Source organism: Leucopleurus acutus (genome assembly GCF_964270905.1).
Source record: "Leucopleurus acutus genome assembly, chromosome: 18".
In the NCBI taxonomy this organism is placed as follows: domain Eukaryota; kingdom Metazoa; phylum Chordata; class Mammalia; order Artiodactyla; family Delphinidae; genus Leucopleurus; species Leucopleurus acutus.
In genome coordinates, this window is record NC_139160.1 from 76,109,207 (window position 1) to 76,657,978 (window position 548,772).

Sequence of the window (548,772 nt, forward strand, 5' to 3'; positions counted from 1 at the left end):
AAATGCTCTGGAGCTTACAGCGCAGCTGGGTGTCCGCGTGGGGCAGGAGACTTACCCCCAGCGCCTGACGTCGGGAGGGAGCCGGGATCACGTGGCCTCAGCTTTGCCCGATGATGAGGCTCCATGGTGAGGGGACGGGGTATCCCCAAGAGGCCTCGCTGACTCTGAGGACAGTCTTTGCATTTTGGGGTGCAGAGAGGCTAGGTGAGATTCCTGACCACACTCTTGGAGGGTAAGGTGCTGGGTGCCCTGAGACAAGGGGCCGCAGTGGGATCTGGGCCCTGGGTCAGCTCCCAGAGACAGGCAGCTGACCTCTACGGGGGAAGCAGAGTGACCCCACTTACACCCCTTCAAGCCCTCCTGATGGGATGTCAGACTTCGGAGGGTCTCTGGAGCTGAGCTGGACCCCAAATCAGACTCCATGCCTGGGCGGCAGGAAGGAGGGCAGCTGAGGGACTGGGGCTGCTCCAAAGGGGACTTCCAGCCAGCTCAGGAATGTCCTCGGGCCCCCAGGGTGCAAGCTGCTGGGCAGCCCCCCAGATAGGATTTCTTTCATTTGTATCATTTATTGCATTATTATTGAACAAAAGTATTGTTCGATAACAGGCTGAATAATAATCTTCAGTGATGCATGGGAACTCCCTGGTAGTCCAGTGGTTAAAACTCCACGCTTTCTCTGCCGAGGGCCTGGGTTCAATCCCTGGTCAGAGAACTAAGATCCCTCAAGCCACGAGGCTCGACCAAAAAAAAAAAATCAACCTGTAAAAAATATAACAGTAATCTTCAGTAATGCGTAATCTCTAGGCCTCACAATCTGGCCAGCTTAAGTGTTATTGGTTAAAATGTATCCCCCAAAAAGCAATGCTCAGAGCCCAAACCTGGTTCCGGTGACTGTGACCTTATATGGAAATAGGGTCTTTGCAGAGGTCATCAACCTCAGTGGAAGTCATACTGGATTAGAAAGGACTCTGATCCAGTGACTGGCGGCCTTATTAGGAGAGGGACGCGTGGACACAGACACGGAGACAAGGCCGAGTGATGACAGCAGCAGAGGCTGGAGCGATGCCACTGCTGGCTGAGGAACGCCGAGGTTGCCCGTGCCTGCAGCAGCTGAGAGAGGCGGGGAAGTCCTCCCCGGCACCTCCCGCGGTGCACGGGCCTGCAGACACCTCGATTTCAGGCTTCTCCCCTCCAGAACCGCAGGACAGTGAACGTCTCTGGTTTTAAGCGGCCCCTTCTTTGGTTTTAAGCTGCCGTGTTTCAGCGGCCCCAGGAAGCTGAGGCAGTGCTATCAGCCTTGTTTTCCGAACGACGACAGTGAGGCCCAGAACGTTCGGTCGCTCTGCACAGAGGTGGCCCTGCCAGTCTGGCCCCGAGGCCTTTGTCCCATGGCAGGGCCCTGACTCTGCCGTCCACCCAAGAATGGCCCAGATCCACCAGGGTTTCGTATGCGTCTGTGCCCCCAGGCTGGCTCCCAGCCTGCGCCGAGCGGTCACTCTACCACAGGACCTCAGCCTTCCCAGAGGCAGCTGGAGGTGTCGGGGCCGGGCAGCTCCTGTGTCACTGGGCCCTGCGCACCCGCTGCGGGCACTGCAGGGTCAAGGGTGTGCCACACGCCCTGATTGAGTTGTTGGCATGTCTAGCACCGCAGTGACTCTCTGTGGATGCCGGGGAGTCACCAAGGAGGGTGCCCCCCTTCCCGTGAGTGTCAGGGTCACGGCCGGGGGCAGGGCAGTGGGTCTCAGTGACAGGGTCCCCTAATCCAGGGCTGGCGCGGGGCGCGGGGCAGGCACCCCGGTCAGCACCCCACGTGGCTCTGACAGGCTGGTGCCCTGCGGCCCGGGCGGGTCGGTCACGAGACGTGAAACCACAGTTGGCACTGACCCGGGGCCCGGGCAGCCCAGAGCTGCCACCCACTGACCTTCAGGGAGAGCGCGGGCCCCCTCAGGGACGGGCCGGACCTGGGGTGTGTATGTGTGTGTGTGTGTGCGCATGTGAGAGAGCGTGTGTGCCTGCACGTGTGTGTGCCTCAGTCCACTGGGGCGTCTGGGGGCTCACAAGCCACAGTCCTTCGCTCACAGCTTGGAGTCTGCAGGGGCGGGGAGCTCTCGGGGGTCGCTTTGGTAAGAACGTGAGTCCCAACACGGGGCAGGCGCTGGACCCTCACGGCCCGTCTCATTTTAATCTCCCCCCAAAGGCCCCGCCTCCAAATGCCGTCACGCGGGGGTGAGGATTCCAACACGGGAATTTGTGGGCACACAAGCTTCCTTTTCCCAATGGTGAGCGTGTTTGTGTGTGCATGTGCACGAGTGTGTACGTGTGTGTGCATGTGCACGTGTGTAGGTGTTTGTGTATGTGAGGGTGTGAGAGTGTGCACGTACACGTGTGTGTGTTGTGCGTATGTGACTGCGTATGTGTGAGGGTGTGTGGGTACATGTGTACAGGTGTGAGCGTTGTATGGTGTGTACTTGTGTGCATGTGTGCGTGTGTACTTGTGTGTGTACGTGTGTGTGCGTGTGTACTTGTGTGTGCACATCTGTGCATGTGTACTTGTGGGCGTGTGCATTGCGTGTGTGTGCGTGTGTACTTGTGTGTGTGTGTGTGTACTTGTGTGTGTGCGTGTGTGCATGTGTGTGAGCGTGCGGCGGGGCGGGCCGTGGACGGCAGGGGGACGGGGCAGAAGGCCTGAGCTCCCAGGAGGGCAGTGACCTGCCCGCTGCTCTGCAGAGCCATCCTCCTGGGAAAGGGCCTGTGTTTGGCGGGGACGGTGCCCTGCTTGACGCGGAGTGTGCTGCCACCTAGTGCCTGTCTGGCAGAAGGACAGCCTCCTGAGAGCATCTCCCTCAGACCTGGTGGATGGCCAGCTGGCTCTGGTCGTGAGTGTTTTGTCGCTGGGCTCCGACAAGGACACATCGCAGCAGGCAGGGGTCGGTGGGAGCTGAGAGCCAAAGCCCACCCTCGGAAGCCCCCTCTGTAACATTCATCCCCAAACCAGGGTCCTCAGCCCCCTGCTGTGAGCGGGACCCTGATGGGTCCAGGCATCAGAGGGCGAGGACCGAGCCCGGCCTCCTTTGCCCTGGGCGTCCCCACTGACCCTCCCGGAGATCAGTTCCCCTCCAGCAACGTCACTCGTCAACAAGATTCCAGCAAATTCTCTGAATGTCAGTGAAACGTCACTGTGCTGCTTTGTCTGGAGCTGCTGTGTGACATTCTCACTCTCCACAAAGGCGCGTGGAAATTACTGGAGCCTTTTATGGGAATAAGGAAATGGACTAAGCGCCTTCCCCACAGGGGATCCCCTCGGGGTCCCAGGGCTCTGCCTGCAGACAAGTTCCCCAAGCTCTGGGGTCACTCATCCACTTTCTACTTTGCTCCAATTCCAAGCAAATTGCATTGTATCATTTTCAAATCTAATTAATTCCGAAAGCACACTTCTCCATCCCTCCTCAGACAGTGCTTACAATGTCGTTTGATGCCTTATTACTATTATTCTTTGTTTAAGAACAGTCTGTCGAGGTTTATTTTCTTGTATGCCACGGGACAGCATTTAGGACATCATTGACAGTATGCAGACTTACACCGTGATCCGAACACATAGCAGGACTATAGCTGAGTGATTCAGATTCCCAGAGGGGGCTCCGTGGCCGCCATGAAAGCATCCTTGTTCCTCAGCTCAGTCCTGTCCTCAGGACCAACCCCCCGCCCTTCCTTCTTTGGTGGAGACAACCGGTGGACCCCAGCCCTGTCCCGCATGACGGATGAAGCCTGTCAGACACATGAGGAAGGCTGCAAGGCCAGCCACCAGCCTGCACTTTCCAAGCACAACAAGCCCCAGTCCAGGGCCCCTGCCAGGCCTTGCTTCCCTAATTGCTACCTTTTCCACACACTGAGTGTCCCCAGCCCCGAGCTCTTAGCTCTGACGCTGGGGTCGGGGTGTCTGATGTCACTAAACTAAATAAGACAAAAACCACAAGGAAGCGAAAAGTCACCAGGTGTTTGGACTCTTCAAACAGATGGGAAAATACTGTGAGAAAGGGACCCTTGTCAATACGAGGTCTTCTTAGGATGACAGTGATGAAACAGAAAGTTTTGGAAAAGAGCAAATAAAATAAGTCAAACCCTCCTTATGTCCTTTTCAAAGTTACAGTCTAAGGCTGCAGGGTCTGGGATGCCATGTTAACAGACGGAAGGGTCAGACCTGCCACAAGGACCAGAAGAGTGGAAGGTCCAGGCGGACGCCTCTCTGTCTACGGCCCCTCCCCTCCTGCCATCCCAAATCCTCCCAGACATGCCTTTGCTAGTCAAAATTGAACATGTTGCTTTCCTTCTTAAAAAACTGTGGTATCTCCCTAATTTCTGAATCTATAGGCCTTCGCAGGCTGTATTAGTTATCATCTGCTGTGTAACAAATCACAAAACTTAGTGCTTCAAACCACAAGCACTTGTTATCTCATGGTTTCCATGGGCCCAGGAATTCAATAAGATTTTAGCCAGGTGCGGTTTAGAAAGTAGGTGTGTTTTCATTCAGGTTTGGTGAGACCAACAGATCGGGAGGCAACCACCAATGAAAAGATAGTTTGTTATAGTCTCAGATCCCAAGAGGAGGGGCACCCCACACGCTGCCACCAATGCCACTCCACACGGGGCCATGCAGGGAAGCAGCAGGAGGCCCTCACCAGACACCGAATCTGCTGGCACCTTGATCTTGGACTTCCAGCCTCCAGAATTGTGAGACATAACATTTCTGTTGTTTATAAGCTGCCCAGTCTATATTACATTATAGTAGCCGAAATGGACTAAGACATTTGCTGTCTCTAGGAATCAGCCAGCCCTGGGAAGGGCAGCGTCTCCAGTATCAGCAAGACCCCAGATGTCAAAACATCAGGAAATACAGAACATAAACGGGAAGATTAATAGGGGTGTTTCTGGCTCACGGCTCAAGGGAGCTGGAGGGCCCTTTTTAATATCATTCCCACGGCTGTTGGCTGGAGGCCTCAGTTCCCGTCACGTGGGTGTCTCCACAGGGTTGTCTGAGCGTCTTCACAACATACGTCTGGCTTCCCCCAGAATGAGTGTCCCAGAGAAAGAGCAGAGAGGAACCATAGGGCCTTTTCATGACCTTGTCTCCCAAATCACACACCATCACTCCCGCCTGCTCCTCTATGTCAGAAACAAATCTCAGAGTCTAGCCCACACTCAAGGGGAGGGTGATTAAACTCCACCTCCTTAAGGGAAGTGCTTCAAAGAACCTGTGGATGTATTTTAAACCCGCCACACAGGCTATTTCTGTTCTCCCCCTTCCCGACCTTCGACCCCATCCCTTGCTTTTCCACCGAGGGCTCGCATCAGAGGCACCTGGGGAGTTTTTCCAAATCCGCGTGCCCAGGATGCTCCAGTGCAAACATCCAGAGGAGGGGTCCCGCCAGCCTCCTGGGGAAAGTGCCCACGTGACTCAGATGCACCCCTGACCGTGAAAACTGCCCTGCAGCCTCACGACGTGTCCGCCACTGCCCCACGTGCTGTGCACCCTGACACTTCCATGCACTCCAGGGGCAGCTTTCTCGGCCAGCAGGCCCTTTGTCTTCATCTCTCTGGGGAATACTGTCCTCGTCCTCACCCAGCTGCAGGGCCACGGGCTACCGGAACCCTTCTCAGAGCCCTCGTCTGGCACAAGGAATTGCTCCCTTATCAATTTTCCCAGATCTCTCTGGACACACCTCCAGTGTGGTCCAGAGCACCGGATGGTAGCATCAGAGTGTGTGTGCTTTTCTTTCCAGCCAGATGGGGGGCTCCTACAGGGACACACATGTATAATCCTGTCCCCAGCATCTGTCCCCTGGGGGTGGCGGAATTATGTTGGGGAAATGAACAATGAAAAGAATAAAGAATGGTCAGTCTCTGAAAGCACCTCTGAGAGGCGTTTGGGGAGCGGCAGCTTCCCTTCCTCAATGGTAGTTGAGTCCTCCAGACACTCAACTTCCTGCAATTACGAGCTTCTGTAAAGTTCTGATATAAACTCTCTCAGCAATGGTTTGTTCTGATCCAGGGTGTTTGTTCCCTTGTCCTCAAATGTGCTCGTCTCAATTCTCCTGGCGACTTGCACCCTTTTTGTCTTCCAGCTCGGTCACCCCCTACTGACCCCACCAGGCTTACCTTCCCTTGGACATTCTCTGGTCCAGGCCCATGTCCTGAGTCTCTGAAGCCCCACCAGCCGTGGGATGATTTATCCTTCCTTAGGGAGTGTCTCCTATTGCTATCTGGTTGCTTTATGTGCTTGTCTGATTTCCCACCTGTCCCAGAAACCCTTGAGAGCAGGGCTGAGTCTTCTACCCATTTTGTCTTCCATGCATGCATGTCAGCTTATACTCAGTCTTCAGCAATTGCGTGTGGATTGACGGATGTTTCTAGCAGCTCCACCTCTTAGATAACATCTTCTTCCTGCCGTGTAAAGGGGTGATTCCAACTGCATAGAGTTCCTGCCATTTCTCAATAAAAACGTAGATACAGGTTGTCCTAGGTGTGGCATCCAGGTTGTAGGAAGTGACGGGCTCACTGTGGTCTGAACTGGCTGGACCGCATCCTGAGTCACGCGTTTGGTTCTAGGTACCATCAGGGAAGGTTAAAGGACCCGAGATAGTTCAGGTAGTGGCTCCCATTTCTCTTTTTAAAAGGAGAACATGTTTTTATGTCCATTATTCCTTCAAGTGCATCCCACCATGAGGCAGGCAGGGCAGGACTATTTCTTCTTTAGCAAATAAAGAGACAGAGTAAGGGGTTTGCTCAGGTCATAACTGGACGCTCCCCTTTGCTTCACTCACAGCGGCCTCTATTTGACCTGAAGAAAAGCGATCAGAAGGAAGACATTTGCGCTGTCCACAGAGACTTGAAGTACATCCTAGAGAACAGACTTGTGGAAGGGGGGTGGGGGAGGGATGGGTTGGGAGTTTGGGATCAGCAGATGCAAATTATTAGATATAAGATGGATAAACAACAAAGACCTACTGTAGAGCACAGGGAACTCTATTCAACATCCTGTGATAAACCATAAGGGAAAAGAATATAAAAAAAGAATATATATGTATAACTGAGTCACTTTGCTGTACAGCAGAAATTAACGCAACATTGTAAATCAACTATACTTCAATTTTTTAAAAAAGATACTTGAAGGATGTCCAAGTACACAGTGAGGAACAGGTGTGTCCTGTGTTCCGTAGGGCATAACCAGTATCAGAAAGGTACACGGCCAAGGCTGACCAACAGAAGGAAAACATTCTAAAACCTTGATTTGACTAACGATGAACTAAGTTGCTTCATACCCAAGGGAGTTGACTGATATTTTTAGCATTTAAGTAGATGTTACCTTCAGATCACCCATTAGAAGTCCTACAAATGCAATCGAAGAAAAGCAACTGGGTCTCATCCAAATCTTCAATTTTGTGCAAACGGCAGAATGTTTGGAATTCAAGAAGCTTTCCTTCTTTACAGAATCCCATGGACAACTGAAACAGTTCCTTCCTTTATATGACGGTTAATTTGTATTAGCATAAAACATGCCTACATACATTTGCTGGTGTATACTGTACGTTGCATGAACACACACGTTTGTGACAATAAAGTTGACTGTTTTTCCTTTCATGTTTGTTTTCTATTCTGTTTTTTTATTTTGCGGTGTGTAATTGGAAAAGAGGGGGCAAACACAGAAGATCTAAGAAAAACTAGGGCCATTTTTAATGAAAAACTTTTATCTGTTTCATTTTGTCTTTATGTATTTTTCTGACATCATCTGATGCTTTGTCAGCTGAAAACATGCTCTTTTGTGGACCACAGCTCAGAGCTCTTAAGGCGGGTAGGGTCTCAGGTCTCACCCATCACCTAAAACCTGTAGTTTTACGGTTTGATCAACAAAGATTCCTTTCTAACTTATAAAGTGGTGATTCTCAAAATATGTCCACAGCCCACCTATAGGCAAAGAATGCCTTCCTGAGAAGCTGAGAACTAATCCTTTCTTTAGTCATTATGGGCAAATGATGCATATGTGTGTAGATACTCTCTTGCATTAAGACTGAGGAGAAATCGCCAGTAATCTAACGAGAGGAAATGAAGAGTTACTTCAATGGAAATTCACTAATTAAAGTTCCCACATTTCTAGAGTGTCCTGAAGATGCTGCTTCAGCATTTAACTAAAATTTCTGGGTGTCATGTCATGTTTGACTTGCTTTAGAGTTTAGGCAAATGGTAAGGATTCCACCATTTTTCAAAAACGAGGCCCTATTATGAATGGTTCAATTGTCGCTATTTTTGCTTTTAAATGATCGCATTTCACTTAATTATACATTTATTTGTGGGGACTTTTTTAACTCTACAGTGGTTAGTGATATGAAGTTGCCTTAAAAATATTTTTAGCATATAATTTTCCAATCTGGACAGGATGAATTTAGTTCTTACAGGCTGTATCCACTGGCCTCACTGTGAAAATAGTTGAATATTTCATCGCTCGCCCCACAGAAACAAAGACAAACACAACAACACTTTGTTATTATCAGTGAAATCCTTTTCTTCTGGAAAATGGAGATGTGCGAATAGGCGAACTGTGTTGAACGTTCTGAGAACAGCTCTCTAGGCTACACCCAGCTCTCCCAACCCGCCCCAGCCTGCCCCCAGGTTTACACTGAAACTTAGTGAAGACTCTCATATGTCCCTGTTCTCCGTGATTCTGTAGAAATGAGGGTAAAGTCACAGAACAGTGGAGGATGGTTTCACCATCCATTTCACATCACACACCGGTGCGTAAGCCTTGCCCGGTGCTGGGTCACCCACCTGCGATGCCCAGCAGTGCTGAAGGATGCTGTACGGAGACGTTGGCACATTGTGACGCTGTGTTCCCTTGCTTTCCCAAAAAAACGAGCCAGGTCCGTGGGCTCTGTGGTGGACAGGATGACAACGTCCACATCCTAGTCCCAGGAACCCATCAATGTGTTCCCTTCCCTACCAAAGGGCTATTAAGATTGAAAAATGCAATTAAGATGACTAATCAGTTGAACTTAAAATAGGGAGATTATTATAGGGTTATCTAGAGGGGCTCAATGTAATCATAAGGGTTTTTTAAAGTGGAGGAAGGAGACAAGAGGAGAGAGTAGGAAGGAGCTGTGACCACAGAGACAGAACCAGAGTGATGAGATGCAAAAAACAAAAACAGAAGAACCCAATGGGCATTGCCGTGAAGTTGGAGGATGGGGTTACAAGCCAGGGAGCGTGGCGGCCTCTAGAGGCTGGAAAGAGCAAGGACACGTATTCCCTACCGGCGCCTCCAGGGAGGAACCAGCCCTGCCTGGACCCGGACCTCAGCCCGGGGAGACCCAGGTCTGACTTCTGACCTGCGGGGCTGTAAGATACTAACCTTGTGTTGCTCTCAGCCACTAAGTCTGTGGTGATTTGTTCCAGCAGCCGTGGGAAGCTAATGTAGGCCTTGGCCGTGGGAAATATTGTTTTCTGAGATCCTTGGTAGACAAAGGGCTTGCAAAACAGGGACGAAAACACACGGAAAGATGGAGCAAATTTTATCAAGATTACCTTGATTTTTTAAATAAGGAAAGTTTGTGTGCACTGAACTAATCCCTTTGTACTCTACTCCCCTATTTCATCCCTGGCTAAGAAAACTCACCTCTGCGTGTGTGTGTGCGTGCACGTGTGTGTGTTCACTCATTCCCTCAACGAGTACACATGTATTTAGAGCAGTCTATGAACACGGAACTGGAGTCAAGGAATTTTTTTAAAACAAAAGATAAGACTGACCCCGTCCTCAAATAATTCATAGTTTAAAGAAGGAGGAAAAGTGATGTGCATGAGAAGTACCACAGTGCGAAGGCACCTGGGGAGTATCACAGCATGACATGCCTGGGGAGTGTCTCAGTGTGATGTGGCTGTGAGTTTAATTTAATTTGAATTTGCGTTAAAAATTCTACACACCAAGGTTAAATTAAAAATTTTTAAACCATAAGAAAAATCAAAGACAAAGCTAAACTAATAAAAATATTTGCAGTTTTTATCCCAGAACTTCTCAAAAATCACCTGAATAAAACAAAAACTAAGCACCCCCTAGATAGTTACACAAATGACAAGAACCACTATTTCAAGAAAAAAAATATCAAAGCATCCTTTAATGTATTAAAAGGTGCTCATAATGAGAGAAACGAAAACAGGCACTTTTCACCTGTAGACATTTCTAGAAAGCTTAATCATACATTCGGTTGGCGGCTGAGACATCGTCGTGAGCATCGCTGGCGGGAACTTCAGTCTGGACCCTCGTGAAGGGAAGATTCACACCATCGGGCGGAATTTCGAACACGGATGCTCTGTGACCCAGAAATCAATTTCTAGGACGCTACTTTGCGGATATACTTGCCAGGGTTATTTATGGCAGGATTTTTGGTAACAGTAAAGTGTTAGAAAAACAACCCAAAAGTCCATAAATAGGGGACTAGCTAAAATGAGTATGAGGCATCCGTATAACGATGTGTGCAGCGGTAAGGAAGAACGGATGATGCATCCGTATAGCGATGTGTGCAGCTGTAAGGAAGAACGGATGATGCATCCGCATAGCGATGTGTGCAGCTGTAAGGAAGAACGGATGATGCATCCGCATAGCGATGTGTGCAGCTGTAAGGAAGAACGGATGATGCATCCGCATAGCGATGTGTGCAGCTGTAAGGAAGAACGGATGATGCATCCGTATAGCGATGTGTGCAGCTGTAAGGAAGAACGGATGATGCATCCGTATAGCGATGTGTGCAGCTGTAAGGAAGAACGGAGAGGTCTCCGTGGAGCGATGCTTTGGAATCGCCAAGGGAATAAACTTATAGTAAAAGAAGCCACGCTCAGAAGTGCGCATACTACGAAAACTCTTGTTTTAAAAAAGAAAGAAAACTATACACGTGGTTTTTGTTTTCTTTCCTATGCATTCACAAACGCTGGAAGCATATAAGCAGTAATGATAGACTTTTCCTGGGGTGATGGCGAGACAGCAGGAGCAGGATGTGGGAAGATGGGTCAGGAGAGAGGCTCCTCAGTGATTCTCTTTTTATATACTTTTAAATCATGTGAATATGTTACTTATTCAAAAATTTACTGAATAGTTGTTGTTGTTTTTTTCAGTACGCGGGCCTCTCACTGCTGTGGCCTCTCCCGCTGCGGAGCACAGGCTCCGGACGCGCAGGCTCAGCGGCCATGGCTCACGGGCCCAGCCGCTCCGCGGCATGTGGGATCTTCCCGGACCAGGGCACGAACCCGTGTCTCCTGCATCGGCAGGCAGACTCTCAACCACTGCGCCACCAGGGAAGCCCCTAAATAGTTTTTTAATACAGGTGAAACAAGTTTCTCTAGCTCTCATCCAAGCCCGGCGACCTCTGTACAGATGGGGTACTCTGTAGCTCTGCTGTTTCCCTGGTGATCATGTTAGTAAGAGCAGTGTCCACGGAGCACGTGTTGTGTACCAGGCAGGGGGCCCAGCAGTCTGTGTTATGCCACTTCCTCCATGCTTATTAGATTACATTAGATTAGATTAGATTAGATTAGATTAGATTAGATTAGAATGCCCATTTCACAGGGGAACCTACTGAGGCCTGGACAGGCTGAGAGATGGCCCCAAGCTCACAGTGAGTTAACACAGAGTAGGGGTTCAGACCCAGCTCCCCACCACTCCAAGGCCTCATCCACAGGCTGCCATGGTGCCCCACCTCCCCCCGATCCCTGGCGCAGTGGGACCCTCTATCAAGGGGGTTTACTCTGCTTTGAGGACGAGTGATCCCCAGAGAAGGTGGCATTGAGGAGACACGGGGCGGTGAGGCGTCTGGGAGATTCACACTCAGTCAGCTCCTCTGGAACATTCTAGGTGACGTTTGAGGTTGTTTTTGTGAAAATCAGCAGAAACCCATCTCAGAAAGGCTCTTTCTCCCCGGCATGTTGCCGCCAGACTGGGCTCCTTGGAAACTGCTCTGCGTCCCCAAGCATTTGTGGATCACAGAGGACAACAGTCTTCCAGGCAGGGCGGGCGTGTTCAATAACCCACATGGGAGTGTCCCACGGCTGCCGGAGCAAAGTTGCACCAACGGGGGCTTCAAACCACAGAACTTGATTCCACCCTGGTTCTGGCGTCCAGGAGTCTGAAATCAAGGTGTCAGCGGGGCAGTGAGCCCTCCGAGGCTGTAGGTGGGAGCCTTCCTCCCTCTTCCAGCCTCTAGTGGTTGTGGTGTTCCTTATAGACGCATCTCGCCACCCTCTGCCTCATGGTCCCGTGGCGTTCTCCCCGCGTGACTCTGTCCTCACGTGGTGCTTCTTCTTCCAAGGACACCAGTCGTATTAGGTTAGTCCCCACCCTACTCTATTATGACCTCAGCTTATCTCATTACACCGGCGATGACCCTATTCCAGATAAGGTCACAGTCACAGGTAACCAGATTTAGGATGTGAACATATCTTTATGGGGAGACACTATTCAAGCCATAATAATAGAACATAATCAGGAAGCGGGAAGTTCTGTCCAGCTGTTTTAGACAAGAGTCTGTGAAACTGAGTCATCAAGTTACTGCTTCACTATCTGTAATGCTGATTTTCAAGAACATATAGATTGGGTGGGGTATTGGACAAGAAGCCTTCCAACATGCAACTGGCGGGCAAGGATTCAAATTTTCCCCACAAAAGTTGAAAAGAAACTGAACTACAGTTGTGCATCCAACGGCCAGTATAAAGTAGAGACTCGGGGGAACCAGTAAGTCACGAGGGAGAGAGGCTCGGGCGCCCAGCTAGGGGCGGGAAAGCCACCAGGGCATGTGTCCCCCCAGGCCACTGAGACTCCCGGGAGACCACATTTCCTAAGGAAACTGAAAGGCAAGGGTGGACTTGACGGTCACAAGGACTCGGCAGGGAGTCTGGCCTTGGACACACACCCTGGCATAACCCACAGTCACACGGTTGGGTCTTAGAGAAAAAAATGCTTCCGTAGAAACTGCAAGAGCTCTGCCAGGAAAGGGTCTGTAAATGCAGGGGACAAACAGCCCAGCGTTGGAGGCCTTCTAAGGAGGCTTTGACTCCTGGAGGCCTCAGGACCTCGGGCTGGTGCCTGCTGGGAGACCTTTCATGGATACAGCCTATGCTGTTGCCGTTTAGAATCTCTGACAAAGGGCAGCTGTTTTAAGGTCGACAGTGCCTCTTCAGCTTCACCAGATCCCTCCTCGACCAGAAGTTGCTGGTGGGACCCATGAATGCCCAGCTGAGACAGGGGACCCCCCTCTCACGCACAGCGGGCCACCCGTCTGCCCTCTCTCCTCTCAGCAGACGTCGTACGGGGGTGCTCGTGCAGGAGCGGGCAGCCAGGAGGGACACGGAAACAAAGGAAGGGGGAGAATGCTCTCCCAGCATCCCCAGTGGAAGCTGGTAGCTCTTCTCCTGTGGGTAGGACATTTATCAATGACGTGGTTTGTTTCTGGTGTCAGCAGGGTGATGCCTCACCCAGCCCGTCATGAGCCTTTCCTGACTCTGTCAGAGAGGGCGCTTTGCTTTGTGAGTTCCAAGAAAGGGACTTGCCAAAACTGTCTTGAAACACAACTCCTCTGTAAGTTTTCTTTGTGTGGTGTCTATGTATCAAACCCCCATGCGTGTTCTCCGGCCTCAGAATCAGGCTTAAGAGGATAGAAACCCATGCCCTCTGGGCAGCATCTCTTTGCTTAGAACGGTGGCCACAGCATGGTGGCCTTCCAAGGTGGTGACACCCACAACAGAGCATCAGGGAGACCCATCTGGGCCTGCCAGGACCTGCGATGGACAAAAATGTCCCAGGAAATTCAGAATTTGTCACCTGGTTCCCGTGTGCAGGAGTTGGTGAGGTCGGTGATCACGGGAACCTGGGAAAACCATCCTGCCTCACAGTTTTCCACGGAGCAGATGTCGCCTCCCACAATTCAGGAAAATGCCTTTTGTTGCAACAGACGAGGCTGATTGTGTGCAGACTGCATGTCTGACAAAGACCTCACGTCTGAGCTGTGTGGGTCCGGGGCCACCCCCATTTCTGGAAGCGTCTCTGAGTACAGATGAATCACTGGGTGCCCAGGAGCAGGGCCGTCCACTTGCCTGGTCCAGGGGCCAAGCTGAGCTGCTGAAACCTTTCACAATAGCTGGGCCAATTGCCCAAATGATGCTGTCAATTAGCTCTTAAGACCCCACTTCAAAGAGGGAGCTCCGATGGGGATAATTGAAAGGGAGAGTCATGTGGGAACGGGGAGGGCTGAGCTGCTGCCCAGATGATGAATATTAATAGAGCACCTACCACCCAGACGATAGTACGTGACGCTCACACTGGCTCCTTCTGAAAGGAACAATGAGGCATGAATGTGTGTGTGTGTGTGTGTGTGTGTGTGTGTATGTGTGTGTGTGTGTGTGGTTATTTTCAGCAGCCTCGGAGAAGAAAATGATGAGCCGGGAGCTGGAACCCCGGCTCCTCGCCTTCTCTGGGGAGCACTCGAACTTGAGGGCCAGTTTCTGCAGCCAGACCCCCTGTTCTAAGGGCCCCACCTCTGAGAACTGAATTCCCACCTTGCTGTCCTGACTCACCCACCCTTTACAGAACAGGCTCACCCAGAACTCTGCTCTGTGCGCAGAAAACCCTGTATCAGTCAGTTTGTGCTGTGTAACAAAAGGATTCTAAAAATCTGAGGCTTCTACGACCTCGTTTTTCTTGCTCACGGCCCACAGGGGCCTGAGAGGTTCTACTCCATTGTGGATCAGCTGGGCCGAGTTCAGTCTGATCCACATGGTCAGCATCACTGATGGGTGGCTCCCTGAGTCACCTCTCCTCCTGGCAAAGTCAGGAGAGCAGGAGGGGTGAGCAGAAGCATGAGGTGCTCCTTGAGTCCTTGCTGCAGAGCAGGACGAATACCACCACCAAGGAGGCCCACCCACTGAAGTGGGAGGGTCCTGCATGGTCCCCAGGGATGCGTTTAGTCCAGGGAGGGAGTGAGGACTTGGGGGTAGGGATGGAATCAGCCTCATGACAGAGGGAGTAAAGGGGAGGGTGCCCTGGATAACCGCGAGAGCTTGACCTCCTGCAGATGCCTTCCTCACTAAGGCAACGCAAGCCCGCCAGCTGAGCTTCCCTAGAACCTGGATTCTGCCCTTCAAACCACTTACAGAGCCACTGCTTTGGCCCTGGAATGCCTGTGTTGGTCCTATTACCTGAGTTCCTCACACCCTGAGATACAGGGCTGATGAACTCACTCACATGCAAGGTTCCTTGTGTGCACACGGGTGTGTCCCGGCTCCCTTGAGGGCGTACTTGACACCTGACGCTGTCCTGAGCAGTGCAGAGCCCATGCCGAAGTCCTCCTTACACCCGGACACCCGACCCCGACACCCTGGACTCCCAGACACAAAAAGACATCTCTTCTCCTTTGGAGATGCAAACAGGGACGTCAGAATTCAGCAGGAAGCCACAGCCACACCAGAAAATCTCGATTCTGTGTCCTTCTCAGTCATTTTGACAAGTAAGCACAGAAACCACCAAGAAAGTGGATAATGAGGTGCATTTTCTTTTTTCTTTTTTTTCCTTTCCTCACAAAAGCATCTACCTACTTGTTTGAACCAATAAGCCATAAGGACAGACAGAAATGGTCACATCTGACTTCATGAAAGTGAGTAAGCCTTTAAAACTCTCTATAGAAAACCATCCAAGCCTTTCAGAATTGCCATCTCCCAACGTCCACATTCCTGGAGGCCGCCAGCCCCTTGGTTTGAGGCCCCCTTGGGATTTTCTAGTGCCGTCAACAAGCGTCATGGCGGAGGGGCGGCAGGCCAGGCTGGTGGAAGGGCACATTCTCTGTTTAATTAGAACAAGTCAGGACCGTCTCACGGAGGGAACAAGGCTCAGGTTCCCTAAAGCCCCCTCCACATCAGCCTCCTTCTCCCCGAGCGTTCAGTTGTCATCAGCAGAGCCAGACAAGAATAGAAACCTCACAGAGACTCTGTCTTGTTTTGCTGGGACATTTCAGCATATTCTCATGGATCTTTCAAAGGAACACAATTATCTGATCCTTCTTAGGGGCAATTAAACTGTGGAAGGAAGGGCACCTCCTGCCTCAGCCCCTGGAGCCTGTCCTTCTGAATCACATGTTAATCACGTGTTATGGTTAAACCATAAACACACTCCAGGGAACCTTCCCAGGAGCAGCTGTGCCCTGTGCAGTGTGGAAGGGATGACATAGGCCCCCAGCTTCCCCAGCACCCCCTGTCCCTCTGGAGGGGTCTTCTCAATGTATTCCTAGTTGCAAATACAGGAGAAGGTGGGCCACCCCACTCAGGGTTATTTCCCAGTCCTGGAAATGGAAGGGAGCAGAGATGCTGAAACAGTAGCCAAGGACTTGTGGGTACCCTGAAGTGGCCACCAATCCTGGTGAGGGTTGACCCTCCCAAATATGGAGGGTGATCTCACTTTGAATGGCTCCTGGGGTCACAGGGGTCTTTCTTGGGTAGACAACCGGCTTCCTAAAAAAAGAAGGAGGATTGTTTGCACAGAGGAAAGTCATAGTCTTAATACTGTACTCTGTCTGTCTCCCTGGGAAGTCCAAGGAATCGGGCCAAGTCTTCACCTGAGCCAGAAAATGTCAGACCTAACACCAAGAGGTGGACGGTCGGCCCTCAGCACGCGGTTTGCTGGGCGCTCTCCGGACCATCTCTTTGCCTCTCTGTAAAGGTGACACAGAGGCCACCATCGACCTGGTTCAGTTGTTGTAAAGCTTAAATGAGATGGTGTAGACAAAACACATTACGTACCTGTCACGTAGTAGGAACTTGGTGATGCTAGCCATGGAGTATATCGTGAATCTGAGAGCTTCCCTTCCCAACACAAAGGCTGAGTTATCCACAATCATCACTCAAGACAGAGCAGAAAGAAATCTAGGCTACTTGTTGAGACTAACCAAGTCTGCTCACGAGGAAAATCACAACTTGTCCTCAGTCAACAACTCCGTAAATATTATTTCCACAGAGGGTTAAAGTTTGGGTTTGAGGAGTGAGTGGTAGCTTTGCTCATTCAGGTGGCTTTTAAAAGACAGGATGGGGAAGCAGTCTTCATTCAGCTAGATGCTTCTCGAGGACAAACATACCAAGAAGGGCCGAGGAGCCTCCCCTGACGTCCATTCTTCAGAGAACAGACAACCAGATAGCTCTCCTGGTAGCATTTTCCAGGCGAGAGTCCCAAGCTTTCCTGGACCTCATTCTCACCCTCCTCAAGGAATCAGGATGGAATTACCTCTTCCTTTCTGGACACTGGCCATCCCCAGCACCAGCTATAGATAGAAGCAGCCTGTCTGAGGGAAGGGCCCTCTCCTTAAAAACTAAACCACCCCAAATCATAGACCTCTTTTCTAAAACAATAAAAAAAATAGAGGCAAGGTCTCGATGGAACTATCCCCCCCACCGCCCACTGAAAAAATAATATGTTTAACTTCAACGAACAAGAATAACTCTGGTCTCAAGCGGTCACAACATAGAACTTTTATATTTTTTATTTTTCAACGTTCAGTCTGGCCTCTGTGGGTGTGTTGCCTGCAATGCAACTCCGGGGTTAAATCAAAACTCTTGACCTTTCACGTAAAGGCAATTGTCATGCTGTCAAATTGTAAATAATAAATGGAACCATTATTTGGAGGGTTTCCAGTTCTGATGGGCAGCAAGATTGTTTCGGAAAATCTATAGCAGAGACCAGTACAACTGTAACTTAAACTTGTGTGGTGTTCAATACAAAGTCGTCTCCAAAACTAGTGTGGTTTTCCAGCAATAGCCTGCCTCCAATACAGGACTGCCCGCAAGTGAATGCACGTATCAGATCTGTCTCCTGTCCAGTGTATGTTTTAAAAATACACTTGCCAACATTTGAGAGCAGCATAAAGTCCTTCCCAACGGTAAAAACAAAATCATCCATGTGGTTGGGCCGAAGCTTTGACATTTTAAAAATCATTACAGCGAAAAATAAACTCAACCTATAACATGAGCTACTGTTAGAAATCTTGTGCGGAAGATGCGTCAAATAGAGAATGCTAAAGACCACTTGCTAAAATGAAATCGTCTTCCTTGGGCATCAGTATGGCTTAGATTGTATCCCCCCAAAATTATATGTTGAAGCCCTAACCCCCGGTACCTCAGAAGGCACCCTTATTTGGAAACGGGGTTGTTGCAGATGTAATTAGTTGACATGAGGTCACCCTGCAGTAGGGTGGCCCTAATCCAAGGGCTGGAACCTTTACAAGAACAGAAGAACATCCTGGGACAACAGAGGCAGGGATCTGAGTGAGGCACCTATAGGCGAAGGGCGGGCAGCCAGCCCCACAAGTGTGATGAGAGATCAAGAAGGATTCGTCCAGAACAGCCCCAGACGGAGCACAGCCCTACTGACGCCAACACCTCGATTTCAGACCTCTGGTCTCCAGGACGGTGAGAATGTAAATTCCTGCTGTTTTAAGGTGCCCAATTGCTGTGTTGTGTCCCAGCAGCCCCAGGAAACCAACATAGGCATATACATGGCATCAATATCATGGAAGGCTTGGGTCTCCAGGCTCTAGACGTGAACCGGCTCTTAAGTATATTTTCCTGGTGGCGCCCTGGGCGCTCTTGGGCTGGGGTGGTTACAGGGGGGAGGTGCGTCTGCTTCTGCTGCCCCTTCAACACTTCCTTCTACAACATCCTCTGCCCTCTGAGCATCCTGGCTGCCTTCCCTCTGGGCTTTGACAGAGCGGGCTGGAGCGGTTGACATTTCCGGCTCTGCAGATCTGCCCATCTTCTGAGCAGTCTGAGTCCCAGCAGGATCTGGATTTCCCTTGGCTGGCCCTGAACTACCCAGGGAGTGTGGTCTCTGCCATTCTCTTTTCCATGTCCCCAAACGGTCACCGTGATGCAGACTGTCCTCCCTCTGCCCTCCTACCCCTCCCACCAACACACATGTGGGGCAACACGGCTGCATCCTACAGGTGTGCTTCTGCACCCCAGGAGCACCTCCATGAGAGTGAACAGCTCTGTCCCCCATCACCCCCTCCACCCCCCTTGGTGCTACTTCAAAAGGTGTATTGCATTTGCCTGTTTCTACTTGCATGTCATGTGTTCAGGCTGGACACGTTCATACATGAGATACATTTCTACTCTACCATTTTCTCAACCAAACAGGACCAGGCTGAAGTCAACTTTGGCTCATCCATGCCTAATCTTAACCAAATCCCAGCCACAAAACAGTTGGTAAGTATATAAGCAAAAACAACTTGTTAAAGGATATTCCAAAAGTATAAAGTGTGCGCACATGCACACACACACACACACACACACACACACACACACACACTCCGCTGAAGATGATTTAAAACTGGGGGTACAGAGAGACACTTAAAAATTATTAGTACAAGGTGAACTCCGTGGAAAATCTGTAATAAATTCTATACTTAATTTCCTATAGAAACTCAGTATCAAATCTTTGCCCCCTTTCTTGTGCACCTGTACAGAATTGGAGGTGACTCAGCTCCAGCTGCTGTAACAAAGGACCACAGTCTCAGCAGCTTAAATGACAGACGTTGATTTCTCAGGTTCGGAGGCTGGAAGTGCAAGGCCAGGGGCCGGCACAGCTGGGTTCTGGTGAGGGCTCTCCTCCCAGCCTACAGACGGCCACCTTCTCCCTGTGCTCACAGGCCTCTCCCTGGGCTCAGCTGGCACACAGAGAGTGCTCTCTCTTCCTCTTATAAGGCACCAATCCCGTCGGATCAGGCCCCACCTTGACCTCATTTAATCCTAATACCTTCTTACAGGCCCATGTCCAGCACAATCACACTGGGTAGGGGCTTTGGCCTAGGAATTTGAGCAGGGACACAGCTCAGCCCTCAGCAGGGGATGTCCAGTGTTTTGTGGCCTTTTAAAATTACCCAATTGTTGCTTTTTCTGATGCCCTCCAGCCTTCATTTCAGTCTTTGGTGGTCCCGGGAGATGCAGGCAGACTGATGACCTAAAGGAAGGTTTACCAAGGGACTGTTTGCCGGGGAGGGGGCAGGGTTTGGGGGACCAGTAGCATTTAGTGCAATAGATGGGGGTCACCGGCCTGAGCACTGGGAACACAGGGAAGGGGGTGGTGCCCACAGTCCTAGAGCAGCCCTAGGGTACGAGAAGGCTGTGGCAGCAGCGGCAACCTTTAGAGAGAAATGCAGCCCCCAGTGCTCCCTGTTGGGGCTGAGGAGACGCTGGCCCTCCTTCTCCCCCTGCCCTCCCATCTCCTGCCTGGCCTGCGCTGGCCCACCAACAGAAGCCAGGGCCTGGAGGGTGTGTGTCTGCCGCCTGGGGAACAGAGCAGATGGGAGGCTGGAGGTGGGTCCACAGGGGCAAACAACGGAATCCTGCAGGGAACACATTTCCCAAACTCCCCTTATCATCTGTGGAACGAGGCGATGGCTCAGTAAGCTGAGGGCACTCCAGAAGCACAGTGGGGATTTTTCACTTACTTCTGGAGTTTTGAGCATCTCAGGAAAAGTCCACAGTTCATCACCCTGCCTATTACTCAGTAACCGCAGGACTCCAGGAAACCACAAAAGAAGGTCAACCGTGCATCTGCTGGGAGGAAGACATACAAGCAAGCCGCTCATCATCGCTTCTCCAGACGCCGGCTCGTGGGTCAGGCGGGGACCGGGGCCTGGAAGCAGCAAGGGAAGGAGCGGCCCCTTGGGCCTTGGCAGACAGGGGGCTCAGGAGCCTGTCCCTCTCACAGGAGGCAGGCTGTCACCACACAAACAGGAGCAGAGGGAGTGGGGAGGAGGGACCCCCACTAACACCCCCATCCTGCCAATCCCTCAGGCCCCGCAGTGCGCCCTCTGTCCACTGCAGTGGGGACCCCTTGAGCATCCTGACCCCTCACATCACCCACTCAGGCAGCCCGGAGCACAGGGAGTCTGCATCATCGAGACCCAGAGAGAGAACCCACACAGTGCAGGAGAGAAGGCCTGGGGGCTGAGACCCCTTGTGTGGGGCTCCTTCCAGCCTCATTGCGAAGCTCATACACAAGATCGCCATTTAAGCAAACACTGGTGTGAGGGACGCACACACCCCCTCACCCACAATGAAAAATACACCCATTTCACATCTAAGGGATCCTCGACCAGGAGCCTTGAGAGGTGAGAAGGCTACTTTCTCGGTGTTCCATGAGATGGCTTTGCTTCTCTTCTGGGTACTTCCAAAAGGTTCAACAACTTACCAGTGACGTAGAGGAATGACTGAGGAGAAAACAAGCCAAGGAAGAGAATTCTAAATATTGGGGAAAACTCTCGGGAATTACAATTTCACTCTTACGTCTAGAAATTTAAACAAGTATTTAAAGTGTCAATAATAGTGTAAAGGATTAGGATTATGATCTTATTTCCCTGTTAGGATTACATGGTCAATCTTAAACAATGTATTACATAAGGATATTACAGCAGTTAAGGAACAAGGCCACAAATTGTTTCACACCCTCTGCTCTGTGACTTTGCACTACCTCCCAGGAGGAGGTAGAGTCCGTTGCCCAGACCATGAATCTGGGGTCGGCCCTGTGATTTCCTTTGGCCAAGGTAACACCAGGGTCTAAGTCTGTCTGGGCTGCTATCACAAAATACCAGAGACTGGCTTAAAAACAACGGACATTTATTTCTCTCAGTTCTGGAGGTGGAGGTCCAAGATCCAGGCGCTGACAGGTTCGGTGTCTGGTGAGGCCCTGCCTGGTCCACAGCGGCAGCCTTCTCACTGTGTCCTCCCAGGACGGAAGGGGTGAAGGAGCTGCTGCAGACTCTTCCATAAGGGCACTGATCCCATTTGTGGGGGCTCCACCCTCATGTCCTAATCACCTTCCTAAGGCCCGCCTCCTGATACCATCACACTGGGGTTGAGGTTTCAGCACATGGATTTTGGGGAGACACAAACATCTCCCCATAACAATCAGAAAATGGGGCATCAGCAGAGTCTTGGGTACTGGGATTCTCTCTCTGGATGCTCTTGGGAGCTCTGATTCAACCACGTGAACGAGTCAAGACCAGCCTTCAGGAAGGTGAGTAACACATCCCTCCGTCCCCAGTCAGCACCACCAGCCATAGGCCGGCTGCAGACGCCTGACTGAGCCCTTCACAGAGCCACCTGAGGAGCCTGGCCCAAACTGCCCACCACAGACTTGTCAGCCAACAAACTGGTCCAAGTCATGTTTGGGATGGTTTGTTACGCAGCCAACGCTAGCTGACACAGTAGCCATTCTCCTGTTTCCTGGGTGACGGAGCACAGCCCAGAGCCTGACTAGGAGAATGAAACGCCAAGACTAGACTTCCGCTCTTGATTTTCCCTGGGATGTGCGAGGTGTGGGAACGTTCTGGGAAATGTCAGAAGTTGTCATGGTGATTTGGGAGATCTGTCAGGATGGGCCTCACTGTGAAGATGAGTTCAAATAGGGTTGAAAAATGGATTATTTGAGATTGCCTAGTTATCAGTTTGTTAGTAGCGATAAGATTCTTTCCCCATATAATTGTATTCAGTTAAATAGAACCGTCCCATTTGGAAAGGACGAAAGTGGGATGAGAGGAGCTATCATTGAAATAAAGTAAAACAGAACAAGATAAAGCCTGAGGTAAGGGCTCCGTCTTTGGCTTTGGCAACTTCTGTGCCGCTGCATGAATGCCTTAGGAAGTGTGAACAGGCCAGCAGGTGGAGGGGGTCTTTGTGTTTTAAGAGAGACTTTCTTTAGTATAATTCAATCGAAGACAATTGGGAAAATGGAAAGGCCACGAAGGCTTATTGTTATTGTCCCATAAATCCTAAGTTATAAAGCTGGACTCTCAAGGGGTTTCAAATGGACAGTGGCTGTGTTGATTACGTTTGAATTATATCACCCCCAGCTCCCGGATACAGCCTGATTAAGGCATGACTTACTCTGCAGAACTTACTAGAGCACTAATAGCTGCTGGCCTATTTAGGAAATTATTCTGTCTTGACGAGGGCTGGCTGTCCTGGGACACCGTGTCATATGAGCCATCGGGGACCATGCGGCGCTGAGAGGATGCACTCACAGCCTTCTATTTATAGCCGGCTTGCTTGCCGACGCCAAGTGGTGAGAAGTGGATCGCCAAGCATGCTGGGAGGTTTGGGGGTCGTGTTGCTTCCTCTTTAAGCCGGCAGGTGGATGGGAGGTGAGCTCCACGTGCAGCCCCAGAGGGCACGGAGGAGGGACCAGGGGCTGTCACGCAGGTGCTCGAGCATCTAATGCAGGTCACGTGCTGTTTTAAGCACTTCACACAGGTCAGCCAACGTACCCACAACCCCAGGAAGTTCTCCAGAGGAGGAAACAGAGGGCAGAGTGAGTAAGCAGTTTTCCAAGGTCATTCAGAATCCAAACCCAGGCAGTCTCGTTTCCAAGCCTGTACATTACTGCTGACCGCAAACAAAAATGAACACAATGAAATATAAATCCGATATTTCAAAGTGAACTCAGCTGCAAATGTACATGAGACGTTTTCAGTTTCCCCCCATTGGTCCAAAGCGTGCTCAGGTGAGGTCACTTGTCCTACCCCTGATCGGTGACCTAGGCAGACGTGGACCTTCCGGGGTCCCTCAGTAACAAGGGGGGTCCCATCCTTCGTGGAGAAAAGCTGTCCTGCAGCCCCTTGGCAGCCCACCTGCCCCGGGCCCACTGCCGGGCCGCCAAGCTTTCTTCCAACCATCCCGAGATGGGGCTCCATGGATCTGAGAACCCACGAACGCAGGTGGGAAAAAAGCACACGTTTATTTTCACCAGCCTCTGCTGAAGTGCAGCATTTCTTTCTGTTACAACTAAATCCACAAACCAGGGTAGTATAGTATGATCAGTATCTGCGACCTAGTCACCAATAGAAAAACCAGATATTATCCTCTTATATTACAACCGTTTCAGATATTATGGAACATCAGTCATGTTCATCAGTACTTTAAGATGTAATTACACCTGCCTCTACATCATTTAGTTAATGTAATAATAAAGAAGTATGTGCATTACTATATCAATTTTTTTTTTACTATTTTGATAACTGCATTCATTATAATCAGTTTCTTTATGCCAAGTATTATTTTACTGTATGCATTTCTAAATGAACATTCTTTTGCTGAGAAGTGTTCCAGGGGCCTCACTGGGCCCCCCAAAGGGTCCAGAGCACGTAAAACAGACAGACCAGCAAACCCGAACCGGTCTGGGGGGACTTGAACAGCAGCTGGGTCTTCCTTCTCCCCCTGAGCTTAGGGTCCTGGTCCCCCAGGGAGGGGACGGCAGGCTTCTGCTGAGTTGTGGCAGCACAGGCTGTGCCCGGCATCTGCTCTGAGCCTCCTGGGGCCCCTGGGCTGGCTCTCCAGGGGCCCGTGGATGAGTTTCCGTAGCTCCCTCCGTCAGACCCTCCGCCTTCCCTGGAGAGCCAGCTCTGGCCTGTCCTCTTCTACCCCGGCTGCTTCTCTCTCTCCACGGGTGTCTCACAGCTTCTCAGGGCTGGCGCCCCGTCCCAGAGGTGGCCCCCTTTGGAAAGGGTCAGAAGAGCTGCAGCCAGGTCCCTTCCCCAGGCCCCTCAGCAAAGCTCACAGCTCCAGGCACAGAAACCTGTGGGCGCAGGTGGTGTCCTGCTGCCGCACGTCATGCTCTGCTCCTCCCCTGGCTCCGAGGGCCCCGGTCCCAGGGTACTGGGATCGGAAGATGCCTGCTCATCTCTGAGAGGGGTCCACCCCGTCGGAAAGCTCCCCGGTGTCCTGGCTCCAGGGCAGGGTCTTGGCAGGCACCTTCTCCTCTCCCAGGGGAGGGGAAAGCATGCCGTCCAGGCTGATGGCCCACCCTCCCCCATCATTCTCCTTTTCCTTCTCCCTGGACGGGGTGCAGGTCCGGGGAGGGCGGGGGGAGAGCGGTAGTTGAGGGATCCAGGCTGTTTCAGCTGGATGGGATCTGCCCCCAGGGGTCGGCAGCTGTCTTCAGCATCTGTGACACTGGCCGCCTCTCTTTTCTTCAGTTTGGGCCTCCAGTTCCTAGTGAGGGCAGGGGAAGACTCCCACCCACTGAGCTTCCCGCAAAGGCTCAGGAAGGCTCTGGGGAGGCGCCCTCTGCCAGACTTCTCCTGGAAGCGATGCTTCTCTTCCTCACATCCCCAACTTCATTAAGGATTCCAGGAACCCTTGCCCATTGCAGCGGGAGCCAGACCCCATCATCCCTGTGCTGGCCAGGAGCAGAGAGACGGCCCGCGACCATGGCGGGGTGAAAGACACAGGCAATGTGGACAGGATTTCTTTAAGGACCAAGGACGGCTTCTTAAGAGGAAACCACCCAACAACAGTGCAATCAACATCCAATCGTAACTCTTTGAACATGTGCGTTCTCGGCATATTTTTACCGTAACAATTCGTATTCACAGACGCTGGTGAAAGAGATCATTTTGTATATTTAGAATTATTCTCCATTCACTTTTCTCCCCACTCAAATTTTTAAAAAAGCATGAGCCTGGCCATGGATTCTAATTAGTACCTGGTGACTTGTTCCAGGGTAACCTCGTGAAACACTGAGTGAAAAGGGAGGGGGCTCCTGGAAATTTTAGCCCAGCACCCCGTGAGGTGGGGCACTGCAGTGAGAGGCAGGGTGCCCTCTGCCGTTTGTCCTGGGAATTTCTGCTCAGTTGCAAGAGGTCTGGCTGATAAATATACACTGTCACCCTGAATCGGCTAGCAAAGCCAGTTTCCAAAAATTCTGCAGAATTCTCTCATTTGTATCAAAGAAATAAATATCCCCAGGGCAGAGTGTGCAAAGCTTGTCCCAAGCAGCGATTCAAGTAAATCGCGGTGGGAAACGGTTCTGCCCAAAGGAAGCGGGGGCCACCCACAGGGAAAGGATGATAAACTACGGAGCTGAGTTTCAGAAGTCACCTGCTCCGCTTAAAGCTGCAAGTCTAAAACAGGCACTTCCTGATCGTGGCCGAATGACTCAGTTTCACCATGACTCAGCCCAGCTCCCGGTTGCCCAGGGGGTGGAGAGGGAACAGCAGATGCTGTGCAGTCGGGATGCAGAGCCCCCAGAACGGCACAGCTATTTCTGGAGGGTAAATGGGGACGGGGGAGCTCATGCAGGCACTTTGCTCAGGAAGTACAAGTGGGGCGTTAATGAGAGGAAACACTCCCCACTCAGAGGCTGGGGATGGTTCAGAGCCTCCAGAACCAACCTCTCTAGGCACCGCCATGCGAGGGGAGAGGCGCCCTCCTGCAGGTGATGCAGGGGAGACGCAGGCTGCCAGCAAACCCAGGAGAGCCCTGCGTTGGGGTGACCCGTCCCCCTGCGCACAGGAGCTGGTCCCCTGCAGGGAAGCAGGTCTCTCCAGCGTTCACCAGCTGCTAAAGCAAACTTATCTCCAGACTGTGCTAGGGAATTGTTTCCCTGTCCCAGGGCTGCATTTTCAACGTGGGGAACAAACGTTAAGCTTTAAACAAATCAGTTACAAACAAATGTGAGATGCCCTGAGTACCAGGGAAACTGTGACCTTGAGATGGGTGGCCCAGAGGCTGCGGGTCGGTGTGGGGAGCTCGGGTGGCTGCCCCTCTCCATCCCACCTCACCAGGGCCGGCGTAGAGGCGTAAAGGCAGCCCGGCGGAAAAGGTCCTGGGGTCAGCATCACTCCGCGACCTGCTCTGGGAAGGGCTGGCTGGGAGGAGGGCGACCTGGTGGGTAATGCCGAGGCTGTAAATGGAACTAAGGCTGTTTCTGTATCATTTCAAAGCGGGGAGAGACCTTCGCTAGTGGCAGGAGGAGAAAGCTCTTTCAAGCAGCATCGTGAACAGTGGGGCATAGACAGGAAAATTCATTTTCAGAAAAAATAGGCTGGTGAAATATTTCTCTCCATGTCTTAAAGAGAACAGTCTCACGTCTCTGGTGCGATCGGGGTGTGGTTTGGAAGTGGGAGAAGAGCAGACTTGAAATCCTGAAGATCACTGCAAACTCGGTCTCCTTCAGAGCCCTAATTATTACGTATTTCCTGTGTATACATCTTACCTTGTAAGGAGACGTGGGTTTCACTACGTCTCCTCCAGAGGGGTCAGAAGAGTGCCTGGAGAAGCAAGGGCATGCCGAGTAAATGCTTGATTATGACCTTCTCAGTGTGCGTCACTTCCTTCTATCAAACCCACAGGGAGACTCAGGGGAATCAGACAAATATAACTCAGATGATGCAAAGGGTAGGGAGCCTCTTATGACACGACTCGTAAGCATCTTAAATCTGGAAAGTTGAAGAGGACAAGAGCTCTGGAGTATGATTTTAACAAAATCCCATGTACTCAAAAGTGACCCTGGGGGACACCTTTTTTTTTTTTTTTTTTTTTTTTGCGGTACGCGGGCCTCTCCCGTTGCGGAGCACAGGCTCCAGACGCGCAGGCTCCGCGGCATGTGGGATTTTCCTGGACCGGGGCACGAACCCGTGTCCCCTGCATCGGCAGGCGGACTCTCAACCACTGTGCCACCAGGGAAGCCCTGGGACACCTTTTAATACTGCAGAGTGATCATCTCAGATCTAATCAAACTAAATGCTTTTTTTTTTTTTTTGCATTATACAAATTAAGTTTAGGGAAACTTCTCATGCAAGTCAAAAGGAGGCCGAACACAGATGTATCCTCAGAATGACTGAGAGGAAGGTGTGACAGGAAGATGAGAGATGGGAAAGGACCCCCCTGCACCTTTCTGAGGAGGGGCTGCGTGCTGACGCCGCCCGCGGCCCGGATGGACGAGTGATTCCCGGGCCCGCAGCTCCTTGTGCACGTTTCTCACTTAATCTCTCTCTTAATCGTCTTCAAGGCAACTCTCATGACCCCCACTTGTAACCCAACCATCAACCCCACCCCTGCCTATCGTAAAACTATAGTTTTCAAATCTATAACCTCATTTGATTCAAGTGACAGGTTTCTTCCGCAATAATTTTTTTAACAGAAAATTTCTTAAGGGCTTGATATTCATTTTCATTTATCCTGTACCTCACCTGGTATCTGGAAAATGGGAAGCACACAGTATATGAATGACGAAGAGGTGGATGGATGGATGAATGGATGGGTGGATGGATGGAAGGATAGATGGATGGAAAGACGAATGGATGGAAGGATGGATGGATGGATGGATGGGTGGGTGGATGAATGGATGGCTGGATAGATGGATGGAAGGATGGATGGATGGAAGGATGGGTGGATGGATGGATGGGTGGATAGATGGAAGGATGGAAGGATGGAAAGATGGATGGATGGATGGAAAGATGAATGGATGGAAGGATGGATGGATGAATGGATGGGTGGATGGATAGATGGAAGGATGGATGAAAGGACAGATGGATGGAAAGATGAATGGATGGAAGGATGGATGGATGGACGGGTGGATGGATGGATGGATGGAAGGATGGATAGATGGATGGGTGGATAGATGGATGGAAGGACGGATAGATGGATGGATGGATGGATGGAAGGATGGATGGATGAAAAGACGAATGGATGGAAGGATGGATGGATGGATGAATGGATGGGTAGATGAATGGATGGCTGGATAGATGGATGGAAGGATGGATGGATGGATGGATGGATGGAAGGACGGGTGGATGGATGGATGGGTGGATAGATGGAAGGATGGATGGATGGATGGATGGAAAGATGAATGGATGGAAGGATGGATGGATGAATGGATGGGTGGATGGATAGATGGATGGATGGATGGGTGGAAGGATGAATGAAAGATAGATGGATGGAAAGATAGATGGATGGAAGGATGGATGGATGGGTGGGTGGATGGATGGATGGATGGGTGGATGGATAGATGGATGGGTGGATAGATAGATGGAAGGACGGATAGATGGATGGATGGATGGATGGAAGGATGGATGGATGGATGGAAAGATGGATGGATGGATGGAAAGATGGATGGATGGATGGAAAGATGGATGGATGGATGGATGGACGGATGGATGGATGAGGCCTGCCTGGATGGACAGATGGGAGGGAAGGGGGGGAGGGATGAAGGAGAAGACCATATATTTTTTCTTTGTAGTAAATTTCTGTAAATTACACCCAGTCTGAGACTGTCATCTGGAAGAACTACAAAATAAATATGATCTAAATTTGCAAAGCTTACAAATTTATTAGTGGCTTGTGCAGTAACTTTTCCTTTGATGTTTCTGTGGCAAAACTAGCAACAAATTAATAAAAGCTTAATTTTTATACAAATAGTTTTATTACAAATTTGAATTTTTAAGAAATACACATTTAAAGAAATTACACAAAAGGCCTTAGTAGTCTTAAAAACGTTTTGGAGACTTTTAGTAAAATGTCGTTTCAGGCATAGTGGTCCAATTCTGCTCTCCTGCAATGCATCCGCTCCCCTGCTGAAGTCTGAACACAACTCACGAAAAACCAAGGAAGCCGCCTGAATGTGCTTACAGGTAAAAATACTGATATTCTGATTCGACAGAGTTATTTCTCACACCAGGCTGCAGAATGAGGAATAGTCATAAAATGAAGGCCTTTTAAGTTTGTTGCTTTTGAAGTCAAGTCATTCAGTTTGTGATTAGTGTTTAAAACCCTGAAGATATTTCATACAGAATAAAAACAAGAAGCTCAAAGTACATGTTTTCCTGTAATAGACACCACATCCGTGAAGCCGGGTTTGGTTTTGGCAACACACAATTTTTGGTTTGGAGGTGAACAATGAAAACTGGTGTTTCACATTCAATACCCTAGTGTTTAAAAATCTCTGTTAAAGGACAACACAGGCTTTTAAAGGAAGAAACTATGTAAGCTTTATTTTAACAGTGGAAATGAAACTACAACTTGACCTGCCTAATTGCTGACATCTATATAAATTACTAAAATATATATATATTTCATTTCTGCCTACTTTGGGGACCATCTCTATTCCACAGGAAATCCGGGACTTTTGCAGAAGCAGCTGCAGAGTACCAAACAGAGCAGAAAGACCGAAATTTCTCTTTGGTGGGGCGGTCGGAGGACAGGGCTACTAGGCCCCCGTCCTTCCCTTTGGAGGTTCCAACCACCGGCTTAACACGACTATTATTTGTACAGACTGAGGGACCTGAATTCTGAAACAGTGAGACAGTGATATCAACAGACGTTTCACCTGGGGTGTGAAATGGATCTGTTATAATACAAAAATGCAAACGGGCTTCGCCCAGGTTGGAAGGTCCCACAGCCCTCCTAGCACCCTTTGGTTTTTCTGATGGGTCTCACTTCACACATCAGTGCACTGGACTGTAGAACAGACACATTTTTTATTTCATCAGGAGCGCCACTTGGGACTTCACTACGGGCAGCTTATCGTGGTCTTGGATTCTCCTTCAGCAAGTAGAGGCCAACGAAGCGGGGTGTGTTAGTTATGCAGATTCCTATCAGGCACCTTACAGTTTTCATACTGGACAGTGAGGTACACAGGATATATTTCTAGAGTTCGTTGCTGTTAGAAGGAGGGAAGAGGGCGGAGTAGCACCATGTTGTGAAGTAGCTGAGGGCCGGCTTCGTTATGTTCTCCGCATGCACACCTGACAGCGACTGACATGCGTGCGCAGCTCCCCAGCCTTCAAGGTGGACGGCGTGGGCTTCCTGAAAGGCAGCACAGAAGTCAGTGTCACTGCGTGGCTCAGGCCAGCTCCTCGGCCCTCCCTCCGTTCAGAGATCCCCGAGGAACCAGCCTTCACCCTCCTCTGAGCGGGTACCGCGCTGGGGGCGTCCCATGGCCTCGGTAACGCCTACGAGTTATCTTCTGCATCCACCCTCGGGCCAAGGGTACAAGGCGAGTGAGGGCACAGCCAGAGTCACCCACGTCTGTCTGACCCCAAAGTCTTAGCCACTCCCCACCACAGACCCTGCCTCTTCAAACTACAGGTTAACCTTTGGTTTTCTCTTCTCAACTCGGTTATAAACACCCCCAGCCTAGGAAGATGTTCTTCTCTGAGACACTTCACACACATCCTAAGTGCTCATTAAATCATTGCCGAATGACAGAAGGAGCAACAGATCTGGAATAATTAACCAGACCTCAAAATACGTCCGTAACGTTTGAAAGCTGTTCACGCAGGTGGTCGGATTAGAGGCCAAAGACAGGGGAAGACATTTAGTGTTCCAAATGCTTCCTTTATCCTAGGAATTCTGTTCTTTGGCTATTGGAGAAGTGAAGTCTGAACTAAAATGAGTACTAATCAAATCTCATTCAAATTAAAGTAGCCATGTAATAAGAGTACCTTGTCCTAAAATTGAGGTGGCTTACGTTAGCAACTTCGGTGAAAATCCTAGCGCCCCCAAGTTATTGAAATTAATGGGCTCTTACCTAGTTTTGTTTAAGAAGGCATTTCAGTTAATTGTACCAGGATGCTGGTTCAGAAAAAAAAACCCAGAAAAACAAAAAGCCCATTGTTACCTGTTAACCCTATAATGGGCAGCCCCGGGGGCTGGCGCTCATTTCGGTAGCTAATGGTCAAATTCTATCTGGAGAGTTGACGTCAAGTTCCCAGTTGCCTAGAAAGTCTGGTGTGAGCTACTAGAAAGGCACCCGGTAGTTTTTTGAGGCTAGAAATTTACGAGTAGTGAGCTTGTTGCTTCACCTTTATGATCTAAACTAGAAAGAGACAGGGTCATAGCAGAGGTCCACAGAATTCTCTCCGAAAAGGCTTATCTCCAGGGCCGAGAAGCACTTATTTGGGGGACTGAACAGTAAGTAATTGTTCAGCCCCATCGGCGCCCGGCGTCCGCTCCAGCAGGGCTGCAGCTGGTACTAAGGACCGGACAGAGGCCTCATTATGTGTTCCCGTCCAGTACAGACTGGGCCCCGCTCCAAACTAACTTCAAGGTCAATGGCCACTTGGGACCGTTGTTTTAAAGGTGAAATTTTGGTAATGGAAACGAAAGAAGAGGTTCTCCGTATCCATTTCGGTGGCATTTGTGCCGAAATTAATTTTCATGCGCAGGCCTGAGAAACGGTCACTGATAGCTCGCAGTATGTACATCCAATTCGGCATCATAAACACCATGAAAACCAAGGCTATTCACTGTCTCTCTCCCTGCTGGTTAAAGGTGCAATGCTTTAAAATGCTCTGTTTGCAGATGTTAGTTGTCTTAATCACGTTGCCGTGGATTCACCTTGAAACACTGAAAACTGAACTGTTTTCTTTCAGGCCTCTTCAGCAATGGACGAAGGAAGCCTGTCACCTAAGCTCTGCTTTGAACATGGTCTTCATTATCCGCCCACGTAGAACAGAACCAAATACCTGTTCCTATCCTATCCTATCCGTGGAAGAAGCCTTCCTAAGGATTGCTGTAGAACCGTCTTTGGGACTTGGCACCGGAGCACATGTATGGATCATGGATGACTGAAAATAAAAGCCACCGGGGGGGGAGGGGCGAGGGGGGGCACTTTACTTGAACATCTGGCCTCTTTCTATCGTGGCAAGCCAAAAGCTGTAAGCGTTTGCATAGTAATTGCAAGTCCCGCGGCCGTGGCACTCGATGAAGGGGGCGCTTCTGAACTCTTCCAGACAGGACCCAGGGGACGCCAGGGCTTGGCCAGAACCTTCCGCTCCGGCGCTGGTGTGCTGCGGGAAAACAGGAGCCGGTGAGCCAGAGGTGCCCGCCCACCCCGACGGGCTTCCCGGGCCCCAGGGAAGAGCCGGGATGCTCCCTCCCGGAAAGCCGCCCTCTCTGTCTCCCGAGGCCACCGGGGAACACACTGGCAGCCACACCGCCCCATGGCCTCACGCCGGGCACACCCAGTGCCAGGAATCAGCCGACCGCTCCTCCCGGGGCGGGGGGGGGGGGCGGGAGGTGACTGGTCCAGCTTCACCAGCATTTCAACAAACGCTGTCCTCACTTTTCTTCTTGGAACACTGAAACCTCTTCTAACTTGGGGCGTGAGATGACAGCCAAAATGTGTGGAGGATGCTGGGACCAACTGATGTGACATCAGACTTTCTAAACGAAATTATACGGGGTCATAAAAATCCTTTGTTTGCCACATTAGGTAGCAAAATGCTTTATTTGCTACATCCTTTATCCATTTTCTTTTCTTTAAGAAGAGAAAACTTAAACAAGAGAAAGAGGGAAAAGAAAGCTACTGTGGTAACTGTTCAGTTGGGTTGAAGTAGGCTCACCTGTCCTCAGAAACCAAGACGTAAAATGAATGACGTACAGATGGAAGATATGGCAAAACCTCTACAGAACGGCTATTACGGACCTAAGAAAAGTGAACTCTGGAATTTCAGAGCCATGAGGGACCTCTGAGGACAAGGCGAACACCCTTGGTTCCCAGATGAGGACCCCAGGATCCCAGAACATTCCAGATCACACTTCCCAGGCAAAGCTGAGATGGGAACAGGCCTCTGGAGGCTGCCACATCTGAGCCCCTCAGCTTCACCACAAAGCCCCCAGGCTCAGCAGGGATGGGATGCCTGTCCTCCAGAACCTCATCACTTTGATTTGCTCTTGGTTTTGAGAAATTAGGGGCAATCGTTGTTCAGATCCTTGTATGACACCAGGACAAGGGACGGGGAAGTGACAGAGTGCTTTCCTCCATTCTTTACTCCTTGGATCAAGGGCCTCTTCTGTCAAACTGAGACTCCATCTGGTCTTTCTTATGATAATGGAGTCGAAAGTCCAATCTGTCTTTGAGTCAAAGCTGTGTGCTTACATCATTGCGAGCATCTTGATTTCTCTACACCATAGTTCTAACCTTTCTGGCTTTCTTGATAAAGGAGCCGCCAGGCAGTATTTAGAATGATCAAAACGACTTGCTAAATTGTGTTGTTGCAATTTTCTGGGCCTGTTGAAGGGTCTAAATGCGGGATCTTCAACCCAGGAAATCCCACCATCCGACTGGTGAGAATCCAATATACAAGCATGTGAAGAACTGCTTTTCTGGAAACTTCTACACTTGGAATAACTTACAGCAGGAAAAAACAGTTAAGAGGCCACTTTCCCTGTCAATCAAATAACAAGGCTAATGTTGATTTGGGGGTCACAGGTACGTAGACCTGGCCACACCTGGGCGTGTGAAGAGGGGGCTGGGCATACAGTGGTGACGTGGGACATGTTTGTAGGGGTCGTCTACCGGGACTGGTTCAGGTGTAGCCTCATCGTCCAAGTTCAGAGCTTCTATGTTTTCAATCAGTACTTTAAACTGAGGCGATACAATAAGAAACTACAACGGGATCTCAAAAGGGTGCTGTGTTTCCCATTCTAATAGGCTTTTGGGAGAAAGGGAGCATTGGGGGGTCTGGCATCCGGGGCAGCTGGGCGGTAGGAGAGCAGACTCACGCGGGAAGGGTGTGGACCCTCGGGCCCCTGACACCGGCCGGTGCCCCCGCTCTCTTCCTGACTCTAGCTTCTGCTTTGGGGCTTGCAAGCGTTTTGGTAAATGTGTGCCCACCACGGGTGCGCCCTCCCCTCCCCCCCGGGAGGCGCTGACTCGGAATCTCATCGGGTCACCCAGCTACCTAGGCCCAGAACAGCCACTCCGTGGAAGAGGAGGGCTCTGAGCCTCCCAGGCGAGCAGGCCAGGCTCCTGGGGGCGCTCTGCAGGGGGCCCCAGGAGCGAGGGAAAAGAGGTGGGGTGATTGCGGGCAGCTCTTTGGGGGAAACACGGAGTTTCCCCAAACACTCACCATCACAAAGGAGTAGCCAATCCAGAGCGAGGACCAGCCGCTGGGGCACTGCGGGATCTGGATCGTCTGGCTGTGCACAGCCATGACCATGGCAGGGGCCTCACACACAGCACACCTGGAAGGCACGGAGCGGAGGAGCGGAGACGCTCAGCACAGCCGAGCGGGGCCTCCACCGCTCGCCCCTCTTCCCCGTGATCCGCGCTCCGTCTCGCCACTCCATCTTTCTGACCCAGTGATGTGTTTTACCAAACAGATCAGGTGTCCCCTGCTTGGACTCTGAGGCTTAGGGTCTTCTCACTGGTTTGATAAGCCTGCCTCAGTGTTAAAACATGAAGCTCAAAACCGGACCCAACCCTTGTCATTTAGCCATCTACTCTGTAGCAGGAAGGAAACTGGAAGGCCAGGTTGTAATAGGGACCGTCTCCTGAGGCGCTGGGGCTGCAGGAGACTTTTGTGTTCTCCTTTGTGTATTTCAGCGTCTTCCAGTGTTTCAACAATGAGTGTGGATTTCAGCAAACACGATGAATGCTCCAGAAAAAGGAGATGGTGCCATCCAAGGGCTACCGCTTGCGGAACACGGCGACTTGTTTTAAGCCCTGAATCATCTTCCATGTGAGAAGATCATTTAGTGAATTATAGTAACTAAGACAGATAACAAACCCAGGGCTGGCTGTCCATGTGAGCCTCTTCCGGAGACTCTCTCCAGACCTGGAACCAACAGACCAGTGAGAGGGCTCTGCCCCAGGCCGGACTGGACATTCCCCAAGCCAGGCTGGCTCGTGCGCAGCCGCTGGGACTGCACCCAAGGATAAATGACAGCAACACACAATGTTCTGACTCAGACCTGCTCTACTAAGCGACCCTTTGATGGTGGGATAACGTTTTGTTGAAAAAAAAAAAATTTAAACATCAACAGTAAAATAATTATATTCAAGTCACAAACTGAACAGAGTGCTAACAGTGCTGATAAATGACTATAAATGGTGTTAATAATTACACCTAGTTACGCTGGAACATTTGCATGAAAATGGATTAGGAGTGTGAAGGGGGCCGAAATGAGTCATTCGGTTTCCCGTGTGCGTGTGTGTGTGTGTGTGTGTGTGTGTGTGTGTGTGTGCGCGTGTGCTATTTTCTATTTTATTCACACAAATGCAGATGAATTAAGGGGCTCAGCTAAACAACAGTGACTGAAATTGGCCTTCTACATCTGCCACCATCTGCCTGCCAGACACAGGAGCAGACATACAGCACAGAGGAGAATGCTTCATGTCAGGCTCTCTCTGGGCTGGCGGATTCCAGCCGCTGCAGAGACGTGGTCTGGACCCCGTCCGATGGGTGCTAGGGGACAGAAAATCACAGATCTAACGAGCCAGGAGGTCCCTTAAAATCCATACACTCTCATTCCCCATATTACCTATGAGAATATGAGACCACAGTTAGTTGTGTCAAAAGGCAGAATTAGAACACAGTTCCTACTCTCATACCAGTGGTCTTCAATCTAGAACAATTAAACAGTCCGTAGTTTTTGATGATTCATGTCTGCAGAGAGTCGGAAAGTGCTTAGAAAATTTGTCAGGATGACAGCAGAAAAGTTGGTACTTTTTCTGCTTAAGAGGAAGGATTCTGTTATTAACTCTTTCTAAAATTAAGCCTTAGGACGTCCCCCAAAGGGAGACCTCAGAAGGAACCTGTGAGTCCTGAGAAGTCGTCAGAAACCACTAAGTTAAAGTAACCGTGGGACCTGGGCGCTCAGAGACCCAGAGGAATGGGCAGCGTTATTACAAAAGGGGATGTGAGGTGTGTGTGCTTTCGGAGCAGTGACTTAAAGGACGTGACTTCTGAGGTCACATCAGACACCGTGCATCTGTGGGTTAACAGGGAGACGTGAAAACCCCGAAATGGGCAGCGCTGGGGCGTTTAAACAACTCATGGTAACGGGTCCACAGAGAAAAGCAAGTCTCAGACTTGAGGCTTCTCCTGGACCTGTTTCTGGAATGTCCTAAACACATCCCAGAGCCCTGTGTCCCAACCAAATCAAGGTCAATGTCAATTTTATCAAGATGGTAAATAGAAGACAAAAACGAATTATCATTTTCTACCTGTTGTCCAAGGAAAGCTAAACAGAAACACAAAGGTGATTACTGGTTAGTTCCTGTTCTTGTGCACCCAGCATGGTTCTGAGTGAGAAAAGGCAGCACAGCTCAGCCCCCAGGGACCCCGACACATGGGAAGGACATCTGCGTTTTGAGAGGTGCCTCTCTGGAAGTTACCAATGACTCTTCCCGTTTTAAGACCCATGAGGTAAGTTTTCTTACAGCTCAAAAGAAAAATCTTAGAAAGCTGTCAGGAGATATTTTGAGGTAAAGCCATCAAAAACCTGACTTTTCGGGCTTCCCTGGTGGCGCAGTGGTTGCGAGTCCGCCTGCCGATGCAGGGGACGCGGGTTCGTGGCCCGGTCCGGGAAGATCCCACGTGCCGCGGAGCGGCTGGGCCCGTGAGCCGTGGCCGCTGAGCCTGCGCGTCCGGAGCCTGTGCTCCGCAATGGGAGAGGCCACAGCAGTGAGAGGCCCGCGTACCACAAAAAAAAAAAAACCCTGATTTTTCCAATAGGCATCTCCCAGCCTTTCTGGTCCAGGTCTATGCGGTACATTGTTTTAACAAGACTGTTCTGTGAGGACCAGCCTTCCACACTCTGGAGCTATGGACCCCATAAGTGATCAGTCCACCCCATCCAGTGACAGTGGTCACCATGCGGGGTGCTGGGCTGCCCCAAGCACCCACCCCGTCCCCCTCCCCTCTGACTCCAGACACCTCTGAGCCCACATCACTAGTCTTTCTTCCTATTCAAAAGCTGCTATTTCTCTAAAGGAAACATAGAAAAGCTTCCATTCCTCCTCACTCTCACTTTCCTAAGGAAAACCTGTCCCGCCTTGTCATTCTTTTCACCGTTTACTATCTTCGCGTGTAAAAGTGAAATTAGAGACTAGCTTCTCAGTCAAACAAGTTCACACCTTTGCCACTGTTCTATTGCTTCTGAGTACATTTAAGGAAGCAACTTTTAATTAGAAGGAAAGAGGCAAAAGTAGGAAAATCGTGTACTTTTCGGTCACAATCATTTCCATTTCCCATTTTATTTCCTACCAGGAAGACTCTGGGGGACCTGAAAACATACCCCAGACATTAATTAGTGTGGAAAGCACTTAATTTGGGAAGTCGCTCAAACACATGCAATCTCAGTGGGTACCATATCACCTCAAGAGTGCAAAGACTGGTGGGGTGGAAGAGAATGAGAAGAGTCTTAGGATGTACACATGTTAGTGTGCACGGTACATCAGTACCATCTTTCCTATCTAAAGCACAGACATACAGTATGTCCGTGGTGTCATCATTTCCTGGGGACCGCGTTACACCCCCAGTTAAGTGCCACTGAACTGTACACTTAAAAATGGTTAACACGGTACATTTTACGCTATGTGTTATGTTACTTTATGTTACTGTTTCACTACAATTAAAAAATAAAAACTTTTTAAAAATTTCTTGGAGGTGATTCCAAAATATATCTCTTAAAAGACTCCTTAGGGAGATAATTATTTAAGAAAGAAAAAAGCTGCAAAGCTGTTCTAAAGTTTGCTGGGGACTCCAGCGACACTGCTGGTTCATGGCAGGGAAGGCAGCCACCCGCTGAGTCACACAAGATAACACGCCTTGTTCCAAAGCCGGGCCTTATCTCACCAAGGGTTTGCACTAAAATTTTTTAAGAAGATAAACGACTTTTACGTCCAATTATTTGTATGGCTGATTTCTGTTACAAAACTCAGGTATCACAATTAGTAAACGGAATGGCAATAGATCAAATGTTTGGGGGCAAATGGAAAAACACAGAAATAACCTCTGCCCTGGCTGTGAGCTGCTTTCCTTCGTCAGTTGTATGTGTACTCCGACGGGCTGCACTCACCTGCTGATGAAGGGCCTGATACCCTCCCCGGTGATGGGCGCCATGGACATGGGCATAGGCTCCGGGGTGGACAGCCAGTACGAGTAATCATTGCGGGAGGCGAAGTTGCAGACGTTGTTGATGTTACAGAAGAGGAAGGGCATCGTGCTGAACTTGCGCAGACAGCTGCCCGCCGTGCCTGGGGACGCAGGGAGAAGACATTGCTTATCATTCGCGGTCTGCCTCGACACAGAATGCAAGTGAGCTAGCTAATAAAGACATCTATCCTACCCATCCGCTAAGGTGGAAATAAAAATGTTTGCCAGTTACAGAAAGAAGGAAATAAATGTACCAAACAGACTAGTATGATTGGAAATGAGCATTAAATTCAATGGGAAGTGATCCAGGCCAAAGGGAAACCATCGAGAATCAGCAGGATGAACAGAAACAAAGCAGTTCATCGGTAGAGAGAGACCTTTTCCTGCAACTGAATTCTAGAAGGAACTTAACGTGCAGCTCCTTGTACCACAGCTAGTAACTCACTGGACCGCGCCTTTCATGAAATGCAGAGCTGTCTTTATATATGTTTGCAACCTCAGGGAAAGTTAGAGGTGTATAACATTAAAACATAATTTGGTGGAGCAGATCCGGAGAGGATTAAGAGAATGATGACAAACACACAACCCTCCACTGATCTAAACTAACAGAAGGACAGAGGAATTTTGGACAGGATAACGTGGACTTTTTTTAAAACAGCAACAGTAAAGCTGCTCTATTTTATGACTATGAATGCAAACTGTTAAGTGTGTACTCCAGATACCTTGATCCTACTTGATAATTGGAAGAAGACGTCAAAAGTTTTATTAATTTAAAATTTTCAAAGAGTCACAGCCTCTATGTCCGCCCGGCTTCCCATTAGTAATATGGTGGCTGTCGGTAAGGATGGCCCACTTGGTAAGGATGGAGGGAAACAGGACTCTTTTCCTTGACTAGGTCTCGGTGACACTCCGAAACGCAGGACCGGAGCGGGAACGCAGCCCAGCACCACCCAGCACTGGACACGCGACGTGGAATGAACACACCCATCTGCAGATGCCTCACCCAAGTCCTGGCCGTGCGCCCGCTCATTGCCTTGTACGTAGAGCAGCGAGTACCCATGGTAGAGGATTTTGGTCCCAGGAGGACACTGGGGGTCATCTATTGTCTGACTGTGCCTGGTCACGAGGAAGCCGTGATCCACAGACGGGGTGCCCGGGGGACCCATGGATCCCGGCAACCCATCAGGGCCGGGTGGACCCGGGAAGCCTCTTGGACCTGAAAGACAGCAGAGAAATACGCTTCCTCAGTTACAAACAGGCGAGACTCAGTACAACCACCACCTCCCTCGTGCCACCTCAGCTTCTCCCCTCTGCATCCCACCTGGAGATGTTTTATACGCATGGCGCTCGGTGCAAAGCAGAAGCTCATAAACTCAGTCCAATGAATAAATATGTGAAAATATAAATCTATGAATAAAGGAAGTAAATGACGACTCCACGCATGTATTCCTGCAGCATTTGGGAGCTCCTCTGAGGGAGGATTATTATAGGATGATTAAAACAACCATCTTTTAAGGTCGCTTCCCAGCCTTAGTGGCCCAAAGCCAGCATATGGAATCAAGGGTGGAAGGAAGCTCCCGTGCAGGGTGTCCTCCTGTCCCCTGGGCGACCACGCTGCCTGCAGGATGTTCACGGGCCTCCTGCTGGCTGGGCGCTCTGTCTACTTAGCTGCACCCTCAGCCTTTGGCATCCCAGCCACGACGGGACCCCTGAGGTCCTGCTTCTTGGGAAGCAGATCAACTTTAGTCCACGCCAGTCAGTGGCCTTCTGGCACCATCATCTGCTCCCCTTGCCCTTTGCTGAAATGGAGCGTCTGAGCTTCAGACTCTTGGAAAACCAGATAGGGCCGTCCCTACTGGCCTTCTTTCAATAACGTCTGGGAGGCACTGAGCTCTGATCAACATGTCTCCCTACACAGAAAAGAATGATGGCAACCCTTAGCTCCTCTGTAAGATCCGGTTTCTCCTAAGAAACAAACTTCTATGCAAATCTTTCAAGAAACACTTCCTTTTGCAGGTTTCCACGTGCCTGGGCCTAAGGCTTCTAACCCGAAGATGCAGATTGAGGGTAGTGAGGTTGGGACAGCACAGCAAACCTACCAGGAGGTCCAAAGGGTCCTGTCTCTCCTTTCTGGCCAGGGGCCCCATCAAACCCGGGAATACCTGGTGGCCCAGGTAAGCCCACAGATCCTGTCACACCTAAAGAGAGGAGAAAGAATTCATGATCCGGTTGTGGAGAGCAATAAATAGGCCGTATCTGCTTCTTCCCTTTTGAAATGTCTTCTTCGGCCCCCTGAGAGGGACGCACAGGGCCTCGGACTACAGGTGGGAAAGCCTTCCCAGAAAGCCAGAAGGTTAACACACACTCTGCAGACTGACACCCACAGGGGGTGCCTCATCTCGGAATTCGGGGTTCTCCCTGGCTTCTTCCTGTTGTTCTTGTTATCGTTTGGCACACAGTTTGGGGAAAGGCAGTCACATGGGGGTAGGGAGAGATCTGATGCATTTGCATTTTCTCAGGTGTTTCCCCCCTCTCGGCCACGTTCTGGTGTCTCAGATAATGTTTAGGTACCGGGTTTACTGACGTGGGTAGTTTTTTTGTTTTCATGTTTGTGGTTTATTCCTAGGTGGTTAAAACAAATTTTCATCGATGCTACCTTTCTACTCTAAACGTTCTCATTCTTTATCTTCCGTCTCCACTCCTCAGCAATAGCTTTGGAAGTAAGGAGTGTTTAGCCCCAATAATCAGAAAGATTCTAGCTTAAGGTGTCCGGGAACCACAGGGATTTGCATAGATCTTGGCCACTTGGGTAGAGCTTTTGGGCCGCTGTGAAGAACACCCATCCCTACAATTCTGGATTGCTGCTTCCTGCAGTCCCCTATCTCCTGGCCGGGAGAGATGCTTTTCCCATTCCTTTGCCCATGTTTTTCTAAGTGAACATAGACGTATTGAGTTGTGTGTTGCCCTAGCTTTTCTTGGATTTCTTTTTCTGACCTTGTTAGGCCTCTTCAGAAACTTCACGTGGTTTTGACATACACTGAAGGAAGGTAAGAAAGTCATCTTCAAATACGTGTTTACACAGTCACTGCCCAGAGGCTGTTGTGAGACATGCGGGTGAAGAGGAAACGCCGCCCGGGTCAGCTCCCTCCCACCTCCACAGCCCTCTGCACAGCGCGGTTATTCCTACCTTGTTGTCCTTTGGGGCCTGGAGGTCCCTGAAGCCCTTTCAGACCTGCGGGGCCCTCAGGACCAGGGAGCCCTGGCTCCCCTTTGATGATGTCGTATGGACCCGGGGGGCCCGGGGGACCAGGAAGACCTGTGGGAATCAGGGCAGCCACTGGTCAATTTCACAGTCCACATTCAGGGCAGAAACAGCTTCTGACATGAAACCCAATCAAACGCAGTGCTTCTCAAAAGGAGAATCACGATCAAAAACACGAGGGACCAGATCCTCACGACGAGACACACGGGCATCTGCGCGTCTCTATTATCTAACCTAGAATCCTGAATCCTCGGGACTGGAACAGACCTCGGGGTCACCAGTGTCAAATGTCCACTCAGATCTGGAGGCCCTGATGGACCCCTGACCCAAGGGGAAGCTCGTCCCCCTCAAGGAACCACCCCTCACGTGGGGAGCTCCACCAGGTGAAATTGGGACTTTCTTCTCTTACGTATCCGAGATCTGCCTTACTGCACACCAGAACCACTGGTCTTAATCTTTCAGTGCTGAGTAAACGTAAACCTCCTCCTGCCTGACGGGCCCTGAAGTCCACAGAGCGGCCACGTGAAGCTGGGGGCCTCGGGTCTCCTGCAGCCGCCCTTTCCTCCGTTTCCTCGCTCCTCCCACGTTTCCCCATTTATTTCCTCCCCGAACAATCCACTTCTCAGTGCATTCTGGTTGCTCACTCCCTCTCTTCAAACACGGTCTTGAAACGCAGCGCTCGAAATAAGCTCTGACCCGCAGAGACCAGGATGGGATGCAGACTCCCTCAGACCACTTCCTTCTGAGACCAGCTGTGTCTCTGGAGCCGCTCGGCACGGCTGGCTCCCCGTGGAGACGCCAAGGCAGCCCCTTTCTTGGAAAGAACTCCACGCTGTCCAGCCACAGTTTGTTCAGCCTGCAAGACGGACTTCGTTCCTGATTTTTACGGCTGATTTCCGTCTGCCCTCAGAGCCTGTGAGATTTTGTCTCTCACCCCTTTCCACTGGATTTATCTCAGGCACAGACTTAACAAACTTGGCGTCCGGGACAAGTCATTGGTAAAAATGTCAACTAGATTAGCCAAATATAGGAACCCTGCCAAGTGGCCAAAGAACTTTCAATGCTGTTTTCTAATGACCAAATTCTCTTACCTTTAGTTCCAGGGAAACCTTGGTCTCCTTGGTCACCTTTAACTCCCTGAAGGCCAGGGAGGCCTTTCTGCCCTGGAGGAAAGTAAAACACTGTCTTTGCACAGAATTCCAAACAAAAACCGTGTGTGTGTGAATACACACAGTATAGACATATATGCACATAGATGTACACATATGCTTATGTGTACATATATACACCTACATACATATACACGTATAATACACGCATACACACACACAGTGGACACATTTCCAATTTATGCACGTGGAAGAAAAGAACATTACTTGTAGTCAGCTATGTAAAACTTTTGATGAAACTCTTCTTTCTAAAACCCAGAGGTCACATTTTTCCAAACATGCAGCAAACCATAAAATGGTCACAACCAGGGGAAGGGCACGTGATTCTATTTTGGTCACGATCTGGTTCACACGTGTCCCCAACTAGACCACAAGATGCCTGCAAGCTGAGAACTTGTTGTATTCACCTTTCATTCATATGTACCTGATGCTGCAGTAAAAAAAAATCAAAGTGCCTGGAAGCTGGTAGGCACCCAATAAATATTTGCTTCAAACATTAAAAAATTAATGAATGGCCCAAATCCATGACTTCTCACTGAGATGCAAATGATCCACTGATTCTTAGTACGAAAATCAGAATGTCTTTATGCTGCCATGCGTGGGATTCTACAAACGGGGCAGCCCCCCAGAAACGGCATTTTAATTTGAAGAGAACAGGATCTTGTACTGCAATGCTAGGTCTATCAACAGGAAGGCACCAGGGGCTGTGGCTCTGGTGGCAGGTAAATGTGTCTTCAAGCAGCATCTCCCTTATGTCTTACCTTGAAACCCTGGAACTCCTGGAGGTCCCATATCACCCTTAGCACCTGTAGCTCCTGGAGAGCCACCGATCCCCTAGACACACAAAGAGAACGTCAGTCGGGAACGGCTCGGGAGACGTAGGTCCCTCAAGCAACGGGTAGTCAGGAAGTTGGGAACAGCCCCTCCATGTTCTGAAGTAGCTCTGTGAACAAATGTTGCCTGTGGTTGCTAAAAGATGTAAAAAGAATGACAAAACCTGTGTGTGTGCCTAAATTAGGGAGCTGGAAATTGCAGCAACTTGCTTCAGTCACTCTGTCCCTTCTGCTTGTCCGCCTGTGTGGTAAATTCCAGGAGCAGGTGTAAATCTTACATCCCACTGCCCCCACCCCATAGCACGATGCCATGAACAGAGTCGAAACTCCCTAAACATTTGTCATGGCAACATCTCAATCTATCGACACCAAAGAACCTTTCTGGATGACTTTACTCCCAACACTCAACCAGAGTGATTTTTCTTTAAAATTAGCTTTGCATCTTTTCTTAAAAGTGCTTTTAAATATGGGAAAAAAACCATAAAAAATACTAAAGAAGGATTATTTTCCTTTATAATACAGTGATATTTTTGTATTTAAAAAATAGTATCTTAATTTCTAGATATTTCAACATAGTTGTTCCTTTCTCAGTATATAAACAGTTGTAATGTTTCTTTGCTTTGCCTTATTTTAAAAGGTGCCGTAAGCAAAATTACATGCACAAACACATATCTACATATGTGTACATATAATGCACATATGTATACATAGAGACAGACAGACACTGCATGGCACTAGGAATAGGGATATATTTCTATGTTACTGAGGCTTTCTTTTTGCATCATTTGTATATAGATTTTTAAACCCAGGCATTGAACTATAATCTCCAGTAGTATAACGTTTCACTTTTGATGGTTTGTGTAAAACTAGATTGTAAAAAGTTTTGTAATAGTTGCCTACCATGATGCCAGTAAAGATGGCTGATTACTTGCCAGAGAGAAGGGGCTGATTCAGGGAGGATCTGGGAGTGTAACACACATGAATACACACATACACACACAAGTATTATCTTATGATCCTTTTCAAAAACAAGACCTGCCAAGGGACAACTCACCGGCATGCCCTGGAATCCTGGGTCTCCCTTGGGCCCTGGAGCCCCAGGAGTGCCCGGCCAGCCTGGGTTTCCCTTGTCACCTTTCAGCCCATCAAGCCCAGGGAGCCCTGGAGGCCCCATGGGTCCCGGAAGCCCTAATGGGAGACACAGAAGTCCCACGTTTGAGGTCAGAGGGTGGTTTTATGTGTAAGTGTCACTGGGCTGTGGTCATCACCACTGCCACCCAACTGTCCCCAACTGTATACAACAACATCATATTATGCAGCACGGGCCCTGAAGACATCCAGGCAGGTCCCAGAAGGAAGAATCTCCTCGACAGGCAGTAAACGTCGATATAAACACCACAGTCTCAGAGTCAAGTGCCCTGTGGTCTCTGTGCTCAGGGGTGGCTGCGCTGTAGGGCAGCCACCTGTTCATGGGGGAACAGGTGTGCCAGAAGGTCGTGCTGGTTTTAAACAACCAGCCACACATGGCATTTGTGCTCCAGTCCTTTTCAGTAATGGCCTTCTCCCTCTCCCTAATTGCTTGTTCCTTGAAAGAAAGAGCACGAGAAAAGCACTGACCCAATGGAGGCCTAGGTGAAAGGGGCCCAATATCTTAAGCAGTTTCAATGGTAATAAATGTTGCAAACTTCTAAATAAAAAGCTCATTTGAGAATTTAATTATTCCAATTTCTTTGATACTTGTGTATGTTTGTGCCTCTGTTTCAGTCCCAGCTCTGAACCTAGTGATACACCCTTACCTGGCAGGCCAGGTTGGCCCTGTGGGCCCCGGTCTCCTTTGCGCCCCTCCACCGCGTGGCCCGGAGTGCCTGGCAATCCCGGCTGTCCCTGTGGCCCCGGAGGACCCATGAATCCTTGTTCTCCTTTGGATCCAGGAATTCCTGGGCTCCCAGCTAAGCCTGGGAAACCCACGTCGCCCTTTGAACCTAAACAGTAAAGACAGGTTGAGATCACAGTGAAATGCAGGGAAGAAGAGAAATCCAGTGCACCAAAGAGGAGGGAGGGGCTTCCAGAAGGATCCAGGAGGAAACCAGAGCTGGTGCCCTTCTCTCTCCTTTTTATTAAATAACGTGCCAGACACCCGCCACGGCCCACCTGAGGAAGAGAAAGCTTAGGGTACAAAGAAACTGCAACCATTCTTTACACTTTTTAAAGGTTGTGTTCTAAGGCATTTGAATATATGTGTAGATAAGCCTGCAAGGTATGGCATTGCTGAAATTAAGGGCTTGTTCTACCAACAGGTGAATGAATAAACAAACTGCGTTACAGCTACACCATGGAACACGACTCAGCAAGAAAAAGGAATAAACTATTGACACAACGAACAGCACAGGTGACTCAAATTCATTACGCTGCGCGAATGAAGTCAGGCGAAAACATACATGCTGTAGGATTCCGTGAATGTAAAATTCTAGAAAATACAAGCTCATCTGCAGTGCCAGAAAGCAGACCAATGGTTGCTTGGGGGGCAGGTCGGGGTGGGGACAGGAAGGAGCAGGGGGGGGGTGACAAGGCAGCCCAGGAAACTTTCGGGTGACGATGCATTCACTGTCTTGAACGAGCTGATATTTTCATGGGTGTGTACATATATCAAGATTTGGCAAATCGTACATTTTAAATACATGCAGTTTATTAGATGTCAGTGACACCTCAATAAAGCTGTTTTAAACAAACGTTTTTAAGTGAGAGCTTGTAGGAAAAAAACCCTGCATGTTGTTTTAAACATATTACCCCAAACTGGCCAACGAAATGACAAAATTCTAGGATTGCTTCAAGGTTATTAAGGAAAAATAAGGGGAGGAAACAGGGTCACCACCTAGAAGGATGGTTGGGCCCTCCCTGGGATTTCCCCCCACGTCCCCCCCACCCCACTTCACAAGGCTATGACTCCGAAACACGCACGCCACACAGTGGTTTGCCACGAGCCAGTAGAAAGTGGCAAGTCGACTGTCCCAGACCCATAATCTACCACCCATGTCCACGTGCTTCCTTGTATCTGCTCGCCCTGCTCTGCCAGTGCCACGTGTATCAGCAGTTCGTTGAAAAGGAAGAACACATTTAGCAAATGTGTTACCTTTCTCTCCTTTGGCCCCTGGAAACCCTGGGAATCCTCTTCCGGGTAGACCTACAAGATAAAGGTAAGAAGTCCCGTTTATCTCTCCTAAAACAGCCGAGCTGCAGGAACAGCACAAAGCGATATCCACTCTTTGCACCGATACCATATACTATTTGCGAAACACAGAGAAATTAGTCCGTTGCACTTCGCAAGTAAAATTATATTACTACAGTTGTTCTAAGATACCCTTGACTGGATATATATACATAATTTAGTACATTTTCCCAAGTACCTTTGAGCCCAGAACCATTATAGCATTTAGGAGAAACGATCTGTACAGATGGGTACTTATTTCCCATTACTGTCTGGAGACTCACCGATTGGCTTTTCTCAGATGACTATCCAACTAACAGCTATTCGCAAAGGCAGTGCACAGAGCCAGTGATATTTGGGGCAGCAGACACCAGGGAGTCCACAAATGTGAGTAAAGCGCGTAAGGGAAGATTCAAAGCGGGGAAGGAGGTGTGGAGGCATTTCTTACGAACTATTTTTATAGGAAAATGAATGTACATAATATAAACATAAGGCTCATGGAATGAAAGAAATGAACTTTAGGAAGAGACCAACACTAACAGCCATGGATCCCCCTCCGTGCTCCTCCCCAGCACTATTTCCCTCCCTCCATCCCCCTGACTGAGGGCAACCTGTTTCAAACTGTCTGTGTGTCACCCTCTTGCTATATACGAATATTATTACGTATGTGATTGTCATCATCGGGGCCCACAGCTCACACTTTTGCCCAAGTTGCCGTGCCCCCATCAGTAACAGGAGCAGATTCTGGGGACTGAGAATATTCCCAGGACCGTTCCTCTAAAGGGGGAAAGGCCAGGCAGAGAAGGCAGTGGTTTGGGCTTTCTACAGTGTCTCCTTCACTCACCACTGAGAGCTCAGGCCATTTTAAGGGTAGATGCCCATAAGTATTTGCGGAATAAATGAACATCCTCTTTCCCCTTTTCTCATCCAATCCTGCCCCACTTGCCCACCTTGTTGCTTAAATAGGTGTAAGGATGTAACTTACGTCCAGCTTACACCCAGCTCCGGTCACTTAGCATGGAATGTAAGTCTCTGGGAGACGTTTACTCCAGAGCAGAGTCTCATTCTTAAAGGGAAATGAGAGCCCAACATACCTGGTTCACCCTTCTCTCCTGCGGACCCTGGGAATCCGTCACTGCCGGGCTCCCCTTTCTGGCCGGCCGGGCCCGTGAGACCAGGCTTCCCAGGAAGACCTCAAAGAGAAAGGTCAGATCGGTCAGGCATGGAACCTATCACGGCACCGTGATCTGCATGTAAAATGCACCACTCCTGACATTTTCCCAGGGAGCTGTACCTCCCACCCCCTAGCATGCCCAGCCTCCCCGAGGTTACTCCTGACACCCCTTCAGAAGGGACCCTCATGCGGCAACACCACCACTGCACAGTGACCCCCTAAAGCTGGTGAGAGTGGAGAGAAAGGACATCCATCTACCGTGCCGAACAGGAAAACTTTCTAGACCCCATTGGAACCAGCTGTAAAACCAGTTCTAGGTCTAACTGGTGGGAAGACCCTAGACATCCCCGTACACTCAGTTTGTTCATCTGGAAGTGGAGGTGTGAGCCCAGCTGGTCATTCAGAGGTCACCCAGCCTTGAGGCCCCTTGGCTTCTTCTCCACAGGCCCCCATCTGTGTCCTAAAAAGTGGTCTCTACCTGCTTCTCCTTTGATGCCAGGGATGCCATCCAATCCCGGGAGGCCTTTGTCACCTTTTTCTCCAGGCAACCCAGGGCTTCCTAAAGAAAAACCAAAACACCAGAATTCCCATGACTTTGAGTTTCTCTCCGCCATCCTTGAACCCGGAGCTCAGGAGGAGGCCAGCTCACTTACCTGGATAGCCAGCGCTCCCTGGTGAGCCTTTGGGGCCCGGAGACCCGGGCATCCCTGGGATCCCACTGCTTCCTTTCTCTCCCTTCTCTCCAGGGCTTCCTGGAAAGCCTGCTACCCCTTGGTCTCCCTGTGGGTGAAAATTGGGCCCATTAATGTCATGTGTGTCCTTGGACATGCGTCTGGAGGTGCTTCCTGTATACATGGGAGTGCAATGACTTATCGCGTGGCAGAATTCCACTTCCAGCTTTCTAAGGGGAGAATCAAAGCCCTCTGAAAATGGAGGAAAAACTAGAAACCCAGAGCAAAGAGCAGTTGCCTGTTTTGCTTCTCGTGTTCCTTCTCCATTTCTCCCCATGATAACTCGCTACCCAAGCTCTCAGCACGTCTCGGATCCTCCTTGGGGACACAGGCCATGAATAGAAGGGGGAGGCAGGGAGACGTAAAATCAGCTGGAGAAACCGTTCTGTGTTATGATTCATCGACTGTGTGGAGATGCTCAGTAAACGTTCCTCCAAAGCCTTTCTGCGGGGATGGGTGGGAGGGGCTTCCGCGGGGATGCTGTTACCTTTTCCCCGGGCCGTCCTGGAATCCCAATGCCAGGTAGACCCGCCTGCCCTTTCTCTCCTTTTGCTCCCTTTTCTCCAGGTGAGCCAGGGATGCCCTGCAGGCCAGGGAGGCCAGGCACACCTTTTTCTCCAGGTGTTCCTAGAAACACACACAATTGAAACAGAATGTGTGCTTAGCAGGTGCTAACGTTAAAAATAGGAAAGCGTCTCAACTACCGGCCAAGAATGAGACGGAAGAACACGTATCCCCTCATTTCTCAAGCTGTAAGTGATCCAGGCAGGCGCCAGCCCCCCAGACCACATTAGAGCCACACAGGAAACGTTCCTCCTGTCCTTTAAAGACAATCACGTTACAAAGGGAGAAAAAAATACATTAACCGCTTAGCATGCTTCCTTTCCCAACAGCATCAAACATGGCTTCTATGTCTTTCGTTCCGTAGTCAAACCTCATTATCTGAATGAATCAGAGGGGGCGAGAGGCAGGCCATGGAGAGCAAAAGCGTACCTGCTTCCAGGACGGATGTGGGCAGTCAAACTAATTTATTAATAGGTACCAGGGGAAGCTGGCTTCTGCCCGCCCCTGTAACTGACCCTCTGCGGCTGCTGGCTTGGTTGTTAGGGGCAGCTGTGCGTCGGTTGGTGATGCTATTGTAAGGAGAACTTGGATATTAAATTGCAGCCAAGGCCTGGGAGATTACTGCAACAAAGGGAACGCTGGTTGTTTTATTGCAACCAGCATCTGCCTAGCGGACTGAATGACAGGCCCAAGAGATTCGTTGCAAAAAGAATTTAAGAAGCCTTACTGCAGCCGCTGGGTGTTTATAGCTCAAGCAAAGTGACAACACGCCTCGCAAAGCCTTGGGAGGAGTGACGGAGACGGGCTGGCTGCCCTGACTTCCTGCTCCAGGCAAGTTCTAAGAAGCAGTAGCACCTGGACCATCGGGGCCTGAGCCTTCCATCTGCTGCCTCTGCTCTGGTCGCTGTCACCGCCACAAACGCTGATGGCAAAGCCTGGGAGGCCAGCTCAGGACCAGGGCAGAGGAGCCCAGGGGATCCTTCTGACCTAATGTCAAAGGGCTTTACAGGCACGAGCTGCTTGTGCTGACACAACTGAATGGAGAATTAATCACCTCCTCGACGGATCCACGTAGACGGATCACTTGGAGGTAACTGAAAGTTCATAGTGCACAGCCCGTGTTCTATTTTATTAAACTGTGACGGGTTTTGTTTGTTTGCTTGTTTAAGCAATGGCTGGAAGGTCAACCAAATGCCACCATCCCTAGGCAAGAGACCACACAGGATTGGAGATGTGAGTCTGTGTCAAAGACACGTCTCCCTGGATTGCGTCCTCCATGAAGCGGGTCTCACCCGCAGACTCGTCCCACAAGCACCACATGTACAAACACTGGAAAGGAAACTCCTTTCCTAAACCCCACATACCTGGCAGGCCCATCCCACCAACCGATCCTTTGGGTCCAGGAAGTCCCGGAGCACCTGGGGTCCCACTTATGCCCGGATCACCTTTAGGTCCTAGAATCATAAAGAGAAAAACCCAACAGGTCAACGCCCATGAAAACTGCCAGGTAACCTCTCCCCACACGAGCCCCTGCCGAGCTGGCGACCTTGAACTCCCTTCCGTACCTGGCTGCCCAGGGTGTCCTGCCTGACCGTCCTTTCCAGGCACTCCTGGGGTTCCAGGATCTCCCCGGGATCCTTTATCACCAGTTGGGCCGATTTGTCCTGCACGACACACACACAAAAATAGTGACGACCACGTCTGCTTAAAATAAGACAAACTAGAAACACAGGTTGGTCTGACATCACGTGTGAAGAACTGAGTAACTCGTTAGACACCCTCTCCCCCCTCCGAAGGTAAACTGTCCTCCGCGTTACCTTTTTCTCCTTGGTCTCCCTTCTGGCCCTTCATGCTGCCCATGTCCACTTTATCCATGGAGCCCGGCTTGCCAGGAAGACCCACATCTCCTTTATCACCCTTGAAGCCAGGGTCTCCCCTGGGTCCCGAGCTGCCCGGGAAGCCGTGGTCCCCTGTAGAAAGAAGAGGAGACACCGAGTGACACCTGGCCAAGGGCCCCCAAGGCAGTGACAAGTGTGCTGTTCTTTCTGGCCAGTAGAAGCAACTGATAAACAACCTATAAAGAACTAACAGTCTGTCCAAAAGTGGTGTTAAATGGCGAGGGTCCGAGTTACCCAGAAGAATGTGACAGCAAGGAAATGAACAAAAAAGCCATTTTCTAGAATTCATTATGTGCTAGTAATTCCAACATAGGAGACTTCACTTATTAGTTTAAATAATTTATATTTTCTCTCCTTCTCGAATACCTTCACGACATCTGCTCAGTGGCCCCTCAATTCTATACGAAAGAACAGAATTTTCCTGTTCAACTCAACGAATGACCATTTTTATGTCTCACATTTAAAGTCAATTTCGTTTTTAAAAACAGTATCTGAACCAATTTCAAATATCAAGATAAGAAATAAAAAGTAAGACTTGTAAAATTCCCCTGTTTGCTAATTGGATTCCAAAGACTCAGTTGCTGTGACTGAATCTTCGAATGACTAAAAATACCACCATTTCTCAAAAAAAAAACCCAAAAAAACAAAAACTCTACCATGCCAACAAGGAAACCCAGAAACCTGTCTTCTCTCTGACTTTTCGGCAGGGCACAGCCCTGCATCCCCATGACCCCTGAGCGCCTACTGGAAGAGGGGGTCTTCCGGACCCTAGCTTGATCTTCTTTCCCAGGCCTCTTGAAATGAACAATGATCTACGACTCTTGGAGAATTTCCCACAAGGCATCAGGACACAGACATGAGATGGGCTTTTCCGGAGTCACGGCTCCCTACCTTTTTCACCCGGCAATCCTGGCACACCCGCTGGTCCTGGCGAGCCGGGCTGCCCGGGGGTCCCCATGACGCCCATCTCTCCCTTGGGACCTGTGGCCGGATGGAAGGACTGTGAACGCTAATGGCAGATGCCGAGCGAGGGTCATGAACAAGGCCAGGTGAGGCGTCTCCCCTGCATCCACTTGGGTGGAGTTCGCAGGTCATTTACCTGGGAACCCGGGCTGTCCAGGTGTGCCCTGCTGTCCAGGGATACCAGGCAGCCCCGACTGTCCCGTCAGGCCGGGGAGCCCCTGAGGCCCTTTGTCTCCTTTGGGGCCCGGCATGTCCAGGCCTGGGAATCCGGGGAAGCCCTTCTCTCCTTTCACTCCAGGGGGGCCTGAGGTGGGGAAGAGAAAGGGGGCGTCAGCAGGATCGACAGGGTGTCCTGCAGCATCCTGTACCCTGTTTAACTGTTACTTTCTGCAGAAGGTGTGTAGCCGTGCCCACGTCAGGGGTAGAGGGAAACGGCTTCCACCTTCTCAGATGGTGGTGTTTGGGGCCATCGGTGGGCAAACAACATCCCAAGACAAGGCCCCGCCTACCTGCCGTGAGCCGTCAGCAATTCCCACCCGGGCCCCTCCGCAGTATTCAGACCTAAGCCCAGCTTCTCCATGGTGTCTCTCCCTGGCTGTCCTGCCCTGGTCCACCCTCTCTGTCTCACTTCTAGAATGATTATTAAAGGCAAAGGTAGCTTCCAGACATGAACTCATTTTGTTTAAGTTACCTACAACTTACTAAACGTCTTATGGAAAGGTAAGATAGAGATACCGAGATACCGATCCTTCTAAATTAAACGTAAAAGGTAAAGAATATACAACATAGAGGGCAGGTGTCTTTGGCACGTCAACCAAGCTCGGAGGGAGGAGAAGAAAGGCGCTTGTGACCTTACGTGTAAGCAAACAACCAAACGTACAGCCACAGAATAGAACTGACTTTTCCCCCTTTTAGTCACAGATTATGAGTTAGGGGAGGGAACATTCTGGAAGAACGTAGTATCACCTGATGACCCTGGGAGTCCCTGTCCTCCAGGGGGTCCCATAGCTCCAGGAGGGCCTATTCCGGGGGCTCCAGAAGCTCCTTTGGGACCTTGCAATCCAGGAGGTCCCGGGTCACCTGGATGGGGAAGAAATCGTGAATGCATCACACGGGGACACAGCGGGGTCAGCGCCTACCACCCACTCACGCTGCTCGCCAGGAACCCGTCTAGAATTTTCATCATTCATTCAGCAAACGTTTACTGGGCCCTGATAGGTGCTCTGCGGACACACAATAAACAGACCCCGTCCCTACCACAAGCTGGATTTGCCCGTAAGAAGTTACCTCTGATTCCCTGAAGGCCTGCAGGGCCAATGGCGCCGTGCTCCCCAGGAACGCCTGGTCCCCCGACGTTTCCCTTCTCTCCAGGGGTGCCGGGGATGCCAGGGAGTCCCGGCAGACCTTTGAGACCCGGCAGACCAACTCCAGGCTCGCCCTGGAAACCATGAAGCACAGAGAAGCCAGTGACCCTCAGAGCCCACGATTTTATCAGGCCAAGGGCGTACGTGTTAACCGATGCTGCCAGTGCATTTATAAGAACGGTATTTGTCCCACCTTCCAGTTGGCAAAGCTTCTTCCCACCTATTGTTGCCTTTCAATCTCACTACAAGCCGAAACGGAGGTAATTTTTATTATTTTCTTTCCACAGAGGAGAAAAGTCAAGGCTCCCCGGTTTGGACGGCTTGTCCACAGTCAGAGAGGCAGGAGCTCCTTCCGCTGGGTCTCGGCCCCTCGACTCTGCCGCCCTGAGTCTACACAGAGGGAACAACACCCAGCGTGCTGTGTGGCCAGCGAATGGCTATTAAGAGGTGGAAAGGTGGAAAGTTCCAGGACGGGAACAGAACTCCGTTTACTTCGTTCTTTTGATGAAATGAAAGCTCTCATGTCAAATTAAACGTTTAAAACCTTTTCATGAATCAAAGGGCTTTGACCCACACAGATGATTAAAAATAAAGGCAGTAGTTCGAGGGCCTGAAGGAGCACACCCCAATGTAAGCACCGACGGGCCGTGTGAAGCAGAACGTGCACATCATGTCACAGCGCCCCCCCCCGGCATCCCTGAAGGCAACAACGTCCAGATGACGGCCAGGTGGAGGTAAGCGGGCAGAAGGGGCGCATCCACACGGCCCTGCGGTGAAATTCGCAAACTGGAGGGAACTCAGTCCAAGGGATCTTGAAAAAGCTCAGTATTTCAAATCGTAAACCAAATCCTGAATTCCAGTTCCATTCGGCATCTACTAGCTCGTGAGCCGGTGTTTGAGGCGATCTACATACTGCCGTCACTGACTCACTTTCACACCCAGTGCGGGTCATCAGGGGAAGGCGGGGGTGTGTCACATAAAGAAGGCGTCCTTGGGCTTCCCTGGTGGCGCAGTGGTTGAGGGTCCGCCTGCCGATGCGGGGGACACGGGTGCGTGCCCCAGTCCGGGAAGATCCCACATGCCGCGGAGCGGCTGGGCCTGTGAACCATGGCTGCTGAGCCTGCGTGTCCGGAGCCTGTGCTCCGCAACGGGAGAGGCCACAACAGCGAGAGGCCCGCATACCGGAAAAAAAAAAAAAGAAAAAAGAAGGCGGCGTCCGAAGGCCACATGCTCCACGTCAGCCACACGGGGCAGGGACACCACCTCGGGTCAGGCGTTCCTCAGAAGGAACCTTCCCCGGCATCACCGAGGCACAGCTGCCAGCGTGCACCCCCGCCCGCCCCCAAGGCGAGGGCAAGGGCTCTGTGCCAGCAAAGGCGCATCTCCTGGCCGTGGCCTTTTCCCAGGCAGGACAGACGCCTTCTGGCAATTTCAGTTCCTTTCCTTACGATCAGAACGGGAGAGGATCTAACCAACAGTCACCTGTACTTGCTGAGTATCAGCAAGCAGCAGAGGGGTGTTCGAGGGCAAAGAGAAACCCGATGTCACACTAGTCCCGGGGTCCCCGGCCAGGGCCCTTTGCCCCACGGTGACACTGGGTGACGTCTGGAGGTGTTTCTGGCGGTCACACTGGGCATGCACGTCGGGGTGCTCCTTCCTCATCTGTGGGTTGGGGCCACAGAGGCTGCGAAAGACCCCACGGTATTCAGGGCAGCCCCACCACGAGGAATTATTGGACCCGAATGTCAGTATCAGTGAGGCTGCAGCCCGCCCTGCTGGGGGCTGTTAGGTCACTCAGGACAGTGGCTTCCAAACAGCTTTCTCCTTCCACTCGTGATATGACACACACTGTACCTGAGATCCAGGACACACACAGAGCCCACTCACAAAGCAGGAACGAGTGATTCTCCCCAAAATAGGTACGACCGCGTGCCACCCCGTGTACTTCGGTACTTTCCATCTGATGCTATTTCGTTCAAACACAAAACACGCTGACCCAACATACCATATGAGATTAACAGGCCACAATGTATGGGTCCAATTCATCACAAGGATGGGGAAACAGCAATCCAGAGAAGGCCCAGTACCCACCTTTTGGCCAGGCGGACCTGGGTTGCCAGGTAAGCCATTAAAACCTTGGCGACCGGGATTTCCAGGAGGTCCAGTGTCTCCAGGTAAACCGTCAACACCTGTTTGGAAGAGTCAAAAAAAATCATTCATGTAAAAATACCGCTCCCTACTTTCTCTACTTCTCTTACACCTGCTCAGATGAACCTGAACAGATGTGAGGGCGCCAACAAGGAAGAGGAGACCATCCTGGTCCAGGGAGCTCGCAGCGCCGGCCGCCCCTTCCTCTTTCTCCCTCACACCCGCCCCCTCCCTTCCTTTTCTTCTAAGCGCCTAGAACTTTTCTCTCCTATCCGCTCTTCACAAATGAACCAAACCCAACCCAACCCAACCAGCGTTTGCAGACTGGGAATGGCGATTTAAACGCTGCCAACTCCGAGTGTCGCCTGGTTAGAAATCCAGCCCGGACATCCCCACGCAGACCCGCATCTTAACAAGACCCTTCGTGATTCCTGGACACGTTCGAATTTGAGGAGCACCACGTTAGACCACCTGTTCTCCAACTGCACCACACTGGAGGCACGTGGGGACATTTAGAGACTGGGTCCCGCCTCTGATGGGCTTTCTGACAGCTGCCCACGTGGCTATGAACGGCAGCTAGGCTCTCTCTCTGTGTGATGGGAGGTTGGGGACACGCAGTGATCTGCAAGCTTGCAGAAACACAAACCTGAATCGCCCGTGGTGTAGGGCTGCTGTTTCGAGGGGCCTGACAGACAGTGCACATAACTCCAGGCAGCTTCGTGCGATGTGGGCAAAGGGTCTCTGGTTAAGGAGGCCTTCCTCAGCTGAATTCTACCTGCCGTGATGGCAGTGGTCTGGCTCTCCCATGGAACACGCGGGAGGCCTGAGCACTGCCCCTGTGATGCTGGAGGGTCACTGGGGGGCCTTCTGCCCCATGAGCCTGGCAGAAGTGGCCATGAGCGCGGCGGGCATCACGCGGCTCCCGGAGAAACAGGCCGCTGTCTCCCGTCCCCGAGCGCGAAGGCCTGCAACCTCGAGAGTGGGCGTGATGCAGAGCCCTAGACAAGAAGCCCGGAGGCTGGACAAGTCTTTAAACTAAGTTTTGGTGAAACGGCGGTCAAACTGGGGTCGGGATGCCGGCCCAGAGGGAAAAGACGTGCCCCTCACTGCTCACAGCCCTTCTGGGCTCTGGACCAAAGTCCCTAATGGCCAGTCTGCATATCAGTCTCCCTGAAGGACTAAGAAAGCAGCAAAAAGGGTGAAGCTGTCCTCTTTACTTCCTTACAATTTTCAGAAAGAAGTACTGGTTCTGGAACATCCACGCGTGTGAGGGCCTCTTCCCCAAGAGCAAGGCCCCCCCTCATATTCACCGCACCATCCCCCTGCCCTTCCCCCGCCTTCCAGACCAGCCTGGCCCAGGTCCCGGCGGGCTGTGTGCTCCCTTCACGGATGAGAGAGAGACCCCCCTGAGGGTAGGTTTAGGCAAACGTGGCATCTGCCAGCTCCCTGGGCAGCTTGGGGTCCTTAAGGTCCCAACCCCTTCCCCCCAAACCACTCGGCCGGGAGCACACGTCACCCATCACCTCGGTGACCGGAATCACCGGCCTGCACACCGCGCAGCTCTTTCGCTAACTCGCACGTGGTGTGTTTACGTCCACCGCCTCTTTTCTCCTAGAATTCACGTAGGATGAGCGGAGAGACCACAGCCCTTGCTGCTAACCAGCCGGGGACGGGCGCCACCACTGGGGCCCACGCGGGCAGTGGCCAGAGCAGCGGCCCCCCCAAAGCTGCCTTGTCCTGCGGGTTTACCTTTGGGGCCGGGAGGTCCTGGAAAGCCAATCCCAGGCTGGCCGACTGAACCCTTCTCTCCAGAGAGACCCGGCCTTCCCGGGGTTCCAGGAAAACCTCGGTCACCTGCGGTGAGAAAGACCAATGGTCAGCGTGAGAAAAACGTGAGCACATTTCCCCCACCCCAAGCCTCCAGGTGAACGAGATGCAGAGTACCTTGGGGGCCTTGGAACCCGGGGGACCCCGGAAGTCCTGTTGCTCCAGGGGGACCGGGTAAGGGCATGACCTTTCCTTCTTCACCCTTGGGACCTGGGGAAAAGAGCAAAGGACACAGCGTGAGGGCTGCCGCGTCACGTCCTCGTCTGCTCGCCTCCATCTCCTCCTTCTCCTTTTCTAGAATCTCTCACAGAGAGCGCCTCTTCTCCCGAAACGTCCAAAATGACCTAGACGTTTGTTTGACACAAGAATCCTTTAAGTGTCCGAAACAAGGGTCACGAAAAGCTAAAAACTCTACAGCAACAAACAGCGAGATGACCCTGGTATCAATTAATCTGCCTCAAAAAGTCAAAGTCTTTTCACCGTTCTCAGTGGCTCGGACAGGACTGGTTCTAAGTTGCTGTGATGCCCACATCTGGTGGGAAGTTATCTTCACGACGTGCCCCGTGGGTGATATCGTTACCCTAACAGTGAGCTGCAAGGTTCTGCGGTATCTCCAGCCCAGGAAAGCCACCTTTTCTATCTCCAAACTGGGAGGTGCAGGCGCAGCCCCGGGTGCCCGTGCCTACGAGATCCACTGGGTGTCAGGATTGAGCTGTTACGAAAGGACCTAAGGGCTCATCTCCACGGAACCTTCACGTACCTTAAAGAACTCAGGATCTGAAGGGCCTCCCGGGGACAGCCAACACTTGCTTTAGCTACAGACTGTGGGAAGCACCAGGGCCTGACCCCAACACATCTTTGCTATCAGCTCCAGCCCTGGGAACAAGGCTTTTATGACCATCAGACTAAACACAGCTCTGGCAGATCAAAGAAGTCGGGTTTCTAATCCCAAAGCTGCCGGGGTCTGGATGGCCAAGGAACCCTCCAGAATGTGGACAGCTGACCGACAGCACTGTCAGCATTGCCTCTTTCGGGAACCCTCTTCCCATGCCGTCAAGACGTAGCTGTATGTGTCCCACTGGCTTTTCTGATGGTAGTTTCTGGCCGAGAAAAAGAAACCTGATTCCTTTGTACACGCTGCAAGGGTTCAGATTCCGGAAGCACAAAGAACACTTGAGGCGGTGATTTGGGAACGAGGAGTGTGGGGTTAGTGGTCAGAGGCCCCTTTCCGAGACCTGGGGTGTTTCTAAGTCAAACCCAGCATGTTCCTGCCCCGAAAGGAGTCGTAAGAGAGACGTTCCCGGGTTCCTCGCTAATCGAAGAACACTCATCAGTGGAGTCCTCGCTTAGTGAATAACCAACGGTCACCCGACGATACCAAGAACCCATCCAGTGAGGCACTGTACTTGGGCCTCCGTCAGGGGCTGCTGATGTGTCCTGTATCACGAAGCTGACAAACCCTACACTGGGTCTTCATAAGGAAACAACAGTTCCCAGTGGGGACAGGAACTGGCGGAACTTGGGCTGGATACATGGCTCGGGACAGAATCGGCCAACGTGTGAGAACAATAAGGCCAGACTGTCATCGCTGCTGAGTCTCTCCTGTTGGAAACCTCGATCTTCCAGCTTCTTAGTTACTATGCTTCTCCAGGCTTACCGGCCACACACCTTTAATCACCCCCAAGTCACCTTTCATTCTTTTCTACAACTCTTACTTAAGCCATCTTAGTCACAGCACACGTCCTTCTGTCCTCTGTGCCCAGGCCGTTCCTGGCCTCTTCTCCTCCAGGTTTCCTAGGCAATGATGTCAATGTTCCATTTCTTCCCAGAATCATCTTCAACTAATAAGTCACTGACGGTCTACTGTGTGCGGGGCCCGGGGACCCCCCCCTTTCACTTCCGTCCCTGAAGATAAGCCCGTCGTGAGGACACAGTGGAGCGCATCCGTGGGAAACCCTCACACAGCCCCCTCCCACGTTCTCCACCAAAGCCCGGGCGGTGGGCTCCAGGAGGGCGGGCGGCCTCTGAGTTGCTTCCTCTCTGGTCGCTTAGCTCAGCGCGTGGCACACAGAACCACGTGATAAAACAGTCAACAAACGGCTGGAACTACCCCGAAATTCAACAGCCAAGTCCAAGCAGCTGTGGATCAGTCAGTGTGTGCACATCAGCGGAGGGGTGAAGGTAAGTATGTGGCTTGGGATACACAGAAGCCAAAAGGGACCGCGCATCGGGGAGAAACAGAAAACGGACTCAGGCTGGTGTCACTTCCACACAGAAGGCTGACCTTCTCTGCTGCACATGGTGTACTTATTTATAAGGAAATCACCTAGACCTTCAAGTTCCTGTCATCTAGATCCTACACGCCACTGGCCCATCTCATAAAGGAAGGAACGAGATACAGAAACGCTAAGGAAAGGTTGCTCAGGTCACATCCCCCGCTCCTGGCAGGACTGAAACCAGACCCACGTCCCCATGTCGCTGAGCCCAGGGCACTGGAGGTCCTCAGGCCTCACCTGGCAGGCCTGGGGACCCGGGGTTTCCCGGAAAGCCCATCTGTCCTTTGTCACCAATGGGGCCAATAGGGCCAAACCCTGGAGGCCCAGGAGGGCCGACGTCACCGCGGCTGCCGGGGAATCCAACTCCTCCCGGGGGGCCACGTTCTCCTTTTAATCCTACTGAACCCTGAAGCGAAAAGAGAAAAAGACGAGTTATCAGCAGACATACCAGCACTCCGAGCCGCGTCGCATTTTTCCACCACCCGTGGTAAAAAGTGCCGGAGTTTAACTAGCTGTGCTACTTATTAACTTCAACCCGTCTGCAGAGGTCACCTTGTAGTTAATACATGAAACCGGCATTCTCTCCTCTAGGCTGAGCAACCGCCCTCCCAACCCACACATAAGGAGACACTCCAAGGAGGAAGGCACTCATATCTGGAATCTTCTTGGAAAGGGTGACTTGAACGCCGCTAACTTTAAAATTCACCTCCCGGCCGACATATGGAGGTCTTTTCAGTTCCCCCAGATGCATCAGAAGACACTGACCCCTTATCACCTAATCGTGCAAGTCAGGGCTATCACACCTAGGTTTACAGACTACAGCTTTCCAGTGAACGTGAAACAAGTTCGTTTACGACAAGGACCCCCCCCACCCCCCGAGTGAAAACAGGTCGACGGGAGACCAATTACTCCTTCTTCCATTCTTTGCATATCCATCATCTGTCAAGCGCACGTTCAAAGTCTGGGAATCAACATACCGGGGAGCCTTTGGGGCCAGGCAGACCCGGATGGCCGTCTCTTCCGGGAGAGCCTGCTCTCCCTGGCATGCCGGGCTGGCCTGGGAAGCCTGGGTCTCCTTTGTCGCCCTTGAGTCGAATATCGAAGTAAATCTCGCCAGGCTCGCCCTTGGCTCCTGGCTGGCCCATCAGCCCTGGCACACCTTGCGGTCCCTGCGAGAACAAAGCCTTGTGAGGCCGCCACCGAAGACGCCCAACCGTAGAGCAAACCAGCAGCAGGGAAATCAGGACGCCACCTTGAAAAGCGGGGACGGGTTTAGAGCTCCCTGTTCCCTGTGTAGGAGCAAAAAAAGCCAGCAGCTCTGTGACAGAGCCCTGAGCTGACCTCACTGCTGTGCTGCCCTTAAAAAGCCTCTAGTAATGGAGACGGGGACAGGGCGGGGGAGTGACGGAGGAGCTCTGGGCTCAGCCCGGAGATCAGTCCTTAGGTAACTTTCTTGTCTCTTACAACTGCTGACATTCCCAAGAACAGGTCGGCTACGGTTGGAAGGGGCTGGATGTGCGATTCCCTGGGCCCAGGAACCAGAGAAGGAGGCTGAGAACAGCCACGTTCCCTAAGTCTGGTCAGTGCTGAAATCACACAGCTCGCCTTTCACGCTCACAGCCCTGATTCCGGAAGAGATGAGGAGGCCCAGAGCACCCGCAAGGAGGAAAGTCGGGGAAGGGAGCCTCAGGCCAGCTCTGTAACTGGGATGTTGAGCCGTCAGCAGAATAGAATTAACTTTCCCAAGAGACACACGGGAACACGTCTCTGTTCCTGGAAAGGGGAATCTTCAAGGAATGCCCACCCCCTAGATGGTTGCCCCTCCAGGTCCCCTTGAGAGTGGGATTCACCAGGAAGAGGCCCAAGGCTTTAAACAACTGTCTCAGTTACCTGTTCTCTGAGAGAGGGATCTCTTCAACCTCCCCGCTCACCTGGCAGAATTTAAACCCTTGTGGAATTCATGTTGTTTGAATTCCTTTTTGTAAACTCCCTTTGAAACGGTTCTTGGATGTAGGTGAACCACAGTGCGTGCACGCACGTGCACGCACGCACGCACACACACACACCCCTCTGTGTGTACCTATAATATGTATGCCTCAAAGTACTGGACACAGCTGGTCGAAGCTGGCCCTGAGCTGGAAGTGCCCCTTGTGACAGAGGACCCTTCACTCAGATCTACTCGGGGAAGGAAGGGGGAAGATACCCAATCTATCGTATTTACTCTAGTCCCACTATCTCCACCAGCCACCCGCCAGGAAGTCTAGCAGAGGACATGGGAAATTCATTATCTGGTTGAAAGCTGCTGTGGTATTTTGTAGCTCTTTCCCTCTAGTTAACATTAGCTCCCGTGCCTGCCTAAGGCCCAGCGAACCTTGGAAGCCCTTCCGCAGAGGCCCAGGTGGGCTTCTCCCGTGTTTCCTCGGTGTACTGTATGGTCCTCGTTGCTCTCTTAGGGACATTTCCTTGCCTTCTGTCTCTCCACTAGCCTTTCAGGGCTGTGAGGGCAGGACCAAGGCTTCCTGTCTTTGTGCCCTTAATGTCTGCAAGAGGGAGGTACCGGAGGACGTGTATGTCGAACCAGCAATGTTCACCAATAAAAAGTAAATGCCAAGGTAAGAAATGACAACCAGTGCACATTCTTCTCAAACCAGAAGCACCCCTTACGTTACTTTATGTGGATTCTTCACCGCTTAGAAGTATAGTATTTTCTGATACTATGAGCACAGGGTGAGAAAAATACAAGTGTTTATTTTCATACTGATGACCGTGTCAGTCATCGTTTTATTTAAGGGAGAAATCTAGGATTTCTTTGAAAATTGACATTTACAACCCTAGGACATCTCATGTGGATTCTTTGCTGATCCTAAGTGATCCAAGGGTCTTTTGATGCACATGCCCTAGGATAAATGTCAGGGAATCAGACGCTGCCTTGGAAGTTTGCCATTGGCTACATAAATTGGAGAAGATCCGACAACTCGTGCAGACTGCTTCTAGAGAGTGGTGCCCCTACGGGAGAAGTTGGGAGAAGTTCGTTTCAATTAACACAGGTCACTCCCAGTGACCCCAGACCTGCCCGGGGGCTGGGCTTCGTCATCTCAGCCTGGAACCCGCCTCTTGTGGTCTGTCCTCCTTTCCCCAAATCGAACCCTCAGCTTTCAGAGGACGTGTCCCAGAAACGCTACCTAAATCAAATACAGCATCAGAGCTTTCTTCATTGGAATCTACTTTCCAGTTTGCTCCGCTGGTTTGTGAAGCCTCCTTTGGCCTCCAGCCAAAGTCGAAATAAGGGTACCACATTTCTGAGCTAGTTAAACCACGGAGCTATGATATAGCATCTAATAAAAGGAAAATTGTTATCTTCTCTTAGGTTATTTACCCACAGAACAATTTTTAGAAGTGTTCTCCCTCTACACCAAGAACGATGCTCCCTGGATGGACAAGGCATGCGGACTCGCATTTTTTGTTGTACATTTTCTTTGTTTTTTTCTTTATCATGACTTCTCCTCAACCATCCTCCTTCCTCTTTTCTCATTCATATTGGATTTGGGGCTGGGGAGGGGCGGGTGTCTGGACTGGGTTCCAGGCAGAGTTGAGGCAGGAAGTATTCCAGGAAGGCTGAGTAGATAAAGACCGTGCCCAGACTATGTCTGTTGCCTTCAAAGTTGTTCCCACTTTGATCCCCACCACAGTCAGAGTTCCCAGCTTTGTGAACTTCCAACTTATTTAGAAATATGTTAAACAATTGCGACTTCTAACTTAGCAGGCACCGGGGAAGTTCTGGAAAGCAGAAGCCCATGACTTAACTTCAAAAGGAGAAAACTATTGCTGGATTCCAGCTGTTTCATTCCTATTTCAACTCACTTTTGCCCTGACCTGCTTTTACAGAACCTTCCAGAAATATCTTCTTAAATTACAAATGTTAAAGACCTACAAACAAAAAAGAATAATGCTACAGATTTGACTTTCCATTTACGACAAAAGAAAAGGAAAAAAGGAATGAAAGAAATTGTAGAAACCGGTTAATGCTTAACAGAACTGAGAAGCACAAAGAAAATAGGAGAACAAAGCCCAAAGGCTTAAAAGCTTTAGAAATAGAGCTGATTACATGCACAAAAAGATAACATCCTTCAATATTTAAGATTATTACTATAATCTGCTATTCAATGGCTTCTTTTAAAACAACGTAGAAAGGTTAAGAAAATGGTGTTCTGTCTAACAGAAAGGTTTCATGGCCTTGTGATCGAGATATTTCATTTATAGATTTGAAAAAGTGTCTTTGCCATAGATGTTGGTGATAGTTTTCAAATTCTGTACCTGTAAGAAGAAGAAGAAGAAAGGAATAGTTCAAGTTCGTGGAGGAAAATCGGCCAGTTCTGCTTCGCTGCCATAGACACCATCAGCGCTGAACTTATTCACTGACAAGCTTTAGATTATCTGGTGTGAGAATGGATGACTGTGTAAAAAGACAACTCAACAGTGTGGCTGCGAGAGGTGACCCTTGGTGGTACCAGAGACCCTGCAGGAAAGTGACCACCAGCACTCTGTCGTGCCTGGAAACAGGCAAGTGGCGACTGGATTCTGACCAGGTGAGAAGAAAGGCAAGTTGGGGTGCAGGTTCTGGATTCAATGGTCCTACTCATCCTCAGGTCAATCAGTCAGGAGAGACACGGGGAGTGATTCTAACTGCTCGACAAAGTCATCCTTTACCAGCTCCCAAATAAAGCAGGAGTCCACGTGCAAATGCAAAGATACATGCCTTTGCTGGTTTGCTCGGTGGCAACTTCGAATATGTCTAGGAACCCAGACAGGTTTACTTACAGGCAATCCTTCAAGACCATCCCTGCCGGGTAAACCTCTGTCGCCCTTGGCCCCTGGCTGTCCTGGGAAACCTTTTGCAAGAGACAGAGGAAAGATTCAGCACATTGTTGATGAGACACTTTCTAAGAGCTCAAAACATTTTTACCTTTTCAAGATTCAAAAGTGCAAAGATCTTTATACTAAGTGGATGACGTTTGAAGCAGCTCGAGACAGTAATAACAAAAATGCCCAGGATGGGCTCAGAAGGGGGACGAGTGAGCCCCAAATGCACACAAGTAACACTGACGCAGAATGGCTGCAAACCCCTGCCCGCACGCCCAGGGGCCACTTGAACCAAGCAGGTAGCCCCCTCTGAGATAAGGAAATTTGCAGAGCTGCGTGAACCATACGCTGCTATCCTTTGACGAGGAAATCTTTCCGACACTGAATTTTTAAGTCATCGTGATAATTTTCAACAAAATGGACAAATCCCAGAAGTGTGGCTTCACATTCCCATCTCGTGTTTTAGTTGATGGAGAAAATCAGGCCAGGGAGTAAGATATGCTTCTCTGTGAAGGTTCCAAGCCATCGAAGCAAATTCTGACCTGGTCCCTTTCACAACTGGGGCCTTACCTATTTCTCCGGGGGGTCCCTGTGGCCCTGGGGGCCCACGAAGTCCTGTTGAGTCACAGATGAGACAACTGTCTCCTTTTTGACCTAAAAAAGGAGACACGGGGTATTATATAGAACAGGGGAGCAGAATCCCCTGGAGCATGGTGACAGCACAGGAAAGGGAAGAGGAGGCCACCCTTTACCTAACACCCGCTCCAGACGCGTCCATCTGCCAGTGGCCGCGTGTCCCTGACACGGGGCCCACCCTCCGCCCTCAGCATACATCACGGGTAACCACGGGTGCCCTTCTAAGGAATCCCATCCTTCTGCCCTGCCACCCTGCCTCACTAAAAAGTGATCCAGGACTCCATTTGCCCGTCAGCCTGAGATGACTCGACTCTATCATTTTGTCTCTAATTCTAAAACTCCCCATCATCTTTCTCTTTGCTGTTGTATGTTTTAGCCAACTGCACATGTAACTCCTGGACTTTAAACCTAAGTTCCAGGCTGACAAATGACAGATGGGAGTACGAAGGTACAAAGTCCAGGGCAAAGACCCGACCTGACATGGGGGACCCAAGAGGAGAGGGGCCCCGGCACACGAAAATGGGAGGAAATGCCTTTCTTTGGAAACTCTAACCTCTTACATCTTGATTTTCAAAGTAAGCTAAAAGGCCTTCGAGTGTCTTAGATGTGCGTGTGTCCTGAACCTTGAATGTCAGGCTTCTAGGCACAGGTAAGGCAAACAGAGAGCAGAGCACACGTGGAGGAGCTGTCACTCAGGGGTCACAGAGGCTGGGTTGTGTGCCCCTCGTCCCCTCACCCTGACCGGCACCCCAGCCCCAGGCACACCCCACACCAGGCCCCAGTGTCGGGAACAAGGGCAGAACAGGAGCGCATCAGTGGGAAGGATGCACTGTTAGTTGCCTAGTAACCCAGCCAAGCTGCAGGTGCTATGGGATCCACGGGTGTCGGCTCCTGAGGCTGCAAGTGGACGGCGGGGAGACCTCACACTGCAGTCTGGGCAGGGCGACGGCTCCACTGCAGGAGCATGACGGCACAGGAGGAAAGGGGCTCCTCTTAGGAGCCGGGGGATGGACGAACACACCTCTCAGTACAAAGAACCTTCTGGCCACTGGCTCCATCACAAAATGGGACGGCCCACCTCAGAAAGTGCTAAGCAACTGGTAACTAGGGAGATTCACGAAAAACAAGTGACACGCCAACCGGTGGCACAATCCTCCCCGCTTGAATTCTAAGATCACTTTCATCGAAGGTTCTGCAACTTCCATGGCTGTCAAAATTCTAAGACATCTTCCATGCATTTGAGCTTCAGACTTTGGAAGAGCAAAAATTCTTTGCGATCCAAAGCCAGAAATGGGACCCACAGGGATCAGTTTTGGGGGGCCGCCCTCTCTTTGTTCTACTCCCTGGGTATTAAGACACATATACTGAATAACTATGGGAACATCCTTTGTTTACTCCACTCTAAGACGGGACTGTTTGTGCAGTGATACTCCATCGTTCCCAAGATAGTGAAGGATTAGGATGCGTCCCGCGTTGGCATGACAGACGACACTTGAAAAGTTTAAGATAAAACTCAGAGCCAAGGGTGGAGGTGGCGGATTCGTCAGCGCAGATCTGCTCACACTGATTACGGAAACTGGGATTGAGGGGTGGTGAGCGTTCTGTACACACACTTGGGATCCGGCTTCAAGGAAAGACGTGCATTCTTGGAGAATGCAATCTCTGACTTTGAACCAAACGATCGCAGGACGGTATCAGCCTGAGAATTTAACCTGCTGACCCCACAGAGGGTAAAGAACAGGGACCATGACTTGAGGGCCCGTCTCCCCGTTGTCTCCCAGCTGACAACTGTCTCTTCAACGCCCGACAATCTCAGCAGAGCTGTAGGGAGACACATCTGAGGCATGGATTTTGAGGACAGCTTCAAATAATGGGAGAAGATACCCACGTCCACTCAAAGCCAGTAAGTATGTAGAAATGTATCACACACCCAAGCACAATCAGCATTTTTTTTTAAATTAAATCTCTTACCTTTTTCTCCAACTTCGCCTGTCAATCCCGGCTGCCCCGCACTTCCGGGAGGACCCTGGTCACCTGGCGGCCCGGGCTGGCATTCCACAATTCCATCTGCAATGGATGTTTAACAATTAGAGGGTCGCTCCCACCCAACTGAAGCTATAGGTGTTTTCACCCTCTCTTGATTCAATCTATTACAAAACCAAACTTTATTTAGGCTATTTGGCAAGTATTAGAAATCCAGCCGTGGCCGGCTTTGAAACAATCCTAGTACGTTAACTTGTAAAACGTGACCAGCGCACACAGCAGCCACCCATGCCCCGTCACAAGCCGTCGATGCTAAAATTTCTATTTTACAATTCTAATGCTTATTTCAGCTCATCAGCCCTGTCCTGAAACCGATTTCACGTTACCTTGCAAGGCACACACCATCACCCTTACGTCACAGATTAAGAAACTGAGGCTCAAAAACTTAAATGATTTGTCCACAGAGGTAGGAACCTCTGTGAAGTGAAACAGAGACTTCAGCAACGTTATGCCTTTTTCTCCTCCTGAGCGAACTTACAGCGAAGTACTCTTTATTTTAGAGACACAGACTGCCCGTGGGAAAACACCTCTAATTGTTTGTTCCTATTCAATTCTGAGCATCATTGATGTGCAGAAGCACGAAAATGAGCTGCAGTGACGCAAACACCATCCGTTGTGGGTTCTAGTTAAAAAAAAGTATTGTTTTCGAATATACACAGTGATAAGAGTTTATATTTCCTCCTCCAATATGTTTGAAGGAAAATGGCAGAGTGCGTGCTTGAACGTGGCACCGGTCACAACCGTAGCCCGGACATTCACGGCGGCAGCTCCTGCAGCCCCCAGCTCACACATCAGCTCCACAGGGATGGACAGAGGGTGAGAAGAATCCCCCAGCCTTTTGGGCTTTTCACAAGGGATGCTGGGGCAATGGTGGGTGTGCTCTCCCCAAACACAAAGGCCTAAAGAAGAGCCCAAACTTCTCCGTCTGATGACTTTGTTTAGAGCTCAGAGGAAAAAGTTTCAAGTGCGTAAGGAATGAAGTCCAGGGGTTTTTTGTTTGCTTGTTGATGATGTTTTCCTGGGAGCTTCTCTGAATAAAGCGCATGTGAGGAGGAACCCTGGGGTGGCCGTATCTCTGCCCAGGGTCCTCTGGCTCCGGCCGGCTCCTTGGTGACCCCATCGGTCTTGAACAGAGTGGAGTCATTTTTATGCTTCAAAAAGCTTCTCTAAATTCCTTGCCTGGGAAGAACTCATTCCCAGACCTGCAAGCTGAGGTGGCTGGACTCCCTGATTCTGGAAACACAGGTGCGTGAACACTGACAGGTGTAAAATTATTACTTTTCCAGAACACACCTCCTGCCAGCCTCCTCTCCATCAGAATCCCTACACACCCCTGGTAGGAAGGCAAGTTACCATCCTCATCAAAATGAATTTTAAATAATTTTAAGTCTAAAGCAAGAACACAGGGACGTGTCTGAGGAGTTCTGAAGGGCAAGTTCAGGTTCGACGTTTACACGGTCTGCTCAGGGAGGCTCGGCCGCCGAGGGTGGGGAGAGCTGCAGCCACACGGGACCAGAGCCCAAGAGTGGATAGGGCTGTAGGCGGCTCCACGCTCCCTGGGTAATGAGCAGTCGAAGGGTCCCAAGGTGGCGACTCGTTAAGATGCAGCCTCTTTAACGTGCACTGTAAACGTGTGTAAAAATCTCATCGATAAATGATCACTCAGCACGCTGTGAGTGCGAATCACCTAATTGGCACAGACTGGAAAGGGCAACCCGGAAACCTGGAGGGTACCTATCACAACGTATTCAGCCGACACATCCTACACAATTCACAGCAGGGAGAAGTTCAAGTCTTTCCATGAGATTTGTTCGCATTTCAGAACTGGCAAATTGCGAATATGAAAAAAAGGTTCTAGATCTCCCCAGGGTTGGCTCTCTCGCCAGGGTCTTTGCCGATCACTCTTATTAAAGCTAGAACCCACGCACGGCCCAGACCTCTGTCTTCCCTTCCCGGCTTCCTTTCCTCCTGTATTTGTCACCTCCTGCTACCACATAATCTACTGATACTTATTTACTTGATTTCTGTCTCAGAATGCACGCCCCAGGAGGACAGAGTTGTTTTGTGGGCTTTGTCACGGGTCTTAGGGCAGCGCCTGGCGTATCGTAGGCACGCCAATGTTTGTTCAATGAGTAAGTGACCAAGGAATGAGCAACAGGTCCGAGGAAATTCACGCTGATCTGTTCCCAGTGAAGATTCACATGTGGAATCGCTTGTTCCATCCAGTCCGTATCTGGCTCCCTACGTAGCTTCATCCGTGAGAAGTCCTTTCATGGAGATGGGTCTGCATTCCAGCAAATAAGCCACCCGGCACCTACAGCATGGAGACCCCCTTCCCATAACCCACACAGGACCCGTGCCTCAGACTCTCAGCTGAGCACACGCTGGAGGTCTGAACCTACGCCCACCGGAACGATTGGTCTAAATCCCCTCCAAGTTTCTTTTATTTTGCATTGCGATTACCTTGGAGTCACAGAGCCCCCTTCACGGAATCAAGAGGTTCCTGTTCTGTGCTCAGCTTTGATAGTGGGCAGACGAGAAAAATCCAGGTAAACTACCATTCAGATTTGAAGTCACTTACAGACAAAGCAGCCCCTTCTCTGTGTGTGTGTGTGTGTGTGTGTGTGTGTGTGTCTTAGTACCAGCTTGTGTCTCTAGATGAACAGAATGCGTTCCTTTCCCAGTAAGAACCCTACAACTCAACTGGTTTGCTGTCTAACTTTAGATGCTGGTTAGGTTGGCCCCTATTCCTCTAAACCAGTTTCATTAGTTCACTCTTCCTTTCTGCAGTGACTAACTTTGCAAAGACAACTAAGTGAGATACGAACAATTCATAAGTTGCTGGACACCCAGCCTCTGGCACTACACCTTCCCCAGCCCAGCTTAGCCCTGCCCCCCATCTGTCCTGGACAGGACACCATGCGAAATGGACCCAGAGGGTACTCACTTGTGTGGCCTGGCTGCCCAGGGGGGCCGGGGGGCCCAGGGGGGCCCGGTAGCCCATCCCTTCCACCTGGTCCGGGCAAGGACACGCCTGGCAAGCCCTGGTCGCCTTTCTCTCCTCTTTCACCGGGGAAGCCGGGGGGACCACTCAGCCCTGGTACCGGGAAGCCTGAAACCAGAACAGAACTCATGGACACAGCACAACACCAAGTGTCATGCCGACAGCACACACTGGTTACGGTCAACTCTGTTCACGGGAAAATGACCATGGCTGAAAGGGGAACTGCTCTGGACAAGTGAGAAACTGCATTTGCTTCTCACCACGCAAATGCTGTTGGGCAAAGGCTCCCTACAAAGTAACTGCAAGGAAAAGGGGCTCATTGTGCAGACATTAACATCTGCGGATCTCCTTCAGTGCAAATAGTGTCCCCAGTAGGTTAGAGAGAGTACTTTCCATTTCTGCTTAGAGAATAAAGAAAGGCGTAAGAAATGTCCTTAAATGAAGCAGACGTGGACAGGAGGCAAAGTGGGTGGGAAGTGTGTTGGAATCAGCTACAGAGCAGAGTCAGGACAAGGGAGACAGCCCTGGGGAAGAGCGCAAAGTCAAGGGGGAGACCAGAGCTGCGCACCGGAAGTCGAGTTCAGCCGCTGTGAGTTTGGAGGGGACAAGATCATAGGGCCCTGTGACAGCCGAGAAGGGTTCTGACCTAGTGCTTGAGACATAGCAGTCCAGTAGGCTGCAGGCGAAGTGACTCTGTGCTCCGGAGAGCAGAGAGCTGGCCTCTGGTCCCAGCATCCGGCCGACAGGTGCAGGGGCGTGAAAACACACGGATGAGGTGACACGGGAAGAGTCAGGGCAGAAGGAGCCCCGAGGAAGGATGGACAGACCCCCTGAACCCCAAAGGTGGACTTGAGTCCCAGGTGAGAGGCTGTTAAGTCGCTGAACCCGCAAGCACCGCACATAAAAGAACTGGAGGCCATCCGCGTGGGCTCCAGCCCCATCCCTACCCCAGAACTGGTGTGGGAGAAGCAAAGGAAGGATGAAGGATGACCCTCAGAGAGGCAGGGAGGCGGGACCTGAGGCCGAGGGCCTCCGCAGTCAGCAGGGGGTGGGAGCTGGACTGGGGGCATACAAGGCCAGAGCAACTTCAAAGACAGTTTCTAAAAACGGCTTAAGACACTAACGGGGTCAGATAGGAGGTTTTAGAAAGTAGAACTGCAAATGCTGCTGGGAGACGTGAGGTAACATGTTCACGAGAACAGCTGGAAGGTCCGGCAAGCTTTACAACCAAGGAGAGGAAAGTGATGGAAAAGAGGGAAAAGGCAGGATTTTAAGGGCAGATGCCAAAATTTTAGCAGAAAGGAGGCACGCGGGGCAGCGAAGGCAGCCTTGAGCCACCGCTGCTGCGAATCTTAGACAGTGGGGCTGGGTCATCCGGGCGTTGTCTGTTCCAGCAAAAACAAAGGAAGGCGGCTCTGGGGGGACTTAAAACTGAAGAACTGTCAGGAAGGGACAAGAGAAACTGACAAAAAAGAATAAGAAATAAAAATTAAAAATAAAACCAGACAAAACCAAAACCTTCAGTAAGACCTGTGAACACTTCGTGTGGTGTCGATTCCAGGGCACCCGAGGGTTTCAAGCCGAGCGCTTGTTACCTCTGCTCTAGGACCTGGGATTACACGCCTGCAGTGCACACAGACAGGCATCTGTACATACAGAGAAGTGCAACTCCCAGCCTCCGATTACACAATCCGTTAGAAATGCAAAACTAGCACAAAACAGCTGCAGACTTAGTAGAAGGCCAGTGACGCAGGAGTCCTCCGAGAAGCAAGATTAGAGGTGATTAGATTAGTCAGAAGAGGTTTCAGCCTTGAGTCTGGTCTCAAGCCGAGAAACGAAGGCAGTTCCAGACAGGGCAAGGGAGAGCAACGACGCTGGGGTGCGGGTGGAGGTCTTCCGAAAGGCCGACGGTGCCCCTGGGAGCAGCCGGAAGGAGGGTTAGATCAGAGGCAGGGAGACAGGGTAACTTGATGAGAGATGTAAGAAGTCCCACCTGTGAAATACATGTTTCTAACTACATGTTAACCTGTCATTTACAAAATAAACACTGTCCTAGGAGCACAGGTTGTTTTCAGATCTAGAAAAATGTGTAACAAAATTGCTAGCTACTATATGCAAGTATCTAACTAATGCAGGGGATAAACATGTTCAGAATAGAAACTGTGTAAAAGGTGTACAAATACTCTAAAAATATAATTTAAGAATGCTCACCTGGAGAGCCTGGAGGGCCTTGTATTCCTGGGAAACCTAAAAGGAGGAAGAGAGAGTGGGACAAAGTGAGCCTGTTTCACTTGTGGTTTATGTTGTGAACTTCTGTGCTCGTGGGTACCCACAGTCCCGGGACAGGGAGCTCTGAACTTGGGGAGATGCCGCGCCCCTGACACTGCAGAGATGAAGGGAGATGGCTCCTGGAAAGCCAGTGGGATTGCAAAAGATGAACCTGAATAGCACTCGGTCACCACATGGTCCTGCACGGCGCTCAGGTGTTATCAAAACGTGCATGAGTGCAGGACAAAAATGGAAAAAAGAAACGACGAGAGAAAAGAAGGGAGGAGGGAGAAGGAGGGAAAGAAAGAGGGAAGGATCTTACCTTTGGGGCCTGGCTCCCCTTTCAACCCTGGAGCCCCTGGGTACCCCCGCTCTCCTTTCTCTCCCAAGGGTCTTGGGCCCAACACCTGCATTACAGAAGAAAAGATCATTGCAGGGCATGGCAGGGGACTGTGCTGTATATTACAGCACAGATGAAGAAACAAACACATTTTTTATTATTTCAAGATGTGTGAAAGTAAAGAAAGAATAGTGGTGGGAGAGGAAGGGGAGAGGAGAGGGAGGGGAAGAGAGTGGGGAAGGGGAGAGTACTGAAAACATAAAGTGGACATTCGGTACTGCCCTCCTTGCAGAGAACTTCGCCAGGAAGCTCTGCTTCCTTTTGTAATCATCTGCGTGGCAGGAGCTTTACCAATGAAGCCAAGTTAGAAACATATTAATTCTGAGGTTTGGGGTATGGAATTTCTCAAAGTCCATGCAAGCTGTAAGAAGAACAGTCTTCTTTAAAGAGTACTGTCTGAAAAACTGCCTTAAATTTCCTCAGGCAATAGGTAACAGGAACACTCACGTTTTTTTTTTTATTGGAAGAGGTTTTATGCTTCACTTTTTTAAATGGTCAAAAGTGGGGACTTCTTTAAGGTCCTCGTGATATGGAGCAAGAAGCAGGCACCGGGGCCCTCACTAAAAAGGGGTGAACCAGTTCACCCCAATTCTGAGTTGCTGAAATTCGAAGACAAGGACCATGCCGAATATTGCCTATTACCCTTAAGATGCAATTCCTCTGCAGCAATTAAATGATGGGGATTATTAAGGTGTGCTGATGAGGTTAAGGTAAAAAAAGATTATTCAAAGGCAGCTGCTGGATTAGAAATATGGGAAATGGAATCATCTATCGTATGATGTGTTAAATGCATAAGGAGGTCCCATAATACTTTGATCTGGTAATCCTATTTCTGGAAATGCAGCCTAAAGAAGGATTACTCAAATCCCTCACCTAACACACACAGACACACACAGGCACGTGCAAACATTCACTACCACGTTGTACCCATGCAAGAGGGCGGCAAACCAGAGAACGGTCATATTTCACTGTTTCCAAAAAGAATTGGGGCAAAATGTTTACAACAATTATCACACAACGCTCTGAAAATGACCATTTGAAGATAACTTGAAAACGTGAAGAATGTTCATTTTTAAAAAGAAAAAATGTTACGTACATTGGATTGCAAGTATATAAAAATATGTATACGGACAAGGAGTCAAAAGTTATTTGCAAAAAATAAAACTTGTTTTGCTAAGACAGTCAGATCATGGATGACCTGTTTCTCTGAGTAGCATTTTCCTTAACAGACAATTATTTTTTTACGTTTCAAAATGTGTTGCTAATATTCTCATCCATGTGAAACTTTTAATTTTAGTGGTCAAAGATATGCAGAAATTGTCCAAATACAATAACAAGTAAATACCAAATGCCACACGATACAAAATATAAATGATCGGTTCAAATTCTGTGTACCCCCTACATCAAAACGTAATTCTAGGAACACTGTGGAGCATGTGGCCTAGGTGACAGGCCAGCCCGGCTCTCTCTTTCCCTCTTTTCAAACGATCTCACAGACAGCAAATGTCACTGTTACTCACAATTCCAGGTGGGCCAGGAGGGCCGGCTTCACCTTTGTCTCCCTATAAAAGAAAAATAACTTTACTTGTATTTTTTAATTATACAGGTTGCCTTGCCAGCAGCAGGGTTGAACTCTTTTTTTCCTAGAAAAATAGATTGTGCCCACTGTACACTAACGAGATTGTCCTCTCCTTAGAATCTCTCACTGTGATTAGTCTAAAGTGCTCTGCAACTATTACAACCAAAATCCATACATCTCCCCTTGCTTTGCAGAAGTGTGACATCCGAAAATTGAGATTTCTACAAAACATAAATGGGAGGCTAGTTATACGCATTACAAAAGAGCTCAGGCTTCTCAGAGAACCTCAACAGAATCATTTGCAAGTTGAATTCGTACATGGTGGTCTTTCTTCTTTTCTTTTTCTTTTATTTTTGGCCATACTTTGCGGCATACAGGGTCTTAGTTCCCCAGCCATGGATCAAACCCATGCCCCCTGCAGTGGAAGCGTGGAGTCTTAACCACTGGACTGCCCGGGAAATCCCGTACAGTGGTTTTTCAATACAATAAAAAAATAAATGAAATAAAATGACATGAAAGCTTAGGGTAGCTAGAAGTATTTTCTTAAAGAAATCATTTTATTTGAGGATTTTGGTGTAAGACTGTCTAACTCTGCATTGGAAGCCATGATAAAAGGATACTTATGGTTTTTTCTTTCCCCTTAAAATCCAGCATGACTGGAAAACATTGGATGGATAAATTCTCATCACTTTGAGGCTTAACTTAACCCTATTAGATGAAAAACTCAAAGAAATCAATCCTTTTGTATCTAATGTTCTTATATAAGTATCATAACAACACTTTTAAACACTTTTTTTTTTTTTTTTTTGCAGTACGCGGGCCTCTAACTGTCGTGGCCTCTCCCGTTGCAGAGCACAGGCTCCAGACGCGCAGGCTCAGCGGCCATGGCTCACGGGCCCAGCCGCTCCGCGGCATGTGGGATCCTCCCGGACCGGGGCACGAACCCGTGTCCCCTGCATCGGCAGGCAGACTCCCAACCACTGCGCCACCTGGGAAGCCCCCAGGGAAGCCCCCATAACGACACTTTTAAATGTCCTGATACATGCACATTATGTCACAAATGCACATTTTTCCCCTTTTTTTCCTTTTTTTTTTCCTTTTAAGCTAAGGCTTTAAAGTCAGGTGTTAAACCAGAATTAGATGTTTTGATTTTTCTAATTTGAATAAAAGAAGAGATTTTAGAAATATCTATGGGAGCTTAAAAAAATCTTAGCTAATATATTCTAAACATAGTTACCTTTTCCAATCTACAAGAATTGACTTTCTCATAAAGTTACAGTCTTAGAAAAGGATTTCTCCCTTTGTCACTGGCGTTGATAAACCAACCCTGAGGTCCTCTCCCTACTGTTAAAGATGAATGTTTCATATCCATTTCTCATTTTAGTAGAGATCTACATTACCTAGTCTCATGATTAAAAGAGAAAAATAAACCAACAATGAGTTTTCTCTGAGTATCCGATTGGCAAATATTTATTAAAGTTTTGTAACAAATAGTTATCAAATGAAAGAGTCCCAGGGTGATGGAAGTGCAATTCTGGGGGCAATTTTATTGCGTATGAGAAAACCTTCCCCAAATTTACCCCAAAATTATACTTTGTAGGAATTTATGATGGGAGATGATCAGACAAGTGGATAAAGATACTTATAATGAGAAAAATGTGTTAATGGTCTACATAACATGCAGTGAAAGGTATGGATATCATAAGTGTTGATGTATAACCACATTCATGGATGTTGAAATATATCCTCATTATGTCATTGAGGGAAAAAGCAAGATACATCATGCAATACCACTTTTTAAAAATCTCATGTATGTGTGTGTACATGGGACAATTATTAACTCTGACCATTTCTGAGTGGGTAACAGAAAAATTACACAGGCTTTCTTTTCTCCTCTATATGTTTCTGCATTTTTTTGTTTCATAATCAGGCAAAATTTATCTACTACAAAAAACACACAAAAACTTAAATGCGTGAAACGTTTTATATTTTTTTCTTTGAAAATTTATGCACAAAACAGAACCACTAGGTTGTGTTTTTCCTCACATGGAGCATACGTAAGCTGTATTCTTTGAGTGCCTGGTCCTTTTTCCTAGAAAAAACCTCTAGGTTGAACAAAATGAAGGCAAAAATTCAAAGTAGGGTCACCACTTACCTTTAAACCCTCTCGGCCTGGGAGTCCTGGGTACCCCGAATCCCCTGGAAACCCCTAAAATGGAACAGAAAGCAACAGCGATCATCAGTAAGTGAGGGTAACAGCTTTGCTTTTACAAAACCACAGAGAAATACTTACTAGACTCCCTTTTTCTCCTTTTTCACCATCTTTTCCTGGTTTTCCCTGTACAATAAAGATTTAAATATTAGTAGTGCATAGATAATAATAATAAGCGTGCTCTAACACCAAGGGTCTGAATCAAATACAAGTTACTATGTGGTATGACTCCTCTGGGTGAGTTGGCCATGCTACAGTAACAAATCATGGAAGATACATTGAATAACTATGAACTAAAAAAGTTACAACAATAGAAGGAGACTTTTCAATATTTAAAAAATTGGAGGTTGATTAGCTCCAACTCTTCTAAGACATCATTACATCTGGCAGTCGAGTCTACACCAGAGAAGTTTTCTTGTCGGCAAGTGAGTATTTGGCAGACGGTACAGCACTGATTCACTTTAACAGAAGTTTCCATGCATCGTTTCAGGGTAGAAACTGAACTGCCTCAGCTACTGGAGGTGGGTGGGTCTCCTGTCACTGCACTCAGGGCTCTAGAGGCACCTGAGCATCTGGGCTCTGGACAGAGCTCCCAGCGAGCTTGGGAGGCGGCCGGGAAGGGTGCCTGGTGCTCTGAGCAGGCGGACAGCTGGCTTTCAGTGAGGGGCCGGCAGGGGCGCTGTCTGGTGGGGGGGGGGGGGGGCGTGGAGGAATCATCTGAATAACAAAGGGCGTCAGCCGTCCCGGGGGCCTTTCTAACGGTGACCACCTCCTTATTCCTGCTCCCAGGGCTTCAGAAAGGCTCTTCAGCAGAGGAAAGACCCCTATAATCTCTTTCAGTCTATGCTCCTATGAACCTGTGATTCTAGGAATGCAGGAGAAATGATTTCACATCAGGAATAAGAGGACTTTGTTTTTTAAACATGTCTATTGGAGTATAATTGCTTTACAATGGTGCGTTAGCTTCTGCTGTGTAACAAAGTGAATCAGCTATACGTATACATATATCCCCATATCCCCTCCCTCTTGCGTCTCCCTCCCACCCCTCTAGGTGGTCACAAAGCACCAAGCTGACCTCCCTGTGCTATGCAGCTGCTTCCCACTAGCTATCTGTTTTACATTTGGTAGTGTATATATGTCCATGCCACTCCCTCACTTCGTCCCAGCTTACCCCTCCCCCTCCCCGTGTCCTCAAGTCCATTCTCTACAGGACTTTTGAAAGCACTTACTCGGGGTCCTGGTTTTCCGGGTTCACCTTTCTCTCCAATCCCTGGCATCCCCTAAAAGACAAAAAGAGCAAGAGTTAGAGTCATTCGTATATTTAAATAAACTATTAAATTAAGTAAGCATTCCACTGAAGGTAGAACACATTACAGTCTTTTCCACAAAATGATAATGATAAACAAGATTTCAGTCCTTACCTGAAATCCAGGTTCACCTTTTTGGCCCTAAAATAATTTTCAAAAGAGAGAAAGATTAGCACTATCTAGTGGCTATATCAGCTTTTATATGCTACGTGGAACAGGTAAAAGGGAAAAAAACACCTTTTCCTGATATAGTAACCAAGAAATTCACATTGGTCTGCAGCATCCACTTCCTGCCATCAACTGGATTATGGATGTAAGAAGGGCAGAGTTAATACGTCTGACCCACAGCAACTGCAGCCTCCTTCCACCCTCAGCTCTCTCCCTCCTGTGTCCCAGCCGTCCCCTCCCAACCTTGGTGCATTTAAGAAACCCTCACACAGAGGATCAGCCTCAAACTAGTCTCGCTCCAACCCAGGTCCAGCTGCCTCTGCCCTTAAGAAGCTCACTTTTTATGGGATGGGTGGTCTATAAAAACCCGTTTTCAGGTCAGGGCGAATATAACCAGAGAAACTGAATTTTGACCCAGTCTCTCTTTATGCCTTGGAATCTGTCCACAGTTAGGAAGCCGGCGTTCACTGGACAAAGTCTGTCCCACCTTCTCTCCTTTTGCAGCATATTCTCCTTTCTCTCGAACTTGAGCTTGTCCTGGGACTCCTGGGGGCCCACTGACCCCTTGATCACCCTGTTGATGCAAACATTTGGGATTAATTAGGCATAAAGGTAATTATACAGGGAAGAGAAATGCAGAGGAGGGAAAAGCCCAGAAGAGAACATCTGGTTTGAAAATGTGATTGTACTCTGTTCCAGCCTGTCCTTGCCTCAGAAGAAAATTAAGTTTCAGAAGGAAGATGGTCCACTAAGGATATAAAGCCAGGAGGAGGCTTTCCCGCTCAGGGGTCATCCCAAAACAACGGAACTTAAACATCTGTAGGACAGATGGATGTGTGCATATATGTACAGACCACGCATGGAGACAGACAGCACATGTATACACGCCGGGACACATATGCTGGTCTGTCACATTTGATGGCATGGAGGAAAGGCACACCAGCCGCCTAGTTACGCCTGGGAAGAAAGGAGGTCTCTTTCCGTAAACCAAAAAGAAGCATCGGGGGTCTCTTCCTCAGAATCCTAACTGCTGGATACAACAGGAAACACAGGAACCCCAGCCATCACATGACGAAGGAGGTCCAAAAACTTCAACTGCATCAACTGCAGAATCACTTTACTGTGAGGTTTATGAAAAGACTGGGTGGAAATCTGGGGTGGGAAGAGGAAGCCAGCGCTCACCCACTCTGCCTGGACCTCCACTACACTTGGCAGCCGTCTACACCGGCTTGAGCACCTGGGCCCTGGGCCAGGTGCAGCCGCAATTCCAAGGATGGCCACTTGGTGCCCGTTTCGTGGGTCGGGTCCAGGGAAAGGGGTGGAGAGATCCCCAGAGCATCAGGGACCCACTGCCGGCCTCTCACCCTTTCTCAGCAGGAGGGGGCTGCCTGCTCTGGCCTGTGCATTCCTGCCTCCAAGGTTCTTTCCCCCCATCTCTGGTACGATGGCTTTCGCCTTTACAGGGCTTGATATAATGGTTATGCTACTAACAGACAGGTCCTAAATTTGACCTTTTTATAATGAAGTCCAGGCCTGAGCACATTTTGATTGTATGAACAGTGGGATAAGTGGCCTCACTGCACCGGCATCTGTGGGTCAGATCCCACGAAGAGTCACCTCAGGGAATTCTAGCCGTGCCTTCAGGGAAAACACTAACAAACTCAAGAACATTCCGAGAAGGGTATCCATGGTTATGAGCGTGCAAGAGGAAGTCCAGAGGCAGAAACCTGATCATGCTTAGAACTGGGATTTTAACCAAGAAAACTCCCCAAAGCAAACCGCGCTCACCTTGTCACCTTTTGGTCCTTGAAAACTCAAGCCCATTTGCCCCTGTTGATTAAGAAGCAGAATCCGTTATTAGCATGGTTTACTTTCAAAATCATGTAACAAACATGACGTGAAATGCAACAAGATGGTACATTTAAGGCGATAACTTCGTCTCCCAATGACATAATCCTTTCAAGAAAGTTGTGGTCATGTTGTAGTCAATGTCTATAAAAAGGTTTTTTTAAGTATTATTGAAAAAGAATCCTATAAAAACCTTTTTTAAAAAGTTTAAGATTTTTAGACTCTGGCTTTAAAAAACTAAGGAGAAGATCAATGATTCCATAACTAATGGATGGATGGAAGGAAGGATCAATAGATCAACAGACTGACAGATCAACAGATCAGTAGATTAAGTGATAGGTTAGATAGATTGATGGATAGGTGAATAGACAGATGATAAATAGATAGATAGATAAAGAAATTATAATTTCCCAAAACTTTTTAAAGACATGTAAAAAATGAGTTACAGAAATTTCACGATAGTCTTATATCAATGTCAAAGAAAGACAAATGAAAAATAATCTTTACCTTTTCACCTGGAGGGCCAGGAGGGCCTGGGGGACCCTGTAGGACAGAGCATTTTAATTAAATATAGTTCACAACCCTGGTAAGTTTTAAATGCTTTTCTGTACTGACGTTATCTTCAGATATCACGGTTAAGGTGATAATTTATTTGTTAAATATTTAAATATTTTTCCTGTGCTATAGAACTGTTAACCTTTGAAAGTAACCAGAAATTAGTTCAGGACAATTATTAACAGGGATGGAAACCCTTCAAAATCCTAGGGGTTGGCCTGTGGAATGCACTGATCTGAGCATCTGCTGGGCTATCAGACGGTGGATGAAACCAGCCAAACCATTGACAAGCCTTAGCGTTTCTAGTGTGGAAACGTTTGTCCACTTTGAAAACTGCTGCCGCTCTTTAAAAGTTGAATGAATTCTTTAAGCGGGTAGATGGTATGAAGTCCCCCAAATTCCTGTGTTTGCAACAAAATTTTAGAATGCATTCTATTATCGTTAAAAAGGAGAAACTAGTCATTCTTTCCTCATGAAAAGGAGGCCGTTACAAGAATATAAAAGAGGTTACATCTTGCAGGAATGGATAGAAGAATTGCTGGATTTGAACCCTAAAAAAAGAGTAAATTTAAAAAGAAAGCCTGAAAATCTCTCAAGGACTCTCAGGCAGGCTGGAGTGGGGATGGCCAACCCAGGCACATCATTCATTCCTAGTAAACGCGGCGCTCGACAAATAAGTGCTGTTAATATTAAGTCTCTTGTGCCCCCAAAAATGTGTGAGTAGAAGGGGCTGATGCCACCCTCGTCCTCAGGGTTATCAGCTGCGAGGGACGGCTGATGTCAGAGCAGAGCTTCCTGGGAGGTTCTCTCTGATGCTCAGTTTCTAGTCTCTGTCCCAGAGACACTGCAGCTTCTTCACAGCCTGGTCTGGGGCCACAGCCCCCAACAGAGCAGGCCCTCTGCTGTGACTGCATTACCACAAGGGAAGGTCCAGGGCAGGGCCTGCCTTGCCCGTCTCTGAATCCCCTCCTCACAGGATGCGCTCACATCCACGCAGCCCCACGAAAAATCAACATGTTGTCCCTGTGGGATGTCTCGGCATGAGGTACCATTAGCATCCTTTTCCCACAGCTCTGGGGATACGTGGACCATAAGTGCCAATCAGACACCCCTTCAGATAGAAGCTCAAATAGAGAACTAATAAGCACCTACTGTAGAGCACAGGGAACTCTACTCAATACTCTGTAATGGCCTATATGGGAAAAGAATCTAATAAAAAGGGTGGATATACTTGTATGTATAACGGATTCACTTTGCTGTACACCTGAAACTAGCACAACACTGTAAATCAACCCTACTCCAATAAAAAATGTTTCAAAAAGATAGAAGCTCATTCTCACATCCAAATTAAGAGCGATCACCACTGTGTGAAGTTTTCACCCCTCACCACAGTTGTTCTCTGAATGCCTCCGAGGGGTATTCCCCCCAAACTTACTGGTGGTCCAGTGAATCCCGGGGGGCCAACAGGACCTTGCAGCCCTGGCAGTCCCGGCGAACCCTATAATTCATTGAGAAAGAAAAGAATTAAAATGCAAACCAGGAGCAGACTCGGCAGGTGCTCATAATTATTTAGCAAATGCTTACAGGTGTTCCTGGGGGGCCGGGAAATCCTCTTTCACCTTTCAACAGGGTCCCTGGTATATGGCCAAGTATTTCACCTGGATCTCCCTAAGGGATGAAAAATAAGATAAAGTCACAAATACTGATATTTATGTAAAGAGAATGTAAACCTATGGCGTAAGAGGCACGCACTGCTGGTGTGGAACCAGCCCAAGTCTGGGGTTTAGCCTCCGTCTAAGCTTGGAATAAACAGACCGGCCGTCTCCTGGGTTCACATGTCTTAACGATCAGCATTAGGGGGCTGCAACCAGGGCAGAATGTGGAGACCACTGAACGGAAGGATGTGTGATACTTCCACGGGACGGGCCCCCAGGCACGAGGAGTTCTAGACAGGGGCCCGGTCTCTGGTCCAAAGGCTATGTGACCACAGGCTGTCCTCACAGCAGAAGGATTCTCTTTCAAGAAAAGACCCAGCACGATCATGTTTGGAAAAGCAGTGAGAATATGTTTTAGGTGTCAACGTGGCCAGGCCACGGTACCCAGATACTTGGTTACACACCAGTCTGAGGTTGACGTGAAAGTACTTTTAAATAAGATGGACATTTAAATCAGTAGCTTTGAAGTAAAGCAGATGACCTTCCACGGTGGAGGGCCCACCCCATGGGTTGAAGGCCTTAAGAGAAAAAAGACGGACTCCCGTGAGGAAGGCGGACTCTGCCTACAGACAGCCCTTGAACCCGACCATCGCTCTTCCCTGGGTCTCCAGCCTGCATCCTTGCCCCACGGATTGTGGACTTGCCAGCTCCCACAATCACGTTAACTCCTTAAAATAAGGAATTTACTTTATCTCAATATATTTTAATTATATTATATATTGAAATATATAATTAAATTAGTATATAACTAAATATTATAATATATATTATGTATTATATATATTATATCATATAAATCAACATATAATACAATTGATATACAATAATATATTATATTATGTATTATATAATATGTAAAATATATTATATATTTTAATTATATCTCCCTCTCTCACTCACTCTAGCTATCCTTATATGTGCCTGTTGTATACGTACGGCACACACATAATACACAAACATCTCCATGCACGTCCTACTGGTTCTGTTTCTCTGCAGAGTCCTGTCGACAGCCCCACCCATGGCTCTGGACGAGGAGTATCAGGGACTCACATCCCATCACTAATATTTCCCATCACACCCTGCTTCCCATCACTGCTTATTTCCTATGAAGAAACTGTGCCTAGCGTTGAAACTTTAGGTTCTAAAATTTAAGTCTGTGTATAGGACCTAAGTACTCTTTTAATGTAGCAGAGTTTAGACAAATAGGTTACTAGGCAATCAATCAACCAAAGTGATTTAAAGTAAAGTTACTTTTATGGCATCTGTTTGAAACAGAGCCTGGGATGAATCCGGTAAAATAAAATAACGCACCTTCATTCCCGGCAGCCCTGGTGGCCCCTAGGAAAGAAAAAGTTGGTATCAGTTTTGTTTTTCTCAAAACAACATTAGCATTATGATATGAGGGCAAAAAAAGGAAAAGAAAGGCAATGGAATGAGAAGAGAGAAATTAGCACCGAAGAAATTCTTACATAACAGCCCAATACTCACGGGATTTCCAGCGAATCCAGGCAAACCCGGAGGCCCCAGAGGCCCTCTCTCACCCTGGGGGGACAGCAGACAGTCACTCTCAAAGGCCGTGCTCCCATCCGTTACCCCACCCTACTCTTCAGGCATGCTTCATTTGTTGGTGAAAATCATTTTCTAAAAATTGTTACAAGCTCTATTGCTCAGTGCTGCTTCATGATAGAAGAAATATAATATTGGAGAATTTAATTAATAGAGACAAGAATTAATAATAGCATTTTCTTATTTGCTTTAGTAACAGATTACAGGTGAGAAATTTAGCGTTTAAGGCAATTTTAGAATAAAAGTCTACTAAATAGAAAGGCACAATGATGTCTTTCCTGAACATTAAACGTGGGAAAACTGTGTTTCCTCACCAAATAAAGAAAGGTGTAAGACGAGTAACTTTCCAACTGTGGCAATTAAAACTGTGTTCACGGGACAACTTTGCCTGACTTCTCCAGGTGCAAAGTTAGATGAACACACACCAAGCAGGGAGGCTCCCGGTTCTAAATTTACCTTCGTCCCGTTGCATCCTGGGATACCTGGGGGACCCGGAGGACCATCTTGGCCAGGAATACCCTGCAATTAACAAGGTGAACAAGTAGCCAAATTAGAAAAATCACTGATGTTGCCATAACTCACATCAAACATCTTATAAAGGAAGCAGGTGCCTTTTATATACATACAGGAAGTCCTGGGTTTCCAGGGTAACCAGATGCTCCTGGAGGTCCCTGTAAGGATGGAGATGAAAACATTTTCACTGAGTGTGGGAGAACATCATTTCCTTCCACTTGCATCCACCTGGCTGAGGATGTCGGACCCTAATTATTGACATTTGGAACATTGGCCCTAAGCAGACAGGGAGGCATCTTAGGGTCTAGCCCAGGTAGCCAGATGGCCTGGCGTTTCGGTAGCAACTCTTCATCCTCAAAAGCTGACAATTAAATACTTGTAAACTCAAGGCTGCACATCCACAAAATAACTCTGCCCTCATTTCATCCTTTGTAATTTCTAGGTGGTAGATAGATAGATAGATAAATTTACATTAAAATCTCAAACAGTTGGGAAGTAGAGTGTATGGCATAAATCAGTTCATTGAGGGAAGAAAATCCAAGTTATTTCTGGCTGAAATCCAGGTATTCTCCATCCCAAACAGTTACAATGTTATCCCCTATCTTCTGCCCTAAAGACCCAGGAAGGCGGGTTAGCGGGCACACTTCCCTTTCCACTAAGTAACAGAATTAAAATGTTTACATTTTACAGTGTCTTCCTATTTTTCTGCTTTCAAAGGTCTCCCTGCTTGCACGTCCCAGGAACGGGAGTAGCAAAGAAAGCAGACCGTGAAGACGGAAGAGGGAATGCAGCTCTGAACACGTTACCACTTTTCACATTAAATGAAGACATCTTTCTTCAAAGACCTGTAGGCGTGTCATCCCCCCTCCCCCAATTAAATACGCCTACAGGAATCCTTGAGGAAGGAGAGAGGAGAGAAAACACGTGTACAGAGGACAAGAAGTGAGCAGCTCCAGGGGCAGGACTGGAGGTCGAGGACGCGGGTTCCACCCATCCTGGGCCCTCGTGCCCAGGACACACGCTGTCTGGGCTCCAAGCACAGAGGCAGAGGGAGGGGGCACAGAGGAAGGAGGGGATAGGATGCCCCTCGGGACTGTCTGGGGGTGGGGAGGGTAAAGGGCCCTCCCTGCGGAAGCACCCCTGTATCAGATCCCGCCCACAGTCATTACCAACTTCATGACAATCGTACTCACTCTTGTCCCTTTAGTTCCTGGCAGTCCTGGTTCTCCGGTGTCACCCTGGAACAGACAGACATGCCACAATGACCATTCGTCGCAAAAGCAGCACAGATCATCTTAAGTCCGCTCCCCCAAGCCCCTGCGCCCACGACAGCCAAGCTCACCTTCTGTCCTGGTGGTCCCTGCGGCCCCTCAGGTCCTTGCATTCCCGGGAACCCGATGACACCTTGTAACCCTGGGAGACCTCTTTCTCCCTGCAGAGGACGAAAGAGCAAGTCAGACCAAGGGCAGGTGGAAGGAGAAATCAGCCTCACTCAGCATCACCCAGCAACCAGCCTACCATGCGCATCTGAAAAGAGACGCTGCCACCTACGTCCCATCTCGGAGACTTCTCTCTGCTCTTTTTTAGCTCTTTTGAGGGAAGGGATATGTCACGTGTGATCCCTGGTCCAATGCTTTCTATATACTGTATTCTAAAGGCTAAGTAATTTGTTGGGGAAACAAAATCACAGATAGTTGGGGATTTTTTTTCACTGAATGGCTTACAACCTCATTTGATGAGTGGAATCTTCTTCTTGTTGGCAGACAAAGCACTGAGATTCTGTGAGCAGACATCAGTCAAGGCTCCCCTTTAGGAGGTGTGTAGGCAGAGCTCACGGTGGCAGTTTCAGGGCAAGATGCTGAGACTTTTCTGTGCAATGAACAGTCTGACGATGGGTTTGCATAAGCATCTCTTAAAAAACTGGGTTTTTTTTTTTTGCAAAGGTAGACTCGAGGTTTAATTACGGTCTCTGCCCTCGAGGAGCAAAAAGAAATAAAATGTATTCTTAACATAATGAATATTATTTAGGGTCCACACACGTGGCTGGGATTCTGGCTTTGAGGTGGCCCTTGAAGGATGAAAGGAAAATGAATGTGTGAAGAGACAGGCAAAGACAATTCAGGCTGGATGTCAGAGAATGGAGATCTAGGCCATGTGAGCACAAGACACTAAGAAGAAGAAATACAACGGGGACAAGAACGTGGAGAGATGAGGCGTTACCGTTTGATACTGGAAACAGTTTCCTCTGCAAGCATCAGTGACCCAGTGGCCTGATTAAGGATATTGAGGAAGACGGCCACACTTTTTGCCAGTATGAAATAGCCTAAAATCAGGACAGGAGTTCAAGAAAATCTATTCTCTTCACAGTATGTGGACTTCGGTGCAACCTCACAAGGTAAATTGGGTAGATTAAGTAAGCATCTTCAGCCAATTTTCAAAAACAGAAGACATGTTGGAGATTAAAGACAGGATTCCTTACTTTCCCTACAGTTATGTTAGTTCAAAGTAAAAAATAAACTGACAAGCTATACCTTACATCACATAAACATTCACCACCCAAAATAGCACATTACCAAAAGTGACTTAAAGTTGTTCAACATTGCATAAATGAAAGGACACAGAACCCAAACTTCCAAAGTCATCTTTCTTTCCAAACCACTCAGCCAGTCCCAGAACTTGCTGGTGACTTGTGCGTCTGTTGCGTTTTCTGAAATGCAGAAACGTGGTTCTGAACTTCAGTCTCCAATCGCTGGACCTCCACAGGTCGTGGGAGTCATTGGAAGCGTAAAAGGCAGGAAGCCAGAAACAGTGTGTGAATAAATGGGAAAGAGATTGTTTCAAACTCTAGAGGAGACCAACAGATACTAAATGGAGTAAAGAAAGTTAAGTCCTGCAGTTTGGCCCAGCCCTCTGGACCAGCTGCATCGAGGGATCAACCAGGAAGAACAGATGTTAATATTCCCCAGAGCCCAGCATAGGACTTGACACAGAACACTGGCTCATCCTCCCTGAGGCCCGGGAAAGAAAAACATTCTCAGACCAAGGCTTGTTCAAATGTAAAGCTACTTAAATACATTCATTCTTAACCTAAAATAACAGCAGATACAAACGTACAAAATCCTGGCGCTGGAGACGGATTGTACGCTGACATCATATCAACCTCCTCCCTTGATTCAGATGTGGGAAAATTCTACCCAAAATAGAATTGAAACGCTGACTAAAACCTGTGAACACTGAACTGAGTATCCTCGAATAACCTGGCATGAGATGCGAAGGAAATACGAAAGGCACATCAGCAGAAAAGCTTCCTAACGCGTTTGGCGGCATATCTTAGTACTCAGTTAATATCGGCAGTATCACTAGGAGACCCAGTGCAGATAAGATTTTATAATTCTCAGTGTCATCGTTGACTGCATGGAGACCCAGAGCCAGATGAGCTGATTTCTACAAGTTTCTCATTGAGTCAGCACTGAAGCCACAAATAGAAATGAGGTCAACCTCTACCTCCGTCTGTGTTTCTTCTAGGTCACTAGAGCAAGCTGGTTCCCAGCAAATATTAAATAGTTCGCCCACATCGACTTAGCCCCTTTTATGTCCATTTCACAGATAGGGAAATTGGGATTCTGATGCTTCACGGACGCGTCACATGTCACTGGGTGACCCCCGCGTGCTCCTGGGAACAGGATTCAGCAATCTGAATTCCCAGTCCCGGCTTTCACCACAGGCCCACATTCTTTCCCCAGTGTCACCGGAACACTTAAGGAAGCTCCATATCCCAAGAGATTTGAAATTAAGTAGCTGAAGAGGAAGCGACGCCCCCGTGAACAAGGCTCTTGCCATCTTGCACATATTTTTTTTTTTTTAAGTTTCCTAATCTTTTGTTCAGACAAAAGTACACATGAATAATCTAATATCCCATACCCCGTCCAAGGCTATTCTGGGCACCAGAGTAGAGCAAACAGACAGGATAAGCATTCAATCAGCTATACAATTAGCTGGCAAACAGCACACACTGCACATGGGCCCAATTCTTCCTCCGAGCTTTCAGCAAATCTCCACGAGGTTTACGGAAAAAGCAAACAGCTGGGCACATCGTGCAAAGGCTTTTCATGCCGGTCCTTTCTAAGCCAGACTCCGCAGCTGTGGCCACTCGTGCGCTGGGGTTCAAGGCTGAATGTGCAGAGTTAAAATCCCCTAGAAACAGGTCCCCTTAGTCATCTCTTTCCCGTGATGTGCTGGAGGCAAGGTCCAAGACGATATGGCAGCCCAAGTGAGATCCACAACCACTGTTACCACAGCAGCAAGAACTTAAAGTGGAAGATGAGAAAAAGAAGCTTGTATAATACTACCCAAAATGCTTTGAGGCAACTGCATCTGATGGTTTTATTCTTGAACGTCAGTGCAGTGTACTGTACTAATTTTTGAAAAGTTTATATACCAACCATGGAAGTGACAATCACTATATCCTCAAATGATGAAATTCAGAATTTGAGGAGAAAAAAACACAATGCTATAGACGAACGAACACAGCTATGGAGAATAATCCTGGCATCAAAATCAGCCATTCTAAATTAGGCATGAAATAGAGTTTCGTGCATGAAGCAACTTACAAATTTTGCATCATCAATTATCTAGAGAAGGACATACCTTTTTAAAAAAAAAAATCCATAAAATGTGGGAATAAAAGAGTTTTTTTTATAATACCCAATTATTTCCCTTCCTCTTAAAATACCTGTAGAAACAAGTTCATGATGGAAATCCAATGCTAGAATATAGTCCCCTTCAAATCTTAGTCAAAAATCCAAATACTAATAAAGCCCTCAGGATGGTGAGGTCGAAATAGTGTGAAGGTTCTAAGGATAATATAGGATAACATCATTAACAACAACAAAAACTGAAATTAACACAAAATATATCTAGAGTAAGCAGTCTTCAAAGATCTTACTGTCAGAGGCCTGTTATGCTTGTTTCAATAGCCAACATGGGATCACTATCTTTCAGTCAAATATTAAATTATTTTTTCAAATAATTTAAAAATAATTATTATTTTATTATTAATAATAATTATTTTTATATTATTTTAAAATAATATGATCGAGATAGCCTCATCCACCAGAGGGCAGACAGAAGAAGCTAGAAGAACTACAATCCTGCAGCCTGTGGAACAAAAACCACATTCACAGAAAGATAGACAAGATGAAAAGGCAGAGGGCTATGTACCAGATGAAGGAACAAGATAAAACCCCAGAAAAACAGCTAAATGTAGTGGAGATAGGCAACCTTCCCGAAAAAGAATTCAGAATAATGATAGTGAAGATGATCCAGGACCTCAGAAAAAGGATGGAGGCAAAGATCAAGAAGATGCAAGAAATGTTTAACAAAGACCTAGAAGAATTATAGAACAAACACCTAGAAGAATTAATCAACAAACAAACAGAGATGAATAATACAATAACTGAAATGAAAAATACACTAGAAGGACTCAATAACAGAATAACTGAGGCAGAAAAACGGATAAGTGACCTGGAAGACAGAATGGTGGAATTCACTACCACGGAACAGAATAAAAAAAAAAAAAAAAGAATGAAAAGAAATGAAGAGAGCCTAAGAGACCTCTGGGACAACATTAAACACAACAACATTTGCATTATAAGGGTCCCAAAAGGAGAAGAGAGAGAGAAAGGACCCGAGAAAATATTTGAAGAGATTATAGTTGAAAACTTCCCTAACATGGGAAAGGAAATGGCCACCCAAATCCAGGAAGTGCAGAGAGTCCCAGGAGGATAAACCCAAGGCGAAACATGCCAAGACACATAGTAATCAAACTGAAAAAAGTTAAAGACAAAGAAAAATTATTGAAAGCAGCAAGGAAAAAAACACAAATAACGTACAAGGGAATTCCCATAAGGTTAACAGCTGACTTCTCAGCAGAAACTCTACAAGCCAGAAGGGAGTGGCATGATATACTTAAAGTGACGAAAGGGAAGAACCTACAACCAACATTATTCTACCCGGCAAGGATCTCATTCAGATTCAACGGAGAAATCAAAAGCTTTACAGAGAACCAAAATGTAAGAGAACTCTTAAAAGCACCACCAAACCAGCTCTACAACAAATGCTAAAGGAACTTCTCTAAGTGGGAAACACAAGAGAAGAAAAGGACCTAAAAAAACAAACCCATAACAATTAAGAAAATGGTAATAGGAACATACATATCGATAATTACCTTAAACATGAATGGATTTAAATGCTCCAACCAAAAGACACAGGCTCGCTGCATGGATACAAAAACAAGGCCCATATATATGCTGTCTACAAGAGACCCACTTCAGACCCAGGGACACGTACAGACTGAAAGTGAGGGGATGGAGAAAGATATTCCATGCAAATGGAAATCAAAAGAAAGCTGGAGTAGCAATACTCATATCCGATAAAATAGACTTTAAAATAAAGAATGTTACAAGAGACAAGGGAGGATACTACATAATGATCAAGGGATCGATCCAAGAAGAAGATATAACAATTATAAATATATATGCACCCAACATAGGACCACCTCAATACATAAGGCAAATGCTAACAGCTATAAAAGAGGAAATCGACAGTAACACAGTAATAGTGGGGGACTTAGACACCTCACTTACACCAGTGGACAGATCATACAAACAGAAAATTAATAAGGAAACACAGCTTTAAATGACACAATGGACCAGACAGATTTAACTGATATTTATAGAACAGTCCATCCAAAAACAGCAGATTACACTTTCTTCTCAAGTGCACATGGAACATTCTCCAGGATAGATCACATCTTGGGTCACAAATCAAGACTCAGTAAATTTAAGAAAACTGAAATCATATCAAGCATCTTTTCTGACCACAACACTATGAGATTAGAAATCAATCACAAGGAATAAAAAATAAAAAACACAAACACATGCAGGCTAAACAATACATCACTAAATAACCAAGAGATCACTGAAGAAATCAAAGAGGAAATCAAAAAATACCTAGAGACAAATTACAACAAAAACACGATGATCCAAAACCCATGGGATGCAGCAAAAGCAGTTCTAAGAGGGAAGCTTATAGCAATACAATCCTACCTCAAGAAACAAGAAAAATCTCAAATAAACAATCTAACCTTACACCTAAAGGAACCAGAGAAAGAAGAACAAGCAAAATCCAAAGTTAGTAGAAGGAAAGAAATCATAAACATCAGAGCACAAATATATGAAATAGAAACAAAGAAAACAATAGCAAAGATCAATAAAACTAACAGCTGGTTCTTTGAGAAGATAAACAAAATTTATAAACCATTTGCCAGACTCATCGAGAAAATGAGGGAGAGGACTCAAATCAATAAAATTAGAAATGAAAAAGGAGAAGTTTACAACGGACACCGCAGAAATACAAAGCATCCTAAGAGACTACTACGAGCAATTCTATGCCAGTAAAATGGACAACCCGGAAGAAATGGACAAATTCTTAGAAAGGTATAACCTTCCAAGACTGAACCAAGAAGAAATAGAAAATATGAACAGACCAATCACAAGTAATGAAATTGAAACTGTGATTAAAAATCTTCCAACAAACAAAAGTCCAGGACCAGAAGGCTTCACAAGTGAATTCTAGCAAACATTTAGAGAAGAACTAACACTCATCCTTCTCAGACTCTTCCAAAAAATTGCAGAGGAAGGAACACTCCTAACCTCATTCTATGAGGTCACCATCACCCTGATACCAAAACCAGACAAAGATACTACCAAAAAAGAAAATTACAGACCAATACCACTGATGAATATAGATGCAAAAACCCCCACAAAATACCAGCAAACAGAATCCAACAACACATTAAAAGGATCATACACCATGAACAAGTGGGATTTATGCCAGGAAGGCAAGGATTCTTCAATATATGCAAATCAATCAATGTGATACAGCATATTAACAAACTGAAGAAGAAAAACTATATGATCATCTCATCATATATTGAGATGAATCATCTCAATACAAGCAGAAAAGCTTTTGAAAAAATTCAACACTCATTTATGATAAAAACTCTCCAGAAAGTGGGTATAGAGGGAAGCTACCTCAACCTAATAAAGGCCATATATGACAAACCCACAGCAAACATCATTCTCAATGGTGAAAAGTTGAAAACAATTCCTCTAAGATCAGGAACAAGACAAGGATGTCCACTCTCGCCACTATTATTCAACATAGTTTTGGAAGTCCTAGCCACGGCAATCAGAGAAGAAAAAGAAATAAAAGGAATATAAATGGGAAAAGAAGAAGGAAAACTGTCACTGTTTGCAGATGGCATGATACTATACACAGAGAATCCTAAAGATGCCACCAAAAAACTACTAGAGCTAATCAATGAATTTGGTAAAGTTGCAGGATACAAAATTAATGCACAGAAATCTCTTGCATTCCTAGACACTAACAACAAAAGATCAGAAAGAGAAATTAAGGAAACAACCCCATTCACCATTGCAACAAAAAGAATAAAATACCTAGGAATAAACCTACCTAAGGAGGTAAAAGTCCTGTACTAAGAAAACTATAAGACACTGATGAAAGAAATCAAAGATGACACAAACAGATGGAGAGATATACCATGTTCCTGGATTGGAAGAATCAATATTGTGAAGATGACTCTACTACCCAAGGCAATCTATAGATTCAATGCAATCCCTATCAAATTACCAGTGGCATTTTTTACAGAACTAGAACAAAAAAATCTTAAAATTTGTATGGAGACACAAAAGACCCCGAATAGCCAAAGCAGTCTTGAGGGAAAAAAACGGAGCTGGAGGAATCAGACTCCCTGACTTCAGACTATACTACAAAGCTACAGTAATCAAGACAATATGGTACTGGCACAAAAACAGAAATATAGATCAATGGAACAGGAAAGAAAGCCCAGAGATAAACCTACACACCTATGGTCAACTAATCTATGACAAAGGAAGCAAGGATATACAATGGAGAAAAGACAGTCTCTTCAATAAGTGGTGCTGGGAAAACTGGACAGCTACATGTAAAACAATGAAATTAGGATACTCCCTAACACCATACACAAAAATAAACTCAAAATGGGTTAGAGACCTAAATGTAAGGCTGGAGATTATAAAACCTTTAGAGAAAAACATAGGAAGAACAATCTTTGACATAAATCACGGCAAGATCTTCTTTGATCCACCTCCTAGAGTAATGGAAATAAAAACAAAAATAAACAAATGGGACCTAATGAAACTTAAAAGCTTTTGCAAAGCAAAGGAAACTACAAACAAGACAAAAAGACAACCCTCAGAATGGGAGAAAATATTTGCAAATGAAATCAACGGACAAAGGATTCATCTCCAAAATATATAAACAGCTCATGCAGTTCAATATTAAAAAAAAAAAACCAATCCAAAAATGGGCAGAGGACCTAAATAGACATTTCTCCAAAAAAGACATACAGATGGCCAAGAAGCACATGAAAAGCTGCTCAACATCACTAATTATTAGAGAAATGCAAATCAAAACTACAATGAGGTATCACCTCACACCAGTCAGAATGGGCATCATCAGAACAACAAATGCTGGAGAGGGTGTGGAGAAAAGGGAACCCTTTTGCACTGTTGGTGGGAATGTAAATTGATACAGGCACTATGGAGAACAGTATGGAGGTTCCTTAAAAAACTAAAAATAGAACTACCATATGACCCAGCAATCCCACTACTGGGCATATACCCTGAGAAAACCATAATTCAAAAAGAGTCATGCACCCCAATGTTCACTGCAGCACTATTTACAATAGCCAGGTCATGGAAGCAACCTAAATGCCCATCGACAGACGAATGGATAGAGAAAATGTGGTACATACATTCAATGGAATATTACTTAGCCATAAAAAAGAATGAAATTGGGTCATTTGTAGAGACGTGGATGGATCTAGAGACTGTCAATACAGTGTGAAGTAAGTCAGAAAGAGGAAAACAGATATCGTATGCTAACGCATGTATGTGGAAGCTAGAAAAATGGTACACATGAACCGGTTTGCAGGGCAGAAATAGAGACACAGATGTAGAGAACAAACATATGGACACCAAGGGGGGAAAGTGTTGGGGGGCGGGTAGTGGTGGATGAATTGGGAGATTGGGATTGACAGGTATACACTAATATGTATAAAATAGATAACTAATAAGAACCTGCTGTATAAAAAGTAAATAAAATTCAAAAAACTAATAATAATATGATCATTGGGACTTCCCTGGTGGTCCAGTGGTAAAGAATCCACCTTCCAATGAAGGGGACGTGGGTTCAATCCCTGGTCGGGGAACTAAGATCCCACATGCCGCGGGGCAACTAAGCCTGTGCGCCACAACTACTGAGCTCACGCACCTCAACTTCAAAGCTGCGTGCCACAAACTACAGCCCATGCACCCTGGAACCTGCGCACCACACTAGATAGAACCCTGCGCACCACAACTAGAGAGAAGCCCGTGCGCTGCAACCAAGATCCCGTGTGCTGCAACTAAGACCCGAGCAGCCAAAAAAATAAAAATAAAAAATATATGATCATGGATCTTCACAGTGTACTGACGCCCAAGGAAAGATGCTGCCCGAGACCTGGGCCCCCTCTCGACGGGGGACCATCTTGTTGGGCAGAGACATCTACATGTGCTTGTTCATCCATCAGAAAGCACAATGCACCCAACAAGGGACGTTGATTGCAGAGATTCTGCAGTTGGGTGTCCATCTCTCCGGAGTAAATACTTTAAAGGCAGGGATATTTTTTATTCATTCGGCGTTTGGCACGAACTTTGAACTCAGTAAAAGTTGGTAACTGGATGATGAAATAACCAGTAGCATCACATGAGCTTAGGATGAGGTAGGATTCTATCTACGTAGCCTAAAAGCTTTAAAACGGAACAAAATATGGTTGCTGGGCAGGAGGGGATCCCAGGCCTCCCCTTCCCAATCCAAAGCCCTGTGGGCACCACGGAGACTGGCTAACATACCACAACTGGCCAGAGAAGCCACAGGGAGAGACAGTGTGGGCAGGACGTGATACTGAATCAGCTCTCCCTTTCCGTCATCGGGTGCCTTGAGATTTCCATTTCCAAGCAAAACTGCAAATAATTGATGGGACGAAAGTATTCACATTTGGAGCCAGAGCTCACCAAGCCTCCAGTGATGGGGAAACTATTTCAGATGACGGGTCACAGTCAATGGGTGACTTCAGGACTGAGCCAGAAATTCCACAAGTCCAATTCCTTGAGCCCAGCAACCATCAGACATCTGCAGGACCATTTCCTGAATACCAGTACTGCTGGGAAAGTGGTGGGAAGGCTCCGATCAGTGTCACAGGGTCATGGAAAAGCTCTGGGATGAGGCCCCATTGGGCTTCATCCACACCATGCAGCTTGACATTATGGCAGAAATATTGCCACCCGTGCAAAGGAGAGGAGAGGCGGAGGACATACACAACCAGAGCCCTGAAAAAGCCTGGTTTTCCTAAGAAGAAGATGCGAACACTGACTCTCCTCTGCCCCACGAGACATATACCTGGAACGTTAAAAGAACGCATGTGTCAGTTGAAAGTAGGCTACATTTGGGGGAGGGATGGAGTGGGAGTGTGGGGTTAGCGGATGCGAACTCTTACATATAGAATGGATGAACAACAAGGTCCTACTGTAGAGCACAGGGAACTCTATTCAATATCCTGAGATAAACCATAATGGAAAAGAACATGAAAAAGAGTGTATATATATGGATAACTGAATCACTTTGCTGTACACTTGAAAGTAACACAACACTGTAAATCAACTATACTTCAGTAAAAAAATTAACTACATTTCTTTAAATATAATGCTGAAGATCGCTTCACATAATCGCTCTATCATGACTACTGTTTCATGCATTTAACATTTCAGTATTAAACTACGAAAGAGTAAACTGATCGTGCCCCCAAAGCATGGCTTCTTCCCCAAAGTCTCATTTTCTCTCTCAAGATTTGGTGATATTTCTTCACTTGATATGGTCAGTATGAGGAATCTTTACATAGTGGTCTCCGTTGGAAACGTGGGTATATGCCAAGAGCTTTAGCAATTACACGTGAGGGTGGGGAGAGATGGGCAATTAAGAGGTTTTCTTCCTAGAAATGAGCTCATTCTCCATCTTTACACATTCAAAGGACGAGAAGAATCAGAAAAGCAGAAAAGTGTTAAAAAGGATAAAAAGGCTCCCTAATCCCTGACCTTCGTGTACTATAAGATCCAGTCTCTTCTCCAGGAGCCTCCTGGACCCCCTCTGCCTACACCACGGAGTTGGTCTGGGCAAGCGGACCCTGCACAGCCTCTCAACACTCCCCCCTTTGACCATCGTCAGGCTTGTAGGGACTTGCTCCCAAGATTCGGAAGATGCAGATAATCAGGTTTGGTCTGGGAAAGGGAGCTTGCTGGTTGTACAGGAAGTAAATGGGAAAGCCTTTCCCTCTCTGCCCACATCGGGACTGCAGCTTTTACGCCGGCCTTTCCGCCTCAGGCAGTCCCCGTGGATAAGTCCATCTAATGGATAAGGTCCACCAAGGCCCGGCTGCTGGGTCATCAGCTTCACACTGCCCACTGATACAGCACGTAATGCAGAAACCTCCCCGAGAGGCCGTGTTCAAGGGTAGATTTCTGTTGGATAAATCCTGATATGGAAACATTATTTGAGCCCACGAGGAATTCTGGCACAATTCTAAGAATTTCAACACTGCCATGAAGGTTGGTTTTTAGAGCTAAGCTCAAATCATATGTGATATAAAACTAGCAGGCTGCCAGTTACGGAGGAGATACACAATACATATTTCTGATGAGTCAACATTTGCAAGAAATAAAACGGATACTTTCGAGCTACAAAAATCCACTTTGCACATCACCTGGTGAGAAAAAAAATGAATCGTAAAGAGTTTTTCACAAAACGCTTTCTAAAGAACCATTCTTCAACCCAAGAATAATTCGAAGGAGTCCTAAGTTCATTCTTACTATCAACAGTTTAAAACTCTTCCCCGAACGCCAGCTAAGAGCAAACAAGCCGTCCAGCTTCACTGATCCAGTAAAAAAAACTTACTAAAACAACAGGCAAACTTGAGTGCTGACAAATTGTTGGTGGCAAAAAAAAACTTAAAATTTTCCAAAGATTCTTAGGACTTATAAATAAATTCCAGACCTTTCTCCTTCATTAGAGCCAAGAATCACTTATGCAGGACACACTTTAAAGCTGTAAGCAGTGGCAAATGTTTCTTCAATCATTTGTCTCTTGGGCTCTTTGTGAAAAATCAGTCTAAAATGCTTTCGTTGTCTTATTCCAAAGCAGTAATCTGTTTAAAATATTTTAAGTATAAATATTTAAAGTTATTCCCCCGAAGTAGTCAGCTTCCCAAATTAGCAAGAAGCAAAATATTTTGATAATGTTTTTCCAAAGTCTGGTGGGTGTATTCAGTCCAATTTTGTGTATACATTTCCTGATACAGTTAATCTTTAATCGATAGCTTTGTTCCACTTTAACAAGGGGAGCTTGCCCTCCGGAAAACACGTGTGTTTCTGGGCCTCACGCTCTGTTAATACATTCAGATCTCAATGTGAAGGTTCAAACGTCCCGATGGGTTTTCCTGGGGACCCCCGTCCAATAACCCTCCCCCGACATTCGTTATCCTCTGGGCTTCAGCCTAGGTCTTGGCTCCCAACCACCTCACGGGCCCAAACAGTGCCTCAAACGTGTGGGCATCAGTTACCCAACCCACTTCCAGATGGTCGCTGCTCCCTGAAATATCTGTACCCACACGCCACCCCCATGCTCCCCTAGCACCCCAGCACGTCCATGGAATCTCAGCTAAACATCCCTTCCTAGGGGAAGGACTCCGAAACACAAAGTGATTCAAAGAGAACGTTTACACTTAATTGATCCCATTAAATTGAGAGGCAATAAAGGAGGCATGAGCTTTTGAAAGGGCCATGTCCGGAAAGCCCCCAAGGGCTCTGATTTTCCCGCCACTAGAGGGCGCAATGGGACCACGCCTTCCCCCCCCCCCCCCCCGAATCAAAATTCCCCCAGGGGACCCTGAAAGCGTTCAGACTTTTTTCTTAAATATTCATTATCTTAATATATTAATATTAAATATTCAATGCCATTGAAGATATTAGTGCAGGCACAGCTAAGAGAAATCAGTTTTTTAAGGCTTACAATGCAGAACTCTAAGGGAAAGAATTTTAATGGGAATTAAAAATGTGATTTAAATTAAATATAAAACTAGTAACCTGAGCGCTGAGGCTATTAAGTGACAGGTAAATGCTGTGACCCTAGAAATAATGTGAATTGTGGATGCTTTTCAGATTGCTTTTTTCACCCATTTTTTTAAACTTAGAGTATTTGAATCTAACAATAATACAGGGGAAAAAGTAACTTCAGTTTTCTAAATGACTGGAAATAGTAAATGTTGAAAAAATTAAATCCTATAAAACGTGCATAAAATAGGTACAAATATGGTAGTAAGAAGGTCTCTAAAAACCAATTTCTAAATATCCAACTGCCAGTAAAATTTATACGAAGGATCTGCTTTGGTCCTTCTACAAGTTTATAGGAAACATATACTTAAGGTAAGTTAATCCATTCTCCTGATTTCTGCCATTTACGAAGGAAAAAAGACCATCCAAATTTTAACAGCTTCCCCGAAAGATGATAATAACGTTTTGACATAGGGAGCTCTTGAAAATCAAAATCATGAATGTTTTTGCCTAAACCTGTTACCTTACATAGTATAGTATAGACTTGGAAATTGTCTTTTAAAGCAGAAAAGCAGTACAGACATAAAAGGGGCCTGACTGCAGCTTGGAACCTCACTTGTGGTGGCCCTGGAAGGTTGGGTATGTTGCGCACTGCAGGAAGGAGGCTGGGCACTGGCCCCGCAGGGGGGCCTTATCTAAAGTGCCCAGAGCAGCACAAAACCACTCAGAGGCCTAGGAGCTGCTGAGAACCTTCCTGCAAAATTGCACCTTTACTCACCAGCACAAGTGCCTTTTCTGTGTTTTAAAGTTCCATGAGATTTATCAAAAACCTACCTCCTAACTTAAAGATTGTGGGGAAGGAGTGAGATTGCAGGAACATAAATAATTGAAAATGAAATAGCAACAGGAGGTTAGCTGCTTTTTGAGTTTAGACAAGAAAAAATACATTTTTCTCAAAAAGACACTTTGCTTTACGTTCACTACCTTCAAACCAACGACCCTGAGGTTTAAAGAGACATATTCCATGTTATCAGCAAATTTTAGAAATACCTGTTACTGCACAATGCCTAAATAGTCCTTGGAGGGTTTTGTTACCACAGCTAAGGATGTTATTAACTTGAACTTGAAAATGAATGTGGGTGTGTGACAGGGTTCTGGAAGTGCGTGCGTCCTGAACAAAATTAGGGCACATAAAAGTCAGGAAATGCCACAATCTAGGTCATGGCTTTTTTTTTTTTTAAGTCTGTGCTAACAGTAAATATGAAAAAATGCAGAACTATCCTCACAATAATGATTATAATTACTAATATAAAAAGCATTCAAGATATTCTTTAGGTTTAACCTTGAGATAAACTGCGAATCAGGAATTAAGGAAAACAATGTTTTCTTAAAAAATGTGTTAAATGCAAGTATCTATTGAAATTGGGTTTTACAGGTACCCCCCCTGCCAGGGGGCATTCCCTGGGCCCTCACACCTAGCACAAGCAGCACACAGTAGGTGCTCACTAAATACCTTCATGAGGAATAAGGAAACACAAAATGTTAAAGATTCCAAAGAAATAATATAAACCTACCAAGAGGGTGCAGGTCTAGGAATTCCATTTTCAAACTTGACTCCAAAAATAGGCATCTCTGCTCTGGGTTAGTGACCGGAGCTTTTGGGAATCCTACTTTCCACGTTCTCACCGTAGACTGATAATGTCATGTGATGGGGAAAGAACTTTGAACCGAAAGATGCCCATACTGGCTCCAGCACCAATCGCTTGGACTCTCTGAAAATCCGTTCTGCCCTATGTAAGACGGGACCACCCCCCACCTGCCCCTCTTCCCTATCGGATCTTTTAAGAGTCAGATTTGATGACGTTTTCAGAGCTACTCTGCACTGCACGAAACACCTGCCTACAAACTAAACCCTCCTGACTGTCGTCTATGTAAACACATCTCTTTTGCATTTATCGTTGTTTCTATGTCTATCAGGCCAACTTCATTTCCGAAAACGTCACAGAATATTTTAAAAGGGAATGAAAATGCCGTGTCGTCTCTTTTTTTTGTTCCTATCGGTCATGACCTGTGAATTATCTCATTCTTGTTTTTGTGGCTAAATTTAACATAGGAAAATAAGAATTTCTTGAGTATTTAAAAAATATGACATTTTTAAGAAATTCCTCCTTTATCTTATGCACCAGGTTTTTTATTTTTTTTCCTTAATGGGTACGTTGGATATTAATTCTGTTCCAGCCCAGGACATTGTATTTACTCTCCCGTGTCAGCCTGAGTCTTTTTGAGGCCAGCACATCACCAGCCAAGACAAAAGAGCTCCGGCACCCTTCTCTTCTTTTTACTCCGTGAAGATCTGAGAATACACATGTGTGTTGATGACCCCAAATGACTTCCTTTCCCTCCAACCAAGTTCCTTGACTGTATCACATAGCTAATAACATTTCCCCCAACATGCTGCAATAATGTCAAGACTTCATTAATCAAGCTCAGAACCTGAAAGATCCAAATAGTTCCAAGGAGGTTAAGACATGACAAATCGATTCTGTCCACACAATACAATACAACACGGGCCAACCCTGAGGTTTCACAAAACACACTGTGAGCCTAACCTCATTCATTAGAAGGAGCCATGGTTGGATCAATCCTAATTAATAACCAACTTTGAACCTAATTTCAGTAAACACCGTTAATTCTTTTAAAACGTTAAGGAAAGAAAAGAAATTAAGCAAGGAAAGAAATTAAGCAAGATGTCGAAGGGGATTTTTTTGGTCAAGATTGATTTTAAAACTGAATCGATAAGAAAAGCATATAATTGCACAGTCAGTGCAAAATAAGGGTGCATAATTAACACAATAAATAGCTCCTTCTTAAATACTTAAAAAGAAGCTTCCCTTCACCTCAATGTTGTTTGGCAACCTGTTTTCAAAAGATAATGTGGACATATATTTTTACCGAGGGGTATGGCCAAATTCTTAAAAAATGTAAATTAGTAGCATCTTATTTAATGCCATTTTACTATATTTATTATTCAGAGGTATTAAATGTTTGACTTATAAGATGGTTTCTTGCTTTTTTATTTTAAATTACATAATGCCGATAGGTTAAAACATTATGCTCTTTGGCTAGGAGCTCAGTTGCAGAAACAGGCATCTCACACTACAGTTTGTAAATTAGGCGGTATTAATGTCCTCATAAAAAATAGATGACAGATTGTCAAGTTTTAAAATGTGTGACGTTTTCCCATGTATTCTGTATTTAAATTTAAAAAATCAATTTGAAGACAGAAGACCCAATGGGTAAGTGTGTCAGAGAGACCAGACAGACTGGGGGCGGAGAAGGGGGGATGCTTGAAGGTCAGGCCACACCCATGGGCGATGCCCCCTCTCGCTCCCCACTCTGGGGGTCTGCGGCATCGAACAGAACAACAGGGCCAATTTCTCTTTGGCCAAAGGAGGCTGATCAGTCAAGTACCCTGAAGTGGCCTTCCCTGTCTCCTGCCCCAGATATAAAATTGCCAATTTTGTAAAAGTCCTGAGCTCTCACGGGAATTCCAAGCCAATGGGAGCCCACGAGGCATCCCTGAAAGAATAAATAGGTTTCCAAACCCAGTGTTTCTCCACGGGGAGAATCAGCACCTTTTGTGAAGAAATCGATGAAAAGCAATCATCTAACAGTAGCTTGATACTCCGTGTAAACACTGCCATTGATTACTCGGGTCCAGGATTTCAGAATAACAAATATGGTAGCGACCCGGAGCTGGCCCTACGTCAGGGTTTATGAAGAGACACACAGAGTCCTGCTCTGTGGATGGAGCTGGAACTCGCCCTGCCCCTCCTGGTTCCCTAAATCTACTCCAGAAGGACAGTCATGCCTGGTGACCTCAGGCTCTGGAAGCCCTCTTCTAGGGCTACCCACCGGGTAAGGGGTCTGGGATTCCAGGAAAGCAGGATGGGGCACAACTACGGAAACAGACACCACTGCCTGCAGAGCTGCACAATCACAGCTGAACATGATCGCTTCTGAGTAGAGGACAAGAGATTTGCTTCTTTTAAAAATAAAATTATTTTATTGATGACTAGTTAGTTGATTTATGATGTTGTGTTAATTTCTACCATACAGCAAAGTGATTCGGTTATACACCTATATATACATTCTTTTTCATATTCTTTTCCATTATGGTTTAGGTTCCTCAAAAAACCAAAAATAGAGTTGCCCTAGGATCCTGCAATCCCACTCCTGGGCATATAACCGGAGAAAACTCTAATTAGAAAAGATACATGCACCCCAGTGTTCACTGCACCACTATTTACAAGATCCAAGACACAGAAGTAATTTGCTTCTGAAATAAGATCACCTACTCTCTTCTAGAATGTCTCCTTAATTATGTGATTGCACACAAGAAACACCTCAGGAGAGGTGCCTGTGTCGGGAGCAGAATAGTTGACAGGATGGAAAACGACGCGTGCGTGTTCCAATCTGTCACGGAGGGAAGCAAATTCCTTTTTTAAAAAACAGAATTTTAAACTCTACTCACTGAGCAGATTACTTTGTCTGAAGCACCACTGGATGCATAAAATAGCTCTTACGTTCACACCACGGACACCCCTGTTTCTCTCCGTGTTACACCTCAAGTCCTTCCGTGAGGGGTGGGCCTTGGAGGGAACATTGCCCCAGAGGATGAACAGCCTCCAGGTTGGGGAACTTTCATTTTAAATTAAAGAGGGACACTTTGGGCTAAGAATATAACGTCATATAAGTAAGTCAGAAAGGACAGGAATGGTTATTCCCACTAATACTGTCATAATTAAAATCTGCTTCTCCCTCCCTTTTAGCTCTCGGCACTTACCCAGTAATAAGACCCAGAAGCTGACCCCTGACCAACTGTCGCTGGGCAGGGGGTGACCATCAGAGCAGTTCTTTCAGAAAGTCAGGATGACTTCAGAAAAGTTATTTCATACCAGCACTGACCTCCCGGCCCCTGGGAAATTTTCACACATGAGATACAGAGAGCTGAATAGATTAGCAAGTGGAAAACACAAAAGCGTGAGGAAAGCAGAAGCCAATCCCCACCATGAACACTTCCCTGCAGGTATCGTGTGATTTTTCAAAACGGAAAACAGAGAGAAAAACCAGCTGGCCAAGGGGACTGAAGAAATGTTAACTTTCACAACAGCAGCCTCGAATAATGAATGAGGAGTTAAATGCTGCTGAATCACATTCCCCTCTTCTCTGCACACATCACTGAGAAAGTGTCCGACACTGAGGAAATGTCTGCTTGCGAATAAGAGCCCGTTATGGCCTGACCTCCCATGCCTCAGATTAAGGGAGCGTTCCAACACTGCCTGCGTACCAAAGGCGTCCTGACACTGCATACCAAAGGCGTCCTGACACTGCGTACCAAAGGCGTCCTGACACTGCGTACCAGAGGCGTCCTGACACTGACTGCATACCAAAGGCGTCCTGACACTGACTGCATACCAGAGGCGTCCTGACACTGCGTACCAGAGGCGCTCTGACACTGCGTGCCAAAGGCGTCCTGACACTGCGTACCAGAGGCGTCCTGACACTGCGTACCAAAGGCGTCCTGACACTGACTGCATACCAAAGGCGTCCTGACACTGACTGCGTACCAGAGGCGTCCTGACACTGCGTACCAAAGGCGTCCTGACACTGCATACCAAAGGTGTCCTGACACTGACTGCGTACCAAAGGTGTCCTGACACTGCATACCAAAGGTGTACTGACACTGCGTACCAAAGGTGTCCTGACACTGCATACCAAAGGTGTCCTGACACTGCATACCAAAGGCGTCCTGACACTGTGTACCAAAGGTGTCCTGACACTGACTGCATACCAAAGGCGTCCTGACACTGCCTGCGTACCAGAGGCGTCCTGACACTGACTGTGTACCAGAGGCGTCCTGACACTGCATACCAAAGGCGTCCTGACACTGCATACCAAAGGTGCTCTGACACTGCATACCAAAGGCGTCCTGACACTCACTGCGTACCAGAGGCGTCCTGACACTGACTGCATACCAAAGGCGTCCTGACACTGACTGCGTACCAAAGGCGTCCTGACACTGCCTGCGTACCAAAGGCGTCCTGACACTGCGTACCAAAGGCGTCCTGACACTGCCTGCGTACCAGAGGCGTCCTGACACTGCGTACCAAAGGCGTCCTGACACTGCATACCAAAGGCGTCCTGACACTGCGTACCAGAGGCGTCCTGACACTGCGTACCAAAGGTGCTCTGACACTGCGTACCAAAGGCGTCCTGACACTGCGTACCAAAGGCGTCCTGACACTGCGTACCAAAGGCGTCCTGACACTGCGTACCAAAGGTGCTCTGACACTGCGTGCCAAAGGCGTCCTGACACTGCGTACCAGAGGCGTCCTGACACTGCGTACCAGAGGCGTCCTGACACTGCGTACCAGAGGCGTCCTGACACTGACTGCATACCAAAGGCGTCCTGACACTGACTGCATACCAGAGGCGTCCTGACACTGCGTACCAAAGGCGTCCTGACACTGCGTACCAAAGGCGTCCTGACACTGCGTACCAGAGGCGTCCTGACACTGCGTACCAGAGGCGTCCTGACACTGACTGCGTACCAGAGGCGTCCTGACACTGACTGCGTACCAGAGGCGTCCTGACACTGCATACCAAAGGCGTCCTGACACTGCGTACCAAAGGCGTCCTGACATTGACTGCGTACCAAAGGCGTCCTGACACTGCATACCAAAGGTGTCCTGACACTGCGTACCAAAGGCGTCCTGACACTGCATACCAAAGGTGTCCTGACACTGACTGCGTACCAAAGGTGTCCTGACACTGCATACCAAAGGTGTCCTGACACTGCATACCAAAGGTGTCCTGACACTGCATACCAAAGGCGTCCTGACACTGTGTACCAAAGGTGTCCTGACACTGACTGCATACCAAAGGCGTCCTGACACTGCCTGCGTACCAGAGGCGTCCTGACACTGACCGTGTACCAGAGGCGTCCTGACACTGCATACCAAAGGCGTCCTGACACTGCATACCAAAGGTGTTCTGACACTGCATACCAAAGGCGTCCTGACACTCACTGCGTACCAGAGGCGTCCTGACACTGACTGCATACCAAAGGCGTCCTGACACTGACTGCGTACCAAAGGTGTTCTGACACAGACTGCATATCAAGGTTCCTTTTGGTAAAATTACATTTTACTCTAGAAAGGCCAGTAGTAGCAAAGCTCTAAAGAACCTTCTGGCATCTACAGAGAAGGCCTGAAATCCGAGCTAGTAGACATCCTGATTTGGAAGGTTTTAGAGCTCAGAGCCCATGTCCTCCCTATTGGAGGTTTTCAACTTTAAATCAAAATGCCTAGACTTTTTTTCAGGTGGAGAAACACACCTCAATCACAAGGGCACAGATAAACACAGCTGCCCCGCACCACGTCCATAGAGGGCGAGTACCTGTGAGGCGTGTCCTGCACCCTGAAAAGCAGCTCAAGATAAACCCCCATCCCCCCTAAAGGCTGGGCTCCCTGGGCCCCCCTCTGAGGCCCACAGCACCTGGGTGTCCCCCGAGACCACTGCTTCCGTAAAGAGCACAGCTGCTTCTCACCTTCACGTGGCCGTGGCCCACACCCTGCGGCTCTAACGTCACCCTCCTGACGTGGTCCCCCTGGTGTCCCCGCCCGCTTCCCACAGCACCACATCCCGGAGGAGTCCCAAGCGGCAACCTTCAACACTGCCGATGCAGAAAGAGGAAAAGACCCAGGCTGGAAGCCGGGGCAGGGAGGGTTCCAACGGGACAATAGGGGAGGGCGGTGTTGGGGGTGGGGGGGTGTCTAGGTAAAAAGTGTGTGTGCACGTGTGTGCATATGCCTGTGTGTGTGCATGCCTGTGTGTGCGTGCCTGTGTGTGCGTGCCTGTGTGCGTGCATATGCCTGTGTGTGTGCATGCCTGTGTGTGTGTGCATGCCTGTGTGTGCATGCCTGTGTGTGCATATGCCCGTGTGTGCATATGCCTGTGTGTGCGCATATGCCTGTGTGTGCATGCCTGTGTGCGTGCATGCCCGTGTGTGTGCATGCCTGTGCACGTGTGTGTGCATGCCCATGTGTGTTTGCACACGCATGCAGGGGAGAGGCTGGGGAGATACAGGGAGGAATGCAGGCCCCAGAGAACGCATCACCAGAGGCATGCCACGGGGCACCGCATAAAGAAACAGGTGCACCTGTGCAGGTGAGCGGAGAAGGCAAACCCGATCACCATGGGGAAGGAGTAGGAATGCCTGGTGGGAGAAACATGAAGGGCAGAACTGTTAAAAAGAAAGGAAGGAGGAGAGTGTGGCATGGCCCGCACAGTGAAGTGCGTGAACCCCACTGGGGAGCCAAGTCTAAGGGCACTGGAGTGTCTTCAGAGCCCTGGGGGCAGAAGAGATCTGCACCCCGAGATCTCAGCTTCAGCTCCCATCCTCAGGGCCCTGGACCCACAAGGGCCTGAAGGACCGAGTCCTCAGCAGAGACCAGCAATCTAATGTCCATAAAAAAGAGAATCGCTCTGCTTCAATAACCCCAAAACGGACTTCCGAATGTTATTGCTAGCTTTTCTGGAAGTTTCCCCGGCCGTAGATCACTCCTGCCCTGGCAGTCAGGGTGTTCAATTAGCTGTCAAGTCAGGGTCTCTTGCACGAACCGTGCGTCCCACATCCAGAGCGGGTGAGGAGCTCAGGAAGCCAGGACGCCCCCCGGGGGCCTCCTGCGGTGGGAGGTCACGGCCCTCTGGGCGCGCCCAGGGCTCAGCCTGTGTGGTCCCGAAGCGGAGGAGCCTGCGCTACCCTTTAGCAAGTGCCACCGTATTTGGATTCAGACACCAAACCTCGGGGGCTCTGACTCCTTGTCGGGAGGGCCAGGACCCAACGCTCACCACCGCATAGTCGCGGCGGAAGGATCTGTGCAGCACGCCTGTGAAACGCCGTGGGCCAGGAGCAAAGGTGGGACGTCCTGATGTAGAAGAGAAGACATCATTCCACGGCCTCCTGCATCCGGAGACAGACGGCCTGGGAACAAGATGCACCCAGGCACCCCCACCCTCGCCGCGGGAATACCCAGCAGCGAGGAGAGACCCCGCTTAAGAAAAGAGTAACCCCCGAGGGCTTCCGGAGAGACACCCATTCCGCCCTTTCATGATTTGGGGTCTCATATGAGGAAGTGAGACGACGCATGGGGGGAGGGGGACAGCTGTCCATGGTAGTTTCCCAAAGTGCCCAATTTTCCACCCCAGATCAGGGCACACGTGATGAACAACAGGGAATCAAAACTGGAGCCGAATTCACCTGTCCTGAGCCTGGTACCTGAACTTCAGGTGTCTGCTCCTGGAAAGTTCAGTTTCCCTTTCCCTGACCCATGACCCCAGCTCAGCTCTGGACCCCGCGGGGCTCAATCTCACGGCACTGCTTTCTCTCTGCCCTTGGAGCTCACAGCAGAGTGTTCAGCTTGGGGGTTATTGGTGCTGTTACTTGTGTAATGCCTCCCTCTGCCTGGGACTGTCACATCCTCGAGGACAGGTGCCAACCATCCCCTAAAACTATCGGCTCGCGGCCACGACCAGGCAGAACCTCAACAAGACCCTCGAGATTGGAGAAGGGGGCACGTGGATACAAGCAGCTCACTGCATCTACCCTGGATAGCCTGAGCTCCTTTACCAATCTAGGGGAAACCATTGCACAACCAAGCATTTATCCAGACACTACAGACCTCAGAGTTCCCACCAACCAACCTAGAGCCAGGGATTCCTCACCTGCAATCAGTGAACCAACATATGGACGTCACCGGCCGCAATGAGACGCCCGCCCATCAAAAAATTCTTTGGACAAATCCTCAGGATCTAACAAGACACATAGGAGAGCTTGCCATCTCTCATTCATGACCAAAAGCATCTTCCAGCTCTTTGCTGGTTGGTCTATAAGCTCGAGGGTCAGCCCAACCCCATACGGATGAAGGTGACCAGAGAGGGACCTTAAACCAGGAAGGATGTCCGGACAGCATTTCAGGGAGGAGTCGAGAATCGTGAGCCCCCCAGAGTGGATTTCCAAGTGAAGAGATCGAGAGCCAGTTGGATCTGGGGCCAGAGATGCTGCTATAAAACCTCGTGGCTATGGAGGGAGGCTAAGCCACACGTGGATAGGTGTGCAGGGGAACCTTTAACTTTTCCAAGGGGCTTGCCGAAGGGAAAATAAGACCCAGGGGCGCCCGTTCCCCACAGCCCCCTGGTTCCCTCTAAGTCTTCCTTTGTTTAATTACACATGGTGCCGAGGCACCTTGCAAGGATGAGGGTTCTGTTAATGCCATTGCTGGGGTCGCCGCTCTCCACACCCACACTACGGAACCATCTCGCATCATCACGTGCCGTCTGGAAACACAGTTTGAAGGCTCGTGACCTTCTACCCACAAACAGGAGGAAAATCCAACTGCACAGCTCTCCTTTGTCAGGGTCGATGTTGAGTCTTTGATCTTTTTTTTTTTTTTTTAACATCTTTATTGGGGTATAATTGCTTTACAATGGTGTGTTAGTTTCTGCTTTATAACAAAGTGAATCAGTCATACCTAAACATATGTTCCCATATGTCTTCCCTGTTGCGTCTCCCTCCCTCCCACCCTCCCTATTAACACATGCAGCCTCATTTCGCTCCTTCTAAAAGAAAGCTACATTCCTGCCAGCCCATGTTCGATCAGGATCCTTTACGACAAAAATAATTGTTCCATTAAGAGTCAAGATGGGGACTGCCATGGGCCGGCATCTCCGATGACAGCGTCCACTCACACGAGGGGTGCTGTGCTTTAAAAGTCACAGGACACGATATTCCACTCAAGACGTTTAATTTCCTAGCACTCCTTCTAAACGTGGAAATGAAATCAACTCACTCTTTTTGAAGTTGAACTGGATGAGGTGCGTTCCAAATACAGTTACAGATCCAAAAGCATAGAATTGTTTATGATTATAGTCTATCCCAAGTTTAACAGGGTCTCAGAAGCACATGGCGAAGGGACAGATTTTTATGTAATGGAGAGAAATAGGAAGATGAGGTGGACCCCGGGGGAGGCCTGGCTCACGGTTCCCCCCATGGTACCCGAGAGGGCATATTCCAGTGACGTCCAAAGCACAGGGAGATGTCTGTGGTGGGCCTGATGTGAAGGATAAAATAAACCCACTTGGCGTGGAGCCGCTTTTAATGGCTTCCCTATGGTATACTGTTGATACTTCACTCTTGGATTCAAGCATATTTTAAAAAAAAAAACAAAAACCTTGGTTTTCAAAGAACTACTAAAAAGACAAAAGTAGGTGGATGTGGGAACCCACACTGATTCTCACGATGATTCTGCCAGAGGATGATTCATGTCCAATATGTGGAAATAGGAAATAGGAGACATCTGGAAAAAATCTTGGCATTGCAAGACACCAGAAAAAGCATGGAGAAGGAAAAGAGCGTGCATTAACCCATATACCCAGCGCACGGGAAGAGGAATATATCATCAGAGTCCGCAGTGGACACAAGACCCCAAAACGATTCAAGTAGACGCTTGGGGTATTGGAATCCATTACATGTCAGAAATAAAATGACACTTCTCAGAGGTTCCCCTTTAAAATTACCTCAGAAAAGGAGAGTTAGCTGGGGGAGGAGAGGAGTCTGGACAATGCTTGTAATTATATGGATGTCAGGAAAAGCAGTTAACAACAAAAAGAGGTATTTGAAACATAAGGACAGCGAATAAAGGGAGAGTTGGTTCCCCTAATGATTCTGGAAATGGATGATAAAATCACAACGTTGACTAGAAATTGGACGGTATTTCCAGACAGACCTCCCAAGTGAGTACCTCTCATTTTTCCTCCACCAAAAGCTACAAACAAGCTTCCTAACAATGGTGCTATCATTCTAAAAACATCCTGACATCTCTCTAATATTAGGTGCTGGGAGAACGTCTGTCTCGGTGGAACCAGTCCTCCTTTGTGAACTGAGAAGTTCTCAGCCGGGTAGCTCACCCCTATGTCTTTACACCTAAAATCTGTCCCCAACTGGACCATCAAGCAAACTCCATCGCCATATTTACCCCAACTTTAAAACTCACGCTAAAATGACATGTAACATAAATGACATTTTAAATGACCCAAGGGCTTTTTAGGTACCATACCTTTCACGTGACCCTTTTAGCAACACTGGGAAACTGTAGGTCAAACATCATTTCCCCTTTTCTTAGGAGAATGTGGTCAAATGACTTGGTGGGACACACTCAGCTTAGATGGTGGGACGCACGCTAGAACCTGGGCTCTTATTCAACAGAACATCCTTTCCTAAAGACTGTTCCTGACTTGAGAAATAAAAGGGGTCTGTGATCAGAGGAGTTTGGAAAGCCACATGGGAAAAGCCACCCCTGAAGGTTCTGAAGCTTCTATTAAAGGTTCTGAGGTGTCCCAGGGCGGGACTTTAACCACAGCTCATGTCCCCCAAACGTATCTGTCCTTGACACGCTGCTCCATATTCCATTCCAGAGGACACATCCAAGAACGTCCTCAAGGTGGTCTGAGGACCGCGCTTGGGGAAAGAATGAACTGGCCGCCCTCGCCCTTTGGGAGATGCTCAAAACAGAACACATAAAAATAAAGAACTCCAATCAGTCTCAAAAATAATACAAGTAGTTTCAAATACACTAATCTTAATTTTATTAAATAAACCTCCTAATATGTGACATACAGTAGTAGCACTTTTTTCTGCGTTTTGACTTTATGTATTTCACATCCTAGAAGGAAGAAAATGGAATTTCTTTTTAAATCTACTAGATTTTGAAGTCCTCGCTAATACGAACGTGGTGTGGAGCCTCCCACAGAGTTAGTGCTTAATAAATAAATTATGGTTATTATTCATTCATTATTGTTAGTCCAAATCAGCTAATTTATCCAAAGTTTCAAAGAGGTTACACAAAAATATTCATTTTCATTTACTTAAGAAAATACTGAAATACCCAGGAAGAAACATGACACCTTCAATATTTAGAACAATGGGTAAATTTAATTTATGGGGAAGAAATTTTCAATGTTCTAATGAAAAATAATAAAGATAATCTCATTCTTCAGTAAGCCTTGAGGTCTCAAATCGATGCTACACAGATACTAAGAATAATAAGAAATGAAAAGAGAATAACCATATATATAAAGTATAATATACAAAAGCACCCTCTTTCTTCAATTTCCATGTGTAAATTAAAAGAAAAACCAATGAAATAAATATATGTATAAATTGAAGACTGTTGAACTCTCAAAAAATGGCAATAAAATATAGTCCCTGTCTCAAAAAGGAACTTTACTTGAGATTCAATGACAGCTAAGAAAGTCTCCTCTATTTACGGTCTTGGAGGAAGTAAGATCCTTTATATTAAAAGTCATGTTAGCTCCGAAGGCATTTCTGGCGAGCACGGCGATATAGGCAAAAACAGCCACAGAACAGTAAGATAGGTGAGCAAATGCCTGAACTCCTCATCAAGGAGGGACTACAGTGTCTCTGGCCAAGAGCAGCTAACAGAAAACAACGTAAACCGGCACACAGTCAGGAAGACTGGAAAAGTCAACCTCTCCTCCTGTATTTACACACGATTAGACATACAGAATTCTCTGCACGTACTTTTTTCTTATTTAGCATGTCCTTGAGGAAAAGATACTAAGGTTACTTGTTTTCTGTCTCTAAAAGTAACAGCCGAGACAGGCCCGCCGATTGATTCATCCCTCGGCTACGCCAAGTGGGGAGGAAAGAGAAGACGCATCTTCCCAGGTGTAGACAAGGCTGACGATCAAGGTGGCGACCCTCGTCTCTGTGTCCGGAACGAGTGAGAAACAGGGCCAGATTCGCCTCCTGGGAAATCAAGGCGCCATGCCCAGCTTGTAACAAAGATGACTCCCTTGTAACCAGAGTGACGAATTTCCTAGAGGGCAGAGAATACGCCAGGATTTCCTGAAGGAAGGGGCCGGGGAGGTCCTATCCTCACCACGTAGGTACAGTGGCATCTCTTGACATAGGCCTAAGAGGCTCACTTCACTACGCCCTCCCCTCAAGGTTTTACTCTAAACTTTGTATGGAATAAACACCCCCTGAAGGTGCTGCAATGCTGGCTGTTTGGGCTGGGATCCCCCTAATCTGCCTCAGGTGGGGTGAGGCTCAGACTTGGGCACACGACCTCTGACCTGCCCCACGTCACAGGCAAGGTGGCTCCCCGTGCTTATTTGTTTAGCCTCATGGCGTTCCTCCAGGACAGGACCTGGGAGGTCTGCCCACAGCCCCAAAGGAGTAGGTTCATTTCTTGGGGGTCCTCAGCAATCGTACCAGCACCACCCATTTAGAGGAAGGCTTCGGAAGGTCCGCTTTCCTTGGCGAGGTGGCCAGTGGAACAGCATACAGACCTTAGATTCAGTTTTAGAGCAGCGGGAGTTTGGTCAAGACTCCAGAATATTCTGAACGACGAGTTCCTCTTGCTGGGCCCTCCCAGATCAGGATCTTCTTATCTTGAAGAATGGAAACTGATTCGTGCTCTGATTAGCACTTGGACCCTGTCACCTGCCTCTTTTTTTTTTTTTTTTTTTTGCGGTACGCGGGCCTCTCGCTGTTGTGGCCTCTCCCGTTGCGGAGCACAGGCTCCGGACGCGCAGGCTCAGCGGCCATGGTTCACGGGCCCAGCCGCTCCGCGGCACGTGGGATCTTCCCGGACCAGGGCACGAACCTGCGTCCCCTGCGTCGGCAGGCGGATTCCCAACCACTGCACCACCAGGGAAGCCCCCGCCTGCCTCTTATTTCCTATAAGACAGTAGGCTAGCTCAGGGGCTCTCAATCCAGACTGCTCCCCCCGTTTCCCCAAACCCCAGGAGATATTTGGCCTTAACCTGGAGACATTTCAGTTGTCACAACTGGGGTAGGGAGGGAGCTACTGACATGTGGTGGGTGGAGGCCAGGGATACTGCTAAACATCCTACAGTGCACAGGGCACTCCCCACAGCAAAAAATCATCCCACCCACAACGTCAATAGTGCCAAAGCTGAGAAGCCCTGGGCTAGTTGGTTTCTTCAACTGTAAAATGGGTAGAATAATAGTAAGCATAAAAAGATTCAGCACTGGGCTTCCCTGGTGGCGCAGTGATTGAGAGTCCGCCTGTCGATGCAGGGGACATGGGTTCGTGCCCCGGTCCGGGAAGATCCCACATGCCGCAGAGCGGCTGGGCCCATGAGCCATGGCCGCTGAGCCTGCACGTCCGGAGCCTGTGCTCCGCAACGGGAGAGGCCACAACATGAGAGGCCCACGTACCACAAAAAAAAAAAAAAAAAAGATTCAGCACTGTGCCTGGCCCAAGGGACACAGTCAGTACACATCAGCCCCTTTCTCTTTCTCACGCTGACCCTCCAAAGCCGGGATGTTTCTGCTCTGGCCGAGATCTGCCGTGTGTCTAAGCAGAGGTTATAGTTCAATGTCAGATGCAGACAGACAGGTTTACATGGAGGGCTGACATGGGATGTCTGTCGACTGTGTCAAATATACACGGGAGGTAAAGGGCTGGTGAAGCTACAGACCATCCACCCAAACAAGAGAGAAGCATGTACCAGCGCAGGGCACGAAGCAACACAAGCTTCTCCCCAGACTTCCAGGGCCGGAAATGGAATCACTTCAGGTTGGACAGACACCTCCAACTCTTCCACATCAGAGGGGCTGCGTGTTTTAGACAAGAAGACAGGAATTCCATTTTCAAAGCTCTCTGCTTTGAATGCAGCCTGGGCGTGCACTATCTGATGAGCCAGTATGCAGAGAGGGGCTGTGATTTACAGACAGTCTAATTAGTAAATAAAAGGAGAATGTGTTTCTTCCCCACGTCGTTGGCAAGGATCTGGGTATCAGCAGGTTAAAGTGTTCTGAGAAGCTATGAGGCACCTACGCTGTTCTCATCATTCCTTAGAAATACTACAATTCTGCTTCATTAAGATTCTCTGTGCTCCCAAGACTGTGGTTTGGGAAAGTCCCTTTCAAGAGTCACTCTGTTAGGAACCATCAACCCTTTGCCATGGTAGCATTTATCAACAGGCCACAGCGGCTACTTTCTCTGATCAGTGTAGTTAATTTCAGCATCTATCTTTTTGCAGCTGTGTGACAGATGACCCTATTCTATATCCAAGTGAGTCCAAAGAATTAGTGAACACATGACCTAATTCACCCAGGAGACTGTCCTTTATTTATGGTCCTAGGCCACTGGGATCACTCCCTTCTCAGGACAACTCTAGCACTTGTTTTCTCTGCTGTTTCTCCTGCAATTTGATCATTTACTCTTAACTTGTTATTTATTTCATGTGTATATCTCTTACCTCTCTTACTTCAAGGAACTTGAAGCGTCCTTCTCTGGACACTGCAAGGGTCACAGAATAGAATGGAAGCTTTACATAAACGTGGGCTCCTGTGGTTAAAATATATAAAAGACTTCTTGTGCAAACTCAATTTTTGCCAAGTATAAATGGTTCATTTCCCGGCCTATGGCAGTAACTCCTGGGAAGAGGTTGCCTTTCCCACTGCCTCAAATAATTGAGAAAATCAGGTTACTGAGCAAAATAAGAGCTTAACTTTTGGCCCTTTCTGAGGAGGCATGAATTCAAAACCCTAATCAGTTTAAGGAGACACCATTCCCACACTGCCGAGGCCTCTGGAAAGACACGACGTCACTGTGTACAAGCCCAAATTAATTACCTAGAGAAAACATCTGAAGATCTGCGTGGCCAGCCAGGGAAGTGGGAAAATAAACAAGTCAGCAAAGACTGAAATCCAGTGAAAGGCTCAGTGAGTTTAACTGTTGAACTCAGAATAAGAGCCCTAGCACTACACTGATAACTACGAGATTGTAAAACAATCAATGATCTAATGCATTCATATTTGCTTATGATATCTGGAGAATATAAGACATTCTGTCAATTAATCATATCTCCATGGAACGCAGGACTCCGCCAAAAGGGATTTGGCAATTTAAACTGGAGATATTCCGATTTCCATTGGTGGATTCTGAAGAGCCAATATGTTCAAGGGATCCTCGAGGGGGCATTTCTCAGAAACAACGCTTTCCAAAGTTCTCAGGCAGTTGACACTCGGTCTCAGTTAGGTAATTTGAACTCTCCCTGAGTTATATGGCTTCTATCATCCTATTTTCAAAAGCACATCAGAACTCACTTAACTTGTACACATTGGAGCACAGCAAAATAACTCCTATGAGAATCGAAAACAGGCATTAGTAGCTCACAAAGCAGGCCTGTGATCTGAACCACTCGATGTAAATTCTGTGACGCTCAAGCCTTTATTCATTTATGGCATTTACACCCGATTAGCACATGCAGGACCCACTCTGAGAACAGTGGTGGCAGATGAAGGAGACCAATTTCTCTTGCTGACGTGCCAACCGAGAATACGTTTCTTTGTTATCTGACCTTGGGATGAGAGAAAGGGAACCAGACCTGAAGTCCCAGCTCAGTCATGCTCTGGGTGTTTCCCATCGTTAAACTGATTATTTTAACATCACGTCCGAGACAATAAGTGGAAGTTTAAAATTTCCTCTTTCAGTGGGAGGAAGGCCCTCTTCCCGGCTCATGCTATGTGAACCACAGGACCTGAAATAGTTATGCTCAAGGCGAGAAAAGACAGAGCTCCGATTTCTGTTTAAAGGTTGTAATACTAAATCATTTAGCTAGTCCCCTGAATTTTGAAAGGCCATCTGAATCCATTCAATAATTACAGCCTTGGGCTTCCCTGGTGGCGCAGTGGTTGAGAGTCCGCCTGCCGACGCAGGGGACGCAGGTTCGTGCCCCGGTCCGGGAAGATCCCACATGCCGCGGAGCGGCTGGGCTCGTGAGCCACTGCCGCTGAGCCTGCGCGTCCGGAGCCTGTGCTCCGCAACGGGAGAGGCCACAGCAGTGAGAGGCCCGCGTACCGCAAAAAAAAAAAAAAAATTACAGCCTTTTAAAACACAAATTCAGAATGGTTTAACCCAAAGCTTGCCAGTATTTTATTTTAAATAGTCTTTATTTAATAATAAGGTACAAAACCCAGAGTGGGCAATGGAGCAGACAGTTGAGGGAGCAAGGTCAGGCCAGGAAGGACCACGGAGGTCCTGTGACCTTCCCACCTTGACCTTCCCGTGCCAAAGTGGAAGGCAGAGCCTATGGTGTATGTTCCTGTGTCCCTGATAAGCACAGACCTAGCCTCTGCTGACACACTGGCCACAGCAAGGGCTTCCTCAATGCTCGGATTTGAAAAGAAACACTTAAAGACCCTTTCCTTGTTGGGGTGGGTGTCAGATGCCCCCTGTGAGTGAGATGTGACCTGCCATCTCCAACGATGCTTCGCCAGCTCTGAACTGACATGGGCCAGGTCCCTGTCAAGTCGAGAAGTCAGACAAAAATATTTGGAAAGCTACACCTGGATAAATCTACCTTGTTACATACAATGGGTAGATTTTTGGTTAAAATTCAAATGAATCAGGCTAGAAAACATAAGACCAGAACAGGAAGTCTGAAAAGCACCGGGGCCTGGGGAAGTACCACCAGGTCTGCAGCTGGTGGAGGGGAGAGGAGATCAAGGAAGCGGGTGGAATGGACACATTCTCTTTACGAGCGAGAAACACCGACTCTGCCTGACCCCTGATGCTTTAAGTTACAAGAAAAGCAGAGTAGTGTTGATACAGGTCTCCATTTCCTATCTGTTGAAAGTTCCACTTTTTGTAGTTTGAAGGATTTCTTTGTTAGTTCAGCGTGCTTATAATTCAAGTTAGACACACATACAGAAAAAGAATCTGTGGTATGAACAGACTTGCCTCTCCTCTCAAGGATGCAGCCTGGAACTAGCTAGAAAAACCTCCCAAGTAAGAGAAGGAACAGCACCTGAAGATGAATTATAGTTGATAAAGTTGATGATGAAAGATATAAAAATGTTTCCACATACTTCATTTATTCAAAAACCTATCCAGGAACTACTAGTGCCACCAACTGTCAACATATTTTTTAAAAGAATAATGTTGGTTCTTCAGCAAATAGCTGAAAAGAAATGAAACAATTTTCTGTAAAGTAGAATTTGCTGAATTTCAAAAGTGTGACTCTGTGGCCCCACATGCCCTGCGCACAACAGAAGGGAGAGAAGAATTTGCACCCTGGCCCTGCTGAATGACACCTCCAGTCCCAGAAAGCAGGCAGAGGTCCACGGGGGCCCCTCCCTCCGTTCCAGATGGCCCCAGCTGCTGTGGGTCCCACTGACCGGCCAACTGGCCATGCTGTCTCACGGCCCCACCCAGTTTCCATGGTGACCCCCAGACAGTTACAGGATGCGGCACTGTCCCCGGGTAAGGACCCTCTCTCAAAACAACTGCCTGCCTTCAAGAGAAAATAATCTTTATCCAGGTCTGTGATTCTTCAAGTAAGAGAGAGGCAGAGTACTTGCTTAGAAAAAAATATTATAATTTTGCATTTGGGAAACAATAAATAGTTACTGTTTCTGTAAATAAATCGAGACAAGTATGTTATGAACTTGCAATTGTTTAAAAATTCTAATTTGAAGAGAAGGCGCTAGAGTTCAATATAAATGTTCTCTTTTTTCAGAAAAAGGCTGAGTTTAGTTCTCATGCACTAATGCCAAAGAATGCTATTGACTCAACAGACTTTCTGCCAATATACGTGTTCCTTCTACAGTCAAAAAAGGAAATAAGCCAAATCACTGTCTTGACGTTAATTGCCACCAATAATTACAATCTTCGGGGAAGAGCAGTTAAGATTCCTCAGAAATACTGTTGAGTTTGGTTTTGCTTCATTTGTATTGCTCTGGGGAAATTATTGAAACGGTAATCAAGCTTTAACACGACTTGCTGATTATTCGGTTGTTTTAATGCCATTTCTAATGACTTCCACAATGATGGTGATTCAAGAGAAACTACTGTCATCGGAGCTCGGGCTACTCACCTTCTGTCCCTTTACGCCATGGCAGTCGCATTTCCCACAGCCAGAGCCAGCACACACACCCTGGAAATAAGAGAAAACATCTTTCAGTAGAAGAACACCTGCAAATTGAGGTCCGGAGCTGAACTGAAATGATTTTGGCATCTTCATCTATTTATGGGTTAGCCCTACCCTTTTCGTATGAGCACGACTCTCGGGAACTGTTCTAACAGGCTCTCCGTACTTGTTCAACGGTCCATCTCTTTTGCCCTAACAGACAAAACAGCAACCCGGGAGTGGGACACATCAAAGCATCGCTCAGTCCAAAAAGTGAAGGCTGTCACACTTTTAGAAATGCACTCTCCATTCCCCATAAAACAACAGGAACCCACTCCTATCTTCAAGGCTACGGAAGTATCGCACTTCTGATTCAGGAGTTTCAGACCTGAGACCACGGGAGATTGGAGTGGCAGGGGAGGAGTCCATGCTTTGTCCCTTACATCCCCAGAGACACAGATACATGCAAAAAAAAAAAAAAATGTGTAGAAAGGACAAAAAAGAAGCAGCCCAAGCCTTAGAGAACTGATTTTTAATTCAATTAAAGCTGGAATGTTCAATCAAAGAACATTCCACAACAAAATCCTCCTTGTGGCTCATTTCTAACATTTAAATTAATGTTAAAACACAAGATAAAGAATCCAAGTATGTAATACGAGCTGGAGAAGAAGGAAACCGCATGTTCAAATGCCCACCGGGTGCAACAAACGATCAGCCACCATCTTATTTAACGAGATACGTGTTACCATCCCCAATTTACAGACGCGAAAACTGAGTTAGGAGGTTTTAAATAACACGCCAGGACCAGGTTGAGACGAACTCAACTTCAACTTCCATCATGGGAAACTCCCAGTGCATTAAAAGACAAACATATGATGGTGCTCAATACATTTGCAATTTCCTTAGAAGAATCCAAATTCTAAACCAAAAGAGACATAGATATTGTGGATAGAATGGAAGAGGGTGTGAGAGGAATATTGATAATCTAGCTAATGAGGTTTATTAGTGGCTCGATATTAAGTGTGAGATAAAATGTATATCTAAGTGCTGCTTCCAGCAATACAGTTTCTGGAAAATAAAACCATACCATTAACAATACCGTGATCGTGTGAAGTCTGTTTTTCTAACAACGTACTCAAGTCTTAGTTCCCCTGCCTTGGAAATCTTCTGCATGAAACAGCTACATCTGGAGATATTTATTTCATAAAATAAATCCGAACAAGTGGCTCCAAGACAGTAAGCTGTTCTTAATTTTACATTCTGGAAATGCAGACAACTGACAACAGTCCAAACCGACCCCAGAGGTTACAGATCTGTTTCTTTCCCTGACTCATCTTTCAGGCAATTCTCAGCAGGCACGCTCATAAGCTCCTAACATTGCAGATCGATCCATGTGCACAGTTTTGCTTCAGAATCTGGGTTTGGGCGACCACTCAGAGTTGTCTAAAGAGATGAGGCTAAAATCTCAAACCTGTGCTCCAGAAATTCATCCCAAATGCACAAATATAAAAGGACCGAGGGACTCCGGGGATGAGCCTTCCTCAACGATCCCCAGGAGAGGGCTATCTGCTCCCGACCCGGTGCGCATGAAATGCGGATTATATGGCTCTGTTGTGACCCTTATCACATGTTTCTCAGAGTCCTTTGCATGTATGTGTCCCCGGACCCCGGAGGCCCAGAGCCTCTCACCCAGCCTGATACAGTCTGTATTTCACCTGTGACCACATCGGTTGTAAAACCCACAACAGGAAATAAAGAACATCACTGACTGAACCATGACACACCCCCTCAACTGTTCGATCTACCCCAATTCCTAGTTGTTAAAACATTAATAAAGGAGCATTGGAGACAACCCAGTGACACTGGTAGGTCAACTTACAACATATAACTACATCACGGCACTGTGGGAAAATACTCCAAAAAGGAACTCGGCAATGAGTGTGGGACTGTTCCAGATCCCCAGACCAGCCAGGGAAAAGGGGAGGTTCTGGAATGCCTGGGCCCCCGGAGCGGCCCGAGGCTGCTAGGTTAGCCCCCAGGCCAGGGGAGCCCAACAGGTGCGGCAGCCTCGAGTCACCTGGGCTCCGGGTGGCCTCTTCCTTGCAACTGTCCCATCTCCACAACTTTCCTGCTTCTGAGCCGGGTCCAGAAACCCACCTCTGCTCTTTCAACTCTGCTGGTTATCCAGAAGGATACCAGAAGGAAAAGTCAATCAGGCCAAGACCCACTGACTTAGGAAATGTCCACCCATCACCCAGGCTTAGCTGGGGGAACCCAACAACAGCCCAGGGTGGTAACGGACTTTTCTAACTACAGTTCAACAACGGCGTCTTCAAAACTTCAGATTAGGTGGGAATCTAATGACTGAAGCTGAAAATGGCTGTTGGTGATTCTGAAGTTTCCTCTTCTGAAATGCTGCTAAAATCTCAGAAGTTCATCTTTATGCAGTTTGAGGGAGGTTATAAAAATGAATTTCCTGGAACTGTTCCCTGAAGCTATTGGTAAATGCCTTAATTCAGGGGTCCCCAACCGCCGAGCCGACGACCGGTAGCTGGTCCCCGGCCTGTTAGCAACCGGGCCGCACAGCAGGCGGTGAGCAAAGCTTCATCTGCCGCCCCCCATCGCTCCCATGACCACCTGAGCCATCCCCCCTCCCCTCCCCCAAACCCAACTGTGGAAAAACTGTCTTCCACAAAACCGGTCCCTAGTGCCAAAAAGGGTAGGGACCGCTGCCTAAATTGCAGGGGACCCCAGAAAAGAGGTCACAGGGCCCCAACGATGGATGCTGAGGTCAAATTGTTTCTTGAGCTTTTGCTACAGAAACACACCCAGCGTGTGTGGGTAACAATCCAGCAGTTTTTCCCTGGACAACACTTCAGGTCATGACAACTACTGGGGGGAAATCAGAGATGAGAAAAAGGACTACAGTCTTATTATAGGCCCCATTAAAGGACCCTCCCCCCGCCCCTACCAGCTTACTTCAAGCAAAAAAATAAATTCTTAGTCCCAGATATTCCTATGTGAATACCTGCTTTATTCACATAGGAAATTTTATGACCCCTTCTGGCCCCAGAAGACAATTCCAAAGAATTGATCATTCTAAGAAGATCTAAATGATGGTCAAGTTTTCAGAACAAAAGGCATTTTTAGACCATGATTTTTGTTTCACATTCTGGGTGGCCTAGCATTTCATGTAAATGGCTCTGTTTAAAAAAAACCTAATTTTTAGAATAACAAACAAACATCATGAGAGGCACATTTACTTTGCTAAATGCAATCTACTTTGAAATATCACTCTTCTGGCCCTTTACAACTGCTGTCATAGAATGCCCCAGGAGGGATATCACCCTGGCATGTAGAGTCATTTTAGCTGTGACTCAGGGGTGCGCGGATAAAAAGGACAACAATGACGTCCCGAGTGTCCTTTTCAATCTGGTGTAATGTCTGATTTTGAAATAGTTCATTAAATAAAAGCCTTCAGTCATGCAAGTCTCAACGCTCCGTTATGAATTACTATTTGAAAGGGCGAATAAACTGTATGAGTTACTCAGAGTCACGATTTTGCAGGTGACCTAACAGGCTAAAGGCCATGCCACAAATTTCATGATTTCCTGAGGAATTACATTCCACGTCCAGACCTCTCAGCAAAATCCAAAGAGAGAAGGCAGCCCCCCGGGCCCCAGCGGCTCCCTCCTGGCTGCATACCTGAGGGGGCGGACAAGTCTGAAGTCTGGAAGATATTGGGTTCCAGTCAGCTAGCTCCCATCCCATCTGTTTCTAGAACAGGAAGAACTTGTACATTCTGTGAAGTACTGACACTCCACTCTCCCCTCCCCGGAGTGCAAGGTCAAGTAAACCAGCTCAAAGTCCCCAGAGGCAGGCCTGTGCTTCTTCCCGGGAGACGCTCACTTAACCTACAGTCACGACTGACGAAGTTGGTCATGAAGACAGTCTCCACTTGGAAATGGGGGATGTGGCGAAAGACCCCAAAGGTCAAAAAGTTGTAGGTCTTTTGGTCCATCTTATAGAAGTAGACCGTCCCTGGTCCACAGTGACACGGGTCACTCAGACCAGTGAGGGCAAAAGAACCCTAGAAATTTCTCAGGGGGGAAAAGCATCACCATGTATACCCCTAAAACCACAGAAAAGCCTAATGAAAACCAAATCACACTTGACAGCCAATAATTTACCACGCGAGCATAACAAATTCCCTTCAAATGGAAGCAGACCTGAATTAATAGTATTTGAAACAGAAAAGAATACATCAGTTCTCAATAAAGTCTGTAGGACACACACAACTTCAATAGCAGAGGTCAACTTTAAATGCCCACAAATAGTACAATTGGAAAGGAATGCAAAATGTACAACAAAGTCATCCCTAAATCGAATACCTTTTATATTCTGTACGAGTATTTTTATACTTTTCACGATAGGATAAAACAATGAATGTTATTCACATTTTCTTTCATGCCCCAATTAAAAATTTCCAGAGAGTCAAACCATCAGAATTAATGCTATAAAGTATGCTAAGTTCCAAAAATTCCCAAAGATTTATGATACACAGTACTAGTGCCAAAGAAGGAAGGGGAGTGACGAGGGTCAATGCCTTTCATTTGAAATAAAGTCTATTTTCGGTCTTTCTCTGATCCACAGACTGACAGAAAGCTCTTCCCGACATTACAGTGAGTTCTAGGGGGGGAGGCTCGCTAATTCCATTTAGAGAGAGACTTTTTTAGTTAACCAAGGAAGCCAACTGCCACATTACTCTGTGTGTGTGTGTGTATGTATGTGTGTGTATGTGTGTGTGTGCGTGTGTGTGTGTGTGTGTGTGAGAGAGAGAGAGAGAGAAAGAATGCCCACTCATGCTAATTTGTTAACTGTGACATACCTTCCGCAGGAAAGCATATTTGAAATGAGTTAAACAGAGTGAAGTCCTCAATTGTCTGAATTTTTTCCTGCTTCTGAAGGGAGATAGACCTTTACCATCCCCACTGTAACAATTTTTATGTGTTTCACATCCCGCCAAATAGGGACAAGTGGAGCTCGGCCAAGTCTAAACAGCTTATCTTTCAAATTCCTTTTCACATTCTCTGCGCTGTGCAAAATGTCAAAATAGTTTTGTGGTGATAGGACGATCCCCATTTTCTTCCTGGTCGTAGCCCTTCTTCGGGGAATCTTGTGAATAATTATCTACCCCACTAAAGAAATATGTAGAGACACAGGAATGTATTTTAGGACTACTAGGGCAGAAATTGGAAGCATGCAGAAACCAAAAGTGGAGCTTCCAGACTCCCCAGCGTTGGGGGTCAAGTGGGACAACCCTTCTGGAACACGGTGAGGCAGCGTCTCCTGAGCTGAGCGTCACACCTGTCTGGTCCCACTCTTGGCACCTGTCCCACAGGTATACGGGCAGATGTCCATCAAAAGTCATGTCATACACTGTCATTACCAAAACCGCTTCCCAACATTTGCCCTTATCACATCCCACTGAAGTGTGGTCTTTTCATTTCTATTATTTTTAATTCTTTATCATTACTCCCAAGATGGTAGTATGGCGAATAAAAGATGACCTCCTCCCCCCCAAAAAAGACTCAATGAGCTCACACTCTTTTTGGAAACTAAAACATCATAAAGAAATAGAGAGTATATACGGGAGATTTTAATATGTATGTCCTAATTCCCATCCTGTTTGTGATTTTTAACTAGGGTATGCTATTTTTGGTAATTCTTGTTTTAAATGTTAATTTACTGCCATGAGGTTCTGCAAAATGGCTGTCTATGCCTCCATGGACCCCCTGCCTAGAGAGGATTGCCCTGAAAGAGAAGCTTAAAACTTCTCCAACAGGAGGGGAGGGACGGATGGGAGCTTGGGATGAGCAGATGCAAACTATTTTGAATAGGATGGATAAACAACAAGGTCCTACTGTATAGCACAGGGAACTCTATTCAAAATCTAGTAATAACTTAAAATGGAAAAGAATATGTATGTATACGTATAACTGAAGCACTCTGCTATACAGCAGAAATTAACACAACACTGTAAACCAACTATTCTTCAATAAAATAAATTTTTTTTTAATTACGAAAAAAAAGAAACTTCAACAGGAGAGCACACACAGTATGACCCCATCCCATTAAGATCAAGAACAAATGAAACTATCAACGGTGAGAGTCAGGAGAGTGTTGGCCTCCAGTGGGGTTGCCTAAGAGGTTTCTGGGTGCAGGGAACATTCTCTGCTTGATCAGGGTGAATGGTAACACGTGGAAAAATTCATTGAGCTGTGAATTTACAATGTTTGCACTTTGCTGTGCTTTAATAAAATTTTCCTTGAAGGCATGCTCAAGAATGTTTATTGCAACACTCTACGAAGTAGCCCGAACTAGAAACAGCAGAATAAAAACACAGTGGTCTGGATTCATGGAATGAGACCCCTACCCACGGAGGAAGGTCGGCTATGACACAGATGGGTCTCATAGACTTAGTACCGAGCAACCTGGAACCAGGCACAAAAGAACAAGCCAGGAGATTCCGATTATATAAAGTTCAAAACTAAACAAGATGCAGTTGCAGAGTGGTTACCCTAGGGGGCTACTGGTGACTAGAAGAGCACTCAAGGGGCTTCTAGGTTTCCTGAAATGTCCTGGCTCGTGACCTGGCTTCTGATCCATGCACATAAGGGACACTGTGTCTTTATGATTTCACACATTTCTTCAATAAAATCTACCTCTCCCCCCAAAAGTGTGCCTAGGATTTAACAATTCATAACAAGATAAGATAACGAACAAGAACCTACGGGATGGCATGGGGAACTCTACTCGGTGCTCTGTAATGACCTACATGGGAAAAGAATCTAAAAAAGAATGGATACATGTTTATGTATAACTGACTCACTTTGCTGTACACCTGAAACTAACACAACACTGTAAATCAACTATACTCCAATTTAAAAAAAAAAAAAAAAATCAGGCCTTCCCTGGTGGCGCAGTGGTTGAGAGTCCGCCTGCCGATGCAGGGGACGCGGGTTCGTGCCCCAGTCCGGGAAGATCCCACATGCCGCGGAGCGGCTGGGCCCGTGAGCCATGGCCGCTGAGCCTGCGCGTCCGGAGCCTGTGCTCCGCAACGGGAGAGGCCACAACGGTGAGAGGCCCGCGTACCGCAAACAAAACAAAAACAAAAACCAAAAAAACCCAAAACACTATGATGCAGAATTACATATAATACACATAAAAAATTAAATGAAATATTAACAAGTGTGAACGAATTCCACTAAAGTAAAAGACAAGAAAACCCCATTATTATAGCTCCTATTATGTAATGTTTTCTAAAGTTTCTAACCAACAAAACTGTTCATGAAAACAAAAAAAAATTAATAACAAGATAGAGAGTAAATTATAGCTAAACATTGCAGTATAATAATAATTTCTTAAAAGCCTACATTTGTACAGTATTTTTGAACTTCCAAAAATATGCTTGGAATTGTGGATTGAAGGGTGACTGATCTCCAAGGAGCTCACAGTCCATGTGCTTTCACCTGCATTTGCTTGATCGTTATTCTATCATCGTTTTTTGGGGGTTTTTTTTTGATAAATGTAAGACAGATGTGATTCCAAAGATGTGAAAATAATTTCTCATCCTTAATCCAATAGAAAAGAAGTTAGTTAAGTAAAACAACATTTCTGTTCCAGTCAATCATGGAAAACGTGGAAGCAGAATGTCCCCACTACTTTTTAGACTCACAAAACATTTCTGCTCAAATGTGAAAACAACTACCAGTGTTGATATATTCTTGGCAAAAAAAAAAAAAAATGAGCATGAAACATTTGAGAAACAAACTGATCTTGGAATACGCAGCATCTCTCGTAGTCTGACTAAGAAATGACTTTGCAGAGTCTGGTGGGCTCCCAGCAAACAACACAAGGATATGGGGATGTCTGCTTGACCATTGCCATGGGACGGCAGTTCTGTCCTCCTGTTTCCCACATCGTACAATTTTGGTGACTCATTTTCATTTCTTTTCTTCCATTTCTCCCACTTGGCGGGGGTGGATGTGGAATGTCCTTGCCTGGGAGTGGGATAAACTAGAGGGGGTGATGGTGCAGCCCAGCACTTCTCCTCCAGGTCATTGGTGGTCCTGCTGCAAACAGATGTGACTATAATTAGCTGCCACATGACAGTGGCTCAGATGACTGTGTGTGAAACAAGTTGGTGGGCTGAGGACGTCCACTGGGACCCACGGGTGGAAACGCTGCCTGGAGACGGGAACTGGGCGGGGGCCCTGGGGGCTGCTGACTCACTGGCCTGAAGGACAAATGCGGAGGAGTCCATTGCGGCAAGTTTTTAGCCCAGGGGTCATCCAAATGAGCCAGAATGTTCTCCCAGAGCCACTGGCTGCCCTGTCCAAGGCAGGCGTGTGGTCCCAGAGGCTCCCGGCCCTTCATGAGACGCACATTTCCCACCTTCAGAGGGGAAACCTCCCAGCAGGAAGTTTCTGACTCTTAGCTACTCTCTCCAGGTTCCCTGAATGCTTTTCCCACCTGCCCGTCCTCCCATCCAACTCCCCGCGTTCCACCTGGACTCGCCTCGTCCGTCCGAGACTCTTCCTCGAAAGCCACAAACTTGTACTTTCCAGCCACGCTTTGAAGAACAGCACATCTTACCCAGTCTGGCATGAAAAAAAAAAAGTTGGACTATTTCCTCCAACTGGAAACACGTCAACTCCTCCAATGTGTTGAAGTACATGGAGCTCTCCCTGCTATCTTTGGTTTTCATCTTTCCTCACTCCCCACCCCAGTCTGGCTCTTTCACTCCGAATCCAGCCTCTCAGCCTGTCCTGGTCCAGCCACTGCCACTCAGTCACCCACCTTCGCTGAATTCCGCTTCCAGGTGTGGCCCACAGTGGGGGTGGGAGCCTCAGCAGGAAGGAAGCAGCCCAGGTGGCCTGTGCCCTTCATTCATTCACACGGAGTCTCAGCGTTCCCTGGTACTCATCTTCCACCTGATCCATTATACGATCTTAGCATCTACTGCACACCTGGAATAGGGCAGGTATCCCCCTGCCCCACGATACTAAGAAGGCAGAGTTGGGTATCTTAGCGAGAGGGATGAGAAAGTGAGAAACTCCAGCATGAGGCGCCTCACCAGACAGTGAGAAGAGTCCCACAGACACACAGGGGAGAAGCCCTATGCCCCACCCGAGGGGCTCCGGGATCCCAGGGTGGGTCCCACTGGAGTGAGAGGGGAGGGCGCTGGCCTGGCCAGAGAGGGCGGACGTGGGGAGGGGGCTTTGCTACAGGGCGCTGGGCGGGGCGGGGGGCACAGAGGGACATGCCAGTAGGCAGGACAGAGCCAAAGGGCATCTTAGAAAGGGAAGTGGCAGGGGAGCTGTGCCCTCCTAGGAAGAGGGAGGGCCGGCGGCGGCTACTGGCAGGTAGGCACGGGTACGAGGCGGCATAGGGTAAGACGCCAGCTCCCGAGGCAGACGGGGAGTCGGATTTTGAGGCTTCATCACGGCACGTGCAACCTGCCGAGTTTACCACTCAATTTAAAAGCACGTTGTGAAGCAGAAGTACAGGGTGCTTTCTGCACATCCATCAGTCTCACTAAATGCACGTGGAGCAGGAAACATGCAACACAGCGCTTCGGTTAGAACTGCTTTCAAGGGTTGGAGAAGGAAGAGAGAGGAGAACAGGAAGGAGGGGGTGAGAGGAAGGGGCAGGAAGGGAGGAAAGGCAGGGGGCAGAGTGTGAAGGGAGAGGCCAGGCACTCCAGCCCCCCAGGTGCCCGAGGCCTCGTCCCACTTGGATTTGGGTGGGACTCATCAGAGTCGCCCCCTTTGACCACCTGCACTGGGGTCTCCCGCTCTCACCCCTATGTGAATCCCACATTCACACTGTTTCCTCTAACATCCCCCTTGCGCTCCTAGCAACATCATGTCGACACAGTATCTTAGAAATATTGTTGCCAAGATGCCGCACATCTACAGGAAAGTAGATCTGAGTAAGAGGTTAGACATGGCCCCCTGGCCTTGAGGAACAGCTAAGGTCCCACTCCAGGACCTTTTCTGCATTCTAGCTTCAGAAAAATTCCTCATCAGGTCTAAAATTTTAATCCAAAGAACACAGTGAGCTTCTGATGCTTTTCCTTCTGGGACCCAGGAAATACACTGCAGATATACTACATACGCTACATTAAGTAAGAAACTCCAAGCAGCCTAGTCTAGCAGGGCACCAGCTCCATTTACTGGACAGCTATCGGCTGGGGGGCTTTATGCAGAGTGGTTTTCCCTTCCATAGGACTATCTTTAACAAGATGCCTTGAGGATCCGCTTGCTCTAGGAAAGCACCGGGGAACTAGCACAGAGGCACGAAGATGGCTTTACACTGGGTATGAAAAAGTGGAGTCAATCTTCTGTTTAATCCCACGGTGTCCCACCTCCAGACCCTTTAAGGACCCTATAGTCTGTTAACACACTTAAAATGGAAACATGAAAAGCCTAAGTGACTAGGGAAAGATGACAAGTATGACTGACATACAACTCAAAAACAGAGTTTAACTAAACCAGGGGTAATGGGATTGCCAACTTTTTCTTTTCCTGAAACCATTAAATATTATAAATCAATGCTGATCTCTCCCCAGATCAGAGACATCACCAACCCCCTCCAGTCTGGGTCTGGAAGGGGATCCAAGTTGTATGACACACCCTCCACCGCCATGCTCTCTCTGTTTCCATCTTAACAGGCTACACTCCTCTTCTAAAAAGCGAGCAGGAGGGCTTCCCTGGTGGCGCAGCGGTTGAGAGTCCACCTGCCGATGCAGGGGACACGGGTTCGTGCCCCGGTCCGGGAAGATCCCACGTGCCGCGGAGCGGCTGGGCCCGTGAGCCATGGCCGCTGAGCCTGCGCGTCCGGAGCCTGTGCTCCGCAACGGGAGAGGCCACAACAGTGAGAGGCCCGCGTACCCCCGCAAAAAAAGAGCGAGCAGGAAATGCTGCTTTTCTGTGGAACTGCAGAATGTGGGATGGCCCAGTTGAACAGGCTGTAACCTCACTCACCCCGTAAGGATTCAATGAGCACTTCTTCTGTGTGGGTACCGTCCCCGTACTTGGCAGGAGGAGAGGGGGAGGTGCCCTTGTGGAGCTGGCCATCTACCAGAAGAGCCCTGTGCCCTGCGGCAAGCACCCTAATGCAGGGAGGTGACCAAGCAAACCCATGAGCCAGCTCTCCAGGGAGGAAAAGTTTGTGGATGCCCAGAGGAGCCCAAGACTGGAGACTCAAGTGAGGGTGTTGGAGAAAATCTCGCTCGAGAGGCTGGGAGAACGCAGGCCATGTGGACCTTGAAGGAAAGTCCAATGCCTTCTCTCCAATAGGCCATTGGGAGCATTGAAAACTTCTGAATGAGGGAGAATTCCTTTCTCTGCATTTTAGTAACATTCTTCTACGGCGTGAAGGAGATTGGAGTGAGGAGCGACTCGGGGGTCAGGAGACCTACCAGGGAGTCTGACAGGAGGGAGGGGGGGCTGGACCCAGGCAGCAGCCAGACGGGAAGGAGAGGAAGGACCCAAGGGATAGAGAAGGCAGACCAGTGAGGCCTCAGTGTTAAGTGCAGGAGACGGAGGGGTTTCCAATGGGCACGTGGACAAACCGTGCTGCCTGCCATTTCAGTAAGCAAAGGATGCTAAGGCCACAAAGCCAGCAGCCACTGTAGCCTCCCCACTCCAACCCCACACCAGTGCACCCTGAGGGGATGCAGGATGGAGAAAAACAGGATACTGGCCCCAGAGAGCTAAGGGGCGTATCAAAGGAGTGATTTCAGTAAGCCCAGACTCTTGCATCTTCCCATACATAGAAAAGCACTGAAATCATTAACAGGAGATGTCTGTAATCTCTTGTAACATGTCTGTATGCAGTTTTTACGATTAGCTGTAATCTCCTCATGTTCAACTGCATGGTTTTTTCCTTTTTTTTTTTTCAGCAAAAACTCCTCTGTATCCAGGCTCCTCCCTGACCTCTTAGGAACAGTCCCTCGGGGCTCTGAGAGGCTGTCTCCCAGGCTATAGTCCTCGGTAAGGTCCCTGAACAAAACATAATTCTCCACTTTTATGCTGTGCATTTTTTTCAGTGGACAGATGTGATCGGAAGGACAGTGATTCTATCAGTAATAATGGGAAATGGGAGGAAGGAAGGAGAAGGGAAGGGAGAGAAGAAAAGAATGTCACACGTTTGATTTTACGATAGGAAAAGACAACAGAGTTTCATTTTCTTGGTTGGTAATTCTACAGATCTCATGGAAAGATCTTTAGTCTATTTGTCAAACTGCATATCTCATAATCTTCTTTAGTTAGCAAACCTTATTTAACTCATGATTATATTCATTGATGCAAGAGATAATGTAAATCCTTATGCAAGACATAGCACAGATCCAGCAGGAAGCCCACAACTTCATTTCAGCCAATCATCCCAACCTCCGCACCACGGAACGTCCAAGCAGAGCTGCTGGCATGAAAGTAAGCTAGCCTGACGTGCGCGTACCATTCTAGGTGACGTGAGAGATGGGAAACGAGGCCTGTTTTCCTTCGTTCAAGTACATTCTAGTCCAGATGAGGAAAATGCATGTAAAACTAAATGACTTGGGAAGATAATTGTTACCGCGGCTCTGAAAACACAAAGTGCCTGAGAAGGAAAAATGCGTTTGGATGGGATGCTACACCGATGGAAAAGGATGAGCGAGGAAGAAGAGCAGGGACAGGGGGAGAGGAGGCCACCTTGCTAGGGACCCGCTGGACACCGCCTGTGCCTTCTGGTGGTGTGGCAGGTCAACAGCAGCCCAAACCTGGGTGAGATGCCCGAGCCTGGGATGCCCAACATGGGAAAGATGGGAAAGTGCAAAGGGAGGTGAGGAGCACTGATGAAGCTACGGAGGCTTGGACCCCAGGGGCACAGGCTGGGGCAGTGGGCCACACAGACCCTGGCCACACGGTGGAAGGTTTGCAGGCCACTCTAAGGCAACTAGACATCGCGCTCCACGACAGGGAAGCCATACAGTACTTCCAGGAATGAGGACAGAAAAACGGATATTCTTTCTTGTAGGACAGAGACTAGCCACACTGGGCAGAAAACGAATGTACATAGTATCAGTTACTTCACGCTACTTCCATTTCACAGAGACTATAAAACACCCTGTTGTGAAATCAATCGCAGCTGTTCCGCCTTCCTGTCAGATACGGGACATGATGAGAAAAAGTGTGCATGTGTAGACTAATCCCCGGCAACCAGGATGAAGGCAAAATGTAATTTTCATAACCGCACTCAGCCTCAAGTACCAGACGCATCGTAAAGCCACTTTTCAGAAATACACGCCAGGATTCAGACTCTTTATACACGACAGATTCTAAAATGCTGCAGCGCAGCTCTGCAAACCCAGAGGACGCACACGTGGAAACATCACCCCCAAAGGATAACATGACCTGATGTGTTAGCTTCAAAATCAGGTCTGAAAACTCACACAAAATGTGAAGAGAAGTTCCACGGAATAAACTCTGTGGAATAAAGAACACCTGACAAGCGTGGCGAGCCCTCTCGCCTCTGACAAAAGGTCAGAGATCCACGCAGAAGACCCTTTGTGACAGACTCCCAGGTCACGTGCACATCGGAGCAGGGGCTCAACTACAAACTTTAGGTTCGTTGGGCTTTTATGGAAGATAACGCACATGGTGGACCAAAAACGCTGCTTTTCAAGAACGAAGTGGCACTTTGAGAGGACCCACCTAAAAACACAAGTGCAACACTTATGGTTAGAAGAAGGAAAATGGGGTAAACCACAGAAGGAAGCGGTGGTTTTCTCAATGACACACTCTGGTATTTACACTGCGGCCGCAGAGATGCCAAGAGACATCTCTGAGGCTGCCTTGAGGCTCTGGGGCCAGCTGCCCGTGGTTAGTGTCTGCAGAGGTACCGTTCCCAAACCACTCGTCCCCACGCCACCCCTGAGCAGTCCTACGCCGAACACTTCAGAGACCAATCCTTAAGTTTACCAGCTCCCACTGAAACCAAATGTCAAACTGTTGACAAACAGCCGTCAGACTGTGTGAGGATCCAGAAAACCTTGTTTTCCAAGAGTGTTTAAGAAAAATATTTAGTAGCCTTAAGCCATGCGTCATTTATTATGAATATAAATATGAAATAAATAAAATATGAAAACTATCACTCACTCCATTTCCTTGTGGCTTCAATTTGAATGATACACAAACAGTCCTAGTTTCTTCATGTTTTCGCTGGGACTTCAGGAAATATTTATTCCCCCATTTGCTATCATGGAGAGTTTTAGGAGATCTGCGAGCATCAAAATATGGTTTCTAATGGCAAAGCACTTGTATAAGCGTGTTAACATCCAGAAATATCTAGAAAACGTTTTGCTACCAGTTACAGTGAAGTTTAAATCAAACAAGGAGAATTGGACAGTGAACACGATTCAGAACAAATACTTTCTGGTGAGGTTTATCGCGTTGGAAACCAAAACCACACCTGTGCTTTTAATAACTATATTTTCACATGTTGATGAAAGTCTTTATGTGCTATAAGGGAGCTAATGCTCTTTCTTTGAAAAACTTTAGTGTCCTTGCTATAAACTGCCAATTCTAGAGTTCAAATGTCTATGTTAATTTCTAAGTGAAGGTTCATTTATAGAACAGCCCAGTATTATTCCCGCACTTGAGGAAACCTGGAATTATTCAAAGGGAAAAGCTAAGGAGAACAGAAAGAGACGACATAGTGCGCATAGGATACAGGGAAGATGTCCTGAGTGCAGTGAGCTGGGCCAGCTCTGGAGAGAAACTAAACTAAATATGAATGAGTCAAAAGCCCAGAAAACTACTGAAAAGGAGAACCTGGCCAAACGATACAAGAGACACGGAATCCTTAAGGGACTAATCTCACGATGATGGAATCAGCCAACTCAGGACAACTTGCAATTCAGTTGTTTTTACCCTATACACAGTATAACTGACAGTTTAGGACATCAGTGTGGGTTTTTCTGTGTTAAGATGTGTGATTTGGGCTTCCCTGGTGGCGCAGTGGTTGAGAGTCCGCCTGCCGATGCAGGGGACACGGGTTCGTGCCCCGGTCCGGGAGGATCCCGCATGCCGCGGAGCGGCTGGGCCCGTGAGCCATGGCCGCTGAGCCTGCGCGTCCGGAGCCTGTGCTCCGCAACGGGAGAGGCCACAGCAGTGAGAGGCCCGCGTACCGCAGAAAAAAAAAAAAAAAAAAAAAAAAAGATGTGTGATTTGACAGGGTAGCCAAATGACCTCCACCTCCAGTTCATTTTATGACTTGCAGATACAATGCCAGGCAATAACTCAATTCTTTTTCTTTACTTATTTCTTGTTGCCAGATTCCAGCACTAACCCCTGTGTCTGTCCAGTCACTGCTCTCTTGAATTAGCAAAGGGACTTTGAGTTGTAAATTAATCTCATGTTAAGAATCAATAACATCCCAATTAAGATATGAATCACAAGGTCTCCAAGCTAATCACACAGTTTTCAGTGTGTTGTTTCTAATATAAACTTTGTGGTTGCTGATCTTATTTTCACACACACACACAAACAGAGCCATTATATGTCTCTGTGTCTGTGTGCATAGACATGAAAATATTCCTTTATGATGATTAAATTATTTAAACTTCTTATTCACTTTTTAAAAAATTAAGTCACAATGTACTTCTACAGAACCCTCAACTTGGAAATACACTTCTTCTGAAATCAGGCAAACTCCGTTGTTCTGGCCATTAAAAGAAACTGAGATATTGTTTGGGTTAGGCTACTCAGAGAATAAATATAAAGGTTTTCACCTACTTAATTATGAATGATTGACGGCCTATGATGTGTTAGGTCCTGTGACACAGCAACTAAAAGGATGAAGAAGGTCTTAGCTCACAGAAAAGCCTTTACAGCTGGGCAGTAACAGAGGCACATCCCTTGCCATATATGGGAACATAAACTAAAGGGGTGTGATTAGAATGTACTAGATGTAGTACATCTAAAGCTAAAACAATTCAATCCATAAACATCTGGATGAAATGTACTTTGAAGAGGAGAGTACTGCAACTTAAAAATTCCTTTTGCCATCTTGCATCACATATCTTGAAACAGACCGAAAACAATGGGCTACGTTCTTCAAAGGTGAATTTTATTCAGTCTGCATAACTACTCGTCCACACCATGAATTCGCCACTGAGCACGTGAAACACAAGACTGGATATTTTAATATGAGTGCATATGGCTGAACACTTTTTCACTAGTATCCCAAAATACCCAAACTCCACAGATTAATTTCGACAGTGATATATACTTTGAATCTTTATACCTCAGTCTGTTTATTCCAGCCACGTGCCTTTCCTCTATTAAAAATACAGTCTGGAATTACCAGTTGATGTGAATGATAAATTAATACATAAGTTAATAAATACTACTAGTTTTCCAGTCAGAGATTTCAATTTTAGATCAACTAGAGCTTTTGATTATCTTACCATACAAAGAAAACTAGTACACTGTGGTTACCAAGCTACGTATTTTTTAAATTCTTAAATCATTAAATATCTTGGAGAAAGTAAAGATTACGTTATGTTCAATATGGTTTGAGTGGTAGATGCATTTAATTGCATTTCATAGCATTAAAAATGGAAAGGGACTTCCCTGGTGGCACAGTGGTTAAGAATCCGCCTGCCAATGCAGGGGACAGGTTCAAGCCCTGATCCGGGAAGATCCCACATGCCGTGGAGCAACTAAGCCCGTGCACCACAACTACTGAGTCTGCGCTCTAGAGCCCACGAGACACAACTACTGAGCCTGCATGCCACAACTACTAAAGCCCGTGCGCCTAGAGCCCGTGCTCTGCAACAAGAGAAGCCACTGCAATGAGAAGCTCGCGCATCGCAACTAGAGAAAGCCCGCACACAGCAACAAAGACCCAACGCAGCCATAAATAAATAAATAATGGAAAATACACGTAAGATATACGCAGCCTTGATCTATCAACCAAAATATTGGTTCACGGTCACTGACAACCCTGAGCCCCCAGAGCCCGGAGCAATAATACATCGAAATGCTCCACCTAACATCTGGCGCTGGGCCTCCATCCAGCCCTGGCGGTTCCCTCAGCCCCTGGGGGGAGCCATCACAGACCCGGAGTCAGTTCTGAGGGGTACAGACCTCACCCCACTTTCAGAACCACACACAATTGGGTTTTTTCCGTCCTGTTAATTTGTGTATTTGTATACTCTCCAGATCTTCTTTTCCTTTGGACAAACCATTATTTCCTTTTCCTCCTCCCCCCTCTGCCCAGCCTTCATTATTTTGTATCGGTTTCAGCTTACTGACCCTAACTAGGTGCTTCCATCAGTGACTGTCCCAGTCACTCCTTAGGCTGACACGACCTGCCTCCTTTAGGCTTCGTGCAAATCTAAACAAACTGCTTGAAAGTATTTCACCAACAATACTGCTTTTTAAAAAAGGCTTGTCTACAAAATCTAGGTGGAGTAAAGCACTGGATGGGAAATCTCATTTTAGCTCGAGCAGCTGAAGATCAAAACTGTCCATCTTGGGCTTCCCTGGTGGCGCAGTGGTTGAGAGCCCGCCTGCCGATGCAGGGGGCGTGGGTTCGTGCCCCGGTCCGGGAGGATCCCACATGCCGCGGAGCGGCTGGGCCCGTGAGCCATGGCCGCTGAGCCTGCGCGTCTGGAGCCTGTGCTCCGCAACGGGAGAGGCCACAACAGTGAGAGGCCCGCATACCGCAAAAAAAAACAAAAAACAAAAAGTGTCCACCTTTCCTCTCTGTTAGCCTCTGTGGACTAGACAGGAAACTGGCACCATGCGAACTTTTGCCCTTTGAAAATCAGACCCTGTCTTTACTGCAACAGTTCACTGTGCAGCCAGGCAGAGGAAAAACTCACGGCCCAGTCACGTGTGAACCGTTTTCATATTTTAGGGTTCATTAAAAAAGTGAAAGCAAAAGTTGACTGTGAAGAATGTGTACAGAACGTGATAAAAGGGTACACTTTTAAATCAAAACAAGTTAGCCGTTCTGCTAATTTAACGGCCACAGAAACCAGAGGCCAATTACTGCCAATGTACAAGCCCCTCACAGGTAGGGACACAGACCCAAGTGTCACGTTCCCAGGTGGGTCCTTTTTCTCTGTGTGTGACGCGCAGCTGCGTCCAGTCACTCTGAATGCTGCTGCCCTTGTCAGCGGGTCACCAGGCCACCCAATCTTAAATCTCGGTCCTACACGCTGAAGCCAGGAGTCTCCCTCTCCTCCGTGCCTGCATCCCACGTTACTAGGGGTTACCTCTCCATAGAGGATGGGCCATAACTCACCAAACTCCTATACCCTTAGTCTTCATGTTTAATACAAACCAAGTTTCACCACAGAGAATACAAGACATTCCCAGATGAGCGCAGACTGCGTGTGTCTCACACTGACACAGAGTATTAAGTTTTTCCTGTTTAATGCTTACAGAGTTCCAGTTTTAAATGATGATGCTGCTTGCAGAACTCTGTGCATGTACTTAAAGCCATTGAATTGGACACTCCCTAGCGGTCAAAATGGTAAATTTTATGTTAGGTCTATTTTAACCACCACAAGAAAAACTGTGGGGGAAAAAAAAAGTTTTTTCACAAATTCCAGTCTCTCTACTGAAGGCCTCAGTGTTCTACCAGCCATGCTTCCTGCTGAGAATCAGGCCCATCACAGGAGATGAACTGCGCCCCACAAATCTCCCTGGTTCCCTGAGCCCCCTTCACGTAACCCACAGAGACCATGGCCTCCACTAGACACTGACAGTCAAGTTCTTGGCTGTTGGGGTCTAATTTCGGATTTTCTGAAAAAATGTTTGGTGTTTACTCTCTTTCCACCTACCAGATCTGGGGACCTGCTTGCTTGCTTTCTTATTATTTGGCTACATTCTCTGAAGCACTACCCTTTCTTATGTTCAGGGAAAGAAAGCCCCAGGACTTCTTTGACTGTCCAGCAGCCCAAGAACTCCTTAGCCTTGAAATCAAGGGTCTCCTCAAATTCCTCAAAATTTACTTAAGCCTCCACTTGCTGAAGCCAAGCGGGAAGACACAAAGCATAGGTAGATCGCTCCTCTTAGACCACTCCTAGAGAGCACTGATGCTCCGCTCTGCCGAAGGGCCCAGCATCACACAGGCAGGGAGTGGGGCCTGAGATCCACACCACGGCCCAATCGCAGGGCCCCCGCTCTTTCCACAACAAGCCGCCGCAGTCCCGCTGGATGACATCAAGAAGGCGGACTTCAAAACAGCCTTGCTTGCCTCCCAAGTAGGTAACTAGGCTACCCCACGGGCAAGTCAATTTATTTATAGTGAATCACAGAAGTCACTTTCAGAAGCTCCCTGTGTGCGCAGAACTTAAGTACAGGATTCTAAGATCTAACCCATCTCCACTCCTCAGTCTGAATTCTAGTCTTTATTTGGACAAAATTACGCAGAGATCAACAACCTCTGAGATGCTTTTCAGTCCACAGTCATGCTACTGTACAAAGAAGAGGAAATTCCACATACTTGACCCAAGGGTCCGAGTTCATACAATGGGGAGGAAAGCATAAACAATACGTTTTCAGGGGAAACACGTGTCTCCTGATTCAGCTGCACTAATTAACATCACCTACCTGGAATTTCCAGGTGAAGGGTCTCTGTTTCCAGCTGCCCTTCTAAATATTCCACTCAATCCTAATGACTTCTCCCCGATGAGTCTGTCTCCCGCATGATGCCTTTCTGTCAAGGACTGGGTTCTAAAATCAATGTCTCATTTCAAGGGTTGCCAAGAGTCCACAACAGTCCTGCCCAACCCTGGTGCAGACCCCACGAACCCCACCCCCAGACCCCGAGCCTCAGGGAGCTCCCGCCACGGGGAGTGGCCCAGAGGTTTACACTCGAAATTGTGAATCTGAACTTGAACCAAATGACTCAAACTTCTCCCCAGCAGGTAGCTCTCTCTGGCTGAACCCTGTGTGCTCTGCAAACCTGCCTGGAAAGCGTTCATGCAGGAGAGAGCACTTGAGGCCACGCAGCCACAGACCACGCCACGCATCCTTCTCTGCTCCAAGCCAGCGAGCGAACCACCTGGGCAAAGGAAGTGGAAGGTCTCCAGGGAATCTGGGATGACCTTTGACCTCCCGGAATGATACCATACGTGATCCAGCACTTCAAGGTCTGGACTTGAAGTTCAGATGGCAGAACAGAGAGCTCTGTGTGATGAGTATGTGCAGTGAAAGCCGCCCAACCACTTTCAGCGTCAAGTGCAAAGTACGTCATCAAGAGAAGCTGGGGCAACTCACCACCTCGCAACCCACTTTGAATCCTACATTAAAATAAGCAGCTTTGCAGCGCGTCATCATCAAAATGGAACCGATGTTATCTCCGAAAGGAATGAAAAAGTAAATTTTGCCCCTTGTGTGGGATCATGAAAGCTTTACCAATGGCATATTTAATGAAAATGTAAAGTTAATAGTTGAAACGGTATATTATTTTGCAGATCGTTTCTTATAAATACTTATTAAGGTTATTTTATAAACTGTAAAGAAATGTAAGCATGGGCTATCTGTGTCATGACCACTTAAAAATAAATTCCTAACAATGGATCTAGGAAAACCCAACATTAAGCAGTTAAGTGTTTACTAGTCTCAAAAAAAAAAAAAAAGTAAGGCAGAGTTTTTTCAGTGCCAGCACATCTGTAGAAGCCACACCAAAAGACAAAGCTCAGAACATCTCATCCCCAGTGTTGCTGGCAGTAAGGTCGGTGCAGCAGCTGTGCGCTCGCTAAGTAGGACTTTCCCCACAGAAAGCTCTCGAATGTGGCCTCCGCCCTCCCCAGTCAGGAATTCAGCCTGAGCTCAGAGCTGGCACTCAACCTGCACTTCTCACAAGTCTGAGGTCACAGACCCACAGACTCCGGTTCTTCTTCAGGGGAGGAACTGACATAAACTAGAATTTGAAGGAGTCGCAAACCATAGCTGTGAGTTCTCAGTGCTCAGTAACATGCCTGCGGTTCCCGGAGGGTCACTCCTTCCATCCCCTGGAAGAACTGAGTCAAATCTCCAGGCTGCGAGGCCTCTGCCTAGAACGGAGGACACAGGGGGGCTAACCCCCCACTACCCTGCAGCCCACCTCCAAGTCCACGTGCCTCCAGGTCAGAGGTGGGGTCATGGGGCGAGCAAGAGGGAGGGGGGAAGAGAAAGCAGAAGGTTAAAGCATTTCAGTGGAGGCACAGTCGCGCCTCACTTTTCTAAACAGATCGAGGCATGGCAACACTACTCCCATAAATTAATTCTTTCAATCCAAATTACTCATTTTTTATAAAGGAAACTGTCTTTACACACTACTTTTGTCCACTGATTCAAATGTGTAATTCTTTCCCTCTCTGTTTGCCTGCCTCTCTCCTCCCTCCCTCCCCCCCTTTCTCTCCTCCCTCCCCACCCCCATGACTCAGGCATTGACAGGGGTCAAGGTCCTCCAGAGCTACAGCTAAGGGGCTGCTGAATCCTGGACCAGAAGAGCCTGGGGGCAGGTGTGGGGTTGTGGGTAAGGTCTCTTGAGTTCTGGGATATCCCTTCTGCATTTTTCCCGTTGTCCCTCCTTTGCCTTCATAGACTTTTCTTCTTCCCCTCCTAGTCAGTGGCTAAACGACCAGCGTGTGCAAGACGCTGGCCCCGCCAAGCACAGCTAGCACTCCAGAAGCAAGGAGGCAACGGGCTTCGTGCCCAAGTCCACCGACATTGACCTTGAGGGCTCAGGGAGCTTGGCGTCTCCTTCTGGGTTCTCAGCTCCATTCCAGATGCTTCAAGTTCACACTGAAGTCACCTGGGAGCGAGTGAGGTGTGACCTGATTTCCGTTCAGCGAGGTGAAAGTTAGGAAGGTAGAAAATCCCAGGAAGATGAGAGGAAGGAGCCAACGGTGATAAAACGGGGTTTACTTTCCACGTGGGGATTTCATCCTTCTCCTGCCCAGGCAACTGGAGGCTACCAGCAGAGCCACAAAAGGCTGGAGGAGTCCTAAATAGCTAAGAGGGTCAAAGTTGCCCCAGACAGAAGGCCTGGTGAGCTAAGCCAGTGCCAGATGGTGAGACGGTGACATCCTTCACCAAAGTTGTGCAGTTACGGTCCCCGCTGTCAACTCGGATTCTGAGCTCAGAAGTGAGGCACGTCTGTGGCTTCACCAAAGATCACGGTGACCAACACGTGAGCAGCACACGCCCAGGTAAGAAAGAGTGAGGCTGGGAGCCAGCGGAACCGATTTTGAAAACATGGGCACAGCTCAACCACCGATCCTGACGAAGGTGACCACAGGCGACACGGCCCCATCGCCAGCTTTCAGGAAACGCGAATCAGGGAGAGACCGCGTGCAGCCTCTCCCTTCCTGCACATCCTATAAGGAAATAAGGTGAACCGAAAGGCTTATTTTCTGAATTCCTGTGTGCATTTCTGCAGCACTTTATCCTGCCAGCAACCTTGGGTTCTGAGAGCTAAACCAGTTATTTTATTTTTTTAATTTAATGTAATTTTTATTTTGTACTGCAGTAGAGTTGATTAACAACGTTGTGTTAGTTTCAGGTGTACTGCAACGTGATTCAGTTATACACATACATATATCCATTCTTTTTCAGATTCTTTTCCCATATAGGTTATTACAGAGTGGTGAGCAGAGTTCCCTGTGCTGTACAGTAGGTCCCTGTTGGTTATCTATTTTATATATAGATGTATGTGTGTCTGTTAACGAAACAGTTCATTTTAAATCAATTTCAGCCAGAGCCACTCTTTATCCCCAGGGAGATTTGGGCTGAACACCAGGGTCAGAAGATGTCACAGGGATTCCTGAGGGTCAACCCAGAAACTGACACGCCTGTCAGGACTGCGCTGGGGGTGCAAGAAGTGTGCCCACCCATCGGCCGGCCTCGGCGCTGAGATAGTCCCGGACCTCCACCTCCGAGGGGCGAGGGAGGCACGCCGAGGGTGATGTTCCTGGCAGTGCACCCAGCAAGCACGGGACTGAGCCGGCAGCCAAGCAGGGACTGCTGCATACCCTAAAGAATGAAGTCATGCACCAGCCTGCAGCGGGGAAATCCTACACAGCAAAAGATCGCCACCCAGATAAAGGGCTGAAAGCTATTTCCCGGTTCAGCTCTTTTGCAGCGGGGTCTGGGGATAGCCTGACAGGCTGCGGCATCCACACCGCATCAAGCTCCAGGCAGTGCTCAAGGACTTAGGTGTTGAGTCGACTTTCTCTGCGCTGCACGGTGGACACATCAGGGCCAGCTTCCTGCGCACACCCGTCCCTGTCACCTTGAATCCCGTTGCACGAAAAGCAAGACAAAGCCATCAACCCCAGGATACCCTCAAGCCAGCCTGGGGGTCGTGCTAATGGGACCGTGGTCCCTGAGTGGGATGTGGATCAGAAAACAGTTAACCGACACTGAATGCATGTGTCACCCTGAACGGGACACTGGCCGTGGGAAATAGCGACAAAGGACAGTATTGGTTAATAGACAAAATTTGAAGATGGACAGGATATTGGTTACAGAATTGTAACACTGTTAAATTTCCTGAATTTAATAAATAGACTACATTTAAGTGGAAGAATATCCTTTTTCTTGGATATAAGCCTGATGTGATCAGGGGCTAAGGGGGTGACTTCTACAACTTGCACTCAAAGGGCTCAGCAAAAAGTAACAGTCATAACAATTTGGAGAAAGAGAAAACACGCACGTGGTAAGACGGAAACAATGGATGAATCTAGTTGCAAAGTATTCAGGAGTTAATTTAGACAATGCTTGCAATTTTCTCTGTTTAAATTTTTTAATTAAAAAGTCTTTTTAAAGTAGGATAAAGACATATTAGAAAATTGGAAAGGAAACCCAAATTTTGAAAAGGGTGCAAGGCAGCAGGACTGCATTCCACCGGGGAACAGCGCACCAAATGGGAAGCACGCCACTGTGAGCAGCTCGGGATTAGCCACAAAGAAAACCTCGCAGCGAGGGCAGTGGCTGCTGACGAGGGCACAAATGACACAATGTGTCCACGGGAGAAAGGATTTCCGGTCACCCAGCGGGCGAGGCGGCTTCCCTACCATCCACTGCGGTGCCGAGGACCTCGTCTATCTGATGTCCAGTGAGCGCTCCCGGCGGGGAGGGGTGGACGTGCATGCGGGGGATGAGGGGAAAGGATGCCTCGTGTCCCAGCTCACAGGTTTAGGTCTGCAGAGAGACGGGGGATGGAGCCACGCCACTTCAGCATCTCAAGGGGGGACAGAGGGAGGACTTTGGAAAGAGGGTCACTCAGGTCGTTAGGGATTCCCAGCGTAAAAGGATCATCCTTACTACAAGCTCTGGCAACACCTGCAGCATAAAGATGGATGTGTTTGTTCTGTCTTAAATGCTTCCTGAATTACACGGCTGGAATCTGACTGCTCCCGTGCTGTCTTGTGCATCTTCCGTTAGGAAAACAGAAGCACTTCAGGAATTCTTCCAAAGCATCTCTGCGCCTGCAGGCAGCTTTCTCTGGAGTGGTCCTTATCGGTCCCTAGGCTCTCTCCCTGGCACCAGCAGAAGAAGCCAGCTCCTTGCTCTCCAGGTTTGCAGTGACACACGTTTAAGCAGCACTTAGACAAAGAAAACCGATCTACAGCTAAAGCATGAAAGCAATGGAGCTCAATTAGCAAGGAGTAGATAATGTTTATCATCAAGTTTGCAGTATTTCACATTTTCAGATTTCAATGGTTCCGCAAGCCATAGCACTGGAATTGGTTCAAGATAAGACAGATAACAGTCATTGGATGAAAACATAAATCGCCCTATAAAACACTCAGGGCAATATGTATTAGGTCAGGATCTTAAGCTGCTTAAAGATCTTCCATAGAGAAAAGTATCCATTATCGCTGGGTGAGGCTTGACACGTGCTCAGCACCTGGGCCACAGATGCCAAAAACAAAACAACAAAACACCTAAATGCCCTGAAAAGTGCCTGTCACGAAGTTCATACATCTGATGCCAGGAGAAAAGTTCAAAAGACTGCTTCCAAATGCTGACCATATAAGTCACAGTAGCTGGCCCTGGTGACCATACAGAGACACCTGCACGGCAGGGCAGAGGGCAGGTGCTGACTGTGACCTCGTCCCAGGTATAGGCACCGCCACCCTACACAGGACAGAGCGGGTGAATTACAAATGGCTCTCCAGTGCCTGTGATGACCCTGAAGCCTGAAGGTCCAGGCTTAAGAGCTTGAACTTGACACAGCATGCAGAAGATGACAGGGACGGTTCGGGCAGGGAGGGGGGCAGAGTGGGATGAGCAGGGGAAGAACTGACATGACAAGATCTCCTCAGGAAGGAGGCGGGCATCCTCGCCAAGTCAAGTGAGAACTTAACAAAGACGTGTTGAATTAAAGAATGATTGACGTTGGCCCCCCCAGAGAGCTCAGTGCGGTGTGGCCAGGAAAAATGATTTTGAGTCTCTCAGACTCAGTCAAATATAGGCTGTGCAAAACTGGCCAAGTTACTGAACCTCTCTGAACTCCAGCACTCTTGGAGTGAAAATGGGAAGAATCCCTACCTCTTAAGAGAATTGTGACAATTAAATAAGACGACTTACTGAAAACACACCTGGCATGTGGGAGGCTCTACAAATCTTCCTTTTGCTTGTCCTCCAGTGGAGGGTGGGTTAAAGTCAAAGAGGAGGGAACTTGTTTGAAGCAGTGGGAAATGGAAAGTTATCTCAAGGGAGAGGAAAGCAGAATTAGCGCCTCTGACAGCCCAGCAGTGTGTGGTCACTTAGCACAGAAGCCACACCTTCGCACACCCAGTGACCCACCTCAGGGAGCGCAGCAGCTGTGAGGCTGGCTCAGAAGACCTGAGTCACTCAGAAAAGGTTCAGTGATATGCAGAGTGTGCTCGATTAAGAAAGGATTGTGCGTAAGTTATTTCAGTAAAGGCACTGGTGGCTAACATTTTTTTAATTATTGTAGCACTTTAAGAAAAGCCTCAGAAAATTAGCTCATATCCAGAAAAAGAACTCGTTCCCGGATGTCAGAAAAATAGGACTTTTCTGTCCTCCAGCGCTGAAATCATATGCAAAAAAAAAAAAAAAAAATCCTTATTTATGAGACAATTTAGTAATATGGGAAACTAGAATAACCAGACTAAAAACCTTAACAAGATCAGCAGAGCCTACATATTTTTCCTGTAGTATAGGGGGGAAACTGTCATAAAAGGACTTTGAATAATGCTGATAGGTTGGGCCTATAGTTCCCAGGTATTAAGTCAATACAGAATCTAGAAAATGAAGTGCATTTGGAGTTATGAAAATAGCAGTTAGTTCCCTTATTTTACATTTAGTTTATGAATTTATGATGACCAGTGTCAGAAACAATTCAGAAATCATAAAGGTAAAGGTAGTTTCTGGAACACACTAGACATTCATCTGTGTCTATCCACAAGGACTGGCCACAACTCCCAGGCACATGCCATCGTATCACGACATCTGATGGGACATACAGACCAAGGGCAGCCCCAAGCCCTGCAGGGTGAGCGCCAGCTAGCTGCAGGTCCCAGCACGTCCCAATCAGCTTTACTGGATGACACCAACCTCCAGGGGCCTTTGGGGGAGTTTCTGAATTAACTGCACCATAAAGATCATATTTCAGGGTCCAAAACAGAAAGAAAAGAACCACCTTAAATTCCTAGGCTGGGTGGAAGGGTCCTAGCATCTCACATACATAGTAAAATACCTAAAATTTCAGTGGGAAACTGGCATTGTAAAGCCAGAAATGCGTAAGTGCTCCAACAGCCGGAAAGCTGTGACCTGATTCTGGGAGATGCCAGAATGAAACCCGACCTGCTAAAGGACAACAGTGTTCCTCTTCCCGCCTCCCACACAGCTGCTTGTTGGTTTGGGGTTAAAATACTTGACCCGAATGGGCCAGATGTGGCTGCAATTCACCTGGATTGTGGGAGCGATTGTGAAGCTGCTATAAAGGTGGATGAGATCAGCTTAGGACCTGAAAATGGTCCCTCTTCTCTACAGAGATAGCAGAGATGGAGAACCAACAGAAAGACACACCTGCCGGAAACAGGTCTGTGGTCATCCCGCACTACTCACTAAGAGTACATTAAGTTTTTCCCCTTTAAAATCATTTTTAACTAATAGCAATGCAATTCTCCTCTCAAAATGTCTTAGATTATGAGGAAGAATAACATGAAAAAATCCGGAATAATTAAGAAGATAACATCAGAACTGGCAAAACGATGGCAGAAGCATCAACTTTGCCACAAATCCCCTGAGGCTATGATGCAAATAAGTTAGAAAGTGAGAGCTGTATTATCTCACCCAGCATCCACTACAGCCATGGAATGGTCATTTAACGGCCCCACTTGACACAGGAAGAAACTGAGGCTCCGGGCAGGTAAGAGGTGAAACATCCACGCCCAGTCGTTTCCACACGGCCTCCCGGGGAGACACATATATGACACGGCAGGTGACACTGGCAGAAACTGTGCCGTTATTGGAGGTGTCCATTTCTGGAACAGTGGCCACTGACTGCACCACTGGGAAGTCTAGAAGCGATGACAGCACAGTAGCAATGAGCACACCGAGCTCCCACATCTTGGCTTCTAAACGCCGCTCCTCAAGGAAAGGAGCCAGAGCTCTTAGGAGGAAAGCTGACTCAGGGCTGGGGGGAGGGGAGAACGAGAGCCTGGAACACACGTCCTGCATTAAACACAAGACGAACGTGGAATGCTAACTGCCTTTTCTGAAAAGGCTTCTTTCTCACAGTACATTTTGGACTTCAAGTTTTGAAACAAATACACTCTCCGAACTCAGAGCAATCTCTGGACACGCCAAGCACGTGTGGGTGCTCAGATCCGCCACGGGTGTGGTATCTGACCTCAAACATCATCTCTCTGTGCTGACAACGCATAACGGGAAACTTAAAGCAAAGTGAAACCTCTCTTTACTTTTCTCCTTCCTTCAAGAAAAATGTGTGTGTGTTGACGAAATTTTAGATAAGCATAGTTAAGATTTTCAAAATCTTAAGCATGAAGTTAGTAAACGGCTGCCTGAACTAGACCCAGAGAACAAGCATTTTAAGATCGTAACTTTCAGGTCTTTGGGGTATGATAGGTTCAGTTCATCACTCATTTATGATCTCAACAGATGTCCGCTTAACCCCTACTCCCGCTGCCATTGTTGTTTAAGTACTAGAATGGAGGATTGAGGTTGACGAGGTCCCAGCTACCAGGGGATGTATATTTAGAAGGACCTAGAAGTCTACTGTGGGTTTGCCTTGACAATCAGCGAAATGACACGATGTGTCTCAAAACACCTTGTTAACTGCTGAGTACGTTCTGCAGCTCCATCCACAGCACTTCGAAGATAACGAGCTTTCTCGCCAACTTGAAATCCCTGCTAGGTGCTCAATAAATAGCTATTGAATAATTAATAGAATCAGCAAGCAAAAGTTGTTTTAAACCCTCCTCTGCTCCCTTGCCTCGAGGCCTCAGTTTAAAGACCAGCCCACAAAAACTCTGAAATCTTCAAAAGATCATTTCTTTAAGGCGAGCCATATAAACCAAACTTCTGTTCGATTATAAACTCAGACCCCAGAGTTAACGGCTTCCTTGGAAAAATGGTTTTAAATTGTCACATGCAACTGAGTTACACAGAAAAAAGCTAAAGACATACAATGTTTCTTCTCCTTTTTTTTTTTTTTCTAAAATAACAGACACCAGGGATTGAAAGTTGAGTGTGAGGTCTGTCAAACCGCACCTTCTGGGCTCGAAGTTGGGATGAGCAAAATCAAACTGACCCCAGCGTCCATCAGTACCGCATAGATGTGGATCCGCTTTTTAAAGAGTCGAGTGAGGCTGAAACGTACCAGGCTACAGAAACTCATCGGCCATTGAAGAGAGACAAAAATCTGGACATTCAATTACAGTTTAATGCACTAACTGATCCCATTTCCCTTAACTTTTCAATAAGCTTAAAAATTATTATATTGGAAGGCAGAAAGACCAATAAGCTTTAAGCCAGGCCAAATTAAAAATTAATTTTTATTGAAAAATTCACTGTTACAACCATTTTAATTATGCATTTGCTTATTTGTTCAGTGAATACTGAACAAAATATTGCACTAAGTGCTAGGGATAAACAGGAAAATACTAAGCCCTGTCATCAGTGAACATAAAACTGAATGGGGAGAATAAGAAAAGTGGTAATAAAAAATTACAGGGCTTCCCTGGTAGCGCAGTGGTTGAGAGTCCGCCTGCCGATGCAGGGGACACGGGTTCGTGCCCCGGTCCGGGAGGATCCCACATGCCGCGGAGCGGCTGGGCCCGTGAGCCATGGCCGCTGGGCCTGCGCGTCTGGAGCCTGTGCTCTGCAACGGGAGAGGCCACAGCAGTGAGAGGCCCGCGTACCGCAAAAAAAAAAAAAAAAAAAAAAATTACATTATCATCAGCTAATTGCTACAGTGAAGCATGAACATGGTGGGAAAGGTTTGTACTTTTCTTCTCTCATGCATGCAGCTCAAATTTCAATTGAAGCAGGCCTGCAAACCATGGCAACAGATGGAAGCATGGGGGGATCTTTCCTTCCAAATGTTTCCCGAACCTCAACAGCAGGGATGAAATGCCCATTCTGTTCCAGAAACCCTTGCTAGCAGCCGTAATTGCCACGCATCCTCTGAGAAAGATGACCAAATATTTTAGAGTCAAGCTGACTGTGAACACCCAGCTTTTCTGAGAAAGCTTTCAGTCACTTCCTAGGCCATGAACACCAGGTAGAATCCTGCCATTCCCACTTCTTGTTCCAGAACTTCCCGCTGGTCCCTGAGAAAAGTGGTCTAGGTCAGACCCAGCCAGCATGGGCCCCCATCACTTTGAAACTTTCATTTTGCCAAGGATTTGCGATGGGACCTTCTTGTCTATTTATGTTTATAGGAAAAGACACAGACTGGGGTCTGCTGCCTTTCTCGCAATAACGTAGAAAGCCAGAACAGATGCGGGCTTATCTCTGTGCTCCAGACATGAATCGACCCAATTATGATCTAAAATTACATTAAAAACACTGTGATGGGTAAATTCTATGTATCAGTTTGAAGGGGTACCCAGACAGCTGGTGAAAGATTATTGCCGGGTAAGTCTGTGAGGGAGTCTCTGGAACACATTAGCATTTGAATCCGTAAACTGAGTAAAGCAGACCACCTCCCCCGTGCAGGTGGGCATCACCCAATCAGTTGAGGGTCTGAATTGAACAAAAAGGCAGAGGAAGGGCAAACTGGCCCTGTCTGCCTGAGCAAAGAGGTCTGTCTTCTCCCGCCCGATGACATCCTCTGGCGCTCCTGGTCCTTGGGCTTCTGGACTCAGACTAGAACCTACAGCCCCACCGGATGTCAGGCCTTCCAGCTCCATCTGAATTACACACAGCCTTCCTGTGCTCCAGCCTGCAGATGGCAAATCATGGGACTTCTTGGTCTTGGCAACTGTGTGGGCCAGTTCCTAGAGTATCCATCTATCTGTATTTATCTAATATACATCTCTCTGTATATCCTTTTAGTTCTGTTTCTATGGAGAACCCTGACTAATACAAATACTGAGAAACTAGGAAATACTGAATCCTTCAGAGCAGAAATATACATACCTATATAAGATTTAGATGTACATGTATAGGGGTGTGTGTGTGTGTGTGTGTGTGTGTGTGTGTGTGTGTGTGTGTGTGTGTGTCTGTGTGTGTGTGTATAGATGGGGAACAAGAATAAAAATGATTCCAAGATAATTTTTAGTCATTGTTTTAATTCCAAAACATCTTCAAGTAGATGTGGAACCTTCTTCTCTCGGGATGAACTGCATTTTCTAGTTTTCCCTTCAAACATCTCCCTCTACACCAGAGCTACATAAAAGCACACGGCATGTATTTGACTCTAAATTGTGAAACAAGTGAAGAGAGTTTAGTAAAACAGCTGCATGGTTGTTTTTTGTTGACCCAAGAATTCTGTCATTTTCTTCCAGAGCCCTAATTCAGTGAATTACCACAGATGCTGACCAGCCTCCTCTCGGCCCCCTGGGGAGCACATCCTGGCCTTCCAGAGGGGTCCTCCTTGTACTGCCAAAGGCCCCCTCTCTGCTGAGGCACTGACACACCCCGAGCACGTTTATCCAGGTTGTTTGGGAGGTTTTGAAATGTTCGCATGATGTTTAACACAAGATAACCCCAAAGAGCATAGATAGTAACTAATTAATACAGTAATACATATGTTCTATTACATTATAATACGTATTGTGTTAATAATTGATTCTCAGCTTTAATTAATATTCACCATACTACATGTGTAATATGTGTAATCCGTACAGCACAGCGCAAAGCCCTACTGTGGAAAGATACCCAGGGCTTTCATTTGGGATCAGAGATGGCAGACTAGTGGCCCACGGGCCGGACAAGCCAGTACATGTCTTGTTTGGCCTGCACCATATTCTAGAATGTTTTGAACGGATATTTTCACATTGAGACTGTAAGATTCCACCTCCTCTCTAGACTCTTAAAAGCAGGACCATATTGGGCTCCTTTTGCTGGGGTGTGGTGGGCTCCATCCCAATGCCGGCTGTTTACTTAATGACCTCCAGGCTAGGGTATCAATTAACAGGGTTCTCATTGAGCTTAAATGATAGAAATTTTCATTCCAATAAATCCGAACATGTGTTTACGGGAAGGTTCTCCTGGAGCCACATTCCAAGGCAATAAAGCATCTTTAAGGAACTCCATGCTAGTCTCCCCATATGATCAATGCCAACACATTTCACTTTTGGCTAATTAGCCACTTCTCTGAAACATCACATAACGAACGTATCATTTAAGAGCTAGCCACTGACATACACCATTCTTTCTTCTACATTACTTTTTATTTTCTCCAATCTGTCTTCGCCTGAAATTTCTGATATGATGACTCATCTTTTCTGAACAGCTTTTTATCAGGAACTTCAAGGTCATTTGTATAATAATCCCTCCTGCGAAGTTACCATGGTAACTTGGGGACCAGGGTACCGGAACCACATGCACAAACGTCTTTTTTCCTCAACTGTGCAGGGTACCACGCCCCACATGCCAGAGTCTGTGCTCTGTTCTCAAACAACTGGAGCCTTTTAGCTCCTTTTTGCTCTGGGTGATTCACGCCATCCTTGCACATTTGGCCCTTTGACAGGCTTTGTCCTGTCCTCCTTCATCACTTCCTTGACCTAAGTCTTCCATGTTGAACTTTAACTAAGTTACCCCTAACTTCAACCTAGCGATTTTATTTTCTTAAGATTTCTCAGTATCCATTTGGTTTCATTTCCCCTTAATTCCCACATCGTCTTTTAAAATTGTTAGCACTCACTCTCTCTGCATGACAATCTTCTCTTTCAAACTTTAAACACTATTACTATTTCTCTTTATCAGTATGGTAACTCATGCTAGCATGACTGCATTTGATGGAAATTTTTTTTTTAATTCCTCCATGCTTACCCTGCCTTCGTTTTCCTTTTACAACTATCAAGTGGAATTCTAGTTTTCTTATTTCCATCCCCCTCCACAGAGTACATATGTTAACTAATTCAAATACTATTTTTCTCCCAATAATTTAGAAGATCTTAAGAATATGTTTCAAGAGCCACTTACTGTCATTGTAGCTAGATATAAATGATGGTGCAATGAAGAACAGGCATTAAATTTTATGAAAAGGTAAAGGGCCTACATGTCAGGGGTTTTAGATTCTCCCCACCTTCTTTCAGATCCTGTTTTCCAGACTTTATTCACAGAATTTTTAGGAGCCCATCTGAGATCTGCCTTCCCTTTACTTTCTTATTCCCTCTCCCTTCCTGTCCTTATCAATTTGATTTTATTTTTATAATCTGGAATCTGAACAGATCTGCATATGTGTCCACAATTTGAAAGCCTTATGCTTCATATAAGATGCCGGACTCACTAGAAGGGCTTTATGAAATTGCTCTGCAGATGTTTCCTCTCCCATCCGTTCACCCACTTGTTCTGCATTTTATCCACCCAATGTGTACCCACAAAGTACTGTGTATGGACTTCAAAGTCTTTTTTTTTTTTTTTTTTTTTTGCGGTACGCGGGCCTCTCACTGCTGTGGCCTCACCCGTTGCGGAGCACAGGCTCCGGACGCGCAGGCTCAGCGGCCATGGCTCACGGGCGTAGCCGCTCCGCGGCATGTGGGATCTTCCCGGACCGGGGCACGAACCCGCGTCCCCTGCATCGGTGGGAGGACTCTCAACCACTGTGCCACCAGGGAAGCCCCCGAAGTCTTCTTAAAAAGGTTTTCCTCCTAAAGGATATCCATTTTCTGCACATAGTAAATGTTCAACAAGTTGGTATCATAACTGATTTCTTCATGGTCATTTCCTCTCTTATTTCCTATGTATTCTTTGGATTTTAAGTGGGAGGAAGGTTTTCAGGGCATCAGATAGGGTTGCAGCTGACGGAAATTCTTTTTCCAACCACCACCCTTGACACTATCCCTTTCTCAATCTGCAGATCCACTTGGGAATGTTGGCTACGCATTTGCTGTGTGCTATATGTTCCAGAAGCTCTGAGGCATCCTGCTTTTTTTTTTTTTTCTTTTTTCAACCCCAAATTATGTCTTGTCCTATAAAAGGGCTTCCTTTAATCCAGGACTGCTCGGAAAACCAGATCCCTCCCCCCCAAACCCCACCACGCATGACTACCATCCAATAGCCTTCTTTTCTAAGCAACAGGATTTGAACCCACGTGTTCCTCTATGACTTTTTGTAATTACATTCTCACAAGTACCTTGTTATCTGGCTTCAATAATGATACGATTCCAATAAAATTTGTTTTTAAGAATAAAACCATAAATTATTTTATAAAATTGCTGTAGACAATGTTTATGTCCATGCTCCTCCAAATTCATATGTTGGCATCCTAACCCCCCATGCAATGGTACTGGGGAGGGGGGTACTTGGGAGGTGATTAGGTCATGAGGGTGGAGCCCCCATGAATGGGACTAGTGCCCTTATGAAAGGGACCCCAGAGAGCTCCCTCACCCCTTCTGCCATGTGAGGACACAGCCAGAAGACGGCTGTCTATGGACCAGGAAGCCAGCTTTCAACAGACATGGAATCTGCAGGTACTTGGATTGTGGACTTGCCAGCTTCTGGGACTACGAGAAATAAATTCTGTTTATAAGTCACATGGTCTGTTGTCTCTTGATACAGCTGCCTAAACTAATACAGAGATCAAGCAGCCGACTCTTTTTGTACCAAGAAAAGAAAATTTTCTTTCGCCAAAGATACAAGTTACACTTTCTACCTCTCAAATGGTTACTTGGGTTTCCAAATTCCATTTCTCTTTATTTTCCTCTTGTGCAGAGTTATTTCATTCTCCTCCCTTTCCACTTGCTTCCTTTTCCTTTTACTCCCATCCAACCTAGTCCTTTAAAAATCTCCTTTCTGCTAGCATATTATCTGTACTCGTTACTCTTGTGTCTGATTTCTTCTTCCTTTTGCAACATTTTGTTGCGGTTTTTTTTTAAGATTTTTTTTTTGATGTGGACCATTTTTTAAAGTCTTTATTGAATTTGTTACAATATTGCTTCTGTTTTATGTTTTGGTTTTTTGGCTGCAAGGAATGTTGGATCTTAGCTCCCCAACCAGGGATCGAACCCACACCTCTGCATTGGAAAGCGAAGTCTTAACCCCTGGACCGCCAGGGAAGTCCCCTTTTCTGCACCATTTTGGACCAACTAGCACACTGGTTTCTGCCACCCCTGCCAGCGGCATGATCAACATGTGGCTTTTCCTCCTTCCATAACTTTTTCCGAGTCACGTGCAGTGAACCACGCACGTTACCTGCGATGCTCCAGTCCTCTATACAAAGTATTTCAAATGGGGCAACAGGTACTGTCAATCTTCCTACTGCTTTCATGTTTTGAAATGTTTCACTTCATTTGCATTTCTTGCCATTTTCCTAACCAACACTTTCTCAGATACAAGGAAGCCCCCTTTCCTTACGAAACTATGTCTCCCTGTATATTTGATATATTTTTCCTTTTTCAATCACCTTTCACCACAGAAGGTGAGGCTTTCCTGAGTTCACTCCCACACTGTACACTCCACCTCTAGACTTCAACCCCACACTTCCCACCCTTCGCCGGGATGCCTTCTGCTCCGCCCCCCAAAATGGGCTCATTCACTGAACTCCTACAATGCTCACGTTGAGATGTTTTGACATCATTGAAACAACTCACATTTCCAGATAGATCATCAGTTCCTTGAGTGTGCAAACCATGTAACTCAGTTCCTCATCTCTTGAATTTATGCAGGACACATTCAACTGATTCTCTTGGGGGCTCCAAGGGCCACATACACACCTACGGGTCACAGAAGGAAACCAAAACACGCCAATCTCTTACTACATGGGCCTCGTCTTGCAGGTACTTCCTAGCCCCCGGCACCAGCCACCTTAGAGTGTTCAGCGTGATTCCTTCGGGGAGTGTCCGACTTCATACATGTAAGTCTTCATACATGTAATTTTGCTATTGTCGTTCAACTTTCTAGCCAGTGCCATTTCAGACTACTCTTTCGTTCTCAGCCTTCAAGACTTCATACATGTAATTTTGCTATTGTTGTTCAACTTTCTAGCCAGTGCCATTTCAGACTACTCTTTCGTTCTCAGCCACTAACTCTCTTTGCATTATTGTTCAACCCATCTCCCGTTTGCATATCTCGCCTGGGCTATCACCGAGAAGGCTATACCACTCTTGCCGGCTGGGCCCACTGTCTTTGCCCGAGTCCTGCACCCAGCTGCAAGGTTCCCCCAAAGAACTTCCATCATGCTCCTGCTGTAGCGTCTGCCAATTCTAGTTTCTGCACGTTACATAATTGTCTTTGGATCTCCCTTTCTGCTATCCCTTCCCTGTCTCTCTCTTCTGTATTATTTTCTGTTCCTATTGGCAATTTTCCCTTGTAATTTGGAGCTCATTTTTATTTATGAATCCATTACTAAATGATAAACTTTCCCGGGTATAAATAACTCTGTTTTTTAAAGCTCGATTTTAAAAGAACTGAACATGTGAATATGTTCAACAAACAAACAGCCGGCAAACTTGCTACACGTTCATTCCATGCCTTGCTGTGCGATACAGCCAAACTTTCAGACACAACAAAAATGCACACTTGGTGCCCCTTACCCAGCAATGGTCAACCACAAATTTCACGTAAAGGTCAAAAGTGAAATGCCTTTAGGAGTTCCCTCAAAATCTTAAAATAAAAGTCACATTCCAAACTTCATAATTCTCATGAATGCGTCACAAAGTCACCATTATGCTATTGAAAAGGAAGACAATTACATGCTTGTGTTACGAGGGAAAATATTCTAAAAATGAATTATACAGTAAAGCCAAGAATCTTCAATTTCTTGCTCACAAATAATGAGTTTTCTTTGGCTTATTATGTCCCATGGCATGGTCTTGACATATCACACCTCTGTAGACAGAGACCCATCCCACCCCTACATCTGCAGAACTACATTTGGTGTGTTGACTTAAAAAAAAAAAGTTACCTCTCAAAATGCACTTTCCAGGGCTTCCCTGGTGGCGCAGTGGTTGAGAGCCCACCTGCCGATGCGGGGGACACGGGTTCGTGCCGCGGTCCGGGAAGATCCCACATGCCGCGGGGCGGCTGGGCCCGTGAGCCATGGCCGCTGAGCCTGCGCGTCCGGAGCCTGTGCTCCGCAATGGGAGAGGCCATGACAGTGAGAGGCCCGCGTACCGCAAAAAAAAAAAAAAAAAAAAACACTTTCCAGGTAGCCTAATGCGCCTCTCTCATCCCTTGGAATGAGAACTTGGAATCATGTCGATAACACTTAAACATAAACCTATAGGTGAATTCTCTTCCTTTTTAAGATATAGTTTTCCTCATATTCTTTTCTTTAATAGATATACTCTATAAAATATGGCCGAAATATCCAGCTGAAGGTTTTGCTCTCTTCTATTCTCTCTCTGCCCAATGTAATTATCTATTTAGATCGCTATATTAAACACTGTTTGCTTTAGGAATGACCCAGTTCTTTTGGATCAGTAAAAAAGAAGGGCTTTTTCTCCCTCCCTAGCTAAGCGTCCCATTTTTTTGAACCACTTGGATGTAAAAGCCACTCTCCAGCATTGAACTTTTCCAGTAAACAGAATATCCTTCAGCCAGGGACCTCACCAATGCCTCTGACAGCATCAAGTGGTCTGTGTGGCCACCAAACATGTAAGATACTCTCCCTGGAGTCCTTCTCCTGGGATAACAGCTGTGAAAGGCCATATTGTCATGTGATGACAAGGCTCTAGGAAGGGTTACCCTGTCTCCTACAGCTGGAATTACTATCTTTCCAAACAAGACGTGAGAAACAGGAACGTGGAGCATTTTTCAACTTTCCAAAAAGTACTCTGTGCTCCTTGAAGCTCCGTTTACGACACTGTTTCAAAATGTTCTATTAACATTAGTTAATCCTTTAGCCCCTTGAGAACGACCAAAGGAAACAGCAGATCAGCAGTAGACTGAAAACAAGCAGATTACTCAGAAATGCGATGAAGCAGAAGCGGCAGCGCTTATCTGCTGTGATACTGAGAGTGAGGTTTCCAAAAAAAAGTAGGAGGCCTCTATTTCCAATGCGTGGGTTCATACGGAAACTCAATTTCATCAAAGATCCGTACATTAGGAAAGAAGACTAGGAAATCAAGATTTGGGTAAACCCGAATCACCGTGTTCTCAGCAGAGAGTGAAGTGCAACATACAAACCTCTACTGTCTGGAACATTTAGTTACTTTCAGCCAAAAAACTTCTGTAAAATAAGGGACTCTTCTTATTGTCTTGTGTCCCGGCAGTTTACCAATCCACCAGTTGTGTCATTTCCCATCATGTGCTGGTAAAAACCCTTCCATTCCCTCCACCTGCCTCACAGGCAACAATTGAGTCCCGCCGATGCTTCTTTCCTCTTTGAGTGTTACCGCTCTCCAACTCACGCCGCGCATCCTAAGCTGTGCACCCGAGCCTCCTAAACGCCATCTTCCCCCCATCCCAGTCCAAGTCTACATGCCCTGTGCTCTTTTCCAATGCAGATCCACTAGATAAACAATGGCAAGTAGGTTTCATCTCAAATGTCAATTCCTGCCAGTCAAAGGCAGCTGCTGGGGGCTTTGAATTGGGAAGAACTCCGAGGCCTTGCCCAAGATCACCTAGGAGGGCTGTGCTCCTCCTAGCAGTGCAGACCGCCCCAGGGTGCGCACCTGACCTCACGGGTCACGCGTGGTGCACCTGCCAAAGCAGGACCACTGGGTAGGCAGACGCAGGTGCGTCTGTGCTGGCTTCTGGGCGCCATGAGCATCTCTCACGCGCTTCCTGCTGAAAACTCCCTCTGGGGACGTGAGCACCCACGTGAAGTTCCCTGGTGTGTGATTTCTGCAGTTCCGTCCTGTACTCTCTTCTGAAGATAAGAGCATTCTCCACCTCCAGCCTCCCTACCCCTCTCCACATTTCAAACACCAAAGGTCATCCTGATCAGTTCCAGGTGCCCTCCAGGGTCCTGAGGCGTCACTCACCTCCAGGCAAAAAGACATGAATTGACTTAAAGTCTTAAATAGCACCGTGTGCATGTGTTTGCCTTGTGAGTGTGTCCTGGGACACCTGCTGCTGCTAACAGTACATCTACAGATACTACTGCTGCTGCTACTACCACGTCTGCTAATACTACTAATGCTACCTCTAATAATAACAGCATATCTGCTACTACTGCTGCTGCTACCGCTACATCTGCTGAGACTACTACCATTATTACTACTACTAATACATCTACCAATACACCTGCTAATCCTCTCGCTGCTACAGCTGCTACTAAAAGAGCAGTTGATTGAAGCTACCACTCGTTGGTCGCCTCCTCTATCCAGGTGTGGTGCTAGGTGCTGTGTGTGTGAACGGGACCCCAGCCTCTTACTGCACAGACGGCAAAGGTGCCAACACTGATCCCCAGCATGTGTGAGAGTGAGTCTGGAGAGGCCATGGAAGGAGGGAAGGGCCCGGATACAGGAATGACTGAACGAGGGATGCTCAGGGGGCAGGAAGGTTAACAAAGCAAGGGTGGAGGTGCCTCCGAGGCAGTGTCTGCACACGCAGGGTAAGGGGACCTAATGCTGCAGGAGAGACTGGGGCAGATCACTGTCTATTTTATTCACAGGAGGTGTTTACAACTGACAGGTGCGGGGAGGGGCCATAAGGCAGACTAGGGGATCTCGGAGGGCAAAGGAGAAATGACAGCACCTGAAGTGCTGGAACCAGCCATCGGGCCCAGACAGCAAGGGGCCCGCCCTGGGGGTGACGGTGGTGAGACACAGGGAGTTTGGGGCGAAGCGGCAGGGAACGGGAGAGACATCAAGGGGTCATCCCAGGACATCCATCCTGAGTGAGGCTGGAGGCGGAAACAGTCCCCAGAGAAACAGGGTGTCACAGTAACACAGACAAGGGGTCGTAGCCAGCTGCCTGGGATACACGGCAGATGTCCAGGACAGGCTCATCCCAGTACCCTGAGGGCCAGGTCGGCAGCCTGGTGACCCCCACTAGGGCCTTGAAGCTGGCTGACACTCTGCTCCCAGACCCCAAACATTAAGTGGCCACAGCCTCAGCTCTCGGGACCTGCGGCCCCTCTGTGTTGCAGGGGACACAGGCACAGAAAACTAGGTACCGAGTTGGGACAGCTGGAGTCTGGCCTGGCCTGGGGCCAGCCCAACAGTAACCTCTCAAATGTTCCCTCTTTCCAGGTGCCCACGGTGAAGAGTGGGCGCTTCCCACCGTCTCTCAAGCCACTGGACCCTGAGCTCACCCCATCGTGACCGAGTCCCACAGGCTTTGTTTCTGGGAAGAACCCCACTTTATATTTTACATTAGTTCAAAGCTCTCCTTCGAAACAAGTCTGGAAACAACTCAAAACTCCAGAACATTCGGGAGTGGCATTTGGAAAACTCCAGGCTGAGGGTGGGGAAAGGCGTGCTGAAGAGCTGTTGATCTTCCATCTTCCCTCACCCCAAAGGCCACCCACCTAGGAAGAGGCGAACAGGCTGTCTGCCCCTCCACCCCACACCGGATGTAAACGTGTGCTTTCAAGGCCGAGGAAGGCGCAATGGTGCAGAGGTGTCCTTTTCGACAACAGTAACGGAATTCCTCCAGGCTCGGGGACGTCTCAGCCGCAAGCCAGACAACACGGGGGCCCCTCCCAGAGGCAAGGCCGGCACATTGGAGATCTAGTCCAAACTGAGGTGCAGCTGCAGATCTGCATAACCTCCAGCCCTGTGTCTACACAGGAGCCAGTCCTATTAACACCTTACCTGCCTGGAGGTCCCCGCGTCCTCTCCAAACGAGAAAGCACCCTGGAGCGGAGGCTCTCTTGTTCCCATGGAACACAGAACAAATGGAGTTTACATCTGGGTTCATACTGCACTCGTGGAACTTTTCTCCGGAGGCCAGGCGGCTGGCCACCGTGACCTGCCACTTGGGTGGAAACCTGACGCTGCCACTGTGTCCAGAATGAAGTCAGGATGTCCTTGGGAGCTGGCACCAAGGTGACCTCGCACAGAGCGCCTGGCTCGAGTTCAAGGACGCGACCTTGGAAATCAAACGCACCCCCTATGGGGTGGCGGGGTGTGGGGGGGGGGCGCTTACGAGCTGCTCACAGGGAGGAAATGCGGAAAAGCTCCACGCAGCTGCGCCCAGAGAAAAGCTTCCTTTCGGGCACTGCACCTGCGATCCAGGAGTGCCAACTATTTCCAGACTCAGAAGAGCTGCTGAGGACTCAAGGAAGCCCGCTTGTAGCCCTGGACCGCTAGACCTGCACCCCACATTTGACAATGCTGGTGACATAGGAAGTTGTGCCTAACAGACAGACCTGTTAGCCCTTAGGAAAGAATGCCCGGTTTAAGAGATTTGCAGATTTTTATCTCTTGCAACCAAAATCTGTTTAAAGATGACCTAACCACAAGGTACAGAGTGTGACAGACAGAACCGTTCCCACTTCACTGTGTCAATTTTTATCGTGGAGTGTGTGTGTTTTCTTTGCACAAAAATAAAACATCGCAAAAACATGAGCTCGTCTGATGTATTTGAAGGAAAATAACGATGGATCTAAATGCAGAATTGCATGGAGAATACACACAGCCACCCATCAGGGGCTCAATACTACCATCACAGCTCCTTCTAGGTGGATAATTCGAGAAGCAAAGCAGCAGGAGATGCACAGAACGCCACAGGCTGCCTGCCCCTCGTGGGGTGGACTCATCATAGACCGCCTCTTCCTTCCGAATCTTCCAACAACTGGTTCTGCCAATTTTATCCTCCGCGATGCAGTGCGTGTGGATATTCCTCCCCACACGTGCACAGGCGGGCACATCACAAGCTCAGACACAGGGACTGACCAACTGTGTCCAGGCTCCCCAGAGGGAACCCGATCCGTGCAGCTAAAGTTTTAACATGAAAATGTCACTGCACTGTTTAACTTTTATGTCCAAGACATAATTACTTTTCTGCTTTAACCTCTTAATCAGAACATCTAATGACCCACGAGATGTTTATATTATACTGGAGTTTTCCTTAAAAGGCAACACAGCCCATAACATTCTTCACAGGCTCCCCAGGCCGCCTGGTTCCTTCTGCTCCCTGGACTCCGGCTTTACCCTCAAACTGCACACCCTGACCCCCCGCGTGGTCACTTCCTGAGAGCGCCTGCGGCTGCTGCCCTGCATGTGGTTCCCTCTCTCTGGCGTCCTCTCCCGGAATCACCTCCATCCCACTCAAGACCCCATCCACACCTCAGAACCCTAGCGCCCCGATGGGTGGCACCCAGTCCCCCCTGCACCCCACATTTCTTTTAATTTAATTAATTTATTTATTTATTTATTTATGGCTGTGTTGGGTCTTCGTTTCTGTGCGAGGGCTTTCTCTCGTTGCGGCGAGCGGGGGCCACTCTTCATCGCGGTGCGCGGGCCTCTCACTGTCGCGGCCTCTCTTGTTGCGGAGCACAGGCTCCAGACGCGCAGACTCAGTAGTGTGGCTCACGGTCCTAGTTGCTCCGCGGCATGTGGGACCTTCCCAGACCAGGGCTCGAACCCGTGTCCCCTGCATTGGCAGGCAGATTCTCAACCACTGCGCCACCGGGGAAGCCCCACCCCCTTTTTTTTACATTACCTTCCCGTGACCTTGGACACTTTTCTGATCTCTATCAGGGCTGGTCAGTGGACAATGGAAGGGGTCACCGTGCAGTGGCGGGAACTCAGGATAATCAGGCTTCCCCAGGTTCAGGTCTCTGGGCTCTTGGACAAGCACCGAAGTGGGTGAATCCGTCCACCTGGAGCTCGTACACAGAGAAGCAAATGGCTCCAAGGACAATGGCCACCCCCCCCCGCCCCGGTCCAAGAATCCTGGTGGCATCCCCCTCCTGATATCAAATAGCAAATACTGTATGGTATCACTTACATGTGGAATCTAACACGGAACACGAATGAACCTATTTGTGAAACAGAAACAGACTCACAGACATAGAAAACAAACTTACGATTACCAAAGGGGAAAGGGGGAGGGAGGGATAAATGAAGAGTCTGGGATTAGCGGATACAAACTACTACATATATAATAGGTAAACGACAAGGACCTACTGTAGAGCACAGGGAACTATATTCAATATCCTGTAATAAACCATAATGGAAAAGAACATGAAAAAGAATATATGTACATATATGTCTATATATATAACTGAATCACTGTGCAGTACACCAGAAACTAACACAACATTGTAAATCAACTATACTCTAAATAAAAAAAATTATGTCTCTGAACCCTGCCTTCATGCTTTTTCTCCTAGGAAAAGCCTCACTGATGCTTATTAGGTCCAGCAGTTAAAATCTGCTTGTCTCTTCGACTATCTCCACATTTTACATCCAATTCTTCCAAATTTTTGATGTTATCTCTTAAATCCTTCAGCGTCTCTCAGCACTGAAGAATTTGCTTTGTTCCTCAAGATTAGGTGGAAAGCTTTAACCGTATAATCTCCTCAGAACCCGGCTGCCCACACAACTTATCTTCCAGATCAGGACGTTGCCGGGACTGAATGATTACGATGAGGTAATCATTAATGATTACGCTGAGGTCACAGGCACGGCTCGGTGGCCCCCTGCACACCCGATTCTCTGCCCCACGTAGCTGATGGGAAAAGCTACACCTTGTGGGTCTCTGTATCCCGCATGCCCCAAGCAGGTGCCGGGAGTTAGGAGGACTTTCAGTTAAGTGTGCAGCACTTCCTGGGTCACTAGGTCCTCCGCACACTTCACGAGCATGCACGCCGCCGTGTCTGCTCAGAAAGGTCTCTCGCTCTTGTCTCCACTTCCAGAGCTCTGAACTGGGCTCTTGCAGTTACCCCAGCCTCTGCAGATGAACAAATTCTAGGTTCATCTCCAAATTTCAATGGCTCCAGCATGGCCGTGGCAATCAACTAGCCAATCAGCCGACACTGGCTGGGCACCTGATCCGTGTGATGCTGCTGCCACTGTCCTGGATGCTGAGAAGCACAGAGAAACTGAAATGCAGCTGAGAAGATGGGATCTGCACACACGCGAAGGCAGCTAGTGGTTCCAGGAAATGAGAGATAAATGCCAAGCATCCCATCTAGACAGTAAGATGAATGTTCACTAAAGTGGTCCTCCTCCATCAACTTTCCCATCACCCTTAGAAGTGTCTGCATCCTGCCTGCTGCTAAGAGCCACATCTTTGGAGACACTGCCGAACTCAGTGCTATTCTTATCCACTGCCAGGTTCAAGGCCTTTTTCTTTGATCGATCTTTTTCGACAGGTCTTACTATAAAAATCCACTAGCAAATCCCTCTAGAGCAATAGTCTGTGGCATATATCTCTGTGATAGTCTGAAATATGCTTCAGGCATTGCCTCCTTAAAAATGCCCTGTGCACAGACATAGAAAACAAACCTACAGCTACCAAAGGGCAAAGGGATAAATTAGGAGCTTGGGGTTAACAGATAAACACTACTTTACATAAAATAAACAACAAGGTTCTACTGTATAACACAGGGAACTATATTCAATATCTTGTAATAACCTATAACGGAAGAGAATCTGAAAAAGAATACATACACACATATATAGATAGATGATAGATAGATAGCTGCATCACTTTGCTCTACAACAGAAACTAACGCAACATTGTAAATTAGCTCTACTTCAATTTTTAAAATGCACCGCGCAGGCTCATTTGATATGCACATGATTTCAAGAGTCATCCTCCTCCTTCACCAAGTACAGAGGCCATTCTGTGGCCTGGAGTAGACAACAGTTTCTTTTTTTTAACTTGTAAGCTGAATTTATTTTTTTAAGTTTGATTATCTTTTTTCCACCTTTATTGAGACATAGTTGGCAGACAGCATTGTAGAAATTTAAAGTATACAGTGTGCTGACTTGATACTAGGACATATCATGAAATGATTACTGGACTATAGTTTCTTGAATCTAGTCTAATCTGGGGATGGGCGTTGCAAACTCCTCCATGCAGTTTTCTTACGCAGGGCCTGACACGGCGGGTACCACCTGCGTGGCCCCAGGTATGGGAGACAGGTACTCAGAGGTGATTCTGGAAGGTAGGCGGGCAGGACCAGCGGGCCATCGGAGACAGTCTCCCCACGGAGAGGGTCAGGAGAAACACAACTGTGCATCGATGTTCCCGGCATGTGAGATAACCACTGGGTAACCTCACTTAGTAGCTAAAGATGACACGCCTCCTACTCACGGGTAGACTCTGCGATTGTGGGAGAAGAAGTTATTGAATTATTGCTATAAAAAAATCTCAGTTCTTCCCACCTCGACCCCTTCCCCAGAGCTTCTCCTCCTCCAAGTATCTGTGGTCACTCTCCTTCCACGGCTGATAAATGCTGGACTCCCCTGAGGTTATCTCCATCACAGGACACACCAGGGCCAACAAGATGGGCGCAGAGCCCAAGTCCTGCCTTTTCTGTCACACTCGCCACCCAGGTCCACAGCGGGGGCTGGCCCACTTGTGAAAGCTAGCCAAGGCCCAAACTCTAAAGAAATAAGACCAAAAGAGTATAAAACTGTGCATGTAAAGAAACATCTGCATGCAGGGGACACGGGTTCGAGCCCTGGTCCAGGAAGATCCCACATGCCGCAGAGCAACTAAGCCCACGCGCCACAACTACTGAGCCTGCACTCTAGAGCCCGTGAGCCACAACTACTGAGCCCACGTGCCGCAACTACTGAAGCCCACGCGCCTAGAGCCCGTGATCCGCAACAAGAGAAGCCACTGCAATGAGAAGCTGACACACTGCAACGAAGAATAGCCCCCGCTTGCCGCAGCTAGGGAAAGCCCGCGCGCAGCAACAAAGACCCAACGCAGTCAAAAATAAATAAATAAAAGAAAAAATAGATTAAAAAAAAAAAAGGAAACATCTGCTTTGTACGTCCTCGGGCTGCAAAGCTGATGGCTCTCATGTGTCATGGCTCTGACTCTGGGCAAAATGGATAAAACAACATACAAGGTAGTGGCTGGCGCATCTACCTGCTGAGCTGTTGATAATGAGAACATCAACCTAATAGTTTTGCTTTGCCACGAACAGCTTTCAAGTTAATAATACTGCGTTCTCTCAAATTACACAGCTGCGTACCATCCAGGACTAGAACAAGCTGCTTTAAAGTCTGGAGTTGTTTCTAGTAGTTACTACTGTCCACCATCTGTCATCCTGACTTGAGGTCATCAGTGATTCTGCTCCAATATGGCAGATACGGCTCCGATCTGGCCGGCCGTATGTTAACACGATGCTTGGTCCTACGGGAAACCTCGGCGGACCTTACCTCCTCTTTGCTGGCTGACACTTTATTTATGAAGAGCACGGCCAATTAAAGAATTAAGCGTAGTCTGGATCATTTCTATCATTATTTCCTACCAAAAAGGCTCTGTAACATCAGACGTTTCATCAGAGATTTTTACACATCTTTCCCCCACATTAATAGCTTTTCACGGTTGCAAGATAATATGGGACATGTCCTGCCAATCGCCTAGGACAGCTGGCCAACACATTTTACCCAGAACTTTGACCTACGTTTTCTTTTTAAAGCCACTCAATATTTTCCCAGAAACAGTCTTCATGTTTCTGATTCATTTGTCCCTAACTCACAAATGAGATAGGTTTTGCCCAGGAAACCTGGAAAACCTCGGTCCCTGCAACAAGACTGGAATTATGCCCAACAGCATGACTGAGAGAAGAGGGCTCAAGGGCTAACTGTGACCAGAAGTCCTTCAGATTCAAGCAGGCGCTGAGCCAAAGGACACCCACTCTGCCTCTGTCGGTGCTATTACACAGTCTGTCCCACCGGCGTGGCCATACACAGTGGGGGTGGCGTGACTACCGTCCCCTTAGGGCCTGGAGGTCCTCGGGGTGAGGCCCTGCTCAAAGCACCCCCCTTTCTGACTGCTCGCCTCAGGCCTCTTCAGCCAGGGTCTTGCTGACTTGGCCACACAGCAATGCAACTGTAAGGCAAAGGACAATGGTCTTGCATCATCACCGTTGTGACACATGCCATTCTCATCAAAATGCCTGGAAGTCAAGAACACTGTAGAAACACATTTGCTTTTTGAAGTCTCCATCGTTACATCTGGTATTTCCACATCTGATGCCTTTGTCTACCCTAAATCCAAGTTGTTTTCCCATGGCCAGCCTTGCATAATTCCCAGGGCAGAGAGGAGAACCCAGCTAATTCATTTCCCACCCGAGAGATATTTCAAAATTCCTAATTTCTAAATAAACGGAACAACCCTGAATGTCTGCTAGCCTCATGAATTTACTATAGAGACACAAAGTAAGTAATAGTTCCTATAAGAAAATTCAGTTCTCTTCCTTAGATTTATAACTCTTTTAACCAAGTTGAATTTCTGAGGCTGAGCCATTCCTAAAACTGCCAAGAGGGACATCTTTTAAAATAATTTCCAGTTCAGCATGATCTAAGGCCAAAATTATTTGTATTAATTCCATACACAACCTTTGAGGGCAGCAATACTTGTCTGTTTTGTTCCACAACCTGGGTGTACAATAAATATTAATTACATGAGTGAATGGGCCAATGAAGGGATGAATACCTGTAATTACACTGATATACACACTCTAGGTATGGTATGCATATAGCTAATATATGTGTATATTTATATATAGATACATGTATGTATATTTGCATGTGGCTGTTAACTGAAGGCACTTAATATACAAAAGCCCTACATCCTATAAATGATCATTTGTAAAAATGTACAAATAAGACTCATTTCTTTAAGACATGTAAAAAGACTGCAAAAAGACTCTTTTAAGCAAGATGTATGGGGCGATACCATTCTTAGGCTTCCTGATGGATAAACAGCCTCAATCTGTCACATGTTGGGATTTTCCTCTTGCCCTGTCCCACTCTATGGCTTTCTGACCTCCACCTAAGGTGAATTCGAAATGGATCTCACAGCAAATGTTTATATGGCTGGCAGCCCCATCTCTGGTGCCCCTTAGACATTTTCTACCAAGGAAAACGTCAGTCCAAGGCAGACAGAGACGCAGTCCCTCCAGCAGAGAATCAAACTCAATGCCACGTGTGCTTTCCAGCCCTGGACGGAGCCTCCCCTGGAATCTGTCCTCACATCTGCGCTCATACCCAAACCGCTCGCTGACATCCAGGACCGGCAGACTCAGGAGGGACTGATTAGAAGTGATAAATCGATCACTAAAAGGTGAGCTTGTGGCCTTGAGTCAGACCCATTAAGTGGGTGCCTTGGTGGAAAATTACCGGAATCAATGATCAGACTGCAAGAAACCACATGCGTCTGAAAAGTTGAGGAAAGAGAGCCCTGGGAACCCTCCATTTCCCGTGCTAAGGAAGAGATGCTTTTTCCATTTTACCAAGGTCAGGGAGAAAGGTCTCCAGGGTGATTCCAGTTTTGCACAAGTCATATGAAATTATGCTCTTTCCACATTAGTCACTAAGAGGAAGAAATCGATGGACGACAGTACTCTTCCAAGTGGCTATAACTTACCAACGGTCAGAATATCTCACAACGACTGAAACAGTGGTAACACTGCCACTTCCTATCCGAAATCGCTACAGTACATTTCATTTCAATTTGCTTTTGTTGGTTTTATTGTTGTCATGCTTCAAAGCCCAGTTTTACATCTAGGAATACTTTAAGGATAGAATTATTCCCTTAAAATATGCAATTAGGGGCTTCCCTGGTGGCGCAGTGGTTGAGAATCTGCCTGCTAATGCAGGGGACACGGGTTTGAGCCCTGGTCTGGGAGGATCCCACATGCCGCGGAGCAACTAGGCCCGTGAGCCACAACTACTGAGCCTGTGCCTCTGGAGCCTGTGCTCCGCAACAAGAGAGGCCACGATAGTGAGAGGCCCGCGCACCGCGATGAAGAGTGGGCCCCGCTCGCCACAACTAGAGAAAGCCCTCGCACAGAAACGAAGACCCAACACAGCAAAAATAAATAAATAATTTTTTTAAAAAAAGAGTTAATTACAAAGTGTGTTGGTTTTAAAAAAAATGCAATTAAAACATATTCAATTAACTTGTGTGTGAACAGCATTATAAACCTAATGATTATCCAGGAAGCTTATCTCATTTTAAGGAATGAAGTGGAAGTAAAAGAAAGATAGTTTTCAGTCTACATAGTTTCAATTACAGATAAATATCAATAATATAATAATGAAATCAATACTACAAGCTAACATTTCTTGGACTAAGGATGTGGCAGTCACTCATGTATGTGCTTTACGTGTATTATCACATGTACTATCTTCACAACAATCCTATAAAGAATTAGCTTTATTACCCCTATTATAGAGATGAGAAAACTGAGGCACAGAGAGGTTGAGTAGGTTGCCCAAGGTCAAAGAGCTAGTTGCTGGTAAATCAAGGATTCAAATCCATGAGGTCTGGCTCCAGAGTCTGTGATTGTATGATGTTCTTTCTAGAGTTTCAGAAGCTAAGTGAAAACGTTTGGGGCAAAAAGAGAACAGTGAACGTTTTAATTTTTTAGTGTCATATCTATTACACCATTATTAAAATTACTCTTACTTTACCTTGGGCGTATATCAGAATACAAAGTATAAGAACAATTTTAACTGCCTGTGTATTTTTTGACCCAGAATAAGTACTCAACACACACTTACTGAATGCAATTTCAAATGATTTTGAATGCCAGAAGCAAGATACTGAGATAAGAACATATTCATTTGTGCTGTGTGCTTAAGTGAATTCTTAGCCTTGTCTGTTTTACTTTCACTGATGTGAAGAAAAAAATGGGACTTTGACCACAAATTTGGCTTCTAGTCTAAAACAATGCCCAAAGTTATGTATGTTTTAAATAAATTATCCAGTCAAAAGAAAAATACGAGTACCTCTGTAACATATTAATGGATAATAACCTCCACGAAAGAAGAGAAAATCTAAGGCCAACAAGAAATAATAGAAAATGATTAATTATAGAAATTTTTTTCAAGTTTTAAAAGCCTGATTGGTGGACTCTAAGGGAATCGATAATTTCATGAAAAACTTCAGTTCTTCCTGACCTGTTCTGTTGTCTTAAGCACTGGCCTTATCTTGAGTCTGGTTCTCCTTGTGGTTGCAAAGGGGAAGTTGGTTCCCTGTGTCAACTGACCCTCTAAGCCTTGCTCCCAGCAAGCTGGAGCCAGATAGACAAATCTTTCACATGAAGCACAGAATGCAAGTCTCTTCCTTTAGTCTGATTGGGCCACTCAGGTCACGTGTCTATGTCTAAATCAGTAGGAAATTCTAGGAGAAATCCATTTATGGATTAACCAGACGCCATCTCTGGAGCTGGGAATGAACTCATCTTCCCTTTCATGATAGGAAGTGGCGGGAAGCTGAACAAAATTGAGTTCCTGACAGAAAGAAAAAACAGAGGAAATGGAAGCTGGTTAGGTTTTGAAAACCTGAAGTTTTCAAAATGATAGATGATGTGGATTTAAGTGGAAGAGACATTTTTTCTGCCTTTAATAAATATATAATGTATACTTTAAAAGAAAAAAAAAGTTTTAAAAGCCTGAATTCCAGAATCAAGAAATACAATTTTTATTATTTTCTGGTATTTAGGAAAACAAATTTTAATTATTACTAAGATGTCCAATAGCTATTTGTTCAGAGTTACTTTAACAAAATGATAAGAAGCATCTGTTGTTAGCATAATGTTTACATGCACAAATGTTTGTTAAAGATAAGGTGTGAATGAGGGATGAATCGAGAAGATTGCTGCTCACCCCGTGTGGTAAAGAGTGCGTCACCCCCAGCTTATCAGCGACTGGGGCTGATTCTGGACCAGGTCTGCGTACTTATCTGAAATACACGGACCCAGGGGCTGCACTACCCATATTGTAGTATTTTTTCCCATCACTAACCCATCTTCCTGCTTTGGCAAGTTCATCGTAATTTTACAGGCCATTTCCTGACCAAAAATCACGAGTCATCTTAAACCGCTAACCCCAAGTGGTCTATAATCTCCAGGAAATGGATTTGGCCATAAGAAGACACAAATTAGGAATCCTTCATTCAGGGGCCCAGGAGGCCAAGGCTCAGAGGAGGTGGGCGAGGGTGGGCACTGCAAGAAGGTGAAGGCACACCCTGGGGGTCCTGTTCACAAACCTGAGTGGGTTCTGGCTCGACCAGCCTCTACGCAGACACCGAGCCCACCATCAGCAGAGGCCACGGTGAGGATGGAGAGCCTTAAAGATGGAAGAACTCTGACATACAGTGGATCATCCTGAGAACACCCATGTCCCATGTCTTGATGGGGACGGGAGGACCACAGAGGACAAGGGTCTTCTCCGGGCTCCAGCTGTCCCCATTTCCCATCGGCCACGCCCTCTCCTCCAGCATCCTGGCGCCCCACATGCCTGCATCAGGACCTTCGCACTCCTAACCCCCCAGATAGCACCACAGGGCTGGAAGTGCTGCAGTAACAACAACCAACAAGGAAAAGGGAACATCAGACTCAGGAGTCATTTTAAATACAAAGGCTCAGCTTCTGCTTGAGTGCAGACCACTCTCCCAGAGCAGCATGTCTAGAGCTCACATCTATCAAGCGGCTGCCCCTGTAAGTGAAGAGAATGCACGAGATCTGTGGTCCCCGGACCTCCACCACCAGCATCGCCTGTTGGAAATGCGATTCTCAGGTGCACCCGCACCCCTCATCAGAGAAGCCGGGAAGGGGGCCGGGCGTCTGTGTCCCACCCGCCGTTCCAGGGGATTCTGCTGTGAGCTCCAGTTCCAGACCCACTGCCCTGGTGGCCTTCTGTGTTTCTCCAGCCTCAAGATGCCCTGATGATATAATTACTTTGCTATTTATTCCTCAGAATTTGCTCATTTAACGAGCATGCAGCCAGCACGGTATAAACGCTTTACAAACATTAGCTCGTTTAATCCTCATGCCTGTCCTGGAATCGAGGCACTACTGCTGTGCCCATTTTACAGATGACAAAAGGTGGACAGAGAGAGAAGTAAGCTGCACACGTCCACACAGCTGTAAGAGGCGGAGCTGGGACTCAAAGCAGTGCCCATGTGCTCCCACGAAGTGTCTGCCACCCCATGCGGGCAGAGCGTGTCGCTGGGCTATGTTCCTCTCTGGATGTACTTGAAACACTGCAATTGTCTTTCCAGGAGTTTAATGCAAACTTTGTAGAGAAACAGGCATTTCTTTTGCCTGGCTCATTTTAGAGTTCTTGGAGTTAGGCTGAATTCTCCCACAGTATACAATGACTTCTATTTAAGACACATAGTTAGATCAAGTATTTTCCAAATGGACACTGCCAAAAAAATGGACCAAACTATAATGATGCAGCCTTTTTCCCTAATAAAACTTTGCACATTATAGGTAATAATGATAATAATATCACCTTAACTCAAGCTTTAATGCAGGAACAGTCTGGACCTGGCAAATAAGTCTCATGCAACTCTGTAATAACTCCGTGACGGGCTTCCCTGGTGGTGCAGTGGTTGGGAATCCGCCTGCCAATGCGGCGGACATGGGTTCGAGCCCTGGTCTGGGAAGATCCCACATGCCATGGAGCAGCTAGGCCCGTGCGCCACAACTACTGAGCCTGCGTGCCGCAACTACTGAAGCCTGTGCGCCTGGAGCCCGTGCTCCGCGATAAGAGAAGCCACCGCGATGAGAAGCACATGCAGCACAACGAAGATTAGCCCAGCTCGCTGCAACTAGAGAAGGCCCGCGCGCAGCAGCGAGGACCAAACACAGCCAAATAAATAAATAACTCCGTGACATTAAAGTTTTATTCTTTAAAAAATGCCAAAACGCAACTTGAAAATCCAAGCTAATGAGGAAAAGGAGTTGCTTGTATTTAAAAATGACATTTTCAAGCTGATGCTCTTGGATGATATGGAAATTATGGAAATTAAAACTCTCATGCTCAAGAGAAAGTCATTACTTGCATAAAAGGATAACTGGATTTTAGAATAAATTTTGATTGCTTTTTCTTATTACAAAAATAATATGCTTACTCTTTTAAAATAAAGTATTGTTAGAGATGTAGTAGTCAAATCTGCCACTGATTAAAATATACATAAATGTTATTTCTTTAATAGAAATGAAGGAAAAACACCACAATAGTTATCATTGGGCCCATCTGTAACATTCTGAAACAGGAAACCAATGCTGACTTAGCACCCTCAAAGATGCCCCATATGCTAATGGGGGGGCTGTTAGGAGTGTCTATCTCTCTGAAGTGAAGACACAGGCTGCCATGCACCTCGATCCTCTGAGCCTTCTTCAGCTCTAGGTGTGTGAGTGGCAGCTGGGAAAAGCTTGTGCAAACAGCGTTGGAAACACTGAGTTCCAACTATAAATCCCTGAGTTTTGTTCTTCATAAAGGAATATGCTGATTTTCTAAAGGAATATGCTGATTTTCTAAAGCAAAACTCAATAAAATTTTTTAACAATTTCAATTAAATGTCAAATACAGGAATAATGTCTCTACATATTCCGTTGAGTTGGACAAGGTTTATTGAATCAGCTCAACTCTGTGTGAGTGACTCTACCATGGGTCTCCAACTGTCAGAAAATTTGGTGAAATGGGAACAGGGCAGCTGACATCACATTGGCCTCTCCCAGGTCACAGCCAGCATCTCTTGATGTTATCTGAATTAGAAAGAAATGCACACAGCATACAAAGACCTGTATCCAATAATAAACAACAGTTAATTCCAAAACTCCTAACAAAGTCTTGATGAGCAGGGAAAGATGAGGACGCTGGATAATTCTCCTCTACCAGAGAGAGAACCAACACATATGCATGTAACATATTGCCTTAATATCTGATTCGGACGCTTGGCATTTGTCTTTTACTTGACCACAAATCAAGCAAACTTTAAAACTCAGATGACTTTAAATGTTCTTCTAGTGTGCAGACTACAAACCAAACCTAGCAAAGCAGGAATATTACTAAGCCACGGAATAAACTATTTACACAAAGAGCTCAGCCTTGTGTATATTTCCAAGTCGTGTTTAGTCTATGGCGGAATATCTGCTCCAAATTCCAAATTAAGAGGAAACACCTTCGTTTGGCATTACTTTCCTTTGTGTTGCCTAAAACTGCTACGGGGTCAGCAACGCAACATAGTTTCCGGGAGCAGGCACTCAGCTCCCGCCAGGCCTCCCCAGGGTCCAGAGAGAAAGTCAGGCAGGATCACTGAACCCACTACGAGTAATTCACTACTTCCCTCCATGCATCAGGTACTCCCCCAGACAGTGGGGGCATTTCTCAAAGAAGCTCTGTCCTCCAGCATCTCCAAATCATCAAGGGTGTTGAACCAACATACACGAGACAATGAGATCTCAGCCACGTAGCAGTGATAACAGCTATCGTCTTCTCAGGGTTTACTTGCTTCACACATACAACCTCTCTGAACATCTTAAAGGTGTCTGCAGATGCTGTGTCGTCCTCATTTGATGGATCAGGGACCCGAGGCTCAAAGAGATAACACTGCTCCACGGAACACAGAGGTAAGTCCTTCGTGACAACTACCCACCCTGCACGCTGGGGAGTATGAAGACGAAGACCAGATAAGTCCATGAACCCACGTGGCGAAGGGTATGTAAAGCCAGGCCAAATTAAAACAACAGGAAGATACCACTACACATCCATCAGAGTGGCCAAAATCCAAAGCACTGACAACACCAAATGCTGACACGGACGTGGAGCAACAGGAACTCTCATTCATGCTGACGGGAATGCAGAATGGCTCAGCCACTTTGGAAGAGAGTTTGCTGGTTTCTTACAAAGCCAAACATACTCTTACCATATGATCCAGCAGGTGTGCACTTTGGTGTCTACCCAAAGGAGCTGAAAACTTAGGTCCACACAAAAAGCTGCACACAGATGTTTATAGAAGCTTCATTCAAAATCAGCCAAAGCTTGGAAGCAACCAAGGTGTGTTTCAGTAGATGAGTGGATAGACTGTGGTCCACGCAGACCACGGAGTATTATTCAGTGCTAAAAAGAAATGGGCTATCAAGCCATGCAAAGACACGGAAGAAATTTAAATGCATATGAATAAGTGAAAGAAGCCAATGGATATGGGGAGGGGGGAGGAGGAGCTGTGACAAAGCGAGAGAGAGGCATGGACATATATACACTACCAAACGTAAGGTGGATAGCTAGTGGGAAGCAGCCGCATAGCACAGGGAGATCAGCTGGGTGCTTTGTGACCGCCTGGAGGGGTGGGCTAGGGAGGGTGGGAGGGAGGCAGACGCAAGAGGGAAGAGATACGGGAACATATGTATATGTATAGCTGATTCACTTTGTTATAAAGCAGAAACTAACACACCATTGTAAAGCAATTATACTCCAATAAAGATGTAAAAAAAAAAAAAGAAGCCAATGGGAAAAATCTACATAATGTATGATTCCAGCTACATGAAAAGGCAAAACTATGGAGACAGTAATGCCAGGGTTTGGGGAGAGATGGGGATGAAGAGGCAGGACCACAGAGGACTTTTGGGGCAGTGAAAATACTCTGTGTGATACTATAATGATGGCTACACGCCATTACACATTTATCCAGACCCAATGATATATAACACTCAGAGTGAACCCTAAGGTAAACTACGGACAGTGGGTCAGTGTAGGTTCATCAGTTGTGACAAACGCACCAACTGGTGGGGGATGCTGATAGTGGGCAAGGCCGTTCTTGTGGGGACACAGGGGGTAGATGGAAAATCTCTGTACCTTCCTCTCAATTTCGCCTTGACCCTGAAACTGCCCTAAACATTAAAGTCTTTATTAAAAATGAACAAATGAAAACCACCCAGCCAAAGAGCTGGAGACTTTTGGTCAGACAGGAGGTAGCCACTGTCAGACGCTGAGCAGAGGAATCACGTGGTCACAGCGGGATCGCTGAAGACAGACTCAGCACAACATGAGGAATGGGCTAGGGAGAAGACAAGGCTGAAAGGGGGGCAGGAGCGGGAGGGATTTGTGGCGATCCTGGCACAGGGCGAGTAGACCTGGAATGGTGTCGCAGCCATGGGAAGAGACGGCCAAGGGGGCTTCGAGGGACAGGTAGAAGGAGGAAGGGTGGAATGAGTGCCTGGGTGACGTGAAGGTTAAAAAGGAGGGGAGGGTGAGGCCTCCACATGAAGCCACGGTCTCTGGGTTGAGCATCAGGTAATATTGGGGCATCAACGACCAAAACGGGCCACTTGGGAAGAAGGGGAGTCGGTTGGTGAAAGGTGGCAAGCTCGGTTCTGGACATATTTGCCAAGTCTGCAATCAAAGCAGGACAGGGGAGGCGAGATGTTCCATACGAACGTGAGGAGACCAGACTGGGGTTCAAGAGAAAGGTTTGGAGTCCCCTTCACGAAATGCTGACAAATCATGGGAGTGGGGAGGGTGGAGAAAAAGAAAAGCCTGCTGGAGCCCAGCCCCGGGGCCCACCCACCCTGAGGGCTCTGGAAGAGGAAGAACAGAGAAGCAGGGAAACAGAAAGGACCCCAAGAAAGACTGATGTCACAGGATTAAGACCAGGAAAACAATGGAGGGAAATACAGGACGGAACCGGTGCCCGTGTGCCGGACTATAAAATGCTAACCCCAGAGTCATTCTTCAGGCGGTAAACTCCTCAAAAGAAACTGACGATGGAACCATTTTCTGGTTCACATCTCTTTCATTGTGCGCACAAGAATGGGAGGAATATGTCTTTTGTATTGTTCTATAGATGACATTTCTTAGTGGTTGTTTAATAACAGAAGAACAATGCTCTGATGGTATTATTTTAGGCATTCTATTGTTGCTTATTTGAGCTCAAGAACTCAAAATACCCAATCCGCCTGAGAGACATTTTAACGAGGCTAACGCTTGTCCAGTTTCTGGAACCGTTGCTAGAACAAACATCGTATACCTCATCAAGACAGGTGCTGTAAATTATTCACTGATTGACGCCCCCTCCATCTCTAAAAGGATTTGTTTCAGCGGGTCACCTGTGGGTTCAGTCTGTCTGCAAAATCTCTACCAATTCTAAACTAGATAACCGAACTTGTTCAGTGATGGCCATCCTCCCCAGTTCCAAGAAATCTGAAGACAGTCCTGTTAATGGATAATGCAGGGTTTTGTGAATTCCCCCATGCCCTTGCCCCCGTGAGGGGTGGTGTTCTCGGTCAGCTCTGAAAGGCACTCCCGCCTACAATCAGTCATCCGTGCTGTAACTCTGCAGACATCCCAATCCACCTGCCACCTCCGGAGGGGGCCTTTGGTTGAGCTGGCATGTTATCGCCGCTCTCCTAGACCTCCTTGTGTCTCCACCCCTCCCAGGGGAAAGTTCAGATATCACGGCTGTTAGTCATACAAGCAATGGCATCTTGCTACCTCGAAGGAGGGAACCTTAAGGTCTTCTTTACATGCAAAGACAGCCTGATGTGTGAAAGGGCAAAGGAAGAGTTATCCAACCTTCTGAGTACGATGCACATGACAATTCATATGAAAACAAGACGCCAGGTCTATGGTTCCCATTCCTTCCTCGGAGTCAGAGGTGGGATATCCTCCTGGAAGCTTCCTCTGAGCTCCCCAAAGCTAGGTTAGGTGCTCCTATGGCCCTAGGTTTACCCTGACTGTAGTGTTTACCAGCCTGAATTGTATCTGCCTGTTTCCTTCTCAGTACTTCTCAGGAGCCCACAGCCTTCCTGGGGGAGGAGGGTGGGCCCCACTCACTGATGCACGGCCTGGTGGGGGGTGTGGCCTGAAGATGTGCTCAAGGCCCATTTGTGGGATGAAAGCAGGAAGGATGGATGAGGGTGGGGGAGCAGATCTGCCAGGGAAACTGAGGCAGGGGGTTACCAAGTCCTCTGAAATCACCTGCTTAATCAGAGCAGACACAACATTTAGGATCCTCCGGTCTCTAAACCACACTTGTTCTGTGTGTGTGTGTGTGTGTGTGTGTGTGTGTGTGTGACTACACCATTAACATACACACTAATAATTCTCTAAGTGTGCACTCACACACACAGGCTAGGCACACTGTTTCTCCTGGGTGGTATCAGAGGTGCTCGCCCCTTCATCCCCACCCAGCTCCATGCATGAAGAACACGATGATTTAGGTTATATCTTCACCAAGCTCACTCCTGAATACTGAGCTCATGTCGCTGCCACTGGTACTAAGTCAAAAATCAGCCTTCTCTCTGAAATTACATTCCCAGCAGAATGTGGTCCACATTCAGATCAGAATTAAGTATCCGTTTGAGTTCTAGGTCATTCAGTCTCAGAATGGTGACTAATGGTCTGGAGATGCCAACACCCTACTCGGGCATCACCACACTTTGGCGAAAGTTCACATTTCTGATCCTGAAAAATAATTTGTGAAGGAGCATCAAACAGACCAGCTGGAGGGGGGAGTTTGGAGGCTGCAGAAGGAAGAATTCATTCAGCTCATGACTGCGTGAGTCGGAACCGAGGACCCTCGATCATAACACTATGGGCACATTTTTGTCTTGGGTCTGCACCCTATTCCTCCTTCCTTGCCAAAGAAAGCAAAGTTGGGGAGGGGAGTGGGGGGTAGGAAAAAAAATCACTGGCTTAGAAAATCCACCCACTGGTAAGTGAACAGTATGGCCATAGCAGATATGATCAAATATAAAATCAAACAGCCTTTCCTGTGAATAATAATAATAGTAAGTACAATCTCTACCTGGCACCTAGTAGGTGACCTTTGGGTGTACCAGTGCAGGTAACACAGATTCAGATACTCCACAAAAGCACGTAATCCAAGAATCATTTTTATTGGCTTCTGAATTAGGGTTTGACTGGCAGCATCTTATCATTCAAAATGCATTTTTAAATGATATTCTGCTTGGATCGATATGGAAATTATTTCAATTTTTTCGTATCCCTAACAGCTGATTTTGGAAGGAGGTAAGCAAAAAAAAAAAAAAAAAAAAAAAAAAATGTTACTGATGGTGTGAAAAGTGAGACAAATTTTTAAATTAGCCAGATATTATTTTAAATGGATTTTCTTATACAGCCATAAGTCATGTTCATATTAATACATTTTCTCTCTCTGAATAAACCAGGGAAAGTATGGCAAAATGATAACACCCATTAAATCAACTGGTGATCAGAGGGTGTCCACGTGCCAGGTCTCTTAAAACATGACATGAGATTTGAAGGATACAGCAGAGCCAGGACAGGAAACTAAAATAAGCCCAAACTCAACAGTAACGAGTTTGATTTCCCACTCACTGAAGGGCTCATTCTTCAAAGCCCTGGCTATTTGAAAAGCCAGCTCTCATAATTGGCTTTGCTTTGCTAATATCATCGATCAGAAAATCCAAGTCCAAACAGAGCTTCGTATTTCCAAATAGAGACCCTTCTCTCATTTCCTTGCCGTCTCTCCTTGGAAGTGTTAAATCTCTGGGTCAATAGTTCTAGACCCAAATAAAGTGCTCTAGAGCTGCCTCTTTTGGAAGTATTTTGTCATCGTGACCACAGGGTGTTTAAATAACCGACTAGGGTGCCTGGCTAGACTCTGGGCTGGGAGGAGCAATCTGAAGCTAGCTGCTTGTGTCATCATCAGGCCTTTCCATACCTAGTGACCCAGCTGCCAGCAAAGAGCCTGACTCTCTATGGCAAGACATGTGTGCATATCACCAGCTTATTCTGGCAGGGAAGAGTTAACAATTTATACACAATGAACTGAAGTCAGTGAGCATCATTCTTCCTGAAGAGAAGAAAAGAACAAAAAACAAACAAACAAACTAAGCAAAATCAGGATGTGAAACAAGAGTAAATGGGAAATGCCGAAAGTAGTAACATCATTTTTAAATATTTGGGGAGGGGGGATGCAAAATGTGTGAGAAGGCACACCTTCCCGGGGTTTTGTCTACAAGGCTGTGACACTGGGAAACGGCTGAGGTTTCTACTCCGTCTGAGGGGAAGGAAAAAAGCCAAGAGCACCAGTACATCAGGGACCGTCTAGAGCTGGACGCCTTTACTTGTGCAAACCGAACTCCCAGATCCTTTCCGGGCAAGCGCACAGCCGGAGGAAATGAAAACTAGGAAAACAATCTGTGCACAGAACAATGAGATGGAGTTTCATTTTGGTTTCACACTCAAATATAATGTGGTTATAATTTTTTTTACTATATTAGTCAAAGTCATCGCGTCGAGTATGGAAACGTTTGAAAGCTGCAGGACAGAAAAGCTCCTCTGCTGTCCCTTAGCGTGCTGCAGCGACAGCAAAGTCGTGGGAAAGCAAAGATACAGCTGTTTCCAGGCAAACGGCCCAGGACTGTTCAGCATCAACCACCAGAGTCCCCAAAGCTCCAGAGAAACACGCCCAAAGCGACTCCCGGGCACATGTGTGGGGCTCCGAACAGCACGGGGCGCGCGTGTCCGGCCCTCCGGCCCCCGGCCCACTCGGGCGCCCGGGGCAGGTGAAGGCGCCCGACGGCCAGGCGCCCCCGAGGTGCGAGTTCAAATCCGCCTGACTCCCGGGCCACCCTCACCCCGCGCGGGGCGCACCAAGTTCTGCTCGCCCGCCCCCGGCCCCGAGGAGTCCCCTGACTCGCCCCTACCCAGCCCACAACAAAGGAGGCTCCCTAATGGATGCGCGATCGCACCCCAGGGGATCACCGGCGGGGACCGGCCGCGAGAGTGCGCCCGGTTGTGCCGTGCGCGACCCCCGGGCCCGGAGGGCGGCTCCGGCTGGGGACAAAGGGGCCGCGCGGGGCGACGGGGCGCAGGGCGGGACGCCGGGAGCCGAGCCGGCCGGGACTCACCTTCGCGGCGGCCCGGCTGCTCTCCTCGTGGAGCAGGAGGGCGGCGGGCAGCAGGAGCCAGACGCCGAGCCGGGGCCCCATGGTGGCGCGCCCGGGGCGGCGTGGACCGGCGGCGGACGGCGGGGGCCGACGCCCGGGCTCTTGGGGGCGGCGGCGGGCGGCTCACTCTCGCAGGGCCGGGACTCGAGCGCGGCGCACCGTCCCGGGCGCGGCAGCTCGCGGCGGAGACCTGAGCGCGACCAGGCGAGCTCCCCAATTTGTTGGCGCTGCCCCTCCCCTCAGCGGCGCGGGGCGGGCGGCGCCTCAAAGGGGGAGGACCCTTCGGCGCGGGTAAGAGGCGGCAGGAGCGCGCGGCCGGGGGATTGTGGCCGCCGCGCGCCGGGACGCAGGGCTCCGCGCTCTGCACCCACCGCCGCCGCTGCCCGCCCCGCGCCCCGCGCTAGCCGACCCGGCGGACGCGCGGGCCCGAAGTCGGCCCGGGGAGGCCGAGAGGGCGGCTGCGCTGCTCGTGCCGCAGGCGGCGCTTCTGGAGGGCGGAGACGCGCGGGCGGCAGCCACTGAAGCCGGGCCTGAGGTAAGAGCGGCCCTGGGACGCCGAGCCCCGGGCAGAGGGCAGAGACTCGCGCGCCCCGTGCAGCTCGGGCTGCGCGCCCGGCTCTCGGAGTGGGAAGTGGGAGAGGATGGAGCGGCGGCTGCTGAGCGGCCCCATCCGGGCCTAGGTGGGCAGCCGGCTGCCCCCTCCCCTGCCTCGTCGCGGGGCGGCTCCCGGTCACCCCCGGCAAGAGGCGGGGACGCGCCCCGCTTTCCCTTGTCCCGCAGACGGAGGCGGGCGGCGACGAGGCTCCCTCCCCAGCCGGGCTAAGCCCGCTTTGTCTCGTCTTCCAGGCTAGGAGGGACGGATCGGAGCCCCGAGGGGCCGAACTGGGAGCATGGACCGAGACCAGCGCGCGGCGTCGCGCCCTGCCCTGCGGCGGTAAGCGACTTGCTGCCTATCCCCTGGGTCCCGCGCGCGTGTGCTTTTTGGAATTTCCAAGCCGGGGCCAAACACTCATGGCGCTCTTACCCCCTCTCCCATCCAGGTGGCTACTGCTGGGAGCTGTGACAGTGGGGCTCCTGGCCCAGGGCGTCCTGGCGGTAAGTCCTGGCTCCCGTTCCGGGCCGATTCGCGTGCCGGAGAGAGCGGTGGGGACACCGAGTGGCCTTGCCAGAAGGCCACTCGCGCGTGCGCACCTGAGCGTGTGCCCGTGTGTGTGTGCCTGGGTGTCCCCTGCTCCCCCTACCCAGCCCAGGCTCTGAGAAAGCACGCCTTCCCCGCCCCTCACCCCCGAGAACTCCGGTTTGCCGTTCCTTGGGTCCCCCTTCAATCCTGTGCGTTACTGGCGTCGGCTCTTCCTTGGGAACCAATAATTTAAAACATGGCTCGCGGCATCCTTTCCCCTCGTTTGAGCAAAGCCCGTCGTTAGAAGCAAAGCTCAACCTTAGAATCGAGGCGGTCAGACACGTGGCCCTGGGGCGCCAGGCTTCGGGGGAGAATAGCTTGCGTGGCATCAGAAGCTGGTGTCGGAGGTCCTGCCCTTGGCAGAGTTTTCCGTTCTTTTGAATGAGAGGCTCTGGGGGAATGGGCGGGGCGAGGAGGACCCGGCGACTTTGTACTCCTGGTGTCGCTGAGAGGGAACAATGGCAGAAAACACCGCTTTCTTGCAAGACGCGCTGTGGCCCCGGAAAAGTCAGGATGGGGCTGCTAAGTCTCCCACGGGGACCCTGTTTACCAGGTCCCCCTTCACCCCAGCCCCGCCATTCAAGGTGACCCTGTCAGCATTGCCAGGCATTCCCCGCCTGCTGATTGCACTATGGGATTTTGTACTTGGCAGCAGGAGCCGCTCTGGTTGAACTTCGTGTGGCATGGCTGAGCTGTCACAGCTTTGTTGGGTCCCTTGAGTTGAGGACCCAGATGTTTAAACTGCAGCTGAAGATCCAGGGGACTTACCAGGTGTCCTGGACCCCACCCTCCCTTCCTCTGTCTGATGGAATATGGTGGCACCTGATGTCCCAGGTGGCTCAGTCAAGAGACCCCCCCCCATCCGCACTCTGGGCAGAGTGTACACAGGCACAGTGGGGAGCTGTGTTCACGGTTTGCTTTTAATTCTGTTATTTTCACATTGTTCCATCCTCACATAAAACAAATGAGGATTTTCAAGGCTGTGAGTGAGGAAGTGCTATCCTAGCTTGGGAAAGAACCTCTAGCCTCACTTTTCTGCTGCAATTCAGGGCCCAGATTGGGAGTCAGAAGAGGAGTCCATGGACTTTGACCGGAACATTCCAGGCCAAAGTTTTCTTAAAGCTCGGGTCTGTCTCCCTTTCCTTTCCACACGTCCTGGTTTAAGAAGATCAGAGCCTAGAAATTTAAACCAGCCCATTGGCCTTTATGGGTCCTTATGCACACAAGACGTACAGAACTTGGCCCAGAGCTGGGAGCCAGGGCAATGCATGCGCGCGCGCACACACGCACGCTCGCACACACGCGCGTGCGCGCTCAGAGAAGGAGGAGGAGGTCCCTGCAAAGGAAAGTGCCCAACCCTATTGAGATTGTGCATTCGTTGTGCTCACTCTCCCACACCCCTTCGTCCCCTAGAACCACTTTTGAGTGTGTGTGTGTGTGTGTGGTATGTGGGCCTCTCACTGTTGCGGCCTCTCCCATTGCGGCGCACAGGCTCCGAACGCGCAGGCTCAGCGGCCATGGCTCACGGGCCCAGCCGCTCCGTGGTATGTGGGATCCACCCAGACCGGGTCACGAACCCGTGTCCCCTGCATCGGCAGGCGGAATCTCAAGCACCGCGCCACCAGGGAAGCCCCTAGAACCACTTTTATAACATCAGTGTTTTCCTTCTGGCATTGATCCTAAAAGTGGTGTTCATGTCAGAGGACCTGGGTACTAAAGGCAGCTCTGCCCTGGTCTCATAAATCCTGAGCGTGCGTTTCCATACATTGAACAGAAGAGAATATCCCCCAGCCTGTTACATGTAATATACCCCTGTGCCTTCCTCCAAAGCCTCTTAGATGCCGCATACTCATCGGAGTCTCTGCTCCCTGATCCTTGGATGGGACCCAGAGCATTTATTGCCTAGCAGTGCTTCTCAGAGGACAGTCCTTGGACCCCTACACTCACCTGGAAAGCCTGGTTAAAAACTCAGACCTCTGATCCACATCTCAAATCTTCTGATTAGACTTTCGGAGGTGGAGCCTGGGAGTCTGCATTCCCACTTGATGCTATAGTTTGGGAACCACTGAGTTAAGAGTATTAGGTTGGAAGGCATTGGAGTCACTTGCCAGTTTATGGCATTTCTAAATCTGCAGATACAAACATACTTCTGAGTCATTTTACTAGAGACACATCAATACGTATTATTCAACAATCATGGAATTTATGATGTTCGACGATGGATGTTCCACTTGCTAACTTCTTATTGACCACTGGCTTTAAGAGCTGTTACTCAAGAAATAATGCCTTAATCTTTAACTATATTTACTAAAAAACTTTCCCATTGTGGCAAGTCCAGCTCCTGCCCTATTTGTCTGCCACACTCAAGAATCCTGTGTCTTTGCCCGTTTGTGCCAAAGAGTCTTCCCAGGGGTAGGTCAATTCAGTGAAAAGGGCTGCTCGCTGTAGCTTGAAGAGTTTTGTAGCAGAAGCAACAGAAAATGGGTAGCAGAGATGGTAAATAATTATTTAATGAATACTTGCTATGTGCCAATTTTTGCGTCTTAATCCATCTACGCTTCATAGGAAAACACACCTACCTGAGTAGGTAACATTTATTACCCCCATTTTACAGATAAGAAAACAGGCACAAAGAGTTTAAACACCTTGCCCAAGGTGTCTCTCTTTGTAAGCAGCAGATCTGAACCCAGGCAACTCCCCACTGCTTGGTTTCCCAGGGTCAGAACTGGTATGGTAAGTCAACTACTGATTTTCAGTAGTTGAGTCTCCTAACTGTGCTTTCCTTGCTCTGGACAGAGATGGGCAGAACAAAGCCCACCCACTGGTTTCTGGGAAGAGGAGTCCCCCTCCACCTCCTCTACTGCTTTGCTCTATAGAGCAGGAGCCCGGAGCAAGGGAGACCCAGCACGATCTGGTGGCCAGAGGGAGAGAGGACGGCAGCAGTCCCCTGGCAGCCTGGGCTCGGGACCCAGCGTGGGTACATGCACCCTGGATGTGTGGCACCCTGTCGTCAGGCTGCTGCCCGGCCTGAGGGCATGTGAGACAGCCCGTCCTAAACGGCCACCATCCCAGGCTTTGAAGGCAGGTTGCCCCGGGGCTCATGAGCCCCTGTACCGCACTATTGCTTCTTATCTCAAGACGTGGGGCAGCAGCCTTGAAGATCTAAGAGGGCAGCCCTGTGCGATTCTGGGGGAAAGAGAATTCCAGAGAACAGAGACCTTCCTGGAGATCAGATGTGCTACGGGCTGGGCTGACCTCCTGACCTCAGCCGGGGAGAACTTAGATTCTCCAGGTTATGAAGAGGCAGCCAGGAGAGCTGGACACACAGGCCCTGTATGCCCCGGGAGATGGTGAGCTCCAGACTGCCTTCCCACCAGCTCAGATTTCCAGGGCTCCAGGCTCTGGAAGATTCTCTTGCCATTCCTGCATGCTGCCACACCTTTCCCTGCCCCCAAGGAAAGAAAAGAAAAAGAAGGAATATGCACTTTTTTTTTTTGAATTTTATTTAATTTATTTTTTTTATACAGCAGGTTCTTATTAGTCATCTATTTCATACACATCAGTGCATACATGTCAATCCCAGTCTCCCAGTTCATCACACCACCACCACCACCCCCCGCCACTTTCCCCCCTTGGTGTCCATACGTTTGTTCTTTACATCTGTGTCTCTATTTCTGCCCTGCAAACCGGTTCATCTGCACCATTTTACTAGGTTCCATATATATGCGTTAATATACGATATTTGTTTTTCTCTTTCTGACTTACTTCACTGTGTATGACAGTCTCTAGATCATCCATGTCTCTACAGGTGACCCAATTTCGTTCCTTTTTATGGCTGAGTGATATTCCATTGTGTATATGTACCACATCTTCTTTATCCCTTCGTCTGTCGATGGACATTTAGGTTGCTTCCATGCCCTGGCTATTGTAAATAGTGCTGCAATGAACATTGGGGTGCATGTGTCTTTTTGAATTATGGTTTTCTCTGGGTATATGCCCAGTAATGGGATTGCTGGGTCGTATGGCAGTTCTATTTTTAGTTTTTTAAGGAAACTCCATACTGTTCTCCATAGTGGCTGTACCAATTTACATTCCCACCAACAGTGCAAAAGCGTTCCCATTTCTCCACACCCTCTCCAGCATTTGTTGTTCGTAGATTTTCTGATGATGCCCATTCTAACTGGTGTGAGGTGATACCTCATTGTAGTCTTGATTTGCATTTCTCTAATAATTAGTGATGTTGAGCAGCTTTTCATATGCTTCTTGGCCATCTGTATATCTTCTTTGGAGGAATGTCTGTTTAGGTCTTCTGCCCATTTTTTGATTGGGTTGTTTTTTTTTTTTTTTAATATTGAGCTGCATGAGCTGTTTATATATTTTGGAGATTAATCCTTTGTCTGTTGATTCGTTTGCAAATATTTTCTCCCATTCTGAGGGTTGTCTTTTCGTCTTGTTTGTAGTTTCCTTTGCTTTGCAAAAGCTTTTAAGTTTCATTAGGTCCCATTTGTTTATTTTTGTTTTTATTTCCATTACTCTAGGAGGTGGATAAAAAAAGATCTTGCTGTGATTCATGTCAAAGAGTGTTCTTCCTATGTTTTTCTCTAAGAGTTTCATAGTGGCCGGTCTTACATTTAGGTCTCTAATCCATTGTGAGTTTATTTTTGTGTATGGTGTTAGGGAGTGCTCTAATTTCATTCTTTCACATGTAGCTATCCAGTTTCCCCAATGCAAAAGAGACTGTCTTTTCTCCATTTTATATCCTTGCCTCCTTTGTCATAGATTAGTTGACCATAGGTGCGTGGATTTATCTCTGGGCTTTCCATCCTGTTCCATTGATCTATATTTCTGTTTTTGTGCCAGTACCATATTGTCTTAATTACTGTAGCTTTGTAGTATAGTCTAAAATCAGGGAGTCTGATTCCTCCAGCTCCGTTTTTTTCCCTTAAGACTGCTTTGGCTATTCGGGGTCTTTTGTGTCTCCATACAAATTTTAAGATTTTTTTGTTCTAGTTCTGTAAAAAATGCCACTGGTAATTTGATAGGGATTACATTCAGTCTGTAGATTGCTTTGGGTAGTATAGTCATCTTCACAATATTGATTCTTCCAATCCAAGAACATGATATATCTCTCCTTCTGTTTGTGTCATCTTTGATTCCTTTCATCAGTGTCTTATAGTTTTCTGAGTACAGGTCTTTTACCTCCTTAGGTAAGTTTATTCCTAGGTATTTTATTCTTTTTGTTGCTATGGTAAATGGGAGTGTTTCCTTAATTTCTCTTTCAGATTTTTCGTCATTAGTGTATAGGAATGCAAGAGATTTCTGTGCATTAATTTTGTATCCTGCAACTTTACCAAATTCATTGATTACCTCTGGTAGTTTTCTGGTGGCATCTTTAAGATTCTCTGTGTATAGTATCATGTCATCTGCAAACAGTGACACTTTTACTTCTTCTTTTCCAATTTGTATTCCTTTTATTTCATTTTTTTCTCTGATTGCTGTGGCTAAGACTTCCAAAACTATGTTGAATAATAGTGGTGAGAGTGGACATTCTTGTCTTGTTCCTGATCTTAGAGGAAATGCTTTCAGTTTTTCACCATTGAGAATGATGTTTGCTGTGGGTTTGTCGTATATGGCCTTTATTATGTTGAGGTGGGTTCCTTCTATGCCCACTTTCTAGAGAGTTTTTATCATAAATGAGTGTTGAATTTTGTCAAAAGCTTTTTCTGCATCTATTGAGATGATGATATGGTTTTTCTCCTTCAGTTTGTTAATATGGTGTATCACATTGATTGATTTGCATATATTGAAGAATCCTTGCATCCCTGGGATAAATCCCACTTGATCATGGTGTATGATCCTTTTAATGTGTTGTTGGATTCTGTTTGCTAGTATTTTGTTGAGGATTTTTGCATCTATATTCATCAGTGATATTGGTCTGTAATTTCCTTTTTTTGTAGTATCTTTGTCTGGTTTTGGTTTCAGGGTGATGGTGGCCTCACAGAATGAGGTTGGGAGTGTTCCTTCCTCTGTAATTTATTGGAAGAGTTTGAGAAGGATGGGTGTTAACTCTTCTCTAAATGTTTGATAGAATTCACCCGTGAAGCCATCTGGTCCTGGACTCTTGTTTGTTGGAAGATTTTTAATCACAGTTTCAATTTCATTACTTGTGATTGGTCTGTTCATATTTTCTATTTCTTCCTGGTTCAGTCTTGGAAGGTTATACCTTTCTAAGAATTTGTCCATTTCTTCCAGGTTGTCCATTTTATTGGCATAGAGTTGCTTGTAGTAGTCTCTTAGGATGCTTTGTATTTCTGCAGTGTCCATTGTAACTTCTCCTTTATCATTTCTAATATTATTGATTTGAATCCTCTCCCTCTCAAAAAGAAGGAATACGTCCTTAAGGTTTTCTCTTCTCCTTCCAATCAGCTTAATGCTAAGTTACGGAAAATGTACGGTGCTCACATGCTTTCCATGCTCGAGTTAAGACTCCTAGAGATCAGGTCTTTTGCAGAATTCCCTGGGGCTCTAGTTCAGTTGTTCACAATCTGGGCCCCCAAGAAGCAGGGAAGTTTCACAACGTTCCTCCTCTGTTAATGGAAAAGCAAGGAAATCTCCAGCTCTCTGGAGGCCCTTAAAGTAAGCCTCCCTGCATGGCTTGGCCACAGTCAATAACACCAGGGATTTGTCATAGCATCACAGAACAGATGCAGGTATAAGGGGGACATAGGGACCACAGCTCTCCCACTGCCCGTGGGTATATTTAGAACCAGAGAGAGAGGGGGAAAAAAAGTGCAATTCAAGTAAAAAGTTCTAGAACAGAAAACAAAGATTTTGGTAAAATAATAAAAATCAAAGGATTGTCTGTCTTCCTTTGGTGACAGACCAATGGGTGACTCGCTTCAATTAAGTAAGAGAGAAAATGCGAGAGAAAAACAAAAGTGCAATGGAGATAAACCTGATCGATGACGATGGTGTAACGAAGATGTCAGTGCTCAGAAGGTGGTGGTTTTGGAATGTCTTGTACTTTTAATCTGAAAAGGAGCTGTCAGATTAGGAACCTGATTAGAGGACTTGAGAGGAAAATGTGAAGTCAGCCTCCCGCTGTAGCTGCGTGGAAGGTGGTAGGTAAGGTTGGGAACCCCGGCCCTGGCTGATTCGGCTTGTAAGCTGGGCGTTCTGCGCAGGAGCTGGTGGCCCCCAGGACCGGGGACCGCACAGCAGTGGTGGAGGCAACCAAATGCCACCTCAGCGTGGCTCCTAACTGGCTGGGTGACCCCAGAGCAAGTCACTTAACATTTTGAGGGAGGGTTGGCGTCCGTCCGTGCTGGGATGCTCGGGGCATTCAGTCACCCCAGTGAGTTGGAGAGTCAGAGCTGAGGACGGGGCCCGCCCCCCTCAACCTGCCCCAGGCCCGTCCCTGGGCTAGGCCCTCACCACTCCCAGCTGTAAAGCTGGAAGCGGGATGCTGTTCCAGGCTGGCATTTGGGCTGCTCCAGAGATGACTTAAAAATAAGTGTAGGAAAAAATAAATAAATAAATAAGTGTAGGGCTTCCCTGGTGGCGCAGTGGTTGAGAGTCCGCCTGCCGACGCAGGGGACACGGGTTCGTGCCGTGGTCCGGGAGGATTCCACATGCCGCGGAGCGGCTGGGCCCGTGAGCCATGGCCGCTGAGCCTGCGCGTCCGGAGCCCGTGCTCTGCAACGGGAGAGGCCACAGCAGTGAGAGGCCCGCGTACTGCAAAAAAAAAAAAATGTATGCTGCTTGAGGCTTCTTATCTTTGGGGGTGGGGAGCTTCTGGAACCCAGTGAATGATACCTGATCAGCTGGGGCAAGAGGCCAGGCAGGTTATCTGGTGGTCACCTCCTGCCACCACCCTGGTGTCTGCTCCCACCGCCAAGGAGACTCTCCTGGGACAGGCCTGAATGACTCACTAACCTTGATTTCATCGCCCCCCTGGGGCTGTGTGATTTTTTTTTTTTTTTTTTATCCGTGAAAGAAGATTAGAAGGTGTCTAATCTTAGGGAGACTGCGTGGGTTTCTCCAGCCCCCTCCATGCGGTCAGGGAGTGACTTTCAAGGGACATGCGAGCAGCTCCGCCCCCCCACTAGACTCCGAGCCCGCGGGCGCCTGGACCTGGTCTCTGTGTGGGGGTCTCCCATCTCCTGCCGCTCCTGTTGTGCACTGGGTGTTCTGTTCCGACGGCATTCTGCAACCCCGAACGAGGCTGCCTTCTGACGCAACAAGTTCTTCTGTAAAGAAAGTGCTCCTCTAAGCGCCGTGCGGTATCCTGAATCGGATCCTGGAAGGGAGAGAGAATATTGGTGGAAAAACTGGTGCCGTTCTGATAGAGTCTGTGGTTTAGTGAACGTGCTCATGTTCGTTTCTAGTTTTGACAGAATGGGCTGAGGCTGTGTAAGAGGTTGACATCACATCATCCTGTCTGCCTGAAGGGTTGTATGGGGACTCTCCGAATCCTCTTTGCCACTTTTCAGCAAATATAACTCATTTCAGAATAAAAACCTGCCCTTGGAAGCCATGCATCTGTCCCATCTGGCATGCTTGGTCCGGACAGGTGCAGAGCGAGCAGAGAAGCATCAGGCTGCACGCTGGGGATCCGGAAAAGGGAGACAGTGTCCCCGTGCTTTGCTCTGATAGAAAAAAGCAAACAAAAGGCACTTCTGTGTCCTTGGAAATCTAGCAGAAGTGGCCCCTGCTTGGGGAAAGGGCTTTTGTTCCCCTAACTTGGGTGGGGTTCCTTATGGGGAGAGGGGAGGGAAGGCGCCCCAATGGAGATTCCACCGCTTGGCGTCTCCGAGGGCCTCCAGGGCTGAGCTACAATGGCCTCCCTCTTCTTGACCGACTGACCAGGGCAGGAACACGGTTGCACAGTTGTTTCCTGAGCTCGAGACGGCACAGTAGGTTCGCAGGACAGTGTCATTTCCAGGAGGCTTGTACATGCTCACACCTCTGGCCAGTGTCCCATCCATAGGGGCTGGCTGTGTGGGAAAGGAAAGCCCACGCCCAGCTTCTTGCATGCCTAGGATGCAAGAATGAGACAGCAAGGGGACAGCAAGGATGAGAAAGTGGCACGTCCAGGGTCCCCGAGCCCCCCTCCACACGCACTCCCAGCATTGCTGCAGGCCGCTGCAGAATTTGGAGTGAGCCCTCTCCAAGTGGCCATAACTTCTATGGGGACAAGGACCAGGAACAAGGATGGCCAACGGCCAGCGGCTGTCACCTGGCGCTTTTGCCTGTGTCACCACCCTGCAGGAACAGAGCAGCCATTGCCAGCTCTGTTTTGCATCTTCGCCCATGCCCAGTCTCTCTCCTCGAAGTAGCCTGAAGCCCCGTGACCTAAAGAACACCCTGCCCCTGGCCTGTCAGAGGCCTCCCGTAGCCAGTGTCAGAATCCCGCGCCCAGCTGGAGCCCCTGTCCCTCGGAAATGAGCCATTGCAGAGTCTAATTAAAGTGCCCTCCCAAAATTACCATTAGAGAGCCGAGATTTTAAGTCATCATCCTTAAGCCCTATAGACATTAAGCGTTTGTCTTTTCTCACGTAATTTTATCCCCACTGGAATCTCTGCCACCACAGCCCAAGGCTTAGGGCACATGACGTCTTTCCTCCTGTCTCATTCACAGCTACATCGTAGGATCCAGGGCCTGAAACACAGCAGGCACCCAGTAAAGCATCTGTGCCGTAAATGAGTGAAGGTATATAGCAAGCTGAAAGTGCTGAAACAAACCTTCTGGATGAGAAGGACAGTCACGGAACAACTAGGAAAGATTAGATTAAAATGTAGTTTTTGCCGGTGTGGTTGTTTTTCCCCAATTAAATGCTACCCCCCGCTGGCTACAGCTGTCTGTACCTGGTGATAAAGGAAGTGCTGATTTGTCTGTGAAAGATTTGCCTTTTTTCCGAGGGATTGTTTCAGGCCCTAAAATTCCTATTTTGCTGTTTTTGCCCCCTTCAGTGATCTCCCATGTGGGAATTACAGACTGATTTTCTGGTACCTGGTGGGAATTACGTAACAGTGTGTTTTTCTGCGTGTTGAGCACTTTTGGGTGTGTGTCTGACTCTGTGGAGTGGTGTGGGCCCCATGAGAGCAGAGAAAAGGGCTTCTGCTTGTGGACACGGTCAAAGACACGTGCTCCCTGGGATGCCTCCCAGGCTGTGGTTTGTCCATTAGAAAAAAGAGAGGCTATTATCAACAGCTGGGCAATAATTTCAAACTAATGTCAGGAAGGAGTGACAGAGGGAATGGGGAGCCCTCTCGCCTCCTCTGCCCTCACCCCTGCCCCTGGCTCCAGGTTGGAGAAAGGAGGCGTCCCCTGGGAGGGTCCTTGTGGGCTCCCCTGGGATCAACATAAGAAAGAGGAACCCCTAAGGAAGTTTCTAGCATTTCAGAACCCCAGGAACAGCTAAAATCTCCCACAGGGGAAACACAGCAGTTTGATGCCAGGAACTGATCCTAGCCACTGACACACATTAGCCGCTAAACACCCACAGTTCTGTGATTATCCCACTTTACAGATGTGCAGACTGAGGCACACAGGTTAGGGCACTTGTTAAGGTCAATAAGGAATAAAGTTGGGAGTGAAGCCCAGGACTGGCTGATTCTATAACCTCGACTCTTAACCATGGTGCTAGGCCAACAAATCCCTAGCCATAGAGTATGTGTGCATACTCAAAATACGCAAAATGTTGGCTATGTAAAATATACATATGTATATTATATGTAAATATATGTATATATTATTTATCTACATGGAATATAGATGGATGATAGACGGTAGATGATTGACAGAGAAAGATAGATATAGATGATAGATAAATTGACAGATGATAGATGGATAGATAGATGGTAGATGGATGGAGCGATGGATAGACATGGAGATGAGAGAGAGAAATAAAGAACGTAGAACACACAGCGCACACACACGCGCCCTTCGGAGGACCCGAGCTCCTTTCTCCCTAAGGGCTGCCCAGGCAGGAGGAGAAGGACGGTCTCGAGGACGCATCAGACAGACCTGTTCATTCTGGAGTCCCTCTGCAGAGAGGCTGACCTACAAGTGTGGATGACTAGCGGCTCCCAAACTCTGAGAAACAAAGACTAGAATGGCTGCATGAGGAAAGACCCCTGGAGGATGACCGAGGGGGACACACAAGCTGGCCGGGGGGTCCGATCAGCAGGACAGAGTCCCCAAACCCTTCTTCTTCTCCGGGTCCTCTTCGAACTCCCAGGTGAATGTTCCACAGGCACGTGGGGGGCAGAGGCGTGCAAACACAGCATTGTCTCGGCGCAGAGAGAGAGGCTGTTGGAAAATAGTCCTGACCTGGAGAAAGATTTACCTAAACCCCCTGGGGAGTAAGAGCCCTTCCTAAAATTACTTCAGCTGTGCAGGGGACCCCCGTGGGCAGCAGTGTTATGATGACGGGCTCCATTTTTCCTGGACCAGCGCCAGCGTCCCTACCTCGGGGTCTGCTTTCTCTGCTTTGTGTTTTTTTTTCTGTTCTGATGTTTTCCACTGGAGTTCCCACATGCCAGCAGGTAGACAGGCGTGGCCTGTTAGAAAGCGTTGGAGCATCTGGGATGGAGTCCAGTGACCAGGAAAAGCCACTTTTCCTTCTCTATCTCCTTTTCTTCATGTGTCAAACAGGAATGTCAGTATCTGTGTCACAAGTTCACAAGTTCACTGATGTGAAATCTGTTCGCCGAACAACATGTCTCGATTCTGCTAGGACCAGTGTTCACTCACAAGTCATGTACGTCAATCCTCTCGTGGGCTCGGGGCTGTGTCCCAGAGGAGGACAGGCCAGGGGCAGCAAGTGGAATGTTCTGAGCACGTGCACGTGTGTGTGTATGCGTGTGTTTGTGTGTTCGGGGTAGGAGTATCCAATTGTCTGATGGAATTTTGAAGTTAAACGTGCTGTCCGTGGGGAGCGGGCAGCCCGCAGAGGCCCTACTATAGAGAGAAGAGCCATTGCGGGCTCTTTGCCGTGACACACATGCCGTGCGTGTGGCCCTGGGGACAGAGGAGAGGAGGGTCCCTGCTCAGACAGGCCCTCGGGCGGAGGCGGACGTGGCGTGGGCACAGCAGGCCAGCGGGACTGAGGGATGTGGGAGGGGACCATGGGGAAGAAGGTTCTGGTCCTAACACTTCTGGGTGCCACGGGCACTGGACCCTGCCTGGTAGGGAGGAGCTGTAATGCCAGGAGCCTGAGCTGGGGACACGCTCGCTGGCGCTCCCGTGTCCACTTGGCGAGATGGGTGCAGGGGAGTCTTCCCAAAGCCTTTGGACAGTTGTTTGTATTTTCTTAAGTTTGAAAAACGCCCGCCAAGGGAAGAATGTTAATTTTAATTAAAGTTAGGTCCAGGTGTAACTAAATTATTTCCAGAACAAATGGAAAGACTTACAAACAAAGAACATTTTGTTCGAAGGATTCTGAGACCCAAGTATCATTTAACAAAGCAAGAAAACTCTAGAGGCTTTGGTTTGGCAATGTGGCACAGAAAACACACCACAGATCCTTAGGAGAGGGTGTCTTTCTCGAAGGAGCGGAGAGAACCCCCAGCCTTTGCCTCACAGGGCCTCAGCAGTGCTCACTCGCTGCTGTGGTTCCACAGCCAGGATGAACAGGACACACACCCACCCGTTTCCTCCTGAGCGCCCAGGTGAGCGAGGCCAGTGGGTGACCTCAAACAAGAAGAGTGCGGCTGGAAATTCCAGGGGGAAAATCACCCCCTTCCCTTTCTTCCTTACTTGGTCACGGTCCGAATTGTAACAACCTTCCAAGTTGCAATGAAGGACCAAATACGGGCCTGAGAGACTCTCCTTTCCTATCTGAAAAGCACCTTCCTCTCCTACAGCTCCCACCAGGTCTGGCAGCTTCCCTCCCTGCCCCGCCCCTCCCCTCCAAGACAATCTTAGCTCAGACAGGATTTCCTTCGTCTTAGTCATCAGCTTTTATGGCCCAGCCTCCCCCTTCCCGTTGCAAAACAAGGAATATTAGCAGCGAACAGTCTGAAATGATTTGTAAACCTTACCAGTGCGTGTAGACATCAGTTTTTGTGTCTGCTTATCAATTTCAAGATGACAGAGGCTGGAAAAATCAATGCGTTTCTCGTTGTGAAGTCGCATGGTGCAGCAGTGATTTTTCAGCTGTCTGCCTTGGCTTTTGTGAAAGTGCAGAAGAGCAGACACGTTCATTTTCATTGCAGTCCTAAAAAGCTGCAAAGTTAAAAACAAAATGACAATTTGGGCAGAGATCATTCCTGTTTTAAAAGAAGGCTCGTCAAAGGAGGGGTCAGTTCAGCAACCTTTCTGGCTGGTAACGGGCCCGTTTCCCAGCATCACAGAAGAATAGGCCTTCGAGGCATGGTGTGAAGCATTCCTTCAAAGCCTTAACAGATTTCCTGGGGTTTCGAAGGAGAATGCAGTCTTCATATTCTCCCAAGTGATTCTCTGAGAAACCAGAGCAACTCAATTACAGGAAGAGTATGTACGGTTGCCAGGTCTGCTCTTGATTAAAAAGGAAGTCCAGCCAGGTCTCTCAGCTGTGGCTGCCTGTACAGGGAGGAAAGTGTACCCCGACCAGGGAAGGGACCCCTCCATCCAGTTATAAGTGGACACACACACACACACACACACACACCCGTCTCCCCTCCCTCTCTCCCCTCCCAGCAGGAGTACTTGTATCAGCACATCACTCTCCTTTTCCCCTTGAATTCTTCTTGCCAGGAGATAGAAGACAAAAGCCAGCCTCTCCCAATTCAAGTCAGTGGAGTCCCATCAAAGAAGCTGGGGAGAAAAGAGATACAGATATCTCTTTACAGGTTCTGTTATCTCTTTTTCACTCCCATTCCAAAATTTCTTCACTGACACCCTGTGCCCTTCTAGACGTAAAACTTTGCTCAAAAGTGGATCTGACAGCAGTTACTTACATGCAGAATGTGCCTCTAGTTTCCTATGAAACCAGTGGACCTCGGCCCGTCAGGAGGTGAGAATGACCTGGGGAGCTTTGTGAAATTGTGAGTGAGCTGCTGCCCGGTTGGGGGTGGGGTGGGGGGGTAGGCATCTGGGTTAAGCAGTGTCTGTCAACCTGGCTGCCATGGCCGTCACCTGGGGGACGCTCCCGAATGCTGGTGGGGGGCCCAGCCCCGGGGACACCCTCAGGTGACTTAAGGGAATTTCAAACAGTGCTAGCACCTAAAACTAATACATTAAGCAATTACTAAACATACAGTGACTTGAGGTTCGATGTTTACATTCAGCAAATTTAATTCCATTCTTATTTACTGAAAATATTGCTGGCTGACAAAACTGAATCTAAAAGTCACTGATTATGGCCATACACAAAGATAACCACATGTTTGAGAACCGTAATATGCCAGACACTGAAAACCAAACCAAACAAAATATGTACTAAATAAAACTCTGAGAACCTTTGAAAATGTGGACACTTCACAGCAGTGTTTAGAAGTGTTTAGTTAATATTTTAAGACAAATGTATCAAAACCTTGGCATGTTATAATTTCAAGTTGCCAATTTTGCCTTAAATTTTGTCAGAAAGTTACAGCTACCTATATTGCCAATGCTGGGTCAGCTTAATTTGACTCACGTTTAATAGGACTTAACATTAAAAGCTCACACTACCCTGAAATATTTTGTTTCACATACGGTGACATTCAGTATTCAAGTGCCGGTGTTTTCATACTGTCTTTTGGTCAAGTTTCTTTAAACTTTCAAATAATCACTTTTAGACTTACAAAAATAAATATTTGTCAAAATGTTCAATAAATATTACACAAACTAGCAGCAAAAAGTATCTAAAATCTGTCGTGTGCAAATAGTTTTCTTCTCAACTATCATTCCATGGTCCCCAATAAAATTTTAGAATCTAGTTCCTAACACGCTGTGTTCAACAATTTCCAAGAGACAAAATAAGATTGGAAGTTTAAGGACACACACACAAGACATATATCTAAAATTCTCTGAATGTACAATAAAATAAGTATTTTGTAAAAATTTATGGGCAAAATGTACAAGAGTCTAAATCTATACTAATTGAAATAGCACCATAACAAATGACCTCAATACCGTCAAGTGCACCTACTTAATAAAGTTTTAGAACAAGGCACAGTACACTTGAAAATCTATTGCACTTTAAGAAATTTTTGCTGCCTTATGCCATTTTAAATATTAGTCTATAAAGATCACTATATTCCAACCACAAAATGAGCACAGAATTCCAAGTGGCAGAGGCATTTTTAGTTGGTGAACAATCATCTTTGGTCAAATTTAGTAGAAAGCGACCATAACTACAATGGAAACCTATGCAACTAAAATACATTAAAACTGCACTATATAGAAATAACACCTTGTGCAGTTTAGTACATATTGCCAACCTGTGTGATCTCAAGAATTTGAGAGTTTGTAGCTACTCTGATTTACAAATTCTACAAGTGTAAAAGCCATTTTAACATTTCAGTGCAGCTTAAACAGAAAAAAGAGAATCTGCATTAAAATAAAAGCCTGCTGCACAACCCCTCCTGCTCATATCCTCTTGACCACAAAACATCAACACTAGCATGCATTAAACACCAAAATCCAAGCAGGTCCTTAAAAGAACTGGTCACTGGCATGGTCAGCCATTCTACCACTTCAATTTTATTTACGGCAGGCGTTCAAAACATCTAATTAGATGAAATTTCCCCTAAACACTTCTGTTATCAAAACTTTTAAACTTTTCCTATAATAGTATGCCCACATCTGCCTAGCTTAGAATTAGTAACCTAAACATTAAAAGAGGAATTGCTGTATTTACTTGCCTTAACTTTGAAGAGCGCTTTGAAAAATGTATGGATGTATTCATACATGCCACCTCATCGTGACCGGAACGGCTTATTTAAAGACTACAAGCGCCCATCCAGGATTGAGTGAGCAACTCAGAACTTCAACTTAGTACAGGCTGCCGCATTAGAAACTAATTCTACCATAAGGTGTTCTCCTACCCTCTCTGCAAGTACCAAAAAGTCCTAACGCAGGAGACAGCCCAAGATTTTTTCCTTTATAATATTTACAGATGAATTGATGATTCCTGTTAAGTTGTATCACACCTGTGTGCCAAGGTTTGATTTTAGCCCAAGTTCGGTGAATTTATTTTGTCAAACAGTTGAAAACTTGAGCATTACTGAGCCAACAGGACATCATAATAATAAGTTGCCCGGAGTTAAAGTCACAGTACATTAACGAACAAATGATCCTCCGTCACAAAATTATAAATGCAATTGGGGATGGGAATAAGCAGAAGGGGAGTTAAGCCAAACTACAGCAGTTAAGTCTTCGCCCCAACTTCTTAATAGGGTTGTTGATTGTTCCTTTCTTTTCTTCCTTTGGCTTTGAGCTCCCTTGAATTTTCAGGAGATTCACAGCTGGTAATGCAGTGCTAGTTTTTTGTGTGTTTTTTCTTAACATCTTTATTGGAGTATAATTGCTTTACAATGGTGTGTTAGCTTCTGCTGTGTAACAAAGTGAATCAGCTATACGTATACATATATCCCCATATCGCCTCCCTCTTGCGTCTCCCTCCCACCCTCCCTATCCCACCCCTCTAGGTGGTCACAAAGCAGCGAGCTGATCTCCCTGTGCTATGCGGCTGCTTCCCACTAGCTATCTGTTTTACGTAGTACCAGTTCTTGAAGCTACACGATATAGTCTCAGTTACATGTGGTTTCCATATTAGCTTTTTGGAAATGGTGATTTTGCTGCGAAGCGGATTCAGCTGCGCCACCAGTCAACCCCCAGAGAGCTGTAGTTTCCTCCGTATCCATCACTATTGTAGAAGCTTCCATAGCCACGTCCACCACATCCTCTGCTGCTGCCATGACCACCTCACCCCCCGCGGCTGCTGCTTGCACGGCTACTACTAAAGCTAGGACTGCCAGAACTGCTACTTTGTCGATAGTCTTGGGCACCAAGTCATCCACTCAATCTCTTAGAACGCCCACGACTGCTACCCTTGTCGTCGTGCTCAGAAGCCATACTTTCCAACCAAGATGGTTCTTCTTGTTCAGCTTCAACAACAATCGCCAACGAATCCTTTGTGATATTTACATGACTTTCATTGGAAAATGAGGTGGCAAGACCAAGGTTTCCTACACGTCCTGTACGGCCAATCCGACGTACATATTCCTCAGTAGCACTTGGCAAATCAAAACTGATAACATGTTTGACGTTTGAAATGTCTAGTCCTCTTGCTGCCGCAGCAGTAGCCGCCAGCATTGGGCTTTTTCCTGAGCGGAGCTGGCGAAGGGCTTCCTCTCTATCTCTCTGTGATCCGTCTCCATGGATGCTGGTACAGGCATATCCTTCATGGTATAAGAAATCCTCCAGAGAATCAGCACCCTTCTTGGTCTCCACAAAAACTAAAGTCAGTGAATCCTTCCCTGTGCCTTTAAGAGGTCAAGCAGACACGACCGTGTGTCTGACTGTTCCACCCTAACTACTTTCTGCTTCTCGCCTGATTGGAATGTCATGTTCTAGAAATAAATGACTTACTTTACTCCAGAGGGGGAAGGAAGGAAGATTAGTCATGCTCGCTCTGGATTTTTTTTTTTTTAAGTCCCAAAATTCCTTAATTAGGAAGTAAATGCAGTTGAAAAGAGTGTTGACTCCTGCCTAGAAATTCCAGAACAGGGAATGTCTGTCTGCACCACGCTGATGCTTCAGATGGTTAGAAAGGCCTGTTCCCAGAGCAAAGTCAAACCTGGACCATCACTTCTGTTTTGTATTAAAGCCATTTTAACATTGTGAGAGAGCAAAGCCAGAGCAGTGTCTCAGAAGAAAGTAAACTTGCTTAGAAGGGGGTGTACATATAAACATACGTTTCCTCCATTTTCAGAATTGTCTCTCTCTAGTTACAGTACCTTTAGCAAAATCCTGATCCTTCTGGTTGTTGAGTGAGGACAAAAGACAGGCTGTTTATTCTGCCAACATTTTTGCCTTCGTGTTGCTTTTTCTTCCTGGTTGGGTTTAATTAACTAGAGTCTCTAAGGATAAACAGAGAAAAAAAGGCAGCCTTCATGAGGTTTTTCTTAACTCCTCACATTAAAAAGTTGTCTTAGCTCTCTATACTTGCTAAGCATTTCATGTGTTAAAAATTAGATCAGGGCTTCCCTGGTGGCACAGTGGTTGAGAGTCCACCTGGCGATGCAGGGGACACGGGTTCGTGCCCCGGTCCAGGAAGATCCCACATGCCGCGGAGCGGCTGGGCCCGTGAGCCATGGCCGCTGAGCCTGCGCGTCCGGAGCCTGTGCTCTGCAACGGGAGAGGCCACAACAGTGAGAGGCCCGCGTACCGCAAAAAAAAAAAAAAATTAGATCAATTTCCTGAAATTAAAAAATAGAACTTTGACACGTGATTCATACATCACATACACTACAGACATACAGTGTTTGTAAACTAATCGCTTGAAAATGATCTTATTAATGTTACCTCAGGTCTCTTGTATATCTATCTTGTGCAAACCTCTGTTGATTCTTTTATCCTTTTTTTAAACGGTGATAAAACACACACAACCTGAAATTTACCATCTTAGGCATTTTTAAGTGTACAAGTCAGTAGCATTAAGAGCATTCACATTGATGTGCAATCTCCATCCATCTCCAGAACTTTCTTCATCATCCCAAAGTGAAACTCTGTCCCATTAAACAGTAACTCGCTCCTCCCCCCTCCCAGCTCCCGGTAACCTCTAGTCTCTGTGTCTATGAGTTCGCTTGTTTTAGGGACCTCATGTAAGTGGAGTCATACAGTATTTGTCCTTTTGTGACTGCCTGATCTCACTTAGTGTAACGTCTGGAAGGTTCAGACATGCTGAAGCATGTGTCAGAATTCCCTTCCTTTTTGAGGCTGAATAATATTCCTGTGCTTTTCGAAGGTATTGTTTTCAAGTTCAGCTTTGCTTTCTTGGCTGGTAGGTTTCGGCGGTTAGAGTCAAGTTTAGGAGAAGCACGTGGGCCCCTTGGCCACGGGGCTTCTGTGCTTGGGTCTGTAAGATCGGTCCTCCCGCTTCTGCGTGGCTCGCTGGTGGCACCTCTCCTCTTGACGTGGGTCTCGCTTTCCGGCCGACGTTGACCACTCCTTGATAGAGTGGGTCCTTCGGTGCACTGTTTCTGACACACTGAGCCCAAGGTCTCATCCTGCCCCAGTCCCCCTCTGCTGAACCTCTCAATCTGAGAGGAGCCAATGGACAAAGGTATCGATCCAGGAAAAACCTGTAGCCGGTCCCCTGGAATCCTGTGGCGGGAGTTTGAGGGCCTTTAGCCACATCAGTAGTTTGGATCCCAAAGACGGGCTCGCTCGAGGCTCACTAGCTACTCTGAGCTTCTCTTCTGCACGGTCTGGGTGGGAGCTGTCAGGATGCTGTAACCTGACACCCAGGAGGAGGAGGGGGTCCCAGAAGCAGCCACCTGCCAGGGATGGCATCAGGTGTTGGCATAAAGAGCCTCCGGGATGCCTGCACCCATCTTGCTGTGGGTTTTTTTTTTCTTTTTTAAGTTAGTGGTGCTAAATATGTCTCTTTAACTCATACTCATTCCTCTGCAATTGTGAATCGCAGGGTTGAAACGAGGGAGCAGCAGGGAAGCCGAGGGGCCAGCCAGAGGGTCAGAGTCCCAGACAGAAAGTCAGCAGAGGTGGCTCTTGCCGCCTCTGCCGTGCTCGTGATGGGAGGGCGGGCACAGGCGCCGAGGAGGACTCCTAAGGAAGGAACGCTTGCTCTTCTGCGAGCCAGAGCCCTGTGAGCCCCAGGGTTACGGTCCTGGGAGCCCAGTATCCAGTGCAGGTCCAGCGTGGGAGCTGGGATGTGACTCACAGCCCAGACAGACGCCAGCAGGAGGGAAGCAAGCTGGGAAGACGGGAGTCCTGGGCAGAACTGGCACGCAGTGTTTGGGGACTTTCTGTTCAGAATCCCAGCACGAATCACGCTGCTCAGGGACCAGAGGCACAGCCCACAGAAACGCGCACCTGCAGCTACTGACGCAGGCTGCTCTCTCGCTCTCCACTCGATTTGAACTGCTGCATGAAAACTACTGGGGTAGATAGACGATGACGGCTCGTCTGCAAAGTCAAACTAATGCAAAATATGCTTCCTCTGCAAGACAGAGTGCCAGCTGTCTCCTGGCGGCATTCGGCCAGTGAGGGCTGCAGGCTGAGCCGGACTTTTTCTTCAGGGCAGAGGAGGTTGGCCAGTGGCCTCCTTTGTACTTCTGGAAACTCTGTCAAGGGTAAGAATGTGGAAAGTGGACCAGTGACCAAACCGATGGAACGGGGGGAGGTCATTCAAACCCCTGCTTATCAGGCAAAGTGATAACTGAACTTGGCCCCATGATGCCCTCCCTAGTGGGCCCGGGATCGCGAGGCTTCTGGGGGAAGGGGGCTTCACTGGGAAGTCACCCTCCCCTGGAAGCGCCGATCGCTGACACAGAGTCCACAGAAAGCACATCAGATGCTGCTCTGAGATCCTGGCTAGAGTCGGAAGAGCTGAGCCAGAGCGGCGCTGGGCAGACTGCGTTTGATTCCACAGATTCAGCCTCTACAGGCCCGGCAGGGCCTGGGACTCTGCATTTCTAACCCACTCCCAGGTGACGAGCTACTGATGGTCCAGAGACCACAGTTTGGGTAGCAAGTCTTAGACAGTTGTCTCTAGGGCCTTGTGATTCTGTTTGCCCTTTGAACAGTCACCTCCTCACCATCAAAAGAATGTACACCCAGGCTTGTTTCCCCAAAAATGTCCCGCCCGTCTTCTAAAATCTGCAAAGAAACACGCTCCACTAGCTTGCTTGCACAGGCAATTTTTGGAAAGCTAGAGATAAGAGAAAGATCGTTTTCATCTGCTGTTCTCTGGAAGGGTTAAGGAATTTCTCTCTTTGCAAAGCATTTTATCTTTTGACATGTTGGGCTGCCTGAGGCCTCCCGGGGTCGTGTCCTGCCTGAGAGCAAGTTTGACCCTGAGCGTTGCAAAAACAGCCTGTTTGGGGAGGGAAGGGGCCGGGAGAAGGGGCATCATGGCCTATTTCACGAAAACACATTTATCCCCATAAAAAAAACCGGTCTCCGTAACACCATCAGCTTTAGGTCGTCACTATTGGAACAGTTTAACCCAAAGGGTGTACGTAGTGATCAGAAGTCAACACATTTCAGAGTAACTGCTTAGAGCTAAGTGTTAGAAACAGAAAACAACACTCCTACGTCATGGAGGGTTTGCTTGAAGCCTGTTTCCTGTTGAAACGAAATTGGAAGCACACTGCCTCCACCCACTTCTCTCTCTGAGTTGTTCAAGGAGCTCTGTTCCTCGTGGAATGACACTGGATTTTCCCCAGTGATGGTCCGTCGTGCGTTTGACCGTCTCTGGTTAAAGCATCCACCAAACGGAGTCCTTTGGAAAATTCCATGTAGGACAAGCATATATTAGAGATAAGAGCAAAGATTAAGTAGGCAGACCTATTAGGCGAATGTCTACAAAGGAAATCACTTCGGAAGAGTAGTGAACGGAGGTAGTGAACCCTTGATTTGCACAATGACGAGGTCCCTCCTGTAGACTGTGGTCTGTGCACCTGTGGTCCCTTTGTGCATCCTTATTTCCCCTTGAGGCACTGCATTCCTAAAGGTTTCCTGTCTCCTTCAAGGTACAAAATTTGTACTTTGCATGTGGTGGTTGGTACAGAATTTGTACTTTGCATGTGGTGGTTGAGGGGCACGTGTCCCCTCCCAGAACTTCATTCTGACTGTGACCTTGGGTGAGATCTTCAGGTCCTCCTCTGCAGAATGAGTTTATAATCCTCCCTCAGCTAGATGCTAAAAGGCCTAAATTCCATAAGGTGCGTAAAGCACCGCATGCAGTGCCTGGTGCGGAATAAACACCCTTACAGGTGCCGTGATTGCTGTTCTCTCCCCTGAACTCAATGATCCCTTGAATTTGACCAGGTCCCTCCTTGCCGCTCTCCCTCGTGCAGCTCCCCTGCGTCCCTGAGTCGTGGAGCCTTGGCACGTAACTCCAAAGGCTTTTCGGTGGAGAGATGTGCCTTCAGTGTCTCTCTCCATCCGCATATGGCAGGCCCCAGGTGTGTCTTAGGTAGGCTGTTCGTGGACATGAGTTACTGGAGTTTTCACTGACCCCGGTTTGCATGGGCCCCTTCTCGGGTTCCTGTGGCCTCCACGACAGGGGTTCCACAGGGACTCGGGCTCTTCCTCAGGCCCGGCTTCTCCCACTCTGCCCCAAACTGCGTCCAGCTGCCTCCTTAGCGATCCTGATTCTTTTGGGTCATGTCCAGGGGGCTCCATCCACATCCAGCGTCTTGATTCCTAATCTGTTCATCAACGTGGCAACAAGAGGATAACATGGTCTTAGCTTGACTGTAGGGTTATTGCTGAAAAATCAGTGAAAGTCACAGCCTCCGACGGCAGCTCGTAAGCCAGCTGTGCCCAAAAGAGCCTGACCATGGGTAGATAACAGGCTTGGGTTGAAGGTAAAGCCCTGTTCAGTGTAGACCCCTTTTGTGCCCAGAAGCTTAAAGCAACATTCACTTAGTCACTTGTGGAGACTCAGCTTCAGACACCTGTGCCCTTTCCAACACACGTGCGTTCACCCTCGCCTACATCTGCTGCCTCCCAACCTGGGTGGCCCTCTCCCCAGGAACCCCTGTTTCAGCCACTTTGATGGGTTGTCACCTGGAGGGTTCCTGGCATCCACATCTCGGCTTCACCAGCCACTCTACATGGGTCAGTTCACTGCCCCCCACTGGCTGGCTTCCGTCCACATGTTCAGGTCCTCACCCCCCCTCCCACCCAGGGCTCAGCACACACAGTCACCTTCTCTGCGTAGTGAAGACAGCTTCTCCCCACATCGCTGACCACACTGGATCCCATCCAGAAAACAACTGTTACATCACCACTGCCACCCAGCCAGCCATCCTGGCCCGTCCATCTCAGGGTCAGAAGGGCCCTACGTTTTACATTCGATTCTTGCCATTAAGAGAGAAAGAACTGACAGTGCCTTAGAGTGGCCCCTCTCAAATGGCGCCAGGTGTTTGTTTTTATTTTTTATTGAACATCATAGTTGATTTTTTTACACACATACATATACCTATTCTTTTTCAGATTCTTTTCCCATATAGGTTATTACAGAATATTGAGTAGAGTTCCCTGTGCTATACAGCTGGTCCTTGTCAATTTTCTAATTTTTAAGCTCATGTCTTTTTATCATGTTGAGCTGGAGATGGGGTGTTGGAATGAAAAACAAAGAAATCCAGCTTGAAGTAGTTTGCTTTTGTTGTTTCAAGAGAGGAATTCATTCTGTGGGTGTCACTGAAGCGTTAAAGTCCCCCAGCAGCCCTAGAGAAATAGTTCCCCTGCTGTGACCCACACCCAGCTAATTTTGTTTTTATCAGTAGTTAAGGCACTGGTTCCGAGGGAAGTTTTAGCCCTTGGACGTCATCTTTTAAATATTTATCCTTTAAAACAAAATTGTGAACATAAACAGCTTTTCGTGGTCACAAACACAAAATTATTATTTTCCCATAGACTTAGTAAAGTCTAAATAGATTTTTATAACATTTTCCTAAAATTTTACTTATGAAACAGCGTCAGTATTTTATTTTTCTTTTGTTTGTTTTTTTTTTTTTTTGCGGTACGTGGGCCTCTCACTGTTGTGGCCTCTCCCGTTGCGGAGCACAGGCTCTGGACGCGCAGGCTCAGCGGCCATGGCTCACGGGCCCAGCCGCTCCGCGGCATGTGGGGTCCTCCCGGACTGGGGCACGAACCCGTGCCCCCTGCATCGCCAGGCGGACTCTCAACCACTGCGCCACCAGGGAAACCCAGCGTCAGTATTTTAAATGATTGTTAGGTGATGGTAGAATTCTAAACTATAGATCATGTTCCGTAAACCACCTTAATCTAGACTAATAATTGTGACTTTGTCTTCAGTAAACTATAGGTAGGAAGTGTTCAGTTAATATGGATAGTCTGAAAAAGTTAATCAGAAGATACTTCATCTGCTTAAGAAAACAAATCTCCTTCAGACGCTTCTGAAGCACTCATTTACCTGCACAAAATAATTTGTTCCTGATGAGTGTTATCGGTTTGTTTAAACCACCCTGAAGAACCTCTGTCTGAGGGCCATGACTTCTTAGCTGGATTGTTGACTTGTTTCTTTAAAAAAAAAAAAAAGTAAAATTTTGTTTCTCTTTTCAAAATTCCTCAAATCAGATATTTTTTCCTGTTCAATCTAATCCTTCCACGTTAAATAAAACTAGTCCAAATTTTCACTCTGGTTTGACATTGAGGAAGAGCCAAACTAGGCTGATCAAGTTCAGTGGAACAAATGAGGTATAAGCGGAGACTTGCCTGTTAAGCATTTTATTATCTCTCTCTATTTCATTCCTTTCTTTCATGAAATATGAAAATAAAACACTGGGCTTTCAGAAGAAATTGAAGGTGCAGATATATAGTTCAACATGCTAACAGCATGTTTAATTCAATGATTGTACCATATGAAAGATGATATATAAGGAAATTTTCCTTGTGAAGGGGTCATCCTTAGGTGTCAAAGCTCAGAGGCAGGTAAGACCTTAGGGATCAACTAGTCCAGACTCTTCGTCAAGGTAAATTTGGGTCCCAGAGAGGTACAGACACCGGCCTGTAACCACACAGCCAGCTCCTGGTAGAATTGTGAACCCAAGCCCTAGTCAGGTGCCAGCCTTGAGAAACTAATGCTGTCATCTAATTTCACTGATTAAGTCATTTTATATGTTAGATCATTTTTTTGAGTAAATTACATGATTCACTATTTTTAAAGGCTTGTTTTGGAAATGGTGAACAAAACATTCTACCAAGTCAAACCCATTGATCATCATAGAACTATATCATGCAACAAAGCTCCTACTTCATTGAGATCCCATACTATGGCAAAGATAAATTCTTCTGTTTTAGCACAGTATGTTTAAAGTCCATAACCAGGTAACATGCTCATCTGAACAAGATGCGTAAGTAAATTAAATGGAGGAAGTCTAGACCTTTGAACAAGTCGATTGTAACATTACTTCAATCCCTGGGGAATTTGATTTTTTAAACGCTAGTGGTTTGAAAGCCACACTAAATTTCAAGGAGTGTAAGGCACCGCATTAACTCTTTCATCACTCTGTACACCTCCAAGAACAATCCCCCATCACTAACATCACCTGGCGTTCACCTGAGTTTTGATTTCTTAAAGTTAGAAAGACTAAATTCTTAAGAATACCTAACTTAGAGAATCCAGAAAGCTGAGATGAGACTCCTGACATACCGAAGGCTTTCTTTCTTTTTTTTTTTTTTTTTTTATGCTTTTTTGGGTTTTGGCTGCGAGGCATGTGGGATCTTAGCTCCCCGACCAGGGATCAAATCCACACCCCCTGCATTGGAAGGCAAAGTCCCAACCACTGGACTGCCAGGGGAGTCCCCCGAAGGCTTTCTTAAAAGTCCTAGACAATAATGGAACCGCTAGGAAGGGGCACGGTGGGAATTCATGGTTCTGAAGAAAGAATACACAGAAAATAATCAACAAGAGGCAGAAGATGTGGTATTTGGAGGGTAGGCGACCTCAGTGTCCCTGGATGCTGCAAAAAAAACCTGCCCTCTTGTCCGTATGCCTGATTATCTTATATATTTCTTGTAGTTCTTTTGTAGCCATCATCTCCTTTAATCCTCACAGCAGCCTTGTAAGTAGACGGAACAGGTGCAGTCATCTTATTTACCGCTGAAGCGAAGGGGAGCCAGAGGGATTCAGTAACATGCTAATAACGTCACTAGGTTGTGACAGAGCTGGTGTTGGATCCCTCCTTTTTCCTGAAGGGTTTGTCCCGAGCAGATTATTCCAGATTCATGCAGCTCCGTGGACATATCCATGTGCTATTCCCAATCACCCACTAAAGAAAGAAAGGACTATTATAACCCCCATGACGATGTTGGTAGGAAAAGAGAGCAAAGTGCATAATTCCATCGCGGCTAGAGGAGGAATCTTTAAAACACACCAAACTATATCTTATGAAGCCGGCTGTTCATCTCTTACTGGCAAAGCCAAGGGTGGCAGATGCACTAAGTATATGGCTTCAACACGGTATGCATTTTATTTTTCTTTAAATACGAATTGCTCCTTTTTCAAATCTGAGGAGCCCTGTAAGAATTTTCTTATGAAACGGGATGGATGCCGTGTTTTACCATGAAAGATTTCAAGGCTCTCCACGGCCCCTTTAACTGCGGATGACACTTGATTTTGTTTTGCAAAAACCCCTCTTACGGCTGCTTGACTTCATCTCAAGCAGGCTAAATAAAGGAATTTTCATTATTATAACGGTCACTAAGCAGACAACTGGCGTGTCAGCGTTTAGAAGGGGATGCGGTGTTAGGGCAAGGGTGGAAAGATACTGCTGTAACTCGATGTTTTACTTGAGTGGCTTCATTGTGGACGTGGGTGGCAAGTTGGAATGAAGCTGGGGGGTGGGGGGAGGAACGGTACAACACAGAGCCCTTCGTAGCCACAGTGCCAGCTCGATTGGGCCAAATCCCCTGAAATCTATTGAGACTCCCCATCTGTTTGTTCACAATTCGTCTGAGCAACTCTGAAAACTGCCTGAAACCTCCTCGGGCCAGTATTTCTGGGATTCTCTTATGGTTCAAAGCAAAGTGCATCTCTTTGTTTGCCCAGGTTTCCAGTACTAGCTGTCCACCTCCCTCCTGAAACGCTGCTCTGAGCCGCGTGCTCCTGTTTGATCCATTGTAGATGCTGTACCGTCTAGGTACCATAGAGCTGGGTGACTTGGCCGTGTTCCTTTGAGTTGAAGACCTCCTGTTCGGTGCAATTAGTTTCCAGAACAGCAATTAAGAAGAGTTTTCTCCCAGGAACTGGCAGCAAGGGTTCCTGTCTTGACCTATTTCGGCTGACTGATTCCTCCCTACATAGTCTGGTAATCAGGCTGTTAGGCGTTTTGGAGTCTTCGCCGCCTGCATTCCTCTACCTTGTGTCTTACACCTTCTGCACTTCTACATAAAATAGCTCCTCACCAAAATGCTATTTCAGTAGTCTGTGGGCGTTCAGGTTCTCTTGGGGTCAGTGATAATTTTTTCTTTCCATATAGCTTTTTAGAAAAGGAAAGGTACTGCTACTCTTTTCTTCTAGAAAGTTCCCAAAGCTCTTAAATCATCCTCCAAAGATCCACTTGAACATTGTATGTTGGACCTAAAATACACCTATAAAACCGTGTGATAATGCCAGGCAGTAACAAAGTTGAGATTGCTGGCATAAGACAGTTGACCTATCAATCAGTATATAGTTCCCAGTTCCTTTGAGACTCATTGTCAAAGTGATGACAAGAACAAGATAACTTGAGAGATAGCAGACCTACCCAGAATCTCCATAATTTCAGCAGCAAGTTTCCATTACTCATTTCAGAGATTTCCATGTTGTTGAAAAGAAGGGTAAGTCATAATTTTCCCTGCTTGTCAATAGTGGGCAAGGCCACCACAGAATTGGAGCTATTGGGCAATCTGACGGGGTCGGCTGCCTTGAGCCACGAAAACTCAGGCCCGACCCTCATTCATCAGCCCTGACTGGGGTGGTGATGAGAGGGTGGGCGGGGTGTTCCGGCAGACCCCGACAGCTCTCAGATGCAGATCATTTACAACCACAGAGCCCTGTTTCTAAGACTAAGGGCGTAGGAGGAATGAGGCAATACTCCAAAAATGAATTCAGGACAACCAGCAGAAGAATTTGATGTCTTACATTTACCCTTTGCAATATTTGTATTTCCCTGATTACTGGTGAGGTCAAGCATGTTTGTGTGTATTTATTGGCCGTTTGGATATTATCTCCTGTGATCACAGGTTTGAGAATTGTGCCTCATTTTCTCCTGAATGTCTATATTGGTACTGACTTGGAGCCCTTTGTTCTAGATACAAGCCCCTGTTGGGTTACATGTGTTGGAAATACTTTGTTTCACTCTGTGGCGTACTTGTTCTCGCTCTTAGTCCTTCGAGGAGCTGGCACCTCAGATTTTAATGTAGTCCAGTTTCTCCATCTTTTTATGGTTAGTGCTTTCCCAAACTCGTTAACTCTAAAAGTTTACTAGAGATGCAATCATGTTATCTGCCAATGATGGCTTCACAACTTCCTTTTTAGTCCTTATATCTTTTCTTTCTTTTCTTTTCTTGCTTTATTGTACTGTCCAGAATATATTAGCAAGATCAAGCCAGGAAGTGCTTTTTAACCCCCAGCGTATTATGTATACTTCACCAGTAGGCTTTGAGATGAATGTTAGAACCTACACAAAATGTTTTCAGAACCCAAGCTCACCTTTAAAATTATATGATCCCTTTTTCTTGTCTTATTGCCATGGCTAGGACTTCCAAAACTATGTTAAATAAAAGTGGCAAGAGTGGGCATCCTTGTCTTCTTCCTGATCATAGAGGAAATGCTTTCAGCTTTTCACCATTGAGAATGATGTTAGCTGTGGGTTTGTCATATGTGGCCATTATTATGTTGAGGTATGTTCCCTCTAGGCCTACTTTCTGGAGAGTTTTTATCATAAATTGTTGTTGAATTTTATCAAAAGCTTTTTCTGCATCTATTGAGATGATCGTATGGTTTTTATTCTTCAATTTGTTAATGTGGTGTATCACATTGATTGATTTGCAGATATTGGAAAGTCCTTGCATCCCTGGGATAAATCCCACTTGCTCCTGGTGTATTCTTTTCACTGTATTGCTGGAGTTGGTTTGCTAGTATTTTGTTGAGGATTTTTGCATCTATGTTCACTGGTGCTATTGGCCTGTGGTTTTCTTTTTTTGCTATATCTTTGTCTGGTTTTGGTATCAGGGGTGATGGTAGCCTCATAGAATGAGTTCAGAAGTAGTCCTTCCTCTGCAACTTTTTGGAATAGTTTTGGAAGGACAGGTTCTAAATGCTTGTTAGAATTCACCTGTAAAGCCATCCGGTCCTGGACTTTTGTTTGCTGGGAGTTTTTAAATTACTGATTCAATTTCAGTACTGGTAATTGGTCTGTCCGTACTTTCTATTTCTTCCTGCCTCAGTCTTAGGAGATTGTACCTTTCTAAGAATTTGTCCATTTCTTCTAGGTTGTCCATTTTATTGGCCTATGTATAACTGAATCACTTTGCTGTATACCTGAAACTAACACAACATTATAAATCAACTGCATTTCAATAAAAAAAATTTTTTAATAAGATAAAAAATAAAATTGTATGATACCCAAAATAGCTTACTGGACTATCATATGATAGAAAATACCATAGGAAACAACATTCCAAGCCCACCTCGCCTTTAATCAGGTTTAGATCAGAGATTCAGATACAGAGAGAAGTAACCTAGGGACAGGGTGATAGTGACAACACCACAAACCAATGCTGTCACTACTGTTGTGAAATAAGCATGACAACTCCCTCTACATGGCGCTTCCTCATGTAGCACTGTTTCCTCTCCTCTCCTCTGTCCTCCTGAGTCTGAATGTTGACTGTGGAATGTTGAATGTTGATGATGTCCCTAGGAAGGCAAGCACTGGCAGACAGAAGGCAAGAAAAGTTGGGCTCACAGAGATATGTATCTATCCAGTCTTCTGATCTGTTCACTTTTAATAGAAGAATCCGTTTTTATGTTTGGACCATGTTTTGCCATCCTTAGGAGTGACGTTCTGAAAGGTGAGCAGTGACTCCCCCAGCATCACCTGGTTTCCTGTGTGGCTGGCCTGGAGCGTGTTTGTCACATCAGCAGTGTTCTCAAATGTGTACTTACTTCCAGCAACGGTAAAGTCTAACACGGTGATGCTTCCAGAAGCCCAGATTCCATTGGTAGTTATGTGAGTCCTATCTCTGAGCCAGCAAGAAAGTGTGTGTGAGAGGTTCCAGTGTCCTCGCAGGAGCCAACAGGGCTTGCTTCTGGAAAGGATGTGTTCCACCAACTGAAAGAGGTAGAAGGTAGAGGAGACTGTAGTTATGCCAAAGGTCTACCCATCACCCTAAGAGATTGTTTTGAGAGTCAAAGAAAACCCCCCGCTCTGCACCGGCCGTGCCCACTTTCCACCTCTGATTTATGACCACTCCAGGGCTGTGGCTGCCGTTTGATGGTTCCTACTTCTGTAACTTGGAACTGTGTCTCTATGGCAACCCTCCATGTCCTTCTTCTTTGGCCCCATCTGTGGGCAGAAATGTCCTTCACGTCCTCCAGAAAGATAACTATTTTTTGTTAATAAGATCCTCTCTGCACTTAGAAGACATGATGACTCTCCACACCCTGTTGCAGCCCTGATCCCCATCCCACGTCCAGCCTGCATGGCTGAGCCCGGGTCCTCCTGCTGGGCTTGCAGTGAAACTGGGAACAGCTGAGCCTCTTCCCTTCCCGAGAGGATGCGTGTTCTTGCACCTGCACACATGTTGGGTCCTCTGTCTCCGCACCTGTCTCTTTTCTAACTCTCTGTGTAGGGAGCAGTGTTTGGAAGCACTTTTCTTCCTCTCCAAACATTTCCTAACTTCTCTAGGATGGGTTGTGACTGAAGTGTCCCAGACAGAACACGCCCCGCTGGTGACAGCATGGCTCCCCTGAGTGGAGGGAAGGATGCCCGCGTCTGAGCAGTGCCTGCCTTTTCCTGGAGAACCTCGTCACCTGCTCCCGTGTGGCATTGGCACAGCCCTCTGCACTTTTCTACTCGCGCTCCTCTAAGGGAGACTTTCCATAATGATTCTGAGGCCAGAAGGCTCAGCAAATGAATTTCAACTTCTTTTCGTTTTTTCACTCCTCTGTGTTTTTTTTTTTCCTTTTTTTTTAACTGTTTATTTTATATTGGAGTATAGTTGATTAACCACGTTGTGTTAGTTTCAGGTGTACAGCAAAGTGATTCAGTTATACATATACATGTGTCTATTCTTTTTCAAATTCTTTTCCCATTTAGGTTATTACAGAATATTGAGCAGAGTTCCCTGCACTGTACAGTAGGTCCTTGTTGGTTATCCCTTTCAAATATAGCAGTGTGTACATGTCAGTTCCAAACTCCCAGTCTATCCCTCCCCCCACCCCACCCTTCCCTCCTGGTAACCGTAAATTCTTTTTCTAAGTCTGTGAGTCTGTTTCTGTTTTACAAATAAATTCATTTGTATCATTTTTTTTAGATTCCACATATAAGTGGTCTCATAGGATATTTCTCTTTCTCTGTCTGACTTACTTCATTCAGTATGACAGTCTCTAGGTCCATCCATGTTGCTGCAAATGGCATTATTTCCTTCTTTTTAATGGCTGCATAACATTCCGTTGTATACACATACCACATCTTCTTTATCCATTCCTCTGTCGATGGACACTTAGGTTGCTTCCACGTCCTGGCTACTGTAAATAGTGCTGCAGTGAACGTTGGGGTGCATGAATTTTGACTTCTTGGTTCGTTTGTCTCAACCCTCCCCCCAACCCTCTGGGCAAGCCTGCTCCCTGATAGCCGTGGACACTCCAGTAAACGGGGGTGAGCTTCTCCCCAGTCCCTGGCACCTTCCCAGCTCCTGCCAACTGTGGATGACCCCTTCTGGGTCTGAATGTCACCCTCCCCTGCCTGGAGGATTCTCCCTGCCCACGGAAGCCTCTGGCATCCAGGATGGTGAGATCTCCCACTGGGACATGATCGCTCCCGTGTCTGAATTCCCTTGCCAGTTTTCTGTACATTTATTAAGGCCCTTAGACAGTCACATCTGCTTTGCTGTATAGTTGTGGTTGCAAATAGTTAATGAGACTTAATGCCGTCCAGGTCGTCTCCAGACTTAGACCCTGGGCCAAGTGCCTTACATACCTTGGCTCAGGTTACCTCCAGGGTCACTCGGTGAGGTATGAACTAATATATCCTCGTGTTACAGGCGAGGAAGCTGAGGCCTGGTAAGTTAGTGAGTGGTGGGGCCTGACTCCCACGCTCACTCCATCTCACTGCCCCCCTGGTCTGAACCTGCCGTGAGTTCAGAGTATGCGGAACTTGGCACGTTGAGTGTGTGTCCCCCAAGTGCCAAGTCCTGCCCGTAGGGGAGGTTAATAAATGCTTATGACACAAATACAGACCTCGTTTCTGTTTGGGGAGCTGAGTAGCATTTGCCATTAGGTTAAGCTGTGGGGTAGATCTTCCTGGGAGCCGGGCAGGGGCCATCACTGCAGACTTTGACTTTCAAAGAGAGCCCTAGCTTGTGAAGCAGTCGTTCATTTGTGGTGTGTTTTTTTGCGTGTCAGGCACCCAGGCGTGGCCTGCATCTAAGCCATTATGAGCATTATTGCCACATGCATGTCGGAATGTACTTGCGTCGTGTATCCCTGGTTCTGTTCCGAAGACTTCCTTTAGACCACAGAGTCATGACCTGCGTGAGCAGGGAGGCCCGTGGCCACGTTCTGTTCACGCATGTTTTCGGTGTGAGTGGCATCCAGGTTTCACACTTGGGACCCGGTTCCCAAGCTGAGGAGCTTGTACCGTTTCCTTGTCCCCACGGCCACGGCTCCCTCCTTCGAGATGTTCATTAGCTAAACAGATTCATCCCTTGCAGCGTAGATTTGTAACCTGGGAAACTTGGGGAAATTTCCGTGCAGAATACCGTGGTGACGGTTAAGAAGATTTGGGTGCATCGCTTAAGAACAAATATTATGCAGCCAACATATTATGAATGTTTTGTTTATGAAGAGCTTCTAGTACCATGAGGAAATGCTTAACGTTAAGAAAATGGAGAGCGCAAAATTTTACATAAAGCACAATCTCAAAGATGTAGGAAGAAGTGCAAGGGAAAGGACCACAGGAAAGATGCTGAAATGTCCTCTGCCCAGAACTGGGCCTCTCCGGCCTCCACAGGCCGACCCTGCGTGAGCCCATCCCTAAGACCTGTACTCATTTGAGGGAGGAGAAAGGTAACCAGCCTGGGACCGAGGGACCTGGACCGTCCATCTGTCTGTCCCCTGCCTTGTGCTCATATCATGCCCTGCAAAAGTAAGAACATTATTAACTCCTGTTAGCAATGCAATCTGACTTTACCTGTACTCAGTTCCTTTTAAACCATCTTTCCGCCTAGAGCTGATATAAGTGAAAATAAAAACTAGGAAAGTTCACATCTGTGCCTATTCCCAGAGTTTAAAAACAAAAATAAAACAAAAAATCTTTTTCTTTACTTTGGTCTCTTTGCTATTTCAAATGATTTCCTCCTCTACTCTGGGACATTGATATAGAGAATTAAAAGTTGACCATTTCCTCTTTTCCTGGAAAATATTCGAATGACTCTTTTTGATAACATGTCTGATTGTGTGTCTCAAGCACAGCCCGTTTGCTATGAGCATGCAGGGAATTATAACAGCGCTGCACTTGTGAAGTGGAACATAATGGCTCTATTCATGAAGAGGGAGGAATTCCGAGGAAATGGGGAGAGAATATCAAAATGAAGTTGAACAGTAGGTTTTTATAGGCTCCTTAAAAAACACGATGCATTGTGGAGGACGGCAGAGGAAGCTGGGCTGCCCAGAGCCGCCCTTGGTCGAGGCCCGTCCTGCATCTTATTCCTGAGCCCTGCAGTGAGCCAGCCCAGGGCTGGAGTGGAGTAAAGGGCTAAACACACAATTGTTCCCTTTACTGGGGAAAATGGGTCCCACTTGATCCACATCGGGTTGTGCTGGAGGAACACAGGCGAGGGGCCTGGATGTCACCAGGCAGCGTCCCATCTGCAAACAGCTTGTTGGGAGCTTCCTTCCTGAGGATGTTTGAACATTTTATACACAGAGCCTCGACCCCTAGGACCCTCTGAAACGTCAGTGTCTCGACACACAAAGCCGCCGGAAGCCTCCCGAGAGGGCAGTTCATCTCCTGCTTCTTCTGAGCGTCTGCGGGGACGCGCCGGCTCCCAGGTGGCACAGAGATGCCTCGTGTGCTCCAGGGCACACTCACACTGGTGCCCTTGTGGGTTCCAGCACGAGTTCCCAGACGTTGCTCTGAAGACCAGTGCGGGGCAGCGATGAAGTTTCAATGGGCCAAGGAGAGATGAGGGGGAAGAATGAGAAAAGAAGTTCTATTTGTACGTGTATGTATGTGACACGCACTCCATGGTTATAATGTTTGCATACATAGACGCATAACATTTGCTCACTACTCCTACGTACGTAAGTTTCTGATGCGGTGGGGATGCAGCCCTATGGTAATGAGTCCGTAGTTCTGGAGTGGAGCGTGGGCACTGGAACTTTTAAAAGCACCCAAGATGATGCAAGTAATCAGAAACCACAGGTCTGGTGAAGAAGATGCTGTGCTCTGCTATTCGGAATCATAAAAGTGAGATTTAAAATAGGTTGTCCCAACCAAAAATACCCAGGGATGGCCCACAGCTAATGGGCAGCAGAGAGACAGGCCTAAACAGTGGTCCAGCTGCACCTGCCCTGGCCAGGAGGGAGCTGGTCCCAGGCCCAGGACGACAGGCCAGCGGGCGGGGCTCCAGGCCAGGGATCGGAAGTGGAATTGGATCAGGGGTCAGAAGGGAAACCGCTCGTGGCGGGTCACAGCGGGTTGCCTTGGAACTCCCTTGGCCAGGTCCTGAGTCACAGCCTGTGCTTTTGAAGGCCTGGGCATGGACGTCCGGCACTGGGCCTCACCCTAGTGATCGTAAAGCTCCGCCTCTGTGTGGCCGACCACAGTGGCCCTCCAGGACCGACACTGGTGCTGGTGAGAACTGGAAACGCTTGTGCTCCAGAAGGTACCGTGCTGTGTGTGCTGCGTTCCCAGGACGTTTTTCTGAACAGCTTAGGGTAGAGCAAACACTTCAGCTGTTAAAAGTACAGCACTGTCACGGAGCGGCTGGGCCCATGGGCTGTGGCCGCTGAGCCTGCACGTCCAGAGCCTGTGCTCCGCGACGGGAGAGGCCACAGCAGTGAGAGGCCCGCGTACCGCAAAAAATAATAATAATAATACAGCCCTGCTACTTGTGAAGATTAAATGTAGCCCACTCGATGAAAATGCTTTGAAAGTAAAGAGCATGATACCAACAGCTTGAAGTTACCATTCTTGTTGTCGCCTTGCTGTTTAATGAGGCTGGTGGCATAATTTTACAGAACTCTAGAACCGCAAGCAAAATTTTTCCAAGTGGGCCACCTATCACTCTAGGGACTGTTTATTGCTAAATTATATCCTAAGCCGATTTTTTAAATTTATTTTTATTGAAGTATAGTTAATTTACAATGTTGTGTTAGTTTCAAGTGTACAGCAAAGTAATTCAGTTATACATACATATATATATATATATATATATATATCTGTTCTTTTTCAGATTCTTTTCCGTTATAGGTTATGACAAGGTGTTGAGTATAGTTCCCTGTGCTAAGCTGATTTTTAAGTTAGATATTTTTCATGAATGCTTACTGAGTCCATTTTATGGGCATTTTATAGTCTATAAGCTTTTCATTAGTTGATTTTAATAATTAGAGAACAAGAATCTTCCATAACATAAGGGGGGAAAGAATACTGAGGCAGTGAAGGCTGGACAGTTAGTCCACAGGAAAACCTCAAGCTGAGGCTCTCGGGAAGGCACCGATGGGAATCTGTTACCGTGAGCTAGTCAAGGGGGCAAAAATGAAATGGAAAACAGATGGGAGGGGTGTATGTGTGTGTACGAGAGAGAGAAAGGGTACATTACTAAGGGCACAGTGACTGAGACAGGATACTGATATTCTAAAACTAAGAGGAAAGACATCGTAAAGGTATCTGAGTTGGTAGAACTTTCGCTGAAGAGGATGAAAGCCCGACCCCGTGAGTCCTGCCAGAGCAGGGAGGGAACTGCCCGGCCTCCCAGCGGATGGAAACAATGAGTCTCTGCTGAGAAGCTAAAAGTGGGATCCAGGGGATCGTTCATCTGAAAGATGAGGGGGAAAATGCAGAGTAGCCGAGGAAATCCACACACTGTGCGAGCCTGGAAGGGTGCTTTGCTTTCCTGAGGTGTTAACCTGAGCTTTGCAAGAGGAAGAAAGCCTTGAGTTTGCTGTCCCCTAAAGACGGGCACTAAGAAAACGTCGGGGGCCACCCCTCCTCCCCAGGGCTGGCCCAACCAGCCCCGAACTCCTGGCTGCAGCTCTAGCTGGGAGATCACGTCGTGTGTTGAATAAGAAGCTGGCTTTTCTGTTTGGGGCTTTGTTTTGTTTTTTTAAATATCTGCAGGACGGTTTTTGGAAGAGCGTATGCCCCATAAAAGGAAGCAAATGGTGCTCTTTCATCCTCGTCTGTGAGTCGTGGTTGGCAGGCATGCATCTGCCCACAGCACTGCCGGCCAGCCCTGCACCGCTCCTTCCCCGAGATCGTGGGCGGGGTGGGGGGGGCGATGGGGCACTAATGTCACATGTTTTTCCTGTTACTGTCTTGTAAGAGCACAGAGGGAGCTCAGAGAGACTTCAGTTACTTGTTTTTAAATGAGTCGCAGAGTTGGGATTGTTTTTCTACTTTTAGGCAGAAAATCATTGTCTGTGGAAAAGAGGACCAAATTCAATCACTGAAGGAGGCTGGGGGAGACCCAGCCTGTTATCACGACGATGAGCAGATGCGAGTTCCAGATGGCGGGGAGAATCAGAATGCATCCTGTTGCCTATTGCTGTTTAATCTTGGGAAAGTCACCTAGAATCTCTGGAGCACCCAGTTTGCTCGTGAGAAATGGGGTTAGAGCTGGGGTTCCCCTGCGTGTGAAGCCTGGCCAGGTCAGTCTTAAACCCGTTAGCTGCTTCCAGCCCCGCCTCTGGGGATGGCTCATCAACCCGCAGTCTTTGCCAACGCCACATCCTCTTCCTCTGTTAGACTAAGACATAACAAAAGAGCAGCCCAAAGTAGGTCTTCACTAAGCAAAAGCTGGGACTCCCTAGAATTAATTATCTTGTCGGTCGTTTCCAGTTACAAAAATCTGACGTTTGAGCTTGGCATGCCCAGTGCCTGGCATAGTCCTGGTACCGTACCAGGCAATCCGTGGACTTGGTGGGAGGAAAAATCACTGAAGGAACCGGGGTGTAGGTGCCTCGATGCTGCTTTGCTGCACACTCAAAGCAGTGACAGTCTGGAGCATTTCAGAAGCATTGCAGACCTGGAACATGGACACAGCATGAAGCTGGCTGAGCTCATAACACATCAGATTTCGTTGCTTTTGCGGACACTCTCCTGACCCGGTATAGAACAGCAGTGCTCTTTACCCTGATTGGACAGAGGTCCATATTGGCTGTTTATGGGACCATAGGCATGGCTTGAGTCCTTGAGGGTGGGTGAAAGGGTGAGCGGGTGGTAAATGGCTCCCTGGTTTAAAGCCTGAGAACCTTGGGTCCAGTGGTCACCCAGAGCCAGAGGCAGCCTCACCTAAGGACATAATTCCGTAGGGCCACAAATCAACCAGCAATTATCCTGTAAAGTGACTTCTTAATCTAGCGAATCAACCTCTCCAAAGACTTTTCATCCTAAGAAAGTAAAAGGAAGAAGAAGGACAAAGGGGAAGGACCAAAAGACTCCAGGATGGTGGTGATGTAAGAAAAAAATGCCGGGGCTCCTCTCGCGAGATTCAGGTTTGGCACCTCCCACCGACCCTGATCTTGGCGTCTTGTCTCAGTTCCCGGGGCGGCGTCTTCTGAAGAGCGCTCCTCCCAGCCCAGGGCCCCAGAAGTCCAGTCCTCCAGGCCGATTCCAGGAGAAAGCAGAGCACTCTTGTAATTCATGAAGACATTTTGAGGTACGAAGAATTATAAACGGACAGGGAATATTTAAAACGTTTCAAGGCCACTCTGTCCTTGACTGTTCCCTGTTCTCAAAGCAAACTCCAGCTTCTGCTGCTCCGGTCTGGTGGGTGTGCACACAAGCCCTGATGGTCTTCAGGCCTTTCTCCTGCTGTTTTTGCTATGTGACCTCAGGGACACCACTGGCTGGGATTTCAAAGAACTGCCTGCCGTCCCGAATCTATTAGTGTGTTTATGGGTTGCAACCAGGGAGAGGAGAAGTATGGTCTATTAAGGACAAAGACTCCAGGGAACTGGGAGGAAAAGTGCTGGCCTTGGCATTGCTGCCTGGCTGTATGGTACGTACAGGAGCTGGCGCTCCTGGCAGGAGTTTCCTCCCAAGGGTGATGCTTTGGGCAAAAGGGAGCTCTGAATCGTGACGCGGTCGGGAAAGGAGCACCGCTGTTCCGCTTCACATGTCTTTGCGCAGGGGAAACATGGCCAGCGTTGCCTTGGAGCCAGACTCCTAGGTACCAAGGTGTCTAAGCCACCCATTCACGGAGTGACCACAGCGACCAGCACTGTTGCCCACTCGCCCCCTAAAGCTCTGTCCTGCTTTCCATCTATAAGCCTTCTCCATCTTTAAATCCATCGGGAAATCTATCAGCTGGGTAGCCAATCCTTAGAGATGTGAGAGTGGGACTGACTCCAAAGAACCCCAGGTTATTAGATGGACAGCTCACCCTGGCATTTGGAAAGGACTAGAAACATGCTTTAAATCAGTCAGGCAGGTGCATTTAAAGAGTGCAGATAGGCAAGCAAATTTCAAGGTAAGACACAGTCATTCGGGAAGCATTACTTGCCCATTTGTGCCCACGTACTTCCGTGCAATATAATAATCCAGTTATAGCAGGTATTGTGTGATTAAGTGTTTATTGGTAAGAACTGGTGAGCTCCCAGTCTCCTAAGGGCAGGGGGCCTACCTGTTCCCCTCCGGACCCCTGGTACTCAGCAAGCATGACGGTACTCAGTGAGCACGACCGGCTGTAGGCTCTCAAAGGTGTTTCCAGAAGACGTTTAGTGGTGTCTGTCTGTTGATGAGAACAACTCAGTATTCTCCTGTCCGAGGAGCAGAGCGAGAGTTGTAGGTCTGTGTAGTGGCAGACGGGTTCTAGGTCACCAGACCCGATTGCCGTGTCAGTGTGGACGCCCTTCTTCCCCGTCGGGGGGTGTTTGGACTTGCCCAGCCTCTCCTCATCTCCAGGTCCGTCCTATTGCCACAGTACCGACTCTTCCTGGCTTTTGTTGTGCCGTGGCCCACACTCTGTTTTGAAAGGACAGGAGCATAATAAAAACGGACACGAAAGAAGGGCCAGATGACATCACTGAAAATATTTGAGGAAGTCCACTCTTCTGGATGTTTATAATCTCAGCGTGTTAGTTGTTTGTAATATGATAAGAGCGCTTTTGATACATGGGGGGGAATTACAGGCCTTGTGGCTCAGACAATATTCATGAATTTTTATCTTGGGCTCATAGTGATGGAAAGAGACTAGGAGGTCTTGGCTTGAGTCCCAGCTGACCTTGACTCGCTGGTTGACCTTGGGTACAACTTTCAGCGTCATTGAGCGGCTTAAATTGTGCCTATGCCAGCTATTCATTGAATTAAAAAAAGAAGAAGAATTCCATTATTAAAGATGAGTTAGTGCAGTAAATTCTCCCTCTCAAAAATCTTAACTCGGAAATTGGTAGTACATGGAAATTAAAATTAAAATATCTCCTATCCAAGGTTAATCCCATGAGCTCTGTGTAGATTCGGCCTCTGTGCTTGCTTTTAGAATGAAAATCTTAAAGCATTCAGATGTCCCCGTGAACAACCATCTCCCTAAGCGGTGAAAATGTTGCCACTTACAGTATCCCTGGATCTGAACTGTGAGTGCGGAGACGGGCTGGTATCTTCCCTCCGTGGGTGAAACAGAGCAAAGGTTAAAGACGTGAAGGGTACAGCCTTCCTGCCACATGCCAGGCACTGTGCTAAGCTCGTCCCGTCCCCCCGACAGCAACCCCACGAGGTAGGGGTGGTAGATTCTACCCATCTTGCTGATGAGGGGACCGTGGGACGCATGGGATAGGATGATTCTCAAGGCCACAAGACCTCCCTCCAGACAGGGCACCCCTGAGAGTACGTACGTACGTACGATCCGTGTACCTACGTTACAGTGGACATTGCGTACTTGCCTAGAGTCAGGGCACTTTGGAGGCCTGGGAAGACCCCATCCTCTTGCAGACACCCCAAGTTCAGGATAAGAAGCCTAGATTAACTGTTTCATGCATCAGTATGACAGAACTGGCCTCCCGTCCTTCAAACGTGTGCATGCTAATTCTGAATTAGCCTTACCTCATTTGGAGGCAGCTCCAAAACTTGGGCTGAACCGAGTCCAGGGAGATTTACTGTTTGGTGGGTCGATATTGCAGTTACTGTCATATGTGGTCCCTGATCGCAGCACAGAACCGTGAGAATAAAAAGCCCAACAGCCTGCTGGGGAGCAAAGAGAAGCATGGGGCTGAAAATTCCCTCTTGGAATATCCAAGTGGATAATCTGTACACAAATAACAGCGCTGCCTGCGCCAAGCAGGACTCTTGGCCCCAGGAATGTGGTTCTGCTGTGACTTAGAGATTTTATTCACAGACCTGCCGATGCAAAGAGAAACCTAAGCTCACAGCGAAGGAATCCTGTCTCGCTGCTGACATGCAAAGGCGTGTCACATGGCTTCTGGAAGCTGCCAGGTGTGATTACCTTGGCTGGGTACATCTAGGAGAATGAGGGAGGCAGAAATTCAGAAATTCTACCCCAGAAGCCAGGCCAGCAGGTACGTAGAGTGGCAGTGATTTTAGAGTGGGCTCTCCACTGGCTCGGAGCCCCGTGACTTTGATCCAGTTTGCGAAGATGAAGCCGCTCAGATGTAGATGGGAGCCTGCCCAGGCAGACTGCTGGTACGCCTCGCAGAACAGCGCGAACCCACACCTGCCTTGCCTGGACCAGTCCCAGCCAACCAGAACGGAAATCTGATTGTGTTCTGAAAAAGCATTGCTAAGTCTCTTTCCTTCCGTTCTTCTCAGGCTTCCCCCCCCCCCCAAATTGGTCATGGAGGGAGGGGTTTGGACAGAGCTCTTCGGCTGGGCGTAAATAGCTTCAAGAGATGTAGCCACTTCAGAACAATGTTAAATATTCGTTTCAGACTCATAGCCGGCTCTCACAGCATAGACATTTTTATTCATTGCCAGAGACACCAAGAACTGACGGGCTGTGTAAATAAAGGTCGGAACAGGTAGTGTGTGATGTGACGCCGGCACTAAATGATGTTTTGCTAGACCGTCTCTCAGCGGGGGAGGGCGCAAAAAGAATTGTTCATAAACACTGAGCGCATTTACTCTAAATATAACATATGAGACTCTTTACTGTGTGTGCACAGAATTCTCACCTCCAGCTGTAATTACATGGGTGGCCTCTTAAAAGCTCCTGATGTTTTCCTCACCTGTGAGACAGAACTCTATCCCTAAGGCTATAAAAACGACTGAATGGCGTTAGCCTTCGTCAAAAATAGTCTTTTTTTTTCTTTCCGGTCACGCTGCGCGGCAGGCAGGATCTCAGTTCCCCGACCAGGGATGGAACCCAAGCCCCCTGCCGCGGAAGCGCGGAGTCTTAACCGCTGGACTGCGGTTTGGAAGTCCCCAAAATTGTCTTCAGCGTGGCCGATTCTCCTCTTATTGATCGGCTGAGAACATTGACACCTGGATGAACAGCGAGAAAGAGAATTTTGCAGTCGGGTCTGTTTAGTTACCTGCATTTCCTCTAACTCACATCTGCGGGTGGACAGTTGCTGATAAACAGGAGGATGATGTCCGGGGAGTCAGGTCGGTTGGGACAGGTTGTGTGCACAGTGGGTTGGTTATGTGCATACCGGGTAACAGAGTAGCTGGAGACGCCCGGATGAGCCCAGATGCACAGCCAGCTGCCGGAGAATTCAGCTCCCGCCACGATGCCCGGGTGCCCCACCTCCTCTGTCTCCTGACTCAGCACCCCACCCCGTCCCTAGACCAGCCCGTTGCCTGGTCCTTCCCAATCTGTGCCCACGTGGCCCCTGTTCTCTCTACTGAGCAGTCTCACCACTTCCTGACACCCCGTTCCATCAATCACTGCCCTCACTGCTCTGTAAGATAAAGCGCTGCGTTTACTGTAGTATTTCTTTGCTGATCGTGAACATGACGCGTTTATTCAACCGTGCTCTGCCTTTTACTGCGGTTATGGCTGTACGCTGGGTACGCTGCGGTATTAGTACGCTGGTCCCGAGCTGCCAGGTCTGCCTTTGACACTGGCTTTCTCGTACTCCCTGTTGGCTTCGGGTGGCATTTGGTAGGATGTGAGCATTTTTCAGACGCAGTCACCTATTATGTTGCGGCAGAGAACGCTGGTACTTACAAAGAATGAGCAGGGCTGAGATGTGAGATCAACACAAGCTTGACTTTCTGCGCCCAAGGGCAAGTGGCTGGTGTGTCTCAGTGTTTGAGGGTGCGGGTCTCAGCTCTGCAGATGGGGAGACGAAGGCAGGAGGGAGAACATTCCGGGCCAGAGGCATGGCTTGCACAAAGGCATGTTCTCGAGGAGGATGGAGACCCAGAGGTGTTCACGCTCACACGTTTAAAATCCTCAACATTCCACCACTGCGTGAAAATGTTTTATTAAGCACTCGCCTGGAGTTGAAAGTGGAAGGAACGGTGGATGGAAAGGAACAGAACTCCCCTTGGCAGGTCTCAGGAGAAGCAAAGCTGGTCCAGGGAAGAGTGGGCGTGTAGGGACCAGAGGATGTGTAGACACAGAGTGGGCTGTATCTTGTGAACGGAGCATGAGGTGCGCTCTAAACTAAAGGGTAACGGCAGAAGGACACAAGTCCCCAGCCTGCCCGGTGCTATGGTCTGAATGTTTGTGCCCCCCCGCCAAATCCTAACCCCAAGGTGATGGTTTTAGGAGGTGGGGCCTTTGGGAGGTGATGAGGGCATGAGGGCAGAGCCCCCATGATGGAGATGGGCATCCTTGCAATAGGGGCCCACGGAGCTGTCTGCCACATGAGGACGTAGCAGGAAGATGCTCTTGGTACAAAAGCGGGAAGCAGGCCCTCACCGGACCCCGAATCTTGCCTTGACCTTGGACCTCCAGCCTCCAGAACTGTGAGAAATACGTTCCTGCTGCTTAGAAGCCACCCAGCCTGGTGTTTGATTATAGCTTCCTGGATGGACTGAGACGCTGGGCATTAGTGATTCACAAAAACAGGAATGGTGACCGTCTCTATTAAGGATGGAGAAGTCAAGGACGGAGGGAGGGTGACTTCCAGAAACTGGTCTACTGACAGACCCACCAGAGAAGCCCAAACAGCAGTCGGACGATTTCAGATAGAAGCATCGTTCCCACTGGGCTGCGCGTGTGCATGCGTGTGTGTGTGCACGCTCAGGTGCACCAGCTACTGCGAGGTGGCCGGCGTGCACACTGGCTCTCAAACTATGCACACCTGTGGCAGCTTCACGGAGGCATCAGGAAGAGGGGCTTTGGCGATGTGCGACCAGACGCCTGAGGCACACCCAGCCTGCCTGGCTCATTGGTCATTGATAAGACCGGCAGCGCCCCGGCCATCGTGACCGCGGTGCCAGTGGCACAGTGCCAGAGGGCAGTTAAAGGAAACCAAGAGCAGGATGGTAGTGAGGGGCTTTCGTGGAGGCCTGAATGAGCTGTTTCAAGTGCTGGACAAGAAACAGAACTGGTTCTCACGTGAGACTTTGAGACTGTTTCGTTCGTAAGTCAACATCTAGGGAAGCCCGGACACAAAGAGGTTCAAGATCAACTTTTGGAATCAAGGGACTAAGCCCTGGTTCAAACTAGATGTCAGCCATAGATTCATAGACATCTCTAAATTTCAAGGAAAATAAATCAGACGTCTTAGGAGCTGAGACCGTGGCTGCCTTGAATATTATGAGAGGCAGCAGATAATGTGCTGGTGACAAATTCTAGAACGTACTCAACAGATGGGAATTAGAAGTGAAAGGGGACGGGAATGCAGATCATCTGGCTGTCAGGTGATGGGAAGAAATACCTTAAAGTGGAGGCGATCTGTGCTTCACACGGGACGCCCTTCGTGCTTCGCGACAGAATTACCTGCGTTTCCAGGCGTCCTCTCTTGGCTCTGTACGTACTCGTAAGGTCGCCTGTCGAGTCCACTGCCCAGCTGGCCCCCACCCATATGGTCCCTAGTTCCTGACAACAGCTGCACGCCCGTGTCCCTGGCTCTTTGCTGTGTACGTTTCAAGTTTCTGGACCAGATGAGGCATCTCCAGACCTCCACCAGCCCCTGCTGGAGGAACGGCAGTGATGCCTGGAATCACGTCGGGTGAAGGCCCTGCGGCTCCAAGGAAGGATGCTGTGAAGGAAGAGGGAGGGGTGCCTCTGGGTGGAGTGTGCGTCACCTGCGCTCAGAGCACGCGGGACCAGTGTCAGCACCTGCACTGGCTCCCACCTGGCCCGGCAGGCCTCCCTCCCTTCCTCGCTAGGGGACACACTGGCGTCCTGCATTCCGTCTCAGGACAGGAGGAGAGGGCCCAGGCAGAGGGTGTGTGACAGGAGACGCCACCCCCTTCCCTGACTCAGCCAGGTGGCCCCCTTGCCTTCATCTGCAGGTGGGCCCACCCACACGCTGAGATCATTCTAGCCCTGGGCAGGGTATTTCTGAGGAAGCGCTGGCTGATGCTGCCTGGCTGGGCTTCCACTCCCATTCCTGTGTCTGAGGCTCTGCGCCAGCAGCCAAGCCAGACTTCATCCTCGTGACCCTCAGATGTAACGGGTGCCGGAGGCTTCACGACAGACGCTGCTGAATTCTCGCCCCAGGCCTGGGCGGGGTCACAGTTGTCCTCATTTTGTGCAAAGGGCAGTGCGCTTCAGAAGTTAAGTCATCTCTCTGCCTAGACTCTGCCTTTTGCCGTCTTCTGATGCTCCTGGTCTGTCCATCCCTACTTCCCACCTTTACACACACCCAGCAGCCCTGCCCGGGCGCATCCTCACCATTGAGTGTAGCAGCTCGAATGCGGGCTGTCATTAGCCTGCTGTCAGTGTCATGAGCGTAACTGGTTTAAATGGGGAGCGTGTTCTGACCTTCGATCTGCCAGCAGCCCTCTCTGTCCTGTCCAGCTCCTGAGATATTGGGGTTCCTTTCCGTTATCCCCGCCGGTCAGTATCCAAGCCCCAGCGTTAAAGTACGGCTGCCTCTGCTGTCTTGTCAACAGCAAGCTCTATTTGGAGAACACACCTTGCCTTTGAGCAGCCTGGGAAGAAAGAGGAGGTGAAGAAGTTGGCCACAGGCTCATAAAAACGTGTAAGTGCGCAAGTATGGGTAGGAGAGCGTGTGGCTCATTTCTGTGACTCAGCTGAGGGCCCCGAATGCAGCGCCTCGCGGTCCTGTCTGCCGGGAGGAGCAGTGCCGTCACAGGTGCTCACTCACCTGGGTGAGAGTCCGTGAGCACCTGTGGGACCTGACAACTCCATCCTAAAAGACCCGTGGCCCTTCATCTCCCCTTGCACGACTCATCCTGTCAGGTTTCCGGTTCCCATCCTGCCCTCCTTTCTTCCCCCAACTCCCAGCCCCAGGAGGACAGATCTCACTGCAGCTCTGTCAGAGATCAGAGTACTTGGTCAGAGTCCACTGGGGTTGTTCATCTAAATGGGCGACCGTTTTGTCCATCAGTTATTCCACTGCCTTTAGCTAGGGACAGTTTGAGGGCCATTCCAGAATCAACGCATCTATTTTGGGTGCCCTTGAAATGTTAAACAAAGGCAACCAAATGGGCTGGATTTCCCACCCAGTTTATTGGGGAGAAGGGTTTTGTTCTGTGTGGAGTGGCTGTGATCTGCACTTCCTCTGCCATATACCCTGTCTCGCTCATACTATGTTGGAATGATTTCCTTAATTTCTAAAGCTGCATGTACGGAAATGGCTTATATTTCCTGTTTTGATAAACTAATAGAACTTTACTGGGAACCTTGTTCCCAAGTTGGCTTTCTCTTTGTTGGCTTCTTTTTAGATTAAAAGGATAATTTTAGAAAGTCCCGCCTGCCCGGAGTTGTGACAAACGCTTGTATAAATTTTTTTTACCTAAAATAGGAAAGATGATTACTTTTTTACAAAAAGGAATGTCTGTCTTTTATGTTAGTCGGAATGGGTTATTCAATAGCCCTCCATACAGGAAGCTTGGGTTGGATGCTGGGGACAATCCAATGGTAAACTATCTGTAAATTCCCTCCAGATTTGCTCTTTTGGGCTGGAGGTATGTTGGCTTAAAAGGCTTTCTTGGACAAGACGTTTCTTGGAACATGTGGAGGACAAAATATTCTTTCTTTGGGGACAAATGAGTTTTGTTCTTGCATCTTCATGTAAATTTGATTAACACTCGTTTCTTCTGTGCAAGTTGAGAACAATGGTGAGCATTTTTTCTTTCATTTATGTGTATTGTATCAACTTTAAAGAGATTCACATCTGCAGAAAGCTGGGCGCACGTCTGTGGATTTGTTCTCTGAATATACAGGGATGGTTCACACTGGTAGTTAAGAAAGAGCTAGTCTTAAAGAGCCTAAGTCATTTGTGTGTATTATTTTCTGGCATCCAAGTGGTTCTTTAAACCTATTTTTAAATGTCCTAAGTATCTGACATGGGGAGAGGTGGCAGTGAGCAGTTCTCTCTGTGTTTGGAAGCGGGGCTGCTCCCCGGACACCTGCACGGGGTACCCACTTTTCACCGGGCTGCCGAGGAAATGCTTTTCCTCTGTGCCCGCCGCTGCGCCATCCCTGATGAAGGCCATGTGACAGCGGCTCCTCCTGATGCCAGCGGATTGCTCAGAGAGGATGCAGGACGGCAGTAAGTGGGACCGGGCGCTCCCTTAATCCTGCAGCCGCTCCCCTTGATCCCTACTGCGACTCTTCCCTGAATTCCAGTGAGAAATGGCAGAGCATTCTCTGCAGGCAGCCAGAGAGCCGGTGGCCCAAGGCGGAAAGTCTCTCCTTGAATCTGATAGATGCCTGGTTCAGGAAGCTAGAACCTGGCTTTGCGTAGAACATTCCATGACTTTTGTTCTCCCAGAGAAGAAAGACTCCCCGGGGAGTCTAGACCACGCATCTAGGGTGATTTGTATGCCTGTAGGGTGAACTAAAGCCCGTGCAAATAGATGTATTTTTAAATCATTCTATGAGGTAGCGCCTCACACCAGTCAGAATGGCCATCATCAAAAAATCTAGAAACAGTAAATGCTGGAGAGGGTGTGGAGAAAAGGGAACCTTCTTGCACTGTTGGTGGGAATGTAAATTGATACAGCCGCTATGGAGAACAGTATGGAGGTTCCTTAAAAAACTAAAAGTACAACTACCGTACGACCCAGCAATCCCACTACTGGGCATATACCCTGAGAAAACCGTAATTCAAAAGGGTCATGTACCAAAATGTTCATTGCAGCTCTATTTACAATAGCCAGGACATGGAAGCAACCTAAGTGTCCATCATCAGATGAATGGATAAAAAAGATGTGGCACATATATACAAAGGAATATTACTCAGCCATAAAAAGAAATGAAATTGAGTTATTTGCAGTGAGGTGGATGGACCTGGAGTCTGTCCTACAGAGTGAAGTCAGTCAGAAAGAAAAGCAAATACTGTATGCCAACGCATATACATGGAATCCCAAAAAAACGGTCCTGATGAACCTAGTGGCAGGGCAGGAATAAAGACGCAGACGTAGAGAATGGACTTGAGGACACAGGGGCTTGGGAGGGGGAAGCTGGGGCGAAGTGAGAGAAGCATCAACATATATACACTACCACATGTAAAATAGTTGGCTGGTGGGAAGCAGCCGCATAGCACAGGGAGAACAGCTCGGTGCTTTGTGATGACCTAGAGGGGTGGGATAGGGAGGGTGGGAGGGAGGCTCAAGAGGGAGGGGATATGGGGACACGTGTGTGCATATGGCTGATTCACTTTGTTGTACAACAGAAACTAACACAGCATTGTGAAGCAATTATACCCCAATAAAGATGTATAAAAATTTTTTTAAAAAGTGTACTGATGCCAAGATTCAGACAAGGCTCCTAAGAAAAGAATTCCCATATAGAAAGCTAACCCAAAAATCTCTTGTTCAGACCTCTCCATGTTGCCCCGGGAAACCATCTGTCGCATTCCATTTGAGTAGAATATGATCCAGGCTTTCTAGAAAATGTATCCTATGGCCTTACATTGCCAGTTGGCTCCTAAGCGTTCCAGGCCATTTCCAATTCCTAGAATTTCTAATCAGCACAGCAGTGCTGGCTACTAATTCGGGACAGGATAAAATTCAGCAAAAAAAAAAGTCTTAAAAGGATGCTTTGAGTAAAGAAAAGAGAACTCACATTTTTTGGCACTGCGATTGATTAGAAGCTCAAACTGTGTCCTGGGTGCTCAGAGCCACCCTACTCGTGCCCCAGGGGGCTGGGGGCAAAGGATGTCGAGGGCTGGCCCTTGTCTAGGATGGACATGCCTGGGTCCACATTAGGCAGGGACACAGTGACCCTGCAGGAAGTAGTACTTTTCTTCCACTGAAGAGATGGCTCCGTGGTTTGCAGTTGCCTCATTGTCTAGAAGCAAATTCCCCTTTCTCCATGCCAGCCCGTTAGCCTAGCGCAGTGCTCCAGACTTCACGTGCTTACCTGGAAATCCTGCTAGAAAGCAGATTCTGACCCGGGAAACCTGGGGCGGGGTCTGCAATCCTAACTAGCACCGAGGCGGTGCTGATGCTGCGTCCACACAGCAGGCTGGGGGTAGCGAGCGTGTAGACGGAGCAGCGGCGTGTCAAGCGCGATGGATCGCCTCTTTGACGCTGTGTCTGAGCCCCCGCCTCTAATCAATCAGCCTCCGTCCTCTCCCCATTCCCCTCCCACTCCACTCCTTCTTCGCCAGTATGGGTTTTCTTCCTATTAATTGTTGCAAGGATTACCTCCCCTTCATCTCTTCCAGCTGCAGCTCAGAGACGTTCCTGGTCTGCTGGGCTTCTTACGTTTATGCTGCTTCTCTCTTACTTCCCAAAGCTTATATTTCACATTGAGTTTTCAAAACTACTCCTATCAGCCCTGCAACACTTTCTGAGATGTCAAGAGCTTACCGTGATGTCGAAATTCATTGTCCCTTAACTCCACTCAATATTCTGTAATGACCTACATGGGAAAAGAATCTAAAGGAAAGTGGATATATGTATATGTATAACTGATTCCCTGTGCTGTACACCTGAAACTAACACAACATTGTCAATCAACCCTACCCCAATAAAAGTTGATTTTTAAAGAATGGAAAATTTCTGTAAAAAAAGAAATTCACGTCCTTCCCCCGTGTCCCAGCAGGCTAAATTCCTCTGCCTTCCCTGGAAGGAGCGGAAGAGGCCAGTGGGGCTGGTCTCTAGTCTGGTGGCGGAAGAGGTGGCTGCCAGGATGGGAGTGTCCTCAGTGATGCTCGTTCATCTGCTGACGGAAGTAGCGATTCATCCCCCTGGTGCCCCTCCTTCCACAGTTTGGAAGTTAGATCCACGGTCTGAAATGATCACGCATCTTGGTAGCAGCGGAGATGGTTCTTGGTTGAGAAGTAGGATTCAGGATGTCCCAGGCCATGGGCTGTCTGTCTTGGACAATAAATCAGTAATGAGTTGAAATGGAGTCCTGGCCCGGAAGCAACGTGGGTGCATCCTAAGGGTCATGAGAAGGGTGGGTTCCAATTCGCTGCAATCCTAGCTGCTCCGAGTCCTGGTGATAACGATGCCGGGCCTGAGGGCTGGCGGCTCCCCGTCTGTCCCCATGGTTCCAGCAGCAGAGGCCTTGGGTTACACAGCAGGAGGTCGGCCTCTCAGAGTGGGCGCGTACGGAGGAACGGGGCGCAGCGCAGCGCAGGAGAAAGGCCGGCGCTCAGCCCTCTGTGCCGCCAGGCGTGGTTTGACATGTGGGGCTTCCTTCTCTCGTATTCGCTCCGAACCACCCGCTTCTTCATGGTACTTTTTGCCATAACTGAAATGATGTAGGTTTCGTTCTCGTCTACTTGTTTACATGGTCTCTTCCCCACTGTGTACCCGCGGCCAGCACCGTGCATCACCCAGAGTAAACACTGGAGAAGGAAGGGAGGGAGGGACGGAGGGACGGAGGGAGGGAGGGAGGAGTGAACTTGCAAAGTGAAAAGGTGGATAAATGATCTCCTTCCAGCTGCCATATGTGTTCGGAACTGCGAGTTAGGCTTCCTTGGCTGACGCAGTTGAAGGAAAGTGTTTCCCTGAACGCTCCGGGCTGGGAAGTGTGTGGTGAAGGCTCCTCCGGGGCCCGGAGCCTGGGTGGGTTTCTGTGTGCCGGTGGGGCAGGAGGAACCCGTGCGTGTTGGATTCGAGCGTTCTCCAGGGATGGGAGTCCCTGCAGTTTTCACCGATCTTCAGCAGCATTGGTCCTACGGGGCCCTGAGCGCTCGTCTGCGCTGGGATGAAGGGTGTGCAAACCAGGGCGAGCGCTCGGCCTGCTCGGTGAAGAGATGGAGCTGGTCCGTGACAGTGAGTCTCCAGGAGCCTCCTGGCCCTGGGAGCTGCATCTCCCACTGAGATGCTGGACATTGACCTCGGTGACCTGCAGGGGAGCTCAGGGAGAGCTGCTGCCGGAGTATTGCTCTACACCGTGTGACTGACGGGGATTCGGACTTGAAGTGAGGAACTAATGGAGGATTGAATTGATGTTTCTGAGAGAGCTTGGACCTTTCGGTGAAATCATGCCCTCCTGGAAACTCTGAAGTTAAGGTGTGAGCCAGGGCCAGCTTGTCATCTTGGAGGGTGGGGGGCGGACTCTTGAGGTGGGTGTGAGGTGGGGAGGAAGCTTGTCACCTTCATTAGGAGCCGACAAGAGGACCACGGTCGGTCTTTGAGTCGTGCTGAGCCATAAACTCGGGCGTGGACTCAAGGGCTTGGGTTGGGCAGTGGTTGGACTGAGCTTTTTTTGGGGGGTGGGGCTGGAACACAGACGCAGGACCCCACGTAGCACTTCAGACACTCCTCATCCGAGGCCCTCAGGAGGGTATATGTACCTTGAGAATGTTCCAGAGCCCAGGTCCTGTCGGAGGAATGCCAGGGCTCAGCCTGCGACTTGTTCAGCCTCTGAGAGATGTCTGGAGCACGTGCCCCGCCCTAGTGAAGTAAATACTTCTGTTCATCCTGGAGACCTGACATTCCAGAAGGAGGTACTTAGGGCTCTTGTCGCTGTTGGAATTCTTACGAGCCCCTCTGTGGGCTATGTAAGATGCCGATGGGAAACACGCACGGGAGGGCTGGAGTTTCCATGATGGAGATTGGCTTGTTGGGTGGAGGGCTGCTTCTCAACAATGTCTCCCTCACCTCCTGTGTCGGGCCATGCGCACATGGTTGAAAAGCATTGAGGCCAGGAGTTTTCAAGCCTGTAAGTCTTAGTTCCAAAGCAGAAAAGTGCTATTGAATTTTGAGCGGGTTGTGAAGAGCTCATTGCTATAACTAAATCCAGTGCATGTCCTAAACCTAGAACAGAAAGTCTGTTAGATCGATTTGAAACCATTAAAGTCATTTCAACCATTGATTTATATACGGGGATTTGGCAAGTGGCTTTACAATCAAAGTTAAAAAGAGCATGTGAAACACCAGATGGGGAACAGGGGCTTACGCTTCACCCTTCAGCCTGAGGAGTCCCCCTACCTTTCCAAACAACTGGTAAATGAATTATGATCGTGTGAGCCAGGGACACCTTGCCAGGGCACCTATTCGCGTCACGGTCGTACATGATACAAAGGACAAATGCGGCGGCCCATCCGGGCTCCTCTCACTTTGGTGCTCATCGTCACCCACACGCCGATGGCTTGGCACGGAGCTGGTTGTAAAAAAACCAAATATGCCAAATTGTGGGGTTTAGACATGAGCCCCACTGAAGTTCAACACTGAAGCCATAAAAAAAATTGGCAAATGCCTTGTATCGTGTTTGGAGGACATGAAAGCATTTTATCCATGTTTGCTCTTACGTTGTGGAGCTTGGGCTGTCCCGCTGCCTTAGGACAGAAGGATAACCAAGAGGTTCAAAAGGCTTTAGAGGCGCTGGTTTCTTTAAAGGGCTTGAGATTTTCAGATTGTTTTGAATTCTTCAAAGTGGTGACTGATGCCACCGGTTTTAGATGAGGTAAAGAATGATAATAAGAACAAAAACTGTGAAACTCTCAAATGAGACCTCCCGGTAGAAAGTAGTTAGCGAAGGAAAGGAATGTATCACCTCTACAGAAAGGACAGTGCATTGCTGATGAGGTCTAAGGTCAGCTCTGGCCAGATGGTGTTGAGTCAGGGTTTACTCATGTGCCCGCTAAGGTTGACCGTCCAGGAAGCCTCGTGCCGGTAGGAGCTGCCGAGGTGGCCAGGCAGCCCCATCTGCAGCTCGACCTGAATCTTCGGGAACGGGGAAGATGCCGGCAGACGTGCTAACACAAAAAACAGGCAGAAAACTTCAGAGGGCGTCCCCAAGTGACCCCCTGTTTAGTCACTGAGACAACTCAGGCGAGGATGGAGTCGCTATGGTGAAATGCGGTTTTGTTTAAAGCTGGGATGGGTTCTGTTGTCGGGAAGTGTTGTCTGCTCCATAAGGTTTGGCCGAGTGCTCCCCAGAGCTCACCGCGCCCAGGGTCCCCACCGGATGGGCTGCATGGGGGATCCGAACGGTCTGGCCAAGAGTGACGAGCCAGACGGAGGTTCCCCAGTGACCAGCTGTGCTTACTCGCCTGTCGGGGGTGACGGGGGTGGGAGTGGGCAGGGCCAACACTTGGCCGAGCAGAGAGCGGGGGAGGGCCAATCTGATTGCCATTTCCTACTCAAAATATTTAGTGCTGTGGACACCGTCTGAAAGGAAGAGCTCAGACACGGTCCAATCTCCAAGCCCATCTTTTGCCTGAAATTCTGAGATCGAGGGCAAGAAATAAGTGCATTTTTCCTCGCTGGAGTCGTCCAGCCAGAGAGCTCGCCCAGTCATCCACTAAAGTCATCAAGGAGTTCTATCTCGGTGTCTGATGAAAAGTTCACGGAGGTCACCCCAACCCGACTGAATAAATACTTAAGAGAAGCCTCTTCCCCAACCCCTCCTCTTCGGCACCCTAGATGAGCACGTCTCAGGGAAAGGGAAGGGGCGCGGGGCTTCTCCGTGGATGGCGGGTACCCTGTGATGGAGGTGAGGGTGTATTTGCAATACACCTACAAATACACCTACCAGGTGTATTTGCAAATTCTGCCTCCGGATCAGAAGCCCCTTCTCCCTGTAATTCACCGGGACCCGTGCTGTGTAATGGGGCCTGGAGCGCCCTGCGCGTTTATCTTAACCCCATCCTACTCAGCCTTGGACGCCTCCTCCCAGAATCCATCCGCCACCTTGCCAGGCAGAATGAAGGGCTGCTTCCTACGTGCCTGGACTCCCCCTCCAAGCCAAAGGGCTTAACACAGTATCCAAGGCTCACTTCACGTGGGACCCCTGGATCCAGGCAAAGTTCTCCTTGACTTTCGAGCTAGGATCTAGCTTGGCATCTGGCATTTAATAGACACTGAAAAAAGGCTTATTGACCATAGAACGTACAGCAGCAAGAGCGACCTTGATGTAAACTGTGGACTTTGGGTGGTGATGGTGTCAGTGGAGGTTCACGGATGGTAACGAATGTCCCGTCTGGTGAGGGATGTTTTCGGTTGAGAGGTTGGGGCCCGGGGGAGCTGTGCATGAAGTCTCTGTACCTTTTGCTATGGACCTAAAACTGCTCTGAAAATTAAATTCTATTTTTTTAAAGACTTACTGAAAGTTTTGAATGAGTAGTTGTTAGAATTGGAAGGGCTCTTAGCACCTGGCACGATGACGCATGGTGTAGCTGCAGTGTTGCGCTAACTTCTCTGCTTTGTGTTTCATTTTTGCAGGGCGTGAAGAAGTTCGATGTGCCCTGTGGAGGGAGAGACTGCAGTGGGGGCTGCCAGTGCTATCCCGAGAAAGGAGGATGGGTAAGTCGCAACACTGCGGTATTATCTTCCTTACACATCCATTTTGAACGAAGTGCCGCATCCTTCCTGGTTAAGTCCTTTGCGTACATTCCTAAGAAATTTAATACAGGCGCGTTCTTTCCCACAAAGCAAACAATAATATAATGCAAAATTGGGTCGATTTATACCACTTTCTTAATACATTGAGAACAGCGTTAACTTTCTCAAGCCTCTTTTCGCTTGTTTGTTGTCACAAATACACGTGTATGCATATAGGTACCCATCATGCAACTGCGTTTTATATTTATATCATATATAAGCATACATTTTGTAAAAACACTGCCTAAAGAAAGCATAGTCGCGTTTATACCGCAATAGCCATTTAAACTAGAGGGCGCTGCCATTATACCGCTGAGAATCGCTTTGGCTTTTAAAATGATCCCACTCATTCCCTGAATGCCCTTTATGTAAAGCCCACCTCATAGGTAAGTCAGAGAAAACGGTCCCCCCAAATTATCACCGAAACATCTGGCAGAGTTTGAAATACGGACCTGATTTTGGGTGTCATACGTTCAATCAAAGTGTAGCCTTTAAAGCTGATGTTTGAGTCTTGGTATTGATGATTTTAAAAAGGAACTGTTTACACGTCTAAGCCCATTTTGGTGTGTGGCACTGTGGGAAGCAGTATTTCGTTTTACATCACAAAGTCTTCTAGTCCTTACGCTTTGGAATCACACAGTTCCCTCTAGGACTCATGCTTGTCCGATGCCAGGTAGTAAGAGGCCACTGGGGCTTCTCGCCTGCATTGCCCTGTCCTTGTTGGAACCAGGAATTACAGCCATCCTCGGGGGCTCCAAATGCGTTTCACCAAGTTGAATTCTGAAGTCAGTTTTCAAAGTAGCCGTGCTCCATCCCCACCCACCAGGAGGAAGAGACGTCTGGTTGGAGACCCACCTCTGAGGTTGGGTGTTATACCCTACATCCTTCCCTACCTGAGTCGCCCCCAAAAGTCAAATATGTAAAAGGCGTGGCAGGGAACCCCTTTATAAATGTGGTGGGCTTATGTACTGACATGCGACTCCCCATTATTTTAGTGGCATAGCTCACAGTTGAGGAGTGATCTTCTGCCAGGAGATCAAAGCTTCCGTCTCCACGGGCTGTGTTCATCGTGACAGTTTCTGTTGTTGTTGCTTTAGTAAAGGATTCCTCTGCTTGGAGTGGGGACTTCATGCTTAAGCAGTTGCTAGTTGAAGATGCTTTATCAGCATTTAACAAGGAGAAGTATTTTTAAATATATGGAAACCGTTCCATGAGACTTAAATTCCCCTGGGGTCCCTTGCTATAGATTTTCCCAGCGATGGTTCTGGGGCAGTGGTGAAAAGCCTGACTGCAGGGCTCTCCCCTCCCCAGCGCTTGGCTAGCTCAGCCTTCTGCGGTCACAAAGAAGGCAAACGAGTGTTGTACAAGCAACTGTGAGACATGCCCGAGTTGGAGGGACCCCAGCTCTGATAGGACCTGAATTCTCCCTGGGATCTGCCAGACAGAGCCCAGACTGAGTAGAAGGGGGCTGGGTCTGTTCTTTTTCAATCTTTATGATTAGTTAACGTAGAACCAATACGTGAACATAACTCCCATAATGCTTTTGCAAGAACTCTGTTCTTCCATAAAGGTAGTTCATTCTGATTATTTCTGTATGTGATGCCGTCTGCACAGCAGTGGATTCTTAAATGATGCTGAGGGTCTTCTCAAAGAGGTCATCAGAAGAGAATTTCTGCAGGTCCCCTAGTCTTTCTAGTTTAGTTAAGTTTATAGCACAGGTGTTATTTCCTGTCATCCCTGATTAAGGAAATACCTTGTCTCTGTTTCTACGCATTGCCAAAAAGTAGAAAATGACACCTTCTGGTTAATTTCATTAACATGAGTGACCTAGCATGGGCTTGACTTTCCTTCAGACACATTATCAACCTTGGTCAAACTAAGTTGAGACTTGGCAGTTGTCCGGGTAGTTTGTTCAAGAGCCAGGGCCAGCGGTACCCCACCAGGGGACTGACCTGCAGGTGCCACTCTCTGGAGCGTTTGGAGTCACAAAGAGAGACGTAGACCCCGTTCCTGGACCCCACAGATCCAACCCCAGTGGTTCTAACTGTCAGCACCCGGGGCTGCCCGACTGATTCAGGTGTGCTATTGACTATTGATCAGTAAGGTGATAGGAATGGCTGACGGTAAGAGATAAGAAGAAAACCCAGTGAGGAGAAATAACTAACCCCATTTATCATTGTCTACAGGGTGAGCCCAGCGTATTACTGAAGATATTTATTGTTAGGACAGTCGCATGTACTGTACGCGGTCATTTATGAAAATAGAATGTCCGTGTCCATTCTACGAACCTGGTGTGTGTGTATTAAATATTTGCTCATTACCAAGTCTACCCAAATGGGATCCTATCGAAAGCAGAGCTATTTCTGCCCTGCTTTTGGATGGTAGTATTTTTCAGAAGTCATGTAATACACAAAAATAGCCGTGGGGTGGATTCTGCCACTCTGAGAGCTGTGTGCATAGTTTGTTCTTTCCCACAGCTTCCCCTGGGGTCCCTTGCTGTCTGTTTTCCCCTCGGTGCCACCGTAGCAGCTGTGACGGGGCCTGGCTGCAGAGCCACGCTCCCCGAGCTCCAGGCTCACTCTGCCTTATATGGGCACGGGGTCCAGTTAATGTTTTCCTCGCCATGGTGACAGCCAGCACCAGAAACTGTATGTCACTGGGTAACTTGTAGATGCAGAAATCACAAAGGTACTGTGGATTCTGGTTCCAAGGACCTCTCGTCCTAAGCAAGAGAACAAGCTCTGTATCGAGCCAGACTCCCCGCCCTGGAGCGGCGGGTGGCGCGTTGTCACACGAAGAGAACTGTGTCTCGCAGACAGAGCCAGCCGCCCCGTGGGCCATTCCAGCAAATCGGTAGAGGGGGCAGGAAGGGGGGGAGCTGAGGCCCAGCGGTCTGCGCACCCTTCGCTCCCGGGCCAGCACCGGGAGGTGCAGAGGGTGCCCTAGCCACATCTGCCAGTTCTCATGGGAGGACAGTGACGTTTGGGGCTAAGTGACTTGCTCCAGTCTCAGTCCAGAACCGAACTCGAGCTCTCCGACTTTCAGATGAGTTCGTGTTCCAGTCCCGTAATCTTTTGTGTCTGCACACCTCTGGCCAGATGTTAACCTATATGGAGGAGATTCCAGGGGATGGGGGGAAGCACACAGTCAGAGAAAAGAGGTTTTGCTGTCTTGACTCAAGAGCTGTGATTCTCTAGCCAGTTTTCCAGCCATCTCTTCAGTTGCTTAGTGAATCCAAAAAGTAAATAACTTGAAGAAGTGAGTTAACGTGGTTAGATCTAGAGACTGTCATACAGAGTGAAATACGTCAGAAAGAGAAAACCAAATATCGTATATTAAGAAATGAGTTAAGACTTTGTTGTTGTTAGAGGATTTCTACTTCAAATAATCCCTATTGAGTATACTGGAGTAATTAGGAAGTGTAAGTCCTAATCCAGCAGTACCCCACAGGGCGCTGTCCACAACGAAAGGCAACTAACTAAATTCTCGGACTTTCTCCACCGCTAACGGTCACATACTCGTCACGCCAGACAAAGACGTCCAGCCCCCATATCTTTTTCTATTCTTTTTGCTTTTTTACTGAAGTATAGTCTATTACAACAATTCGGGTGTACAGCCAAGTGATTCAGGTTTAAATATATGTATGTAAATCTGTATTCTTTTCCAGATTCTTTTCTATCATAGGTTATTACAAGATATTGAATAGAGTTCCGTGTGCCATGCAGTAGGTCCTTGTTGTCTGTTTTAGACATAGTAGTGTGTATCTGTTAATCCCAAACTCCTACTAATTTATCCCTCCCTCCCCTTCCCCTTTCCCCTTTGGTAACCGTAAGTTTGTTTTCTATGTCTGTGAGTCTATTTCGGTTTTGTAAATAAGTCCATTTGTATCATTTTTTTAGATTCTACATATAAATGATATCATATGATACCTGTCTTTCTCTGACTTACTTCACTTAGTGGGATAATCTCTAGGTGGATCCACGTCTCTGCAAATTGCACAATTTCATTCCTTTTTATGGCTGAGTAATATTCCATTGTATATATGTACCACATCTTCTTTATCCATCCCTCTGTTGACGGACATTTAGGTTGCTGCCATGTCTTGGCTATTGTAAATAGTGCTGCTATCCACATTGGGGGGCATGTATCTTTTCAAAGCATAGTTTTCTTCGGATATATGCCCAGTAGTGGGATTGCTGGGCCGTATGGTAGCTCTATTTTCAGTTTTTTAAGGAGCCTCCACACTGTTCTCCATAGCGGCTGCACCAATTTACATTCCCACCAACACTGCAGGAGTGTAGGAAGGCTCCCTTTTGTCCTCTTTTTCTTTTTTTTAAAGAATGGTAACATTTTTATTTTTTTAATTTTTGGCTGTGTTGGGTCTTCGTTTCTGTGCGAGGGCTTTCTCTAGTTGTGGCAAGCAGGGGCCACTCTTCATTGCGGTGCACGGGCCTCTCACTATCACGGCCTCTTTTGTTGCAGAGCACAGGCTCCAGACACGCAGGCTCAGTAGTTGTGGCTCACGGGCCCAGTTGCTCCACGGCATGTGGGATCTTCCCAGACCAGGGCTCGAACCCATGTCCCCTGCATCGGCAGGCAGATTCTCAACCACTGTACCACCAGGGAAGCCCTGTCCTCTTTTCTATTCTTTTTCTTCTTTCTTTCTCTACGCACGGTGGAGATGGAAGGTAGTTGAGCTGCAAGCATCAGAGAATTTCTGTTACGGAATTTCTGTCACAGCAGAGTGACCGCCTCCATGTGATACAAAGCTTCATAGTATAGAAAACAGGAGAGAAAACAGGGGAGGCATCTGATTCAACAGATAGAGATGCCTTTGCCTTTGTACATTACCTCACCAAAAAGGTTGTGAAGTTCTCAGATTTTTCCAACCGAGGTCAATTTTAATTCATTATCTCAGTTACTCAGTCAGGTTCCTGTTCCCCTGACACTTTTTTGACCATAAACTCAGATCAGATAGGCGATTTCAACCTTTTAATGGCATTAACCTTCGCAAGACGCCTGTTTTCCTAGGGAATCAGGTATTCAGAAATTGGTTCATACAAAGACCGAGTAAGGCCCAAACACTGGGAATTACTGAGGTGGTTAGATGGCCTGTCGGGCTGCGGTGGGAAAAGGAGAAACCACCACTGTGACTGGTCCCAGAGGTGAACCACCAACCCGGAGGGAGGGACCCGGCATCTCCCCATCACTGTGCAGTCATCCCCGCCATGTTCGCCCTCCACGGGCCTGGCAGCAGGAGCCCCAAGACTGGAGCCTCAGCTCCTGGAAGGGTGCAGTTGACAAGCTCACTCACTTAAGCAAAGGCTGAGAACCGGCACAAGTTGTGCTTGGCCGTGGCATTTTTTTCATGTAGCTAAGAGTTTCCCACAGTCTGTGGGTCCCTGGACTTGGGTCAAAGTATGAGCAAATAATTCTCGACCTCACAGGATTCCTTAAATTCAACAATATAAATCAAAGTGAGAGAAACTGGAGAGAAACGGCGTGAGAGAGGAAGCAAAGTGTGAACACAAAGCTCTCGGAGATGGGTGGTGACGGATAGATGGGGTGCGGGAGACTCAGGCTTTGGCCCTCGCCTGTCAGCCCAGGTAGGCAGCAACCAAGAGATGCAGGAAGCAGACGCGTAGCATCAGGGAAGGGAGCAGAGGGGCCCTGAGCAGCTCTGAACCACAGTCACTGTGGCAATAAGGTCTCTTCCAAGGAGAGCTGTAGTCTCGCTGATGGCGGTATCTTCTGTCGTGCGTCGCTAATCGTAAACCTTACCCTCAGATGTGTATAACTGGGCTGTGGCAATAAAACTGAATTGTTTTCTTTGAAATGCTCAGTATAAATCTAAAGGCCGGTTGACCACTGTGGAGCAAAGGGAGATGCTCAGAACATAGATCTTCCAGATGTGTGTGCAGTGTGTGCTCTGCCACTCCGGTGGGTTCCCCTAAGCCACACGGCCATCTGTCTCAGCTCTGGGGAGACACGTGCGAGAGCGAAATGAAAACATCAGTGCTGCTGTAGCAGACCTCTTTCCAAACCAGCTGCTGCCTTTCCAGGCAGATGCCTGTTACTGGTCTGCTCAGCAGACCTGACGGAATTCGTCGTGCGCATTTTCTGCCCTGTCACGGCCCAGAAAGGGCGAAGAATGATTCAGAAATAGCAAAAACCCCTCCTGGCCTCTGGGCTTGTATAACCTTTGTCGACACATAGCTCTCACCTACTTTCAACATCGTGTGCTTATTTTCAGTGCGTCTCTGGGACGGCAGTGGTTCTGGCTAGCCCGATGCCGCTGTGGCTACAGCCAGCTCCATTACTTGGTTACTTTCTGTGAGGAAAACAGTACTTCAGCAGATGTAGACGCTGCCCGCCTAATTTGTACATCGCACATAAGTGATGTGTTTTGTTTTTTGCGGTACGCGGGCCTCTCACTGTTGTGGCCTCTCCCGTTGCGGAGCACAGGCTCCGGACGCGCAGGCTCAGCGGCCATGGCTCACGGGCCCAGCCGCTCCGCGGCATGTGGGATCTTCCCAGACCGGGGCACGAACCCGTGTCCCCTGCATCGGCAGACGGACTCTCAACCACTGCGCCACCAGGGAAGCCCTAGAGTAGGACTTTCAATCAAGTGTTGTAGAAATGATTTAATTGTGCAGCTGGAGCAGAGAGAAGTAACTGTGGCATCTCTGGCTTTACTCCCCTGCTCCCAACCCCACCCCAGTAAGGGAAATGTTTAGTTTCAAAGCACCATTCTAACACTAGTCACAGTTTGATAGAACACGGGCCAGTTTGGAGCCCATCCGAAAGGAAGAATACGTTATTAAATCCTGAAAAGACGAAATGTTAATACCACCTCACTGCATGGACTCAAAGAACATCATTATAGACAGAATCTGATGATTGAAAGTCAGCACTTAGAGAAAAAATGTATTTCCATGCCATTGAACCCATCACGTCCCTTATCTGAAGCATGACAAACTTTGTCCTGGACTCCCATGTTTCCTCCAGTAAAATACCTCATTAAATAATAGGGATCGTGAAAATCATGGGTGAAAATTAATCATAGTGGCTGTGGCCTAGCATTTATCAACCACAACAGGAATTGCCCACGACACTGCTGCTGTGGTAACAGCAGAGCAGATAATTGATTAAAAAAATGTAGTTAGCACTTACAGTAGGCACAAGATCAGTGATTAATAAGGAAGCACTGACACGTGGGCAGCTTAGTACCTGAGTGCAGAGGAAGAATTCTAAATGTTTACGTATGTTATCCCACTTCTGGTGAAACTACACACACACACACACACACACACACACACACACACGTCGCTCTGGCAGCCTAGACCACATTCCTTCGTAATGAAAAAATCATACTGCGCTCTTGTTTCCAGGTGTTGCTAATGAAAGATGCTTACCTAGTGTCTACAAACACTCAATCTTGCCTGAGGTGTCTACCACCCTAGAAATACCGGGGGAAGCCCACTCTTTCTTTCTGAGAGAACCACACCCCTCTGTTCCCTTCTGAATTTCCATCCAAACAAAAGGAGCATAGAGTAGACATTCTCAGAGCTCAGGCAGAAGAGAGAATGAACTTGAGAGAAAAAAATAACTTTTTTTTTACCTAGGCAGGTCCCTGTTCTCCCAACCCTTTGACCATAGACTGATATTAGATGTTTTTATGGAAAACTGGGACATTGGTGAAAGTATGGTATATGCAGAAGCACAAAAATGATGCCTAGAGGCTGGCCGGCTGGTCGATGCATGTGGGCAAGGGGCACCGTGGATTCTGGGCAGTGGCCTCAGTGATCAAAACCTCAGGGAGGCTGGCCATCCACACCCGCCATCAGCACCAAGGATGGTGAGAAAATAATTAACTGTGTTCCAGTCCAAAGTTGACAGTTCTGGGGAAATGGCGTTCCTTTCATGGCCTCGAGGAAAACATATCTGTGGGTCAGAGCCAGGATAACGATAATAATACTGTTTTGAGTTTTGACTGAAAACCTCACACCGACTCCAAGAGACCACTGATAAACCGGGGTGAGAGAAAGGAACATTCTACTCTTCTTTGAAGCCAGACTTAAGCTCTGCCTTTGGAAATCCATCGTCTTCCTTCCTCCGATGGAATGTTTTGACAGGTACAGCACTGAAGCGTATCCTTTTCTCTTAGAGAAGGAATGCCAGTCTTCAAAGACCTTTGTTTTGTTTTATTCACCTCCAGTCCATCCTTAGTAAACAATTGCAGGATTTCTAAAATGACCAGAGGAAAATTCTTACCAAACATGACGTGCTTTCTAAACGCCATCTGAAAATGGAAGCATGTTCTCTGAATTTGTCTTCCCTCACTCAGTAGGAAGAGAGGTCGAGTCTTCATTTGCAAAAGGCATCCATGTCCAGTTCACTGGGGCAGCCTATACAAGAGGCTAAATGTTCCTGCGTCTAAGCACTCTTAAACTGGACTGCTCCTATAGTAAAGAGAAAACTAGCAGATTGCACATTTTTGAAATTACTTTTCCTATTTTCTTCCAGAGATAGTAAATAATAACCAGAGAAAAATGGCAGAAATGACCAAACCAAGTGGCACAGGCACAATTTCCTCACTCTAGAGTGGGAGGAGGTCGTCTTTTCTCTGCCTTATTTTCTCCTTTTTGAATTAGAAGAAGCTACCCGTGTCCTTAATAGTCAAAGGCAAAGATGCTACGTACATCACTGGCATTCAGGTGAATTTGAATTTATTTTTAAATGCTTTAGGCATGTCAGAATTTTCTTAAGAAACTGCTCAACCTGAGAGCCTGAACAGCCTGTGATTCTGAGCCCTCTGGCATCCCACCCAAACTAGCCCATTGTGGTGTAGACAACCAGGTCATTCAAGTCGTCAGATGTCTGACTCACACGGGAAGTAGAAAGCAAGCCTTCAAAAGGGCGTATTTCCCCACTGATTAGAAAGATCAGAATACCCCTGTCCCCTTCCTCTCTGTGTCCAGTCTAGAAGACTGAATTCTAGAAGAATCAAAGCAGGACTAGACCTTCCTGTAACCCAGTACAAGCCCTGTATTGACGGCAGTTCCCTCCTAAGCCCCTGCGAGGCCCTAAAACCCCACCATGGGAACAAAAGCTTTTGTATTCAAAACACTGTTAGGATGGATAATTCCTAAAGATCTGGAACCAGAAAGGACAAAGCGAAAGAAAGCAAAACGAAATGAAATGGAAGTCATTAATTCTGGGTAAATAACATCTTTGGCCTAATAAGTTCTTAGCTGCATTGTCACCATTGATGTTTTTCATTAAAATGTCTTTGTAAAGCACTTAACTGTTCTTCAGACTTAAAGTCTGTTTTAAATAAAGAAACAGAGAACAGATGAATTTTATGGAGAAGTTGGTCTCTCCGTAATAAGAATGAAAGTGCTGGCATGTATGTAGCTCTGCATGATTTTTTGAGAAAATACACTCCAAATGGTGATAATGGCATTTTTTACACCTCGTGAAGATATATTTCGAAAGAACCCTGATGTCAAGGTCATTTGTATGCCCTGCACCTGCATTTAGTATCTGCCAACAAGACTAGCCTTTCTTGATTCAGTAAAAGACATACTGCCATGGCTTTGAGGACGAATGAGTGTGCAATGATTGGGTACAAAATGAACAGAACCCTGTGACTGACTAGGAAGCGGTTTTCTTTTGTGGATGTTGCTTTTAACACTTCTACTCTTTTCAACTCAACTCAGAGAAGTAGCCCATTGTCTTATACCTGGGCAGCCTGGATACACCGGCCGCTGAGGGCGAGATGCACAAATCTTTAATAGAGTTTACTATGTGCCCACAGCCCTAAAGCGCACCATTACAGCCCAAAAGACAGAGGGGGGTGAATAGGAGGCCAGATAATCCAAGCAAAATGCTGCAACAGGAAGACGGCTTCCTCACTCGAAGGCCTTGGGGGTAATTCCTCATCATTTAACACCTGCTGTTTTACAAATATTTGTATTTCTCATCGTAGAATGATAGAATTGTTGGTGCAGTACCTTGGCAAATCTCCCCAACGTCTTACCCAGGAAGAACGGAAGAATACATCTGAGATTGATGAATAGTCATTCTGTTCTTAGAGGACTTCAGAAAAGAAAGGCTTTCCTGGTTACTTAATGAAAACACACACACACACAACAGACACACACGACACACACACAACACACACACACATGACACAAACACACAACTCAGAATAGATTCATATATATCTAGAGTCAAATTCACTAAAACATACCCAATTAATGAAAAGTAAGATATGTTATTGCAAAAGAAAAGAATCCACCTCCTAGAAGTTGAACTTAAAAAGTTCAACTCTTCCTCAAAAACAGAATTTCTCTTTGGGACTCTCGCTTAACACTGAATCCCACTGAAAATTTCCAGACAATAAGGTTGATTCCACAGCTTCACTTAAAAGAAACTCGGTGTAAGACATGCCATAGACAAGAAATAAAGCGAAAGTGTATCTGAGCCCCTCGGAGATTTCTTTCTGTTCCCTGGTCAGCTTCACATCTTTGTTTGAAATCATTTCTCCTCTGGCCAGTGTTTTTCTTGCCTTTAAAGAGTATATTTTGAAATCAAGAGATGCCAGGGGCATGACGTCAGCCTGCTTCTCCTCAAGCGTTGTATAGAAAAGAACTGAAGAACGTCCTGAAGACATAGACTTAACCTCTACGGGTTATACAGTAAAGTGATATTAGTGCTGTAATTGTATTATATTTAAATAGTTGTTTTTTTAAACTCCTGGTCAACTAGAGACAAGGATAAAGAGGTTGAACTAAATAATAGCATTAGGATGTTTCATTTGAAATCCAAGAAGGCTGAAGTTATGCATTTGGTTACAGTGTAGCTATATCAATAGCTTCAGGTGAGCTTCGATCATTATTATGTCGCCGAACACAAGTTCGTGGGCCCTACGCACCGTGAGGCCAAAGAAACCGAAACGTCAGAGTTTGGAGCAGAGAAAGGTTTATTGCAGGGCCGAGCAAGGAAAATGGGTGACTCGTGCTCAGAAAACCCCGAACTCCCCGAGGGTTTCGGCAAAGCATTTTTAAAGGCCAGGTGACGGAGGGGGGTCACAGGGTGTGTGATCAGCTCATGCACAGTTCTCTGATTGGTCGATGGTGAGGTAACAAGGTGGTGTCACGGGTTAAAGTTATCAATCCTTAGGCGCCAGCAGGTCTGGGGGCTCTTGATCATCAAGTACTTAATTTCTTCCCTTTGGTGGGGCTTTTAGCGTCTGTAAAACAGCTCAGGAAATGTGCATCAGATACTATTATCCGGGTACTTCAGAGAGGAGCTACGGCCGAGGGTGTCGGGGAGGGGTCTGTCCCGGGAAGACCGCATGGGGTCCTGCTCGGTTACAGTTAGACCACTAAAATGTAATACCATTAATAAGAGCACTGTTGACAAATGGTTCATGGGACCAGCATGACCATCACGGCGTACGGGAGGTGACACCCCCCACGGCACGTGCTGTGATTGCTGTCACCAAAGCTCTTGAGAAAATTGCGACGTAGGAAAGCTTTAGCTCTGACACCTGCTTGCTTCCCGAACAGGAATCCCACCTTCCCCATCCCACCCCACAACTACACACAAACTCCGACGCCCCGGTGATGGCCATCCTCTAGCATCTCGCTTCAACCGCAAAGCTCCCGGAACCCCAGTGAGCTTTCTCTTCCATTGTCCCTCCACAGGCCCCATCACAACTCCATTCCTTCCAGATCTACTGATCTCAGCAGAACTTAGGGAAGAACATGGTCTCCTAACCTTTTTTCATATTAAAGTATCAACTGTTGCATTACCGGTGCCCCTGACTTCCTGACCAGTTGCTCATATGAAAATTGTACCCTCGTTCTAATCTCCTTCTTCTGAGTTTCTCACTTCCCTTCTGGAGTCCTGGCCTGCGGATTTGAACTTGGCGTTCCAGCAGCGGCCAGACCAGTGTGAAGTGGAGGGAGACTATTTCCTCCCTGGTCTGGATGCTGTGCTTCTAGGACTGTGTCGTAAAATCCCATCACCCTTGGGCTTCCCTGGTGGCGCAGTGGTTGGGAGTCCGCCTACCGATGCAGGGGACACGGGTTCGTGCCCCGGTCCGGGAGGATCCCACATGCCGCGGAGCGGCTGGGCCCGTGAGCCATGGCCGCTGAGCCTGCACGTCCGGAGCCTGTGCTCCGCAACGGGAGAGGCCACAACAGTGAGAGGCCCACGTACCGCAAAAAAAAAAAAAAAAAAAATCCCATCACCCATTTTCACCAAACACACCATTGCGCTGGCTCACGAGCAATGTGTGTCTACCCAAAACTCCGTTTTTTTCTTGCAGTAAGTTTCTTGTTGTGTTCCTTTTGGGTTTTGCTTTTTGATTCTTGGTCTTCCATTTGTGCGGTTAATTTTTCAGCCTTGACCCAGATTTTACATTGATTACTGTGAAATTGCTGAAAGGTGGAGCTAAAGTTTCTGATTTGGAGATGGTGGAAATGAGGGTATTCTTCTGCCCTTTATCTTTTTTTTATGCATCTTTGCTTGTGTAATACTGATCTATTTCAAACACAGACATTCCATGAAACGGCTGCTAACCAAAAAGGAGATGTCTAAATGTTCATTGCCACGGGTATTTTTAGGACTTTATTTTGAGGATAGCATTGATGAAAAAGGATGTGTAGCCATCTGCATACCCTCAAGTAGAATAATCAGACCAAGGAAGTAAACAAAAAGAACTTTGTGGGTGAAAATGAACTCCTTAATTCCAGAAGATTAAAAAGACTTCTTTAGTAGAAAAAAAATAAAATTTAACCAAAAGGGTGCCCTTCAAAAATGTCAGTTATCTTGGAAGGAAAGATGAGTCATGGAAATAGCATGTTGATCAGAAAGATGAATAGATTAGTCCTTTGAAACTGACATTTATGGAGGATGAGGGATGCTGAATTGTCATCCTGTATACTTTCCTAACAGTCACTGAAGTAGTAAAAGTGCCTGGAATAAGATGATTCTTCTTAGAATTAAGATATACATATTACAATAAATAACCTCGGATTTTTGAAATGGGTACATCATATATGTGTGTATACATATACACACGTATATTTATGTATTTTAATTGTATTTTTATTAAATATTATACCTTTTCTGTGTATGTTTCCAGGAGACTAGCAATTTACTATCATAGAAAACCCTTTATTCATGTGTTCAACATGGGATTTTAGTTATTTATAGCATCTAATCTTATCTGAGAACTTAAAATAAAGCCCCGGGTGGGTGCGTTTTTAATGCCCTGAAACTTTGTTAGAATACATTAGTGCCTTTCTACATTTATCAAGTTTTTATATCAAACCTAGTCCAGATGTTCCTAAGCACTTTGAACAAGCAGGAATAAATATTTTCAAAGACATCAAGCGTCCTTCTACTTTTGGCATTGACGTTTCCCGTTCTTTGGGAAGTTTCATCGGGCAGTGTCACTGCCGTAGGAGATAACTCTAGAATTGAATTTTTCTGCCTTGGGTCTGACGTTGGCTGTTCCAGGAATTCACTGTCATTCCCATTTCCACCATTTATTGCCCCACAGATCTCTATATTCTGTTGGCTTTGCGTCAACAGGAATTCCTGGAATAAACCGACAGGGAGTTGGCTCATAGATGGGAGAGGCGCCTGCAGGGGCAGCCAAGATCCCATATCCCATTCCCACCCCAAGTAGCCGGGGGAAGCCCCTCACCTTTTCCTTTTTTTTTTTAATAAAAATGCTACATCCGCCCCCCACCCCCTGGAGTTTCCAAGTGTCCTTACTGTATTTCACAGAAACTTAAAGCATAAAAGAAATGTGTGCCATTGGATATTTCAAGGAGGTGTTGACAAAAGTACCATTGATTTCAGACGCCCTGGGGCCTCATGGACCACCTAGGACGTGGATCTCTGAAAGGACCTTTCATGGTGGGGGGGCGTGGGGAGGGCGTCAGTCACAAAGAGAAGAACTTTCCCCAAACTTTTCAATAGTCTTTTTTGTTAAATAAAAAAAGTTTCTGTCTCTGAAGACCAGTCCAGATTGACCCATTTTTCCTTCATGTGATTTGTGAACTATTTCAGCAGCTCTTAAGTCTCCTTCTGACAAATCAGGAATGTAGACGTGAGAAGTAGCCTCCGTATGGTTTCACTTTTCTGGAATCTGTCTCATGCTATTTTTTAATCGAAATAATCAGTGTTATGCTGTTGTTTCCAATTTAGAGGCATTTTACTGTTGTCTGTGGTATCTATGCATATATTGCCATCCTTTTTTACAAGTTGTTTCTGAAAGACGAGTAACCTTTTTTTGTCCATAAACATGTTTTCTCCTATTGCCAATAGAGATAACCTGAAAAGACACAAAATTCCCCACTAACTGTAGATATTGCTGGACTGATAATTTTCTGCAGCTTTAAATCTCATTTTGTGGTCACTACGGTGAAGCATATATTATTATAAAGACTCCATATGAAATAGTCATTAGTGTCTTCTTCCATTTAAAAAGTAGCAGGTGTTTCCTTTGCCTTTTTGGAAGCTTCTGTTGTTTGTCTTTTGTTTGTGTGTCTAAGTTACCCATTGTCTGGGGCGAGCACAGTGGCTGTTATGGAAAGCCATTGTTTTGGTTCACAAGACTTTATTTCCAAAGTGTTGTATGGAATCTCCTGTATGTTCCCCACTATGGCACTACCTACCCCATTCTTTAATAACCATATGGGTTAGTGACTAAACAGTTTATTTTTAGACACACAGTATTTCTCAGAGTGGGGATGTCCGCCGCCTGTTTTTACAGTTGATAAAGAATCATGAAGATTTCATTGTAAGTTCTTCCACCCAGCACTCTTACTCACTTGGGGTATCTGTTCCGCTCTGGGGCTCTAGAATAACCGTATTGATTTAGAATCCCAAACTTCAGGATTTCCCTCACCCATACCACCCAGGCGATGCCAGCTGGGCAGCAAAAGCATCTTGTGGGTGAAAAAATGTTCTACAAATGGCAGCCTTCCGCGCCTCCACAGCGTTGATATTTAATTGGACCTTCAGTAGCTAGTACATGTCAAGGACGTATTTTATCTTACCTTCAGAGAATGCCCATTGTAAAAGGGTTTTGGTGGTGAAATATTTGACTTCTCTTATTTAAAAAGTAAAAATCAAATACCTCAGTGGACAGGCTTCCCAATGGGATCGGCTGCTAACAAAATTGAAGCAGTCATTATGCTTCAGTTGTCAACCGAACTGCAGTTTTATTCCTAAGACCGTGGTAATTCATCCTGTTCGGTTTTCGCCCTTGATACGAATTATAGAATCAAACAGGAAACAGGGTCCATCTGGGTCACTCTGAGTTGTGATGACACCCGTACTTATTGGTGGCTCATGGTGGGTGAGGTGTGGGAAGCCTTTGCATCCCTTGACTCCCGGTCCTTAGAAGGGCTCTGTGATGTGGTCCCTCTTTTACATTGAGGAAATTAAATCAAGAACGACACAGCGAGTAGTCCAAAGTCACATCGTTGGAGAGTTGAGGAAGCAAACTCTGAACCCAGACCTACAGCCCACACTTTTGTCTTTTCTTGAAGCACACCCTTTAAAATCTGGGTATGATATTGCACATTTGAGACTCAGTTGTTCCTAATTATTCTTTCTTTCTCAACCTATCATTTCCATAACGACTGTTTCTTTTCCTAAACAAAACCATTAAGCCAGAGAAGGAAAAAAATAAGTTAGGTAGAGATATATGCACACATACATATGCATATAAAGCCACAGCTTGGTAAATTAAAAATCCACCCTCTCCCCATCTGCCTGCAGTCACCCTCCTCTCTGTCCCCTCCTAGAGGCAGTTCTGGGCCATGAACTGGCAGATCAGCCTGGCTCGTCTTGCTGCCTCCTTTGCTCCCAGGGAAACTCCTGTTTGTCAACCAGAAGCCTCTGCAAATATGGCAAATGCTCCAATTCCCTCAGCACCGATTCCTCTCCTCCCACTGGCTCTGGCTTCCCACTCATCTCTGCCCTCAGCCACCCCACCCTCACCCCTGTGTTGTTGCCCTGATTATCCTGCCAGGGTTCATGAAATAAGCACTTTTCTGCCCTCTTGAGAAGCATCCCTGAGGTTACAGAACGCCCTGAAGGGACGGGAGGCTTTTCACGCCTGATCCTCAGTGAGCCCAGGGGTGGTGCCCCGTAGATACGGCTGCCGCCAGCCCAGGACACCATCAGGAGGCGTTCCTGCGTGCGCTGCGCAGAGGTGCTCTCCTGACACCCACGTCAAGCATTATTGAGCAGATATTCACTGTGCACTTAGAAAACATGCTCCACGAGGGTTCTTCCCCAATCAGTGATCACCGATCTTTAGAGTGACCAGCGCAGCTTGTCCCGTGAAGGGAAACTTTCCTTTTATTTATCGGGTTCAATGCCGAGGTTCGTCATTGCTGCTGCTTCTTACCAGCCAAGGCTTCAGGAGGGTCACCTGCCGACCCCCAAAAGAGCTCCTGGCGTGGGGGGGTTGGAGAGCACAGGTGCACGGCACCCTTGGTGGTTCTGACTACATTCGCCAAAGTGGATCGTCGCTGAGGTGGGACTTGCTGTTCTGCCTGCAGTGAGTGCCATCCGCCCCCTGCTTGGCATCACACGCTCTTGTTCAGGTAGAGCATTGGTTACACCTGTTCTCTGCCCCCCCCCCAGCTGTTCTGTCCTTTTCCTCCACAAGCTCCTGCCCCCCTAAAATTCATGGACACCCCTTCCCCTCCAGCTTGCTTACGTGCCCGGAGGTGTGCCAGTCGAGGCCACATGTTAGTAGGTGCCCAGAGCCCCTCGCCATCCCAGGACCCTGGACCTTAATCCCCAGGAGCGGTGGGAACGCAGACCCACTGAGGTTGTTTGACCGAAGGGAAAGCTCTTCAAAGTAACCCCCAAGAGCCAGCTGTTCAGAGAATCGCCTCCCGCAGCCCACCAACCTCCTTTGGTTCTTTGACTCGGGAAAGGTTCATGAGGTTGAACTAAACTTGGTGAAACAGTATTCAGAACTGAGGTGATAGAAGATCATGTTAAATAAGGTAAAATCAATTGAACACATACTTTAAAAGAATGAGCCTGATTTATATTTAGCAGTTTTATTCAGACACAATTTAAACATATTGCAAGTGTATTTCAACGAAGCTTTTCTTCTCTGCAGAACTTTCATGGTTGGAAAAAAATGCATATTTTCAAAATGTCTCTCTTGTTAGCGATGAAAACCCAGTTGGGAAGAGATGGTTTGCTCTAAAAAAGAACCAGCAGGGCGTGCTTCCCTGGTGGCGCAGTGGTTGAGAGTCCGCCTGCCGAGGCAGGGGACGCGGGTTCGTGCCCCGGTCCGGGAGGATCCCACGTGCCACGGAGCGGCTGGGCCCGTGAGCCATGGCCGCTGAGCCTGCGCGTCCGGAGCCTGTGCTCCGCAGCGGGAGAGGCCACAACGGTGAGAGGCCCGCGTACCGCAAAAAAAAAAAAGAACCAACAGGGCCTGTGGGAACTTAACAAGGTCAAAAGCACATCATTGAAGAATTTTGAAACCACCTCCAGTTTCCATGACTTTGACAAAGGAAGTAATCCAGGTGTCTTGAATCAAACTATAATGTGAAATGAAGAGTTTCACCCAGCTTCACTAGGCCCTTGTTCTTTTTGAGCAGTATTTTCTGTTTTCTCTGCTGAAAATGAGATGTATGCATCTTCAGTTACATCTTCATTTATACAAGACCTCTATTTTTGTAAGGTTGAATAGCAGGGATTTGCTTATCCAATTATTTGTAAATAAAACACAGATTAAGGAAGTATAGACAAGGGGGGGAAGTTCTGTCCAAAAAATATAGAGAGAGATATGGAACAAATCCAGAAGAGTTTAGATCTAAGAAGGACATATTACCACTTATAAATCACGTTTTGCAAACAAGGAGACTGAGGCCCGTCCTGGTCTAAGGGATTCATCCACAGCCTCATGTACAGAAGAGCCTCCCTTTTTCTGGGCCCCCCAGACCCCAGCAGATTGCCCAGTAGAAAACAAGATTATAGAATTACAACAAGCCTTTGAAAGTCGACTTAAAGAGCTAAAAGAAAATAATAAGAACCGAAGCAACTGGATTCCACGAAACAAAAATAATCAGTGAAATCTATTTTACAAGGAAGTAACTGAAGGGCATTCTGCTATCAAAATTCATATTAAAATTTTCCCCAGCGGGAACTTCCTGTGTGCAGCATTCTCTACGGACAGCACTTGAATGATATGCGGGAGGTGGAAGCACTTTGAAAGGCTAGGAAGAGTATTTCCGGTCTGATCTAGACTGTCCTTAGGCAAGAAATTCGATCCCTGGGTGAGTTTCCTTCTGCACAGCTGATGAGACTACCTGTCTCCCAGGATCGAGGTGGAAAGCCCTGCGTTGCTATCCATCGACAAAATCGTGAAGGGACACTGCTCCAGGAGAGACAGCACAGCAAAGTCCAGGGAGGACTTTCCCCCCTCACTCTCCAGAGCTTGTGAATGGGAGGTACTGGACTTGGCAGTGTCTGAGCCCGTTTATAGCGGTTTCTGGTGTGATTCGTCCACGAGTACCTGTCCCATAGGTACAGCGCGGACTTCAGTTTGCAGTCTTGTGTGGCTCCGGCAGGGCTTCTCCCCAGGGGCGGGGCTGCCCCCCAAGGACCTGGGTTAATGTCTGGAGACCTTTTTGGTTGTCACAACTCGGGAAGGCTGTTCCTGGCCTCTAGCGGGTGGAGACGAAGGTTGCTGCTAAATGCCTCGGCAGGCACAGGGCGGCCTCCACAGCAAAGAATGACCCGGCCCCAGCTGTTAGGGCTGCAGCCCTCGAGGAGAGCACACGTGTGCGCACAGGAAGCGCCGCACTCGGGGAAGCGCTAGAGAATGCCTCTTCCCCACCCCCCGACACGCCCTCAAATCCAAATCTAGAGGTGCCGGCGCACCAGAGCCAGGGCGCTTGGCCCAGACACTGTTCTGGTTTCATCTCTTTGCACCAGTTTTCTCATCTCCATAGTGGTGTTGCCGGGGGCGCGTCAGGTGCAGAAGGATGCCATGGGAGGATGCTGTGCGTAGGCAACAGCTGGTGCGTGTGGGCGTGGATGATGCGCGTGGGCGTGGGTGGTACGAGTGAGGGTCTGGTGCGCCTTCCGGAGCCGTGGCTGAGCTCAGCGTTTGCAGGAGGGAGGGCGCTGCATAGTGACCTCACCTGCCCGCAGGAGCCTGCGTCCACCTGTGCGCTCTGCCCCTTTCTCCAGCCCCTGGCATCTTCCTCCTTTGTCTCCACGGCTTTCCCTTGCTGGCCGGCCCTCCCTTCTCAGGGGCCTGCCCAGCGCTCCTGTCTTCCCAGCCCATCCAGCTCCACTTACGCCTGCTTCACGCCTGTGTTTGCGCAACGTGAAGATGGCGGGTGAAGCTAAATCTCACTAGAAAGAAAATTATTCATGTCTTAACCTTGCTTGGAGAGACTCATTGGAAAAGAGTTTATTAACCCAAAGGAACCTCTTTAAAGGTGGCTTTTAAAAGAAATCTTTTGGGGTGATTTGGCTCTGAGGGTTGGGTGGAACAGATAATTTTTATTATTTAGGTCTTTTGTTTTCCCAACAGCATGGGCATCGTGATTAGTATTGACTCTGATTTTGTAGAGGAAGATCCTTTTTAAAGGGATGTGTCTTTGCCTAATCCACAGACATTAGACTCCTTTACCTATACAGTTTTTTTTATTTTTTTGTGGTACGCGGGCCTCTCACTGTCGTGGCCTCTCCCGTTGCGGAGCACAGGCTCCGGACGCGCAGGCTCAGCGGCCATGGCTCACGGGCCCAGCCGCTCCGCGGCATGTGGGATCTTCCCGGACCGGGGCACGAACCCGCGTCCCCTGCATCGGCAGGCGGACTCTCAACCACTGCGCCACCAGGGAAGCCCCTCCTATACAGTTTTAATATTTTAATTAAATATTAAAAGTTTAATGTTAATATTTTAAGTATGTGTCTATTTGTACATGTGCTAATTCATTGGATTCTCATATTACCTTAGAAGTAAGATAGTTACCTACACACACGCGTACATACACACTATTAATTTTTAAATGTAGGGATTTTTACCACCAGTATTCAGACGAGAAAAGAGAGGCCATGAGACTTGCCTCTGAGCGCCGTGTTTTGTCTCAAACCTGGAGCGTCTGACATCCCCTTTTCCTGAAGCCTCCACCCCGCAAGAAGGAAGCTGGCCGACCCCAGCCTTGCTCATGTAAACATCTGGATGACCGTGACTCCTCTGGGGAAACATGAGTACTTTTTAAAATTAAAACACTGGCATTTCTATGGGGAAATGAGCAGTTGTTAAGCCAGCTCAGCAGGAGCCACGAGCTGTCAACTCCCGCGTCGTCTTCCTGCCAAGCAAGCCCCAGCCACGGATGAACCCCTGATAGGAGTCAGCTTCAAGGGCAGCTCAGAAAATGAGTCTCAGATCATCAGCTGCTTCCTAATCCCCTTGGGATTTGCATCCGGGAATCCTCCTGTTTGTCCGAAGGTCAGTCCCTGGGCTCAGCCTGGGTTGGAATCTGCCTCACCCCGCATCGGCTGTGTGATGTAGGCAAGCGTACCTCTCCGAGCCTCTGCGTGCTCATTTGTGAAGCAGAGATGATAAGCAACCTGAAGAGGTGTGAGGGATAGAGGAGATGAGGTGTGTGATACACGTAGCCCAGGGCCTGGCACAACACCATCATCAGCATTGCTCTTGTTGTTATCTTTCCATGCTAAGATATTGTATTATCACTTCTTCTGCTGGATTGTTTCTTTCTCTAGGAGGCTGATGCCATTCCTTGATTGTTAGCTGTTATAATAATAATATAATTATTAGAGGGAAATAAGTATTTCTTATTGCTTATTAGCTGTTATAATAATAATATAATTATTAGAGGGAAACAAGTATTTCTTATTGCTGAATTTTTCACGGCTTCCTGAGGCAATGCCCACCTCATTTGTGTCCCGCTCTTGGACAACTATGTTATGAAGCTCAGGAGGTAGAAGCCGCTCGGCTGGTCTCAAAGGACTTGGCATACATCAAATCACACGTAGGGGGAGAGGACCCATCACTAAACCTTCTCTCTCGTCCAGATGTCTTTAAACAAAGCAGTTACGGTGCTGTAGCGTATTTGAGGACCGCTGTTCTCAAAAACAGCTGCGTGGTGCCGAAGCACCCTTGTTGATTAGCCAAATGGAATCAGTTCTTTCCACAACACATTTTTTAAAGACTTAAGGGGAAAAAACGAGAGTTCGAGTTTTCATAGAACAATGTGCACCCGTTTTCCGCCCACATCCCCAGAGAGAAATATATGAATCACACCACTGCAAATGAACCAAGTATCAAAACAGGTGCTGCAGAGTAAAGAGCATGAATCCTCTTTTTCCTTAGATACCGCACAAATAAAGCAGCGTGTATTTATGGTAACCCTGTGCATAGACCCCGTTTACAGTGACACACAAAGTGAATACAGCGTTATACAAAGTACATAAAACTGAAGACTCTACCGCACATCACTTTAACAAGTTAATATTTTAACATTAAACTTTAACAGTATCACAATTCAAATAGCACTTTAAAAAATAAATGATTTCCTTAAATTGATACAATTATAAGAGAAGGAATATTAATAGAAGAAATCAACAATAAATCATCCCCCTGCAGCCCCACCCTCAGGAACCCCAGCTGCCTGTTTTAATGGGTGAGCAATTTATTATGTTTCCCAAGAAATTACTTTTCAAGGAGGTCAAAAATAGTTGCACCTTTTCCCTATTTAAAATGTATACTTTGGGGCTTCCCTGGTGGCTCAGTGGTCGAGAATCTGCCTGCCAATGCAGGGGACACGGGTTCGAGCCCTGGTCCGAGAAGATGCCACATGCCGTGGAGCAACTGGGCCCGTGAGCCACAACTACTGAGCCTGCGCGTCTGGAGCCTGTGCTCCGCAACAAGAGAGGCTGCGATAGTGAGAGGCCCGCACACCGCGATGAGGAGTGGCCCCCGCTTACCGCAACTAGAGAAAGCCCTCGCGCAGAAACGAAGACCCAACACAGCCAAAAATCAATTAATTAATTAATTAATTTTAAAAAATAAAAATAAAATGTATACTTTGAATAACAGAAAAATGAGCGGTAAGTTTCTTAAAGATTTGTAGCCAGTTCGGTGGTAGTAGATTTCTGTTTATATCAACCTCAAAAACCAGGGTTCAGAATGGGGGTAGAGTGGCTGTTTCATTGTGAGTTATGGATATCATTGTTAAAATACATACTCAGAATTCCACCAAAGATTTTATCTGATACGGACCCTAAGATCCTGGCAGAGAATCAACTCAAATAGGTCTTTTTTTGTTTCAAGATTTTTTTTTTTTGGATGTGGACCATATTTCAGGTCTTAATTGAGTTTGTTACAATATTGCTTCTGTTTTATGTTTTGATTGTTTTGTTTGTTTGTTTGTTTTTGGCCCTGAGGCATGTGGGATCTTAGCTCCCCTACCAGGGATTGAAGCCGCATCCCCTGCATTGGAAGGGGAAGTCTTAACCACTGGACCGCCAGGGAAGTCCCTCAACTAGGTCTTCTAAACATCACTCTTGATGCCTCACATTTTTTTAAAAAAAAAGACCCTTGTTTATCTTTTTTAAATGCTTACTCAGACTTGGGAGGATAATGCTGTGCTCCCAGCATCCCTGCTAGCGTGCTGGCCTTTTCCCATCATAGAAGGTGGTGTCAGAACAAGATCCAGAAAAAACAAATGGGAAACTCACTGTTTTCTTGTTGCTTGATGTTATTAGCCATACATACTATTTACAGTACTCAAGGGGACGACAGGAAGAGAGCGGGAAAAGAACTGTTGTATGTGAGTTTCGGAAGCTAATATTGCACCATGCTTACCCTGTGAGAGCGTGTGGGTTCAGAGTCAACTTACTCTTCAGTAAACTGGGCCTGGGTGTTAGAAGGTGGATCAGTCTCTGTCCCAGGCACCAAACGAAGGTCCAGTCGTGTTTGCTCCCATGCTGAGTCCAGGTAGCATTTGCTTTTGGTCAACTAATGGTCCCAATCTTGTTTTAACTTTACAGAACTAAACCAATTCCGCATAATCATACACACACACACACACACACACACACACACACACACACACACACACACAAAATCAGGGTGCATCTGAAGCATCTGGGGGAAAAAGAAGTCAATTATATTTTCATTTGATAAATGCTAATATGCTGCGTGCAATTGTGGGTTTTGAGGACTGCATTTATAGGTTTATACCAGGTCAAGAATAGATATCTTTCCTTTTGGCTTTTTAGATTGTATGAGGTTTTAGGCATCATCAACCAGGAAGTTCATAGGGGAAAACAATCGGGGATTATTTATTTCAGCACTTTTCAAACCGCATCACGCTCAAACTGGTGCACGTGGTCCCCGAGAAAGGGGTGCCAATGGGAAGGGAAGGGACCACTGGAGGGACCGCTGGGGTGGGCTCTTTGCTCCAGACTCCAAAAACAAGGAATCCATCCCTTTCGTTGTGATCCCAAGAATGGCAGTGTGTTTGCACCGGTGGCCCACTCTGTGTGAGAAGGAAGCCACGTACAAAGGGGCAGTGTTGCCCTGCGCGCTTACGGAAGGGAACACCCTCACCTGGTGGCATAAGCGCATCGAGGAGAGAGGCCCCAGGAAGGTCTCTGCAGATGCTGGACCTTGGCAGTTCATCTGTGCTTAATGACTTCAGGGGATTTTTGACACCTTATTAAGACAGGGAAGAGGCCAGGGTGAGCTCTAAAACCCTCTTCAGGTACCTGATTCCATGATTCTGTGCATCTCTCCTGTCCTGGGGAATTTAACCACAACTCCAGCTCTGGGGAGCATCGCCCTCGCTGTCCGGTGGGTGACTCAGGTGGCACTCACTTGTCCAGCGAGGTCGCCACCCAGCTGTGAAAAGTCACTTCTAACTCCCTGAACCTGCTCTGCCCTCCAGACTCTTCCCAGAGTGGCTCCCCCCACCTACCTCGCACGCGAGCTTGAGGACCACGCCTAGTTTCACCTGCCCGACCATGGGCCTGCCCGGCCCAGCTGGGCGCCCACCTCTGGGCCCCTAGTGGCCTTTGCAGCCGGTGACCGACTTCCCCATGCCCCGCTGGGCCTGGGCTCCTGGAGAAAGCCCCCCGCATCCAGTGGGTGCTGAGCAGTGAGGTCTGTGAGGAAGGAAAGGAGCCAGACTGGCCAAGCCCGGCGAGGTTGTCCAGCTTCCCACAAACAAGGGATTAGAAGGAATTAAGACAAAAGAAAGAGAAGGACTGTTGGAGACCAACAAGAAGTGATGCTTGCGACTTAACAGCCAAGGGCAAAAAGGATAAATATTTTTTTTTAATGAAGAGTCAAAGGGGCTTAGAAATCTGGGACCATATCGTGCTGTGAGTAAAGCACAGCAGTGCTAACCATTGACGGTCGTGATAAGCAGAGTGTTCAGAAGATGTTGAGTTACGTTCGGTATTGCAAGGGTTCCCAAAATGAGGTCCCTGGAATGGGGTATCAACATCTCCTGGGACCTACTGATCTGAAAGTCTGGGGACCGGGCCCTGCAGTCTGTAGAGGCATTTGAGATGCATGTGCAGGTGAGAGCAGGATTCAGTATTCACTTTGTAAGAAGAAAGATGCGGGTGTGTTTCCTCATCTGAAACATGGTGCCCCGGAAATAGAGGGGTTCTAGAGAGAAACTGCACTCAGATGTCAGCTTTGTCATTTCTAGCCTGTGATTTGGGCACATTCCTTAATATTTTTGAGCCCCTCTCTTCATCTGTAAAAATGGAAATTAAAATATGTACTTCAGGGCTTCCCTGGTGGTGCAGAGGTTGAGAGTCCGCCTGCCGGTGCGGGGGACGCGAGTTCATGCCCCGGTCCGGGAAGATCCCACATGCTGCGGAGCGGCTGGGCCCGTGAGCCATGGCCGCTGAGCCTGCGCGTCCGGAGCCTGTGCTCCGCAACGGGAGAGGCCACAGCAGTGAGAGGCCTGCGTACCAAAAAAAAAAAAAAAAAAAAAAAACTTCAGGGCTTCCCTGGTGGCGCAGTGGTTGAGAGTCCGCCTGCCGATGCAGGAAAAAAAAAAAAAAAAAAAAAAACACATACTTCACAGGTTTGATGTGGAGGTTAGAGATGAAATTCACGAGGCAACTGGCAGCCACGTGGGACAGCTGTGTTGTTATAGTGTCCCCTCCGCTTTATCTGGCCCACAAACCTACATGGAGCACCGTCTATGCAAAGAGTACTCCAGTAAAAACGGTGAGTAAGATGCTTACTCTCTAGAAGATCATGCTCTGGGGCAGAGATGGAGGAGAGAACAGACAGCAAACGCACCTAAATAATCACAAATGGGTGTGATAAATGCCACCCACGTTGGCCTTCTGAACCAAGAGCTTTTAGAAAGGTGTGCACTGAAAGTGACCCAAAGTTGAACGTTAAATGGATAAATCTTTATCCAGAAAACTCACTTAAATGGACCATCTCAATACCCACGCAGAGCAAGTGCATTACCATAAACAGTATTTTTTTAATTTTTTAATTGAAATATAGTTGATTTACAATATCATGTAAGTTTCAGGTGTACAGCACAGCAATTCAGTTACATATATATATACTATTTTTCAGATGCTTTTCGCTTATAAGGTATTACATAATATTGAGTATAGTTCCCTGTGCTATACAGTACGTCCTTGTTGTTTATTTTATACATAGTAGTGTGTGTATGTTAATGCCAGCCTCCTAATTTATCCCTCCCCCCACCAGCCCTTTCTCCTTTGGTTACCATAAGTTTGTTTTCCGTGTCTGTGAGTCTCTTTCTGTTTTGGAAATAAGTTCATTTGTGTCTTTTTTTTTAGATTCCACATATAAGCGATATCATGATATTTGTCTTTTTGTCTGGCTTACTTCGCTTAGTATGATAATCTCTAGGTCCATCCATGTTGCTGCAAATGACATTATTTCATTCTTTTTTATAGCTGAGTAATATTTCATTGTATATATAAAACACATCTTTATCCATTCACCTATTGACGGACATCTAGGTTGCTTCCATGTCTTGGCTACAGTAAATAGGGCTGCAGTGAACATTGGGGTGCATGTATCTTTTCAATTTATGGTTTTCCCCAGATACACGCCTAGGAGTGGGATTGCAGGATCGTATACCATAAACAGTATTTTTAAAACCTGGGAAGTTAAGCTCCTTAATGGTCAAAAACTGAACCACTCTAGGTCTTGAGAACCGTAGCTCAAGTCCATCGATCAGGGGAAATTGCGATGCTTTGGCAGGTCTTGTGCTCTCCGTACAGCTGTTCCTCGATACCGGGATGGCTCCTGAAATGGATGGGCAAACAGTGCCCTTCTAGGGAAGCCAATTATTGACCAAAGTTGCCACCTGTCCACCGGCAGTCCCACACTGGGCTCAGGGGTGACACTGAGCTGGAAAGGACCTTGGGGCCGACTGTGGCCCCCAGCAAGCCCTGCACCTGTTTCTAAGTATAGATGGCTTCTGGGATTTCAATTCTGTTTTTCCTAAACACCTCAGCCCATGAGACTCAGAGGCAGGTAATGGGGCCAAATAAGTAGCCTCGCGGCTGCGACGGCACAGTGTCCTTTTTTAGGGCTTCAGAGGTCGCAGCTGTGCACACAGGGCCCCCGAGCGGGTCTCCGCAGCCCCTGGACCTGCTCCTTGCTTTGCCCTGGGTTTTATTGTTGCCCTGGGTGTCCTCAGTTCAGGACACGCTGACGTTTATTAAAGAAGCGATGTTTCTTTAATAAAGTATGTTGTCCCTTCTTCTGGCTCCCACCTGCGTTAAAATGTGTACGCCTCGGGATGTTTTTAAAGCTTCCGTGTTGACGGCCTGACCAAAAGTAGACTTTTTGGGCATCCCTAAATGATTCTTATGTTAGGAAACCCTGACAGTAGAAACAGGAAAACACCAAAAATGGTCAAGGGGAAAACTCAGAGGCAGGTCCAATTTAAGCTTGATTTGAATAGAATTCCTCAGATGTACCCTAGTAGGCCAAACATACACTGTAAGGGAAGATTGATGTGCAACGTGAAACCTCAGAGCAGGACTTAGCAACAGGTGGGTGCCCAGAGCCCCCCTTAACCAGCGAGCGAGCGAGCGAGCAGGGTGGGAGCTGAGCCTGGAAACGGGAGGCAGCCGGGGCGGCGCCGTTGAACCTTCCCCGCGTCCTGAGTGCCGGGCGGGGCCGGCGCTCCAGACACTACTTGAAAAGGGAAGGTTCTGGGACTCCTGGCACCGTGGCCTTTCCTCTTCCCAAAATTCAGAGTTTATTTTTACTCGTTGAATGAGAAAAAGAAGGAGCGCTGTGCTCTGTCCTCCGCACCGCTGCCACACTTTTAGACCACGGAGCAAGATGAATGCTGTCGGAAGGAATGTGTTTATGGAAGAGGCAGCTTTTGCCCATCAGAGAACCGTGCTTTTTGACTTTAAACATGGCATAAAGCTTAAGTGTGGTGAGTGGACAAAAACAAAATTTGCCCCTCACATGAATGAGGGTTTGATAGGTTCATTGGTCGCAGCTTTACTGGGGAGAGGCACAGAGCCTGCTCTGACATCAGAATGTGTGTACTAAACTGTGCGATCAGCTGTCCTGCTGCCACTGCAAAGGGCTGGGCTCTCCCTGCAGGGTCCCTGTGCGTCTGTCGGGACAGCTGCTCCGAAGCACCCCTCCCCCTTGACCCCTGTGTCCGGCCTGCTCTCGGCCTCACCTTCACAGGGGCTCCCCTCCCCCGCCTGGTGAATGAGGTTCCGGCCCAGAACCCGGAGCTCCCTCCGGCCCCTTCCTGCCCAGACCTCTCATGTCACCCCCTCTTTGAGCAGCAGACCCCCCCAGCTCCCCCGTCCCGTGTCTGCCATCCCCAGCTGAGCCGACACAGGCGGGATGCTTCTCCCAGCATCCCTGGAAATCAGCCTCTTCACGAGGCCTGGTCCAGGCCAGGCGTGAGAAGGGAGGCCACTGGCCACTGGGGGAGCCAGAAGGGACGCTGGCTTTAGACGGGAATAGCAGAGCTGACCGCCATCACCTCTTAAGGTTCAAGTTAGATCGTATCACTTCTGCTTTCTGTGCAGCAGCGCATCCTTTGGGGGACATGTAACATCCTTGAAGCACTTCCTGTCTTTAGCCTGCGTCCTGCCGTATCCCTTGTACACGCATACACACTCTCACACTCATACAGTTTCTTACATACACGGTTGGGAGTGAATACACCCTGTGTGACTTAATTGGAATCTCAGAGCGATAGGCAGTGGCCGTCAGACCCATGTCCTGGGCCACTGATGTGAGCGTCATCTGCCTGAGAATGGGCCCCCTCAGCGTGTTTGTCCTCATGACCCCCGTCTAAGGGAAGGGAAGATGATAGTAGTATGGGCGACAGGCTGTTCTCCATCTGTAGCACGGACATCTCACAGGATGTCGCGGGTGAGTCTCTGAGATTTCAGTTCCCAGAGTGAAGCCCGACCTGGGCAAAGGCCCCTGCCCTGGGTTCTCCTTCGTGGTCCAGAAGCTTCCATCCCGGCTGACGGAGGGGGTGGGATCAGCCACATTAATTTACGCAGCCGCCCCTGTTCTGTGCGGTGCTTTCCCCAGACATTTGTAATGCAAAGAATTTGTAAATGCCTCGCTTCGTGTTTGACTCTTAGACGCTTCTCAAAAAAATCAGTGTTTAATAAATACACGTTAGTCAACTATGCCATGTACTTGGTCACACCAACTCAGTTTTATTAAATGCCCGTTTAACCTGGCCTGGGGTAATCTGAAAAACAAGAACGGAAGACGTTACGTTACAATCTCATTCATTTACTCACAGAGAGTGTAGTGAATGTGTACTGGAAATCAGGGGGTTACTAGGCGCAAGGCGATGGGTGGCATCCCTGTATCCACAGGTTCCCCGAGGTCACCTGATGACCTGGCACAGGAAGTCTTTGCCGTTGAAGCCAGAAGGGACCCTGGGCCCGTCTAAGCTGGATTCCATGAGTGAGACCACAAAGGGGACCTGTTATACTCAACCTCACGCCACAGGTGACAGACAGAACCTGGTCCAGACTCACATCCGCAAACTGACACCCCGTTAAATCACGTTTCAGTACTTTTGCATCCGGGTTTCCAGCTTTACACGTATTAAGTTCATGTTTAAAATCAGCAGCATTTATTCCATAGGGCAGTTGGGAACCATTCTTTAGGGACTGGAAAGTCCATTCTCATGCCCTTTGACTCCATTGATGTTAATTCCCAATGACACACTCTCAGGATGCTTTCGCCAGAGGAATCCTATATGGCAGGGCTGAGCCGTGTGAGGTCTGAGAACCAGCAGGGCAGCCCGTCGTTAACCTTGACTGAGCAAATCCCCCTCGTAGAATGACTGTGGTCCAAGATCCCCCGTTCCCATGTGATCCTGAACAGTTGGACTTGTTACCAAATTTGAATTAAACTCTCTTTTTTAATACTGAACTCTGTTTTCTAAACAGACATATATCAAGTGGAAACTACTTCTTTTGTATCTGACAGTATCTTTTTAAACTGTTTATTCAGTTATTTGGGTCACCAGTGACTTATGAATTCTCCAGTTTAAGTAAGAAACTTTGGGGTCAAGACTTCTTTTTCTGGTACTTCCTCATTCACACAAAAATGTTCTTTTTTTTATTAGTGCTTTGGGGGTTTTGTTGTTGCTTTCAGGAGCCTTGAAGCCTTGCTTCCGGAATGCTGGCGTGGATGCACTGAGCTCCATAACATGTCAAACGTGTGCATTAAGAAAAGAGTTGTAATATCTACAGGTTCTCCCATAGCCCCTGACTTTGGGTAGCAAAAGAACCAGAAGCATCTGTTTCCAAATTAGCAAAATGGGGACAATCAGAAAACCTGATGTCACCAGCCCTGTTCACTCTTGAGGTGTCCCTCAGCTGCTGCCTTGCTGTCACGAGCACGGTGTGGTGATGCCAAGATGTCATTGGGTTAAAATAATTTCCAGAGAACTGAAATGCTTGTGGAGAAGGAATTGGCTCTGTCACTTACCAGCTTGCTGGCCTTGAGGAAATCCCTCACCTCTGCAAGCCTCGGGCTTTAGTTCTGCCAACGGAACGGTGATATTGGCATAGGTGTCCAAGGGAGATGCAGTAACCTCAGCTGTGGTCAGCGCTCGTGCAGGTGGGCAGTCTCCCCCATCCCGTTCCACTCCAGCCCCTGCGTTTGCGGGCGTGGTTTGGTGGTTCTCCTTGGCCAGCTGTGGGAGTCTCCTTTGCTCTCCTCAATATTTACCTTGAATGTCTTAGTCCCCCTTATACCTCTTATCTTGTGAGCATCCTTCTATGCACGTCTTCTGGAACCTTCTCTCTTCTTGCCCCGACACGTTCCATCCCCTCCCAGGGTGATTTTGGAGGGAGTGAAAACAAACATCTGAGTTTTCAACAGCCCGTGGCAGGAGTCAAAGAACTCCAGATTTGAGGATCTAGGAAAAAGAAGAGGTTAAAATCAATACTGAAAGTCAAGGCTGAACATTGTGAGGCTTTAAGAGTTAAAAAAAAATAAGCAAGAAAACAAGGCAACAGCAGCTCATCATAGAAGGAGCACTGAGAGTTGAAAGAGTCCAAATAATTACTTTATACTATTTATTTCTCCCACCCCATATTCCAAAGGAATTCGAGTAAACTCAAAGATTGAAACTGTAGTTGAAAGATAAATGTGTCTGGGCTGGTGACTGACCTCCCAGATACAGGGGGAAGGTAGGTTTCTTTCAGGGGGAAGAGTTAGGATTAAATCGACAAAGGGGAGAGATGAGGTCACAGCAGAGCCGGGGGTCCGCAGGGTTCTCTGAGACCTCCTCGGCGTGCATGTGCTTAGGATGCAAAAATGCTTGTGACTTTCCAGCCAGACGTGGACTGAGCAGCAGATGGCCCCTGCCCTGTGCAGAAAAAGATGGCCATATTAGCACATGGCCATCTCATTCCTGTTTCCTCATGGGATGCCTGAGAATCTCCCGCTAGAGTCTGTTCCTCTCCTTTCCCCTCTTATCTAATTGTGGTCAAGAATAATAATTGGAGACTTCCTGGCCTGGAAACCATCTGGCCTTCTGTGGCATCCCCCATCCTTCCTCTTTCTTTAGCTATAAATTAAGTCCTGGAATAAAGAAGGAGAGGGAGACAGTTTAGTACCAAGAAAGTGATGCAGGGGAAGAACTGTGTAGTCTAGGAGTCCAGGAGGAGGATAAACAAGGAACACGTCGTTGATTTTCACCCTCCCATCCGCCCCCTCATGTACAGGGAGAGGGGAAAGACTTACAGTGAAGGCACGGAGGATTTCTTTTAGCCGGGAGGAAGAATTCCACAGTCATGGCAAACTGGGAGATGTTGGGGGTGCCCACCCTGATCTTACCCACCTGGGAAGATGTACTCTTGGTGAAGCTACAGAGAGTTTCAAGAATCCCTCCTAGCAGCACAAGTTCATGAAAAACGGTGAATAAAGTTAATCTTGTGTGATTCTCTTTTGTGACGTAAAATTGAGCTTTTTTATTTCTCTAACAAGCTCTTTTTAAAGACTCTTCAAGAGGAAACTAAAATTAAAATAGCAAACTGCACTTTCACCAGCTTAGTCGATTAACGCTACGTGACTGTCCCATCCAAGAATAATTTCAAAAGCATAGAATTTTTAAATGGCAATCCTTGGATGTGGAAATGATGTCAGGATTACTGTTTTATGACTGTTATACAATATGATGTAAGCCTTATGTAAAAATGAAGTGATCTTCCTGTTGAAATGCATTTCAGGTCTCTTGGCAGCAAGGTTTTGAATATTGGGTTTTAATTACTCAGTTTTCAACTATAATACTTCGTGCTGTAATTCTAGACACTTTCAAGAGAATCTCCCCATACAAAAATGTTTAAAGTAAACCTCAGTTGCATGACTCATATACAATGAGAGTCAGAATATCTTTTCCCAAAACACAACGGATGCACATTACACAGCGGGCAACCCCTAACCTCCCTCTGCGGCCACAGCCTACCGACCCGGATTTGGTTTCCAATTCATTACTGATCCCAAAACAAGTAAGAGAGCGCTCACGGAATTACCTCACAGAAATTGCCGTGTTGTATGGAAGAGAGAAGTCTTAAAGAGCGTGGTTTCTCCTTCACTGTGGAGAGATGCTCCCTGAATGCAAGGCATGTGCCGTGCTTGGGTGTTGACGGAATGGCAGGGGACAGAGCCACACTGTGGCGCTAGGTAATCCCCACCTCCTTATCCCCCACCCGTGTGTGTGTCTGTGTGTCTCCTTCCATGTCTCTCTGTCTCTCTCTGCAACCCCTACCCTCGCTTTGCAAAGTTAATAAGAATGTGGGGGAGCTTCCCTGGTGACACAGTGGTTAAGAATCCACCTGCCAATGCAGGGGACACAGGTTCAAGCCCTGGTCTGGGAAGACCCCACATGCCATGGAGCAACTAAGCCCATGCGCCACAACTACCGAGCCCGCGTGCCGCAACTACTGAAGCCCACGTGCCTAGAGCCCGTTCTCCGCAACAAGAGAAGCCACCGCAATGAGAAGCTCGCGCACCGCAACGAAGAGTAGCCCCCGCTCACCGCAAGTAGAGAAAGCCCGCGCACAGCAATGAAGACCCAATGCAGCCAAAAATAAATGAATAAAATAAATTTTTTTAAATGTTTTTAAAAAAAAGAAGAAAGTGGGACATTTCTCCCATCGTGTTTTACTTTACCTTTTTAGACGTGGTCGTTATGTCGACTGAATATAACACTCACTTTATAATTAAAGGATGTTTCCCCAAGAAAATCTGTCACTATTGATGCTTTTGATCCAAATCTTGAATTCCGCTGGAGGGGGAGGGAATAAAAGAGATAATAAGTAAGGACCCCAAGCAAGTAAAAGGTCCTAATGAAAATGAGGCTAAGATAAGTGAAATGTACTCTTCTCTCCCTTCTATTATTTTAAATAGACCTTGTGTTTTAGAGTTTTAGATTTACAGAAGACTTACGCACAGCATACAGAGAGTTCCCATACACCCTCTCCCTCCTCCCACCCCAGCTGTCCCTCTTGTTAACATCTTTCATTAAGGTGGTACATTTGTTACAAGTGATGAACCAAGATTGGCCTTCCATTATTTTTTTAAATGGGAGTCTGTCTTCGGGGATTTTTGTGATCGAATAATGCAGATTGAGAGGGATTTTTCTCAACCAACCAGGTGCTGGTGAAAACGCAGCGGTTTCCTTCTCTCTGTAACTAGAGGGTCATGGTGGTTCCCACACAAGCACGTGGTCCCAGAGTCCAGATGGACTTGCCCTCAGCGTCAAGGGGGGGGTCCTGCACTTGGACAAGAACCTCCACAAGAAGGTCTGTGGAATCGAATCGTTTCATTCTCTGGAGAACATGCCTCTAGGAGTCCTTGGTTCCCTTTGAGCAAAATGTCAGACACACTCCTTACCCTTTTTCTTTTTAAATTACTAATGATCTCCAAAAGATAAGGACTGAACATCTTGTAATTAAATTCCATGATAGTCTAAAATGAAACCATCCAGAATTTTCATAGATATTCAATAGACTATTTAATAGACTAAGTTGACCCTATTATCTTGTGATGATAAAAACTAAAGGTGGTTTCCAATTCCTAGGAATAAAATGGGGTCCATGTCAATAATTAAAGAGTTGCAAATATTTGTCTTCCGTCATATTTTTAATCTGCTGACGGTGTCGACTGGTAACACAGAGAGGATTTAGAAAAAGGTCCAGTAAGTGTCCGCATGTTCTGTGATTTTATTCTGTGTTTCAAGCCAGAGCATCAGATCCCACAGAGCCTGAGCCTGCACTCCTTTCCGCGAGCCCAGGTTCCGGGGGTGTGACTAATACGGGGTTATTCACAGCCTTACCATCCTTGGTCATAATGCTGCTCAGGGCCCCAGCAGGACTGCCAAGACCACAGTGTAGCCCTGGTAATGTTACATGACAGTCAGAGACTTTTTGGAAAACCTCCTCTCGCCCACTGCTTTTACGCCCCCATTGATATTTGTCTGCAGATAATTTTACAGTCAGTTTACTTGCAAATGCGTCACAAGCATCTTGGGCTCCTACTTACAGAGCTTTTGCCAAAGGCAGCTGGAACAGGTACAGTGGCCTGTGCAGCCCCAGAACCGAGGAACCCCTCCTGGCGTCACAAGCCACCAGTCCATCCCGGTTCTGTGTCCCCATCTCTGAATGGGGTGACAGGTCACCAATATTTATGGGCTTGATGAGGGGGGAAAAAAGCATGAAAGAAAAACTTTTAAAAATGAGTTTCTGGTTTCTCATTCCCACTTAGTGATGGATACATATTTTTTATATTACTGATAGTAAATTGTCAAATTTTTTTTTAAGAACATCGTAGGTGGCATATTTCACAACCTTGGAAAAGCAGACATTTGGGGAATCAAAACTGGAGGCCAGAAGTATTGGCCCTGAATGGGACTGCCACTTACGGAGTAATGTGGCCGCAGGAATGATGATTGCCTGAACTGCGCGATAGCGATAGAAATCATTATATCAACTGCAAGAGGATGAATGGCCCTTTGTGGCCATAAAGGAGAGTGAGTGGGTGGGTGTGGGGTAGAAGAAAGAAGCAGCTCTGTGCTGGGTCTGCAAGAGAGCACTCAGAACACGGCTTTCACGCTGTGTGTTTGTATCTGCAAACTTATTTCTGTTATTTGGAATCCTGGGAAGAGATTCTCTAAAGTTACATTGTAACAGCCCTCTAATTTGAAAAGATGGGCTAATATTTGCTGAAAGCAGCAGTGTCAGACCCAAGAAAGAAGCTGTCCACCTGGGAAAATTCACAAGTCACCCCGGCCTCCCTCGAAGATAACTTTGACGTGCCATTAAGTATTTTGAAGGCTTTGATGTTATTTTTAGAGAAGCACAAAAATCTGAATTAAAAAATCAGATTCCTTTTTTTGCCTCTGCTGTCCCTTCCTTTTCTCGACCCCTCTCCTTCTTGGTTGTTTCCATTGCTACTTTTTGCTATTTTTACATGCTGCTGGGGGGTGAGGATGCCCACGGTGTAAAATATGTTTGTTTACGTGCAACTAAAAAGAATGGAACACATATCTGTTCTGAGGAATACTCATCCAGCCCCTTGACATAGCAGCAGGAAATTTAGTCAGCGAAAGATCAGAGATACAAGTTTAGAGTCATCCTTGCCTCTGAAATTAAAAAATGAAAAGCACCATGAACTTGATAGGGTACCAAAGGTGTCCAGCCCAGAGGCAGGTCAGAGTTAGCAATCATCTAGTGAGCGGTTACAGGACCACTAACCAAATGAATTTAGGTTGATTTTTTTTTTTAACTTCCCTTTTGGGGCCAAATCCATTTTTTTAAATTTATTTATTTATTATTTATTTTTGGTTGCATTGGGTCTCCGTTGCTGTGCGCGGGCTTTCTCTAGTTGCGGTGAGCGGGGGCCACTCCTCGTTGCCGTGCTTGGGCTTCTCATTGTGGTGGCTTCTCTTGTTGTGGAGCATGGGCTCTAGGCGCGCGGGCTTCAGTAGTTGTGGCACGCGGGATCAGTAGTTGCGGCTTGTGGGCTCTAGAGCGCAGGCTCAGCAGCTGTGGTGCACGGGCTTAGCTGCTCCGTGGCATCCTCCCGGACCAGGGCTCGAACTCATGTCCCCTGCATTGGCAGGCGGGTTCTTAACCACTGTGCCACCAGGGAAGCCCCCAAATCCATTTTTTAAAAGAACAAGTTTTTTCCTTCCTTGTCTAACTGTATCCATTTTGGCTCAATGAGGCCATTTTATCAAAAGAGAACGAGCACAACTGCCAGTCGGTTGTAAGAACTTTCTTCATTGACAGTAACACCCAGAGAATGCGAACCTTGTGGGGCAGCTCCTGTGCGCCCAGTGTGTGCTGGTGTGGATGTGGCGAAGGATGTTGAAGGAATCGCAGAAGGAAAGGGAGAGCGGTGGGCAGGAAGGCAGTGAACATCGCCCGCCCCGGGCACCACCCAGCTCTGGAGTCGTCCCAGAAGCCCTCAGGTCGGATATAGTGACCTGCGGGCACCCACCTGCCCAAAGTCACATAGAGAGGAAGCGGCAGAGTAAGATAAAGTGATCTCCCCACACGCCCTCAAACCTACAAGGTTGAAAACACAGCTGAGACGCTCGCATTCGTGGAACACCCAGAGAACCCGCCAGACGTTATCTATTAATAATGCTGACGTTGGGGGCAAAATTGAACCATCTCATCTTGATTTGGTCTAGGAATGAAGGCAGAGTCTAGCTTTATCTATAACAGGTTTTTTTTTTGTTTTTTTTTTTTGCGGTACGCGGGCCTCTCACTGTCGTGGCCTCTCCCGTTGCGGAGCACAGGCTCCGGACGCGCAGGCCCAGTGGCCATGGCTCACGGGCCCAGCCACTCCGCGGCATGTGGGATCCTCCCGGACCGGGGCACGAACCCGTGTCCCCTGCATTGGCAGGCGGACTCCCAACCACTGCGCCACCAGGGAAGCCCCTATAACAGGTTTCTAAGCGGCTCTCTGAAGTTGGTTGGCCCGAGACCTCAAGTCTTGCATTTCTGACCCATTTTACCTTCCCATTTTCCTTCCCACAGATTGACAAATACCAAGTGTGGGAGTCTGCCTAGGTCTTGTGAAACCTCTCATTCTCCAAATGCATATCATTCCCCGGGTGACGCAATCCACTTTTGTGAAAGAGATGAAAATATTGGAACTTTTCAAAAATGGTTAAAAGTTGGGAAGATTTGCCGTGAAAAATGTTTTAAAATGCAAATTCCCACACAGCTCTTCTCATTTATTTTAGTCTGGTTGTATTTGCAATCCGTGGTCTTCCTGGCAGGAATCTGAGAGGCCACCTGCTCCTCTCAGAGGAAAAAACATTCTGTTTCAAGGCCGAGAGAAGGAGGGATGTGAGTGAGGTTTGCTCTGGTCACAGCTTCTGTAGCTTGATGATTGCACAAGCTCCTCCTGTACGATGCTTGATTAAAATTCTTGATGGCTTTGGTAATCGCCACAAGGCTAAGAGAATCGAATGTTCTTGAACTTGTTCCATACTCATAATATATCCAGTAACCATGTGTAGTAATCAGACAGATTCTCCAAACACGCAGCCAGCTGCATTTCTAAACTTTAACAAGGTTTGTGTGCTGCCTGGTCCTGCAGCCTTGGTCCCCAGCCAGCCAGGAGAGTACTTTCCATTTTCATTCATTCCTATAGGGCACGTTGGTTATATAAACCTAATCTTCTATAAATCCTTTGGAGACCAATTTGTATAAGTAATCAGAGTGGGAAAGTGCCTCAGCAGATGAGAAACAAATAAGATTTCAGATGTTTTCTGAACATTAATTCACTTCTTGGATCTCGAAACTTTGGTCAAGTGGAAACTTTTGTCCCTCCCTCAGCCCCCAGTGTCACGTAAGCTAGAATGAGGAGTCAAAGATCAACTTCCATTAACTCCAAAGGCGGTTAAAACAACAACTATAGTAAGACAAGTACCATTCCCTAGGTATTCAAACATGTATTCAGAATTTCAGTTAGAGAGCAGAAAGTCCCAGTGTTTTACATAATCTCCACTAACTTGATGTCTGGGTCCTGGCGTGTGTTCCTCCTTTGTCCTTATGTTTATAAAAAACACAGACACAAAAAACAGATTGATTATCATTATGATTATCGTATCATCTTCCAAAGGGGGAGAAGATCGTAACTATTGCAACCTTCATTTTACTCTTTATCATCGGTTAGATTAAAGAAAAATCCCAATTCCGTTTCCATAAATAGGAGAAAAGAGTTATTCAGACAATGAAGTGTTTATAATGATTGATCTCGATTTCTGCTCCCTATAGGAAATTACCTGTTCACATGCACATATTCTGAGTTAGTCATTTTTATTTTTACATCTTTATTGGAGTAGAATTGCTTTACAATGGTGTGTTAGTTTCTGCTTTACAACAAAGTGAATCAGTCATACATATACCTATGTTCCCATATCTCCTCCCTCCCACCCTCCCTATCCCACCCCTCCAGGCGGTCACAAAGCCCCGAGCTGATCTCCCTGTGCTATGCGGCTGCTTCCCACTTGAGTTGGTCATTGAGGCTTCATGAGTTGAACACTTTGGCCAGCATTCTGTTTTGTAAGTTTTAGCAGAGAACTGTTTAAGAGGGAAAGAAAGTCTCACAAGTAAACTTATATTAGAGAAAAAAAAGGCAGATGTAGCTCTTGGGGCTTCCAGCGCCTCTTAACAGAAAACATCTGCTGGACTTCCTGAATTTTTCTAAGACCTTGAGAAACACACCCACGCGTTTCCAACTTTTTTCCTAACCATCAAGTTGGCTTAGCAGGACTCAGTTTTGCAACTGACTGCTCCGCTTTTTATAAATTTCTCATCCATTTGTGTATTCCATAGATAGGTGCTGATTGCCTGCTGTCAGTCTGGGGGTTGGGGGAGAAGCAGAGAAGAGATTTATGGGTCGGAGCGTTGTCAGAACTAACACCTAATCTGTAGATGAGGGTTGGTTTGGGGCTTTTGCCTAAGGGAATCAAACAAGCTCACTTTAGTATAATCCATGTCTTTTTTTTTTTTTTTTTTTTTTGCGGTTACGCGGGCCTCTCACCGCTGTGGCCTCTCCCGTTGCGGAGCACAGGCTCCTGACACGCAGGCTCAGCGGCCATGGCTCACGGGCCCAGCCGCTCCGCGGCATGTGGGATCTTCCCGGACCGGGGCACGAACCCGCGTCCCCCGCATCGTCAGGGGGACTCTCAACCACTGCGCCACCAGGGAAGCCCCCGTGTCTTTTTCAATGAATAATATAGTAATTACAGTCGCATGAAGTACAACATATGTCATACAAGGTTCACGAAGGTGTTTGCCATTTAAATTCAAGGGAACCTAATTTGATGTGTTTAGAAAGAGACAATAGAGTTTTGTTTGTGTGTTTGCCTGCCCATGGGAACGAAAACAAACCAAGACTTATTTTTAAAAAGCTTCTACAGAGTTTGCATTCTGTTTTGGGAAAACGTTCGGCTCTGTTACTTTCTAAAACCGGACTTCGTCGTGCTCATCTCAGACACCCCAAGGTAATTCACCCAGTTCCTACCAGCATATATTTTGAAGGATTCTCTTGGTCTAAACGGTCTTCTGCTGTATCTCTGAATCAGTTACTGTTCAAGGCAAAAAAAAAAAAGTATAAGGTAGCAAAACATATAATCATGGCGTGTTTCGATTTCCCTTATTTAAGCTAATTACCCTTTTAAGGTAAACTTTCTGGGTCAATGCAGCTCTTCAGATCCGGACACATATGTGAAGGCTCTGCCCTTCCTGTAAAATGCAAGACTTATAAAAGTCATTATATTTTGAATATTCCTTGATTAAACAAACACGCTGCCACCCACTAGGTGTAAGAGACCCTGGTATGGGCTGGAGATGCAGGTTTGAATAAGGCATGGCGGCCACCTGGACAGCAGGTATCACCTGGCAGAGAGCGGAATTCTCCTTCCAGAGGTGCAGGGTGTGGCGTGTGCAGGCTGCACGTACCTGCCCTGGCGTGAGGGCTCGAGGAGGGGCAGCTGTGTCACCAGGGCAGGCCCTGGGACGGACTCACCTTGGCGAGCGTGTGTGATGGGAAGACCAGAGCCGAGAGGCGGGCGTCTAAGGCAGCACCATTTAAAGAGCCGAGAAAGAAACCCCCGAAAGGAAAACAGAGAACAAGGGGCAGAGAGACGGGGACCGGAAGCACAGTCGTCCCCAGGAGGAGAGGGCAGCATCTTCACCCCAGGGAGGGAAGGATGGAGTGAGACCGTTGTTAAAGCAGTGGGTTTAAAGAGAAAGGAGAGGGGCTTCCCTGGTGGCGCAGTGGTTGAGAGTCCGCCTGCCGATGCAGGGGACGCGGGCTCGTGGCCCGGTCCGGGAAGATCCCACATGCCGCGGAGCGGCTGGGCCCATGAGCCATGGCCGCTGAGCCTGCGCGTCCGGAGCCTGTGCTCCGCAACGGGAGGGGCCACAGCGGTGAGAGGCCCGCGTACAGCAAAAAAAAAAAAAAAAGAGAGAGAAAGGGGAGTTGGCTGGTAGCTAGCGGGAGGTGTGGGCTGTAGGAATTAGAAAATTCCTGTAAAATCCAAACACAGCAGATTAGTTCAGAGATCAAAGCGGTGAATTGTGGCTGGGAAATGGCCTTTGTTCAGAGCAGCAGCAGGGAGTGAGTGCTGGCCGGTGCCCCAGGGGTGCAGGGGGAGGGCGGGCCTGGTGATGTGGGCTCTCTCAAGGACCGGGCACTGCGGAAGCCTGGGGCCTCAGGTCTGTGTCTCGGAAATGCACGCTGGACGGTGCCAGGCGGGACTCCCAGCGAGGAGGGCTTGGGACGGCCCAGGCTGGGACGGCCGCCTTCCTTGGAGGGCCCAGCACTTTTCCAGGGGGACGAAAAGACAAGCTAGAGGCCCTGAAGCGGGGCTGGAGCTCACGGCTGGGGGGACGGGGTGCTGTCGAGGCTCACACACCTGCTTCTCTGCCCTCGTGGGCAACTGTGGGCACCTCTTGTGTTCAGACATGGCACCTGAGACTGAGGAGCGTAACAAGTCCCAGTGGAATAATTTGTCTCATTTTTCCCCTGTTTTTTTTCTTCTGGAGTTTTTTAAGAGGGGAGCAAGCTAGTGGCCTCTGGTGTCCATGCCCAAAGTGTGCTCCCAGAGAACTTCCCAGAAGCAAGCTGCCTGTCCCTCTTGTGGTCTCTGGCCAGGAGCTTGGGAGGGTGAGCTGAAAGGAGCTGAAGGAGTGGCAGTCTGTTCGTCGCTGGGAATCATTTTCTGGTGAATCATTCTGCCAGGGGACACCATGCCAGCCTCTCAGTGGTCAAGTCTATGCCCCTGAATCTTTCCTGCACGTCAGAGCTCAGCTTCCAAGAAAGTGCCACTGTTTTCATGACCAAGAGGAATATTTGGCTGAAAGAAATCACTACCGTACTGAGCAGCTAGTAAATTGATGACAGCATTAACCATAAACCCCAGATGTAAACCAGATAGTAAATTGCCATCCGTAGGCAGCAATGTATCTGAAATCAGAGAGATACGTAAAGGGCCTGCAGAAGCGGATGCATCATCACTGTAGACATTTATGGCTTCCTTGATCTACCCGGAAATAGGGGGCAGTGGTGTGTTCACCGAGCATTCATTGGGTGCAGGACCCTGCGCGGCCCTGATGTACATTCAAAGATGTACGTGTTGTCTGGTCTTAAGGAAGTTACAGCGGATCCAGGAACATACCAGGAAACTAGCAGAAATGTGCCGCATAAAATCCAGTCTGCATATGGACGCAAGCTACTCTAATGTAAAACCAGGTCCCTCCTGGGGCACATTCCAGAGAGAGTTAAATCCCTGGGGGTGAGCTTGTGAGGCCACTGTGATCCACTTGGAAATTAGAAGTGGATGCTTGGTGGTTCGGATTTTTTTGTCATTTATAAGTAAGCCAAGATGCTTTCCCTGCTACACTGCTACAAGCTAACTTCCAGTCGAGTCTATGTTTTGCTTATCTCATATATTTTTCTCCTTTCTGTATTCTTCACACCTTCTAAATGTATATATATACACACATATTATATATGTGTGTGTATATGTATATATATAATATGTGTGTATATATATAATACATACATAGGCCCCTCAGCGGTCGTTCTAACTTCATTGATGATCAGGACACACTTGAGGGCATGTGAACCGCTTGGTTCAATCTTGCTGAAGGTGAAGGGCTGAGTCTTCGCCGGCTCTCGTTAAGCCTTCAGGAGCTCCTTAGAGACGGCCGATGCCATAAGAGGCGACTGCTGTCCACACAGGCACCCACACCACCTCCCTCTTCCTCTGATCGGGGAAGGTTGGGAAGAGAGCAGAGCCATCACGAGCCAGTGCTTCTCCTTGATACAGGGCACCTCTGTCAACTCACCAGAAGAAAGGGAGCAAAGGCCAGTCTGGGGAGAGGCTGGGCGCCAGCCAGCTCTGGAGATGGGGGGCAACAGGGCAGACCTAGGATGCGGTTGGGGGAATCCAGTGACCCAGACGGAGGGCTGGGAGGAGATGAGACCAGGAGCCCCCGAGGCCAGTGCCAGGAGGCCCAGGCGCCACGCCCGTTGTGAGCAGAGGACTGCAGCGTCCCCACTGTGTGGGCTGGGGTCTAGGTGGACGTACTGCAGGGAGCGGGGTGAGGGGCAGAGGCGGGGACGGGGCAGGGCTGGAAGAAATGGATTAACAAGCTCCTGTGAGGGTGCTGAGTCCACAGTGACCGTGGGGTGTCAGGCACACAGACGGATGGAGAGAGGGTAGGGTGCCTGCTGGGAAGCATCCCTGATGCAGCTTCCAGGGAACAAGAGGCCTCACCCCAGAGCTCCTGGGAAAGAAGAGCAAATGTAAACCCATGAGGAAACCAGATGTTACAGCTCGGAAACCAGGGAAGGAGGCCAAGTAAGACGCCAGGGTGTGCAGAGAAGCCCCACAGAGCCCGGTCCAGGACAGGAGCCCGTCTGCAGAAGGCAGGGGCCAGGACGTAGACTGCGAGGGTCCTGCCCGTCGAGGGGAGAGATTGTCCATGCAGAAGCAGCTGACGTGGGCTCGGGCCAGTGGGAGATAGGAGGTGACTTCGGAATGTGTTCAGGTTCTACTGGGGAGCAGAGAAAATGCTTCCTCGAGTCACGGAACCGTACTCTGAGACTCAGGGTCAGAGCAGCTGGGGAGCTCCCTCCCGCCGTCTCTCTCCCCGAGTTCCGCCGTCTCCTTCTCCCTGACTGAGGCGACGGGCATCACCACCGGTGCATACGGCACCAGCCCGCTAAGTGCCCATCTAGGCCGTGGTTGGATCACGGCCCTGTAGGAGAGAGGAAGAGGACTGTTTGGGTGTCGAAGGCCTTCCACGTGGCCACACACAGGCGCAGAGAGAAATCCCCAGAATCCCTCCCTGTGTCGCTGCTGCACAGCTGCATAGCATGGGCACCTAGGACAACCCCAGGAGGCCACGGCGGTGGTGGAGAGCAGGATAGCCACACACACAACACACGCAAAGGGGAACGTCTTACAGAGACATCCAGGGTAAGGCTTTCTGGGGCTTAATCCCACCCGGAAGCTGAGCACCTAGCTTGTGATGGGTAAACCACACTGTGGATGTTCTAAGCCCCAAAGGCCGCGAGCATTTACCCTGCTAATCGCAGCTCCAGGTCTGTATCTTCACTCTCTCCGCATTTGCCCCGTTGATGAACTGAGCCGTGAGCATCTTCGCCTTTGCCAGAGGTGGTGCTTTAAGGTCTTCGTAGGAGCGCAGATGCACAGGAGGCATGTCGGGGGTGAGCGTGACGCCTGGAAACACAGCTGTCTTCAGTCGCTGCCTTCCATCTTGTAGATGAAACTGCTATTTATTTTTCCTTCCACAAATGCTGTGGAGAAGAACCCATGTTCTGGAGGTTGTTTTCGCCCCGTGTCATGAGAACAGGACGCAGCTGAGTCACTGCTCTGGAATGGATGTTAATGTCATTTGGTTTCCTCTCGCCCAGGACCCCAGGTCTCATGTCTGGACAAATGAGCCATCCATTATCTTTCCACCAGACTGAAAAGAGATCAATTTCTCGTGGTTTGTTGTTTTTTTTTAATTGCGGATGTGTGTTCTTTGTCCGTCCAAATAATCACTCTGACCGGGCGGGGAGTCGTAGGAGGGAAGTTCGGGATGTCCAGATAGCCATCTGCTGGGGCAGACGCACCAGGAAGCACCGGCCCTTTGTGGACGGCGTTTAACCCTGACGGTGGGCTGGAACCTGCAGCCCTCGCCTCCGCGGCAGCCCAGGGATGCAGGGATGCTGCCATCACGGGGCTCTGACTGGTCCGTATCTCCAGAGCTTTCACCTGTGCCCTGGGTATTATTATTGATCACGTCTTGCAACAATTTCCAAAACACTAGATACTTGTAAGCTGTGAGTAAAGAAGGCTGAATTTCGATCTGGCTTTACTGTCTGCCGTTTAACCTTTCCCAACATCAGACTTCACAGGCGACATGGGTTGTGAGGAATTAACGACCTTGAACACCAGGCTGCTCTGCCACTGACTGGTCATGTTACCCTGTCCAGGCTGCTTCGGGCTTGGAGACATCGTATTCAAAGCTGGGCTAGAGCTTTCTCCAGGAGCTGTTCCCGACATTATAATTTCATGTGTCCACAATCACATACATGTTTAGGTACCTTCGGGTGGTCTGACATCTTGAGGGGATCTTCCAGCTCTGCACCAATATAGTCCCTGCCATTTGTAGACTGCCAGGATCCAACAGCCCCATACAGTGAAGGGGCAAAGAGGCCCCCGTCGCCACCTGATCTAAGGGCTTCTGCCTGCAGTGCTAACATTGCCGCCACTTCTCTGAGACCCTTATGTGCATGCTTCCCACCGCCATCTTCTCATCTCTTTCCTTCAGCCACTCCCAGCATCAAACTAAAAGTCACTTCTAGGGGCTTCCCTGGTGGCGCAGTGGTTAAGTGTCCCCGCCTGCCACTGCAGGGGACACAGGTGTGAGCCCTGGTCCGGGAAGATCCCACATGCCGCAGAGCAACTAAGCCCATGCGCCACAGCTACTGAAGCCTGCACTCTAGAGCCCACGAGCCACAACTACTGAGCCTGCGAGCCACAACTACTGAGCCCATGAGTCACAACTACTGAAGCCCGTGCACCTAGAGCCCGTGCTCCTCAACAAGAGAAGCCACCGCAATGAGAAGCCTGCGCACCACAATGAAGAGTAGCCCCCGCTCACCGCAGCTAGAGAAAGCCCACGTGCACAGCAACAAAGACCCAACACAGCCAAAAATTAATTAATTTTTTTAAAATTAGACCCTTATATTTTGTTCACAACCAAATAGCCACCAGTTCTGACACTTCCCTGCCCATCAGGAGCAGGGGCTGCGCACCACCTTCTGTTCCTTAGCTCATCTCCTTCTGAGGTTGCTGCACAAGCCCTCTTAGCCACGATGGCCTTCTCCCACCATAAACTTGTTCTCCCGGGAGGTGTATGCTTAAGTTTTCAATAGCTTCCCCATATCTGAAAGCTTGTTCTCTCAAACATCCAGAGAAACGCTTTGTTCAGGAAATGTGTAACAATTCCGTCTTTTTACCATGAAACACCGCCACCAGCATTCAGAAGCGATCAGATCTTTCTACTGTAATCCTTCTTCAACAACATATTGTTCATGGGAGCGGGAGGGAACGCAGGTCAGAGACCCGTCTCGTTGTCCCGGGAGTGTGCTGAGAGCTCCGAGTTTCAGCCTGCAGCCCCAGGGCCGTCCTTACATACCTTTTGACCAGAGCTACAGAACTGCCTTGTTTGAGTTCCGCCTTCTCTTTCTGGCTCTGTCACTTTCGAGCAGAAGGGGGACTAATGAGCCGTGAAGTGGCCCCAAACTGAGCAGCATTGGGTTGAAGTAGAGACACGGGGTCTCAGAGAATCACTGAAGGGCTGCGGCTGCCTCAGTTCTGTCTAGACGTTCCATGAACCCAAGCCTACATCTGTTTGTTTCTGCAGTTTGTCCATCTCTTTTGGGCTTGATTAGAGCTCCGTGAAGATCCGTAAAAAGATATATTCGGGGTCCACGGTCATACCCATGACTCGGGGGAGGTTCAGGTGGGTGGTGACAACAGCCTTTGGAATGTTCTAGAAAGCTGGGTATGAATCCCCTCCTCGACAGGCTGGCTGAGGGACCTCTACCACCTGGTATCTCTGTTCCCCTACTTATAAAATAGACCTAAGAACAGACCTACCTCACAGAGGTGTTGCAGGGATTACGTCATTTTACTGTCGGCAAGTGCTCCAAACAGTAAATGCTCTGGTCTGGAAATGTTAGTTGCTCTTATAACCTCGTCCCACACAGGGGTCAAATCCAATAACTTGATCGCTATTTCTTGGACCTCTGCACTGGGTTTGGGTTTCAAAGGCCCTCAAATATCTATCTATCTGTGTCTATATCTGTATCTGTATTTAGAACACATTCCTTTGAGCAAGTCAAAAGGGAAGGGAATTATCAAATAATTAATTACTGAGTTCACTCAACCACCCTGCGAAGAGAAAAATGAGCTTTGATAAGCTCTTTAGACAACATTGGAATTCCGCAGTCAAAATTTTCGTCAGAATTTTCCCCATGGGAGGCTAGCTCCCCATGACAAATGTGGAGCCTGCCCTCTGATCCACCGAGGGGGGTCATTCTAACCCCAAACGATTGCAAAATCTTGGACTTTGCAAAGCTGTCTGAACCGAGGGTGGGGTGGGCCCTTGTCCCAAAGAGCGCGACTGACTGCCACCTAGTGTTGGCCACTAGAACTGCAAGGTGTTCCTCAGACCGGGAGAATCAAAGTAATAAGAAGGCGTCTTTTGTTGATATAAAGTTAAAATTTATTTTAAAACCGAGACCTTCGGCAAGCGTGGAAAATCTTCCTTTTATAGGTTTGCACAGACCCACTTTGGCAAACTCGCTCCTTTTCTCCGTAACCTTTAACCCTCCTGAGTCACGGTAGGTGTGCTAAACAGCTTATCTCTGACAATCGTGCTCAGAACAGCCTGGTTGAAATATTACCAGGACTGAGCCTCCTGGAGATGGGAGCCCTGCATTCCAAAGCCCTTGCCTCATTCCTATCTTGATTTTGGCAGACGGTGGATGTGTTATTTATCTTCCTGGTCGTGAGCATCCTAGAGGTCTGGAAAGCCATCTGTCTGACAAACAGATAAAACCAGACCATACGCTAGAACCGACACTCAGAAACCCCGCAGATCTGGCGCAAAGAGTCGACAAGACCTGGGGGGGGATGTATTCAGGTGACTCAAGGAATTGAAGGGAGAGAACAAGAAGGCCACAGTTGTACCCACTGAAGCTCTGCCTTGGAAGTGCTTCAGAAATCATGAGCTCATAATGGTCTAAAAACAGAAGACTCTGGTCTTCTGCTTCCATGTGGGAGGAACCTGCATGTTGTCATGGGGCGGAGCTGGATGACCTCAGAGCCATAATTCATTCATCTAACGGTCCTGAGCACATTCCAGGCATCAGATGCTGTAGCAGAGGCTGGGACGGGGGCTTGGATGAGGCCTGGTCCCCACGGGCTGCACACTGAGTACTGTGTTTGGAGCAAGTTTTTCAAGCCCCTGGTCTAGGTTCAGGGTCAGGAAAACGTCCCCAGAGACTTGAGCCACAGCCTCTAGAGCCCCCAAGAGCCCAGGCCAGGACGGCAGGCATGTGCAAAGGCCCTGAGGTGCAGGGGCCCTGACCCAGTGCCAGGAGCTCAGTCCGCCTGGGGCAGAGACACGGCAAGCCTGGCTTCCCCGACACGGGCTGGACAGGCGGGACACCTGCAGACGAGGTATGCAGACGAGATGGATCCCTGAAACATGACGACAGATCCGATGTGGAAGGTGAGGGCGAGGGAGAAGAGGAACCGCGAATGGTTGCAGAACCTGCAGTTGCTGGGAAAGACCCCTCACAGGTGGGCCACCTGCACCTGCAGGAAGAGACCACTCAGGTGGGCTTCAGATGGTTCTCTCCTCGGAGAGAAAAAAAAAATACTATAAGGCATTCACGTAGACTCAGGTGGTTTTAGAATCACCGGAATAATGTCGCTGAGCTTTAGGAAGGAAAAGTGTTGTAAATGCTGAAGATACAGGAAGATTCCATCCTGAAGCATGTGGCTGGGCTGCGGCGCCTGTGCACATGGGGAGACTCAGGCAGCGCTCTGCTGAGGGGCCAGGGAGGGACCCCTGGATTTTACAGCTAGAGGGGGTCTTGGTGGCATCTCTGCACATTTCCCACACTCGAGAGTAAACCCTCAGAGGGTCAGCAGTGGTGAGCCACCCTGACCATCGCAGGGAGCACCCAGTGTGCAGGCGGAGGGGATGCTGGGAGGGGTTCCCAGCAGAAGGATGGGCAGAGTGACAAGGGGGCTGCACCTCCCCGAGCTGTTCCCTTATCTGTCCCATGTGAGAAGCCTGACTGTGCATCGAAATTGCTTGGGGAGCTGCTTAAAAACAGAGATTCCCAGGCTCCACCCCTTTCCACTCGCAAGCTGGTAGACCAGAAATTTTTCAGGCGCCAGACTCTCCCCAGCTGATGCTCTGCCGCCAGCCAGCCAGGACCGGTCCTGGGACAGGAGCCATTCCTGGTGATCTTCTCAAGCTCTGAGGAGCCTCCGTTACCTGGGATCTTATTAAGATGCAGACGGGATTCAGTGGGTGATCCCAGGAGCTCCCAGGGAAGCTCATGGCCCAGAGGCTTCCTGAAGTCCCTTCCAAACCTGATATTTTATGAAGCCTCTGGGAAAGTACTAGGCTATCAATGGTGAAACGCAGAGAGGTAAATTTGAAAAGCGGCGTAATGTTGGTCTAATTTAACGTGACTGTTATTCCCTGTAAGAATCTTGCTCAAGCAGAAGCTGGTGTTTCTGTACCAGAAAGACAGGCATGCATCCTGTACAACAATGTAGGATATTGCTGAAGAATATTGTAGAAGAGAATGTTCTTTTACAAAAATAAAATGAAGTCCATACAATAGGTAAAAACTTTGGGGCTGATTTTCTCTTTAGTTTCTGTACAGTAGAAATTTGTTAACTATCTTGTTTCCTGCCTCAGTGTGGTTCAAGGTAACGTGCTTGCCCCACAGAGATCATCCCTTCTCATCCCTGCCTTTGAGGCCCTTTGCTCTGAGATCACGTTTCAGACCTGATATCATGTTCGTACCGGCCCCCGCCGCCCCCAGCCCCAGGCCCTCCTGCCCTCGGACCTCACATTCGTAAAGAAGTTGACTGTGGGTGGTTTGTCTTCCTGGAGAAGAGCAAAGGCACCAAAGTTGTGGTCACAATCCCGGTTGACTCTGAGCAAACCGTGTGACGGGGGCTCACAGGGGGCTGGACCGCCAGTTTTCACTGCAGAAGGATGTCCCAGAACCGGCAAGGATGGTGCTACAAGTGGAAACTCTGAGCCCTGCACTGGATCCTGCATCAGCAGTAACGTGGAAGGAGTGAGATTAAAACCATAACGTGTCAGCTCTGCAGAGCTCTTAGGACAGCTAAGGGAACAAGCTGATGATACCAAGTGCTGACAAGGACCTGGAACTCTGGTGCATTGCTGGTGGGAACACAAAATGAAACAGCCAGTCTGGAAAACAGTTCTGCAGCTTTATTTTTTATTTACTTATTTATTATTTATTTTAATTGTGCGGGTGTCCTCCTGTGACTGGGTCCCCCTGGAGTTTTCTTTTTCTTTGACTGCGTTGGGTTTTCATTGCTGCACGCAGGCTTTCTCTAGTTGCGGCGAGCGGGGGCTACTCTTCATTACGGTGCGTGGGCTTCTCATTGCGGTGGTTTCTCTTGTTGTGGAGCACAGGCTCTAGGCGTGCGGGCTTCAGTAGTTGCGGCGCTCAGGCTTCAGTAGTTGTGGCTTGCGGGCTCTAGGGCGCAGGCTCAATAGTTGTGGCTTAGTTGCTCCAAGGCATGTGGGACCTTCCTGGACCAGGGCTCGAACCGTGTCCCCTGCATTGGCAGGCGGATTCTTAACCACTGCGCCACCAGGGAAGCCCCCTGCAGCTTTATTAAAGTTAAATGTACTCTGACCGTAAGACCCAGCACTCTCATTCTTGAGTGTTTACAAAAGCATGTCCACACATACCAAAACACCATGCATGAATGATTTTAGCAGCCCAATTCACATTGACCAAAAACTGGAAACGATTCAGATGTCCTTCAGGGAGTGAATGCATAAACATCGTGGTGATGGGCTACAACAGAGCACTCCTCCGCGATGAAAGGGATCACCCTGTTGATACAGCAAAGGCGGTGGATCTCAAACGCTGAGTGAGAGAAGCCGGCGCCAGAGTTGTGACACCGAGTGATTCCATGTGTGTGACCATCTGGGAGAGGCATGACCATGAGACTAGAGGAAGACCAGTGATGGACAGAGGTTGGGGAGGGGGCTTGACCACAAAGGGTGGTGGGCAGCCCAGTGACTTGAGCTGATGCTACTCGGACCATCTGTGTGTCCAGACTCACAGAACTACATGCCAAAAAAAGTGGGTTTCGTTGCATGTAAATGTAAAAATAAGTTTTGAAATCCGGAAGAGGAAATGAAAAAGCTGTGTAACTTTCATGAACGTACAAGAACAGAAAAGTAGGTTAAAGCCAAGGAAGGGGGAGGAGAAGTAGTCACGCCTTTTCTCAGGATGGAGAAGGTGGAGCTCGAGTTAGAACTTGATGTTTTCAGGAACATTTCAAATGCAGAGGACCAGGAAAAGAGCCCTGCGCCCAGCTAAGTCGGAACCCTCCCTAGCTCTTAATCTTTTTTCCTTTGTTGGCCGATTTTTTTTTCCATAACAGACCAAGTTAATATGATGCCAGCCTCGGGCATATTCTTCTTTCGTGTGACTGTGTTTAGTCTAAATGGAAAGGAGATAGAACTGTTGGTTCCGTTCCTGGTCTGTGCCACGGATGCTAAGAGGTCCCTCTCCAAGGCCGCCCGCCCAGTGGATCATCTCGGCGGGGAGGCCAATGTTTGGAAGGCCACACGGTGTTTCTGCTCACTCTTCCCTCTAGGGGCTGTGTTTCCCGGGCTGCTGGCTGTCCCTGGACGCAGGGCAGTGACAGAGACAGGGTGTCACGACACGGTCTCCACTGCGCACGTGAGATGACCTAAGAATACAACCTAAGAGAACTAGTGAGAGGTTGGCATGTGCAACTCACACATGAAAATTGATAGTCTACAATTGAGCCCATGAATATTGGCCGCAAACTGTTTTCATTACCAATCGTCTTTTTTTTAAAAAATTAATTTTTATGGGAGTAGAGTTGATTTACAATGCTGTGTTAGTTTCAGCAAAGTGATTCAGTTATACATATAGATATATCCACTCTTTTTTTTTTCCCACTCTTTTTTAGAGTCTTTTCCCATCTAGGTCATTACAGAGTATCTAGTAGAGTTCCCTGTGCTCTACAGAGTGTCCTTCGTATCTATTTTATGTATAGTAGTGTGTGTATGTCGATCCCAATCTCCCAGTTTATCCCACCCACCCCCGCTTTCCCCTTGGTAACCATAAACTTATTTTCTACATCTGGGACTCTTTCCGTTTTGTAGATAAGTTCATCTGTACCCTTTTTTTAGATTCCACACACACGCGATATCATATGATATTGTCTCTGTCTGACTTCCTACACTCAGTAGACAGTCTCTAGATCCATCCACGTCGCTGCAAAGGGCGTTATTTCGTTCTTATTATAAGAAGCGTCAGCTTCTTATAATCCCAGTGACTCCAGAGCTGTCTCCTGTTGTAGCTGTCACTTTCTAGTCACGTCAGCACAGCCTGGGGCCGCCCTGTGTGATAATTCATGATGACGTCAAGGCTACTTGACGACACTCTGGTTGTTGATACTGTCTCCATGCTGTCAGCTGCTCAGTTAGAAAGAGCGTTTCATTGTTTCCCACGTATGGGAGCTTGACCACCAGAGCCCCAGAATCGGCTTCTTCCAGCCCATTCCTTGGCCACCGTTTCTGCTCCCTGCAGCCCTCAGCCCATCCACACCACCTGCCTCCGCGCCTTCCTGGAGAACAAGAGGCTTAGGAAGTCCAGTCTGTCTGTTAGGCAAGGCTTCGTCTTTAGGCAAATGAAATGTACTTACTGCCACAAAGCACAGAGGCAATGGAAGGCCTTTCCAGAAAACCAGCTTTTCTGAACTGTGCCAAGGCAGATCACATCCAAACTCTAAAAAGCTCAGCCTCGTGTTGGGCTGAAGCCATTGTGTTCGACTGCCCATGTGCTGCCTATTTTTAGAATAAGGAACAGTTTGCAGACTTCTTGGTCCTAGGGATGGAGAACAAGAGAGAATCTGTCTTTCCTTTGCTTTCAAATGTGAATCTTTCCAAGTCAAATCATTTCAGATAAACTACCCAATAGCATCTTATTACAGGTGACACCCTTTGTTTTTGTTTGTTATGAAAGTCACATATAAGGGAAGGCTTGACATCCTAGGTGTATCTTTTGCTTCTGAACCTGGTTTGGTCCTGACCCACTCCCACCCCTGCCATCCTGTGGGCTGTGGGGAGGACGGTCCTAATTCCTGCCAGGGTCCCACAGGATCCAGCTTCCACACAAGGAAAGGTCCGTCTTGGTTTCTTCAGGTTTCTTCATTTCACAGGCAGGCATTTTTCAGAAGCACCTTGCTAGATGTTTTTAATACGTCATTTTACAAGCATCCTCTCTTCTTCCACTTCTAAATAATATCTAGTTTATAAATTCACCTGTAAGAATGTACTAGAAGGAAGGACTTGGTCCTATGCAATCTGCCTGTGAACTGCAGAGGTGGTCTTCTTAATCCTGGCCTCCACAAGACCCCTTTTCTGTTGTTTGTTTGTTTTTAAGTCAAGTTTCTTGAGGTATAATTTACGTACAATTCCGTGAATATTGGCAAATGTGTCCAGCCATGTAACGACCACCAACGTCATGATATAAAACAGGTCCACGACCCCAGAGTTTCCTTGTGCCCTCTGTAGTCTGTCCTCTCCCTCCGCCCCCAGGCCTGGCACTCAGTTCTCTGCTTTCTGTCTCTAGAGTGTCCCCTAGATGGGATCATAGCACAGTATCGCATAAACAGGACGAACAGAACACGGCCTTTGTGTCTGGATCCTCCACTGAGTGCAGTGCCTTGGAGATCCATCCTGACCGTCATGCACAGTGGATGGCTGTGGTGCTAAGTAGTATTCCATTTCCTGAATGGACCGTGGTTTGTTTATCCACTGATGGAGACACTTCTCAGCTGAAATAAGTTGAACCACTAGGAACCGTTGCCTAAAGTTCTCCTAGTAATTGTGTGTTTGGCTTTAGCCGCTCGGGTCTGTGTCCCCAGCAGTGATGAGACTTCGGCTTCTCCGCATCCTTTGCAGCGCTTGGCGTTGCCAGTTTTCTCTGTGTGGGTGTGTCAGCCCTTCCAGCAGCCGCAGCTACACCTTCTTCTGGATTTAATTTGCCTTTCCCTAATGACCGATGGTGTTTAACCCCTTTCACGTGCCAGTTTTCCATCTGTACCTCTTCTGTGTTGAAGGGTCTGTTCAGATCTTTTACGCATTTTTTCAGTCAGGTTGTTCTTTTCTTTATTATTGATTTCTGGGCACTCTTTCTATATTCTGTGTATGTGTCTTGTGACTATTTCCCTCTCAGCGTGTGGCCTGCTTTCTATTTTAAACGGTATCTTTTGAGGATCAAATGTTTTAATCTTATCAACTTTTTGTCTCTTATGGCTTGTGATTTTCATGTCTTATCAAAGCAACCTTCGCCTAATCCAGTCGCAAAAATTCTTCCCTATGCTTTTCTTCTAGAAGTATTACAGTCTTCGCCCTTACATTTAGGTCTGCATTCCATTTTGACTGATAAATGTTTGTCTCTGGAGCCAGGTGAGGGTCAAGGATTGTTTCTTTACATATGGATGTTGTTTCCCTTATATCAACACTCGCCCTACAATCTGTGTCAGATAATTTCGGAGAGCAGGACAGCAGGATTCCCAGGAGGCCATGTAATTCTTATTGAGGAATAAGTGAACTCTTTTATCTGGAGTAGCACCCAGGGCAGAGTCCTGATGTTTTGTTATATATTAGTAAGAAGCGAAGGGAAAAGCTGGCAGAGTTAGCGTCAGCTCTGTCTGTTTTGCCTGGAGCAGGCAGTGGGCCCTATTTACTGATAGTTATTATATGTGTAACATACAGTTCAATACTAACCTTCACATCATCATTAGCTTGGAAGAGGGCGTAACTTCACTCTGCCAGGCGATCAGAAATTGCTCACAAATGCTAACGATTATCCCTAAGGAAGATGACTGATTCTAAAATTTAGACGAACAAATTATTTTCCTGAATCCTAAAAAAAAGGTCCTTTCAGCCCTTTGGGCCATTTGATATGTTCTCAGATGTGTGTGCACAGCTCACAGAATGAGCTGGGACTTGGTCTGGAATCCCCTGAAGGTCACAGAGAGCCACAGCATTGGAAGGAAGGGCCGGGAGGGGAGGGGCCGCCAGGGGATGGAGAGGATGTGGGTGTCTGGAGGAGCGCCCAGAGCCCATAAAAGGCGAGACAGGAAGAGTACACTTAGGAAGGAGAAGGGATTTCCTACTATTCAGATGTTGGCCAGGAAGGCATGAAAAGCTTATTCTTATTCTACCAGGAAAATACTGTACCGTAGATTAAAAGTCCTGATGTGCAGTGAAGCAGGATTGATCCTTGGAAACGTTTCTCTTTATCGTTCCCTTTTTTACTCCCTTTCCCAGTGCGGGTGTTAAGGCTAGTAAGCTGGATGGCAGCGGGTACCTCCTTGGGGTTTTCTGCACGTGAGGTGTGATTTCTCGGGGCCTTGATTGGTCATATCCATCTTCTACCTTTATTTTTGACGTTGAAGCTGCAGAGGTCTTCAGCCTGTGCACAGATCTATTTTGCCCCTTTTCTCAGAAGTGAAAATTCCAAGTTCATGAAAGCTTAGTGTCTCGGGACTTGAAGTGCATTCCCTCCACAGTAGCGATATTTAAGCAATGTGCGCTCAAGCCCGGACTCATACTCTCAGCCCGTCCAGACTCCAGTTTCCAAAACTAACCCTGGACGTCCCACGCATCCTCCAGGAGTGATGTCCAAAAGGGAGAGGTGCGTGTGCACCCCTCCATCCTAACAGTGACCAAAGTTGCCATTGCACTGAAGCATGAGACCAAAAAAACTTTGTTAGAAATAGTCTTCAACAAACATAACTATTAGATTTTCTCTGCCCAGCTCAGGAAGCCCGACCTCTCTTCTGAGATGCAACCTCACGCTTAAGAGAGTTTTCTTATGAAGACATACCTGCCTCCTTCCATGAAAACTTCAGGAGGGGAAGGAGGGTGGGGGCGTGCAGGGATTCTCAGACTTCACTGTGCAAAGAATCCGCCTGGTATCGTGGTCAGTGCCGCCCCGGGAGGGCTGGGTGGGCCTGAGAATCTACATCTCCCGCAAGTTTCCAGGTGGCGCTGATGCAGCTCATGGACCTCGACTCGAGCAGCAAGGGTGGCGTGGAAGGTGGACTCCACCCCTGCCGAGACCTAAATGCATCAGTCATCCCTGACCCTAACCCTCCAGACCCCGCTTGTCTCCCCTCTCAAGCGGGGGCGATACCTACTTGATACACTTGTCCTGGGGGTAAAAATGAGAGAAACCATTTTTTGAACCCTTTCATAGCGCTTCATCCCAGAAGATACAGGAGTACAGGATCCTCCCATTATCCCATTTCCTGGGAAGTGGTACATCTATATGAATCAAGTTCTCTGTGAGCGGGGGGCAGAGCCCATGGGTTTACAGCTCCTTTCCAAATGTCTGCTGGCTTTTGAGAAGTATTTTGTGGAAATACTTTTGTCAAGTATATTGCAGGAATTTTAGGAGCTTTAGAAATTTATGCAAAGACAGTTAAGCTACAGTCCTATTCTTTCTGGGGTAATTTTTATTTTTAACATCACTTATTACAAAAAGAAAGGAAGAGACGGAAATAACTTTTCCGATCAGGACTTTTCGTCTGAGGCTGGAAGTTGATAAGGGTGATGATTAGTACAGAGGAAAATCCTTTTTGTTACTCATCATTCCAGCTGCTCTTTGCAAACACCCTAGATGCCCTGGTGGGCAGGATATCCTAGGGGAAATCTCATCCCTGATGACCAAAGCATGCATACCAGGGTTCTCAGACCTTGACATAAGGGCCCTTTTAGTCCCAGCAAGACAGGATTTGCACTGAGAGCAAGACTGAGGGACCAGTCCTGGAAGACGAGGGAATAATTCAGATTCCCTCCAGGCTCTGCCCGGCTTTTCCCTAGAGCCGCAGCTAGAGGGGATTTTGTGAAATAGTTCATCTGTCAGAAGCTCAAGGTGAGCTCTTCAGAATGATGCCATTTTCACACCCTCTAGGCTATATATATTTTTAATGGAAAATAACAAGTGTTGGTGGGAATGTAGGGGAACTTAGGACCCTCACACATTGCAGGTGGGAATGTACAACGGGGCAGCCGCTGTAGAAAACAGTCTGGCACTCTCTCCCTCAGACAGTTAAACAAAGTTACCGTGTGATCCAGCCATTCCACTCCTAAGTACAGACCCAAAAGAGCTGAAAGCAGGTGTGTGCATAGAAAGCAGATAGTGGTGTGTGCACGTTCATAGCAGCACCGTCCGCAACTAACGAACTGGTTTATCCACACAGTGGAATCTTATTCTGCCATAAACGTGGATAAAGTACCGACACGTGCTACGACATGGATAAACCTCAAAAACATAATGTTAAGAAGCCAGACACAGAAGGTCATATATCACACATACGACTCCATTCATAGGCAATATCTGGAATGGGTAAATCCCACAGAAACCGAAAGCAGATGGTGGTTACCAGAGGCTGGAGGTTAGGGGGATGAGAAGGATGGTAGTGGGTATGGGATTTCCTTTGGGGTGATGAAAGTATTTTGGAGCTAGATAGAGGTGACAGAGAGAGGACATTGTGAATATACCTGAAGCCACTTTAAAATGGGTAGTTTTGTGGTATGGGAATTTCACCTCCATAAAAAGAAAAAAGTGAGAGTGTGTTCCAGAAAAGGAAAGGCTAGAGTTTTATTCCCGAAGTCAGACTTCCCATCCAAGAAACAAAAGTTAAAGAGAAGTTTACTGACAATGGGAGGAAAATGAGACCATGATGTCATTAGTCACTCTCCCCATCAAAGGGAATCAGGAAAGGTTAATGAACTCGAGACAAGGTGAGGCTTTTCCTCACTAAGACGCACGTGTCCCATTTGGGTTAATGGGAGACGGTCCCTCTTAGTTGGCGCTAGACAGTCACCCCCTGGAAGAGATGTAGATTATGGGCAATAAAAATGACGGTACTGATGAGGAACATTTTATCCCCCAAAGGTTGCTCCCTGTAAGCACTAACAAACTAGGGGCCTCCGATGGTTAGGGGAATTCTGAGGCTTAGAGCCATGGTCTGCAGTCACAGACAAAACAGAAATGAGCACAGCTGAGGAAGAGCCATAAAAATCTGAATCGGGGCTTCCCTGGTGGCGCAGTGGTTGAGAGTCTGCCTGCCGATGCAGGGGACGCGGGTTCGTGTCCCGGCCCGGGAAGATCCCACATGCTGCGGAGCGGCTGGGCCCGTGAGCTATGGCCTCTGGGCCTGTGCGTCCGGAGCATGTGCTCCGCGACGGGAGAGGCCACAACAGTGAGAGGCCCGCGTACCGCAAAAAAAAAAAAAAAGCATGTTTGTCCCCAAACTTCCAACAAATGTATCATGCCAAGACCTTAGAAAAGGATGAGCCTGGGATGTCATGTGTCCGAGGTCAGGGCTACCCGTCTTGTACCACAATCCTCCTAACCACTTTTTTCACGTTCTCCAAAGATTCAAATACGCTGGCCTTGCCGTGACACACGATGCGTGTGGTCAGGCTACCCCAGGGGAGCATCTGCTGGTTTCTGCACGGACTGGCCTCTCTGGAACTCGTGCGGGGAGAGCAGAGAATCTACCATCCCTAAAACGCTGACCTGGCCCTGAGGGAGCCCCAGTCTCCCCTTTGTCTGAGGAGGCCGGGGGCCCAAGCTTTGGGGCAGGTCTAAGCCATCTAGCGGGATCGTAACCTCCATCTGTATCCTCCACCCCGAAGACACCTCTTTACTGCTCCCTTCATGCCTGGGGTCCAACATCTAAAGGGAGGGGCAGCAGGGTCTCCCCACGCGCTTCCCTCCGATTCTGTCTGTGACATGAAGGCCGCACCTCGTGCCGCATCTGAAATTACTCACTTTCTGTCAGTGGTGTGTGACGTTAAGCACAGATTATAAACATTCTGCGAAGATAGACAAACGTCTTAGCTGCACAGTTTATATAAGAAAGGTTCTTTACAGGCAATGAAAGAGAAGACTAGAAATACCGACTCAGAAGCCCCTTAATCTAAAGGCAAGACCAGAATTTGAAGTGTGAGAGCAGATGGGCCTTGGCAGAGAAGGGCTCTGTGTGATGAATAAACAGCACCCGCGCATTTAAGGAGGAGTCAAGCCAGAGTCAGTTGGTTGGGGATTTTTCTTAAATTGGGGCTAACCTGGGAGGTTCATTAAAATATAACAGTATTGCATAAGCACAGGAGATTTTTATGGTCGTGAAACTGTTCTTTATGATACTGTTGTGTTGGATACACACCATTATACTGTCATCAAAACCCATAAAATGTACAATACAAAACTTGTACCCGATTACGAATCTTGGACTTCAGTTCATAACATTGGTTCATCAGTTGTGATCAATTCACCACACGAATGCAAGTTGTCAAGGATAGAGGAAACTGTGAGGGAGTGGGGGGCAGTTGGAGGAGCAGAGGGGTACTTGGGAACTCTGCCGTGTCTGCTTAATTTTTCTGTAAACCTAAAACTGCTCTAAAAAAATAAAGTCAATTAATTTAACAAAAAATATTAATCTAGAACTAATGCATCAATTAGTTCCAATAATAAGAGAGCTAGATCCCCCTTTTTAATCTTTTTATTTTGATTGTGGCAAAACACGCGTCACATAAAATTTACCATCTTAATCATTTTTGTACAGTTTGATGGCATTAAGCGTGTTCACATTTGGTGCAAACATTATCACCATCGTCTCCAGAACTTTTCATCTTTCAAAACTGAAACTCTGTCCCGATAAAACTCTAACTGCCCTTTCCCCTCCCCCAGCCCCTAGTCGCCTGTACTGTACTTTCTTCTCTATGAATGTGACTCCTCTAGGGACCTCATGTTGGTGGAATCAGACAGGATTTGTCCCTTTGTGGCTCATTTCACTCAGTGTAATGTCCTCAGGGTTCATCCGTGTTGTAGCCTGTGTCAGAATTTCCCTCCATTTTTTTTTTTTTTTTTTTTTTTTTTTTTGCGGTACGTGGGCCTCTCACTGTTGGGGCTTCTCCCCTTGCGGAGCACAGGCTCCGGACGCGCAGGCTCAGCGGCCATGGCTCACGGGCCCAGCCGCTCCGCGGCATGTGGGATCCTCCCGGACCGGGGCACGAACCCGTGTCCCCTGTATCGGCAGGCGGACTCTCAACCACTGCGCCACCAGGGAAGCCCTCCCTCCTTTTTAAAGGGAATTATGGTCCATTGTGTGGATAGAGCACATTGTGTTTATCCATCATCCGTCAGTGGATACTGTGCTTCCACCTTTTGGCAATTGTGGGAAATGCTGCAGTGAACATGGGTGTAGAGAGACCTGTTCAAGTCTTTGCTGTCGATTCTTTTGAGTGTTATCCCAGAAGCGGAATTGCTGGGTCACAAGGTAATTCTCTGTTTAATTTTTTGAGGAACCACCCTGCTCTTTTCCACAATGACCACACCACTTACATTCCCGCCAGCAGAGCACAAGGGTTCCAATTTCTCCACATCCTGGCCAACATGTAATTTTGTCTTTTCTTTTTTTAGAATAATAGCCACCCTGATGGATACGGACGTACATTTTATATATTTCAGAAACCTTTTCTTTTTCTCTCTGTGCGTGCATGCACGCACACTCTGTGTGTGTGTGAACAGAAGGAGAGATTCTCTAATCACATAAACATTCAGGGACCACTTTGATAGCTGGATGCCAGCTCCATGTCCGTACCTATTGGACGCATTATACTGAGCTGGAGAGAAACTCTTAGAAATTTGATTGGCACTCTCTTTCATACTGAAAGGACTTTTTTTAAAAGCCAAGTAAGTTTATTCTTTCATCCCAGCCCAATATTAGCATTTCACCATAACATCACTGTAGTAATTTAGGATCATTTTTCCCTCACATTTAATGTTTTTCCCTTTGAACTCTATGGTTTCTCTGTTAGCCGGGAATCGCTTTGTGGTTCTCATGGCAGAAGGTGGTGGTTTACACGTAATGTTCTCTGAAGATTATAGCTCTTTAAGAATGAAGAGCGTAGCTTCGAAAGCAACATGGTTGAAAATGCTCATGCATGGTTATGAATTGTGGAAACTGAACGTGTGTTGTTTCTACAGGGCCAGCCAGGGCCAGTGGGCCCACAGGGATACACCGGGCCCCCCGGCTTACAAGGGTTCCCAGGACTGCAAGGCCGCAAAGGTGACAAGGGTGATAGGGGGGCTCCCGGCATCACAGGACCGAAGGGAGACGTGGTACGTACAGTAACTGTCAGTATTTCTCTCGCTGTTTGAAGGGTGGAGGCGTCTTGGCCATCGTTAAGTCTGTTTGCCTTCTTTACAGGGAGCCAGAGGCGTTTCTGGATTTCCTGGTGCCGACGGAATTCCCGTAAGTTTTTCATAAGATTAGAATTTTAAAACACTGTACACATGCAAAACAATACGTTTATGACTTACAGACACATGTCTCACTAGTCCCCCTTTCTTGTTTATAACAAAAAACTTACGGGGCTACATGTGCGTATTTTTTTCTCGTGGAATCCAGTCAAATATTGGACAGATTGTTTGCTTTGTAAACGTCCTTCTGGACTTGGCTTCAGAATTGAGGCTACTTTGCTAAAACTGGACACTGTTTTGTAGTAAAAAGCTGCAGTGTTGCACAGATGTGCTATAAAAAGCCAGTCTGAACATTTTGTTTGAACTCCAGAACCACCTGAATATAAAGTAGTCCAGCCAAGAGCGGGGCTGTCCTCAAGCTTGTGCTTGGTAGTTACCGCACATAAATGAGAAGACGAAAGGCATGCTTTGTCCATGAGAAAATCTCAAAAGGCAATCAAATGTGTTTTTCTAACCTAGTTTACTTTACTTCTTGTGGCATAAGAAAATAAACAAAGCAGCCTGACTCACAGCCTTCTTCACGGGACCCAGGAGCAGATTTCCCAGGGCCAGCTTCCTGCAGATCCCAGCCTCCGGGATAAATGTGTTTATCGCACTTTTAGACCTGCTCCATCCCTCTAACCGCTGAAGTTTAAGGACATCTGCCACTGGAACTTCACACACACGCAGACGTCTGCCCCCTTACCCTACACACATGTTGTCTATCACCGTGCCTGTACACTTATGTGTGCGTGCACGCACACACACACACACACACAGAGGGAGAGAATCCTCAACCCCCCAGGCTACACAAGTGGGCCTGCTCCATCGCAGGAGAAAAGGGAGAGGGCATGAGTGGACAGCAGTCACAGGGGATTCCTGCTTTTCCTTCAGATCTTTAGCTCCACCCTCAAGGAGGCTTTTGCAGCAGAAGGCAGAGCTAAGGAAAGGAAGCCACACTTGCCAAGACGTGAGACCTACATGGCTGGTGATCCTCTGTGTCACCTCAGTGAGGCCTCGAACAGACACATCAGTGACAACACACAGCTGTGAGCAAATCAGGAAATAACTCTCACATGAGTCAGAATCTTGAGAAATTGGCAGAGTTGAAGAATCCGCAGATTTCAAGGGTTAAACAAATAACAAAAGTATTTCCCTACCAACTGCCTCAAAGGAAATCGCCCGTTTTTAACCTACTTTTTTGGACTCTTTGGATCGTTCCTCAGTGTGGTCTCTTCTGGAAGCAGAAGTCCGAGCTTTAGATGGAGTGACATTATGGGAAAATAGTGTAACTGATCTGTATCGTGTTTTCATTCGTTTTTCCACTTCATACTCATTTAATATCAGAAGCAAATATTTCGCAAATTAGGGAGGAAATAGTCATCATACAGAGGGGTGATCATGGTGTACAGATAACGGGTCATTTTCTACAGAATGTCAGCGCTGCTAAAAACAGTCTCTTTAACTGCCGAAGTCTGATAGATGCCCCACAGTAAGTTAATGTAAATGCCACTTTCGGTATGTAAGCACCTAATGGACGCAGAGTTTGAAGGACCTGACAGTTTTAGCTGTTTAGAAGTTGAATATAGAAAGTGATGTGCAGTAAATCTAAGAATTGTATCATACAGAAATGGACCTAATTAGATGTTGAACACAAGAGGGACATTTAGCTCAACAGAATTGAAATTTTTCTTTGAAGGACAATTTCAAACTAAGACCAGGTTGGCATGCAATTTCAAATGACTTAGATCGATTCTAAGCGTGTCAGAAAGACCAACAGCAGACGGGTCATTCAGGAGGAGAGTAAGGGACTCAGTGGTACGTTTTAATGAAGGCATCACGGAATCCTAACCGTCATGAGGAGAACACCTGCAGAGCTTGGTTTCTGAATTTGAGGGTCAGCTTCTAGAGGCCCCTAAAACGAGGCCTTTACATCGAAGACCAAAACGCTGCTGGCTCTCCAATACCAGAGAGATTGTGTCTCGTGATTTACAGGGACAGTCAGGGTTTCTCTGACCCACCAGAGGGTTGACTGAAAAGCCTACTGGATCTCTTATCTGACGGCACCAGTGAAAGCAATGGCTCTGAACATCGGAAGCAAAGAAATGTGCAAACAAAAGAAAAATTCTGTTTCTCTTATTGTATTTCTTAATATCATTCAGGGTACAGGCACTCTGTGTAGGGCTTGTTCGTTTCCTTTGAAACTTTCCAAATTTCTCAAGGTGAACCTAAAAGACAGCCCACTGGCCTCAAAAATCACTCTGGAATATATATTTGGTCTATTATCAAGAAAACCAAAATTTTAAAGAAATTGTACAATAAGAAATCATATATCTAAACATCTATCGTGTAAAGAAACAGCAAAACAGGCTCTGGTCTCATAGTCCATAAACTGTAGATTATTAACCTGACCCCTCCATGTCTCCAGAACCAGATTCACGCGGTTGAGACGCCCAGAGACCTAGCCTGACCCCCGAGTTACATGAAAGACACATGTGATCGCATTGCCTTCCTTCCCCCACCCGGCATCCCAGAACACCTGACTTGCTTTCTATTCGTGTTTAAAATCTAAAAAGTCCTGTTCCTGAAGACGACAATAAGTCAATTGACTTATTGAAGAAAGTCAGTAAGGAAATCAGCTCTTCTACCTGCCGCTAAGTCACTGATGAGATCCCTCTGCAGGTGTGACTCTCACCCGTTTAAGACGTGGGTCTGTACAGCTCCATCTAGAATTCGGTTGGGCACAGCTGACCCTTGCTATCCCCGAGCAGCATCTGCTTCTAGAGTGTTTTCTAGAATTTTCCAACCTACCCTTTTCTGTTCCTGCTAAAACAGCCCTCCCTGTCGCCCAAGGAAGCAAAGCAGCAGAAACCCCAAGACGGTTGACATCTTACCAAACCCCGTGGGAAACAGAACTGTGTTGTGCAGGCCCCTCTGCCGCTTAGGACACCTGAGTGCCCTTGATGACTTAGTTTTTCATTCATTCATTGGTTCATTTTGAGTTGTCTTGGCGCTTGGATTCATGCCAGGGACATCTCTTCTGAGAAGATTTTAAGCTGTTTTATCACAGTTACATGAAAACTAGACCCCTGCGGGCTGAGGACTCACTCGCTTCTCTGTTTCCAGGGACATCCTGGCCAGGGCGGGCCCAGAGGACCGCCTGGCTACGACGGCTGCAACGGGACAGTGGGTGACGCAGGCTACCCGGGACCCAGCGGCCCTGGCGGCTTCCTCGGCCCCCGTGTGAGTATGGGAACCGCTTGGGCTATTCCACGGGTCGGCTCTGGAATCTGTGTGGTGGAAATGCGTGAAAGGTCTTGCTTTCAGGAGGCCCTGCAGAGGATGCCTTTGAGAAGTTGTCTTAGCAAAGCTCTCTGAAGAGGGTGAGCTGCCTTCTGCTCCCAGGACAGTGATGGGAGGCGGGAGCACATGCCAGGCCTGCCTTTACACCCCGGGAAGCCGTGGCTCCCCACTCGTGGTTAGCAGTCAGGGTAAAGCACAGCTCCCCTGCTGAGGTTGGCTTGAGGATACCTAGGCGTGCTGTTCCTGCATTCACATAACTCCATGTTCCCATTCATTCTTTTTTTTTTTTTTTTTTTTTTTGCGGTACGCGGGCCTCTCACTGTTGTGGCCTCTCGCATTGCGGAGCACAGGCTCCGGACACGCAGGGTCAGCGGCCATGGCTCACGGGCCCAGCCGCTCCCGGCATGTGGGATCCTCCCGGACCGGGGCACGAACCCATGTCCCCTGCATCGGCAGGCGGACTCTCAAGCACTGCGCCACCAGGGAAGCCCACAATTCATTCTTTAAGCCTTAGGTAGAAAGTAATGGGTTTGGCTTATGTGGTTCACTCCTGCAGCCTCCTAAGTGTTTCTTCCTTTCCTCCCGTGCTCCGATTCAAATAACAGTGAATCATAGTGGAATCGTGGAACTAAAATTTTAAAAAGCTTAAATCTTGACAAAATTCTCTATTAGTCATCATCATTATTAGATTCTAACATCCTTTGTGACGTGAAAGAACAATGATGTTCTCCGGGATATACAAGATAGACTTTATTTTTCGTAATGGAAGAACTTCCATATAATGATCTATTTCGTGGCTTCATTTAATTTCTAGGGCCTTTGCAAAGAATCTTGAAATATTTTTCGGCATTCTATTGCTACCTTTTTACCACCAGTATATTGCAAATTCAGGGTTAAACTAACATTTTTTGGCAAAACTTTTTATTTAAAAACAACATTTTTAGGTGAGGGCAGGGCAGCCATAACACCCTTCGTTGCGTTTCGCCGAGGCTGCTGGATTTCTGGTCCCGCTCACACCACCGCCTTCCACTTCCTCCACTGGCTGCTGGTTTTTCATGTGATTAAACTTTTCCATAAGCTACATTGCATTCTATTCTATTCTAATATCATAGCTTTCATTACCAATAAACATAGCCATCACTTTGAAATATTGATTTTATATGTAGGTGTTAAAACACGTGTATATGCGTATGTACGTACTCACGCATCGTGTATATTTGACACAATTCCATTTTTAAAGGATGACCCAGTATCTCTCCCACAAATGGTGCTTCAGCGTGAATGTGTTGATATTTTAGTACATAAATGCCAAAGAAGACACAGAATAGTATTTTTACAAAGAAAAGGAACAGGGTGGTAGAGGAAAGGATTTGTTTACTGAAACTTCACGTGGGTTTCTGAAAATAATTTAAATCCTATAAAGTATTTCCATTTTAACTGCAAGAAAGATGCTATTGGGTAAAAATGAAAGTAAAACTCTCACCCTTGTGGTTAAGGTAGAGATTGGTGTTCAGAATAACCGGAATTGGCCGTGAGAAGAGCTAGACATTGCCTATAAAAGGCAACATGTAGGGGCTTCCCAGGTGGCGCAGTGGTTGAGAGTCCGCCTGCCGATGCAGGGGACACGGGTTCGTGCCCCGGTCCGGGAGGATCCCACGTGCCGCGGAGCGGTGTATCTCCAAAAAAAAAAAAAGGCAACACGTGATCATCCAAATAACAGTTGTTGCGCTGAATGCTAATGGACTGTTTTCTTCGTTTTTCTTCCTATGATATATGTGCTAATTTAGGGGCCCCAAGGACCCAAAGGGCAGAAAGGCGAGCCCTACGCTCTGTCTAGTGAGGACCGCGACAGATACAGGGTAAGTCGGTAGAGGTGGGGCGTGAGCGAGAACCACAGCTTAAATTCGCGATTAACAAAGTTCATTTCCAAGTGAACTCTGGAGTGGAGGGATGCAGAGAGGGATGGACTAGCCCAGAATCACAACTGATTTGAAATTCTCTTACTGCCCTCCAGGCTGTTTTCAACCTTACAGTAACTGTGGGCACACTCGTCCCCCATTCGCAACACCCCAGATATCTGGGTGATGAACATCACCAAGTCCTGAGACGGCAGATACACTTTATATACTTATTTTCAACATTGCAATACAATGTCACTAAACCTACAGATGCCTAAAAGCTAAAATTCTAAAAACTATTTCTTCTCATTTAGGGGGAAGCTGGAGTGCCCGGACTGGTCGGTTTCCAGGTAAGCGTTCTTTTTATTAGAGAAGAGACGAAGCGAAAGTTGAAGAACTCCGGACTCCGTGCCCCAGTCGGCCTCTGCTAACAGCCTTCTCTGGTTGCCTGTCCTTAGGGGCCTCCCGGCCGCCCTGGGCCTGTGGGACAGATGGGTCCGGTTGGCGCTCCAGGAAGAGCAGTAAGTACCAGGCTCGTGTGCTCGCCCTTGAGGTTGTCAAGCATCCTCTAGAGATGCAGCTCCTTCAACTGCAGACGCTGGTGAAAGCCTCACGATACAACCTGATACTTGTGGTCGCCAAGACCAGACAGGTCGTCCTTTGTACACGTTGCTGACACCAAGGTTGAAGAATGAGAACTCAAAATGTGTGGTCATCAGATCACTGCCAACTAGGTCAAATTTTGACCTGGTGCTGGCTGGGCGCCCTTGCAGTCACGCACGAGCTCTCCCAGCACCACACCTGACCAGCTGACGGGGGCCTGTCATCCCTGGCAAAGCAGACCAGAGTCCAATAGGTCGATAAGGAAGAAATGGGCTCTGCTGGACATGGCCATTAGAAGCAGGGCCATCACACCTGGCATGGCCATTAGAGCAGGTGTACCACACCTGGCATCGCCATTAGAAACAGGGGTGCCACACCTGGCATGGCCATTAGAGCAGGTGCGCTGCACCTGGGCAGAGCCATCATAATAGGTGAGACATTGGACACCAATTAACAAAGTGGCCCCTGTGCCCCACCTGAGTGGTGGTCTACAGGTGTCCCCTCCTCCTGCAAATCAAATAATAGAGTAAAGTGCAACAGGACACATCCCTGGGTGAAGCAGGACCTGCTTCGAGGAGGGGAGGGGAGGGAGAAGGAGAGTCCCAGGGCCTGGCCGCCTCAGGCCCTTCCCGCTGCGCAAAGGACCAGAAGATGAACTGGTTCCTGCAAGGTGTCTGACTCTCTCCTTCCCCTCACTTTTTGTTAATAAACAAACAGGCCTTAAATTACTCAAAGAGCGCTTTTGACTGCAGGGGAGAGAGCCCTTCTCAGAGGAAACCACTGCTCAAGATCGAGGCAGCTGCGGTGTCAGCTTCTCGACACACACTGAGAAACAGTGGACACGCATGTGTCTGGGAAGATGCGGTCACACCAACAGTCGGGGGTGGGAGCGCTCATTCATTCCCTTCTAATTGTCGATAATAAGATGATAATAATAATTGATCATGTTTCTACAAAGCACAGTTCCCTGGTGTCATGACAGTCATTTTTCCAAGCAGCCCTGTGGCTATGAGAGATCTGGCCGAAGGGGATGAGATGAGGCTTATGTGACAAGATGCTCTTTGCTCTCCGGCACACCCAGCTGTCGGCTTACAGCACATGTGCCACAGGGTTTGGGGGTGTCATGCTTTACGCACACAGTTCAGGGAAGTGTGAAACAGCAGATTGTACCCACTGGGTCCCTAGCCGAGGTGACAGCCTCAGGGTCTTTGTATGAACCATTAAAATCTCCCACAGCCCCCTACCCTGTCCACTTATTTGTACTTCAACACAAATTGCTCTTCTAAAGCATTTTTAAAACTTGTATCCTAAGTGTGGTATTGACGCTGAACGCTTTGCAGAAAGACATATGGTGATGTTGGCAGGCGGATTCTCAACTCTGCAGAGTGACCTGGATGTCAATTAATTCTGTCTGTGCACATTTGCTGGCCCACCAGCAGAAAGTGCAGGATGGTGCCCTGTGGGGGACCGCAGAGGAAGCCGGGAGAAGCCGTCTCTGGAGTGACAGGGCCTGAGACCTTGCAAAGGGATCAGAGCAAACATGAGTAGGACAGGGGTCAAGTCAAAAGCCTGAACTCAGAAAAGCAAACCAGAAACAGCTGAGTGTGGACAGCCAGCAAATCCTGAGAACTGGGCCTGACCCCCGCCCTCTCCCCTCCAGCCCTGCCTCCCCGCCGAGACAAATGTGTTAGAAACCTCTCTATATACTACCCGGTGTTCTAAATATACAGAGAGTGGCTTTCCCAGAGCTTTCCAGCAGATGTTATCTGGGTCCTGGGATAAAGAAAACAGTTTCCAAATTTCTTTGTATTTGTGCAGGGACCCCCTGGACCCCCTGGACCAAAAGGACAGCCAGTAAGTTGGTGGGGGGGGGGGATGGTGAGGGAAAGGGGAGGGGGGCCTCACGTGTTTGTGTATGTCCTTCTTGACCATGTAACTACTTGGTTGATAGCTGTACTGTTTATCTCATGATGCGGACCATTTTGTAGGGTTTTAAGACAATGTTATAAACTCCAGGGTTAAATCCCGTGATGCACCTGGAAGGTCACATGAAGTCATTAAGTGGATGTATTGAATGGCTTGTTGCTTGCAACTCACATAGCATTCCCGGGGCTACATGAAAGTCCAACTGGTGGTGAATGTTTGATTAGAAACGTAGACTAGAACCAATTAGGGACAGCTCGTGCTTATCCGTGTGCGTTCATTTACAAGAAGGGACGAGATGCCACCAAAGTTGTGTAGGGAGCTGATGGCGCTCTTCTTACCTGGATACAGGTAGGTTGTACCGCAGTGTGATGTCCGCTTCTAGGGTTGTGTTTGGTGAGTTTCAAGCCAGGCTCAGGCCCAACGCTATCCTGTTTTCATCAGAGAAAGATGAGTCAGCTGGCTGGAGCACAGCAAAGTAGGTGGCTTGTTGGAACCTGGTGACAGAATTAGGGTTTAGCGTGACCTGGGAAAGGTAGATAAATGCCCAAGACAAACAGGAGGAGGTTGGCGAGGGGAGTATTTGGTCTAAACTCGACGTGAGTCAGAAATACTGGGCTACCGTTACGAACTTTTCAGAACCATTCTGTGGCCTGCATGTGGCCAAGGACATCTCCCAGCCTGCCCATTCCCAGGCCTGCCCCACGGAAACCCCATCTCTGTGACCGCCTGGGGACCTTGGCTGTCCCCACCTCACCCCCAGCTCCCATCACCTCTGACACAGCTTCCAGCTGCGGCTGGAGCTCATTAGGGCTGCTGTCCCCACCACCGGGCTCCCCACTGTCCGGCAGCCTGGAGCAGGCTGGGAACGGCCCAGCGCCAAGAGAAGCGGATGTAGGACGCGGCGGCTGAGCCCCAAGGTCGCCTCAGATCCCCACTTGGCTGCAGCACAAACAGCCCTCACCCTCCGCCCGGTCACTTCCTGGTGACTTGGACTCCGGCTCGTGAGGCAGGGGGACCTCGGGGTCCCGAGCAAATCGTGTTCTCATCTAGCCTGGCTGCGTTTCTGTGCTTTGATTTCAGCTCCCAGCCAGGTGGGAAAGAAGCAAAGGAAAAGCAAAGATTAATTAAAGGCTTTGTTTTTATTTGCAGAAACTCTCTGGGCATCGGAGGGGGGTGGACAGTGTGGTGCAGAGACAGATCAGATAGCCCCCCCCCCCACAGGATCCTCTGTCTCAATGGGTAGGGGCCCTGGGAAGGAAGCAGAGCTGCTGGGAATCAGAGAACAGAGGACTGACTTACGGCGTCGTGTCCGGTCAGCCCTCCCACGCACGGCAGCTCCATGAATCTGTCAAATACTTACTAGGTCGCCAGCCTAGCTTTGCTTCTTAAGCAAAAAGGAAGATGAAAAGTTTGGCTAAACCCCAAGAACACCATCCCCTAAGATCAGTAAAAGGGTAGGAAATCTTTCTGTGAAATTAGGATTATTTAACCAAAATGAGAAAGTCTGAGGCAGACGAGAGCATGAATCATCATCTTCAAATGTGGGATCCAAGGCAGGAAATGGCTGCTCTCTGAGTCCAGAGGGGCCAGAACCCAAGGAAACGCTCTGCGACCCTAACCTGTAGAGTCGGTATACGCGGGATTAAGAGTCGGGAGGACCTGGGATCAGATCTGAGCTCTACCATTTGTTCGCTGTGAGGCTTTGGTCCAAGGGTATGACACCTTCCCCATCTGTGATGCCCAAGCTCATCGTGTGCTGCAGAGGATTAAAGGAGAGAGAAGCAGTTAGCAGGGGCCCTGGACTGTCAAAGCCCAGGACCACAAGTAGGGAATCAATACTAGGCAACTTCCCGGTCTGCAGGATTTGAACAATAAAATATATTTCAAAAAGCAAATGGCAAAGTGTTCCCAAGGGTGACAGAATAACTGTTCTTACTCCACTATTTTTCAGGTTTTGCTTAAAGTACAAAATACAAATTTCTTAAAAGCACGGCTGTATTAAAACACTATCATTTTTATGAACCGCGGAGTTTTTGTCACTTAAGTTTAATCGTAGTGAATGCTCAGAAGCCACTGTCTGTAACTGATGCCACTTTCTGTAGCTGCTACAGCATCCCGATTTGCTCCTGTTCACTTTATGTGATATCTGGAATGGACTCAAATGTTTATTACGCAGTTTATATGTGGAAATAGCAAAAGAAAAGACGTTACTTCTCCTTTTGTATCAATTAGTTCCTGGGAGCTGAAGCCAGACTATTACGCAAGGATAGTTATCCAGTAATGTTGCAGATACATAGATAATAGGTTTCTTTTTCTAAAAAAAAAAAGTAATTTTATTTCACCGTGATTATTGACTTTAAACTTACAGAAGCCATTTATCTTTCAGGGCAACAGAGGACTTGGTTTTTACGGAGAAAAAGGAGAAAAGGTAAAGGAAACGTAATAGATTGAATTAGGAAATATTGACAGATCATTTTAATGTCTTCGTTTTATGCTCTTATCTTGAGGTGCTCTGCAAACAGACCGTTTGCAAAGGAAACAATCACTGTAAAGTGTCAGGTTACGAAACAGGCGCCAGTGGTGGTTGTGGATCAGTAAGACTGTAGAAGCCCCGGACCTCTGACGCACACGTAACTTCAGCCCTCTTCAGTAGCTAGAAAGTAAAGGCATTTCCCTGTGGTGTCCTCTGAAATGGGGCATCCAGAGGAGATTGAGGAAGACAGCAGCAGACAACGTGGGGCCAGCTCAGGCTGGGGGCGTGGCCGGCTCGATGACCAGGGGGCGTGGCCAGCTCAGGCTGGGGACGTGGCCGGCTTGGGCTGGGCTCAAAGGCAGGAAGGAGGCCACGTGGACTCTTGCAGTTCCCCACGGTGCCAAGGTTCAAAGGCGTCGTGGCCTTTGAGAGGAGCCCCTGAGATCAAGTGTGTGAGAAGCTCAGCTGGGCACCCACGGCCACAAGCAAAGCCTCGCAGAACGCAACCCACTGCATTCACTGCAGAACCTGAGTGCCCACCGCCAAGCGGATTTGTTCCCTTGGCCTCGTTTTTCACTCATTTTCACTTTGCTTCCCATTTTGCTTTTTGACTGAACAGCAGACTCAGTGCAATCCCGTACTGCTCAGGTGTGACAAGGAAAGACTTTCTTCTTTATGTGAATTCCATAGGAAAAAATCACAAGAAAAAAACATTGGAAGATCCAAATTCATAAAAATTGAAACTCCTGTATGATGGAATATAAGACAATAGTAAGATAACGAAGAAAGAAGAAAAGTCTGGGAAGAAATCATCGGGTGGAAAGGAGAATAGTCACATTAGATAGAATGAGAATGAAGTTAATGTCTATAATCCACAAATAATAAAATAGTAATAATAACATCAAGGCCCCCATAGGTAAAGGGGAGATGAACAATGTTAGGTATTTTTTTAGCTGTAATATTAGCAGACATTCAGAATATACTGTGAAGGGCCACGTTCTGCAGCCAATAGCATCATCTCAGTTTGCTCCTGTTCACGTTCTGTGGTATCTAAGCTCAAATCTGTATTATATAGTTTATATGTGAAAATAGCAAAAGAAAAGGCAGTAACTTCCTTTTTGTGTTAATTCCTGGAGGTGAAATCAGCATACTACACAAGGATAGTGGTCCAGTAACGTTACAGATCGAAGGTTTCACCACCTGTGCATCACATGCAAAAGCGTTTCTTGATGATGATAAAAAAGCTAATTAAAGCAGTCCTGAGATATTATGTTTATTAAAGATGCTGCTCTTTATTATATAAAAAAACCCTTAACTGGTGAAGTAGTGGTGAAACTGGACTGGTCTTTCATTTCTTAGGCATTTCTTATGTCTTGGTACCAATCTTAGACAGCAGTAGCATAACACATAGCAGGAAACACCAAGATACTTAGCCTCCAGACCTAGTAATTTCCTTGTATAGAAATTCATCATAAGTAGATAATTCCGCAGAAGCAAATGCAGCCCCAAGTTGTGACCAGCTTGTATGCATAAATTCTAAGTGATTCTTTTTTCTTTCTTTCTTTCTTTATTTTTGGCTGTGTTGGGTCTTCGTTGCTGTTCACAGGCTTTCTCTAGTCTCAGCGAGCGGGGGCTACTCTTTGTTGCGGTGCGTGGGTTTCTCATTGCGGTGGCTTCTCTTGTTGCAGTGCACGGGCTCTAGGCACGCGGGCTTCAGTAGTTGTGGCTCGCAGGCTCTAGAGCACAGGCTCAGTAGTTGTGGCGCATGGGCTTAGTTGCTCTGCGGCGTGTGGGATCTTCCCGGACCAGGGCTTGAACCCGTGTCCCCTGCATCGGCAGGTGGATTCTTAACCACTGCGCCACCAGGGAAGTCCCCTCTAAGTGATTCTTCATGCAAGTAGCAATCAAATAATTTTACCTTACGATTATTTTATTCTATATATGATTTTTATCTTATGATTATAACACTATAAAATTGGTGTACATGTGGTAAGTAATACGCAAAGATGAAAACAGCAGTTTGCGGTGGGATTGTGCTTTTATTCAACCTTGGTCGTGTCTTTTCAATGTAAAGACAGCTGCTTTGCTAAACCATTCACAGGGCGACATGGGACAGCAGGGACCCGGTGGGATTCCACCAGACAACAGTTACGTCGAGAGGCCCAAAAATGACGTGATCCTCCCAGAGCAGTATAAGGTAAAGGGACTTCAGCAAACTTGATGTATTTTCCCAGTTGAACGAAAAACAGGAGGAGAAAAAAAGGTAACTTTCTTTGCTCTTATTCAAACAGTCACATTCAAAGTGGAAAAGCCCTCACCGCCAAATTGGCAAACTATGCATGAAAGCACTGATCACAGTCACACAAGTGTATCAGTACATCACTGTAAATAATAAGGATGAATTTGCAACAGCACGAGAATCCATTTAAAAATCTCAGGTCTGTCTTAAGTCCCTAGTATAGACATAGTTAGTGGTCGGAGCGCAGCTCAATGCCAGGATGTGGAGCGATCTGAACAAATGTATCCGGCAACATAAAACCTACTTTTAGGTAGGTTTTGCCGACGTGGAGCACCATCGTGGGCTTTTTGGATCAAAGTCGGTTTTCTGACTCATAATTTCTGTTCATGTTTTGTTTGATTAAAAGCGTACTCCCGGAGTCTAAATAAAAATCAGCACCCTTCTCTGCCACTCACTCACTCAGACAGACCACTCCCCCTCCCTAAGCCTTCAGGTTCCCTTGCGCCCGAAGCACGGACCTGCTAGAACACTGACCTCACAGGGCTGCAGAGCGGAGCCCCGGGGGAGACACACCGTAACAGGTCACGGGAACCCAAGTAAAGATCCCCAATGTAGAACATGGTTCCTGTCTCTCAAGTATCTGTCAAGGTGGGGCGTGGGTGCCGAGTCACGGGTAGGAGAGTGCAGGCTGGACCCCGGCCATGCTTGAAATCAGTCTGGGCAGCTGCGGCTGTTATGAGCGACGTGACCGTTGATGAAAGTGGCCTGGAGGTGGCTGATGTGAGGCCAGACGGGGCGGTTATGGACCAGTTGAGTTCAGAGCAGGACGTCCCTGGACAACCAGGCAGGAGGGGGGCCTCCACAGAGCCGTCAGGGTGGATCCAGGGACTTTGGCTCCTGGGGGTGACCTGACCATCAGCAAGGTAGAGCCTCTGTCCAGTTCCAGGACAGGAGCCCAGGATGGAGTGAGGCCAGAGCAGATTTGATCCCTGCTGAGATGCTCAAGCGTCTGAATCAGATTTCCTTCATTTTCCACAGCCAGGAGGGGGTAGGTTCTGGGGCTGGGCCCAGCCAGCCTGCAGGGGGCAGTCTTGACCTGCAGGAATCCTGGGTGCTGGCCTAGGACTGATGGGGGAAAGGACCCAACTGGTCACTACATTTCTTTCCCCATTTTAGGCTAAGAGAAGTGGGAAAACTACATCACGTAAAGCTGACATTGCTTTCCAAAGCTTCTCTCGCTCAGGGTTTCAACACGTTCCCAATGAGCCTTGTCGTCAGAGGACCCGCCTAATAATCTTTCACTCAAATGAATGTTATGATTAGGAGCTGTCCCCTGGGCGTGCACCCTCTGCCACTGAGGCCACTAAAGGCAAGTCACGGGCAGAAGAGAGACAGCCTTGCAGTCATACCAAAAATAACACACAATTTCATCTGTATTGTGAAAATCCAGGAGAAATAGCACGTTTTTCCCCTTGAATGTTGAAAAGCTGCAAAAGTTAGGGGTCATTTGTTACAATTCATTTATATTCATTATTTACAGTTTTATAAAATACTTTTCACCTCATATCATAAATCCTGATCAATTTTAAATACTACTGTGCTCGAATTAATGAGCATTTCTTGTCTTTCATATTCTTCACAGGGTGAAAAAGGAAGTGAGGGGGAACCAGGAAGAAAAGTAAGTCGAGGAATAAAGATGCTTCTTCTCACTGGTGGTTCCCAAATTCTCGGTGTTCCCATCATAATGATAGACTGTGTCTGGGTTGTAACAACCTGCAACTTCTGGTTTCCAATCCATTTGTCTACAGCCAGAAAGTATGATCATTTTTTATGCTGTTTTCCAGAAAACAGTTTCAGCATGTCTTCATTCCCCAGTCAACACCAGCTAATCAACACTTTAACTTTAAATGAATCTAAACCCTTTAAAAGAGAAGAAGCCCCATGGAGGGGCTGGGTGGGTTTGGTGGTGGCTTCCCTGCTGGGGTCCAGCCGTGTCATCGCCCTGCCCTCCCTGATCTGGGTCATGCCTGCCCCGTATGCCCAGTCCTCCGGTTGTCACTTACTAGGTGACGATGACAGGTGACATCCTGGGTTGATGGCCATCCAGGCCGACTGCAGACATCCTAGGGCTCCACCGTGTGCAGAGCTGGAGTCGACACACAGGGGCAGGATGGCCAGTGTCGGGGCACTAAGAATGGACCCCTGAGCAGGCAGAGCGTGAATTGGGCGCCCTCAGGTCTCTCTGTTCTCTCCTAGGGCATTTCCATGAAGGGAGAAGAAGGAATCATGGGCTTTTCAGGAGTGCGGGTAAACCATGCCTTCTACGCCAGCCGTTTGCTTTGTATTGTCTGGTTTTTTAAAAGACTTTATTTTTCTTTAATTTTTTATTGAAGTGTAGTTGATGTACTGATACAATGTCATATGTTATAGATCTACAGTATAGTGATGCCCAATTTTCAAAGGTTCCACTCCACTTCGAGTTATTATAAGATATTGGCTAGTTTCCCTGTGTTGTACAATGTATCCTTATAGCTTATTTTATACACAGTAGTTCCTACCTCTTAATCCCGTATGCTTAGGACCACAGCAAAGTTGACCCGGAAGTACAGAGACTTTCCATGCACATCCTTTTGCTCTCCGACACAAAGCTTCCCCTGCTGTCAGCGTCCTGCCCCTCCGTGATCTGTCGGCTACGATCGTGAGCCCGCATTGACTGACACACCATCGTCACCCACTAACTGCAGTTTTTAATACTGTGCACCTCCGCCTGGGCCGGGGGCAGGAGCAGAACTCAAACACATTTCTTCTCGTATAGGCTGAATTGCTCAGTGGTAACAAAAATGTTGGCTGGTTCCAACAAAGAAGTTGACTTCTTGTGGCCCTAAGAGTCCAACAAAAATGCCCCTGGTGGGGTGGAAGGGGTGGGAGTGGGGTGTCTTCTCCCAAGGAAGCTCCGCCACCTGTCGCTCCTGGGCCCGCGGGCAGACGTCCCTCCATCGGCCAGAGCTCAGTCAGCTGGCCACGCCCAGCCCCAGGTGAGCTGGAAACGTGGCAGAGCCAGGAAGAGAGAAAGTGGCCTTGTGGTGACCACTTGGGGGCCACAGCTACTCAGAGGACATGTGTTACAATGTCCAAAAGTAAGAACGAAGGCTCCTGAGAGCAGTGGAGCGCAGGCCTCTTTCCGGCTTTACTGTTTTTACTGTACCGTTGATGGATTTCTCCAAATTTCTTTAAGTGGTGGACAGGATGCGTTCCATGAAAGTGTCCCTAAAATGACCCATCTCCTCTAGGAAAGAAAAGGAGGCTTCAGATGGTTTTGATACTGGCTTAGCAAAGTATTTTACTTTAGTCCACGGCGGGCGCCATAACTGTGCCCTCCGGGAAATGTCACTGCATATTCTGAGCTGTTACCACTTCTGTTTTCTGTTCAACCCAGGGTGCCCCTGGCTTCGATGGTGAGAAAGGTTCACCGGGACAGAAGGTAAGTTTGAGACATGAAATGCAATCTGCTCCAGGCCTGAAGCACCTCGCAAAGGTCACATACGAAGACTGGGGCATCCCAGAAGAAAATGTCCCCAGAGAAAACATTTAAAACTTGCCCACGTTTACAGTAGCAGAAATAATGCTTCCTCCCAGATCATTCTCAAAGCGTAAGCGAGCTCATTTACGTTTTCTCTCGTTTGGCAAAAGCCAGCCCTGGGGTCCTCTCCTTCCGAGCCTCCCGTCACCCGGCCCGCACCGGCCACGGCTCCTGTGGTTTCCAGCCTGCCCCCTCCTCGGTGTCACCACCAGTGTGTCCTGTAGGAAGGTTGCCAACATGGCGGCCACAGGTCCTCCCACATTTTTTATGTATTGATCTCTCACATTTTGGCCCTTCGCTTACCTTCCGTGGTGACCCAAGTTGTTGTTTTTATCCTGTGTTCTATGGACAGATTTTTGGCCATTTTTGTAGGAAGAAAATGGTAGCTGAGAAATGTCTTATAAATCTGCATCAGGCTTAGAAATTGTCTGAATGCTAGCTCAGATGTGCGAGAAAACATAGGAATCGATTTTTTTTAAGTAATGATTTCTTTATTTCACTATTTGCTGTCTTCACTAACTCAGGCAGAGAGTGCGCGGGCCAGCCCTGCCCACCGCAGACCCCCAGCACGCTCCCCAGAGGCGACCCCCGTGCACGTGGGGTGGGTGTTCAAATCAGGGCTTGCACAGGCGGGGCGTGTATTTTTACATGCATGTAACTTAACCAGGAAAAATGAACATTTCATCCCGTTCCGCTGTCCTCCGTTCATGTTTTTCACCCAACGCTTCTCGGGGGCTGTCCCACGTCAGCACAGGTAGCGTTGTTTGAACGGGGCGGTTATGTCGCACTGGACACGGCTCAGTCGGGATGCCTGCTCACCGACTCTGCATTCACTCCAAGCTCCGTCAGGGCTCCCAGACTGTCTCGTGGGATGGCCTCTAAGCAGGAGGTCACTTTTACTATCAGAGAAATTTGCCTTCACTTTCGAATCTTCAGCTCCACCTAGGATGAAAGGAAGTCCATCTAAACCAGAGGCCCAACGCGAAAGCACCAAATTAATCTTAGTTCATTCTAAATAATGTAACTTTCAGCATACGTGCTCCTGGATTTCAAACTATGCAGTACAATAATCAGATGACGTACATGCTTTATCCCATTGGCATTCCGAATTTGGGGGGGGCTTACTGTATATATTCTTTAGCAAGAGGGAATAAATTTCTAGATTTTTTAAAAGCTTTTCATATCTATCCAGATACGATGTGGCTCATAAGGGTAAACTTTGTCTCTCAATCCATATTCAAGAGAATTAGAATGCAATCATTATTAGCATTAGATATTTTTTTTAAGTGAAGAGCAAAAACTTCTAAATGAAAAGGTTTAAGGATTCCAGTTGGTGTTAACTAAAATTGTTCAAAACCCATCTTGGGAGAAGGTTTTAATAGATGGATCAGGCGGCCAACGCCCGACCCCACTGGTCAATCGTGAAATCACAACAGTGGGGGCAGTCGGCACGTGTGACTCAGTGGGAAGGACTCGGGACCCGCCAGGAACAAATCTTGTTGAAAAAAGATGAACCTGAGACTAAGGAGGCCCAAGATCTAACAACTAGTTTAGAGAAAATCTGGGGGATAAAGGAGCACGTTGCACAACTCCACAAGGATGGAGTGGACCAAATCCACCACACAGGGCGTTCACAGTACAAATGACCCAGTTTCCTCAACAGCAGCGACAAAAGGTTCCAAAGTAGAAAGGAAGAGCAAACTGTTATGAATTACAGGCACATTAAGAGACATATCAACCAAATGTCAGATTTTGCCTTTTTTGGAATCCTGATTCAGACAAAGCAACTTTAAAAAGACATGTTTGAGGTTAAAATCGGGGGGGGAATTGAACACAACGTGGGTAGTAGGTGATCTTAACAAACTATTGTTGATTTTATTAGACACAATGGATTGTGGTTACACCTTTAAATTCTATTATTATATAATTATTATATAATTAAAGTATTAAAGTATTAATTTAATTATGTAATTAAATTAAATGATTATAGAGCACTAAACATCTTTCCTGCAGGGAAGCAGAGGACCGGATGGTTACCAAGGCCCTGATGGATACCCAGGACCCAAGGTGGGCTCAGTTTTCATCTGAATTGGGATGACTTCCCCTTATTTCCCTTGGGTGGTGCTCTGATCACCTCCTAAACACCCTGTTGGAGAAGGAGGCCTCCTCCATCCCGTATCGTGTAACTGATCGCACGACACCTGGCACTGAGAGAGGAGGTGGACGTTCACCTATGAGTCACCTGTGTCTCGGCCTCAGGGTGCTGCGTGCCACATGGGGCCACGTAGAGGTGTCAGTGGGGACCTGCACCCGGAGCAGAGTGAACCAGGGGGCTGAGAGACACAGGCACCGTAGTAACAACTGGTTCCCGCGGGGGACACGAATGACTTGTTTGAATAATCCCACGGGCGGGCAGGGAGGTTGAGGACCGGGGGGTGCAGCTGCTCCAGCTGGTGGGGGAACTAGCTGGGTTGGGGGGCTAAAGCTGGTGAGGATGGAGGGGACTCACAGTCAGGCCTTCCGGGCCCCATGAGGCTCACGGACGTCAAGGCAGCTCATGGAATTTTAGGTCTCACTGTCCAGACGGTATTGGATCAGGTGCCGTCACACCACCCCAGCTCAGCCCCATGGGCAGCTCAGGTGCAGTCATCAACACAGAGGAGTCTGCCCTGAGGAAGGCGGTCACCTGGCCACTTCCAGAGTTTGACAAGGGTCTCAGAGTGAGGTGAGCACCGGCCCACCTGTTCTCTCCTGGTGTGTCCAGCTGGTGGCTGGGATGCCCGGACTTATCAGTGCAGCATCGTGGACGTGGAGCCCGGACACCGTCCATGGTTCTGTGACTCAGAACAGCCTCCGCTGGGCTCATGGTTGCTTTCAGTTCTGTTCTTTGGAAACAGGTATAGTGTCCAAAACTCCAAAAGGCCAGCCTCAACGTTCTTTTGTTTTCCTCTTTTCTCTCTCCAGGGAGAAATGGGTGAACCAGGCCCCCCCGGCCCACCAGCCTACTCCCCACATCCTTCCCTGGACAAAGGTCTGTATGCCACTTGTCCTGCTTTCTCGTCTGTTGTGGACACAGAGCCATGACCTTGTGAGATTTTCTTAGCAAAACAAAACAAAGCAAAAAAAGAAAAGTGTTTACGCGTTAATGTTTAGCCCTTAAACGTTGGGGGTCTCAGTCTTGTGGACCCTCCCTCCCTCGTGGCTTAAGCGGGGTGTCCCGGAGAGACCCCCAGTTTGCCTCTGGCTGAGAGAGTGCTCACCACTTTCCTCCGCTGGGAAAGGCTTTCATTTCCACATACCTTGTGCAGGTTCTGGTTCTGCCACCTGCAGCATCGCTATAGAAACCCAGCCCTCGTGCCCGCCAGGCCTCCATGGGCACCGTCCCAGCCACTTCTCTGGTTTCTGGTCCAAACGCACCAAGATGCTTACGCCCCCCGCTCACCAGTCCGGAGCCTGGGATTAATCACGGTCCATAGTTTGGAAACAGTCACAGCCTTTTAAACTTCAAAGAACTAAACCTCCAGGCATTTGCACCTGAGCTCGTACAGGAAAATGATCCCATGGTCACAGTTGACCCCTGAGTGTCAGTGAGGGATTCTGCACATGTTGTGGCTGTGCTGTCCTTGTTAGTTTAGCTCAGCCTCCCATCGGCACGATCTATTAAAATATAATTCTAGTCCTGCGCTTAGAGCAATGGTGTGTGAACCTTTTTGAATGTGCGTCCTTCTAGGTTTAAAAGAAAGTGTTTTCAGCACCCCTCCAAGTAATAGGATGAGTATTTATTTATGGATAATTTATCCATGACACAGGATGTTCCCTGAGGTCAGAGATTTTAGCCTGTGTGGTCACTACTGTATCCTCAGCTCTAGAACAGTCCAGGCACATGGTAGTTGCTCAGTAAATGTTTACCTGAATGACTGAATACTGCATGTGCTAAAACGTGTACATCAGATAGGGATGTTAAAGGGTGAGATTTTTTTTAAATGAAGATGCTCAAATGTTTCCTTCCTGTACCCAGTAGGTCATCTGTCTCACCCTATTATCTATGTCCAGGGGTCAGGGACTAACCTTCCTGCTTAGGTGTGAACCATCTGCTGGTTTAATACCTTTGCATGTCTTCATCCAACGATGGGGAAACTATAGACAGAGCGAGGACAAGGACGAGGCCAGGTGGGGTCCACTAGAGGTCTCTCTCCAGGGTGACATCAAACCATCGATGAGTATATTTCAAATAAACTCAAACCTGGGAGTCCACACCACTGTGGAGCCAGCTTCCCGTCCTTCTCTGGGGAGCCCAACACGTCTGGCAAGCCGGAAACCCCAGGGACCCGACGTGAGGTTGACTTACTGTTGGTGATTTTGGTGAAATGGAAATCATGTCTTTGAGACTTCGGGAACTTAATTTTTTTTTATTTTGCAACCCACTTTTTTAAAATTCATTTTTTGTCTTGAATGAAAGATTCTTTAAATTCTATAATGCTTTACAGTTTTCAAAAGTTTCACACACATGATTTCATATACTCCCTCAATAACCCTTTTGTCCCCCTATCCCTATATGGCCCCTCCTCCCTTCCCTCGCCCCACTAGTAACCACTGGTTTGTTCTCTAGATCTGTGTCTCTGCTTCTTTTTTGTTATATTCACTAGTCGGTCGTATATTTTAGATTCCATATATAAGTGATATCATACAGTATTTGTCTTTCTCGGTCTGACTTATTTCACATAGCATAATGCCCTCCAAGTCCAGCCATGTTGCTGCAAATGGCATTATTTCATTCTTTTTATGGCTGAGTAGTGTTCCATTGTATATATGTACCACATCTTCTTTATCCATAAATCTGTTGATGGGCACTTGGGTTGCTTCCGTACCTTGACTATTGTAAATAGCGCCACAGTGAACACTGGGGTACACGTGTCTTTTTGAATTAGTGTGCTTTGTTTTTTTGAATATATACCCAGGAGTGGGATTGCTGGGTCTTATGGTAATTCTATTTTTAGTTTTTTGAGAAACCTCCATGCTGTTCTCCATAGTGGTTGCATCAGTTTACATTCCCACCAACAATGTAGGAGGGTTCCCTTTTCTCCACATCTTTGCCCACATTTGTTATTTGTAGACTTTTTGATGATGGCCATTCTGACATGTGTGAGGTGATACTGGGAACACAGTTTTTAAAATTAACATTGGTGATGTCTCGTCTCCTTTGCACTCATCAGAAAGCTCCCTGACTGAGAGCCCAGAATGCATTCAGCTCCCCTCACCACCCTGCATTCCTGGAAGCCACACCGGGACAGTGGGTGGTCAAATTTCCTTTTCCCCAAGTGCAGGGTGAGAAAGTCAGCAGCCACCCTCCTTGCCTCTTACAGCGGAGTTCCTGCGTCTTAGGTGAGCTGGAAGGCTGACCAAGCTCCAGGGCTCCTTGGAGTGAGAGGTTGACTCATGAGCAGATTCTGTCATGGAAGAGAGGAAAATACACGTACCTCTCACCAGGCAGCACTGTGGGAGCTTTGTCAAAACGCAAAGGAGTCGAAGAGCTTTGCATTGAAAAAAATGATTGCAAACTGTAACTAGAAAGTGACCTTGCTCTCTTCCCAAACACTTGAGAAGATCTGTGGTTTTCAATTTTATTTGGTCTCTTTTTATTGTCATGGTAATGGCTAACATTTGTGTGGTGCTTACTGAGCACACGCCAGGCAATGAAGCAAGTTGTTCTAATTTGCACCGGTCCATTGATTTACTCCTTGTAAAGACCCTTTGAGATGGGGGCTGGCATGGGCCGCACTGTACTGATGGAGAAATTGAGGCACGGAGAAGTTAGGTAACTCGCCCCAGATCATGTACGTAGCAAGCAAAGGAGCAGGACTCAGACCCGGGCCACCCCTGTTCAGAGCCCAGCCCTCCGTCCCCTCTGCAGGCAGCCGAGCCCAGCACAGGGACGCAGACTCACATGTTCCACCCCTTAAAAACACGTCTAGCATGAGGCCCAGCGAATCCCTTCTTATCTTAAGGACTTTCTCTTAAGATTAAAACATTAAAGATCACATAGTGATGTGATCTCTCCTAACAATTACTAATCGCTGTACCATGAAACATCATACTCCCTCCACTTTCCCAATTGTAGACCAGAAAAACACGCTATGCAGTAAAGCCTTGCTATTTACACAGCCAGGGAGCATAGCAAAGCCCCTTGGCATTTATTTATTTAGGGAAAAGGTCTGTAAGAATCTTCACGTCTACCATTCATCCAGCAAACAGCAATGATAAGCTGATCCGGGCAAGAGCTGGGGCTCAGGGGAAGAGGGGTTCAGAGAGAGCTGGCCCCCGTCGCCCCCCAGCTCCCCCCGTGGTGCCTGGTGCAGGAGGCTCCAAACTGTCTCATTCGTTCTTCATTCCCACTGACTCAGCTGTTATGCAACCTGATTTTCCACGACCCTCTTCACCCGTACCCCACCCACCCCCCGTGTCCTGCTCCGTGCTCACGTGCTTCACTTGGGCTGATGTCCTCTGTGGACGTCCTTCCCCTGACCATCCTCTGCCCTCCCCTCCCCTGTCATCTGTCTCCATCAGCTGTCAGCTTACCTTCTCATGAAGCCTCACCCCTCTGTGACATTGGGGCTGTCATACCATCTGTACACGTGCTGTTACGGGAATCAAATGTCAGCCAAGTGTGTAACGCTGAGTCTGCACACTCAAGAGCTCAAAAATACTGTCCACTTCTATTATTCTCATTCTCTGTGGTCCCTCCATGTCAGATTTGCCCCCAAATAATCCTCCCCTCCTTTGAAACCTCTCTGTATCTCTTTGGCGTTCTGTTCCTCTCTTGTTTTATAACATTTATAGGGATCTTTTATCAGTCCTCTTTGGTTGAAAATGAGCTCCTTGAAAGCAGGGGCCACCATAGATGAAACATTTAGACACCGCCGGCCTCGTGCGATGGACAGAATATCAGTAAATATACGTTCAGCAGAACAGTGAACATCTGCCTTGAGTCCTGGACAACAGTCTTGCTGTCTCGGTTCCAGGTGCCAGAGGGGACCCAGGATTCCACGGAGCACCCGGGGACCCAGGAGCCCGGGGGGAGCCTGGAGACCTCGGCTTGCCAGGCCTGCCTGGTACATCCATCGGAGATGAAGGTAATGTGCTTCCGCGGCATCGAAACTGAGACGTCCCCGCGGGTCTCACACAAACCCCCGCCCCTCGCTGGCTGCACGGCCCCCCAGTCGGCGCTCTGTCTCATAGGCCGGCCCAGCAGCTCTAATGCATCTCGAATACGTGTTGGGATGTCGTCACAGAACCACGCACCTGTGACAGTGCCTCCCTCACTAGGTCGGAGGTGTGCTGACGATACCTCACTTGATTCTGTCACTTGGCCAGGAAGAGCACGGGCGTCGTCCAGTGTTATAACAACTCTCGGTCCGTCGTCTGGGGGCCAGGAGAGGGGCTTCTTCAAGTGGAAAGATAGTGATGAAATATACCAGCGGCGTTGCCCTTTAAGTCACTGACGGGACTGTAAACCACTGGCCCAGCTGGGGGCCTCCCGGGGCGGGAACGCTGGCGCAGCAGATGAATCTCAGAGGTCTCACGCTGCTGTGATTGCTGTTGGATTTTCAGATGAGAAGAGAGGCTTACCAGGCGAGATGGGACCCAAAGGCTTCACAGGAGAGCAGGGCATCCCCGCCCTGTACCCCGGCCTGCCGGGAGCTGACGGAAGGCCAGGGCTCCGAGGTCCCCCAGGGTTCCCGGGACCACCTGGCCCAGACGGTAAGTGGAGGGAAACTCAAGGGAGGTCGTGCCAGTGTCCAGACAAAGCCTGGCCCCGGTTGGATTTTCACTTGGGATTTTCTTGTAAATAATTCCGTGAACTAGGCAGTGGGCAGTGAGAGAGTGTGGCGGGCGCTCTGGGGTGCAGGCAGGAGAGGCCCACCCTGACAAACAGCCTCTCCCCTGGGTTAACCAACGCGATAGGCAGCCTTGGTGACCTGGGCCCCCGAGGAGCCAGAGCTACAGCTAAACAGGTGACGATGCTTCGCACCAGGAGTGGCTGCACCACCTGTAACGGGACGTGGCAGCCCTTCGCGGGGCCCAGACGGAAGACGCTGAGAGTCTACAGACTGGACAGGCACGGCGTCTGGACCCTCATGCCGTCGGGCACAAAACTGAGTTTCCAGGTTCTGATGCAACCGTGGCTCATCTTTCAGCTGAGCTCCAAGGAGGCTTGCCCTCCAAAACAGTTATTCTCTCAGCTTCCAGCTTCAGGGTTATGCTTTGAACATCGTAAAATCGAACTAAAAAAGAGGTCACTATTTCTGTCTCTGCGACAGGGACACAATTCAGCATCTTCTTTTCAAAATATTTGACTTTTCATTCCTGACATCACCCCCGCTCATCTCTGACAGATTCCTCTCTTCACATGTGCTAATGGATAGTGTGTGAGTTCAGTGAAAGGTAGATCACCCAGGCTTTCCTTGCTTTCAGAAACCAGCCTCTTATTGCTGTCTCTTTAGAAGGAAAACTGTTGGAGGCATGAGAAGCACATCAGTACGTGCTCCTGCCACTAAAAATTCAGCAGTCACTTCTCTGTCGTCTTCCGCGTTAAATTTTAAGCTACTAAGGCTCTACGTTCCCAATTTTCCTTCAACTGCAAAAAGCAGATTCTCACATTCTTTTGAAAAATTCGGGGTGCAGATATTTCCCTGGAATTTGCCAAATACTTTGAGCACTGTTATCACTAATCTTTTTTATTATCCTGGCAGTAATATTTATTACTGCGGCATCTGTGATGATGGCTAAGTTTCTGTGAACATTACATATCCTGAGTAAATGGTATCTGTTGAGTTTTCCTTTTTTGGCAACAGAACATGATGTGTTAAAAATAAAAGCATAAAAATACAGCCTCTTCAAAAGACTGTGATTGAAGGCTATAACCTTGCCATCATTCCTGTAACTAAATTCCATTTTGATAGACACAAACACATACCATCTGGCTTTGTAAGTCTTGCTTAAGTAAATCTATGATTTACCAATGTAAGTCATCTGTAAACAAATTAACTAATTTCCGGTCCATGTGGTTAACTGAAGGGAGAATTTATAAAACAGATGGAATGGTGTCTGATACGTTTTTTCAACTTCAGTTCTCCTTGAAATGTTTATTTTATCTATGGGACACATTGCTCCCAAATCACTTTTTTAAGAGCGATCTCTTGTACAAAAAGTAGCCAACCTTAACGGCCTTTTAAATATTTCTGTGTAGAGTCATAATTTAACATCCATGACCTTGAGTCCCAAAGAGTTCTTCAGCGCTTTCCCTGGAATGAAACCGTTGGCTTCTTTTCTTGTTAACTGCATTTCACTCAGTTTTATGTGTTGCTACTGATGGAAACCAGAATTTTTACTCTTTTTCCGCTCCAGCAAGATCAAACCGTGAAGCCAGTTTTCTTTCTGAGCTAAACGTTTTGCTTACGTCCAGTTCAGCTCAGGTAACTGAGTCGACTGCCGGGGCTCTAGAGTAAGTCAAACTACTGCCAGGTTTATTACGGCCACTGACCTCCTCAGGAAAATCATGTTGGAAACATCACAGAGGTGCACTGCTATTCTTTTTTTGTTTTTTGTTTTCATCAGGAGGAGCTTTATTTTTTTTAATTAATTTTTATTGGACTATGGTTGCTTTATAGTGTTGTGTCAGCCTCCACTGCACAACAAAATGAAGCAGCCGTACGCATACAGATATCCCCTCCCTTTCGGACTGCCCTCCCATTTAGGTTACCACAGTGCATTAGGAAGAGTTCCCTGGCACAGTGCTATTCTTAAGGACTTGCTTGAAATTATGAATTTACCAGATGAAGAAAAAAGCAGTGTAGGAAGGAGGGAGGATGGAACCTTAAGATGGCCCAAAACTGCCTTTTCTGTCTAGATTTGCAAACGCTGTGAAGCACACCCACAATGTCTTCGTCTCAGATTTTAAAAGCCAACATCCCTGGAGTATCTGTGATTAAATAACTACCTGTAATACTAGCTTCTCCTAACATATCAGGAGACCATGGAAACATAGCATAAAGCCCTCAGTCCACCGCTAGGCTGACATGCTGGTGACCTGGTCACCAGTGACCTATGCAGCCACATCCTGGGCACCATTTGCTCTGTCAGCAGCCTCCCAGCGGTACAGGGGGCAGCCAGCACCCCACACACACACTCTCTTCTCCAGCGCCCCCCCCCCGCCGCACCTTGTCATCTCTCCCCTTCTTTTTGCGGCTCCTTTGCTAGGTCTTCCTTCTTCCCCCTCCACCATCCCATGGGCAATGGAGCTCCTGTCTGTGTCTCTCTATCTAGCACGCTCCTGCATTCACAGGAATTTGAACACCAGTTAGGTGCCAGCTCTCCCTGTGTCCCTAGCCCAGTTCAGTATGCTGAGCTGCAAACTCATCCCAACTGTTAACTGGACACCTCGTCACCACTGTGTGTCTCACGGGCATCTCCAAATTTGCATGCCCCAAACCGAACTCTGGGTCTCCCCTCCCCAGCTCCCCACCCAGCATGGTCCCCTCCTGGGCCTCAACCCATCTCTACATACCCCGGAGCTCGGGCCAGAGCCCTGGGAGTCAATACCCAGCAGTGCTGCTTCCCAGGAATGTGCAGCCCAGTTCCCACCACGAGATGGCGCTCTGCTCAAGTGGGACACGGAGCGTTTTGTGGGCTTTTAGAGTCTCTTTCTTACACCCTCACCCGGATGTCCCTGCTTGGAATTATCAGAGCCCTGCACGTGGTGAAAGGATGCCTGAAGTACCGTGATCCTAGTGATGGGGGTGGGAGAATCACAAGTTATCTACATGGTTACGTGTGTGCACCCAAAGGAGTGAAAGAGGAAAGATGGTGGGGTCTGGGGGCAGGGGCGTGCACAGGTGCTCGCGTGTTCCAGAGGAGAGGACAGAACTGGGGAAGCCGGTTCATTTTAACATCTTTTACTGTTTGGGTTTTCTGTCATTCTGGGAACCAGAAGTTGCAGTAGTCTTAGGACCCAAGTCGAAGTAAAACACGTGGTTAAAAAAACCTGAAGTCTTCTTTGGACTCAGTGTTTCTGAAAAGTAAAGATTTCTATTTCTAGACTTTAATGGAAAAACTAAAATCACAGGCGTTCACATGTGTTTCCAATCCCGGAAGCAATGGCCACAAAAAAATAAAGGCTCCGTGTCTTTCTGCGAGTAGTTGGGATGGAGTTGGAATGGGGGCCATTTTCTGTTGGGAGACTCGGCTGTAACCCTTCCCACACGGGGTCGGGGCATACGGGGTCCTGGGCTGTGCTAACGTGCCGTCCTGTGGGTTTTCTCCTCAGGTTTCCTTTTCGGCCTTAAAGGAGCAGAGGGCAGGGTGGGCTACCCTGGACCTTCTGGTTTCCCCGGGGCTCGCGGACAGAAAGGATGGAAAGGTGAGGAGTCCGGGAACAGCAGGGGGCGGGGCGCTGCTTGGCCCTCCTGAGTCCAGCTCACCCTTCACTGGTTCCAAGAAGAGGATGAGCCCCTGCTTCCCCCCAGCCCCCTCCCTGCCAGGGCCCTCACACTGGGGGGCGGCGTCTCCTCGTTTTCCGCACACCCAGCTCTCAGCTGGCTCTCCCGTCTCTGTTCTGTCTGCCACGTTCATCACTGAACTTTCAGGCAACACGGGGCCCAACATGGGACAGAAAAGATGCACGGTGGCTTCTTAGACTGAATTCAGATGACTCATCCGAGCCCTCGGCTCCAAGAAAATGTAACAAGTGTTTGCAGAGGGCTGTAGGGTCGTCATCTGGTTTGGTCCTAACCCGCCTCCCCGAGTTAGGGATGCGTCAGCAGCAAGGCGGTGGCAAAGCAAGACGTGACCTGCCCAGGTGGGGCGGACGCTGGTGGGAACGAGCTGTGCTTGCTTTCCTCTCCCTGCTTCGCCTGGGGGACCCCACCTCTCCAGGCAAGGGCTGCCTGTGGGGACCTCGGGGGGGGCCTGTTCGGCTCGCCCATCCCTGGGCATCCCGGGTTTTAACCGCCGGACCTCTGCGGCACGCGTGGAGCTGTGGGCGGTGCAGGGGTCCGGCGTCGTGGATGAGCTGGGCAGCTCGGCACCCCCGGGCCATCACGTTTCCCTTTGCGCCCTGGGAGCCAAGCCGATCACCATCCTCCAGCTCGGCCCTCCCCTGCCCCCGCGCTCCCTGGGTCCAGCCAGCAAGACAGAAAAAGGGAGGGCACGTATTTCTTCCCTCCGCACCAGGACCTTGGGCTCCAAGCCCGCAGCTGCTGCCAGGCCGCCCTCTCTCCGGCTCCCCTTCACCCTGGACCTTCCTGCCCTCCCCCCGAGGCCCCTGCGGTGGCTTCTCAGAACTCCTGTCGCTGAGTCCCCAACTCCGCCCACACCTCCGTCAACGTCCTGTTCTTTACGTATCTGCATCTCACGCTCCTTGTCTAAGAATGAGAGGGAGTGAGGACCAGAGTAGGCGTGTCCTGCGGTGGCCACGCCCCCAGCCAAGCCCTCACCCCCTTGCCCTCCTGTCCCCTGCAGAGCCAACAGGAGGGTCGTACACGTGCTTCACGAGCAAATAACAAGTCCCTCTCTCTCCACCCACGTTGCAGGCGATGCCGGCGACTGTCAATGTGCAGAGGGTGACCAGTTCATTGGGGGTCTTCCGGGGCCACCAGGACCCAAGGGCTTTCCCGGCACCAATGGGGAACCAGGGAGGAAAGGCAGCCCGGGAGACCCCGGACAGCACGGCATACCCGGGTTCCCAGGATTCAAGGTGAGAGACCAGTTGTACCACGAAGCCGATAAGACGACCTTGACGCCCGGCCCCATTTCCCCATTCCCGGCTTTTATTTATTGAATTAATACAGCTTCAGACCAGCAACACTTACGCACCCAGTGTGACATTCAAAAAAGCCACGTATTCCAAGAGGAGCTTTAAAGCTTTTCCTGGTGGGAATGTGAAATGGGGCAGGCACTGTGGAAAAGTGATGCTTCCTCAAAAAAGTCAAACACAGGGAATTCCCTGGCAGTCCGCTGGTTAGGACTCCGTGCTCTCACTGCCTAGGGCCCGGGTTCAATCCCTAGTTGAGGAACTAAAATCCCACAAGCCATACAGCGCAGCCAACAAAGTTTTAAAAAGTCAAACATGGAGGTGTTGTGTGACCCAGAAAGTCCCCTCCCAGTACAGACCCAGGAGCACTGAAAACACGTGACCACACCAAACTCGAGCATTAAGCTCACAGCAGCATTCACGACACCAGCCGGAAAGTAGAAGAAACCCAAATGCCCATAAATGGATCAATGAAACGTAGCATACCCACCCGATGGGCCATTATTCAGCCATCAAAGGGGATGAAGTGCTGACACGTGCTACAGTGCGGTGCCCTCAGAAACGTTATGCTAAGTGACACAATACACAAAGGAACAGACGCCATACGATGCTATTTGTATGAAGTGTCCAGAAGAGGCATCTTGAGACCAAGTAGCTTGGTTGCCTGGGGAGGGGGGGGGGGGGGATGCGAGTGACTGTTTCTTTCTGGGGTGATGAAAATGGTCTGGATTTAGGTAATAGTGATGGTTGCAGAACCTCGTGAAAATACAAAAAAAAAACCAAAAACACTGAATTGTATGCTTTAAAATGGTTAATCTTACAGCGTGTGAATTATATCTCAAAAAAAGCAACCCTTCTAGCATTTTGAATGCAAAGCTACACACCACGTACTGTGTATTCACCCCTTCAGATTTAGTATAGGACGATTTAGCATTTTGTTTTGTTTTGTTTTGTTTTGTTTTGTTTGTTTTTGCGGTACGCGGGCCTCTCACCGCTGTGGCCTCTCCCGTTGCGGAGCACAGGCTCCGGACGCGCAGGCTCAGCGGCCATGGCTCACGGGCCCAGCCGCTCCGCGGCACATGGGATCCCCCCAGACCGGGGCACGAACCCGTGTCCCCCGCATCGGCAGGCAGACCTCCAACCAGTGCGCCACCAGGGAAGCCCCGATTTAGCATTTTAATAAAGGCTCCCTTAACTTGATAAAAAGTGAGACTTCCAGGTATATCATGAATTTGGTTTGGATGAACGAATGACATTTTCTGGATTCCAGCTAAGTGGGCTTTACTTCACACCTGAGGAAAAGATCATCTTGAGTAGATCTTTCATCGTGGCAGGTTTTAACTGACCAAGGATCTCAAAGCAAATTTCAGATGAAGGCAAAGAAACTATATTTTTTATTTATTTTTACTTAAAAAGAGAGCTGCAAGAGATTTATAAAATGAAAAGTCTATCATTTTATATATTCAGCAATAGAGGAAAGTTTGCTCAGGACACTTGGCCAGGGACGGTTAGAACAATCTGGCTTCATGTCCAGATGCAGGGGAGTTGCAGCCACTCAGAGCTGTCGGTGCAGAGGCTCATGACTCATAACTGCTTCGTGTCGCGGGAGCTTTGCAGGTGAAAATGAGGTCCACGGCACCTCTCCATTCTCTGAGACTTCTCAGAGAAATAGTTTTATCCAACTGAACATAATAGATGCTACATTTCCTCCTACTTTAAAAATGACACCGTCTCCAAATCATGGCTGAGCATGTAGAAATGGCTCAGGTATTCAGAAAAAGTGTACGTAGTGAGAATCCAAACTGAATAATGGCAGAACTGGTAAGACCTTCAGTTATTTATAAAATGATGGAATATTTCTGAGAAGTCAAATGGATCCCATTTCGTGCACACGGAATCTCTAAAGTCTTCCAGGAGCATGTGCTCTCCCCAGCTGTATCGCGTGCACACCCACAGCACTTGCGTTCAAACATCTCAGGTACCGTGTTTACCTTGCGTTTAATTATGTGTTTATGCATCTGCAGCAGGAATGCCTGAGACAGTTTTTGGTGGTTTAATACCTGTACTAATAGAACCTGGCAGAGTGCTTGAAGTATGGGGGTCGATTAGCATGCATACGTGCATCCGTCCATCGGCCCAGCACCTCCTGGTTGAGCACTGCCTGTGTGTGAGATGCTGTTCTAGTTACTGAGAGAATGTCACCCTTTTCTGCAAAGAACGAAATCAATAAATCAAGTATCTGTGGAATTTTTTAGGAGAAAAGAACTTATAATCACTTGAAACATTCCATTTAATTAAGCCAACACTAAAAGTTCCCGTATTCTTGCGAATACCAGTAACCGAGAGTTGCCCCACACTGGCATATCGCGCACATTAAAATGCCTCCTGAAACGTTCATCTGCTCGTTTCTGTTCATCGAAAGACCTAAACTAGATTTTACACCTTCAAACGTGAGTGTTCCTGCAATGACTTGTCTGTGAAGTATGATTTTTTTGCAACCTTGATTTCAGTTAGGAAGACAAGTTGTCGATTAGATACTCTTGCTGTTCTCAGTATGATCACAAATGTCCATCCTTCGTATTTGGAGGCACATTATTTGCCCGGATTCAACAAAATGGCAGTTAGGGTTAGCAGCCTTAGCTTTTCCAAAGCTAATGAGTTTACGAATCCCTGGGACTTTGTTGACTGCACATTGCGGTTCGGTTGCCCCGGGTGGGCCTGAGCGTCTGCATTCCTCACAAGCCCCCAGGGAGGCTGGTGCTACCCATCTGGGGACCACACTTTGAGTAGCAAGGTTCTTGTTTTCACCGTCCAGCCATGTGTGGCTACTTCCCTTAAGTTTTAACTATTTAAAAGTAAACATTCAGTGTCTCAGTCCCGCTGGCCACGTTCAAGTGCCCCATGGCCATCTGTGATTGGTGGCCAGGGACAGAGATGTGTGGCTCTGGGCTTGATGACAGGTAAGGGCCCTCAGGTTGTATAAACGAAAATCATTGTCTTCTCGGCTGCCCTTAACAGTGTGAAGGAGGAAGAAACCTTGTGTTTGTTTCTACAGGGAACCCCTGGTGGTGTTGGCCCTCCCGGGCCCAAAGGAATGAAGGGAGATTCTCGAACCATCACCACCAAAGGTCAGTCTTGTGGCCAGCAAATCTTAGACCATGCACCCTTCTGTGGCTGCCCTGGGTGAGCAACTCACGCGGCACTCCTCCCCCAGGTGAGCGGGGCCAGCCAGGTGTCCCAGGTGTGCCTGGACTGAAAGGGGACAGCGGCATCCCAGGGCGCGACGGGCTGGATGGATTCCCAGGCCTCCCAGGCTCTCCCGTGAGTACCGCTGGCGGGGCGGGGGGTGGCAGCTCTGCCCTCATCCCCATCAGTCACATGCTTAAACATGTGAGCATCAGAGGTGCTGACACAGCAGGAAATCCTCCCAGTGCAACCTGTTCTCTTTTCGTGGGCAGCAATCATATTTTTTAGGAAACAGTGAGTGAGGCTGGAAGCCAAGCCCTGAGTGAGTATTTAAGAGAAAAAGAGGAAATAAATATTCCTCTTGCCACCACGTAGAACGAGAGCCCCCAGGTCGAATATTCCTAGATGGAAGGTTCTTCTTCTAGGGTCACCTGTAAAATACACAGCTGCATTTTTGCAGCAAACACACACCGGCATTGAAAGAGGGTGTGTGTGATAAGATGCAGAGCCCCCAGCCTCCTTTCTGCGGGGAAAGGTGGGGGTCAGACGGGGAAGGGCGGTTGGCCGTGGAGACTAGACCCCTTCTCCTCCCTCCCTGCCCTCACCCTGCTCTGAGGAGTTCCATGAATAGGACACGGCTGTGCCCGGTGCCTCCCAGCTTCCTGCTCTCCTGGTCCCATCGTCTCTCCTTATTTCTGATGCACTTTCTCGTCCAAACCAAAGACTTCCTTCCCTTCACCACTGCGTTGTCCCTTCTGACTAGGAGATGGGTCACAAACGCTGAATCCTAACAATGAAATAACGTGTTCCTGCCCCCATTTCGCCAAATCTGTGCCTAACCGTTCTCTTGAAGAATTCCCCCGGAGAATGAAGGTCCAGGCAGGGCGCTGGTGGCTTGGAAAGAGAAGAATGCTCAGATTCCTACGCCTTCCAGAACTATCTTCAAGGGTGTTGTCCATGGTCAGATTCCTACGCCTTCCAGAACTATCTTCGAGGGTGTTGTCCATGGTTGTTAGAAAGTCTGTCCTTTACTTCTGTGGCTTGGTGAGACCACGACTGTCAGTTCCTACTCATCTCTGTATCCAGAGCGCAGGATTCAGGGAACGGGGAAAAGTAGCTGGGAAGATGGCTGTCTTTGAGGTTTACGTGTATTGTAAGAGATGAACCAAATTTCTCACAGGGTGATGGCATCAAAGGCCCCTCAGGGGACGCAGGCCACCCAGGACCCCCCGGTACTAAGGGCATTCCAGGAGAAAGGGGCCCCCCAGGATTGGGGCTGCCAGGCCCCAAAGGCGAGCGTGGCTTCCCCGGCGATGCTGGATTACCTGGACCTCCAGGCTTCCCCGGGCCTCCCGGCACCCCCGGCGCTCCAGGACAAATAGGTACGGGGCGGGGGGGGGGGGGGGGGGGTGTCCAGGCTTGCGTCTTTCAAAGTCATGAGACACTGTGTTTCTACACCCGCTGTTCTTAGGCAGTGCGCGAATTCCCCGGGGGCAAGTCACGTGAGATGGTGTCACACCATCGGTTCTCATCACACACGAGCGACACCCGGCCACGGGGTTTTCTGAACCCACTGCAGCTTCCTCTCGCCAGCTGGAATGTGGGGCCTCTCCCTCTAGTGCTGGAGTTACAGAGGCTCAGCACAGAAGTCCAGAAATGGGCCTCTGATGCCCTGCCCGTCCCAGCCTTCCCACCACACACACACACACACACACACACACACACACACACGCACACACACACTGAAAAGCCAGGCACTTTCCGTTATTGCAAAATTGCCTCACTCTGTCACTGTCTCACCCCTAGATTGTGATACGGGTGTGAAAAGGCCCATCGGAGCAGACGGACAGGAGACAGTCCAGCCAGGTACTGTCATGATCGTCGGGCAGCTTTAGAATTCTTGAAAACTCTCAGTTTGTAGAATATATGCTAGAACTGGCGTGATCCCTGCCGTGGGCACAGAGCTGCCGTCAGAAATAGAAACCCTTGTGGACTTGGAGCTGCGCTCCATCTGCCTCAGCTTAGAGCCCAGGGAAGGGCAAGTGTGATGACCTCGTGTCACCAAGTTGTCCCTGCAGTACAAAGCATCTGTTTACAGTATTGGTAAGAACTCAACAGATAAGTCCTTTCACGCCTAAAATATATGTCTCTGTGTGTGTAAAGGGCAGCTGAATTATTAGCTCATTATGCAGGGTGAGGAGTGAGTCCAGATGGGAGAAGAATTTGGTCCAGTGATGAATGGATGCTAGAAGGAACAGGGCCGACGGATAAGGAGAGGGTGCCCAGATGATCCGAGCTCAGGGGAGGGCAGAGGGGAGGGGACGGTCCAAAAGTTGACCCGGCTGCCATCGGACAGGCCAAGTCTCTGGCCAGCGGGGCCTAGAAACCGAGGTGGGAAGCCAGGCAGAGGGATGAGTCCAGGACACAAGGGGATGGGTGCCAGGCCTCGGGCAGGATGTGAAGAGCAGAGCAGAGAGGATGAGTTTTTTGGAGTCAAAGGTGCCAGCAGAACATCTGGACGGAGGCAGCTCACCAGTGGCAGTTGAGGGTCTGGAGTAAGGCGTTTGGGATGAAGGCCAGGGCTTGGAGAAGCAGCATCAGGACCCGTGGGTCCCCCGCACGAGGTGTGGGGATAGATCAGGAGCTCAGGGTGAGGGTGCAGAGCAGGAACGGCAACCCCAGAGCTTCCAGAGAGCTGGCCAGTCTCGAAGGTGCGGGAAGGCCCCTGGGGGTGAGGCTCTGCCAGCTAGAGCCCAGGCCCCCTGAAGACGGCCGGGGTCCTTTCTTTTCATGGCCTCGGCTGTCCGCCTTTGCACCTCGGACCCCTCGTGTGGCAGAGGGGACCACAGCCCCTCTTTGGCCGCTAAGTCGAGCCAAGATAGGAGCCCTGCCGTATCACAGACAGACACACAAAGGGCATCTCGGAGGACTGCTGTGCCTGCAAGCGTGCTCTGTGCAACAGAATACCCCGCGCGGCGTCACCAGCCGGAGGTGGCTGCCACCGGCTTTCGTTTTGCATGACTCACAGCGAAACGAAATTAGCAGAGTTGCCTCTGCTAATTCTGAAAGTAATGGAAGTCCCAAAGGAGAAGTCACAGCATTGCTTTTGAAATTGAAAGCTTCCTCCCTCCCCGGTGGGAATTGCCTTGGGGTCGGGGGCGGGGTGGGGGGGCGCGTTGAGGACACCTGGATGAACTCGGCTGTGTGAGGTATTGCCCTCCAAGAGGGTGGAGCCCTCACTGCCAGCACGGCACCTGTTTTCATCCGACTGGACTTATGTGCCTCCTATATTAATATTCTGATTTCATTATCAAATGAAATTACAGTTACATCAGCATCAAGATTAATGGAATCATTAAATTACTCTGATGGTAAAAAGGCAGCCGGTTTTCACGGCCGGTGCTCTCGACCTTAGCCACGTCCAGAGCTGTGACGATGGGTGTGGACCGTGGCTACAGCTCCCCTGTCCTCTCTTCCCAGGTTGTGTTGGAGGGCCTAAGGGATTGCCGGGCCAGCCGGGCCCCCCCGGCCCCCCAGGTAATGGGAGAGCGCTTCCAGCCTTCCTCCGTGCGTCCGTGTCTTCCTTTCCCCTCTCCGGCTATCTTCCTCTGCCCCCGACCCCGCGTTTCCCTCCCCGCCCCCGCCTGGACATCACAGGATTCTTGGTACCGTACCGCACACTGGCAGCTTCTATAGGAAGCCGACTTCCACGCATCAGTGTAGGAAAGTGAGCGGTGATTGACACCTAGTGAACCCTAGGGTAAGAGAGGCTTCCTGCCATGTGGAAGTCAGCCTCAGCTGCGACACAGACCTGGTGGGCACCCGAGCCTGGCAGAGATGGCAGCGCCCCAAGCCCAGAGAGGAGGCTCAGCTCTGTGCGTTCCTTGTATCCCCGTGTGTCCCAGGGTGTAGAAGAGGATCATGCGGGAGAGGAGTGTTTCTTTCGGGTTTTGACTGAGAGGAAGGCAGACCCACAGGGCTAGGAATGTGTCTGTAGGATCTGGGGGCTGGGCTTTGTCGCCACAGACCATCACCCAGCTGAGGATCCACGTGGACTCAGGAGGGGTTCTGGGTCACAGAGCCCGGTCTGGGGCCGTCCAGGCTCCCCCTCCATGGGGCGGCCTTTCAGAGATGACAGACGGGCTGAGTGACCACAGCTGCCGACGCCCCGATGCCGTGTCAGTCAGCCTAGGATGGCGAGCTCTCAGGCTGCACCGCTGGGCAGAGCTCAGCCCGGGGGGTCTGCCTTCCGATTCGCCCCTCCTCTGACTGGGACGGGGCGGAGAAGACGCCTCCACCACCCACGGAGGGGTCACTCAGACGACCCGGCGTGGACGCCAGAAGCCCGTGTGCGAGTCTAGGTCCACCGCTCGTCAGCTGTGGGCTTTGGGCATCTCACCTGTTCCTTCTGGAACGTAGGTTCCTCGCCTGTATGAGAAGAACAGTGCAGGTGTTCCAGACGCTTCCTAGTTTGCAGATGGTGCCCTGAATACTGCACACGTAACCCTGGAGCTGGGGTCCTGTGTAAAGTACTACAGTGCAAGGCAGCCCCCAAACTGGAAAAGCGCGTTGGCTGACCGTGGGCACCCCGGATCTTGAGAGTGTCGTCCAGGTGCACAGGGGTGACAGGATCTGGGGACAGTGAGGCAGAATGCACAAGTGTCATCTGCACCAAGAAGCAGAGCTGAGGGCCCTGTATTGTCTTGCGAGAGCCGAGCGCATTATCCACGTGGCAGTTCGTGACCCTCCCTGCCCGAGCCCCGGAGGGGTCTGTCCATCGTGGATCCCGGCACAGGCACGAACGCTGCTGTCCCCGAAGGGGTGGCGACTCTTAGGGGGAGGGGCTCAGACTGCAGTGGGACAGTTTTCAGCAGGTGCTGGGGGAGCAGAGCCCGGAATGTACATGCACCGCGTGTGAGGGGAGAGGACTTTCGACGTGTTTTGACAACATGAAGTTAGTGAGATCATCAGGTTAATGAGATCGTGAGGTCGTGATGAGAGCCGAGGTTCGTCGTTTCTGGCGTAGACTGACAGGTGCCCATGTAGACTGACACGCGGTTGCCAGCTGTCAGAGGTGCTGTTTCGGGGCTGACATCCCCCAGCCTCGCCACTTCCCCGTTTCCTAAGAGGCCACGTTAAGTCGGGTGCCGGCCTTGACCCTCTCCTGTTCGTCTCCTGCTGGGGTCGGCCTATGCGGCTCTGACCTGTGTCGTGGTTTCTTTGGGTTGTTTAGGTGCCAAAGGCCTCAGAGGGCTTCCGGGATTATCGGGAACTGACGGAGCACAAGGGCTCAAGGGTCTCCCGGGAGATCCAGGTCCAGAGGGATTCCCAGGACCCCCAGGTGAGTCAGGGTGGGACTCCCGCTCGGCCACGTAGATTCAGGGAAGGACTGTGTGTACCATCAGGCTGCCCCGCCTCGACCATCTTTTAACATTTAGAAACTGTTTCGACAAATGCTTGATGACAACTTTTGCTCTTGTCCTTGGGAAATTAAAAAACGTCGCCGTTTTCCTCACTGAAGTTGTGCTGGAATTTTGCAGAAGAAACTTACAGATCTTGCAGGAAAAAAGAGATAGGTGCACAGAGAGATTTCTCTCTAGTGGGTATGAAACCTTCTAAGGGTACATAAGTTCATCCTCTTCTGAGCCCCCAGCACCAGTTCCCGATCGCGGATCGCTCACCAGATACGACGCAGAGAGCACCTGTGTTTGGCCTCACGGCGTTGCCTGCCCACTCTGCAGCTCGCAGCTTGTCCGAGTCAGCAGTTCAAACCATTTCCTCGACAGTTGCCACAGCAAAGCATCATGGAAGCCACTTAGTGGCTAAAAGAACTTAAACGTTTGAGCTGTACATGGAGGGAAATGAACATGTTTCTGGTAATGAATTGTGAGCAGAAGTTGGGAGTACCTGCGTGGGTGTCCGTGTGCCCCAGCCCACGACTCAGTGGCCGCAAACACAGGTGTCCCTTTGTGATCACGGCTCAGACGGTGTGCGGGAGCATGGCTGTGTTACTTGGTGTGCAGAGGCCCAGGCACTGGGGAATCGTATCATCTAAACAAAACCGTAGACGGTTTCACTAAGTCCACACAAGCCAAACATCCTCCTGCAGGATCCCGGCCACGTGTTCTCTTTCTGGTGCCTCGCTTAGATGTCAGGATGCAGACCTCTCGTTATAGGGACGCCCTGTGTTTCCTTTCAGGCTTCGTGGGGCCTCGAGGAGTCAAAGGTGCAGTAGGCCGCCCTGGCCTGGATGGACTCCCGGGTCCCTCCGGCCTACCGGGGCCAGTCGGGCCTCCGGGAGACAGGGGCCTCCCTGGAGAAGTCTTGGGGGCCCAGCCCGGGCCTCGGGGAGACACCGGACTGCCTGGACGCTCTGGGCTGAAGGGCCCCCCGGGAGAGAGAGGCCCTCCTGGATTCCGGGGTAAGTCACAGGGGCAGGGGGGCAGGGGCAGAAATCTCTGCTGGGGTTGGGTGAGAAGCCCAGGGCTGCATGCAGGACGCTGTGAGTCCTGCTTCTTCTCCCCCTTAGTTCCAACGTTTCTTTAGAAGGTTTCAGAACAGGGTCGTCATGCTGTGTACAGGCCATCTTAGCTCTTCTGCGAGTACAGATTAGCCGACGTGCTCTCTTCCCAAGTTGGGTGGGGCTCAGCTTAGGGTCCTCCCTGCTGCTTTCAGCAGAATGTGTGCGGTTCTGCGAAGAAGACAGGAGCTGGCCATGCCCGTTGAGGGGTTGGGAGGGAGACAGAGATGAACTGGAACGCAGCTCAATCTGTGGGTGTAAAACTGATGGGTTTAAAAAAATGTAACGTTCACAACGTCATCGAAGCATGTTTAGCAAAGCGGGAAGATGCCTCTTGTCTGGTGAGTGAACAAGGCATCCAAGGCTTTGCGTACCCAGTTCATGCAGAACGGGCCCTGAGAACCCAGAATGCCTGGCTTTCATGCGATTGTGTTGCTGGAATGGGTGGGGTGACCACCAGGCCATTTGGGGTCCCCGTCAGAGAAGCATCAGCTGTTATGTATTGACTGTGCTGTCATCAGCCCAGCGCCCAAGCCCAGGCAGACAGGGGCTCCCTGTGTGGTGCAAGAGGTGACACTCCCCAACCCCAGCCGTCAAACCAGTAGGCGTCCTTCACGTGAGACACTGAGGGATGAGCCCGGTTCTCGACGGGCAGCTGGACGCCCCACCCTCAGGAGCACGTGCCCGCCAGTCTCTTCTGCGATCCGACTGTAGAAACTGCCCGAGCTCTTTTACAGAAGGCTGCTTGTGGTAGATGTTTGAAGTGTAGCTGTTTCCCACAGACTTCAGAGAGTCTGAGCATAACGACACCAAACGGCAGCAGAGGAACTTCCGAGCCTGTGCGGCTTTCCCATGTTCAGCGTCACCTTGATGACCTGCCCTTTGGGAGAACTTTGTGTCCGCAAAAGCTCTGACTTCCAAAGCATCGGTTTTGGGAAACTGTATCCATGTCTATTCAGCCGCCCCTGTCAGGAGCAGTGGGCAGACCTGGATGTTACTTACATAGCCATTTAACGTGCTTGTAAAGGGCATTTTATTTTTTTATATAAATTTTATTTATTTAATCATTTATTTTTATTTTTGGCTGCATTGGGTCTTCATTGCTGCGCACGGGCTTTCTCTAGTTGCGGTGAGCGGGGGCTACTCTTCGTTGCAGTGCGCGGGCTTCTCATTGCAGTGGCTTCTCTTGTTGCGGAGCATGGGCTCTAGGCATGTGGGCTTCAGGAGTTGTGGCTCGCAGGCTCAGTAGTTGTGGCGCACGGCCTGAGTTGCTCCACGGCATGTGGGATCTTCCCGGACCAGGGCTCGAACCCATATCCCCTGCACTGGCAGGCGGATCCTTAACCACTGCACCACCAGGGAAGCCCCAAGAGTATTTTAACATTGTGGCAAAATGCTCAAAATGTAATGTCAAGTGAAAAACCCTAGATTAAAACTGCACTTAAAAGGAGGTGTCAGTTCTGCAAATATCTGCTTCTAGGTATAGTTACGGGATCAGAAAAGAGGCCAGCAGGACATATAACAAGATGTTAGTAACTGTCTCGGGGTGAGAGCATGAGTTACTTCGATCTTGTCATTTATACAGACTTCCTACCACCTGGAAAACCTGTTTTTATAGAACAGGTCTGAGGAGACAGCTGTTGTTTGCAATGAACTGCATGGGGTTGACCTCACGGCTCTTGTCTCCATTCCTGCAGGAAGCCAGGGGATGCCGGGAATGCCGGGCCCGAAGGGTCAGCAGGGCTTCCCAGGACCTTCGGGCCAGCCGGGACTGCCCGGGCCACCAGGACAGCATGGCTACCCTGGAGCTCCTGGCCGGGAAGGGCCCTTGGGGCCGCCGGGCACCCCAGGTTTTGGAGGTAAGGATCCACCCTCCCATCAAGGAGTCAGGGCCTCACTGACAACAGAACCAGCACTGACCCCTTGGGGAATTCTCAGCTGTGCTCCAAGGCACCCCCCTCACAAGAGCCGCAGGGGTTCGGAAAGTACCGCACATGGCATGGCTTAGAAGACAGGAATTTATTCTCTCACGGTCTGGAGGCTGGAAGTCCAAGATCAGGGTGTCCATAGGGCTGGTTTCTCCTGAGGCCTCTCTCCTTGGCGTGTAGACGGCCGTCTTCTCCCTGTGTCCTCACAGGGTCACCCCTCTGTGCGTGTCTGCATCCTAGTCTCTCTTTTGATAAGGACAACTGTCACAGTGGGGTGGGACCCACTCTCATGACCTCATTTAACTAACTTCAATCACCTCTTTAAAGGCCCAGCTTTACAGTCACATTCCAAGGTACTGGGGTTAGGATGTCAACGTTTGCATTCTGCAGGGACACAGTTCAGCCCCAGACAGGTTCAGGACATGTATTTCATCAAACAGCCTGAGAAGTCTGCCCTTCCTTTGCACCTGTTGTGTATATTAGGGTTCTAGGTAAGATTTCATTAGGAAAACAGAATTCCCACTGCAAAAGTTCAAAATCTGCCCTGCTTTGAAGAGGCAATGTGATTTGTTTCCTGAATGTGAAAAATTTGGAGAAGAAAGGAAAAACCCTCCTTCAGGAAAACCATGGGGCGAGGTGGGCGGGAGCAGGAAAGCACAGACACGAAACTGTAGACGTTTGCTCAGTGGAGCCCTTGCAGGGGGACCGAGCGCATCACAGAGCGGCTGGGAGGGGCCCAGACGTCCATGAGGCAACGTCCAGGGTGACCCTCGTCTGTCGTTTGCCATAATCAGGTGACGGCTCTGTCCAGGACCGTAGCCGGTCCACACAAGGCACTGCCGTGCCCCACACAGGTCAGACATAAGCCAGATGCGTCCCCCAGGAGTGGCCTCGACCGCGTCCAGAACCTGGGGGCTCCACTCAGGTGGAGTGACACTGTGCCGCCCACTGGTTTCACCGTAACGGGAACCCTGGGCAGCGGGTTTGGGCCATCTGTACCAGTGTTCGCAAGGCCTTGCCTGCTCTCAAGCGTGGAGCACAGCATGGTGTGTACAGAATCCATGCCAGAGCCCTACCTGATGGAGCCCACGGTTTGGGAGGGGATGGAATTACCCACGGGAAAGCTTGCATTTGGCCGGGGCGAGCAGCAGGGTGACCAGACCGCAGGGCCCCGCGTTTCAGACCGCAGGGGAGCTGTGGGCTGGAACAGCCTTGGGAGGAGGGGACGGGAGGGGCCGGGCGTGGAGGACGGGCCCTTCCTAGGAGGGACAGCCCCAGGAGACCGGCCGGGGGAGAGCGCATCATCTGAGGAGGGGGTGGGAGCCTAGACAGGGACATGGGGCCGGCGTTCAGAAGGCGTTGAATGCCAGCTAAGGGTGAGGGAGCCGTTGGGGGGTTTTAACAGAGGGGCTGAGCTTTGTTGGGGAGGCTGGGGAAGGGCGGGCCGGCAGCTGCTGACACCCTAACGAGATGAGGACGGCAGGTGTCGCAGGACCTCCCCTAGAACCTAACCCCAGCGGTGTCAGGAGGGCTGCCAGCCACGAGTAACTCCAGCCGTTCCAGCTCCGTGGCTTTGCGCCCGAGCGGAGAAAGTCTCATGTGACTCGTGTCCCACGGGCTGGCCGCCGGCTGCCGGAGAAGGACCTCTTTAGAAAGGCCAGCCTGCGGCGTGCTGCACGCTCGAGTCACACCTTCAGACTCCCTCTGTGGTTACACTTTCCCATTGTCCTTCCAAGATGTTTTTCTTAGCAAAAGTTATTGTTATCGATGTCTCAGAAGTATCGTAGAGGTGTTTTCTCTGTGCGGTTTTTTCATCTTGTTTTATCTTCCTTCCCCTTCCTGACAGGTCTGCCTGGAGACAGAGGGGAGCCAGGTGACACAGGCGTCCCTGGCCCCGTGGGCATGAAGGGCGTCTCCGGGGATAGAGGTGACCCTGGCTGGCAGGGTGAGAGAGGTCATCCCGGAAGCCCTGGATTCAAAGGAGTGGCCGGGATGCCTGGTGCCCCGGGCCCCAAAGGTGACTGCAGAACACGACCAGGGACCTAGCCTGTGGGGCGCGGGGGGGACAGCTCTGCGGGAGGGCGCAGCCTCGCAGCCCCAGGCTGCGTCGGGCCCTGGGGACCTGGTGATGTTGCCCAGGCTGGCTGTGACCGCTGTGCCCCCAAATGCCAGTTTATTAACTTCCCACGAGAGAGGGACTGTCTGAAGAGCGGGACTTGCTATCTGCCAGGGGGGCGGTCTGTGGACAGGCCCCCGGGAGTCGGGATTCAGATCCGGAGGCCGGGTGGTGAACGGAAACCGAAACAAAGGGAAGTGCTTGGTCCCCAGCGTAGGGTTCCCTGCTCGCGTGTGAGCCTAGTCCCCCCGCAGGTGGGGCTCTCTGGCCCTTGACTGCAGCTGGAGACACCGTGGTGCCTTCTCCAGGGCCCTTTGCCAGGTTTCCACGCTGGGTGCAGTGTCAACTTCACACCAAGTCTCAGGGCCCCTTTCCAACTGGTGGAACGACCACGGACCCCGTGACTTCCAGTTTCCCCCTGTCTGTCCGCCTGCATTGACCTTAGGTCTTGTCCCCGGTGGCAGACGGGCTGACTCTGCCCCTCAGGCAGCAGACCAGTCCCTTAGCAATGCTGTCCCGAAAATCCTACCGACGTTAAGAATCTTAGCATCTCCTCACACACGGCGCAAGTGGGGCTGTCACCGTGGCAATTAGCCCCGCCTAACCCAGCGCTTTTCTCATTCCCTCTGCAGGAGTTAAGGGTTCTCCCGGGATGGACGGCTTCCAAGGCTTGCTCGGGCTCAAGGGGAGATCCGGGCTTCCGGGAAACAAAGGAGAGACTGGATTTTTTGGAGTCCCCGGGCTGAAGGGCCTGGCTGGCGAGCCCGGTGTGAAAGGTACGTCACCTCTCGGCCAGGTTGAGACTCACTTTCACGGCAGCCTGACACTGCCTAGAACAATGTTCCGGCAACCCAAACACTAGACACTATTAAAAGAGAAGCCAACTCAGGAACTGGAGGGCTTCCTCCTTGCTTCAATACGCTGGCCGTGTATAAGAAGGGAGTGACGCTAACCGAAGGGAACTTGAGAACGGAAATGACGCAGCATTAAGAACCAAAAACATCCTAAGAAACCTATCCCACCATGAGTATTCCATGGTGAACACGAGGAAGTGAGGCCAGGGGAGAAGCGGAAGCGGAAGTCTGAAGGACAGAGCACCTTTGGCAACAGAGGGACACGGTAGTCCAGGTAGACGGCTATACCCCGTGCAAAGAGACGGTGACCCCCAGAAGCGAGCCTGGTCCAAGCCCTGGCCTGGGTGGGCAACCCAAGACCCCAGGTGGGAGATTCAGGAAGGGTGTTCCCAACGACCCACAGTTTTCCATGACATTTGTTCAGACACCCTTATTCTCAAAGTATCACCATGGTCTCTAAAACAACTGAATTAGTAATAACGAACGTTGATGGGGATGTAAAGACATGGGAACCCTCAGACCCTGCTGGAGGGAACATCGAGTGGTGCCGCCAGGGTGGAAAATGTTGGCGGTTTCTTAGAAAGAAAAGCACAGAATTACCCGGAAAATCCACTCCTGGGTGTGCGCCCAGAAGAACTGAAAACTGACATCCACACAGAAACTCATACACAGATTTCGTAGCAGCATGGTTCATTATAGCCCGAATAGAAACAACCCAGATATCCATCACGGATAAACAAGATGGGGCATAGCCATGTAAAGGAGTACTAGGCAGCAATGAAAAAGAATTAGGCTCTGACACGTGCTACGACACGGATGAAACTTGAAAACATTGTGCCGCATACTATCTGCTTCCGTGTGCATGAAATGTCCAGAACAGACCTGTCTGCAGAGACAGAAAGTGGGTTAGTGGTTTCTGTTGCTGGGGAAGGGGAGACAGAGGGGGTGACCGCTGACGGGCACAGGGTTCTTTGGGGTGATGAACATGTTCTGAAGTCAGTAGTGGTCCCTCCAGCCAAGGCATTCTGTGCCCCCCTCCCTCGAGGAGAGAAGGGTGGAGGAAGACGGGTGTTCCCATCACCTGGACTCCCAGCTCGCAGCCTTGGGGGAGCTGTGCCACCCACAGGTCAAGGGAGTGACTGCATTCTGTTTCCTTCTAGGCAGCCGAGGGGACCCCGGCCCCCCCGGACCACCTCCCATCATCCTGCCAGGAATGAAAGACATCAAAGGAGAGAAAGGAGATGAAGGCCCCATGGGACTGAAAGGATACCTGGGCTTGAAAGGTGAGGCCCCGCCTGACCTCAGAGCCGGTGGCCTGGGGTCCCCTGCCTACCCCAGCCCCTCGCAGTGTGCAAGAGTAGCAGAGACGCCCCAGCCCAGGCCAGCTTCCTGTGCTGCAGCCCTCTTGACACCCTGACGTCCGCACCAGGGGCTGGCGGGTGGTTCTCGGGGGCCCGGGGGGGTGGAGCAGGGTCCCCCCAGAACTTCACACTCAGTCTCCCTGCAGGCCTTCCCGGAATGCCAGGGATCCCCGGGCTGTCGGGAGTCCCTGGGCTGCCGGGGAAACCAGGCTACGTCAAAGGAGTCAAAGGAGATACCGGATTCCCCGGCGTGCCCGGGTCACCAGGATTCCCCGGCGTGCCCGGCTCCCCCGGAATCTCAGGGTTTCCGGGCTTCACAGGCAGTAGGGTAAGTGGGCATCTTCTGTGAGTTCCTCTCTCCGTGGCCTGCTGGCCGAGCACTGCGGTCCACGGTCCCTAGGGGACAAGACTCAGTTCTGCCACTTACGGGCTGAACGCCCCTGGGCAAGTCACTGAACCTCTCTGTGCCTCAACGTCCTCGTCTCTCTAATGGGCAGTAACAGTACCCACCTCACAGGCTGCCATGAGGCTTGAAAGAGCTCTTGAGATGGTACCCAACACGTTTGCCCGGGTAAGCCTGGCAGAGGGTAGGGCATAGTCAGCCATGATTATTACTACCACTGTCACGACCATGGTCTGTGTCATTGATGTTATTTATTTCAATGAAACTGCCGTCATTACTGCTTTACAGTTTAATAAGAACAGGTGTGCGAACCAGCTTCTGCACTGAAAAACTGCAGGACTTTTTTACAAAATGATGACATCACAAACCTTGAGAGTTGGTTTTAGCAGAACAGCTGGATACGCTGACCCTTCAAAATTGCAAACTTCACCAAGTCAGACAGAGAAAGAGAAATATCATATGATATCCATTATATGCGGAAACTAAAAAGAAATGATGAACTTACTTACAAAACAGAAGCAGACTCACAGACTTAGAGAACGGACTTATGGTTCCTGGGGGGAAGGGTTGGGGGGAGGAATAGTCAGGGAGTTTGGGATTGACATGTCCACACTGCTATATTTAAAATGGATAGCCAGCAAGGACCTACTGTATAGCACAGGGAACTCTGCTCAACGTTATGTGGCAGCCTGGATGGGAGGGGAGTTTGGGGGAGAAAGGATGCATGTACACGTATGGCTGAGTCACTTCACTGTGCACCTGAATCTGTCACAGCATCAGGGTTTTTTAATAAATTTATTTATTTGTTTGTTTGTTTTTGGCTGCATTGGGTCTTCGTTAATGCGCGCGGGCTTTCTCTAGTTGCGGTGAGCAGGGGCTACTCTTCATTGCGGTGCGTGGGCTTTTCATTGCGGTGGCTTCTCTTGTTGAGGAGCACGGGCTCTAGGCGCACGGGCTCAGTAGTTGTGGCACGTGGGCTCAGTAGTTGTAGCATGCGGGCTCAGTAGTTGTGGCTCACGGGCTCTAGAGCACAGGCTCAGTAGTTGCGGCGCACGGGCTTAGTTGCTCTGTGGCATGCGGGATCTTCCGAGACCAGGGATCGAACCCGTGTCCCCTGCATTCTTAACCACTGCGCCACCAGGGAAACCCCTGTCACAGCATTGTTCATTGGCTGTACTCCAATATAAAACAAAAAGTTTTTTTAAAAAAATTACAAACTTCACGAACGGCCATGGAAGATGGTTTCATGTTTGGCTTTGCTCCAGGGCGACAAGGGAGCTCCGGGGAGAGTAGGCCTTCACGGCGAGATCGGCCCCATCGGTGACTTCGGTGAGTGTTGCTGGGACGGTGAAAACAGGGCATCCCCGATCCAGGGCATCCCGGGCAGTGTGGGGACGTCAGGCCTGTGGGTGCTGTTAGATATTTTGAAGCAGATTATTCTTATTAGGAAGGTAGTGTCATAGAAGTTGCTAAACTAACCACAAGAAGACCTGACTTCAGCCATCTTTTTTGCACCTAACAGGTGATATTGGAAACACTATAGACCTTCCAGGAAGTCCAGGCCTGAAGGGGGAAGGAGGCACCGCTGGAGCACCAGGTACCCGAGCGATTCTCCACCCCTTCATCTTCCGCAGCCTTGCCCCCTGGTCTGTCGTCACTCATGCTTGCCGACCGTAGCATTACTTAGTGAGCCCACGGTCACGATGTAGGGATGGTTTGAGGCCCTTAAGCCCGACGTGTAAGGAGGACTGGAATTTGTAATTAAATTGAGCCTGAAGACGTCAGGAAACCTTTCTCTCCCTGAGAGGGAAGATGGAGAGAATCAACATTCAGTGGATGGGAGGAGCTGCAGCCTCTAAAATGTACCACACGTGCCTGTTCTGTTGGGACACATCCTAGGGCGCGAAGCAAGTGACACAGTGACCAGAGCCCTTGCAAACTGTGAAAGGGGAGTGGAAGTCAGACCTCTCTACTGTGTAAGACAAGGGGCGGCCCCCCAGCCCTGTGTACGTCAGGGGGTGTCACGTGGCATGGCAGCTCACGCCCCCTTCTCTGAGCATCACTGAAGTTCAAGGTCAAAATTCCTGCTTGTGTCATATCCCATGGGACTTGGAATAGATGCCTCCTTCCTGGGATTTTAGCTTGGGAGACCCCACAGGTCTGCCTAGGGATGGCTCGGGTTGGGGGAAAGAGTCTGTCCGTGTGTTCGGCCAACAAGGAGGGCGCTGAGCTTTACTGAGAGAACGCGCCAGAATGGAAAGGGGCATTCAGTCTAGCTTGGGAGTGGAGGGCCGTCACTTAGGAACAGGTAACCTCACCTATGAACTCCTCTGCGCTCCCTGTAGATCTACAGTTTGGTCTCCCGACGGCTTTATTCCCAGACACAAGGGTACCTTAGGCTGGCTGGATCTCCCATCCTAAATAATTACTTTGGCAGTTTGGTTTATAAAAGCAGAGATGTGAGACCATCTTTGCCACATATGTCACTAACAACGGCCTCGTTTGTTCAATTGAAAATGTGTGTGAAGAGAAGCTGCCCCACCCCAGGAAGTATGGTTGCTCCCCCTTGAACGTTTAGCTTTTAGTTAAACTGAAGCCCAGGAAGTGGAGTCTCCCACTGTGTCCATCCCCAGGGGACTGTATCCTAGGCGCAGAGGGGCGGTGTCAGTTGTCAGCATCCTCGGGGGTGCTCCGTTCGCCCGAAGACAAGTGCGGTGTAAGAAGTGGGCTCGGCCACAGCGCTTGCCCCTGCAGCGTGGGCGGGAGGGGCCCAGGGGCCCTGGGCAGGTGGCCTGCCAGTGGGAGGGCCCCGGGGACCGGGGGCTCTGGCCTGGTCCCTCCTCGGAGGATGAGAGACAGGCTGCACTGGACTCTGGGTCCAGGTGGAGGTGGTGGAGACCGTTTATGGAAGAAATAGGTAAATAGGGGTTTGGAGCAGATTTTAAAACACTAACGTAATCCATAGAAAACAAGCAGAACGTCTTAGGTGGTTTTCTTCAAGACCACGAGAACGTCGACAGTAGTTGTTCTGAGAAGAGCCTCAGAGATTTCAGGAGACACTGGCGAAAGTGACTGTGTAGAATCGGGGTGGTCTGAAGTTTCCAGAATCTTCCAGCGTCCCAGAAACACCAAAACCTGCGGCACAGAACAGTGTCACTGACGGGAAGGCAGCGCTACTCTAAGTCCACCCAATGAGCAGGGAAGCACCTGAGGGGCTCGTCTAAAAGGCAGATTCCGGACCTGACCCAGACCTGAGGGGCTCAGACATCTCATGTTTTGACTAACCCCCCGGATTCCCCGGCACAGCACCCGTTAGAAACCACTCACATAAGGGCTCAGGTGAGGGGTCTGTTGCCGCTTAACAAGGTGCCCAGAATGTGGCGGCTTAGAGCACCCACCGCTGCTGTTATCTGACAGTTCCTGAGGCCAGGAATTCGGAAACAGGGTGGTTCTCGTGAGATTCTGGTCATGAGGTCGGGCGGGCTGCCTCATCTGAAGGCTAGACTGGGCCGGACCATCCACGTCCAAGGCGGCTCTCGGCGGGCGGCCTCAATTCCCCCCCGTGAGCTCGAGTGTCCTCACGACGTGGCAGCTGGCTTCCTCCAGAGCGGGGACAGAGTGAAAGCAGGGATGATCTGTAGGAGCTGGGCTCGAGGTGGCACCGTGGCACGTCCACGGTGTCCTGGTGTTCACGCAGTTCAGCCCTACTCGGTGTGGGTGGAGCTCACAAGGGTGCGAATGCCAGGACGCAGACCGCTGGGTGCCAGCCTGGAGGCTGCGGACCACAGGCTCAGAGCAGGGAATTAGGTAGAAATTTAGTTGAGGAAGGCGCCGTCTAGATTTCCACCCCCACCCCCAATTGGAAGCACCAGTGCGAAGGCAGCATCCTTTACCTGGTGCCCCCTTGAACCCGACGAGCCTTAAGCCCCAGTGACACGACGGCTGTGGTTACAGGTCTAAAGGGATTCTTCGGAGAGAAAGGATCAGAGGGTGATGTCGGCTTCCCTGGGATCACCGGCCTGGCAGGAGTCCAGGGCCCTCCTGGACTTAAAGGGCAAACAGGTAAAATCCCAGGCCACACCACCTTCCCCCAGCCTGCCCTCCCTGGGCCCGGCTGGACGGTGCGGTGGCCAGTGAGGCCGAGTGCGGCCAGGCCCAAAACGAGGGCGGCCGGTTCTGCCCGTCTGCTTTTCCCCGCGGTCGCAGGCGAAGCAGCTCCCTCCCGCCTGCCCCTCCCTAGGTCCAGCCCAGCCCAGCTGTGGCGGAGGCACGGGGCTGACGGCCGTGTCTGTGCGGCCACCGTCTGTCTCTCTGTACATGTTTAGACAGTTCCTGTGACGGCTGCCTTTCGTGCGTTTCAACTGCAGAATTCACGGGGGATCCCGAGTTACACGAGTGAATTCGTTTTGTGCTTTTTTCTTGCTGCCGTTTTGCTCGCTGTTGCCCGGGATCTGTGAACACAGACAGGCTGATCCTCAAGGGGTCTCTGGGTTCTCCCCAGGCTTCTATGTGCACGATGGAATGAGATTACGAATACACAAGCTGTTCTGTTTGGCCAGGCTGCGCTAACCCTGCTGAACTTGAATGCAGGGTCCAGGGCTACGTGGAAGGGAAGCTGGTTCTTTCCCGCAAAGTCCCTCCCCGAGGCAGGACCCGAGCTGGAGGCCACGAGGCCTCGGGGTTCCTGTGTCCCCCTGAAGGATGTGTCTGTCCCCCAGGCTTTCCAGGACTGACAGGGCTGCAGGGGCCTCAGGGAGAGCCGGGACGGGCGGGAGTGCCCGGCACCAAAGGAGACTACGGCTGGCCGGGGAGCCCAGGCCTACCAGGTAAGACCCCTCCCCTCTCTGCAGACACGAAGCAATGGCAACCTGCAAAGAGGCGTTTACTCCCCAGAACGATGAACAGAAACCTGCCGGGAGACCTCAGGGTGACTCTCAGTCAGCACCTGGGCGGTGCAGAGGCGGGACAGAGGGACAGATGCAAGGGTCCCCACTGAGCGAGGTCTGGTGCAGCCCTTGGGGGGCTTGGGGAGTTACTCGGCCCGGCCTTGACAGGCCTGGGTCAGGGGACAGGCCCTTGGACACTCTCCTGTCCAGAGTTTAGGGGGGCGCACCCCGACTCCACATTCACTGCCCGCATCACAGGAAGAACTGTCGCCTGCTTCCCAAGTCCCACTTTAGGCTGGTCCTCGGAAATCCAGGAGGGATGGAAATGATACCAGCCTGTTGGTTCCAAGCACCGTTTTTATACGTACGGTGACTCACGGATCAGGAAAAGAAACACACAGCACTGCCCAGTCCCCTTCTGGCTGTAACGAGTCTGTAAAAAGTTTCCATGAAAACAATTTTTAGGTTAATGGTTCTCCTGGGTGACACGGAAGTGACTGATGTACATGTCACAGTATTTGCTGTACTTCCGGTTTGCCCAGCTTTCGAACACACTGGATGGGCGACCGTATCACAGCAGAAAAAAGCATCTGGTTATGTTAAGGGTCTCCCTCTGCTCCGCCATGGAATAACCACGAGGGTCCTCCACAGGTCTGCCCGGCCTCCGCGGCATCGGCGGATTACACGGCTTGCCAGGCACCAAAGGCTTCCCAGGATCCCCAGGTACCAGATGGCAGTGGGGCAAGGGACCGGGTGGGCCATCAGGGACTTGGACGGGGGTCGGGGAGCTCAGGGAGCAGGGCGGGCTCTGTCCCTGAGGCCACGGGGACTCAGTCCCGTCTGGCTCCTCCCCCAAAACGCTGCAGACGGGGGGCCCAACCAACAGGGAGTTAGTTACTCCTCCCAGGTCTGGAGGCTTGGGGTGGGTGCCATTGCGGCAGAGTCCGGGTGAGGACCCTCTTCCCGGCTTCTCGCTGTGTCCGCACGCGGTGGAGAAGGAGAGCGAGCTCTCTGGTATCTCTTCTTATAAGGACGCCAATCCTATCAGGGGCCCTTTCACCCCAAACGCCTCCCAAAGGGCCCCCCTCCAGACCCCATCACATGGCGGGTTAGGGCTTTGACAGATGGGTTTAGAAAAGACAGTTCCCTTCACAGCAGTGGCGTATGGGGGTTTTGGCGGGGCGGGGTGTTCCGTAAGGAGAAGAAAGTGAGACCTTTAAGAAATTGTGAGAAGCTGCTCTTGGAAGTTATCGTGACCCTTTTTTTCCTGAAAGAGATACAAAGCCCGTCCTTGCCAAAAGCCAGTGACAGAATGAGGTCTGCATGATTAGCCCCTTCTGGGACCTCAGAATGCCATCTGCGTGTCCATCTATTCCTCAAGGGGGATGAGATCCCCTTTGTGCAGAAAGCTTCCTTTTCACCCTTGTCCCCCTCTGGGAAGATGCCATCACATGTGCAAAACTCTCAGTGGCTTCCCTGAAATTTCTTTAGTTTAAATTTAGTTCCTTTCGTCTTAAATCTTAATGCCCTGTCTTTGCATTTAATTTTTAAAATGTATTAATTGGACTAATAATACATGTAGGGCATATGATTAATATATGTTTTTTAAGGACAATTTGTATTGTTTTCAGATTATAAAAGTTCATGCTGAGTAGACAAAAGCTTAAAAAAATACACTTAAGCAAAAGAAAAAGAAATACCCATAGTTCCACCACTGCTTTTAGAATATTCTCTTTATAGATGTTTTACGTAATCAAACGTTCATCTGTCTACAGGTAAATCTGGATGTGTGGAATCATATGTGAATTCACACACTCATACTTCAATTAACATTTCAGTTCGACTTTAGATGGTCAAGTTATGTCACTCCGACACCAACGACTTTGAGCCCCTGATGTGGGAACAGGGAAGGTTTTCGATAGCATTTCCCTTTTCAACCTAACTCAGGCTTAGCACCAGGAGCCCGGGGCCCCCGGCAGCTCTCAGCTGCAGGACCATCTGCGTCCTGGAATCTGGAATTTTTCTGGGGGTCCTCGGTGGTCTCCCCTATAAAGCAAAGGGGTTCAGTTACGATCCCCAGGATTCCTTGCAAGCGGCAGGGTCTGGGGCACCAAGGCCACCTCAGAAGCCGACATCTCCCGGCTGCCATTGGGTCTCACTGAGAGTGTTACTATCCCTCCACTCATGAAAATGGACTCTGCCCGGTCGAAGACACTGACATCTGCTTGTCAACCCGGCCACAGGTGCGGACATCCACGGGGACGCCGGCTTACCAGGTCCTGCCGGGGCCAGGGGTGACCCAGGAGAGGCCAACACCCTTCCAGGCCCCGCAGGACCCCCGGGACGGAAAGGGGAGCGTGGAGTCCCAGGTGAGGCCAACACCCCAGTATCACCATCTGCACCCCCAGAACCACAGTGTCCGTGAGTCTGAGAGATGAGAGGCCGGGGGCAGGGCAGGTGCCGGCTCCTCTAGGGAGAATTTCTTGTGGCAAACCTCCCACTAGCGTTCCATCGTTTATACTCCGTCATAATCGTACTCCGCTGGGGTTAGCTATTGACCACACTCCCTTGTAGGACAGATAAGATCACACTCCATCCCCTCGGTGCCCCCAGGGTTAGGTGTGCACCCGGCACAGGGCCCTGGCTGTGACACGCGCACGGGAGCGTTGGATAGATGAGTGGATGAACGCACCACAGCCCCTGAGCTGTGCCTGCGCCAGGCCTGGGCCGTGGTGGGAGCAGCCAGGTGGTCTCAGCCGCTAAGCACGAGCCCCAGCCCCACCCCCTGCCCATCCACCAGCAAACCAGGCTCGACCTAAACTGAGAGGGAAGCGCCCCAGCAGGTGCTTTCGGCCCAGCACTTGTCTCCTGACGGCCGGGGCCCGCACCCACCCCCAGCTCAGCCCAGCATGCTGTCCACGGGTGCCGTCTGGGCAGCCGGCAGGCAAGACAGGCCCGTCACACCTGGGCTTCCGAGACCAGGGCCTGAGCGCCCGTGCTCTGGGCAGAATTACCCCCGAAGCTAGACCCATCGACACCCAAAGGAGAAGCCAGGCCCTGAGGAGGCCAGAGACCCTGATCTCCTATGGGGGGCGGGTTATCTCAAGGCCCACGGACCGCATCGTCTGATTCTCCAGGGTCTGTCGCCTTCCTCTCCCCTTTCATTAAGTGCAAAGTCCAGAATTCCCTGATATCCCAGCCCCACAGCACTGATCTGAAGGCAGGAGGAGGAGGAAGGCCGGCCAGCTGGGGCCTTTGTGAGTCCTGGGGGGGCGGCGTGTGGTTCACACAGCTCCACCCAGGGCTGAGGAGCCAGGCTCAGGCCACCCGCACAGCCCACCCAGGGGTGAGGACCCAGCACAGCCCACCCAGGGCCGAGGACCCAGGCTCAGGCCACCTGCACAGCCCACCCAGGGTTGAGGACCCAGGCTCAGGCCACCCATACAGCCCACCCAGGGGTGAGGACCCAGCACAGCCCACCCAGGGCCGAGGACCCAGGCTCAGGCCACCTGCACAGCCCACCCAGGGGTGAGGACCCAGCACAGCCCACCCAGGGGTGAGGACCCAGGCTCAGGCCACCAGCACAGCCCACCCAGGGCCGAGGACCCAGGCTCAGGCCACCCAGGGCTGAGGACCCAGGCTCAGGCCAGCAGCACAGCCCACCCAGGGCTGAGGACCCAGCACAGCCCAGCGAGGGCTGAGGACCCAGGCTCAGGCCAGCAGCACAGCCCAGCCAGGGCTGAGGACCCAGCCTCAGGCCACCCGCACAGGACCACCAGCACTGTAGCTGAGGCCTGAGGCAAGCGCGTGTAACACAGTTTTCTCTGTGAAGCACATCCCAGCCTTCCTGAAACTGGACAGCACTTCAGCGTGACACTTGGGGGCCACTCTAAACAGTAAAATCACCCACAAAAAGCACAGAAGTGCAGAAAACGTGGCACGAAATAGACAGTAGGAGGATCCTTGCTGACACTCTGAGCTGGGACTCACTCTCTCCCTCCCGCGTGTCCAAGAGCGCTGCGGGTATTGACTGGGGGTCACCAGTAAATCTCAGTTGGGGAAGCAGGATGGCAAGTACAGAATCTGCGGGCAGTGAGGACGGACTCTGCCCAGGACGCTGGACATCGTCAGGATCCAGGATCCTGAACGACGGCACGGGGAGGACTGAAATACCAGCGCCGGGCACCCTGAGCCTTCCCACGACGGGTGCTCTCTGGGCCAACAGGGCTGCCCTGTCAGTGACGCCCTCCCCTCAGGGTAGAGCCAGGTGTCACCCACAGGTAGCCCCATCAGCTGTCCCTTGAGCAGGTAGCATGCCGGTGAGGACAATATCCCAGCAGAGGCAGGTCCACGGGACCCTCTAGGCAGCGAGAGGGGGCTGGTGGGAGTGGGGACAGGCAGTGCGGCCCCTGTCTCCCCAGACCCGCCCTGAGAGCCTGCGCTGGGCGCCTTCCATCACTGCCTCTCCTTGTTGGCCCTGCTCCTGGACAGGTGAGGGCACAGGGAGGAAACAAGATGAAACGCTGGGTGCTGGTACTAACCAACTTCTGTTTCCCTCCTAAGGGGAACGAGGCCCGGTTGGGAGCCCAGGACTTCAGGGGTTTCCAGGCATCACCCCCCCTTCCAACATCTCTGGGTTACCAGGTGACGTAGGCACGCCTGGGATATTTGGCCTGGAAGGTAAGCAGGGCTCACACTGGGATACACTGGAATCTCTGGGGACAGGAGCTGGCCACGACCTGATTGCTTGAGGGATAGAACGCTTTCGTTGGCCCCTTGAGGGCATGACGCTGAGTGAAATAAGCCAGACAGAAAAGGACACATACTGTCTGATAGGAGCTCCCTAAGTGACCACATTCATAGGACAGAAAGCAGATAGTGGGGGCCAGGAGCCGGGGGAGGGGCAGTTGGTGTTCAGTGGGGACAGAGCGTCCGCTGGGACGATGAACAAGTTCAGAGAAGGATGGTGGTGACGGCTGCACAGCAGCGTGAGTGCACCTCAGGCCACTGAACTGTACACTTAAAAATGGTTAAAATGTTGACGTTTATGTTACGTATATTCTACCACAGTACAAAGCAAAGCTGCCCAGTGTTACACACTCGCCAAAGCCGGTCCCCTGAATGGGTGACTTGCATCCGGCCTCCCGGCCGTGACTGTGCCTTCCTGCTGTGTACACTCACCTTTCTTGGGACTGATGCCAACAGGTTATCGAGGTCCCCAGGGGCCACCTGGGCCCGTGGCTCTTCCTGGAATCAAAGGAGATGAGGGGAGTCCAGGAGCCCCCGGAAACCCGGGGACCAAAGGATGGGTCGGGGACTCCGGGCCCCAGGGCCGGCCTGGCGTGTTCGGGCTCCTGGGAGAAAAAGGTAAGGGTCGGTGCCCGTGGGGGGCTCCTCTCGGGGAGGCTGGCGGCGCTGGTCAGAGATGGCCAGAGCCCCCGCCCAGCCTCACGTGTCCTCAACGTCCTGCTTGTCCGGAAGGGCCCAGAGGGGAGCAAGGATTCATGGGCAACACAGGCGCCGCCGGGAGTGTGGGAGACCGAGGCCCCAAAGGACCCAAAGGAGATCGAGGACTCCCGGGTAAGTGGGTCTCAGAGGGGGCGCCCCTGAGGTCATTCTGTCACAGGGACGTGGTGGTGACGGGTTGTCGGAAGGGCTCTGAGCGCCTTGCAGGTGGGCTATCACCCACCCCACCTCTAGAGAGCGCGGTGGCTCAAAGGAAGCTCCGGAATTGGTTCAGTGGGTCAAAAATGGAATAGAGACCAGAGCAAGGGAGCAAAGTGGTCCTCACGCATCATCTGGTCTTTCTTTTCCCTTTCCAGGTGCCCCGGGTGCTGTGGGCGCCCCGGGGATTGCAGGAATCCCCCAGAGGGTTGCCATCCAGCGGGGGCCAGTGGGTCCGCAGGGAAGGAGAGGCCCTCCGGGGCCTCAGGGGGAGATGGGACCCCAGGGCCGCCCGGGAGAACCAGGTAGGAGCACTGCTGCGGGGCCACCCCTCGCTTCCTGTTGCTTTGCTTTCACTTCTGTTCTCCTGCTGGAAAGCACTGGCTGAGCACCCGTGACGGAGCGTCGCATTCTTCCCGGGGCTCTGACGCGTGTCTCGGTGGCTGTGCAGGTTTCCGCGGGACGCCAGGGAAGGCAGGGCCCCAGGGAAGAGGCGGCGTGTCAGCTGTTCCCGGGTTCCGAGGAGACCAGGGGCCCGTGGGGCTGCAGGGGCCCGTTGGCTATGAAGGTGAGTGGTGGTGACAGAGGGGGCAGAGGGCAAGGAGCTTCCTCCAGGTCCCACTGTGAGTCTGCTGAATGGACTGTGGTGTACGGGGAGGGGTCAGATGAGCCCCGAGATGAGCAGAGATGAGGGGCTGCACCCCCTAGCCCAGAGCCTGGGGCCCCCGCTGCAGCCTGGGTCCTGGGCAAGGCCCATATACCTGGACCCACCCGGTGTCCCCTGCACCTGGCAGAACACCTGGCACAGAGTCCCCAGGACAGGCCGGCCTCCTTCCTTCCTCTGAGACATCTGCAGGTGCCTCAGAGAAGGAAGCAGCGGACATATTTCGAGAGACAAGATTCCTAAAGTTCTTGAAGGCCGGAAACTATGAACTGAAAGTCACCGATTACATTACAGGAGCCGCTGTGAAGTCTTATATCATCGACTTCTTAAAATTATTTGCACGTGTGCAGGATGGGATAGGCCAGAAATAATAGCAATTCATGCAAAAAAAAAAAAAAGTCTTGCGAGTTGGTGTAATCCACCTGCGCTCGGTTTGAGCCCGAGGTGTGAGCACCGTGCTGACAGTAGAGGCGGGCTGCACGGTCAGCGCCCAGATCCAGGAAGCACACAGCGACCCATGGCCAGGAGAGTGTAAAATGCGGGGGATGCAACCCGAGACACGCATGGCGGGGCGGGGGGGGGGCGCATCCAGGCCAGGGGCCAAGACAGTGCAGGGTGGACGGCACGTCCTCGGAAAGACAGGGGCACCCAGGACGGCTGATTCCAGAGGTCTGAAGGGGTGTCCTGTTGGGCGCAGATCAGCCGTTCTGCAGCGTCAGGGCCAGAATCGGGCCCCCGGGTGGACATCTGGGGAGGTGGGCTTCCAGCCTTGGGAATGGCCGCTCCCCGAAGCATCAGCAGGGGGCCTGCCGCCAGGGGTAGAGGAGGTGGGCGGGGCTGGACACGGTGCTTCAGTGACCCTTTTGACTTCCTGATGCTCATTCCTGCTCAGAACGGGGCGCCCTGGGGGGACGGCTCGCGGGGGAGGCTGAGTCCCTGCCCCTTGTTCACTCCCATCATTGTGGTCCCACGTTAGGGCGTGGGGATGGGGTGCGGGCCTCCCCAGGAGGCTCCTGGTCCCAAAGGGCAGAGCCACCGAGACCCCGGCCCTTGGGGAAAGGCAGAGCAGGGCTGTGAATGTCGCCACGCGCGCAGCCAGCACGTGGGCCATGGTCCGCACGGCAGCTGCAAGGCGGCCTCTTTGTCTCGGGTCCCAGGGGAGCCAGGCCGCCCCGGGAGCCCCGGCCTGCCCGGCATGCCCGGCCGCAGCGTCAGCATTGGGCACCTCCTGGTGAAGCACAGCCAGACGGAGCAGGACCCCATGTGCCCCGTGGGCATGAACAAGCTCTGGAGCGGGTACAGCCTGCTGTACTTCGAGGGCCAGGAGAAGGCCCACAACCAGGATCTGGGTAGGTACCGCCCGCCAAGCTCGGCCAGCCCCGCTGGCCACAGTGAGGTCGCTGAGTCCTCAGGAGGCACCGAGATGCCCCCAACCTGGGGTCGGGAAGCGGACTCTGCCTCGTAGCCCTCAGCGGCCTCCGCGGGCTCACGCGGCCCAGCCTCTCGCTGCCCCGTCCCCTGGAGGCTGCCGGCGGTTCCCCGTCATTCTTGCTTCTTCTCCACGGTGTATAAGCAGTCAGGCCGGGGCCGTGAGGGGCTGGGAGGCACTCAGAACCCCGCAGCCTGGATATGGGGGCGTGTGTGCTGGTATCTTTCCAAGGAAGCCTGGTTGCCAAAAGGAATTTAAAAGACCTAGCAGCCCATAGAAAACACGACCAACACATGCTCCTAAAATTGGGGGCTTGGAGGGAGGGGGGCCATGTGTGTGGTGGGAGATCTGTTGGGCTGAACCCGATGACTTGTGCCCCTTCCCGTCTAGATAAGTTTTTTTTTTTTAAGTGAGACATAGCAAACAAGAGTAAGGGCCTAAAACAGCAGAGACAGGGCAAGGCCAGCACAGGGCCCAGCAGGCCTCAGGGCAGAGCAGACGCCCGGCTCAGCTGGAAAGCAGTCAGTGTGAAAGGGGAAATAACTCACTCTGGCCCTAAGATGAAGTTGGTGGAGTTATTTGGGGGGCACAGTAAGCAGAGTCCATCTGGGAGGCACCTGGGTGCCATGAGCCAGGCCTCCATCTGGGATGTCATCGGTGGGTGCTGGGGGCTGGTGCTTTAAGACCCCCCGACACGGGCCTCACCGGGGTGCTGTTCGCCAAGTCGCCCCTCCCTCTGACCCAGCCTGGTCCCGAGGTGTGCGGGGAACCTCGGAAGGGCACAGTGCCGGTGGAGTCAGCCCCTGAGGGATTGGAAAGCCCGAGCCCGCCCTCCTCCCCGCCCCGCACACGGCTGACCCCCGCGGGGGGCCTGGAGGGGCATCTTCCCGGCATGCTCGGCCGTGACGGTCCCTCGCTGCACCGCAGGGCTGGCGGGCTCCTGCCTGGCCCGGTTCAGCACGATGCCCTTCCTGTACTGCAACCCTGGCGACATCTGCTACTACGCCAGCCGGAACGACAAGTCCTACTGGCTCTCCACCACCGCCCCGCTGCCCATGATGCCTGTGGCCGAGGAGGACATCAGGCCCTACATCAGCCGCTGCTCCGTGTGCGAGGCCCCGGCCGTTGCCATTGCCGTCCACAGCCAGGACGTCTCCATCCCCCACTGCCCGCCTGGATGGCGGAGCCTGTGGATCGGATATTCCTTCCTCATGGTACGTGGTGCTTGCCTGCTGTCTCTCAGCCCGCGGGCCCAGGTGCACACTGAGCTCCTCTCCCCGGCCACATCTTGGCCTTTGTAAGACTAATCAGGGCAGTTGTTCAGGTGTTGCACTGCACAAGGGCACCTGCCCGGGGGAGGAGTGAGAGCTGGAATACAGCCTGCGTTTTGCTCATTGAGCCGTGTTAGGCCTGGAGCTGCCTCCACCCAGAAGGGACCCATGAATTTGCCACCAGGCCTTTGTACAGCCTTAATTAGGATAAATTTGGCTGTCATGGTAGCATCTGTTACAATTTTCCTGTTTACCATCAGAGGGAGAAAGGAAAGTCCAGTGGGGCGGGTGGGTCTTGTATTGAATTTATATTTATTATGACTGTCGTAATTCCACTATATTGACCGGATGCCCAACGTGTTAAATATTTCATAAATTATATTAATAACATTTTATATATATATATATATATTATACCAAGTTTGCTAATCTTATCAAAACAACAGAAAAAAACTGGATTCTGGAAAAGGAAGGAGAAGACAAACAAGTGTTGCTTTTTAACATTTTTAAGGTATTGCTGCTGCAGTAACTTAAAGCAACAGGATACCAAGTTCTGTGCTGGGACAGGCGACGGTCTGCTTTTCAGGAGCTCATCATGTCAGGGGGCTTTGGTGGCTGGACAGAGCTCTGGTCCCATCGAGAAATTCAAAAATGAAAAACGAGCCTCTTCCTTGTGAAGGGAGTGATTACACTGTATCCAGAAAGGTCAGACAGCCCTTCTTTTATCAGCAATTACATCTTGAGCTGTGTCACGGGATAAGGGATAAGCCCACATGATCCTCAGTAAGTGCCTCCTGCCAGCCTGGCCCTTGACACCCCCAAGGCGGGTGACAAGAGGACCACGGTCCCCTCACCCCGCTGTACAGCCACGGCAGCACTGATGGGCTGCCCGCACCTTCCCTTCTAAGAACACGGAAGCACCTGCTGGCACAGACGCCGGAGAGCCAGCACACGGCTTAGTGTCCCCCTGCCTGTCTGGAGGACGGTCCCTGTCTTGTCTGCACACAAGACACGCTTTGATCCATCGCTGCCACAGCAGCAAAGACGTCAGCCCCCCCCCCCCTCGAAGCTGGTCTGGTGGCGACCGTAAGTCTCCAGCCGGCCATCGGTTTACTTTTTCCTTTCGATTCAAATGAGGTCCTCACAGGCCGAGTGTCCAATGAGTGATTCTCTTAAGAGACATCAGCTGCTTGAGTCCCAAAGCCAGAGGCTTGTCCGCTGAGGCGAGCACATTGGAAAAGGGGTGTGTGTGTGCATGTGTGTCTGCACGCGCGTGTGTGTGTGTGCATATGCGTGGGGGGACCAGCAGGGCCTCGGCTCCTTCAGGCCAAAGCGGGGCTTGAGCTGCCCCATGAAGACGCGCCTGCTTGTCTGTCGACAACACACAGCAGCTCTGCCTGGGAAGCTTCCACATTCTGTGAGCAGAAAACTATTCAGAGGTTTTTGTTCTTTGCTGCTTCATTTGAAGAAAAGGTTAAACTGGGCTTCTGCCCAGATATCTCACAGGACAGGTGAAACTGTGCCCTGCCCACCGTGGCTGAGGTGTTCCTGTTCTAAATGCGCGGGTTCTGACACCACACTTACCACTGGGCTGGCTGGACCGAGCCAGATGACACGTTTTAGAGAGAAGCTTTGAGATCCGGGGCCCCGCCATGCCCCTTCGTCAAAGCTAAACATGTTTATGAAACCAAGAGAAAGTAGAACTTGAAAGTGGCAAAGAAAATCCCCTCCAACCCTTGGCCAGGCCTCCCAGGCAGAATCATCTCAAGCAACCAATTGCTAATTTAACAACCCTCTGATTGAAAAAAACTAATTACACTTGTATTACGTGTTCACTGTAGAAAAATCAGCAAGTAGAGCTTTTCTTAAAAAAATAATAAAATTCAAAGCACCTGTACTCCCCCTTCATAAACGTTGGCAAAGGAGGAGAGCAGGAAGCACTTTGGTGCTTAATTTTTTTGTTTTTTCTTTTGTTTTTGTTTTTTTTTGGCTGCGCCGCACGGCTTGCGGGACCTTAGTTCCCTGACCAGGAATCGAACCTGGGCCTTCGGCAGTGGGAGCTTGGAGTCCTAACCACTGGACGGCCAGGGAATTCCCTGGTGCTTAATTTTAACAGACCCTCTGGTTCTGACCCACATGTTGATTTTATTTTTTTTAATTGACTTTATTGAAGCGTAGTTGACTTACAGTGTTGTGTTAATTTCCACCGTACGGCACAGTGACTCGGTTATACACACACATGCATTCTCTTTCATATTCTTTCCCCTGATGGTTTATCCAGGGTACCGCACAGAGCCCCCTGTGCTCTACAGCAGGACCTTGCTGTTTTATTTTTCCTTTAAAAGAAAAAGTTAACGTGTCCGCATCTCTTCCGCCCCGTCCCCCTACCCTGCACAGCACACGGCCGCGGGCGACGAAGGGGGCGGCCAGTCGCTGGTGTCACCGGGCAGCTGCCTGGAGGACTTCCGAGCCACGCCGTTCATCGAGTGCAACGGCGCCCGAGGCACCTGCCACTACTATGCCAACAAGTACAGCTTCTGGCTCACCACCATCCCCGAGCAGAGCTTCCAGGGCTCACCGTCGGCCGACACACTCAAGGCCGGCCTCATTCGCACGCACATCAGCCGCTGCCAGGTGTGCATGAAGAACCTGTGATGTCGGGGCCACCCCGCCGGACACGCTTCTCCAGGGGACACGCAGCTGGGGGGCCACTTTGGTGCTTATCCTTAACTTATTACCTCAGATGCCGACCCAAAAATTGACTTCATTTTTTTCCTTTAAAAAACAAACCAAAAGAATAATAAAATCAGGGCTACCAAAGGAAGTCAGCACCAGCGCTTCGACCAAATAACCCCGTGGCATCCAAGGCGCTGCCCACTCTCCCCACATCTGTAGCATCTGTAGGACACCCTGACCCCCCCAAAATGGAAAACCGTGAACCCTCCCTCTCAGGCCATCCGTACTAGATGGTTCCACGCTCAGTGTAGCTAACTTCTTCCTGTGTATCTATGTAGTCACTGCAGTCCCAGCCGCCACTGATAACCCACTTATTGAACTCCACGGGGAGGTATAGACAGAGGAGGCCGTGCAGCCTGCGGGCTCCTGAGCTCACTCCCGCTGCTCCCACTCGGGGGGCTCCTGGGGGTGGATGCAGCCCTGCTCTCCGAGCCCCCATGGTGACGGCGCCCTCTTCTCCCAAACGCCGGCAACGCTAAGGCTCCTGGTCCCCTCGGGAAGGCCGACTGTGCCTTATGTTTTAAAAGCCACTGATGTCCGCACACCAGCTATCACTCTTCCCACCACCCCTTACAGACCGTTGGGTTCGGCAAAACTCACATAGAAGCGAAGACCTTCTCACCGTCTGTTGTCAGCCAGGCTGCGTGGCAGCAAACTTTGTAGGGTCGGAAGTGATGCTTCCACTGCCCCCAGGCCGTCCCTGGACATTTACCCTCCGTACTTTGTGCAGAATTGTATTCCTATGACTACTCCATCCTCTGTAACGACCCCCAAATAAAAGTTCGTTTTGAACATTTTTATACCCCGAGTCATTGCCTGCCTAATTTTCTCGAGTCCATAGAGCACAGACTTTGCCGTGAACCCCAAAACACTGCATCCGGGCCCAAGTGCAAGCCCTGCACCCAGCTCGGCACTGCGCAGCTGTTTTTTTCCAAGTTTCAGCAGATTGAACACAAGCCTGTGTTGGTGTCATTCATTTCCCAGGGAACTGTGTTTGTGTTTATAATGCGTTAGTGTTTATGCAAGACACCCGCACCATCACTCATGGGAATTAGCAAGATGGGTACCAGTCACTCACCAGCCCCAGCACAACATCCCAACAAAATCCCAGTGTTTCCAAGATACAGCCTCCAAGACACAATTCCGGCTTCCGTTTCTCTGGAACCTGGCTGACCTTCAGGCACCCAACTCACAGAATTTATTTTTACCCTTTAAAATTCAATCTCATATTAAACTTTTTCTAAGTACAACTTCTACAGTTAAGGTGACAATGTTATAATAATAATTCCACATGATAATGTTACTCGAAGGAGATCAGCAGCTGCCTGGCCTGCATACCCCCAGCGGCCGCCCAGGACGAGGACTCTGCTCCGGAGGGTTAAGTGGGGACGTGACTCCAGGCAGTGGAATGGGACCTGGGCAGAGCGACCCAGGAAGCAGGGCACCTCACTAAGGGGGCTGCCACCGTGGAGGGCTCAGGGTTCAATCCTGCGGGGACCCACCGAGGGAGGCCACAGAAGGACACTCAGATGGTCCCCCCCCAGGCGTGGGAAAGGCACATTTTCAGCCTCCAGCTCTTGCCCCCAAGGGTCAGGCTGCCTCACATGTCTGGGGCTAAGTGGGCTCCTAGCACCCCAGGTGGAGGCATCAGAGAACCAGGTGAAGCTGATGCAAGGTACTGTAGGCTACACCTGTGGATATCTGGTTTCCGTAGCAACAGATGCAGCGGAAAAGGTGAGCCTAGAGGCTGAGGCCGGGGCCTGAAAGATGCCCAGCACGCGGAGGTGAGGGTGCCAGTGTTTTAAAGATTCTTTAAATTGTATAGTGTCTTGTAAGTTTCAAACGTTTCATATGCACGATTTCATATGGTTTAGCTGTGATGCCTCCGTGAGGTTCGCACATCAGAGGTAGGTGCCCAGCATTAAACACTGAACCTCACACCTAAAATACATACGGCGAGAAGACCAAGATCTCGATACATAATTGGATTCCAAAATGTCGACCATCAAATATAAACCAAACACAAATAGTCCATAACCCCAACACCTGTTTGTGCAACGAAGCTCATGACCCTGTGCAAGGACAGCAGGTGAAGGTTCCTAGTCTGGGGCAAACAGCCAACCTTCTGAACCTTGAAAATTCAAGCTCTGCCCTTCACAGACCCTCGCATGTTGCGTGAGATTTTTCTGGTCTAGTTTCTCAGGGCCGAGAGGAACCGCCACCCCGGAAGCTAAGTGTACGTGAGTGGCTGACGCTGCCCCCCCACCATTTTCCAGAGAGTGGGTGCCCTGAGGTTAGAATCACTGTCTCGCGACTGCTTCATAAGGTGGCTTTCCTCACCCCTCGCACAGACGGTGCCAGGACCCACGTTAAACCAGAGGAGATGCTTCTGGAAGCATGCTGGCTGGTCGGAGGGGCACCAGGAAAGACGGAGAAAGTCCTGGAATATCGCTCCAGCTTCCCGCTGCCTAAGAGCGAGTCCGGAGGACCCCGGGGCAGCTCTCCGCTTGGGGACCACCAGGGGAGCTGAACCGAAGACCCTGCTCGCCACGGGGGCATCCTGAGAATTAAATCCGTTCCTACGTGTGGAAGGGCCCCAAGAGAGCTGGCGTGTGAGTTTGGTGTCGTGTCCCAGCCTCAAGAAGAAGGGGTTGGAGACTCCCTGCCACTGGAGGGTTTTAAAGATGTTCCCACGGACAAGAGGTATCCAACATAGGCTGTGCAGGGGTGAGGTAGAACCCTTCTGAAGGTAAATTCCTGACACGCACGGAAGGGGTGATATTGAGCTGCGGGAGGACCGTGAAGCGGCAGGACAAACCCAAGTGAACGGTTTGCAGGGTATAAATACCGGTACCCGTGAGCCACTGGGGAGGGTGATGAGCGCAGAGGCGCCCATCTCGTCCATCTGCCCGAGCGACACCAGGGCTCAGATCACACCTGGACGTGGCCCTACCTACAGGCTGCCGTTCCCAGAAAGAGACCATCGCTCTTTTCTTTATATTTATAAATGCGGCATATTTATTTATTTATTCCTTTGACAAGTATTTTTTCAAGAACATATTTGTTGAAGGCACACATCACTTGTCCTGAATGGTAAGAATACCACACTGAACAAGACGCGCTTAGCGCCTGCCCGTAGAAATTTTAGTGTACTGGGGGATACAGGCAATAAAAAAAGTAATTAAAATAAAGTGCCATGAATGTTATTAAAGGAGAAGTTAGGGGAGAGGAGGAATACAGAGCAGAGATATTTGAACCAAAGAATTCCTCTTGGAGGGAGTGATTTTTTTTAACTTTTTATTTTATATTGGAGTATAGTTGATTAACCATGGTGTGATAGTTTCAGGTGTACAGCAAAGTGATCCAGTTCTACATACACATGTATTTATTCTTTTTCAAATTCTTTTCCCATTTAGGTTGTGAGAGACTATTGAGCATAGCTCCCTGCGTGATACAGTAGGTCCTTGCTGGTTGTCTATTTTATATATAGCAGTGTGTGCATGTCAGTCCCAAACTCCCTATCCCTGCCCCCCACCCTTAAGTTTGTTCTCTAACTCTGTATGTTTCTGTTTTGTAAATACGTTCATTTGTGTCATTTCTTTTTCGATTCCGCAAATAAGCGATATCATACATCACTTATTTTTCAAAAAAGAGAAACAGCAGGTGTTAGGAACTAATTGGAGGGGGAGGGGAGAATGCTAACGTGGGTAACTTTGGAAACGAGGGAGGCCTGAAGCCAAAGGCCAAGGGCCCGCCCCCCCATGGCTGTGCTCCCCCTATTGCAGCCTTGACCCACATTGTCTGCTGCAACTGAACAATTGGGGAATGGATGGGGGCGCAGGGAGCACGTTTCCCACTGCCTGAGATGGGGTTTACAGCTGAGAAGCAGGGAGATGATGCATCAAAGTGAGAGAGGTCGGCCAGACCAGGTTCGGTTGAGCACAGACCCCTGGACATGGGCATCAGTATCTACATGTGTACTTCCTTGCTCTCAGCTGGAGGGCTCTAAAGAAACACCCCCAGCCCCGCTGGCAACAAGCACACCCAGCCCAGATCTGGGCTTCGGACACTTTCCCCAGGGAAAGGTCCCAGGGCTCCTTGGAGCAACGGCTGATTCTAGGACGAGTGCAGGAAACACACAAGATGAGCCTGGAACACAGGTGGTGCCAGAAAGTAAGAAAGTACTCAGAAATAAACCCCAGGGGCTTCCCTGGTGGCGCGGTGGTTAAGAACCCGCCTGCCAATGCAGGGGACATGGGTTCATGCCCCGGTCCGGGAAGATCCCACATGCCGCAGAGCAGCTAAGCCCGTGCGCCACAACTACTGAGCCTGCGACCTAGAGTCCACAAGCCACAACTACTGAAGCCCGCACGCCTAGAGCGTATGCTCCACAACAAGAGAAGCCACCGCAATGAGAAGCCCGCGCACCGCAAAGGAGAGTAGCCCCCGCTCGCGGCAACTAGAGAAAGCCCGCGCGCAGCAACGAAGACCCAACGCAGCCAAAAATAAATAGTAAATAAATAAATAAATTTTAAAAAATAAATAAACCCCAGAGATGGGAATGGGTCAAAGGGACACAGCAGCCAGCAGACACAGCTTCCCGTTCACGAAAGCTGGGATAACGTGATCAAGAAGGAAGCCATCCGGGGCTTCCCTGGTGGCGCAGTGGTTGAGAGGCCGCCTGCCGATGCAGGGGACACAGGTTCGTGCCCCGGTCCGGGAAGATCCCACATGCCGCGGAGCAGCTGGGCCCGTGAGCCATGGTCGCTGAGCCTGCGCGTCCGGAGCCTGTGCTCCGCAACAGGAGAGGCCACGACAGTGAGAGGCCCGCATACCGCAAAAAAAAAAAAAAAAAAAAAAAAAGAAGGACGCCATCCTGAATTATAACCCAAAGAATCAAATAAATGTCTGTGAGTCCATACCGATATAACGATGGAATCAATAAATGAATGGGGAGAAGAGACAAATCCTGTAAAAACACCCAAAGTGGGTAGTTATTCTACCATAAAGGAGGGGCGTGCGCGCTGTGCCTGGCGACGTCCTTCCAGAGAGCAGAGTGTGGAAGGAGCGGAGAGGGCACCTGTGCCGCGGGGACCGTGAGCCACACACCTGGGCCATGCAATCAGTGATGGGTCACGGTAACGGCAGGCGCCCCGTGAGCGTGACCTGAGGAGCGCGCTTACCTCTGTGCTCTTCCTCCCAAACCTCCACCCCAGCCTCATCAGGAGAAACACGGCAGACAAATCCCGGTCAAGGGGTGTCCTACAGAACACCTGTCCGTACCCCTCAAGGCTATCAAGGTCACCAAAACAAGGTGGTCTGAGAGGCTATTAGAGCCATGGGGACCCTAAGGAGATGTGACTAAATGTCATGTGGTGTCCAGATGGGACCCTGAACAGAGACAAGACATTAGGTGAAATTAAGGGCACCTAAATAAAGCATGGACCTCAGTTAATAATAATATAAAGCAGGAAGAAAAGAAAGGACAGTGGACTTTCTAGGAGCTGGTGGAGATGGGTGTATCTGAGAGCAGTGCAGGCCAAAGGGTCCCGCTTCGAGAAGTGGAAAAGATCGGGCCAAGTGCTAAGGGAACGGGGAGGGGGTGTGACATAATGAGGGCAGGCGGGGCGGGGTGCAGAGGGGGGCTGGCCCTGCCTCGTTACACAAAGGCAAGAACAACCCCCGGTTCCATCAGCCACAGTGGGAGCAGATTCTGCCTCCAAACATTCCAAACTTCTGCAGAGACCACCCCACCTCCTGCTCTTGGACACAAGAGCAACTGCCCAGGGCTCGCCCCCCTCAGGTGGGCTGCGGTCATCGGCGCAGGTGCTCCTCGCGTGCAGGGCCGGCGCAGAGCTCGGAGGTGGAACACGAGTCAGCTCCATCCCCCTTCTCTCGGGAGGACAAAACCATCTCCAATCCACTGCCCACAGCAACCGGGCTCTGAGCACCGGCTCACCTCGGCCAGAGGGAGGCCTCGCAGGAGATGAAGCTGCCGGACGTCAGTGGGAGAGGGTTGCGGGCACAGCAGGCAGTGCTGATTCAACCAGGAGGTCGGGTTCAGAAATGACAAAGCTCTTCTCTTAAGACACCGGCCTAGCGGCCTGTAAAAAGGGGGAACCATGGTTTCCAACACCCAGATTACAACAAAATCCCCCTGAAAACTTCCCACGCAGGACACCTCGAGGCCACCAGGAAATGCCCGGCCAGGAGCTGCTGTTGAGAAGAAGGTTTCTGAGGACACTCGAGTGAAAGTCTGCAGCGACGGCTCCTGGGCCAGGCTCAGCAGGTTAACCCACGGCTGTCCGTGGCCTCCCAGCCACAGAGCAGCTGCATTTGAACAAAGGGAAAGAAGGGATGTTTGAGGTCCCAGCTCGAACCCACATCCAGCAGAGGATCCCCTCCTTCTCCACTGGCTAGCTCACTAGAGCAGCTGAAGCTTCCCCAGAACTGACCTGGTTCCCTGGTCGGGAACTGGGCCCACGAGCGACCACGGCTGGAAACCCGCGAGCAGTCTCAGACCCCAGGACCAGTCTCCCTGGCGAGAGCCCAGGCTGGCACCCAAAGTCCACTTGGGACAGAGCCCAGAGTGAAGCCTACCTTTAGGGCAGCAGTGAGGGTGCAACGCCTACATGCTGTGGATGGAGAAGGTGCCGTCCTGGGCCATCCTCCAGAACGCGGGGTCATCCAAGGGCACGAGCTGGGGGTGCTCAGAGCAGAGGGGCAAGAGAATCAGACTGTTCAGGCGGAAAGGGCTGTGGGAACTCAGCCACCCCTGCCTTCAAGTACAAAGACAGAAATAATTTCCTAGGATGCTTTTTCCCCTCCACAGTCTTCAAAGACAAGTTCCTAGGTCTCCCAGATGTCTCACCAGCAAAGACACACTTTGTGGAAAAATAAATACAACTTCCACCCACTAAATGGGAAACTAAGCCACGTCAATGAAAAGTAATCAGACTGACTCGTTTTCACTTTTGAACGGGCTACGGTTGCAAAATGGAAGTTTTAGACCTCGAGATCTGCTTCAGTAACAGGACATCTCAATTGAGGCCTCCCCAGTCACACACTGGGGGCTCTGATGCTGTTTCCATCACACAGATGGGACTCGTTTGCTTACCCAGAGGACGTGCACCACCCGGGAGCAGAGGCAGGGCTAGAGGCCACAGCATCAGAGATCATGGGCTCTCCGCAGAAACACTGAACACCTCCCCCCAAAAACTACTGCTCATGAAACATTGTTCACCAGCCTCTGCCCCACTTTGCTTCCTGTCAAGGACTGAATGCTTGTGTCTCCCAACATCCATATGTTGAAGTCCTAACCCCCAGATGGGATGGTGTCTGGAGGTGGGGCCTTTGGGAGGTAATCAGGTTTGGATGAAGCCTTGAGGGTGGGGCCCCCATGATGGGATTAGTGCCCTTGTAAGGAAAGAGTCACAAGAGCTCTCTCTCCCTCCACTACGTGAGGACACATGCAGAAAGGTGGCCATCTACAAGCCAGGAGAGTGCCCTCACCAGAAACTGAGTCGGCTGGCACCTCAATCTAGCCTCCAGCCCCCAGGACTGAGAAATAAAGGTCTGCGGTGTTTCATTACAGCTGCCAAGCTGGCTGAGACACCCCTTTCCCAACAGAGAGCCCCAAGGCTGACCTACTTGTTTTCCATTAAATTTCTAAGAAAACAAAACTGTTGTCTCACGGCTTCCCTGTCTTGGCATCTCTTAAGAACAAAGCCACACCCTACCCCCGGAAAAGAGGTTTCTTATTTAGCAACTGCCCGGGTGACCCACACAGAGGTCAGCAGAGACAGAGCTTTTAGTTTTGCTTCTATTATCGGAACTCGTGTCTTCAAGACAACTAGGCAGATGGGCCAACCTAAATACCTGGAATTTGTAGGATTCGACGCAGCTTTTAAAGATAGAGAGACATGCCTTAAGCTCACAGCCATCACTCGAGCCCCCCCAGCAAGGAGCCCATGGGAGCACAAATAAAGTCTAAATCAAAGTTCTTCTCAAAATCCTTTTTAATAATACGTGTGGCTCACAATGCCACAACCGATATAAAAAACATTGATTCCTGATTTTGTATAAATTAACATTTATCGAGAATCATTATGATGCATCAGGGTACAAGTACCGAATGGTAGGACCGAAGATAAATCACAGTGAGCAGAAACGTTTGAAAGTCACACAGGTGCCGAGACAGCCGAAAACCTTCCGTCAGGGGCCAGGTGTGAAGACGGGGCAGCCAGGGGATGGCGGTCTCCGGGAGCCCGGCTCTGCAGGGGGCTCCCCTGGACGGTTCATCCACTCCCCACCTCCCAGGGCAGCGATGTACGTGGGGGACCAGTCACGGGGACCTTCGCTACTGGCTGGCATTTCCACCCGGTCTCCTCCTCCGAGTGCAGTTCTACAAAGTGACCCCCGATCTTCTCCTCTGACCGTCCGTGCACCCTGGGGGTCCGGGCCTGGGCACGTCAGGCGCAGCACCCAGATCTGGTCCGTGCGGGCGGCCTGGAGCTGGTGATGTCCACGGTCTGCGGCGGCCCCTGGGCCCTCTGCTGCAGGATCACGGGCACCACCATGTCGAACAGGGTTTCGAACAGCAGATCCACGTTGTGCCCGGTCTTGGCGCTGGTCTCGAAGCACATCTGCTCCGCGGCCGGCACGTCCTTTTCATCCAGCATCTTGTACTTGAGGATCTTTTTGTAAAAGGCTATCGCGTCCTCCGGCTGCACCTGCTTCGGCAGCCTGGGGGCTACACAGCCGCCGCCGCCAGCCAGCCCAGGGCCCTGCCCTCCTTCCTGGCCGCCCTCCCCGGGCCCCTCCTCACTCAGGTCCACCTTGTTTCCCACGATGGCGAAGAGGCAGTCGGCGCTGGCCGTGTCCGTCAGGCCCAAGAACCTGTCCTCCAGCTCCAGGAGGCTCTGGGCATGGTTCACGTCGTAGGTGAGGATGACGGCGGCCGCACCCCGGCAGTACATGGAGCCCAGGCCATGGAACTGCTCGCGCCCTGGGGGCGAGGGGGGAGAAAGATACAGTTACCTCTCCTCTCTGGCAGTGCCCCCCGACCATGCCACCAGGGACCCCTGGGAGGGACCATGGAATCGTGACCGCAAACGTAGGTGTGGCTGGAGCTGAACAGGATGGAGACCCTGCTGTGCAGAAAGACGGGGTGATGGTCAGTCCCCACGGCCAGCAGGTCCTGCACAGCCCCGTCCACCCACCGCAGTGAACCCACGAGACGGAGGAAGACAGCCGGGCCCTGCTTTCCCCCAATGGGCGGTGGTGTGGCTTTTGCTCCTATCTCTGCGTCTTACACAGCGATGTTTATCCGCGATGCTCCCGCCAAGGGTCCTGCTCCTCTCGATGACACACTCTGTACCCCCTCCCAGCGTGGCAGTCGTGCTGACGTGGCACCAGGCAAGTCTCGTTCCCGGGGAGAGCAGAGCCCCCCGGGCCCAAGGCCCTGCCCCACCTCCAAGGCCACCTCCCCACCCGCAGGCTGCGGACCTCCTGGAGAAGGACTCAGAAGTGAGTGTGTCGGAACAGAGAACACGCACAGTAAGGAAATGCCCTCTCTTTGAGGGAAGACAGACAGAGCAACTTCACTTTCAAGCCAAGCTGGGCGCCGCTGTGCACGCCACACGGCGAAGCAGGTATGGACATCCCGCCACCGACAGCTGGCCCCACCCCTGAAGCCTGGGCCCCGGCCTGCCCAGGGTGGGGAAGTGACAGCGGATGCAGACGGCCCCGGGCCCCCCAGACCTCCTCTCACCTCTTCCTCCCTCCCCCCCCTGCCCGTGGGCACCAATCAGGGCTGCACAGGCCCCAGGTGACAGCCCCTGTGCAGGGGCTGAGGCCTTCCTTGCCTTTTCAGTTTTATCTCCCTTGGGCCGACCTCCTTCTCTCTGGTCCTTTGGGGAGAGGGTGGGCACTTCCCGGGGCTTCTGCTGACTGTGACTCCCAGGGGCCCCGGCCCCCTTCCAGGTCCCCCTTCTGTCCTGGCCTGTCCCTCGTCCCTCTGAGCCCCGACGCAGACGCTCAGCACAGCCCCAAGTGGAGGTCTCGGTCATGCAGCTAACAGACACCTGTCTCCACCAGGGAGGACAGGACCTGCGGCTTTACTCGCCCCCCACCGCCCGGCCCCGCGCTCGGTGCCACTAAATGTGCTGAGTAAGTCAAGCCACAAATCATCCCCTCCATGTGTTTTTTTTTTTTTAAAAAAGGACAACACAGTTTTTCTCTCATGTAAGATTTCTTGGTTTGTTTCGTAACAATTTGTTCTCATTTGCCAGGTGGGAGGAGCCTCAATCATGTCAGAGGCTGAATGTACACCCTGCGCCCATCTCAACTCCCACCTTCACTCTGAACTGCAGACCCAGGGGAAGACACTGGGGGAGGGGAAGAGGGTAAGGAGAGGGGGAAGGGAGACGGAGGGGGACAGAGGGAGGGAGGGAAAACCTTGATGGGTTAAACCCCCAAAGAACTGAAATTTCGTCACACTTGAATACCTTTATTCCTTCATATCAAATCATCAGAAGCCCTGTATGTAAAAGGCCCAGATCACAGTAAGCGGCAAGGCCAGTGCCCCTCACCTTGGGGTCTCCAGAGGCCAAGTGTGACCACGTTTGTTCCCAGGTTTTCCCCAATGGCCCCTTGGTTTCCCTTCTTCCTCATTCACGATGGGAAGACGGTTCACTGACTCCATGGAGGGAAGTTCATATATGCAAAACGGGGCCCCTCCTGAAGCCGTCCCAGGCCCCGGGACCAATCACACCTCCTACGGCTGCCGTCTGAGTTCACACCCAGAGGGAAAACCCCCTGGACCTGGGTGTGTAACAGAGAAGAGCAAACCTGACTCCATACTGGATCTATTCCTTTGGCACTAACCCTGGGCTTGATGCCTGTGCTGAGTCATGCTGGCTCTGCCCCTTTGTAAAAGAATGTTGCCTAGAGCCTGAAATATGCAGGAGAGCCCATTCTCCAGGCTCTGACCTTTAAAGGTATAACTCTTTTCCATTCATATAGAGATAAAGTTGCAGAACAGAAAAATAACAACTGTCTTGTTGGAGATTTATAGGAACGTTGTGCCCTGACCTGTGGACAGCTGCGAGAACCAAGGATACAGGCACCAAGGGCGTGCAACAACCAGCCACACCCCCTGCCGTTTCAGTAGAAAAGAAGCCTGGATTCTGTTAATAGTTGGGAAAGGTGGGTCTTTGGGACCGCCAGTGCACCGTCTTCTCGGTCCGCTGGAATTGCAAATAAAGTGGCTTTTCTTTGCCCCAAAAACTTGTCTCTCAATTTACTGGCATGGTGTGCAGTGAGTAGTACGAGGTTGGACTCCATAACAGGTAGGCCTCCCTGGGAGGGCGCCCACCCCACCCTGCTCCACGGAGGAGCCCAGGATTGACGCCACCTGACGCGCACTTGCCCACACTCGCTGGTCCTTGCAGACCTAATCCATCACCCTTGACATGCCTCTCCCTGACTGGAATCCGGACTCCCGAAGAACCGGGCCCGGAGTTTGCTTTCATTCCTCTGTGGGGTGCATGTGGGGCAGCAGCCCCCCGACAATCATTGCGCCTTGAGCCTCTGTGCTCCACGCCACCCACCCTCCAAAGCACCCCACCCTCTCGATGACCGCGGGACCACATTTCCTCCCTGAAGGACGAGGCGGGTGGGGCAGGTGGGTGGGCAGGCAAGGCACCAGGGAGGACAGGGTCAGGGTGGGATCGTCTGCCCCTGTCCTGGATGCAGATGCAAAGACCCCCGTGTCAATGACGGCAGTGGACTGAAAGTCGCCTAGCTCTTACGTGCTTGCACGATGCGACCATCTGAGTCCACACTCCCCAGGTAACACCAACACTTCATCCCTGACATCCTGCACCTGACCCCCCCGCCCAGGGCTCCTTCTCCATCAGGCAAAGCACCAAACCCCCAGCTCATCCCAGCAGCAGCCCCCAGCCAAGCCACCTCAAGATTCCCCCCAACTGCCTCTGATGAAAGGCTGTTCCTCTGCTGTAGTCTCTAGTTTGGGCTACAGAGCCCCCCGTTGACTACAGTGGGGACAGAGCCCAGGAGTCCATGACCTTGAACGGGGAAAGGTGTAATCTCTATTCTCACCATCCTCTAACTGAAAGTTAGCATTTCCTTCCACAGACACATCGCAACAAACCAGAAATGGCTACAGGAAGCAATCCCTGTGCTGTGTCGCCGACAGAAATAACAGAGGCTTTCAATCCACACTGCAGTTGTGTAGTTTATCGTCAGCTCAAAATCTCAACGGCTATTAGACCTGCCAGTAAAGAAAACCTGGTTTCCTGGGAAAACTTGGTGTTTTATGGCATGCGCTGAAGTTCAGAAAAAGGGTCACAGGCTGGTGCCACTCGGATACAAGGGGATCCGTGGCACAAAAGAAATGGAGAAGCCCTGGTCCAGGGGTCTTCGCAGCTCGGATGGAAGGCGTGACACCTCCACACAGCTACTTATACAAAATATAGTGATCTTTGCCATTAAACCAGGTTTCAGCCAAACGGCCAAGAAATACAGAGGAGTTCCACCCCAATCATTCTGAAACGGCGACATGCTGGCCTCAGCCGGCTGCCGATGTACCAGCCCTGGAGACAGCGGCCTGCAGAGAAGGACGCCACGCCCAGAAGGGCCACACGGGCTACATCTGACAGTTGTCATCTCCCTCGCTCGGAGCAGGACCCCAAGCCAGGGATCTGCTTCTCCAGCGAGGCCCCAAGTGTCCCCCAAGAGATCGGACGGGGAGGCAAACTGGAGAGGGCGACGCCCCAGCCAGGACCGGCAGGAGTTGGAGGTACGCATCCTGCAATCCCGCAGTGGTCCCGAGGATGAGAGCCACTTCCTGGAAAGCAAGTTCACAGCTGCCGGGCTCCTGCCCCGCTCTGCTGGGAGGGGCAGCCTGTCTACCCTCGGGGTGCTCCGGAATTTGGCACCCGAAGAGCACATTCCCTCCTTCTGCATACCGACAGCAGGTCAGCCCTCTGACTAATAATTTAATTATGAAAGTCTCATGTCAAATTACACTGTGAGCTTACGGGCAGAAACTGAACAGCATTCTCCCATCCCTTCGTGGACGCCCACGGGAGATGAAGAGCAACGCGTCTTCCAAAACTGGCAATAGGAAACTTTAGCCAAGAAGCAAAGAAAACCAAGAAATGCTTCCCCATCATTACCACTGAGCTGGGACCCTTCCTTTCACACAGGCTCATCTCATAGACAGCAAGCCTGGCAGCAAGAGGTTTTTCCAACAGCTAAAAATGCCGTCAGCTCCCACCCGCCAGATTTCACAGGAGGGTGACAGAGTGGCGTGCCGGCCATCCCAGGAGAATCGCTTCCAGCTCTGTTACATAGTTCTCTGAGGACAGCGGGCACCTGTTAATGCCTAGGCCCAAAATAGTTTTCCTTTCCAGATAAAAATGTCTGGTTTGCCTTTAAAAAAACCAAAAAAGTAAATAATAATAAAACCAAAAGAGAAAGCAGACTAACTAAAGGAAGTAGGAACTAAAGCATCCCAAAGCCAGCCTGAAAAGAGGTGGACAAGAGCTGCTGATCAAATCCCACGGTCTGTCAGCTACCCATCAACCAGCACAAACAAATCAAATGCCGTTACCCCAGCTAAAGAATTTACAATTACGCAGTTTTCATGCTTGAAATTCTATATATATATACACCACATTTACTTATTGTATTATTTTATTTTGGCTGCATTGGGCTCCACTGCTGTGCGCGGGCTTTCTCTAGTTGCGGCGAGCGGGGGCTACTCTTCGTTGTGATGCGCGGGCTTCTCATTGCGGTGGCTCCTCTTGTTGCGGAGGACGGGCTCTAGGCATGCGGGCGTCAGTAGTTGTGGCACGTGGGCTCAACAGTTGTGGCTCACGGGCTCTAGAGCGCAGACTCAGTAGTTGTGGTGCATGGGCTCGTGGGATCTTCCCGGACCAGGGCTCGAACCCGTGTCCCCTGCATTGGCAGGCGGATTCTTAACCACTGCGCCACCAGAGAAGCCCCCCATGCTTGAAATTCTTAAATATCATTTTGGATGTAATCTGGAGCTTTAAGGCTGCTTTCAAAGGAGCGTAGTGCCCATAATCAGACAGGCTAGTCCTACAGGGAACAAAGGTTCTGAATTTAGTCCTAATTGCATTTAAGTGGGAGCCTGGTATTTCTGGCATCACAGAGGCGGTGAAGACTAAGTGGGGAGGTGGTGAGACAAGGCTGCTTGCGGTTGGCTCTGGGCGTATTGGAACCCAAGGCTGCTGAGTAAGTTTTCCAGTAGTCTGTGAATGTGCGCTGAGCCGGAAGCCAGGCCCCTGGTGCTAGCCCATTGTAATGTCAGCTCCTGGACCCCTCAGAGCGATGACTTCCTCATCGGTGATGGGCTTGAACTGGGATGCTCACAGGTTCCCTTCCCACGTACTCAAATCGGGTATTTCTCTCTCTCTCTCTCTCTCTCTCTCTGTCTCTCTGTCTCTCTGTCTCTCTGTCTCTCTCTCTCTCTCTCCCTCTCTCTGTCTCTCTCTCTCTCCATCTCTCTCTCTCTCTCTATCTCTCTCTCTCTCTCTCTCTCTCTCTCTCTCTCTCCCTCTCTCCGTCTCTCTGTCTCTCTCTCCATCTCTCTCTCTCTCTCTCTCCCTCTCTCTGTCTCTCTGTCTCTCTCTCCATCTCTCTCTCTCTCTCTCTCTCTCTCCCCCCTTCTCTCCCCAACCCAGGTCCCTTAGCACCAATTCCAAAGCTGCAGCTCTAGGAGTTCTGGCAGTCTCCTTTACTTCGTGGTCCAATTCTGGGGATGCCAGGGCACCGGGCTAACCCTGCACCAGCCCTGAGGCAGCAATAAGAAAAATCCCAAGTTGTTTCCAGTTTAACCAGCACAGCTGAGGGACAGGCTGCCAGGCTTGGCGTACGTGGCCCTGCCGCACAGCCTGCCATGGCATTGGAGACAGGGGTCGGAGAGAGCAGCCCAGCCTCCTTCACCTCCAGGAAGCGGCCTGGGCACCCTGGCCGTGGGTGGACCGCAGGGCTTCAGGATGGGTGGGCGTGGGACTGCCCAGGAGCTCTGGCCTGTCTGTGATGCAAATCAAGGAGTGACTGTCTCACTTGGGTGTATCCTCGTTGTTGCATATTACAGAATTTCCTTCTATTTTTCAAGCTGAATAATATTCCATTGTATGCATAGACCACATTTTCTTATCTATTCATCTGTCAAAGGACATGTAAGTTGCTTCCATTCGTGGCTACGGTGAATAAAGCTGCAAGGAACTTGGAGGTGCTGACAAGTCAGTCGCAGGACAAACACTGCGCGACTCCACTTCTAGGAAGCATTTAAAATAGTCAGATTCATGGAACCGAACAGCAGAATGGTGGTGGCCAGGGTCTGTGGGGAGGGGACATGGGGAGTCACTTAGCCACGGGCATGAAGTTTCACCAGCACGATGCAAAACTCATGGAGATGAGCTGTGCAAACGCAACCCGGTAGCTGAGGTCAGCCACAGTGTAACGTGCACTTAACAACATGTAAGAGGGTAGCTTAAGTGTTCTTACCACAATAAAATAAAATTAACAAACAAGAAATGACACGTTAAGCTTGGTGTCGCCAACACAGTTCAGGGGTGGGCGTGAGTTATCCTGATGGTTAAGGAGAAACACAGAATCTGTTAACAATACCACCAGCATCCGATCAGACACATCCTAGAACGAACTCCTGATATGCAACAAAACGGGCTGGACGTGGATGGGTGAGTCCAGAGCAGCTGGAGAGGGAGGCCAGCTGGCCACAGTGGACGGGGTCCCGGGGGAGGACCTAACAGGTTTGCCGGAGCCCCAAGTCAGGTCTTCAGAATCACAGATCAAGAAATGCACTGTCCATTCCCCCAGAGAGCCAATTCCATTCTCTATATGTGGAGTGGGAACCCAGGATACCAATGAGGTGGTCTACTACAGGGGATGAGAGATTAATCTCCATCATCCCTTCCCGGCCCAGGTACAGGAAACACTGGACTCATGGCCGGAAGGAAGCTGGCTCGGCGTCCAGCAAACTCACGCGGTCTCCCCAGTAACCACACCAAGTGGGCCTTCCCCTGCCCACATTTCACAGAGGGAGAAACCAAGGCACAGAGAGCACAGGATGTGGCCCACAGAAGCAGGAAGGTGGAGCCCAGAGCCAGGACACGGTACCGGAGACCAGGCCGTCTGAGGTCTAACCGCCTACCAAGAGCCCGACTCCCAGACTGTCTGCATTAACCCTCACCGTGTGCCCTGGGGGCAGGTCCTTAACTCCCCGGGCCTCTGTTTCCCATCACCCAAATGTGGACAGTACCCACCCAAAGGGGCTTGTGAAAACGGAATTAATTTACCCCATGGGCTGGAGCTGTGCCTGGCGCGTGTGAAGCCCTCCGTGAGTGCTGGTTAATTAAACGGTGACTCAGATTCCTCCCAAACTTCAGGATCGGCTCCAGCATCCCAGGACCGCCCCCGTCTGAGCTCTTCATCAGCACATTTACTGTCCCCTGGGGCCCGCTGGTCACCTTTGCTGCTGACCGATCTCCTACACCTTCCGTATGTGTATGAGGCTTGCCTTCCAAGGACGACCTTCTCCCCATTTCTCGGGGACACTCTGTCATGTGGCTGCCACCCACTGTGTAACTGGAACTGAAAACCAGCCCAGGGCAGGAGGACAGAGGTCAGTGGCCACAATCACCCCAACCTGCTGCTAGACAATGAAGATCAAATGCCTGATTGCTTTCTCTTCGATGCTCCAGCGTCCTCTGGCCAGATGACCACCCCGAGCGTCACGTCCTTTTGGCTTTAATAGTTTTAAATAACCCAATGGGTGGTACGGCCGCCAGAAACCATGTTACAACACTGGCTGCACATTTTAAACAGGGGAGGGGGCAGCTTTTAAAAAAGAGTGACGCTCGGACCCCCTACCCCAGAGCACAGGAGCTAGGATCCGGCAGGGCAGGGGTGTGGGTATCCAATCCCTTTAAAAGTACCCCCGGAGAATGTGATGTGCAGCCGCTGAGCGGAAGTGGGAGGTAAGAGGCAGTCATTCAGGGTGAGAATCAGAACGACCCTTATTCCTTATTCCTCATCAAGCAGACAGAACAGAACCGGGAGCGGATCCTTATTTCCTGGTAGAGTGAGGTCTACCAGGAAATCTAAGTGCAGACAGTGAAAGAAAGAGGAACTCTAAAAATGCCCACAGAAATATCGATGTGGCAACATGAAGATAAAAAAACCCAGATCCACAGAACCAGAGAGGGGAGCAATTAAAACTCCAGGGCGACCTCAGAGATGGGCCCCAGCACAGCCCGGAGAAACTCAGCCCAGAATGAGCAGTGACGCCCTTCCCTTCTGAGAGATGCTTCAAACATGAAACAAAATCCTTTCCTAAAGCTTCCAAGTTCCACCCGCAGCACCTGAAGGATGACTTTAGTTCCACTGTGTTCAGCGTGACGCGATTTGACTACAGGTTACAGTCACAGGGAAGATCTGGAACATTCCCTCTGCGTGTATGTGTCTCTACACTGAGAGCGAATCTGGCGAGAGAACAGCCGTGGAAACAGCTGCCCCCCAGGAACGTTCGCAAAGAACAGATGCTTAGAGCTCTTTTCATGCAGTCAGAAGATGGGTCCACATGTCCTCCCAGGGTGATAAAAGGGGTCGGCTGTGTGGAGCCACCGCTGGGCACAGCTGCCTCCACCTGTGTGTGCAAACTGAGGGGGCAACAGGGCGCGGACACTCCATCTGAGAACCCACCCCCCACGCAGAGGCTCCGGGAAACGAGGGGGTGATCCCCCACCGACCGTCGTGCCGTGCGTGATGCTTAATTTTACGTGTCAGCGTGGCCAGGCTGTGGTGCCCGGCTCTGCGGTCCGATGCAAGTCTAGATGTTGCCAGGAAGGTATTTGTTTTTTAAGTGTGATTAACATCAGCAATCACTGACTTCGCAAAGCAGATCACCCATAATGTCGGTGGGCCTCGTCCAATCAGTTGAAGGGCTTTAAGAGCAAAGACTGAGACTTTCTGGAGAAGAAGGAACAATGTCCACATGGAGGGACCTCGTCAAGCAGACAGAACAGAACCGGGAGCTATCCTGGCTCTTAGAGCGAGTGCACTGCATGTGCTTAACTTTCCCAAGAGCTAACCCATCTACAGCACTCACTACGTCCAAGCCCTTTACACTCATGGCCGTTTACTCCCTCCCATCCCCTGGCGGGGACTGTGGCCTCATTTCCACCCCCAGGCCTGAAGCAAACGCTGACAGAGGAGCACAAAGGGCAGGGGCACACAGGCAGCGAATGGCAGAGGCGGGTCCTGAACCCCGGCCACCGGGTCCAGGGTCCACGGTCCAGGGGCTGCACTGTCAGATCAAGTCCTGCTCCGAGAAGGGTTAGCGGGACAAAACTGGGCTCGAAAAAGAATGGCAGTATTTCAAAGTCTAGAATAAGTAACAATGGGATGCTTTCTGCAATAGCTCTCTCATCAGAAATTGAGCAAATCCCAAAAGGCAAGATAAGCGCCAACAGCGAAAGCAGGAGTCCTCCGGTAGAAGCCCGTCCCACAGGGTGTGGACGCCCTGCAGGGATTCTTCTCAGATGGTGACAGCAATGCCAAGACGGGGCTGGAGGCTGCCCCGCACTTTCCCATCTACCCGGGCTTAAAGCTTGGCCTCAGCGACCGGGCGGAATCACCCAGGGAGCAGACCCTTCCCACTGCCCTGCCTGAGGGTCACCTACAGGAACCTCACGAAAATTCCACGCAGGCAGAGACTGATCCAACAGCCACCAGCTGGAGATGAAAGTCGAGAAGTTGAAAAGGAAAAAAATCCTACCCCACCATATTACTGGGGTATCTTTTCTGCCAGAAGGAAGACCTAAAACCTCAACACAGATTAATGAATGACACCGTCAAAGGCGGTGATCAGATAACACTTTAAAGATAAACTATTATTTTAAATCCAATAATCCAACTTAGTTGCTTGCATTTATAGGTCCTTTAATTTTGTTCTTAATCATCTGTGACCATTAAAAGGCATTCTAAACACAGCCATGCTTCATGACACAAAGGCCAATGATTATTCTTTGAGTCTAGGAAGCCCACGGGCTTACACTAGCAACGAAATGAAAAACAGCTTTTCCATTTCATCTGACTACCAGATCAGTCAGCAACTATTTAACGACGGTCATCCTGACCCACGCCTGTAAAATGAGACTTTCTTCCTTCTATAAGTAAAGGAACCCAAACCCCAAATGATTTCCAACTAAAGAAATGGCAACATACGGGGAAGAGGAAAAGTGTTTCAGAAAAACGGATTTCTTTTCGCATTTCAATACATATACAAGGACATCTACCCAAATCAGCATACGTGTCACCTCTGCTGTTTCTGTTTCGCAATTTGAAGGCTGAACAAAAACCAAGAATACATAATATGCCACACGAACCCCCCAAATACTTACCTGCACATGAGTTAATCCCTTGCCTGTGACTCACTGACGGGGCTTCATGAAATAATTCTCAAGGTCATATAATTATAACTGGAATTTAATTCTCAAACTGCTTCACTCTTTCCAGACATGGATTTACTAAAAATAATTCAATAACAAGACCAAATAATTCAAATAAAGGGACCTTCTTTAACACGCTAGTATTAAGAAAAAAGGCAAATCCAAAGAAAATACACTTATGTAACAGATTTAACTTTAAAAAACAAAAACTCTCAAGTACCAGGATTTTAAATCCAATATCCTTTACCTTCAACAGATACTCTGCTGTCCTGTGAGAATTACTTTTTAAAATGAGATTATCAGGGGCTTCCCTGGTGGCGCAGTGGTTGAGAATCTGCCTGCTAACGCAGGGGACACGGGTTCGAGCCCTGGTCTGGGAGGATCCCACATGCCGCGGAGCAACTAGGCCCGTGAGCCACAGCTACTGAGCCTGCGCGTCCGGAGCCTGTGCTCCGCAACAAGAGAGGCCGCGACAGTGAGAGGCCCGCGCACCGCGATGAAGAGTGGCCCCCGCTCGCCGCAACTGGAGAAAGCCCTCGCACAGAAACGAAGACCCAACACAGCAAAAATAAATAAATAAACAAATGTGGGGTTAAAAAAAAAAAAGAGATTATCAAAGAAAAAGTCAATTATTTGCGAAATTCTCTACTTCTTAAAGCAGGAAACTAAAATCATTTCAGATCTTTTGAAGCAAGTTTTAACTTGTTTCAAAGGCAAGACTGAACTGCAAATACCATGTTAAGAAAACTCTTTAACTCTATAAAGGGTTTTCTCAAGATATTAAGTTATCTAGAATGGCTTCTTATCTGGAGTACCCCACTCAGTCAATACCCCAGTTATTTCTAACAGAATGTTTCTGTCTTCTTCTCCATAATATAAAGTCTTCTGAGAAATACACAGCAGAGAACAAATGTTTTCCTGTTACAATCACCTCCCTTATCCGAGGTTTCACTTTCCGAGGTTTCACTTTCCAAGGTTTCAGATGACACTTGGTTAACCACAGTCCAAAAATATTAAATGGAAAATTTCAGAAATAAGCAATTCATGTTTTGAATTGTGTGCTGTTTCACTACAGGGTATTGTTATAATTGTTCTACTTTATTTTTAGTTATTGTTGTTCATCTCTTACTGTGCCTAATTTATAAGTTAAACTTTATCCTATGTTATGTACGTATAAGAAAAATATAACATGTATAGGGCTTGGTACCATCCACAGTTTCAGGCATCCACTGGGGGTCTCGGAACGCGTCCCCCAAGGATAAGTGGGGAGAGCTGTAATTCTAACCCAAGGGAAGTATATGAAACCTTTTCTGAACAGTCCTACGGAAACAAAGGCTCTTACGTATGTTTACAATGTCTAGGTACCTCTTGCTTAACAGATTGGGTGTGTTCTAATAAAATTCCCTAGAAAGTACATTTTCCATAGACACACATTGTAAAATCAGAAACACCTTCTGGGGATGATTGGGTACCTAGATACAACTGTATCAATTTAACAGTGCAAAAACCCTTTCAAATCAATCATATCAAAGTATTCTGTGTGAACTTAGTTTACCATATTTAAATATAATGATATTATGCTATACATAAAAGTAAACATTTTAAATAATTCCCTAGAATAGACAAATTCACAGAGATAGAAAGCAAAAAAGGGGTTACCAGGGGCTGGAGGGAGGGGGATGGGTTTTGTGTTTAATGGGGTTGGAGCTTCAGCTGGAAGATGAAAACGTTCTGGAGATGATGGTGGTGACAGTTGAACATGCTTAACGCCAGCAAGCTGTACACTTAAACATGAGTAAAACGCTGTGTTATGTGTATTTTACCACAAAAAAAATCCCCTATGGTTAAAAATAGACAGACGATAGAGAGGTAGAAGGAAGATGATGGACCGATGAGTGACAGGTAGAAAGATGAGGGACAGATGGTAGAACTGCATGTAAAGACAGCGCCAGCGAGCGCCAGTGGCCTGACCCTCGCCCTTCTGGAAACTCACAGCTCATCTGCCCGCGGCTGCAGCAAGCCCAGGCTCATGACCTGGACCTTGAATCACCTAGCGATGCGGTTAAAATGCAGGTTCTCATTGGGAAGGTCTGGGCAGGGCCTGGATTCTGCGGCTGCCGCCCTGGGGCTCCCACGAGGAGCAGTGGCAGGGGGACGGTGACCATGGAGCAGTCCCGGGAGGCTCTCATCACCCCAAGACGCGTGCAGCAGTAACACGGCCAACCCTGCAGCCCAGCCCTGCGTGTGCCGCGTCTGCACGTCCCCCTCTGCCGCCCCCTCCCTGGTCCTCGGCGCCCGGGGAACAGCTACAGACAGAGCAGCTGCTCAACCGGGGAAGCTGAAAGGCGACACTGCCAGGGCCCGCGGTCACACAGTAACTAACCAGAGTTAATCAGACTGGAAATCACTTAGGTTAGGAATGTGCTTTTGCAATTGCTATAGAAAAGGGGCCCGGCTAAGTGAACAGCAGGTCAACAGGCTTTGAAAAGTGGGAGCAACGTATCCTCACACAGCCCAGGGGTTGTTTAAAACAAGCCACACACGGCACCGTGATGTGAGGCCACACCACTCACGGCCACCCCGGAAGCAAGAGCCTCACAGGAGGGCTCCCGTCACGACAGAAACTCAGAAAGTGTTAAAAACGTCCTCCATTCACATGGACTTGTCCTTTTTCGGGACAAGCGGCCAGGCAGAAAGGAAGAACTGCTGTCCCCTGGCTCCCTGGGATGGCATCCTCACCAGTTTCCTTCAATCAGCTGAATCCCGTTCCTCTAACCAAGTCAGCTCGTGCTCCCTTCAGGTCGGCACAGAGCCCACCCTGGCCGCAGTGTCACTCCAAGCACCACGCAGAGTGTCAAGCTAGATGGGTGTGCACACACACGCACACACAGACACGTACAACACACACATACACACATGCACGTGTATACCTACATGCACGTGCATGCACATGTACAACACATGCAGACACACACACGTATACCTACGTGCACACACATGCACAACATATACCTACGTGCGCACACACACAGACATGTACAACACACACATGCACGTGTATACCTACATGCACACACATGCACACACAGACATGTACAACACACACGCACACACAGACATGTACAACACACGCACACACAGACATGTACAACACATACACACGTGCACGTGTATACCTACATGCACGTGCATGCACATGTACAACACATTCAGACACACACATGCATACGTATACCTACGTGCACACACAGACATGTACAACACACACATGCATGTGTATACCTACATGCACACACATGTATAACACACACATGCACACACGCACATGCACACCTAATGCACCTCGTCCTCCCCACCGTTAGTGGCACAACTGTACGGATCTCGAAGCAGAGGCCCAGAGCAGCCACACAGCTGCTCAAGGACCCGCAGGACGTAAGCAGCTCATAACCCCGACAGCAGCAGGAATACCTTGGGTAAGGCAATGCCAGGCGATGAGCTTTAATGGCGGTGGAGGGCCTCTGAATTCTGTTAGGACAAGAACGAGATCTGGGCAAGCATTGTTTAAGCAATTCCACCCTGACACGTGTTAAAAGACGATTTTCAAGAAAGGGCAAAATCATAACTCTCCCACAGATGCAAAAAATAAACACATGTTAAAGATCTTGGTGATCTCATCTAATGAGGGAGCCCGACCGATGTCACGAGCAGCTCAGAGACGTCAAGAGGGCACAGGTGTCCACGGGCCACAGATGCAGGAGCCCTGGGTTCACGGAGGAAAACAGGAACAGGCAGAGAGCAGCCCGGGAGTGATCAAGTCTTGTGCAAATGGAGGCGAACTGCTTTCTCCACAAAGAAGAGTGACCACCACACACCCTCAACTCTAACCCAGTCCCTAATAATGCCCGCCAGTCACCCACACACAGCAGGGGCACCTACACACCACAGGCCTGAGGCCGCCTTCCTCCGCCAGGCCTGTTCTCCAAGACAGAAGGGCTTTTTTTTTTTTTTTTTAATTTATTAGTTTTGGCTGCGTTGGGTCTTCGTTTCTGCACGCGGGCTTTCTCTAGTTGCGGCGAGCAGGGGCTATTCTTCGTTGCGGTGCGTGGGCTTCTCATCGCCGTGGCTTTTCTTGTTGTGGAGCACGGGCTTTAGGCGTGTGGGCTTCAGTAGTTGTGATGCGTGGGCTCAGTAGTTGTGGTGCACGGCCTTAGCTGCTCCGCTGCATGTGGGATCTTCCCAGACCAGGGCTTGAACCCATGTCCCCTGCATTGGCAGGTGGATTCTTAACCCACTGTGCCACCAGGAAGCCCCCAGAAATGCTTCTGATGCCTGGGTTCAGGCATTTGTGGAAATACAAGTGGCCCTTCAACAATGGGGAACCAAATAAATATCATGAACCCAGGAAAAAAGCGAGGTCCCGGCCCCACGCCCTCTTTCAAATAGCAGATGGGAAATCACAGACAAACCGGAAATCAAAACTTCTAGCGCAGGCCACTGAAATCAACAGTTGTAAATGTAAATGCTAGTCACTGGCCGTCTAATAATATCCATCCTCCGTCACGGGCCCAGCGCGCGCTCACGAGGGCACGGGGGGGGCGAGGGCAGTAGGCCTCATTCTCCTCTTGTCAGTGCCCGCTGCGCTGTTTCACTTGTTCTGCTCTGTCTGGGTGCTACCCAGGCGTGAGGGAGCCAGTCTGCATCTCACCCTGGTCTCCGTGGATGGCGTTCCAGGGCAGCGTGTCGGGGGAGCATTCTGCCCGCGGAGGGCACTGAAGTTAAGTGCCTGGGAAGAGTGGAAAGGAACCCACTAACTGCGATGAGAAGCCGACCTCAAATCCGGGCTCCCCAGCGTCCAGCATGACCTGAGCCTTAGCTTCCTGGCTTGCGAAAGGGAGGTGATAAAAATACCAAGCCCACAGGGCTTCCCTGGTGGCGCAGCGGTAGAGGCGCAGCCTGCCGATGCAGGGGACACGGGTTCGTGCCCTGGTCCGGGAAGATCCCACGTGCCGCGGAGCGGCTGGGCCCGTGAGCCATGGCTGCTGGGCCTGCACGTCCGGAGCCTGTGCTCCGCAACGGGAGAGGCCACAACAGTGAGAGGCCCGCGTACCGCAAAAAAAAAAAAAAAAAAAAAAATACCCACAAGGTAGTTGTAGGAAATAAGAGACAAGGTCCCCAAAGCACTCAGCATGGTGTCTGGCACCGCTGAAGCCAAGGTAATCCCTGCTATTCACACAGGCAGGAGCCCCAGGAAGGAAGGGCCGTGAGTCAGCAACCTGGACGGCCTCGGAAAACACTTCGCAAGCCAGCTTTCCTCAGGACACCACCCTGAGTTCTGAGAAGGCTGTAGCAGGGGAGGATTTTAAAGCACAGGGGCCCCTAAAATGAAAAGAAGCGTCCACGACAGAGGGAAAGGCGGCATGAAATAAGGTGTAAACAGTGTGAAGACTTTGGTCAAGGAGTCACAGGTCCCTAGCTCCAGCCCCTTTTCTGCACCAACCGGTCCTCGGACATCGGACAAATAACTTCCCGCGGCTGTCTCTTCATCTGAAAGAGGAAGAGGCTGAAAAAGTGGATCTTTAAATCCTGTTCTAGTTTTACAGGATTACACTGGACTCTGTGTGCCCCTGCGACGTGGGTACCTGCAATGGATATGCCAAGTTTACTGACACCTGCTGTGCTCGGAAAGGAAGACCCTCCAGAGCTGAAGGATGCTCCTGCAATGGTCCGACTGGTCTCATCTTTGCTGCGAGCAAACCCAGAGAGGTCCACGCTGAGTTCCATTTTGCTCATAGGTCCAAGGCTATTTGAGCCAAAAGAATGGGAAACAGAGCAGTGGGCAGCTAAGCTATTTCAGAGACCTGAGACCAGCCCACAGAGGCCAGGCCAGCGTGAGGGAAGCCACCAGTTCACACCCACTTCCTTCTGGTCCAAAGAACAGATCAACCAGTGTTTATGAAACACTTTGCAGGAGATACACGCTCAGCTTGGCCTTCTCTTGGAATAGAAATACTAGTGTGAGGTTGGGTTCGCTTGGGCTGGGCAGGAAGGCAGATCTCAGAGAAGAGCTGGTTTTGAAGGCTGGGTGAAAACAAGGGGATAAGTGGCCGAGGCAGCTGTCACCAGCCTCCACGCGTGAACCTCTTTCCAAAGGACTCTGCTGATGAGACAGAGGGAGCCATTAAATTTGTCTGTTTTATGGCCAAGGCTGAAAGCTTATAATCTGGGTCTTTTCTTCCCAGTGCCTCTCTCGAAGCGCCCTGCCTTTCCAGCAACACTTCTGTGACGCTGGCAGAGAAATCAACGAAATTTTCATTGCCTAATTGCCCACATGTGGGTGCGTCAAGTCAGCTAAGAAAAACAAGAAACAGACCGTTCTCTTCATAAGTGTTTAAGAGCTAACTAACTAGTTCACTACACAGAATGTCTCCCAAGTCGGTACATGGAAATGTAAGTATCTCAACAAATGGAAGCTAAAACAAAAACTGGCTTTTTAACCAGTGGTGTTGGGTCAGCTTGGTGTTCAACATACACTGACTATAAAACCCAGACGTCTAACTCCTAGGTGGTTTACCCGAGAGGTGAAAACTTACGTTCATACAAAAACCTCTATGAGAAAGCTTACAGTGACTACTTGTAATCACTCAAAACTGAAACAACCCAAATATCCTTCAACCGCTGGATGGATAACTGGCGATGGTATATCCATACAGCGGAACGTTACTAACAATTAACAGGACTGAACAGCACAGATGGATCTCAAATGCATTAAGCAAAAGAAGTTAGACTCAAGATGCTCCATCCTGTATGCTCCTACAAAAGACAACTATAGGGGCTTCCCCGGTGGTCCGGCGGGTAAGACTCGGCGCTCCCAACACAGGGGGCCTGCGTTCGATCCCTGGTCAGGGAACAGGACCCCACACGCATGCCGCAACGAAGAAGCCCGAATGCTGCAACTAAGACCCAGGGCAGCCAAAATAAATCAAATAAATAATAAATAAATAAATATTTTAAAAAGAAAAGAAAAGACAACTATAGGGACAGGAAACAGATCCATGTTACCAGGGCCCGGGGTAAGTAGAGAAGGTGACTCAGGGAGGGCAGGGATTTGCTTTAAATGATGAAAATAGTTTGTATTTGGGTTGTGCTTGTGTTACACAACTGTATATGTTTGTCAGAGCTCCTATACCTAAAAAATCGGGGTGAACTTTACTGCTTATGTGCAAACATTCAATAAACCTTACTTAAAACAAACCAAGATAATCTACCAACACCCAAAAACTATTATATAGGCAAAACTTGTGGAGTTTTAAGCTACAAAGCCAAAAGCTTTTAAAATTCATGTGGGAAGGAAAACTCCAAGGTTTACCTCGATAGCACATGAAATGTGAAATTGCACGTTAAATCGCCTTATACTGTCATTTAAAGAAGAGAACAGGTGAGAAGTTCTGAGTCAAGGTTGTGGCATATATAACAGAAGCACGTCTTTCCAGAATCATTTTTTGGAACTGAAGATGAACAAGAATTATAAATCAATAGTCCTTATACCCAGACATAACTATAATTCAAAACATACATGCACACCCTATGTTCATAGCAGCACTATTCACAATAGCCAAGACATGGAAACAACCTAATGTCCATCAACAGATGAATGGATGAAGAAGATGTGGTACATATATACAATGCAATATGACTCAACCATCAAAAAGAATGAAATAACGCCATTTGCAGCAGTATGGATGGATCTAGAGATCATCCTGCGAAGCAAAGTAAGTCAGAAAGAGAAAGACAAATACCATATATCACTTATATGTGAAATCTAAAATATGATACAAATCAACATATCTACAAAACAGAAACAGACTCACAGACGTAGAGAACAGACTTGTGGTTGCCAAGGGGGAGGAGGGGTGGGGAGGGAAGGATTGGGAGTTTGGGATTAGCAGAGGCAAAACTATTACAAGTAGGATGGATAAGCAACAAGGTCTCTATAGCGCATGGAACTATATTCAGTATTCTGTGACAAACCATAATGGAAAAGAATATGAAAAACGTATATATGTGTGTGTAACTGAGTCACTTTGCTATACAGAAGAAACTAACACAATGCTGTAAATCAACTATACTTCTACAAAAAAATTTTTTAAATAAATCAATAGTCTTCATCTTTGTTTTCAGCACTTGGAAAGTACTGTGCCACTTCCTTCTGGCCGCCATGGTTTCTGATGAGTTATCTGCTGTCATTATAATCTTTTTCCCTCCTTCGACCGCTTTCAAGATGTCTTCCTTGTCTTTAGTTTTTGGAGTTTGGGTTTCTTTGGGTTTATCCTGTTTGTGATTCTCTCGGATTCTGGAATCCTCAGGTTCATGTATGTTGTCAGATTTGGAAAGTTTTCAGGCATTATTCCTGCTATTCCTTTTCAGCCCCACCCTCTCTCCTCTCCTTCCAAGACCCCAATGACACGATGTTAGATCTTTTATCCACAGGTCCCTGCGGCTCTGTTCATTTTCATTCTATTTTCCCTCCGTATTTCAGATCGGGTGAGCTGATGGTTCTATCTTCCAGTTCCTGGTTTCCTTCCTCTCTCTCCTCCATTCCCTCACTGAGTCCATCCACCAAGTCTTTTACTTGGGTTGTATTATTTCAGCTCAGAAATTTCCACGAGGTCTTCTTTTGATCTATTTTTCTGAGCCTCTCTATTTTTTCTCATTGGTTTAGTGCGACCGTAACTGCTCACGGAAGCTTTCTTACGGTGGCGGCTTTGAAGCCTTGGTCGGATAACGCTGCCATCTCTGCCATCTTGGTGCTGGTATCTATTCATTGCCTTTTTGGATTCAGTTTGAGATCTTCCTGGTTCTTGTACGATGAGTGATTTCTGATTGAAACCTGGACATTTTCATACTGCGTTATGAGACTCTGGGTCTTACCTTAAACTTTGCATTTTGGCTGCTTCCCTCTGACATCAACTCGGCATGAGCTGAGGGGCCGGGCAGGCACTGCGTCTTTTCTGGCAAACGTCCAAGTTTCCCACGTAGCCTCCTGTGGCCCCATGAAGTGGGGCAGGGTGGGGGCGGCTTGTTACCACCTGCCGGACATGAGAGCCCACCACCCTAGCAGGCCTTCTCCAACACCCCCTAGTGGGGGAGTTGGGGTGCCTCATTACCACCAGGCAGGGGGGAAGCCCTCGTTCCTGCAAGGCCTTCTGGGTGGGTGTGGGTCCAGTGTTTCCTGTGTGTTGGCTAGAGTACGGCAGTTAGTGTCTAAAAGGCTTCTATCTTACTGTGCTACCTCTCTCCTGGTCCTCTGGTGAGAGAGTAGCCTTTTTTGTCTTGTTTTGTCCGTAGCCTTTGGCATTTCTAAATTTCTGGTTTCTTGAGCTCCAAGTCTGGGATACATGAGGCAAAAAGGAAACCCAGGGAGCTCACCGCTGGGTCACCCTTTGGATCCCGAGGTCCCTGGGCAGTCTGCCCTCTTCTCTCCATCTTTCAGAGTCTTCTTATGCTTGTTTTATCTATAATACCCCAAAGTTTTTAGCTGTAATTAGTGGGAAGAGGAGGGAGAAGTACTTCTGCTCCAGCTGCCCAGAAACAGGAGTCCCAGTGTGTTATTCTCCGTCTCTAAACAGACTCGTAACGTATCAAAGTCAAAAGAGACAGGAGTCTCTGAAGAGCTGTTTCAAGGGCACATATAATTGACATCAGGAACCAGTATTTCCTCACCAGGCGTACACCGGCCTATTTTTGGCTGCATTATAGGGCCCATGACAATGACATTTTTACACTGATTTTATCATTCAGAGTCAATACATCATTAAGACCATAAAACTGCAAACTTCGGCCGCTCCAAATTGTTCCCATTGCTTTCAACGACTTCATCCAGCAAAACTTAGCTTAAAAAGAAAATACCGCAGAGTAAAATGCTATCTGTGGAGAACGTAAAAATGAATACAACCCAAATGCTTCCCTCCAAGAGCCTGTAAGTCAGAGGAAAGACAAACCGGTAACAAAACAGATAAAAGGCAGAACACAGTAAGGCACACCAGGTCACGTGGTAGTACAGTCTGGAGCAAGCAGGAATCTGGCGCTAACGTGACTGCTTCACAAAGTATGTGACCTTGGAAGATGGGACAAAATTCAAGTTGGGGATCGCCAGGAGAGGCGACGTCCCGGAGAGAGAGATGCCACAAGCAAAGGTGAAAACAGAGGCGGACAGGGCACGTGTGACAAATTCCAAATAGCACCTCTGGCTCAGCCCTGAGGCACCTGACTCCATAACAGGAGGACAAGAGGAAAGGGGCCACGAGAGTCTGTCATCACAGTGACGAAGCCCTCATTCTAAGAAGAAAAACTCCTTTAAACTCATGTATGTACACACATGTACATGTGTGTAAAATTTCTTTTTCACAAAGAGGGAAGTTCTGTGAAGTCTCAGCCAGGTGAGAGGGGTTCAATTAGGAATCATAAAGTTTCTATTTCTCCTGCGAACTTAAAGACGACGAAGCGTGGAATTATCGCCCAGAGACATTAACATGATCCAGCTATTAGTTCACAAATGTGGTGGACCTCAATTAGTTAAAGTCTCCCGAATCGCACCACACTAGTGAGCCTTAAATACCTCCCCCCACCCACCCCCAGAATTCCCAGCACCTCCTCCAGGGAGACTCCGGGCGGACCTCCCAGCACGTGCAGCTGCGCCCTGGCAGCCTTCGCCCTCTGAGATCTCTCCGTACAATGGCTCTCTGTCCACCCTGCTGAGCCCAGACAGTAGATTTTCTTCCACCTACCCTAATACCCACATTCATATTCAGGTCACTGTTTCTGCTCAAGAAAGCAAAGGAATTCTACAAATGACGCCTTGACCCCAGAGGACGCCCATTCAAAATCTTCAGTAGTGCTAAAGATGTGACCCACCCACAAAGAGGTGGGCCTCCCACAAAGATGTGGACCACCCACAAAGATGTGGACCACCACAGAGACACTGACCCACCTACCAAGACATGGACCACCCACAAAGATGTGGACCACCCACAAAGATGTGGACCACCCACAAAGATACTGACCCACCTACCAAGACATGGACCACCCACAAAGATATGGACCATCTACAAAGATGTGGACCACCTACAAAGACACTGACCCACCTACCAAGACGTGGACCACCCACAAAGATATGGACCACCTACAAAGACACTGACCCACCTACCAAGACACGGACTACCCACAAAGATATGGACCACCTACAAAGATGTGGACCACCTACAAAGACACTGACCCACCTACCAAGACATGGACCACCCACAAAGATATGGACCACCTACAAAGATGTGGACCACCTACAAAGACACTGACCCACCTACCAAGACGTGGACCACCCGCAAAGATATGGACCACCTACAAAGATGTGGACCACCCACAAAGATGTGGACCACCCACAAAGATACTGACCCACCTACCAAGACGTGGACCACCCACAAAGACATGGACCACCTACAACACAGGCTTTGCAGGCTTAGCTTCCAGATCCCAAACCTAATCTAAGATTTATTTCCAAGAACAGTTTTTCAGTAGGAGCCCAGGCTAATCTTAATCCAGGCCCCACCCTCCCCCAATCTAGCTCTGAGTGGACACCCAGGAGAAATCTGAGAGCTGCGTGTCAGAGTTTAACTGAACCAGGGGTCTCCTCAATCCCTAAATGCTAAACTCTTCGGGGAGTTTCTAAAACTACAGAAAGACTTTTAGAAAAGTACTTTCCTTTTTATGTGACCTAAACCAGGAGTCAGCAAACTATTTCTGCAAAGGGCCAGGGTGAATGTTTTTGTCTTTCTGTGCTCTATGGTCTCTGCTGCAGCCACTCAGCTCTGCTGCTGTAAAACACTGGGTGGGCAGGGCGCCAATAACACTACGTAGGGCAACGGTGAGGTCCAGGTCAGTCCCCAGATCTGCAGAAAGGGGAGGTCATCCGCTAGATGCCCCGTGTCACACCAATCCTGCTTGTCAGGATTAGGACCTCAAAACCCACTCAGCAGCTGCACTAATAAATTAAGAGAGCTAAAAGCCGAGTCCTCCACCACTGGCTCCGTGCACACGTTGCACGGGCTGTCCACCCACTTCTGCGCCAGTCTCGCAAGGCTAAACACGCAGCCCTCGCAGGCCGCTCCAAAGCGTCAAGGATCAGCAACTCTGCGTCCCCTGGCAAAGACGGCTCTTCTCCAGGCGGGTCCACAACGCTGCCGCCTCTTCCAACCTGAACGAACCCCACTTCCGACACAGCATCCCCACCATCCCCCGGATCTAGAAGCGGGGCAGGGGGCTGCGGCTTCCACGCAGAGCAGAAGGAGCGTGACCAGGGCTCGTGGTCCTCAGATGGACAGTCCGTGTCTTCTGGCATCTTCACTCACGCCCCACCCCACGCCCAACAGATGCTCCCCCAGGACAGCACAGCCGTTCACAGGATGCAGGCTCTCGGTCCTGCACAGGAGGCCCAGACCTCCTAGGTAACTTCACGGCGTGAGCAATTACATTCCCCTCCCACAGAAACCGCGATTTCACGACCCGGAACTGCAGCATCCTCTCCTGAGCTGCACTAAAGTTGTTCAAGGGAAAGATCTTCAATCAAGTGCTCTGAATCTCACCTCTCTTGGAGCCACAAAGTTTGTGGTCATTGGTTACGACAGCAGTAGGAAACTAAAACTGATACTGGGAGTGGGATGCTGCTGTAATGAATGCAGAAGTGGCTTTGGAATTGGGCAACGCGCAGAGCCTGGGAGAATTCGAGAAACTTGGTGGAACCAGCTCCAGCCCCATCTACTGTCACACTCCCTTGGAAGCAGTCCTGTGCCAGCTGACTAAGAGAACTACCTAAGAGCCCAGCAAATCTCCTGTCCGCGCTCTGGCTCACGCACCGCTCCGCCGGCAGGCTTCGGGCAGCAGCTGTCATTTTTCTTATTCAACACCCTCCCACCCCACCCACGCCATGTGACCAAGAGCGGCGATCAAAACCGTGCATCCTCTAGCTGGTCCCCGTCCTTCTGCCTCAGCTACAAAAATTAAAACGAACGCAACTTAGAAGACAATGTGGAATATAAAGGAAGTTTAGGGGCAAAAGGCAAAAGGAGGAAAAAAGAGAGAATCGCCTAAAAGTTAAACTTTTGCATTTCCAACAAGGATTACCTAAGAGGCAAAGATTCATACCTGCCTTTTCCCTCCAAGCTGCACATAACCCCACCGTCCTTGGGGAGCCAGGCACAGAGGTGGCCTGTGTCACTGCTGCCTCTGAGCCTCGGTCACCCTGAATGTGTGTACACAGGAGGTGAGCAATGTGGAGAAGGGGCCTGGGGCCCCCAGTGCCCACACTCAGGGTTCCGGGAAGAAGGCGGCAGCCCGGGCAGCCAGGAAGTGAGTCGCTGCCCCCAGGAGCCCAACAAGATACCGAGGACATCTCATCAGCCTTATTACAAAATTCTCTGGCAGTCGAGAATCCAGCTGCACCACGTCCTTGGCACCGAAGAAGAAAGTGGTTGATCGAAATTACACTGCTCCTTCATACCTTGGATGCCAAGACGCCTGCTGACACCAACGGTCAGCTCCTGTTCCAGAAACACCACGCCACGTGGTAAAAGGTCAGCTTCCAACAGCAGCCACCAGAGGCCTCTGGGTTTGGGTCTCCCAGCTCCAACCCTGCATCACCCTCTTATAAACCAAGGACAGCAGTGAGGCCCAACCAGTCAACCAAAGGAGCCTCCGGACCAGCCTTGTACCAAACAGGCAGACGCACTGTGTTAACATGGTCTGATGTCTACAGCCCTCGTTCCACCGCTACCAAATGCTTAGTGCCAGAGAGTCAGCTTAGGTAACGGATCTTAGAGGAACTTCACTCACTCTGAAGCCTGGAGGTGGAGAACAGAGCAGGGAAGGTACACTTGTACCTCGGAGACGCTGTTTTCAGAGCATGTTTTCAAATAAATTAGTCAAGATGTTAACAGCCATAACAACAAAAAAAGACAGCTGCAGAGAAAGCAGGAGGGAGAGAGGAGGGGTAGACGTCCGAAAGCGGCCTTCATTAATTCAGTTTTAAAAACAAGGTGAGTTATAATCCTGTTTATTCAGCTGACTGGTGCACCCAAGTTGGCAATTTTAAAATTCTGGACCAGACCTTCCAGAATACATATCACTTTTTAAAGTGCAGACATTTAGGGAATTCCCTGGCAGTCCAGTGGTTAGGACTCTGTGCTTTCACCACCATGGGCCCAGGTTCGATCCCTGGTCAGGGAACTAAGATCCTGCAAGCCGCATGGCACAAGGTAAAATAAAACAAAACAAAACAAATAAAAAACTTACGTGCAGACATTTAAAAAGTCAGACCTTAAAGTTTCAGGCTTTCAAAAAGTCATGCCCATTGCAAACGGGCCATACTATTTACAGTTTATTTACTTGCGGTACCTTATTCGTTTTCATGGGGAAGGAAATATATTCTATTGTAACACTCTAACGTCAGTGTAATTATTAACAAACTGAAAGCTTGAATCAAGACCCTCTGATATACTGTACTTTTGAAAAAACACAAATATACTACACGCACCAAAAATAATTATTACCTGTCTTAAAAATGCTTCTACAGACAATCACTTCAAAACCCCATAACACACATGAGCCTAGATCACGCGGCTGATAAGTGGAAAATGCAGACATGCCTGGCACTGAGGGAGGAGAACTGAGTTCTGCTTCCTACTTTCCTGCCTAAACCCTCAGGGAGTTCAGAGCCTCTGTTTTCTCTTTTGTAAGGACAGGTAATTTATACTAGCTCTGCTCACCCCTCAGCAAGGCTGTTGTGGATAGCAGCTGAGATCCTGTCGGTGGGAGCACTTAAATGCCTCTGGTTGCCGCTAGCTGGCTGGGCTGGGTGCTCTGGTACGCAGGTCACCAGCACACTCTCTGGAGCCCAGGGTGTTCTCCTGGACTGTCGCTAAGATGCACCCAGTGGCTGAACAGTTTCCCAACCAGCAAAGGAGTCAAGTGAGGGGCCAAGGGTGGTCCCACACTGTGACTAGGGGCCTGATCCTGGAGATGCAGACAACTGCGGAGCAAGGGCCGGATCCTGTGTGGGGCAGGACGCGCCTACCCTGGGGGACCCTGCCCTGGGAGACCCCGGCCCTGAGGGACCCCTGCCCTGGGGGACGCTTCTCTCCAGCTGGAAGCCCCTCACCCCTCACCTGCAGTGTCCCAGATGGAGATGTTGTAGGAGCGCCACTGCTTCAGGTAGAAGGCACCGCCCACCGTGCTGACCGTGTCCGGGAAGCGCCGCTCCATGTACCTCTGCAGCAGCGACGTCTTGCCCACGTTCATGTCCCCCAAAAGTACGATCTTCCCGTCGGGCTTCCTCATCTTCCGGCAGGAGGCACCCCTCCCTTTTTCCCGCGCCCTCTGGCCCGTGCGCCCGGGGTGCGGCTAGAGCAGCCGGACGCGCCGAGGCTGCTCAGACCCGGGACTCGCGGAGACTCGGACTCGCGGGGACCCCGAACTTGCACCCTCTCCTCCGGACGCCTGGGAATGCGGAAGAGGAAGCGCGTCTCCGCGCTGGGCTGGAGCCCCGGACCCAGACCGACGGCCACCTCGGGCGCCCAGACCGCGGCGGTCGGCACCAGGTCCAGGGCGCCCCGGCCCCGCCCCCAGCCCCGCCCCCAGACGCCCGGCGCCCCGGGCCTCGCCTCGGGCCCCGCCCCCCACGTCCCGCCCGCGCCGCGCGCCGCGCGCCCAGGTGGACCTGGCTCCTGGGCGGACCCGCGACCTTTCCCCGGGGCGGGCGGTGCTTTCCGCCGCGAAGCGATGGGAAGGCTCAGGCAGGTAGGAGCGCCAAGTCGGGCACCAGGTCGGGGCGGCTGGCGGATGGAGAGCGGCGTCCGAGGAGGCGGGTCGGGGGTGGACGCAGCGCAGGGACGCGGCCCGGGCCTGCTGACCTCAGAGTCCCGCGGGGGATACGCTCCAGCCCGGCCCCCCAGGCTCTCCTCCTCCGTGGGTGCAAGTGTGGCCCCGGGGCCGGGCGCAATGAGTTTTTCTGAAGTGAGGGTCTGCGAGGATCCGTCCTCCGACTGTTAGTGATTAGGACGGAGGGGCGCTTGCTAGTGTCGTTTTTGTTTTGTTTCGTTCACTTTGGCAAGAAGACGATTATGCTGTTTTCTATTTGAGAAGTGGACAGCCAACGCCACTTAAAACTTGGGAGTGAAAATTTGACTTTGGCAGTTGCGATGACGACTAACGAAATCTTTCCATCTTCCTTCTTTCATGGAGTGAACCTCGAAATGCTTCTAACACACTCGGCCTGTGGGACTCGGTACTTATTTGAGACAATGGTGATGCTCTAGTGTGAACACCGGGGGGCGCTGTTTGCCGAGGCCGCGCCGAGTCCTCGGGTTCCCTGCAGAAGTCGGGGGCGGCGCGCTGAGACGCAGACGCGCGCGGGTGGGGTGAGGGCTTCTCAGCCGAGGAGGACCGGCCTTGCGCAACTCCTGCCTTGCTCCGTGTTTCCTGCCCCGCAAATCGGAGCTGTGCCCACCGTTACTGCCCACCCCCTCCCAAGCTTTTTACAGTACCTCTCCCGCCCCCTTTCCCTCCAAGTCCTTACCCAGCTTTATTTTCTCACCACTCTAATAGAGTTACGCTGCTTATTCTCCGTGCAGTATCCCTCTCTGGAAAGTAAGCGGCATGAGGAAGGGACTGTTTCTGTTTTGCTCCTCACTCGGCCTGGTGAAGAGTCTCCAGCACATAATAGTTGCTCAAGAAAGCTTTGAGTCAGGACACAGTGGATGAATTCACCATCCCGGTGAGGCCAGAAGGGATTTCGGGCAAACGTCACCACCAACCCTGCTCCACACCTCGCTCCTCTGGTAGTTTAAATTTCCCTAGGGAGAGGGAGCGTCTTTTAAGCTAATTCTGTATCCTCCAGCTCACTAGACCTTTCTGGGCGGCTCCCTCATTCAGTAAACCTGTGGACGTAAGCCCATGAGGGCGCGGCTTTTTGTGCCTTTCTCTGGTGTCTCCCAAGTGCCTAGCACTGGAACGCAATCCCCGCTCGATCAGTGTGTGTTTGAATAAACGTGTTGGTTTGCTGAAAGCTGTCCCCACTTGAAACACCGGTGTTTTCTGAGCAGGATTTGAGGGGCAGTGCTGATCGCAGCACCTAGCCCACCGCCTGGCACGTGACGGAATTCACTCAGCAAGTTTGTTTAAAAAAAAATTTTTTTAGTTGTCCAGCACTTTGAAAAACTAAATTTAACCAGGAGAATGTCTCCATATCAAATTTCAACCACTCCTATAAAACGCCTTGAAGACTGATTCCTTTTCAGGAAGTAGGACTGAGGAAGAAGTTAAAAGGTTAAAAGTCTGTTTAACCTAGCCACTCTCATCCCGAGTGCAGTGTTTTTTCTGCCTGCATTTAAACCACTGACCTAACAGGGTAATCCTTTTACCGATTGCTTAGATGAAAGGTGCCCAAGGCCAAGAAAATTATGTAGTTCCTTTTTTTTTTTAATTAATTTATTTATTTTTGGTTGCTTTGGGTCTTCATTGCTTCATATCTCTAGTTGTGGCAAGCAGGGCCTACTCTTCGTTGCGGTGCGGTGCGCGGGCTTCTCATTGCAGTGGCTTCTAACGTTGCAGAGCATAGGCTCTAAGGCACGTGGGCTTCAGTAGTTGTGGCTCGTGGGCTCAGTAGTTGTGGCGCGTGGATTGGCAGGTGGATTCTTAACCACTGCACCACCAGGGAAGTCCCTGTAGTTCCTTTTTAAATAGATGCAAACTGAACAATTCTGGGACTGTCCACAGTTACAATAAAGGAAATAAGCAAATGTGGTCACTTCTGTTGGATTTTGCAAAGTGGCTTGGGAGTTTTTAGGTACTTTGTTGTGGAACAATTCTATCTTTTAAAGTACTTTCCTCTTAAACAAACAAACAAGCACACCCTGGCTATGTACATGTCTTTGTTCAGCAGATAGGAGTTGAGAAGCTAAGCTCTAAGCCCTGACCTAGGGCTAGAGCAGTAAGAAAGACAGCCAACAAAATAAACAAGCAAAATATATAGTGTCCTAGACAGTTATTAAATGTTTGATGGAGAAAAACTGAGCAGGGAAGGTGGATAGAGAGCGAGGCCTGGGGATGGATGCAGGGGTTCAGTTTTGAACAGGATGTCTGCAAAGATGAAGTTTCTGGAGCATTAGAATGAGGTTAGGAGTTAAACATGCAGTTATCTGGAAGAGGAAGGGTTCAGGTACAGAGAGCAGTGAGTGCAAAGGCCCTGAGGCAGAAGCCTTCCTGGTGGGCTCCATGGGAGTACAGAGCAGGGAACAGAGCAGGTGAGCTGGACACTAGGCCCATGAGGAAGGGGGGCGAGTGGCCAGAGAAGGTCATTGGGACCTATGGTCGTGATGAGGGCTGTGGCTTGTACTCTGAACCAGGTGGAAGGGTGCCCGAGGCCCCTGAGCAGAGAAGAGACATGATGTGTCCTAACACCTTCCTGCTGTGTTGAGGTGGCCATGGCAGGTGCGGGGACATCAGGGAGAGACAATGGTGGCTGGGATCAGCGTGGCGGCAGAGGAGTGATCAGCGTTGTTTACATTCTGGATGTATTTTGCAGGTGGAACGTACAGTATTTGGTGTGGATTAGACGTGGAATAAAAAGGGTAGGAGGGGGTGGGAAGGGAGAGGGAAAAGAAGGAGGAGACGGAGGGAGGGAAAGAGAGAGGAGCCAGGAGCTAGCATCTGGACAGGTGGGTACCACATCCATCTTGCTCAGGTCTAGAGGAGCAGCCGTCCATCACTAGAGCGAGGCTTCCCGACCTCAGCACACTGACGTGTTGGACCTGATAATTCAGTGGTGGCAGGTGTCCAATGGATGTTCAGCATTGCCCCCTGGCCTCTACCTACTAGACAGGAGGAGTGACACCATCACGTCCCCCATTGTGACAACCAATCCATGTCTCCAGGCATTGCCGAGTGTTCCCTGGGCCAAAATTGCCTTCTATTTAGAACTGCTGCTCTAGAATAATACCGATGCACTTTAGGATTCATCATTAAATGTCTTAGAGGGCTTCCCTGGTGGCGTCGTGGTTAAGAATCTGCCTGCCAATGCAGGGGACATGGGTTCGAGCCCTGGTCCTGGAAGATCCCACATGCCGCGGAGCAGCTAAGCCCGTGCGCCACAACTACTGAGCCTGCGCTCTAGAGCCCGCGAGCCACAGCTACTGAAGCCTGCGCGCCACAACTACTGAAGCCCATGCGCCTAGAGCCCATGCTCCACAACAAGAGAAGCCACTGCAGTGAGAAGCCCGCACACCACAAGGAAGAGTAGCCCCCGCTCGCCGCAACTAAGGAAAGCCTGAGCGCAGCAATGAAAGCCCAATACAGCCAAAAATAATAAATTAACTAAATTAATTAATTAATTTTTTAAAAAATAAATAAAATAGATGTCTTAGAAGTGAACATCACTCACTAATTATTTTGAAACATATCTAATGAGATATTTATAAATATTGTGGAAATCTCCTCTTTGTCCCACATAAAATAGTGACTACTATTTATTAGTCACCTACTACGTATTGGGTTCATTACCTATAAATCTCTCAGAGTGTTAGGAGCTTTCTCAGAGTCACACAGCTGGCTCTTGGCAAAGGGCATGTGTCTAATCTTGAGGTCTTACCCTGTGCCGTGCCACCTGGGCCATGTCCCCAACATTTACATCCATAAAATACTGATTCCCCTCCCTTTAGTTCACATCTGCAGAACCCACATCTACTTAAGAACAAAAGTGATTCATATAGAAGCTGTTGTCCTCGAAATGGTCCACCAGCGGCTGAAGATGCCCCCCTCAGGGTGGATAGAGCAGGTTGGGCTGTTATGTCCTAACAGTATGTATCCTAATATATATATATATATATATATATATATATACACACACACACACTCTTTTTCAGATTTTTTTCCATTATAGGTTATTACAAGATATTGGGGGAAAAAAAAAAAAAAGGAATTCCCTGGCCGTCCAGTGGTTAGGACTTGGTGCTTTCACTGCCGTGGCCCGGGTTCAATCCCTGGTCGGGGAACTAAGACCCCGCAAGCCTCGAAGCAAGGCCAGAAAAAAGAATTAAGGTATTGAATATAGTTTCCTGTGCTTCAATAAATTTAAAAAATTATATTTTGTTTATATATATAATTGAAACACTTTGCTGGACACCTGAATCTAACACAACGTTGTAAATCAACTGTATGCTTCAATTAAAAAACAGAGAGAGAAATTAGGCAAAAAAATCTATTGGTCATTAGTGGTTTTTCCTTGGTTAGTTGCCTATTTATAACTCGGGTCCATTTTTCAGTTAGGGTGCTACTATAGTTTTGACAGTCTTCAAAATTAAAAATTGGGGGTCATATGTGTATTATATGTAAAGAAATTTCAAATATATATAAATACAAAACATACATAAATTATAAACATATGTAAATAAGTTTCCATGATATATACATATACAAAGCTTGTATGTATGTATTTGTTTACATAACCATGTCAACCTTGCTTATGGTGATTTTTTTTTAACATGCAAATATTATTTTTTATTTGTAAGTAACCAAATCTACCAACTTCTCTTGCATAGTTTCTGGCCATTTCAATAACCATCTGATCCACTAGATTTCCTGCTAAAGGCCTGGTGTCAGCTGAGTGAAAGGAAAGAGCATGAGAAGAGCTAGATCTGAAATCCAGATTGGCCACTTTTTAAGTAAGCGACTCTGGGCAAATATTTCCTAATCGTCATGCACTTTGGTTTCCTCATCTATCAAATGTGGACGATACTGTCCCTCTCGGTGTTGTTGTGACATGTGATCCTCTACACAGTGGGTGCACAGTAAATGTCAGGTCCCTCAACCCCTCCTCTGTGGGACCCCCCTCAATTCAACTAGCCCCCCGTTGGCCAGCACCACCCACAGTCAACAGGATGAATCAGGCCCTTGGGGACTCCAACCTTACCCCAGCTTGGGCGGGAAATAGTGGGTATTTATCGAGTCTGTTTCACTTTTCATTTTCCAACACCCGCCCCACTCCAGAGTTTCTGCTCTTCTTTCTCTTAGAATTCCCTTCATCCTCTTCCCTTCCCAGAAGTCAAGTTGATGATCTGAGGGCCGGATCCCCAGCTGTGCTCCCAGGGCTGCACCTGCTGGAAGGCTCACACCCCAGCATTCCAGGCTTCGGAATCTGGACCCTTGGCAGGGCTGCTGGGGGAACCAAACTTACAGAAAGACTGTTAGGCTGAAACATCTACACACAGATTGCGGGGAGAGGGGTACCTAATTGGGAACATTGAAAAATTCCTTCAAATGCTTGAAAAGAGTAAAACAAGATATCCAAAGCTGTCATGATCAAATAGCTGCTATACCGGCTGGTAGTTTATATCAACAATCTGCCAGACCACTTCTTAGATTTCAGAAAATATTTCCATCTAATTCAACACTGTCGCTTTCTAACAGCTCATTTTCCACTTATCGTAAAGATTATCCTAAAACTGCAAAGCAAATTGAATGGAATTTTATAGAAATGGGAGTCAAATCAAGACAGACTCCCCAAATGGTAGATTTCTGACAAAAAGAGAATCTTGTGAAATATAAAGCGTGTGGTGGCCGTCAGTACAGAGGGGAGATCACAGATTCCGTCTTCCGCACCATCTGCCCGGCTTCCGCCCTCTGCATAGACACTGCTATCCCTGCCCTCGATCACACACACTTCAGGGAAATGTCAGGATGATTCCTGCCCACAAATCACATGACTGGTCCAGGATCAGCGCCACAGCATCTTCCTTCATGGTTTCTTCCAAGTCACTCCATTCTTTCTACCTCTAGGCTGCTTGATCCAAATCTGGGTGATCCCATAGGTAGACCCCCAGACTGTGGCTCATCTGTTCCGTCCCAATGCTGGTTGCAGGATCTCTCGGTCTGGGATGCTGGTCTTTACGTTTCTTTTCCCAAACAGACCGCAGTTCCCTTGGGGACAAGAGGCTGACTTCCTTTCCCTGGTGTATAGGTTTGCCCGGGTTGCTGTAACAAGTAACACAGGCTGGGCGGCTTAAACGGCAGACGTTCATCTTGCGATTCTGGAGGCTGGACGTGCGAGATCAAGGTGGGCCTGGCTCTGCGGGGCATCCTGGTGCTGCTGGCAGAAGCCCTGTGCCCGCTGCCCTGTCACTGCCACAGCGTTCCCTGTGGGCCGAAGTCTGGACACAGGGCTGTGCGTCTTCCTCCCTCGTTTCTGTAACAGATCAGCTTGGTCTATGCTTGCCTCCTGACTGATCTCCAAGTCGGGACCTGGTCCTGGAGGACATGTGCCCCCAGAAGGACTTTGAAGGGGCTTCAGGACAAAGAAAGAAGGGTTGGAGGGCAGCACTGCTGCCGGGCTCCGTCTTCCTCCATCAGGCCTCAGCCTCTGCTTCCCTGGGGCCATGGGCCTGGCTGCAGGTGTGGGTGTGAGTGCAGGTGTGGTGCAGGTGTGCGTGCAGGTGTGAGTGCAGGTGTGGTGCAGGTGTGGATGTGGGTGTGTTAGTGTGAATTCAGCTGTGGGTGTGGGTGCAGGTGTGGCTGAAGGTGTGGGTGTAGGTGCAGGTGTAGTGCAGGTGTGGGTGCAGGTGTGGGTGCGGGTGTGGTGCAGGTGTGGGTGCGGGTGTGGTGCAGGTGTGGGTGCAGGTATGGGTGCAGGTGTGAGCTGAGCAACCCCTCTGGTTTCCACCACACCTCCATCTCTGCTCACAGGCGGAGAAGCCCCTTTTCTCTCCGAATGGATGGTTTCACCTGGGCGCTCCTGGACATGGGACGCCTCTTCTGCTTTCCTCTAAGCCTGGGGTCCTTGGTGTCTGGCTGTTCCCTGCGGTCCTAGTCGGGTCTTAGAACCTGGTTACAGGGAGGGTATCCCTTGGGACAGGCCCCAGGTCTCAAAGCACCAGGCATCTAGACACAGGAACTCTCTGACCCCACCACACACCCACTGACTCAGAAACTCTGGGTGGGCCCAGGTCTGGGGTTTTCTCAAGCCCCCCAGGTGCGTCTGAGCAGGTCAAGCCTGACACCCCTGCTAACACCTGGACTGATCTCACCAGTGACTCCGGCCATGGTCTCTCATCAGCAGACGGGCCACTCCTGCTCTGCTCACAGGCAGGGCAGCGTTTGCTCAGCAGGTCAACATCCCTGCTGACGTTGCCCCAGACCTGGCGATCATCTGCGTTCAGACATTCCTCAGTCCTTTCCTGTAATCTAATATTCGGGTTTAACAGCTCAACTTCCTCTTGCGAAACAACGTGAACTTCCCCAACCAGACAGAACAGGAACTGAAATTAGTTGCTTTTGATTTTTCAGTAACTGATCCGCCTTTTGAACTCTTTTAAACTTTGTACGTGAAAGTCTTCCAAACTGTGCTCATCCGTCCATTGTCACCTCTTCAAGCTCACCGTTTGTCGGCATCTCGGAGGACAGGAGCAGAGAGGGCTTTTTATCCTCTGGGAAAGCATCGCTTTTCCTGGTCTCGTGTGGATACGCCCACTTGGGGATATTTCACTTCCCACCGTGGACGTGACTCATTTTCTCATCCCGGTTGGACGCTCAGCTCCATCTTTGGGGATGCCGTGCAGGCTGCTTCCCTCCCACTCCGTCCTCTCCACGGTCACAGAGCTCCGTAGCGCTGAGTCGTGCTGCCTCCTTCAAGGAGCCGGCTCCCCCATGCTCTTCATCACCAGTGACCCATCTAACCGTCACTCAGTCTTCCAACCCATCTTTGGCCTTTGACCCTGTTTCCCACTTCCTTCTTTGTGAAAATCCATCCCGTGGCCTTCTCACCTTCCTGCCTACACAGCCTCCCCAGGACCTACCCTTGATCATGGGGGTTTGCTTTTTAAAAAAAATTTTGATTGGAGTATAGTTGCTTTACAATGTTGTGTTAGTTTCTGCCGTACAGCAAAGTGGCTTAGTTATACAGGTACATATATCCCCTCTTTTTTAGGTTTCCTTCCCATTTAGGTCACCACAGAGCATTGAGTACAGTTCCCTGTGCTGTATAGTCGGTTCTCATTAGTTATATTTTATACATAGTGTCAATAGTGTATATATGTCCATCCCAATCTCGCAATCATCCCACACCCCCCTTTCCCCACTTGGTGTCCATAAGTTTGTTCTTTACATCTGTGTCTCTATTTCTGCTTTGCAAATAAGTTCATCCCACACCCCCCTTTCCCCACTTGGTGTCCATAAGTTTGTTCTTTACATCTGTGTCTCTATTTCTGCTTTGCAAATAAGTTCATCTGTACCATTTTTATAGATTCCACATATAAGTGATATTATACAATATTTGTTTTTCTCTTTCTGACTGACTTCACTCTGTATGACAGTCTATCCACATCTCTGCAAATGGCACTATTTCGTTCCTTTTTATGGCTGAGTAATATTCCATTGTACGGGGGTTTGCTTTTTAAATAAATTGGCCATACGTTTAAGTATCCTATAAGTCTTCGTGCCCTGAAACTTCTGTTGCATATAAAGTTACCTGGCTTTCCTTGGAATAGAACTTGGGCTGCACTGTAATCAAACCTAAATCCTGACAAGAGTAGGCATGTAAAAACAGACCTTCTTAAAGACTCTAGAATTTCTGATGGTCTGAAAAATAAAGAAGAAACAATGACTGTACTGGGGCTACAGGAAGATGGCGACGCCCATCTCAGGATTTTAAACCACTGCTGTAGCTGGACCCTTAGGCAACCATTCAGCCTAATCTCAAGATTTCATGGTTCCTGTAAATTTCTTAGATTGCATCACCATGAGATTTGGAGGCCTTTCAGGGAAGAGACAATCAGACAGTCCCACACGTGGACAGAGATGGGGCAGCGCACAGCCATCTTCAGGGTCCAACGTGGGGCATGTTGCCAGCCCCAGGACACCCCCTTGAAATCTGGACCGCTGAGTCAGTGGTGGGGGCCTGAAAAGTTAACAAGAGGCAGATTAACAGGAGGAAAGAAAGCAAGTTTTATTCACACACATGTGCGTCTGTTCAGATGAAGGGGCTCCCTGAGCCGCTGGCTATAGGGGTTTATATACCAACTTAGTAGGGGAAAGGGAGGGGCAGAAAGGGCTGCTCTGGGGAGACACATGAGCCTTTACGGGGACACCTGGGAGGTGTGGCAACTGTGACAATGTTTCTTTGTGCAATTTCTCATCCCTGGGTGAGGCGTCAGTCTCCTTCCCCCAAGAGGGAATAAAGTGCTGTCTTTAGCCAGATAAAGGAAGCTCCAAAAAGGCTTCTTTCTGCATCAGCTGTCTCCGGTTGAAATACTCTTCATACCCACTCCGTGAGGCTGAGTGGGTCCCTGCAGGACTAACAGAGACCTTGCTTAGGGTTTGACCAGAAGGACCACTCCTCAGGGGCGTCTGCTCCAGGCTCAATGAGTTGTCTAAATGAGATCTCGATGCCTCCAGAAGGCCAGAGTTTCAGCGTTTCCCTGTAGAAACAGGCAAAGATTCCTGAGCTCTGTTCTGTAATTTACTTTTCGTTTCCAAGGCTTAACGATACATACTTGCTGTGGACTGAATATTTGTGTCCCCACCCCCAAATTCATACGGTGAAATCCTAACCCCATGCATGGTGTTGCTATTAGGAGTTGGGACATTGGGGGGAAGATTGGGTTGTGAGGGTGGAGCCCTCATGAATGAGATTAGTGCCCTTATAAAAGGGACCCCAGAGAACTCCCGTCCCTCTTCCCCATGTGAGGACACAGTCCGGCAAATGCGGAAGTGGGCCTCACCAGACACTGAATCTGCCAGCACCTTGATCTTGGACTCCAGCCTCCAGAACTGGAGACATACATTTCTGTTGTTTATAAGCCATCCAGCCTGTAGCATTCTGTTATAGCTCCCTGAACGGACTACGATAATATGTTTTTTAGACTACCCATGGGAAATAAATGTGTGTGCATAGAGTTTTGGACTGCAATTGGAACAGATGGGAATCTGAAAACAGTGCTCTCCTCCTGTGAACCCACCAGAGGTAGGAGGGCTGCCCCTACCCCGTTGGCTGTCACCCATCTTTAAAGAAAGGCACTGTGCCACTAAAACTCCGGTTTGAGACTCTCATCATTTATATTCAGTAATTCATCCACAGTGTGGCTCTCAACTATTTTCATATGTTAGCTTATCAGATTTTCGGTCCATCCCCGGGCTGCCGTATTTATCTTGTCTTCTACCCCTCTTATTTGATTTAATTCTCTATTTGTCTGGCTCTAACTGACCATCGGTAACTGTATATTAGAAGACAGAACGAGAAAATCTTTTTCCAGGCCCTAACCTTTTAGCACCCATATCTGAGAGTCAGCGAGGAGAGAGGCTCAGATCTGCATTCTAATTGCTTTTTATTCTTTCCATGAGCAGGTTCTTTTTATTGCACCACTGGACAAACATTTCTGTAAGAGATCCAGTTATAATGATTAAGGAACTATTTCTAACTTCAAGCTACTTGAATAAATATTAACATGGGTCTCAGATAATTTAGGGAAACTGTAAAGAACTATTTATAACCTGAAGCTAATTTTTAAAACTAACTTACCACCCGACTGAGTCTTAGGTTTTAAGAAGTGGGCGAACATAGTGGGGTTCTACTTAATTTTTATTGTCTTGTTTGTGTTTTCCTGTATTTTTCATATTTTCTATAATGAATACACATTACTTTTGAGAAGAGAAAAAGCAGATCTAAACTTAAACTTAAATTTGAACCTGGGAAAATGGAATGGACGTTTATGGGAAGGACCAAACGAACAACTTAAAATTCATTGTTTACTTTTAACTGCGGTTATATTTCCTTGCACCATTCAGAGTATTTACTGGCTTTGGGAGTGGGGGTGGAGGAAAAGTATGGTTAGTGAAGTGTGTTTAAACTGCCATATTGCAGTGCTAATATTCTGAAGTGTCACTGTTCTTAGGACTTTGCTCAACACTTATACAACAATTCTTAACAACTACTGCTTGATGAGGGTGAAAATATTAAAAATGTAGGTTGAAGCATATGAAATCGCTGGTGTTTGAGCTTTTGTGAGCTACTTTGGTAAATTCACTGTGCATTTCTTGAGTGCACAATTGGAGAAGGTTGACAAATGTGTTCAGCGGTGGGACCGTCACCACAATCCAGATACTGAACGTGTCCGTCACCCCAAACCCTCCTTGTGTCCTTGTCAGCCTCCTGCCCCGCCCTCCACTGCATAGATAGCCCACCATTTGTTCTCCATTCACCTGTCGGGTATTTGGGTAGTTTCCACTCTGCTCCTACAATAGAGCTGCCGTGACCGTCCATACAAGTCTTGGTGTGGACATGTGCTTTCATTTATCTTGGGTGAAAGCCTGGAAATTGAATGGATCATACGGTAGGTACATGTTTAACTTTTTTAAAAAATGCCAAGCGGCTTTCCCAAGTGCTTCTTGCAATTATGTTCCCACTGGCAGCAGTTGAGAGCTCTGATTTCTTCGGTCTTTTAAATTGTGCCCATTCTCGTGGGTACACAGGGGAACCGCACTCTGGTTTCGGTTCGTATTTCCCTGCAGATGTTGAGCATATTTTCGTGGGTGTTATTGCTATCTGTAGATCTTCCTTGATGAAATGACTATTCAGGACTTCCCTGGTGGCTCAGTGGTTGAGAATCCGCCTGCCAATACAGGGGACATGGGTTCGATACCTGGCCCGGGAAGATCCCACATGCCGCGGAGCAACTCAGCCCATGAGCCACAACTACTGAGCCCGCGTGCCTAGAGCCCCTGCTCTGCAACAAGAGAAGCCACCGCAGTGAGAAGCCCGCACACCGCAACGAAGAGTAGCCCCTGCTCGCCACAACTAGAAAAAGCCCACACGCACAGCAACGAAGACCCAGCATAGCCAAAAATAAATAAATAAACGCATTAAAAAAGAAATAAGAAAAAAAAGAAATGACTATTCAGATTTTTGCACAGGTAGTAGTAGTTTTTAAAAGCCCCGCAGATGATTGTAACGTGGGGAGATGGTTGAGAGTCACCGAGAGCAGCCCAAGCTCCACAAACACTAATCCCCGTGGCAGCTTCTTGCGCCCTCTTCTGGCGATGGGGGGTAGTACCCTCCCTTACCCAGGTTCAAGGAGAGGGTGAATCCTTCCAGAGCCCTGAGGACCCTTCTGGAGCCAACCTCAGCACGAATCTTGTAGGGGATGTCGAAGTGGAGAAGGATGGCCGCCTCTTCCCTTCCTCACACACGCCTCCATCGGTTAAGACGGAAACTATAGGCCTCAAAAGGAATCAATCGTGTTAGGCCCCAAGGCAGTAGATCAAGACTTAATACCTAACCCAAATACAGTTTCAGCTTTTCCTGGAATGTGATGTTTAACCGACCAACCTGGCATTTCCTGGTCAGCACTAGGGGGTAATCTGACTGATAGACCCACTCCAATCCCCCCCCATCCCGCCCCAGAAGGGTGACCTCACCTCCAACAATGCATTCTTTGTTAATAATCCTCCCTCCCCCACTCCCTGCCACCTTTAAAACCCTTTCCTTTCCTGCAGCTCAATGAAGCTACTTTCTACTTGCAAGATGGGCTGCTGCTGGGTTCATGAATCGTTCAATAAAGCCAGTTCGATCTTTTAAATTACTCATTCACTTTTTGTTGTCTAACACGATAAAGTTACAAAAGTGATACATGTGGTTTTTTGTTTGGTTGGTTTTGGGTTTTGGCCACACCCTGTGGCATGTGGGATATTAGTTCCCCCACCAGGGATCGAACCCGTGTCCCCTGCAGCAAGAGCTTGGAGTCTTAACCACTGGACCATCAGGGAAGTCCCTAGATGCAGTGTTGTGTTTCGTTTTGTTTTGCTTTTTACATCAAATGCAAAGTGTAAATGTAACACTACCTTGATACTTGCCCTGTCCATGCTCATCCGGAAGAGGTATTGCTGTAAACAGTTGAGGGAAATTTTTTTTTTTAATTAAAAGAAAATCAGTTGAGAGAAATTTTAATGAAGAAAGTATGGACTTCCATCTTTATTCTCTCTTTCAATTAATATGTGACCATGGGCAAGGCTCTGGGTATACTTAATGCATAATTTCCTCATCTGGAGATGAAGTTATTGCCTACTCTCCTTTTCTCATGGGGTTTTATGACAATTAAATGATGTGTGTGAAATGGAACATTTACAAAAATGTATCTGTCCTAAGTCTTGATGGAAATATCAACAATTGTCAAAGAATTTAAATTATTCTTACCACAGCCTTCAAATAAAACACAATTAAGTTGAAAACAAACAATAAAAAGAGAGTTTGAAAACCTAAATGTTTGTAGCTTAGAATGAAACACTCATGAATTATGGAAGAAAGTATAGTGGAGAATCACAAAATATTTAGAACTGAACGTCAGTGGACAGTTTATTAAAGCTTGTGTGATGCAGCAAAGGCCATACTTAGAGGCAAATTTATATCCTTCAATGCATTTATTAAAAAGAAGAAACATTTAAGAGAACTAACTTAAGGGTTTGTTTTGGGACTTCCCTGCTGGTCCAGCAGTTAAGACTCTGGGCTTCCAATGCAGGGGGCGCAGGTTCAATCCCAGGGAACTAAGATCCCATATGCTTCATGGCATGGCCAAAGAGGGGAAAAAAAAAAAGAGGTTTCTTTTTAAAAGTTGAAAAAGGAACAGAAAGTAATTTTTTTTAATCACAAGATAATTAAAAATAGCAAAAATTAATAAAAGTATAATCAAAGAAGCAATAGAAAGGGTGAATAAAACTGAAATCCAGTTTAAAAAAAAGATTATTAATACTTCAAACTCTAGTAAGACTGACAAAGAAGAAAGAATCACAAATAAACTAGATATAGGATGAAAGGGTGATATGGCTACAGACTAAATTTAAAATAATAAGAATACTATACATGTTTTATACTAATATTTTGGAAGCTTAGATGAATAAATGATTTTCTGTAAAAACTGCTAAAGTTGACTGAATAAAAAATGGAAACTATAAAAAAACTAATAATTTAAAAAATTAAGCGAGTAGTCAAAAGTCACCCTCAATCAAAAGATACCAAGCTTGGCCTCAGAAAGACAGATAACTCGTATTTCATATAGACTATATGAAAAAGTAGAAAAAGAGGGGAAATTACCCAAATCAGTTTGTGAGGCTGGTATAGGCTTGAATACAGAGTACAAGGAATGTGAACTATTGACGAATATCACTTGTGACTATAGGTGTAAACTCATAAATAAAGTATCAGCAAAGGAAATTCAGCAATGTATAAAAACACTAATGCACCATGACAAGGTAGTTTAGCCCAGGATTACAATATGTTGTGAATCAGAAGATGTATTGTTGTAATCCACTGCAATAATAGAATAAAGGACAAAAAGCATATGATCACTTTAACAGTTACAGAAATATTGTCTGATAAAAGTCAATAATCATTTGTGATTTTTTTAAAAAAGTCTTAACAAACATGGAATCAAAGGGATTTTCCTTACCCTGAAGAAAAAGGTATTTTTCAGAAGCAAACATCACACTTCCTATTTTAACTTTAAAAGCATTTCCATTCAAGTAAAAGTAAGGCAAGGTCATTTGTTATAACCCCTATGATTCTTCAAGGGCATCCTGGCAAATACAGCAAGAAAAAAAGAAAACTAAGAGTTAACAGAAACTGGAAAGGAAGATGCAAATCTTGTTATTATCTGGAGATGATATAATTGCATATGTAGAAAATCTGAGATAATTGACAGAGAAATAATGGTTTTGTTGGAAGTAATATCTATGCTACAAAAAAAGTCAATAGCATGTTATCATCAACCATAAATATTTATAAAATGGAATAGAAAAAGATGCCATTATTCATACATCAAAAGTTACCAAAAATAAATATAATACAGGATATATGAGACTTGTATGGAGAAAAGTATAATCATTGTTGAAAGACATTTTCAAAGATACAAATAAATGGAGAGTCATGTTATGACTTACGCATGAAATAAAGCTGAAAATGATGAAGGTGTCTACTCTCAAATTAATTTTTTTTGAATTTTATTCTTTATGCAGCAGGTTCTTATTAGTTATCTATTTCATACATATTAGTGTATACATGTCAATCCCAATCTCCCAATTCATCCCACCACCACCACCACCACCACTTTCCCCCCTTGGTGTCCATACGTTTGTTCTCTACATCTGTGTCTCTATTTCTGCCCTGCAAACCGGTTCATCTGTACCATTTTTCTAGGTTCCACATATATGCGTTAATATACGATATTTGTTTTTCTCTTTCTGACTTCCTTCACTCTGTATGACAGTTTCTAGATCCATCCACGTCTCTACAAATAATCCAATTTCATTCCTTTTTATGACTGAGTAATATTCCACTGGATACATGTACCACATCTTCTTTATCCATTCTTCTGTCAATGGGTATTTAGGTTGCTTCCATGACCTGGTTACTGTAAACAGTGTTGCATTGGACATTGGGATTCGTGTGTCTTTTTGAATTATGGTTTTCTCTGGGTATATGCCCAGTAGTGAGATTGCTGGGTCATATGGTAATTCTATTTTTAGTTTTTTAAGGAACCTCCATACTGTTCTCCATAGTGGCTGTATCAATTTACATTCCCACCAACAGTGCAAGAGGGTTCCCTTTTCTCCACACACTCCCCTCTCCAGCATTTGTTTTTTGTAGATTTTCTGATGATGCCCATTTGAACTGGGTGATGCCCATTTGAACTGGGTGTGAACTGAGGTGACACCTCATTGTAGTTTTGATTTGCATTTCTCTAATAATTAGTGATGTTGAGAAGCTTTTCATGTGCTTCTTGGCCATCTGTATGTCTTCTTTGGAGAAATGTCTATTTAGGTCTTCTGCCCATTTTGGGATTGGGTTGTTTCTTTTTTTTAATATTGAGCTGCATAAACTGTTTATATATTTTGGAGATTAATCCTTTGTCCATTGATTCGTTTGCAAATATTTTCTCCCATTCTGAGGGTTGTCTTTTCATCTTGTTTATGGTCTCCTTTGTGGTACAAAAGCTTTGAAGTTTCATTAGGTCCCATTTGTTTATTTTTGTTTTTATTTCCATTACTCTAGGAGGTGGATCAAAAAAGATCTTGCTGTAATTTACGTCAAAGACTGTTTTTCCTATGTTTTCCTCTAAGAGTTTCATAGTGTCTGGTCTTACATTTAGGTCTCTAATCCATTGTGAGTTTATTTTTGTGTATGGTGTTAGGAAGTGTTCTAATTTCATTCTTTTACATGTAGCTGTCCAGTTGTCCCAGCAACACTCACTGAAGAGACTGTCTTTTCTCTATTGTATATCACTGCCTCCTCTGCAATAGATTACTTGACCATAGGTGCATGGGTTTATCTCTCGGCTTTCTATTCTGTTCCACTGCTCTATATTTCTGTTTTTGTGCCAGTACCATACTGTTTTGATTACTGTAGCTTTGTAGTATAGTCTGAAGTCAGGGAGTCTGATTCCGCCAGCTCCGTTTTTTTCCCCTCAAGACTGTTTTGGCTATTCGGGGTCTTTTGTGTCTCCGTACAAATTTTAAGATTTTTTGTTCTAGTTCTGTAAAAAATGCCACTGGTAATTTTATAGGGATTGCATTGAATCTGTAGATTGCTTTGGGTAGTATAGCCATTTTCACAATATTGATTCTTCCAATCCAAGAACATGGTATATCCCTCCATCTGTTTGTGTCATCTTTGATTTCTTTCATCAGTGTCTTATAGTTTTCTGAGTACAGGTCTTTTACCTCCTTAGGTAGGTTTATTCCCAAGTATTTTATTCTTTTTGTTGCAATGGTGAATGGGATTGTTCTCTTAATTTCTCTTTCTGATCCTTCGTTGTTAGTGTATAGGAATGCAAGAGATTTCTGTGCATTAATTTCTGTGCATTAATTGTATTCTGCAACTTTACCAAATTCATTGATTAGCTCTAGTAGTTTTCTGGTGGCATCTTTAGGATTCTCTGTGTATAGTATCATGCCATCTGCAAACAGTGACAGTTTTACTTCTTCTTTTCCAATTTGTATTCCTTTTATTTTTTTTCTTCTCTATTGCTGTGGCTACGACTTCCAAAACTATGTTGAATAATAGTGGCAAGAGTGGACATCCTTGTCTTGTTCCTGATCTTAGAGGAAATGCTTTCAGTTTTTCACCATTGAGAATGATGTTTGCTGTGGGTTTGTCGTATATGGCCTTTATTATGTTGAGGTAGGTTTCCTCTATGCCCACTGTCTGGAGAGTTTTTATCATAAATGGGTGTTGAATTTTGTCAAAAGCTTTTTCTGCATCTATTGAGATGATCATATGGTTTTTATTCTTCAATTTGTTAATATGGTGTATCACATTGATTGATTTGCATATATTGAAGAATCCTTACATCCCTGGGATAAATCCCAATTGGTCACGGTGTACGATCCTTTTAATGTGTTGTTGGATTCTGTTTGCTAGTGTTCTGTTGAGGATTTTTGCATCTATATTCATCAGTGATATTGGTCTGTAATTTTCTTTTTTTGTAGTATCTTTGTCTGATTTTGGTATCAGGGTGATGGTGGCCTCATAGAATGAGGTTGGGAGTGTTAATTCCTCTGAAATTTTTTGGAAGAGTTTGAAAAGGATGGGTGTTAGCTCTTCTCTAAATGTTTGCTAGAATTCACCTGTGAAGCCATCTGGTCCTGGACTTTTGTTTGTTGGAAGATTTTTCATCACAGTTTCAATTTCATTACTTGTGATTGATCTGTTCATATTTTCTATTTCTTCTTGGTTCAGTCTTGGACAGTTATACCTTTCTAAGAATTTGTCCATTTCTTCCAGGTTGTCCATTTTATTGGCATAGAGTTGCTTGTAGTAGTCTCTTAGGATGCTTTGTATTTCTGTGGTGTCCGTTGTAACTTCTCCTGTTTCATTTCTAATTTTATTGATTTGAGTCCTCTCCCTCTTTTCTTGATGAATCTGGCTAAAGGTTTATCAATTTTGTTTATCTTCCCAAAGAACCAACTTTTAGTTTTATCGATCTTTGCTATCATTTTCTTTGTTTCTATTTCATTTATTTCTGCTCTGATCTTTATGATTTCTTTCCTTCCACTAACTTTGGGTTTTGTTTGTTCTTCTTTCTCTATCTCCTTTAGATGTAAGGTTAGATTGTTCATTTGAGATTTTTCTTGTTTCTTGAGGTAGGCTTGTATTGCTGTAAACTTCCCTCTTAGAACTTCTTTTGCTGCATCCCATAGGTTTTGGATCATCGTGTTTTCATTGTAATTTGTCTCTAGATATTTTTTGATTTCCTCTTTGATTTCTTCAGTGATCTCTTGGTTATTTAGTGACGTATTGTTTAGCCTGCATGTGTTTGTGTTTTTTATTTTTTATTCCTTGTGATTGATTTCTAATCTCATAGCGTTGTGGTCAGAAAAGATGCTTGATATGATTTCAGTTTTCTGAGTCTTGATTTGCGACCCAAGATGTGATCTATCCTGGAGAATGTTCCATGTGCACTTGAGAAGAAAGTGTAATCTGCTGTTTTTGGATGGAATGTCCTGTAAATATCAATTAAATCTGTCTGGTCTATTGTGTCATTTAAAGCTTGTGTTTCCTTATTAATGTTCTGTCTGGATGATCTGTCCATTCGTGTATATGAGGTGTTAAAATCCCCCACTATTACTGTGTTACTGTCGATTTCCTCTTTTATAGCTGTTAGCATTTGCCTTATGTATTGAGGTACTCCTATGTTGGGTGCGTATATATTTATAATCGTTATATCTTCTTCTTGGATTGATCCCTTGATCGTTATGTAGTGTCCTTCCTAGTCTCTTGTAACATTCTTTATTTTAAAGTCTATTTTATGTGAAATGAGTATTGCTACTCCAGCTTTCTTTTGATTTCCATTTGCATGGAATATCTTTTTCCATCCCCTCACTTTCAGTCTGTATGTGTCCCTAGGTCTGAAGTCGGTGTCTTGTAGACAGCATATATATGGGTCTTGTTTTTGTATCCATGCAGCGAGCCTGTGTCTTTTGGTTGGAGCATTTAACCCATCCCTGTTTAAGGTAATTATCGATATGTATGTTCCTATTGCCATTTTCTTAATTGTCATGGGTTTGTTCTTGTATGTCCTTTTCTTCTCCTGTGTTTCCCACTTAGAGAAGTTCCTTTAGCATTTGTTGTAGAGCTGGTTTGGTGGTGCTGAATTCTCTTAGCTTTTGCTTGTCTGTAAAGCTTTTGATTTCTTCATCGAATCTGGATAAGATCCTTGCTGGGTAGAGTAATCTTGGTTGTAGGTTCTTCCCTTTCATCACCTTAAATATATCGTGCCACTCTCTTCTGGCTTGTAGAGTTTCTGCTGAGAAATCAGCTGTTAACCTTATGGGAGTTCCCTCGTATGTTGTCATTTTTCCCTTGTTGCTTTCAATAATTTTTCTTTGTCTTTAATTTTTGTCAATTTGATTACTATGTGTCTTGGCATGTTTCTTCTTGGGTTTATCCTGCCTCAGACTCTCTGCACTTCCTGGACTTGGGTGGCTATTTCCTTTCCCATGTTAGGTAAGTTTTTGACTATAATCTCTTCAAATATTTTCTCAGGTCCTTTCTCTCTCTGTTCTCCTTCTGGGACCCGTATAATGTGAATGTTACTGTGTTTAATGTTGTCCCAGATGTGTCTTAGGCTGTCTTCATTACTATTCATTCTTTTTTCTTTATTCTGATCTGTGGCAGTGAATTCCACCATTCTGTCTTCCAGGTCACTTATCCGTTCTTCTGCCTCAGTTATTCTGCTATTGATTCCTTCTAGTGTATTTTCTTTTCAGTTATTGTAGCTCTGTTTGTTTGTTCTTTAATTCTTCTAGGGCTTTGTTAAACATTTGTTGCATCTTCTCAATCTTTGCCTCCATTCTTTTTCCAAGATCCTGGATCATCTTCACTATCATTTTTCTGAATTCTTTTTCGGGAAGGTTGCCTATCTCTGCTTCATTTAGTTGTTTTTCTGGGGTTTTATCTTGTTCCTTCATCTGGTGCAAAGTCCTCTGCCTTTTCATTTTGTCTGTGTTTCTGTGAATGTGGTTTTCCTTCCACAGGCTGCAGAATTGTAGTTCTTCTTGCTTCTGCTGTCTGCCCTCTGGTCTCCTCAAATTCATTTTTAAAGTCAACGCGATTCTAATCAAAATAGCAACATATATTTTATGGAAGTTGACAAGCATACCCAAAATTCACCTAAAAGGGCACAGAACCACCATTTGACTCAGCAATTCTACTCCAAGGTACTTCCCCGAGAGAACTGAAGACATATGTACAAGCACAAAATCTTGTACATGAATATTCACACAGCATTATTCATAGTAGCCAAAAAATGAAACAAACCACATGTCCACCAATGTATGAATGGATAAATAAAACGTGGTCTATCCACAAGATGGGGTGCTTTTCAGTCATAAAAGGGAACGAAGCACTGACACATGCTACACCCTGGATGAACTTGAAAACGTGCAGCTGCGTGAAAGAAATCAGGCCACATATTCATTCCACTTTTATGAAATATGCAGAACAGGCACATCTGTAGAGACAGACAGTCCATTAGTGGTGACCAGGGGCTCGGGGAGGGGTCGTGGAATATGGAGTGACTGCTGATGGGCACGGATTTCTTTTCGGAGTAATGAAAATATTCTAAAATTCGGAAAACATTATAAGTGGACTTGCCCTACTCCCTACTAAGATTGTTAGCAATGGAGACCACGTGTCATTATTGCCCGGGAGCTAAGCACACAAGTGCCCATCAGTAGAGGAGAAAAGAGAGTGCATAACCGTCCAAGGGAATACTGCTCAGCCTTCAAAGGAAGGAGACTCTGCCCCACGCCCCAGCATGGATGAACCAAGGCCATTATGTTCCAGGGTCTGTCACAGGCTGTGATCAGGCCAGGACTGGGGTCCCACCTGAGCTGGACAGGGAGGGACCAACGTCCCAGCTCAGATGGCTGTTGCAGGATTTGGTTCCTTGTGGCCCATCAGACCGAGGGCCTCCGTTTCTTTCTGTCCGTTACCTGAGACCATCGTCAGCTACTTGCCCTGTGGGACTATCCGTAATGCAGCTCTGTCATCAGTTGGTAAGGGAGAGGGACATTGGGGTCTGCTGGGGGATGAAGACACATCTATGTTACGTGGTCATGGAAGAGGGCTCCCATCCCTCTGCCACATTCTACTGGTTAGAAGCAAGTCACAGTTCCGCCCACACTCAAGGGGTCGGGATCCCACAAGGGATGACCCCAGTGGTGGGATCATGGGCCCAAGTCAATCTGCCCGCCACACCTGGGCTGTTGGTAAAATGGTCCCAAGGGCAAACACACCCTTGTAAGCCCCACGCTGACTCTACCCTGTGCTTTCACAGGGCAGGGTATTCCTTCTAACATCAGTCCCATGAGGCCCCAGAGAAGAGCAATTCAACTCTGGAAACATCACTGTTTACTTTCTAACACCTGGACACAGAATCTGGCTCCCAACGCTTCTTTTGGAGGCTAGACTCATCCTTACCTGTGTACTAAGTTATAAACACCCAATGGGTGTGGTTCTGCATTTAGTTAAGCAACAAGTGCAGCCTTCTCACCCAAAAAGATGGTTACTTCTAAATATTACTAGAAATGAGATTTAAAGGAAGAAAATCTCAACATTGGGAAAAGACAGCATTTTTCCAAGGAGTCCCAGTTGAACCTGTTAATAGAGCTTTTAACTGCAGGGAGATGTGTCACAGACCACAGAAAGCAGTATTTTGTAGAAAATCCAAAGACAGGTTGTCCGGAACAGGAAAGACAGCAACAGGACAAGAAGCCAACAGCACGTTTCTGGGCTTGGACAGAGTTCTTCTCAAAGGTCCAAGCGTCTAACGTGAGGAGTAGCAAAGGGAAACTACAATACGTACTCGGAGGTGTTCTGGAAGCCTGAAGATGGACACTGAGGTAAAATCAGAGGAGTGTGTGCTGCCCCAGGGGCCTGGTGTCCGGGAGGAAGTACAGTAGGTCCCCTACATACAAACGAGTTCTATTCTGAGAGTGCGTTCATAAGTCCAATTTTCTCATAAGTCCAACACAGTTAGCCTAGGTACCCAACTAACACAATCTGCTATATAGTACTGTACTGTAATAGGTTTATAATTCTTTGCACATACATAATACATAAAATAATACAATAAAAAACAAACAAAATAATACATAAAAAACAAACAAAAAATAAAGAAAACATTTTTAATCTTACAGTACAGTACCTTGAAAAGTACAACAGTTGGCATACGGGGGCTGGCATGGAGAGAACAGGCAAGAAGAGTTACTGACTGGAGGAGGGAGAGGAGGTGGGAGAGGGTAGAGCTGAAGGATCCTCAGCAACAGGAGACGGAGGGCGAGCTGCAGTGTCACTCACGCCTGAGGTTGCTGGAGCGCACGGTCGCATCTTTGAAAGCTCGCACCTTGAGGGTTCATATGTAGGGGACTTGCCGTATCAGGGCAGAGCTGTCTTTATATGGATGTGTCAGACCTGTCTCCCCCCTGTTGGGTAGGAGCAGAAGCCCGTTTGCAAATACCAGCGTCATTAGTAGCCGGGCAGCATTGATCGCACTGTCCTTGAGACCAGTGGTAAAAAATGTCCACATATTGAGATGCAGGGAAGTCATTCTGGCTTATGCACGAGTTAACTTGAATCTTATGCTAACTAAACCAGCCTGACTGTGGCCTATCAGACACACATTGTACATCTGCTTTAATTGGTAAAGAAAAGGGCACATTGACCAGAAGTAAAAAATGTCCATGTTAAAAAAAGCTTGGGCTTCCTTGGTGGCGCAGCAGTTGAGAGCCCGCCTGCCGATGCAGGGGACGCGGGTTCGTGCCCCGGTCCGGGAGGATCCCACATGCCGCGGAGCGGCTGGGCCCGTGAGCCATGGCCGCTGAGCCTGCGCATCCAGAGCCTGGGCTCTGCAACGGGAGAGGCCACAACAGTGAGAGGCCCGCGTACCACAAAAAAAAAAAGAAAAAGAAAAAGAAAGCTTAATTGCCTCCCATCCTGCGATGTCAGTGCTGGTCGTGCTCTGATGATACCTGAGATGTCAGTGCTGGTCGTCCTCTGATGACAAGACTCCCTTCCCAGGTCTAGGGCCATGCTGACTCGCTGTGTACATGCTGATCTGTGTGTGTTTTTCCTTGAAATGTACCCTGGACTTGTTTAAGGTGCTTTGCTCTGACAAGATATAAAACTGTGCTGGCAACCGTGCTTCTCTGGAGCAGTTTCTCAGAGTTATCTGGGAAGAGGGCTTCTGGGCTAGTTCTCAGTTTGGCTCAAATAAAACTCTTCTATTCTTCTTGTAGATTGTTTACTGATTATTTGCGTCGACACCAGCAGGCCTGTGGTTGATGGTAGCGCTCTGCCCCTCACCTCTGCCAGCCTGACTATCTCCGGGCCTCTTCTCAGTGTCCCTCCAACATTGGAGAACAGGCTGCTTAGAGATCAGACAAAATACTTGCCCTTTGAATCTTGTCTGTTGGCTGTTTGACACAGTACAAAAGTGAAGTCAACCCAAAGAAAGAAAAATCTACCTGTGATACTGACCCCCTGGTGCAGCATCTAAGACCTACTTTTTCTCACGAATTAATATATATTTTATTATTTGGCTGAGAAAGGTGAGCCTCAGAAGGGCTAGAGGTATAAATTAACCAGTGTGGGGTAGGGTAGATCACACCCAGACGCCAGCTCTGCTGCTTTTTAGTGTCTGGGTCTCATCTTCTTCAGTAGTAACACAGTGTTAGGTTCCCTACCCCCTCAAAAAAAAAACAGATAAAAGCCCTAGTACCTCAGATGTTGGGGAGCCCAGTGTTGCCCAACTCAGCATCGCTGGGACCCGGGCTCTCCATCACTCTCCCCGCCTCTGCCGAATATTGGCTCAGGTTCAGGCAAGATGACCTCAGGGCCCCGAGACGGCTTCCCCAGGTCCAGGTACGTGTACAGACTGGACTACCTGCTTTGCCTCTTTAAGAGCATAGAACCCACTCCTCGAAACCTGCCTCACAGCCTAGTGGCCAGGATGGCATTGCTCATGCATAAACCCTACCAAGGGAAGTGGGGTCACGGTGCCAGGTTAGATCAGTCCGGATCAACCTTCAGACCTGGGGAGAGAGCCGCCATTCCGAGTAAAGTGACAGCATCACACCTGTGCCAAGCAAGAAGAAGGTGGCTCTTGGGCAGGTCCCCCCCACTGCCTCTTCTTCCTCGTTTCCCAGCAGTGCCCAGCCCCCCAGCCGTGGCACTGGGCACCCTGTTTGTATTTTGTGGGTCCACCTGATCTACACTGGCCCCAGCACCTTGCAGGTGCCCTGTGCATGTAAAGAATTAGTACCTGTTTGTTGAAGTGAATTAAGTAGCCTTCGCCATATTTGTTCTGCCTTACAAACCTCTAATTAAAACAACACCATAACCATATCGTGATGGCCCAGGTTAGAAGCTTTTGCTCAGGCACTAAGCCTGTGACCTGGAATGTCTCTTAATCTCCACAGAAGCAAAGCTGCTACTTCCTCTTGCTCTAATAAAGCACGCCTACGTTGCATTCATTCCTCTGGCCTTTTGAGTTGAAGGCAAACAGTGTGGTCTGTGCTTTTCTCTAAAGTATTTATGGGCGATCTAAGCCCACATGAATTGCTTCATCCTTATTATTCACATTTTCTAATTGTTCCCCACGTCTCCTAGATGGAGGGTAACAAAACTTTGATGCTCAGCTTTTTACTTAGTGACACATGTGGCCTACAGAATAAGCAAATGATTTTCCTCCACAAACTTGGACCGCATCGTTGTTTTTTTTCTACCCAATAAATTTGTTAACTATGCCAAATGTTTTTTAAACTTAATAGGACCGTATTCCCTAAGGATGATAAATACAGCCTGGCTTCTCTCTCTCACTTTTTGTTAACTTGCCCCTGAATCAACTATGAGAAATGATTCTGACCCATAACATCGTTATGCCCACCAACCAAACAGAGGTTCTAATCCTCTTCTTAAGATTCTTCATTAGGTTTCCCTGCTTCCTGGATTGGACTTGAATTCCTGGAACCCATGTTAAAGGCCACCTGCCATTTTGCCCACATCTGCCTCAGACCCGTGCAAATCTAGTCCTGGTTTTCCCAGCTATTTTCCCTCTAAGACAGAATGTAAGTGTTAATGTCAGACACCAGCTCTTAGCAAGGCCTAAAGGCATAATCTCTACCAAGAAGAGGTTTAGCAGAAACAATGGCGAATCAAGAGTCCAGAAAGGTCTGTGTTCCTTTCACTACCATGATAAAATTTCATAATTGTCTCCTGAGTTAATTTCTAACTTACCTCCAGCAGAATTTCTGCTTGAATAACCTCTAAAGGATCAGACGTAAATACAGCACTGTCTGATAACGATGGTTAGGTCTGGGCTAGTTTTCAGAGTTTATAGAACTGATGTTCATCCGAAATTGCTCACATTGACCACGTTTCAAAACACAGTCATCCTAGAGACAGCAGAGGGCATTCCAGGTGAATATTAAGTAACTGCAAAGCAAACATCCCAGGAGGAAATGTGACCTGGAGTGTTGGGTGTAGTGCAGGATACAGCACACGCTGAAATTTCTCCCGCTCAAAGCTAACCTAATATTTTCCATTTGTTTAGCTTCTTAATGTCCTAGGTCTGTACTGTCCCACATGGGAGACCACATGTGCCTATTTAAATGTAAGTTAATTAAAATGTAAAATTCAGTTCCTCTGTTGCACTGGCCACATTTCATGGACTCAGAAGATACAGGGGGGGCTTCCCTGGTGATGCAGTGGTTAAGAATCCGCCTGCCAATGCAGGGGACACGGGTTCGAGCCCTGGTCCAGGAAGGTCCCACATGCCGTGGAGCAACTAAGCCTGTGCGCCACAACTACTGAGCCTGCGCTCTAGAGCCCGCGAGCCACAACTACTGAAGCCCGCGTCCCTAGAGCCCGTGCTCCGCAACAAGAGAAGCCACCGCAATGAGAAGCCCACGCACCGCAACGAGGAGTAGCCCCCGCTCGCCCGCGTGCAGCAACGAAGACCTGACGCAAGCCAAAAAAAAACCTACGAATTGTTCATTTCTGGAATTTTCCATTTTAATATTTTCGGACCTTTGTTGACTGAGGGTAACTGAAAGCAAGGCATGCAAAACCTCGAATGAGGGGGGACGACTGTTTGTTATTCGGAGGTGATGTTGGGAAGGGTGAGGGACAAGCGGTGGGCGCCCACGTTGCGGGCTGGTGACCTTTCACTACCGGTCCTTCAGGCTTTATAAGACAAATCATGATGGCATCGGTGAACCTGGACACCGAGTGAGACGAGCCCCACCCACCCTTTTATGTCTTATCCCCACAAATCCACCAGGGGGCAGCACCACCTCTCAGACTTCACAGCCTCATAGAGGAGCAAGGAAGATGCAGAATGTAACTGATTTGTACTCATTTCCTAAGTTTACACAGATCTTTTCCCCCAAATCTAAGGGGAGGTGCCATGAGAAGGAACTCACGTTCTCTGAGAAGCAAGAATCGCTACATCACAAGGTTAGAGGTGGCTCCTAGGTGACCCATTGAAATGTACATTTACATTTATAAATGTATGTTTATATGTTTCATTTGAAATAGAAAAAAGGGTAATGTAATAAAATTATTAATAAAATAAAATATAAATAAAATAAATGAATAAAATAAAAATTCATGAATTCACACTGGTAATAAATAACCTACTGGTTAATAAAAAATAAAATAAAAATTCTGAATAAAATAAAAATTCAGTAGTTCATACTGATAATAAATAATCTGGCAAACACCACCTTAACCAAGCGATCAAAATTAACGAAGTTAATGTCACCTCAAAAAGGGGCACACTGACATTGCTTGTGTAGAAGATCCCGAATAATCTCAGAAGTATCTGCTGGAACTAATAGGAAAATTTAGCATGGTCAAAGGATACAATGACAGTATATAAAAATCAACTGTATTTCCATATATAAGCAATGAACAATTGAAAATTAAAAAATAATAACAGCATCAAAAGCATGATTTGGGTGTGTTGATAGAAATGTCCTAAATCATGCGGTGGTGATTACCTGATTATATACATTTGTTAAAACTCATAAAACTGTACATTTAAAATTAGTGAATTTAATTGTCATGTAAATTATACCTCAATGGAGAGAGAAAAAGCACCTACTGTGTGCCCAGTTCCAGGTGCTGAGCACACAGCACAGAACAAATAAAGCTTTTCCATTGGAGCTAACTTTCTAGTCAGGGTTAGACCTTTGAAAATGAATGAATGAATGAATGCACATGTCAAGTAGTGAAAAGTGCTATGAATTAAAATAAAGCAGGGCAAGGGTGCAGGATGGCGTGAGAGGGGGTGTGAATTCTCTTATACAGAATGGGCAAGAAAGGATTCGCACGGATAAGACGACAGTTGAGCCGAGACCTAAATTAGATGAAACCGACCGTCTCCGGCCGCCTTTGACCGGCAGAGGCCAGTCCGAGGGCGGGGCGACTCCGGACCTCGGACCACTGGGAGTCCGCCGCCCGCTTCCGGCGGCGGCGCGGGGGCGGCCGGGAGCCCGGAAGTCCGTCGAGGGAGGGGAGTCCCGCGGCCGCGCGGGGGCCGCCGGGATACCGGAAGTCCGCCGAGGGCGGTGAGTCTCGCGGCCGCGCGGGGGCGGCCGGGATACCGGAAGTCCGCGGATGGCTGTGAGTTCCGGCTGCGGGGCTGTCAGGAGCTGCCTGGGAGGTAAGCGCGATACCGGCCTTCCTGGCCATGGCCACCCGGGTGGGGGCCGGGGCTGCGGTTGCCGGCGCCGCCGTTGTCGCGGTGCTCTCGGCCGCGCTCGTGCTCTACGGGCCGCCGCTGGACGCAGGTACTCGGCCGCGGGCTACTCGTCCGGGCGGGAGGTGCCGCCGTGGGGCCGGGGTCGCGCGGAGCCGCGGGTCCTGGGTCCACCTGGGGAGGGGTTAACCGAGGGACCCCGAGGACCCCGGCCAGGCCTTGGCTGCTGAATAGAGCGGACTGTGTAGAAAGAATGAGGCGTAAACGGGAGAAGTGCATCCGACTTGGAGCACCATCCCCTCCTGTATGGTTTTCTCCTCTTGCCCTGCGGATATTATTGTACCTAAGAGTTTTCAAACCGCTGGACAGTGTGTTGTATTATCTCACTTCTCCCAACAACGTGGAGAGGTTGCTGTTTTGGAAAGGAGGAGGCCCTGAGCCAAGGTTCCCAGCCAGAAAGTAGCTGAAATGGTAAAACGCGCTTTGGCTGTAGTCCTTAGCAGCACGCAGGACGGAGAGTAACTGTTAGGGGGGTTTGGCTGTTTGGTTTTGGGCACCGTAGTTTCAGGAGATTTGAGGAGCATTGAGGGGCCCCTCAGCTTCTGCACTTCACTCAGTCACACCAGCCCGGGCGCTTCTGGGCACCAGTTTGTTCGGAGATACTTTATCTGTCGCAGTTGGTCTTAAATTCGTACGCTCCGTGATTGGTTAGCAAGATTTCTCTTTGAGTCGGCTTGAGATTTCATTATTAGGCCGAACTGCGGAGCGTTTACCAAAAACTGGCTTCCCATCCCAGCTTTAGGGCATCTCAGTTAATTTAAAGATTGCTGTCACGTGTTCTAAATTAGCTACGGTTCACGTTAAATTAAAGCAAGAAACATTGGTATTGCAAAGTTGTGAGTGGCAAGTAATTCTAGAAAACAGCCCAGAATAAAGAAATCTATTTAACTCTCCTCAGCCACACTTCTTTAAAGCAAACAAAACCAGACAGATATGACCTGTTCTTCTAGATTCAGAATTGTATGAAGACAAATTACTTACTAGGATAAATTTCAAGTTGCCTCTTGCCAAGGCCTTTTTATCCTTAAGAACTTTGATGTTTGTATTTCAATATTTCTGTGGATAAGTTCAAATGGTGCATGTCAGTAAGCCAGCTGAAACTTGATTCTCTGTGGAGTATAGGGAAGTTGAACTGACCTTCCTTTGGCCCGCTCACTCACAGGTGTTGATCTCAGGTGAGTGTTACAAAACCCTAATGAGCAGGGGGGATTGTGCTTTGCAGGCATACAATTGCAGTTAAAAAGTGAAAACGCTGTACTTCTCAACAGTGATGTTTTTTACCCATCCCGGATTGGTTTCAGAAGGCATTTGAGAAGGATTTGACTTGTCTTTTGGTTGGTGGCGTGATTATTTGATTAAAAAAAAAATTCTTCTGCCTGAAAATGGCAGCATTTTGGTAAAATGGTGTCTTCTGCCCTGGCTTATCCGTTCGTAACCATAGCATCTTCACAGGTCTGTCTCTGAGCCTCAGTTTCCTTGTCTGTAAAAGAAGGATAAACTGGCTCCCAATGAGGAGAGTGAGGCAAGATGCCGTTAATGCATCAGGCATTTATTGAGTGGCTTATTCCGTGCCAGACTCTGTTCCAGGTGGTTGAGGGTGGGAGGCCAGCCCTTAAGTCACAGGTGGGGCTATACCTCATTCTGTGGAGGCAGAAGGTGCAGGGGTGGTCTTGGGATGCTCTGTGTGTGGCCGGCTGCTTAAAGTGATGGCAGCTAATAAACCCAAAACATTGTAAGGGACTCAGAACGATCCGTGAGTGACTGGTGAGTTTGGATTCTGTCTTTACAATTTCCAGACTTTAAAAAGCACCTGTATTTATTGTTCTGGGGCATTTGGAGGAGAGGCCATTCTCCGATATCCTCGCATTGACCAGTCACCTTATGCTAGGTGTGTTCAAGTTTGACACAGATGCATGGCAAGCGCCACGGTAAGCGCACAGACAGCTTGTCAGCGGTCAGCAGGGCCGTCCTGAAATCCGCCTGTAACAGCTGCGGTTCCTGTCCTGCAGCTGGCCAGGGAGCCTAGGCAAGAGTGTCTCAGGGCCGCTGTGCATGGTGGCGAAGAGAGTGCGTGGCTGGGAGTCTGGGGTGCAGGCGGGCGTGCGGGAGGTTGGGGCCGGGGGCGGGGAGTGAGAGCTGATTGCTCTGTTAGGTCAGCGCCTCTGTGGCCGGGCACTGCGTCAGGTTGGCCCGGGGCAGAGGCGTCGGGGGCTGGACTGATGGTTGAGCAAGCCTTGTGCCTTTTCACGGCCAAAGGGTTAGGGTTACGGCGATTCTGTTTGGAGTTTTAATCCTGTGTTGATTTGGAAGAAGGTAGGAAGGCGTTTGGATGGATGGTAATTAATATTCTTCTTACATCTTGGGTCTAAGCATCCATCTTGATATATTGGCTAAGGAGGCGTTTACATCTGCTTATTAAGGAAAATTACGTGAACAACGTCGTTGAGTGAAAAGTAAAATTGTAAGAGTGATAGAAGATAAAGCTGTTTTACTATATGTATGGAGCTGAGTCAGTCTCTGTTCTTCACTTGGACTTGTGACCCACGTCTGGTTTTCCTCTGCTGCTGAGATAATGGGAAGATAAAAATATTGGATGCCTTTTTTGTGAAAATGTTGTTCGTATCAGCAAAGATCCTTTAATTCTAGAGAAAATGCATGCTTTATTATCTATTCATACATTGGGCTCTATAGAACACAGGATTTCTCTCACAGCTGAGCTGTTTTTAATAATATGGCGAAACATACAACACAGGAAGTTTTTCAAGAAAGGCCAATTAAAATTAGCTATTTATAGACAATTCAATGATCAAACTATTTTAAAATGCCACTTTGAACCCAGTGTAAGATGTGTTCCTTATTTAGAATGCCATTTCCAGGTTATTTGATTATCTAATTGAGTGTTGGAACCACGACTGGAAAATGAATTGGGAATAACATGAACCACCTGTCTGGCTTGAATAGACCGTGGAAAGTAGCAAAGGGGAGAAGAGACCTAATAAACTTGAAGGAAGATTATGATGAAATATGTGTAGTTCATTAAGTAACAGTGCGTTAAAAAAACTTTCTGAAAGCTTAAGTAGACTTCCAAGACGTCTGATGCATTCGAAGTAAATCTGGTCCATGCAACGATATTAGTAGTGTTGTGTTGTTACTTCTGAACAGCATTTGCTTATAGAAATGAAATGATGAAACCATTGGATAAAAACCTACAGCGTTCATATTAAGCCAGCTTTTGTTTTGATTAATGGGGTATTTTGTTCAAGTCTGTTTTTGATGTATGCTGGTAGACACTTACCTTTCTGAACATTTTCCTGTTTTTCAGTTTTAAATCAAGCATTTCCACTGCATACAGCACGCTCAGTGACGGACATGGAGGCTGCCTTGCAGCTGGTGAGGAATGTGGTACCTCCTCTGGCCGCCTGGAAGCACAAAGGGCAAGCTGGGAGGATAGGCGTGGTGGGAGGCTGCCCAGAGTAAGTTGCGCGGACGCAGCGTCCTTCTCTGGCTGTCGCCTACCTGTCGTCCCTCCGTCCATCCAGTTGGACTCCAGGGGTCATTTCCGAGTGTCTTCTGATATTCCGGCAGTAGTTTTCAGTGATGAACGTTTGATTGAGTAGCAGAGAAAGCATGGGGCGCCGATTGGGTGAGGCTGCTGCTTCTTACTTTGCTCTGTACTGACGGTGTTCGTTACTGTGAGCCTTGGTTACTTTGTAGTCAAGGTAGAGACACTCAGCATCTGCTTGCTTTCCTTTCTTAATTTAAAGATATTCCTGCAAGTTCCTTATGAAATTTGACAGATCCTAGCTTTTTTCCGAGGCCTCTTTTCTCTTCTAGTTTTATATATTATGCTGCTGTGTCGACACATAAAGATCTGTAATTTGTCCTTGCTTGTGATACCTGCTGCCTTTGACTTAAATTCGACCTTGGTTACCATTCAGTTTCTGCTTCCTTTCTGTTTGCACTGATATGCTCTTTGCCTAGCCTTGTATTTTCAACAGTTTAGCATGTAGTTGGCTGTACTTATTAAAATAACGTGTAGCTAGATTGTGTTTCTTTACCCATCGTGACAGTGACTGCTCTAAGTGAGGGGGATGTATTTCTTTTGTTAGCGAGGCTTGTATTCACACTGTGAAGTGAGCGTGTATGTCCGCTGTCCTGTCCTTTGGCATTTCGGGCGAGTTCGTGGCTCTGCCTGGGGAGACTGTCACACGTGCAGCGTGCCCTGAGCGCGTTTCCCTGTTCAGGTTAGCAAAGCTCTTCTTCACCCCTGGGATTGACGTAACAGTTACCGTCACTCATCTGATGTCAGGTTCACGGATTTTCCTCACTGTGCTTGAAGTGCCCTTAAGCACAGTTACAGGCGATTCCGAGCAAGCGGATGGAAGCAGGAGGGAGGCGTGCGAGTCTCTTCTCGTTTGTCCCCATGTCCGAGGTGACCGCTGCCTCTGCTCACCGTTGCTCTCGGGGGTGGGTCCTGCTCCTTGGGGCGCCAGCCAGTCCAGGGGCTCCGGCCTGTGGTCACCTCGAGCACACTGTCTCTCTCTGCAGTGCCTTTGGGAAACTCTCCCTGTCTTCTCAGACCTCCAGGTTTTGTTTTGTTTTGCCTTGTTTTTTCCCCAACACACATCCCTACCATCCTTGCTAACAGAACCCCAGTCTTGTTCGGTTGGTGTTGCATTTTCTCTTGTGTCTGTGTGCATTTCTGATAAATCAAGTGCTTTCTGTGTCTATATTAGTCTAGAGAGGTGTCGTCTTTATAATATTAAGTCCTCTCATCAAGTGTACATCTCTTCTGTTCTTTAATAGGTTTTTAAAATGTCCCCACAGAGTTATCATGTGCTTTATAAGGTTAATTCCTAGATGCTTTATGGTTTTTGCTGGTATGGTAGATGCTATCATATATTCTAATCAGTTATTCCTGGTATAGAAAATAACCATTTTATTCCGGTTGATGTAAATCTTGCCGAACCATTGTACACTAGGAGATTCATTTTTTAACAGCTTTATTGAGGTCTGGTTGGTATACGGCAAGCTGCAAATGTTATAAATGTACAGTTCGATAAGTTTGACCTCTGTACGGCCCCCTGAAGCCATCCGTCAAGGCTTCAGTTTGCACATAAGCATTTCAGAGAGACCTTGGGGCACCTGGCCAGGACCTGCCTCTCCTGACATGGTTCAGAGCCTCATAGGAAAGATTGGCTTTCCTGGGACTGATCCGTGTTAATAACCGTTTTCCCGAGCTTCTACCGGGGGTTGGGCCGTGCCCGGGTGCTGCGTGTCTGTGTAATTTACTGATAAGCCTGGTGTGCTTGCCTCATTCTCAGAAGTTTTTGACTGTAAATGTCTTCTTTTTAGGTACACTGGAGCCCCCTATTTTGCAGCAATCTCAGCTCTCAAAGTGGTATGTTTGTTCATAGCTTCTTTTTCAGGATTTTTCTAGTAAAGAGTTGGATTATATATGACTGAAGCAAATGTTTTCTGAGTATTCTGTCAATATTCAGAGAAATCTGAATAGCATTTTGGGTAATCGTGGTAAGAGACGTACCTTTTTTTTTTTTTTTTTTTTTTTTGCGGTACGCAGGCCTCTCACCGCTGCGGCCTCTCCTGTTGCGGAGCACAGGCTCCGGATGTGCAGGCTCAGCGGCCATGGCTCACGGGCCCAGCCGCTCCACGGCATGTGGGATCTTCCCGGATCGGGGCACGAACCCGTGTCCCCTGCATCGGCAGGTGGACTCCCAACCACTGCGCCACCAGGGAAGCCCAAGAGAGACGTACCTTTAAATCTACCCTGACCTCTTATGCAGCCACAAAGTAACTTGGATTGGGACTCATTTTCTTTTAAACTAAACTTTTTTTAGAACTGTACTTCACCACAGTGATCCAGGCTGCCTTTTCAGTCCTAGCATAAGCAGTGGACCTCTTTTAACCTTGGCAGTTGTCACGGCAGCGTTTTGATCAAGTCCTGGAGGCCCAGTGGCATAGGGACTGTGACATGGGCTGTGCTTCTGCGGACCTCATCGTGATGCCACCTGAGCCGGCGGGGCCACCTGCCTCTTTGGCGGCAGCAGAAGTCCGCCTCTCTTTCCAGGCCTTTCTTAGGTTTTGCCGCCGGCCAGAGGCCTCTCAGCCGCCTCCTGGCTGTGGGTTACCTGTGGCAGTGGGTGCTTTTCTTTTGCGGACAGTGCTGCGGAATTCGCACGGTTTTACCAGAGCTACCAGTGCTCTTGAGTGTCTGTCGAGCGAATCCCAAGTTAAGCCGGCCTCCTGTGCCCCTCCTCAGGGCGCGGACTTGTCCCACGTGTTCACCACCCAGGATGCCGCGCCTGTGATCAAGTCGTACAGCCCGGAGCTGATCGTTCACCCGGTTCTGTGAGTAGTAGGGCCCCGGCGGGTGCGGGGCTTGTAGCCACTCTCCTGGGTCACAGGGTCTCTGCGCCTTCGTGGAGCCGCTGTGCAGTAGCCGCGGTGCAGGGAGGGGGCAGGTGGGAGGGTGCTGTCAGAAGAAGCGAGGGAACGATAATGAACCCGCGTCTGTAGTCAGAATAAGACAGACAGTGTGCAGGAGACCTGGGCACCAGGGCTGCCCGGACTGTCCCCTGTGGCCCGTCGGCAATGGCCGGAGGGTCCTAGGCCCAGGAGGGGCCGTGAGCCTGCCTGTGACAGTGTCTCACGTGGCAGCAGTAATGACCGTTCGATGGTTCAGCAAGCGCTTACTGGACTCTGTCCTGGGTTCCGCGGGGACAGCATCTGACTGGGCAGCCCAAGACCTGCTCCCGTGCAGCTTCCTCTCCAGGGCAGCCCTGTGCCCTGGAACTTTCTGCAACGGTGAAGCTTTTCTCTCGGTGCTGTGCGAGACTGTGGCTCCTGAGAGCTTGAAACGCGGCCGGTGGGACTCGGGCGCTGAGTTTTTACTTTGATTTTAATTACACGTAAGAGCCCCGCGTGGTCAGCGTCTACTGTATTGGGCCACGTACACAGCTTTGGAGGACAAACGAGGTAACAGCTGTCAGGCGGTGCTGAGGACCGCAGGGAGGACGGGGCGGGGAGTGCTGGGTGCGCGCGTGTGTGTGGCGGGTGCTCCTAGGGTCGCCGTGGGCAGTGGCGCAGGGCGTGGCATCCAGTGAAGGCACAGACACGGGGGCTGGCGGGGAGCGGGCGTGGGAGCTCATGCTGCAGGCCTGCTGGGGACACTTAGTCTGGGGTGCTTGGGAGGGGCTGGGTGACCAGAGAGGTTCAGGGCCACGCTTTGCTGGTCGTGGGGGTCATAGTAAGGGTTCTGGCCCTTGGGGCCCAGGGCGGAAGCAGGGGTCCCGCTGGGAGGCTATGGTAAGCCCCTGGGGTTGCTTGCATGCTGGGCTAGAGACAGGAGCAGGTCAGAGCCTGGCCACAGCAGGGGAGTGCAGCCCCGCCCTCCCGCGGGTGGGCCGTGAGACCGGCAGGAGCGTGGGGAAGCCACCAGGGTGTGGGCTGAGCAGGTTGTCATCTCCATGGCCTGCTGATGTGCCGGCAGCCGTGGGGTGGGCAGGGGAGCCTAGATCTGGGAGTTGTCAGCGCGTGGGCTGGTTTAAACCAGGAGGCGAAGCTGTGTGTGGGTCGGGAGGGCCCGGCGCGCTGGCGGCTGGGAGCAGACTGGAGGGGCCTGGAGGGCGTCCTGGGGCCGAGTGGAGAGCTTTGCGGATGGTCCTGGAAGAGCCCGTGCCTGGAGCCAGACACAAGGCCTCGGCTCCCGGTGTGGGGTCCCCAGTGCGGGGTCGCCGGCAGCCCGAGCGGGGCTGCTGGGGGGCGGGGCGGGCCGGGCTGAGTGGTAGCCTGTGGGCCCTGAATGGCGGCCGGGCCTCAGAGTTGCACGCAGCCATCAGGTCTGGGCCTAAGGAGGGCTCCTGATATTGCGGGGGGTCGGGGCGCCGCCGGGCACACGCCTCCCCGCAGGCCTGAGGTGGGGACGTCTGCACCACAGGTAGGAGTGCACCTGCACTGCATCTGTGCGCCTGTGTGATGGAACCAGACTGGCACAGGTCATTTTGAAATGAGTCATCGTGTCTTATTTTAACGTGTTTTACGTACTTTTTCCCCCGTGAGTCTTAATTTTAAAAAAAGAAAAAGAAAAAAAGTGTAGTATGATCATGACTATATACCCTGCATTATTGACTCTCTTTCTGATGGGAAGGAAGTTCCATTTGCCTCAGCTTTGGTGAGACCCAGATCCTCTGCCTACCTTTGCGGAGTTCACAGAAACATGTGGACCACTCGAGTAAACTGCTGGGGTCCCTCCGGGGGCCTGGGAAGGGGCCCAGCAAGTGAGAGGCTCCGTGCTTGAGTTTCATCCCCAAGAGTATGCTGCCCTCACATCACGCCATACATCATGCTCTTTGCCGTTTCCTGTAAAACAGCACTTTCTCACCGTGTTTCCTGCCCCTGCTGCTCCCTCCTTCTCTTGTCTGCTTGTCCCCAGAGCGGGTGGCTTCCCCTGCGAGCCTCCTAAGTGGAGGTGGCTTTTCCTTTGTTCCCCCAGCCATTGGGTCTGGAGGTGGGACGTGCGTCCTCCCGGACCATCACCTCTCGTTCCAAAACCTCCAGCTCCTTTGAAACTCCACCCACTGACCCAGTGCCCCTCCTCCCTGCAGCCGCCTCCGACCCCATCAGTCCTTGGGTATTAGTGTCTCTCTCCACCATTGCTCCCGGGACTGTTGCTAATGTGTGTGTAGGGAACTGCTTTACTGGGATAGGATTCACTGTAAAATCCACTGACTCCAATTGTACAGCGGTTTGTGGTATGCTTGCCAGGTTGTTACGTCACAGATAATCTTAGGACGCTCCCACCACTCCAGGACGGAAGCCCCTCCCCATCGCCACCCCAGCCTGAGGCGACCTCTCATCTGCTTGGTTTCCGAACATTTGCCTTTTCTGAACATTTCTTATGCGTGGAATCAGACATTTGTGAGGTCTTGTGTCTGCCGCCTTTTACTTAGCATCCTGTTTTCGAGAGGTGTCCACATTGTAGCACGTGTCAGTGCTCTGTTGCTCTTTAACAAACAAAAACAAAACCCAGAAGTCCCCCCGCCCAACCCCGCCAGCTGCTGGCAACCGGCAGTCTCTTCTCTGTGGGTGAGCTTGGGGTGTGTTTTTGCGGTGTTTTGTTTTGTTTGTTTGCTTTGAAGGTCCCACATATAAGAGAGAGCACACGCTATTTGTGTTTCTTGGGCTCATTTCACTTAGCAGAATGCTTTCAGGGGCACCTGAATGTGGAAAGCTAGACAGCTATGGTGGGGCCCTGGCTGGGGTGCTGGAACAAGAAAAGGACATTGGGGGAAAATCTGGAAAAATCTGTAGTTTCATTAATAAAGTAAACAAAAGATGAAAATTTCAAGCTCCTTTGCCCTTCTTTTCCTTTTTTAGTGACAGCCCCAGTGCCGTCCAAGATGTGGAAAAGTGGTTGCCCCGACTGCACGCCCTGGTCGTAGGGCCTGGCTTAGGCAGAGACGACGTCCTTCTCGAAAACGTCAAGGTAGCGTGTAGAATTACTAACCACGCCTATTCCCACAGGCTCGGCCCTTAGATCGGGGGAGTCTGACAGAACTGCACCTTCCGTTGTTTGTTGCTCTGTGTGCGTCTTGGAGGAGTTGAGACCGACAGAACGTGGTCTGGGGAATAGAGGAGACACTAGGCGTAAAGGTAGGGATGTGCTTAAACCAGAGCAGGGCACCGCTGAACGGCGCCCTCTTTCGCTCCCGGGGCTCTGGTCTCAGGCTGTGGCCGAGGAAGTCTCCATGGGGCCCGACGTGACCAGCCCAGCATCCGGGCTGAGCGGGGTTAGCAGTGGCCGGGCGTGCGCTCAGGCTCGCGGTCACCTCCCCGCGACCCCTTCCTGCTGGGGACCCCTGGCAGCCTGCTCCTGGTGCCCGCTGTAAGGGCGCAGTGCCCCCCGGAGCCGGCAGAGGGCCACGCTTTGTGCAGCGCTCTGCGCGGTGCCCGGCTGGGCCCAGTGGGAGTCTGTCACAGCGAGCCAGTGGGAGAGGGTGCTGCTGGTGACTTCACCGTTGCTGTAAGCTGTGCACTTAGAGAGAAACGTGAAAGGTGTTCTGGTGCTTCTAGCTTTGTGTCGTCAGCGGGTCCTCTTGAAAGCCCTTGTTAGTTTAATTTCTTAACCTGGTGCTCCTCTGACCACCTGAGGTCCTCATTGGTCTAGAAATCCCTGGGCCTTGGACCCCACGGGCCAGTTGTTCTGCTGCCTTTGCACTCTCTTCTGTCCCCTGCCGTCCTTTTCAGCTAAAGCCAGCGTAGCCGGCGCTGGGTGATGCGGGGTGGGCAGGAGACCCTAGTTCACCCTCGTGGGTACACGTGCATTCGTTTACTTTTTCGTTGATCATTTATGCTTTTCCTTACTACTGAAACTTTATGCCTGCTTTAATCTAAGAAGATGAAACTAATTTTTTAGCCTCAAAAAGTTGAAATAGAAATAAATGCTATCCTGGATCAGGGGAAATAGCTCGGTTGGCACACCAACCCCACATTCTGTGTGTTCCCGCTGCCCAGGTCCTCCGACACTGCCCTGGTGTCACTCCCCGAGGGGACACATCTCAGGGACCTGCTGAGCTCCCTGCCCTCGTTGGGGCCCTTCTCAGTGCCCCCAGACCACCTGCCCCAGCTCCAGCCCCGCGAGGTGTCGCCACGTGCCTCGAGGGTCTAGCGGTCATGGTGGCCCTGACTTGCCACTTGCTTCAGCAGCTGGAGGGGCTCCTGGCTCAGCTTCTGCTTTTTGAGTTAAGCTGCACAGAAGCTCAAGGGAAAGAAGGTGTAGGGCGCTGTGAGTGTTGGTTGGACTTGCCTAGCAATCTGTGGGTAAAGAACATTTTAAAAGGCAGACGTGTGTTTGCTTTACCAGAATTTAGTGAGAACGTGAATTTTAAGGGTCCCTTCCACGGAAAATCTTTCCAGCCTTTGGGGTTAAAGTTGGGGCTGGAAATTTCACTTTCTTCAAGCCCATGAATGATCACTGAGGAGAAACAGTAGCCGTGACAGGTGACTGGGGATGGAACGGAGCACGAAATGTGTTTTCAACTTTAGTGTCGATAGTTGGTCCGTTTATTATTGCCTGTTTCAAACGGTTTGGTTAAAACGTATGTACCCTCTGTAGGACGAGATGCTAAGTGAAGTGGGCAGCAGCACAAACGCTGCGCGATCTCACTTCTGTGTGGAGTCAGAATAGGTGAGCTCGGAGAAGCAGAGAGGAGAAGGGTGGCTGCCGGGCGCGGGGCGTCAGGGCAGTGGGGAGAGGTTATGTTCTCCCCTGGGGAGGTGATGGCTGTGTGGGTTAGCTGGACTGCTGATTATTTCACTATACTTCTGCACGGGCTCACCTTGGAGGTACTGGGGGTTCGGTTCCGGACCACTGCAATAAAGAGAATTCTCGTCATAAGGCCGGTCACGTGAATTTTTTGGTTTCCCAGTGGAGATAAAGTTACGTTTGTGTTATACTGTAGTTTGTTACGTGTGCAATAGCATTATGTCTAAAAAACAGTGTAGGTACTTTAATTTACAAGTACTTTGTGACTGAAAAGCGCTGACCGCCATCTGCGCCTCCATGAGACATCGCTGTTTTGCTGGTGGAGGCCCTGGCCTCCACGCTGGCATCTGCTGAAGGCTGGGGTGGCTGTGGCGGTAACCTTTGCCGCACTCATGGACGAATTTAAAGTGTACAATTCAGTGGCTTCTGGTATATTTACGGAGTTTGCAGCCATCACCACAGTCCGCTTGAGGACGTTTTCCTCACCCCAGAAAGAAGCCCCACACCCGTCAGCACTTGCCCCCGCTCCTCCCAGCCTCCGCCCCGGCGACCACCTACTCTGTCTCCGTGGACTGGCCTGTTCTGGGCCTTCGTAGGAACAGCATCACACGCTGTGTGGTGTTTGTCGTTTCAGGGCTCACCCTGCTGTGGCAGGCGGTCAGCGCTTCACGCCCTCCGTTGCTGTGTGATGGGCCGTGGTATGGAGAGACCGCGTTCTTAAACTCCATTCGTCAACTGATGGACATTTGGGTGGTTTACGCTTCCTGGCTATTACAAATAGTGCTGCTGTGAGCGCTCATTTCCAAGGTTTTTTGTGGATTTATGTCTTTATTTCTGTGGGGTATATACCTAGACTGGAGAAGCTGGATCATACGACACCTCCGTTTGGTGTCTTATCTAAGGGTTTTGCCTGACGCAATATTTACTCCTATGTTTTCTCTTAAGAGCTTTATTCTTTCAGCTCTGTGGTCCCTTTCGAGTTAAGTTTTGTGTATGGTGTTAAGGAAGGGGTTCAGTCCAGTTTTATATCCAGTTGTCCCAGTACTTCTTCGGGCCAGTGAATTCTCTGGGCATCCTTGTTGGAAGTCCGCTGACATCAGTGTGAGGGTTGATTTCTGGGCTCTCCTTTCTGGGCCATCGATTGTACAGCTGTCCTCGCGCCAGTAACCACATTACCTTGACCATTGTATCTGTGCAGTGAGTTCCGAAATCGCGACGTGTGGGTCCTCCAAGTTCCGCCTTTCCGGCGTTGTTCTGGCTACTCTGGGTCCCGTGAGTTTGCATGAGTTTTAGGCTCAGCTTGTCAGCTGCAGAATGGACAGCTGGGATTTGGGTAGGGGTCACCTTGAATCTCTAGGTCAATTTGGGGATCACTGCTGTCTTAACAATATTGAGTCTTCCAGTTCATAAGCTGGTTTTGAGCCAGAGTTTGTGGCTGTAGGATCTGGACGGACCCGCCTCGTGTCTGGGCTCTTTGGCAGCGTGTTGTTTTCCTGGATGGATGGATGTGTCTTGGAGGCTTTTCCTGGCAGGATATGCAGATGTTCATTATTTTTTATAGCCTCATCATAATATGCTGTAATGTATTTAGTTCATTTCGGCTGTTTACAGCATTTTTTTCTATTAGTGATGCCTTGAACATTTCTGTATATCTGTTTCTTTTGGGTGTTTTCTTTAGGATAAATTTGTAGAAGTTCCATTGCTGAATCAAAGAGTATCTGTGGAAGGTCGAGATACTGAATAACATCCTCTGAACTGAGAAGGAACTTTTAAGACTGAAAAACGAAGCAGGCAACTGAGTGAAGTGCAGTTCTGAAGTTTACGTGGGGACTGACATACAGGCAGGATCGGGTGGAAGATGACCCAGGTGTCCCTAGCTGCACGGAAAGAGTCCAAGGGGATTTCTGAAGAAAGAGTCTGACCCCCAAGTGAGACGCATGTCTACACTGATGGGAACTGGACTTTATTTCTCCGCCCCCCCCCAGGGGGGGGTCTCTGCAGAGGCACTCCTCCAGTTTTCATATCAGAGAAAGATGGTCAAGTCGATAGGGAACTTGTCCGGCTTGGGCGCGTCCCTGGCGAGTGGGCTAGAGCTCAGTCACTCAGCGGGAGGGAAGGGGCAGGGCTGCGGGCCTCAGATGGGGCACACTGAGTGCGGTCAGTGTGGTCCAGCCACACAGTGCGAGCTGAAACGTTTTTGAGAGGTGCTCCCGGATTTCTCCAGAAGCTTGTAGCGGTTTGCTCTCCAGCAAGGGCTGCCCTTCCCAGGATGTGCTCTGGGGAGCTGCAGCTCCTCACTCCCCCTGCTCGTGTGTAGAAAGCTCCCTGTTCCACGTTAGCCCTCCTGACCTGTGCGTGGCTGGCTCCTGCGTTTGCCCGTTCTTCGCTTAGGGCAGGTTGCTGTCCGGATGTGTGTGTGCGCAGGGCTTGCTGCCTCGGCACGGCACGTGCTGGTGGCGCTGACCCTCCAGATGCCGTGACCGTGACAGCGTCAAGTGCACAGGCCCTCTGAGCCATGGAAGCAAGACCAGCCCTCCGTTCTCTGCGTCAGGAGGCCGAGTGTCACACTGTGCGATGTTACTAATGTGCTCTCCGTGGTGTCGGCTCACGTTTCCCGGGTCTGAACGTTCACTGGGCCGCTGTCTTTGGAAGAGCTCTAGGAGGAAAGTACAAAGACTCAGAAAATCTGAATTGGTTCTAACAGTGACGCCCGACTCGGGGCAAGCAGACAGAGCATTTCCACTGTTGAAGGAGAGAGCCCTCCGTGGGCCCCGTACCCTGACCCTCCACCGAAGGGGCTTTTGGGCACACTCCCAGCCCTCAGACCGGCGTCGGCAGGTGCGACAGGCCGTCGGGCAGGGCAGCCGTGCTGGGTGAGGTTGCACTCCTCACTGCTACTCTATGGACGTGGGCTTATCTCCCAGTGTTTTAAATTATCCCTGTTTGTCATGTATCTCGTTCACCGTTCTCTTCTAATAGAGTTTTCTGTTACCTAGTGTCTACCGGGTAGGAGTCCTCTTCTCATGCTGTGGCTGTAAATGCCCTTGTCATGAGATACTGGTGCATAATAATCAGCAGTCATGTTGATCAGACACACGTAGAATTTTCAAGCGAAAAACCTCAAACTTTTAGTATAGCATTCTCAGAGAGAAGTGATGCGCTGTTCATTACTACGGTCATTCGTTTGAAAACACGTGAAGTGTTACTTATGAGAAATAGATAAAAACTAAGGAGTTGGGGAATTCCCGAGACTTCAGGCCTCTCAGCTCCACATCCTGAGGGCTAGTATCTGTTGGAAATTTGGAGGTGCCGGCCCAGGGTTGTCCTTCGTGGGCTGGCCTGGGACCCAGCGCTGCGTGGCGGTTCCCGTGGGCTCCTGTGTTCAGAGGTCCCGGGGCCCGGCCTTACAGAGTCTCTTCTGATTGTTTCATGCACTCGCTTTCTTGCCTCCGGCCTGAGGTTGAAGGCCGTCAGGAGCTGCTCGGCTTCCTGTGCCCTCTCTGCGAGGTGACGGGCTTGCTGCTCAGCCTGGCTTCCCTTCCTCGCAGGGCATTTTAGAAGCGTCCAGGACCAGGGGCATCCCCATCGTCATCGACGCGGTGAGTGTGGGCTCCTCTCCCATCCCCTCCTCCCGGGGACCCCGCGGCCTCGCAGTGACGTGAGTCCTCGTCTGCAGGACGGGCTGTGGCTGGTCGCTCAGCAGCCGGCCCTCATCCAAGGCTACCAGAAGGCGGTTCTCACCCCCAACCACGTAGAGTTCAGCAGACTCGCCGAGGCTGTGGTGAGTCAGCCGACGGCCCGGGCAGGGGTGAGGGGCTCGTCCTGCGGTGCACCTGCGGGGACAGACGTGCAGAGGTGGGTGGACAGGTGCGCTCCCGGGTGCGTGCAATGATGGGGCATCTTCCAGTTAGCGTGTCTTCATTTGGATGAAAGGTGGCCTCTGGGGTCAGCCCGCCCTCCTGCCACCGTGCACCCTGGGCGGATCGTTCCATCCCTGCCCCTGCCTCTGTAAAGTGTGGAGCATGATGGAATCTGCGTCATAGGGTTTGTGAGGACGAAATAAAATAATACAGCTGACCCTTGAACAGCGGGGGTTGGGGCGCTGAAGGCTGCGCGCTGTCAAAATTCCGAGTGTGATTCACAGTCGGCCCTCCAGGTACGCGGTTCCCCGTGTCCTTGGTCCCGCGTCCGTGGATTCAGCCAACCTCGGATTGTGTAGGGCTGTGGTATGTACTATGGGGAACATCCACATGTAAGTGGGACCTCGTGGTTCACACCAGTGTTGTTCGAGGGTCAGCTGTGTATGTAAGCCCAGCGTCCTCACATATTAGTGCCGTAAATGTTTGCTCGTTATTACTCGAAGTCGCATCCCTCGCAAACCTTTACAATCCCAGCCATGGGCCAGTAGTCCTGACTCTGGGTCTCCCTCCCGCTGGTGGATGGAAACGTCTCTGCACGTGGGGCCCGAGCTCAGCCGTCGGCAGGTGCCCGGCGGGCCCTTCCCCGCATGAGGCAGGGTCAGGGTGGATGGGCTCTTCCCGTGTCTGATGACAGCTGTGTCTGTGTGTTGTCCTCCGTCGTAGCTGGGAGACCCCCTGGATGGCAGGGACCGCTACAGCTCTGTGCAGAGACTCAGCCAGGCCCTGGGCAACGTCACCGTGGTCCAGAAAGGGGAGCAGGACGTGATCTCTGATGGCGGGCAGGGTGAGTGGCTGAGGGCTTCACGCTGCGTGTCGGCCAGCCACGCTGGGCACCAGCCCCAGGAGGACCTCCTGTTCACACACGGTCACACACGGGCACACGTGCACACTTACCCCCCAGAGAAGGGACTCCCTGGTGAGCGTGTCAACCACAGCTTCTGGAAAGGCCATTTTTGTCTTGTTTCTCGCTGGTTTGCAAAGGGACGTGGCAGTGATGCATGCTGGTCCTGGTCGACACCAGGTACAGGGTGCAGTTCTGTCCGTGCTGTGCAAGGAGAGCCCCGAGCAGAGGCTCTGGGCAGCGGGCGAGCCTGCAGACCCGTTGCCGCCTCACCTGAGGCACAGATGCAGTTGCTTGAGTCTTTCACTGCTTCCTGTTGTTTTGTAAAAACGCCCGAAAAACGAGACACCCAAGGAGCCGCCGGTGGGGCAGGAGCCCCTGGGCCCCGAGGGTGGCTGCAGAGCCCAGCAGGCCCGCCCGCATCCGCACCGGGGTTCGGTGCGTGACGCCTCTGCTCCCTGCAGACGAGTCCTCCTGTTGCTGAAGTCTGCCCCGGAGGCAAGAGCCTGCCAGGCGTTGCTGAGGGAGCTGTACACACGGAACCGGTGCCCAGGAAGGAGTGTGCACGCTCACACACGCCATCACACACACATGCTCGCTGTCACGCGCTGGACAGGAGACGCAGAGAGCCTCCTCTGCGTGGCCCTGAAGCCCGTGGGTCAGACGCTGGAAGGTGCTCTAGACTCTAACAGAGAGAGCGTAGCAGCTGGTTAAGACGTTTCCCCAAGAGATAGAAACTTCCCGGCACGGCACAGACGAAGTCCCGGCAGGGCCGCTGCGGGTGCCCTGGGCCGGGGGCGCCGTCCCCACCCTGTCCCCACAGACCCCTCGGTGCTGGTTGGGGGAGCTGGGCCTCCGCCTGCCGTGTCAGGACGGGGGTGGGGGCAAGGTGACGGAGCACGGCCCCTCTCACACGGCCCCCTCGCCCCGCAGCGCTCACGTGCAGCCGGGAGGGCAGCGGCCGCAGGTGTGGCGGGCAGGGGGACCTCCTGTCGGGCTCCCTGGGCGTCCTGGCGCACTGGGCCCTCCTGGCTGGCCCCGAGAAGACCAATGGGTGAGTCACGTCTTTGTTCCTCCCGTGCTGTTTCAGCAGTTGCATGTTTAATAAGTGGCTGCTTGGAACATTCCGCTGAGGGGCCGGTGTCTCGTGGAAGAGCCCCCAGGGCAGGGGTTGGTCCCAGGATGCTCGCCCGGGGGCTCTGGTGTCCCTGCTGGTGTCGGGGGTGCTGCTCGGGGGCCTGCGGCGCATGCTCTGCGGGACCGGTGCCTCGGGGGACACGCAGGCAGGGCCAGAGCGTGTGCCGGGAGATGACTGTCCACGGGGTGCAGCGCCCTGAGCGGTGGGGTCTGCCATCGCCGGCAGAGGGTGGGCCCGGGCAGCCCACCCCTCAGGGCCCTCGGCCTCTCGCTGTGCCCATCCTGGCGACCCTGACGGTGCCTGGCTGCGGGGTCCCAGCACACCTGGCCCGGGGGGCCTGCGGGGTGTGTGCGTGCAGGCGGGTGTGTAACGGGTCCAGGAACATAGCAAGCAGCTTGTCCCCAGGCTCCGGTGTCTTCCAGGGCCTAGAACAGCACCGAGCACTTACCCTGTGACCGAGCGCCGGTCTGGCTTGCAGCCGGGACGTGGCTGCATCCTAACCTTTCTCCAGGCGGACGGGCATTTCTAATAGGCCCAGCGGCACGTTAGACTGAACTTGCCAGAGTGGGTCCCCGGGCGACCACAGGAGGGACAGGGAGGGCCTTCGGTGGCCACGACGCCCCGCTAACGCCGCTGCCCTGCAGGTCCAGCCCGCTCCTCGTGGCTGCCTTTGGTGCCTGCGCGCTCACCAGGCAGTGTGCCCGCCAAGCCTTCCAGAAGCACGGCCGCGCCACCACCACCACGGACATGATCAGGGAGCTCGGGCCCGCGTTCAGCAGACTCTTCGAAACCTCAGCTGGTGCAGACGGAGGGGTGGCCCCGACGGGGGAGCTGCATTTGTGACGGGACCCGCCTCCGGTCCATCCGAGTCCGCTGGGAGGTGTGTGAGTCTGTGCCGTGCGGGTTGACGTAGACAGTGTCAGAGCTTGGAACGTAGCACTTTCTGGCTCAGCTGCTGTGTGCTTGGAGGTGTTATGATAGGAAACAGAGTATTCCTGAACTTTTTTCAGCTTCTGGGCAATATCAGAAAAGAATGAAGAGAATCACATGACAGTGAGACCGTCCGTCACCAGCTCAGCTGAGGTCGTGGGCTTTTGCTGTGCGATTCTTCTGTTTGCGGGAAGTTCCCCTCCTCCGGTAGTCCTCTCGGGGGGATCCCATCGCACGTTTTCAAATGTCTACATGAGTGATGTTTTCTTTTTTAAACTGAGGTCCTCGAAGGGATGTGGCATTCATTTTTTAGCTCATTTTTGCTTCTTTTTGAACCGTGATTCGGTTGGACACATCTGGGCAGAAATATTAAGCATTGCTTGTTTTCTTCAGTTGGTTGAAATATTTCAGAATAATGAGAAATCTGAAACCCTTTTGGAGGCAGCTGGGAAGATCACAGAAGGGAAGCGAATGGGACCCTGACCCCTGAGTGCACAGGTAGGGCCTCTGGGCCCCTGGCCTGTGCACCAGTCGGGTGCTGGCCGACAGGCCCCAGCGCGGCACATGGGAGTGGGAGGGACGCCTGGGGCTCCGGGGTCGGGCGGGAGATGGCACGCAGGTGGGGGGCACCAACACTGCCTTCATGCCTGCTCATGGAGCAGGACGGCGGGTCCCTCTGCTTCGAGAGTGGGTGTGGCTTCAGGAACGTTCTGAAGTTCTCTCTGAAACTGTAGTGAGTTGTCCCATCTGCATCAGGTCAGCTTGGGCGCGGCTGTCTGTGTGGGCAGTTCTCTTCGTGGCCGAGAGCTGGCCGTCTCCCGTCACATCTCTGCTGGGCTGGTTACAGCACGTGTGCTTGAGTGTACTCTCAGGCGTCGGCGCCGCCTTCTGTGGGGCGGGGCCTGGCCTGTCCGTCTGTCCTTCCCCAGGGACTCCTGCTCTGCGGTCAGAAACCTCCCCACAGAAAGGTCCCACTTCCTCTAAATAGTCGTGGACTTTCAAGATTTCCTTTAAAATGTTTACCATTGTTATTTCATATCTAACTGTAGAAGAGTTTAAGTGTCACGGACATTTTTTCCTTTGGGGAATTACGCCTAAATCATGGTCTCTTATTAAAAAGCAGATCTGGCTTACTTCAAGGGAGAGTTTTGTACTTTTTTCTTCAACAGCCAGAATCCACCTCTCAACTTAACCCTGAGGACATTCTCAGATACTAGGAAGATAAAAACACGTAAGCCCGTCTGTCTAATGGTGTGGTTTTCACCACTGCCTACCAGTACCGTTAAAACGAAGTACTAAGCCCGCAACGTAGCTGTTTCTTTCCATAGAAGACAAGATTAGCCGACACGGGAACGGCTGTGTTTCTGCCCTGAATCCCTTTGCTTGAGAAAGCACCATTCAGGGCCCGTGCTTCTGAACGAGGTGAGCAGTTGCTCCTCGTCCTTTGCAAACCCGGGCGCTCTCTAGCTCCAGCTGAGGACACTGCGCCAGGAGACCAGCCCCGAAGCACATCTGGCGGCCAGCTCAGCCTCCGGCCGGACAGCCTGCCCCCAGTACTGAGCGGCCCTGCTTGCCTGTCCCATGTCAGGGGCCTGCCCGCCCTCTGGGATCCTGACTCCACTGCTCACGGGTTGGGTCCCTTGTAGCAGGTCAGCTTCTGAACGGGCTTCCTCATCTGTAGAAGAGGAACCCCCTGCCTTTCAGGGTCAGGAAGGTCAGTGACGAAGTTAAGGCAGCTGCCGGGCCAGCCAGGCCGTCCGCGCGGCACCTGACGGGTGCTGGCCTGCTGCCCGGGGCCGCGCCCACAGGATCAGTGCCAGCCCCACAGTGGTGGACACGGGGCGGCCTGGCTGAGAGCTGGGGGAGGCGGCGAGAGGGTCACCCCGCTTCCCGCTGGCTGGCTGGCTGAACAGCTGTAGCTCCCTGCCTGCGACAGAAAGGAGACGGAGCGCGAGGCCGCCGGCAAGCTCGGTCCCAGGTCGCCCGCCTCGTGCCCGCCTGTCACACCTGTGCCCTCACCCGTGTCACCCAGACTCAAGCACAGCCCTGGCCCCGTGGTGTCTGCTCAGAGGCAGCAGAGGACGGTACCCCAAAAACCAACTGTTTAAGGAAGCGGTCAAACAGAACAGAGGTGAAACAGAGCCTATCACTCAGAGGAAATGGGCTGGACGCTTGCAGGGGTTTCCTCTGTTGGCGCTTTCTGTGGTTAACACATTACTTTATAACCAGGAAAATAAATGTAAAAACGTATGCCCACGCCCAGTCCAGCACTGCCCAGCACGTGGGGTACAGGCCGCTTCTCCTGCTTGAGACCAGGTGACCCCAGGGAAGGGTTCCCGCCTGCCCTTCCCATGACGTCTTCCGGGACCCCGTGTAGGGCCGACATCCTGGTCTCACAGTTTCAGGGCCGCCCCACGATGTCAGGCCCCGGGCTCAGGAGCCAGAGACCACGGTGTGGGCTGATGCGACTTTACTGAACTGCGTCTGTGGCCGTCGAAACCCATTCCCCAGCACATGTACTAGCACCCGTGGGGCGCTGGCACCCGTGGGGCACTAGCACCCGTGGGGCGGTGACAGTTTGGTTTAAGGTTAACTGAGCAACCACACAGAGGCGTGAACACGAAGCTTTTATCGTGATTTGAAGCAGCACAGAGCCGCGCCGGGAGCCGTGGCCTCCGCATCCCGTGGCCTCAGCTCCCTGGTTTGGGGTCTTCTGTCCTCGGGTCCAGCAGCTCCCACGTGGACACGCCGCCCCGGTCCTGGAGAAGGAGATGGGCCGGGTGAGAGGGCGCTGGGGCGGGGGCAGAGCCGGGGGCAGGGCGGCGCTCACCTTGATGCTGATGCCGTGGGCGGCCAGGTCCCGGCGCAGCGTGTCGCAGGCCTCCAGGAGGGGCTGCCTCTCCAGGAGCTGCTGCTGCGCCTCCCCGGGGGCCTCCCTCGCGGCCAGAGCGAACTGCCGGACCTTCTGCCGGAAGCGGACCAGCTCCTCGACCACGCTGTGCAGGGCGGCCGGGCCACCGGCCCCTGAAACACACTGCCCGGGCGCTGGGTGAGTGGACGGGCCCCGGGCCGGGGAGGGGCAGGGGGCGCGGTCGTCTCCCTCCCCTCGCCTCGCCCAAAGGGCCCAGTCTCCCGATCGCCCGGGCTGGTGAGCGGGAGCTGCCACTGCAGACGGGCAGCATCGGAGGGTCATTGGGCAGAGCCGGCAGGCCTGGGCCTCGTCGACCAAGGAAGCCAAACTTGCTCGCTCCAGCCGCCGTTCAAGGCCCTGGACGTTCTGCGCACAGGTGGGCGCGCACACAGGCGCAGCCCCGCAGCGCTCTCCCCCGGGGCCGGGGACCAGCAGTGTGGGTGCCGGCCGGGGGAGCTCCAGGGCTGGCGTGGGCCCGGAGCCCTTCCAAGTTGCCAGGCGTCCAACCCCACCCCCACCCCCTGCCCCACAGAGGAGGGGCCGGCGGTCCAACTCCTTCAACCTCGACGTGATCCCCAGCCACTGCTCCCACGGTAGAAGACAGCTCGTTACAGAGATGTGAGCCCCCAGCGGGCTCCGGGGGCGCCCCAGCTCGGGGAGGAGGTGGGCTTCTGGTGACCCAGCATAGACCTGGCCCCCTCAGCCTAGTGTGAGCTGCCAACAGGCCCTGGACCACCCAGGGAAGGCCGCAGTCCACTAGGGAATCAGTGTCTCTCAATCAATCAAACAAATCATCGCAAAGATACGGGAGTCTTTCTGTTGAGGCCAGAGAAGCTCACAGCCTGACAAACAGTCCTAGGAGACATCCCCGCTCACGGCCAGGGCAGCCGGCGCCAGGCCTCAGCTGGCAGGTCCCCGGCCCGGCAGTGTGGGCTGTGCCCAGGCCTCACGGCAGCAGGTGGCCCGGCGGGGCCCGCAGGGAGATCCGGGGTGGCGTCCCCCCGTGTGCAGTCCAGGCTCCCCTGTTAACAGCCTGTTCACATTTTTGAGAAGGTGGCAGCTATGGCCCTTTCCTTTTCGGTCCTGAACAACAGTCCTAAGGCTGTTTGTTAGGTGAGGCAGAGGGAGGCAGAGGGAGGCAGAGGGAGGCAGAGGGAGGCAGAGGGAGGCGGGCCCCCTGGAGGAGGAGGGACCCTGGCCTGGGGCGTCAGGCAAGGACGCTTCTGTGCAGAGGACAGCCTGCTGGGGGTGAGGGGAGAGGCGGCGGCCGTGGGGAGACAGGTATACATGGGGAGGGCAGCGGGGGAGTGATGTTGGGAGGTGGGAGCCCAGAGGAGGGAGGTGGCCCGGGACTGTTGGGAACCGGAGTCGAGGTGTCGGGGGTAACAGTCGATACGGAGAAGGGACCCAGGATCCTGGGGGCTGGCTCTGCCCGCCTAGGGCCAGAGCAGCTGTGGCCAAGCGCAGCGAGCACCCAGTGCCCAGACCCTCCCCGCCGAGAGCAGCCAGGCTCCTGGGAGAAAGGCCGACTCCTGCCTGCGACACAAGGTACCGGATGGGCTGGGAACGTCAGTGCAGGAAGCAAGAACGTGCCAAAGGGATGGGGCTGTGTGTGGCACCGCGGCCAGCTCCACGCTCTGCCCCCCAGCTGCGAGCGGGAGGAGGACCCGAGTCCACACTGACGCCAGGAAGGGTCTCTGCGGCGTGGTCACGGTGCACATCCTGGGCGCGGGACAGACGGGGATCACGGCCCAGAGGATGGCGTCATATGTGCCGAGTCCCTGAGGGGCCGGGGTGTCAGGGCAGGAAAAGGCCACGGAAGGCCAAGGGACGTTCCACACACACGGGACCAGAGACCCGGTGGCCGAACAGCCCACGGGCCTGGACTGGGCCTCTGCTGAGGAGTGTGTGACAGGGACGTGGGCAGCCAGGGGGGCCCGGCCGGCATCTCAAACAGCGCCGGAGAAGCGTGTCCCCTGCAGCCTGACTGCCGTGTACACTTTGAGGTTCTTTCCCGGACACAAATGCGCACGGAATCCGTGGCTCACCACTCACGGTGCAGCTGAGGTGCACGCTCGTCGTGCTGAGAACCCTCTTTCGGTTAGTAAATCCCAGCTCTGCGCGTGTTCCCCTTTTAAGGAACATAACACATCTTAAGCACGTGGCAAGTCTGGCCTTTAATTACCGTTAAAATCTGCGTTTCTGAAGGGAAGAAGCGGCTGTTACAGTGTTAGCGTGTAGATTAAGTCCCACGATCAAGGACTGAAGAGAGAAGGGCATACCTGTCGCTCAGCCAGAGAAATCCCCACCGTCTCAAAGAACTGCTCCACGTAGGACACGACGGCACCGAACACAGCAGGGCTCCTGGGACCACCGGCCGCCTGCAACAAGTCACCCAGAGAAGGCTCTTGAAAGGCAAGAGCACCGACCCCGGGCAGGTCAGCCCCCGGTGGGCGCGGACGCAGCCCTGCGAAGCCGGTGCTCCCGCCCGCCGCCGGGGCCTGTGCTCTGAGCGCCTGTGCTGGCAAGGAGCCCCTGGGCGGCGGCGGCAGCAGGTGGCCTTCGGGGCGTCCCAGGGTCCTGGGCGTCCGAGAGTAGCCTGGCGCCAGGGCCCAGGGACGGGCAGGGCTGGGGGGTAGTCGGGGTCCCCACCCTGCTTCCTTCCCCGTCTCACATCTGTGTGACACACTCAGACTCCCCTGAGCTCCTGTGTCCACGTGCCGGGCCTCCCCACGGCCCCCAGCTCTACTGACCCTGGCTCAGGATGGGGCCACACGCAGGGGTGGCTCAGAGGCCACAGGCTCTGGGAGCTGGGTGGCCCCAGGGGCTGGCGAGGTGGCATCTGCTGTGTCCTCAGAACTGTCGCCACGTCCCAGGAGTTACCTCGGCAGCCGCCTTCAGCTGTCTGTTCCCGTGGTGAGCCAGGTCCATGACGGCGTCCACCGCCCCCGGAGTGTTGAAGTCGTCCGCCAGCGCCGCCTGCACGGCCCCCTTGGTGTGGCCCAGCCTTTGGGGAGGTGAGCAGACGGGGCCGCTCCAGGGACCCGGCTGGATGGCAGGAGCTGCAGCGCTGGCCGGGCCCCCAGGACGGACGCCCCCCGGGGGCTCTACCCTCAGCTCCCGCCCCTGGGGCAGCCCTTCCAGCTGCTTCCCTCTGCTGTCAGACCCCCTCAGGAGCCGGCTGCCATGACGCTCGAGCCCCTCAGCCCCTGGCAAGGAAACTGAGGTCACCGTCACCTCCTCCTCGCCTGCCCCCTTACCCGTCCCCAGCAGCACCATCAGGTCCCCTTTGAGCCACCCCTCACTCACATGCTGTCCTGCACGCCTGCCGGTCAGTCACCGGCCCCTCCGAGGCTCTGCCACCGTATTGATTCCCTGCTGCCCCTCGTCCCAGACTTCCCCACCTCCTCCGGGTGCCCTGCTCCCCAGGCACAGGAAAGGGTTGAGAAGAGCCGCCGAGCCTGGGCCCGAGTGACCACAGAGAGAGACAGACCTTTGCTGCCTGGGCTTCTGCAACCCGGCGCTGTCTGTCAGCCGGCATAACCTGACCTCTCCTGACTGAGGCGCAGACTCTCCCCTGCACGCCTGCCGGTGAGCGGCACTGCCGGCCCTTCCCTGGCACCCGCCGTCGGGAGGGTGGCCCAGCCCCACAAGGGCCAGCTGCCCGGCCCCAGGGCTTGGGCTTCATCCTGGGCGCCACTGCTGTGACCAACAGGCAGCTCCTGCCTCTCTCCTGCAGATGCCCTCTTCCCGGCCGGCCCCGAAGGAGCCCCGGGCCCTCTACTCCAGGGGCTCCCTGGGTGGCGGGGCACACAGACCCCGCCCACCATCAGCCTCCGGGGACCCCCGATGACCCTGCCCCCCTCATCTCCCTCTGGTATCCCCCGAGGCTCTGTCTTCCCACTTTCTCACCGTCTCTGAAGCCAATCTCAAACCTTCCTCGCCTTTTTTTGGACGAGTGAAACACAGATGACCACGTCGAGCCATTTACCGAGCAACAGAACTGGAAACACCGTCTCCATTTCCGGGGTGGGCTCCGTCCTCCCGCCCGCGCCACCACTCAGTTCACTTCCCGGGGCCCCTTGCTGTGCTCCCACCTCTGCAGGCACGGCCGGCCTGTGGTCACAACCCCCAGGGGGCGGGGGGCACACGCTGGGCTTCCGGACGCACCCGTCAACCCCTGTCCTGCGACCCAGGTCCCCCCTCCTTCCTTCAACAGCTCGCTCGTCCGCCCACCTGCCCCACTTCCTGTCGACCACGCCATCCACGAGGTTCCTGACGCTCCCACGCGACCTTGGGCCGTCCAGGCCTCCCTGAAGGCAGGGTGCCTGCCCCTCCCCTGGCGGGCCCGGGGCTCCCACCAGCCCCACCCCCGTGTCCACAGCGCTGCCTCGGGTGGTCCTGAGCAGCACCCACCTCTCCCACAGCACGTCCTCCTGGACGGGGCCGCCCGCCAGCTGCCCCCTCATGTAGGCCCGAGCGTCCTCCACAAAGGCGGCCACGGCACGGAGCAGACGCCTGGCCTCGAGCATGGCGCCGTCGCTGTAGTCCATGGCTGCGGGGAGGGAGCCCGGTCACCCGGGAGCCGCGAGCGCCCGCAGACCGCCAGGCTCTGTCCTGACCCCGGGCAGGAAATGTGGACACCCCTCCCCACGTGAGTGGCCGAGCGCTCATTCCTGCTGACAGATGTACAAACAGACAGATGGCTCTGGAAAGCAGGGGCCCTGCCGGGCACCTGAAGCGCCTCTGGGGAGGCCAGCTGACCGGTGCCACGAGGACTCCGGCCCTGTGTTCCCGGAGGGGCAGGGAAACCCGGCTATCACCCCGCCTGCGAGTGTGCGGGGACAGATTAGGGACACTCACCGCACCTGGGCGGCCCCAGGTCTCTGGACAGGGGTCCCCAGACTCGCCTTCAGGGCTGGAAGGGGACACGCCCTCTGGCCCAGGGGAGGGGCAGTGCCATGCTGACGGCTCCTGGCTCGGGCCCTGTGCCAGGACGGCTCATGAAGCCAGGGGGCAGGTGCCGCGGGCTCAGGCTCTCCGGGCCCCGCGGAGCGCTGGGCACCGGAGTCCCACTGCAAAGCCGCGGCCTTGGGACAGGCTCCAGGGTCCCCTGGCCGAGCGCTGGAACCGTGCTCCCTGGAGCATCCTCGGGCTTCCATTCAGAACCCAACCTCAGGGCACGAGGGCAACACCCCAACAGGACGGGGCGCACCCCACCCGGATTTCGGGGTTCCCAGAGGCCCTCAGAGCTCCCCGGGGCCACACGTGAGGAGCACCCAGGCCTCCCTGCCAGCTCACCTGACCTGTAGCTGCTCCGCAGGCAGAAGAGGCGGAAGACGTCTGGGGAGGCTGTGCTGAGGAAGTCCTGCAGGGGGCCGGGAGAGACAGGAGCCACTAACCCCCAGGCACACGCAGCGCTCCTCCAACCACCAGTGTAGACACCTGGACCGCCCCCCGAGCAGTCGCGGGGTGTTCGCCCCACGAGCCTGCGGCCACGTCACCTCCACACAGCCTGTGCTGTCACTCATCTGACGTGAGCTGCGGGGCTCAGACCCACGGCTGGATTCTGTTAGAGGGTCCACTCAAGTGAGGGAGGGCATGGATTCCTGTATCTCGATCTAATGAACACCTGTCAGACTCCTACAGACTTCATTCTGTGTGTTTAAAAATGTTACACTCTAAGGAAGCGGCCACAGATTTCGCCAGGCCAACAACAGGATCGACAGGGAAAAAGGTGAAGAGCCCTGTCCAACCCGACTTTCATCAGTAAGACACCGGGTATTTCAACGTCTGTGTCCGTCCCCTGGTGCTCCTTTCCAGGGTGTGAACTTGGAGTATTTCTTCGTCCCCTTAATTCCCCAAACTAGCCAACTAACTTGAGACCCCGTCTGGTGGACAGCGCACAGTGTGCGTGTTAATTCTCGCATCTGCGCCGTCACGTGCCCTCGCGTTCTCACCTGTCACTTCCCCTTTAAATCTGCAAAAGCAGCAGCACGGAGACCGAGCCGTGCACTGTGATGTTACTACACCACGGAGAGCACAGGCAGATAACTAACCAGCGCTGTCGCATACGGAGCATCACTTACAGAATGCTAAGATGCGGGTGTGTCGTAACTGCAGTGTGTCTATAATGGTGACAAAAAGACAAGACTTAGTGAACCAAACGCCAAACACCCGAGGCCCGGGCTGCCGTGCAGCCTTGCATCCTGTGCCTTCTCTGCAAGTCCTTCTGTGTCCCGTCGGCCGTCACTCCAGCCACTCTGACAGCGCTTCCCTGACCTGCCAGGGTCTCGTGATAACCAGCTGTGCTCGGCGGGACCCCAGTAAACACGCAGCTCAGCTGGCGTGGGGTTGCACCGGGGACAGAGAGTGAACGCCGGGTACCCGGAGGGCCTTTAGCCACCCTCTGACTTTTCCCTCTCCTTTCTGAATTATTTCTTCAGGTTTCCTTCCCCACCAAAGCACGGACTCAACTGCTTCATAACTTGTTACAAGTCCTCTGCTGTCTCTGACAGTGTAGCAGGAGGCCTGTTCCCAGTGGACACGGTTGCCTTAGGTGAGGACTTATTTTTGTAAATCGTTGTATGTTTAGATTTTTATAAATCACTGCCAGACGCTTGGTATGTACGGCTGTGGAGCTGTGTGGGCAGGAGCAAAGCTGTGCATCTCCGCGGCCCCGGGGCCCTGACCGCTGACAGACACACGACACGCCGCCCCAGCCCCACGCACCTCTCTCTGCGAGTCGGTGCCTCTCCTGCACTCCTGACTTTCTGCTCATAATCGTGCATTTAGTGACAGAATTTAAAAACTAACATGGATATTTTATGTCTGTCTAGGTCTTCGGTTTTTCCGAAAGAGATCTCTTTTTCATTTTAGCACTTTATGTTTTCGGGGTAGCCATGTTCTCTATTTCATCCAAAAAGGATTTTAGGTTGTTTTATTTTAAAGGGTTTTTCCTGGACTTCCCTGGTGGTCCAGTGGTTAAGACTCCGCACTTCCACCGCCGGGGGCACGGGTTCAATCCCTGGTCGGGGAATTAAGATCCTGCACACCACTTGGGCATGGCCCACCCCGCAAGGAAGGGGGGTAGTTTCCTGCCACTCAGCATGTGGGCTCATTCAGATAAACCTCAGTGTGTGTTCAGAAATCTAAGTTAATAGTTCTCCAAAAGCCAGCAACACTAAAGGGTATTTATTTTCACCACTGTGGGGTGCCCCTATGGAGTCAGAGAGTTCAACAGAAATCTGGAATCTGACCTTTCTACGGCATTCTGTGTCTGTGGACCGTTTCCTGATAATGACACAGAAAGAAAGTAGGACTACATCAAACTAAAAAGCTTCTGCACAGCAAAGGAAGCAGTCAACAAAATGAAAAGACAGCCAACAGGATGGGAGAGAACATTTGCAGACCATCTATCTGGTAAGGGATAAATACCCAAAATGTATAAAGAACTTACACAACTCAACAGAAAAAAAAAAAAAAAGATTCAAAAATGGGCAAAAGACTTGAATAAACGTTTTTCCAAAGAAGACCTACAAATGGCCAACAGGTAGGTGCCTGAAAAGATGCTCAACATCACTAATCATCAGGGAAATGCAAATCAAAACCACAATGAGACGCCACACCTGTCAGAATGGCTGCCATTAAAGGAAATAAGTGTTGATGAGAATATTGAGAAAAGGAAACCCTTGTACGCGGTTGGTGGGAACGTACACTGGTACAACCACCGTGGAAAACGGTATGAAGGTTCCTCAAAAAATCAAAAATAGATTTACCATACAGTCCAGCAATTCCACTTCTAGGTACACATCTGAAGGAAACAAAATCACTATCTCGTAGATATATCTGCACTCCTATGTTCAATGCAGCATTACTGACAATAGTCAAGATATGGAAACAACTTAAGTGTCCACAGATAGATGAATGGATAAAGAAGATGTGACACACGCTGACACACACACATACACGTGCATATACACACTACAGACTATTAATCATCAAAAGAAGGAAATCCTGCCGTTTGTGACAACATGGATGAACCTAGAGGACCCTGGGCTCAGTGAAAGAAAGCCGAGAAAGACAAATACTGTAGGATCTCACCCACGTGTGGAATCTAAAAGAAAAACTCACAGAAACTGCAGGGAATTAATTCCCTGGCGGTCCAGTGGTTAGGACTCTGCGCTCACTGCCGGGGCCCTGGGTTTGATCCCTGGTCAGGGAACTAAGATCATGCAAGCCATGCCGTGTGGGAAAGAAAGAGAAAGAGAGGAAGGGAGGGATGGAGAGAAGGAAGGATGAAGGGAGGGAGGGAGGGAGGGAGGAAGGAAGAAAGAAAAAGAAATGGAGAGCAGACCAGTAGTTGCCAGGGGCTGGAATGTGTGCCTGGGGAAGACTTTGGTCTCTGTAAAGTCCAACAGCAGGGAAGTAACTCAGTCCTGTAGTAGCGCCCCCCAAGGGCCACTCACTAAGTGGTCAGGAAAGTAATGCAGACTTTGTAATACCTATGAAAATTTTAAATGCATGTACCCAAGCAGATGTAGTTTAATACGGCCATGAAAAATATAATTTAAATGGCCATCAATAGGGGATGGTTTAAACTAAGGTGCGCCCTTACAACAGATGATTATTCAAATGAGTTAAGTCCATATGGAAGAAAGCTAATGCAAAAGACTCAGTAGTTTAAGAGACACCTGGGACAACACCGAGCGCACTAATGTTCGCATTGTAGCGGCCCCAGGAGAGAGAGAGAGAAAGCGGCAGAGAGCTTATATTTCCAGCTAAGCTGTAAATCTGCCTAGCCTGCGAAAGGGAAATAGACATCCAAGCCCAGGAAGCACAGAGAGGCCCAAACGAGATGAACCCAAAGAGATCCACAGCAAGACACACTATAATTAAAATGGGAAAATTAAAAACAGAGAGAAAATCTTAAAAGCAGCAAAGGAAAAGCAACTAGTTCCTCACAGGGGAACTCTCGCAAGACTGTCAGCTGACTTTTCTGCACGCCAGAAAGGAGCAACATGATATACTCGAAGTGATGAAAAAACCTACAACCAAGAACACTCTGCCCAGCAAGCTATCATTCAGATCTGAAGAAGAGAGAAAGAATTTTACAGACAAGCAACAGAACCCTTAAACCAGCATTACACGACATGTTAAAGGGACTTCTCTAAGAGGAAAAGAAAAGTCCACGACTAGAAATATGAAAATTCTGAAAGGAAAAATCTCATTGGTAAAGGCAAACATTCAGTAAAGATAGAGTAACCACTTATAAAGCTAGTAGGAAGGTTAAAAGACAAAAATACTATAAATCATCTATATCCACAATAAGTAGTTAAGTGATACACAAAACAAAAAGATGTAAAACATGATGTAAAAAGCATTAAACATGGGAGGTGGGTAAAAATGCAAGCTTGTTAGCATGTGTTCAAACTGAGATCATCCACTAAAATAACCTCATGTACGTGGGATGCAGCAAAAGCAGTCCTAAAAGGGAAGTATTTAGTAATATAAGAAAAACCTCAGAAAAACTTCAGAAAAATCTCAAACAACCTAACTTCACACCTTAAGGCACTAGAAGAAGAACAAACAAAACCCAAAGTTAATAGAAGGAAAGAAATCATAAAGGTAAGAGCAGAAATAAATAAAGACTGAAAAAAAACACGAAAGATCAATGAAACTAAGAACTAGTTCTTTGAAAAGATAAAATCAATAAACATTTAGCTAGACTCATCAAAAAAAAAAAGAGAGAAAGGGCCCAAATCAATAAAATCGGAGTCCTGGAACAGGGAGGGGGAAGAGGCTGAGGCCCCCGACACAGGAGCCGACACAGGAGGCGACAGGACAGGAAACACCGCCTCGCACTTTTAGACAAGAGAAAGCCGTTTAAGCCAGAAGCAGGAGAAGCCCGTCAGGGCCCCGGGGACACAGGGAACCGGAGATGGGGGTCTCCTGATGCATATCGGCCTCCGTGACACGTCGGCAGACTGGTGGGCACACAGGAAACACGACAAGTGCGTTACCTTAATTGTGATGTAGTTCTTCAGTGATTTGGACATCTTCTCTTCTTTGCCCTTCACGTGCAAATGCCCTGAAACAAAAACAGAGTCACTCATTCTGTACCCCCAGAGGCAGGGTGAAGGAGGGCGTCTCCAAAGGCGCCTGGACTCTGGGAGCCCTGACCCGTCACACAGCCCTGCGTGGATGCCCACACAGGCCCCCCCAGATCGGCCCCGCGCTCAGCCCGCCAGCAAGGGGGGCCCACGTCCACCCCAGGCCAGGGCATCACACTGCGGGGACGGCCCCTCCCTCTCCTGTGACTCACCAACACAGGGGACCTGACTCAGCGCCCGAGGAGAGGACACATCTTTGCTTCCACAAAGCGTGCGGGTCTCCGAGCAACACTGCGAGCGTGTCTGTAGCTCGTTTTCAGACATATCCCAGCCTCAGCATCGTTTCACGCCCGTGTGTGAAAGACGGCGGGACCCGAACCCCCTCAGGACTCCTCCATCTGAGCCTGGACCTCCTCCTGGACCACATCTGTACCAGGTTCACTTCCAAGGGAGCTGTGATTTCCCAACAGAAGATTCTTCCACTTTTTCTGACACAACTTCAAGCATCACCTTTTTTCAAGCCAACTTTTCCAAGAACCGGTTACAATGTGGCTTCCAAAAAGCTACGTAACCTTGAATATGTCAACCTATGCAGCCTGCCACATACACAAGTACAAGTGAAGTACAAGTGAAGTTTTAAGAAACTGACAACATCTGGAAAACGAAACATGTGACTGCTGAACTCTACTTCCATCCATTTACTTCAGGAAAAGGCATCGATTCTCCACGGTGTCAGGAGACACAGCTGTTCCTCCGGGACCGGGTGAAAGTGGGACAAAGAAGATTCCAACGTCCTAACAGATCGTGGGTCTTAACAGCAAAACCCTTCCCCACGCCTCATCCAAAGCAGCAGGACCTGCCGTGTGCAGACACAGAGCCCCGTGAGCACTGGCACTATCGTGGGTCCCGTCTGATGGCAGACCCAGTCACCGAGGGGCACCGGTGCTGACGGCGAACCCCAACTCCTCACGAGCGCCACCGACGAAGGGCCTGTGGGGACCAGCCCTCGCGTCCCGACGGGTAACACGGGATCACCTGTCCCCGAGCCTGCGACCGGGCACGGGAACACCTCCATCCCTGGGACCTGTGATTCCCTCCCCGGACGGGCTCGGAGCATTCTGCTCTCACAAGTCCTCCCGCTGAAGGGGGAGACCTGGCTCCACGCGGTTTCTGAGAAGAGGCGTGAGTCCCGACCGGAAACGGGTCCGGGGTCCCTGCCGAAGTGCTGGAGGAACGGAGCCGGGGCCATCGAGCTCCTGGCCCGGCACAAAGGACGCGGGTTCTGGCTCCTGTCGGGCGCCAAGCAGGGACACGAGGTGGAAACCGGACCTCGGGCCCCCGCGCTGGGAACGGCAACTCAGCCCGTCCCTTTCAGACGACCTCAGGGCAGCACCGAGATGCGGGGTCGCACAGAGAGCCGCGAGGCTGGCCCGCGGGCTCCGGGCGGGGCACACGGGGTGGCAGAGGCGCTGCAGGGCGGGCCTGCGCGGAAGGCAGCCCCGCTGGCCACTGTCACCCACGTGGACCCTCGCCGCAGACTTGAAGCAGCTACTGCACATTACAGAACTGGAGTGTGTCTGCGTTCAATACCACCTCGCTGGCAAAACCTGGTTTCCTCAAACTAAGGACTTAAAGAAATGGTTCTTGTTGGTTTCCTGAGCTTTAGATGTTGACCGTTTGCATCTCCCAACCCCATCACTACCAAAGCCTTTTCTCTTTCTTCCCCTCAAACACCACTGCCCACTCCAGAAAGGTAACAAAACCAGTTCACGGTGGCTCCGCGACCTTTATCACAATCTTGGACACGTGAATCTCCCCATGCATCCCAGGAAATGCCAAAATTGCTTCGCTCAAGACGCCGCTGGTCTCACAACTTCGTATCCACTTCTGAGAGCAGACGGCTGCTGTTAATCACGAGGTTTTTTGAACAGTGAAACGGAAGGCAGTGCTTTCAGAGAATGACAGGTATTGACGGTGACAGTGTCACAGCTCAAGAATGGCGTATTCATAATCATTACGACATCATGCTATTTGAAATTCCCTCTTCATAGTTTCCTTTCAGACAGACTTCTGCAGAACCGCGCTGCGTAACATTTGCCGAACTCTCGTCAGCTCACATTCCAGTTCCAAAAGGCACATTCGGTATTCCGATCCAAGGAAGTTCACGTCCAACCAACAAGTCAAAGGCCATTTAAGGGACAACTCTGTTTCCTGACCTATTAGCTGATGCAGGTGTTTCCAAATGTAGCTATTTCACGAACAGAGTCGAGAGAATTGAAATGGAACAAATTAATCTGAAGTCCTCGCTCACCAGAATGTAGGAAATAATTCCCCCACTGCTGGCACTGGTGAAAGACCTCGCACTGTGCGATTTCGTTCTCGTGGTGAGGAAACGCTAAATCTATGCCACCCGAGTGGATGTCCAGCCGACTTCCAAACACCAAACTGCAAGACACAGGGCAGAGCAGGGAGTTAACTCAATCCAATGACACGGTCTCCAAACCACATCCCGTATTTACTCCTTCCAGCCCTGGGCCACGCACACACCGAACGGAGCCCAATTCCGAATGCATGATAATTCAGCTGATGCAAACGGAACCCGACATTTGTTTTTACTTCATAAAATCTCTAATTCATAGCTTTTCCGCCTGGGAAAGAGACTTCATTTTCTTTGCTCTGGATACAATATGTGGTTTTTAAAAACTTCAAAATTACTTTTTCTTACTTTCAGTAGGCAGACCTTAGTGGGTGTTCAACTATAACAAAAAAAGAACTATAAAATCAAGAGATTTTTAATTTGGCTTTTGAAAAATGAGCCATTCAGCAGCCGTACATGAATAACAAAGTAACAGAATTCAAAGTGACACATTTCAGCTGGCGGCATTTCAGCTATAAGGCTGCTCGGTCCACAGAACTGCACGCTGCACCTCTCAGGCCTGCCGGGGACACTCAGTGTGTGCAGCTCTGTCACCAGAGCACCTGCAAAGCAACCGGTACCAGCACCAGTGGTCCAGGCTGACCAGCAGCTGCTTCAGAGGACGTGAAAAATGCAGGGATCAGTGAAAAATGCAAAAGCTTGCACAACGGAAAGGGGGCGCAAGGCAGGCGGCTGTGGAGCTCTGGAGGCCGTCGGCCCCCCGGGGGTGCAGACACCAGTGAGTTTTTCTGAAAATGGTTACAAACAGATGTTTTCAAAGATGCCACAGCCTCACTGAGGTCCTTCCTGCTGAAGGCTGACTCTCCTCCCACTGGCCCAGCTCTGGAAAAACCACGCATGCACTGGTCACACCTGAGCTGAGTGGACGAGCAGGTCGTCCAGGACCGCACATCCTTGACAGTGGTTTCTAGAGAATCTCTAATACGAGTCCTCGAAATTCAAACGCTACAGGGCGAGCGTGAGGTGGGAGGGACCAGGACTGGGGAGGAGCGTACGAGGGGCCACACTCGCATTTGTAACGAGTGACCCATTTTTACAAAGATCTGAAGCAAATATGACGAAGTTAAGACTTAACAGCTAAACTGTGGGTCTGCAGTGTTCGTTAGATTAGTCTCTAGTCTTGTCTGTATGTCACACCTATTTTAAAATAAGAGAAAGCTGAAAAGGAATAGAAGTCCATTTTCATTATTTAGATTTCAACAAAAATAAAACATTTAATGGTAACATTACATTTGAAATTTACTAAATGCTTCCTGCTTTAGAGAAATTATTTGAATCTAAAAGATGAAGATCTTTTTTTTTAATAAATTAATTTATTCATTTATTTCTGGCTGCGTTGCCGCGCGTGGGCTTTCTCTAGTTGCGAAGAGCGGGGGCTGCTCTTTGTTGCTGTGGGCATGCTTCTCATTGCGGTGGTTTCTCTTGTTGCAGAGCACGGACTCTAGGTGTGCGGGCTTTAGTAGTTGTGGCACGAGGGCTCAGTAGTCGTGGCTCACAGGCTCTAGAGCGCAGGCTCAGTAGTTGTGGTGCACGGGCTTAGTTGCTCTGCGGCATGTGGGATCTTCCCGGACCAGGGTTTGAACCCATGTCCCCTGCATTGGCAGGCAGATCCTTAACCACTGTGCCACCAGGGAAGTCCCGATAAAGATCTTTTTACAACACAATGTATATCCCACACTGCTGTTAAATCAACAAGTATCTGTAAATACTTTTAAGTGTTTACAGTAGGGCTGAGAGCTGGACATGTCTGTTTGTTTTTAATATTTATTTATTTACTTTGGCTATGCTGGATCTTAGTTGCGGCGTACCAACTTCTTAGTTGCAGCATTCTGACTCTTAGTTGCGACACGTGAACTCTTAGTCGCAGCACGTGAACTCTTGGTTGTGGCATGCCGACTTCTTAGTTGCGGCATGCATGTGGGATCTAGCTCCCCGACCAGGGATGGAACCCGTGCCCCCTGCATTGGGAGCGTGAAGTCTTACCCACTGGAACAACAGGGAAGTCCCTAGTTGACTGGGGGTTTTTTTTGTTTTGGGTTTTTTGTTTTTTTGCAGTATGCGGGCCTCTCACTGCCGTGGCCTCTCCCGTTGCGGAGCACAGGCTCCAGACGCGCAGGCTCAGCGGCCATGGCTCACGGGCCCAGCCGCTCCGCTGCATGTGGGATCTTCCCAGACCGGGGCACGAACCCGTGTCCCCTGCATCAGCAGGCAGACTCTCAACCACTGCGCCACCAGGGAAGTCCCTAGTTGATTGTTTTTTAACGAAAAGTTGGACCCTGTTTCATACTAACAACAGGGTGTGACATCTCAGGAGTTTCAGATGTGTTTCCTAGTAAGTCTCATACAGACACCAGCACAGACGAGGGCAGCAGGGGAGGAGCACGCGGCGAGGGGCGGGGAGGTAGGACCCCTTCTAGGTCTTCGCTGGGATGGACATGCTGGCACAGGCAGGTGGCGGAGGGGGAGGCTTCCCCCCGTAGGGTGGGGTGAGCCTACACCAGAGACGAAACGCGCGTGAGGTCGAGGCACAGGGCAGCCTGCTCTTAGCTAACGTTCACGCCCCGCCAGGAAGCTGCTACGTGCAGCAGCCGACAGGAGGGCAACTGGGTTTGCTGACCTTAAAATCTGGGGTGCGGCCAGTAGTTTGAAATGTTCACCTTAATCATACTTTGTTTCTAATTTTAAAAACTGATTACAGGGGCTTCCCAGTGGTTAAGAATCCGCCTGCCAATGCAGGGGACACGGTTTGAGCCCTGGTCCGGGAAGATCCCACATGCCGCAGAGCAACTAAGCCCGTGTGCCGCAACTACTGAGCCTGCGCTCTAGAGCCCGTCTTCCGCAACAAGAGAAGCCACCGCAATGAGTAGCCCCCACTCGCTGCAACTAGAGAAAGCCCACATGCAGCAAGAAAGGCCCAATGCAGCCAAAAATAAATAATTTTTAAAAAACTGATTATAATAAATATCTGCAACACATCAAATGTATCAAAATCCATGAGTTAACGTGCAGGGCTCAGGGAACCATGGTGGGAACCCCTGGGACAGGCTGGAAGTGGAGAGCCCAGCCGGGATGCGGCCTTCAGTACCCGCGAGCACACACGCAGACACACGCACACACAACTGCAGACACATGCACACACAAACACACACAGGCAGAGGCAAGGGAGCGCAGATGCCGGAGGGACGGTCCACAAAAGGAAGGTGGATGAGGCCCCAGCAGAGACGACAAAACCAGAAGAACGTTGTTCCACAGAAGCCAGGGAGCGAGCAGGGGTGTCAGCGGCCCGTCACAGACCGGGCTGACGGTCACCGTGACCTCTGGAGACCAGAGTGGGTGGGGACGCCCTTCAGACAACAGCGGGGATGCGTGGACAGTGAGAGAAGAGACAAAAAAGAGGGTCCCTGGAGGAGAATGGGGACCAGAGAAGCGCTGTGTTTACAGGGGTTCCCAAGACAGAAACGTCCCGGGCATGGTGCCACCCGAGACAGAGCCGGCAGAAAGGGCAGACGGAAGGGGACGCTGGGGGTCACGCTCGAGGCGCCTGGTCCAGGACCAGCTCTGGGGCCGAGGATGGGGGTCCAGCCCCTGGCCCAGGTCCCTGGCGGCCTTCCTGAACCTACCGCGGAAGAGATGCTGCCACCCCCGGAGCTGGCCTGCGTGTGACTGGCACTCAAGAACTAACTGCAGAGCGGGCTCTTCTACTAAAGAGAACAAGCGCTGATGTTGGGGAGATAAACGTGTTCTGGTTTTGCTGTTTCCCTTCCCACGGCCGGTCCCACCCAGGCGCTAAGCTTCCTTTCCAAACCACCTGCGTTGCCGGCACTAGGACCAAGCCTGCCCCACCTGCACCCTCTGCTGGCCGAGCGTGTACATCACAGCACAGACGACTCTGGGAAAACCTTACCTGGCGATGGTGGAACACTCGATATGCCAGCCAGGCCTCCCGTCTCCCCAGGGCGAGGCCCAGGACGGCTCCCGGGGCTTCGCCGCCTTCCACAGGGCAAAGTCGCTGGCATGCCGCTTGTCAGAGTGATCTGCCAGTGACAGACGGTTAATCAGCGGGAGGGAATCCAGAACGAACCAACACAGTCGCCCCCAAACAGGCAGGACGCACGTCCCCGACTCCGTTCCTCTGAGGAGTAACCTCACGTTTCTCGTGCACGTGCTTTTCTCTTTGCCACGTGAAAGCTAGACAGCTACCAGGTACTTTTATCTATAACACGAGAGAAGCACGCGGTCCCCCAGCAGCGTGGCCCGTTTCAGTCATCTGAGTACTGCGTGCGGGGCTTCAAGTACGTGCAGTGATGCTGCTGAGGGGCCTACTCTACACGTGCTCTCATGCTCCCTCAGTCCGTCTCTGTCAGTAGCTGAGTTTCAGAGTAACTGTTTTCAAAGAGATGATAATCAGAGCAAAAAGGAAAATACCAGAGTATCTGTATCAATCACATTCAGAAAGCAAGAAAATTCAGAAGAGGGGGGTTCAGGGTTCTAGGACAAGCCGGTACGGGGCTCTCTTTCTGTTCCAAAACGGGGAGGCCACCAAGATGCCCTTCAGTAGGTGATGGATAAACGAACAGTGGTCCATCCAGACAATGGAGTGTTATTCAAGGCTGATAAGAAGTGAGCTTTCGAGCCACGAAAAAACATGGAGGGGGACTTCCCTGGCGGTCCAGTGGTTAAGACTTCGCCTTCCAGTGCAGGGGGTGCAGGTTCGATCCCTGGTTGGGGAGCTAAGATCCCACCTGCCTCGCAGCCAAAAAAACAAAACATAAAACAGAAGCAATATTGTAACAAATTCATTAAAGAGTTTAAAAGTGGTCCACATCAAAAAAAAAAATCTTTAAAAAAAACAAAAAAAAGGGGGAATCTTACATGTGTATTACTAAATGAAAGAAGCCAGTCTGAAAAGGCTAGACTGTATGATTCCCACTCTATGGCATTCTGGAAAAGGCAAAACAATGGGGACAGTAAAGACATCAGTGGCTGACAGAGGCTGGGGTGGGAAGGGGATGAACAGGCAGAGCACAGAGGATCTTTAGGGCTGAGAAACTCTCTGCGTGATACTATAATGACGGATACCTGTCATTACACATCCGTCTAAACCCAGAGAGACACCAAGAGTGACCCTGATGTAGACTATGGACTCGGGGTGAGGCTGGCGTGTCAGTGCAGGTCCCCCAGTTCTAACACGTCCCACTCTGGTGGGGATGCTGATGACGAGGGGGCTGTGTACAGCGGGGCAGCGGGCATACGGAACTCTCTGGACCTGCCACGCAATTCTGCTGTGAACCTAAAACTGCTCGAAAAAACAAAGTCTGTTTTTTTTTAAAAGTGTTGCTGATGCTAGAATGTGTAGGTGTCAGAAGTTCCTCCTCTGCTTCCCTAAGGCCAGGGCCACACCTCGCAGGCGTGGATGGTCCAGGACGGAAGCAGGGTAACAGCGACTGCGCACAAGTTAGAAGAACTCTTCTGGGGAGTCAACTCCACGCACCCGCTGTAATCAGACTGAAACGACACGGGTCATAGGGCAGGAGGGTTGCGCCTAAAAGCAGAGGCGACTCAGACAACGTGTCTTTTGGGTTTTTGCTCATTTTTTGTTTGGTTTTGTGAAATCTCAAGAGTATCCTTTAAAATTATGTTTACGTCAATCCCAATCTCCCAGTTATTTTTCATGTAGTTCTATATACTTATTATTTCTTCTCCACAAAAATGACTTTGCAGAAGAGGGCATAGGAATAGATTCGAATACAGTGGGAATGTCATACATGCTAAAATACGTATGGGAACTTAACTAGAAGTGTTCAAGAGGTAGACTGGAGTCGCCTTTAAAGCACATGAAAAGCGGCAGAATCACGGGGAAGTTTATGTGGGAATTTACGTATGATAAAATACCTACGGGGATTTAACACGTGACAGCAGCCAGTTGGACAAGAGCGTTAAGACGTGACAGCACAGACGGCACGTGCACGTGCAGAGCGCCCCAGGGAGGAACGGGAGGCCGCGTGTCACGTGCTGCAGCAACTTCCTACTCTGCGTGGTCTCTCTATTCCAAAAATCCCAACTAAATCCAAAACTCGGGTGTGATCGACATCCGGCAACATCACCACGTCTGAGAGAGCAGGGGAGGGTCTGGGCTTTGTCCCCAGAACCCCACGGGACGGAGAGGCTGGACCCACCTGTCTCTCCCACGGGGGCAGGGGCCACGCCGACCAGCTTGCCGTATCTGTCTCCTCTTGACTGCAGGTCGAAGTAGACATTGCCTGTTTCATAAAGGTGACCGTGAAGCTCGTTTCTGTCGTCAGCACCCGCATCTACACACGCCTCACAGCTAATGACAATTAGACCCTGAACCCAGGATACGGCACCAGCCTTCAGGTGGCGCCTTTCACCGTATGTTTAAACCAGAATTAACAACAACACTGTATCGTAAAAACATGCGTTTGCTGGGGATTCCCTGGTGGCGCAGTGGCTGAGGGTCCACCTGCCGATGCGGGTTCGTGCCCTGGTCCCACATGCCGTGGAGCGGCTGGGCCCGTGAGCCATGGCCGCTGAGCCTGCGCGTCCAGAGCCTGTGCTCCGCAACGGGAGAGGCCACAACAGTGAGAGGCCCGCGTACCGCAAAAAAAAAAAACAAAACATGCGTTTGCACACATCATGAACGTCCGGTTGTGAAAGGGAAAACACAAATGTAAGTTCTCTGTAAAATGTTGAGCCAGTTCTTTCTAACAAGAAAAAAGGGAAGTGAGTTTATCACGGGCCTGCCTTCAGCTCTGGGCCCTGGGTTACAGACCCATCGATAAAGCAAGCCGTTTTTAGCCCGGATACCCTAAGACCACCCTGCCGCTCAGAACAGGCACCTCACGCGAAAGCATCCCCGCGCCGTGGGGTCCTTTCACCAAGGTGCACACGTGCTGCGGGTGCCAGACGACCCTCCCACGGGGACCCTGCAGAGCCCGGGAGCCCTGCTCGTCCCCACTCAGGAAGAGGCAGAGCAGGGAAGGCGGTGGCAGAGCCGCAGCCCTGGTGGGAAGAGTCCTGCCCCGAAGGAGCCGGCGCTCAGTAAGGCCGACGCCGCGGCCACTGGGTCGCACTCCTGACCGGCCACCTGCACGCCGCGATCAGCGCGAGGGCCCAAGGTCGGGTGCGATTTTTAACCTTTGCAAACTTCTGGTTTTTAATCTTCACATTCTTTGTACTGACACAGTTACTAATCTGTATCTGCACTATCCTTCTTAGGGACAGTGGCCTTGAAGACAGGTTGCTTTAAGATCCAGGAAGCCTTTATGGGACTTCCCTGGCCGTCCAGTGGTTAAGACTCTGCACTTCCACCGCAGGGGGCCCAGGTTCGATCCCTGGTCGGGGAACTAAGATCCCGCCTGCGTCACGGAGCGGCCAAGACCAACACAAGATCCACGGAGCTTGGACTGTCAGAGGTTCATGTTCCCGGTCACTCTCCAGCCCGGCTGGCGGGGACAGGGCAGGCGCCAGCGCCGCAGGGGGGCAATCGGCAGAACAGAGGGGAAACGGCCCCCAATGACTGGGCTCTGCCAGTCCCCCACGGGGTCCTTCCTCCGCACGCAGTTTATTACTGAGCCCAACCTACGCGCCGGGGTACAGCAGTGAAACAAATACTGTGGGAACTGCTTTCTACTAAGTCAGAACGCGGACAGCACTTTGAAAATGCTTTGACAGAGGGAGAAACTGCTCCCTTGATAGAGGACACATTTTCCCGAACCTGGGCTTACTTCACCCATTTGCTGAACAAATTTTTTCTTCACAAATAGTTCAAAGCTCACATTAGAGTCAAGCTTTTGTGGAACTGCCACAAAGTCCAAATTACTGGAGTTCAAGTTAATACATTTATTTTAAATGAATTATGTTTGTGTCACCATTATTAAAAATGTACAACCAGGGCTTCCCTGGCGGCGCAGCGGTTAAGAGTCCGCCTGCCAATGCAGGGGACACGGGTTCGAGCCCTGGTCCGGGAAGATCCCACATGCCGCGGAGCAACTAAGCCCGTGTGCCACAACTACTGAGCCTGCGCTCTAGAGCCCTCAAGCCACAACTACTGAACCCATGTGCCACAACTACTGAGCCCACGAGCCACAACTACTGAAGCCCGTGCGCCTAGAGCCCGTGCTCCGCAACAAGAGAAGCCACCGCGATGAGAAGCCCGTGCACTGGAACGAAGACCCAACGCAGCCAAAAATAAAAATAAATAAATTAAAAAACCAAAACCGAACAGGACGACACGCAGCATTTATCCTGTGCCGCGCCTGGGTGAACCCCTGGTGCCTCAGGCCCCAGGTCTCAGGTCTGGTCACTCCTCCCCCTCCGGTATCTTCTGGAGCAGACGTGTAGCTGTGCATAAAGAGCCTCACCCTGCGTAACCCCAGCGTCATCACCAGCCCCAGGCTGCACCGAGCCCTCCCGCATCCCATGGCCTCTGCGCAGGGCTGTGTCCCCTCTTCTAAGACACACCCACTGTGTTCCCTCCACAGCTGAAGACGCCGACCAGGTCCCCTGTCGTACAGGATGCCCGTCTTGGGGTGCTTTGTCTGGCCCTTCCTCTGGGTCCAGTTTAACTGGTTTAGGAGCTGCTGCTTTTGTCTGGGGCCCCAGGGCAAGGCTGCACCCTGGCGTTTGGCTGCCTCTGGGATCCTGCCTTTCTTCAGCTGCACCCCCTTCTCCCCAGCCGCGCCTTCCAAATCCTGCCCATCCCCAAAGTCCTGGCCCAAGCCTCCTCTCTCCCAGGAAGCTTCTTCCACCCCCGGGGCTGACGGTGAACTTCCTCAGCTCTGATATCGGCACCGTCCCACTGGGCAGCCCATCCCGTGCTGCCTTATTTGCACAACTTGTCGGTTCTTGGACCAGAAAAGCCTCTGACCTTGTGAATAATGCCCAGAGTGCGCAGCCCGGGTCGCGGCTCTGCAGGTGCCGCCATGCTCGTAGACAGTAAAGGACAAAGGAAGAGGTGTGACCCTAGATGTGGTTTACGGGGATGACTGCACAGGGAGCACCTTTCCTTTGTGGTCCTGCCCGAGAGGCGCGGGGACCCTGCCTGGAACCGCGTGCAGCCTGTGCACACGAGGACTTGCCGTTCTCCCTTCACGTATTTGCTATATTCAGGTTTTGTCTCCAAGAGGATCAGGCAAAGCACCCGAAGACGGGCTGTTCTGTACAAGGGACCCAGTCAGTGTCTTCAGCTTCGTGGAGGGAACACTGTGGGTGTGTCTTAGACGGAAGAAGGGACACAGCCCCGTGCAGAGGCCACGGGATGTGGGAGGGCTCGGTCCAGCGCCTGGGGGGTGACATAGGGCGAGGCCCTTTATGCACAGGTGCGAGTGGCGGTGTCGGGAGATCTGCCGTTTCTGCCACTGGCCCATCGAAAACAACCCTCCCCTACGCAGAGAGGGGGAAGAGTCCTCAACAAGGGAGTGGGTCTTCAGAGCGACCGCCACTGTCCCCAGCTGTGTTGTGAAAACTTATAAACAAAGTTGAAAAAAGGCTCCAGTGAAGACTGTACTCCCACCCGGACCCCATGGCCGTTAGCACCTGGCCACGTTTGCCTCGTCAAGATCGACTCTCGGATGCCCACCTCGCCTCTGACAGTGCAAGGTATTTTGAAAGAGAACTGATTCAGCAGTTTCACAAAGAGACACAATCGTAGAAAATCTCACAATATTTTTGCCGTAAGAATCCTACCAAGAAAGACAGTAAGACGTTCGGCCCATCCGAGCCACCAAATATGCAGCCCGCCCGTCCAAATCCTACAGGGTCTCACCCAGCGATCAGGCTAATAACAGAACCGCTACCTTTCGGGGTAGAGTAGGCGTGCCCGTTAGCAATTATTCTCTCGATAAAAGCTATTATCTGAGGAATGTTTTCAGTCACCCTCAGGTACACGGTGGGTGGGAGAACCTGTAAGAAAACAGAGGAGGGACGCGGTTTCCCCAGCTCCACGCGGAGGGGGTCAGCCCCAGAGTCCACCGTCCACGCTGCTCATCACACACCTACCTTCAAGGCCGCCATGTCTTGTTTAAAGTCTTCTTCATATAGATTGGCCAGGGAAGCGGGAGACACGTTCATCTGTAAGAAGACGAGGAGAGCATGAGAGTCTGGGGGGCTCACGACGCAACCCCAGAGGCACGGCCACTCCTCCCGGGCCGCACGGCACGGCCTCCACGCAGTCCTGCTCACAAAGGGGCATTTAACCGTCCTGGCCCCTTAGCTGGTCAAAAAGGCTTACTGACCTGCTTTCTGGTCAGAGAGAAAAAGGAATAAACAGTGTCATGATTTCCGTTATATAATTCAAAACAAAACCCAAAGACCTACCAAGTAGCCTCTGCTCCTCTAGGACCAGGGCAAGCCAGCTCACCCCGTCCCACACACAACCACTTGGGCTCCCGACTTTTACCCCTTTACCTCTCAGGGGGCAAGAGAAAACAAGTCACGAGTACCTGGATGAGGAAATGTCTCAGAAACATCTGAAAGCAATGCAGCCCCCGTCAATGGGGGCTGTGGCGGGTGTTCAATCTGGAGGGGCCAGGGCTGGGCGTCTGGGGGCAAGCAGAACCCCCAGAGAAGTACGCTGCATTCTGAACGCAGGGGCTCTGGATTCAGGCGGCGAGGGGGCCGGCACACACGACAATCCTCCCTAGAGCGCTTCTTACTTTTCAGCAGAAAAACACTCCCAGCACAGAGCCCGACCCTGACGTCCTGAAACCCTATGCTGACGTCCTGAAACCCTATGCGGGTCCACGACTGTGAGCTCTCAGCTCCGCCAGCACCTGCGTCTGCTCCCCTCACCCCACCCCGTGAACCAGCGTCAGGGTGTAGACCCTCCGGAGGACAAGGAAATTTCCTCAAGTGGAAGGCCACCCCGAGCCCCATCACCCTGAGGCCACCTTCGTCCCAGCCCAGGGCCCGAAAAAGGAATCGTCCTGGAAACCGAGGCCAGGAAGGTTTACTGAAGAAATAAACCTGGTGAACAAAGCGTCTTTTTCGCTGCGTGGTCTGGGGCAAGAAAACAAACCTCTCTGCCTCGGCTTTCTTTGCAAGGTGGAGAGTCCCACCGAGTCACCCCTTAGATGGCTCCGGGGATTCCCGTGCACGCGGGTGAGACAGCTCTGCGGACACAAGACCCTTGTTCCTATCACTCCCGCGCAGACAGGGCACCCAGACCCACTGGGCCTTCTCCTGAGCGTGGCCTTGTGGCAGAGCAGACCTCCTAAACAAGAAATCTGCTACCGTGCATCTATCCAGAGGACAAAAGGCCACCCGAACAATAACGCCGAAAACCTCGGTGTCATTGTGACGTTTGAGAAGTTTCAAATAAAACGCAATGCGGGACCCAAAGATCAGCATCTAATTGATCAGTATTTACCTGATTTGTCTCCTGCACGGTAATTCTCTCTTGGAGAACACGAGCAACGTCAATGTACCCAAGCCCGGCCCCCCTCCCACAAGGCAAACACCGGCAGAGTCGTCCCAGGAGCACAAGTGTGGTCAGCTGCATGCTTGGACCTCCTCTCAAAAGCCCCACACGCGCCTGCGCCTGGTCTCCTCGGCTGACGCCACACGGTATCCGGGACCCGGGCACGCGGTGCGCCGAGCGCCACCTTCCCACGCAGGCCTGCGTCCGCGCCCGTCTCCCAGCCGGGCGTGAACCTCGCACCACCCGGTCCGCGCTCTCGCCGTCTCCGGCCGTGACACCCACGCGAGTGCGCAGCCTGAGCTACAGACCCGCACGTGACGCCCTGGTCGAGGACACACGCACACCCTTGGCAGGCTGCCGGCAGCGCCTCCGGAGGAGCTTGAACCTGACCCGGCAGGCTCGGGCACAGTGCTGGCGGATGGCTAGACCTCATCGACGCGATACTAAAGGGCACGTTCTCGTTGCATCTTTAAGCTGCATTTCTCATAGTTTGAGGGAGTTTGAACATCTCATGTGTTTAGGGACCATCTGCACTAAACCATCTGAAATTAACCTTTTTTCTACAGAGTTGTAGGTCTTTTAGGTCTTTTCTTATTGATATGTAGGAAGTATTTTTTTAAAGAAATCAACCTTTTATCCGGAATGTGAATTTCAATTTTTTTCAGTCTTTCAACCTTATGGCTATTTTATGGCAGGCAGAAAATTTCATTTTTATATTTAGCAATCTTTTACATTTCTCCATCTTTTCTGGGTTTGGAAACAAACTTAGGAAAGCCTTCCCCAACACGAGGCTATAAAAAGTGCCCCAGGGTTTATTCCAGTAATTTGTGGTTCCACTTCTCTTACGTGAAACCCGATCTGCTTCAGATTTGGTTGTGAGGCATATATCCAACTTTAGTTTATTTTTTTCCCCAGATGGTTACCCAACTGTCAACACTTTTTAACTGAGTAATTCATCTGTTCCCCAATGATCTGAAATGCCATCTTTATCATAAAATAAATTTCCATGATTTACTGTGTCTATTTCTGGCCTTTCTAGTGTGTTCCATCGTCTGTCTCTTCATGTAACGGTAAATTAATGTTTAATCTCTACAGCCCCCAGAGATGCAGAAAGTGGACGGGGTGCTTTGGGGTAGGGCACAGGGAGGCTGGAGGATGGGGGTTCTGGGGGGAAGGGTGGTAACGGTCACCATCTCGACACCGGTGATGGTCACAGGTGTGGAGGGTTTATCCGGCTGCACACGCTGTGTGCACTACGTACAGCTTCCCCCAGGTCTGTTCCACCTCAGTAAAGCTGTGCTAGGAAAAGGGAAAGAATATATTAAAAACAACAACTTTCTATAGGTTTTTAACTTTGAACATCGGGTAGGGCTACTCCCTCCCTTGTCCTGGCTACTCTTGCTTTCTGCTCTTCCGTGTGAGCTCTAGGATCAGCGTGTCCAGCTCCGATAATACGGACACACGGCGCATCGGGGACACCTCTGCGCAAACAGGCGTGTCCTGCTCCACGCGTGGTGAGGACGGCTGCGAGCGCTCACAGGCGACAGTGCACTGGAAGTGGGCACGAGCTGTTGCTGGCTTGGGGGAGAGGGAATCATATTCCAAAACTAACATTTTAGTTCTAGGCAGCTGGGCCCACCCCACGGGGGGCTCGCGCTGCTCTCTACACAGAACAACCTACAGGAGGCGCTGCTGACACGGGGTCCTGGTCCCTGTTATTTCAGACCCCCGCCGGATCACCTCAGCTGAGCTCTCCCTGGCAGGGGACCCCGCCGGTCCAGCCCTCGCCCTCAGCTGCGCGTCCAGCCTTCTTCCCGGAGGGAAGGGCACGCAGGCCAGGGTTCCAAAGCACAGGGAGAGTAACTCGGCTTGAATCGCTGAGACGTTTATCATCATTTTTCTTAACACAGAATGCGACCATGCGAATATACCTCGTTTCTTTTCATCCTTACCCCAGAAATCCTCCTGTGGTTTTTATCCCTGACGAACTATAAAACTGTGCCAAAAATTAAAGTCAAGGAAGTGATTCAGAAAAGTGAAATATTATAATTTAAAGTATTTTAAGAGCAAGTGCTGGAGCAGATGGCATGAGGGTGTGGCCGTCGTCAACAAAGTTTGCCTTCAGTAAAAAGAACAGCCTCTCTGCTGGATCCTAAGAAACAAATGGGTATCTTCGTACCTCTGTGTGTCAGATGAATGGTTTATCATCTTGAAGTAAGACTCTATTTTGAGGACAGAAGAGACCCTTTGATGCCAGGTTAGCATCCTGCTGTGTAATAAGTACTGAAACGCTCAGGTGTCAAAACTTAAAACACTCTCTACGCTTAGGATCTTTAACCAATCCTACCGACTCACGTTCTAAGTAGCGCAAGTTCTTTATAAAGTAGCAAGCGACGACTCTCCGCGGGGGCCCTCTGTAGCCCCACTCCTCCTGCGCTCCCGGACGCCCAGCCCCTCCCTCCCCAGGCGCCCGGCCTTCACCCCGCGGCTGACACTCCCCTAACCCCCCGCGCACCCCATCTTTCCCCTCCGGCGCCCACCCGCCAAGCCCCCGCCACGGCTGGACAGCTCCACCTCCGACTCCGAAGACTCACAGCCAGCCCCAAAGCGCCCAGTGCGGGGACACGGCTGCGCAGCCTCTCGTCCCGGCTGGGCGTGAAGACAGGTGAAAGGCCGACCTGGGCGCCCTCCTTCTTGAGCAGCCTGCACCTCCAGACGCCGGCCTGGCCCTGCCGCGGGCTTCCTGCAGGCTACTCACCCATCTGCCACGCCAGGTCACAGGCTTCTATCCTTTCCGTCCTACCCCCGGCCAGCGAGGCGAGGCTCCAGCGTCCACCCTGCTCTGCGTCTCGAGACCGACCTTCCCACCAAGCGTCCCGGACCCTCTTCGGCTCCCGCCCGGATTCCAGCAGATTCCAGAAGGACGTCGCACGCCTGCCCCCCGCCTTCCCCTTGGTCTGTCCTCACCGTGGACGATAGGACACTCCTTCCTGCATCGTGTTCGCTCAAAAACCACTCTAGGACCCTAGGGCTGCCACCCCAGCAGGTGGCTGCGCACAAACTGAAGTCAGACGGTCCTGGGCAAACGGCTCCGGTGGCAGGGCAGAGGGACAGCGACAGCAGCGCACGGTGCCTGGCGGCCGGGGCTGGGGCCCCGCCCCTGCGGCCCCAAGCCGCCCGCCCCCTTCCCGCCCCCGTCTCCCCCTCCCTCACAGGTCCCCACGAAGGGGCAGCTCCCACGTCAGCACCTCGTGACCTCGCCTCTAGGCTCCGGTGGTGGACCAGGGTGGACACCTGACCGCAGGGACACCGGACACAGGCGGGGGATTTGGAGACCAGGCAGACGGAATCAGGCCAGGGCTCGAACTAAACCGTCAGAGAACCAGGGATGGGATGATGAACCACCAGCGCTAGCACCACCTGATCTTCACCTCCAGCCCTGCAGTGGCTCCTTTCTGGTACCAAACGTGGTGTGTCTTTTCCAATGCCAACCACTTCTCCGACCCTCTGACTCCAGCTGAAAGTCAATCCTATTCGTTTTGTTTGTTTTTTTAATAAATTTACTTTATTTTATTGTTATTGATCTTTGGCTGCATTGGGTCTTTTTTGCTGCGCACAGGCTTTCTCTAGTTGCAGCAAGCGGAGGCTACTCTTCCTTGCGATGTGCGGGCTTCTCATCACGGTGGCGTCTCTTGATGCAGAGCACAGGCTCTAGGCACGCGGGCTTCAGTAGTTGTGGCTCGCAGTCTCAGTAGTTGTGGCTCGCAGGCTCTAGAGCACAGACTCAGTAGTTGTGGCGCACGGGCTTAGCTGCTCCGCGGCATGTGGGATCTTCCCGGACCAGGGCTCGAACCCGTGTCCCCTGCACTGGCAGGCGGATTCTTAACCACCGCGCCACCAGGGAAGCCCCGTCAATCCTATTCTGACACCAGCTCCTGGGGTCAGCATAGACCCTGCAAGTTAAGGGCTCAGTCCCACAGGACTGCCCCACTCAGACACCTGCAGCAGTGGGGTCCCCAGGCCACCAACTAGAAATTTGGGGGTTTGATGAAACAAGTCACAGAACTCAGGAGAGCACTCCACTTCCCATTATCAGTTTATATAAAGGACACAACTCAGCAGCAGCCCCGTGGACAAGACACGCGGGACGAGGTTGCGCAGGGGGGGCGTACATGCCCTCGGGGGGCCAGGCGGGCGCCACCTCCCAGCGCCTCCATGTCCAGCAACCGGGAAGCTCCAGAGCCCATCGTCGGGGGGTTTTATGGAGGCTCTATCCTTGGGAAGGTTGATTAAATCCCTGGCCATCGGCGATCAGCGCAATCTCCAGCCCCTCTCCCCCGCCAGGAGGTAGGCAGGGGTGGAGGGATGCAGGTGGGAGTGAAAGTTCCAGCTCAACTCATGGCTGGTCTTTCTGGCACCAGCCCCCATGCCAACGCCATCTAGAGGCCCCAGCCACTGGTCATCCCATTAGCTCACAGAAGACACTATCACTCCAGCTGTGGACCAGGAACCACGACAAAGACTGCATGCGTATTTTTATTTCAACACAGCCCTGAGCTGACCTTCAGACTGGTTTGGGTTTCCTCCAATACCTCAAACTCCCTCTCTCTCCACTCACGAAGCACGCACCCTCCCCCAGTGCAGGGCACCCACCGAGCCCTCCTGAGGCCCTTGTCCCTGGTCGCATCCCCCCGCCCCAGAGCGGGCCGTTCCCACTGCACCGAGCTGGTCCCGTGCTGGCAGGTCCCAGGGTCTACGGAACAAAGCCCAACTCCCAGGGCATCGTCCAGGCCGGGACGCCCCTCCCCCCCCCAGCTTCGCCAGCTGGCACCGCCCGCCCCACGTGCCAGGGATCCTGCAGGATTGGCTTCCACGCAGGACACGCTCTCCCCTCCACCCAGAATGTCTCGCTCTTCACGTGCCAGTCCCTTCCTAACGCTTAACATCCCGCGGGGGCGAACCTCCTCCGATAAGTCATTTCTGAATTCCGGAAAGGCGCAGTGATCCTCTTTGCACCCCACCCCCAATCTGGGCTTACAAAATAAACTAAGACACACACAGAGCATCCGTCTGAGGGTCCGTCTGCCTCGCCGGACACAAGGTCCGGAGGCCAGGAACTGTCTGTCTGACCTCTGTCCACACAAAGCCTCTGTCCCAGGCCTGAGCCTGGACACGGATGGTCAATGAAGTTCAGGGACAGTCCTGGAAACGGAAGTCGAGTCCACTGTAAGGGAACACGACACACTGACTGAACTATCCAGACTAAGTAAAAATGGGGAACGCTGCTGTGCCAAAGACGTGAGGAAATACGTCTAAAGTTGGAACCCATTTTCGGCGCTGCTGGTAACCTCTCTCTGAAATGGTCCAACTCCAAGAAGGGTGACAAATCGTATCAGATAAACTGCTCATCATTTGACCTAGTAATTCCACCTTGGGAAAAATATTTAAGCAACCAAAACAGAGGGGGAGAAAAAGAAATTCACTGCAGCACGATTTTTAACACCTAGAAACAATAAAAACAGTCAAGGATGGGGAGGTCCAGAGGAATCTCTGAGTAGCCCCCAACGGTGGAATGCTGTCTAGTTATTAAAAAGGCAAATCGGTAGGAAATAGGAAGATGGGAAATAAATAAATAAATAAATAACAAATAAATAAATAAATAAATAAATAAATAAATAACAAATAAATAAATAAATAAATAAATAACAAATAAATAAATAAATAAATAACAAATAAATAAATAAATAAATCTGAGAGAAAATAACAGAATATGGGAGGAATGCAAGAGTCCAAAAATAAGGATGGTAGTAAGTACAATGTCTGTGTGACGGAAGGTTGTAAGACTATTTAAAAATGTTTAAGAATACTTAATGTGAAAAAACACTCAAAATGCAATAAGTGAAAAAAGTAGGTTACGAACAATATAAAGTATAAACTCGTTTTCTAAAAAAACACTATATAAATATATATTCATATATTTTTAAAATTACAGGATGTAAGGCACTCCATGTAGGTTTTCTGTAAATTAGATAATCTAACAATTTTTTATAGATCGTTAGAGATAACTGTTACAGATATACATAATTGTTATAGAGTTGCTAATCATAAAAAGCAGAAGAGGTGAACCTTTGAAAGTAGACTTTTAAAAATATAACTATAGGGGGTTTCCCTGGTGGCACAGTGGTTAAGAATCCGCCTGCCAATGCAGGGGACACGGGTTTAAGCCCTGGTCCAGGAAGATCCCACATGCCGCGGAGCAACTAAGCCCGTGCGCCACAACTACTGAGCCCGCACGTCTAGAGCCCGTGCTCCGCAACAAGAGAAGCCACTGCAATGGGAAACCCACGCACCGCAACAAAGAGTAGCCCCCCACTCGCCGCAACTAAAGAAAGCCTGCATGCAGCAACGAAGACCCAACACAGCCAAGAATAAATAAAATAATAAATAAATTTATTTAAAAATATATATATATATATATATGTATATATACATACACATATATAAAACTATAGGGAATTCCCTGGCAGTCCCATGGTTAGGACTCCGTGCTCCCAATGCCGGGGGCCCAGGTTCGATCCCCGGTCAGGGAATTAGATCCCGCATGCGTGCCGCAACTAAGAGTCTGCATGCCGCAACTGAGACCCAGTGCAGCCAAAATAAATAAATAAATAATAAATAAAAATAGAACTACAGGGACTTCCCTGGCGGTCCAGTGGTTAGGACTCTGTGTTCTCACCGCCGAGGGCCCAGGTTCAATCCCTGGTCGGGGAACTAAGATCCCAGAAGCCACGTGGCATGGCCAAAAAACTAAATAAAATTTTTAAAAATAAAAAATATAACTATTTAATCCCTGTGTTAGAATTTACCCCCAAGACTTCCTCTAAATGCTGAATGAGATATAAGAGAAGCACCCTGTTCACTTAACAAATGAGAAAATTAAACCTCCTATGAGCTAAATTTCCCTAGGCCCAAAATGGCCTTTTGACTTTCCTCTGTAAAAGGGAGTGAGGTATTTACCCTGGAGGCTGCGGGGGCAGGGAAGGGCCTGCATTCAGGCCGGGAAGCCTCCAAGGAACGAGACGATTCAGGAAGATAACCTGTCACAGTATCCTCGCAGGGCCACGTGTGGACAGTAAGGCCTGAAGAGTCTTGTGAAGTGCGAATAAGAAGTATCAAATGGGGGTTAGAAGACTAATCAGTCAAAGCACTAATCAAGGGAATCCACACTTACCTCGTTGGCTCTTTTGATTATTTTATCATCCACGTCTGTAATTCCCATCACCATGATGATGTTGCACCCAAAAACCCGGGTCAGGATCCTTCGAATTATATCAAATCTAACGTATGAGCTGAAAGAAAAAAACGTTAGGGCATCTTTAAAACCGAAAGTCGACACTGTGACCTTCAAAAGCGTGCCGTACATTTAGTGATGCCGCACGTTGAGTGGGAGTGTGTGATATCAAGGACAGTTCCAAGGACAGCTGAGAAAAGGAAAAGCCTTTTACTGACTGGCCCATGTGGGTCTGCATGAGAAACTGACAAAGGTGCTGCCTCAATTTCAGGACACCACATTAGCATTTTTAACTTTACAGACGTTGGGTTTATATCTATTCAACTGTATAAAAAATTCACTTGTGATGCAAGTTCAGGAGGTGGTAAAGATACTGAGAGCTTTCACCATCCTTGTTCGTGTTCTAGAATAACTAATGTTTCACCGTGACAAGAGACAGAAGCAAATAATGACAAATCAGGACAGGGACAATCCCATCAAAGCTGGATAAGATCATTCCTAAGAAACGTGCACACAACTGTGGAATACAGAAACACCAGCTTATGGACAGACTGCACAGGGGTAATTCAGACTTGTGAAAGCAAAAGGGTTTAAATCTAATATCCATTTAAAATCTCAAGAAACTAGTTTCCCATGAAAACAACCTTAAAACTCAGGGTCAGCTAATCTCATGCTCATCTCTGTCATCCACAGGGCCTAAAGTTGAGCTCATAAAATCATTTTCCCGCGAAAATGAGCCTCATTACTGTATCCCTTGAACTCCCAACACCCACCCGCCCCGAAGAGAGCTGAGGCCAAATTCCAGGGACAAGCATCTCCAAAGCTCCTTCTCAAGGAGCTAAAAGGTTAAATATCCTTTGAAGCCTCAGACTGCTTATTTATGAACTGGGCAAAATTCCACTATGTCATAGGGCTGCTGTACATGATCTTGGTGCCTGTGCAGCAGGAATTCCAGCTAATTCTTACTATAATTATCATCAGTGTATCCCTCTTTGTCGAGTCAGGAAAACTCTACAAGAAATGAGATTTAAGAGAAAAAGCTAACAGGAACCTAAAACAGAGTGAAAAAAGAGTCGAATCACACGCGCAGCCCAGAGGCCCTTGGGGGCTGCGGGTCCCTGACACCTGCATGGGGCTGCTCCCCCGCGCCTCCACAAGCACCGTGGGTACCCTGAAAGCCCACGTGCAGGGCCAGCTCCCCTGGCTGAGGCCGCACGCCTAGCGGGGAACCTGGGCTCGGCAGACACCCGCCTCCCCCTCAGCTCAGCACTTCCCAGCCAGGGGACCTGTCCCCATTTACACTCTGGGGATGAGAGCACCATCACCTGGTGCGGTCAGAGGATATCACTGGCTGGGGTTTGCGCAGCGTTTAGAATGGCACGTAGCAAGAGCTGTGTCTGTTAAGTGTCTGTCTCTTTTTTTTTTTTTTGCTGTACGCGGGCCTCTCACTGTCGTGGCCTCTCCCGTTGCGGTGCACAGGCTCCGGACGCACAGGCTCAGCGGCCATGGCTCACGGGCCCAGCCGCTCCGCGGGATGTGGGATCTTCCCGGACCGGGGCACGAACCCGTGTCCCCTACATCGGCAGGCGGACTCTCAACCACTGCACCACCAGGGAAGCCCAAGTGTCTGTCTCTTTAACACAAAGGCTGGCAGGGCGAGCCGGGAGGAGAGTGTGGAGACAGGAACCTGGAGAGTGAGTAGGGACAGACCTGCGGAAGGACACGGTCCTGGGCTTTGGGATTTTAAACTTTACTTAAGAGCAGTGGACCGTGCCTGATGGTGCCTGACCATCCCTGACCATCCCTGCCCCCAAGATTACAACCTCTTGAGAAATCTTGTAGCACTTAGGGTTCTACCTCGCAGGGACACCCCAAATTGAGGACTCTCCCTGATGACGCGCCGCTGAGATGCCCAGAGTGGTATCCTCAAGGGGGGCCTGGGCGAGGGAGTCGGACAGGAGGCTTCTGGGATGTTGATGACGTTCTGTTTCTCAGTCTAAGAGCCATGAACATGGTCTTGGCCGTACACTGAAGATCTGTACTCTTTTCCGTATTTGTAAGGACAGATACAAATTACAAATGAAAGGCCTGATTCTGCTAGTTGGAAATAAGGGAGAGGCTCTGCCCTACTCCCCCTTTCTTTCAGGATTTCTTCCTCAGCCCTTTTAAAATGTACCTAAGTGCTTCTAATGGCTAAACAAGCCTCTGTCAGTCTCATAACTCAGGAAAGTTTCAAGGACCTGGGAGCCTTCACTTTGAAATGAAGTTACCAAGAATGTTCACCACCCGATGGGAGGGGCCTAACCTGTGCCCGAATCCATGCTACAGACCTGCCTGAACCAGAGAGCTGGGCCCACTCAGCTCACACAAGACTGCAAGTCCCTTCTGTCTCTGCAATCCTTTCAGCGAGCTGCCTGTGCGTCCCATTCTGGTTTAATTCTTATTCGATAGTAACATTGTTTTCTTTCTCTTTTGCCTTTGTGGAGAGGTTTTCCAGGGTGGGAGATACAATAACCTGTACTGTTTTCAATATTTCCCCCAATATATTTAATACTTCAAAAAAGAGATCAAAATATGCTTTTTATAATTAACAGTTAAGTTAGCCCAAAGTGAAGGAAAAAAAGACTCCTAGACTATTTACTTTGTTATAACACACACAAAATGTTCAGATCTTGCTGGGTGATATATAAAGTTTTGAAAAACGTACTGAATAAAGGTGACTTTTAATCTGGATCTGAACAATAACAAGTTTAAAAGATGCACGAGAGAAAACATGAGGAAAAGCAGCAACTTCAACAAATGCAGAAGGCAGCACATTACCAGGTGGAGACAAGGGGCACATGGAGGTCAGAGCCCCAGGGTCCACCCCTGCTCTCACACTTCCTAACATGTGACCTCCCTCAAGAACTAACGTGTTACCTATCCTCAAGAACTGGGGAGCCTTCACCACACTTTCCACCTCAGGGACTGGGGTAAGCAGCACTTTATGGGAGTTATTTCATAAAATTGTGAAGATTCAAAAGATGGATACTATTATCCCCACCTCAAAGATGAAGAAACCAGGACTCAAAGTAATAAAGTGGGGGACTTCCCTGGTGGTCCAGTGAGTAAGACTCCGCACTCCCAATGCAGGGGGCCCGGCTTCGATCCCTGGTCCGGGAACTAGATCCCACATGCATGCCGCAACGAAGAAGTCCGCATGTTGCAACTAAAAAAGATCTCACGTGCCGCAACTAAGACCCGGCGCAGCCAAAATAAATAAATGAATAATAAATACATATTTTTTAAAAAACAAAGTAATAAAGTGGCCTGTCCAAAGCTGGGAAGTAAATAAGTGATGGGGGCCAGAAATAACTCCTGACCAGCTGATTCAAGGGCCCTTGGAAAGGCTTCATCTCACTACCCAACAAGAAGCATCTCATTCCAAAACAGGTCCTTCTTCACTGCTCCTCACTGCCTCCCTGACCTTCCTCACCTGTGAAATGGGACCAAGCGAGACTGTGACATGTATGCTTCCCACGATACCTGCAATACAGTAATTATTCAGCATTCTCAAGTTGCCACTTGAGGGATGGCAAAAACATGCAAAGGCTTTTTCTTTCCAAAATAAATGGTGCCTAAAAGTGTGAAAATTCAACCTCAGGACACTCACCAAGCATGACCCAGGTGTGCATGATCGTAGACAGTTGGTCCACAGCTATACCTAGGAACAGAGTTAAAATCCACCATGTGAAACATATTTGCAAGAAAAGGCACCCCACTCTCATTTATGATCATCATATAATCATGCCTTTTTTGAAAAGTAACCACTTTGGGGGAATGCATAGCCGGGGCTGTATTACACTTGAATCGCTAAATGCACAGCCGAACCTGTGAATCACTATGACTTTAAACATGCTTTTATCACTTATTAAATGCTTCCACCTGAGAACCCAATCCCGCTTTCCATGCAGAGGCCCCGCCTCCGAATACGCTGGGTCCACAGCCCTTCCCTCCCTACCGCCCGCAGCACCCCACCCCACCCCCAATCCCCGGGGGCTACCAGGAGGCGGTGTCCGCGCTGCTCACGATCAAGGGGTCTTTCCTCTTGGTGAGGCTGTTGTACACTGTGACGCCCGTGTCGTAGCCCGCAGGCTGCAGCCAGCCCTGCCCGCGCGCCCCCGACGCCGCCCGCCCCTGCCGCGGCCGCGGCCCCGGCCCCAGGCCCAGCGCGGCCCGGAACAGCGAGGAACCCACGGGGACCCCGCGCGTCCGCAGCATGGCCGCCCCGCGAGCCGGGCGCAGATACTCGCCAGCCTCACCCACTCCGGGAGGGGCCACCACGCCCCGCCCATACGGAAGGGGCCCGGTCACGCCCCGCCTACCCCGGAAGAGGCGGTCGGAAAGAGGCCGCCCCGCCTCCCTCGGGCTGTCCGGAGCCCGCTGCGGCGCAGGGGGAGGGGCAGTGCCTCAGGGTGGGGGAGGGGAGCGGCAGGCTAGGGTGGTGTCCCCGCTCCGGGCCGCGCGCGGGCCGAGGCGTTCCGCCTTTCTCAGCACGGGACTGAGCAGAGCCGGTGCAACCCGGGCCTGGGGACGGGCCCACGCGCGGTCGGGCCCGGTTCACGGGGCGGGCACCAGCTGCCGGCTCCTCGCCTGCTGGCGAAGCACGTCTGCACCCCTGCGCAGCACACAGAGCACGTCTGCACCCCAGCGCACACACTCTGTCTCCGCATGAAAGAGCGAAGCTAGGACACCACCCATTCATCAAGTACGCGTAGTAGGAAATGTCTGCCTGAGATTCATTTTAAGATTAAAACTTATGTCATCTCGTCTCTTGAGAACAAAAACATTCTGAATTGCGGTTTCAACGGGACTTTTTAAAGGTGGATTCTCTTTAAGTTACTTTCAAATTATCTCGACAAATGTGTCCCTATTGATATCTTCCAAAACCGTGTCAAAAAAAGAAAGAACGAAAGGATGAAAGAGAGAGAAAGGAAGGAAGAAAGAAAAAGAAAGAAGGAAAGAAAGAGAAAAAGAAAGGAAAGGAAAAAAGAAAAAAAAAATCCCCTTTGCTTTTGCAGTCCTCAAAACAGCACATAAGTTCCCCAGTTCTTTCTTGGGCTTGTTTTGGTCGTTCTATAGAAAGGCAAGTGCTTAACTAGAGACAAACAATTATCTTCCTAGAGCACTTAAACTTTTCCCCAAGATCCCTGGAGTCCAGCTCTGCAGCTAAAAGGTAGTCTAACGTGAATTGTGTTCTAAGGCATGCATGATGCTAAAATGTTAGAATCTGTCGTTCAGAATTAGGAGACCTCCACATCAGTGCTAAGCACACACTCCCCAAATACTCACAGTTCTGCTGGTGCATTACCCAATCCCTGAGTACTTCAGATTGCAAGTTCTTTTGAACACTCTCACTGTACCCACCAACAAATTCAGAAAAGGATTGCAGAATCAATCTCTGATGAAATCCACCTGTTGTGCAGGTGTGAGAACATCTGAGCAGTAAAACATCTGATAGAGAAAGCTCTGACCCAGATATTAGATAGGCCAGTAAAATAAGAAAATGAACAAAAGGCTTGACTGCAATCTGTGAGAATATGCGGAATTCAAGGAAAAAGCTAGAAGTTTTGAAAACAGATTTAGTAAGACAACACCAAACCCCGCACATGAATCTGGATAGCTGGCATGTTTTAATTGGCCATAGGACATCATGATTTTAAACTAACAGTGGTATCTTGTCCTCTGGAAATTGGTCCCGTAAGGTGCTCAGCCCTTGGCAGGCAGCAATGCTACCTTAAGTCTTCTGGGAATCTTCAAACAGTGATAAACATACCCATTATTTAATGATGCTTAAAAGCATGACTCCTCTTGCAGGTTCAATATTAAAGTGACTGGGAAGATATATTAGCACATACACCAAAAGAGTGCGTGAGCGTTGAGGTGACCCCTCCTAGTCTAGGTCAGAGCAAAGTATATTAAAATTAATAATTCCAAAATATCACGAATGCCATTTCTTAGTCCTTCATGACAACAGCAAAAAAAAACAATGTAGTTCTCAGCATTACATTTTCTTTCAAAGCAAAATTTGTAAATCGAAAGTAGATAAGACAGCACATATTGTTTAGGGCAATTCAAGTTTGAGATGAATGTGTTAGGATTCATATTTTAAGCACCTCAAAACATAAAGAATTGTATGTTCATCTCTTTTACTCCCATAGGTTTCAGCATCTCCAGTTAAACTAGAAATATAACCTTAGAAAAGAGAATTTAATAACTATTTATGAAACACACTCCAAAGAATAAAATTGAAACAACCAAAATTCTTCAATCTATCCTCAAAATTAAACACTTTTCTTTAGTGGCATATCTAAAATGCGTGGTCACAGTCATGCCTTAGCTATTGGTCTTCTAACCTTATCCAGAAAACGGTAAAGTCATTGGCATACACTTTAAGAGCTTTGTAAAGCTAATCAAATATTTTCGGACTTTTTAGCCCAAGGGATAAATTAAATGTCTTATAGACATTTTCCACCACTGCTTCCCTACTGCATAGAACAGCAGCTAGCACATGCTAGGTGCTTATTAAATATTTCTTGTTGAATGAATAAGTTTTTTTGTTTAACGTGTCTGTGAAGTCCATGAAAACATGAAGAATCATTATTGGGATGACATCGTGATTAAAAAACAAACAAGAAAACTCTGGCTTGCTTATCACTGGAAGGGGTAAATTGTTCCTCACCTTTATTCTTAAATCAAGATAAACACTACTCATTTTAGAGCCGATGAAGGCAAGGATTAAAAGAACCTATCTCTTTCTTGCAACTGTACTTTAAAATTACTTATATGTTTTTTTTCTTATTCAACGTTTACTCTCTATCCCATATAATGTCTCCGTTTCCACATAACGTCATAGTATTAAAGTCTTTTGTGCAGGCTAGTGGCCAGTAAATGAAACTTAACTCATCATTTGCTTTAAACTGGGCCAAAACTGGAAAAATGCGAATCGCTAAGTAAAATAACAACCATTTTCCTGAATATCGAAGTGAACGTTCTCCTGATGTGAGGGTGGGTTTAGGGGGCTGAGAGTAAAGATCAAACCCGTTTACTTCAAAGTGTAAGTATTATTCGTCGTTTATCACCGCATCAACGATCCAATGTGAACAACTCATTTCGAAAGACAAACAGCTCCATTTAGTCTCGTCTGCGCTCCGCAGATCGCTGGAATGAGCACCGCTGCAGATAATTACCTATTTTATAAACACTGGATTGGTCTGCAATGCTACTGGGTTACAAAGAGTAACTTAAAACTTCCCGGCGGTCGTGGTTGTCACAACACTGCTTCTCCGGAGACTCGGAGCTCCAACCAGAACGTGCCGAACCTCAGAGCATCGCTCACCGACCAAATGGAGCGTCCGCGGGGCAGGAGGGCACCCGGGAGCGAGGCCGAAACGCCCCATCCACGAGCCGAAGGGCGCGGCGCCGCCCAGTCGCGGAGCTGGTAGGGACGTCCGGAGGCTGCGGCCGAGCTACCTGACAGGGTTAGAGACCGCGACAGGACACCCGCCCCTTGGAAGAGAAGACGGCCAAACAGCTGAGCACAGCCGAAGCGGCCGAGCGCGCCACGCCGGGAACACCAGCCGTGGCGCAGGCCTGAGCCCAGAGGACAAAAGCTGGAGCCGTGGCCACGCCCGTGGGCGGGGCCTCTGCCGGAAGGGGCGGTTCTGAGCGCGGGCCCGTCGTCTAGGCAACGGGGCTCTTCCGAAAGTCCTAATCGAGGAGTTTAGGGCGGGGAGAGGAGCCATGGGGGGAGGGGAGGGGCCGAGCCAGCACAGGGAGAGACCCCCCAGGACCCCGGCAGGTGGAAACCTGACCCGCCCCGCTTTGGGTGGTCTTTCGAAATGGGGGCGCGGACTTAACGGATTCCAGGACACAGGCGGGAAGGAGTCGGGGTGGCGCGCCCTCTGCGGGGGCCCGGCGTGGGGAACGACTCCCCTCTCGAGCCCCTTTGTCACCAAGCCGCCCAACACTGGGCTCCGGCCGGCAACACAAAAGGAGGGCGGTGAGGACCGCGCAAGCGCGGGAGCCGCCGAGGCTGCTGGGAGTGGTGGTCCGACTGCCGAATGGTAGGTCTCCCGCGCGGGCAGGCTGCTGCCTGGGCCGCACCATTGCGCATGCGCCGTCGCTTCCGGCCTGCTCGGCCAGCCCTGTCCCTCCGCCCCCTGGAGGACGCGGGTTTCTAGTAGTAAGAGCCCGGGAGGAGGTATCCGTGCTCGCCCCGCCTTCTCTTCGTCCTGATTGGACTACTGAGGGAGAGCGGCAACTCGATTGGCTGTCGAGTTTGCCAGTCTGTTCCGAGCCTTACTTATTTCCCGCTGCAAGGCGGGCTTCGGAGAGTGAGGGGCTGAGCGTGGGGAGGGAGGTGGCAACCTGGGCTTGCGTTGGTGCCACTGCCGGGTCGGTTCCGGCCAGGTCTTGGGCGGGGCTACCTGCTGCCCGCGTCCCCCTGTGGGCGTGCAGTGCCGCCCGACGCGCTCCGCCTGCAAGTGCGAAACTCCTAGTAAAGTTTGCGCCTCGCCCGCTGCCCCTTGCCCTCGCGACCCCCGCCCGGGCAAAAGTGACAGACAAACCCACACCCCCGGGCGGCGGGGCTGGTGAGGGGCATGAATGCGGTGGGGGCGGGGCCCACGGGAAAGGGGGGGCGGAGGGGCCGGGGCGCATGCGCGGTGCTGGGGGCCGAATGTTTCCCAAGTGTTTGAAACTGGTATTTGGGTTTTCCACGTTGGACAAGTGCGGCGCGGCGGGCGGCGCGCGCCCCTTCCCGCGCTCGCTCGGCCCCGGCCCCGGCCCCTGCGCCGGGGTGCGCGCCCGCACGCCCGCCTGCGCCCGCCCCGCGCCTGAGGCCGCCGAGCGCCGGTCCGGCCCGCCAGGCGCCGGTCCCCGGGCCCAGGCAGCGCGGCTCGCAGATGTAGCGGCGCGGGGCCGGCCGGAGGGGGGGCGACGGCGGGCGGGAGCCTTGCATTTTGCAGCGCTGGGCTCCGAGGGGGCGGGGGCCGGAGGAAGCGGAAAGCCGCGCGGAGTCGCCGGGGACCTCGGTGAACCATGTTGAGCCCTGCCAACGGGGAGCAGATCCACCTGGTGAACTATGTGGAGGACTACCTGGACTCCATCGAGTCTCTGCCTTTCGATCTGCAGAGAAACGTCTCTCTGATGCGGGAGATCGACGCGAAATACCAAGGTACGGCGGGATGGATGGGCGGGGGCGGCTGCTCCATCCCCACCGGTCGCGGCGCGCCGCGGGGCTGCGGGCCGTCCTGCTCCCCTCCTGGAGAGCCGCGAGCCCGCGGCGGGGCCCTTGCTGGCAGAAACAAAAGGTCTGGAGCGTCTTTGATTTGCCAAGGTCCTTGTGCGCGAAGCCTGGACACGGAGGAGGAAGGAGGAACGAGAGGTCTCAACGCCAGGCTGCGCGAGCAAAGCGCTCTTTGTAGTGAAGTGACGAGGCGGGGTGCTGCGGGGGAGGGGGCGCAGGGGGCGCAGGCTACAGCGCCGAGGGAGGGATGTGCCGCGGTCGCTAGGCTGAGGGGCGCAGGGACGGTGCTGCGCGCAGGGCTGCTAGGAGGGCGCTGCGGACGAGGGGTCCCCGGCCCTGCTCGCTATCCCCGGAACCACCTTCACCCAGTCCCGAATCTGAGTGTTACATAAAGTCCGGGGTCCGTACCTCGCGTGGTGTAGCCCCCGTCGCCCCCGCCCAGCCCCCGGTGCTGGACACCGAGTGAGGGCCGACTTGAGAGGGGCGACGCGGCCGGGTGTAGTTCGCGGAGGGCCAGGGCTTTATTCCGTGTGTGCAGTGGGGAAGGGGAGGGCAGGGAAGGGAGGATGGGGCGAAGAAGTCGCCCATCTGTGCTGCGCTCGGGGGGCGCAGGCAAGTATTGTCGGCTTGGAGAGGAACATGGCAGGGGAGAGGACCTGTGGGTCGTTCTCTGCAGCCCCGGCTGCCCAGACTGCCGGAGAGAGACGGAGGGTTCGGGTCCACTGGGAATTGCTGGCTGTTGGGGAAACTTTCCTGCCTGGTCAGGCACGGCATTGGGGTCTGTATTTGGAACGTGGATAGTCACTCGGAGTTTACCCATGTTTACAGGACTGCGCAGCAGGCAAACGGAAGAGTGGGGGGAGGTGGGAAGCCAGGAAGCGCCCCACAGCGCCCCGAAAACTCCTGAGGGGAAGGCGCCCCTGCGCGCTCTACCGAAGGCTCGGCTTCGCAGCGACTTTTATAGGAGCCTTATTAGCATATTGCGAATGTTCCGCCTCGGCCTCCTGTAATTGGCCGTGGCATCTCCCATGGAATGTCCTTATCAGTCCGCTGCTGAACCATTGGTTGCTGGGCCGGATGAGGGCGGGCCTTGCGCAGTGACTGGCACGGGTCTCTGTTTCCGCTGCTTTCTTTTTTCTCTTTGGTAGAGGGGCGGGGAGGAGGGAGGAGGTCGAGTTGATTTGAATGTCTTCGGGTCTCTTGGCCTCCGCCGTCGCATTGGCCATTGGTGTAGCTAGGGCGGGCTGTGTTCTCTGGTCCTGCGTTGTGATTGGTGCCTCGCCTGGCCTCCGCCCTCCGGCCCGGCGATCCCCATAGGCAGTGGTTCCAGGGGCGGGGCGCGCCGCCGGCTGATCACCTCCCCATTGGCGGGGATCGGCTTGGCCCCGCCCCCACGGACGTGATGCTGGTCACTTCAGTCGCGGAGCAATGGCGGCGCCCGGGGGACAGGGCGAGGCCGGCAATCCTGGCTGCCGGGGCTGCCGAGGGCGCAGTCGGGCCTCCAGCCCGGGCCCCGAGGACCCGCGAGTGCGGCTGCGTGGAGCGGGGGCAGCGTGAGTGACCCGGGCCTGGTGGGTCGGTGACCCAGGACAGGGAGAGCCGGGCGGCCCCCGAGGGGGTCCCGTGTGCGTTGAGCTCTGAGGCGGCTCGGGTGCTGGAATGACTAAAGCGGAGAGTTAACGGGTTTCCCAGTCTTTGAGGAATTCGTCGTCACCGGCACTGTTCCTTAGCATTTCTAGGAAATCGCAAGGAGACGAAGAAGTTCATACTGAAAATTTTCGAGCGTCCACGTCAGTGTACCGTTGAGGTTGCTTTCTTACAGCTTTCCTTACTGTCTGACACCCTGTTTTACCGATTCAGAGCCGGAGTGTCTTCCGTCGAGTTAATACACGCTCAGTGCGTACTTGGCTCCTTCGGAGAAAATCGGTCCCACCCGCACGCTACCCGGCTCACGTGGAAGCCAGTGCCCTGAGTGAGCTGCAGAGCCTTAACATCCGTCATGGTAATAGTCGTAACTCATTTGGTTGGGACTTAGTACTGAGTGTTGAGATACGCAGCACAGTCTAATCTAAAAATTAAGGCTTTATTTTTAAAAGAACTCCTAGGTTGCAAGTCAAACTTTGGTTAACAGTATTTTCATAGTAATCATCAACTGGACATTAATTCATAAGGATGGATCGTAATTAGTTTACCAATGATATTTGAGGTTATTTTGAATTTAAAATATTTTTCAGCTACTTTTAAAGTATTATTTTTTAAATGCCTACGCACCAAGGAAGGCTTCATAAAGAACTTCAGCGCAATCCCTGTGTAAAACAAAAAAAACATTTCTAATAATTGGACAGATCCGTTTAAATTTGGCTGCAGTCTCACTTAATCCTTAGATTCTTTCCATGGTACCCTTGCTTTCCTATAGTGACGGTATGGAGCATTTTTAGAAAAAAGGGTCAGCAGCGGTTGGAGCTGATGAAGCTGAAGAAGCCAGGTGTGCTGACAGGATGCCGCCCTAGTTAGCACAGGGGTTCCTGTTTACAGATGTTTGTACTTCAGTGGCTTTGTTGATAAGAATGCTTCGCTTGGGGCATCGAAGAAATGTATGCTGTTGTGTAGGTAAAAGAATTATTTCTTGGTAATTTTGTAATGGGGTGTTTGTTTTTTCCCCACAGCGGGGCTTCACGTGGCTGTAAGCTTGCTTGTGATGTAAACGAAGCTGTGTGCTATGAAATTTTAAATTAGCAATATGATGGAATTGTTCTCTTTTCTATGAAATGGTAATTGTCTTTAGAAACTTGGTTACTAATTAAACCAAGTGATATAGTTTTGTAATGTGTAATCACTTAAAAAATAAATGGCAGAAACTCATATTTTAGCACCTGTGAAATAGAACTTGGATAAGTTGAGTAGAGCTGTTTATTTTCAGGAATAATTACTCCAAGAGCCCGTGAGACTATGGCATTCCTCCTTTCTGGTTGCAGACAGTCTGCATTGTTCCTCTGAGAAATGTCTTCAGCGCTATCTTCAGTTGAAGAATATATCCTGGAAAATAATATGTGCTTAAGTAGTGTTCGCCTAAGTTCATATGTTTGCTCTAGTGTGAGGTTTATGCCCTATAACTAATTGGATATAAGATCTGGAAGGGGTTATGTCACATTTTATACTCGTCCCACCCATATCCTCCCACAGCTTCCGAGTTGGGAGAGTTGAATTGCCTTATTTTAAGAGACTACAAAAGGTTTTCAGGAGAAAAATCTGATACTATTTAATTTAATGGTTACTGTTTAGGGAAAATAACTCTGGGAATTTCTATCTGTGTATTTAAGTAGATTCTTGGGAAGAATATTTACTTTCCTTATTTCAATCAGATTATCTAAAATCTGTTGTCTTCTATAGATATAGATGTTATTGTTTTAAGTAGTAAGTAAAATCTGCAACGTTTGTTTTAAAGCAAGGCTGGGTCGCCTGGCTTATTGTGACAAACCATTCTTGTTTTCAGTAATACACGGTAATGCAGAGATATTCCTGTATGTGCTGGGATGGAATGATGTGACCAATAAACTGAGGCCCTGGGTCACTATGTAGTATTTATGTACGTTCTCTAATTTAATCCGGTATTCTAGATGCCGGTGCGTTAAAATAGCTAAAATAACCACCTTTCAATTATTACAAAAATATTTGAATAAAAACAACGGAAATTTAGGACATAATCATTAATTTTATAGAAAATAAAGGTTTGGACCTCAGCACTTCACCTAAACTTGAACTTTCCCTGTAGCTGCCTGTCCAAGGAGTTTTCATTACCCAGTCTCTGAATGCACACAGAGTCCCTTGGGGAGCTTTGAGGGGCACTTTGATACATAGGAACTGTGTTGATGTTTGTATTTAGTTCTAGAGATTTTTTTCACCAGGAAAAAAAAAAAAAAGCCTGCCAGAGAGGCCTACAGGTTACAAGTTTTCGTGCTAGGAAGCCTTGGCATTGATCCTTTTTGTCCCTTAACAGTTACTTTTTTTGTAGATTAGAGAACCGAAAGAAAGCCTTGGTAGGGTTTACAGTGAGGGTGTAACGCTAATTTTTTCCTTTGCAGAAATCCTAAAGGAACTGGATGAGTATTACGAGAAGTTCAAGCGGGAGACGGACGGCACCCAGAGGAGGAGAGTGCTGCACTGCATTCAGAGGGCCCTGATTCGGAGCCAGGAGCTGGGCGACGAGAAGATCCAGATCGTGAGTCAGATGGTGGAGCTGGTGGAGAACCGGGCCAGGCAGGTGGACAGTCACGTGGAACTCTTTGAAGCACATCAAGAGGTCAGTGACACCACTGGCCACAGCAAAGCTGGCCAGGATAAGTCAAAAACTGAGACAGTCGCGCAGGCAGAAAAGCCTAACAGCAAGCGGTCCCGGCGACAGCGCAACAACGAGAATCGGGAAAACGCAGCTAATAATCACGACCACGATGACATCACCTCCGGAACGCCTAAGGAGAAGAAGGCGAAGGCCTCCAAGAAGAAGAAACGCTCCAAGGCCAAAGCCGAGAGGGAAGCATCCCCTGCAGACCTTCCCATTGATCCGAACGAGCCCACGTACTGTCTGTGCAATCAGGTCTCCTATGGAGAGATGATCGGCTGTGACAATGACGAGTGCCCCATCGAGTGGTTCCACTTCTCCTGCGTGGGGCTGAACCATAAACCCAAGGGCAAGTGGTACTGCCCCAAATGTCGAGGGGAGAACGAGAAGACCATGGACAAGGCCCTGGAGAAGTCCAAAAAGGAGCGGGCCTACAACAGGTAGTGGCGGGCCTGGCTGGACCGAGGCGAGCAGGGCGAGCCGTGTATTTATTGCATCGCCATCTGGACGGGCGCAGGGACTGCACGTGTAGCCTTCTGAAGACTGTTGGAAGAGGAGCTGTTCCTCTCGTGGGATGACCGGGGTTCTCTTTGCTTTTCCGTTGGTGCACATGTGTAACGAGAGAGTGGTCTGTGGATCAGCATTTTAGAAACTGCAAATATAGGTTTGAATTAAACACTCGAGTGGGTCTCTGGTTTCTGTTGTTTTTGTTGGCAGTCGGGGATGACTTGGAAGCAACCGAACGCATTAAATGTGGAAAGAAGAGATTTCATTTAGCTACTATTTTATTTTTTAAAAAATGTTATTACTTCACAAACAGATTTTTAAAAAGTTCGCCGAGTTGCTGAAAATATAGCCCATAGCAAATGTGTTTTGTGCCCTAATAGTGTATATCCATGTAACAGTTCAATAGAAAGGTTTAAAGTTTGAAAATCATTTTTTTAAAAAGCTAAATGGTTACATTTTACCTGACAAACGTTTTATATACTGGCCTGTTCCCCAAATGGCCATTTTTAATGGTTGGGTACATTTTTTTATTAAACCGAACAGGAGTGGTCCACTCCTGGAGCTTCAGATCACGCTTTTGCTATCACCAAATACTAGTGTAGCTGTCTTTAACTTACATAAGGTGTGCAACTGTGCATTTTCAAGTGAACTTGCACTCGCTGCATTATAGTCAGAAGTGCAGCCAGATGCCATGGTGTGCATGAGAGCCGTACAGACTTGACATCAAGAAATGAGTGCAACTTGGCCAGTTGTTCGTCTACCAGTATCTTTAATCTTGACATAAGTAAGTGGTAAATTTTTGTCTTAAACATGTGTCACCAGCAGCTTAGACAGAGCCTTAAGCAGAGTTTGCATTATTGCTCTCGCTTAATAATGAAGTAGAAGTTATCTAATTGCCGGCAAAAAATAAGTGTTAAAACAGAGCGTATGTTTAGAGCAGGGGTGGGGGTTACTGCCCACAGACCAAATGCAGCCCACCACCTGCTTCTGTATGGTGTGTGAGCCAGGAAGGATCTTAACATTGTTAAATGGTTAAAAAAAAAAAATCAACATGAGAATCCAATTTCGTGACATATGAAAATTATATGAAATTCAAGTTTTAGTGTCCGTAAATAAAGTTTATTGACACAGCCAGGCTCATTCACTAGCGCATTGTGTGTGGCCGCTTTGGTACAGCGTCAGAGTTGAGTGGTTGGGACACAGCCCATACAACCCACAAAGCTGAAATTATCTACTTTCTGGCCCAGTCAAAGAACTGTGCTGACCTCTGATTGAGACTGACTTGTTGCATGGTAATCGGTGCCCTCCACCGCCCACATATTGAAAGGGTCAATGGAATTTTTCTTTCTAAGCGATATATGGTTCACTTTAACCCTGTATTGGAGAGAACAGTTTCTCTCCGTAGTCTGCTGAGTCCCTGAAGCTACCACAAGGAAGAATCGAGGAACCACTGTAGCATCTGAGCACGTGTATGGCATGTGTTTAATACACGTAAAGCCATAAGTTGTTTTCTGATTGTTGACTTCGTTTGGTAAGCAATTAATGAGAACTTTTTTTGTGCCAGACATAACTCCCTAACTTTTACATTGAATTTCCAGTACAGAGGGCTGTTTGGTAGAGAAATGCACGTTGTAGTTGATCACACGTTAAAATGTGAACTGTTTGCCTATCAATACCTACAAATGGGCATTTGCTTTCCAGCAAAACTCCCAAACGTTTAAGAATCTTAAGTGTTTAAATTTGATACGCCTTACCTAGACAAATAAAAATTAGGAAGTTTACTAGATGAAAATAACTAAAATAGTCAATGACAGTCCAATGGCGAGAAGAGCAGTTTAAACGAATCTTTGCTTGTATAAATCGACTATATTGAAAACAATTCTATTTGCTAGTTTTCCACTTCTATTTTAATTAGAGCTAATGATGAGAGTTAAGTTATGGAAGTGAAAATTGAAGAGAACATATTTGTTAATACTGGGTTTCTTCACGTTTATTCAGTTTCAGTGTAGACAGCTCTACTGGAGAGAGACAGGCACAGGGGCCAAACCTTGCTATGTCCGACCTCCATCTTTGTCCCTTAGGGCTTAGGTCTTGAATAAATTGCCTAACTCGTGATCATGGTTCTTCACTTTTAAAATACAGTTCACCCTTGATCAGCATAGGTTTGAAGTGCATGGGCCTACTTACACGCGGGTTCTTTTCAAAAGTAAACACTACAGTACTGCACGATCTGCATTTGGTTGAATCCGTGGACTCTGAACCCCAGATACAGAGGAACTGCAGGGACGGAGGGCCAACTCTAATTTATACTCGGATTTTCCACTGCCCTGGGGTCAGCACTCCTAACCTCCATGGTGTTCAAGAATCAACTGTATGTTTAATTTAGGGTGGTTCCGAGAACTAAATGAGGTGAAGTGAGACACTGGCATAGCGTTAATCTAAAGCTGGGTCTTTTTTCCCTACCTTTGATGAAGTTTCCAGTAAGGACAAGTGGCTAGCCATGTTTTCTTTTTAAAATGTGTAGTGTTACAGAGGCAGAGTTTGTTAGATTTAGCTGTCTTTTAAATCACTTTGATTAATTCCAGTGGACACTGGATAAGAAGTCACAGATAAGTGCTTAGAACCTTATCACCAGGTAAGTGATAAGATAAAGCAGAAAGATCCTGGTAACCCTCGGGGAGTGCCGAAAATGGGATTGAATTCTTCTTGTATTTATTTAGGTTAGTGAAAAGCTATCTAATGTAGAACAGTTGCTTTTGTTTATTTGCTTTTTGGTTTTTTTTATTTCAACATTTTTATGGAGGTATAATCGACATAACATTAAATGTTATGTTTCAGGTGTACAACGTAGTGATTGGATATTTGTATATATTGCAAAATGATCACCACTAAGTCTAGTTGACATCTGTCACCACACAGTTATAATTTTTTTTAATCTTGTGATAAGGACTTTTTAAGATTTACTTTCTTAACTTTCAAATGTGCAATACAGTATTATTAACTATAGTCACCATGCTGTACATTAGATCCCATGAGTTATTTGTAACTGGAAGTGTGTACTTTTTGACCCTCTTCACCCATTTCATGCACCCACCACCTCTGCTAACCACCAGTTGCTTATGTTTAATAACCAAGTTATTACAGTCCAGATAAAAGGTCTAAAATGTTTCCATTAGAGCATACTTTATTTTAAACTGGGACAAGGCAACTCGGTTCACTCAACCACTGCATATCAGGCAGCCATGGCATGGTGTACCTGGGGCACAGGGTGCTCAGAGGAGGGTACCTTCAGGGTCCTGAGAAGGAATACCACAGTGACAGGACCCACGGGCCGCCCACAGAGACGTGCCCTCCAGCGACTTGGACGTTGTGGTGTGGTCTCGGTACCCAATACCATCTGTGGGTGCAATTGCTGAAGTAATAAAGCATTTACCAAAACAAAATCCATTGTGTTATTACTATATACTTCTTTTTTCTTTTTTTTACTTTTTACTTATTTAGAAAGAATAGGTATTTACTTGAAATATCTTTTTGTACCTCATGCTCATATAGTGTTCCAGGTCACATGTATTAAGGTATTAAACCTTTCACCAAGCAAATTATGAACTTTCTGTCTGTGCACTTTTAAAGACGTAATGTGCTTCTGCAGGAGGGTCTGGCCCTTCGCCATCGTTCTGTCTAAAGTAATTTATGACTCTTAGCAATCGCTGGCATGTATAGAACAAGATTTTATGGAAATTGTCTCCCTCTCTGTTGTAGCCTGTGACCCATTCCTCTTTCGTCTTGGTTCCGGTGCTTTTAGGCAGTCTGGGAGGTAGACTTCTGGATTCATTTAATCTGGATAAATTGCTGGTCAACTGCAGCTCTTCTTGACGCACGTGTGTCCTCATCACCCTCATTCTAGGCCAGTGTGGAGGCTCCGGAAGGTAACTGTGGTAAATGGTGTGTCGTGACTCAAAATAGCCTCGGGAGGTTTTTATGAGGGGTTTTGTTTCAGAATATTTAACATGCAGTTGTTTTCCTCACAAACCAAACAGGAGTGTGCTGTGTCCCCTGGCCCCCGAAAAAGGAAGACCACGTGTTTTGACTGAAATGAAACGAAACATTAGGTCACTTTTCCTTCCCTGCCTCAAATTCTTCGTATTATCTGATTTTGTTCCAAAAAATGGGGTTGATACTTTCTCAGTTTAAAAGCCTTACTTGAGAAGAAGTCACTGCAAACTGAGTAACAGGGTAAATCTTGATTGGAACCATTTAATACTTCGTTAAACCTGAGTGTTCCTATTAACGAAGAAAACGCTTTTGTTTGAGCAGGTCCACTTTAAATAAAGTGAGTCAGCACTGCTGACAAATTAACAGCCACCAGTCCCCGCCTGCCACATGCTAGCACTGTGGTAGGTATATGCATACTTAGGTTCAACCTTTATAACAACCCTGCCTCGAAGGTAAGGATGCTAAGACTCAGGTGAGGGCACCTGATTCTCACAGGCCTCTTGTCCCTCACTGGGCTGCAAAGCCTGTGTCCTCTTACCACCATCCTGCACCAGAAGGCCCGCCTGCAGTCAGGACCTGGCACCGTTGGCCCATATTAACTGATGCCGCAGTGATCTTGCCTCTGTCCTTGCTGCCCTGGGCTATAGAGAATTACCTTCCACCTATGACTGAGAAAACTGAAGAAGACAGGAGAAACTTGCTGGGCTCGGGATTAGAGCTGAAACAGGAGCCCAGGGTGCAGGGTCGTCAGCCTGGGGTCTGCACTGCTGGGCTTTTACCTGAATTAGCAAGTGTAGCATCGGCACCTGCCTTTCCTCCAGTGAAGCAGTGCGCTGTCCTAGCGCATTTCCTATCTGGCCCCATAGTAAATTTCAAGCAATTTACCAGAGGCAGAGTGCTATCCAGGCCTCAGCATGAGATGTGAGGTCGGATGGTTTAATCGGGACAAGTTGACCTCATACAGTCGGACCTCGGAGAAGTTGCTTTCTCAGCCCTGTGTCCTCGTAGACAAAATAAGGCCAGCGACAACGCACGTCTATCCCAGGGCAGGAGGATTGGCCTAGCCAAGGTGTGCAAGTAACTTACAAATGCTAAACACCACGCCAATAAGGACTGGAGTAATACTTTTGGTCAATTGTTGATTATTCTAGTTAACAGATGTATTCTGAGAAATGAAACTGAGATTCCTTGCAGCTGGAGAGAAACAGTCAAGTCCGGCCTTAGAATAAGGCGTGCACTTCCTCTTTGCTCCTGCCTGAGTAAGTCTGCAGCTGCTTTTCTATAAATGATTGTTTCTCTTTGTAGAACACAAGTAAGGAGAGAAATAGAGTCTTTATTTTCAGCAGCTATCAAAGCCCAGTCAACTTCTTGCTGACTCACCTCTTGGTTGAATTTGAGTGTAGAGAGAAGAGTAGTCCTTTCTGTGTGTAGGTGAGGAAACAGGCCCAGAATGATAAAGTCACTCAGCAAGTCAGCGGCGGGGCTCTTGGACCAGATCTGAGTGTTGTGACTCCAGGGCGGCCCATCCCACTGAACCACGCCGTTGCACGTGTGGCCTGGTCTCAGACACTCTTCATGGGAAGCCATCAGCCTTCAATGAACACGTGTTGAGTAAATAACGAATCTAAGAACTGACATAGAAAAACAAGACATTTTCTTCTCTAAGTTCTAAATGTTCTATAATCACACCTAAAATGGAATTTCAATTGGTTTGTGTGAAGGAAAGACTTTTAGGACAAATGTATAAGCCATTAGAAATGCAATGTTTCTAAATGATTGATATTTGAGAAATTGAATTTGGTTAGATTTTGATTACCCAATGCACTGAATACTTTCTATTATAAAATTTCATAAAAACAAATGTCAATAATTGTTCCTAGGGTTTATTAGCAATTTATCCATTTACAAAGATGCTTAGAAATGGTTTGCTGTCTCCCAAATTTTATTTTGCACAACAAATTGCTTGATAAACACTTAAATTTCCTCTGATTGTATTTAAGCATCTTTTGGTTGCCAGTAGCAGTAATTGACTATGCCTTAAGCAAAGACGGAAGAGAGAAGGGATGGCTCAGAAAATCCAGGAGTCAGAGCAGCAATGAGGGCAGGCAGCATGGCTTTCTCTCTGCAACACACATGTGACTTGAGAAACAGTTTGGCCCAGGTAGAGACAGATCCACTTGGCATCAGCTATGGCCAACGGGGCAGATGGTGTGCTAGACTGCGAGCTACTGCAAGTCTGGCTCTGACACTCAGGTACTATGTTTAGAGTAAACCTTCCCTTTTTAAAATTCTTCTTGCCCTGATGGATGCCATGTTTAAAATGGATAATTATACTGCCACCATGGCAACCAGAGTGGATCTGGTTTCATTCTTTCCCCAAGAGTTGGGACGTGCTCAGCAAATGGAAATTATCATTTTTATCTTAAGGTAAGTAAAAATTAGGTGGTAGTGAGGGTTATAATTATTCCATGGTCAATATACACGATTTTCAAAATAATTTTGGTTCCTTGAATCATAGATCTACTCCATAAACATGAAAAATCCAAAGTTGACTAACAGTGAAATACTTTCAGGGCACAAAGAGCTGCCCTAAAATATCGCTCAGTTGAAGGTAGGGATATGCCAGGATGAACTTCACAGCTCATCATTCAATGAGAAAGGCTATAGTAGTGAGCATTTCACTTTGCAAATTTTGAGGCCTTATTTCTAGACTCAAGAACATTAACAAAAGTGAAAACTAGATTGAGCTGCACAAGGGAAGGTTAACAAAAGAATGTGTGAGGACAACTGTGAAATAGTTGGAGGGTTATTCCATATTACACTATAGTTCAAAAATGATCTTTCAGGTCAATGTAAAGAAAGGACACACTATTACCATTTTTATTAAGCCCTGACAGGACATATTGGTGTGATGCACATCTTAGGTGAAGTTATAATTCCTGCCACTGAGTTTGCGGTGCAACCTAATTTTTGGAAAATATGACAACTGAATAGACCACAGAAGAACAAATTTGATAATACTAGCAAAAACCTGAAGTGACAGCGTTACTGTAGTTACTGGGGCTACTGCCTTGAGGAAGCAAAATATACGGACAGATTTACCCACCTTATTGCCTCTTTTATTCCTATGAGGTTCCTTTGTAGTCTGACTCTTAATGTCAATTTTATTTATATTTTCTAATATCCCGCACAGGAAAGCAGCTAGTGAGGGATACTTCTGGCCTTACTGGTAAAGTCACAGCACTGAAGCGTGCATGGGATAGAAGACTGTTGCATCACCAAGGGCGGACGTTCCCCTCGTTGGTGGGGCGACTTGGAATTTTTGACAATGGAAGGTGTCAGGCCAACATTCCTTAAGTGCAGAAAAAGCAGAAGGTCAGCCCGAGAAATAAAAATGTGGACGATAAAAATCAAATATCTATGAGAGCCACGAAGAGCTTCTGATCAATATGATCAAACACTAAAAAACTGCAGGAAATGTGCAGGACGGAAAAAGGTTTATTACATCCTTAAGAGCAAACACAAGAAAGGAAATTCCCCACGTGCCAAAGCAAAGGAAGTCAGAGTCAGGACAGTAAGCAGCTGCTGAATAGGTGGGCAGGTGACAGAGGCCTGGCCAGGTGAAATGCCCTACCTGCTGGCCGTAGTGATGAAGGTAAGAGAGGGCAGGTACCCCAAGCCTATCACTCCGCATCTTTCCTGGAACTTTCTTCTGGAGCTACCAGCACAATTACTTTTTCTCCTTCCATTGGAGCAGCTAACCTGTGAGGATTTAGGTCTGGGGCTTCCAAGGTGGCCTTGCCCATCACATGGAGAAAGTCTGCCTGGAAAATGAGAGAAATATAGTGCCCCGCATGGCAGCATTTCAACCTCCGAAGCCACCGAACCCCTGGGACGGCCAGTTACGTGAGTCAATAAAATCCTTTTCTTCTTAAGCCGGTTCAAGATGGGTTTGTATACTAACCAAATCTACGACGACCTCCACTTCCCAATCTACTGACCTCCCCAGGGTAACAGCTATCAACTGTTGGTGTATCTGTCTTTACAGATCTTTTTCTTAGAAATTATACACACTCCTCTACAGTGGTTTTAACACCACAGATTTCACACTCCTCCCATCAAAGATGCGGTCTGGTTTCCCTTCCCCGGTCTCGGGATGAGCCTTCCCATCTGCCCTCACGAGGAGAGTGAAGCAGACATGGTGCCGTGAGATTTCAAGGCTGGGATGGGCTACCAGGCGTGTGAGCGAGAACCTGCAGACAATTCCAGCCCAGCCCCCCACCCCATGCCAAGTGAGCAGAGATGAGCTCTCCCCACCAGCCCTGCCCAAGTCACAGATTCCTGAGCAAATACACTTGGGGGTGGATTGTTACATAGCAGTAGGTAGGCAGAACAATGCCTAGGCAAAGATACAGTTTTGCTTTGCTTTGTTTTTTACATAAATGGGATCATATCCTATGTATTGATCTTCAAATAGCTAATTTTCCTCCTATGTAACACTTTGCCCTGGAGATCTTTCCCGGTCAACACATGGAGATTAATTGAGTATAATTAACTATTGCCAATAATGATGTCCTATGGATATGCCATAATTTATTTAAACACTCCTCTAACGATCAGCATTTAGATTGTTTCAACTTTTTCTTTTGAAAATCACGCTAAGATGAATGTTTGTGTTGATCTTGTCATGCACGTACACGTGTATTTCTCTATGAGAGATACATAGAAATGAGATTTTTAGCAGAGAAGATTTTACACTTTATCTTTCTACTGAATTGTAAAAAAAAAAAAGCTGTGCCGCTTTATATCTCCGGCAGCAGCATAAGAGAATACTTACTTCCTCTTGCCTTTAGTGCCGTTGGATAGTAAACAAATAAAGGTTTTCCCATTTTGAGAAAAAAATATAATTACACATGGTTATATCCGAAATACTTAGAATATTACATATTTTATACCTATTATAGAATACATACATTTTATATATGTATATTTAAATATAATTTGCACTTTCTTTATTTCTAGTTATTTTCTGCAGCTCTTCAGGTGTATATTGGCCATTTGTATTTATTTGAAGATTATTCATTTTCCTATTGCTTATGTACAGATATTTTTCTCCCATTCTGTTGCCGTTATTTTATATTTGTTTACGTCATCTTCTGTCATAGGAACCTTCACATTTTGAGATCACCTCTGAACTTTGTCTTTATAGGGTTACATTTTGCTTAAGAAAGTCTTTTCCACCCTAAGATTATAAAATGTTCTCCTATATTCTTTACATTTAAAACAATGTCTGCTTTATCCATCTGGAATTTATTGTGGTGTTTAGGGTAGGGAGTTCATTGAAATTCCATATGGTGTGGGAGAATACAGGCCCTGAGGCAGAAGGACCCGGCCTCGGGCTCTGGTACTTAAGAGCTGTGTGACCTGCGAGCACTTTCTTCATCTCTCTGAGGCTCAATTTCTTTCATCTGTAAAATGAGTAATAATACGCGTCCCTCAAAGTGTTAATATGAAGTTCAAATGAGATAATATATAAAAGTGCCTAAAACTTAAACTTAATGTGTATATTAACTCTCACCAAATATTTCCCCAAATGGATGGTCAATTGTCCCAACCCAATACTGGATAATCCGTTACCTTCTCACTCATATGGAAAGTCAACTCTATTATATACTCATTTTTTATATATACATGGATGTCTCCATTACTTTCCACTGATTCATTTATTTATTCCTACAAAAACAGACAAACAAAAACTTCACTTTGTGGTATTTTTTTTACATTTAATAGGACAAACGTTCTATTTGCTTCCATTAACTATTATAGATTAATTTGGAGAATACCTATGTATTTGCTATTTGAATCTCTTGTGTATATGGTATATTTCCATTTACTCATGAGATCTATCATAGCCTTCTGTGAAGTTTTACCATTTTCTTCCTAGTTCTTATTGGTATTTTGTATTTTAGTTTCTACCTTACATGGACCAATTTTTCATGACTTTGCCGTATTGGCCATTATTTGCAGTTAATTTCTGTATGTCGATCCTTCATCTGGCCACCTCGCCTGCTGACATTTCTCTTTCAGTGAAAGAGAAATTCATTTCTCAGGTGTCAGTTGGCTGAGATTTTCTAGCGGTGCCTGGAGCACCTCCGTGCTGGCGGCTGCATTCCTGCTCAGAGCCTGCTTTTCTTTCCTTCACCAGAGTCCTGTTCTGGTTCTCGCGGAAATGCTTAGAGCGTTTCACCATTATTCTGATGTTGACAGAGATTCCTAGTGAATACCGTTTGTCAGATATTCTGACAAGTTACTCCCATGATTTCTATTTCCAGAAATTAGTGTTGAATTTTGTTCGATGTTTTTTTCAGTGAGGTTGGGGGTGGGAGCAGCTACATGTGGATCTTCTCCTTTTTTAAAAATTTAGTGAATTTTCTAATTTTGAAAAATCTTGGCATTGTTGGAGTAAACGCTTCATAGACATGATAGATTGATCCTTTTAATGCACTTCTGTGTTCGATTTGATAATATTTTAGTATTTTTATGTCTCTGAGATGAAACTTTTTATTTAAGCTGTCCCATTTTGTTTTGATGTTAGGATTACATTAGCCTTATAGAATGAGTTTAGAAGGTTTACCTCTTTTTTTATGCTCTGGAAACATTTATATATCACAGGAATTATTTGTTCCTTAAAGGTTTGTTAGGAATAACTAGGCAAACCATCATCTTAGCAGGTCCTTTCCAATCCCTTCTAATCAGGGTCTCTGCTTCTTCTTGACAACATTTTACCATTTCATATTTTCTATATTTTATATTGCCTTTTTCATTAAAATAATTGTTTCATCTAGGTTTTCAAGTTTATGACATACGGTTGAAGGTATTACTTGTTATCTCCTTGATGACTACGGTTATGGGACCCTCTCCTTTCTAGTGTTATTTATTGTGTATTGTCTCTTGTTTCTTAAACTGGGTTGTCAAATACTAGTCTATTTAACTGGTCTTTTCAAAATGCATGTGTCTTGTTTTATTGATCAAATCTGTTATTATTTTCATTTTATTGATTTCATCCATTATCAATATAACTTTCTTCTTTCTTTGAGTTCATTGTATTGTTTTTTCACATTATTTATTTATTTGTTCATTTTCCCTCCTGCCTTATGGAGGCTTATAACTGACAAATAAAATTGTATGTGTTTTAAAGTGTACAACCTGACAGTTTGGCATATTCATACTTTGTGACGTGAGTACCCGCGATCAGGCTAATTAACAACACCATCACCTCACATTGTTTCCTTTGTGTGTGGTAAGAATGCTTAATACCTACTCTCTAAGCAAACTAACACAACACTGTTTAATCAACTATACTCCAACATAAAATAAAAATTTAAAAATAAGTAAATAAAAATTAAAAAATCTGCTAAGCAATTTCAAGGATACAATACAGTATGAACTATAATCACTGTGTTGTCATTAGATCCCCAGAACTTATTCATCTTATAACTGAAGGCTTGTGCCCTTTGACCAGCATCTGCCTACCTCCTCAACTCCGAACCCCTGGTAGCCATCATTCTACTCTCTGTTTCTATGAGTTCAGCTTTTCTTTTCAATTTTAGATTCCACATGTGAGTAAGATCATACAGTATTTGTCTTTGTCTGTCTTCTTTCACTCAGCACGATGTTCTCTAGGGTCATCCCTGTTGTTGCTAATGGCAGGGTCTGCTTTTTTGTTGTGGCTGAATAATATTTCATTACATTATATCTGACACCTTCTTTATCCATTCGTATGACGACAGGCACTTAGGCTGTTTCCATATCTTCACTACTGTGAATAAAGCTGCAATGAACATGGAGGTGCAGATATCTTTTTGAGATACTGGCTTCATTTCCCTCACATATATGCCCAGGAGTGGAATTGCTGGATCATATGGTAGTTCTGTTTTTTAATTTTTTGAGGAAACTCCATATTGTTTTCCATAAGGGCTGTACCAGTTTACATTCCCACCAACAGTACACAAGGATTCCCTTTACTCCACACCCAAGCTACCATTTATCATTTGTATTTTTGAGAATAGCCATCCTAACAGGTGTGAGGTTGTATCTCATTGTGGTTTTAATTTGCATTTCCTGGTTGATTAGTGATGTCGAGTACCTTTTCCCGGATGATTTCCCAGATGATTAATGATGTCAGTGTACCTGTTGGACATTTCTGTGTCTTCATTGGGAAAATGCCCAATTGAGGTCCTTTGCCCATTTTAAAATTAGGTTATTTGTCTTTTGCTGTTGAGTTGTAGGATTTCCTTATATATTTCCTTATCATATATAGGGTTTGCAAATATTTTCTCCCATTCTTTAGATTGCCTTTTCATTTTGTTGTTTATTTCCTTTGCTGTGCAAAAACGTTTTAGTTTGGTGTAGTCCCATTTGTTTATTTTTACTTTTGTTTCCTGTGATTTTGGTGTCATATCTAACAAATTATTACCAAGACCAATGTCAAGGAGTCATACACTCTCTGTGTTCTTTTAGTAGTTACTCTAGACTTTTCACCTACATACCTAGCAAGTCCTGAAATTAACTTTTTTGCCCTCCTCCCCAACAATATAAAGATCAATTTATATACATTGTTGTCCAGTATTTCAGTATTATTTTTCCTCACAAATCAGAGATTACCATTATTGTTTTATAGAGCCAGTGTTTGTTTACTGTCTTTGCTTATCACACTTCTGCATCTCAGACGTTCTCTTTGGGATTTTTTTTTTCCTTCCTTAAATTCTGACTTTAGGGGTTTCCTTTAATGAGAATATGTAAGTGGTTTGCTCTTTCCAGTTGAGTCTAAGAATACTGAAAGTACATTTGACTCTCAATTTTATAAGGCAGTTACTCAGGGCAAAGAATTCTAGAGTGGCAGATTTTTGCTCTCAACTCCTGGAGACAGGCTTCCTGACTTTTGTTTTTCTTTTTTTTTTTTTTTTGCGATACGCGGGCCTCTCACTGTTGTGGCCTCTCCTGCCGCGGAGCACAGGCTCCGGACGCGCAGGCTCAGCGGTCATGGCTCACGGGCCCAGCCGCTCCGCGGCATGTGGGATCCTCCCGGACCGGGGCACGAACCTGCGTCCCCTGCATCGGCAGGCGGACTCTCAACCACTGCGCCACCAGGGACAGGCTTCCTGACTTTTGGCTTCTTTTGGTGCTGCACAGACATCAATCCTGTGTCTAACTGCCTTTCCTCTGTGGTGATCTATCTTTCCCTTCTGGCAGCTTTTAAGGTCTTTTTTTCTTTTGAATTCTGCAAGTTTACTTTTGTCTGTCCAGTTTTGTTTTCTAATTTTTCTTAGGATCCACCTAGCTTCATTGATCTGAATATTGGTAGCTTTGAACAGAATTAAAAATAGTTAATATCTATTATCTTTTCTAATTTATCTCATCCCCGTTCTCCTTGTTATAGCCATCTGGACCTCCAGTTACATACGCATCATAATTCTCATTCTATTCTTCATTCTCTTCATCTCACTATGAAGTATATTTTCTTTCTTTGTCTCTACACATTACACTCTTTGGCTCTATCTTCCAAGTAATGAATTCTCTCTACAGTAATATCTAATCTATTTATTCTGTACATTAATTTCTAATTTCAATAACATTTTTCATTTCTAAAACTTCTACTTGGTTATTTAAAATTTTTCCTTGTTCTTTGATCCTCTTATTGAGATTCTTTTATTTTCAAATCATTTTAAACAGTTATTTTATAATGTTTGTGTGATGTTGCTAATCTCTGAAGTCTTTGAGGATTTTATTTTGCTGTCTGTAATTCTCAGTTCTGGTACCTTGTTTCCTTGTCATTTTATTTACTTACTTACTTACTTACTTCTTTTTACTGTGGGACAGCTAATCTGTTTGGAATTTTACCTGTAGAAATTCTTGAGGCCTCAGTTGAAGGTGAGCTCCTCCATTGAGGAGTTGCTTTTTCTTCTGCCAACACGCTAACAACCTGGAAACCAAGTAAAATTAACATCCCAGCTTGTGGGTTTTCAAACCATGCAACTAGGAGAAATTCACACCACAAACACACATGAAAGCTGGCTTGTGTTTTCAAATCTCCCCCGTTCACACAGCACCAAGGTGGAGAAAGACAACTTTCCCTGTTGTCCTGTTCTGCAGGGCAAATTTATTTCTCATTCTAGCTTTTTGAGAACGGACTACGCTGGCTTTCCCACTGGGCTGGGTTCTGGGCCAGAGCGAGACCTGAGAAAGGTCGGGGAGTTCTGCCCCAGAATGTGTTCCCCCTGCACCTTGGGTCCCACACAGCCCTCTGGGAAGAAGCCAGGACTCCAGGGTTTGGCCTAAGGGGAAAGACGTTTTTCTCACTAACAAGGATTTCTGCTTTCTTTCTTCTTTTTTTGGCCTCTGTGGATTTTTTTTTTCAATCTCATGCCATCTCAGCAATGCATTTAATAAATATTTTTTTAACATATTAATCACTTCAGTCTGAGGGTGTTCAGGATATCTAGCCTGCCGTATTGCTGGTGATAGAAGTCTTTTATCAAATCCCTCTGCCCAGTAAACATTGAGTTACTGGAGACCAGGAACCATGACTGACACATTTTTCTATCCTGGGACCTGCCACCATTGCTGTATGCACAGAAGTGTTATTTGAATGAATGCCAAAGCCAGTCATTTCAAGTTCAAGTAATTGGCTTGAAATTCTAAGTACCATCAAGGCAGTTTTTCTCCTGAAAACTTTTTTTTTTTTTTTTTTCGGCCGTGCCTCGTGGCTTATGGGATCTTAGTTCCCCGACCAGGGATCAAACCTGGGTCCCCTGCAGTGAAAGCGCTGAGTCCCACTGGACTGCCAGGGAACTCCCCCTGAAAACTCTTAAGGCTGTAACTAAACACCACAATATGGATTAGAGAATTCCTTGGGAAGTTGGCTATCCACACGAATGTTCTCCTTTAATCAAATTAACTGGGAAGTTGCCCAATTGTATTTTAATTTGGGTCACATGAGTTCGATACAATAGGCCAGCAGAGGGGTCTGTGTTGCAGACAAATTGCACAATTATGGGGATCAGGTTGCAAAGGTTTAGAAAAATATTTTCAGCATAAAATTTTGCAGCTTTTGCTGCTTTCCAATGACGTTTCCCATTCCCTCGCTGGTATCGATGTTTGCCAAGATCACTGGATTATCTCACTGCCCCCTTCTTCCTCACTCAGGATGCATCTCCTCAGTCAGCTTCTTGGGGTGCGTGACCCATGCACTGTGGTGAACACAGGCTGCAAAGAAGGCGTGTTCCTGCCTCTGTGTCCTCCCAGTCAGAGACTCACGCTAATCAATGCAATGGAGTAAGAGATAAACCACAGTAGAAGCAGCATCGGGCAGGCAGTAGCACAGAGGGTGAGGCACTGTTTTGGAGCAGCTGGGACCGTTTTCCTGGAGAGGAGGCTGCTGGGTGGAGAACAGAATGGAGGAGAAGGTAAGGGGTGTGGGTCAGGGGCAGGAAGCAGTATGTGACCCTGTCGCCCGGGGTCGGAGTCCCAGGCTGCCCTCCTGTTATGGGCAAAGCTTCATAAAGCCCCTGCGGGCTCAGATTTTAATGCCTCCACCCACCCCGCCCAAGACTCTCAATATTTATTGCTCCCGGCACTGTGCTCACCGGCCCTTCCAAGGTGACCCCTGACCAGATGGCCTTGTTCCCCGTCCCCACTCTTCCGAGGTGACGCCCCCAATGCCTTTGCCTCACCTCTGCCTCCCTCCCTCCCTCTCTTTCTTAATGTTCTACAGGATTTTCATTTGTTCTTTACCATAGCTCTCTTCCTATAGGAGCTAAGTTGAAGTTTAACTTTTTTTTTTTTTTTTTTTGCCGTGCTGCATAGCACGCAGGATCTTAGTTCCCTGACCTGGGATAGAATCTGTGCCCCCTGCAGTGGACGCGCGGAGTCCTAACCACTGGACCGCCAGGGAAGTCCCTGAAATTTAACATTTTAACTAAATGCAAACTTGAAGCGCCATGGTCTCGATTTAGAGATGTGAGTGATAACATTGAATACAAACCAAGAGAAAACACAGCCGGAATAGCCAGAACGTAACGCCTGTCCCTCAGGAGCACCTTCTCATGTGGTTATTTATTCTTCCTCTTTCTTCAACGGGCATTTCTTGTATTCTGAATTGAAATACAGGCTGAATATATTTTTTATTAATTCCTTTACTAGTTCAGTCAACTCCGAAGTGCATTGTGACCCCCAGGAGCTGCCCCAAATTGTAGCATACTTATAATTTATTTTATGTTATCCTTTAAAATTTTCTAGTTTTAGGGAATTCCCTGGCGGTCCAGTGGTTAGGACTCTGCACTTTCACTGCTGAGGGCCCGGATTCAATCCCTGGTTGGGGAACTAAGATCCCGCAAGCCACATGGCTCGGCCACAAAAAAATATATATATATATTTTTTTGGGGGGGCTTCCCTGGTGGCGCAGTGGTTGAGAGCCCGCCTGCCGATGCAGGGGACGCGGGTTCGTGCCCCGGTCCGGGAAGATCCCACATGCCGCGGAGTGGCTGGGCCCGTGAGCCGTGGCCGCTGAGCCTGCGCATCCGGAGCCTGTGCTCCGCAACGGGAGAGGCCACAACACTGAGAGGCCCGCGTACCGCAAAAAAAAAAAAAAAAATTCTATTTTTATGTTTTATAATATATATTAGCACGTTTCACGTAACTTATAGATATGCATAGACTGGGGTGCATGCTCTAGCATCATTTGTTAATGGGGTGAACAATGAAGACAATTTGGAGAACAGTGGTTTAATGCTTTTCTCAAGCAAAACGCTTCTGGTTTTAAAGCATATTCTCCCAGGCTTCCTCATCTACTGCGAGTTCTGCTAACATGAGATTTAAAGAGTGGAACATCTAAGTGATAAGAGTCTTGCTGTCTTTCTGAAGTTGTTTTCCACCGCCAAGAACTTCTGAGCTGCTTTGTAAAGATGGAGGTTCCTGGCAGGTGGCGAGGGAGATACCCCAAGAAAAGTATGAATTGGCAGCTCCTCCGTCAAATCACATTAGAGAAGCTCAGACTGGGGTGGGCTCCAAGTGGCTTTCCTGCCTCCCAGACCTTAGGGCTGAAGCTTCTCTGTTTTGCTGCTTCGTTCTGCCTCATTTGAAAACCTCATAAATGCCTATACTATCGGTTCATAGACTCAGAGGTTTTAAAATCCCACCTCTACTTAAAAAAAAAAGAAATGAAATTCTGTTCTTCTTTGCCAGTTCAGCGAGAAATACACGACCACATTTGACACGTTTGATTTCAAGCTTGATTTCTTCTTTTGTTGTTTTTTAAAATTTATTGTTTTCTTTTTAAAAAACTTTGTTTTGTGTCTTTTAAGCCTGATTTCCGTATTTTGCATACTTGCTTCATGATTCAAAATTAATATCATGGCCCCTGCTGTTATATTCTAGTGTTGGTAATCTAGGTTTTTCATTCTATTTAAAGAGTAATGTGATTGTGTGTGATAAAGTATCTTCTCAAGTTCCGGAAAGGGTTAATGAGACTCTCTTCATCATTTTAAAATGTACTTAAAACTGAGATGTCTGCTTAAGGCCGTCTCCCTGCTGTTCCATGGAAAAGACATTTTGGAATCTAGACCCTTTGATAATTTATGGTTTAAGATTTGTGTCAAATGAGGAAAATGTAGCTCCTTAGTCCAGGTGCCTTTCGAACACAGGTCATTCCTAAGTAAGTTTTTTGGTCTTTCAAACATAGCTTGAATGTTGCCAGGTTTTATCTGACGAGTAATCAAGTGTGGCTCTGAAGGCCCTAGGCATAGACCCTAAGGCACGTGTGACCCCTCGGTGCCCCTGCCCCCTTGCCCCGCATCCCTGGTCCCCACCCACCCCCTTGCAGACATCTAGGGGGACCAGCACACCTCTGGGAATCTCTCCTCCTACCGTCTTGCTGGGTCCTTCTTCAGTGAAGTTGGTGCAGTTTTCAGTCAACCAAAGATGCTCACCAGACCCAGACGTAGGGGCCCAACCCTTGGGTAAGAGTGAGCTCTCCGACAGTGGGCCTCCAGCCACGGAAAAGCTGACTCAGCAGCAGCATAACTGGCCAGACTGCGAGTCCTCCAGCAGATCCACCAGGAGGTGGGCTTCCGGGCAGTCACCTTTCTGCAAAGAATCGCAGCATGGTGTCCGAAACAGCCCGGCGGGGTTCCTCACCAAAGACTTGGTGTTTTCATCTGAAAATGGGGAGAGTGGCTAATATCACCTGTCCCACTTAATCTAATGGGGTTATTGTGAAAACCAAATAAGGAAATGGGAGCGAATACCTGCACTTTGTAAGTTACAGAGCTTATCCACTCAAGTTATTGCTCCGCGTCTAGGTGGACTCCTCTCCCAGCCCTTCCCTGTCAACCCAATGCTGGCTGGCTTGGGTGGCGCCTCATCTTGGGTGTTTATGAAGCCGACCTACCCAGGGCTCTCACCTCCTTACTCTCTCCTAGTTTTTCCCGGTGCCCCGAGCAGGGACCTCCAGGTTCCTGGTCACCATGGTGGCTTCCACCCACACCTCCCACCAGTGCACTCCCTCGTCCCTCCTAGCCCTCCCCTTTCTCCCCCATGAAAAAACTCATCATTCTCAATATCTTTTCCTTATGGTCTTACTTTCAGATTTTTCATCCAAAGAGCTCATTTAGATGCAATGGATTTCTAGATCAGTGAGGAGACACCTTTGAACTTGGGGGAGAGGATCTGACCTTTCAGTGACCTCCAGATGACCCTGCATCGGCTGCATTAGCCCTTGGATTTCAAGTGTCCCCTGGATCCACAGTTAGCAAAATCCTGTGTAGCCAGAATCCTATTTAGGATTTAGTTTGCTAAATCCTGGTTTGCTAAATCCTTCGCTAGAATTCTATTTTAACGAGCTCCGAGAAACTTCCCAGGTACTTCTCTGAAGGCACCCTCCTCTGAGGGGGGCGGGAGGTGGTAAGGGGGTGTAATCGGCAGACAGGGCGAGTGCCTTGTGTGCGAGACCTGTAGGGTGCGCTTCCTGACTGTCCCACAGCATCACTTCCAAACACAGTCTCAAGGAAATAATCAGACGTGTCTGGAAAAATTGACATAGGAAGATATACATGGCAGATTTAGTTGTAATTTAGGTTACTATTTATAATTATTTTAGATAAAAGTTATAAACAACCGAATTATTTAGTAATAGGAAAATGATGTAAATATGTATGCTTGGCTGGATAGTGGGAACACAGTGCAGCCATTGAGAATTTCTGTTTGGAGAACACTTAAAGGATGAAAAAGATGACAAAACATTATATAAGCATTTTTGTTCCAAGATGAAACTTTCTGTTTGTGTGTCTATCTCTCCTTTCTCCTGAAGACCAGTTTAAATGACCAAAGAAACATGAAAATAAAATTTTAACTATCGTACGTACAAGTGACCCTAAAGCAAAGAAACGTGTGAGAGCTTAACCTCCCCCCTCCCACCTTGAGGGTGGGCAGGACTTAGCCACTTGCTTCCACACAACAGAGTCTGGAAACGGGACAAAGGTAACTTCACAGTGAAGACGTCCTATACCCCAGTATGACATGGGGAGAAAGAAGGCGCCTTCCATATTCTTCCAGAAAACCCATAACCCTCGTCTAAACACAATGAAAACAGAGAAACCCACGCTAAGGGACACTCTACAAATTCCTGTCACCAAACTGCTCACCAAACTGTCAAGATCGCAAGAGACAAAGGAAGACTGCAGACCTGCACAGACCAGAGGACACCTAGGGGCTATGGTGACCAGATGGCAGTGTGGGGTCCTGGACCGGATCCTGACACAGAAAAAGGTTGTTCACAGAAAAACTGGTGAGATCCAAATGAAACCTAGAACTTAGTTAACAGTAAGGTACCAACGTCAAGCTCCTAATTTTGACAAATGTACCATAGTTATGTTAGAGAAACTGGGGGAGGGGTATATGGGACTCGCCTATCTTTGCAACTCTTTCTGCGAATCTAAAATTATTCCAGGAGTTCCCTGGTGGTGCAGTGGTTAAGAATCCGTCTGTCAATGCAGGGGTCACCGGTTCGAGCCCTGGTCCGGGAAGATCCCACATACCGTGGAGCAACGAAGCCCGTGCGCCACAGCTACTGAGCCTGCGCTCTAGAGCCCGCGAGTCACAACCACTGAGCCCGTGTGCCGTAACTACCGAAGCCCGTGCGTCTAGAGCCTGTGCTCCACAACAAGGAAGCCATCGCAATGAGAAGCCCACGCACCGCAATGAAGAGTAGCCCCCGCTCTCCGCAACTAGAGAAAGCCTGCATGCAGCAGTGAAGGCCCAATGCAGCCCAAAAAATTAATTAATTAATTAATTAAAGTAAATAAAAATATTTTCCAAAATAATAAATTGCTTAAAAATGTAAATCTTAATTTAAGACATTGAATTCATTTTATTTATTTATTTATTGTTTTAAAAAATTTGTTGGGCCAAGCCGCGGCTTGTGGGATCTTAGTTCCCCAACCAGGGATCGAACCTGGGTCGCCTGCAGTGAAAGTGCTGAGTCCTAACCTCTGGACCACCAGGGCATTCCCAAACACTGAATTCAGAATAAAAAGAATTACACAAGTTAAAGTGTGGTGCTTTATAATTATAATGGGAGCAATGTCTGATGAAGATATAACAGTTGTCAATAAAGCAAAAACACAGCATCTCCCTTGCCCTTCTCCTGGGTCAGTGGCAAGGATCGGCTGGTGTGACTAGTGCATTTGGTGACGCTGGGGGCTGAGAATTCAGTGGCTCAACTGGCAAGTTTGGCAGGGCTGGGCTGGGGAGGGCGTCTGTGTGGTTGGCCCGGCAGTCTTGATGCCAAACACGTGGTCTGAATGGCCAGGAGGTTTGCCTTATAGGCAACTGAGCAAATAGGTAAATGCATTGTGGATAAGCAGAGCCATGTTCCAAACACTTGGAAGATTACGAATATGGAAAGGGGGAAGCTTGAATGATCTCTGTTGTATTGAATTAGAATTAGTCATGTCCATAGGAACTCACGGCCTCTAATAGGTATCGATAGGGAAATCGACACAGATGTGCGTGTTCAGGCATATATGTTTCCTAGTTCTGCCCACTAAAGGGCTTAGAAGCAATGGCAGTCCAGTGGCAATGAGCACACACAGCACCCAGATCTTGGTTTCTAATACCATTGTCCACTGAAAGGAACTGGGGCTTCCAGAAAAATGGCTGATTCCAGCCTGCACAGGGAAAATACAGCTGAGCCTGGAATGCCTTGGGTCAGAAAGTAAGAAAGATGTTGGGAACGCGTCAAAACAACACAGGAGCCATCTTGAAGGAGCTTCTGTGGGCCAAGTCCAGGCATCAAAATAAATAAGGATCATAAGAGATTACGACCCACTGAATAGTAAGAATCCATGGATCTCTTCTGACATAAATAAATAAATGAGTAAGTATATAAATAAATGTCAACCAGTAGAAGTAGAATGAGTGATGGAATTAGAAAATCAACATTTGGCATTCATCGTGGTAATACTTCAGGCAAGATTCATCACTGACGAGGAAGAGGATAGATACATCATTTCAGAGTATCTGCCCCCAAGCTGTTACCTTCACAGTAGAGCAGCCTGGCAACCTCTTTAGCCAAGGGATGGAAGTTAATTTCACTAGCAATGACACAAATTGACACAGGCAACCCTGAAGAGCAGCATTAGTGAAGTAGGTCTAATTGCTATATATCAAACGTTGCATCTTGAAACGAAATACACCTTCCTTTTTAGTGTCTACTGAAGAGTCACAAAATCTGCTTGTGTTATATATTAGTCCACAAAGGAAGCGCCAGTAGAACAAGCATAGCTGGCGATTGTTTATTTCTGTGGGCAGATGCAGTTTTGAATAAATGGGCTTTAATAGCAGTGCTATCGACCAATTTGGGCCCCGCAAGCTGGTGGGCTGCAAGCATTTCTTAGCGTTAGAGTATTTTGTCTCTGAAATAATGCAGAGATGGGCAGCCCTGTGTTTATCCAAAAGCCACTTTCTTTCAAGCGCCGTTCAGATGTCCAGGGGCGCACAGTGTCAGATTGCTCGCAGAAGATGCCTCATTACAGTCCATGCCCTTGTGCTGGCTAAGTGGAGGGTCATTAGTTTTCATTTTCACTTGTGTGTTGGTGTTTCTTTTGTGAATGTCGTGAGTGTTTTAAAAGTGTATTTGCTGGTTCTTCTTAACATTTAAAAAATACAGTATCTATAATATTTTTATAAAAGGTAAACGTCTACTTTGTCATTTTCTATTTTTAGCTGCCTACAAAATATTACTAATTAATATATATGTTACTTTTATAATGAGAAACAATAATTATATTTTTAAGTCATTTTCTTAACCTTCTGTAAGTTCGTCCTTTACAAGGTGAGGCTGCGGGAACCTTGAGGGTTGGGGGTTGGGATGATTTGAACAGTAAGTTCAGTGAGTGAGAAGGTTATGCTTGTCGATGGTAGAGGGAGGGGCCGTCTTTTCGACCCTTAGAGGCCAGACTCCTCCACAGCCGTGGTCCTCGCAGCTTCTGAAGGACGGGTTGCTTTGCTCTCCACCGGGAGGGATGCTCTCAGGTGAGTCTGAGAGCCGGCGGGAGGCCTCAGAGCTGTGATCGAATATTGCCTGTTCCAGGCTTTCAAAATGGGTTAAGAAGCAATTGAGAGTTACTCTTATGGGAAAAGGTTAATAGAAATTTTAATGAAAAATTTGACTTTGACGGGATTGGAACTCAGTGGCTTTGAAGTTTGAAACAAAGCCTTTTCCCGTAAGACTGTGGAGTCTCAGGTCAGTTGCTGTCCAAACTGTCACATGAGAAAGCGCCCCAGGAGGCACCAGGTTGGTCCCTGGACGCCGGCAATCATACCGAGCACGACGGGGTTGGGGGCTGGGGATTAAGGGCTGTGTGCCCTGGAAACCAGAGGACACTTCGTACACGGTCATATCCGGAGACTTCCCAAAGGTCGGCTCCATAGGAGAATTTCCCAAACGCTGGACTCAGCATCACAGCCCAGCCGGGCTCCGTGCCGCCGCATCAATGCCCTTCCTTCCGGAAGTGCTCTTTTCTGCTCACATCTCCCTGCCTGGGGGCCTGGACAGCAGCCCACAGCCCCATGGGGACAGCACAGCCTCCTCCGGCCGCTGGGGCCTCGTCAGCCCCACGCGCCCGCCTGCAGAGCCGGGGCTCTGCCACACCCTGGTGGGCCTCCCATCGCTGGAGAGAAACACACAGCTGATTCCTTTTTTGCATGACCCCAATTTCAGCATCCCCCTGCCACTTTGCAGTTGCCTCCCTCTAGGATGTCCTGGGAGAAAGGAGGGCTCTCACCCCACCTGAGTCAGCACTGTCAGCCACAGCTGCCTCTGCTGTGCCGTGCCCTCACCCGACGGGCCTGCGCACCCCTGCGCATCTCACCCTGCCTCAGCATCTGGTCTCACCCCCACCTGCGTGGGCCCTCTCCCCCACACCTTGCTGACGAGTCCTGAATTACAGGCTGCAGAACTTGGGGGCTTCTCGCTTTAGAGAACCAGGCGGTGATGCTGGCGGCGGCACAGGAGGGTCCACGTGTGCTCTGGGCGGGTCAGCCTCCCGGGCTTGGCCTGTGTCCGGGAAGCAAGCTGCCTGGAGGGAACCAGGCGTCTTGGTTGACCTGAGGGCTCAGAGGGGCTCAGGGGCTTAGAACAGGAGCAAGGAAAGGTGAGAGGCACTAAGCACAAAGGTACAGGGGCCCAGCGGGGCCTTCGGTGGTGGGGCCTCGGCAGAGCCCAGAACACTGACGTCTGCTTGGAAGCTAACTCCCCGGGGGTGCACAGGGAGGGAGGTGCTGCTGAGACAGAGAGGCTCGGGGAAAGGCCGCTTGTGGAAGCCTCCTGAGCCTGGTCTGCCCACACCAAGGTGGTGGGGAAATGAGAGGTGTGGACCATGCTGTGTTGCCCCTGGACCTGCAGGCGGTGGTGGGCAGCCACTGCTGGGGACGGTCCTTTTCCCTGGGCACTGGGTTAGTTGCGGACACTTGGGGAGGAGCCAAGGAGGGGATTCAGGGGGAGAGGGACTTTTTAAAAAAATTTATTTAAATTTATTTTTGGCTGTGTTGGGTCTTCGTTGCTGTGTGCGGGTTTTCTCTAGTTGCAGCGAGCAGGGGCTACTCTTCATTGCGGTGCGCAGGCTTCTCATTGTGGTGACTCCTCTTGTTGCAGAGCACGGGCTCTAGGCGCGCGGGCTTCAGTAGTTGTGGCTCGCGGGCTTAGTTGCTCCATGGCATGTGGGATCTTCCTGGACCAGGGCTTGAACTCGTGTCCCCTGCATTGGCAGGCGGATTCCTAACCACTGCACCACCAGGAAAGTCCGTACTATTTGATTTCAAACACTAAAATATTTTATAGGCAAGTCTATTCTTTTCACTTTTACCCCAACATTTCTTTATTTATTTCATACAAGTCTTTGATTTTTAACTCTTTATTAAAAAGTGCCTATTTTCTATTTCTGCGTATGTCAAAATATACTTTTCCTTCCTTTGACCTGGACTTACTTTCTCCATTTATATTTAACTAAATTTGATCTCTTTCTCTCCTCTAATAAGATACATTTGTCTCAGTTTAAAATTGCCAATTCAGTTTTTTTTTCTGATAAGTATTGTTTCTTTCACAACTTCCTCTGTAGGAAGTTTTTGTTTTTTACCTGTGTCTTCTTAGGATTCTATCTCTTTGGAGAAAGAGCCCTTTTGGGGTGCTTGTTTCAGTCCCCCCTTCACAGTTGAGGGGTTCTTTCATGGTGATTAAGTGGGTGGGATTTAGAATTCTTCAGCCCTGCTCCCAAAGCACATGAGGGGATGGGGGCAGAGGGGCCGTGTGCTGGGCGTGGTGGTGAGATGTGCAGTCTCTGAGTGGAAATCGGGGTTATGAGTCCCCAGGGTCCCCCAGAGCAAGACAGCCCTGCAGCCATGAAGAGGACATGCTCTTAGAATAGACGGAACTGTCAGATTCAGAAATCAGGGTTGGAGTTATTGTAGAAAATGCTTCAGAATACTTCTTAACATCAAAAAGCGGTAGACACCCAAATTACATCTGGAACTGGAGGTGGGTACAGCAGAAGATAGTGGTCCACAGCTCCAATCGGCAAGTTTTTAAAGATTGAAATATCCAGCACTCAGATAAAGAGGCCCTTTCCAAAAAAGGCAAGTTGGTTTAAAATTTTCCCTAGGAAAACTTAGGTATACATTTCAAAAGCCAAAAACTACTCTGTCACTTGACTCAGCAGCTCCGTATCAGACATTTATCTCAATAATGATAACAGCCAGTGTTTATGGAGGCCTGTGAGCGCTGTTGGGATTGCTTTACGTGTATTTGTTAATTTAATTGAAAAGAAACACTATGAGGTAGAAATTTTTATTACCCCCATTTCCTGGTGAGGAAACAGAAGCCCAGAGCAGCCGGGCACTGGAAAGAAGTAATGGGTCAGGGTGCCCGAACATGATGGAGTGTGGAAAGTGGGAAACTTCTGAGGCTCCAGCGTCGCGTGTCTGTGGGTGGGACCTCACTTCCTCCTGTGGAAGTCACTTCCTCCTGGCTGTGCGCCAGCGCCTGACGGGTGGGCACATGAGCAGAAGCTGTGGCCGGCCTAGCTGTGTGTCCTTGGCCTGTAATGAAATGCAGACTCCCTGTCAGACGTGGTCCATGAAGTGCTTTCTGGTCCTCGTGGTTGAATCAGAGACAACATTTGTACACTGAAGATTTTCCCTGGGGGATTCGTCAATTCAGTTGTCACCGAATGGGGATGTTCTTTTGTTTTTGTTTGCTTTTCATTTAAAACCTTGCTCTGAAGTGTTAGTTTTCTGCCGCCAGCTCTAATTTTACAAAAAAGATATACTGGTTTGCAGCAAAAGGGATCTTCTGTTAACTGACTGGCCCGAGGCCGCCAGTTCCTAGCAGAGGCTGAGGAATAGACATCCGGGATCTGATTCTGAGTGTCATGCTTTATTCACTGAGGAGTGAGCTCTATTTTAAAAAGGTGCTTTTCTTTAATAACACTTTAAAGTGCATATTTGCCCTGAGGACAGCAGAGAGCTAAAGCTTAAGGAGCCGTTCGGCTCTGGCAAAATAACAGGGAGAATTTCAGAAAGAAACCAGCTATCATGCATGTTCTGGGTTTGTTTCCGCCTCCTTTGTTAGTCTGAGGACAGTGTCTTCTGCTCCCAGACTCCCCAGCTCAGGGCACCTGTCAGTGTCAAGCGGTGACTCTTCAAGGTGCCCCTTGGCCCAAAGAAATACCTGGCAACCCTGTTTATTAAGTGGTAGCATCCAAACAAGTATTTGTATCCTCACAAGCAGGTAATTGTTTGAAAAAATAGTACACATGCATCAAAATTAAAAACAATATTTCAGTCATCCTTCCATAAGAACAATTCCCAGCTAATGGGCGAGCACACCTAGTCGTTACCCCTCAGCTTCTCTGTCCTTGGGGAACCACCACCCTCATTATCATGGGGCGCTGCCACCCCCATTTCCTGGTCCACGTTGATTTTTGCCTGGTCCTTGCTTCTTAGCACAGCAGCTGAAGGAAACCCAGCTCCACAAAGGCATGGAGCTGCTATCTGATGTGAAGTTGTGGACTCCTTCAAGCTCGTCGTTCCCCGGAACATTACTGAGTATCCTTGGAGGTATAAAGCATCCCGTGGCACACTGGGGGTTGTGGTGCCCCCCAGGGTTCCTTGGCACACAGCCTGGGAACCACTGGCATAAGCTCAGCTTCAAATTTGCAGCCACTGATTTAGGAAATGTACAGGCGTGAAATCGGCCCCAGGAAGTCTCCTTGTCCGATATTCTGTGACTGTAAAAAATTTGTATATTTGTGAAAAACACTCCTCAGTGGCAACAGAGGTCAGTCAAACTTCTTCACACCTTCCTTTGTATGAGCACACATAATGTGAGTTACTCTTCCAGGCCTTCCTTTTGGGTGAAGAAGGCCAAGTAAGAATGAAAACTATATTCTGAGCGTCTTCTTCCTTTTTCTTCTTTTTTTGGCTGTGCTGCACGGCTTGTGGGATCTTAGTTCCCCAACCAGGGGTTGAACCTGGGCCACAGCAGTGAAAGAGCAGAGTCCTAACCACTGGACGGCCAGGGAATTCCCTATTCTGAGCTTCTTAGCTGCATTTTCCTGTGTCTGGCTGGTCCTGAAAGTCGTGCTCCAGTTTTCTTCCTTTTCTGAAGGCGGCTCAGGCCCAGCGACTGGACCTGGCAACTAAACCCCGACAGTGAGAACTGGACAAGACAGGAGGAGTCTAGGACCCCAGGCTGGGCAGTGAGCATGAGAGTGTCCCCTACACTAATGACAGGTCAGTCTTCACCGAGTTCTCGAGAGCACCGTGACCAAGTTCCTATGCCTGTTGATATGGTGGGAAGTTATCAAGCGGTAAAGGAAATGGACTCTATAGAAAGCCCTATTCATATTTTTCTTGACTGAAAACGCAAATGGGCCCCTGAGGGACTAAAGTTCCCGGAGCTGCAAAGATTTGATCATGTGTAGAAGACGGTCTATGTGGAAAAAAATACCTGAATTCCTCGCCTGGGTTTTATAAAAGGAGATTCGGACAGACAGGGCTCCCTCTCTCCTATTCTCACTTGGGGAAAGATTTGATATTATTTAAATGAATGAAGCCTCAACTGGTTATAAATCTCTCTTAATCCATGTCCTTAATTTGAACTTTGTATTATTCACCAGATTTTTTAGCCTTTTTCAATTTTAGAAACCCTTCCTCTAATGCCCCAATGCTCCGTGATCTTGTATAAGTGTTTCTGTCCCCTTCCCCCAAGCTGGGAATTCAGAGCTCACCAGTGCGAGCGAGAAGGAGATGAATCTACGTACACGTGTGGAACATCCCTTCTGCAAGGCACATATTCACGGTGGTGCCCAAATGCGAGATGACGAATGCATTTCCATGAAACCCCATTTAGTACGTGACCCATGATGTTGGCAAAGATGGAGAGAGAAGAAAACATCTCAAGTTAAACCCAAAGGAAATGGCCAATTATATACAAAGGGATTCTCTTTAAACTGTTCTTAAAATGAACTTTTTTTTTTTCGGTTTGCGGGCCTCTCACTGTTGTGGCCTCTGGACGCGCAGGCTCAGCGGCCATGGCTCACGGGCCCAGCCGCTCTGTGGCACGTGGGATCCTCTCGGACCGGGGCACGAACCCACGTCCCCTGCATCGGCAGGCGGACTCTCAACCACTGCGCCACCAGGGAAGCCCGGAAGTGACCCTTTTCCTGGCTTTCTACATCCCCAAGCAGAAACCAGAATAATGTTATAGTTTTGGAATTTGTTCCTGCTCTTGAGTGGATCGTGTAGATTGAACATGAGATCTACATGGACGTCGAGTTTATTTATTTTAATGACTGTACAGCATTCCATGTTATGGTCATGCGACCATTTATCTTTTTTTCTATTACAGCTGCGCTTGTATGCATTTCTTTGTGTAAACTCTGAGTGTTGGTTGGAGTAGATCTCAGTGGACTGATTGCTCGGTTTTAGGACAAAAGCATTTTTATTTCACTACAGTCTGCAACTCCCTGCGCAAAGCGGTTCCTCACTTTTATACTCCCACCAGCGGAGTGGAAGTTCTTTCGAACCATGTTCTTGCTAACAGTTAATATGGTCAGGCCCCAAATCGTTTGCTAAAATCTGATGGAATGATATCCTGTCATTTTACTTTTCCATCCCTGATTACTAGTGAGATTAGGCATCTGTTCAGATTTTTATTGGTCTTTCTGAATTTTTCTTTCTACCAGCCTGGGTACTAAAAAGGTGCCTTTTATACACTGAATATCTCTAGAAAGACATACAAAACATTAATATGGGTGCTGGAGGAGGGGGCTAGGGGCTGGAGTCAGACAGGAGACTCTTTAATGCACCCCTTTCTGATTTTCTTAAAACGTCATGTGCATGAACTGCTATTTCAGTGAGTCCATTAGTATTTTAAAAGAGCGATAAGTGAGAATCAGACATTCGCACACAGTCCCCTCAGTAAGAAGACGCAGGCTCGGGGAGAGGGTCCTGTCCGTCCCTACAGGAGGAGCGCGTGACCAGCAGAGAACAGAGTCTGTGGAAGCAGATGTAGCAAGAGCCAAGGGCCAGCGTTCAGTGCCTGGGGTGGCGCCCCTCCACCTTCCTCTGAGGCCAGTCCCCTTCCTTTTTCTTCTCATTCCCTCCTTTCTTTCCTTTTTCCTTCTGTTTAGATCTTTTTAGCTTCAAAATAAATCCCAGTCTTTTTTTTTTTTAATAACAACAAACATTTATTGAGCACTTATGTGCCAGGGAGGTTTTTTTTTTTTTGACCTCGTACCTTGCGGGATCTCAGATCCCCGACCAGAGATCGAACTCAGGGCATGGCAGTGGAAGCCCAGAATCCCAACCACTAGGCCGCCAGGGAACTCCCAACACATGCCACTGTGATTTAAGCTGGCCTGAGTTCCTGTTGCTTATGGTAAAAGTACTGGACTGTTACATCACACTGGGAGACAGGAGAGTGAGGCCTGGCACCACCAGGCCTGGGTCCCAGCCCCGGCTGTCCACTTCCTAGAGGTGTCATTGTCACCTTTCTGCCTCACTGATGGATAGTATTTCATTGTATGCATCCATCCTCCCATAGATGGGCCTTTGGATAACTTCCAGGTTTACTGTTACAAACAAAGCTATTGTGAACATTTCAGCACATGTCTTTGCTGGGCACGTGTCTATCTGTTGGCTATAAATCAGAAATAGATTCGCTTGTTTTAGGGGAGGCGTTTGTTTAGCTTTGTAGAGACTGCAGTGCACATTCTGAGAGTCGTTTCACCAACTTGGGCTCCACCAGCAGTGCGAGAGTTCCAGCGCTCCGTGTTCTCAACAACACTTGGTGTTGTCCCTCTTTTCATGTTGGTGTCGGGCTTACTGCATTTTTAAAGAGTTGCTGGCCTGGAAGTTTACAGCAAGAAAATGTGAGCGATGCTCACCCAGCTCTTGCTCCGGAGATGAGGGTGTCAGGAAAGTGAGCGGCAAGAGAGGGGCTTTGCCGGCAGGAATGAGCCTCTGGGAAAAAGGCATTTCTAGCCACAAATTAGCAAATTGGCATCACTGTTTTATGGTCTTGGTTAACGTGAGCTTGTCCTGAGGGCTTAGCTGCCCACAGTGAGCGCCTGGCTCATGGGAAGAATCAGTGTTTCCAGAAATCAGAACAGAGGTTGCCTCTGGGGGTGGGATGCATGATGGACCAGGAGGGTGTGTGACGGAAATTTTCTGGTGCTGAGAATGTTGTAGATCTTGTCCTGGTGAGCCTACATGGAAAAAAATCATCGAGCTGTACCCGTAAGATTAGTACACTCTACAGAATTTACTGTGTGTATGTAGACCCCTGTTAAAAAAAAAAAGTAACTAAGCTCCCTTCTCTTCCTCTATTGGACAAAGGAAGACCTCTGTCAGCCTGGCCTCTGTGATTCTGACCAAGGAAAGGCAACGTGGCATCAGGACAGAGAGGAGACGGCCTGCCAGCTCTGTCTGGGAGAGGGGACAGGTCTGCATGGAAGGTTCTTCCTCTGAGCCGGTGGGAATCCCAGCTAATGCTAAGGGCTGTCAGGGGACCAGGCGTGGAGGGGAAAATACAAATCTGTTTTCCCACATGTCAGTAGAAGGAAAAAGTTAAGGAAAGGGTGTTACCTTCAGACTTACAATGCTGGGTTTGCCAGTAGAAGAAAACCTAGTTGCTCAGCCAGACTTAGAAAAATATTGTTTAGTCCCTGAGTGAAAACAGATGCTGTTTCCCATTACGCCCTCGGGCATCCACCAGCAGCAAGGCTACGTGCCTGATCAGATGCACGAGACTAGCGAAAATGAAAGGAATTCCCACTTCATCATCTCCACCTTCTTCATCACTTGTCGCATCTGCCTGGTGACAAGTGGGCAGGGAGACCGTTCTCCCATTGAAGTGTATCTCCTTGTGCGGTTTCTCTCGTCCTCCCATCACGGCTGGACACGCAGGGACTGTGCATCCCCACTCACCTCTCCTGGCCCCTCGGAGCGGGATTCCAGGGAAGGACTTTCTTTTTCATCGGGTCTAGGGTTTGGGCTGCTGGTTGACTGATTGCTTCCTTGGCCCCCACTGATTGAATTTTTCCAGCTTTAGAAAGTGGCGTTTGCCTCCTGGCCCAGGCAAACAATAATTTAGGCTGCGAACACAGGTCAGCATATGACAATTGAATCCTTTCAGGCACCTGTGGGGCTTCCTGTGTGGCCAGCCCTTGGCTAAGCTGCAAGTGGGCTGAGTATCTGGCCTCAGCCCGCCCGTCGCCCTCGGTTCTCTGTACCTGCCCCCCTTCTTCCAGGATCCCCTACCTGCCGCCGTGCCAGCTCACGCTGTCATTCGCCATCATGTGGACTCGGTCACACCTGCTAAAGGATCTTCAGCCAGGACTGGATTTCTCTGACACCTTAAGCAGCTGCCCCATGATAAGTCACAGGACAAATACTACTCGCTCTGTTTTCACAGCCTGAGATATTATTTTGCTTGATTTATGGAGAATGAGACTCAAGGAAGATGTTGGTCTTTTCAGATGTTGCTAAGTGCACGCTGATGCCCTTGGGGTCAGGAGGGAGCTCGGGCCCTGCTCGGCTCTCACAGCCCAGCAGGGTTCACAGGGCCTGGCAGCTGCCGGGACGGAGCAAAGAGGTGAAGGAGGGTGGGGAGTGCATCGGCGCGGGGGACCCCCAACCCGGACTGGCTCTGGGCCGTGCCAGTGGCCCTTTAGTCCCTGCCAGGGCTCAATGCCCAGTGGATCGCTGGCGTCTCTCTGAAGCGACGAGTTCACAAGGCAGCCCACCGGAGCATCACTGCCTAGCAGAACTGGCCACATTCTCTATCTGCTCTTTGCAGTGTGGTCACCTTTGCCCACTGAGCGCTTGAGATGTGGCTTGTGAAATACATTTTAATTTCATTTACCTTCCATTAATTTGCTGTTTTATTTAAATAACCATGTGTGGTTCTGGCTACTTCATTGGACAGCACGGCTTTGGCAAGTGGGGAGAAAATCATCCGGACATCTACTGATATTTATTTTCATCTAACACAGAAACTAACTTCACCAGCACCTAATATTCAGAGCGGCCCTGGGGCCCTCGCTTAGTTGGCCTCTGGGGGGGTCACTGCCGCAAGCTGTGCGGGGACCTGGCCAGGAGGTCCCAGTCAGAGGGTGACCGTGGCGCCTTAGTGGCTTGTTCAGAATCTCATAAGTAGCCTAGGTGTGTGCCTCTTTTACTGGATTTGCAAATTATCTGGTTTTAAGAAAAACTAATCATTGCAAAGTGGAAACTTGATTTAGAAAGGGTCCTGTGCAGAATCACAGGTTGACGGTCACATTGATGAAACAGATAGGACAGAGGGGACACTTTTTTTAAAAAATTATTTATTTATTTAGCTTGGCTGTGCTGGGTCTTAGTTGCGGCACACAGGCTTCTCAGTTGCGGCATGCATGCAGGATCTAGTTCCCCGACCAGGGATCGAACCCGGGCCCCCTGCATTGGGAGCACGGAGTCTTACGCACTGGACCACCAGGGAAGTCCCCAGAGGGGACACATCTGCTCCAGCACGGCATGGTGTGTGGAGGCCTCTGCAGGTCTAACTGGATCCCTGCTCCTGTCTGACAAGGCCACAGGATTCAGAGCGACCAAGACTGTGAGTCACAGATTTACCTTCCCCATCACCCAGGATAACCCTCCCCGAACCGTAAGTCGTGTCTTAAAATATTGGCTAATAATAGTATAAAGTCACCGAGATGAGAGAGACACTAGGGAATCAAACACATGAAAATGAAGACAATTTCTTTTTTTTTCTTTACCGTTTTAAAGATCCTAAATATAATATATTATAAAATTTCACTAAATGTTTGAAAAATTTCCAGAAGCCTCTTTGGAGCTCTCAAATTTAGCAGCAATTTTAGTCAAACACCATGGAGGAAGTACTTCCATCTGTGGTTCAAAGAGCCGAAATACAAAGAAAGTAATGGGGCAGCAGTGCAGAAACGCATGCCTTTGCCCCGGGCGCTGTGGGAGCGAGTGGGAAGCATCCCGAGACTGAAAGGAAGTGGGTTAGAGCGCGGTACACAGCGAGGGGGGATCTCCTATCCAGGCAGATAAAAGCATAAGGCTCCTTTTCAGCGTCTTATTTTAAAATGATTTCAGATTTACAGAAAATTTGTAAAACTAGTACAGAGAGCTCCCCCGTACCCTTCACCTAGTTCCCCTGATGTTAACGGTACAGTGACGGACACCAGGACAGCGGCCCTGACACGTGCTGTTCACCAGTCAGTAGATCTTCTCTGCGTTTCTCCTGTTTTCCAGCCGATGGCCTTTTCCCAGCAGGATCCCATCCGGACCCCACATGGCGTGAGTGTGAGGTCTCCCTGCCAACTCCCATTTGGGAGTGTTCCTCAGTCTTTCATGACCTGCACACTTTGGAAGAGTCCTGGACAGGTATTTTTTAGGCTGTGTCTCCCTTTGGGTTTGTCTGATACTTTCTCAGGTGTTAGGGGTGCCTCGGAGGGCACGTTGGGGTGTCTGTCTGCCCCTCACCCAGGGTCCGCAAGGTCCAAACATCTCGCTACTGCAGATGTTAACCACCACCTCCTCACTAAGGTCTGTTTGCCAGGTGTCCCCTGAAAAGCGCTGTTGCTTCTTTTGTAACTAGCAAGTATCTGGGAGACACTTGGAGGCTGCACATGTCTTTGGTGTCTATGTATCCAGTACTCATGACATCTGCTGTATTCTTCTCCAAAACTAAACTGAAAAGAGATCTATTTTCCACTGTGTATCTATAGAAAGACGTGTCATAGAACATATATTCTTTTTTAATTTTTTTTAGTTTAGTTTATTTATTTATTTTTGGCTGCATTGGGTCTTTGTTGCTGCGCATGGGCTTTTCTCTAGTTGCGGCGAGTGGGGGCTACTCTTTGTTGCGGTGCACGGGCTTCTCATTGCAGTGGCTTCTCTTGTTATGGAGCATGGGCTCTAGACACGTGGGTTTCCGTAGTTGTGGCACGTGGGCTCAGTAGTTGTGGCTCGCGGGATGTAGAGCATAGGCTCAGTAGTTGTGGCACACAGGCTTAGCTGCTCTGCTGCATGTGGGATCTTCCCAGACCAGGGATCGAACCCATGTCCCCTGCATTGGCAGGCGGATTCTTAACCGCTGCACAACCAGGGAAGCCTGGAACATATATTCTTAAGAGTAACTGGCTATTTTATTAAGGTAAAAAAAATTTAGTGGAAAAACTGTAACCAATCTCATTGACTGAAGCAGAAAAGGAAAGGATCTGGATAATAGTTATTACAACACATGTGAGACTCATTCACTGTATCTGCATAAGTGAGTTACAACAATCAGATTCTTGTAGCCAGAGGCCTCCAAGTGCTGCAGATGCCACCAACACACTTATGCTGATTTAGAAATGAAAACATAAAAGAATGTTTATACTGCTTTGTAATGAAGTGGGGAATGAATACTTTTTTGTACCAGAATTATTCTGGTTAAATTGTAGCAGGATAATTAAAAGTGTTGAACTTAAAGATGAATTATACAATTTTCTGTAACAAAACCACAACATAGCTGTTCAAACTTTGTGACCTGCCATTGGGAAAAAATAATGGCTGTCAGAAGAATGATTCTTAGCAGATATTTTAAAAATAATAACCATCACTGTTAAGTTGTACCTTAAAAAAAAAAGGTGATTTTTTAAAAAAATGACTAAGAAAATTACAGCTTTTTGAAAGAAACTTGAGAGAAGCTTTTGAAAACAGATGGACTAAAATTTTTATTGTTGCCCAAAATGCTGAGTGTCATCTATTAAAATGCTGCTGTCTGCATACTTAAAAAAATAGACTTTATTTTCTATCTTATTTGACAATCTTCCCCAAAATGGTGGGTTGTAATTCCATATGCTATAAAATGTTAATATGCAGTGACTTACGATTAATTTGGGAGAACAACCAATTGACATCATGGAAGATGGAAATTTACTAGCTGAATTTCAAACAAAAATGTTTGCATAATTGGTGGATAAGATTGAAAAATGAGTAACATGACTTAGTAAGTCAATTATTCATTACTGTTTGGGTTTGTGCTTCGTTGAGGAGTATGTTTTACAAGTTTGAGAGCCATTAAAATCAAGTATCAAAGTAAACGACTTAGACCTTCAAATGCTGTATCAGAAAATGTTAAACTAAGAGTCTCAAAAAGAGTGAAGTGTGTTCAATCACATCACTCTCCACTAAAAATACTATTATGTATTACAACACAATACAAAAAAATTTTATTATGTATTATATATGTATTATTTTATTACAATTTTTTTTTGTTGCTTTGTCACAGCTTACCCTTCACCATCCCCATATCCTCAAGTCCATTCTCTAGTAGGTCTGTGTCTTCATTCCTGTTTTACCCCTAGGTTCTTCATGACATTTTTTTTCTTAAATTCCATATATATGTGTTAGCATATGGTATTTGTCTCTCTTTTTCTGACTTACTTCACTCTGTATGACAGACTCTAGGTCTATCCACCTCATTACAAATAGCTCAATTTCGTTTCTTTTTATGGCTGAGTAATATTCCATTGTATATATGTGCCACATCTTCTTTATCCATTCATCCGATGATGGACACTTAGGTTGTTTCCATCTCTGGGCTATTGTAAATAGAGCTGCAATGAACATTTTGATACATGACTCTTTTTGAATTATGGTTTTCTCAGGGTATATGCCTAGTAGTGGGATTGCTGGGTCATATGATAGTTCTATTTGTAGTTTTTTAAGGAACTTCCATACTGTTCTCCATAGTGGCTGTACCAATTCACATTCCCACCAGCAGTGCAAGAGTGTTCCCTTTTCTCTACACCCTCTCCAGCATTTATTGTTTCTAGATTTTTTGATGATGGCCATTCTGACTGGTGTGAGATGATATCTCATTGTAGTTTTGATTTGTATTTCTCTAATGATTAGTGATGTTGAGCATTCTTTCACATGTTTGTTGGCAGTCTGTATATCTTCTTTGGAGAAATGTCTATTTAGGTCTTCTGCCCATTTTTGGATTGGGTTGTTAGTTTTTTTGTTATTAAGCTGCATGAGCTGCTTATAAATTTTGGAGATTAATCCCTTGTCAGTTGCTTCATTTGCAAATATTTCCTCCCATTCTGAGGGTTGTCTTTTGGTCTTGTTTATGGTTTCCTTTGCTGTGCAAAAGCTTTGAAGTTTCATTAGGTCCCATTTGTTTATTTTTGTTTTTATATCCATTTCTCTAGGAGGTGGGTCAAAAAGGATCTTGCTGTGATTTATGTCATAGAGTGTTCTGCCTATGTTTTCCTCTAAGAGTTTTATGGTGTCTGGCCTTACATTTAGGTCTTTAATCCATTTTGAGCTTATTTTTGTGTATGGTGTTAGGGAGTGATCTAATCTCATAGTTTTACATGTACCTACCCAGTTTTCCCAGCACCACTTATTGAAGAGGCTGTCCTTTCTCCACTGTACATTCCTGCCTCCCGTATCAAAGATAAGGTGACCATATGTGCGTGGGTTTATCTCTGGGCTTTCTATCCTGTTCCATTGATCTATATTTCTGTTTTTGTGCCAGTACCATACTATCTTGATTACTGTAGCTTTGTAGTATAGTCTGAAGTCAGGGAGTCTGATTCCTCCAGCTCCGTTTTTCTTTCTCAAGATTGCTTTGGCTATTCGGGGTCTTTTGTGTTTCCGTACAAATTGTGAAATTTTTTGTTCTAGTTCTGTGAAAAATGTCAGTGGTAGTTTGATAGGGATTGCATTGAATCTGTAGATTGCTTTGGGTAGTAGAGTCATTTTCACAATGTTGATTCTTCCAATCCAAGAACATGGTATATCTCTCCATCTATTTGTATCATCTTTAATTTCTTTCATCAGTGTCTTATAATTTTCTGCATACAGGTCTTTTGTCTCCTTAGGTAGGTTTATTCCTAGATATTTTATTCTTTATGTTGCAATGGTAAATGGGAGTGTTTTCTTGATTTCACTTTCAGATTTTTCATCATTAGTGTATAGGAATGCCAGAGATTTCTGTGCATTAATTCTGTATCCTGCTGCTTTTCCAAATTCATTGATTAGCTCTAGTAGTTTTCTGGTAGCATCTTTAGGATTCTCTATGTATAGTATCATGTCATCTGCAAACAGTGACAGCTTTACTTCTTCTTTTCCGATTTGGATTCCTTTTATTTCCTTTTCTTCTCTGATTGCTGTGACTAAAACTTCCAAAACTATGTTGAATAAGAGTGGTGAGAGTGGGCAACCTTGTCTTGTTCCTGATCTTAGTGGAAATGGTCTCAGTTTTTCACCATTGAGGAGGATGTTGGCTGTGGGTTTGTCATATATGGCCTTTATTATGTTGAGGAAAGTTCCCTCTATGCCTACTTTCTGCAGGGTTTTTATCATAAATGGGTGTTGAATTTTGCCGAAAGCTTTCTCTGCATCTATTGAGATGATCATATGGTTTTTCTCCTTCAATTTGTTAATATGGTGTATCACGTTGATTGATTTGCATATATTGAAGAATCCTTGCATTCCTGGAATAAACCCCACTTGATCATGGTGTATGATCCGTTTAATGTGCTGTTGGATTCTGTTTGCTAGTATTTTGTTGAGGATTTTTGCGTCTATGTTCATCAGTGATATTGGCCTGTAGTTTTCTTTCCTTGTGACATCCTTGTCTGGTTTTGGTATCAGGATGATGGTGGCCTCGTAGAATGAGTTTGGGAGTGTTCCTCCCACTGCTATATTTTGGAAGAGTTTGAGAAGGATGGTGTTAGCTCTTCTCTAAATGTTTGATAGAATTCGCCTGTGAAGCCATCTGGTCCCGGGCTTTTGTTTGTTGGAAGATTTTTGATCACAGTTTCAATTTCAGTGCTTGTGATTGGTCTGTTCATATTTTCTATTTCTTTCTGATTCAGTCTTGGCAGGTTGTGCATTTCTAAGAATTTGTCCATTTCTTCCAGGTTGTCCATTTTATTGGCATAGAGTTGCTTGTAGTAATCTCTCATGATCTTTTGTATTTCGGCAGTGTCACTTGTTACTTCTCCTTTTTCATTTCTAATTCTATTGACTTGAGTCTTCTCCCTTTTTTTCTTGTTGAGTCTGGCTAATGGTTTATCAATTTTGTTTATCTTCTCAAAGAACCAGCTTTTAGTTTTATTGATCTTTGCTACAGTTTCCTTCATTTCTTTTTCATTTATTTCTGATCTGATTTTTATGATTTCTTTCCTTCTGCTAACTTTGGGGGTTTTTTGTTCTTCTTTCTCTAATTGCTTTAGGTGTAAGGTTAGGTTGTTTATTCGAGATGTTTCCTGTTTCTTAAGGTAGGATTGTATTGCTATAAACTCCCCTCTTAGAACTGCTTTTGCTGCATCCCATAGATTTTGGGTCGTCGTGTCTCCATTGTCATTTGTTTCTAGGTATTTTTTAATTTCCTCTTTGATTTCTTCAGTGATCACTTCGTTATTAAGTAGTGTATTGTTTAGCCTCCATGTGTTTGTATTTTTTACAGATCTTTTCCTGTAATTGATATCTAGTCTCATAGCGTTGTGGTCGGAAAAGATACTTGATATGATTTCAATTTTCTTAAATTTACCAAGGCTTGATTTTTGACCCAAGATACGATCTATCCTGGAGAATGTTCCATGAGCACTTGAGAAAAATGTGTATTCTGTTGTTTTTGGATGGAATGTCCTATAAATATCAATTAAGTCCATCTTGTTTAATGTATCATTTAAAGCTTTTGTTTCCTTATTTATTTTCATTTTGGATGATCTGTCCATTGGTGAAAGTGGGGTGTTAAAGTCCTCTACTATGAATGTGTTACTGTCGATTTCTCCTTTTATGGCTGTTAGTATTTGTCTTATGTATTGAGGTGCTCCTATGTTGGGTGCATAAATATTTACAATTGTTATATCTTCTTGGATCGATCCCTTGATTGTTATGTAGTGTCCTTCTTTGTCTCTTCTAATAGACTTTATTTTAAAGTCTATTTTGTCTGATATGAGAATTGCTACTCCAGCTTTCTTTTGGTTTCCATTTGCATGAAATATCTTTTTCCATCCCCTTACTTTCAGTCTGTATGTTTCTCTAGGTCTGAAGTGGGTCTCTTGTAGACAGCAAATATATGGGTCTTGTTTTTGTATCCATTCAGCCAATCTGTGTCTTTTAGTTGGAGCATTTAATCCATTGACATTTAAGGTAATTGTCAATATGTATGTTCTTATTCCCATTTTCTTAATTGTTTTGGGTTTGTTATTGTAAGTCTTTTCCTTCTCTTGTGTTTCTTGCCTAGAGAAGTTCCTTTAGTAGTTGTTGTAGAGCGGGTTTGGTGGTGCTGAACTCTCTCAGCTTTTGCTTGTCTGTAAAGGTTTTAATTTCTCCATCAAATCTGAATGAGATCCTTGCTGGGTAGAGTAATGTTGGTTGCAGGTTTTTCTCCTTCAACACTTTAAATATGTCCTGCCAGTCCCTTCTGGCTTGCAGAGTTTCTGCTGAAAGATCAGCTGTTAACCTTATGGGGATTCCCTTGTGTGTTATCTGTTGTTTTTCCCTTGCTGCTTTTAATATTTTTTTTTGTACTTAATTTTTGACAGTTTGATTAATATGTGTCTTGGCGTATTTCTCCTTGGATTTATCCTGTATGGGACTCTCTGTGCTTCCTGGACTTGGTTAACTATTTCCTTTCCCATATTCGGGAATTTTTCAACTATAATCTCTTCAAATATTTTCTCAGTCCCTTTCTTTTTCTCTTTTTCTTCTGGAACCCCTATAATTCGAATGTTCGTGCATTTAATGTTGTCCCAGAGGTCTCTGAGACTGTCCTCAGTTCTTTTCATTCTTTTTTCTTTATTCTGCTCTGCAGTAGTTATTTCCACTATTTTATCTTCCAGGTCGCTTATCCGTTCTTCTGCCTCAGGTATTCTGCTATTGATCCCATCTAGAGTATTTTTAATTTCATTTATTGTGTTGTTCATCGTTGCTTGTTTCATCTTTAGTTCTTCTAGGTCCTTGTTAACTGATTCTTGCATTTTGTCCATTCTATTGTCCATTCTATCTCCAAGATTTCGGATCAACCTTACTATCATTATTCTGAATTTTTTTTCAGGTAGACTGCCTATTTCCTCTTCATTTGTTAGGTCTGGTGCATTTTTATCTTGCTCCTTTATCTGCTGTGTGTTTTTCTGTCTTCTCATTTTGCTTATCTTACTGTGTTTGGGGTCTCCTTTTTGCAGGCTGCGGTTCGTAGTTCCCGTTGTTTTGGGTGTCTGTCCCTAAGGTTGGTTCAGTGGGTTGTGTAGGCTTCCTGGTGGAGGGGACTAGTGCCTGTGTTCTGGTGGATGAGGCTGGATCTTGTCTTTCTGGTGGGCAGGTCTACGTCTGGTGGTGTGTTTTGGGGTGTCTGTGGACTTATTATGATTTTAGGCAGCCTCTCTGCTAATGGGTGGGGTTGTGTTCCTGTCTTGCTAGTTGTTTGGCATAGGGTGTCCAGCACTGTAGCTTGCTGGTCGTTGAGTGAAGCTGGGTGCTGGTGTTGAGACAGAGATCTCTGGGAGATTTTCGCTGTTTGATATTATGTGGAGCTGGGAGGTCTCTTGTGGACCAGTGTCCTGAAGTTGTCTCTCCCAGCTCAGAGGCACAGCACTGACTCCTGGCTGCAGCACCAAGAGCCTTTCATCCACACGGCTCAGAATAAAAGGGAGAAAAAGTAGAAAGATAGAATTAGTAGAAGTAGAAAGAAAGAAAGAAAGGACGAAGGGAGGGAGGGAGGGAGGGAGGGAGGAAGGAAGGAGGGAAGGAAGGAAAAAGAAAGAAAAAAGATAAAGTAAAATAAAATAAGATAAAATATAATAAAGTTATTAAAATAAAAAAATAATTATTAAGAGAAAACAAAACAAAACAAAAAAAACGGACGGATAGAACCCTAGGACAAATGGTGGAAGTAAAGCTTTACAGACAAAATCTCACACAGAAGCTACACATACACACTCACCAAAAGAGGAAAAGGGGAAAAAATCATAAATCTTGCTCTCAAAGTCCACCTCCTCAATTTGATTTGATTCGTCGTCTATTCATGTATTCCAGAGATGCAGGGACATCAAGTTGATTGTGGAGCTTTAATCCGCTGCTCCTGAGGCTGCTGGGAGGGATTTCCCTTCTCTTCTTTGTTCGCACAGCTCCTGGGGCTCAGCTTTGGATTTGGCCCCGCCTCTGCGTGTAGGTCGCTGGAGGGCGTCTGTTCTTAGCTCAGACAGGACGGGGTTAAAGGAGCCGCTGACCCGGGGGCTCTGGCTCACTCAGGCCGTGGGGAGGGAGGGGCATGGAGGGCGGGGCAGGCCTGCGGCGGCAGAGGCCGCCGTGACGTCGCGCCGCCCTGACGTCGCGCCGCCGTGACGTTGCTCCAGCCTGAGGCGCGCCGTGCGTTCTCACGGGGGAGGTGACCCTGCATCCCGGGACCCTGGCGGTGGCGGGCTGCACGGGCTCCCCGGAAGGGGGTGTGGATAGTGACCTGTGCTCGCACACAGGCTTCTTGGGGGCGGCAGCAGCAGCCTTAGCATCTCATGCCTGTCCCTGGTGTCCGCGCTGATAGCCGCGGCTCGCGCCCGTCTCTGGAGCTCCTTTAAGCAGCGCTCTCAATCCCCTCTCCTCGCGCACCAGGAAACAAAGAGGTAAGAAAAAGTCTCTTGCCTCTTCGGCAGGTCCAGACTTTTCCCGGGACTCCCTCCCGGCTAGCCGTGGCGCACTAACCCCCGGCAGGCTGTGTTCACGCCGCCAACCCCAGTCCTCTCCCTGCGCTCCGACCGAAGCCCGAGCCTCAGCTCCCAGCCCCGCCCGCCCCGGCGGGTGAGCAGACAAGCCTCTCGGGCTGGTGAGTGCTGGTCGGCCCTGATCCTCTGTGCGGGAATCTCTCCGCTTTGCCCTCTGCACCCCTGTTGCTGTGCTTTCCTCCGCGGCACCGAAGCTTCCCCCCTCCGCCACCCGCAGTCTCTGCCCGCGAAGGGGCTCCTAGTGTGTGGGAACCTTTCATCCTTCACGGCTCCCTCCCACTGGTGTAGGTACCGTCCCTATCCTTTTGTCTCTGTTATTTCTTTTTTCTTTTGCCGTACCCAGGTACGTGGGGGGGGGGGGGTTTCTTGCCTTTTGGGAGGTCTGCGGTCTTCTGCCAGCGTTCAGTAGGTGTTCTGTAGGAGCTGTTCCACGTGTAGATGTATTTCTGATGTAGTTGTGGGGAGGAAGGTGATCTCCGCGTTTTACTCTTCCACCGTCTTTCCGGCTTTTTTTTTTTTTTGCGGTACGCGGGCCTCTCACCGTTGTGGCCTCTCCCGCTGCGGAGCACAGGCTCCGGACACGCACGCTCAGCGGCCATGGCTCACGGGCCCAGCCGCTCCGCGGCATGTGGGATCTTCCCGGACCGGGGCACGAACCCGCGTCCCCTGCATCGGCAGGCGGACTCTCAACCACTGTGCCACCAGGGAAGCCCAATGTATTATTTTAGGGAGGATAAAAAGGTTTGCCGTACCATAAATAAATAAAATAACCCACAATTATTTTAGAGCATTATTCGTTTAATCTTTAACTCAGCCTTTAAGCATGTTTATTGTTGTGTAGGTTTTAAAATATAGGTAACATGTTAGCACGGCCATGCTTATATATGGTTTAAAAATACATAATTATGTAAGGAGAGTTTGCTTAGCTATTTTCACTTTTGGGGATGTGAGATCAAAAGTATTCTTAGACCACGGCTCTGAATCCAGGATGGCTTGAACCTCAGAGCAAATGTTTTATATGTGTTACTTCATTCAATTCTCACAACAAGAAGAGGTGAGTCTTCTTTGTGAAGTGATAGTTGTCCCCAGGTTTTAGTTCAGGAAATGGGAGGCTGAGAGAATGTAGGAAGTAAACGTGTGGTTTAAAGTCAGGAAGGGATTTGCCAGAACTGAGAACCAGCCTCGTGTGTCTTCCCCCCCGCCCCGCGCTCTGACTCGGCGTGAGTCTGTCCACAGGCGCCATGGAGTTTCTAAAATGGGCTTCCCCTCGGTGTGGAGGCTGAAACCGTGAAATCATCTTTCATCCTCACGGGCACCTTTGTTGATGCCCTGTGTGCTGTGTCCAGTAGATGTGGAACTGGGGATCTGAATATCAGGACTTGTAAATGTTCACCAAGGACAGTGGTGAACGTTTAACTGTCTGCCTGCGCCCCGAGAGAATCAGCGCTGTGCTAATCTGTGTATGAGGTCGTTCGGTGCCCATGTGCGACGACACTATTATGCTTAACTTCCGCTTTCATTTGGGGAGCCCCTGCACACACGCTGGCTCATCGCATTATCACAAGAACGCTTTAGACAGGTATTATTTACCCCACTTTTCCTTGCGTGCAGGTGGGAGCAGGCAGCGCGCTGGGGACTGAGCGAGGACCAGCCTCGTGGGGCGCCGTGGCCACTCCAGGAGCATGAGAGCGCCGGCTTTACACCAATGAAGTTGGGGGGGGGCGGAAAGAGGTGATTCTGAGTCCCCAGTTTGCAGAGAATTGACTGAGGCTCCGAAGGGGAAGTTAAATGACTTTCTCAGGGTCACACAACTTGCAAGTGTGCCTCCAGAATCCATTCTGAATCTACTGTATCTTTCTGTCTGTTACTAGATGCTTCGTTCTGTGGTTCTTACCAGGGGAGGTTCTGCCTCCGAGGGGATCTGTGGGGACGTTTTTGGTTGTCGCAGTGATTGCTGGTATTTAGTGGGCAAGGGCCAGGGATGGTGAAGGTTCTGTAAAGTGCAGGGGGTCCCACACAGTAAGAAGTGTCTTATGGCTGCCCAACTTTGGTTTTACAATGTGTTTGTCGTTATCTGGATGCAGAATGTAGCACCACATTGAGGTGCGGAGCTGGACAGCCATGGAGGGGTGCCCATCCTTCTCCCGTGGTTCATGGTCAGGTACCAGGACTTCCCAGGGAAGGGATGCCAGGGCCCAAACTGCTGGCGAGGTGGGTGGAAAGCTCTGTGTATATTTCCTCTTCCACATTCTCCTTGGAGAATTTGTTCTTTGGAAGTATTTGTTCATTACCTCTTTGCCCACATGCAAAACACTTTTAAAAAGCCATCATGGTGTCTCGGGATGTTTTGTAATCAGACGTCTCTGGTTCTAATGCTGGTCTTCCCCCTTTGGGGCAAGTTCCTAAACCTCTCTGGGCCTCGGTTTCTTTGTAAAATTGAGTAGAATCGCAGCCTCACTTGGTCGTCCAGGAAACCAGACGAGGCAGAGCCTGTGCCTAAGGCACACGGACCACTCGTGCCCCGTCCGCTCCCTTCCTTCCTTTTTCTGCTACACGAGGAGTTCAGTTTGCCTCCTGTAACGTATCCCTCATTTAAACAGAAGAAGTGTTTTCATCATCGAGAATGTCTTTCTTTCTGCAGTTGTTCTTGTTCAAAACAAACAAAAATAAGTAAATGCATGGCTACTATTCTGAGCATCGCAAGGACTGTGGCCTACTTTGAGATTCTAACACACATCTCCCCGCAGGTGCACAGACACACCTGCCCATGCACTTTTACAGGTAAGCCTGGCTCCACCTAGAGAGGCAGGGTGGGCGTGGCTCCAGAGGACGCCTGAAGGCTGCCCTGAGTGGTGCTGAGCTGGGGCTGCACCAAGACCTGGCGTGGAACCGGGCCCCAGGGCACAGGCAGGACGGCCTTTGGGCCGACCGGCTGCGGGCCCGCGGCGTGGAGAGACAGGCCGCTCACAGACGGACAAAGCTTTCAACTGCACACGCAAGCACCCGCAAGTGCCCACACTGCCACCTTGATTGCCAGGGCCGACCCCCGTCGTCCTGTCCTCCCCTGTTACTGAAGCATCTTCTGGGGCAAAGAGGAAGCTGCTGTGGTCAGGGTGTGTGAGAAGCTAGCACCTTCATTGTCAGTTTCACCACTAAAAGACCTCATTAAGTCAATCATTTGAGAGTGACCAAGTGGAATTATTAACTTTGGGGATTTCCAGTTTGGTCTGCACTAGACCATGACCAGAGAAATTCACGCCACTGACAAGCCAAGAGCTTGAGTTTTCCCTCTTAAAAGTTACTTTTAGGCAGAAGCCATGATGCTCTTTCCACGGAACTGTTACACGATACTGTGCAAACTGCAGGAGTTTTCCAAGTGAACACTTGAAAGCAGTGGTGCCTGGTGGGTTGGGATTGCTTGGACAGAGAAACAAGAGAAAATGGTCCTAAAAATAAAGCCCAGATAGGGAACCTGATTTTCCACCTGGAGGTCACCAAAAAGCATGGTTACGAATCTGTATTGGTTTTTCAAGGTCTTTCCAGGGAAAGAAATGGAGGAGGGAGGTGAGCTTTTGCTTCAAGCAGCATCAGAGTCCTTACTTCTCTTTTGTCCCGGGTCTTGCTATGATCCCTGCAAGTTTTCACTGGTGGTTTACAGCCCAGACTGCCTGGCCCTCGGGGGGACGCTGAGCTGATGGGATCTGCAGGCAGGACCCGCGCATGGACAGCGCTATCTTGCCCTGGTCACACTCACACACAAGGTGAGTCTGAGAAAACAGCCAGGAGAGAGAGGGGTGTGCTTCCTCATGCAGCGTGACCCCCGGAGAGGCAACGAAGGGTCCTGGGTGAACAGACGTCACCTGCAGGGCTGGGATGAAAACTTCTGACTTTTAGTCCCAGTGGGGAACTGGGGGTAATCAAACCAAATCCTGTTCTGCCCTTTTCCGATGTTGCAGAGTTGTGGCAGGTCACATGACCCAGCAATGGCCCTTCGGCGATGACCGTGGCCAGAGGGATGGCTGAGCAATGGCTTGGAGGGAACCCGGGCTCCCCCTGCCCAAGCGCAGGGAGCACAGTGTTGTTTATAAAAGCAAAAATGACGGCAATAATCTAACACCTGTCAGTGGACTGCTTCAAGAAACGTTGCTGCAACCGAACAATAAAATATATAAAACCATTTCATAGAATGAGGATGCTCTATATGTACTGAAATGAAACCACTTCCAATATATAAAGTAACGAAACAAAAGTACTATGAGGAAGTTTGATTCCTATGCTCTCGTTTGTGTAAAGTAGATTGCACTCGTGTATATTGGGTATGGAGATGAATATACTTTTACACAGATGATGCAGTACGTAATACTTGAGATGTCAAAAAACCAGTAACAGAGCTTGTCTCTGGATAAAAGAAACACGAGCCTGAGGAACAGAGGTGATATCAGGGCTCTTATTACATATGCAAGAATGTCACAAAAACAAAAGAGTGAAGCAATGGAAAACTTCTCATTTTTCCTTTCGACCATGTTTACTAACTACCCCGCAGCTTACCCTGCGTTAGCTGACGGGATGGGACAGAGTAAGACACCAGGTGTATAGCGAGCTTCGGGCCAGGAGGCGAGGTTGAGGCCTGGGTGGAAGGGCTTCCCTGTGCAGCCGGGAACCCAATGCGGTGCAGCGTCGGCCCTGGGACGCGGCTCCAGGGGGAGGCCGTGCAGGTCCCTGCTCCCGTGGGCTGTTGGGAAGCCCTGGGCTAGCTGGGTGGCTCTGCATCCATGGGGTCCTCACCTCGGGATCCTGGCGTCCATCGGGTCGCCTTAGGGATCAACTGGCTGGCAGGTGAGGAAGCTGAGGCTCAGAGACGTTGAGTGATGTGCCCAAGGTCACACAGCCGGCTGATCAGAGACTGGGATGCGGGCCCCCGTCGCCGTGTCCGCGGCTGAAACAGCACACGCACGTTTCTCTGATTCTGTGGTCGGGAGGCTGGGCACGGCTTTGCGGGGCCTGACCACGCTGGCCTCTGCCTGCAGTTTCTGTCTCCTTTCCCAGCCCCAAACCTCCTACCACCCTGATCCTTCTTCTTTCATGCCCCTCGAGTTGCTCCTGTAGTGCTGCTGGGTCCTTTGTGTAGTAACAACGTGATTCTTTCACAAGCAGACGTGTTTTTACAGTGCTGCTCAATAGCCCACCTCCTGCATGGGACTTTCCATCGATTCCTGTCGGGAAGTCTTCAGGGTGCCTTACAGATAAGTGGCCTTTTCAAAAACATCGCAAAAGACAGAAGGACTAGTGAACGTATTGCTTTGGGGCCCTTCTGTGCCCTTGTTAAAAAGAGAGGAAAGAGCTTCATTTCTGAGCATCCCAGGTCCTTTTCCTGTGGCCACAAGGGTGCAAATGTATCCGTTTTGATTTACTTAAGGAACGGTGTTGCTCTAGGAAATGACACAATAGCATTCCAGAAACAACCGGTCACAGATCCTTCGGGAAAGTGATGTCCTTCCATCCATCTAACCTACACTTGAGGTTCTCAAGGCAGGGGAGGGAATGAAACAAAAACAAGAAAGCCCTCTACACTGGAGCATTTCCATAATCAGGCTACACCAAAGATGCGTGGCATTCTCACTCCCCAAGCGACAAAGCTTGGACACACAGACAGCAGACATACAGATAGCAGGGCCCACCAAGCTCCCGTTCTCTCGAGGTGGACTTTACATCAGCCTGGCTCCCGAACGACCTTCACCGATTTACCTAATCCCTCTGCAGCTTCATCCCAGCGGCACACTGGGAACAAGGACCCGTCGGAAAGGTAGAGGGCAGGCTGCTGTCCCCTGGGACACGCCTGTGTTGTGTGTGACCTTGCTCTGATGGGACCTCCACGTTTCAGGGTCTCCCCAGTCTCATAGGCTCAGAACATCAGTAGTTATTACAGGAGACGAGGAACTGACGTCAAATGAGCTCCCCCAAATCTGAGGTCATGGTATTAGTCTACAGCAGAAACTAAATCCAGTGGGCAAAATGCAAGTGTTGGTGGATCCTACGTTCCCTCCTGTCCCCATTCCAGACGGGGTGGCTTTTGACAACAGAAGCTTGTTTCTCGCAGTTCTGGAGGCTAGAAGTCCAAGACGAGGTGCCGGCCGATTCCATGTCTGGTGAAGGCCGGCTTCCCGGGTCCATAGACGGCTGTCTCTGGCTGTGACCTCACATGGCAGAAGAGGGGAGGGACTGTCTGGGGTCTCTTTTAAAAGGGCACAAGTCCCATTCATGGGGGCTCCACCCTCATGACCTCATCACCTCCCAAGGGCCCATCTCCTGATACCATCACATTGGGGATTAGGTTTCAACATATGCAGTTGGGGGGACACAGATATTCAGTCTACGGCAGCTCCTTAAAGGCAAATCTATGCGTGGAGACCAGGCACAATCCGCGGGCTGCTTGGAGCATTGGACGGAGCCGGGCGGGGCTGGGCGGGGGCGGCGGTAGTGGTTGTGGTCCAGCTATAAGAACGGGGCCCCCACTGGCCTGGCAGGGAGGTACCACCGCGCACTTCGCACGTTGTGGTGTCCCCAGGGGGGCCCCTGACTGCTGGCCTGTGACTCTCCCACAGGGCAGGATGCGTCCAGCTGACACCTGCGGGCTTCCACACATTTGTGTGCTTGTCCTCCAGGCAGGGTGATCTCCATGACTTTTCCTTAGAGGTTCACCAGCTACGTATGTATCACCGTAGACACACAGCGTTTGGTTTTGTCGTTTTGGACCCCTATACACGTTATGGATTCTCCCACGATGCCTCTTGCTCAGGACACATCATGTTAAATTTGCACAGCTTTGTCTCATTCTTTACGACAAGTGCATAGTATTTTTTTATGTGACGCACCACAACTTACTTATCCATTTACTCCTGATGGATCGATGCCCAGCCCTTCCCTCCCACCAGCGGCTGGTGTTGCCTGCCTTCTAACTGTGAAGTGGTAGCTCAGCTGGTTTTAAATTCTCTCCATTGCTAGTGAGGTGGAGACCTCCACGTACGTTTATGGGCCATTTGTGATTCCTTCTCTGCACACTGTCCGATAGTGTTTTCTGAATATTTTTCTATGAGGTTATTTGTGCTTTTCTTGTCTGTGTGTGTGAATTCTCTGCATATTCTGAATAGTAACTGTTTGTGAAGTACATGTGTTGCCAGCATCTTTTCCTAATCCGGGCTTGTCTTTTTATCTTTTTTTTTTTTGTTCAGACAAAATTTTTTTTTTTATGGTGGTAAGAACTACCCTCTTAACAAATTTAAAGTGTACAATACAGTATTGGCAACTATGGGCATCATTTTGTAGAGCAGATGTCTAGCGCTTACTCATCTTGATGGTAGCTTTTGATGAGTAGAAGTTTTTAATTTTAACATAGTTCAGCTTATCAGTTTTGTTCATGATTGTGTGTGTCTTCACATGCAAATGCACCCCATGGTTGTAGAGTCTTTTTATTATCTTGTAAAAGTTTTACAGTTCTTTTTCGTATTTCAGTCTTTAATCCACGTGGAATTGATTTTTTAATATGGTGTGAAATAGGGATATGACATCATTTTCCTCTGTGTTTAATGTATTGCCAGGGTTCTACTCATTAAATGGTGCTTACTGTTATCAAATAGGGCACACCTGCGCCAACACAACTCTGTCTCAGGTATGAAGGGGCTTGGTTCTTGGCTCCCTTTGCCGTCCTGCTGTCTCTGTGTGTCCTCTTGCCCACCCCACGCTGTACTAGCCACTCAGCTCCCTGAGTTGACCTCCTCCTGGGAGGGTACCTGCCCCAACCTTGCTTTTCTTCCACACAGTCTCAGCTACACTGGGTCCTTCATTTTTCCATATAAAGTTGAGAATCAGCTTTTCAAGTTCCATAAGAAATAAAGCTCGTTGTGATTTAAGTGAAATTCTATTGAATCTACAAGTCTGTTTTTACTTTTTTATTGTTATTTTCTAAACATTTCCCCTCAAAAACAGTATTCCAGTTCCATGTAGAAAACTGGAAAACCCAGTAAAACAAAAACAAAGAAAATCACTGAAGCAAATCTCACCACTAGAGGTAAGCTCTGCTACCATTTTAATATGCCATGTTATCATCTTTTTACATACAGTCTATTATATACAAAATACCTATTGAATACATGTATACGTATACAGAACATATATAAATATAACACATATCTCTATATACAGAATATTTATATATGCTGCAGACCACATATTGTCAACCCCCAATGCCCATTTTTTTCTCTTCTCTGGACTCAGGACGCTCTGTCTAGTCGCCCTGGGGCCACGCAGACGTCTTGCCGTGTCCTCTCCTGCATAGGACCTTGCAGGCAGAAACACTGCAGAGGCAGGGCTGCAATGCCCTTCATTCCATAGACGCTGCTTCCCTGCATTGCTGCCCTTGTGGAAGTGTCCTGAGGAGCCTGACGTGTGCACCCCGGGGTGGGATGCGGTTTGGAAGACAGACTCTGAACTTGACAAAAGGCAAAGGAATCTTAACCACTTGGTTTTGCCTTATTTCCCTACTTAGGTATCCAAAGAAGTGATATTTGATAAAAACCCATGTCTAACTAAGACAAAAATAGCTCTTTTGACAAGTACAAAATGAAGATTCTAAATGTTGATACAGCATGCTTTTTCATTGAGTTGTGAACACTTTTTTCCCTCTTAACTGGCCATAGAATGATGGGATGTACCGTGTAGACTGTGGATGGGCTGGTACAGTCCACCGGCATTAGCACTAGGGTCAGTTCCTATGGGGCGTGATCCATCTGCCTAGTCGCCTGGTTCACAGCAGGTGAACAAATGGAAACCCTTTCCTCCCTCCCATAACTGGGAATCGGCTGTGGTTCTGCTTTGACTCTGACATGAGTTATCAGCGACTCCCCCGAATTATCACGTCCAGATTGAGGTTTGGTGTTGTGTTTTAAGTACCATGTGTGTTATCAAAGATGCACCCTGAACTCCCCTTGCCTTCTTTGGGATGGGAGTTCAGTGGACATCACCAGGTGGCCAGGAAGGTGATCTAGAGGGTGCTGCTGCCCCCTGCTGGTGGAGATGGACATTGCCAACCATCAAAGCAAAGGCAACCAGAGTTTCCCATCCCAGGGTTATCTTTTTCCCACAAGCCACACAGCTAATTTGATGCAGAATCTGGGATTTTCCTGTAACATTGAAATAAAAACCACCTGGGTACACAACTCCAAAGCAATGGTGGCATTGCTACTAGAGTTAAGCTATTCTCAAGCAGAATTTATTTTTTTCCTACTCCTCACCAGGTATTAAATATTTTTGGTGAAATTTTGCTTTTCCTGGACACTGGACATTGTAACTATTTCAAATGTATTATTTTGTTATATACTGTATATTCACTTTTATTAGAGTATTTTTTAAACATGTACTATGGCTACCTTTTAAAAGAATCATTTAAGTTTTTTTTAGTCTGCCTTATATTTAGTACCAATTTTTAGTAGTACATTTGCTCTGTCGATAGGAATTTTATATACATTTATTCTAATTTGTTTCACGTTGTGGCTTGCTTTTTATTTATTGGTATTTCCTGAAATACAATTCCCATGTTGGCTTTTAATGGTACGTGAAGCATTTGTAAATTTACTAGTAAATTTGTTGTGTTTACTTGTGCCCTATTTAACAAGACTTCAAACACAGTATATTTATGTTTGGCTCTATGGCTTTCCATTTTTCTTCTTCAGGTTTAAATCACTGTGATTTAAAAAGTGTCATCCCAACTGGACTCTAATGCCCAGTATAGCTTTATGTAGGTTTGCTCCTGTCATAACCCTTGAAAATAGCGTTCCATACATAAATGATGAAAAAATGCTTAAGATTTTGTTTTTCAAAAATGTCCTTGTTGGGTTAGGAGCCCATATTCTGGGTATGGGTGGACGGGCCTGCCTCTCCGCCTGCTGCCCCGTGGGGTCACGATGGGGAGGCGATGTGTCGCCTGAGTATGGCGCTGTAAATGACCTTTGCGGATCAAGGGCTTTGGGGGCTGCCTCTCTGCAGCAGATGGCCACTTCCTGCCACTTTCCCTAGGGAAATCCTCGGAAATAAGGAATTATTGTCTCCAAGAGTTTGTTCAATTCAGAGATAAATACATACCGGCCTGGGAACACAGGCGTGCAAAGGGCCTCCACATCCCAGGGACCTGCTCTGGTTTCTCTGAAGTGTGAGGTGTGCAGACCCGCGGGAGCGCTTTCTGGCTCAGAGTTCCCGCTACTGAATGTTCTAGCCACTTCCCACCCGCAGGGGACGGCACGGGTGGACCCTGCTGGGGACTGGAACAGGGCTTCCCCTTCTGCCGGTTGGTCTCTGCATGTGGTTGAACCAGTTCATGTAAATCAGAGACCAGCGAAAGCCAGTTTGGGGAGAGATGGAGAATCCAGCAAATGGGGAGAGAGGCGGAGACTGAACCCTGAGCGCTGTGTTCTCAGCAGCGTCTGGTTGTAGGGGCTTCCCGAGGCTCCGGTGCGCCCCAGCGTTTGTGTCACCAGCCAGCCCTGTACGAAACGTCATTGCTGCCTCGTCTGCCTCCGGGGGCCTGAGCTTGCCTCCAGTTCTGACAACCCCAGTACACGAATGGATACAGTGACTGAGGCTTGTCTGACGCTAAAGAAACATGCCTTGTGCAAGAAATCAGGTCGTTTGAACGTCGTCAACTCCCACTATTAGATATCAAAGGTTGTTTTCATAATGCATGATCATTTATTATAATTTGAAAAACTAAACATCAAACCCCCAGTGAATTGACTTTGATATTAATGCAGTAGCATCATTGGGTGGGGAATATTCTGGAACCTTGGGCTGGTTGCTTTTTGTTTAACACAAGAAAGCAGCTGAAGGAGTACGGTCTTATTCGAAAGATGGGCCGGCCAGCAAAGGGAGCAGAAACAAGGAGGTTCAGAGTCCAGCCAGTGCGTCCTGCCCAGGTTCCCTGGGCGTGATCCCCCTCCTCTGGACAATCTCCCCTGACAACCCCACCACCCGTCCTGGGGGAGCTCATCCCCCGTGGACCCTGTACTCCCCCCTCGTGGCACAGAATCATAATTCCCTGTTTACTCGTGTGTCCCAGAAGCAGGGTGAGCTGCTGGAGGTTAGGGGACACTGTGCGCCCTTCGCCCTGCCAGCCCGCACCCGTGAGGGCTGAGAGCAGAAGGAAGCCTGGCTTTGTGCAGCCCTCTGTCCTGGCCGTCTCCGTTCTCTGTTAAATATATCCACATCCTCAACACAACCGTGTGGGTCACTCACACACCCACTGGCTAGTCCGGCTGTGCGTGGCTCGGGGCCAGACCCTGCAGCAGGCGCCTGGCCCCAGTTCACACATCTGGGGCGGCCCGAGGCGCCCAGGCCACAGGCCTCTTTGTCACGTCCAGACCTCCCTAGGAGCTTTTCATTTGAACTTCCACCAACTTCCAGCGTTTCTTTACGAGCAGCTGGGTTTCTGACAATGCTTTTAGAAATGTGATGAATAATTATCACGCTACCATACATTCTGCGCTGTTCTGAGAGGAGAAACCTCAGAACAACCTGAATGGTTTATTCAAGGCCCCGTCCAGCCCCAGGCTGAGGCCAGGATGGTGCCCAGGAGTCTGAACTGTACAAATCAGGGTTCTCTGGGAAGCAGAACCAGCAGGATTTACACACATACAGAGACTTGTTACCAGGAGTTGGAAAGGGAGGCAGGGCACCAGGGCAGATCCTCCGAAGCCCTCATGGTCACGACCAACCGTTGATTTGCATGTTCGGTCTGGGGGTTTGATTTGTTGGTGGTGAATTCCACAATGTGGTGTTTATTGGTTAATCCATTTAAAGGGGGATGACCCCCAAATCCTGAGACTGGGTTAGGACCACCACCTGCGACAGGCTGATTATGACTAGTGGGGACGGAGGCTAGCGTCGCTGGAACGGTGTAACCCACCAGAACTTGCGGTGGGGGGTGGCCGCCCTTCCGCCCGGCACTCCGCTGCACACCCACGTGCCGGAAAAGGGCACCCAGGCCCCGCTCCCCCGGCCCCGCACGTCCGCAAGTCCTAACGTCCCCGCCTCCTGGGCCCCCTGGGGAGAAGCCGTCCTTCCTCCTGGGGCCCCCCCGACAGCCTGGCCTGAGGACAGCCGAACCGGAGCCGTGGGCGTCGTCCCGGGAGGAAGACCCAGGGCAACGGGCTGCGGTGCGTCCCTCTGTCCCCCAACCCAGGGGCATCTGGGGCCGGAGGGGAGGGCGGGCGTCAAGGGCAGAAACTCAGACCAGCACAGGGGCCAGGACGCCGGGCCGGAGCAGCCAGCAGGCCCGACTGGAGGAAACCGAGTTCACACAACAGCATTCGCTCGGAGGGTCCTGGTCCTGGCCCAGATGCTCACAGCAGGGGAACGGGGAGGGGCTGGTGACCTGACCTCCTCCTCACATCACATCTGGGACTCTCCCGAGGGACGGCGACACGGACAGCCTCAGCACACAGATTTTGTAAACTCGTGACCTGAATTGGATTGACTGTGACCAAAGGTCTAAGTGTCTCAAATGTAAACGGTAATGGATGGGCTGCTGTCTGAGGTGCAGGAATTTGAGGGCTTCTCTCTCACGGCATCTCCATAACTACCTGGTCCCAAATCTCTCTTGGCTCTATTTCTTTTCTTTTGTTTTTGTTTTTGTTTTTGCGGTATGCGGGCCTCTCACTGCTGTGGCCTCTCCCATTGCGGAGCACAGGCTCCGGACGCGCAGGCTCAGCGGCCATGGCTCACGGGCCCAGCCGCTCCGCGGCATGTGGGATCTTCCCGGACCGGGGCACGAACCCGTGTCCCCTGCATCGGCAGGCGGACTCTCAACCACTGCGCCACCAGGGAAGCCCTTCTTTTTCTTTTTCTTTATGGCCGTGCGGTGTGTGGGATCGTAGTTCCCAGACCAGGGATCAAACCCGTGCCCCTGCATTGGAACGCGGCTTCTTAACCACTGGACTGCCAGGGAAGTCCCTTAGCTCTGTTTATTTACATCAGGGCATTGGGTCCCTCATTAAAACACGGTGATTATTGGACTTAGGTTGCGTTCTCCTAATTTATAAGACCTGGATCCATCAGCTGTCCAGTCTGTCTCCTGTGGCTTGGAGTCCCCCCTCCCTACTGCCTGGTTCCCCCCAGGTAGAAGCCGGCCAAGCCCTCCAGTCCTGAAGTCCAACTCCTCCCGGCCCCCTGCCTGTCTGCACTCACACCACGTGGCCCTTTCTGTCTAAGGTCCCCCACGTCCCTGGGGAGTTAGTGTGAGTGACAGCTGCCCTCCCCTCCACGTGCTCTGCAACCGCGCTGCCTGACTTTGGTCCCTTCCTTCCACAAACGCAGCCTTGCACGCGCATGGCCCCTCTGCCCCCCGGTTTGATGGGACACTCCTCCCGTCTGGCCCTCCTGGACCTTTCGGCAGCTCTGGGCCCCGCCGGGCGCGCCTTGCCTCCTGAAAGCTCACTCCCCGTGTCCACAGCCAGCACATGGTGCTCCTCCGACGTGCCTGCCCAGTCTTACCGCCTTCTGCCCAGGCGCCTCTTCCTCTGGCCTCCTTTACATTCTCCTTCCTTTCCTAGCCTCGCTAGGTGAACTCACCCGTTCCCATTGTCACCTAGAATCTGACCACGTCTCAATCCATATACCTTCTTAGGTCTTCTTGAGTCTCAGGCTGAAACGCCCATTTACTCACCATCAACTAGATATGTATTTTTCTATTTTATTGGAGTGGAGTTGATTTACAATGCTGTGTTAGTTTCAGGTGTACAGCAAAGTGAATCTGTTACACATATACATGTATCCACTCTTTTTTTAGATTCTCTTCCCATATAGATCATTACAGCGTACTGAGTAGAGTTCCCCGTGCTCTACAGGGAGGTCCTTATTAGTTATCTCTTTTACATATAGCAGTGCTCAACGAGATATTTCCACACGGCTGTGTTATGGGTTCAGTTGTGTTCCCCCTGAAAGAGGCTGCAGTCCTAACCCCTGCTACTTGTGCATGTGACCTTATTTGGAAATAGAGTCTTTGAAGATGACCCAGTTAGGATGAGATCATTAGGGTGGGCCATGGTCCCATATTTCTGTGTTCCTATAAAAAGGAGAAATTTGGACCCAGAGACAGGTACACACACCCAGGGAGAACACCATGTGAAGATGAGACAGAGATTTATGAACCGAGGAGACGGGCCTGGAACAGACCCTTCCCTCACAGTCTGCACAGAGTACCAGCCCTCTGGCACCTTTGTTTCAGACTTCCGGCCTCCAGAAATGGGAGACGATCTTTCTGTTTTCTAAGCCTCCAGGTTTGTGGTATTTTGTTCTGTTGGCCCCAGGAAACAGGCAGTAGTAACTAATGCTCACATGGTGCTTTCCAGGAGCCAAGCACCTTTTAAGGATGTTCCAAGCATTAACTAATTTAATTCTACACCAATCCGTGAAGCAGATACTGATTCCCCCATTTCACAGCTGGGAAGATTGAGGCGCGAGCCCCGGCTGTGTGGGTCCCCAGAGCCTGTGCCGTAGCCCTTCCGCTCTCCCTCTGACGCTCCAGACCACCCTGTCCAGGTGGCTCTGAGCTCCCGCCTTCTCATGCCCCCTCCCCACCATTGCCTGGGAGATGAGTCAGGTGACATAGCCCTCAGTTTCACAGGAAGGGAATCTGCACTCAGCTCTTCACTAAAAGGCCCGAATCCACCACTATCACAGCTGGACTTGGATGTTAGAACTCTCAGTGGTGTGGAAGTTAGGTCGACGGTTCAGGTGAAAGAGAGACGCAGTCCGAGAAGAGGCCATAAAATCCTGAACGAAGGCGGCCTCGTGGGATGGAGGGGAGGGGGGTTCCGGAATCATGCAGGATTATCATCGCTGTGACACGGTGAGTGGCTTGAGGGAGGGGGTCAAGGGCACGCACGTCCTCCAGCTTCAGGAGCTGGTCCGTGGGGTCCCCATTGCCAGGACAGGGGACAGGAGGATGACTGGGTTTGAGAACCTTCTAGAAGGCTGATGAATATTTGGAGCTGAAGCTCAGGAAGGGGTTTGGGCTGGTAACCAGAATTCAGAATCCTAAGCAGTGTTCGCAGACGCAGGGTAAAGTGTCCAGGGAAGACGCTGCCTGACTTGTTACCCCTCCTCTTAGCTTCTCCGCCAGCATGCAGAGGGGCAGGCAGCTCGTAGGGACGGCGATGCTGGCCACTGCCTCCGTCGAGCAGCCCCACCAGCACCGAGAGCCTGTGGAGGGGCTCCTGGCACACGGTGGCGTGGGCGCCCCACTTTTCCATCTAGAGAAGGGGAGGGGGCTTACAGGCCAGGGGTGGTGAAGTTGGCTGTTGCCCAGCTACTTAAGAAGAAAGAAGATTTCTCCTCCGTGCTGGGCGGGTGATGCCCCTCCAGATGGAACCGGGGATGCTCCCTCTACCCCTGGCCGCCCTTCTGCCCTTGGATTCATGCGAATGCCCCGCAGGGGCCCCTGTTATGAGTCTCTGAGGCCAGCAAGTCCATCCCGCTTTCAGGACACTTCCACGGAGGCACTGCCCCTTCTCCGGACCCTCCCTGCCTTGGGCCGCTTCCTGGAGCCTCCAGGCTTCCGCTGGACAGACTCTGATGGTCGGAAGAGGCTCCCTGGGTGCACCTGGGCACTCTGCTCTGCCCAGCCTCCCAGATGGGGCAGGTAGAGGCTGCGCCCGGTCCTGGGTCCCCCGGCTCCGCTCCAGTCTTCACTCCAGCCGAGTGTAAGGTCCTGCTCGCTCCTTGACCGTGTGACTAAGTCAAACATTTCTCAGATGCTGCTTGTGACTTTACTGAGGAAAGAATATTCCTTCTATGAGCAGCTTCCTGACCTCGCGCTGAGGCAACAACGGGACCTATTGGGACCCTGAGGAGGACGGCGCTTTTTGCTGCTCTGTCTGGGGATCCGTCAACATCGCACAAGAACTGCACCACCTTGGTTCTGTTTTCACATTTTCATCGAATCGCAGCACGTGTGAAAGGCGCAGACCACCGTTGTATGGCTTGAGAACAGCAGCCAGGAGACTCACCTGTGAAGCCATCATCCTGGTATAGATGTAGAACATGTCCCCAGGAGCCCCCTGTGCACCCTTCCCGTAACTCAGATTAGATTAAAAAGAAAACGAAATGAACCTGAACTATATTATTTTTATGAGACAGTCAAAAGAGTAGTCAAGAAAGAAAGGAACAGGCGAACGCTAAACAAAGAGGAGAGGCCAAGTGGAATTCAAGGTCCTGTTAAGGTGACAGGACACGCACGGATGGCAGCCTCGGGTGTGGATCGCTGGAGGAGGGCTTAGGGACAGGACTGTGCACCAAGGTGGGACAGTGTCTTGGGCACCACGGGGGACACTCGGTGGCTGCCGACCGCAGGACTGTGCTTTCTCCAAGTTTTGAAAGGGTGGGGGAGGGCGGGCTATGGGGCCCAGGGGGACAGAGTCAGTGGGAGGGGTCACCGAGAGGGGGCAACCCGAGGCAGACCCACAGGCAGGGGCTGCGGGATCAAGGCGGGGCCGCCACCCCCCGAGGCCCACCCAGGCCGGGCGCAGAGCCTGGAGGCCGTCCATGGTGGGTCACTTCCACGGAAGGGAGCGGGGCCGGGGGGGCTGGACGGATGCTGCATCCACGCATCCGCTGGGCTAAGGGGTGTGTCGCGAAGTTAAAAAGAATGGTCCACTTAAGAAAGGAAAACAGTCAGTGCACCAAGCCAGACACATCAGGCAAAAGCCCCACAAATCCAGGGAGAATCTGTAAAATCCCAATCCCAGGGGGAAGCTGTTACCCCTCTCTCAGAATCTGACCAGTCGAGAAGGAAATAAACAGACATGCAGGATTCAAAGAAGAATCAACGAGCCAGGGTCTGTGTGAGCGCACATGTGTGTGAGAGATTCTCTTCTTGTGAAAATAGAAATTTCCCAATTTCTTTGATATCAAAGGAGTTTTTCATAAATTGTGAAAAGTAGAGTTCTTACAGACCACACTAATCTGGAAATGAATAATAAGAGGCCAAACTATTTATCCACTTGAAAATTTGAAAAACACTTTAGGAAATGATTCCCAGATCAAAAGGCAAATAACTTCTAAGTGACTAGTTATGTAGAAATCTGTAAAGGGAGTATATTTCATCTTAAAACCTTTAAGATGAACCTAAAGTCATAATTAGAAGAAATTTTGTAGCTTTACCCGTAATTACTTTTATTGTTGAGCAGGAAACGTTTGAAATGAACAAGTTAAGCATTCACTATTAGAAACCAGAAAAAGAATGAATAAAAGAGAATAAGAAGGATAAAATTGAGAGTGACTAAATTAATAGAGTACAAAAAAAAACCCTGGACTAATAAAAAATACAAAAAGCTGGTTATTTAAAAATATATATATTTGGGGGCTTCCCTGGTGGCGCAGTGGTTGAGAGTCCGCCTGCCGATGCAGGGGACGCGGGTTCGTGCCCCGGTCCGGGAAGATCCCACATGCCGCGGAGCGGCTGGGCCCGTGAGCCATGGCCGCTGAGCCTGCGCGTCCGGAGCCTGTGCTCCACGGCGGGAGAGGCCACAGCAGTGAGAGGCCCGCGCACCGCAAAAAAAAAAAAAAAAAAAAAAAAAAGTTAAAAAAAAAAATATATATATATATTTGGGAAAGACAAGTTCCTGGCAAGCCTGACTTTTAGGAAAACCGAGAGGGAATATACACAATCGAACTTAAGAGTTAGAACAGGGATGCAATGACGCGAGATGCAAGAGACGAAAAGAACCGTAAAAGCTACCTGCACACTTTTTTTGTCAATAAATTTGAAAATATGGATGAAATTAATGACTTTGTGGGAAAATTCACCCGCGGAGTGGGAGTGAGCCCAGGTAGATAGCCTGATAACGACATAATCCCGTGAAAAGCATAGCAAAGACTCACCACAAAAAGAAGGTGAAAAGCTGCCAGTCAGACAATGTTTCAAGTGATTTTACCAGATATACAGGGAACATGTAATCCCTATTCTCACAAACTGTGCTAGAACAGAGAAGACTCGAGTACCAGTCATTTCATAAAAGCTTCACAAACCACTTAATAAAGAGCCCCCCATACACAGTAGAGACATTCCTTCCTCATGACAAGCAAACACACCACGTAAGTCACGAGCAGACTGAAGCCAGCAGTGACACGTTAAGAACTCAGACTGCGGTCAAGAGGGGTTTATTCCAGAGCGTGGGGACTGCTTCCCCCCTGAGAGGCCCATCAACACAGCGTATCACATCCCACATTCCAGAGAAGAGAACTCAGGGGATTTTATCACTGCATGACCAAAACGCAGCTGATAAAATCAGATTTCCTAATCACAAGCTTGGTGTAAATAGAAATAGAATAGAATTTCAAGACTATAACAAAAGTGTCTTTCAGAAACCAACAACAAATACGACCTTAAATGAGGAAATACTGAAGGTGTTAAAGGCAGAAACCATTTAGAAATGCCCATTCATGTAATATCGCCTCAGACATGTCAGTCAAAGCAACAAAGCAATAAAACTGAGTATACAAATATTGCCAAAGAAAAGACGAACTATCGTTACTCTCATTTTTAAATAATGGCTAAAAATTAACTTTATTTTTACCAGATTTATTGAGGTATAATTGGTATATAAAAAACTGGACATATTAATGTATATAATTTGGTGAGCTTGGACATATGTATAGACTCCTGTCACCATCACCACGGCCAAGGAAATGAACACATCCATCGCCTTGGAAAGTTTCCGTGTCTCAGTTTTGTGTCTTTTGTGGTGATGACATTTAACAGGGGAGCTACCCTCCTCGCAGATTTTTAAGTGCACGATACCTTTTTTTTTTTTTAAGATGGAAGTGCTGAATTTTATTTTATTTTAATAAATTTATTTATTTATTTTTGGCTGCGTTGAGTCTTCGTTGCTGCGCGCGGGCGTTCTCTAGTTGCGGTGAGCGGGGGCTACTCCTTGTTGCGGTGCGCGGGCTTCTCATTGTGGTGTCTTCTCTTGTTGCAGAGCATGGGCTCTAGGCATGTGGGCTTCAGTAGTTGTGGCACGTGGGCTCAGTAGTTGTGGCACATGGGCTTAGTTGCTCCGTGGCACGAGGGATCTTCTCGGACCAGGGCTCAAACCCGTGTCCCCTGCATTGGCAGGTGGATTCTTAACCACTGAGCCACCAGGGAAGCCCCACAATACCTTCTTGTTACCTTTTGGCACAAACTGTACAACAGATCTCTGGAACTACTCATCTGGTGTAACTGTAACTTTACACCCATGGCGGCCCCGCCCTCTCCCCCATAACCGCTGTTCTGTTGTCTGTGTCTATTTCAGGTGCATCTCAGCAGAGGAACATGCGGCTCTTATCTGGTGGCGGGTTTATCTCACTCAGCATAACATCCTCCAGGTCCGTCCACATTTCTGCCAATGGTAGGAGTTCCTTCTTTTGCAAGGCTGAATAATATTCCATTGCATATATATGCCAGATTTTCTTTTTCCATTCACTTGTCAATGGACACTTGGTTGTCTCCATACCTTGGCTCTTGTAAATAGTGCTGCAATGCACATTGGAATGCAGACAGCTCTTCGAGATACTCATTTCAATTTTTTTGAATATATACCCAGAAGTGAGATTGCTGGATCGTACTGTAGCTCTATTTTTAAGTTTCTGAGGAATCCCTACACTGTTTTCCATAGTGGCTGCACCATTTTACATTCCCACCAACAGAGTACAAGGGTTCCAATTTCTCCACAACCTTGCCAACACTTAAAAAAAATACTAACAAAAATACTCATCTTAACAATGTGAGGTGGTGTCTTATTAAAGTTTTGAATTGCATTTCCCTGATGATTAGCAAAAAAAAAAAAAGAACACCTTTTCACATACCTGTTGGCCATTAGTATATTTCCCTTAGAGAAAAGTCTGTTCAGATCCTTTGCCCATTTTATTTTTTATTCACTTAAAATTTATTTACAACTTAATTTGAAAACAACTTTTCAAGCATGGTAAGTTCTGGGGATGCAAAGTCAAGGAGTTTTTAGACTCACAGTGGATACAAGTAAGTAAACAGTGTGACAGTGCTGTTGTATCTACAAGAGCAACCCAAATAAAATGGAGAGATGCAAATAAAATTTACCTAAAATATTTGTACATTTTTTCCTGTGATTAGATTCCCTACCT

General features: G+C 48.9%; 6 protein-coding genes across 12 annotated transcripts; 3 read left to right on the top strand and 3 right to left on the bottom strand.

The window, feature by feature from the left end:
• Positions 1-29,246: 29,246 nt before the first annotated feature.
• On the bottom strand, positions 29,247-179,682 carry COL4A1 (collagen type IV alpha 1 chain). Its single transcript, XM_082859485.1, has 52 exons — positions 179,560-179,682; positions 119,083-119,142; positions 86,163-86,252; positions 86,014-86,058; positions 84,934-84,978; positions 84,764-84,826; positions 84,230-84,283; positions 84,053-84,079; positions 82,611-82,694; positions 82,462-82,524; positions 80,979-81,014; positions 80,412-80,453; positions 79,111-79,197; positions 78,570-78,596; positions 78,378-78,428; positions 77,230-77,274; positions 77,092-77,145; positions 74,878-74,919; positions 73,280-73,364; positions 72,901-72,936; positions 70,633-70,797; positions 67,614-67,709; positions 65,577-65,660; positions 64,965-65,035; positions 61,124-61,315; positions 60,384-60,552; positions 57,988-58,080; positions 57,793-57,897; positions 55,987-56,084; positions 53,819-53,969; positions 53,498-53,611; positions 52,668-52,835; positions 52,460-52,549; positions 51,488-51,640; positions 51,236-51,334; positions 51,035-51,124; positions 49,594-49,733; positions 49,029-49,155; positions 48,854-48,934; positions 48,296-48,394; positions 47,127-47,177; positions 45,793-45,978; positions 45,051-45,184; positions 43,925-43,997; positions 43,086-43,157; positions 41,920-42,048; positions 40,832-40,930; positions 39,736-39,948; positions 38,656-38,833; positions 34,701-34,815; positions 32,464-32,636; positions 29,247-30,651 (listed from the first exon to the last, which is right to left on the bottom strand). Exons 1-52 carry the CDS (start codon positions 179,638-179,640, stop codon positions 30,570-30,572), a joined length of 5,007 nt encoding a protein of 1,668 aa, XP_082715611.1. The 5' UTR covers positions 179,641-179,682; the 3' UTR covers positions 29,247-30,569.
• On the top strand, positions 179,147-357,690 carry COL4A2 (collagen type IV alpha 2 chain). Of its 2 annotated transcripts, none has more exons than XM_082859482.1 (48): positions 179,147-179,246; positions 180,445-180,532; positions 180,639-180,693; positions 234,566-234,646; positions 294,780-294,914; positions 295,003-295,047; positions 298,161-298,277; positions 300,125-300,196; positions 300,550-300,585; positions 300,694-300,756; positions 302,657-302,692; positions 305,151-305,192; positions 307,339-307,434; positions 309,119-309,154; positions 309,733-309,783; positions 310,913-310,957; positions 313,070-313,123; positions 314,021-314,087; positions 318,076-318,186; positions 318,665-318,814; positions 322,380-322,472; positions 323,644-323,807; positions 326,920-326,992; positions 327,079-327,185; positions 328,231-328,432; positions 328,857-328,916; positions 330,531-330,587; positions 332,284-332,391; positions 333,250-333,471; positions 335,268-335,429; positions 337,345-337,515; positions 338,247-338,390; positions 339,629-339,751; positions 339,976-340,157; positions 341,498-341,561; positions 341,755-341,829; positions 344,187-344,294; positions 344,951-345,058; positions 345,770-345,841; positions 347,362-347,487; positions 349,682-349,798; positions 350,324-350,485; positions 350,600-350,698; positions 350,941-351,087; positions 351,234-351,350; positions 352,604-352,795; positions 353,803-354,089; positions 356,544-357,690. In XM_082859482.1, the coding sequence occupies exons 2-48, from the start codon at positions 180,489-180,491 to the stop codon at positions 356,799-356,801; spliced, it is 5,136 nt and encodes a 1,711-aa protein (XP_082715608.1). In that variant the 5' UTR covers positions 179,147-179,246; positions 180,445-180,488; the 3' UTR covers positions 356,802-357,690. The 2 variants fall into 2 exon arrangements, with proteins under 2 accessions (XP_082715608.1, XP_082715607.1); XM_082859481.1 differs by lacking the exon at positions 179,147-179,246 and adding an exon at positions 179,952-180,133.
• A 7,335-nt stretch (positions 357,691-365,025) lies between these two features.
• On the bottom strand, positions 365,026-392,041 carry RAB20 (RAB20, member RAS oncogene family). The gene is made up of 2 exons (XM_082859484.1): positions 391,621-392,041; positions 365,026-365,889 (listed from the first exon to the last, which is right to left on the bottom strand). The coding sequence occupies exons 1-2, from the start codon at positions 391,790-391,792 to the stop codon at positions 365,354-365,356; spliced, it is 708 nt and encodes a 235-aa protein (XP_082715610.1). The 5' UTR covers positions 391,793-392,041; the 3' UTR covers positions 365,026-365,353.
• Positions 392,042-420,165: 28,124 nt separating this feature from the next.
• NAXD (NAD(P)HX dehydratase) lies at positions 420,166-439,559 on the top strand. 2 transcript variants are annotated; one of them, XM_082859697.1, is made up of 10 exons: positions 420,166-420,213; positions 423,632-423,782; positions 425,665-425,710; positions 426,590-426,678; positions 429,706-429,814; positions 435,142-435,192; positions 435,270-435,374; positions 436,177-436,297; positions 437,288-437,408; positions 438,137-439,559. In XM_082859697.1, exons 1-10 carry the CDS (start codon positions 420,168-420,170, stop codon positions 438,333-438,335), a joined length of 1,038 nt encoding a protein of 345 aa, XP_082715823.1. In that variant the 5' UTR covers positions 420,166-420,167; the 3' UTR covers positions 438,336-439,559. The 2 variants fall into 2 exon arrangements, with proteins under 2 accessions (XP_082715823.1, XP_082715822.1); XM_082859696.1 differs by lacking the exon at positions 420,166-420,213 and adding an exon at positions 420,225-420,340.
• A 1,491-nt stretch (positions 439,560-441,050) lies between these two features.
• On the bottom strand, positions 441,051-479,937 carry CARS2 (cysteinyl-tRNA synthetase 2, mitochondrial; the record flags this gene model as incomplete). Of its 2 annotated transcripts, none has more annotated exons than XM_082859373.1 (15): positions 441,051-441,181; positions 441,253-441,456; positions 443,616-443,714; positions 444,217-444,340; positions 445,750-445,888; positions 446,635-446,701; positions 451,356-451,423; positions 453,757-453,890; positions 457,787-457,916; positions 460,059-460,142; positions 463,698-463,803; positions 463,900-463,971; positions 472,551-472,668; positions 476,263-476,313; positions 479,840-479,937. In XM_082859373.1, 13 exons carry the CDS (start codon positions 472,602-472,604, stop codon positions 441,113-441,115), a joined length of 1,350 nt encoding a protein of 449 aa, XP_082715499.1. In that variant the 3' UTR covers positions 441,051-441,112. The 2 variants fall into 2 exon arrangements, with proteins under 2 accessions (XP_082715499.1, XP_082715498.1); XM_082859372.1 differs by lacking the exon at positions 479,840-479,937 and adding an exon at positions 476,653-476,870.
• Positions 479,938-481,646: 1,709 nt separating this feature from the next.
• On the top strand, positions 481,647-486,920 carry ING1 (inhibitor of growth family member 1; the record flags this gene model as incomplete). 4 transcript variants are annotated; one of them, XM_082859210.1, is made up of 3 exons in its annotated part: positions 483,874-483,901; positions 484,566-484,670; positions 485,982-486,920. In XM_082859210.1, the coding sequence occupies one exon, from the start codon at positions 486,128-486,130 to the stop codon at positions 486,680-486,682; it is 555 nt and encodes a 184-aa protein (XP_082715336.1). In that variant the 3' UTR covers positions 486,683-486,920. The 4 variants fall into 4 exon arrangements, with proteins under 4 accessions (XP_082715335.1, XP_082715338.1, XP_082715337.1 ...); XM_082859209.1 differs by lacking the exons at positions 483,874-483,901; positions 484,566-484,670 and adding an exon at positions 481,647-481,827; XM_082859212.1 differs by lacking the exons at positions 483,874-483,901; positions 484,566-484,670 and adding an exon at positions 483,302-483,452.
• Positions 486,921-548,772: the final 61,852 nt, after the last annotated feature.

Coding starts and splice junctions, on each gene's coding strand:
- COL4A1 (XM_082859485.1), bottom strand. CDS start 179,640: ATGGGGCCCCGGCTCGGCGTCTGGCTCCTGCTGCCCGCCGCCCTCCTG. Junction 84,827..84,933: donor CTGGAAACCCAGGACTTCCT/GTATGTATATAA, acceptor TGTTAATTGCAG/GGTATTCCTGGCCAAGATGG. Junction 45,979..47,126: donor AGGGGCCAAAGGAGAGAAAG/GTAACACATTTG, acceptor TTTACTGTTTAG/GTTCAAAGGGCGACGTGGGT.
- COL4A2 (XM_082859482.1), top strand. CDS start 180,489: ATGGACCGAGACCAGCGCGCGGCGTCGCGCCCTGCCCTGCGGCG. Junction 338,391..339,628: donor TGGCGAGCCCGGTGTGAAAG/GTACGTCACCTC, acceptor GTTTCCTTCTAG/GCAGCCGAGGGGACCCCGGC. Junction 345,059..345,769: donor GGGGAGCCCAGGCCTACCAG/GTAAGACCCCTC, acceptor GGTCCTCCACAG/GTCTGCCCGGCCTCCGCGGC.
- RAB20 (XM_082859484.1), bottom strand. CDS start 391,792: ATGAGGAAGCCCGACGGGAAGATCGTACTTTTGGGGGACATGAACGTG. Junction 365,890..391,620: donor CTCCATCTGGGACACTGCAG/GTGAGGGGTGAG, acceptor CCTCGCCCCCAG/GGCGCGAGCAGTTCCATGGC.
- NAXD (XM_082859696.1), top strand. CDS start 420,241: ATGGCCACCCGGGTGGGGGCCGGGGCTGCGGTTGCCGGCGCCGCCGTT. Junction 435,375..436,176: donor GCAGACTCGCCGAGGCTGTG/GTGAGTCAGCCG, acceptor CCTCCGTCGTAG/CTGGGAGACCCCCTGGATGG. Junction 437,409..438,136: donor GGCCCCGAGAAGACCAATGG/GTGAGTCACGTC, acceptor GCTGCCCTGCAG/GTCCAGCCCGCTCCTCGTGG.